The sequence below is a fragment of the Notamacropus eugenii genome, chromosome 3 (genome assembly GCF_028372415.1).
Source record: "Notamacropus eugenii isolate mMacEug1 chromosome 3, mMacEug1.pri_v2, whole genome shotgun sequence".
NCBI classification, from domain to species: domain Eukaryota; kingdom Metazoa; phylum Chordata; class Mammalia; order Diprotodontia; family Macropodidae; genus Notamacropus; species Notamacropus eugenii.
Window position 1 is genome coordinate 477,841,845 of NC_092874.1, and position 571,358 is coordinate 478,413,202.

Here is a 571,358-nt window from a genome sequence, read left to right on the forward strand (position 1 = left end):
AGCCTGACCTCATGTGGTCAATGGAGCATACCCAAGTGTCTCTAGGACATGAAAAATGCATGAGGACAATTGCAGTCCTGTGGTTTGGATTACTGTGGCAGCACTATGGCAGATAGGAATAGACAGTGGAGAGGTAGAGACTAAAACTAGGAGGCATGGAGACCACAATTGAGATCCCAGTCAGTTCAGACTCCTGAGAAGGGCGTATGGCTGGTACAGACTGAAGCTGCTAACTTGTTACTCCTTGAGATCTGCAAAAAGTCTCTGAAGCACTGTAACCCACCCCAACTCACTGCTGACTGCAGATGGCAGAGGTTTACTTCCAAATTCCTCTGTTTCTTTAAGCTTATTCATTCCTGAATTTCTATGTAAAACTAGGATTGATCGTAACTGCTATGTGATCTCTGTTTAAACTGTGAAGAGGAGGCTGTAATGGAGGAAGCCAAACAATGGCTTATGATACACAGAACTGAAAAGGATGGAGATTGGAACTCCCTCTATCTAAAGTAACCAGGTTAAGGGTTTGGTTTTTTATTTTATTTTATTTTTAACCCATCTTGGGGACTCTGAGGTACAAATGTGAGAGAATTTCATGGTTTCAACTTTTTTAAAAGTAATAATCCATAAGCTCCTTGGGGGCAGCATGGTAGAGTAGACAGAGCTGACCTCCAATTCAGGAATAGCTCAGCTCAGGTTCCACCTGAGACACATGCTGACTGTGTGACCCTGGCCTGGGTGCTCTGGGCAATCTTCTAAGACTATTATTAGTTGCAAGAGCAGGCTGACCTGCATTAGTTAAAGGCATTGCTTTATACAAATGAAGAGACTGATTACACTGCCTCCTACTTTTATTAGTCTAGCAGTTTCTTTGTACTAAAGAAATCATAGGTCTAATCCATATCCTTATCCCATAAGTTCCTTCATAGCTGTGGAAGTTAACCATATGACTCAGGATAATTTATACAAGTCTATACAGGAGATATGAGTAAACAGACGTGGGTGGTGTAAGCAGGCTTGTAAAACTGGGACACATTTCTCAGAAGCAAGTAAACTCAATCACTTCCCTTGTTTCTTTTCTCCCCCTCACTTTTATTTCTAAAGCTAGCTTGTCCCTGAAGTTGTTGACTTAAAGAGAGTCAAAGGCTAAGCGATAAGTTGAGGGAAAGTCCCAAAGTGAGGGGGAAGCTCGTAAAAAAGTTAGTAAACCTTCCTTTCATTTCACTTTCCACTTTAAACCTGTAAACTCTGATGGACAGCACCACTTGGTTGTTATGTGAGGACAAAAAAAATGCTAATTAAATCACTGAAGGGGGTAAGAGTTGATCAGTCAATATTTTTTAAGCCCTTATAAGTGCCCAGCCCTGGGCTAAGTGCTGAGTAGGATTTCCGTCCCAAATGAGGACAGTGACTTGGCATCTTAGCTTGGCACAATGGACCAATGCAGATGGTAATGGCAGAAATAGAGCTAGTACAAACTTTTGAAGATGGAAAAAGGGCAGAGAGGGAGATACCCAATCTTCCTGCTTTTGAATTCCAGGTCTTACTGGGTGGGGCTACAAGGATAGATAAGGTTTGAGTCTTAGAGAGGAGAAGTCTGAAGTGAACCCTACAAAAATGAAGAGACTTCAAGCAACTCACACTCAAGGGAAAATAAGTAGCTAATACAGGCCAGCAACAAGTGATAAAGGGCCTTTCAGACTTTGACCCACCATAACCTGCAAGTTAGTTTTCCTTTTCTTGTGCTGTAGTTGAGATTTGGGATATATATGACCATAACCTGATTCCTGTGGTCCTGGGGCCCAGGCCATAATCTGAGAAGACTATGACCTGGAAAAATAGCCTAGAAATAGAATCAGGCTTTTTTCTGTCTCAAGGCATTGGTCTTAGGAATGAATGAAAAGCCCAGTATGCTACAGCCAAGGAATGCTTCTCCTTTGGTCATGAATTTAGTAATCTATTTAAACAGCTTGCTTCAAATGGTGCCTTTTAGCAAAGGTAATCAGTGAAACAACATGGCAGGAAGGTAGAGGTTGGGTCACAGAAATTAACATGAATATCAACACAGATATAAATACATATGAACATACATGCATGTATACATATATGACAGATACACTTTCATATATGTGGGGTATGTGTAAATATTCCATCTATTTCCAGATATATAGATGTATACACACATATACGTAGATAGACAGACAGACAGATATAGCCAGATAGATAGATAGACAGACAGCCAACAGACAGATAGATAGATAGATAGATAGATAGATAGATAGATAGATAGATGATAGATAGATAGATAGATAGATAGATAGGTAGATAGATAGATAGATAGATTCTAGCATGTCAGGAATAGGGATTAGCCAGAAGAAAGACAAAGAAAGGGAGACAGAGAGTCTCCTTCAGGAACATCAGGTACCCCAGTATAACCATACAGCAGGGAGGGTGAAAAGAGTGGAATTTTAAAAATCAGGCCCTAGTTTAGAACCTGATAAAAGCCCTGATAAGGAAGAGAAGACTGAAGACCTTGAAGAGCAGCCCTTGGCACACAGTAGGGGGCTGTGACACTGTCTGTAACACCCTGACTTTTTGTGTAACAACTTTAATCAGTCTAGAAGGTGCTGCCACTTTGGAGAACACCTACCTCATGACTGATCTGAAGTAATGTTCAACATCATATGACCCATTAGTTCTCAAAAGAAAATGGTAGAAGTATGGAAAAGTCATCGGAAGAAAAAAAAAGATTATGATTTTCTTGTTTATAAACCAAGGGTACTCATTTAAAGTTCACACAGAAATATCCCAAAAATTAGTTTCTTGAAATTTACAGACCACACACCAGATAGACATTTGATGAACTGTGGGTGCGGACTCTTCATTGACTGAAGACTGGATCTAATGACATTTCCAGCTCAGTCATACCAAGTGGTCAATAAAGCCCAGGAACAATAATGAGACAGTTGGTTAAATCCTGGCAAATTGATCTTCAAGCCAGAGGGGTTACAAACCAAACATCCAGCTGTTTAATGTCAGTAGAATAAACTTTGTCTGTATCTTTATTTGCACTGTGAAAATGGTTTTATAAACATAACCTTATGTCAGAAACTCTCGTATCTCAAATGAGGGATTCTCATTTTCTTGGCTTATAGTCCCTACCCCTGGAAAACCTGGAAACATATATACACACATACACAGAGAGATACATGCATATATATTTTTTCTATCTATGTGCATTACATATATATGTATGCTTCCATATGAATATTTTGGAATACATGTGTATATGTGCATGTATGTGTATGCATGTATATGTATATATACACATATATAATATTGTGTATATAGGCATATTCCGTATATTTCCAGGTGTGTGTAGATATGTGTATATATACACATACAAGTACACATATGTGTATTCATGTATGTGTTTGTGTATTCATTCCAGCATCCCAGGCCTACAGAACAGGTTGAGGAAAAGCATAGAAAGGGACACAGAGAGCCTCCTTCAAGAAGTGAGTGAAGGGATGTCCCCTTAAAAAAAATCAAATTGAGAGGGAAGACCCTCAGAGAAGAGGGATATGTTCAGTGTTATTGCCAGACTCAGTTGATGAACTGCTTAGTTATGCTGATTTGTATTCTTTTCCCCACCCTGATCTTTCTTTTCTATTATAAGGATTTTTTTAAATGTAAGGATCACCCTTGTTAAAGTAGAAGAAGGAAATATCTAGAAATGAATGTAGAAAGGAAAGACTCCAGTGAACTTTAAAGGAATCTCAGTGTTTGTGATAGAAACACAGGTGAAATCATATCCAGACTGAAGGGAACAGATGTTGATTTCAGATGTAAAAAGACTACCTACTGCATTAATAACCTTGTACATTACTACTACTAATAGAAATTCTATACATAAATGCACTGTCACGACTTCCACAGTACTAGCATGTTCTCCCCTATCACATATACCTTAAAAGGAAAATATGATTCTCATCTATCACTTCCTTTCCACATCCAAACCCAAGGATACAGAGTGACACAGCAAAAAGAAAATGTTTGCATTCCTGGGCCTCCTGCTGCTTCCTTGGCAAGCCAAACTCTTGCTGCAAATAAGTGGTCATTAGGTTTATAAGATAAGAGAATCAGGTGAAAATGCAGGCAAGATAGAACTAGAAAAACCCTCCTCCCTCCTTAGTTGTCTTGGCTTAGGAGGGCCTGAACGACCTTGCCCAGACCCTTTGCTCTTTCTTTGGAGCTTCCTGCTAATTGTTTGGTTGCTGAAAGCAGAGTTTCTCTGCTTTGTATTTTCCTCACCTCCTAAGCATATGTTGAATGCGTGTACAAGAGTACACAACATGCTGCCTGTGAGAAGGATCGGTGTCATTTGGACCATCTGGCCAGATGTTCATTTTCATCCAAAACCATTTGGGAATACTTGGAATCTATTACCCTGGGGGAGGGAAGTGGAAAGACCTGATTCAGCATAAACAATAGTGAAGTCTGACTGAAGAAGCTTTTTTTGGTCTGGACTTTTTAGATATCCAACAAGTCCCATCTATGAACATGGAAGATGGGCCCCTTAGTCATTGACTTTTAAATGTTTTGTATTTTAGATCAATGTCCAAAGTGCTGCTTTTCTACTGAGCAAAGTGCTTTTCTTTCTTTATAATACTTGTAGCTGATGACATTTTGCTTTGACAACACCTTCCTTTCGATATGTATGTGGAGAGGCAATGTGGCAGCCAAACACAATGTGGTGTAGTGGCCAGAGTGCTGGATATGGAGGCAGAAAGATAGATCTGAGTTCAGACACTTGTTAGCTATGTGACCCCGGGCAAGTCACTCAACCTCTGCCTGTCTGTTTTCTCATCTCTAAAAGAAGGGGTTGGACTTGATAACTTCTAAGGTCCCTGCCAGAACTAAATGGGTGATCTCACAAATAAACCTTTACAAAGTACCCATTCTATGCCAGACACTGTAAGTACTTTATAATTATTATTATTTTATCTGTTTTCAGTGTTCTACAATCACTTCCATATATCTTAGATTATTTTCCCTTCTCTCCCCCACCACCCCCCCTCCCTCCCCACTCCCTCCCTGAGACGGCATACAATTTTATATACGTTCTACACATACATTCTTACTGAATACATTTTCACCTTAGTCATGCTGCATAGAAGAATTAAAATGAATGGAAGAACTCATAAAACAAACCAAAACATAATACAAAAGAAGATTATCTGCTTCATTCTGTGATCGAATTCCATAGTTCTTTCTCTGGATGTGGAAAGTATTTTGCCTTAAGAGACCATTGGGAATTACTTAAGTCCTTGCATTGCAGTGAAGTACTAAGTCTACCAGAAAAATTCCTCACACACTGTGGTTGTTACTATGTATAAAGTTCTCCTGGTTCTGCTCCTTTCACTCAGCATCAGTTCACTTAAGTCCTTACAGTCCTCCCTGAAGTCTTCCTGTTCATCATTTCTTATAGCACAGTAGTATTCCATTACATTCATATGCCACAATCTATTCAGTCATTTCCCAATTGATGGGCATCCCCTTGACTTCCAGTTTTTACCCACCACAAAGAGGGCTGCTAAAAATATTTTTGTACATGTGGGACCCTTTCCCATTTTTATGATATCTTGGAGATACAGTCCTAGAAGTGGTATTGCTAGGTCAACGGGTATGCACATTTTTGTAGCCCTTTGGGCATAATTCCAAATTGCTCTCCAGAATGGTTGGATCAGCTCACAGCTCCACCAACAATGAATTAGTGTTCCAACTCTCCCACATTTTCTCCAACATTTATCATCTTCCTATTTTGTCATGTTAGCCAATATAATAGGTGTGATGTGGTATCTCAGAGTTGTTTTTATTTGCATCTCTCTAATCAATAATGATTTAGAGCATTTTCTCATATGACTATAGATAACTTTAATTTCTTCCTTCCTCTGAAAACTGCCTGTTCATATCCTTTGACCATTTATCAATTGAGGAATGACTTGTATTCTTATACATTTGACTCAGTTCTCTATATATTTTAGAAATGAGGCCTTTATCACAGACACTAGTTGCAAAAATTCTTTCCCTGTTTTCTACTTCCCTCCAAATCTTGGTTGCATTGGGTTTCATTGTGCAAAAACTTTTTCAATTTAATGTAATCAAAATTATCCATTTTGCACTTCCACTGTAAGTACTTTTTGAACAAATTATCTCATTTGATCTCATTGTGATCTCTCCACACATACAAACACAGAGCACTACCTCATAGCAAAGAATACAAATGAAAAACTAACCAAACATGACCTGAGATTAAAGGCATATTAAATGTTCCACACATAGTTTCCCATTTCTGTGGGGAATGCATTTTTTTATCTTTTCTTCAGGGACAAGTTTGGTCATTGTAATTACTGAGAAAACAGAATTATTTTGGTTTCTCCACACACACTGTTGTCGTCCATGTATATGTTGTTTTCCTGTAATTCTGCATGTGTTTATACATTTATTGCTTCCCTGTTTGAATGTCACCTCCTTCAGAATGAGGACTATTCCAGTAAGTTGGATTTGGAACCTCAGCACCAAGGACAGTACCTGTGCCCCATTAATGCTTTCTGAATGACTCTGTTAAGTCTTTTCATGCTTCTTTGGATTCATCATATTCATCATTTCTTACAGTACAGTATCTTATTCATGACCCACAACTGGCTTAGCCATTCCCCAACAATCAATAGACATCCACTCCATTCACCGTTCCTTGTGACTACAAAAGGGACTGTTATAAATATCTCATATATGGGACCATTGTCTTAGGTCTTCCTTGGGGGATATGGCCAGCAGTGGGATCTCTGTCTCAAAGTATGTACACATTTCAGTCCCTCACTTAGCCCCTTTCCAGAATGGTCTTTCCATAACCCCCCCAACACTGACTGTTTCCATCTTTTGTATTCTTTACCAATTTGCTGAGTTTGAGGTGAAAATTCAGAATAGTTCTGAGTTGCATTTCTCTTATTAGTCATCCGTAGTATTCTTTCTCGTGGTTGTTAATGGTTCTGCCAAGTGAGACCCTCAGGGATTAATGTGACTAGTTGACAGGATCTTAAATTGTTTGGAATTAATCTAAGACAGAGGTTAGCACTTCTGTGGCAAGACACTTTAAGACATTTTTATATCAGGGAACCCTTTGGAAGTCTGGTAATGTCTATGGATCTCTTCTTAGGACAGTGTGCTTAAATGCAAAGAAATACAATACTTAGGACTACAAAGGAAATCAATTATATAAAAAGACAATTATCAAAACAGGTTTTTAAAAAAAGTTCACAGATCTCAAGTTAAGAACCCCTGATTTGGGGTAAGGGTGGGGGCAGAGCCATCACTGCATAATTGAGGTGGAAAGAACAGACTTTGCCTCAGGATGCCACAGCAGTAGATGGCACCAACAGCTCCATCAGTGGAGAATGCTTCCTTCCCACAACTCCACCCTTCTGAGCTCTGCCTCTTCTGTACATCTTCTTCTTGCTTTAGGCACAAAATTCTTGGGGCAGAGGGAGGGAAGTTGTATGGATGTCTCAGTTAAAATTGCTGTTTTCTAATGCCAAGCCACCCACTGGTCTCCACTATGTTGGGCTCCTCCTTAGCCCTGCTAATCCTTCCAGGATTGAGGACAGCTGACACTCAAACTTTGGCTCTTTCAGGTTTTTCTGGTGTAACAATGATGGTTTCAGATTTGGAATATTTATTCTCTTGAAGTTAGTCAGTCAGGTTTAGGGTTAAAAACCCTGGCTAAGTTTTCCCTTGCAGCTACATCTATAGCAACAGCCATTCCAGCAAACAGGATCACAAAAAAGGATCCCTAACAAAACAAAACCAAACAAAACAAAAAGCTTAGAAACAATTAGAATGGGGTTCTCCTCACCATAATGAAGCTGAAAATCTCAGATCAAAAGTGCATATTCATTGGAAGATAGCCCACTGAAATTAAATCATACATGTCCACTCATGCAGTTATAAAGCAATTAGTATCATGAGACGATTCAAAGAATACAGATGAAATTCCAAACTGTTCAATCAAGCAAGGCCTCTAAGGAGCACGGCGCTGGGAATGTTTTATGACTTTTTTACTTTGTGTATGTAGAAATGGGCACAAATCCTTTAGGAAAGGGCCCTTGAGTGTAGTAGTAATTAATAAATAAAATTTACGTAGAGTACTTAGTACACAGAGTACATACTTACTATGGACCAGGCATGGGGGCTAAGTGCTTTACGAAGAGGATCTCATTTGACCCTCACATCATGCAGGAGGTAGCTGTTCTTCTTATACCCATTCATTCAGCATTGAACAGCTCAGCTACTAGTCTAGCTTGGTTTGCTCAGATTGGTTTGGCTTCCTTTTTGATTATTATGTCATGCTAGAGAACCACATTTAAAATTAATTTGGGGCAGAACAAAGCACTGGGGGTACCGTGGAGTGACGGTGAGCACGCACACGTGTTTGTGCTTGTGTGTGTGTGTGTGTGTGTGTGTGTGTGTGTGTGTGTGTGTGTGTGTGTGTGTGCGCGCGCGTGCGCATGCACGCGCAGCGGGGGCGGGGGGGGGGGGGGAGGGGGGCGGGAACCAGACTTGTCATTTCTAAACTAAGAGAATTCCCTATCAGTGAGTGTCAGAGGCAGGCTAAGGATTCAGAAAGCAGCTTTCTCTCCTCTATGCCACACTTCTCACTAATTACAACTTGGAAAGTAAGGCAGCTTTTAAAAATGGAATGATTTGGTTGAGAGAGAAGGAAAAAGGGAAGGAGAGAGGGGAATGAAACGCAATGACTACATATCACCTTTAAGGAAACGAAAGGTTAATTCAGAGAATAACAGCGTGTTGCCCTTCATCTTTGCCAAAACCAGAAAATATGGGTTTAAGGTGCAGGTGAAAAAATGAAATTAAACAGAAGAATGAACTCTAATTGTAATCAATCAACATTTATTAAGAAGTTACCATGAACCAGGCACTGTGCAAAGAACTGTAAAAACAAAGAAAAAAAACTCCCTGAGGGCAGATTCCAAGGGGTCAGACAATGTGTACATAAGCAAGCATGTATAAAGTATAAACAGAGTAGCCACAAAGTAACCATAAATAGAAGGCATTTGAACATTTAACAAAATGAATTTGTGGAGCTTGGTGGGACAACCACCAGGGTTCCTCCTAAATCTATCACCTGGAAATGCTCACCTCCATCCTTACCTGCCAAGCCCCACTTGCCTCGACACCCTGAAAAGTGTGCAGATATTTGAATTAGAAAGCACATACAGTTTCAAACATATTTTCCTTCCAACCTATGCATAAGAGAGTGCCTGTTCAACGAAGAGGAGAAAAAAGCACTTTGCACAGGACTTTTTAGAAGTTACTTTTCAGTTGATAGTCTAGCACATGGATCACAGGAAATTGTCATACATCTAGACAACTTTCATGCAACAAATATTTACTAAGTTGTTACTGTGTATAGCATCCTAACAGATCCTCAGGGGGATGGATAAGGCACAGTTCTCTACCCTCAAGGGGCTTATCATACTCAACAGAAGTGGAGGATGAATGAGACTACGCACAATCTTCTTGTACCTTCTTTTCCCAACCTCCAACATTTTCCTTAGGCATAAGAAACCATGAAGTATCCAAAAGGTTCAGGGTCCCAGAAATCACCAACATTAGCTCTCTGTGCCCATGTTACTTCCTAGGCTCCAGGATCTTCAGTGGCAAGATGTTACCTGCTTTAGTAGAGTACAAATGATTCTGCCAAAAATTCAAGGCCCTTCACCTGTACCCAGCTAACCTGTCTAGCTTTATTTCACACTCTGTCTTTCCTCCTGTGCCATACTAAACTCAGACTGGTCTGTTCTCTAACTATCCCTCACGTATACCCTGTTATTCTTCCAGAAAATGTCAACAATGTGCTGAGAGCCTGCCATACTCAGGAAGTCAAGATAATAACGGATAAGGCATTTTAAACCTCAGTCATGCTTAATGACAAGTCTAACATCTAGTATTTTTTTAAATGTGGCAAAAGATCTCAAAAAAATAGAAAAGTCATAAAATACTAAAATAAATTTAAAATAAAAATAATTAAATCATAAAACCAAATTCTAATACAATCAAAAGCTTTTTAACATTTTGACAAATGTTAGCATTGTCTGATAACTTGTTAATAATCAATTTGTAAAGATATTGGAAGTAAATAATGTAAAGCCAGAAGAACCATCTCCACACTGACCAGTATGACTGCATGAAAGGAAAAATGTATTCACAAGTACAAAGATGTATGAACAAACAGAGGATATACACAGGCAGGAATGAATGAGGCGTCACAGACATGGTGCATTTAGAAGTCTGTTTTAAGTTGTCAATTGAGAACAAACCCCCAAACCTGAAAATGTTTTAGAAAGAATTGTATTAGGCCACTTTGACAAAGGAGAGTCAGGAAAAGGTATGTGTATGTGTGTGTATGTACACATGTGTATATATGTGTATGTATACACACAAAAGCACTAACACATGAACTATACATACAGTTTCCAGAAAAAGGTAGTTCCCAGGTAAGGGATATCAGCAAAGAATAATGAACATTCAAAGTAATTTGGGGAACCCAAAACACTGTCTTTGGGTGGACTCAAAACAAGACCTCTATAGGCTCTAAGTATTTCCTCCAGTCACTGGACAGGGCATCTCTAAGGTCAGCCTAATCTCTACCTTAAGCTTTGGATTAGACAATTTTCTTGGGGCAGCTAGGTGGTGCAGTGGATAGAGCACCAGGGCAGGAGTCAGGACGCCCTGAGTCCAAATCTCACCTCAGACACTTGACACTCACTAGCTGTGTGACCTTGGGCAAGTCACTTAACCCCAATTACGTCATCCTGGGTCATCTCCAGTCATCCTGATGAATATCTGGTCACTGGATTCAGATGGCTCTGGACGAGAAGTGAGGCTGGTGAGCTGCACAGCCCTCCCTCACTCAAAACAAAGCCAAGTGCAAGTCATGTCATCATTTCTCTGATGGCATGGTCTTCTCTGGCAATGAAGGACGAACACACACAAATTTTCTAGTCACATAAAGCTAAGCTCAAACAATATTAATAAATAATAAGGAAATATTTTCCCCCATAAAAAAGTTATAAATGTATTTTTGACTTTGTTGTTCATCACAGTTAAGTGATATAAATAATCTTTTTTCTAAAATAATATCAAAATCCAAGGCTTTCATCCATATAGAATTCACTTAAGGGTAATACATTTGTATTTATTTGCATCACCTGGGAAACGCCCCCTCATATCCGTGGGGTTCCCAGAGTCACCTATCCCATGTACTTAGACAAGGTGCATTCACTCCAAACCTCTGTGAAGAGCCTCCATCAACTAACTTCTCTTGTCATTCAGAAGATACAGGTACTTCAAAGAAAGGTATTAATAAAACAGCATATTAACAATAATGATGATAATATTAACTAGCATAAGAAAAATACAGCAACTCCCCACACACACATAAATGTGGGGCACATTGCCCTCTCCCACATACACACCATCACTGGTGAAAGTGAGCAGGAAGAGGCATCACACATGAAAGGCACATGTGCAGAACCACTGCGAGGCCTCTCCTGGACTCTCAGGATGTCACCCCCTGCCCTCCCTGGGGCTCCCCGGGCTGGTGTGGCCTTCTGGTCTATACTGGCCTCCTGGACGCTGCTGGAAGCTGTTGGACATGGGGTCTCCACTTGGTCATTGCTCTGCCGGTCCCAGAACTTCATGGAGGAGACTGCAGAAGGCATTCACTGATGGGTTGGTTGCTTGCTTGTCTCAGGTCTCATGTGGCCCAATGGGTCAACTTCTGTTAGGCACCGAACCCTGATGCCAGGCGTAGGGTTTGATCCCTTCGGGGCCACCTGCCAGCCTCAGCTAAAAGGGCAGAGTGGCCTCAACACCTCCCTGTTCTTCAGCTATGAGTTCCCAGGATTCATCTGTCATCTGTGTGTAAATGACTTCCAAATCCACACAGCCACCTCTCTCCTGAGCTCTGGTTCCACATCTCCTAACTCATATTGGACATCAGATATCTGATCTCATTTCAATCTTTTGGAAACTCAGATTTCTTCGAGGCTTGGCCTTTGTCAAATCAACAAGTATTGATTAAACAGCAGAGTACCAACTGCTAGGGATACCAAAAACAATAAAGTTCTTGTCCATTCAAACCTCTTCTTCAAAACTGATTCTCTCCCTCCATAGTTTGCCCCCACCTCAAAATCCCTTTGTACTGATTTTGTATGTATGCTGCACTTACTTATCTAGAGATCTATTGTGTCCCTCAGTAGAATGTACAAGAGGACAGTTTGCTGGAGAGAGAGGTCCATCTGGATTGACAAAGGCTGTACTCTGATCTGGTATGCCAGTGAAACCTCCAGTGTCATGAGGTCAAACAAGGACAAAGACCACCTGGGCCTCTGCTGGAGAGTGTCTCCATTCTTCTCCTTTCTCTGACAGAGAGAATGGTCTTTGCATGGAAAGGAGCTGTAATGTATAAAAAGTTTGAGAGACAGTTTCTGGGGAACTAATAATTTTATTCATTGATTAGTGAATAATTAATAAAAGGATGATCACTTGGTTCTTATAAACCAAAAGACAAACCATGGAAGCCTCTCAACATATATGCCTTTGGAAGAAGGGTGCTTCTGACAGGTGGCAATCAACTCTGGTTAACACCGTAATGAGAGAATGAATATTATAATGACAGATGAACTTATTCTATTGAGGGGCTGGAGGATCTGACTTCAATTAAGTCACTCTTACTCCCAGACCACTCCCAGCCTCAGGCCATCTAGACAAAGGGATCTCCCCCCATCCCTACACCCCAAGCTTGCCAGAACAGAGTACAACGGAAGGATTTTACCTAGATGAGATTCTTTTTACCCTAATCAGAATTAAACTATCCCAGTTGGGTGGGGTCTCAAGCAGATCAAAAGCTAGCACTGAGGATTTGGGAAATGTCCTTTGGAAGTTGGCAGAATGAGCCACAAGGGGCTGATTTCTGAATGAGGAAATAGAAAAGGGAAAATCTTAATCTCAATTAATAATTGGTTAATAATAAAAGATAGAAATAAATCTTTTCTCTCAGATCACTGAGACAGGCAACATGAAGAAATCCCCTCTATAGTGGAAGTCAGCAACCTCTCTGCAACCCACAGTCTCAGACAAAAATGCAAACGACCATTCCTGTGGGAAAAGAAGCCATCGATGCAATGTTGGTGGTACTGGCCCAACCATTCTGGAAAGCAATTTGGAATTCTGCCTCCCAATTCACCAAACTACATAAACAAGCCTTTAACCTAAGGTATATCACTACCAGTGTACAAGGTGTATGGGATGCTCAGGAAAGACTAGTGGCTTTGGTGCCAGGGTTCCTTCTCACCTCTGGTGTCACCCAATTCTCACCCTTGACTCCAAGAAGTTGCATGCATAGCAGCCACACTCCAGCAGACAACCTCGGTAGATGGGCTAACCCAGGTTGGGGGCAACTGATCAGACTTAAACCTGTCAAGAGAGTTAGGAGAGCCAACTCCAAGCATTAATTTTAATTTTTTTATTATTTAATAACAATATTGTGAAGAAAAAAAAACCTTTCTACCTTTCTGGTTTTCTCACACCTAAATGATGTAGATACCAAGGGCACCCTAATGTTGTTTTTCCAGTAATCTGTGAAGATCCTCCTGGGGCATCCCAAAGTCCTTTTCCTTTCAACTGGTGTCATAAATTCCTTATCTTGTAAGCTATCTCCCTCATCCTGTACCATAAATTCTTCCTTATCCTTAATCTTCAACTACCATAAAACCTTAAAACTACACCATCCTGAACATCTTCAGGCTTTCTGTCTGTAAGCCTAGTCCTTCCAAATACCAGGGCCTTTCATTAGCTTCTCACGAATCAGGCCCATGAAGCTTTCACATAATAAAGTTCCCATTGGTTAAAAGAAAAGCATCTAAGTGAATTCTTTCACACCCAAACCTTAATTTCCTAAATCTGGCCTCAATATTACCCTCCTCCACACCACTGACACTAGCCTTCTACTTGCAACTTCTTGATGGGACCCCTAGCCCCCACCTACCCATGTTTGGAATTCCCTCCTTGCTAATCTTTGCATCCTGTTTCCTTGGCTTCCGGGTCTCAACTAAAATCTTCCACAAGAAGCCTTACTGTATGTAAGGTGGATTTTTGTTATTCTTCTTAAGATAATAGTTTCCAGGATCCATGACCACAACATCATCTTGTTCCCAGGCTCATGGCTTGTAAACATCTCCACCGTGCTTTTGAATTATATAATGATAAATAATAAACATTTGGGCTTAAAGTTGTAAATACCCACTGCAACTCTGCAGTGAGATGTAATGATGAGATAACGTAAACTTGCGAGGCTGTGGCTAACAAACTGCCTCCTTTGTCTGTTACCCTATAAATTAAGTAGGCACTGGTCAGTAAGTGGGGAATGTGCCTGTGTGTTTGCTTCACACAGTCCCCATTGAGGATTGGGAGGAATGCACAAGCTAGAATGCTGGGTGCACTCTAATTGGCCCCCATCAAGGCTCAGGGGGATTTGTTAATGTGTCAGTCTCTAGCCCCACTTGATGCTCCCACTATCAACAACCCCACTGGGTAGAAAAAAATAAGCTTATTTAACCCCTTATTATGTCTCTGATCTGGTCTTCCTGGATTGAGTGATCCAGGAACTCCTAGAACTCCTGCTAGAAAAGCTCCTGCTCCAGTGTCTCCCGCCCTACAACTGGCTTACTTGGTGTCCCTTGTTACCCAGGCAGCACCCCGAATGCTAGTGTCTTCCCTCTGTGATCACCTCCAATTTGTCTATATCTTATTTGTGCATAGTTGTCCCCACCTTTGTCTTCCCAAAAAGGAATGGGAGCTCTCTGAGGTAAGAATCTGTCTTGGCCTTTCTAATGTGCTTAGCACAGTGCCTGGCACATAATGTTTAATAAATATTTTGCTGACTTAAAAGAATTAAGAATGTTAGTTAATGAAATGATTAGTACCAGTGAAGACCCATACTACCTGCATTGTCAAAGAAAGGAGATGTAGAGAGGGTCCTCTATTTGGCCATGCCCAATGTGGTCATCTCTTTTGTTTGACTATGTACATTTGTTACAAGATTGCAGTGTTCATTCCTTTTTTCTTTTTTTTAATGGAGAGGGGACAAGGTGAGAAGAGAGGGGTGTTAGGGATAGGATTAAAAAAAGAAAAAACCTCATTGAAGCATTTATTAAAAATTCACAGAAGAAAACAAAAGGAAGGACAAGCAGGACATGTTTTTAACTACAAAAAGTACATGTTGAATTTATTCTATCTTTAAAAAAAAAGACCAAATTCCACATAATACTCAGTTCGATGTATAATCCTTTTTTGTCCTGCTATGTGTATAGAAATGCTCATCTTATTTAGTATTTGCTAAGTCCTGAATTTTTTAAAATAAAAAAAAACAAACAGCAGAATCTTAGGGAGTTACCCAGCCAGAGCAAAGAGAGGGAAAGTGACCTTCCCAGGGTTTCCCAATGAGTACAAGTCAGAGGTGAGACATGACCAGGTGAGCCCTCAGGGACCATCATAGCTACAGAGAAAATAGTCAAGGCTCACCCAGTGTGGATGCCCAGATAAGGCAGACAATAATAGTAAGGGATCACTTAGCTGCCTTTTAAGGCCCAGATCAACCTCACCCTCAGATAACGAAAGAACTGGCTGATGTAACTATCTGTAACAGCTACCAAAATAGAGAAAGGTAGACAGTATTGGAAAAGGTCAAGTGCTGTCCCTTCAATATTCAAGAGATAGATAACAGTGAATTTGACTCTGACTCCTGGTAAAGTTTTAAAATGGATATTAAGAGATGGTAAATGAATATCCAGAAAGGGCACTGTTGCTTATGATGAGCCAGCAAGGCTTCATCAAATACGAGTCCTACCAGATTAACTTTATTTTCTTTTTTTGACAGTTATTAAATAGGAAGGTAAAGGGGATGCTGAAAAAACCCATACTATTCTTACGGCAAAAATGGAGAGTCATGGACTAGATAATTAGATTAGACCGATTCTGGACTGGCTGAATGGTCAGACTATAAGAGGAATCACTCACTGTTCAATGTCAATGTGGCAGGAGATCCCCAGGTCTCCTAATTCCCAATGTAATCGGGAAACTATTAAATACTGCAAAAGTCAAACATAAGCGATGCTTGGGTTTTCTCTTTGTATTACTAGTGCCATGTTCTTCATTAGGATTGAGTAGTAGGATTTGTCAGAGCACAGGAACTCTGTATAAAATATAGGTGGAAATAAAAGTCTTGACAAGTGTTCATTCACTAAAAAGATATGAATAACTATATGTTCATGTCCTCACAGCTGATTACATGCTCATTAAAAAAGAAGGTAATCTTTATTAACAGAGGTGCCACCCCACCCTGTTTGCCAGGGATCACAGAAAGGCTGCTGCAGAAGCATCACAGGATCAAAGAACATAGAGACTTGAACTGGAGTGAACATGGGCCCATATTTTCCAGTTTACAGGGCTTCTGGCTGTCAGGGGCTTCTTCCCAGAAGCAGCACAACAATGAGACAGAAAAGGAAGGAGGAGCTTTCTGGGCTTTCATGCTGGCTCAAACATGCAGCAAGTAGAGCAAGGTTGGGCAGAGCCCAGTCTGGCAAGGAGCAAATACCAGGTGATGAGCAGCCTAGGAATGAGATCAGCCAAAGCAAACAAGGCAGCCGGAGATCAGGACGGGATCAGGAACAGTTGGTGAAAGTGAACCAAGCGTAGGGACACAGCTTTTCTCCTCAATTTCCCTAGAGTACAATGCTTGGAATATTCCCCCCACCCCCCATTTGTGTCTTATTTCCTTTGGTGTTCCTCAAACCAGCTTGGGGGGAGGGTTAGAAAAGAACCAGTTTCATCCTGGCTACAATCCTATTGCAGCCTACTCCTATCTCAATTTTCTACAGTATCTGGAACTACTCATTGTTAGGTGGTTAAAAGGGAATTGTCAAATCCTGTGACAAAGTGGTCAGGACTGCAGGGACTTTATGGGGAGGAATAGAGAGGGCTGAACTACTTCCAAAGACAGTTGTGCAGGGTTTTTTGGTAGTATCTGAGTATATCACAATCCAGACCATAGCACTAGACTGCTCTGGAACCCAAATCTGAGCCAAGGGGTGGTGTGAGGGTACCTGGGCACACCTTTCAGTATTATTTCTAACCTAATAGCAATGAAATCCTGCAGGGACCCATAGCCTACTTTAAAAGGTAATAATGACCCGGTTAATAGAATCATTGTGAAAAGCTGCTTTGCATTTCTATTCTGCAGTCATGAATCACCTAACATCAATGTTATTCTTTAAAGGAAATAGTAACCTGATGGGTCACGTGTGGGCAGACTGGGATGTCACTAAACTGTCCTTGGCCCTCTGCTTGTAGACTTCTATTGTGAGAAGCTGACAGCTCTGGGCTGTTTGACCAAACAAATACACTCGGAGGCGTACACTCCTTTGAAAAAATGAAATCTTTCTGAAATAATGAGAATAAACTGCAATAGGAACAAAGTGTTATCTTTCGTTTTATGACCAGCTAATAATTGTGCATTTCAACAAAACAGCCTCTCAACAGCAGTGAAATCACTGGGGCAATCCGGCCAAACTGGATCCCGAAATCCCTGACTTTTTCTGAATCCATATGAATATATTTCTAGTAGGAAATTTCCAGGTCAGTATTTTTAAACACCTCCAGTGAAGGCCGTGGTTCAAAGGCACCATCCCCCCACCAAAAGAAAAGTTTAGCATGTTTTGTTCTTTCCCTCTGACTTAACAAACCCCCCAAATCATCAGGTTGTGGCTCTGCTGTGAATCTGCCCTCTACAACATGTATGACAAATGAACAGTTAAGAAGCAGACAGTTTCTAAACGATGCACCTTTTTCATCTGACTTGTGTGGTTTGAGGTGAGATGGATGTACGATTGCCACCTGCAGAAGTGAGGCCAGGTAATGGATCTAGTCAGTAGCACTGTTAACACTACTTAGGGGAAAACACTGTAACTACAGGTGTAAACCTCATCTGGGAAGACGTCTTTTCTTTCATAAGAAACTTCTGTACTAAAGATGGTTCACCAAACTTATTGCTTGCCATGCTGAATTCAAAGTTTCCTTTAACAACAGCACAACACACAAAAACAGGATGTCCAAAATTCTGCAGGTTTTGTTTCTTCTTCCCCCTCTAAGATAACTGCATCTTCTCACAACGTTTATTAGTGAGCTGAGCTGAGCCAAGCAGATGCTCCACCCTGGGATAACTGCTTCCTCCAAGCTCTACAATCTCTAGGAAGGAGAATTAGCGCACCGTAGGTCAATTTCTCCCACTCCAATAACAGGCAATGATTGCCAAGGGCTAAAGCTAATCATACGTAAAGGGGAAAAAAACTGTCAATAAAGGTAGACTGTCGTGTCCTGGTCAGCAAATACTCAAAAAGACCGTCTACAAGTCAGGCTGAGGCTGCCAGAGGAATTTGAACTCCTGAACTTCAAGCAGTTAAATGTGTGTGTAAAGCAGGTCACAAGTAAGAGTTTTTCCCTAACAGCGATAGCTAGATTCATCTCGCAACGCTCACAGACACTGACACTGGTGTCAGTGGGCAGAAGAAGGAGCACAAGAAATCCCGCAGGCCCATGAGTGTGATTCATCTGGAAGCACTCAAGGACAGCTAGAAGCTTTTATACCCTCTGAATCCAGACAAGCTCTGGCTGCCTGCATCTCATCCTCTCTGTAACTCAACAATGAAATCTTCATCTGGTGTGCTCTGGGCTTGTTTTCCCCTTTCAGTGCTGCATTTGTCACATAGATATTCAGTGAGAGCTCAATGCTGGGGCATATGAAGAGGAACCTGATGCCCCCAAATGTACAATTAGATGCTTCTAAAAGAGGTAGCCAGGCCTACCTACTTAGGTTTCAGAGGGGCTCCAAAGAAAGATCCTCAAATACAAACACAGGATGTGATTTTAAAGTAAAAAGGTAACCATGGGTTCCCAGGGGACATTCATGGGGCAGCATCTGGGCCAGATGACATTTTAAATATTTCTCATTCCTTAGGCAGGATTAAATAATATTGTTAATTTCCTAAGGGGTCAGTCATTTCCTCTTCAATTCCACAAGCATTTATTCCACTCCTACTAAGCGCCAGGCCAAATAAAGGAACTAGTCCGGGCTATATAGCTTACATTCTATTGGAGAGATACAATGTATACACAGGCAAGTAAACAGTCACCTCCCAAGGGACAGCGCTATGAACTGATGACATGCAGAAGGTCTCATACAGGAGGTGGCTCTGGAGCCCCGCTTTGAAAGACGTTTGGGATCCCACAACATGGGTGGCGGACCATCTGTGCAAAAGCAAGAGTGCAGCACAATTAAGGGGACAGCAGAGCAGCTAACAGGCTCCTTCCGACTGGAGGGGACAGTCTGCAGAGTGCATGAAGAGAATATGAAACATTACCGGAAAGGTGGATGGAGAGCCAGATGGAAGAGGGTGGGCCAAGTCGATGTCTTTTATCCTAGAGGTAATATAGTCACTGATTTGGCTCCATAGTGGAGCCATGTTTTTACTGACATCAATCAACTAGAATTAGGCACCTACTGAGTGACGGGCATTGCGCTAAATCCGAGGGATACCAAGAAAGGCAAACAACCGAACAATAAAAAGAAGAAAAGTCCAGTCCCTACTCTCGAGTAGCTCACAGTCTAACAGGGGGACGATCGATGCAAACAATGACGTACAGGATAAATAAGAATCTTCTAAGAGGGAACGCACCAATATTTGGAAAGTCTTCCGGCAGAAGCTGGGACTTTGGCTCACACACGCCCCGTATGAGGAGGAGAGCCAGAGAAATGATGGGCACAAGGAGGCCAGGGGCATGGTGGGACCGCATTTTAGGAATATCGGTTTGGTGAAGGACTGAAGAGAGGAGCCAGGAAGCAGGGAGCAGAGGGAGCCCAGGGAGAGGCAGGGAAGGCCTAATGTGGGGCGGAGGCTGGGAGTGCACAGGAGGAGACAAGCCGAGACAGAGGGAACAGCACCGAATGAATGGAGCGGAAAGCTTGGCTACAGGTCCGCGGTGCCAGGCAGTGCCCCGGGGAGGGGGCGGACGCTGGCTAATGGGGAGCAGCCCCACGAGTGGCCAAGCCAGGGCGGCGGAGGGCAGCAGGAGGCAGAGAGAGGATGCCGGGCGCCCCGGGGAGGGGCCGAGGCCCGCCGCCGGACCCGGCCCGGGACGGTGGGCGGGGGACAAACCGCAGACGCCAAAGCGCCGGCCGGGGCCGCTGGTTTCCTGCCGGCGGCCTCAGCGGGCCGCCCCGCCTCGGGATGCCCCGGCTTCCCCGACCCTCGGAAGCCCCGAGCTCCCGGGAAGAAGAGCCGCCTTCCGGTCGGACGCCAGCAGCTCTTTCTCAACGTCTCAGGAGGCGTGGGCAAGCAACTTCCGGTCACGTGCCAACGCATGCCCCCCCCCCCCGCGCCCCGCCCACTATTGTCGTCGTGCCGTCCTGGCGGCGCACTAGAGACTTCGGGCCGAGCCCCCACACGCTCAGCCAATGGGCTTCTCCCAGGTCGCTCTAGCGTGGCGCCCCGCCCTGTGACGTCCTGCCGCCGTAGGCAGAGGAGGCGGGTCGCCGGCGCGGTCACGGAAGACGAGAGGAGACCACCGGAGGCTGCGGCGCCCGGAGGGCAGAGGGCGGAGGGCGGAGGGCGGAGGGCGGAGGGCGGAGGGCAGAATCGGCGCCATGGTCTACATCTCGAACGGTGAGTGAGGGGCGCGATCGGGGCCTGGGAGGGCACTGAACCGGACGCCCTCTCCGGGAGGGCGAGGAAGGGATCCACCTACCCTAGCAAGGCAAATCGGGGCATTGTAAGCTACCCGGGGTCGGGGGGAAACTGAGTCACGGGCCTTCGAGGCTGCCTCGGGCAGTAGAGGGAAACTGAGGCTCGGAGAAGGCGGGGCAGGGAGCCGCTCTAGACCGAGGGAGAGTGACTTGGGAACCCAGATCTCCAGCTGGAGGGGATCCCGGGGGGAGCCCCTGGGAGCCTGTGACAGAAGAGGAAACTGAGGCTGCCCCCCAATCTCGGAGTCGAGTTAAGGGGGTTGTCAAGGGTGCAAAGAAGAGGGGCCGGGAGGAGGTTGAGGGGGCGGGGCACGAGACCAGACTCGGAGGGGAGGGGGCGAATAGCGAAGGGCCGTGGTTGTTGCAGTGCTTGTATTACTGCTTTGTTACACTATATATTTTTTAAGAGGAAACAGTAACAAGTTTGCCCAGTGTCTTAGACAGTCCCCGATCCCTGCATCCTGAAACATTTGTGTTTATGGATGACTGTTAAGCTTCAGAGATTTCAGATCACAGCACCGCAGGTATAATTTGTCATTTAACAAGCATTTATTAAGCACCTACGTGATGCCAGACTGTGCTAGGGAAACAGAGTCAAAGAGTGAAACAATCCCTGCGCTCCAACAACTCCCTGGCCAGATGTCTCACGAGATGCTCTCATATTACAGATGAAGAAACTGAGGCTCTCAGGGCCACAGGTCTGTTATGGGTCAGAGGCAGAATCTGAATCCACTTGCCTCTGGTTGATCCCGGGTAAGAGTCACTTAAAAGTCTCGGAGCTTCAAGTTCCCACCACATAACATGGATAAAATGCTAGCCCCACCTGCCTCATGAGATTGTTGTATGGAAATGAGAAAAACCTTCACTGAGCCTTGGAAATAAAGTTGCTCACTTTTCCCTGGCTTAGTTCTGGGATGACCGCTCCCATTTCTGTAGTGCAGAGTGATTATTTGCTCCCAACAGCCCCCAGCGTTTCCAGTATTATCCATATTTTCCAGCAGGAACTGACTCCAAGTCCCCTGACTGGGAGTCTGACACTGCCAGCATCCTCTCTTTTCTCTCATCTGTTGGAGTGTACTCTTCTAGTACATTTGTGTCCTGGTTCATAAAGTCCTTTCTTGACCACAACCTTGTGTAATTTTAAAGGCCTTATCCCCCTTTTACAGACAAGGAAACGTGAGGTTTGCTTAGTGAGTTTTAAAGACTTGCCTGCCCAGAGTCTCCCAGCTGGTGCCTGCACGGAGCCTCTTGCCCTTCAGTTCCAGCATTATGGAGCACCTGGCCCAAGGATAGAAAAATCAAAAACAATTACTGCTTTCAAAAACTTTTCAAAAACTTTGGTGGAGGTGGGGTGGGGTTGGGGCTGTGTCAGTGTATGGCTGAATTAATTAGAATGCCAGGCCAATGGTGACAGAGGGGTGGGGGAAAAAGATTCACATGAGTAAGTGGATTTGATCTGAGCTTCCACCTGAGAGGGAACCCAGCAAGCAAAGGAGAATGTATTTTCCAAAGCCCATGAGACTGGCAGGATAGGGCGAGGCCAGCTGGTAGGCCATTTTGTCAGAGTGAAATAATATGAAATTAAGTTGGTAACAATTTAACTGCCAGTCTGAGGTGTCTGTATTTTAGGCAGCAGAGCCACAGAAGGCTTTGGAATGATGCATGTGCCTTAGAGAGATTATTCTGGCAGCTTTGTGAGGAATGAGATAGAGAAATGAGTGAAAGATGTGAGACCTGTTAGGGGCTGGTTTTTTGGTAGAAATGAGGGGAGCAGATTCCAGGATGTGAGTTAAGGTGGGGTGTGTGTGTGTGTATGCACACACATGTGAACGGACCCAAAAGCAAGGTGCTGAGAAGGCAAAATAAGCAGGACTTACCTGATCACTGCCAGGCCCCAACCCCCCTGATTCTATGCTTTGGCCCCAGGAAAGTAAAGGGAAGAGATAGGTCTTGACTATCTGGGCTTGTCTCCCCTGTCCCTCAGTCAGTAAGACAAAACAGCCTGCAATCACAAGTAATTGGTATATTATACATCAGGTATAAGATTTGTTGAGTGTGGCCCATACACCTTGAGCCATCCAAACACCCACCCATAACTAGACCTTCTGTGCTCTAAAATTGTCTTTTGTCAATACATGACTGTGGCCTGTCATGACATTAAAGGTAATTGACTGGAATTCAGAGCCATTTGTAGTCAATAGGGGCTAGCCAGATGCCATATCATGCTCACAGATCCAGCACTGCTGGAGCCCAGGGTGAAGTAGGGTGATGTTACAGAGTTCATGAAGCTGGAAGGTGTAGCCTGTCTTGTCTCCACCCAGCTAGGGACAGACATAAGAAGATGAAATTTACTAGGCATAAAACTTAGGTCTTATATTTTGGGTTCAAAAAGCCTCACCACAGGTGGAGGAAATGTGGCTGGAGATAACTTTTGTCTGAAAAAGTCTGAGGTCACAATTCCAAGCATCAGTGGAATTGGAGTCCTCAAAAAGGAAGTCCAGCCACATACACACAGATACACACACACACACACACACACACACACACACACACACACACACACACACGAAGTTGTGAGAGGAGGAGGAGAGGGGAGAGAAAGAACAGGGGAGAGTCCCTCTGCAGAGCCCTGATGTGACCCCAACTGGGCGACACCATGTTGGGTTCTGGTTCCATATATCAGGAAGGACATGCAGGCCTGCTGCTGGGTTGGTGAAGAATGAGAGAGAAGTCTTTCAGATCCTGCCTTAGGTGAGTTAGTGGGAGGAATTGAGTAGGTTTTAATGTGAAGAAGAGAAAATTTGGAGCCATGATAACTGTCTTCGAGTGTTTAAAGGCTTGTCAGGGCAGAACTTGGAAGCAACTGAGAGGCTGTCTGCAGTTTAACATAAGCAAAAACTGTCCAGAGCAGCTTGGAGATGAGACAGTGGTTTTCCTTCACTGGAGGTCTTCTCACAAAAGCTGCTGTCACACTTGAGGATGCTCTTGGTTACGGAGGAGCAGGACTCTGTGACTTTGTTCCTGCCAACTCTGGAGGGTCTGAATGAAGGTGGTATAAGTTTGAAAGAAATATCAGATAGCAGAGACTCCAGAGATAGAGTTGATGAGATTTAGGAAACTTTGGGGTACGGGAGTAAGAGTGGGAAAGAGATAAAAATGACCAAGATTTCAAGTGTTGGGGGATGGAGAAGATCGTTGCATCATTAACAGAAACAGGGAATTCAGGAGGAGGAGCCAATTTGAAGGGACAGGTTCTGAATTTGGTTCTGAAAGTGTTGAGGTTTGATGCAGATGTCCATTAGTTAGAAATAGGGCCAGAGCCTGACTGCCATCTGGCTGAAAGTAATAGATTTGGTCATCATTCATTTGCAAGTTAAAGCCTACATTTTGCTCTGGAAGTAGATAAAATCAACCTAAGGTGGAGATCACCTACCAAGCTTTAGGGAATGTTGATTGATGGGGCAGGGAAAAAAAAGGAAAGGAAATCTGTGGAGGAGACTGAATGAAGCTAGAACCCTGAGGTTTTCTCTGTGGAAGGAACTGAAGTAGTTCCTTCATAAAGAAGTATGCTTTAAAGACTTCCTGTAACAAAGGAGAGAGAGGCCTTTGGATTTAGCAATTAAGTTAAGAAGTCATTGTTGTCCTCTGAGAGATGGATCCTAGAATTGAAGGAGAAGTGACCAGGGAGCAAGTAGAAGCCAGAGGCACAGACTAGTCAGTCATTCCAAAGGTTTGGCTCTCAACTTCAGAGGCCAGCCTCCATGAATTGTGCCAGGCATTGGAGGTCTGGTCAGCCTTGCAGTACAAATCCCTGACTCCTCCACTCCTGCCTACCTGTAGTGAGTAGCAACAGGCAGGACCCACAGAATTTCAGAATGAAAAGATACTTCATTTGCCACTGAGTCCAGCAAGCACCCTGAGAAGAATCCCCCTTAGTGGACTCATCGAGGGGAGTGATCTGAAGAAGGGGAGCCCCACACACACACTCAGAGGCCTCCATTCCACTTCAGCACATCTCCTCTTGAGAGGATGATTTTCCTGACATTGAATCTAATGGCTTCCCTTTGACTCCCACCCTTCCCTTGCATCTGTTCTGGCCTCTGGGGCCAAGCAAAACAAGACTGACCTGCCTCGCACTCCCACCCCATCCCCACATGGCAGCCTGTCCCATATTTGCTGAAAGATAAAGCATAACCTTCCCAATCTTTTCTCTTCCAGGTTAGGTTCCCCTAGTTTTCTTCATCTGGTCTTCATGGCATAAACTCCAGCCTCTTAGACCATATCTGTTTTACTGATGTCTTTCTCAGATATTTGAGTCCTACCTTGCTTTTTTGGAATCTGCTGAGGAATAATAAATTCTCTAACCCATCCTTATTAAATCTTTAGGAGTCTTTTATTTGTACTTGTAAAACACTCAGTTGTTTAGACTGGATTCCACCCTCAGGTTCACTATAGATGATCATACATTTAGATTCCCATTCCCAGCTAGGACTGTTAAGTTGATTTTTTTCCCTACTGTCAAATCTGTTAATAATACTTCTTCTCTTTTTTTCCCCATTTCTTCAGAAGAAAAAAGAAAGGAAAAAAAAAAGAGCAACCTCAGCCGTAGGTATCTAGTTTATATTGCTTAGAGCAACCCCATGGTTTCCAAGCTGTTCCCTCTCCCCTCTTCTAGGCTCAACACAAACCACTAGGTTGGACCATTGTTTTTCTTTGTCATCAGCCTTTCTGTAGCTAGACTGTTTTGGTTTGAGTCTCCCCTCCCCCCATTCCCATCCCCTGCTTCTCTTCCTGTTCCAGCCTAGTTCCCTGATTACTTTAAATTTCTACCAGGATAACCAACTTGAACCTTCCCCAACCCAGACCAGGTAAAAGTGAGATTCATACTATCTATCCACCCCCACACCCTTCATGTTTGAAAAATTCTTTTCCTGCAGTGTCCCAATTAACTATCTTACTGTTTTAAGAAATAGTAAACTTCTTCCTTCTCGCCATATTCTAGGTGTTTTTTCCTTTGGTTTTTTGGGTTTTTTTTTGGATCCCCAAGTCTTTCTTTGTTCCTCTCTAATACTTAAAGATATAAGACTCCATAGGGATAATAGAGTCTTCTCCCTTTTCTGAATACAAGCACTTTCTACGGCCTCAAATGTTACTGTTTCTTTTGTCTGTTCTGTTTGCCTTTGAAAGACCTGGCCCAGCTCTTGCTTTCTCAAAAGCAGTGATTGGAAATCATTGATTCACAGGTCCTATTTTTCTTCCCTGTAGAGTCAGGGTGACATGGTTACCATGGGCCCGATTAGCACAGCTTTTGTGGCTTTGTCCAGCAGTGCTTGGCAGATCCACTGATTCCTATCAACTTGCCTTAGCAGAGTGGGAATGACCTAAGTAAGGTGACCTAAGGCATGTACACACGTGATAAAAATGTCTAGGTACCAACCCAGTTTGGAAACCCAGTAGAGAGGCAAGGAGGTAGTGAGGCCTTGAAGTGGTAGGAAGGCAGAAGACCATAAGGTCTGTCATTCTAGGGTGGGGGATGCCAAGCAGACTCTCAAGCCCAATACCAGGGAAAGCATAACAAGGCTCACTTGTTCAGATACAGCTTTTATAAACTGGTTGTTTTTGAGCCTGAAAATTCTCCTTTCTAGTGCATAAAGGTATTTTTTTGTTTTGTTTTGAAATGAGGAAGTCCTTAAGCCTGTCACAGGCGATACTAGATCAACAACATAGGGCACAGTGGCTACACTTGCTGAGAGAGCAAGGGTACTTTCAGCAGCTGCCTGCCCAGGAATCTGGGCAGAGGAGCCTTTGGGAGTGGAGAACCCAAGGCAAAATGTGGAGATGTGAGGGCCATTGGGAGCTTCTGTCTCAAGGGAAGATTCATGCAGAACCAAGAGGTTGTAAGAATCCAGACCTGGAGTCTGAGGCTCAGATAGAGGTGGCATCACACCTCCATGCAGGCAGGCTAGCAGGCGCTTATCAGGAGCAGGTCTTTTACTCCATCCAGGCCCAGGCTGTCCAAACAGAGCTGGGGGCTCACTACTGAAAACCCCTCATTTAAGGATTAAAGTAGAAGTAAAGTTGTACCTGATATTCTCTTTGTTCTGGAGGTGGGTGTGCGCTCTAAGGGAGGTTCTGGGAGTGGCCCTCCAGGTGGATGTCTGAGCAGGCAGGAGGAAAGACAGGTGTCAGGCATGTACATTCTCACTCATGGCCCTTGGTTGCCCTAGGGTGTAGGTGTTAGGTGGCTGGGGAGGGGAGGGAGGAGGGTGTTAGGACTTCAGGGAGGTCAGGTTCTAGAACAAAGCCCTAGATCGTTGTTCAGATCATCACCCACCCCACCCCACCGCCTCCCAAGACATGGGGCTTTGCTTGTTAGGGCTTCTGGTGTTTGGGGTTTTTTAGGTAGAAAATACACTTGGAAGCCTGAATCTGTTAGGAGTTTGTGACTATTGAAGTGTTTATTTTGACATTTTAATGTAATACCTGTTATAAATATTCTATTTCTCAGTGAGGATGTTGCTGATTTCCTTGTTTGTTTCTCCATCGATTGTAGGACAAGTTTTAGACAGCCGGAATCGGTCACTATGGAGTTTATCATTCATAACAGATCTCTTTTGGGGAATTGCTGACTTCGTGATTATGTTGTGAGTATCACTCCAAATACCTATGAATTTAGCTCCTCTGTGTTTGAATCTGCGACCTCCTCAGTGTGCTTCTCCTCTCGCATTCAGATAGCATCCCTTCTCTTCCTTTCCCATCATTCCATAAGTCCTCCACTGTGTCTCCACTGAAAGGTTAAACTTCGGGGCCTGGTGTTCTGTCAGTGTGGTAGCCCTTCTTCAGAGCTCGTGTCAGATGGAGTGTGAAGAGTAGTGATCTATTCTCTAAGCAGCCCTGCCTCTAAAATTGAAAAATGCAGTGGTGCTTTTGGAATGGGAATCTGTCAAAAACTCAGTTTTTCTTTTCTGAGTAATTTTTTAATCTAACCATATTTCACTTCTGCTTTATCATGAACGATTGATAATTTGTGGCCATCTCTTAAGCTGAGCTACAAACCCATGTGTGTCAAGTATGACTCAGTCCATGGATGGTGGGATTCCTGACAGGCCTTGTTAACACCCAATGGTGCTGTGGCCATCTGGGCTCATTTTACACTATACAACACCTGCAGATTGAACCAGCATTTCTCTGGTGCCTGCAAATGTGCTTGACCCTGGGGAGATTTTTTTTTTGAAGGAAAAGGGGGAAAAGAGGTAATACTTGGCCCCCAAAGACCATGTAACTCTCTGAGGTTTCCCTCCAAAGAGCTCATTTTGATTGGCGTATGTAATGCATTTTGATTTGTACAGTAGCAACAAAGAATAACTGAATTCTGATCTGAAGGTGTTGGAGGCCTTGTATATGTTTGGAGTGTGTGTGTGTGTGTGTGTGTGTGTGTGTGTGTGTGTGTGTGTGTGTGTATTCACGTTGATCGGAGCATAGTCCTGCTTAGCTTTGATTGACTTCACTCTGGAAGTTAATTTTAGACTAGCCAGTTAATCCTAAGAAGTCTCAACATCATCTAGTTTTCTTCAGTTTAAAATCCATTAAAAAGTGTGATTGAGATGGATACCTGCCTTAGAAGTTAATTTGCAGCTTTTTCATTTCCTCTCCTTTTTCAGTTTCAAAAGCCTGCTTCAGCAGGATGTGAAAAGAAGAGGCTACATTAGCTCGTCCGATTCCCGGCACGATGATGGAAGAGGGTATGTACATTGCTTTTTGAAAAAAGTATTGAGATTGAGGGAAAACATAGTGTGCTATGTTGGGGGAGGGATTGCTGAATTTACAGGTAAGCACCTGAGTTCACACCCCAGCTCTGCGAAGTACTTAATGCCCTGGCCCTCTCCCTCAGCTTCATTTGTAAGATCAGGGGGCGAGGTCAAGATGGTCTCCAAGGTACTATCTAGCTCTGAATCTGTTACATTTTAAATCTTGTTGTTCAGGCGTGTCCAACTCTTCATGACCCCATTTAGGGTTTTCTTGGCAAAGATACTGAAGTGCCATTGCCTGCTCCAGCTTATTTTACAGATGAGGAAACTGAGGCAAACAGGATTAAGTGACTTGCCCACGGTCACACAGGTATTTCCTGACTTCAGGCTCAGTACTCTGCACACTGTGGCGCCACCTAGTGGCTAAGCAGTTAAAGTGCAAATAAACTTGTTGGTTGGTGGTTGTCCTTGGTCTTCGAAGAGGACCACAATGACATCACCATTGTGTGTCCGACTGTGGCCGATCAGACCAATACCAGCTCGGAATGCTCTACTACAGGTTGGGCACAGATAGTCCCTGTGAACATTTGGGGTGGACATCCCAAATTTGCGCATCCTGCATTTATTTTGTGCTGTCTCAATTCTGCTTTGCTCAAAGAGTACAGCACCCTTTCTATGTGGGCGTGCCATGCTGAGCGGTCCTGTGCCAGTGTTTCCCATGTTGCACAGTCAAACCCAAAGTTCTTGAGAGAGACCTTGAAAGTGTCTTTGTATCATTTCTTCTGACCATCATGTGATCGCCTGCCCCATGCAAGTTTTCCATAAAATAGTCTTTTTGGCAAGTGTACATTTTGTATTTGAACAACGTCGCCAGCCCATCAGAGTTGCGCTCTCTGAAGCCTAGTCTGAATACTTGGCAGTTCAGTTCGAGCAGGGACTTCAGTGTCTGGTATCTTATCCTGCCAGGTGATCCTCAGAATCTTCCTAAGACAGTTGAAATGGAAACGATTCAGTTTCCTGGCATGGCGCTGGTAGACTGTCCATGTTTCACAGGCATACAATAATGAGGTCAGTACAATGGCTCTGTAGACCTTCAATTTGGTAGTCAGTCTAATACCTCTTCTCTCCCAAACCTTTCTTCGGAGCCTCCCAAACACTGAGCTAGCTCTGGCAATGCTGCATCAACCTCATTGTCAATGTGTACATTCCTGGAAAGTACACTACCAAGGTAAGTGAACTTATCCACAGCATTCAAACTTCTCCATTCAAAACTTCTCCATTTGTTGCAACCAAGAGTTCCACGTATGGATGGTGTGATGGTGGTTGATGGAGCATCTGTGTTTTCTTGGTGTTAATTATTAGGCCAAAATTAGCACAGGCAGCAGAGAATTGATCCATACTTTGTTGCGTCTCAGCTTGAAAGGTTGCATTGAGTGCACAATCATCTGCAAACAGAAAATCATGCACCAACACTCCTTCCACTTTGGTCTTGGCTTGTAGCCTTTTCAAATCAAAGAACTTACCATCAGTAAAGTTGTTGACCTTGATGCCTTGTTCATCCTCACTGAAAGCATTTGACAACATGGCTGAAAGTATCATGCTAAAAAGCATGGGAGCAAGCAGAGGGCCCTGTTTCACTCCTTTGGTGACTGGAAAGGCACGAGAGCATTGTCCATTATCCAGAACTCAGGCAAACATGCCATCATGGCATTGACATACAATGTTGATGAACTTCTCCAGGCAACCAAATTTTGACATAATTTTCCATAAGCCCTCACAACTAACAGTATCAAAGGCCTTGGTCAGATCCACAAATATTATGTACAGACCTCTGTTCTGCTCCTGGCATTTCTCCTGGAGTTGTCGGGCAGCAAACACCATGTTGACCGTTCCTCTGTCCTTTCTGAAGCCACACTGGCTCTCAGGTACATGACCATCTTCCAGGTGAAGGATCAGCCTATTAAGGAGAACTCTAGGAAGAATTTTGCCACCAATGACTAAGAGAGAGAACCTCCCTGTGATTGTCTCAGGACAATCTATTCCCTTTACCTTTATAGAGCTGGACAATGGAGGTATCTTTGAACTCCTGGGGGATAACCTCCTCTTGTCATATAACTTGTAAATAAACTTGTAGATGAACTTGAAACCCTGCTTCTCTGGGGGAATACATTGTATTCTGACCCTAAATCCCTCTTACTTCTTTGACTCGGGATTGTTACCCAGCGGGGGAGTTCACTGGTGGGAGTTGCTTTCTTCACTAAGCTTTGAGGCTGGCATCTTATGTGAAAGCAAGAAAAGGGCCCCCTTGGAGACTTGAGGGGGTCTCAGGACTTCTTGCGAAAACTGCTTCACCAAGGCCAGGGACACAGATAGACACATGGACTGTTGTTTTTTTTTTCCTTCTAAACAGACCTCCAGGAAATCCCCGTCGCAGAATGGGCCGGATAAATCACATGAAAGGCCCTAGCCCTCCTCCAATGGCCGGCGGCTGAGGAAGGTAATTGGATCTCTATTTCATCTGTTATTTCTAAAGCATTTTTGTTTCTAAAACAATTCCTAATTTGACTATTAAGGATGTTTTAATAGAGAAGCACACTTGGAAACACAGACTCATATTCATCAAGCTCCATTAGATTTTTGTTTAAATTGATAACATCGCAAAATGGTTTTATTAATTTAGCATTCTAGCTTTACCGCCTCATTCAGATAGCTGCTTGGGGGTGCAATGTTCTCAGTGCCCCTGCTAACTGGGTTTTTTTCCTCTCCCAGGTAAACGCCTGCTCTAAGAAGCAGGCAAGAAGACACACCCTCCCTTGGACAAAGGAAAGGAGCATCAAGTCTTGACCTTGAAGCAGTGGAGGCCCCTGTGTCTGAAAAAGGATTGCTCTGTATCTCCACAGATTAATGATGTTGTGCTGGGAACTCCCTTCTGCCGGGATCCGGTGTAACTGATTGCAGTTGTATAAATGCACATGTTCATTATCTCTTACTTTGTATAATTTGTGAAAAGCCTCATGTAGTTCTAATAGTAAATATTTTCAGCTTGCAAAGCATTGACTTTATTCAGCCTTGTTTGATAGTGTATCAGTCCCCTGAATCTGAGGGGAAAACCATCAAAGACGTTGTTTATTTTTAAAGTTCAGGAAAGACAAGTGCACTGTGGATGGTCATTTTTCATTTCCTTAAATATGTTCCATTGTTTGGTTTAGTTTATAAATAAATCACATGGCACTTTTCAGTTTCCTAATTAGTATTCCATTGTCTACTTTGCTTTCGTTTGTAAAGAAATCATTGTGCTTCCCTACGAGATCTGCATGATGATGCATCTTTATGACCCTTCAACACGTTACAGAGATGCTTTCCATCTTTTTATAAAGAACACAGCTGCGTGATTACCTGAAATAGTCTGTGTTTGTGTGTCAAGCACGGATCCCCAAGATACTGAGGCAATTTAGTACCTTAAGAGAAAACCCTGTATTCCTAAGAGATCCAAGCTGAAGCCTGACAAGGCAGGAAGCTGAACGTAGCCATTACATTTTGAATAATGAAGCTTTGTTCGTGGATGAGATTTTACATTTATATATATAGTTTTAATTTCAACAACAAATTGAAATCTAACTTTGATATACTTGGAAATTCAAGTGGAAAAAACAATTTGAATTTTTTTTTTTTTATTGCTTGGATGAGTGTTTGTTCAGGTGACTGCAGTGAGAAGTACTTCTAAATAAAGAGAGACATATGCTAAGTGGAATGAAAAAAGAACACACCCACACCCACCCCCCTGAAGTCACCCTGCAGCCCAGAAAATCAGTTTTCTTACTGCCACTGTGGGCAATCCCTCTGAAAAGAAGTGTGATCTTCAGAGGAAGGGACTCTGTCCATCTGTCAGTGGCCTCCTGTTCCCCTTCCACACCACTCCTCTAGGCTTCCTGCCTCTCATTCATCCCTTTCTGACCACTCACACAAGTTTCAGCCTCTTGGCTCAGGACCTCCTCCTCCTCCACCACCACCTTCCCTCTCCCTGGATTAATACAATAATCTCCTAATTCAGGGGTCCATAAATTTGTTCTGGTTTTTCAAGATATAGTTTTATAATTATAAGTGGTTTCCTTTGTAATCCTGTGTTTTAGGTTTTAAAAAACAATCCTGAGAAGGGATCCATGGCACCAAAACAGATTGAACTGATTGAACTCCAATCAGTTGCCCAATTTTACCACTTCTACCACCCAAGCCAGGCAGTGCCCAGTGCCTGGAAGACCCTCCCTCCTTCCCTCTCTTGCCGCCTTCTTTGAGGGAAGACTTTTCCACTTGATTCCCCCTCCACTCATGGCTACTGGTGTCCAAGTCCTTTTTATATATCTGTACTTATCCTTTAATTTTCCCCACGAAAATGGTAGGGTCCTTGCAAAGAGAAGTTTGTGCGTGTATTCGTGGTGCCCTGCACACGGTGGGAGGCACATGATGCTGGCGGCCACCTCGGTGCACGCTCCTTGGTAGGATTTTTACCTGTCGGGTCTCACTGCAGCCCGGGCTATATGCCTCATAGCTGAGGAATGTCCAAAGATCCAGCTTATTCCCGCAAACGTTCCTAAGGCCTCCTGTGGGCGCCAGGCTGGGGGGCAGGCACAGAAACACGCGGGCATAATCGGCCACGTCCGGGAGAATTTGGGGCGGAGAGGGCGCTACTCACTGGGGCGGGGGGAAAGGAGAGAGGCCGTCCTTGGGAGGGGCCGCAGCAGAGCCTTGGGTGAAGCTGGAGGGGCGGTGCCAAGCAGAGGGGGGGCGGTGCCAGGCGGAGGGGGGAGGTGCCAGGCAGAGAGAGGCGGTGCCAGGAGGAGGGGGGCGGTGCCAGGCAGAGGGGGGTGGTGCCAGGCAGAGAGAGGCGGTGCCAGGAGGAGGGGGGAGGTGCCAGACAGAGGGGGGCGGTGCCAGGCAGAGGAGGGCGGTGCCAGGCGGAGGGGGGCGGTGCCAGCCAGAGGAGGCGGTGCCAGGAGGAGGGGGGAGGTGCCAGACAGAGGGGGGCGGTGCCAGGCAGAGGAGGGCGGTGCCAGACAGAGGGGGGCGGTGCCAGGCAGAGGGGGGAGGTGCCACGCGGAGGGGGGAGGTGCCACGCGGAGGGGGGCGGTGCCAGCCAGAGGAGGCGGTGCCAGCCAGAGGAAGCGGTGCCAGGCGGAGTGGGGCTGTGCCAGGCAGAGGGCACTGACTGCCTACTGTGTGTCCGGCAACGGAGGAGACCCCCGACCCCCCCCTTACAAGTTAAAAGCAGAGTGGCCCTACGGATAGGCGGCTACACCTGAGACCTCACTGGTCTGGGGAATTCCCAAGTGAGAAAACTCCGCGAAATCTACGTAGGTTAGCGTGTTCTGCGCAGCCTCCAGTCCTCCACAATCCCACAAGGCTCATCGCCAAGCTGCCCTGGGGCGGCCATCTTGGCTCCTGGTAAGGGGGTGTCGCCGCAGGAACGCGACAGGCGTCTGCGCCTGCGCCGATCCTTGCGCCTGCGTCTGCGCCTGCGCCGTGAGGTCGCCCCGCGGCCGGCCACCCAGCTCCGGCACTGACTAAGGAACCGGCGGGTGCCGGGGCAGCGGCGGCGACCATGACCCAGGCGGAGAAGGGAGACCCGGAGAACGGGAAGGAAAAGGGCGGCGAGAAGGAGAAGGAGCAGCGCGGCGTGAAGCGGCCCATCGTGCCCGCGCTGGTGCCCGAGTCCCTGCAGGAGGTGAGGCTGCGCCCCGGAACCGAACCGTGGCACCGGACCCAGACCCGGAGCGCCCCTCCCTTCGAGCTGCCCAGGGGGAAACTGAGGCACGGCCCGGGGCTGGTCTGCTGCGCTGGAGCGGGCTTGTGGACTGACCGAGTGACCGCGGGGGCTGCTCCCGGACCAGGCACAGGAGGGGGGAGGGGTGCGCGAGGTTCTGACGCCCTACTGTGTGCTGGGGATACGGGGCAGAATTGGGAGGGGGCCCAAGCCAGTCATTTACATGCTAATTAGGCCTCATTATCCCGGGGGGGGGGGGGCATCTGGACTGCCCGCTTTCTCACACACACCTGGGACCCTCCCGTCCCATCTCCAGACCTTTGTCCGCTCCTTGGCTCCTTCCCTTCACTCGTCCGGCCTCCTGGCGCTGTCCGTGGTGCTGGCGAGGCCCCCTGCGGAGCTCTTCTGCCGCTCCCCGAGGGCAGGCCCCGGGTGGGTCCCTGCGCCCGGGAGATGAGGCCCTGCTGGGGCCGGGCCACCAGCCTGAGGCTTTGGGGGCTTCTGCTTGAGACTGTGAGGGGCTGCCCCTGATGAAGTGCCCACTGTGTGCCAGGAAAGGCTGCCCCCGCCCTCAAGGAGCTTCTGGTCTAACCGGGGAGAACTTGCACGTTGATACAGACTGAGCCAGCCAGGCAGGATCTGTGGGAGAAGAGGAGTGGGGGAGGGGGCCCTCCAGACTCCCCCAAGGGCATCGCCCTCTGCTGCCCTTCGGATCCTAGTAAGTGGGCTGATTGGCCCCAGTGCCCTTGTACTCCCCCCGCCCTCCTTTGGCTTGTACCGGGACATCAGCACCCGCTCAGTCCAGGTGAGCTCATGACCGCAGACACAAGCCAGGCTAGGTAGCTCCTGGGCAGGCCCTCCTCCCTGGTCACCTTGCCCACCTGGGCTCCAGCTTGGCAAACGGCACCTTTGTTTCCCCTGATCACTGACCACACTCCCTGTTTTGGATTGCAGCAAATACAAAGCAACTTCATCATTGTGATCCACCCAGGCTCCACCACGCTGAGAATGGGGCGCGCCACAGACACCCTTCCGGTCAGCGTCCCGCACGTCATCGCCCGGAGGCACAAGCAGCCAGGCCAGCCCGTGTACAAGGACAGCTGGCTGCTCAGGGAGGGGCTCAATGTAAGTGCAGCCTTGCATGTGTGGAGAAACATGCCTGCTTCACTTTCAAAATTTAATTTAGTGGATTTTTTTTTTCCATTAAGTATTTTTCTCTCCTCCCACCCCCCATTTAAAAAGAGAAAAGAAAAACAAAGCTCTTGTAAGAAATATGCTTAGTCAATAAAAACAAATTCCCCGCAGGCCATGCCCAAGCACAGGCCTCCTTTGGCACCTTGAGTCCATCAGGCCCATCAGCACCTTGGGGGTGGCCCTGCCTTGTTGGAGGTGATGCTGCTCCGCTGGTCTTGCCCTTTCACTGCTGAATCAGTTCCTACAAGTCCTAGGCCTTCCTTTCTGCAGTCTGTCATCTGTGGTTTTAATGACTGGACTATTTGTTAAAAGTGATTTTATGTTGAGCCCAAGATCTTCCGATAGGTCTCCTATCCCTCCAGTGTTGCAGCTGTCAGCCCATCCGGTGGGTCTCTGGTCTGTGTTCTCCTGCAGATTCTTCAGAGAAGGGCTGCCCACCATGCAGGGGCTGGAAAATTCCTAGACATTTACCCAGGGGTTGGCCATTCATTAGTCCTTGCGTTTGCTGTGTGACCGACCCTTCTGCTTTTCTAGTCGTCTCTCCCTCTATGATATCTTCCATTTTTACTGCTTCTACATAGTGTCTCATAGTGTGTTATAGCCACTCATGCCTCCCATGTGGCCTTCCTGCTGCACCTTGGGAGACTCCACCATTTTAATTCTTTAGATACTGTGTATTGTCTGTGACCCATAGCCACATTGCATTATCCAAATATTCTTCTTAAACAAGATGGCCATGATTTGAGGGAGAAGGTCAGGATCATTAAAAGCACTGTCGACCAAAATAACTGACCTTCTTAAAAATTAAGAGTTCATGCTAGATTTACTGACAGCTGATCTGTAACAGAAGCACAGCTGTGCCACGTAGTAATTGGCCATTCCTGTTGTTTGCAGCAGATGCTTAAAGAATTATTCACCAAAAGACAAAGCAAGGTTATGCTTACAGTCTCTTAACTTATTTTTTAAGGAGTCATTCTTTACTAAAAGAGACTTGGAGATCAGATCACAGCATAAGCATACATCACTTTCAGTTTCTTTTCCAAAACTCAGTCTCAGAATTCACCCATTTGTGGTATAGCCCAGCTATTCTAGGGGTATGGCCAGGGCTGGGGCTGCACACCTCTAACCCTGCTATGAGGAGGCTTGGGCCCAGGACTTCCCAGCCGCTGTAGGCTCTGCCAATTGGGCTGACCCTGGGGCCTGCCCGCATGTGGTGCATGAGCCCCTCCCCTCTCCCAGACAGGGGAGGAGGTGGGCAAGGTGAAGAGATCTGGCCTTAAAAACAAACAGCACAACGTGATTCCTATTTTATGATGATTAAAAAGTTAAAATTCACAGAATATTCTGGCCCTATTTTCTGCTTCTGAATTGGGTCTGTGTATGGGCAGTTATATGTTTAGAGAATGGTTTTCTATTTTTTCTTTACTCTTATTCATCCTTATTTCTGTCCAGAAGCCTGAAAGTACTGAACAGAGACAAAATGGCCTTAAAATGGTGGACCAGGCAATCTGGTCCAAAAAGATGTCAAACGGTGCAAGGAGGATCCCAGTGTCCCCAGACCAGGTGAGGCACTTGCTCCTTCCTGTGGCTTGTTTCCCTACACCTAGTGCCTGATACCTCCTTATGTGAATGAGTGAGTGATTGAATGAACAAATGAAAAAGGCATTGATTGGCGTTTCCCACATGCACTGGGGGATACAGGAAGTCAGGACCTGCTCCCAATGGGCTCCCACTCTAATCAGGGGAGGCAGCTCATGACAGGAAGGCCAGGGCAGGTGGGCTGAGGTCATGTAAGTAACTACAGTGAGAAGGTAGTGGGAGTCTAGGGCAGAGAAGGGGGTGGATGGTAAGGCCTGGAGGTTCCCACAAGGCTGTGACTGGGCAGGCTTTCATCACCTCAGAAAGGATGGAGGGCTTGAGTCCCATCTCTTGGGCACCCTGGGAGCAGCCAAGCAGTTTGGGCACAGGGAACAGGGAAGGGTCTAGGTGGGTAAGACCTCCCTCCCCAGTGGTGGGTGAGGATTGGTGCTGGGCCTGCCCTGAGCAGACTCCAGCAGTGTTCCTTTACTAGCTTCTAGTGTAGCTTCTCACTTCTTAGTAAATGATCTTTGGCTACCAAGATTGTTTGGATAGTGGGCAGTCTGAAGTCAGTGAACCTCTCCAGGCAGGATTGCACAAGTAGCCACATTTACTCATTCTATGTTATTGTGGAGGGCAAAAGGAATCACACCTGTGCTTGCTACCTACCTGTAACATTCCTGAACTGGCATCACTAGTATTTTAAAACCCTAGGACTTAAGAGATGCAAGGCACCTTTGAACTTCTTTTGACCCACCTTTGTTTCTGAGTTACAAGATAACCAGGCTGAGACATATTCCATCGGAAAGGCCGCTTTTACCATTGCCCTACTTTCAGGTTCTTGGACAAAGGTCTTACTGGGATCTTTGAAAGAATATGATGTAACCCTTACAGAAGCTGTTAGGAACAGTTATGTGCACCACATAAAGACATGGTCTCCTTTCAGCCGAGCAAGGCATTATTCTGAGATCACTGCTGAGTTACTGCTTAGATGAGAAAATCCTGGGAAGGGGAAATTACATTTGTGAACAGAGAAAATACTGTTTTTTCTGGACCCTTGGGGTCCTCCCCCTTGTCCAGGATCTTTGGTCAGGACCGCTGCTCTTCCTGGGCCGTGGGAGAGGAGAGAAAAGGATAGTCTGAATTTCATGTATAAATTGAAGGAATTTTCTGAAACTCTCAGGCTCGATCCTACAACAAGCAGATGCGGCCAGCAATTCTAGATCACTGCTCTGGAAATAAGTGGACAAACACATCTCATCACCCTGAGTATTTAGTAGGAGAAGAGGTAGGTGCTGTTCTCCTTGTAAAAAGTGGGGAATGGGGGCAGGGGGCACCATGGTCTGAGAGTGGCATGGAGGAAGAAGACCTTCCTCTTCTGTTTGCTGCATTCTTTGTCTCTTGACGTCTCTGATCCTACTTTTGGTCACTGAACATTCAGCCTGGCTATTGAAGTGGTCCAGGTTGTACTCTGGACATGGGACCACTCAGCAAATGTTAGGAAAAGCCTCTGGCCTTGCTCTTTTGGTGCAAACCAGCAGAACCTGAGACACACTTTGTTTTTTCTCCCCAGGCTTTGTATGTTAATCCATTGGACTGTTACAATGTTCACTGGCCTATCCGCAGAGGTCAGTTAAATGTTCACCCTGGACCTGGGGGCTCCCTTACCGCCATCCTGGCAGATCTGGAAGCAATATGGTCACATGTAATACAAAAATATTTGGAAATCCCCCTGAAAGACCTAAAGGTGAGTGGAGAGTCCCTCAGTATTCCGCCTGCCCTCACCTTTGTACTAAGCAGCTGGCATCTGGACAGGTGGAGCCAATCTCCCCCTTCCCCTCTGCCCTCCCCAGAGCTACCAGCTCTGGCCTTTTTGCTTCCTTAATCCCAAGGTACACTTTCTCTTCACCTATTTTGTGAGTTTCATATTCAAATTTTTATTATTCAAAGGAAGACATGCCAACTATTTTCCATCTAATACAAAAAGCCAGTAGGTAGCAGAGAAATAGGATATGTAAATTCCTGACTTGTAAACGTGGAACATCAAAGGAACATCCCTGACCCCATTCTGAGACAAGTTGGGTGAGAGACTTTCTGCCCTTTCTTTGGATGAGAGCAGAGTGTGAACTCTGTCTTATTTTTAGTATTACAGGTGCATCTTGTTAATTCCTGACATTTACAACAAACAACATGTGAAGGAAGTGGTGAATATGACCCTCATGAAAATGGGTTTCTCAGGTAAAAAACCATTTCAGTCAGTCAGTGAGCATTTTTTGTGGGCCTGCTATACCCTGAGTTTATGGGGCAATTTTTGTAAGTAAACAAAAAGAATTTAAGGAAGAATTTAGTGTGGGTCAAGCCCTGGGACTCAAGAGGAGAGGGAGGCAGCCCCTGTTCTCAAGGCCTCATACCCTGAGCCAGATGACATATGGAGGGGAGGCCTCAGCTACCCAGTAGATGGAAAGGCCTGGGGTTTTCTTGAGGGTTACAGTCAACTTCATTCACTGATCTACCTTGAACACTGAGCATTCAGGGCCTGCCCAGTCCAAGTCTGGCCGTGACTCTTCTTGGCAGGCATTGTGGTCCATCAGGAGTCTGTATGTGCCACTTTTGGGAGTGGCCTGGGCAGCGCATGCATTGTAGATGTTGGGGACCAGAAGACCAGCGTGTGCTGCGTGGAAGACGGAGTTTCCCACCGGAACACTCGGTAAGGGACTGGGAAGGTGGGCGTGTGGGCTTTTCCCCATAAGGTTGGTTTTCAGGGGTCTGTGGTTACATCAGATCAGGTCATCCTTCCACCAGTTCAGCTTTGAGCCTCAGAGGTGGTCTTTGTAAGGTGCTGAGCTTAGTGATGAACCTCTGGAACTTAACTTGGTTCTGAGTCCTGGCCCTAAAGGCCTTTTGGCTTGGTAGAACATGGCAGAACCTGCTCTCTGCTGGCCAGCTGCATTTGAGAATGCAGGGTCACCCGAGTGCCACCATGATGAGGCACCATGAGGAGGGGGAACTCAGCAATCACAGATTGGCTGTGCCACCAGGTCAGCTCTAAGAGGGCCGAAGCTGCCCCTGCTTAGGTCTGAGGTGGAAGGTGAGCCAATCCTTCCCCTTACCACCTTCAAGGGGTATTGACCCAAGGAATACTAAGTGAATTTTCATAAGAGCCTAAGCAAAGAAAGCTGCTGACAATAAGTCCCAGGGCTGGGCTGGGGAAAGGAACAACATCAGTTGTTTTCGTATCATCCACAATAACCTCCCTCTTCTCTCCTCCTCAGTGGGACTATCGGAGAATGTTCTGGAGAGTCTCTGTCTCGTTTTTGCTTTTAGGCTTTGTCTCGCCTATGGGGGATCTGACGTCTCTCGGTGTTTTTACTGGCTCATGCAGCGTGCTGGGTTCCCTTATAGAGACTGCCAGTTAGCAAACAAGATGGACTGCCTCCTCCTGCAGCACCTCAAGGAAACCTTTTGTCATCTGGACCAGGTAGGTACAAAGTCATGGTGACTCAGGACAGAGAACTCCCAAGACAGCCCTGGAGATCAGGTACCTCCCGATGGTTTGGAGCTTCCCAGGCTCATCCTCGGCCTCTCGTGGGCCCTGCCCAAGCACTATCAGCTTAATGACATGATGGGGGGCAGGGAGGGAAAGGCAGAAACCTGCCTTATTCTGGAACCTTCCATGCCGCTTTACAAATGTTATGATTCTCCACTTTCTTGAAAACTTAGGATATCTCTGGTCTCCAGGACCACGAGTTTCAGATTCGACACCCTGACTCTCCAGCTTTGCTTTACCAGTTTCGGCTTGGGGATGAGAAGCTGCAGGTAATGTTGCCAAAGGAGTGGTCTCTGACTCTGGGACTCAGAGCTCAGTCTGAGCACAGGCACAGAGCAAGGGCTGGGCTGTCCTAAAGCCTGTTCCAGGCTTTGCCTGGCTGTTCTTCACCATCCTTTGAACTCAGTCCTTCCCTACTTGTCTAGTGAGAGGAAAAGTAGTCATGGATCCTGGTTCTGGCCCTGAGGCACTTTTGCTCTCTGGGCCTCAGTTTCCTCATTTGTAAAGTGAGTCACTGAGCCCAGTGGTAGTCCGAGGAAGCCTTTTTCCAAAAAAATGTTTTTAAAAACATGAAATGAAATGCATAGGATTACAAGTGAAACTCACCATGTTGAAACACAGAAAAGTGTTAAGAAATAAAAGTTCACAGCCCCCTCCCCTGAGATCTGTCAGTGGAGTCCTGGTTAAGAACCTCTAGACCACATGGTCACTAAGGCCTCATAATGAATAACAGAAAACATATAGTGCTTACTATGTACTCTGTGCTCAGTATTTTGCAAATTTTATCTCACTGGATCCTCAAAAGCCCTGAGAGGCAGGTGCCATGATTATCCCCATTTTATAGATGGGGACGCTGAGACAGCTGGGTTTCAGTGACTTGCCTGGGGCCACAGAGCCTCCAGGCCTGGCTCAGGCTGCCCTCCTTAGCCCTCTATAGCTAGAGTCTCCCTTGCCTGGACACCCTGAGACATTGCTGTCTCTGTTTCTCAGCTTCATAACGACATGTTCAGTTGTGCTGTCTCATGGGGCAGCCCCAGCACACAGCTCTTCCTTCTCTCCTTCACACTCAGGCTCCGATGGCTCTGTTTTATCCTGCAACTTTTGGCATCATTGGCCAGAAAATGACAACGCTGCCTCAGAGATCACAGGGTGATCCCGAGGACCCTCACGATGAGCATTACCTGTTAGCCACACAGAGCAAGCAGGAACAGGTCAGTCCCCAGGGAAGAGAATGCACAGTGATTGCTGTGTCTGCTGGGCTTGGGGTACCTCCAGTGCAGAAAGACAGCATCTCCACACCTTTGTAGATATTCTTGGCAAATCTAGCTAGACATGGATGGGGGAAGGGGCTGGCCAGCAACAGTTAACCTGAAGATGGTCTGAAGTTTGAGGGGACCGCGAACAAAGAGTGTGCCTCTGCAGTGTGGTGGCATGGTAGCTATGGCGATGGCTGAGGTCTCAGGTGCCCATCCTCCCTTGGACAGACCACATCTGCAGCCTTGTTTACAGCCCTGGGCTGCGCGTTACTGGGCAAAGACCTCAGTAAGCTGGACACTATTCACAGGAGGGCAGGCAGGGCAGGGATGAACCTCCAGCTCATGCCAGGCAGGGTCAGCTGAAGGCAGTGGAGAAAGGAAGACTCAGAGACATGGTGGTCTGTCTGGTGGAGAAGGGGTAGACTGCCAGAGAGTCCAGAGTCAGCCCGATTCTCTTCTTAGCTCTGGGACTCAGGGCCTCTGCTCACTGAGATGGGAAGAAAGAAGGAAGGGAGGGAGGGATGGATAGGCTTAGCACTCCCTATGTGCCAGGTACAGGGCTGAGCACCTTAGGATATCTCATGGAATCCTCACAGCAGCCCCATGAAGCAGCTGCTGTTCATTTCCCCATTTCACTGAAGAAGAAACTGAGGTCAACAGATTAAGTGACTTGCCCAGAAGTATCTGAGGCTGGATTGGAACTCAGGTCTTCCTGACTCCAAGCCCTGTTGCCCCAGGCTGGGTGATGCTGGGTGAGTCACCTCAGGCCTTGTGCCCCAGGCATCTCTCTAGGAGTAACTCACAGTGGAGTCACGGGGGTGGACCAAAATCCCTTCCTGTGACTTGTGGGAGGAGCCCTGTCCCCACAGACCTCCTGCCCTGGGCTCCCAGAGTCCCCTTGGGAAATGCTTCCCCATGAGAGCTCGCCAGCCCACACTTGGTACTTGAACAATTGAGGCCAATGTCAGCCCTTGAAGCTTCTGGTGTCTCTGAGAGTATAAGGTAGTAGCCTGAAGGGCAATGGGCAATGCTCACCTGTCTCTCCTGGTCTCTTTTAAGTCTGCGAAAGCAACTGCTGACCGCAAGTCCATGGCCAAACCCGGTGGCTTCGATGGCGACCTGCGGGCTCAGTCTTCAGACATGCCAGAAAGGCTCCATGCACAGGAGGTAGAGCTGGGGCCGTCCCAAAGTGACTGCCTGATGGCGGGCAACGAGTCTGAGGAAGCACCCACCGCCCTCATGTCCAGGAAAACTGCTGTCTCCCAGTTTGAAGGGAAAGCCCTGGGCCTGGACAAGGCCATCCTGCACAGCATCGACTGCTGCGGTAAACAGGGCACATCAAGGGCGTTCCCCCTGGGCAGTCTCCTCATGGGGCAGACCTGGCCTCACTGATGAGGCCTTGACTATGGCCCATCAAGGCTCAAGTCTGTTGTCCACAGTGAATCAGATGACTTCTCCACTTGTTACATCTGAGTGGGTGTGAAGCCTTCCTTAGTTGTTTGGTTTGGTCTCCAGGTATCTGTGCATCATCTTTTGGGCCGTGATAATGATAGCTCATGTTGAGAGGGCTTTATGTATAGGATCCCTTTGATCCCTTAACAATCATGGAAGGGAGATGCTGCTCTGACCCTGTTTTACAAATGAGGAAACTGAGGCAGAGAAAGGGTGGGAGACTTGTCCAGGGTCACACAGCTAGGAAGTGTCTGGGGCTGGATTCGAGCTTAGATCTTCATGACTTCCAGCCCAGTGCCATCAGGCCTGAAGGAATGAGATATTACTATCTTCACAGCCTCAGATGATACCAAAAAAAAGATGTACAGCTCCATCCTGGTGGTGGGTGGCGGCCTGATGTTCCACAAAGCCCAGGAGTTCCTACAGCACCGGATCCTTAACAAAATGCCCCCTTCCTTCAGAAGAGTTGTTGAAAACGTAGAGGTCATAACAAGGCCAAAGGTAAGGTGGCCATCTAGCACCTTAGGGTGACTCCAGGGGCAGCAATGGTGGGTGTCAGGCTCCTCGAGGGCAGCCTCAGGTTCTTAGACTGGTGTCATTCCCAGAGAAGCCAAGGGGCTCACTCCTTAGTCAGTCAGTGGCCACTCGTCAGTCATGGTAAATGTCCTGTAGGCTCCTGTTGCTCTGAGGTGGCCCCAGTCCATTCCATCTATGTTGTCTCTCCCATGGGATGGCGAGCTCCTTTGGACTACCTGTGTATCCTCAGGGCCTAGCACTCAGACACGTTATCAGTGTCAGTAGATTGACTAACAGATGCTACTTAAGACTAGTTCCTGGGAGATGGGCCTCTGGTCTCAGATCTGATGTCCAGCCAGTTCTCAACAGCCGCAGCAGAGACAGAGGCTCTGAGCACATGATCATAAAGTGCTTTAGTAGGATTCATTCCCAGGCTATTTACAGATTCTCCCTGGATCCCCACAAACTAGCCTGGGAAGTACAGTGAGAGGAATGATCTTCTCATTGAGAAGACAGAGGGGATGAGTGACCCCAGGCTGTGGCTTCCTGAGGAGCTTCCCCCCAATCCTGCACACCACCCTCGGGTTCCTCTTCTGCAGAATGAGGGGACTGAATCAGTGGTGACTAGGAGGACTGTGAACCTAGGATGTCATCGGGTCCAGCCCCTCATTGTACAGATGGAGAAACTGAGGCCCAGCGTCATTCTGCCTTTTAGTTTTGAAAGTCACTTCTCCCTATTCCTTTGGGAAGGAGCCACCTATTGAAGTTAGGGTTGCCACAGGCCAGTTGTCTACCACATTGGCTCTGGTGAGCGTTTTCTTGACTGCAGGACCACCAATCCATCCCTGGAGGGCGGGCTCTCTGTGTCCTCAGTACTTAAATGAGGTATCCTTTGCACACTTTCCCTAGTGTTGGACAGAAGACACTTGTCAGAAACAGGATGGTCAGAATTATCAGCCTCTGAGAGAAAAGCATTCTGTGCTTGTCTGAATTGTGGGAGGACAGCCACACTGGTCCCTAGGCAGAGACCAGGCTGGGCCCAGCGTGTTGGCTTCTCGTTTGGTTTTCCTATGTCCTCACTACCCTGCTGTGGTACCTAGCAGGGTCTCAGGCATGCCTGTCAGGACAAAAACAGTTGTTCTCAAAATTAGGAACAAAGACTGCTGATGAAAAGGGTAAACGTTTTAATTTCCCAGGTCACTTCATCCCTTATGTGGACTGACCAGTCAAGCTCTGGTTCATGATTTTTAAATGTCAGCAGATCTGAGGCTCTTGCCTGAATGCTCAGTTGGTTTTGCAGCATGTTTCCTGTGTGCCCCCAGGACATGGATCCACGCCTGATTGCATGGAAGGGCGGAGCCGTGCTGGCCTGTCTGGACACCACACAGGAACTATGGGTCTACCAGCGAGAATGGCAGCGCTTTGGAGTCCGCATGCTGCGTGAGCGAGCTGCTTTTGTGTGGTGAGCCCTGGGTGCAAAGTCTGGGAGAGCATTGCAGATGACAGCAAGCCACATGGTGTGGAAGACTTGAATCTCATTTATTTTTCTAATTTATTGTTCCTTGTAGTGGGTTTTATTGGGAGATACATGAAATCCAGCTTTTTGTTGGTATAGAACTTCAAATTGTACATATGATCAAGCACTTTGGAATAAACTTTTGGCACTGCTCAAATCTCTCTCCACATTCTTTGCTGCACTTTAGTCATGGAAATCTAGAGCTGGTTACATCAATCCTTCACGTAAGGTGGGTTTAGGCCGTTGTCACAAGGATAGCAGCTCCAGTTTGGGAAAATTGTGCAGGTTGTAACCACAGGCCTCTCAACACACTTCTGCTCCGGGCTTGTCCAGTGATGGGCTCCCTTGGGAATCACCATTTCCAGTCTCATTTCCTGTATTCTTTTATAGACCAAAGATCAAGGTCAGGCCAGTTCTCCTTAACTGTGTATGGCTCATGTATGACCTCAAATGCATCAGGAACCCTCCCTTCCATATGTTTGAACTTGGGGAAGGCCAGTACCTTTGTGGAAGAGCACCATTAGGGAATCCTTAATGAGAAAGGAAAGGGACCCAGAATGTTGCCATGCCTGGGAGCTCTGCCCAGATGTTTCGTCATGGCCTGGGTGCATCTGTGGGCTCTCAGAGGTATGGTCCAGGGAGTCCACACTCTGGGAAGTTCACCTGGGCCTTGCTGAGTGGGAGGAGGGCCCGCCACAAAGGTGTCCACTTAGGGATTGAGCCACAGAAAAGCCATCCATCCTGAGCATGAGTTAAGAGGACTGAGTGACCTGTCCCTAGGTGAGAAGGCCCTCCCTGTACGTCTGGGGGGCCCTTTGTCCTGCGTGTCATCAAGGAGAGTCCAGGCTGAACTGTAGTACAGGGCTGCAAAGACCCCTTCCATCTCCAAGGTTCTGTGACTCCAACCAACAACACTGGTTTTTCTCTGTCCCAGTACTCAGCCCAGTGCTGGGCACACAGCAAGCCCTTAATAAACGTGGTTTTTTTTTTCATTCACTCATCCATCCAGTACTGGGTGGCTCCATATTGGTACAAGTGACTTATTGACATTCTCACCATGAATGAACCCAGAAGCTGAAGAAGCGGATGCATGTAAGATGGGAATCTGCACGTGAACAAGTGGGGAGATGGGGCCCATCACACCCAGAGCCCCACCTACTGTCACTGTGGAGTACCCCAAGCTACCAGATCCCTGCAGAGGGCGAAAGAGCTAACATGCTGGGAAGCCCCACGGGATCCTGCAAACTAAGGCAGCATTTTTCTTAGTATCCAGTGACTTCAGTGGTGGGTGGGGCAGAAATCACATCAGTCAGCACTTCCTAACTTTGTACTCTGTGCCAAACTCTACAAAGTGCAGGGATACAGAGGCACAAAACAGCACCTACCTCCAGGGAGCTCCCATCTACCTGGGAGGCCACCCACAAACCACTGTGGACAAAGCAGCTCTGTGCCAGATAGAGTGGTGATAGTCATAACGGGGAGGCACCAGAATTGGGAGAGGCTGGGAAAACACTCCTTAGGTCTCCCTCTTTGGGTTTGCTGCTGGAGCTCTTTGGCCAAACCACTAGACCCTGACTTCCTTTTTCCTCTTTAAAAAGATGTCTTTTTGTATTTAAGTTAAAAATGGATTTAAGAAAATGAAAAAAAGTTTTATCGATAGCTTTTTAAAACGTCTCTTTTATTCCTGAATGTATCCTTCCCTGCTCCCATACCCAGCAGCCCAACTATAAGAAGAATAATCACAGAGCTGGGCAGATCTCCCCGGCCCCTCCCTTCTTTGGTGCCCTGCTCGGACAGGATGACAGCAGGGGGCGCACATGTTTTGCTGTATCTGGTGCTCCCCCTTGTTTCCCAGGTTCCCCATCCTCTACTCTGCATCAGCCCAGGTGAGGCTCTCACACTGCTCAGAATTCTTAGAGCAGAGTCCTGTTAAACCACTCTATGGCTCCTGCTGACTTGGTCATTCTCTGGTCCTTGAGCGTCAACTCTGGTGCCAGTTCTTTGCTACCGCCAGAGATGCCACCGCAAATGTTTCCATGTCTATGGGACCCATCAGATTCAGTGCTGAGTGGCTGCACCTGGAGATGGGTACTTGAGTCACGGTGTCCCCAGGAGCTCTTCAGAAAGGTTGGACCAACTTACAGTTAATTTTCACCAGTTTTCTGGGTACAGGGAGAAACCTGCAAGTTGTTTTGATTTCTCTTGTTAACCCTCGATTCTACTGGTTTAGAGCAGTCTATCATGTGGTTGATAATAATTTGCAATTATTTAGAGAACTATTTATTCTACCCTTTGATTATGTATTTGTATTAGTTTCCTGTATATCTTGGATGTCAGACCCTTTATCAGAGACAGCTGATTTAAATTTTTCCCCCTAAATCAACAGCTTCCTAGCTGCATTCTTTTCCTGTCATCAAAATGGTCTCTTATCTTTTATGATCATTTCTATCCATTGTTTAGTTAAGAACTCTTCCTGGCCTGAGAAAGGCACCTGATGTGGTTCTTTTCCAGCCTTTTCATGGAAAGAACTTTAGTATTTCAGTATTAACGTCTTATCCCTTTTGAGCCTGTTGTGGTCTATGGTGTAAGTCAGTGGTCTCCCTCAAACGGTTTTCTAGTTTTTCAGCAGTTCTTGTCCCCAAGTAGTTTCTATTCTCCGTTTGTTGAGAGCACAGTTCGGGCCCCATTGTTTCAGCTTAGCCCTTGTCTCGGCTCCTTTGCTGATCGGTTCTGCTGCTGCTTCATATTCTGTCATTGGAGATCTGGAAGTTTAATCCTCTTTTATTTCAATTTTATTCCAATTTTTCAAAAAATCATTTCCCTGAGAGTCTAGATCTTGTGTTCTTCCAAATGAGTTATGTGTTATTTGGCCTAACTGCAGGCTTTGCTTGGTTTCTTAGCCTGACTTTCAAGGCTATGATAATCCCTCAGTCCCCACCCCCACCCTATTTTTATGATCAGTCATTTGTAAAAAGAAGCAAAAATAGAAATTTCTAAGTTGTGAGGATCAGTGGAGAGAAGTATTACATGCTTAGCAAATGCTTCTGTGGCTAAAAATCCATGGCTGGGAGCCTGATCCACAGAGCCCTAAATGTTAGCCTTCCTCTTCCCATTCCAGTTTCCTAAGCCCCACCCCCCAACCCCCAAGAAGCTGACCACACATTCCCCTTCCCCAGGACTGAGGGGTTACTGAACAGTGGCTCAGTTCACTTAGTGTTTGTGAGGTCACCAGGGAAGCTCTTGAGTGTGTCCCCCTCTGCTTCCTGAAGTGTGCTGTAGTCCCTTGGTCCTCTGTCTCCTTGCAGCAGCGTGGGGATAATTAGCAGGGGTGAGCTGACCCTGAGGCGTGTGCCAGGTCCCCAGGACTGATGGCGAGGAGGTTTTTACAGAAGGGGTTGGCATCCTTCATGAGCTGGTACCTGGGACAAACGCTGAGAGCGCTATAATCCTCAGCCAAGGCAGCCTCTCCAAGCGAGACAACCAGGTACTTATCCAGGGAAGTCTGGCTTCTCAGATCGCTACAGAACAGGTTAAATGCGAGAGCAAAGAGGTCTTGGGAGCTCTCTCTGTGCTTGCCCAGACTTGGGTGACAGGAGCTGTCACATGTGTCCGCCCGACTGGAGAAGAGGAACACGATTCTGTCGGCCTCCTTCTTCTGGGTCGTGAGCCACAAGACAAGGCCCATTTCAGCTATTTTCGTCTTCTGCCACTGGTCAAGGATAATGTCACTTCTGCAGTGATCCTGCAAGTACTCAGCAAAATCACAGACAGTGTGATAGAAGCAGGCTTGGGGGTGGTATACGAGGAGCACCTTAATGGGTGGAAGGAGCTTGGGCGCCTGGAAAAGAATCTTCTTGACCTTTCCTGTGAACAGAATACAAATAGTACGCTCATTAGCTGGGAGATGTGGATAGAAGCGAGGGGCCAGGAAGATGGCTTCATTCATCAGGCAGGTGCCTTCTAGGATCATGGACTCTGCACCTGCCTCCTGCGGTTGGAGTAAGCTATTGTCATAGCCTGGTCCTTCTGCAGGGCCTCTTCCTCCCCTCAGGAGCTCACCTTCATGCTTCACAAACAGATGCTGTAAATTCAAACCCTAAAAAAACCTTGAGCAGTCAACACACAACGTACCAAAAATACAGCACCATTGTTACATACAGAACTGTTGCCCCTCCAATTGCCTAGAAACGAGCAATATTTTTAATAGCTATCACTGTGCAAATCATCATCCCCTCAGCCCTCTGTAGAATGAGAGACTAAGGAGAAGTATCGGAAATCAAAACCACGTAGGAAGAGGTAGCACATGTCATGTTGTCCTCTGTACCCACGATGCTTGTATGGACCCCAGAAGAGGAGCTTGTGTCACAGTTACCAGAAGCTGGTGTTTTGTGGCATACATGTTGGCATATACTGCCACACTAATATGCAGCAATAGTCTGCCACATATTAAACATAAAAGAATTGTAGTTGGATTCCTGACTTGTACTAGGACCATTGCTATCTGGATTCCCTCAAATATATGATGAATAGAATGATGACAGCTAACAAAATTGACATGAAAACTGCTTCTGGGATCAGATAAGAGGGAAATTTCAACTGATGTCTCCAATTTTTTTTTAGTTGACAGAACAATCTAGGTGGGAGCCAGTCATAAAGAAAACAGCGTTCTGTTCCTGGGGCAAAGATCAGCCACTTTCAGAGTCTAAATAAGATAAAATCCTAACTTGTTTTGGACCAATTTAAATAGCAGCAAACTCAACTGACTTAATTTATGGAAGAATTCAATTCAAGCACAGGCTATTCGGCTGAAACATGGCTTTTTTATCTTCCTCGCTTCCCTTTTTAAAGGATTTGAACATGAAAAGCGATGTAGCCAATGCTGAGTTTGGAGTCAGAGGTGCTGATGCTGAATGGCTGGAGTCACCCTGGACAAAAAGAGGGGTTTCACCTAAAGAGCCCAGTCCCCACATCAGGCTGAAGGTGGGCCCAGCAGCTGTTAAAGCTCAAGCATCGTGGACCAGAAGGTGGCGACATCTCTCCACCTTCCTCCATCACAGTAACCCATCACCTGTATAATCCCCAGGGCCCTATGTAAATGAGATTCTGCCATCTGTATTTCGGAAATGCCGAGGAGAAAGGCCCACGGCCAGACACCATCATTTTAGTGGAATAATTCCCCACATTAAAGGCCCTTTCCTGAAACAGCCCCCAATAAAGAACATTGTAACCTTGCCCCTCCCCTTCAGGTGTCTCACACACACACACACACACACACATACACACACACACACACACACACACACACACACACTTCACTCCTCTGTGGACTGGTTGTCTACCCTTCCACTCCCTAAGAGGTGCAGGGGGTGCGGATTTTATCATGTCTTCCCTTTGCCTGGCACGTAGTAGGTGCTTAACAAATTCCTGTTAAACTGAATTACATTTCCCAGCTGTGTAGGACCTGCCTGGTTTTGCTAGTATGGACCTCAAAACCTCAAGGTCACGTCTGTACTTTGAAGAGGACTTGGGAGACTTCAGTGGAAAAGCAGTGTTAGAAAAGGCTTCTTAAATGTCTCTATGTATCTGTCCATTTCTTAGCTACGCTTGCAGCCAATGAGGAGCTACAGTGGTTGAATATACACACACGTTTCGGTTCATCAGTATATCAAAGATCTTGTGAGAGCTTCTCCCTCCACAAAATCCAAGTGAACTATACAAATGCCATCCTTGTGAATTCATAGATGCCTGCTGAGAATGTTAGCGCTAGAAAAGAATATGGAAATGATCTCCCTGGCCCTTGCCAGCTGGACTATTCTTTTAGGCATCTAATAGTCAGAATAGTCATTAGCGTTCAGCAGCATCACCCCAAAATGCCACTCACAAGCTTCCCCACCAACCATACACCCCCCCTGGGTGGGCATTTTGGAAATGACCATAAGGGTTACTGTAGGTTACGAAATGAAGAAGTCAAACACAGGTGTTGGTTGCCAGGTATGCCAGTATGTATGGGTGGGAGTGCTAGGTTTGTTCCTTACATCTCGGGCAGATGCAGGTTACCCACTTGGGAAACGTGACTCATTTCATCAGTGGGAAATAGTTACCTTGGGGTCACCGACTGAGAGCCACAGGAACTGCAGGCCCACCCTGGAACTTGACCAGTGCTGAGGTCAGTGTCTGCAGGAGGCAGAACTCACTAGCCTTTCCTTTTGGACTTGGAGCCAAGTGCCCAGGAATGGCCACTGTTGCGTCTGGTCTATGGCATCTCTTCCCTTTCCTCAGTGTGGGCCACATTCCTCTTAGTGTAAGAAAGCGCAAAACAGTAATATTTTACTAATATCTTACCCTTCTCATTTTTAAGAAACACTTTCATCTCCACAGCCACCTGAATTCACTGCTGACCCATTAAACTCATTTCATACAGACTGAGAGACAGAGATTCAATGACCTGCCCAAAGTGACAGAACCAGTGTGTGGCCAGGCTGACCCCACAGTCCATGCTGATACCATCGCATTTCAGCCCCTGCTCCCAGCTCACCAAGGGTATGTGTATTTTAAGCCTATTTTAAGTTCATTTATCAGCAACATCAGGAGATCGGTTATCCTGTGAGCTGGAGCCCTTACCATGCCTCCACAGAAGATAGAGTCCAACTGCTATCACCCATATGGCCACACTCACAGTAGGGAGAATGAGGAACATCTGGTGTTTCCATGGTTGGCTTTTGTCTAACAAGGAAAAGAAGAACCACAACCAAGGGTAAATATGGCTTATCTCAGAAGGTCCCTTCCCTTTTCCCTAGCTGCACAACCAGGATAGAATCTCTCCGTTGCCAGAGGAAAGACCAGGGGACCTTTCTGAGAAGTGTCAATCTTGAATCTGAACGGTTCTGGGAGGAGCTCATCAGTTCCCATTTGGGGCCAGAAGACCCAGGAGAAGCAAATGGAACACGGTGGAGACCAGCCTTCCTTCTCACTCCTTCCCTCCCTACCAGGATGTATCTCACGCTACGTTAGCTTACACCTGCTCTGTCAATCTTTTCCTGTGATTTTGACTGACTTTTGTAATCTCCTTAATTAGACACTGAGTTCTCCAAGGTCAAGGACTCTACCTTACTGACTTGGAATTTTGGAGCCCAAAGGATTGGACAGCTTTTACAAAGGACACTCCATTCTAGCCTGGTGAAGGACCTGTGACTTGGAGTTATATATGTTGCTCAGTCATGCCAAGGACCTGGGAAGATGGCTATCGGGCACTTACTCGGGTTTTCTGGTTGGATGATTTCTGGACAGCTGAATATGGTCCCTCTGTGCCGTATGCAGTCATTGTTGCATGTAGAGAAATAAGGAATTATCTGAGAAAAAAATCAGATTCCTGCATTTGTTTCTAGATATTTGGGGCATGTTTCACCCGGCATTACCCTCTCCCTCCCAGTTTCTTCTCCTCCAAAGGGCCGAAGCATTACCAAACATTAGTGAGTCCTGCACTGGCCCCTCGCCCTTGCTCTGGCCAACAGTGTTCCAACAAAGCCCCATTAAGAGTCAGAGAATGTTCAGGCTGGAAGGGACCATCAAGGCCATTGCATTCAGTCTCCTCTTTTTATAAGGAAGGAAACCAAGGTCCAGAGAGAGAGAGAGAGAGCATCCAATCTCATTCAGGAAATAAACACTCCGGCCTCTGTGTCCTCAAATGTAAGACCTTTCCCCCTCTTCTTAAGATGAGGAGTTTGGCACAGATGAGCTTTGAGGTTCTTTCCAGCTGTGATGCTTAAGGTCTAAATCTGTATCCTGCCTGAATCCCTGACTCTTTGACTCCATATCTGAAAAATGCAGATCAACTCAACCCAATAAGCCTTTCTTAGATGCCTGTTATGTGCCAGATATAATGGGAGCTGGGCACACCAAGACCAATATGAAGCAACGTCAAGGAGCTTGTGTTTTCCCAGCACACCAACACACTGGTTCTTGTGTCTCACAGAACAGTGTATGAAAAAGGAAGGAAGGAATGAAATAAAACGCAACTGTTATTTTGTGGCCAAGCATTAAAAAAATATCCCATCTACCAAGAACACCAGTATCTAAAACTTTGGCTTACTGGTCTACCAACGCCCAAAATCACTTTAATATTTTTATAATTTTTTTAATTTTAATTTTTAATGTTTTTAAAATAAATTATTTCCAATTAGTAAACAGATGTCTTCTCAGACCACTAAATTTTTAAATCTTGATTTTTTAAAATAAATCATTTCTGATTAGTAAACCTTTTTTGACATAGGACAATAGTTTGTAAGATGGACTCTGGTAAACTGGTTCTGGCTACATCTCACCTGCCCAGGTACTACCCCATGTAGGCCGGAAAAATGAAAAGCAACCTGAAACTTAACAGGGAGTTGGGTAGTTCAAGAATTCCTAGCTTAGTGTTGTCCGATAACCAATTGTCCCCATGGGAAAGTTGTTCAGGCGCCATAGGCCTCAGTTTCCTTATTTGCACAGTGAAGACAACAATCTTAGTTTACCTCAATAATAGAGATTTAAAGCTTCCTTGCCAGATAGAGCTCATTCCCATCTGCCCCTTGTCCTGGCAGTGATCCAGAAGCCAAACTGAACCACGTGAGCTCCTCTCATCCTCATGACAACTCGGGGAGATAGTCTATGGAGCTATTATCATCTCCATTTTAGAAGTAAGGAAACTGAGGATCAGGGTCACACATATAGTGAGTGATAGGGCTAGGGCTGGACCACCTCACTGGGTTACTATGAGAATCCAGAGGATGAGAAACCAGAAAGAACTTTGGAAAGCGAAGAGTCAAATGGTTGCTGCTCTCAAGGAACTCCCATTCTAATGAGGGAGGCATCCCATGTGGAAGAGTTCAGGCATAAGTCAGATGAAAAGGCCCCGTGGTTTTTAGGGTGCTGCAGCAAAATGGAATAAGGCCCCTCCTTTAATGCCTCCAGCATTGTGCCTTCATGTTTTTCCTAAGTTTACTTTGAGAGTTTGTATCCTTCTGGGGCTGGTGAGTCAACCCAGGAAAGATGCTGGAAATCAAAATGGCTTCATCCATCCATGGTGCCTGAGGTCTTTCATCTGTTAAAAGATGGATGATAGTTCTTGGGTGGAGTATCTCACCGAAGGAGCTGTGTCAGTCCACTATATCCACTTCTGAGCTTCCTGGGAAAGTGAGGTTTCACTCTTTTTCAGGACAAGGGGCTGATGGGAGGGAGTCCCTCCAGATCACCTTCTGTCTGAGTAATCAAGGTGCAAACTACTTTTCAGAAAAAACTAGGTTTACTATTGTTATCTCAGTTATACAGATAAGGAAGCCAAGGGACCTGCCCCAGGACACAGAACTAAATGATTTGACACTTAGGAATTCTCCAGCTGCCCAAGTCCCTGTTGGATTCCAGGTTTTTTTCCCTTTGAGCACCCCTCCCCCCCCCAGGGACTGGGCACGTGCATAAGGACATGGAGTTGGACCCCAGTGTGTCACACACTTCAACCTTTCACATATTCACAAACAAAGCAAGCAGCTTTGCTGACCCCACCAAGGAGCTGATAGAACCCCTCATGCTAGAGAGGGGCATCCCAGAATGAGACATCAGCTGCCCCCACCCATACTAGGGGACAGCAAACAAACAGCTCAACGAAATGTCCTTCACAATGGAACACAAATATTATCTGGGTGAGAAAGGGGACATGGGATGAATGCTATCTGCAGATGAATTCACTCGAAGCCAAGGTATGGGGAAGGAGGGTGGGAAACAACTCAGTGAAGGGCTAGTTACCTGCACGAGGGCCCCTTTCCCTTCCTCTGCCGTGACTGGGATGACCACAGAAACCCGGCTCTGGTTCAGCTAATGGAAAGAATGACTATGGTTACATGGGAGACTGAGGAGATTCGAGCAGGGAGAAATCTACAGCTATCAGTAATCCAATCCACTTCTGCTGTTATTCCCCCACCCACACCTCATCAACCACAGCACCTAGACCAGGGATGCCCAGCACACTGCTGGCACAAGGATCATGAGTAAATCCCAAGGAGCCTTCCTGAGGCAGACCCCAGTAATCACTTGAGCCATCATATGAGTCCTTCAGAGAAGTCAAACAACCTGTCTGCTTTGTGCCTGGCACTATGCTAAGCCCTGGAGATACAGAACACCCAGCCACTTATGGACAAAAGTCTCAGTAAGAATATTTCAAGTGCCCCCATCTAACCAAAATGGGACTGGGGGGGGAACAAAATGAGGTACCCTGGCATCAGGAACTGATTGAACCAAATGAGGTATGAGAAAACTGGAATATTACTGTGGCTCAAGAACCAACAAATAGAGGAACTGAGAGAAACACAGAAGACATAAAAACTATAAAATGGAGAAAGTAGAACAAAGAGAACAGTAACACATGATATAAAGGAAGGGATGAACTCAACCCAGTTTCAGTGATTAATCTTGGTCCTAGAGAATGGATAATGAAACACTCTTCTTTCCCTCCATGGAAAGGAGTATGAGGTCAGTTTCCTGTGCTGATAAATAGTTGGTTTTGCTCAACTGTTTGTCCTTGTTCCAAGGAAGGGAGCATTCAGGAAAATGATTGTGGCTTATGAACAAAAGCCTCCAATAAAACATAACCAATCAATTAAAAACCTAAGACACAGCTTTGGACCCTGTCCAGTTCATCCTCTAGGCCTGACCATCTCCCTTTCCCGGGGTAAGGAAGGAGGTGATGCTGCAAAGGGAAAAAGGGCCAGGCCTGGGGAGATGCGAAGATGGTACCTCCAGAATGCCACTGTCCTGTAGGACATCTTTGTCGTTCTCAATCAGGACTAGGTATTTGAATCCAAGGCTGCTGATGCTAAAATTCACCTCCACACTCTTCTCCTTCTGACACGCAGTGATGTTTGGGGTCCACAGACTCCCTGTGGGTTATTCCAAGATGGGAAAGGGTGAAGTTACCAACTCTGCCCTCATGGAACTCACTGACATTGTCTCTTCCCTCTATGTAGGTGCACGCCCCAGACTCAGAGGCTCTGGGATGGAGACATCAGTTTCCCAGGAGACATTCTAACAGATTCTTTCTCCAGAAGGAAGCCAAGCACACTGGAAGAAGCATTGGCTCCCCCAGGACCCATCTCATCTCTGTCTTGCAATGCAACTGTGGCCAAGTTACTTGCCCGCTCTTTCCTTAGTAAAAGAAGTGGGTTCATCAGGAGCCTCTCCAGGGGTACCTTCCATTTGGAAGCTTCTGTGATCAAAGGCACCAAAGGCCACCATTCCCTACAGTGGCTTTCACGCTGAGGGAGTTGTCAGCTCATAGATATAGATTTAGAAAGGCCCTCAAAGACTATTCTGTCCTCATTTTACAGGGGAGGAAACTGAGGCCCAGAGAAGGGAAGGAGCTTGCCCTGTTACACAAGTAGTGAAGAGAAGAATCAGGATTCAGACCTAGATTCTCTGACTGAACTCAGAGCTCCTTCTACTGTACTTGGGAACCTGGCTCCATGTCTCTTTCCGACAATACATGTCAGAGGAAGAGGTGGCAGTAGGCATTCATGTTGGAATTTTGAGGGCACAGGAAGACTAAGGAATGTGGCCAGAGTCACCTTGCCAGCCTGATCTTCACTAGCTTGCTCAGTGGACACCATGTAGATGACGGAACACCCCTTACCTCCCTGGCACAGGCTCCGCACTGTACGCATCACCTGTGGCTTTATTCATGTGATTTGCAAGTCAAGCCCATGGTTCACTTCTGGGAACCTGAAGGTGTGGCCACACAACACGGGCTTAGTTCAGACTGCTTAGTGTCCAGTTCAGGCACACCACCCAGAAGCAGAACTAAGAACCTGGCCGTGGGGTCGGAACCAGGGTGGACACCTTAGGAGTCACTCCCATTTCTAGGGCCCACAAAGGTTCTTCAAGAACTTGGCTTACAACAGCCCCACAAGGCCAGATTATAGCTGGCTTATCCCCCTTTCACAAGGGAGGAAACTGATCTTCAGGGGATGAAATGGCAAGCTTTATACAGTTCTTTAAGGCTGGCTAAGCACTTTACAAATATCTCATTTGTTATGATCTCCATTCTATAGATGGGGAAACTGAGGTAGGCAGATTAAGTGATTTTTTTTTTTAGTGACTTCCCCAAGGTCACACAGCTTAGTAAGTGTCTGTGGCTGGAAGGAGACTCAGTGGCCATCTAGGTAACCCCCTATTTTACAGATGGGAAACTGAGGCAGACAGAAGTTAAGTGTTTTGCCCAGGATCCCATAGCTAGCAAATGTCTGAGGCTAAAAGGAGACATATTGGCCATCTAATCAGCTCCTTCATTTTACAGAGAGTGAAACTGAGGCAGGCAGATTAAGTGTCCCCACAACTAGTAAGGATCTAAGACCAGATTTGAACTTGGGTCTCCAGAAGCCCCATACTTACCATATTCTTGACACTTTTTTGAATATTTCATCATTGGGTCTTGGCAGTCTAAGAATGTGAAATGAAATAAAATGTTTTTACACTTTAGCCAAAGGCTCATTTCTCCCACATCCTCATCCCCCCCTCCCTCCCCCAACACACACATGATTGATGATGCCCCATAATGAAACAGCCATGCACATAAAGCCCAAAGCCAGGCCACTGAATTTAAATGCAGCAGTTAAATTTTAACACCAAACCAAGGATGGAGACTAATGGGCTAGCACTGACTGATGGCCTGGGTGCCATGCAAATCAGCAGCCTGGAATAGAAATAGCACCGAGTCCTTGGGAGAAGGGTTGGAGCCCACACGCAGGCACCCAGGCAGGCAGGCCATCCGTCATTTCCAAATGAGCTTTTTTGTGGTTCCAGGACAACTCGAAGCTGGCTGTCATCCCACAGACTGTGAGACCATCCTGGCCTGGATCCTGCCTCAAACACAAGGCCATGGAAATCTGCCTTTCCTGGCTCTCAGTCCATCCATGAGAATGACCCAACTCATTTTCTTCTCTAGCTTGTGCGTACTCAAGTGAGGGGGAGGTGCATCAGTGGGGCAGGGGAAAGAGAATGGAGGAAACTTCAGGGATCAAACCCCCAGGATCCCACATACTTCACTTGAGCCCAGAGCCCTAGGGGAGAGGGGGTAGCCCCAGGCCACGGGCTGTATCAACTTTTTCCTAAAAGATTCTAACCCACTTGAGGACTGAACTTCTTCCCTCTTGTTTGTTGGGGTTTTTTGCTTACCACCAAGGAAATATTGACAGATACACCAAGATTCACCTTCCAATTGAAGAAACATCACTATCTCCTGTGGTTACAGCCCCATGCTGGGTGTAGGGGGAGATACTGACCTTAGCCTGCCCTCCTGGAGCTTATTAGGAAAACTGACAGACACAAAGAGTCAAAATACCTAATAACACCCCTGGCCAGCATGGCCCAGCCAGATTTACTGAGTCTGTATGCATGCCAGGTATTATGCTAGGCACTGGACATAAAGGGAAATGGAAACTAGCCCTGCCCCCAGGAAGCTGACATTAGAGAGATCTAAGGAAACTCCCTAGATGAGGTTTGAGTGGGGCCTCATTGAGGCCAGGCTTTTAGGGATGGGGAGAGGTAGTATTTATTATATGAGGCTGGAAAGGTAAACAGAGGCAAGATGGAGGCAAAGGTAGGGAGAAGCTAGGTGGTGCTGCAGTGGATAGAGTGATGGGTCTGGAATCAGAAAGACTCCAGGTCATATCCTGCCTCAGAAACTTCCAAGATGTGTGCCCAGGGCACCTCTGTTTGCTTCAGCATCCTCATCTGTAAAATGAGGAGAATAAAAGCCCACCTAGGATGGATGAGGAGCAACCATACTAACCAAAGTGGGCAAATCAGAGAAGGAGCAGGTCTTGGAGGAAAGAGAATGAGCTCAGTCAGGAGGTGACATAGTTTGGACTGTCCTGGAGGCTGTCAGAGATGCAAGAATACAGGGCTGAAGATGTAAATTTAGGAGTCTGTTGGTCTATCAGCAAATTTTAATTAACCCCCTGCATAACTGGGAAGAACTGAAATCATGGGTGTGAAGGGGATTGCCAAGGGAGAGAGGAGAAGGTGAAGGATAGAATCTAGGAGAACTTCCCACCTTCAGGATTTGGGAACAGGATGAAGAACTAATGAAGAACCAATGCCTCCAAGCCAAGGGAGGGAAGAGTGTTCAGCATGCTCCCCAGTGTGACATGCTGCAGAGAGGTCAGGGAAGCCACCAGAGTAGGTGACCAAGAGATAACCGGTGACTTGGGAAAGAACAGTCACCACCGTCTCCATTAGACAAAAAGATTTTTCATTTGTCTTCATATCTTTGCCACCATGATAAATACATATTGAATCTGATGGTGAGGACAGAAGGCAATTGTGAGAGGACAGGCCAGAAGAGAGTCAGGATGCAGGGACACAGTGCAATAACTCTTCCAAGAAATTTCACCACCGAGGGAAGAAGCGGAGGGATGGTAGCAGGGTCAAAGAGAAAATTTCTGCAGATTAGGGAAACTTGGATCTGTTTGCAAGCAGAGGGAAAAAGACAGTAGGGGATGCCAGCTTGAGAAGGCTGGAGAGAGATGGGGTACTTACTGGGGCAGCATCCCAAACATGGGAAGGGATGAAATAGAAGGATTCATCTTAGGAAGAAAAGAGGTCACTTCTAACTCAGAGATGAGAGGAACAGAGAATGGAAGGGGGGGGGGGAGAGGGGGCCGATGAAACTGAGAAGTTTTGAATAGCTCTCCTTGAAATAGGATTGAAAAGCTCCGCATATTGGCTTCAACAGAGAGATATGAGAAGCCCCCTCCCCCAACTCCTTTTTGTGTATTTGTAAGGGGACTGTCCACAGGTGTGGACACACACTGTCTGGTGTGTGGGGTTTTTTTTATGTATTGATTGGTTTTGTTGATTTTTTCCTCTTTTTCTCAAAAAAATCTGCTTTGAAAGATGCTTTAGGGAGGGGAAGGGAGAGCAAGGGCTACAAAGGGACATTTAAAAACAAAGGAGGCTAATAAAAACTTATTTAAAAAACTAAGCTAATGATTTTCCTGAAGCCCAAGTATTTGTAAAGAACAACTGCTGTTTTATTAAACTGAGTTTCTTGAGGGCAGGGACCTTGTTCTTGCCTTTTTGTCCCCAGCACTTAGCACAGTGCCTGGCATATAGTAGGCATGGAATTATGCTTGACTGATTGCCTGAATCAAGATACATGATCGCCTAGAAATCCTGGGTCTGAGGATTGCAAGTACAATGAAGGCTATCCCAAGCAAAGGCCAGAGGGAAAGATCCAAGAAGGCCCTTACCTGGTGAGATGAATTTCACAGATATGGCTGTAGTATCTTCATTCATATTTGCAGGTGGGATATTATGGGCTCTGATGAAATAAGAGGTTTCTGGCTTTATAGGGAATCCAACGTAATGAAACTCCCACTAAAAGGCAAAACAATCCATGACAATGAACAGCACGAATTCAATGATCTTTTTTAGACATTGATTTTCAGTTTCTGATCTATGACTAGAAGTCTTCAAGTCACATGTCAAGTTTCTGTCCCAGAAGGGACAGGACAAAATGTATGGCTTGAACTGCCATGAGTTGTCAGAGCCAAAGAGGAAAGACAAGGAAATATGGGGTATGGAGCACTGGAGAAGCAACATGGATCACGTGTATGGAAGAGAGAGTCCTCTTTTACTTAGGACCTGTTGACCTTTAAACTTTGTTAAGAAAAGGCAACAGGCTGAATGCATACATTTTATGATTTAATTAATTAATCAATTCCCTATTAAAGAAAATGGTAACATAATGCATTATGGAGCCAGAAATGTTCTGGCTACCCAGTGCAGAAATCTTCCGGCTTATATACATTTTGCCATGAGAAAGGAACTCTCCTAGTAAGACAAGACAATTAACAAAGCAATGTTGGTCAGGCCTTAGGATTCCAGCTGGGTAAACACATGTCTCGGTGATAAAGAAGGAAGGAAATCCTATCACCAGCAAGCGGCAGGCTTCCTGCCCCAAACAGGCAACCGACACAGGAAGGGGCAAACAATGTTCAATAGAAACCATGACCTAAGATATCCATATTTTCTTCACCATCAATATGCCACAACATAGCATGTGTCCATAGATAACAAGATACAAAGGAAAGACCCATTATTCAAGATATGTCATAATGTAGTATGTGTCTATAGATAATAAGATACAAAGGGAAATCCCATTATTCAAGATATGTCATAGGTTAAAGGTCTCCAATGAATGCAGAGTCAGCTTTGGCTGGCTTTTGCTGACATAGGAAGAGGCATTCTCTGAGTTTGCTTCAGAGAGAACAAAGAGATTATTCCAAAATTTTATATTAAACATTATCAGACCCAACCTCACTCAAGAAAGAACTGTGAAGCCTAGGGACTCTACAGGACCCTAGAGAGGGCAAACTTGAAGGGATTCTTGTGGGATTAAAAGTGATTTCTGCAACTTTTACTGTGTAAATAAAACCTGGTCTAAGTTTGAAGCCTTGTGAGTCAATGTGCTTGTAAAAGAAATGAGGTGCCATCATTGAGGAAATGTCAGTGAACTTTCCAGGTTCTACCTGAGATTGAGGCAACAAGAGATCCCAAATCACAGCCAGGCCCTCCATCCTAGGAGGCTGCCCATAGATTCCAGCAATTACCCCTGGAAGTGACCAAGTTATCTGACCTGCTCCACTCAGTGCTAAAATACACTCTCTAAGGTTTCTTCTTACTCTGTTGCCTTTGGGTGGGGTTTGACTGTGAAACACTTCTGTGTAATTGCATCTCACACAGCTGTAGGATGAGAACTGGCCTTTTCCATCCACACAGATCTTGGTGGCCTTTAGCATCTGGATGCTGCCTAGAAACAAGGGGGTAAGAGAAGAACATCAAGGAAAAACCAACCATTAGACAACCAGCCAACATATCTAATGCGTGTGCTATGTGCCAAACACTGTGCTAAGACCCAAGGATACAGAGTAAAACTGAAAACAGTCCCTGCCCTCAAGTTTACACTCTAATAAGGGAATCAAACCATATGAATCAGAACATAGAAGATCAATACTTGAGTGGAGGGAAGGTAACCTTAGAGGGGATGGTCCTGAAAATAGATGGACAAGTGAAAAGTCATCTCCCCACTCCAGTAGACTTCGTAGGATTTGGCGTGAGTATGTTGGAGGGGGATAAGCTGGAGTCACCCAACTGTGCTCTAGGCACTGGGTATAACATTCCAGCACTGAGTACCAGGACGGCTCTATAAGATGGGATCCTTGAGGGATTTATATTACAGGAGGCAGCCTCAGTCCTAGGCGATTACCCTGGCCGTTGGTCACAAGAAATCCTGAGGCCATTTGCCTACATCCTCTTTTAGAACCATACAAACTTTCCAGTTGCCTGGGGTATTTTTGTGGTTGTTTGCTTTGGTTGATTGCAGTGGATCCAATATCTTAGGAGACCTCTATGCAGGAGAGACATACATTGCTGGCCTTGCTTCCACTATCCCTACATCCCACACTCACCATCTTGCTTGAGTGTCCAGCTTACGTTCAAAAGGACCGTATCTGAATAGATCCCGGGACTGGCAACAGAATCCACATGGAGGGTCTGCAATCCCCCTGGAGTCAGGTCGTTTGGGACTATCCACTCTTTGGATGGACCTTGGAATAAAAACATGAAGAGCTGACTTTTGTACAGTACCCAATAAGGTACTGTCATTGGAGGTGGCTAGGTGGCTCAGTGGATAGAGCAATGGACTTGGAGTCAGGAAGACTCAAGTTCTAATCATACTTCAGAAACTTACTAGCTGAGGGACATCTGTCAATCACATAACCTCTCTGCCTCAGTTTCCTCATCTGTAAAATAACAGAATTGGATTCAATGTCATCTAAGGCCCCTTCAAATTCTAAATCTGTAATTATCCCCTTTTTACAGATAAGGAACAGAGACTCAAGGGGTTTAAGTGATTTGGTTAAGGTCACAGAGACAGGAAGTGATGAAGATGGAGAAATACTATTTACTTCTGTGTGACCTTGGCCAAGTGACCTGACCACCTCAGGCCTCAGTTTCCTCATCACTAAAATGCAGAAGCTGGTCTACATATGCACTAAGGCCCCTTCTAGCTCTAAATCCTGTCATATACCCGTGTCCACGATGTCCCGTTAGGTGGAATTCAGTATTTCACAACTCCACCTAAGTACACCCTGATCCTTCCAGATGCTGGTGCCCTCCACTTGGGCATAGCCACATCCCATAAATGTTCTCTCTTTCCCTACCTAACCACCTTGGGGTTATTTTGAATTTATTCTGTCTATATTTATCTATGTACATGGAGCAGCTGGATGACTCGGTGGAAAGAGTGTTGGGAGAGCTGAGCTCAATCCAGGCTCAGACACCTACTAATGGGATCACTCTGGGCAAGGCACTTCACCTCTGCTGGCCTCAGTTATCTCATCTGTAAAATGGGGAGAGTAATAGCACCTCCGTCCCAGGGTTGTTGTTAAGGATTAAATGAGATACTAGGTATAACTACTCTAGAAATGTTTGCAATTTTTATTAATAATTTTTTTTTAATTCAACTGAAATGAATTAACAATGAACAGAAGAGCACAGGGCACTTTGGAACATCCTAGCGCAGCTTTCTGTAATACAAAAAAGAAAAGTATCCACCTGCCTCTGTGCTGAGTGACTTGGGCCCAGCAGAAGAAACAGGGGCATGTGAATGATACAGAGTATTGCTTTGGCATCAACAGTGACAGGTATCAAGAACTCAAAGCAGCAGAGAAAGGCCCATGGGTAGGCAGGCCAGAGAGTGCAGGGAACCAGAGGGTACACTGACACATACTGGAGGACCAGTAAAGATGAGAATGCAAATAGGTGTGATAAAATCTGCAGAACACCAAGAAGACAAAGCATCAAGGAACAGGATGCAAATAAGAGCCTAGGGAGATTATTTTGTTCTTGCACAGTTTCCTTTAAGCAAATCAGACTCGAGTTTGGACTTTAATCTGTTAATCCTATGCTTTATAGTTTCTATATTTGACAGGCTGTTTTGAGGATAGCCATTAGATAGCTTCTAATTTAAAATGATTTTTGAAAGTCATCCTAGGATGGAAACTCAGTCTCTTTCCTAACTGGCTCCTAAATTCAAGCTTCGGTTGCGGGATTTGACTTCTCTTTGCTCCCTAATGACCTCGATTAGTCACTTCAGCTTCTCTCAATGTGCCACAGCCAGAATTTTCAGCGGATTTAGTTACTTACCCATCTCAGGAAAACACTTTATAGACTGCAAGGAAAGAAGGAAACCATGCATCAGTCACAAAGAATGACAAACCCTTGTGGTCCCCACCGTGACCCAGATCTTCTTAACACAGTCCTTGGCACATAGCAGCTGCCTCTAGAATGTTTGTAGAGGGAATGAATGAATGGCTTATATTGATCGTGAGGCAAATCTTAGGAATAACCTTGGATGTCACTGGGTCTGGCTCCCTCGTTTTTACAGAGGAGAAAGTCGAGATTAAGGAACCTGCCTGGGTTTACACAGCTACCTGAGTGTCTGAGGCTGGTTTTCCTCCACAAGTGCGAGAACTCTCTGCACCCAATCACATGCTTCCTACCTCTCAAATCACAGCCTGATTTCCAGGCACTCAAAGGGTTTTTTACAATGGGTACATTTTTTTTTACACTTAAAAGTTAAGTTTCTCACATGAACAACTTTAGCAAAATCAGCTGGGCGTCACTTAATGTCTTGGGTACAATGAAAGCCAAGGGCAGTGATTGGCTATCAGTTTTCAGATGGTGCTGGGGAAGGGGTGGGAGCCTCCAGGCCATAGACCTGTGATTCCATTGATCTAAGAATCCCTGCAAAGAAACTCCCTCTATTGAAGCAGGTCAGCACCTGCTTATCGTCTTGGAAGGGAAGGGGGTCCCATAGGAAAGTGAGGAGCTCAGTGACTTGCCCATGGAACCTAAGTCTGCCTCATTCTGGCTTTGACTTCAGTGCCATGTCCTTCCACACAGTTAGAAAGCACCAGAGTCAGAACAGGTATGGGCTGGACCAGCGGTTCCTTTCAGCCTTGAGATGCAGTTGTCTTTCTGAGAGTAGAAACTGCATCCTGTGACTCAGGAGCTCTTTAAAGACTGTAGCATGCTGGGGAGGACCTACCTTGACCTAATGACCCCCCCAGTCCCTTCGCTGGCCCTCACCCCGATACACTTGGCTGCCAGAGATGCTTCCTGGATCAATTAGTTTCATTCAAAGCCACTATGAGCCAGGAAGAGAGAGACATGGAGCCAAATTGCTCTCTTTCTGGGGCCCCGGCATGTTGAATTGAGCCCCAAATTCTCACCCACCCCACTCACTGTTAACTGAATATCCTGTCAGTGAAACTCCCCCTCTCCAGCCCTGACTGGCCACACCCTCCGGATGGCCCTTCCACAACCCTCAGAAATTTCCTGGGCTGAATGACTCCCTAAGAAAACTATGCCAGCCAACCCTGAAAAACACCTGCCCCTCTCCATTCTCACTCAGCCGAGAACATCTGCATTTGAGCAAAAGCTTTTAAAGCTATTTTGGCATCTTGGATGTTTCTCCCCTTCCCATCCCTCTGATGTCTAAAGTAAAGCATTCCCAGTTCCATCAGCCAGTGAAGCTATCACCTGCCATGCAGCATCGGAATTAGGTTAGGGTTGTCAGAGCCCTGACTGGAGTTAGGGGACCTAGTTTCAGATCCTAGCCCTGCCACATACTATTTGTGTGAGCTACAGCTTCCTCATCTTGGAAATGAGAGAAGCGGGTTCAAGACCACTGCAGTCCTTTCTCTGGCACAGAGTGAGCCCTTAACAAAGTTAGTTAACCTCTGCCTTGGCCCAGTACCCATTCCACTATGCCACGTGACCTCAATCCACCTTTCCCTTAAAAGGCTGGGATATGTCATCCTTCCAAGAATAGTTCTTTAAGAGAAATGTTGCCGCACGTTGAGCTCTGGAGACCTTGCGGGCCCCTTTGAGGCCCAATGCTCATGTCTTCTGATAGAGGAGAAAGGAGACTTAGATTGGGATAAAAGAAAGTGGGGGGGGGGGGAAGGCTTCTTTCAAGAAGCAGCCAGCTCTAACCACAAGGCCCAAGAAAGAAAAACCGGAACAGAAGCAGCCCCCCTTGCCACCTCCCTCCACTCACCACCTGCCGATCACTTACTCAAACACAGGCTGCATTTTTGTAAGCACTCACTATGGGATCAGCATCAAGATGAGACTATTTATAAAGTGCCCAGCACAGGGCCTGGCACACAGTAGGAGGTGCTATAGAAATGTCAGTTTTCAGAAGAAGAATTGTTGTCACTGCTGGTGCTGCTAAGTGCGGGAGACACAAAGAAAGGCCAAAACAGCTGCCGCTCTCAAGGACGGAGCTCACGTTCTAAGGGGGAAGCAACACGCCACCAACTTTGTATGAGTAGATGGGAAGAAATCCCAGAGGGGAAGGCAGCTGGCATTGGCGGGAGACTGAGAAAGACCCCTGCAATGTGTGGGGGGGATGCTGGAGAATAGCGAGCCAACAAGAAGGTGGAGAGATGGGAAAACCCAGGATTCAAACCCAGGTCCTCATATTCAATCCACACTGTCTACTGGGCCACCTCTTGTGTCTCTGTCCCTGTTCCCAAATAACACAAGCATCACGGAAGGCTCCAGAGTGGTTTCATTATTGAACTGAAAACTAGGGCCAAGTCTGGAAACTTGGGGGTACACAGGGCCAGATTTTGAGGTTGCTGAGTGTATCATTTAGGTCCCCCCCTCCACAACCAGATGAACTTCTGGTAGGCAAGGACCTCAGCTGGGTCTTTCCTTGTATCCTTTGTGCCTAAGCACACAGTGGGTGCTTAATCAATGCTTGCTAGATGCTTTTTCTTCCTGTAACTATTCAGAAAACTTTTAAATGCATCTCAAGGGCTTGGGTGGAGTAGGGTGGTGTGTCCTTGACAGTTAAACCTCAGAACACAGACTGTTATAAGTGGAAGGGAAGGAATGCCTGACTCTGGAAGGAACTGTAGCATCCATGGAGTCCCAGAATCACAAAATTTGGAACTAGAAGGGAGTCCGAACAGGCTCAGCAGGGAGGGTCTTCAGGGGTGGGGATTCTCCGGCAAGAAAGAAAGGAAAGGCCTGGCAGGGAAGGGGTGTCAGGGGAGTTTCCTGTGGTAGTAATATAGTTGAACTCAGACCTGAACAAGAATCCCCTTTTGAATCACATCTGATAAGTAGGCAGCCCAGATGGTCTGACCTTCCCACTCAAGGCAGAACCCACCACCTCTCCCTGCTACTCTTGGACAAGTCTACTTGGTACAAACTTTGTCCTGAAATTCAGTCCAATCCCTTCATTTTATAAATGGGGATACTTGGGCCCAAGAAGAGAAATTCCTTGGCCAAGGTCTCAGAGGTACATGGCACCCCATGAGACAACCAGTATAGAGCACTTGGCAAACCTTAATGTGTAATATATGCTAGCTGCTGTTATAGGTCCCATCAGGGATGGGAAGAGCACAGACTCAGGACTAGAATGGACCTCAGAAAGCATCTATCATAAACCTCCCCTCATAGTTTACAAAGTAAAAAAGTGGAGGCTGGCTAAATGGGGGTGGGGGGAACCTGGCCCCTGAACTCAGGTCTGCTGGGGAACCCAACGGGAAACCTACCCTGTGTCCACATGGTCTGTTTAGGGAAATACTGCTAGTATTTTATTAAAACTAGGACGCTCCCACCCCACCCATGCCCCAAGGCCTGACATCTGACTCCTCTTTAATGCCTCAGTTTCCTTCTCTGTAAAAGGAGAAGGTTGCACCAGACAACTTCTAAGGTCTCTCCCAGGTTGAAATCCGGGATGCTGTGATAAGGTCCTGAAGGCCCTGTGCTGTTTGTATGTGAAAGGCATGAGAACTAGAATTGGGGGGTGGCAGTGCTCCCCCTTCACCCCCACCCCCATTCTCTGGGGAGCTGGAATTCAAGGGTTCAGGGCTGGAAGGGACTTTAAAGGGCATCGAGTCCCAGCATTCTCCAGGCCCAGAGAAGTACTAGGGCTTGCCCACGGAGGTCACACGGGGAGAGAGCCCGATCTCAGGCCGGGTCATATCTCGCCCTCACTCCCTCGCCCCCCACGGCCGCCGCCGCTGCCTGTACCAAGACTCTCCAAGGCGCCTTCCTTGCCAAGACCCTTCGGGTTTTCTCCCTCAGGAGCATCCCATTCTTGGGCACCTTCCCTTGGGCTCTTGGAGAGAGCTCCAGGGGCACTGATGAACGAGGGAGTGGGCAGGGGCCAAGCCTGTGTGCCTCGGCCAAGGGGCTTGACTTCTCTGGCGCCACTCTGCTATGCGCTCGGGGTTAGGGGCGCTCCAGTCGCAAAGGTGACCGCATCCGAGTACGGAATGGGACCACCCAAGCCGGGAGGGAGGCAGGAGCGCGGAGGTGGGAGCCGAGGGGCTTCGGGCTCGGGCTGCCCAGAGGCAGGTGGGCGCTGGGAGGGCGGGGCTTACCTGCTCAGAGGAGCCCTGCCGGGCGACGCTGCTCAGCCACAGCACGGACAAGGCCAGAAGGGAGGGCAGCCCTGGTAGCATCTCTGAGGATGGAAGGAGCTACGCGACGCACCACCTGGTGCGGCTACCTGCCCTGCCTCCAAGCCTTCGGCTGCTCCCGCTTCCCGGCCCCGCCCAGGACCCTGCCCACGGGGTTGGGCCGGACTGGGCAGGGCGGGGCGGGAGCTCCGGAGCCTCTCCTGGCGCCCCCTGCCCGGGGCAGGCGTGCCCTTCCTGTGCCCGCAGTCCCCTACCTGGAACCCAGGTGCCCACCCACGTGTGCATGCCCTCCCTGGGCCTAAGTGTTCTGTCACGTGAAATGCAGCCCCCGAGGTTCACGTCCCGCGTGGGGTTGCGGCCAGCAACTACAGGGTCGGATTCGAACCCGCGGCTAGAGGCTGGGGGCGGGGAGGGGGGTCGCGGAGGCGTAGTGGGACGGCGCGTTCGGCCGCCCGCGGGGCACCCTTGGTCCTCCAGGGCTAGGAGACGGGGGAGGGGCGGTGCCTGGCAGGCCCCCGCGGTGGGGGTGGGGACCCTCCCGCGCGGGCGCAGCAGTTGAAGTTTAGCCGGGACGGACCCGCCCCCTGCCCGCCCCTCCTCGGCCTCCCGGACCGTCCGCAGGAGGGTCCAGCTGGGTGCCAGCCACGCTGCACTGACGGAGCCGCCGGGCAGAGACAGCCGGGTGAGGGCTGGGGGATAAGAGAGGGGGACTGGCAGGAAGGGAGGGGCTGGGGGGCGCGGGAGACGTTGGGAGAGGGGGGCAGGAGGGGAGGGCAGAGGAGGAGGGGGCCCTGGGGCAAGGGGTGCCCTGGCACCGGGGGAGGGGAGGAGAGAGGAAGAGGTGGGGCCTGGCCGGGAAAGGGGTTCTGGGGTAGGGGGTGCCCTGGCCAGGAGGGGGAGGAGAGTGGAAGAGGAGAGGAGCCTGGCAAGGAGGGGGCAGCACCTCCCCAAATGTCCCCAGGGGCTCGCTAGCCTAGGCCCTTTCTCGGGTTGTAATCATGGCCAGGGCCAGGCACAGGAAGGAAGGAGAGGGCCCATGCCAGTCTTGTGGCCCCTGCTGCCCTCATCACGGGAGATAAGATTTGTGAAGAGTTCAGCCCAGCGCCTTCTGCAGAGCGGGCGACTTCTAAACGCTTGTTCCCTGCCGGGTGTGGTGAGGACAAGTCTCTAATTGCCCTTGGCCCTAGGCCAGTTCTGAGCAGGCCGGCACTTTAGACGGACCATCCAGGAGGTACAGCCTGGCTCAGAGCCAGGACTAGCTCTTCTCCCACTCTCCTCCCTCCCCACTGCCCCCCAAGATGTTTGCAAACCCAGGTTATTGAACTTGGTTTGAGATTCCCTGACATAGATTAACCCCTGTGCCTGTTGAGGGAGGTTTGCCTTTGAAGGGACACTTCATTTGGCTGTTCATGGGATTGGGGAGGGGGCTGGGAAGACCTGCCAATCAATTGCATCTCAGATCCTGACCATTTTGTGCCCCTTGAAATGGAGGTCAGAGTGTTGTTGTGTGGGCCAGGGAGTTAACTTAAGTGAGAGCTCCAAGAAAGGGTTTTAGAGCAGATACAACTTCCTGGTCTTATTATTAGGATTGGAGGGGACCATCCCTCCCACGTGACAAATGAGGAAACTGAGGCCCAGAGAGATGAACTTTCACAGTTCAGCCCAAAGAACACCTCCTACTGGAGTCATTACTGGACAGCCTGCCTCCCCCCAAGCCTAGGGAGCCTCAAAGTCAGGGAAGACCCTTGTTCAAGTTCATTTTCAGCTGCCCCTCCCTAGAGCCCGGTGAGATAGACAGGCCTTTAGCACATGAGCAAACTAAGGCCCAGGAAGGGTCACTTTTGCACACGAGTCATCCACTGAGTCATCCTGCTTGACTGCTATCAAATTTGGAGGAAAGAAATGTGGTTCATCTGGAATACTGGGAGGTATTGGGGAAAACTTCCTGGAGAAGGTAGATTTCAACAGGGCAAGACTGGGGGGAGTCAGTGACATTTGAAAGAACATGGAAAATAAGAATGGTGCGACAGGTCTGGAGAAAATCTTGTCATTTTCAAAAAAACAAATCAGCCAGAGCAGAGCCTGCCAATTCCAATCCCCTAGGCCCAGAAATGGACTCTAAAGGACAGTAATCGAACATGGAAATGAAAAAGTGTTTGAGGAAGGGCCTTGTTTCTCTTCTGAAGCTAGTAAACTGACCAGTTAGGGGAGTATGGTCCTTACAGGTTACCCAGGTTTGATCAGTGCTTTTGATCAAGTATCTCATTATCCTTGAAGAAAACAACACAAACACAAAAAAACATGGAAAGCAGCAGAAGAGGCAAGAAGACGGTGTAAAGTGTTGACTGGCTGGGTCCAAAGAGTTAATGGTTAAGGGTCAGCTTGGCAAAGGGTGTCTCAGGTGCCCCAGGGGCTCTGGCTTCAGTACGGATAGCAGACAACGTATTTGAAGATGGACCCTAGCCAGGAATGTTATAGCCAATCCACTGGATGTGTCAGGATACCTATAAAAGTACTATAGAGCATGGGGCTGAAAATTCACAAAGGATCCAGTCTTGTACCTGGATTTTTAAAAAATCTGATTGCATAGGTGCAGGTTGGTGAAGGCCATATCAGGCAGCCATTTGTCCACAAAAAAAGAAAGAAAGAAAGATAGAAGGGGTCTTAGTGGACCGCAAGCTGAGTCAGCATGAGATGTGACCCCTGAAGAATTCTGAGTTGGGCTTCAGTGAGAGGCCGGCTCCCAGGAATAGAGAAGTCTTAGCCTTTCTGTCCTGGGCCCTGCATGGACCTCATCTGCTTCTGGGCACCAGGGCCCTGAGCAAGATCTTGATAAGCCAGTGAGGGTTCACAGGAGGCCAGTCCAAATGGTGAACCTGAGGATTGGTGAAGGAGCTGACCTCACCCAACCTGATTCCAAGGGCTGTTGGGTGGCTAAGGGAACATTAGCCTCATCCTTTGAGACTAGGGGACAGAGCCAGGAACAATGGAATGGAGGCTAGAATTCACCAAAAATTTCAGAACAATTGGAGAGCTGTCCCTGAAGGCCATGGTCATCAGTCTCCAGAGATAATGAGCTTCCCTTCAGTGGAGGCCAGATGGTTACTGGGATTCCTTAATGGGTCAGGCAGTTGCTGAGGTCCCTACAGCTCTGAAATTCTGTTTTTGTTTCAGGCCAGGATGGGTGGTAAGAAAGGACCAAAGAGGGTGGGATGAGAATGGGGAGGGGGGTGCACAGAGTAGGCTAGATTGGCCTCAATGGAGAGTTCTTGAAGAAAGGAACTTGATAGGGCTTAGGGGAGAGGGCAGCCTTGAGTCTATTTCGTAGGCACAGGAGTCTATTTCGTAGGCAAAGGGATTTTGAGCACAGCGTTATTTGTACGTTAGGATAGCTACTCAGTGTAGAGGATGAATTGGGGAGGGAGACCAGCTGGAGAGAGGAATGGCATAAGAAGGAGCAGACCAGGACCTAAAATAAGAGATGAAAAGCCTGACATTGGTAGCAGTGCTGGCGAGAGACACCGTCATTTTCCTCCCCATCCCTCACCCCCCTTTCGGGGATGGACCCACATATCTCTCACAGGGATTCCTAGGGTCTCCTGACCTTGGCATCTTCCAGCCTTGGCAATAGCATCTTGGCACAGTGGACCCAAGGCTTCTCTCTCCGGATCTTTCTTGGAAAGCAGGAGTTTGCATTTTAGCAAGTTCCCAGAAGGAAAATATTCATGGGGGTGGGGGGGTTGGATTTGAGCTCAAAGACAAATGCAAAAGTCATTATTCTTCAGAATAGGAAGTGAGTCAGTCAGCAGTTTACAAAGAGAATGTGGCTTTCCCGCGTCCCAAAGGAACTCATACCTCTAGCCAGGCAGAGCAGATCTTCAAGAAGGGTTCAGTCAACAAGCATTTATTAAGTCCCTCTTGTGTGCTCTGCAACAAAAGTAAGAATTCCTTGCCCTCAAAGAGCTTAAACTCTTATTGTAGAGGTGGGGTGGGTTATAGATCTGTCACAGCCCTTCATTAATCACCTACTCCTTGCCTAGCTGGGCTAAGGACCAGGCCTACAGAGACCACAGTGAAGCAGAATCCCTGTCCTCAAGGTGCTTGGGACAGGTAGGGGTGGGCAGGAGGAAGGAGGGAAAGGTAGGGCTGAGGAGGGAGGGGATAGTCACAGGATTTATGCCCTGAATTAACCCCCTTTGCTATCCAGCTTCCCCCCAGCTAATTTCAACCAGTCAGGTGTGCCCATAAGCATCCAACTGCTAGCCTGAGATGGAAAATAGAACATTCGCTCTTATGGTCCCACTAGGTGAGGCAGTAACTTATGTCAGGGGAAAAAGCCCTAAAGGTGCTGGGATGGGGAGGCTGGGGGAGGGAGATCAGAAATCCCACTTCTCATGAGGAAGGGGCTGAGGAATGCTGGCTGATCTGGATTAGACTGCAAGTCTGGGATAACCAGCTGGCAAGGGGACAGATCAGCTGGCACCTGAGGAGGGGAAGAGGTCAGAGGGTCTGAGGCCTGAGTGGGCGTTGCCTGTGGGGGAGGGGCTGAAGAGGAAGGCACCTCAGCAAGACACTGGGGGGGGGGAGGGGGGGGCGGGCACCATGGGAGGAGATGCAGGGTAGATGTAGAAGGTGAAGGAGTCAGGAAAGAAAGGAGGTTGGGCTAGAGGAAAAAGGGAGGGAAACTAAAGGCAAAAGAGGGTGGCCAGGAAAGGGGTGGCATAGGAAATGGGGTGCTGGGGGAGATTGGGGTGGGGATAGAAACTGGGGAGGTGATGGGAATAGAGGCTGGGAGGGGAGCAAAGCCCTGGGATCCATAAGAAGGGGGTCATCCAAAATGTCTGGTTGCCCCCATTGCCCCTTTGTGGGGCGGCTCTAGCTATGAGCCTCTTACAATCTTTCCTGAGAATTGGGTTCTGAGAGAGCTCAACAAGGTTAAAAGCTTGCCAACAGTATAATTTCAACTGCAAGAGAGTATTCATTTTCAAAGTTCCAAGAACCGGCCATTCTTCATGGTCCTCTAGGAGATACTGAGGCCAAACAGTATTGCAAAAGAACATAAGCTTTTTTCTTTTTAAATTTTTTAAGGAAACTAAAATTTTCCCAATTTTATAAAAGACAGTCCAAGGTGAACTTTTGGGAATTGAAACGGATTGACCCATTATAGATATGGGGGGCTGGAAGTCTCTTCCTCCATAGAGGAGGATCTAGGAGTAAACCTCAAAAACCAGACAAAATAAAACCACAAAAACATACCTGAACTTTTCCCAATCCCCTGGCACCAAGAGAATTTAAAGAATTGGGCATGCATTTCCAAACAGGGCATCTCTCCTTGTCCTCCATGCTTCAGAAAGTGTGCCTAGGTCCATGGCCTCCAACACAACCACTGGGCCAAGAACCTGCCTCCTAGCTGTCTGACCTGCTGGGATCTGAGAGGTCAGGCCCACAAAGCACTTCCAAGGTACTTGGAGAGCAAGAAGGCGATAAGGAGAAGGGGAGCTCAGAGGGAAGTGACTTCCCAGGTCTTCCCACATCTGTCCCAAGCTCTGTCCAGTAGCTGTTCTCACGATTTTCCTCCCCTGCTTTACAGAAGGAAGGATTTTCTTAGCACAGCCCCTTCTTGTGTTTCACAAGAAGCAGCCCTGGCTTAGTCACACAGCCAGCTTCTCTCCTTTGAAAAGGGCAGTGAGGCTTGCATCCTGCTACATGCATGAGTTCTGCCAGCCCCAGGGCCAAGGACATGGCCCAGGGATTACCCTTCTGCCCTGCTTTTGGGTCAGAGCCAGGCAAAAGCAAACTGGATTCCTTGGAGGACAGAAGGAATTTCCCCACAGATATTTTTTTTTTAACTGACCAGAGACTCTGGGCCTCCACCTGGTTTCATACTACCCTCCCAGAAGGAATTTTCCATTTTGTTCCTTCTACAAATATTTCCCCAGCTACAGACTCCTACCCAAATGTAGCCCTCAGTGAAATAATTGTCTTCTACAGTGACCTAGCATCCCAAGCTGGAAAAACACATTTTGGGAAAGACAGGCCTCAGACCAACTATTAATTGAGCCCCCAACCACTGGGAGAAAAGCGTTTCTCTTTGAAAAAAGACTGTAGGGTCAGAGAAAATCCCCTGAAAGTGGAGGTGTCTGACTTGGGTCAGAATTGCAGCTGTGCCACACAGTACCTGGGTGACCTTGCCTGGTTCCTTCACTGAACTGGGCTTCAGATTCCCCATCTCTAAAATGAGGGGGCTGGACTCTATGGCCTTGGAAGTTCTTTCTAGCTCTAAAAAATAGGATTCTGCCCTGATATTCTTCTGGGAGGATAAAGGAGTCACTTCATCTCAGAGCCATTTCCTCAGGTACATAGTAAGACAGTTGGGCTTATACTGGGTCCCCAACCCCTGCCACGGTTCTGGTGAGTAGGGCTGTGTCCAGCTGGAGACCACCCACGAGACTTAAGAAATGCTACCCACCCAACCCCAGCCCACCTTCCCAGCTGCTCCAGACTAGTCACTTCAGGGGCTGCTATTGGGTCCTGCTGTGGGTGTCAGCACTGCTGCAGGACACAGAAGGCTCTGAGGGAACATTCCCCCACTCTGGGCGGCAGGAGATCTGCAAAGAAACAAAGCCACTGTTGTCTGCTTTGTGAACTGGAGTATTCAGTTCAACTTCAACCAAGTTTGTGGGGGAATCCTGAGTCAGAGGAGAGACAGAGGTGGGTAGAGAGAGAGAGAGAGGAGTGAAAAGGAAGAGGAGACAGAGATGAGGAGGGGAAAGAGGAGATGAGACAGGGAGAGAAAAGAGAGGGAGGGAGAGAAAGGATACTCTTGGGCAGAACCTTACAAGCAAATCAGAACGTTCAGAGTCCCCAGTGAATATGAGGTCTCTTGGTGGGTGACCTCTTCAGCTTGGGTCACAAGGCCTTGTCATTGTTTGTCCAGACCTCTCCTGAGCCAAACAAGGGGTTCAAGGTCATTTCATATTCTGTGGGCACCCATGAAATAAGCCAACTATCTCTGACTGTCCCTCTTTGTGATGACCTCAAAGCTAGTACTTGTTGGAGTTGGGATTTGAACTCAAGACTTTTCCTGACTATAAGTCCATTATCCTTAATATGGATAGAAAAAGCCCTGTTTTTATGTCCTTCCCCCTATGTAATATAAGGCAGCTAGGTGGCACAGTAGGTAGAGCACTGGTCCTGGAGTCAGGAAGACCTGAGTTCCAATATGGCCTTAGACAATTAGCTGGGTGACACTGAGCAAGTCACTTCATCCTGTTGGCCTCAGTTTCCTCATCTGTAAAATGAGTTGGAGAAGGAAATGGCAAACCACTCCGGTATCTTTGCCAAGAAAACCCCAAATGGAGTCACAAAGGGTCAGACATGACTGAAAAACACCAAAGACAATGCCAGCTTCTCTAGGACAAAGTCTATTTCCTTTTAATCTGTAGAAGTTTCCTGGAACAAGTAGGTGATTAATTAAAGCATTTGCTTCAATACTACATAGAACACTCTCCACCCATGTATTGAACCCTCCCTTGTCACAAAGAAAACATTCAGAAGTGACCCTCAAAGAGACGTGTGTGTGCACCCCTCCATTCCCATAGCACCCCACCTCTCTCCCCAGAGGAGGAAAGTTCTACATTGTTCTTTTGGTTCTGTTTACTTCATTCTGCATTAATGCCTCCAAGCTTTTCCCTTTTTAAAATCTGGATATTTTCCATTTGTTTCTTCTACACAGTAATCTCTATCAACATGCCGCCATTTGTTCATCTCTTCTCCAGTTGATGGGCACCTACTTTGGTTTCCAACACAAAATGTGCTGCTTCTAGTGGTTTGGTTTATGTGAGGCCCTTCTGCCTTTGCCCTGCTTGGGGGATATTCTCTGTACTTGGATTTTCTGCCCCAAAGGGTCCAAGCAGTGTTCTGACCTTCCTCACGTTATTTGGGTAGGATGTGTGTGTGTGTGTGCGCTCCTGTAAGAGAACCAGTTTCAGCGGGTTTCCTGACATATAGATGACTGGCTCTCTGGAGTCATAGAGAGTGAGAATCTGATGGCATGGATGCATTCAACATGCCCAGGAATGGGCACTCTCCTCTAGTCTCTGAGAAAGCACCAGACTGGAATCCTCTCTGCCTTCCACCCCAAACACTGCTGCTAGAGAGAGATGCTTTTCAGGGTGTGTAAGGGGTTCCCTTCCATTTGCAGACTATGGGTTTGGAATAGTGCCTATGCTATGAAGGATGCTTCACATACTGGCAGGTTTGGTTAAATAGCTTTTCTTTGCTTCTTTGAGGAAGAGCAATATATTTGGAAATGAAGGATGTAAAGACATGGCAGGGTGGGGGTGAGGGGTGGATAATGCTGAGAATTGGGTTTCTTTGGTATAGGGAACTCCTCCAGGGAGGAAATGCCTTCTGCAAATACAGGTGGGCCCTTTCTCTATAATATAGTCTTAAAGAAATAGCCAGAGCACAGAGACTTGAACCCAACACCTTCTGGCTTTGAGATGGCTTCTTTCTCGCCTCTGTGGCTCTGATAAAGACAGCTGTAAAAATTAGCTAACAAACCAAACTGCATGCATCTTGAACCACTTTGTTAGGAAATGGTCAATTCTATGTCTTAGGATAAGATTTTTATCAAAAATTTTAAGTGCAGAATACTTCCCCACCCATCAGTTTCTCCTCTCACTCCGGCTATGTTAATTTTGTTCACCCAAAAGCCTTTGGATTTTTATATCATTTCTATATCAATTCTATATTATATATATATACATATATATCAATCATATCAATTCTATACAATTAGAATGATCTGTTTTATCTCATGTTCCCTTTAAGGAAACTGATGCACAAGTAAAGGGACTTGCTCAGATTCTTACAGCTTACAAAGTGTCAGAGCTCAGGTCCTCCCAACTCCAAAACTATGGCCTGCTACCTTTACATGTTTACTTACAGCTCATTGTGACTTAAGGAGGAAAAAATTTGGTATTATCCTGTCTTCTGCCAAAGTCCTCCCCACTTTTCCTGGTTCTTCTTTCAGAATAGGAAGCCCTTCTCCCAGTAATCTGTGTGCTTGGGCTTATCAAATATTGGCCTCTCCTGTTTGCAGTACTTGCTTATCTGATGTGTTCCAGTGACCTACTTTTCTGTTGTCTAACTGATACCACCAAGGAAGTGTTTGTCATGGCCTTTTCTCCTTTGTGATATATTGATTCCACACCCCCTTTGCTCTTGCTTTTTTCATATTTTCCTTTTGGATCAAAGTCTTTTTGTTCATCTAAGTGAATTTTGTTATTTTTAGTATAAAATAATCCCCGTGGCAACTTGATTGGCAAGGTACCAAATCCATAAGTTAATTTATATAGTAAAGGCATTTTTTATCATATTGGGGTGATTCAACCATGAGCCATGACTATTTCCAATTATTTTTCTCCTTAGTTTCCATAAAGAGGATTCTGTAGTATCTTAATCTTAGTATATCTTGGTAGGTTAATTCCTCAGAGGCATTTTGTAGTTATTTTAAATGGTATTTCTCATTCCTGTCACTTTTCTCTAATTTTGGAAGTACTTTACAGATATTGATTTTGTGGATTTGTTTTGCATCCTACTTTGCTGAAGCTGTTGTCTGTTTTTTGTTCTGGTTGTTTTTGTTTTCATTTAACTAACTCTCTAGGGTTTTCTATGTAAATCATTATACCACCCTTGTATAAGGATAATTTTGTCTTTTTTTCCATTCTTCATATTTTTAGTTTTCTCTCATCTTATTACTATCAACAGCATTTCTAAAATTGTCAAATAGGAATAAGGAGAGGAGCATTCTTGATGTACCGCTATATTCACAGGAGAGGCATCCTGTGTTTTACAAATATTATTAACTCTTAAGTTTTGTACATGTTCTTTTGAGCATATTAAATAAGGGCCTTTCTGTGCCTGTTAGTTTCAAGGTAATTACTCAAACATAAAGTGCTGCATTTTGTCATAGGCTGTTTGTATGTCTAATGACCTTACTGTATTATTATTGCTATTAATTATGTTAATAACAGCAATATTAATGTTTATAATACAGTTAATATTATGTTATTAATATTATTAATTATGTGACTAATTATGGTAATTATTTTCTGAAGGTTGAACCTTCCTTATATCCCTTGGATAAATCCATCTTGGTCAAAGTGAGTATTTTTTTTTGAATATGTTGAGGAAGTCATTTTGCTAAGTTCTTACTTAAATTTTTGCTTCCATATGTATGAGGGAGATTAGCATATATCTCTTTTGCTCTTATCCCTTCCTAGTTTAGGTATTCATGATATTGGCCCTGTAAGAATACTTCGGTAGTCTCTCAATTATTGAGAATAATTTTGTAGCAAGTATTCGTTTTTCTTGAATCATTTGATAAAATTTGCTTGTGAAATCATCTGGACCAATCAATCAGTAACCATTTATTAACCTTTATTATGCTTTATGCTAAATAGTGAAGATACAAAGAAAAAAGAAAAAAATGGTTCTTGCCCTCAAAAAGCTTACATTTTAATGGGAGAGCCTCTTGTCTGTGTGTGTGTGTGAATGATTTTCATAATTCAGTTTTCCTCTTTTTAAAACAAGCTAATGGTTTATTGATTTTTTTAAAAAATAGTTCTTGGTTTTACCATTTTACTTATCTTTTAAATTTCTCTTTAATCAGTTTCTTCCAATTTTCAAAATGTCTTTTTGTCCTCTTTTGAGTTTAATCTCTTTTCTAGTTATTTTAATTGCACAATCAATTCATTAATCCTATTTTTTTTCTATTTTGTTACCTTCTAGATTTAGAGAAAGGGAGCCCACAATTTTCTTCCAAGAACTACTTTAGTGGCAATCCTAAATTCTGGTATGTTATTCTCTTTCACGTAGTTTTGTGGTATGTTCTTTAAATGTACTCATTGTTTAAGGCTTTGTACTTAGTTTCCATTCTTGTGTTTTCAGTTTTTATTGAATTGCAGCCTATAAATAATACACTTTTCTGCTTCTTTACATTTATATATGATGTTTTTGTCCCCTAGAACGTGGACTATTTTTATGAGGTACTTTGTGATGAAATGTGTGTGTGTCTGTATGTATATATAATATTCCCATTCACATACCATGTCTTTGAAACCTAATTTTTCTAACAGTACATTTAACTTGGCTTTTTCTTTTGCTTATCTTTCTGTTCAACTTATTTAGTTCCCACAGAAGAGCATTAGTCTCCTACTGTTATTACTTAAATATTTTTTGCAATTCAGTTAAATTTTCCCATATGAATGTGGATGCTATGCCTTTTGATCCATGTATACTTAATAACATTGTTTTATTTTCCTTTAAGCACAGTATAGTTTTTTGTCACAAATTTTTATTGTTGCCTTATCTACAGTTATCATTGTAACTCTTTTTAAATTTTTTTTATTAAATGTATTTATTTTTAGTTTTCAACATTCCTCTCCACAAGATCTTGAGTTCCAAATTTTCTCCCCATCTCTCCCTTCCCCCACCCCAAAACACCATGCATTCTGATTACCCCTTCCCCCAGTCTGCCCTCCCTTCTATCACACCCCTTCCTTCCCTTATCCCCATCTTCTCTCTTTTCTTGTAGGGCAAGATTGATTTCTATACCCCATTACCTGTATTTTGTATTTCCCAGATGCATGTAAAAACAATTTTTAACATTCATTCCTTAAACTTTGAGTTCCAACTTCTGTCCCTCCTTTCCTCCCCACCAATCCCCGCTGAGAAGGCAAACAACTTAATACAGGCTATATATGTGTGGTTTTGCAAATGACTTCCATAAAAGTCATGTTGTGAAAGGCTACCTATATTTCCCTCCATCCTATGCTGCCCCTTGTTTATTCTATTCTCTCTTTTGACCTTCTCCCTCCCCTAAGGTGTTTACTTCTAATTACTCCCTCCTCCCATTTGCTCTCCCTTCTATCATCCCCCATCCCACTTATCCTGTCCCAGTGATTTGGCCAGTCTTATTGTCTTTAAAGCCTAGAGGACATCTATTTTACATATCCCTTGTTTTCTGTAATTCTCTTGTTTGTCTCACAGAGACAGCAACATCTGGGGGGCATGGAGAGCCATTCCCATGATAATGAACACAGTCTCAAAGAACAGTTTCCCCGAATGTCTTTCCTGATCTCCTGGCCCTCAACAAAGTATTATACTCAGTTTTGCTGGGTAGGTGATTCTTGGTTTTAATCCTAGCTCCTTTGACTTCTGGATTATGATATTCCAAGCCCTTCAATACCTTAACGTAGAAGCTGCTAGATCTTATGTTATCCTGATTGTATTTACACAATACTTCAACTGTTTTTTTTCTGGCTGCTTGCAGTATTTTCTCCTTGACCTGGGAACTCTGGAATCTGGCTACAATATTCCTAGGAGTTTTTCTTTTTGGATCTCTTTCAGGAGGTGATCAGTGGATTCTTTCAATATTTATTGAATTTTGGTTCTAGAATATCAGGGAAGTTTTCCTCGATAATTTCATGAAAGATGATGCCTAGGCTCTTTTTTTGATCATGACTTTCAGGTAGTCCAATAATTTTTAAATTGTCTCTCCTGGATTTTTTTCCAGTTCATTTGTTTTTCTAATGAGATATTTCACATTGTCTTCTATTTTCTCATTCTTTTAGCTTTGTTTTGTAACTTCTTGGTTTCTCATAAAGTCATTAGCCTCCATCTGTTCCATTCTAATTTTTAAAGAACTATTTTCTTCAGTGAATTTTTGAACCTCCTTTTCCATTTGGAAAATTCTGCTTTTTAAGGCATTCTTCTCCTCATTAATTTTTTGGGCTTCTTTTGCCATTGGAGTTAGTCTATTTTTAAAGGTGTTATTTTCTTTAACATTTTTTGGGTCTCCTTTAGCAAGCTGTTGACTTGCTTTTCATGGTTTTCTTGCATTGCTCTCCTTTCTCTTCCCAGTTTTTCCTCTACCTCTCTTACTTGATTTTCAAAATCCTTTTTGAGCTCTTCTAGGACCTGAGTCCACTGCATATTTATTTTGGAGGTTTTTAATGCAGAAGCCTTGACTTTTATGTCTTCCTCTTATGGTATACATTGTTCTTCCTCATCTGAAAGGATGGAAGAAAATACCTGTCCACCAAGAAAGTAGCCTTCTCTAGTCTTATTTTTTTCCCTTTTTTGGGCATTTTTCCAGCCAGTTACTTGACTTTTGAGTCCTTTGTCAAAAGAGGAGTATGCTCTAGGGACTTGTAAGTTATCAGTTCCTCCAAGGTGGCACAATCAAGGTGGCCTGCACTCTGGTCTGGGAGCTGCTGCAAGCTTTTCTGCCCAGAATCTGTGAGTAGAATTCCCTCTCCAGAGCCTCCACCAGCTCCACCATGTCAGCACTCTTATTCACCCCAGGACCACCACTCAGGGCTGAGATCCAGATCAGTGGCTCAATTCCCCAAGAATCTTTAGGTGAAGGGCTCTAAAAATGGATGTTGCTGCCACCAGGGGCCACCTCGGGGCAGGGCTAGTGCAGGAGGACCCTGCTCCCTTCTCACCCAAGTGTAAAAGCTTTCTCACTGACCTTTGAGGCTGTCTCTGACGTTTGTGGGTTGAGGGATCTGGGAACTACAGCTGCTTCCTGTGGCACCTTGAAGCCAGCTCAGGTCCTGTCCCTGCTACGCAGTGCAGTTCTGGCTGGGCTATGCTCCACTCTGTGCCTAGTGAGATAGACCTTTCCTGTCAGCCTTCCAGGCTCCCTTGGGCTGGAAATCTCTTTCTGTTGTTTTATGGCTTCTGCTGCTCTAGAATTTGTTTGGGGTTACTTTTTACAGGTATTTTATGGGTTGTGGCAGGAGAGCTTCTGTGGGTCATCCTTCTACTCCACTATCTTGGCTCCGCCCCAATGTAACTCTTGATTGTTTGGAATCTGTCTGACATTATAAATTTTGTCCTAGCTCATTGTTTTCATTCTATAGATTTATTTGCTTTTTAAATGTAGATATATTATATATCGAATTGTGGGGAGTTGGTTTCTTATCCAATATGCCATTCTCTTTCATTTTTATTGTGGGATTTTAACCCATTCACCTTTAAGGTTATCATGATTAGACTTGTTGGGTTTTTTTCCATTTAAGGGTTTTTGTTTGTTTTTGTATCAATGCCCCCTCTTCTTATTTAAGTTACATTTTGTCCCTGTCATTACCCTTTCTGAATTTTATTTGATCCTACACTTTTCCCATCATTTCCCCCTTTCTTCCTTTGCCTTTCCTGCCTTATCTCATATTTCTTGAGCTTCCTTGAATTATTATTATGTTTTTATTTCTTTTTGCTCTTCCTTTTCCATCTTTCATCTTTGCTAACTGTTAAGTGAAATGTTAGAGCTGCAGTTTGTATTTCTCCTACCATGAGTGACTTGGAACAATGTTTCCTAAGGTTATTAATAAGTTGTGATGTTTCTTTTTAGAACCCAAGTAATTATCCGTTAGGGATGGCTCTTTGTCTTATTCCCCACTTTCCTTTATATCTGGGATATCAGTCCCTCATCAGAAACATTTGATGTATAGATCCCCCTCCCCTTTCCCACAATAAACAAATATCCTTTTTATCCTAGTTGCATTGATTTTGATAATACAAATTTCAGTTTCATGTACTTGGATTTATTTCATGTACTTGGATTTAGATATTTTCTCTTTTGTGATCTCCTCTCTTGTTTGGTCAAGAGCACTCTCCATCACCATAGGTGTGAAAAGTACCTGATGCAGTTTCTTCTTCTGACAGTGACTTTTAGTATTCAGATCTCCCTTTGAGTTGATTGTGATCTATGGGATGAGGTGGTTTAAACCTAATGTCTGCTGCATTGCTTTCCAGTTTTCCTGGCTATTCTCATCAAACAGGGAGGGTCTTCCCCAACATATACATTCTCTGCTTTATTGAATATTCAGTTGATTATTAAAGCCCCATTCATCTTGATTCTTCCCTTTCCAGTCCTTTCTGTTGATCAACCTCACTTTTTAACTGTCAGCAAATAATGATTGAAGTCAGGAAATACCACTTCTCCCAATATTCCCCCTCCTTTCTTTGATTATTTCCCCTGAAATTCTTGACCTTTTATTCCTTGAGATGGAGGAATCTTCTTGTTAGGTCTTTAAAATATCCTCTGGGTAGTCTGATTGATATAGCACTAAATCTGTACTTTGATTTCAACCATATGGTCCTCTTTTTTAAAAATTTGCATGGACCAGTCATGAATGCAACTGGGTGTTGAAGTGAATAGAATGTCAGGAAGACCTGAGAGGTTCAGAAATTTGCCCAGGGTCACACAGCTAGGACGTGCCAGAGGCTGGATTTGAGGCCAGGTTGTCTTGGCTCTGTGACTGACTCTGCCCACTACTCCTGATTAGAAGAGGGAGTATTTTGTTCCTATTTCTTTCCTGAGATTATAAATTTTTTCTGTTTTCTAAGAAGATCATAATATCACCAGCAAAGGACAGTTTTACCTGTCTGTGCCTATCTCCTTAATTTTTCTTTTATTTCTATTGTTTACTTTTTTTGTATCTCATAACAGCAGAGAGAGAGATCTATACTTTAGGTGTTCATTGGGGAAACTTCTCATATTTCTCCATTGCAGATAACTCAAGCTTTTGATTTTAGATAGATGGTTTTTATGCTATTAAAAAGGGCCAATATGTAGCCAGGCTTTTAGTGGGGAGGGCGATGGTTTTTAGCATAGATAAGCACTGTACTTGGTCAAAGGCATTTTCTGCATATGTTGATAGAATCATATACTTAAGCTGGTTTGTCAATTCTAAAGCATTCTAGCAGTATCAGATATTGATGCTGACAATGACCCTCCCCGCTTTCTTTTTCTCTCTCCTCTCTTCCCCTCCCCCCACCCCTGGCTCTCTCTCAGATCTGACTTGTTTCAACCTTCTCAATCATTGCAATGGCTGTTTCTTAACTAGCATTTTCTGGGAAATGAAATCCCAGAATCTTGGGTTTTTCTTCTTTCCCTTTTGCTGATTTTTGAAAGTGGGAGCAGAGGAGATGGCTATTGACTATATGTGAATTTAATGCAGATGGGTGTATGGATGGATGGATGGATGGATGGATAGATGGATGGATGGATGGACGGATGGACGGACAGATGGATGGATAGATGGATGGATGGATGGATGGATGGATGGATGGATGGATGATGGGTGGATAAAGATCCTGGACATGGATGATGAGTATAGACAAAAATGATGGGAGAGAGGCAGGCAGTGCTATTTACGTACTGGCACATAGGCTGAAAGTGGCTTTGAAGCAAAGACTGCATTAAATTCTTACTTACTTGGGAGAACCTCTGACCTCCTAGAATCCAAGGCTCATAAGACTTCCAGAAAGACTTATCTCAGATATTTGCTCTATGAAGAGTTTTCCTTCAATCATCTGTTAACCAGAGGGGGATTGGATGGGAAGATTCCATTCCAGCTCTTTACAAAGTGATGGTCCTCTGACCTGAAGTTTCAGTCTGGTTTTTTCCCAGTGCAGTCAGCATATCTCTGGTCCAGCTCCTGTTTGTGGCAGCTGGGTGACTCAGTGGAGAGAGAACATGACTTGGAAGACTTGAGATTGAAGCATCCCCAGGGAGAGCATTCTCATTTGGCCCTTCTTATTCCCTTTAAGGTGAAGGCCAATGGCAATGCTTCCTCAGGGTGTGCTGCTGGTACACTCATCTCAAGCTCTGTGCAAACCTCTGATGGACCCATGTGGGTATGTACAAAAAATTCCACAAGGTAACTTGTGGGGGGAGGGTATCTGTGTCCAGAGAAGGTCTTCATGGAGAAGTTGGTGCTTGGAGGAAACTAGGAATTTGAAGAGGCTGAGGCAGAATTGGAGAACATTCCAGGAGTAAGGCATAGCCAGAGCAAAGACAAGGAGGTGGGAGATGTAGGGTCCCAAGCAAGAGCAATGAGAAACCCAGTTTGGCTAGATGTAGATTGTTTGAAGGGAAATATTAAAGTTGAAAGGGAAGGTCAGAGCCAGGAGGCGAAGGGCTTTAAGTGCCAAATAGGTGTTTATAATTGATACAAAAAATTAAATAAATCAATACAGAAAGTCACTTTGGCAAACGAGTGGAGAAAAGATTGCAGCAGGGAGAAATTTGAGGCAGAGACAAATTGGTGCCGTCTTGCAGAAAGTAGTTCCAGTGAGAGGTAATGAGGGGCCTTTCCCAGGGCTGGATCGGCCCCTCCAGGAACACTGCCTCCAGAGTCCTAAGGCTAGATGCCAGACCAGGGTCCTGAGCTTCAAATGACTTTCCCCACTGCCATATTCCCATTATGTTTTGAGCATGGTGCAATTGGATTATGTCTTCCAGGGCAAAGGATTTTGCTGCTCCTGGTGAGGAGGATGTCTCTGTGCCTCCAAGCGTCCTCTAAGAAGTGGGGCCTCTTTCCTATGGCTGGGCTGACGAGGCTTGCCCATCGGGCCATTTCAAATGATGGGAAAAGACTTACCTACAGTTATATCATTGTTGGGGCTGGGTCCGCTGGCTGTGTCCTGAGCCACCGGTTGTCAGAAGATGCCAGCAACACTGTGCTGATCCTGGAGGCTGGGCCCAAAGACCTCTTCCTGGGCAGTAAGCGACTCATGTGGAAGATCCACATGCCTGCTGCCCTGGTCTCGAACCTCTGCGATAACAAGTACAACTGGTATTACCATACCACCCCCCAGAAGGGCCTGAACCAGCGGGTCATGTATTGGCCCCGGGGCCGCGTCTGGGGTGGCTCTTCCTCTCTCAATGCTATGGTCTACATCCGTGGACATGCAGAGGACTACAACCGCTGGAGAGAGGAAGGGGCCGAGGGCTGGGACTACGAGCACTGTCTGCCTTATTTCCGCAAGGCCCAGACTCATGAGCTGGGCCCTAACCGGTACCGGGGTGGGGAGGGCCCCTTGTACGTGTCCAGGGGCAAGAGTAACCACCCCCTACATCACGCCTTTCTGGAGGCAGCCCAGCAAGCCGGCTACCCTTTTACTGAGGACATGAATGGTTTCCAGCAGGAAGGCTTTGGCTGGATGGACATGACCATCTACAAAGGTAAAGGGCCAGGATGAGCAGGATCAAGGTCAGCCTTTACCTAGGCACTGTTAACTTGAATGAAGCTCTTCCCACACTCCTTCTCTCATCCTGTCTCTTCTGTGAAGTCAGAATGTTGGTGATTTAAGCTCCATTTTCTGCATGGCTAAACTGGAAACCAAAGAGGGGAGGTGGCTTGCCAAATGGTGGGCTGGGTTTTTTCACTTGCTTAAAAATATTACCCATTTTGTTGACCTGTTGGTTTCTCTAGAAATAGAATAAATGAATTAAAGATGAACTCCCAACAGAGAGATAACAAAGGTCCCAGAGTGAGGCAGTCAGCCCAACCAGCCCCGAATGCAAGACCCCAAACCCTCTTGTTGGAGGAGATCCCCAAAGACCAGTCTTAGATAATAGCTGAGGAAGAGGAAGATAGTGAAGGAGTGAAGAAGGAAGGGAGTGGGTCAGATTGTCTCTGTTTGATGGCTAGTTCTGATCATAGATTTACACATCACTGTATTGGGGGAGTGAAACTGAGGACCCCAATGTCCCAGCTCCCTCGCTGGTCCTGCTTCCCTCGATCCCTAAGACATTGTGGTTTGGCAGTGACTGTATCAAGCTGATCTTGATAACAGGACCCTACCTTTAAAGAAAGCCTCTGTTAGACTGGGCTTTGGCTGATATGTTATCTCAACTTAGAGATAAAGAATCTCCTGCTCCCCCCAAGTTCTGAGACTTAACAAAGGTCACACAGCTAGTGTGTCAATGACTTCAACCCACTAGAAGCTTGGAACCCAAGCCGTACTATTCCTGATTGCTTCTCCTACTTCTTAGAGACCAGGGGGGTGGTTTAGGATTAAAAAAGATTCACATGACAGTCTCTCCCTCCCTCTGCCTGAGGTGGGGAGCACATGCTGGGCATAGAGCGAGGGACAAGGACTGGAATTCTGAGCCTTTGTTGTGTCCTGGACCCCTTGGGTCATCATCGTGGGGAACTTGTGGACCCCTTCTCATGGCATTACAAAGGCAATGAATTACATTGAAAAGGAGTTTCTCAGATATTCTTAAAAATAAGTCTCAGGACCCCTGGTTTAGAAGCCCTGGAGATCCCTGGCCACTGAAGGCACAGGAGGGAGCATGATTTTCTCCTCTCTCCAAGCAGTCATGATAGCTGGCACCAGGAGCCCTTTCACCTTTTGTAAAGTCTTTGATAGGCACCGAGGCTGCCTTAGGAGGGGAATAGTTTGGGAATTGCCTATTACTGCCTGGGTTTGTTAGTTGATGGGAAGACCTAGGAGCCAGGGTAGGGGTGGGGCAGCTACTTCCTTCTAGAAATGACTTTGGGGGGACTTCGATTGGAGTCATAGATGCCATAGCTAAGTGCCCCACAGAGAAGCAATAATTTACTCACTGAATTGGGAGATGCAGAATTGGACCTATATGTGATGGGACAATTGAATCCAGTTCATGTTAAATCCACCATTCTGCTCTGTCCCCCAGGTCTTCGCTGGAGTACTGCCAGTGCTTACCTCCATCCTGCCCTGACCCGATCCAATTTGACAGCAGAATCTGGAACCTTTGTGACCAAAATTCTGTTTGACAGAACCAGAGCTATTGGTGTGGAGTACATGCAGGGCGGCCAGATGAAGAAGGTCAGTGTGCCCCTTTGGTGGGGCTGAGGGGGAAACTCTGCTTGCCCACCAGCTCCTCAGCCATGGTGTTGGCAGGGTACTTGTGAGCCAGAAGTGGGGGAGGGACCAGGTACTCATTCACCAGCTTCTTGACCTTTGGTCCTAGGCTACAATACTCCAAAACCCAGGCAAGGTCAGGCAGAGTCCCTGTGTCCATACTGCATGCCATTGTTTCAGCACCCAGTGTCTCTGTTTGGTTTCCTCATCCGTCAGATGAGCTGAGTTTGGATTCTTTGGTCAAAGATCTCTTTCAGTGCAAACATGTGATGCTCTGAAGGCTGTGGAGGATTTCACAGGTCAGGGTGAGAGAGCAGCAAGGACAAGGAAGGCAGCAGGGCAGGGGGTCAGATCCAGGGCCGAGGATGGAGGAATCGCTTGCTGAGGGTGACGTTGGAAAGAGTATTAGGGGTTAGAAGCCAACAGGACCCAGTCACCGCCCTCCTCATCTGCCCTGGATCCCAAGGGCTGTTGTCATCAGCAGAGGGCTGTTGTTTGCATCACAGATTCTCAGAACTAGTGGGATCCTCCCAGACAACCAAGTGTAAACTGTACCCAATGGTCAGTTGCCTCCCCAACACTTTCTGGGGTACACTGTCATAGCTCTAGAGAGACTTCATTCTTCAATTAAACCAGACAAATATTGATTAAGCATCAGCCTCAGGCCACATGAGGCTTGATCCCTAATACCATTGGTCTGGGGAACTTCAGGGGCCATCTGGTTCAAGCCTCCCATTTTACAAATGAGGAAACTGAGGCCCAGAGAGATAATGGAAGCCCAGATCTGGACAGGACTGGCAAACACCTAATCATTTTACAGATGAGGCAGTTAGATGACTCGCTCAAACATGCCAGGAGTAAGAGTCAGGGGTGAGATTTGAACCCAGGTCTTCCAGTTCCAGATCTTTCCATGGCATCAGCCCAGGGAAGAGGGCACTGGGGATGGCAAGGCTTTTCCATGGACTAGGGCTGCTGCTTGTTCTCCTTGGTCCCAGAAAGCAGAATCAGGAGAGTAGATCTATCCAAAGAAAGGAGGCTTAAGCTGGAGGTCCCAGAGTGATGAATGGACTGCCTCAGGAGGGGGTGAGTTCCTCTCACTGTGGAGCATCCAGAAATAGCTAGATGACCACTTGGGAAGGGACTCTTGGTCAGGCCCAGGTGAGATGTGACTTGCCCTCCCACATCTGAGGTGCTGGGAAGTACCTACCCTGTGCTGGGATACAAAGACGAGACAGCCCCTGCCCTCAACAAGCTTACATACAATTGAGGCAACATGGTGCCAGAGAGGTCAACACAAGGTAATTTGTGAAGAGCAGGCGTCACCAGGAACTAAGCAGATCAGAGAAAGATGACAGCTCAGCTAAGCCCTGAAGAAACAAGTCTAAGAGGTGTAGCAGGGGGGCAGGTCACATACAGGAGATGGCATTTCAAATTCAGAGAGCAGTAGTAAGGCCATGTTGAGTGTGAGGAGCCCAGAAGAGCCAGTGGCTGGTTTGCCAGAGTGGCATCCTCAGAAAGGGAAGGGCTGGATATGTAGACTTGGACTCCAGCTGTCTTGTCCAGTGTATTAGTTTGTCATTCCACCCTTTTCCAGTCATGTCCAACTCTTCGTAGGGTTTTCTTGGCAGAGATACTAACATGGTTTGCCATTTACTTCACTTTACAGATGAGAAAAGTGAGTAAACAGGGTTAAGTGACTTGCACAGGTTCACATAGCTAGTAAGTATCTGTGGCCAGATTTGAAGTCATGGTGAGTCATCCTGACTTGAGGACCAGCACTTTATCCCCTGTGCCACCTAGGTCAGCTGTTGGAATGATGGTAAATTATTTAACTTGAAAAGGCTACAAGCCAGGACAAAGTGGAGGGAGAGTTGGTGCATGACTTTTTTAAATTTGCAGATGATTATGCACTCAGTGCTGTCTCTGAAGTTGAAATGTAACAAAGTATAGATCAGTTCTGAGCTGCTTGTGCTGCTAACAATTAATACCAAGATAACACAGATACTTGACTGGCCAGCACCACTCCATTCATACACAAAGCCATCAGTTACGCAAATGGAGACGTTTTGGATACTGTGGATAAGTTCACTGTGGGAGTGTACTTTCCAGGGATGTACACGTTGACAGTGAGGTTGATGCAGCATTGCCAGAGCTAGCTCAGCGTTTGGGAGGCTCAGAAGAAAAGTTTGGGAGAGAAGAGGTATTAGACCGACCACCAAACCGAAGCTCTACAGAGCCATGGTGCTCATTGTTGTATGCTGGTGAAACCTGACCAGTCTACCAGCACCATGCCAGGAAACTGAATGGCTTCCATTTGAACTGTCTTAGGAAGATTCTGAGGATCCCCTGGCAGGATAAGGTACCAGACACTGAGGTCCTTACTCGAATTAAACTACCAAGCATTCAAACTATTCTTCAGAGAGTACAACTCTGATGGGCTGGCCACGTTGTTTGATGTATTTGCCTAAAAGACTATTTTATGGAGAACTCTCACAGGGCAAGCATTCAGAAGAAGGAATACAAGGACTATACAAGGACACTCTCAAGGTCTCTCTTAAGAACTTTGGAATTGATGGTGTGACATGGGAGATACTGGCATAGGACCACTCAGCATGGTGTGCCCACATCAGAAAGGTGCTGTGCTCTATGAGCAAAGCAGAATTGAAACAACTCAAAAGAAACACAAGATGCACAGATTTGGAGAATCCATCCCGAACATTCACACAGACTATTTGTGCCCGACCTGTGGTAGAGCATTCCCAGCTCATATTGGTCTGACCAGCCACAATTGGACACTCTCTAACTTGACTCTAAAGGTGATGTCATTTTGGTCCTTTTTGAGAACAAAGCACAATGACCAACCAGTGTATTAGCTACCTCATCTAGCTCTATGCCATCTTTAGATTTAATTAGCCTCATTTCAATGCCTTAATTCAAGTCACAGACGAACAATAGCGGATTTGGGCCAAGAGCAAAACCCTTTAGCACATCTCAGTAGAATTGTTCCTCCAGGTTGGCATTGATCCGTTTGGTCAACTAATTCCAAATCCACCTCTCTGTACTATAATTCAGTCCCCAATATCTTCATTTCATCTATAAAATATTGTGGGAAATCCCCATGTAACTGGATCTATGACTTTTTTTTTGTTTTATCAACCCAGGAACCCCATCAAAGAACCATCAAGTTGGCATGATGTTAGTGGCTCCTAGTGATCCCAGATTCCCTTATTGAATGCCCATATTTCACTCTTTTAATAATCTGCTCTAACATTTTTTGCTAAATATTATGTGTAGCTCTCTGGTTTGAAGACTATGTTGTACCTTCTACTTAAAAAAATCTGGACATGTAGCCATCTACAATCCTAGAGCCTGTGTATTCACACTATACCCTCACTGGACTTAAGTGCCTTGAGGGCAGGGTCCTTCTCTTCTTTAAGTTGGCTACAGGGTTGGCTCCTGCTGATCACTTCCCAAATGTGTGCTGAAATGACTGATGGAGTGGGGATTTGAAATGTTCCCCTGTAGAGTGCTTCCTGGCTTCTAATCATGTCACGATTTTCCAGGTTTATGCTAGCAAAGAGGTGATTCTGAGTGGAGGAGCCATCAACTCACCCCAGCTGCTCATGCTGTCTGGAATTGGGAATGCGGACGACCTCAAGAAACACGGGATCCCTATTGTTTGTAACCTTCCCGGTACGTTTCCCCTTCTCTGTAGAGCATAGGCCTGCCAGTTGGGGCTCAGACAAGGCTCCCAGGGTCCTAGACGGCTCTCTAAGAATTAAAGGGTCTTGTGCAAGAGCCGTGAGCTTTGATCTGCCTGATCTGTGGGAGCCAAGCCAGGAACAATGGGGCCGAATTTCAAAATAGAAGACTCAAGCTCAGTAGTAAGAAAAACTTATCAATTAGAGCTATCCCATAACGGGATGGGGCTGCCTCTGGAGGTGATAGCCACTCCTTAGAAGACCTCAAGTCAGAGTTGAATGACCATTTGTTTGGTGGTTGTAGAAGGGGGTTACTGGTCAGCACCAGGCTAGACACTGGGGTCTCAAGATTCTTGGTGACAGTGATTGGCTAAATGTTCTCACTAAGAGATGCCCCTGCCCCATCAAAGGACCAAAGGGCATTTGGGAGAATTATCCATGCCTCCTCTTGGTGCCCAGTCCGCTGTCAGGCAATCCCAGGGGAGCATCGACCCTGGAAAGGAGGCCTTTCTCCTTGGTCTCTGCACCTTGGTCAGGAGATTGTGCTGGTTCATGATGAAGTGTTCACCTCCTTCAAAGCAAGAGTTGTTCATTGTATCACTAGTGCATGACCCAGAGTGTGCACTTGATAAATGCTTCTTGACTTGAGTAAACATATATTAATCACCTACTGTATACCACGCACAGCACTAGAAACCTGAGTTGCAAAGACAAAATAAAAGACAATTGCCTGCCCTCAATTCATCTTAATTCAGGTCAATCTAACAAGCAATTATTAAACACCCACTGCATACCAGGCACTGGCAATACAAAAATGAAAATGATACGCCCTTCCCTCAACAAGTTTCCAATCCATTGGAATGGCCCTAAGCATCAGTATCCAGAAAAAAGTAGGTTTTGGGGGCGTGAAAATAAAATTGTAATAGCTAAAAATAATTCTTTGTTCAGTATCGAAGTATGAAGTATCAAAATAATCCCTACTATACCCATTGACTTTTTTTATTAAGTGTAGCCTACAGTGTTTTAATTCCCACGCTTATGTAAGCTTGCGCAACAGTGAAATTCTGCTCTCTAGCTGTTCCTATGTGCTCTAACTGCTCCCAGGGAGGCGTCAGTGACTTACTGTGTAATCTGGGGCAACTCCGGTTCCAGAACTGTGGATCGATGGAGTTTACACCATCACAGAGATGCCAGCAGCCCTCTGGGCCATCCCCTACACCAGAGGACACTAATCGGGGCATCCAGCCTCTATTTTGGTCCCTTCCAGTTGGGCATGTCAGAAGAATGACCTGCCATGGGGCTGTCTCAAACAACCAATCTCGGGTCGCCTGGATTTTTATCCGCCAGAAAGGAGGTTTCCTGTTGGGGAATAACTGCTTTGAAGTGACTGGAAGCTAGTCGGGATTTCAGAAAGAAATAATTAGGAAGCATAGTCAACAGTTGAAGATACTTTGGAGTTAGAAACCCTACTTCAGATTTGAAAAAGATTTTTCTCTATTTTCTAAGAAAATGTGGTATGCTCTGAAATCAAAGCAAAGCCAGTTCCTAGAAAACAGTCAGCCAAGTTTTCCCTTTCAACACATAAAGAGCCATAATCACAGCAAAAATTGTTTCACGGAATCATCTTGGTAAAAGAACGAGGCATCCCAGAAGTCTCAGTGCCCTGGGACCTGCCTGGGTATGGGGATGGAAATCACTGAAAGTGGTGAGGCACCTCCAGGAGAGCCTCTGGCTGTCTTTCTCTCTCTGGGCCTCAGTTTCCTCCTCTGTCCCATGAGGGCATCTTTCAGGTGCCAGAGCCAGTCCTGGATCTCACCTCTGGTTCGCTGGTAATTTTCTCCCTTGTTTCTCTGCCCCCTCCCCCCTCCTTCAGGTGTGGGCCAGAACCTGCAGGACCATTTGGAGATGTACATCCAGCAGGAATGCACTCAACCCATCACTTTGTACTCAGCCCAGAAGCCATTTCGGAAGATGGCCATCGGGTTGGAGTGGCTCTGGAAGTTCTCAGGTGGGCTTGGGCTGTGACTCGTCTCCTCTCTGGGACCATGGTCCAGCCATTTCTCTGCTGCTGGTCTTCCTTGCCTCATTGGGCAGTGGGATGGTGTGGTGCACAGTGTCAGGAAAGCCTGTGTTTGAATCCTGCCTCAGATACTTCAGCTACATAACCTGGGGCAAGTTGCTGAACCTTTTAATGACCAAGGTGACTCCCAAAGACTTCTGGGACAGAGCAAGTGCCATCTCTGGCTGTTCTTCCCCCTTCACATTCCTTTCCCAGCAGTGCCCAATCCCACAGCGGGCTGGAAGGGCGCATGCATCCTTTTCAGAGATAAACAGTCTACACTGCATCCGAGGCACCCTCTTTCTTGTCACAGACCATGTCCCCTTTTAGTTGAAGGACTACAGAGGGGGACCAGAGAATAGCCATAGGGTGGGAGAAGCAAGCACAGGGAATGCCTGGGCACACCTTCAGGCTACTCACTGAGGCACCTCTGCCTCCTTCCCTGCGTGCAGAAGACCTGCTTGGCTCAGGAAGTGGCTGGGAGGTTCAGTGAGTGGAGCACTGGGCCTGGAGTCAGGAAGACCTGAGTTCAAATCAAACCTCAGACACTGACTAGCTATGTGACCTGGGGAAGTCTCAGTCTGCCTCAGTTTCCTAATCTGTAAAATGGGGCTGATAACAATAGCACCTACCTCTCAGGGTGTGAGGATAAAATGAGATCTTTATAAAGTCTTTGCAGATGATAAAGCACTATCAGAATAAGAGTTGTCATTGTTGCTTGTCCCCATTGGCAGCAGCTGCAGCAGCAGCAGCAGTGCTCTTGTCATTGACCATTTATCAATTGAGGAATGTCTTGCATTCTTAGAAATTTGACTCCCTTCTCTATTTATTTGAGAAATGGGGCCTTTATTAGAAAAACTTGGTATCATGTTTTCCACAGACATGATTTACTGACTATATATTTCTCTCCATTCTATTTTCCTCCTGTTTATCCTTCTCTGTCTTCCCTTTCACCCTGTCCATCCTCAAAATGGTTTTGCTTCTGACCAGCACCTCGCCCAGTTTGTCCTCCCTCCTATCATTCCCTGCCCTTCTTCCTTGTAGAGTAAGGTAGATTTCTGTGCCCGACTGCGTGTGTAGACTATTTCCCTTTTTGAGTCATTTCTGATGAGAGTAATCTTCACATACTCCTTACCCTCTCCTCCACCTTCCCCTCCACTGTGAAGTTCTTCTGTGTCTCTTTGATGTGAGATAATTTACCCCATTCTACATCTCCTTTATCCCTTCTCTCAGTGCATCCCCCTTTCTCTCCCCTTAATGATTTTTAGGTAGCACTCCATCATGGTCAACTTACACCTATGCCCTCTGTCTATGTATACTTCTAGCTAACCTAATAATGATAAAGTTCTTAGGAATTGCAAATATTATCTTCCCAAGTAGGAATAGAAGCAGTATGACATTTGTAATTCCCTTATTATTTCTATTTCCTGTTTACCTTTCTGTGATCTTTTGAGTCTTGTAATTAAAGGTCAGATTTTCTATTCAGGTTCTAGTCTTTTCATCAGAAATGCTTCAAAGTCCTTTACTTCATTAAATGTCTATTGGTTCTCCCTGAAGGATTACACTCATTTTTGCTGGGGAGATGATTCTTGGTTGTAATCCTGGATTTCTGATTTCTTTTTGTAATCTAAACTTTCTGATCCTTTAATGGAGAAGCTGCTAAATCTTGTGTTATCCTGACTGTGGCTCCATGTTATTTAAATTGTCTTTCTGGCTGCTTGCAATGTTTTCCCCTTGACCTGGGAGCTCTGGAATTTCGCCTCAATGTTCCTGGAAGTTTTCATTTGGAAATCTCTTTTAGGAGAAATCTCTTTTAGGATTCTTCCCATTACTATTTTATCCTCTGGTTCTAGGATATCATGGCAGTTTTCCTTGATAATTTCTTGAAATATGATGTCTATCCTCTTTTTTTTGACCATGGGTTTCAGGTAGTCCAATGCTTCTTAATTATTTCTTCTCAATCTATTTTCCAGGTCAGTTGTTTTTCCAAAGAAATATTTTGCATTTTTTTTATCTTTTTCATTCCTTTGATTTTGTTTTAGTGTTTCTTGATGTCTCTGGGGAGCGGGGAAGCAAGGAGGTAATGACCACAGTGGTCTAGCTACCAGTATTTTATATTTGCTAACTCATTAAATCCAAGGAAGGAGTCTACCAGTGTCCCCTGGATGGGAACAAGCATAGTCCCCCAACTTCTTCCTCAGCCACATCTTAGGTCCCCTTGACCACATGAGGTGGTCAAGCAAAGGCTGGGTGCCCATGAGGGATATTGAACCCAATTCAAGCTTGCACAAGCCATTTGCTGAGGTCCCCCCTCAGATAGTATGAATGTTTTTAAAGATATTTCTTCTTCCTCCTCAGGGTGGGGATCTACTGCCCATCTTGAAACTGGCGGCTTCATCCGGAGCCGTCCTGGTGTTCCTCACCCTGACATTCAGTTCCACTTCCTGCCTTCTCAAGTGATTGACCATGGGCGAGTCCCAAGCCAGAAGGAAGCTTACCAGGTGAGCAGGATGGGCACTGCCAGGTCCTGTGGTCACTCTCCAATGGAAGATGACCTTTTCCCTCATTACCAACAAGTGCCATTGCTGGCTGAGCACCAGACTCGACATGGTATCTACTTGGCACAGTTTAGCAAAGCTGTATCTTATCTTCAGGACATTTCTAGTTCAGTGGGGATGGAGAGGAAGAGACTAGAGATAGTTTAATGTGCCACTCCCTACACCATCCTGGCCATTTCCTGGAATTCCACTCTGTTACTTAAGTAGGAAAAGAACAAGGCTTCCCTTGGGGGAGCTTCTCATGGGGAAGCCCTAGGTGTTTCTCTGGACATCCTAAATTCCCTCAAACTTGATAGTGATTATCCTTTTTAAGAAGAAAAATCATAGGGGGACAATTTTGCTTGGTCCCATGATCCTTAGTCCTTTTGTGAATGAAATAATGTGGATTTACAGCAGGGCTTCTTAACCCATGGTTCGAGGTCCATGAATGTAGATTTCAGGGGGTCTGTGAACTTGAGTGTGGAAAAAAATGTTACCTTATTTTCACAAACTTCTAACTGAAACTTATAACTTGATTTAAGTATTTAGGAACACAATTCTGAGAACACCATAGCCCTCCTTAGACTCCAGCCAAGCAATGGTTCAGAACCCTTGCGGGGTCCAAAGTGAGTGTGTCTGAAAGTCGGAGTGTGTCCGTGCTGACATTTCCATAGACTTGGGGAGGTTCAGACAAGGGCCAGGCGTCACTTAGTCAGATCAGCTACAGGTGAAATATCAAGGGTCAGATGTCAGCCTGACATAAGGAAGGCCTTCCTAGAGCTGTCCTCCCCCTAACCCCAACAGAAGTAGTATGCTCACCTCCAGGGGAAGGCATGATGGCTGTGTTGTAGAGGGCATATTCACTCAAGCAAGTATTTATTTAGTGCTTACTGTGTGCAAGGATTACTTAGTGAGGGGACTTCATGGCTTGGTGTGTTTGGACTATTCCAGGTGCATGTGGGGACCATGAGGAGCATGAGTGTGGGCTGGTTGAAACTGAAAAGTGCCAACCCCATGGACCACCCAATTATTGAACCTAACTACATGTCCACAGGTAACTCATTGGCTGGCCCCTCAATCCATTGCACAATTAGGGTCTCTGGGTCTGTTGCCTGGTGCACATCAAAAGACTTGGATTTGTAACCTTCTGTGTGGATGAATTTCCCATAAACCAAGGTGCTTCAAAGCCTTCAGGAAACACCATGGTTTCTTCATCACCGTCATCATAAGAAGGAGGAGGAGAAGAAGAAGATGATGATGCTAATACTGAATGCATGGTGTTTCCTGAAGGTTTTTCCTTTTCCTTTTAACATCTTGCATTTGTCTTTACAGTTTACAAAGCACTCTCCAGAGCTTATCTCGACTGTTTCTCCCTTCCTTCTAGGAGGCAGCTGGGGATGCTGATATTCTCAGCTCAGGAGTGAGGGGTTCCTGGGCATTCCCAGGGCAGGAGGCTTTTAATTCCCTGCACATAGGCAGACTTGATATCCCTAATCAATGAAAAGCCACAGGGAGGACTTCTGGCCTTCAAGACCAGGTTCCCACACTTAGCTGGGTGGTCTTTGGCAGATCCCTTGATTCTTTGCACCTGTTTCATGATATTCTCCTGGAATCTAATCTTTCAAATGGGGTCATTGTTTTCCCAGTTTAGCTTTCAGTGTGACATTAACTTGAGGTTTGTACTTGCATTGAGATAGATGTTTCAGGCAAGTATAAAGTAGAGGAGGGAACGAATGAGGGAAAATGAGCTAGGAGGAATCCTCACCAGTCTTCTCCTCCTTCTATAGAAGCAGATATTCAGGAGTTCCGTCTGTCTGTGAAGCTAACCAGAGAAATTTTTGCCCAGAAAGCTTTTGAGCCATTCCGGGGCAAGGAGCTCCAGCCTGGAAGTCACATGCAGTCTGACCAAGAGATTGATGCCTTCGTCAGGGCAAAGGCTGACAGTGCCTATCATCCTTCATGCACGTGTAAGATGGGCCAGCCCTCCGACCCCGCTGCGGTTGTCGATCCTCAGGCCAGAGTCATTGGTGTAGAAAACCTGAGAGTGGTGGATGCGTCTATAATGCCCAGCGTGGTCAGTGGCAACCTCAATGCACCCACCATCATGATAGCAGAGAAAGCCTCTGACATGATCCGAGGGCTTCCGGCACTCTGTGATGAGGGTGTCCGTGTCTACAGGCCCAAGACCTTAGAAACCCAACGATAAGACCTCACATGGCCCTGGCAAGGGAGTATCTGAAGAAGTTTATCTTTAAGGAAGCTGGTCCAACAGCAGCTTGACATTACGTACTGACCCAAAGCCAAATCCTGGAGTAATTTTGGACATTGCTAGATGTTGGCCTATGTGGATGCAAACTACTGCCTAGGCCAGCCTTCACCAAAACAGACTTGCAGAAAACCTATGTGTTGCCTATAAATGGGGTGATTTTTTTCTCCACCCTATGCTGGTTATTTCTCTTTTAAAAGAAATCTCATTTCAGATGTCTGACCTAGAAACAGACCCAAATGGCACATAATTCAGGTAGCTGACAACCTCATTTTGAAGTCTGTGCCAGTGACAACACCACTAGGAAATGCTCTCCAGTGAGATGGTTTGTTTCTCAAGTGCCCTGCCTGGCTCAGAGGCCATCTGTGGGACAAGAACAATGCAGGGATGTTCTGGGTCCCCTGATGGGACAATGGTGGGTTCCTCTTTAGATCTTCCTTACCTTTATACTACCCTGTCACTGCAGGGATGGCTCCTGCCTCAGTCCACAGGGAGCTCACCCACGGCAGAGGAGGGCTGTTTGGGGCATCTGTACTCTTCCCCATGGAGCTAGCTTAGTCAGTGAGTCACTGGCTTAGTTGTCCATGCCTCAGTGTTGGCTGACAGGATCACTGCTGGCTCCTTAGCCTGAGGGAGCCTTTATGCTAGGTGACTGACCCAGGCCCATTAGGGCCTGGAGGACAGGGAGGGCTTCATTTTTTGCCATTTCTGTGACCAGGACCCAGCACATTGCAATGCATATACTAGACACTTGATGTTCATTGAATTGAATGGAATGGTTCCTTGGAAGTGATTGCCTGAAGACTATGGTACCAGACCTGAGGGACCAATCTTCTAAGTCACATTTTACTTGGTGAAAAACAGCCTTAAAGACCTGGTCCTTACTCTGCCCTCTGTGGCCTTTGGCAAATTTCTTTTTATGAGCCTGTTTCCTCATCTGCAAAAGAGGGATGGTCACTTTCCTCCCATCTCCCTCCTTATAGGATTGGGGGTGGGATGGGGGATAGTGGGGAGGTTAGGGGGAGAGAAGAGTGGTATTTAAGGACCAAGGTCCTTAAACCATGCTACAGAAAACACCCTACAGCAGTCTTCAGGTATTTTGACTTCCTTCTAGCTAAGATTTGCATAGTGCTTTGGGGTTTGGAAGAAAGCCAACATATTATGTAATTCAGGTACTAAATGAAGGTCTTGGCTTTGGAACTTGTAGTCTTGGGACCCATGTGCGCGTGCACACACACACACACACACACACACACACACACACACACACAGCCAGAGCTAGTGAGATTTGAAGTCCAGGAACCATCTAAGCCCATCTAGAACTGAGCTGTGCTCTCTTATGGATGCTTTCCTCTACCCATGGTTATCTAGCCTTGACTTGAACAAGTCCCCACCCCCACCCCCCACCCCTGCCCTGATGGAAAACCCATGCCAACACATTCCATTTCTGGAGACCTTGACTTGCTAGGAAGTTTTCTCTTATACTGAGCTGTAATTTCAACTCATCCATGAAGTTAGTTCATCAGGAATAGATTGGACTGGGTGATCTTGAAGGCTCCTTCCAGCTCTGAACTGCTGTGATTCTGGAGAACTGGGCTGCCATCTATGCCAGGCCAGCACAGTCTGTGGGTACTCCTTAGCTGGGACTCAGCAGTCTTTGGACTTGAAAAAACCAGATGTGAACTCCATCATGTCTGTGAATTTCATCAGGAGTCTCAAGTTTTTTTAAGTTTTTTTGGGGTGGAGGGAGGAGTTGGGAAGTTGGGAGTTGGGAAGATTGTTCTTGCATCAATCATCTGGGCTTTCTGGGATAGCAGTTGACTGGACCCTTAAGCAGCATCCCCTTGTTCCACAGAACCGGATGTCCCAGAAACTTTCCTCATCTGTTTCAGATGTGAACTTCTTGCCAGTCTGTTAGCAGTAGAGCACAGAGCTACTCACCATTAGTGGGTGATGTCACCTGGGCATCCCCTAGAGTCCACAGGATATCACCATAGCATATCATGAACTCTTTCACACATGAACACATAAAACTGAAATTGGAATCAAATGAATAAAATAGCAATTGGTGAAGATTTGAGTGCATTTTTTTAATTAAAAAAGGGAGAGAGTGCCCAATGGTATTTTTAAACCAACCAGTGCTATAATTCTTAATGTTATGGCCAAAACAAGTCTGTTTGTACTGGGTAACAGGAAATAGACTTTGATTTTACTTCTCAGAAAAAGACAATCTGCCTGCGATTAGGAAAGGCACCATTACTAGGGAAATGGATGGCACTGGGGGAAAGTGGGTCAGGGCTGTAGAAGAGAAATTGGGGAACTAGGACTTTTAGAATAAAATATAGGAGCTAAATAAATATAGGGCAACAGCCCACCAAAGTGGGCTTCTGTTTGTGAGATAACATGGAGATGACCACCTACAAGCAGGTTTTGTCTCCTACTGAATCAATAATGCTTTTTCATCACCTGGGAGGCTGATCTCTGTGTCAGCAAATCTCACTTAGGGGCAAGCAGGGCATTTTTCTAAGTCTGCTTGACTGCAGTCAGTGCTCAGTATGTACTTGGCACATAGTAGGCACTTCAACGCATGTTGACCAACTGACAGATTATTGTTTACTTCCTTTGGGTTATGGAGAAGCTGCCATGGCAAAGTTTATAAAAGTTGGGACTTTCATCCCTCACCAACTATCATTTTCCAGTCTTTTTGGTTTTTTGTTTTTTCCCCAGGTAGGAGCTGGAACTATGTCTTGCCTTAAACAATAAACATGATTTTAAAAAAACCTTTCCATGTTGCCTTGTGTGCGACGTTATGGATGCGTCTCTCTAGAAGCTTCCTGTTCCCAGATCAAAACTTATCGCTATTTTTCTGCCTGAGTGTCAGTGACAAGAAATACAGTATGTGTAAAAGTAAAAAGTCACTTCTCATAAATTTCCAAAAATTAAAAGCTGTGAACTCTGGATCATACAGATAAATAAATGTTGGGGAGATAAACATGTCACAAATAGTGTCAACAAGGAAGAAGGATGACCAGTATTACCAACAGCTAGAACTTACGCTAGGTGGCTCAGTGGAAAGAGTGCTGGGCCTGGAGCAGGGAATTCCAATCCAGCCTCAGACACTCACTAGCTGTGTGACCCTGGGCAAGAGACTTGTTTTCCTTAATCTACTGGAGAAGAAAATGACAACCCACTCCAGTCTCTGTTACCAAGAAAATTCCATGGACAGTATTGGCATGTTCTCTCAAATGCCTTACCAAGTTCTTTGGCCTCTTTCTACCCCATTATTTCCTCTTTCATTCCACTTCAGGAATACATAGGGATGGTCACACATTGGATCACATCATTATCCACAAGCGATCATTCCACTTTACCTTATGTCACCCCCTCCTGAATCTGTTCCCCTTCAGCAAGACACATAATCCTTCAAGCATTCAGTCTTTTCTTAGGCCATGACTCTTGTTCCAACCTCACTATCTAACCACTCCAATTTCAACTCAGTGTTACACATTTCACCTTGGCACCATCTTTTGCATTTAAATTCCTTGTCTCCTTTGCCCTTTTGGTACTTTATCAACTGCCATATTGGATTGATGTTGAATCACTCCTGACATGTACCTCTTCATGAGACTGCAATTTCAGAAGTCCCACAACTGTGCAAGTTCATACTAGCCCACTGCAGCCAGGCCATCACTACAGCAAGACCGTGCTTTTATTTCTCTAAATGAGAGACTCTCATAGAATCTTCCAACCTCTTTCCTTCTCAAGCTTCCAGCATCTCCTCACCTCTCTCTCTCTCAACTGGACCTTTCCTCTTACTTTTCCTCTTGTCTACCTATATGTGTGTATGGATACACATATACACAAGTATATGCACATATGTGTATGCATATACATGTCTATCTATGCAGGCACATATATGTATATAAAATCACCAGCCCAGTTTTTTCATTGGTAACTTTGAGAGAAGAGTTTGTTTCAGCTGAATGGTGAGAGAGAATACCAGACTGCAGAGTTTTGAAGTGAGTGGGAGGAAAGTCTACACCAGTGTAGACAGCTTTCTCTAGGATTTTAGCCATAAAGGGAAGATGAGCTATAGGATGATAGCTATTGGAGATGTTTGGATCAAGTTAAGGTTTTTTAAAGAATGAGGGACACAAGGGTGTGTTTATAAGCAACAAGGAAAGAGCCAATGAGAAGGAAGAGACTGCAGACTAAAGAGAGAAAGAGTGATAGAGGGGGCAATCTGCTGGAAGAGACAGGAGGGGATGCGACCAAGGTGCATGTCGAGAGATCTCCTTGCAAGGAGCAAGGCCACTTCATGTGAGACAGGGTGAGGGAGGAGACAGTGGCAGAAGGCATTTTAACAATGTGAGATGAGGAAGGAGAAGAGGGAGTATTTAGCAAATAGCCTCTTTTTTTTTTTAAAGTGAAGTATGAGGTGAAGGCCTCAGTTGAGAGGGCTGGAGGAGGACACAGTATGGGATGCTTGCGGAGGAAGGAAAGTTTTAGAAAAGCGGAAATAGAGAATGGGATAGTGGATCAATTAGGGAAGTAGGAGGGCCACCTGGCTGCAGTGGAGATGATGTAACCAATCTGTGGGGGCGCCAGCCAGTAAGGTTTCGTGGTCTTCCCTAGTTCTGTTCAGCAGAACTCCTATTCACAAGAGCAAAGGTAGTGGATACTTGGAGTGATCCAAGGTTGGGCTGGCAACAGAAAAGGGCCAAAGGATTCAAGGAACAGGGCTTGGAGTTGCAAGACAGAGTTATAGATGGAAGGATAAAAGGCTAGGGCCAGATAAAAGGATTTGGGAATTCATGAACATTGAAGTGGAACAGAGATAGTCTGACCACTTCTGTGTGCCACTGGGGTAGATTGGAGGACTAGGCCATAGGAACTGAGGAAATGGAGAAACTAGAAAGTTGAGATATTTGCGGGAGAGTATCAAGATGTATGCTAGTCTCCTTATATAAGGCCAGGTACTGAACCCATTGAAGAAAGGAGAGTGTCATGGTGGTGGGCACTGGCCATCCTTCTTCCTTGTTGATACTATTTGGGACATGTTTATCTCCCCAAATGGTTCTCAGAGGAAGAGGGGTTGCTGATGTCTTCTTCAAGCAGCCGTTGGGTGACCAATGTTCAGGCATGTTACAGTGGGGATTCCAAAATGATTTGAACCCTATGGCAGCTGAGGTTGCTTTCAAATATAAAATTCTATGATTCTGTTAATATGGAAACTAATGCAACAAGTTATCTCAGAAGCTAAACTAGCAGTGTCTACCCTCTTTGGGCCACCCCAACTCATAGGGAGAGGACCCTTCTTCCACAGAATGGCTACCCTAAGTTCAGGGCAGCTAAGTGGTGCAGTGGATAGAGCACCAGTGCAGGAGTAAGGAGGATCTGAGTTCAGATCTCACCTCAGACATTTGACACTCACTAGCTGTGTGACCTTGGGCAAGTCACTTAACCCCAATAGCCTCATCCTGGGTCATCTCCAGTCAACCTGATGAATATCTGGTCACTGGATTCAGATGGCTCTGGAGGAGAAGTGAGACTGGTAACCTGCACAGCCCTCTATCACTCAAAACAAAGTCAAGTGCAAGTCATGTCATCATTTCTCTGATGCCATGGTCTTCTTCAGCAACGAAGGACAAACACACATACACACACACCCTAAGTTCAAGGTATCCTATGAGTCATCACTCCTCAACTACAGTAGATGTTAGTAAATATGTGTTGATGATTATCAAGTGAAAAAAAGAACCCCCACTGATGTAGTTACCCTTTGATAGTCAAGCAGAAGATACTATTATTTTAATGCAAAGACATTTAATATCTAACTATAAAAATAATGCTTTAAGGTTTACTAAGTACTTGTACATATGTAACCTTTGTTTTATCCTCATAATAAATCCTGTGAAGTAGGTAGGTACTGTTATATTACAGCTGAAGAAACTGAGATTAAGAGAGATTAAGTGACTTGCTGAGGACCAAACCTCAGGTAAGTAACTAAAATAGGATTTAAATTTAGGTATTCCTGACTCCCAATCAAGCACTCCGTCCACTACATGACCTAATTACATAGTAAAAAGATTTCTATCCCCCCATCCCCACAAACTTGGGCACACCATCTCTGCCCTTAGACTACAGACTTTGACACCTTCACCTCCCAGCTCCCATCACCTATTGCTCCACTCCATCTCAGTTCCACAGAGGGATGGTCACACCCTTGATTTTTCCATCACCTACAATTGATCTACTTCTATAATTAAAGACTCTGAAATTCTTTTGTTGAATCATTACTTCTTACGATTTTGTATTTTTCCATGATTTTACTTTTTCTAAATCTATATTTACTTTCCTAAACCTTTCTAAACCCAGAGGCAGCTAGATGGCACCATAGTGCACAGAATACTGAGTCTGGAGGCAGGAAGACCTAAGTTCAAATTCAGCTTCAAATACACACTAGTTATGAGGTCCTGGTCAAGTCACTTAACCTTTGTCTGCCTCAGTTTCCCCAACTGTAAAATGGGGATAATAGCACCTCCCTCGCAGGGTTGTTGTGAGGATCAAGTGAGGTACTGGTGAGTGCTTAGCACAGGGCCTGGCACATAGTAGGCATTTAATAATCCTTCCCTCTCTCCCCATGACCTGCATGCTCTCCACCCCTTAGTATTTTCCTGGGCTAACATCCATTGCTCTGGCTTCTCTTCCCTTCTTTACCAAAACAGCAGTTCAACTCTACACTCCCCTTTACTCCAGAGTCCCTTGGTCCCCTAATCCATCATTCCTCATAAATTGCCAAACACCAACGTTGGGTTACACCCACCATCTTGTCTAATCTGCTTCTAAGCACATGCTGTGGAACACAACTGGAGAATGTCATACAACTGCATTGACCAGGTCTACTACAAATGCACATTATTTAATCTCAACTGGGCCCTCAATGCAGTATGGGAATTCTTTTTCTCTTCTCTTATTGATTTTCTATCCCACTCCCCACAGAAGTTGTTGCAAACCTTCTCTTCTCTCCTCAAACCCCCCAGAACCTCCTCCTCTGCCCCTCATGGCTGAGGATTTCTCCTCACATTCTAATGAGAAAATGAGACCATTTGTCTTCAAGCTCTCTTTTCTCCTTCTCTGAATCTCACAGCCCCTTGACATTACCCCCCACTGTCCTGTCCTTTCCTGTACTCCAGGCTCTGAGGTAGGGGTGACCTTTTTTCCTCCCCAAGGCCAATAGTTTGACACCCTCCCCTTCTGCTTCTTCAACAGACAGTCCCCACAATCACTCTGCCTCTTGGACTCATCTCCATTCCCTAACTAGTGGTTCCTTCTGTGCTGCTTATGAACTGATCTAAGTCTCACCTCATCCCTATCCCTTAAAAAACATTTTCTTCAGCTAAACTCCCCACCCCCATATTTGTCTATATTGGTTGCCACTTCCTCTCCTTTAGACTTAACTTAATCATCTCTCTCTAAAGTGCCAAAGTATATCTTTTTTGTAAGCATTTGGTTTTTTTTTTTTAATTGAGTTTCAAACGTTCTCCCTTCCTCCCACCTATTGAGAAGGCAAGCAATATGGCATCAACTGAATGTATCCTAAGTGCCTAGTCTGCTGGGGTTTTCTCTCCCCTCATTCTCCTTGACCTCTCTGTTCCATTAGACATCATCGGCCATCCTCTACTCTGGATACTCTCCCGGCTCTCCTTCCTGATGACTTGAGTCTCTTGTTGGCTGTCATCCATACCATGTCTTCTCAACGTGAGTGTACTCCATTCATGGCTCTTTCTTCTCTCCATCTTCTCAGTGGCACCAGTTCACATGGGTCTAACAATTATCTCTGTGTGGATGACTCCCAATCCTCTTCACTTTTAAGCCCATATCTCCAGTTGCCTCCTGGACATTCAGAACTGGATGTTCCACAAACATCTCAAACTTGACCTGTCCAAAACAAGACTATTTCCTACCCCTTTCCCCAAAAAAAACCCCAAACCCACATCTCTTCTACCTTCTTCCATCTCTGTCTAGGACATCACCGTCTCTCTAGTCATCCAGCTGGTATGAACTTGGTTATCCCCCTTGAGCCTTCACTTCACATGCCTAATCAATGACCAAATCTTGGTTCTACCTTGGCAACATCTCTAGAATCTGTTTTTTTCTGCCACTTGCCTGACACTATCCTGGACATTCATCAATCCAGGGGCTATTCCAACAGCTCCTGATGGGTCAATCTCCTTGCCACATCTTTCTCCATTCTGGGCTACTCTCAGCACAGCTGCCTAAATAAGCTTCCTAAGGTACATGTCTGACATCACTCACCTACTCAATGAACTCCAGTGGTTCCCTTGGTCTGGTACTGAAAGTCCTTCACAACCTAGGTTTCTTCACCCTACATTTCTAGCCTTGTGCTTTAGTTAAACGGGTCCTTTTGTGTTTAATTCATTTAATGTTCTGGTCTCTCATGCCTGGAATAAACCAGGACAGCAGCTTGGAATGTCCCCATCCCCAGTAAGTGGTGCGCATGGACCTACTGAAAATGGCTGGAAGGGAGGACTTGCCTCTGTGATGCATGGGGTGTCTCTCCCCACTAACCCACTCCCTTTACCCACCACCGTTAAAAGAATGTCCCTCCTAAATTTATCCCTGGTAAAAAGTTTTTAGTAAACTAGGTTCCCAGGTATAATAAAATTATTACACAGTTTTATTCTGAAGAGTATTTTGCATTTTAATACAAAATTATGTAGGTCAAGAAATAGTTCTTTTACAAACCTTAAGGTATTTGCCTGGATTTGTAATAAGAATGATTCAAGAAGAGGTCCGTAAGGTCTCCATTACAAAGTGTCATTATGTACAAAATGTCTGACTGGTTTTCTGTGTAGGATGTAAAAAAAAAAAAAAAAAAGAGCTGGCATTGCTTCCCATCCTTTGAGAGCAGGCACGACTGCTAAGGTACCTTGGCCAAGCCCGTCACTGTTTGAAGAAGAAAAGAAAGCCTTTGACAGTTTGAATTTACCCCAAACTGGCTCATAATCCAGCAATGGAGTTCCACTGCAGTGTAACCCAAATTTCAGCCCTCATTTAATTGCATAAAAACAAACCCTTTAAAGAGAACTCCCAGACCAGCACAAAGGGGAGAGGGGACAGAATGCTAGTTTTACATATCAGGACCTGTTCAATGCCCAGATTTCTATGTGCACCCTACTCTCTCCCATACAAGCAGCATAACTGGTCCCTAGGGGACATGGCTAGACATTGCATTTGCCTGCATTATCCTTTCTGTAACAGATATGCAGAAAGAGCCTCCAAGGTCGCCTGAAAAGACCCCGGCTATTATAAATGCTACCAGGTCAACCCAATGGGCTCAACCATCTTCAATAACTGCCACTGAGCAGAGAGGGCTACCCAAGAAATGTTGGCAACCCACCGTGGATTAGAAGGGGCACCGTTTCCAAGCAGACTGGCCTTTCCCAAATCTACGACTGCAAAGAGTCATTTTGTGCATATCTTATTTAAAGAGAGATTGGTACCAACTCAAAATATTTTAGAAAATCTCATTGTGTCAAGTTTCTTTGAACTCAAAATTCTGCTTTCTAAAGAAATTCACATTGAAGCAAAAAGAGGTGGCTCGGTTTAAATCCTCTCCTGTAGCTCTCTACATCCTAAGTAAAAATACAGGTAAGTATTCTTCCGTCTCAAGGATTCAGTGGAGAATCACAATAATTCAGATGCATGGATATTGCTGCAGCTCCATTATGGTACAATAATTACAAAATATAGACCATCTCTTTACAAATACAAATTAAAGTATGTTACAAGTCATGTACAGGAAATCTCTAGGATATTTCTTTAAACAAATGATCTCATCTAATGCTAAGTTTACCTGGTTGTGATTGCATTGGTAAGAATGCAGTTATTCCAGTGTAGATTTGCCCTTAATGTGACAGTCAGAAAACAGACTATCGCAATGATATTTTCCTATGTAAACTGGTGTTACATAACAGAATTGGGGGGTGTTTTCCCTTTTTGTACCTGTGATAGGTAGAGTCTGACATGATACATTTCAGAAGAGGATGAGAAATCAGGATACAATTTTGGGGGAGAGTAAAGAAGGGAGAGTTCAGATGGATATGGCCAGTTGGACACAGTGACTTGATATGCTAGAGGGCTGACAAGATAAGGACACGGCCAGCTGTGGCTGCATCACCTTTCATCCTTACCTACTGTGTGTGTGAGAGGACACACCGTGGCACTGACAAATGCTTATCACAAAAACCTCTCTCAAAGACAGTGGTGTAGATTTGAAAGACAGGCAAGATGTAACACTTAACTTCTTCCTCTCCAAAAGGGTGGTTTGAACCTGCTTTGGTTCAACAGGGCTGTTCCCCGTGAGGGACACCAGCCTCTGGGACAGAGACCTTTCCCAGGCAGACTCCCTAACAGGTTTATGGCTTCCTTGAAAGGGGCCTTCATCTGGACCAGTCAGATTAGCTACTGGCTGCCGCGAGGCCCTTTTTCACGCCACCCATTATTTACATTGCAGCAAGGTTCTCTCTAAACACTATAAGGTCGTGATGCATATCATCTCATCGGCCAAGTCCTCTTCATATCGACCAGGGTCTGCTTCCTCATCACTGTAACCGGGACCAAAGTCAGGAAATTCATCATCTCGTCTATTGAAAATGGGACACATGTCGCCATTGGCCCCATTGCTCACGCTGCCGTTCAGAAGGTTACTGGCTGCACTCTCCATCTCATCGATGGTCATGTCACAAGCATCAGCGATTTCATGCTTCGTAGCAGACACAAATTTAGGGTCCCTGGCATAGCGACCTAAGCCTTCCGAGATCAGGACCTGCAAAGCAAAGTATGACATGATTTTTGTGCACAGGGTAGGTGGCAAATTAGAAAGAGGTTGTAAGGAGAAACTCATGGGCTAATTTGTTACATTAAAAAAGAAACACGCTACTCAACACTACACCATTTAGACTTAGGAGAAAGCTCCAAGAATCCAGAACTGCAACACGGCTTAAAAAAAAAAAGCCCACTCACAAGGGCTGAGGAAAGACTTATTCTTCACCTACAAAGAACCCCCAAACAACTTCCAGAGGCCTGAGGAGGCAATGCTTTACATAGTCATCGCCTCTGCCTCCCTGAGGGCCCAGCAGAGAACTGATGCCTCATTTCATAGAGAAAGTCTCTCTGCTGGGCACCAAGAGACAGTTAGTAAAACAGCATGGCTGTCCTCCTGGCATTCACAAAGGCTCAGTACAGAGGTGCCTGAACATTTTCTGTGCCAGACTCCTTGAAAAGCCCATGGCTTAAATAATCGCTTAGTACTCACAGCTTCTACCAAGCTATCCGCACTTCTCTGTTTGTCACTGTGCTTGTGCCTGAAGTCACTGGGGATGGTCAGACTGGCTGGTGTGAATGTCCGATAGGAAATATCAGGGTCGTCTGTGTACCAGGAGCTCCGGTGTAAAGAAGGCAGGCTTCCATTCATCTGATCTAGGGAGTCTGACCGTTCTACTTGTATCAGGGGAGTATAGTAAGGAGTCCGGTCCTTGTATGGAGGGGTGGCTGGTGGAGTAGCCCATGACCGGGTTGAGTGACTTGGTGAGTATTTCTGAGCCTTACTAGAATCCAGGCCTGCAACTGCCATGATCTGAGGAAAGAAAGAAAGGCATTGGGAAGCCTTAGGATTCCTATAATGGTTAACCCTCATTGCAGATAATCCAGATTTTTTTTGTTTTCCTTTCTATGAAATGCAGTTACATCATCACTTATAGTGAGTCACAGTTTCACAGGGGAATCCAGATATTAAGGTTTTTAAAGGAAATGCAAAAAATAGGGCTCAGTTAAATTAAGAAACTAAGTTCTAGGACACTTGCTGAATCTAGGGGGAAACCCAGAATTTTTAGCTAGTGAAGAAGAGACCACCCAAGTAAATAACTGAGGGCAAACACTACTAGAAATTCTGGCACCATTACGCAGGGCCCACCACTCACTGGGGACCTACTTTATGCAAAGTTCCCTATCATCAGGAGCTTTGGGCAGGAATACAGAAGAAACGAAAGAAGATGGGACCGCGCTTCAGGGAGCTGTCAGGCTAGTGGAAAGGGGGCTCAGGAGGGGTGGGCCACCTTCTAGGTCTCATGAGTGTGTTGGGGAGGGTCTTACCTGCTGCTGCATCAGGTGTAAGGGCAAAGCTGCACGATGATGGAAGGAAGGAGACAGAGTGATCTCATCTTGACTGCTCTGCCTACGCAGGCACTCAAAGTTGAAGGATGACCTCCGATTTGCTGGGAAATAACAATAATATTTCATTTAGTCATGAAAAAGAGCTCAAGGAGTCACAGCCTAGCACTTCAAGCAAAGCAGACCCAAAGGAAATTACTGGATGTAACAGCGATGGATTCAAGAGGAGTAAAACTTGCTTTAATAACAATTGTAAACAATTATTAAGTCAACATTTAAAATATTTTAAGTAAAATTAAAACTATTAAACATAAACAACTAATAAAACCTCATTAATTCAGCAGGAAGGGAGGGGAGACGAGTTCTAGTTTCTGCAACAATAAATCAAGTTGTGGGGTATGTCCAAGGATCCTCAGTTTATCACTTCTGCATTGTACCTTAGGAGAAGACGGCCCTCAGAGGAGAGATGACCAAAGGCAGCGGCGCCGGAAGCAATGACAAGTCACAGTCATCCTCTACGACTGAAGCCAGTCTTTTCCCAGGCAGGAATTGACACCTGCATCTGGTGCCAAAGGCATTTTGGATGAACAGAAGACACAAATGCGCATCCTGGGTAGTGTATGGGCTAAAGTGAGTGTTTCCTACATACTGCTTCTACTTCTCGGTTTGTTTTCCTCTGGTTCTGTTACAGCAGGATCTTCCTCACTGATGAAAGTGGGTACGTGGGACGCTGGCAAATCCTGAGGAGGGTGCCATCCTCACCCCGAGGAGGTGCCATCCTCAACCTGGGGAGAAGGGGGGGGCTAGTGGGAACAGGCTGGGTCAAGATCCATCTGTGAGCCCTAAGAGGATCTTGGTGACCTGAGACTAGCTTCTGCAGGTCAAAAAGATTCAAACTAAGAGTTCAAGAGCTGCCATTATGTCCACTGCAGAGAGTCTCAGCAGTAAAGCACACTCCTAGTCACAGAACTCCTGCTCAAACATCTTCAGGGGCTCCTTAATGTCTGCAGGATAAAATCCCATCTCATCCCAGCATTCTAAGCTTACCATTAGCTGACTCCAACCTTTCTTTTCAGCTGTTTCACCCAGTGCCCCACCATCTATGCTCAACATTCCAAACTAGGCTCACTGTTGGGACCACATTGTAATTTAGAGGTGAAAGAACACAGGATTTTAAGTCAGAGGAATTGGGTTCAAATCCTGCTTTTTGCCATTTAATGTCTGTGTAACCTTGGACAAGTCACCGAAACTTTTCAGATATTATCTTATTTGACCCTCACAACTCTGTAAGGTGGGTGCTATTATTATCTCCATTTTACAGTTAAGGAAACTGAGGCAGGCTGGTTAAATGAATTGCTGGGGATCACACACAGCTCGTAAGTGTCTGAAGCAGGATGTGAATTCAGGTTTTCTTGACTCCTATGCTCTATCACACAACCTCACTGCTTGCCTTGCCTTAAACACTAAGGTTTCTTTCTATTCATGTTAAGACACCGTTGACTCACATACAGTTTGCAGCCCACAATTTTCCAGCGCAGGGCTGTATGGCCGTGTCTTCCCTGCTCTACAGACGCAAAGTTGAAGACTTTGCATATAAGACTTCATGATTACTTCTATCAAATTTCCTCCTATTTGACTTGGCCCCATTTTCTAGCCCATCAAGATACTTCTGAGTTCCCACTGTCTCCTCCCAGTTTGGGGTTATTTGCAAATCTGGTATTTATCAATTATATCATCCAGTTAAATGATTTAAGAAAGGGCCATACACAAATCCCAGACTCCTTCCAAGATAACATCGAATCAATGATTACTCTTCTGGCCCAGTCACTTGACCAGTTCCAAATCTACATAGGTGTACTAATACTTATTCCACACCTCATCACTTTCTTCTAAAATAACAACTTGGGAGGATTTATTAGTGCTTTGTAAAATCTTGGCAGAGTCAATCTTTGGCATTCCCTTCTTTAACCAGTCTAGTAGCCCTGTCAAAAATGGCAATCATTTTAGTCTAGCATGACTTATTCTTGATCAAGCCAAGCTGGCTCTCTGAAATCATCGCTTTCTATGTCGCCAACCACCCCTTTAAAGATGCATTCTAGAATTTTGCTGAAGTTCACAACAACATTTGCTATTTTTTGATCCTAATCATTCTCTGGTTCATCCCAGTCTTTCAAAGATATGAACTTGGTCTGCCAGCTGTTCCATGCCAGAGGAGGGTGTTCATCTGGACTGGCTGCCCCGAATTCATCAAGGGCAGCTCAGCACTCTTTCCTTCCTCACCATCCTCACATCTCATCTAGTTAATTATTCCGTCCTACTCATTTGAGCCCCCATCTCCCACTACTATTATCTCCTCCCTATTCCCACAACCACCACACTTATAGAGGTGCCCGCTGTGACTGATCTAAAATGTTGTAATCACCTTCTAACACAGCTTCTGGCCTCGTCCCCCTGCACGTCATCCTTCAGACTGTTCATCTCTATGAACAAGTAGGTCCTTCCATCTCCCTGCTCAAATCTTTTCAGCAGCTTCTGATTCTTCACCAAGTTTAAGAATGTGTTTGTGGCAGTCAAGGTCCCCTACAGTTCAGGGCTGCCTTTCTGCCTCATTCCTCCCACTACTCTATCCTGCAGCCAATCACTGGCCTCTGCCCTGTCTTCCTCTAGCCTTTGCTTCTTATTCACTTTGACTGGTGAGCACACTTCCTTCAGTGGATCAGAACTGCTGATATATCATCATGGAGAATTCTGTATGAGAGTTACTTTTACATGTGTCAGATCATCCCCGAATCTGTAAGCACCACAAGAGTAAGGACTGTGTCTTCTATGGACTAGCTATTTCCCCAGCCCCCGTCTGTGCTTACAGAGCAGCTACTCAGTGTTTACGGCACTGAATGTGCTGAATTCCATTCATGGCAACATCCTGCTTTCACAGCCCAAGGATCTCGAAGTTTTTACATTAGACTAAAATGCCTTTTTTACACAATAGAACTGATGTAGTTCCTGTCTTTGGCTCTTCCCCCTCCCTCGCCCCCAGGTCCAGGGACCAAGGCCCACCAGTTCTGTTTCTACAACTCCTTGTGCTGCAGTGCTGGCTCCTTTCTCTCCCTGTTGTCAAGCACTGCCTAGTCCAGGCCCTTCTCATCTCACAGCTAGATTGGTGCAAAGGGGAAGGGGGCATGAGGGCTGTCTCCATATCCAAAAGGCTGTCATATGGGGGTGGGTCAGACTTGTTCTTCTAAGCCCCAAAGGAAAGAATGAGGAACAATGGGTGTGAGCTGCAGAGGGAGATAAGGGAGAGCTCCTTCCTGATGGTGGAACTGACTGCCTTGGGTGCTCAGAAAAGGCTACACAACCCCTTATGGGCCAGTATAGGTCTGAGGTCCTTTCAGTTCTGAAGGTCTGTGGGCCTTGGAGCCCTGGGCTCACCTTAGGCCCTGAATTCTCATGGAGTCAGATATTTCTTAGTTGTGGGAGTCTGGGCAAGTCACTTAACCTGTCTGCCTTAGTTTCCTCAACTGTAAAATGGAGATAATAACAGTACCTACCTCTCAGAATTTATGTGAGGATTAAACTATATAATACTTGTAAAGTGCTTAGCACAATGCCTGGCACGAAGTAAGTGCCTCATAAGTGCATACTTCTTCCTTTCTACAAACTCCCTCCCTCCTTCTTCCTTCCCTTCCTTCCTTCCTTCCCTTCTTCCCTCCTTCCTTCCTTCCCTCCTTTCCTTCCTTCCTCCTTCCTTCCTTCCTTCCTTCCTTCCCTCCTTCCTTCCTTCCTTCCTTCCTTCCTTCCTTCCTTCCTTCCTTCCTTCCTTCCTTCCTTCCTTCCTTCCTTCCTTCCTTCCTTCCTTCTTCTTCTCTCCCTTTTTTCCTTCCAGAGGCTATTCAGTTAATAGCTGCTCCCAGGACCAGTGAATGAATGAGTCAGGTCTCTGCTCCTCACTGTGGCTGACCACCTGGGCAGTGCCCCTTCCTCAGGATTCTCAGGTCCTCCCAAACATCGCATCGGACATCTTTCTTCTCAGCACTGGGCATTGCAAACAGCCTTTCAGAGACTCTCTCTGGTTCCATTAAGATAGGGCAAAGGATAACAGATCTAGCACAGGAAGGACACTCAGAATTACAATTCTAATCTTCTTATTTTACAAATGAGGAAACTTGAGACTCCTGGAGATCATGTGACCTGTACAAGGTCACACAGAAAGTAAACAGTGTCAAAGGTGGGATTTGAACCCAGATTGTCTGGCTTCAGAGCAAGTGTTTTTGGGTGTCAAGCCTGGGGGTCTGAAAAGCCAGTCAGTCCATGAATCTTCATCACTCACCTCCTGTGTGCCAGGGAGTGTGCTACAAGTGCAGGGGCTACAAAGACAGGCCAAAGACACTTCCTGTCCTCAACAAGCTTATCATCTAATGGGGGAGACAACAAGCAAGAATAGATGGACAAGCTGTAGGATAAATAGGAGGTGATTCAGAGGTGGAAGGCATTGGAACTGAGAGGGGTTGGGGAAGCTTCCTGTACAAGATGGGATTCTGTCTGGGACTGGAAGGAAACGGGGAGGCAGAGATGAGGAGGGAGCACAGCCCAGAGCTGAGAAAGGCAGTGTTTTGTTCACAGGAAGCCCATCTCACTGGATCAGAGGGTATATACTGAGGAGTCAGGTGTAAGAAGACTGGAAGATGGGAGGAGGCTGCATTATAGAGGGCTTCGAATGCTGAATTGAGCATTTTGTATTTGCTCCTGGAGGTAACAGGAAGCCACTGGAGTTTACTGAGAGGGGCCAGGGTGTGGGGAGTTGAGGGGGTGACATTATCAGACCTAGGCTTTAGGAAAATCATTTCCATGGCTGAACAGAGAATGGACTGGAGTGGGGGAAAACTGGAGGCTGTCAGACCTCCCAGCAGCCACTGCAGTGGTCCAGGCGGGATGTGATGAGGGTGTGCACCAGGGTAGGAGAGATGCTGCCAAGGTGAAATCGACAGGCATTGGCACCGAGGGCCTGGGAGCATGGTGCAGCCCGCCCTCTGCAGTAAAAGGGGAGGGCGGAGGAGGGGGGGTTAGGGTGACAGATAACGAATGCGTTTAGGATGTCTATGAAAGGCTGCTGGACATGTGAAACTAGAAGTTAGGAGAGAGATGGGGGCAGAAAAGGTAGACTTGAGAATCATCAGCACGGAGATGATAATTCAGTGTACTAGGGGCTGATGAGATCACACAGGGAAATAATACAGAAAGAGAAGAGGGCCCAGGACAGGAGCTCTGGGGACACCCAAGGTTAGAAGGTGTGATCAGGAGGAGGATCCAGCAAAGGCGAAAACCACTGGAACAGACACACACCCTACACTAAATCTCAGCCTTGTTATGTCTATAACCTACCCCTCTTTAGTAAATGAGCAGATCCCTGCCCCTCTCTACTCCCATGGACTGTGAGAGGGAACTAGAAAGAACAGTGGACAGAGCACAGAGCCTCGGGTCTGAAAGACCTGAGTTCAAATCCAACCTCAGACATGTTTTGCCTATGTGACCCTGAGCAAGTCTGCCTCGGTTTCCTCAACTGTAAAATGGGGATAACAATCACACCTACTTCTGGGGCAGTTGTGAGGATCAAATGAGATAGTTGTAAAAGCGTTCGGCATCCTGGCCCACAGAAGGAGCATGATACTGATTCCCTTCCTTTCCACTCCGCATAAGCTCATATCCCATCCAGAGCAGTAATTTGGAGGACTGCACAGGTGATGGAGAGCATTGGACCTAGGAGTCTGAAAGACTGAGTGACCTTGGGCAAGTCACTTAAACTCTCTGTGCCTTAATGTCCAAATCTGTAAGAGGAGAGGATTCAGAGGTGTCAGTGACAGGAGGTCCCCCTTCCCAGCCTAGGTGAGGCATCTCCTCTTGCAGCTCTGTGAGGATGGCAGTGGAAGCCTTACCATCCCACTGAACAGAGAGAAAATGGAGGCTCAGGTCACAGGGTTAGTGAGGAAACCCTGGCTACTCCAGCCTGAATCTTTGGGCCCAAGGCCAACACAGCAAGACAATCTCAACCTCTTAGGATTTTGTGGTTTTAAAGTTTAAAGGGGAAAAAAAATCTAGAAGCTTCTTGTTTGATCACAGGGTGGACTAGATGGTTTGGTGACATTTGAAGAAAAATGTGAAGCAATAACATAAATAAAAAGGGTGCTCCTAAGCCCTTCACTGTAAAGAAGGGGATCCAGAGCTCTGAGAGAAAGGCAGAGGGGCCCTCCCCCCAGTCACCTCCAAGATCAGCTGGATCCTTCCACACCCAGGGAGCCAGACTCCTGGCAGCATGGCCCCAAGGGCTCAGGAAGCAGAGGGGGCTTGTCAGGCTCCCTCCCAATGACCCAATTTGAATTCCTACCCGGAAGAATCTCCTCCAAAGGACCTTCTGTGCTCTTATGCAAATTGACCCCAACTCTTTCACTAAACACCAGACCTGCTTTGGTTTTTTTCTGATTTCTTATTAACCAAGTGAAAGAGGCCCCTGCTTGGAAACCACAGTGGCCGGAGGGCCCTTCTGGACTCCTCTCCAGGCCTCTCCCACGCTATTCAGGAGGGCAGGAAGACAAATTTGTTAACAAATGTTAGGAACTGTAGCAATTAAATATTAATTGTGGAACTCTGCTTATGGGCTCCAGGGGTAGGTTTCTGCCCCAAGACTAAAATCAACAAACCTGCGACAGTTGTAACGGAAGATTCCTTCCCTTCTCACCAACCTTAGTTAGGTCTGGATCCATATGGGAAGCCAGGATTGCTCTGTATGTATGCGTGTGGGTGGGTGTGCACACATGCATGTGGCATATGTGTGGACAGTACATAGCTGTGTGGTATGTGTGCTGTGCATGTAGTGTAGTGTGTGTCCATGTGGGGCATGGGCAGTGTATGGTGGCACATAGATGTGTGATGTGTCTGTCTGTATGTGGCATATGTGTGGGTACTGGGTGGGGTGTGTGTGTGTGTGTATGTGTGTGGTATGTGAGGATGTGCACATGTATCCCAGGCACAGTCCAAGGCTTGCAATGCCTGTCAAAGGCCCCTTGGTGAGAGCAAAAGACAGGAGCAAACACTGTCCACCCTGCCTGTGGCACCATTGTGAGCCTGGAAGGCTGCAGAAAGCTGCTCTGGGTGCCCCGGGAGCTGGAAAGTCACACAAGGCCAAGGAAACTGACTCTAGTGTGAGACAGACTTGGCCTTTGGGTCAGGAAACCCTTGTAACAAGGCACTGGAGTCACCCATGGAATGGGTCACCTCTGCAGGTAGCCAAGTGGTCCTTACGGAGGTTTCACTTGTCTGGATGTTGGGGCGGGGTGCAGATTCCTGCCTAGGTTAGGCTTGGACAAGACAGGAACTATGGCATGGCCGCTGGCCTCTGATCTCTCTGCACCTGGCAGTGAGCACGGTCCATGCCTGGATGGACTGACATGGGTCCTATCCTACATCCCCAGAAGCTTCTCCCGTAAAACAGAGTTGGGCCAGAAGGTTCACTTCTCATGTGTGGAGGCTGTAATGGAGTTTGTTTTGGGTTGAAGTGGGGGGCTGAAGAGAATTATGGACTTATTCCATGGTGTCATTTTATGGTATGGGAGGAGGGCTGCTGATTTGGGGCTCAGAAAACTTGGGCTTGAGCTGAGAACTTCACTCTTCCTAGCTGTGTGACCCTGGTCCACTGCCTTGACCCTGGCCCACTGCCTCAACCTTGTCACAGAGTCAGAGCTAAAAGCATCCCCTGTGAGGCTGGGGCAGCTGTTCCCAGGCAGGGGAGCTGCCAGCAACCTCCTTTACACTGAAGATGACCGTGAGGTGGGGAGAGATGACCCAGATGGATGAGCTCAGGGCTAAGGCACGCAAGTAGGAAACAAGGGGGAAAAGAGGTGAGAAAGAAACCAAAGGAGAAAGAAAAAGGACAGGGAAGAAAGCAAGAAAAGAAACCATGCAGGGGTGGCTCCACGCCTCTCTGGGGGACCCTCTCTGAGGCTCTTTTGTAGGCCCCAGGCTCTGGGAAGGAGAGCAGCTCTCCCAGCAGGCTACAGAGGAGACAGCAGCAAAGGCCAGGAAGCCCTTCCCCACCCCCACCACAAAGGGTCTCACATGTAGGGGTAGGAGGCAGCAGTCGTCTCCTCGGAGACCTCTTGGATTCATAGCAGATGGGTGAGTCATCCTCCTCCAAGAAGCTGTGTGGATGATGATAACCCCATGGCCTCTCAAAGTCCAAGCTGTTGCCTGGGCATCTGTTATAGAACTCGTAGGCTTGCCTGGGTATGAAAAATACACTAAGAGAGTGAATAAATAAGAGCCTCATCCAGACAGCAGAACAACCTGCCCTGCAGGCCCAGCTCTGTCTTACGGAAAGGCCAGGCTGGTCCTCAGAGCACTATTGGGTCCTGGGGCTCCTCTCCACGCCTTCTACTAGGCTCATTTCAGGGAGAGTGCTAACAAAAGCCTCTTTTTCCATGAAAACTGAGGCACAAGAAATGGTCACAGCATCCTCCCTCACTCAGTTTCATGCTGCTCTTTTAATGGTCTGTGGCCGAGCACACACTTCATGTTTTCTGATTACCTTCTATTTGGGGGGAATGCTATGCTAGGAAAAAAAGATAAATTGGCCATAGAAGGCTGGGGGGGAGGTGTCAAGCATGTCTGTCTGCCCCTTTCTGAGGACAATTCCCACCTCCCCCTGTGCCCAAGCTTCAGAGGTCCTCCTGCCCCCTCTGTGTGACTCTCCTGGACCCAAAGCTGCCTGGCTGCTACTGTCCAGTGTGAAACTGTTCCCTCTTCTTAAAAACGATCCATGAAGTTCAAAATGCTGCTTGAGAAGTTTTTACTGTCCCTGAAAAATCTCCGAAGCATTGCACAGCCCCAATGTGGGGGGAAGGCCTAAAGGCTCCCTCCCCTAGGCCTCTCCCTTCTCCTCCCATTCACGGTCCCAGGGCCTGAGCGAGCTCTCTGGTGCTGCTGTTCCCTTGGTCTCAAGAGGGGGGCATTCTGGGAGATCTCATCTGGGCCCACAGTGGAAGTGAGCTCACCTGCTCCCCACCAGCATACAGTCGTCCTCATAGTACTCATCACCACTGAAATACTCCTGCTCCTCCAAGCAGTGCTGCTCCCTGAAGTAGTCATACCCCTCAGAGCCTTCCCGGCAAATAGTAGGGAGCTGCCCGTCACCAGAATCAGACCTACAGTCAGGAAAAAGTGGGGTGAGATTGGACTTGCATCAGTGTAGTGGAGCAGCCTGCTAAGTTGATCAGCACACACACGGCCAGTCAGTGTATAAGTGTACTAGTGCTCACCCCCCTCCTCCTGTATCCTCTGCTCCGGACAAAGGTGAATCTAGTTTGTCACACCCTAAGATCCCTAGACAGGAGCCACCAGAGCTAGAAGCTGCTCTTGAGCCTGCCCTTATCCATGCAACACTGAGAGCTCAAGGAAACCAACTTTTTCATTCACAGCCCCCAATTTAGGCCAATGGTGCTTCCTAAGTGACTGGTGCCCACCTTCTGATCCCAATGGTCTAGGGGCTGACCCCACTTTGTGAGCACTCCAGGAGAGCCTTCTGCCCATCCCTGAGGCATTATGGAGCCATCTGGATGTGTAGAATGGGGAACTGGCATCCCCATAAAACCCAGGTCTCTAAGAACTGGGTCAGGCACACTGTCGGTAACCCCAGGCAGATCTGGGTGGGTGTGAAGTTCCCTTTCTACAAAAAGGCAGCCATTTATTTGCCACGTAAGGTCCTGAGTTACAAAAGCTTTCTTGATAATTGGTTCAAAGGAATTCTTTCTGTCTTCGCATTTAAATAACCCAGTTCTGACACTCAGACATCACAGCACTTGACACACATTTTGGGGAATGGGAACATACCTAGTGTAAGTTTCGTAATAGCGGGTTCTATCCAGGAAAGGCATAAAATATGGAGGGGAAAACAATGTAATCAGATAAAAGTAAAAATTCCCAACAAAGGTTATGAAAATGTAGGTATGCTACCTGCCAATCAAGTCAACAGAACTGGGGCAGATGGAGAGTTCTTTAGGGAAACTACAGGAGGTCACATAACAGAAACTCTCTTTTTCCACTAAGGCTCAGAATACTTACACCTTCCTATTTTGTTTGTAATGCTTCTCAACCCTAAATAGCAACTGGCAACAGAAAGTGGGAGAAGAGAGGACAAGGGAAAGGAATCAGGTGGGACAGGCTACGGGTGGGAGGCTAGGCTACTAAATGCAAATACATCAAAGGTTACCTTGTGATACTTGACCTTCTTTGAGGCGCATGCTCATGCTTGTGGTGTGAATGATACCCATTTTCAGACACATGCTCAAGGTTTCCAATGCTGGGGTGCTTCCCGTTAGCAACTTTGGACATATTGGCATTATTGAGATTGGCATTTGTTGAGTTGGGAACTTGCTTTCCTATGGAATTATGGTTATGATGGTTAGGATACACCGAATTTCCTGCTGGAGGAAACATTGGGTTCTCAGTATCGCTTGCAGATGGAATTGAAGGCCTTTGGACATGCAGGGGACGGTGGGTGGTATTTGTCTGCTGAAGGGAATCTCTCCTATCACTAGTGACATGATTGACATGGTTTCCAAACAAGGCACCATTTCTCTGCAAAATAATGGGAGACAATACCAGGTAATTTAACACAGCATTTGGCACAGGCAGGCTAGCCACGTTAGGTTATTTTTCTTTCTTTTTACATGAAAAAGTATTCCACTAAAATTCTACAGGATCCCTGAGATGAACAAAAGATTGTGAGTGTCTGAAAAATCCATGTGAATGTGCCAGCAGGGTGGATGTCCTTCCCCCGGACAAGTGTGAGGTCGCCAGTGCTCAGAGATGGGAAGTAGGGGCACTCCCTGGCAATGCAGGCTGCCCTAAAGAAGCCCATCCCTAACCCAGAGAGTGTCACACCCATCTGAGGCAGGTGGCAGCCTTCGGGGAGTGGGCAATGGATGGAAGCTCTAGGCTATGAACCAGGCAGAGACTGGCTGTGTCGTGCATGGTGCAGGATGGCAGGGATGCAGTGACGGAGGGAGCTGGTCACATCCAGGGCATGGGTCGTGCTTCTCTCTGGAGGCCAGAGGGGAGCTTCTCCAGCTGCTTTTGAGGTGGATGGGAGGAGAATGGAGCTGGTGGGGACAAGGCAGGGATGGTCATGGAAGTGCTATGTGTGCCTAAACCTATATGTTTGTGCCTCAGCATGTTTTGTGTGTGTTACAACTGGTCTGAATTTGCACAGGCTCACATTGGTAGCCCAAAATGAAGTCTTAGAAGCACAGACTTTGAGAGTTGGAAGTCCTGCTCCACAATTTCCAAACGGACAGTATAGAGCTGTGTTTTGAATAATTACTTTGAATACATCTTCCTCTTCCTCTTTGTTTTTTTCCTCAGGTTCATCATCTTGCAAATCACATGATATAGCGCGACGGATTTCTGGCCCAATATCATGAAGGGTCCTTAATCCTGCCTAGATCAAGGAGAACAGCAGAAGAAGTTAGATAGCCCCCTCCCCCTGGCTCAGGCTGACTTGGGTGACTAAAGTTTGGATATGGGCAGCTCATGGGTTTGCCATCCTCAAGGGACACTGCTCATTCTTGGCACTGCCAGTCCTTTAGAAGGGCAGAAGAACATTACAGCCCTTGGCCATCTCCCCAGCCTCTATGTGATGCAAGGATAACATCCTAGCTAATTTTAGGACTGGAAACTGATGAAGTCTAAGAAGAGAAAGAAACCAGTCAACAAGCTGGCTTTGGGGCCTGCTGCTGCAGCAAGGTCCTTTCATTAGGTGAAGGGGGAGGCATTGCATCTGCTGCAAAGCAAATGAAGGAAGAGGGCCATGTGTTGAACAGGAACCAATCAGCATACTTGGGTTGAAAAAGTTGGGTTTCTGCATTTTCAGAGTCCTGGCTCAGCTTACTAGTATGTCTAGAAAATTCCCAAGGCTGGGTTTCAGCATCACTGAGGCCCCAACCAACTAAATGGATGTGGTTCAAGATGAGTAGTATTGTTACCTGGTGAAAAAGGCCACTTTTGGAGTCAGGAATACTGGGGCTGAAGTAAGTCACTAACCTCTCAGTGATTCAGATAGTCTCTAATTTCTAAGACTGATCCATCTGAAGAAGTTCCCCACATGGTGAGTTCCTTACACTTAGGAAATCCCAAGTCAGGACCAATAAAGAGATCAAAGGTCCATGTAGTAATGGTTTTCCTGTGTCCCACTTCCTCCATAGGTCATCAGTGCATGCACCGGTGGCTCCCACAAACCCTGGTTTCTGACTCTGCTCAGAAAGATGCCAGATGACCCCAACCTTGAACCCATAAAGCTTATGGGAGGCATTGTAAGATGTCAAATAGAAGGACTACTGCATTATCTCTGGCAGGAGGGACTAAGTGGGGAAATGTCACATGTGGCAATGAACCAAATGGAAGTATTTCAACCCCAAGTACAGAGGCATATTTAGGGACTATACCTACTTTTTCGCATTTTTCCCTAGGAACACTATCTCCCACACATAGAAGAGATGGCTCTTCCTTTTCCCCACTCCTGAAGCCTTCTGATGCTTTGGGTCTTTACCTACAACCCTGTTATCATTTATCTGCCTCCTGGAGACCTCTTTAAAAATGAAGCTGGGCGTACAGCACTTAAGTGTGCATCTAATGTTTGGAGAATCAGAACCGTCTGCAAATGAGGATGAGGCCACATGGCAAATCTTCAGGGTAGAAAGTCACTTCAGTCAGCTGTCTGGTGTAGGAATAGGGAGACGGACACAGAGAATATGCCTCGGTAAGGCAAGGGGCACTGTATGGCCAGACGACAGCCAATGAGGAGGTTGTTTGGATGCTTATCACCTGCCTTGGCCCTGATCTCTCCTGCACTGGCACCACACGAGTGACTTTCATTTTTTAATGACTTTCATTTTGTAATTGTAGGGATTTGCCAATGGATTTTTAGTGAAGCAATTTACCCTGAAAGGACATGAGGTCTCCAACAGAACACGGAGAGCAAAAGCAGTCCATCAGAGCTGTTCTTGGAAGAAGGACCCTAAGCTCCTTCCACATTAGGTGGTGACTGAGAGAAAGGATTGGCAGGAATTAAAGCCTTAAGGCTCTCAGCATCAAATATTCTGGTCTGGGCAAGGGCCCTAAAGCCAGCATGACAGTGTTTTTCCACAGGCTCTGCTTCTAACCTTTAGTGGACTTTGGTTCCAGGTAGGACCCACAGATATGCTGATGACAGTTGTCAAGTCATGTGACTCTTAGCTTCATAATAACTTCTCTGCTTATAGACAGGTAAGGGAGCCCAATCTCATGATAAAATAGTCACATTCTTATACAACAGGGCTGGAGGTATAAGGACATAAAAACCCAGAATACAATCCAGTCCAAAACATTCTAAAATTCAGCTTGGAATCTTTGAGAGGGCATTTGTTTACAAAAAAATGGAAAGGAAGAGTTTGGAAGGTTTGAATTCTTCATCAAATGAAGGAAGAAAGACTCCCTTTTCAGTGGAACAGATACAGAAGTGTGCAAAGCTGGGACAGATGCCTGTGCTTGTGTCTCTAGGGGAATAAGTTCATGTTACAATCAGTCTGCTCTACGTGCTTTGGTGAATTATGAATGCCCTTCTGCAGTGCAGGATGGGATGGCTTAGGTTCCCTTTACATTTCATAATTCAACTCATTGCACTAAGTTAGAAAATAATAAGAGAAATAGAAAACTATTTATTTGAACAAATTTTTGACATTGTCCTATGCTGGTTGGTTTAGCATTTCACTGAAACACACAGAGTGATTAACAACATAATTGCATAAGAAAATCAAGACTGTCTCCAATTGTCTCCCCCCCCCCCACCCTGTTCAATAATACACAAGGTTATGAGTCAATCAACATGTTAATGCGGTGCAGCCATGTTTCATGAGCTGGGACAGGGCCTACAATTGGTTCAGGACAACACAGATCATGAGTAACGTTGGGTGGGGGACAGAGACATCACCTTCAAAGACAAATAATGGTACAGTATTTGTTGAAGAGACATTAAGATGGGAAAAGGCATCTCCCTATCCAACAACAACAAGAACGAAAATCTAGAAAACATTATGACCCCGTTTTCTCCACAAGGAGTCAAACAGACCTTTCGAGATACTGGCATTTCTTCACCATTTGAAAAGAATCATACGTAGGGGTGGAGGAACACAACGAACGGGACAATGGCTCTGTCCTCAAATTTAAACTGAGATAAAGGCTAAATATCACATCCTGAATTGATTACATATGACAAAAAGTGTTGAATAATTTCATATCAATCAGGCTAAATGGCTTAGGCTGTTCCCCAAATTCTCAACAACTTCTAACTCCAGGAAATACAGAATACTGCCTTAAATTGTGCAAGAAAATTGCTTTCTTTCTATGGCTAACCTAAAAAGGGCCATTTTTCTTTGAAATAGAAACTTTATAACCAAGAATAATTTTCTTATTTTCCCATATTTTACATACGTCTAATGGCAAATATCATTGCAATAAAAATATTTTCAAATCTCATTAGCCATTAACCCTGCATAATTAAATCTAATTAAAAACATTTCATTAACATTACAGTCATGATTTTAAAGAAACATACAGTAGGTATAAAATATTCTATGTATAAAGACAATAGTGACTTAGTTTGAACATGTCCAATCCTATAAAATTGTAAACAGTTTCAAGCTTCCTGTTTGTTTTTAAATGCTAGATGTTCTAATAAATCATTAATAAACTATTTTTAAAAGGAGAAAAAAAAAACAAAGAAAAAGCTGACACTTCTAGATTCCATTTACTAGAAATGGGGGAAACTTTCCCACTCAATGCCTAAGACACTTCCAAACAAGAATGTCACTACCCTTTCAGAAGCAATGGCATAGAATAATGATTCTGTCCATCAAATGGGAATACTCACTTAGCTCCTGAATAATCACTCTTGGCTAGTTCTCAGATTTTCATTTTTGCCAGTCTGTGTACTTTGAATATTGAAGCTATACCCTGGAAAACTACTGGTCGTTGACAATATCAAAGACTGTGTATTTGGTCACTTACACAGCCATTAAAAATTATGCAAGAATGCTTTTAAAAGAAGGATCAGGGTGAACCTATGCCATGGCAGTGACCACAAGACAAAGTGCTCAAGCCTCGGATGGTGCAGCTCACGAGATCGCTGCTGAGGCCCTTCAGGAAAGAGCACATTGGTGTCTGACAAAGCCACCATTCAGTCTGTGTTCAACAGCCTGATCAAACAAGTCAACATGGCATATTTATCCTTCAGTGGGTTTCTGCCATGTCTACTTTATAGTTAACAAGATGAAAATGAGGAATCTGAAATGACTATTGTCAAACAAACCAGCTCATCTGAAAGTCACTGTTTTCCTTCTCTTCTAGTTGATGGAGAATTCATGGATATACCCTACATTTTGCAAATGTTTTTCCTCCAAGGGAGATGTGATTGTAATCTCATTTATTTACTTTGTACAGAATGAGTGGGGATGGAGCTCCTCCCCATTATTCATTTCCTTGTCAATATTCATTTCCTAGCTAAGTGCAAGGTTAACTCAAATGTCAAGACTAAATTGAGTTATAAGTTATTCTTCCATGTCTCTGGATGGGGCTCAGCTTTATAAATCAAGTAATATTTTATCATTCTACATGGGAAGACAAGGGAGCTGCCTGAACATGAGTGTCTTTCTTTCCTTTCTCAGATTCTCCAACAGCAAAGCAATCCCTGTGTTGGAAGAACTTAAATCTTCATTGTAATTTGTGATGCTAGACTCACAGAAGGACTTATTAATTTCCTGACACCTTCACAGAATAGGCTCTGCAGTATTTACTCTCAATGTCCCTAGAAATGCAAAGTCAACTACTAATAAAGGTAATATGCCGGGTACCATGATGGTGGCGGTGGGGCAATCATTACTCACTCTCACAGAAATCTGGAGTATCTTACTTTTTTTCAGTGTTTTTTACAAAAACCTCATCTCACTGGATCTTTATGACAACCCTGCAATGTAGATGGATGAGCTATAATCCCCATTTCCCCATTTTTCATCTGAAGAAAGTGAGGCTCAAGGAAGTTAAAGGATTAGCCTGAACTGATGTGTCAAAACTAAGACTTCAGGAATCTGAACTCATAGTTCTGGGCTCTTTTCACTACATTTTCATCATGCCACTGCCTTCATCTTCCATAACCCAGGAGAGGGGCATATTATAAGAATCAGCTGAGAAATAACTTTTGTATAGTAGGAGAAAATCAAAAAATAAAAGCTCAGTCATGAGATCCTTATAGCTTGGAATTCATTAGTCTTTCAACAGAGCTTTGGATGAATCTTAATGCTATGAATGAAAATGTTTTCAGCGCAAATTAATATATTCAGGGATAATGTCTAATCTACTCAAAAGAATAATATTGTAATGACAATGGATTCTTACCTATTCATTAAAGCAAATCCCCTCCATGACAACAGTATAGCTACTAAATGTACATATCTTTGAAAATATTTTATATTTTCAAATTTTTACTAATTTAGAGAAGTCCTTCTCCGACTTGTTCAAAAGCAATAAAGTCCAACTATATCAAAAGTTAGCTTTGAATGGGCCCCATGGGACAATGTCAAGATGCTTCCATTTACCTGAGCAATACGTGAGTGGAAGGGGGTAGTTAATAGTACAGGTTCTTTCTAAGTAATAAATATAAAAAGATGAGGCTGCAGGTTCCTTGCCTTAAAGGAGATCCTGTCCAAAAGGTGCCTCCCTAGTAGAACTGCCTCTCCTTACAGAGGCAGAGCTACAGCTCCTATGTTCTCCAAGGTCTTCGGGGACACCAGTGATGGGGATCCCTGTCCTGGTACATGGGAAACAAAGGCATCAACATGATGAAAATGGAGTAGAAAGAGCATGGGACAAGGAGTCCAGACCCTTAGAGTCCTCGTAGAGGAGGGTTCTCCATACCAGAAACACCTCACCTTTGGAAATGATCAGGGTTTGGGTTGTCCAAAGCTTGCCCCAATCTGGCATTCCATGAAACATCAGAGCAAAGCCCTCTAGTTTTCACCTTTGCTAGCACCAGGACATACAGGAAAGAGAAAAGATTTATCCAAGGGAAGATACACATGGTCACATAGAATGTTGAGGCTTACTCTCTAGCTAAATAATGTGGGTTCTGGCCAGACCTGAGGCAAGGCATTTGTGCAAACTGGGCAAGGTTTATAAAGGATGCCCTTTGTGTTGCTCTGATCTCTGGAATTGAGTCTTGACAGTAGAACAGGTGAATTTTTCATAGAGTCACAGAGATTTGGAGCTGGAAAGGACGTCACTAGCCATAGAGTCTAAACTACACTTAAAAGGAATCCCTGACACCTGGCTCTTTATGAAATATACTTCTATGCCATAGTGCGCCCCGTGGTTGTCACTGAAATACAGGCATTCACACACAGTAATACTGAAAGCTGCCCCTGACTGTGCCCTCTGAAGGGTTCTCATGCAGGTGACCACTTATCATTCCTATCCCAGAGCATTAGTGCCACCATCTAAGTCATGAGGCTGGAATTATATGCCAAGACTGATAAGACGTGCTTGGTATGTAAAAACATCATCACAAAGGAAAAATGGAGAATGACAGGACCATATTTTTTTTTGGCACTAGTGTGGTAGGAACTGTTTTCTCTTTCCCACTGTATAGGTTTCCTTTTCAACAAATGTTGAACATAACTGCTATCTTCAATGAGTTAAAGCTTCATACAACAAAAACAGTACACAGTTAAATGTATCCATTAGAAATTAGCTGATATTCACCATTGCTCAGAGAAATATTGGTCAGTGACCTGGGAGGGGGAGGGGGCAGAGAGCCATACAGTTTCTTGAATATTGACTATGTCTTGAAACCATGGACTTGGGTTTCTCATAGTAAAGGAGAAAGTTTTTAGCTGAAACCATTTTTCTATGTAGGTTGTACTATGTAGTGTAGCAGTACACTAACAACCAATGCCCAGTGACACAGACCCTACTGCTGCTGAGCTCAAACTGAGTTTTCTCCAGTCCTGTGTCCCTTACAAGCCAAGGTCTTAGACAAACCTCACAATGCCCATCTGGCTTTGGCTCCTGACAGGAGCCAGAGCTGTTCCCTAGAATACCACAAGATTCAAAAGGAACAAGAACCTTTTGGAGTTTCCTTCAAACAGTTCTCTAAGTCTCATCTAGATGGTTGCCATTCCTTGCATGTTTTAATTAAATTTATTTACTGACTTAGAAAGGCCATGAAAAACAAGTCATGCACATATTACAGTTCTAAGAACTTTCTTTGGAGGCTCAGAAAATCCTGGACCACCTTTAGCAGGACTTGGATCAAGTAGGACAAAGTCAGGGCAACCCTCTGAGTCTCAGGAAAGGAGAGGCTTTAGTTTCCAAGACAGTAATATTGCAGTGAAATTCCCCTGGCGAGGGTGAATACACAGGGCGGTCTACAATTGACATGTATGGCTTGGTTCTTCTTACATGAGTTGAGGCACCTAATACCCAACAGGCGTGTGCCATGAAAAGGTGGTTTCATCATCACTCCAATGGAAGAATCTCAGCAATCCCATGCTCAATAAGCTTCCTTGCCTTAGCAAATATGGTGCCATGTAAAGGGGTCACAGCCAATTTCTAAGTTCACTCAATGTCCTGGTAGAACTGCAGACCTAGCCCAAGCATGTCAAGGCTAAGTTACAAAACCATAACCTGGAGCCCTCCCTGCCACATCAGTTATGACACCAAATCCCAAGGTCAGGGAGGAGGACGTCAACTTAGGCCAGTTCCATTTTAAGGTCTCAGACTGGCTATACAGGAAGGGGGCACCATCAATCATCTTAATCCTGTGGTGAGAATGAGAAGGCTAGGCTTCACTCAGACAACATCCACGTGAGTATGGAGGTCAATGGGTAAATATTCTCTTCCACTCTCCTACTCTCTAGGCATTCTCATCTGCTGCCCAACTGGGCTGATGGTTCTTTGGAAGACTGCACTTGCATGGGGTGAGGACTGATCTTAGGCTCAGTCTTACTTTTCCCCCTTCATTAAGTGGCTCTTCTCCTTATCACATGTATTACCTGCTTGTTCCACAGAGGGGTCTCCCCTCCATGTGCATCATCCTTTTCTGTAATGGGACTTCCTGGAAGCCCAGAGGGGTGTCCCTCAGGGCAGAATCAACCTCAATCTTGCCTACTCAAGTCCACACTCAGTACTGCTCTCTGCTTGTTACACTGCAAGAATCACCTGAGCACACTGACAAGGAGATCTGAGAGGCCTTCACTCTTTCTGCACCATGCACACTCCAGCTTGTGAGCAGCAAAGCTGCATGATACTAACACCTGACCTGGGCCTGTCAGACTCACCATCTGATGCTGTGCCGGGCAATCTGCACATCGTTACAAAGGACTGGAGGACCCTGGGACTATGTAACACCATTGCCTTCTCTTTTTCTTCTGCTCGAGAGGTACAATCACCTCCGTGTTCGGCAGAATTCTGTGACTCTTAGAAATGGAAAAAGCACCTTTGTGGGGGCCCTCGGTGTGTATCTTTGTGCCTCTTGGCTAATTCCTAAACCTAAAAAGGGGAGATGCTCCCTTACTTTGTGGATGACAATGGTTTAGGACAGAAAAAGGACTTAAATAAAAACAAAGATTTCTCAAAGTTCTGGTAGTAAACAGGCATACATTATTATTAGTCTATTCTTAATAATAAGCATTTATACTTTCAAAAGTACAGCTTTACAGTCAGTTAGCTATTCCTCACAACACCCCTGTGAGGTAGGTCAATATTATTATCCCCATTTTACAGATGGGAAAAACTGAGGCACAGAGAGGTTAAATGTCTTGCCCAACGTCAAGCAACAAATGAGTGCTAGAGCTGGGATTAGAACCCAGGTTTCTTGACTCCCCGATGTCCTTGAACCTAGACCAAATGCCCCCAAGAGGCATCCACATAAGTGGCTGAGGCTGGATTAAAAATGAACAATGTTCGATGGCATTTACGTGTTGTGACATTTCCTATGGAAACAAGATGAAACCTGAGGTGTCGCCTTTATCTTTTTGGCGCGTAGGTATGTGCGCATGTGTGTTTGTGGGTATGACTTAGGTGCATCTGCATTTCCTTCCCTTAAATAGTCCCCCTGGGGTCCATAGTGGATGATAGCACAGGAGGATCCCAGATGAAAGGTAGATCGTGGCAAAGAAGTCTACAAAAATAGCTTTGTCAGCTCAGGCCAGGGTGGCCCACCAGTCCTCAGGAGTTCAAGCAAACTAGGCATGAAAGACTCGAGAACGTCATCATCTGCCCATCCAAAGCAGACACGTGTTGGATCATTTTGAGTGTGTGCGTGTGTGCGCGTGTGTGTATGTGTGTTTGTGTGCGCGTGTGTGTGTGTCTCTCTCTCCTTCCCCTTACTGGCCAGCTAGCTTCTGACACTGTGTTCATTTTTCCTCAGGCCAGCTGTCCTCCCCCTGCCCCCTTTTCTCTTCTCTCCCAGGGTTTCTGCTCTGAAGAGCAAAGCTATTGAGCCTTGCATTTTTTTTTTTAAGGAGTAGCCATGTGCATTTCCGGTGGCTGTGGTTCCCACAGACAGATGCTGCAGCACCGTTTCCCACCTCCCGGATGATTGGTTTTCTTGGAAGGGATCAGACTGTGGATGTGGGTGTTGTGTTTTGTTTTTTCCTGGCTTCTCCTGAAATGCCGTTTCAGTAGAAATAAGCCCGCTTGAGCCTTCTCCCTTTCAAGGCCTTAGCCACAACTGCCTTCCGGCTAACGAGTGTGGTGATGTAGCTCAGGTAGAAAACGCTAAAGCATCCGTTCAAGCATCTGAAACAAACGAATCAGGCAGTGAAATCTCATCTTTTAGTATTGGTTCTCCTCTTAGGGGAAAACGACTGCTTTGTCTTTAGATGGGACCATGCTTTAAAAAAAAAAAAGAAGAAGGAAATAAAGACCCCTACATTGGAGTACTAGGATGACTAGACAGTAACAGGCAGCTGGGTGCCACGGGGGTCTGTCCTGAGCAAAGGTGCCTCCTTCGGGAGACATGATCAGGATCTTCAGCTAGAGAGGCCTTTCAGGGAGAGGCACTGACTTCTCATGATGTCACCAATGTTCCCTCTGCCTGCCTAGCTCACCAAAGGCCAGCCACAGTGGAGATTCCATCACACAATCTAACTTTGTATAGGCAGCCGGAAGGGTCTCCGCTTGAGACCCAACTTCAAAACAACACCCCAGTGGGGGTTCTCTCCTTAAGACAGTCTTTCTACTGCCTTGTGTGGGCAAGGGACAGACAGCGTCCTCAGATCCTGTGAGACAGCACATCTTCTGCAGAAAGGAAACTCTTGGATGATGTAGGAAAGTACAATAACCAAAAAAACCAGACTCCCAAAATCCCAACCCAAAAACTTTCACAAAATGCAAACAAAACTTTTCAAGCTTTGATAAATCTTGTTACCCCCTCCTCTTTACTCATTCATGATTTACAAAATGAATTCACATCTGGATATTGCATTGATGTTCTTGTATGGCAGGTTACCAATACTGCGAAATGGACGGAACATGGTTGAAGCAACAGCCAAGAGTCTTGACTGATGAGCTTATTGGCTCCTAAGGAGCCCAGTGGATCACAAATGCAGCAGCAATGGAGGCCAGGCAAAAGCGGAATAAGACTGAATGGCAAGTGCAAGGTGGGGACAGAAGAAAGGCCCAACTCATCCTCTCTCTCTCTCTCTCTCTCTCTCTCTCTCTCTCTCTCTCTCTCTCTCCTCTCTCTCTCTTTCTCTCCTTTCTCTCTCTCTCTCTTTTTCCTTCTTGGTCCCAGGGACTTAAGAAAGGGGTGTTATTCATGATGATGATGATGATGATGATGATGATGATGATGACGATGACGATGGTGATGGTGATGATGGTGATGATGATGATGGTGAGGAGAATCAAAAACAATGGAAACTGCACATTCATCCAGGTTCCCAGATGACTCTAGGAGGCACAGCTTCTACCCACACGCTGATCCAGGAGATCCTCACATTGCTTCTCAATGGATTGGAGCTTCAACTTTGCTGTGTGGTTCTCCCTCAGGAACCCTCTAGCAAAGATCAGAGATCTATCCTGGAAGGAGACTGAAATATTTTCAGACCAACCACGCCCATCGTCGATGTATGCTGCATTCATATACACACACCCATACACATACATGCATCAGCAGAGATGTGGGGCACACCATCCCTTCCCCAGCATTCACAGGGTGAGCTAGGGCTGTGCCAATGACATAAGCACTCATTCCCTGGGCACCGCCTACTTCTGATGACCACTTTCCACCACACTTCACTTGCTTTCTTCCTAGATGTGTGACTCAGAGCAAAACTTTCTTGCTCCCATCTTGTTTCTACCATGTTCTCTAACAGCCATATCATGACCTCATAGTCCATCAAGTAATGGCGAAAAAATAGAATTCATGCTAATTAAATTCTAAATAACAAATAATGATTAAAGTCATTCCTAGAGCAGGGGACGTCAAAAATAGAATATGATTTTTCAGTCCATATTTTATGTTTTTTATAAGCCAAAATACCTTTTCAACATTTATTTATATCAAGATCACAAGTGACTTTTGTGGCCTGTGGACATGATGGAAATTACAGGTATATCCTTTTCTTTCTAGTGGAATCATTTTGATGAATATCAAATAGTTCTTTTCTATAACCTGCAAAGTGTAAAATACACAAGGGAAAAATTGTATTACTCCCTAAATATAATACAGAAATGTTTTTGGCCCATACCCTCTTTCAGGTGCTATGCTGTCCACATTCAGGAAGCCTCCTGGGCAGAATGGAGTAAGCTTAGTCAGTGTTTTCTGTTCATTTTTGAAAAACTAGAATGTCTTTATCTGTATCAATGGGAAATCTCACTGGGCTTCATCGAAGGTGTGAACCTCTATACTATCAGCCACATTGCCCACAGAAAACAAGACACATGAGCATGACAGAGAGACCATTAATACCTTCTAGATTATTCAGAGAGGCAGAGTATAATGGATGCAGGGTCCAACAGTGTTAGCACTGACCCCTCTTTGACAACAGCCAGGTGACCACAAGTAAGTCATTTCAACTCTCTTGGCCTCTAATTCAATTCACCAAACATTTACCAATTGCCCACTGTATGAAAGGCACCAACCTGGGCTCCAAGGCTACAAAGATAGAACTGAAAAAAGTCCTTGTCATCTGGGAGTTTGCAATGTCCTTAGGGGATACCTCATGTAGAAGGGAAGTATATTTAAGATAATCTGAGGAGATCCTAAGCAGATCAAGGAAAGCTACCTATAGGAACTGGCATACAATCTTCTTTGAAGGAAGTTAGGGCCTCTACAAAGCAGAGGGGAGGAAGGAGTGTATGCTCAGCAAGTGGGGCAGGAGAGGCAGAACCAAGTTTGGAGAACAGAAAGGAAGCCAGTGTGGTGAGCTCCTAGAACATTTGAAGGGGGTGATTAATAGACAATGCTTTGGAACAAGGAGGTTGGAGCCAGACTATGAAGGTCTTTAAATGCCAAGCTGAGGAGTATCTTAGAGACATCATAGAGGATTCCTGAGCAGGTGAATGACACAGCTTGGATTTATGCTTTAAGAATATTGCTTGGACAGCTATGGGGAAAATGGATTGGAGTGAAGAGAGGACAGAAGCCAGGAGTCCAATGAGGAAGCTACCTCAATAGTCTAGGTGGAAGATAAGTGAGGCTCTGAACTTAAGTGACCATGAAAGATGCCATAAAGGGAGAATCTATGAGACTTGACACCTCTTTGGTGTGGGGAATAAGGGCAAGGGAAGAGTTAAGGAAAACTTAAGGGTTGAGAATCTGAATGGGTGAAAGGATAGTGGTACCCTCAATAGAAATAAGATTTAAAGGTGTGTGTGTGTGTGTGTGTGTGTGTGAGTGTGTGCGTGCACGCGTGTGCGCGCATAATGCATTCTGTTTTGAATAGGCTGAGTTTGTGATGCAGAAAGGGCACCTAACATCTAACTGTCCAAGAAGCAACTGAGAGTGTGGGACTAGAGCTTAGGAGAAAGAGCAGGACTGGATCACCTGATGAGAGCCATCTCTGCATGGAAATGTTCACTGAACTCAGAGGAGCTGAGTTTATGTTTAGGAGAGAGTATGGAAAATAACTGTAGACAATATAAAACACATGTGAGTGTATCTGCCAAGACAAACCTAGGAGTACAACTGTAAAACACTTTTCACACAAATAACGTCAGATCTAAACAATTGGTAAATATTAATTGTTCAAAGGTAGGCCAAGCCAATATAATAAAAATGACAATTCTACCTAAATTAATCTATTTATTCAGCGCCATGCCAATCAAACTTAAAAAAATATTTCATAGAGCTAGAAAAAATAATAACAAAATTCATCCGGAAGAACAAAAGGGCAAGGATATACAGGGAATGAATAAAAACATGTGAAGGAAGATGGTTGAGTTACATAAGATCTCAAGCTGTATTATAAAATGGTAATTATTGAAACAATCTGGAACTGGCTAAGAAATAGAGTGGTGGCTCAGTGGAACAGATTAGTTACACATTACATTATAGTAAATGACCATAGTAATCTAGTATATGATAAAACCAAAGATTCAAGCTTTTGGAACAAAAACTTATTATATGACAAAAACTCCTGGGAAAACTAGCAAACAGTATGGCAGAAACTAGGTATAGACCAACACCCAACATTGTATGCTAAGATAAGGTCAAAATGGGTACACAATTTACATACAAAGGGTGATACCATAAGCATATCAGGAGAGCATGGGATAGTTTATTTGTTAGATACATGAATATGGGAAGAATTTAGGACCAAAAAAAAAAAATTGAGAGAGCATTAAAAAATGTAAAATAGATGATTTTTGATTATATAGAATTAAAAAGTCTTTGCACAAACAAAACCCATGCAACCACAATTAAAAGGAAAGCAGAAATGTGGGGAAAAATTTTACAGCAAGTATCTCCAATAAAGGCTTCATTTCTCATATATACAAAGAACTGAGTCAAATTTATAAAAATAGAAATCATTTCCCAATTGATAAATGGTCAAAGGTTATAAATAGGCAGTTTTTAGACAACAAAAATTAAAGGTATCTGGTCATATAAAATACTCTAAATCATTACTGATTAGAGAAATGCAAATTAAAACAACTCTGAGGTACCACCTCCCACCTATTGGCTAATAAGACAAAACAGATGTTGGAGGAGATGTGGGAAAACTGGGACACTAAGGTACTGTTGGTGGAGCTGTGAGCTGATCCAACCATTCTGGAGAGCAATTGGACTATAAAAGTGTGCATACCCTTTGATCCAGCAATGCCACCACTAGGTCTATGTCTTGAAGACAAAAAAAATATTTGTACAAAAATATTTATAGCAGCTCTTTTTGTGTTGGCTAAGAATCAGAAATAAAAGGGGGGCTCATCATTTGTGGAATGGCTGAACAAGTTGTGGCACAGCATTTTGATGGAATACTACTGTGCTATTAGAAATGACAAGCAGGATGATTTCAGAAAACCTGGAAAGACTTACATGAACTGATGCAAAGTGAAGTGAGCAGAACCAGGGAACATTGTACACGGTAACAGCAACATTGTAACAGTAATAGCAACGTTGTAACAATAATCAACTGTGAATGGCTTAGCTATTCTCAGAAATGCAATGAGCCAAGACAATCTCAAAGGACTACTGATGAAGCCCACAAGCCACCTCCAGAGATAAAACTGCTATTGTTTGAATACAGACAGAAGCAAGCTATTTTTTCACTTTCATTCTTTTTCTTTTATTTGGGTCTTCTTGTACAAAATGATAATGTGGAAATGTTTTACATGATTGCACATGTATAACCTATATCTGACTGCCTACTATCTTAGGGAGGGGGAGGGGAGAGGAACAGAATGTGGAACTTAAAGCATTTTTTAAAAAATGTTAAAAACTGTTTTAACATGTAATTGGGGGAAAAAATAAGATATATTAAGAAAATTGAAAAGAGAAGGCACAGAGAAAGAGAAAGAAAGAGAGAGAGAGAGAGAGAGAGAGAGAGAGAGAGAGAGAGAGAGAGAGAGAGAGAGAGAGAGAGAGAGAGAGACTGTTCAAAGGAGACTGAGAAGGAGCAGTCAGAAAGGTAGGAAGAAAACCAAGAAATAGCACTAGCAAAAAAACTCAGGGAGGAGATGGCAGCTAAAAGGAGGGGCTGAGCAACAGTAAGAAATATTGCACAAAGGTCAAGAGGATTGAGAAGAGGTTAACAGATTTAACAATTAATGACTCACTAATAAACTTGGAGAAAGTCATTTCAGTTGAGTAAGAGAGTCAGAAGCCAGGTGAACAGGGGCTGAGAAAGGAACCAAAGGATGAGAAATGTAGGGGATGAGTGTAGACTTCTTTATCTGGCAGTTTGGCTCAGAAAGGGAGGAGCTGGAGGGAGACCGTTAGAGGACAGAGTTGGAGCAAGTGAGGCTTTTTAGGGATGAGGAGGAGACCTGAGCAGAAAGAATAAAATTTATAGGAAGCTAATTGAGAGATTGAGAGGCTAACCTCATGGATGACAAGAGAGCTATTTCTCTGTCACAGACTAGAGCAAAGAAGAGAGAAGAGGGTTTGTGTGGTCTGGAAGTCAGGAGAGAAGAGGGAAGGTTCTCTGCCGGCCATGAGGCTAAGGGAGGCAGAAGCATGGGAAATGCAAGGAGAGAAGAGGTCTGGGAAGAGCCGCTCTGGGGACTCCAAGGACAGAGAGCATCCTGAAAGGAAGACACCTCAAGAGAGTCACTAGCGTCTGCCGAGGACTCAGTAGCTTTGCTACGTGATTTTCATGAGTAAGCATGGAGAAGGCACATGGTGGGAATGGCTGAGGCCTGAGGCCGACAGGGCATGAGTTGCAATGGGACGAAGCAGCAAGGCATGTGAGAACTGAGGATGTGCAGCTAAAGCTGGCTAACCACAAAGGCCCAGACAAGGAGGCCTCAGTTCCCTCCTCTGGCTTGTTTGTGTTTTTAATCCCAGCTCTAGGGACAGGGTGCGTCACGTAGCAAATGCTGACTAAATATGGATAATGCCCACATGACAGGGCTGTTACAACGATGCACCAATGACATAAATGATATAAAATGCTTTACAAACCTCGACTACATACATGTTAGCTATTGTTAATATAACACCAACTGGGAAACTGTTTTCTTTGATCTGTCATTTTCTGTTCCAATCATCTGTGTTACAAGAACAAAAGTCAACTCCAAAGGTTTTACTCTTTCTGGTGAGCCAACATTCGGATCTCACCACGCTGGACCCCTCCAGAAGGCCCATAAGCGGTGATGCTCCCACTCTCACTGACCCTCTCAATCCAGGACTGACTCCGGGTCCTTTCTAGAGGGTAAAGGGCTAGAGCTTGGAGAGGCCCCTTCAGAACCACTCTCCTGTCCAAATGAGTTTAGGAACAGGAAACTCCCACCAGACAAGTGCTCAATTTCTGTTCTTTCTACAGGGAAGTATGTAAGTTGGTGGATATTTGCCAAGTTCCTAAGAATACTAAAAAAGTACATCATTCTACCTATAATCAAACACATGGTAAATGGAAGATTTTTTTCCCCTTCTTTTCCTGATGGGTAAAAACCACAGACTAGATACTTTGGTCAAGTTCCAAACATCATTCTCCCTCAGTGTTAAGTGCCCTGACAGTTTTCCAAACTCTGTGGCTCCTGTCCCTGGGACTCCTCCAGCCCTCCCCTGGGCTTCCAAGAGCCCCTCCCAGAGAGGGCCCTCCTAACCTGCTGCAGGATTTCATCCCTTCCCTCTTCTCGGCCCCTTTCTGTGACAGCTTCCTCTATTAGGTTGGAAGCTCCTGAAGGTCAGTGATTGTCTTTTGCCTATCTTTGCATTGCAAATGCCAAGCCCAGTGCCTGGCACAGAAAATCCACATTTACTGACTGACTGTTGTTCTCAGGAAGCAGCATGGTGTGTACAAAAAACCCAGAAGATCGAGGATTCCACTCCTGTCTCGTTCACTCACTGGAGTGACCTTGCACAGATCCCTAATGAGGCTGATGGACTACACGGCCCCTGATGCCTCTCTGGGTCCTCTGGAGTGCGTGTGTTCTCTCCCCTAGGGCTGGAGACGGGAGGAGGGAGGGAGCAGGCCTTCTACAAGGGGTACAAGATTCCCGGTGACAATCCCACACAGTTAGGTCAAGGCTATGGTGAAGGAGGATTCTGATTCACCTGGCAAACACATTAAAGAAGGAAACAGAGTCGCCTTCTGTGCTGCAAGCTTCAGCTGAATTAAATTCTCTTCCCTCTTATGGAACATTTGACCTTCCTTTCCCCAACTGAGACAATGGTGCAGTCACACAACCACACCCAAACACACCCCCACACACTCACTTTCCTTCTCTTTCTCCCTATAAAAGCATAAATAAAAAAGAACCCCAGGATTCCTGGAGAAATCTAAATGCCTTTAAAGATTATCAAGAAGCTAAACATTCTGCCAAAAGGCTATTGTGAAAAATTCAGATGTGATTGAACAAAGAGGAAATGTTTCTCTGTGCCACCTTCCAAGGAACTGATACATTCTCTCATTACTTGGGATGAGACAGGCTGGGAGCTAGCTGGACAGTCCCTAAAACCCGCCAACCTGGCAGCAGAAGCAGAAGGGTATTCTCCTTGGTGCCAACATGGCCTCCATCTACCTCCTTTCTCACCTGCCCACCTGCCTCCAATCCACCATCTCCAAATGCTCTTGCCTGATATTCAGCCAGCAAGCCTATGAGGGTGGCACTGAGCCCCCTCTAAGGGCAGGGAGCCAGAGGAGTGCCAAGACACTGTGGAATTCACACACTCCTCAGGGACCTGGGCTCACACTTGAGCCACAGCATCGCTGCCAGTCTCAGTCCCATCCAGATTGGGCATACACATACAGATAGACACACACACAGAGTACACACAGAGAGGTGATGGATGTTACTGGAATGTACCATAAACCAAACAAACGAATAAAGGGAAAACACCTAGTCAGATTTAGAGTTGACCTTCTGGCAGCCACTATGAGCCCCTGGGAGTGGCCACCTCTCTGGGAGAAAGCTCTCTCATAGAAGCGCCAAGGCAGCGGAATGGAAGGGCAGCTCCCGCCCCACAGCCCACACCTCGATCCCTCCCGTGACATTCTCATGACAGCTTAATGAGAGCTTATGGACTGGTCTCCTGCAGCTGCAGTGAATTTGTGGACTGGGCAGCTGGGATGGCCACAAGCAACAAAGGAAGAGGACGGCACCACTCACCTGCATGCCCGAAATGGCTATCCCTGGACCATGGCAGTGTCCATCCGCTCAGTATCTCTGCTGATCGTGAACGGTCAGCTACCTGGTGCTTCGGAGAAGCTTGCAAAGTGGTTAGTGGGAAAAGGGGGAAAAAAAGCCAATTCACCTGTAGAGCAATCGTGGTGTTCTTCGCAGGGTACTTTCCCACCAGGCCTTGTTCTTTGCGTTTCTTGAATTTCCTAAAGTAGTCCTGTATCAGGAAAGTGGCATAGAACTTCCCCACGGTTACCTCATCATCTAGATGGACAGACCAGACAGAGCTCTCCCGAGTCAGCACATGTGGACCAAAAGCCTCAACACGCACACCTGGCTGAGGGGCAACGGGCGGGGACGGGCCTGAGCACCCAACCCAGGGCACTAACTAGCATCAAGCGGGCTCAGCAAAGCAGTTGGGGCTCCAAGTGAGAGTCATTTCAGTGAACGAGCAGGAAACAAGATTTTTATGATGTTAACGGAGGCAGCATATTAGTAAAAACTGTGAAATGCTGTCTGGGTTATTTTCTTAAAGTAAAAAAATAAAAGGGAAAACAGGAGGGGATCAGTGGGCCACATTTTCGCCTCAGCGCACAGGGATTTACATGTGTAATTACAAGGAACCTTGGCTGCAATTGCCCACCCAAATCTCAGTGCCACAAGAGGAAAGCGTCGACCACTGAGAGGTGGAGAGAAAGCCTACAAATGTGGTTAGGTTCAGCAAAGTGACTCTGAGGGATCCTGGCACGTGCCAGGGATGCTTCCTCTCTCCCAAGGACCTCCATGTCGGATGGGCAGTGAGAGCTCCAGCTAGCCCAGAAATGGAGCCATGCTCCCCACATAGAGTTTGCAATCAGAACTTGGCTGGCAATGTCGTAGGTGATGCATGAGGCAGAATGGAGCCGTGACCTACCACAGAGTGAAAGGACCATGCTGCAAGGGTTCAAGAGTGAGTGGGGGAGGATGGCCAAATGACAACACTAGGCTTTGAATGTGAATTGAAGCATGGGCATCATAAGGATAAACTCTGTGTAACACAATACCATAGAACGGAAGCACCTGAAGGGCAGGGACTATTTTTTATTGTACATGATCCTAACTCTTGGGGTGGAAGGAATATTGAGCCTCATTTTACAGATGAGGAAACTGAGTTTAAGGGACTTGCCCAAAGTTGCAGAGGTGGTAAGCTTTAGAGGTGGGATCTTCTAGTGGATTGCTAAGGAATATTTGTTCAATTGAACTGAACATTTAAAATAGAAAAATAAACCTTGAAACAGATTTATGGGAAGAAATAAATACCCCAATGGGAGAGAGCAAAGTGCAATGCAGAGATTACTGGGTTTGAAGTCAGAGGGACCAGAGTTCAAATTCTGCTTTTGCCTTTTACCTCTCTGTGTAACCTGAGGCAGGCAGCCTCACCCGGTCTCTCAGCCTCACCTTCCTGTTCCACAAAAGGAGGACTGAACTAGTTGACCCCCAAGGCCCCTTCCAGCTCTAAATTTATGATCCCTGACCTTACGACCCACCTGTGCTCAGCGTCCCGACTAACATTCTGTACAAAACCTGCTACCATGTACCAGGTTGAGGTGGCCCAGAGATGCCTCATCTGGGTGCACAACACAAGCAGGTTTTAAAAACAGGCAGGCATTCACTTCTTAGAAGCTATAGCTTTGGTGGCCCTGACTCTCTAGGGCTGCCTCCAGCCCTTATGATTATACTTGAAGCCTTCATTTTTGGTTAAAAGTTTCTCTCTTGAGAAAGGGGGTTATATGCATTCCCTCATCTGATTTGTGTCCCGGTTGCAATCTGCAGAGCAGAATGAGATTTCCATATGTCTCCCCACAACCACATGACCCATGCTGAGGTTGAAGCCCTCTGCCTAACCATCTGGACATGCTCACCAACTGCTACCTGACCCAGGGAGTCTCCCTATGATATGGAACAAGGCAGGACTCTAGGACATTTTTGAAAGGAGCAGAGTTGAAGCTCCCAATCTTTTCAGAGACCACTGATTAACTTCAAGAGAACTCTCTCGTCTAAGACCTGTGCTCTTTGTAGAGGCTAGAATTTTATTTTACTCCTGAATTAGTCAACGTGGAACTGGGGCAAGGGCAGGATTCATTTTCAGGCCATTGTCAGGTGGATGATTGCTGAGGCTCTCCTAGACAGAGGGGGCCAGAATCATATTAGGGAACCATATTTTTCTCAGTAGAATCCAGGTTCCCAAGCAGCAGAGTCATGCCTGGATCTCTGGAGAGCACAATTCAAAAATCATTCTCTTATGTCAAAATAGACAAGGTGGTAAAGTACTTTGCAAGTTTTAGAGTGTTCTGTAAATGCCAGCTGTTAGTACTTTATGGCCTTTTGGCCTCGGAAGATGAGCACAGTGGTTGGCTAGACTCCAGCAGAAGTAATTAAGAATTTAAAAAAACAAAGCCCTAGCAAGACAGGAGAGAAAGTTAGGAGAGAGAAGCAAAGATGTGGGGAGCAGAAGGGCTGGGCTGGCACTCTGTTCTCTCTCTGGAACCCGAGCTCCATTTGGTGGCATGGTTATTTGGGTCTCTGCCATACCCTCCTTACAAGCCTGTAAGCTCCCTTAGTGTAGAAGTCATGTTGTATTTATTTTTGTGTCTTCTTCAGTGCCTAGAACAGTGCTCTGGGCTGTCTGCTGAACTGAAGCACAGATCTGGATGCGGCAGGCAAGGAGGGAAAGATGTGAGGTTTGGATTTCAGTCAACTATAGAAACTTCTAGTTCTCCTTTAGAGCAAAAACAATATGGGACAAGTAAGAGATACAAGGCAGGGAGGGGATTTTTGACTGACTTTGTTTTCTCTTGTAAGAAAGAATTCTAGAATTCATTTAACTATTCACTGAGCTATCCTATAACATGAAGAAATGAAAATGCACCTAAGGAAAAATGACTAAACCAGGCCTGCCCAGAAGAAGCTGAAGGTGCGCCAGGCCAGTTTTCAAGACTGAAAAACCAGGTGGTGTAACTGAAAAAGCAATGCTGAGAGGACACACACCTGGCCACCTGCCCACCTTTCCACAGCCACCAAGGGCACACTGCGTGAAAGTATCAGAAGGGAAGATGCAGGCTGCCATGAAGGATTTTCTACACAGTTTGCATCTTGACATTCTCATAAGTGGCAAACAGGGATGGTAAATAGGAGAGCTCACTGGGCAGAGAGGGCGGCAAAGAGAAGCTCTGGGGTCATTTAAGGACATTGCCCAAATACAACTGACTTACTCTCTTATTCCTAATTACAGCTCACCACTGTCAAAAACCACCAGGCTCAGAAGAGGCAAACACGCCCTGGAAGGCACTTCTCCAAGGAGGCGGCTTTCCTGCATGTGTTAAGATCACAGACCATTCTTTGGTAGATGCAAACACAGATATCGCTTCTCCAGTGACCCCACAGGAAGATGTGCACTACTATTCCTACCACTCCTACTCCCACTCCTACTCCACAGAGTAGCTCACACTTACACGCTGCCTACTCTGGGGCAGGCGCTCTGCTGAGCCCTGTACAGGGATTTCATGTCATTCTCAGTGGATCACCACGACCCTGGAAGGCAGATACTGTTATCTCCATTTTACAGATGAAGAAACTGAGGCAAACAGGGTTAAGTGACTTGCCTAGAGTCACACAGTGAGTAGGTTCTGAGGCTGAATTTGAAGCCAGAACTTCCTGACCCTTGGCCCAATGCTCTCTCTACTATCATGAGTCTAACTGGAAGGGAATCAGATTCTGTGGAGAGAAGGGGCTCTTAATCTGGGCTCCAAGAATCTCCAATCTATCAGTGGACAGATTTCAGGGGTCTATAAACTTGGATGGGGAAAAATTACATCTGTATTTTCACTAGCCACCAAATGAAACAGCATTTTCTTCAATTTTTTAAAAAACCTCCTAATAAGGGCTCAATAAGAATAGTTTTAATAACACAGCAGCCAGCATTTACATAACACTCCAAGACTGCTAAACTCTTTATAAATATTATCTCATTTGTTTCTTACAACCTAGGAGGAAGGTGTTACCATTTCCCCCCAATTTACAGATCTGGAAACTGTGGCAGACAGTGATTAAGTGACTTGATCAGATTCACATTAACTAGTAAGTGTCAGAGGCTGGATTTGAACTTGGGTCTTCCTGACTCTAGGCCCAATGCTCTTGTACTGGGCCTGGAGTCAGGAAGACCCATATTCCAATGTGGCCTCTATCCACTGTATCCCCTAGCTGTATCTAGGGAACACAAGGAAGGATAAGAACCCTGTTATGGATAGACAGTGAGGCCCTCCAGATCCTCTCATTTATAGATATGACACCGAGTGCATGAAGCTCAAGAGAACAAGACTTCTCCAGTGAAATCCACCACTACTCCAAAGGGAGAGGTCCCCCCAATCCCAACAGGAACCAATACATGAGTAGAGAATGCTGACTAGTCAGCCTGTCGGGCCCTTTGCTGAGTAACTCCATCAGTGCGCCAGGCTGGGGTGACCTCCCTGATGGACGCTGAGGTCAGCCCAGAACCAAACAAGAGTCTGGATGGCATGTGGGAAATTCCTTTGGTGGTGAGGGAGTGACAGAAGCTGTAGAAAGAAGCTGAGACTTGGAGTCAGGAAGACTTGGGTTGGAATCTTGCCTCAAAACCTGTGAGTCAACGCTGTGACTGCCAGGCCATCACTCAGGTACTCAGCCTGGGTTTCCTCATTCAGAAAAATGTGCTAACAAGAGCACATTCTTCTTGGGGTTGCTGGGATGAGCAGTGGAGCTCAGTGCATGAGGAGGAGCTTTCACTATTATTGTCACTTCTTTTGCTTCAAGCTTGTGACTTCATTGGCCCAGAGAAATCCCAGGTAGGAAACTCCCACTCCCAGTGCAGACTGTCATTTGCTCCACAACTTGGAGCAGCAGAGATGTCACTTGGGCATGAAATGACTTGCCAAGGATCACACAGCTAGAGGCGCTGGGGTGGGACATGAACTTAGATCTTTCTAGCACCAGGGCCTGCTCTCTCTCCACTACATGACGCTGTCACTGTTATGATAAATGTGAGCTTTGATGATTATTACTATTATTAAAATGAACCCAAGGTACAAGATGTCTCCCTGACCTGAAACCCCACCTGTCTCACACCAACAGTCTTCTGGTGATGTCATCACGGAACACCACAGTCTTCAAAAACAAAAACAAATTTGTGGGCACTCAAAAGGTAATAGAGATGAATGGTGGTTATAAGAAGGCCTGGGCATTATCAATTTGCAAGCAAGTTGTGACCACAAAGATATGCTGGAAATGAATGATCAGTTGTGCAGCAAGAACAAAGGATAAAAGGGCACCCCTGGTATTCACAAAATGCTTGATAAAGGACCTAAAGGAAGAAAGCACACGGAAGTGCTGAGTAGATACTCTGTCAAGACAAGAGTTACACAGGGAAGGCTACAATCTGCACCAATGAAGGGAGCCCCTCATTCACAATGAGAAGGAGATGATGGCAGGAGGTATCAATGAGTTCAGAGAGTGCACCAAAACCAGGAAAAAGGAGCTTGTCTCCTCTGGGAAAGGCCTGTGATTCCTTGTGCTTTCTGCCAGAGCATCCAGTGACACAGAAGATGAGAAGCCAATCAATTCATTTTTACATACATTCTAGTAGAAAGGCCACAAACATTTCTTAAGAACTTAATTAAATGCCAAGCTCTGTGCTAAGTACCTGTGACCCTCTGCAGCAATGACAAGGAAATTGCCTAGTTAAGCCAGAGACACCAGGGCTGTAGTTGTATACGGCAGATAAAGCTCTCTGTCTCCATGTACCCTGGTTTTGGAGAGCTGGTGCATGCTTTATTCAACATTCAACTCTATCTGCTCCAAATTTCATTGCTTCCAATGATGCTGAGAAGTAAACCCAGCCTTTCACTGCATGTAGGACTTTGTGCCATTTTCACAATTTAAGAGGACATCTGAGCTAGTTTATAAGAATTTTCACTAGTAACTTCAAATCATATAGTATCTCAGCTAGAACTATTTTTTCCCTTTTCCATGACTGGTCCTTGTGCATTGCTGTGGTTTTAAAGTATATGAAAATGGCTTTATGAACTTTGAGACAGAATGGGAGTGAAATATGTAACCAGATGCCCCCTGAAGCTACAAATCACATTAAGAACTTAGGCCACTGATAAAGATGGGAGAGGAGCAGTTTGAGATGCTGCTCAAACCAGGAGACCTTCAACAGAGTTCAAAGGGTATGTGTGGAAAGAGCCTGACCTGAATCTCTGTCCAAAGTCATCCATGTTCTTGTTACTGACAAATCCAACGGCCTCTTCGCAGTCTTCTTCTCCGCAGCCTTTGACACTGTGTCCATCAACATCTTCTCCTCACTCCAAACCTAACTCTTTTCTCCCAGCACAGTTCTTCATGATTCTCCCTCCTACTTCTGTGACTGTTCCTCCCCAGGCTCTTTTATTGAATCTTCAGGCAAGTAGTTTCCCCTAACTATCGCTATCTCCCCAAGGCTATGATCTCTTCTCTGTTCCCTCTATATCATTTTGCTCAGCAATCTCATTAGTTTCCATGGATTTAATTACCATTTCTAAACAGACGATTCTCAAATCTGTATCCAGCCTCAAGTCTTGAATCTCAAACTGGAGGTGCCATAGATACCTTAAATTCCAAATGTCCAAAATAACATGTCCTCTTCACTGATTCCTAATCTCACCATTTGACACATCTCTGATTCACTAACCCATTCACAATAGCAGTTTTTCCAGACCTTTCCATCTCTCCTCAAACCTCTCCTGGTTCTCTCCTCCTCTACCTTCCTCAGCTGAGACCTTGGCCTCAAACTTCACTGAAGAAATTCCCCCCTCTTCCTCACCTCATTACTCAGAGGCCACCCTCTCCTCTCTCAATCCTTTTCCTTACAGGGCAAACCCTTCTAAATGCATATCTAACCCCAGGCCACACAGCTGAAGAGCTTTTGTTGCCTTTAGCTTCCCACTGATCTTCAATTTCTCCCTGCCTATTGGCTGCTTCTCTCCTACCTACAAATATCCTCCCATTTCCTTCATCCTCAAAAACTCATCACTTATCTGCCCCTCCCCACTGGCTGTCATCTCCTCTCCTCTCTTTGTGGCTAAATCTAAAAGGCCATTACAATCACAAGACCTCCACGTCCTCTTCTCTTCCTCTCTTCTATACTCTGCAGCCTGGTTTCTGACCTCATCTTTTACCCAGAACTGGTTTCTTCAGAGTCACAAATGATCTCCTCATTGACAAGTTTGATGGCCTCTTTACAATCCCTAACCTTTGTGACCTTTTCTCTCTGAATTTTCAGAAGGCCTCTTTTTCTTGGATCTCCTCCTATCTATCTGACTGACCCTTCTCCATCTCCTTTGCTGGCTCTTCATCCAGCTCATCCACACTAGCTGTGGGGGTCGCCAGGGCTCTGTCCTGGGCCCTCTTTTCTCCCCCTGTACCATTTCCCTTAGTGATCTCATCATCTCCAATGGGTCCAGTTGTCATCTCTATGCTGATGATTCTCAGTCCAGCCTTCCCCTCTTTCCTAAACTCCAGTTTCACATCCTCAACTGCCTACTGAGCATCACTAAACATCTTAAATTCAACACATCAAAACATGAATTTACTATCTTTTCACCAAAACCCTCTCTTCTTACTTTTCCTATTACTGTGAGGGCACCATCATCTTCCCAGTCATCCAGGCTCATAGTCTGGTGTCATTCTCGATTCTCACTGTCTCACTGTCCACATCCAATTCATTACCGAGTCTTGTTAACTCTACCTTCATAACATCTCTTGTATATTCCCCCTTTATCTCCTCTGACATTACCAGCCATCTTGCATAGACCCTGATTTTTTTATGCCTGGATTCTTGCAATAACTTTCTGGTTGGGATTCCTGCCTCAAGTCTCTCCTCACTCCAATCCATTCGCCCCTCAGGTATCAAAGTGATTGTCCTAAAGCACATGTCTGACTGCATCACTCCCCTACTCATTCAACTCCTGTGGTTCCCTATTACCTCTGAAATCAAATATAAAATAATCTGTTTGGTGTTCAAAGTCACACCTACCCATGTTTCCAGTCTTTTTACACCTTATGCCTCTTCCTCCTTCCCCACACTTACTCCTCAGTCTAGTAACACTAGACCACTTTCTATAAGATGGCATGCTCAATGTATGCTCACATGGCTATGTATTCTCTCTGGATAATCATGGAGCACCAGAAGAGAAAATCACATTGCCCCAGAGACGGCCAAGAGGGAAGCCAAAGTGGAGTGGCAGGATGGGTCTCAGTTTATCCAGATGATCCTCCAGAGCTGCTTTCTCAAGGTCCTGCAGCTTCCATCTTGGCCCAAGACCTCTTCATTGCTCCTCCCTGAGGCTATCTGCTGTCAGCTCAAAGACCATGTGAATCCCTATGGGTCACAGGAAAGCAGTCTATGTATTTGTAACCATCTTCTCCCTGGCCACCTCAGCAACACTGTGTTCTACTTCCCTCTGTCTAAAACTCTTTGGAAATCAAGAGCCAAAGTCAAAGGTGTATGGCTGGCCATGGCTCAGGCACATTCTCATATGCAGTCTTCCTGGAGAGCTTGAACCCTTATTTGGGGAGACATCCTTCATGGCAGAACAAAGACTTTTAGCATTCTTAATCTGGTCAATAAGGAGTTAACCCTTACGGCCCCCTTCTGGGCAAACCTTCTACAGAAGGGGGAAAATGGAAGTGTTTAAATGGCAAACGAATTTTATGAACTTTTCTGCTCCTGTCAAATTAACAGAAGCGAGAAGTAAAGGGAGGCTTGTGTGACTTGCAATGGGTTTAACATGGAACAAGGTTAACGTGTGGGAAACATTACTGTGAAGGGTCCTTCTAGGAGAGAGGGCCGGGCAAACCTAAGACTGGGAGCAATGTCTGTGTGTAGGCCCAGCTGGCCATTCTGACGCATGCATCTGGACAGCAGAAAACATGGGAGGGGAATAAGTTGGCAAGAGATAACACTGATTCCATGCCACCACCCTAAAACAGAATTGCTTCAGAATATTCGGAAAGACTGAGACTTGAGAGGAACAGAGGCTGCAGAGAGAGCTAAGCACATTGTTACCACAATTAAAGAGAGCAGTTCATCGAGGCCATGCGAGCACTCGGGGGAAGCAGAATGGACAAAATGAAAACCAAGAAAGTTGTTTTAAATGTGCAGCATCAGTTCTGGGAAGAATCTGACTTTTTAGGTTGGGAGTGTTGCCTTCCTTTCTGTTTTGGGGGGATGCTCTCCCCAGCTCTAAGTTGGCAGCTGTGCCAGGCATAAGTGGCTCCCTTCAAAGACAGTTTCTGGCCAGCCTCATGCAGGGGTGCAGATCCGGAGGCCAAGATGGTCCCTTTTGCAGGGAGTGTGGCTGGGCAGACACCGCTTGGCTTCCACCCCTGAGCCTTAGCCTCCTCCAAGCTGCCAAGCCAGCAACACTCTGAAAGTGAGGTCAGCTAAAGAAATACCAGGGATGAGAGTGCACGGGGCGGGGCTTTCTGGGATGGCTAATGGGCTGGTGTGGGGGAGGTCCTACAGCAATAGACCCTGCACCTTTAAAACTGAAAAAAGCAGGTCAAAAATAACCACCTAGTTCTGACTCTGAGCGCCATGGAAATAAAATGGAAGCATATCTTATATATGCACATATATATATATATATGTATATACACACACACATACACTCTATCCAGTATAATATATATGTATATATAAATATGAGAAAAGACCTAGTCAGTTATTATAGAGCAAACAACAAGAAATAAAGCGTGCCAGTTAGCTCTGTTTTGATTTGAGTCCTAAACTGAAGGGGATGATCTGTCTATGAATGGTAAGACATTCGCTCTTGGTAAGAACATTTACCAAAATACTATTTTAAATTCTGAAAGCAGTCTGTCTTTCTCGAGAAGCAAAAGGGCAAACAGAAACACATTTTTCAGCTTCCTGAACAAAAGTGATGGCTGTTTCTTTGCAAAGCTTTCTGTCTCTTTCTCACTACCCTTCCCCATGTCTTTTATTTTCTTTGTGTCTCATTCTCTCTGTGTCCACTTCTGTCTCTCATTCTGTCTGTCTTGCCTTCCTCTCTCCCCATCTACTCTTATTTTCTCTGTCTCTCCCTTTATCTCTCTGACTCTCATTCTCTCTCTCATTAGCTCATCTTCCAGAAAGAAAACTAACTTTCCAGCTACCTGGTCTTCATTTCCTTTCCAGATCAGTGTCCCTCCCCTTTCCCCAGGCCATTTTCCCAAAACAATCCCTCCCAAAGGCCCCAATGCACCCTTTGGAAGGCTGCTGGCTCTGACTCATAGCTTCCATGCTAACAATGGGCATCCTGGTGTTTTGCCAGCCCTGTCTTCCTGGATCCCATGATAATTAACACAGAACTCAATCGAGTTGTGGAAAACTGATCACACTGACCGCCAGCAGGAGGGACAACTTGGTCAAGAAGCTTCATGCTGGTTTTCTTCCAGATTTTCTTGATGACTGCTCGCAGTTCCTCATTTGCCTGCTCCAAGTTACCTGGAGAGAGAACAAGACAACACCAAGCCACAGCAAAGGTTGGCTCTTTAGGGTGTCTGAAGCCTGCACCTCAGGGGTGACAGGCATGACAGCTTTCTCTGGAACCTGCCATGACAGCTTTCTCTGGAACCCGCCCTTCGGTGCTTCTTCCAGCTAGGGGGCAGCTGCCTCATGCTGGGCTGCTCTGGGTGCTCTTCACAAGGCCCCTTTCTTCCTGAGTTCTCACTTTCCAACCCACTGCTTAAGCATTCACAAAGGCTCTTCACTTATCCCAGGACAAAATCTAGACTTCTCTGATTCCTGCTCAGAGACCAGCTCCCCCTTCCCATCTTCCCATCGAGGGACTGGTCCATCTCCTGATTATCCCTGGAATGTGCAGAATTCACCCCCGCCTTGGTGCCTGGGACACAGGCTAGCAAACTCCTGTCCTCTCTGGCCTCATATCTCATCCTCAGTGATTGGCTATGACCCAAGGGCCCTCCTCAGGGAAAGCTTCCCCATGTGTTCTGAGTGCCTCAGCATGTATACCCAGTCACATGCCCTCCCTTCTCATTTGGGATGTCTCTCTGACTTCCTCTTCTCAGTTAAAGCATCAGCTTGTTGAGAGGAGTGGGCATGTCTAAAAGGCCTTTTTATCTCAGACAGGCATTGGCCTTGGATACTTTGGTCCACTGCCCCCCTGGCCTACAGATTCACTCTGACCCCTCTCCTCTTCCCAGCTTCCCTCTTACAGCCAAGAGCACCACTGTTATCTGTGCTGGACACTCAAGCATCACCTTTGACTGCTCCTTGCTAAGGTCTGTGGTTTTTACATCCCCTCTCTGCCACCAGGCTGGGGCAGACTCTTATCATGTCAGGCTTGGTCTACTGCACTAGCTGCTGGAAGTTCTCTCCCTCCTCCAGGCCATCCCCCACTCAGCTGTCAAAGGGATCTCCCCAAAGAGAGGTTTGACCACATCACTCTGTCCCAGGGACTCCTGATTATCTGCCATGTTTGGCTCTTATGCCTTTACCCCTTGACCCCTTCCTTCCCTCCTAGTCTTCTTACACCCTACGCACCTTCCCATGCTCTACAACCTGGTGACACAGGCTTCCTCGCTGCTCCTCACACACGGGGCTCTTTGCCCAATGCTGGGCATTTTCTTGGCCTGTTCTCTGTGTCTGGAATTCTCTGCCTCCTGGCTTCTCTGCTCTCCTTCATATCTTAGTCCAAACCTTACTTTTTGCAAGAAGCTCCTTCCGACCCCTCAGTGACTCCCCTTCTAAGCCCCTAGTAACTCCCCACTTTTGAGCTCCCCAGTGACTCTGCCCCTTCTGAACCCCCAATGATTTGCCTCTGAGACTCTCCTCGGTTTATCCTGTATTTGGCTGTTTACATGTCATCTCTCCCATTAGACTGGGAGCTCCCTGACAGCAGGGCTTATTTTTTGTCTTTGTATCTCCAGTGCTTAGCACAGTACCTGGCATACAGCAAGCATTTAATAAATGCACACTGACTTGACTACAGAACAAAAATCAGGAGGCCATTTTGTCTAATCCACAGTGGAAAATGAATCCTCTCTGTGATACTCGTGACAAAGGATCACCCAGCTTTTGCTGGAAGACCTCCAGTGAAGGAGAACACATCTCACATGGAGGGAACTCTGCAGCCTTGAGGATACCGGTGGCCTTCTAGGTCCTTAAGTGTGGCCCTTTGACTGAGTCCAAACTTCACATAACAAATCTCCTTAATAAAAGAGTTTGTTCTGTAAAATTTGAACTCAGCCAAAAGGCTTCCTACCCTGGTAGAAGAAGGAGGCTCTTGACTGAGGATGGTGTCAGAGGTTTTCGTAGGGTCTTGTAGTTGCCCCAAGCAATATTTGTTTGTTTTTTTTTTAAAATCATCAACGTTAAGATTTATTAAGTACTTGCTTATTAAGTATTCGGAGCACTATTCTTGGCAGCAGACACACTGAGATTAACAGGACAGAGTTGCTGTCCCCAAGGAACTCACAGTTCCACCATGGAGCTGAGATACTGACATAGGGAACCAGACACCATAACATTCTATGAGGTGGACCTTCAAGAGTCACCCAACCTAGAATACTATGGGCCTGAAGGGAGTTAGGGAAGGGCTTCATGGAGGGCTTCACAGTTTTGAGATAGGCATGTATTCAACAGGAGAGGAGAAAAGAGGAGGCCAAGCCTGAGGAGCAGTCTGACAGATGGCATTGGGGTGGGAAAGGACCTGACCCATACCAGAGGTGGCGGCAGGCTGGGCAAGGCCCCGAATGCCAGGAAGATGGGCTGGAAGCTGACTCCTGAACCAAAAGAAAATCAGAGAAGTTGTTTGATCTGAGCAGTGATGTCTAAAACAAGCACACCAAAGAAAAGTCTTGTGTTGAGATGAAGGATGGCTTGTTGAGAGTGGTGGAAGGTGGGGCATTCTTGCCCTGTAGCTTAGCCCTGGCCAGTCTTGTTTATAGCTCCAACCACATCCTTCATATCGAGCTGAGTCTCTTCCCCCAGCCTGGACACCTGCACAATGGCCTAATTGACCTCCTCACCTTGAGAATCAGTGGCCAATGTGACTTTTCTAAAGCCAAAGTCTAGCCACCTCACTCCCTTCTCTGCTCAATGAGCCCAGGGTTTCCTGTCATCTCCAGGATCCAATAAACCATCCCATGGCATTTTAAGAGCTTCCTAAGCTAGGGCCCTTCTTACATTTCCAGTGTTCTTACACTTTATTCTTGTCCACCTTCTACAATGTAACTGCCCTGGCCTCTTGGCAAATCCTCAAACACAGGATTCCCTCTTCCTCCCTGTGCCTTTGCAGGGGTAGTCTTTCCCTCAGCCTAGAACACTCTCTATCCTCACTTCCTCTAACCATTCCCTGGCCCCACTGTCCAGCTCAAGCCTCTTTCCTGACCTTCAGTCGACTCTTAATATGAACAGGAAGGACCCTAGTGATTTACATATTACCCATTATAAATAAGGACAAGGATAGTTTTTTGCTTTTCTTGTGTTTTAGCACAAGTCTTGGAAAAGAGGTATGTGCTTAACAAATGTTTGTTGACTGACTGACTGACATCAGGAGGCAAAAGCTCCCAGGGCTGTTTTCTATTGCCTTTGAGGTGCCCTCTGCTACTGAAGTTCTGAGCTCCTCTATAGAGATTGGTCTGAGTGAGAAACAGGAAGACAGATCTCCTAAGCTGGAAAGAGTCTAGAGGAGAATGAAAGTGATGAAGGACCTCCAGTTCACACTACCTGAGGGGCAGGGGGGATTCCTTAAGGGAGAATGACTCACATCATAGGAGAAGCCTCAGGTAGGGCCAGAGAGCTGTCTCCAGATATCTTAAGGAAGTCCCTGGGGATAAGGGTTAAGACATGTCCATCCTGGCTTGGGAAGCAGGGAGGAGGGGTGTTCAACTGAGCACAACCAGGAGGAAAGTGTGGAAGATGGAAAGAGGCAAACTGATGTTCAATGTGAAGAGAAGCTTTTTAATGATTAGAGCTGCCCACAAGTATACCAGGTTGCTTCCGGATGTGAGAGGGCTCTCCCTCATTAAGGGTCCTGAGAGCAAAGGAAATTCTTTTTCCACATACAGGTTGGATTAGATGGCCACTGAAGTTCCTCCCAATTCTGAAATTCTGTGGTTCTCTTCTGTGCCCAGAGAAAAGGAGGATGAGGAGGGTGAGGAGGAAGGAGAGGCTGATAAAAGCCCTCCCCCTCCCTTCTCTTCTCCTAGTCTGGATCACTTGTCTAGCAAACATTTTTGAAAGACCTCTAGAGGAAAAAGCCTAAATTCAGGCCATTACTCTCATTCCATTCTACTTTGATCAGCCCGGCAGGATTTTACCTTCAGTCTTGATTTTCAGAGCAGTTCGAACCAAGGCAAACAGGGTGGCATTAAACATGACTGTTCCGTCACTATTGAGAGGCATGTTCATGGCGACTAACCTCTGTAAATAAAAGGAGAACGATCTTCAGAGAAGCGACCAACGTAGGCCATCATCACCCCCAATCTGACCGGTGGCTGAACCTTGGAGACCTGCCCTTCCTCACCTCCTCCCGCATGAGCCCTTTAAGGATCTGGGCCCAGATCACTGTGTGAGACCTTCCTGCCTACCTAACCTGACCTGCCGTCTGGAGCCCCACCCAACCCCTTAGGAATTGGTGAGGACAGTTCTTGACCTGAGTCTACCTGATGGGAGTTGGGAGGCAGCAGCATTTCTATTCATGACTTCAGTTGTCTCGCATTCCTACTGGCTATCCAGGAACTAGCTGAGAGGACTTCAAGCCTAAGATTGCTCTACAGCCTTTCCTCATGAAGTTCAACAAATTCTGGTTCCTTCCTCTTTGTCAAAGGATCACAGATTTAGGGGATCTTGGGAGAGGCTGTAAATAAATGCCCATGGTCAACTTTCTCATTTGATAGGTGAGAAAACAGAGCCCCGGAGAAAGGGCATAAAGTACCCAAGGTCAAGAGGTGGCAAGTGGTGGAAGCAGGATTTGGACCTGAGTTCTCTGGCTCCAGCCAACACCAAAGCCCCTTGCACACATTTGTGCCACATTTCTACATTTTTCACATTTCCTTTCTCTTGCCAAGAAAGGTAACACTGACTAGTGGTTAGAGAACCAGTCCAGGAAGATGAGTTCAAATCTTGACATAGACTGTCTTTGTATCTGAAAAAGTTAGGATGTGATATATCTGGTGATGATGACCATTTCCACATGTGGAGAACAATAGAGAACTGTACCTAACCCGACAGATTTGCTATGATGGGACGGAGCTTTCAGACCCATCCCAACGGCACACACACAATCCCTTCGTAGTTTTGAAAAAGATGCAGTAAGGACTCTCCTTGCTTTCTTTTTGCTTTCCTATTCCTATCCTCTCCCTCCTACTGGAAAAACAAAGAAAAACCAAGTTCTTATGACAAATATAGGCTGGGTCAAGCAAAACAAATTCCTCCACTGGCCACATCCAAAAGTGCATCTTGGCTTTAGGGTACCCTTTAATGTGAAGCTTTGGAGAAGGAGTGACCTTCACTAGGAAAGGGAGCTTTCTTACCCAGGAGTCCCCTACACTAATGAAATAAAAGGTATACTTCCAATTCCCTTTATTTTCTCCAACCAGACTCTCATCTCCTGGATGGGACAGCAGGTAGAATGCTGGGTTGCCCTTGGGAAGCCCCGAGTTAAATTCCTGCCCCAGTACTTCCTAGCTGTGTGACCTCAGGCAAGCCACTTAAGCTCTGTCTGCCTCAGTTTCCTCAGTAGTAAATGGAACTACTAATAGCATTTGCCTCAAAGGGCTGTGGTAAGGACCAAATGGGATAACATGAAAAGCGCTTTGCCACCTATGTGCGTGTGACATAAATGTTGGTGGTTACTGTCATTGTCATTTGTCACTGGCCTCCTGGTCTCCATAGGGTCTAGTTCAGATGGGCAGATCACGGTCATGTGGAGGCTGATGGTGGTCCCTCTATCCCCAGACTGCTCTTCCCAGCCAAAGCCCTGAGCCCTGTTATGTGCATGTTACATGCATGCTTTCCGTAGCTGTCAAGGGCAGGCAGCATATAGGACCAGCACTTTTCCTTTGAAGCCTTTCTAAGGGAAATCACCCAGTTTCCTTCAGACAGTACCCACAGAAGCCAGCAGCCATCTCAACTAGGGTGTTTTTCTATATGCAAATTTTTCTGAGAAAGAGGCAAATGCAATCAAAAAATCAGCCACTCTTTAGGATTTCACTTGAGATACAACTTCCTGCAGAGGAGGCCTCGAGCCCACACAAATTTAGCCCAACAGCCTCTCCCATGCCTAGAAGAACCTCCATGGAAAGCAGGAGCAGGTCAAGGGTGAGGCAGGTCCAGAGCTCTAGGGACAGCCTGGGTCCAGAAGCAGGAGGATCACCTGGGGCCCAGTTCCAGCAATCCTCTTGTTACAGCTGGGAAGCCCAGAGGGATAAGGGGCCTCAGAGGCTCCTCCTCAGATCGCGCTCAGCAGGGAAAGAGCCACTGCCATTTGTGAAACTGCCCTCTGTGAGAAAGTTTCTCTTTGTTCTGCTGAGTCCATCCCCCTACCGTCTCCAGACCCTTCCTCTGGGCCACACAGAGCAAGAGTAATCCAGCCCTTCCAGGAGACACATCATGGGGTTTCAATCCCTGCCCTGGTAGCACCCTAGGGCCTGGTAGCACCCCAGGGCCTGGTCAGGAAGAATCATTACCTAAGTACCAGGTGGGAGGATGCCAAGCATCAAACCTACCTTGCAAGCTACTCTGTGTGGGCACAATTTGCCAAACCCCAATGGTGGTTGGATTCGTCGAAGCAGAGTCACCACATCCAGGTGCTTAATTCTTCCTCTGAAACAAACACACAGTATGAGGATGACAGTATGATGACTTCAGAGAGAGCCCTGGTGGTGGGGGGGGGGGGGGGAGGACAATTGGCAGGGATTGTGTAGAGGGGGGTTGTGTAGGGGAGGTCATCCAACCCCATCCACTACCAGGAACATGAATAAAAGGCCACACTACCCAAACCTGGTAGACAGAAAATCCCCATACACTTACTTTGCTTCTGGGTCATATTCTGACCATATTCTTTTGAATTCATCCAAATGATGTGGACCCAAAATAGACCAGTCACGGGTCAGGTAATCAAAGTTGTCCATGATGACAGCCACAAACAGATTGATGATCTAGGTGTGGGGGGACAAAAAGCTCTCTGAATCCTAGAGGAGAGGCTTTAGTTGGGGTAGCATGAGGAAGCTGGGGAGGGTCTCAAGGAAACAGCTGTTTAACTACGAGAAGTTACACAAGTCAACTGAGCCAACTGGCCTCCTCCAATCAGCAGAGATGAAGGGCCTACCATCATCTTAGGGATAAAAGGATCAATGAAAAGGTTATACAACCACTCTGAAAGGAGCTCATGGTAGAGAAGGCTCACTTAGAAGAACCAGGTTTAGCTGAAGCCTTTCTGCACAACACATCCTGTTTCAGTCTCAGCATGTCCCACCAGGCCGAGGCCAGCTGAGGACCTCTGAGATTCTCATTCCCCCCTGAGATTCCATGATGTCTTTCCAGGACAATTGTGGTATGATCCAACATGGGAGTAGGAGGAGCTTCTCCCTTACTATTCACATTCTCAAGGGTCTGAAGGATGATGGAGAAGCCTCCACCCGCCACCCACTGACTCTACTCACTCATAGCAAAGGTCAGGCGCCAGAGCAGGACTGGAAGGAATCAGTTGCACCAGAGAGCTCCCCAGGTGCTCTCACCTGTTGGAAGCCGGGGTAGCATGTGGCAGAGCCTGGAGCAGCTGAAACCAAGGCTGCCTTGCTAAGCTTGAAGCCCTGGGCCTCAAACTCACTCTTGCCCACAAAACTGTGTACTGAGCAACATTGTGTTCTTTATGACTTACCAGAAAAGCACAGAGCATATAAAAACTGATGAAATAAACAATGGCAAAATTGCTGCCACATGTGAACTCCTCCCCAGGGCTATAATCAGACTCTGGGTCACAGCGCTTCCCAGGAAGACATGCCAGCATAATTTCTTGCCAGGCCTCACCAGTTGCACACCTTTTGAGGGAAAAAGAGAGAGGGAAAGGGAAGAGGAGAGAGAATAATGATTTCAGAAACACACATAGACATATAAGTATATTTATATCATCCAACCCCAATGATTTTAGGGAACATCACTTACTTCTAAGTTTTACCAAGTGGACATCCTTCCTAAGATCTATAACTGACAAGTTGGATTTAGCACATTTGTCCTTTGGATAGAAGTGGGCCTTTCTCTAGCACCTGAAAATCGTTTATTCTCCAAAACTGCATCAACATTCTTTCCCTACCTCCTTCATCCTCTAAAGTGGCTTAACACGCCTCCCTGCTGCTAAGGGCCATAAATACAAGCCTCCATTCAGTCCCTTCATCAAGCTTTTGGAGGTTTCTCAGGCGTTTTAGGACACCCTCTATCCCTAGGTTCTCCCAATGACCCGCAGTGGGAGATAATGATTGTTACACCTCTTTTATAGGTGAGGAGAGTGGCACTCAGAGAGGTGGTGAGCATTCTCCACCCCCTCCCCAAGCTTGTAAATGCTAGAGGGAGGTCCCTCCTGTCTCTTTCTACATCGGCCTCCTAAGTGCAAGTTCTCTCATCCTGATGTTGATACCCACAGACTGAGGGAGAGTCTGACATACAATCCCAGACACACAAACCCCAAAGGGGAGACGGGAAGGGAACTGTCACTCGAATCATGGACATCCCCCCACCCCCAGCTGCGCTGCTGGCATCAGTCACCTGAACAAGAGCAGCACAGCCTGTGGAAACGTCTGGAAGTTGTTGTTCCTATTGATCTGGTTATTATCTCTCATGGCCACTTTCCCAAACATCTGGAAATAAAAACAATTAAGAAAGACACTGAGCACTCTGAACACAGGAGACCCCGCGATGAGGAGTAAGTCAGCAGCTCTTCCACTTAGAGACATCTCCAAAGGAAGAAGAGCCTGCCTCGGGGGAGCAGGCTCCATCTTTGTCTGGGTACCCTCAGGTGTTGGTTCCTTAAAGTGAAGTAAACAGAACCAGGAAAACAACATTCACAAGACTAAGTACATATGAATGGAAAGGACAAACAAAATGGAATGCTAAGTATAATGGCCAAGTTAAGGCTCAAGAAGAAGTGAAAAGAAATGGCTGCTTCATTGCACAGGTGGACACCCGTGGGTGTGGAATGCTACATATACTGTCCGAGGCATTTAATAGGCTGATCTGCTTTGCTGAATTGCTTCTTTCCACTTTACATCTTTGTTACTAGAAGAGAACTGATGAGGGAAAGAGAAGACTATATCTGTAAAATACATGGGATAGAAAATAAAAAGGTATCAGTTACAAAACAGCAAGTAACCAAAACAAAGAAAAAGAGAGATGCTCGTTAAGCTGAACACCTCACCATGAGGAATCAATTTTCCGACCTTCCCGCCCCAGGTGGTCATGTGCAAACCTCCTGTCTCTGAATGGCAAAGCTGAGGACACAAGTTTTCTCACTGACCTCCGGTCAATGGTGACCCATGCTTAGTTGGGTGAAGTACAGGAAACCACTCCCTAGATCGTAGCATCTTGGAAGCATAAAAAACTTATCAGCTCCCAGAACCAGCTGCGAAAGCAGCAGAGCATAGAATCCTCAAGTCTGGGACAGAGACCCCTCCCAACTCCAACATAAGACCAAAGTCAAGAAATAGTCAGGAAAAATGGGCAAGCAACAACCACAAAAGAAGCTGACCATAAAAACTCCTTTTGTGACAGGGAAGCTTAAGACAAAATCAGAAGAAGGCAATTACTTGAAAATATCTGCAAGCAAAATCTCAAAGAAAATGTAGATTGAACAAAAGTCCAATGAGAATTCCTAAAAGACTTAAAGAAAGAGGTTTAAAAAGAGCAACTAAAATTATCTGAAAACCAAATCAGAATGGTAGAGGAAAAACCAGGAAAAGGAATGAGAACAAAACAAAAAAAATTATGAAAAATAAATTAACAGCTTGGTTTAAAAAAGGCACAAAAATACAGAAGAAAATAACTTCTTTAAAAATTAGAATTGACAAAACTGTAAAAGAAGTACATAACTCCACTGAAGAAAATAGCTCCTTAAAAATCAGAATTGACCAAATAGCGAAAGAGGTATAAAAGCTCACTGAAGAAAACTAGAAGTGGTCAACTGGAAGCTAATGATTCTGTGAGATACCAATCAAGAAACAATAAAACAAAGCCAAAGATTGAAAAATAGAAGAAAGTTTGAAATAATTCATTGGAAAAACAACTGACTTGGAAAATAGATTGAGGAGAGAGAATTTAAGATTGACTAGACTACCTGAAAGTCACGATAAAGAAAAGACCCTAGATATCATATTTTAAGACATTATAAAGAAAAAGTGCCTCGTAGAACCAGAGGGCAAAGTAGAAATTGAAAGAATCTACTGATCACCCCTGAAACCAATCTCAAAATGAAAATTCCCAGGAATATTAAAGCCAAATTCTAGAGCTCCAAGATCAAGGGAAAATAGTGCAAGCAGCCAAAAAGAATCTATTCAGATAAGATGGGGCCACGGTCAGGATCACACAAGATTTCATAGTTTCTACGTTGAAAAAATGGAGGGCTTAGAACAGGATATTCTAGAAGGCAAAAGAGCTAGGATTATAACCAAAAATAATCTACTCAGCAAAACTGAGAATTATTTTATAGGGGATAAAATGTGCATTTAATAAAATAGGGGACTTCCAAACATTCCTGATTGAAAGACCAGAGATGAACAGAAAATCTAACATTGAAACCAAGACTCAGGAGAAGCATAAAAAGGTAAAAATGAGTGAGACATCATAAGGGAGACTCAATAAGGTTAAATCATTTACATTCCTGGAAGAGAAGATGATACTTGGAATAACTAAGAGCTTTATTATTATTAGTGCAGTTAAAATGACTTTACATAGACCGAGGCACAAGAGTGAGTCAATTATGATTTCCAAAGGTATGAGGAAGAGAGATGCACTGGGAGAAGGGGAAGGGAGAGCAAGAAAGAGGAAACAATCTTACATGCAAGAGGTGCACAAAGAAGAGTTTTACACTGGAGAGGAAAATGGGGGAGGGAAGTACGCAATATCTGAACTTCACTCTCATCTGAATTGGCTAAAAGATAGAAGAATATATATATATACATACATATATAAAGACACAGCTGAATGAAGAAATCTATCTTACCCAATATGGAAATGGAAAAGGAAGGGCCTAAAAGAAACAGGGGACATGATAAGACAGAAGGTAGGTTAAGGGAGGTAGTAGTCAGAAGTAAAATAGACTTTTGAAAAAGGGAAAGAGTTAAAAGCAAGAAGGATAAACAGAAGAGAATAGAACTAAGGGAAATACACAGTTAGCATTCATAACTGTGAATTTAAATGAGATAAACTCACCTAAAAAATGGAAAATGATAGAAGAATGGATTAGAAACCAGAATCCAACAATATGTTGTTTACAAGAGACTTACCTGAGACAGAAAGACACAACAGAGTTAAAATAAGGCACCAGAACAATATCTACTATGCTTTGGATGAAGTGAAAAAGGCAGCGGTAGCAATCAGAATCTCACACAACGCAAAAGCAAAAACAGATTTAATTAAGAGATAATCAGGGAAACTATATTTTGCTAAAAGGTATCACAGACAATGAATTAATATCAATACTAAATTTATATGCACCAAAAGGCAGTGCATTCAAATTTGTGATGGAAAAGTTAATTGAATTCTAGGAGGAAATGGATAGTAAAACCATACTAATGGGGGAAACTAAATTTATCTGTCTCAAATATAATCATAAAATAAACAGAAAAGAAGTTGGACAGGCAAATAGAATTTTAGAAAAGTTTGATATGATAGACATCTGGATAATATCAAATGGAAAGAGAAAGAAGTATACCTTTTCTTAACTGTATATGGCACCGACACACAAAAAAATGACCATGTTATTAGGACATAAAAACCTCACAAACAAATGCAAAAAAATTAAATGTACCCCTTTTAGACCACAATGCAATAAAAAAATTATATTCTATGATGGGCCATTGAAGCATAGATTAAAAATTAATTGAAATTAAATAATCCTAAAGAATGAGTAGGTCAAAGAACAAAATCATAGAAATAATCAATAACCTCATTAAAAAGAATGACAATAATGAGTCAATATACCAAAAGTTTTGGGATACAGCTGAACCAATACTTAGAGGAAAAAATTCAAATCTCTAAACACTTACGCCAATAACAGAGAGAAAAAACAGATCAATTAATTGGGCATACAACTAAAAAAAGCCTAGAAAATGAACAAATAAAAAATTCCCAATTAAATGCCAAAATAGCAATCCTAAAAATCAAAGGAGAGATTAATTAAACTGAAAATTTTTAAAAAATTAACTTACAAATAAAGCTAGGAACTGGTTTTGGAGAGAGAGGGGGAGAGGGAGAGAGGGAGAGAGAGAGAGAGAGAGAGAGAGAGAGAGAGAGAGAGAGAGAGAGAGAGAGAGAGAGAGAATCCATTGGTTAATTTGATTCAAGAAATAATGAAAACCAAATTAGTATCAAAAATAAAAATGGTGAATGTATCAATGAAAATAAAATTAAAGCAATAGTTAGGAGCTATTTTGCCTAATTATTTGCCAATAAAACTGACAATCTAAATGACATAAATGTATATTTATAAAAACGCAAATTTTCCAGATGAAAAGAAGAGGAAATAGAATACTTAAACTCATCTTAGAAAAAAAAAAATTGAACAAATCATAAAAGAGAAAAAAGCCCAGGATCGGATGGATTTACAAGTGAATTCTACCAAACATTCAAAGAACAACTAATTCCAGTACTATCTAAACTATTTCCAAAAATGTCATTACTTTTATGGCACAAATATGGTTCTGATAACTAAACTAAGGAGAGTGAAAAAGAAAAGTGTAGACTAATGAATATTGATGCAGAAGTTTTAAATAAAATACTTGCAAGGACATTACAGCGATACATCACAAAGATCACACACTGAGAGCAAGTTAGATTTATACCAGAAATGCAGGGCTGGTTGAAAGTCAGGAAACCATGTGAGCATAACTGATCATTATCAATAACAGAAACAACAAAAATCATATCATTATATCAATATATGCAAAAAAAAAAAGCTTTTGACAAAATGCAACACCCATTCTCTTAAAAACACCAGAAAACACTAGAATAAATGAAGCTTCTCTTAAAATGATAAGTAGTATGTATCTAAAACCAAGAGCAAATATTATCTATAATGGGGGTAAACTAGAAGCCTTCTCAGTAAGATCGAGGGAAAAAGCAAGGATGTTCATAATCACTATTGTTATTCAATAATGTACTAGAAATGCTAGCTATCGCAAGAAGACAAGAAAAAGAAACTGAATGAATAAGATAGGCAACAAGGAAACAAAAGGATCACATTTTGCAAAGATACGATGGTATACTTATGGAACGCACGACAATCACCCACAAAACTAGTCAAATAAAAAAAAGCTTTCACAAAGTTGCCAGGAATAAAATAAACACACACAAATCATCAGCATTTCTATATGCTTCCAAAAAAATACAGCAGGAAGAGACAGAAAGAGAAATTCTATTTAAAAAACCTGCAGACAGCATAAAATACTTGGGAGTTTACTTGCCAGGAGAAACCTAGGGACTATATGAACATAATGACATTAAAATACTTTTCCCACAAAAAAAGAAAGGCAAAATCTAAACAATGAGAGAGATATTGTTGTTCATGGATAGGCCCAGTCAATATGATGACAAAGGACAACACTAGCTAAATTAATTTACTTATTCAGTGCCATTCCAACAGAACTACTAAAGAATTATTTTATAAAGCTAGGGGAAAAAAATAACAAAATGCATCCGGAGAAGCAAAATGTCCATAAAAAAAGTGAAGGGAAGTGCTACTCAGATAACCACATTTCAAACTACATTTATAACGAAGTGATAATCATCAAAACAATATGGTATTGGCTAAGAAATTGAGTGTTGGATCAGTGAAACTGATGAGGTACACAAAACATAGTAGTGAACAACCACAGTAACCTAATGTCTGATAAATCCAAAGATCCCAGATTTGGGGGGAAGAATTCACCATTTGACAAAATTGCTGAGGAACTAGAAAACAGTCTGGCAGAAAGCAGGCATAGACCAGCATCTTACACCATATACCAATATAAGGTCAAAAACAATTACTGATGTAGAAATAAGTAAATTAGAGAAGTATATAAAAAGGTCCCTGTCAGATCTAGGGGTAAGAGGAGAATTTATGACCAAGCAAGAGATAGAAATGTTCATGGGAAATAAAATAAACAATTTTGATTACCTGAAATTAAAATATTTTGCATGGGCAAAATGAATGCAACCAAAATGAAAAGGAAAACAGAAAACTGGGGGAAGTTTTCTGTAGGAAGTTTCTCTGACAGCTAAGGCCTCATTTCTTAAATATGTAGAGAACTGAGACAAATTTAAAAAAGTAAAAGTCATTCCCCAACTAATCAATAGTCAAAAGATAAGAACCGAGTATTTTCGGAAGAAGAATCAAAGCCATCAGTCACATGAAAATTGCTCTAAATCACTACAAGTTAGAGAAATGTAAGTCAAAATAACTCAGATTCCACCTCACAACTATCAGATTAGCTAATGTGACAGAAAAGGAAAAGAACAAATGCTGGAAGGAATATGGGAAAATCGGGGCGCTGTTGGTGGGGTTGTCAACTAATCTATTCTGGAGAACAATTTGGAACTATACCCAAAGGGTTGAAAAAGTGTGCATACTCTGAGTCAGCCATACTACGGCTAGGTCTGCATCCCAAAAAGATCAAAGAAAAAGGAAAAGGATGTATGTGTACTAAACAGTAGCTCTTCCTGTGGTGGCAAAGAATTGGAAACTGAAGGGATGCCCACCAGCTGGGAAGGGCTAAACAAATTGTTGTATATGAGCATAATGGAACACTATTGAGCCATAAGAAATGACAAGCAGGATGGTTTCAAAGAAAACTTCTATGCATGGATGTAGAGCGAAGAAAACGATGCAGACAGCAGCGGTAATATGTAATGATGACCATCAGCTGTGAACGAGCTGATCAGTTACTCCGATCAAGACAACACAAGACAGTTCCCAAGGACCCATGATGAAGCATGCTGTCCACTTTCAGAGAGAAGCAATGAACTCTGAGTGTAGACTGAAGCAGACTTCTTAAACTTTCTTTCTCTTATGTTTTCCCCCTCGCAATATGGCTAAAGTAAAAACGTGCTCTGCATGACTTTATATGCGTAATAGGTATCATCTTTCTTGCTTTATCAATGGGTGAGGGAGAAGAGAATTTGGAGCTGAAAATAAAAATTTTAAAAAGGCATGGAGGGACAAGTCTGGCAAAGCTGCTTTCTCCGTGACTGAGTCATGCTCCCAACTTCCCATTCCCTTCCATGCTTCTTCAAAGAGCACAGAGCTGCATTCAAGTGGTCTCACAGGCAGAAGGGGGCCTTCAGTTCTCGCAGTCCCTGGACACTATCCTGTCTTTCCAATTTGCAAGGCGGCTCTGCTCCTTTCTAGCATGACGTCCTAGAGATCAAGTCAGAAATCTCAGTATGGTTGTAGACATCAGAGTCAATCTCAGAGAGTAGCCTTGTTCATCTTTTAAAAAATATCTTTAAAAAGATAGTCACTGAGGGAGCTTTAGGGATGAAAGGGTTTTATTTAAGCTGCAGACACAAGAATTACTATTTATTTGTTCCAGATTCTCTAGTGGTCATGCTAAAACACAATTACACAACCACACTACAGCCATTCACACAGTTGGCCAGATCTCGGTAAGGATTTTGAAGCACTTTCTCCATATTCTCTTTCTCATGGCGCCTCACCCCCAACCCTGCAAGGTAGCTCCAGCAGGTAGGAGCAGCAGTAGGCTCTTCTCCACCCCATAAGGTACTCAAGGAAACTATGCCTTAGAGAAGGTGTCAGACAGCTAGCTCTTGGGAGGGGCAGGATTTCAACCCAGATCATTGTGGTTTGAAACCCAGGGCTTTACCAACAATACTGTAAGATCAGCCTAAGCCTGGTCAGGTGGCCTCTAACTCCTACTGGACAGTCCTCTTCTCTACGCGAGAAAGGAAGGACAAGTCGATCTTATCAGCAGAGGCTGAGGAGGCACACGCCCCCCACACCCGGAAAAGGGGTCTAGAATGAGTTACCTGCATCCCGATGACGGCATAGATGAAGAACAACATAGCGATGAGAAGGGCAACATACGGGAGAGCCTAAAACAAGACAAGAGCCTCGGTCAGTGTCTGGCTGGGGGCTGAGTCACCACCCGCCCAGGCACACTTAAACAGAAATTTCAGCTAGTGTTGCCCCAGGGAACCCACACCCTCCCAATTCATTCTTGGATAGCTCCAGTGCTTTCCTTCCAAAGAGCTGACATTTACCCCTTTGTAATCCCCACTCACTGCCCTACATCCTTCTCCTGTTTTTGGTAGGGAAAAGAGACACTGCCTGGATTCTGGATCCACCACTACAGTGCCTTGTTTTGGTTCAACCTAAGTGCTGCCAAATATGACAACCAGAAACTTTCAAAACAAAAACATTTGAAAGGTTTTCTTCTAAAACTGAAACACTTTGGATTATGCAGTTTCACAGAGGCCAGCAGGTGGGCAAGAGAACTCTCAAAATGTCCAGTTTTTCAATTTGAATCTGAAGTTCCTATACTAGCTTGGAGAACCATTCTGAAGGTCTGTGCTCAGGCACCACATTTCAGGTGAAATCATGGGAAAACACTGCCCTTCCACTATGTCTAGTCTACACCACACGGATCTCCAGGTTCCCTGTGACAGGCACAAGTACTTGTGCTCTGGCCAGGGTCCTGCTGACCTATCATCTCACGCCTATGTATGGCTTCAATCACATGAAATCTCAAGGCACCATGTGAAAATAATAAACACCCGTTTCACTAGTAATGCAATTAAACAAAGAATGTGTTTCTAATTTAAGGCCTCTGTAGCAAAGTCCAAGGTATCAACAGATCAACCAAAAACATCTGGTTTCTTTCCCATGGTTAACTTTTGCAAATGCCCATAGACTATCTTATAAGTATTCACTCATTAAAAATAATGTAAAGTTTTCAAATAAACAAACATTTTCTGAACTGTTCATATTGAGTCTTGGGCCAAAAAATGGAAGAATGTTCAACTGGACACTCTTTGGGCTAGACAACTTCACTAAGAAGCTCAAAGCTATGTGTGAGTATCTGGCCCCCACGATAGGAAGACTCCAACTCAAACTGAACCTCCCCTCACCTGAAAGGATTTAATAAAAGTCCACAGCAGTGTCCGGATTCCTTCCCCTCTGCTGAGAAGCTTCACCAATCTCATCACTCGGAAAAGACGGAAAAATGTGATGGAGATTCTGTTGCTCTCTTCCGAGTTCTGCAGGGTGATCACAGAGTGGTCAAACACAGTGAGAAGGAGAACATGTAACATTCTCAGAAAAAAACAAAACAGCAACAGATGTGAAAGTGGCAAAGGTAAGAAGTGAAGATGTGTTTCTAAGGCCTTGTCATCTTGAAAAACCATGGTATGAAAAGAAAACGTCCATGCTGACAACACAAGGCCACCATCTGGCTGTCACACACACACACCACATGCATTTCCTAGTGTTGAGGAGCTCAGAAGACTGCACACTGACAATGACCATTCTAGGACGATCATGAAAAAGACAGAAAAAACCAGTGGAAAACTAGACATGATCAGAATAATAAACTTAAAGAAGAGGCAAAGCCACTGGGGATCAGCCACTCGTCTTACCCCAGGAGCAGCAGTTGGGACAGGGACAGGGCTATTTTCACTGTCAGTTGGCTTTAAGAAATCAAATAAAGATGAATAATGTTAATGATCAGGAGTCACAAGCAGAAGATTAGGAGGACATCTGACATGTACACTTCTTGGTATAGCACACCAGTCAGCCCCCTCCCTAGAAAATGCCAGGAGAGTTCCACGCCACATGTGTCAGTTACTACTTTTGACCTGTTCTGAACCTTTCTAAAGGTCAGTGCAAGGGATGACACACCCCAATGCTGAAAAATCCCAGGAAAGATTCAAGACCCCAGTTTTTCCATAAAGGCAAAATTTCTAAGTCCATTTTTTGTCTTTCTCAGGTGATGTTCCCCTCCTTGTTTTGAAAAGGGAATGAGGGATGCTGTGGCAGCTTTCTGCCTGAGACCTAGGATTCTGATGCAATACAGTATGAGAGTCTGAGGGGACCACAGTGATCTGCCTCTCATGCCCCACATTCGCTTTTCACTGATTGGAGCCTGACCTCAGGCATGCACTGTAGCACCATGCCTTGGTTTTGCCTTCAGAGAACCTTCATTTCCTTTGCCAATTTGGGGTTTTGAAACCATTCATAAGAATGTCAGGAGGTTTGCTACCATATAAGAATCCAGTTATGCAAGAATCACAGGCAGGAAGTGGGAGGCTATGTATGGACTGAACCGCGAGCTTCCACGGCTCTTCCAGTTCTTTTCAAGACATATTCCATCTTCACTGAGCCTATTTATTCAGAATTGGTGATTATTTAAATAGGGATTGGGCTGAAGCATTTTGTTTGTTTGTTTTGGGTACTATGAACCATGCATTTGCCAAGCAAATTCTTCATATAAATTGCATAATGTAAAGTTTTAAGTCGGTTGTTTAAACTTCTTATGAATAAGGGGAAGAGGACCTTTTTTTTTTCTCCACCAGTATAAGAACCACCAATGTAGACCCTGCAACGGTCAAGAAGGAAAGTTTCAAAAGGAAAAAAAAGAGAAAGGGAAAAGAAGGAGGAAGGGGAAAGGGGAGGGAAAGGAGTCTCTTAGGAGACATGTGAGGGTGAGGACCTTTTGCTGCATTGTTTGGTGCTGGGTGGAGTCTAAGGTGCAGCATTTCAAAGCTCTCCCAAAAGGTGGAGGAGGATGAGGGCAAGAGGAGGCTCCTTAGGATGTCATTGGAAGGAAATGTGGAAGCTAAAGGTCCAACTTTAAGGACCTCTTCCCCAAAGAAAACACGGTAGAAAATACCTCCAAAAGAAAAGCCAGAAAAGAAAAAGGCAGGGGAACCAAAGAACAATAACTGTGGAAAAGTAAATTCAAAAGTATCTCAGCAGAGCTCAAGAACAAGAGGTTCTGAATCAGCTGAAAACAGAGGCCTTCCTTCATGAGTGACTTAGAAAGTGGCCTCTGTCAATGAGCTTGTTCAGTGAAGCTTGTGGTGTTTCTTGTACTTTCCCTCTTCTGCTGACCAGCTTCTAAAAGGTCCCAGCTTCCTAACGTAAAACTTATCCTGGGATTAGGAACAAAGAGTTGCCATCTTCCCCAAGGTCTGTAGTCTCCTTGGTCATGCCCATGTGGTAGCTCTTGTCAGGGATGCATTAATCTAGTGGGGGGAAAAGGGATATGGTCTCCCCACCTCTCTATGTTTGATGTTGTCTCTCTAAATCTTTCCAATCCTCATCTGTTCACAGATATCTGAGGAGACATTTTCTCAAGTTGTCCCTCGTCTGGCTGTAATTCAGCCCAGGTAGCTTCCCTTGCCTACCTCCTGGCCTGTCCTTAGTCTGACCCTCTGTAAGACTGATTTTCACATGAGGTCAAGGGAGTTAGTCAAGATGAGTTGGGAATTGCAACTCTCTTTTCAAATGAACCCTCTGAAGGATGAGAAACCAGTGGGCTGTGAGCCAAAGACCAAGGCTATCCACTGTGTTTTTTAGAGTGAAAGAAAGATGTACTGGGTGTGGCCACACAACATTCATGGAGTAAGAAACCTTGAGAGCAAAGCCGGCGCAAAATCCATCAGAAGACCTAAAGCTTCCTGACACAGTCTACCATCCCTCTCTAGCAAGACCAGCATGCTCATTCACAGGATGTTGCAGGATTCATGTGCTAGAAGATACCTTTGAGGTGCTTAAGCCCTGCCCTCCCATTCTACAGATGAGGAAAACTGAGGCCCAGAGAGCTGTAGTCACTGAGATTCAAATCCAAGACCTACAGCTCCAAAGCAGGATGCTGTCCACTGCCCCACAATGCATCATGGTAGATAACAGCTTCACTGACTGATGGAACTGGGAATGCTTTAGTTTAGACATCAGAGGGATGGGAAGGGGAGAAACATCCAAGATGCCAAAGTAGCTTTAAAAGCTTTTTCTCAAATGCAAACATTCTCGGTTGAGTGAGAAAGGAGAGGGGTAGGTGATTCTCAGGGTTCACTGGCATAGTTTTAATCAAGAGCCATTCACTGCAAGGAGTCTCTGAGGATTCTGGAAGGGTCATCTGGATGGTATGGTCAGTCAGGGCTGGGCCACAGATGGACTCCAGGGAGAGGGGGAGTTTTACTGACAGGATATTAAGTTAAAAGCGAGTTGGGTGGGTGAGGAATTTGGGGTTCAATTCAACATGCCAGGGCTCCAGAAAGGGAGCAGTTTGGCTCCATGTCTCTCTCACCTTCAGAGTTCAGAGTGGCTTTGAAATAAGGAGACATGGCTGGAATGGAGTAACAAGGAACCAGTTAACTGTTGGATTTTGTTATTACTTCCCAAGGAGTGTGGCTTACCCAGAGTCAGTCCATACCACCAGGGCACCTCTTACTTAGGATATACCCATCAGGATGAAGCCAGTCAATCTTGGGAAGAGGAAGGTTATCATCAGGCTGATGGCCTTCTTAGGCCACTGGGCAGTATCAAAGGGCTCAGGCCACTGCTGCTCTTTGTCCTCTCCTCTCTGCACAAATCTAACAGGATAAACACAAAGGATTCCCTCCAGGCACACTGAGGTTATACAGTTACCCTTGGTGGTGGTGGTGGTGGTGGTGGTGGTGGTGGTGGTGGTGGTGGTGGTGGGGCTTACTTTGAGATCTTAAATTAGGAGGGAGTGGTCATTTTCTTCTATTTCCGCCTTTATCCTACACAGATGAACTTACACAACTTTCTAAAGAAGTCAGGAGAGAGCCCCAAGTCAAAGACCATAAGAGGCTAGATCCCAAGCAGGGCTAAAGCCAAAGCCAAAGCATTTCTTCCAGACAAAGCTACCAAGACCCCTAGTGATAGAGATCCTGCTTTCTGGGTCAGCCCCCTCAGCTCTATCACAAGACGTTTCTGCAGTCTCAATGGCTGGATACTTACTGAAAATCCCTCAGAGTAGCCTGAAGGGACCCAACTTAACGGAGAGGCAAATTCTTTAGGAGGTAAACTAAATGGCATCATCAGAGATCTGAGATTGTGACTGCCTCTTATAATCTGAGTGATATGAGAATAAACCTTCTGAAACTCTCAACAGGAAACAAGAAGAAAATAGTGTTTGCCAAACAAGTAACTAGCCTGGGACAGACACTGCAAGCACTTTGATAACTAAGTTAAATGTCAGCACCACATCTTGTTACTAGGTTTTTTTTACCTTTCAAAAAAGAAAGAAGCAGATACCAATGAAGCTCCCTCAATCAGCTGAGTTCCCTATTAACTCTGACATTTTAGAAGGTTTTTAATACTGTAAGCAAATGTGTTGAGAATGTGAATTTAAAAACAATTAAATTGTGAATGAAGCGAAGTGGAAAACTGGGAGGGGGGGGAAACTAGGTGAGCATGCATGGGAACTTCAGAGAGGGCCATCCAAAGTGTTTTAAGCAAAAAGTACAAATGCAAGTTTATCATTTCCAAACAATAATCTGTCTCTGGGAAAGCATGATAGAACTATTCATCCTCACAGAATCTTTTGGCAATCAGAACCAGTTATGACTGGCCCAGGGGATACCCTCTCAGGGCCTGCACCTGAAACCAAGGAAAACAATTTAGATGACCACAATCAATCTTTGGTATATCCTGTGAAACTGTGAAAACCAAGCGTGAATGAGCCAGAGTACATGGTCTTTAGTTGTGAGGCTGGTTTGACAATAATGCCAACAGATAATAGCCTTACATATACTTGCCTCTACAATTTTCTAAAAATAAAATGAACATGAAAATCAATTAGGCAACAGAAAAGGAATGGCAACAGAAATTGGGGAAACTTTAGAACAGGTGAAGAACTAGAAACAATGATAACAAACTGCTGATAGACTGATCAGCCGGTGTCATTTCACTGTGGCAAGGAAACCTCTGCCTATGAGGTCTGGCCGCAAATTCCTGTGACTGACAGACTGGAAAAGTGCCCCGAGACCCAAGGAGGTGAAAAGCCATAGGACCTTTTTGAGGGGATGGCCTTGAACTCCTGGCAGTCTTCCTTATTCACAGCCTGAGTTCTAGTTCTCTCCTAGGACTTCGCGTCCGGGCATCTCCTGAGAGCTTGGTGACCTGAATGTGGGTCCTGCTTTGGATGGTGACTAGCAGTGACCCTGAGCAATCTTGCTGTCTCCCAACCTCAGTAACCACATTTGTAAAGAGGGGGCTGACTTGAGGCTCCTCAGGTCCCTTCCAAGTTAACTCTGTGATCCTCTGACCTGCACTACAGGCTACTGAGGGAAAGTGAACAATCTGCTTCTGGGAACACTAGCGTGGGGGTCCCAGGAACTCCGTGGCAGAACAATGCTGTTAAATCCATTAAATGAAATGCAGGGGATGATAAAGCCAATTACACTGAAACAAATATGTAATTTGCATTCTGGACTCTGTAAAAGCTCTCTAGAGACCAGGTGAAGGAGCCCTGCCTTAGAGCATTCCCTGAACAGAGGAAGAGATCCAGGAAACTCCTGAATAGGCTGACCACCCACCTGTGAGCCCCACTCAAACCAGAACAGATGACAGGGAGATGGCTCTTCTCATGCTCAGACAGGGTGGTGCTCATATAGTCCAAAACAGCAAAACTCCCTTTTCCTAAACCACAGGGCTAGTTTTGTTATGGGTCAACATAACAAATGCCATCATTGTCATCATCACCTCGCACACACATACGCACATGGTCACACACATGCACACACATACGCACAGACATAGGAAATGTGTATCTTCATCCTCTCTTATGGCAGCTTGGTGGCAGTGTGAATAGAGCCCTGGGCCTGGACTCAGAAAACCCTGCGTTCATACCCAGTCTCAGATACGGGGAGTGTGGCCCTGAGCAAGTCACTGCCTCAGTTTCCTCAAGGGTAAAATAGGGATAATAACAGTTAGCTAGCCAACGGCCTCCTGATACTGTTGTGATAATCAAGTAAGAAAATATCTGTAAAACGCTTAGCCCGTGCCCAGCACATAGCAGACAAGTAATAAAGGCCTGCTCCCCTTCCTCTTGTAGCACAAGGAGGCAGGCTGCTGTTGTACTTTGCTCCACTGGGGTACAAGGCATGGATGATTCAGGCAGTTGTCACATGCTCAGATGGGAAGACTTCCACTATTGGCATTCCCTTTGGAATCCCATTGGATTCAGGCACCAGTCCTTCAACAGGGTCTCACTGAAATGGCCTGTTTTGGGCCCCCTGAAATGGGATGTTCTCAAGACTCTCCACTGATCTCATTCAACAGAGGTAAACACTCTGGTCAGCTAAATGTCTCCTGCCAAACAATGACTCGATAGATGTGATTCTCATCCAAAGATTTTGCTTTTGGACATGATAGGGTGAAACATTACTGACTAAAAGAATACAATGCAAAAGTATAAATGGGACAAATGAGAGGAAAGAGAATACTGAGGAAGGTTAAGTGCTTGGAGAAAAATCCCTTTCTTCTGAAGACTGACCAAATGTCAAGGGCCTGCTGCTGGAAAACTGAGGTGAGAAGAAGTCAACTCCAGATTAGGAAGGAAAACCAGAGGATGAGTAGCAAGAGTGAGGGCCTTCGGGAAGGGTCATTCCCTCCCAGAACCTCACACCCTGGGGTGAAGATGGGGATGGTTTAAACAATCCCCCAAGCTGAAGTTGATGAGATTTGATATGCTGTAACTATCTGAAAACAGGATGTGCATCCAGTGTCATCTGCACCTGACCCCAGAGGTGCTAAGCCTTACTGCTGACTCTGGCCATCACTCAGATACGATCAAACTCTTTAAAAGCCCCATGATAAGATCCTGCCTCTTGGATGGTGGGATATTACATTAGCACTTCTCCCTCATTATAACACTCATAATCACACTATCTCTTTTCTTTCCAGCAGTCTGACTTTCTTCAGAATGCCTTCTCATACATTTGTCACATTTTATCATCACCACCAAACTGTAAATTAGGTAGGAATGATCCCATCTGACAGATGAGGAAAGTAAAATTTAAGAATACCAAGCAACATGCTTGAGGTCCCCCATAGCCTTAGCAGCAGAATATGGAAGAGGGCACAAGCCTCCTGAACCCAAGCTGGTTCCCTTTGCTCCTTGCCCAGCTACAGCATCATCCTGCTCATGGATATAAGGATCACACGAAGGTTCTGCTGTGCATACAGACCAGCTTCCAATGCTTGTACAGAACCACCTGCTCTCTCCACAAGAGCAGCAGACAGAGAATGAAGAAGATTCATGCCCCATGCTGGGGGTCAGTGAGAAGCCTTTTTGCACCAGGAAAGCCCCCCTGCCCACAAGCCACATCTGAATCATGTGCAGGAGACCCAGAGAATATTTCAGATAACACTCCACATAACTAGAAATGACAGGACATTGAGAAATTAAATGTACCAAACACACAATGGGCTTTTGATCAATGTTTGTTACATGAGTGGCACCTGATAGAAGTGTCCCAACCTCATTCAATCCTGGCTCATCAGGCTTCCAGTATGGGCAGCCATCCACATGGGCTAATCAGACTGGGAACTGAGAACCTCCCCTCCTTTTAGCATCCTCTCTCCTGGGAGGCTGGTGTTAGGAGGTTTCTAGGTGAGACAGACAAACCTCTCCACTGCCTCTGACACCACTGTATGAGGCTGAAAAACCAAAATACAGACTGCACCTTTCTTCTCAAGAGTAGCCTCTGCCCTTCCCATGATAAGGAGCAAGAGCTCCTCGACAGGCCTCAACTCCAACAGGCTTAAGAAGACTGTGGCTTAAACCAGTGTCATACAGTGGACTCAGAAAAGAGAATGATGTCACCTTTGCAGCAACTTCATGAGGTAGGTGGGGGCAAGTATTATTACTGTCCCCCTCTAGCAAACGGAAAATGTGAGGTCCTGAGATAAATGGTTACTTATTCAGGCCATGTGGCTAATTAACGGTAGAGTTCAATTCCCAAATAAAAAGGTCATACCTAGTCTTCAGGAAAATGTTGCTAGGTCCTCCATACATTTTTTTAAAAACTCCAAATTGATTTTTTGTCTTGTGCATTTTTTGTGAGACTTGTTTTTAAAGAGCGATAAATTACTTTTGCCTTCCAAGTCAGTGCCTAACATAGGCAGGGATTCCTGGGGCCATGTTTACATGAGCGTAAACATGACAGCATTTACTTGATAATGTGCAAAGTTGGCTACTTACATTCACTTCCGTAATAGCGATATCAACAACGCTACCAACAACAATTAAGGCATCAAAAGTGTTCCATGCATCAGTGAAATAGTGCTGTTAGAGCAAGCGATCAGGAAGACCCCGGAAAGAGAAAGCACAGAGGGGACAAAAAAGAAGAAAAGGACAGTATTAGAAGAGGACGACGTGGTCTCCCTGGATGGATGTGTTGAGCTTCCCCCACTCTCCGGGGAAGAGCAGCGGAAACACCCAAGACCCAATGTGTCCACACTACAGGAGGTCTCTTTTCAGAAATCAGGAGATGAGCAGCTGTCCCACCTTTCCTATCAGAGGCTAGAAGGCATGATGATTGCAAAGATGTCATTCTTCAAAAACTGGGAGGCTTGAGCATGTGTACTACAAGTGTAGAAGATGCCTAGAGAGAAAGGTTTCATGAGGAGCAACCGATAAGAGCCCTCCCCAAAGGCAGGGCTCATGGAGCAGCCCCCTTGGGCATTCTTAGGTTAAGTCAAACCACTACCTGTGACTTGTCCAGATGATGAAAACTGCAGGGAGGGGAAAGGAGGAAGACGGGGGGAAGCAAACCAAAGAGGGAAGAAGCACAGGGCAGGCAAATGCCAAGCAAGGGGTGCATACTTACGTCTGCTTCGCTGAGAGCGACGTCTACAATGCTGCCGATAACGATGAGGGAGTCAAACGTATTCCAGGCATCACTAAAATATCCCTGGACAGAGCAGGCAGGGGCAGATATTTATGATCACATACCAAATGCTGTTTGACCTACATGGGAAAATTCCTACTCCTGCAGACTATTGCAGATTATAGGGGGGAGGGGTGGCAGGGAAGGAGAAACGGAATTCTTCAAACTAGGCTGCTGGGCCAGCAGGAAAACCAGAATATAATCAACAATATTGTCTACTGAAGGAAAGGCACTCAGAGGACTGTCTGTGTGCGTGTGTGTTTGTGTGTGTCTGTGTCTGTGTGTGCATGTGTGTCTGTGTGTGTCTGTGTGTGTTTGTGTCTGTGTGCATGTGTGTCTGTGTGTGCGTGTGTGTTTCTGTGTGTCTGTGTGTGCGTGTGTGTCTGTGCGTGTCTGCGTGTGCGTCTGTGTCTGCATGCATGTGTCTGTGTCTGTGTGTCTGTGTGTGCATGTGTGTCTGTGCGTGTGTCTGTGTGTGTCTGTGTTTGTGTGTGTGCCTAGGTACTATTTCAAAACAATCATGAACAGAGAGCAAGGGCTCTCTCTGGGGTGTAAGCTAGCGTTCTCAGCAGGCCAGTGGAGTAAGAAATGGAATGGTGGGGGGAGGTAGGAGAGACTGCCCTGCTTCTTTGCAGACCTTCCAGCCTCCCTCTGCTCTTCTACCCTCAAACCCCAGGCATCAGCCATCCCACTCCCCCTCTTCTTCAGACGCTATCAGGCACTTTCTTTTTCCTTCCAATGCTGGCCAGGTGTCCAAGGCAGGAGCCCTTGCTGGGGCAGCAGCTTCTTGAGCGGACCTCTCAAGGCTTGTCAGGGAGAAGGGGAGAAATTAGCCCTTTCAAGTGGGATTTGATCTGCAACTCTGCTGCTCTGGAGGGGCAGTGAAAACACCTGGAGAAATGCTCATGGAGATGAGCAGCAAGCCCAAACGGCTTTGATTTGGGTCATCCCCCAGCTGTTGGGTAACCAGATCTCTGCTAAAATCCTCGGTCATAAACTAAAAGTAAATAAACAAATCAGAGGAGTCCTGAGCCAGTGCAGGCCTAGCCAAAGCCCTTGGCATCCCTCTCCTCTCGTAGCCCCTGTCCCTCAAGGTGCCTGCTGCCTTTGTTTTCTTCACCTCCTCTTGTCTAGCAGAATCTGCTCTTAGCTAAGGAGCCAATTGGAAAATAATCTAATAAATTTTTGTGCTCAAGTACAAACAACTGATAAGTCTATCGCAGCACATGTTGGCGCTTAATAAATGTTTGACTTCATTAATGCTGGTCTACTATGCTTCCCTTACCAGGAGTATTGGCATTTTAACAGAGGGACAGTACCTTAAACCAAAAGGATTTCAGAAATCAGTGCTAAGTTAAAGAGGCAGACATTTGCAGTCAGGAAAAGTCTTTCATTACACCATAGAGGTGGGTCTTCTTGTTTTTAAGGTCAGACTTTTTCTAAATAAAAACAAAACATTAGCTTATTCCCAACTTACATGGTTGGCAATTCCCCCCACCCCACCCCAACCCCACTGCCCTGGTTCTTCAGTCGAAGGAGATAACAGGGGGAGAAAGGCTGTCTTAGTCTCTTCTCATCACTTGCTGCATAAAGTAGGAAGACATCAGAGGCAGACAATACACACTAAGGTTCAGGCATCAACAGCCAACATGGAACTAAGCATGGGTTAGAAGAAGCTCTGTGGTATGGGCCACCTCTAGTCACTGACACTGCGTCTAATGTAATCTAGGAGCTTGGGGCTCTCTGGTTTGGCCCTCTCCTTTTGGGTAGGAGGTAGTATCTAAATTAGGAAGTGGTCATGGAATGATGAATTGGGACAAGGATGGATCAACACCAACTTCATCCTCTCCATTCAACCAGTGATGGATCCTTCCCTTTCTGCACTCATTCTTTCCTCTTCAGACTCAAGCCTCCCACCGTCCTAGCTTTGGTCTAGTTAGTTCAGTTGGCTTACAGCAGTAGGTGAGCTCCCTGCTTCAGTCACCTGGCTGATTTACTAGGTGATTACTATGTGCCAGGCATTGTGCTGACTGGAGACACAAGTACAAAGAAGGAAACAAGTCCTGCTTGCTAGGAGCTTATACTCCAACGAGGAAGACAAGGACATACAAATTCATGGACAGCATAAATGTGAAGTGAACCAAGACGGCTGTTGTTGATGCACATACACACACACATACAAACAAAGCACTATGGGAGATAGAGTAGGTGGGGGCAGGGGCTCTGGGTCCAGCCTCTCTTCCCCTCCTCTCCATTCTGATTGCAGGCACACAGATCTGGATCAAGCCCTCATCTGCTCATGTCTCTTCTTTGCCCAGAATCTAGAAAAGGTTTCTGCTGCCTATCTGGCTATGCCCTGACCCCTCAGCTGGGTTTCCACTGGACTATGTGGTCACAAGGACACCAAGCTACAACCTCCCTGTCATTGTGTAGATTCTTTCCACAACACATTCCAACCCCTATCCAGGAGATATACACCAAGCTACCCTATGTTTTTATGCCATTGCTTCTTCTGGTCCTTGTACCTAAAACACATCCTCTCCCTCTTCTCTGACAAGTCAATTCCTATTCCAGGTCCATCTAAAATTCTAGCTCTTCAATGAAGCTTTCCAGGAATGATCTGGGCAGAGAGGGATTTTTCTGTTCTCTGGAACAAATGTAATTCTTTAACATTCATGATGTACCCATTACACAGAATGCACTATGCTAGGCCAGGCAGCACTACCCAGAGGCAAACTCTTTGCTCTGGAGTCAGAGGGCACAGGTGGGATTCCCTGTTCTGCCACTTAAAACTGTGATTTGGGCAGGACAGTTCAACTCACTAGGTCTCAAATTCCAGATCTACCTATCTATATACACAGATCCATATCTGTTCAGGGGGCTGGGTGAAATTATCTGTCTAAGATCTGTCTAAAACTATGTGAGAATAGTGCCAGAAGGTTACAAAATGTCTGGTTTCAAGGTTTTGTACCCCCAGCCTGGGATTCTTTGGAAGAGATGAAATAGACTCTCTACAAATCTAACAAGTATATTGGGCATCAATTTGTGGGAAAAGGTGACAAAAACAACTGGTTTAGTTTAACAAAACAAACCAACCCAACTCATGGTATGTTCAATACAAATAAATGAGTTCTAAACTGTTACATTTTACTGACATGGTTGATCAAGTACAAAGCACTAATTTCCTTAATGTGATATGACAGAAAATTTATGAAGCAGCTCCAATTATCTTCTACCAATTTTTTCCGGTATACCATGTGTGATGGTAGGGCAGAAGAGGTTTCATAAGGGCCCTAATCCTAGGGAAGTTTTCAAGATTTTAACTTGAAAATTCCAATATTTTAAGTCGTAGGTTATAGAGAAACATGTTGCTAACTGATGAAAAGCATTTAAAAACACTTAGGATAGTGATATTACATACTAATACCAGATATTCTTATTCTAGAACCAAGGGCAAGTAAGCAGTAGGTGTCTTGGACAAGAATAGTGTCCTGTGGTTTTTAGAGAACTGATGTCCCAATCAGTGGTGCAAGAAACATGTAGTTCACCTTTAAATGTCATGTAGAGAAGAAGAGTCAAGAATACCTGAGCTCAACCCTCCCTTTGGACAAGTCCCTGAGCCTCAGTTGCTTCATGTGTAAAACTGGCCAAGTCATTGTGACATTTGGCTAAAACGAGCTATGTGAAGAATGCTCTGCAAACATCAAAGGACCACTGAGATATCCTCGTTGTTTCCAGCCCTGGTCTAGTCTTGAAAGAGTATACACTGAAGAGTCAGACAACATGGCTGCATGAGTCCCCAGCCCATGAACAGATGCACTCTTGGGGGGATGAGAAGGAGGAAATTCATTTTAAGAGTTCACTTTACAGTAAACTAAAGAGACAGATTCCAAGGAACAGGTCAGCTTCTCTGCATGGAAGTGGCCCTTTGTAGCCCCTTTCAAACTATCAGTTAAAAATAGTAACCAGCCCAGTGCTGGGAACACAGCAGGCTCCTCAATGCCCTTGAGGGACTGATGGGATTCAAAGCAAAAGGGCAACATCTAAGTAGGAAAGTCATGGCTCCAAAGCAGCTTCAGTTTGACAAAGGGCCCTCTGTGCAACGTTCTAGTGAAGTAGATAGTATAATACCATTTTCATTTTACAAATAAAGAAACTGAGGCTCCAAGAGATTAAGTCAGACTGTAGATTTGTTGACAAACAGAAAAGGCTGCAGGCCCTCTTCCTTAGAGTTTTCCTCATGTCCTTGTTCATTTAACCTTTTAAAATTTCAATCTTCAGTACCTGGGGCTGCAGGCCTGCTAGAAACATGGACGAGGAGCTGGTAAGCATCAAAATCAGAACATGAAACCATGGTTCCTTTCCCATGGGATCTCACTTTCTAAAGGATGGAGGTCATCTGATCAAACAAGAGGAACTGTCTACTACGGGAAATCTAGCAGGGCACTCCATGGGACCAACTCTGAGAATTCTTTCTTGTTTTTCTCTTATTTGGGGCAAACACACCCTTTTGGTATATTACAAATTAGTTGCCAGTTGGTTAAAATGTTCTTGTTTATTAAGGCTTCCAAATGGAAAACATCACCCAGAGGACGCTCCTCTTTATGCCCTCAGCAAAAGTCAGGTTGCTGTGATTCAACAGGATTGCTGAATGCTGTATCTTGAGCCTAAGGTAGAACTGAGGGCCAGAAGACTTCACGGAATCTGATTACTTGGGAGATGGAAAGGACTTGCCAGTCATTCATTATAACACAGGAAAGGGACCCCCACTCTGCCATCCCTGACAAGTGGTTATCCAACATGGGGGGAGCCCAGCCTCTCTAGTAGCCTGTTCTCCTCTGGAAGATCCTCACACATCAAGGTGCCTTTTCACAACTTTGACTCTTGGCTCCTGAGAAAGTGCTTTGGAGCCAAGCACAAATTTAATTGCCCTTCCACATTCTTTAAAATCAGTGTTTTTCTCTGTCTTTTCTCTCTCCTTCCTTCCTCTCTCCCCTCCCTCCACTCCCCTACCCCCTTCCCTAATGCCTTGGACTGCTTCTCCTGGATGCCCCCCTCTGGGTTCTCTCCAGCTTATTCATGGACTTCTCAAACTGTAGTGCTCAGAACTGAACACAAGAAGCCAGATGTAGTCTGACTAAGGCAAAAGACAGAAAGATTGCCACCTCCTCATTCCTAAAATCTTTGCTTATCTTATGCAGCCAAAGATGAAATTAATCTTCTAAGCTACCACGTACCCCTGCCAATTCATACTAAGAATGTAGAGCACTAAAACCTCTAGATCTTTTTCAGACAAACCTCGGTCTTTTCAGGTCTTGCTCCATTCTGCACTAACAAATTAATATTTTCAAATGCACATGTAAGACTTTATATTTATTTGTGCCAAGCTTCCTCTCACTCGATTCAGTTCTAATACTCTCACCTGTCAAGGTCTTTTTCAATCCTGAATCTGTCACCCAGCAGATTTATGTGTCCCTTCTCAGCTTGGTGTCATCTGCACATTTCCATGTGGGATTGGGGTAAGGGAGGATCAGGTGTAAAAAGCTGACAGCATCTCCCACAAAGTCTTCACAAGCAAGGATAAGCATCAGGGATAGGCAAAAGTAAAAGGGAAGATGCTGTCCCAGCCAGATGCTCACCGGCATGGACTCCTTGTTAAATGACACCAACCTCCCAAGAGCTGATGGCCCCCCTTGGACAAGTCTTGCCTTGTGAGTGAACATTAAGAAGAACTGAGAATGCCTAGATCAGTCCTAGATCTCCCCCTCTCTCTACGGCACTGAACAAGCTTATCACGTTCCGAAAATCCATTATGGAAGCCAGCACAGAACATCTTGAAACAGGGCAGACAGGAGGCCTAAAAGGCCTGAAGATTATTCTGGCTCTTCTTCCTAATTTTGTTTCTAGTGAGTTTTCAGAAAAAGTTGCTTGTGGGGAAACAGTGTGAGATTCAATCAACTGAGCAATCCATCAACAGACACGGACTGAGAGTCCATGACTTGTCAGGCCCTGTGCTAAATGATAAGGACACAAAGACCCCCAAGGAACTCACATGTTCTCAGAGGAGATGGCACATGTGTGTGTGTATATAGACACACATGCATACACACACGTGGCTACACACCTAAGTGGTATGGTACATAGAGCGCAAGGTCTGGAGTCAGGAAGGCCTTAGTGCAAATCCAACCTCAGACACTTATTAGCTGTGTGACCCTGGGCAAGTCATTTCACAGAACTCTTTGTCTCAGTTTGTTCAATTATAACATGGGGATAATAGTATCTACCTCACATGACTGATGAATCAAACAAATAGGATAATGTACGTTAAAGTGCTTTGCAAATCTTAAAATCACTATATAGATCCTAGTTATATGGATGATGAGGATGATGAGGATGATATACCAAAAAGAGAACAGGGGATTTTTGTGGAAAGAAGGCATAGCAGTAGGGGGGATTAGGGAAAGCCTCAGGCAAAGGTTGGCACTGAGATGAACACTGAACTTCCAGTTCAGAATTCTAGGGGGCAGTGGGGAGAGGGGGGTGCATTCCAGGCCTGGTGGATGGCTTAGTAGAGAGCCCAGGATAATTTGGCTGGGCTAGAAGGGTGTGAAGGGAATAGTGTGTAATAAGGATGGAAAGGGTGAAACAACATCGACATGGGCACACCCTCTGAGTGGTACTCAACAGATCCTCCCCACGACTTGCGAGGTGAGCACCATTAGTGTCCCCTTTTTATGAGCAAACTGGGGCCAGATTGGAGGGTCTCTAGATTTATCACAAGGGCACCTTGGCGAGTCAAAGACTTTTAAGAGTTGGAAAGGACCCCAGCAGCCAAGCCCTGTCAGAAAACTTGACAAATTGTTATCTAGCCTCCGCTTGAAGTCCTTCAATGAGGGGGACCCCACTACTCCCTGAGATGGCATCTCTCATGTTTGGATCGCTCCTACTCTTAGAGGAAGCCTGCCACAGCATCAAGCTTAAATTTGCCTTTGAAAATTCTAGCAGTTACTGATGGCTTCTCCCCTTGGGGCCAGAAAGGACCAAGCTAAACACTGTTTCCCTATTCTCCTGATTTCCCAGCCTTCTCCACAATATCCCATTAGTCTTCCCCCCACCATGGAGCCCTTTCTTCCAATAGGGGAGTTCCTCATGGCGCCACTATTTGAGGGTGTCATACCCAGGCCAGCCATGTCCACTCCTTCACTCCTCTCCCAACGCCATTCCTCCCTCTCTAGATTTCTCCATCAGTATCCTTACTGCTCTAAAAAATCCCTGTCTCCCGCTCATGCCTTTCTCCAGCAGAGGACATCCTCTGGGCACTTCCATGCTTATTTCTTTACTCTCCTCCTAGACCAACTCCTGACCCTTTGGTGTTCTCTACCAACAAACTCTACTTTTCAGCTCCCTTTATGTGTTGTCTTCATCATTAGAATGTGAGCTCTGAGGGGACTTCTTTTTTTGCTTGTATCTGTCATCTCGGCATTCAGTAAACTCTGAATCCACTGCCTGGGTCTAGTCTTCTCTAGGCTAAGTACCGTTAGTCCCTTCCATTAGTACGAGGCACAGTGGAAAGAAGCTTAAGAGGATGTGGGTTCAACTCTTGCTTAATCTATGTGATATCTGGCAGGTCACTCGGCCTCCCAGGGCTCCAGGTACCTCATCTGCAAAAGGGGAAGGTTGTCCTAGGCAATTATGAGAAGCCTTGTGAGAAATGAATATTTCTCTTGTATTTAATAACTAATTCGTGTATTAGGACCAAGGCTTTCCCCTTCTCTACTTCCTCATCCAGAAACCAACCAGTGTGGGAAATCACTCTGAGAGATTTACTGAGGCCAAGATCTAATCAGACAATAAAAGAGTTCGGAGTTTGGGTTAAAGGATATATTCCTGCTCATTGTGTTTGCTCCGACAAGTCTGGGAAAACATTGGTCCTCTCTATTATCAAGACAGGTGAAACAGACATTGATGTCTCTTTGACCAAGATTTGAGTGACCTAAGTCTCATACCCCAAGACTCTCATTTTAATAGAGCCGCACCTCTCATTGTGTTAACTAATTCACATTGATTGTCACTCCTTGGGAACACCTCTTCAAAGGGCATATCAACTGCAACTTCACTGCCATTAGGGATCTTTGGTCTATGAGAACCAGCCAAAAGATCATCCTTTTATTAATAACCTGCTGGCTTTATTAATAAAATGATTAAATTACCCAGAAACTATGTTTCTCAGACCTTTATAATCGTCATAGTATTCTAATTCTAGATCTACGATCTAGACCATTCTGCATAGAAACCAAACAACCCACCAACCAATCCAGCGTCTCTTGCCCTGCCTGGGAATTTTGTTTCTTATTCACTAGCCTCAAGTGTCATAAATGGCATCTAAAAGTCAATGGCATATTTCTCATCAAGCTTATTGCATCATCTATTGACAGAAAATATGAAGATGATGCTGTAGCCAAAAAAAAAAGTTCTTTTTCCTTTGGCTGGAAAGGATGTTTTGCATTGTATTTGACTCTTCTGCCAGAGTGCCCCTTGAGACCTCAGTGTTCTAACTGAGGCAATTATATTGAGCACCTTTCTGGTTCAAGATTTTAGAGGTGGAGAACTGTAGATCACCTTAATTTCATGCTATCATGTTTCTGTCCAAGGAGAGAACAAGATGTGAGCAGACAGAAAAATGAAGATATATAGCTACTGACCCAGAAAGGTTTCTTAATCCAGAGAACATAAGGGAGCAATAGGCCCAAATATGTGTAAAAATATGACAGATAAATGTCTCAACTCCTGGAAGCTGAAATGATCTATGTTGATTCTATATCATTTTCTTATTGATCCTATGTACAGCTAAATTGACTCTGTCCTGTAAGTCATGAGTCTCTTGCCTCTGAACCTAGTTCAGAATTCAGCTGGCTTGGAATGGGATAAGTTTAGAAATCCAGCTCTCTTGCTCATCACAGATCTATCCTTGCCTCAAGGAATGTAGCTAACTTTGGGAACTAGATATGAACACAAAGGAGTTAGGTCCTCTAATATCTTCACCCCACCAAGTTATACTTCAAGGATGCCTGCTTTGCTGTCCAAAAGTCTGGATGCTTAGGAAGGAAGGAGGGGGCTGTTGCTAGCCCACCTTTCTAAAATTCCAGCCAGTCATGTTGTCCCCTGTACCTCAGATCTGTAATCAGTCACGTTGCCCTCCATGCCATCATGTCATCCACCCTGTTCTGTGCTTCCCAAAACCTAGACAAGTGGAGCTGTCCTTTCGCTCAGTGTCCAAGGCATAAATGGAGGCAAGCCATTGACCCCTTATTGGCAGGCAGCGTGCCCCTGCTAATAAATGTGATCTTGCTCAGAGAACTGACTCAGTTTACCTTTTTGTTAGATTTTACATATGCTAAAGCCATCCGTTCCAAGGAAAAGACACCGTCTGATGCAAACGGGCAACACCATCACACTGGCAGTTCAATACATTGGGAAGAACAACGTGTTTTTCATGAAGAGGCCATGGATTCGTGTTCCAGATCTGCCCCTCACTCACTGTAGAAGTCCCTCCTGGTCAGGGTTTGGACTTGACCTCTACGGTGCCATCCAGTTCTCAACCTAGGATCTTATCTTGAGAGAGAAAGCTCTTGGGGGTAGTTGGAACAGCACTGGACTTGGAACCAGGAAATTCTACCCTGACATTTACCTGACATTTAGATGCCCTAGGCAAGCCCTTGAGAATCAGTTTCCTCATTTGTAAAATTTGTACAAGAGCAGTGAAAATGTGTGCTGGGGTGCTTTCAACCTTAATACATCTATAAATGTGAGCCATGGCTACCATCATTTCATTCTTTCTTAACCTGACATTTGATGGAGCTCAGAGAGAAACAGGCCTGGCACAGGTCATTATCATGGGACTATATCATTCTTTTAAATTTAATGGCTGACAAATTGCTCAAAATGGTTTTGGTTTTTGGTAATTGAACACAAGTACTGAGATATAAAGTCACCTTGTGCAGACTTGGGGAAGTGCTGCTGTGAGGATCCCAGCGCAGACAGCAAGGGGTAAAGCATCAGACTCCCTCTTCTCATATGACTTTTGTTTCTTCTGTCAGGCTTCTTTGTTTCAAGCCTTTTATTTCACATAGCTTAAAGGTTATGAGTGTTTGGTAGGGCAACGTCTATTTTAAAAACACACTCCAGTTCATTTGTGAATTTTCAAGGATATTTTGAAGGCTTGAATTTGTTGGACAGGAATTCTGTCCCCTATTCATTTCTGAAACATAGTAAGCTTCTGATGTATAATCCCATTATGAGAGCCAAGTGACGATGATTATAAATTCAAATAATGCTAAATTCATTTTAGTGAGAATTACAAAATATGGCATAGCTGTACGTAATTCTAGTCCAAATTCAATTAACGCCACCTGCGGAGACAGTTGAGGGTTCTAACACACTCACCTACTGTCTCTGTCCGGGTGTGATGTGTTGGTCATACCATGTGACCAACAGTTGTTTTCATTTTTAAAATGTTTTGAAAATGGTCAAAAGGAACACCTCGGATGGAAGAAAATATTTGGATGAGTTAGAAAATGATGATGTCTAGGAACTGCCCAGTTTGCCATTGGAAGAACCCAATGAGGATCTCCGGCATTTACATCCACAACAGATGAAGGAAGGAGACCTCGACTGTGTGCAAACAGAGGTGTGGACGCTCAGGGCATTCTGAGCTGTGGAAGCTGTGAAAGTAGCATCACAGATGCTGACCCCAATGTCTCCTGATGCACTCACAAGTGCTAGTGCACGTGTGAAAATTTAAAGAAAAGGAAAACAGGTCAGTCTACATGGCTAAAGTACTTCAAGCAACAGTAACAATGTTTTCATTATGTTGGCAGCATAGGTTTATCTTTATGTATAATATTCAGTAATTGTGTTCAGTTTTACTCCCTACAGCTACTCCATTATTTCATAATAAACTTGAATAAGAAGGATTTTTTATCTGTTGCTATTACATTACATTAACAAGCAGATGACTTGTTTTTAAATGTTTCTTTTCACATTCCCACTGAGCTGGAACACAGGTCCATATTTTATGTATAATTAATTATAAATTTGGATACCACGAATGTGAATGATGTGACCACTTCACATAATTCATCATTCGACCTAACTGGGACCTACATTAATGGAAAATCATGTCCTCTGGTTGGATGATCTTCATGATCATCATTTAACCAGATAGCTTATGGACCACAAAGAAAATAGTTTTCCAAAAACAACGAACATTTATTTCTAAATTTGTTTTGAAATGGCTAAAAAGTTAGCATTCTGCGGTAAATCACTTGCTCAAATTTCATTTGGTAATAAATCAACAAAATGAACGTGGACTACAATTTCACATTGTTATTTTATGCAGTGCTTTCAATGCTGCATACATAAATAAAAGCACAGAAATGGATACAATACTGTCAAATTGTAAAGAATACCAAACCGATACTGCAGAATGTCTTCCAAATATCAGAGACTTTTAAAAAATTGCCTTGCATCATCTTGCATAAAGTAAGGCAAGAAGTATTTTAATATGTTTAAAAAACTATTTTCATTCTAAATTAGGTCTTATTCTTTGTAGGTTGACATCTAATGGCGCAGCCATACCTTCTCTCAAATCATCCCACAATGTTTAATTACATTACCTATGGATCTGACTGGGTCTGACAATTTCATTCTTTCTCATGTTAAGGAAACTACTTATGCGAAGTATGAATATGGAATGTGAAATTTATTTCTTATGCTAATGTCATTCACTTGGTTTTGGTCAGTAGTAATTATTTCTTCATTTGTATCTTTCAAGTTTTTGAGATAGATCTGAGGCAGTAAGACAAGGATAAAGGCATAAGTCTAGGTGTAACTTTAATAGCGTCTGCCGCATGATATGGTTAAATATATATGTGTATTTATATTATATATATACATGGGGCCATCTCCAGTCATCCTGATGAATATCTGGTCACTGAACCCAGATGACTCCGGAGTAAAAGTGAGGCTGGTGACCTGCACAGCCCTCCCTCACTCAGAACAAAGTCAAAGTCATTTCTGTGATGGCCTGGTCTTCTTCGGCAACGAAGGACAAACATAATTACAAAGATCATCATGATCTCATTCCTCTCACCTCTTTAATGATGTTTAGATTGAAAACAGCCCTGGGACAACGTGCTGGACTGCTACTATTTTTTAAAGCTTTAATAACTTAAAATGGTATACAGACTTTTGGGACACCCTGCATTTAATGTTCTCCATGTGGCTTATGGAGATAAAATAGCTGCTTTTTGTAAGCAGAAAAAGTATTTAGATTCATTGTGTGTCAGCTTCCTAAATCCTCCCCAGCAGCATTCTAGCCACAGACAGCGTGTCAGGGATGGATGCCTGTCATCCTATGCCCCACAGCACCGTGATCCCCTCAGAGGACTGCTGAGTACCCACAAAACAAGCACACGATCATTTCAGTGAAGGGGAAGGAGGCATTCTCAGCTGAGGGATCAGAAAGGGCAAAGAATAGAAGAGATTCTGAGCTGAAGTCTGCAGGAAGCCAGGGACTGCAAGAACCAGAAGTGAGGACAGATGACATTCCAGACGGGGGTTAACAATGTCACTCTACTGCTCTTGGACATTCCCCATTTCTACCTGAGTAGATGATCTTCTCAGGATTCTGCTTTTCCACGTTAATTTCCTCAGCTACAGGAATATACTTTCCCTTGTGGCTGATTCTTTCAGGTGGCTGGGATAAGGCGGGATAGGGAGCTGACCAATCTATGATCCAGTTGGCCTACCTCTGTTCATTACCCACAGGCCATACTCTAATCCAGCCAGATATTCTGCAAACACTTGCATGGGTCACAAAGGAGAAAAGGCAGAAGTGAGTGAATGAGCCAGAGAGACGGAAAGCTCCATGAGAGAAGGCCTAGCCCCTAGGACAGCTCTGTACCTTCTTCCAGGTCCTGGCTCAGTCCTAGACACAAAGGAGATGCTTAATAAATTTTTTTTTATTTTGACATGAGTACTAATTTGTAAGAAGTCATATTTCTATATATTTTAAGGTTTGCAAAGTGATTTCCAAATTAGACCTTTACAAAGACAATGCAAATCTCTGATCCAAGCTCTAACGGTTTCCTTCATCTTGGCTCAGTAGGAAAGCCCAGCTTTGTCACTCACTAGTGAGAGTATTCCTTGCTCTACCCTCTCACAAGACTGTGTCCCCCCATTAAACAATCTTCAATAGCTCCCCTATCACCCAACAGCGTCAGCCTGCTATTGAAATTCATATTTACCAGTCTTATTTCCTATCCCTCACCTTCCATAACACATTTCAGTCAAACTAGTCTCCTTGAAGGTCCCCAGTCGATGACATTCCATCTGCTGCCTGTCTGCCCAGGCCCTGGCTGCCCTCTCCCTCTCACCCCCTCAGTTTCTCCAGCTTCCTTCAAGATTCCGCTCAAATTCCTTCTGCAAAAGGCCTTTCCTGATCCTCCCACCTTTGGCCACTCCACATAAGCAAGCATACAGAAATACACTGTTAAGGCTGTCTCCACTGAAATCATCTTCCATCTTCTCTGCTCATGCCTTCTATGTACCCTTATCGCCTCCATTAGAACATAAGCTCCTTGAGGGCAAGGCCTAACAGTTCATTTTCTTTGTGTCTCTGGCACTTAGCCCCTTCATCAGTGCTTATTGACTGGCTGCCCCTGCCTTGGGAATGCTCAGCCTAGCTGCTGTTGCTTCTGGTATGACTTCTTGCCGAGACTTTGCACCTACCTGTGCATATGTTACGTTCTCCCAGAGGATAACAGGCTCTTTGAGACAAGGGATCTGCATTTGTTTCAACAAAACCTAACATAGTATCTTGCATATAGTAGGTGCTCAATAAGCGTTTGTTGAATTTAAGTACATAAAGTAGTGCTATTTCTTAGTACATAAATTCCCACTTGAACAAAAGATCCTGTGATATTTCTAGGACACTATGGCAATCAAAAGAAGATACAAGAAGCTCCAGTTACATTACTAGTGACAGACATATGGTGCTTCATGGCAGCAAAACTCTGCCTTTTCCCCTCATCCATGCCTGTGTTGCCTCATGATCTTGGCGAGTAAGAGTTCACATTCTGTATCTTGGGCACTGCTCCAGAAAAAGTTCAGAGTTTGTCTCCCAACACCAAAGTGCAGCCTGCTGGAGGCTATGGCTCAAGTCATGGCTGAAGTCATGGCCTGAGAGATTGTGAGCAGAGATTCCAGGTGCTGCCTATATTCCCAAAGAAGGATTGTACCTTAAGCTACTCAACCCTGGTTTGGACCATGAAAATGCAGTGTAATATCCCAACCTCTGCCAAGCCTCACTTTCCTAAACCATCAATCACCACTGGACCATATCAATGACTTTTCCATGAGAAACCTGGTGAGTGTGGCCAGGGAGGTAGATTTGTCCTCTCCAAATCTCTATCATCTGGATTATGGCCTCCAGTTAAAAAAAAAAAAGGCAACAGGTTAATCCCAAATGGAAAGCAGGAAATGGGCTCCTGTCTAGCTCCCCTTCCACATTACTATCCTTCACATACTCTCAGACAATTATCACGTTCCTCTAAATCTTCCTTTCTAAAGGCTACACATCCCCCTATCTCCTTCCACAGACCCCCTATGTCATGTTCTCCAGGTCTTTCACCAGCCTGCTGGGCCTCTTCTACCTACTTTCTGAATGATCAGTGTTTCTCCTAAAATGTGGTACCCACAACTGAGTACAATGCTCTCATGATGGTCTGGCCAGGGCTGAGAAAAGCAGGGACTATCAACTTGACAGTTCTGGCTTCTCAATTCAGTTCAAGGTTACATCTGCCCCACTGGCTGCCACATCACACTGATGATCTACATGGAGATTACAAAGCCATTAGAACTTTCAGGTGAATTGCTTCCTCACCATGAAGCTGGTTATCAAACAAGCCCATGTTCTTGGGGGCATGGAAATGAGTCTGGGTTCTCAAAGTGAGGTGAGTGTAAGGAGGCCTTGAACACAGGCCTGGTGACAGACTGGAGGGCTGGTCACCAAGTTTGGGAGTGTTTCCACATGTTTCAGGCTGCAGTTCAAGAAAATGACCAAGATACAGCTGAGATGGTGGGATGCAGCTGAAATCCCAGGTCTCTGAGGCAGGAATCAGAGAGAAGCCCTGCCAAGCTACTAAGCCAGGTGGCTATGGTTGTTGTTATTTCGGGGGAGGGGTCAGAAAGCCCTTGTCCCTAAAAGGGCCATCAGGGTAAGGAACTTCCCAGCTCTAGGAACAAATCTGTCCGCAGAGGTCTACATCTACAAGGCCTTTATGCAAAACCCTGTGTCTTCCAGCATGGCTGTCACATTAGTAGTCCAAGAGTTGAACCTTTCTTTCTTTCTTATTTTGGGTTTGGCTTAACATCAAAGAGGATAAAAGCATCAGGATCTCTGCCTCCTTACATCACACAACCAATTTGCTTAAAAATGTCTCACCCCTCAAAGATTCCCGCCATAGCGGTACAGTTTAGGGACACTTATTTCTGGCAGTAATTTGGAGTTACTTAGTGCTATTAAATGGTCTTGCTGAGTTTAAAACTTCCAACCAGTACAATTTCTAGAGAAATCCCCTACTATAAGCATCTGATATCTTTGTACTGATTACAAATTTGCTACTCATTACTCTCAGTATCAGTTCTCGCACCACTGAACTCCTCTTCGGAGGAGGAAAGGACAATCAACGTAAGGGGGCAAAGGACAGTGTGCATTTCCTGAAGGGATATGCAAACAGACAGTAGGTTCTGCTCTATTTGTAGCAACCACTGGGGATTAAAAAAAAACACTAAAAGACTAACAGCTCAGTGAACTACTCTGGAAATCCTCCTACCCAATTCTAACAGCCATTTTGACATAATTAGTTGGCCAACCTTTTCCATCAGTATAGACAAATATTGTTCAAAATAATAAGGGTGGGGCAGGATGAGAGGAGTGAACAAACCAAAACCTCAAAGTAAATTAAGATGAATTTGGAAAAGAAGGAAATGTATATATTTATACATGGACAAGTCACAGTGCATTCATCTAGTCATGCATAAACTGCCAAATCGGGCCCACCACAATCACGCTGATGACTTACAAGTGTTCTTTCTTTTGGGTCCACAAAAATCTGACATAAGATTGCAAAAAAAATTAATTCAAGGCGAAGGAAGGAATAGGTTTGAATTAGAATGTCATGGAACTGGAATCTGCAAAGTCATTCGTTTCATTACAACCAGTGTGATAATGGAGTCTCATCAGCCAGATTTTCCACTTGCTGGAACATGACACCTGTTACCCAGTGCCATTCTGTAACACAGCCTGTCTTGTTGGGCTGTGAAGACAAAGTGAGGCTCTGTCGTTGGTATTCGAGCTACCATTTTTCTCTTTCTTACTACCCAGGGCACATTTCTGAGTGAAGAACCAGTCCCTTGTGGGGAATGTTAATGGATCCACCCACAGGGAACTAACAACATTCTCAGTCTTCCAATTTATTCTAAGGCAGAATTTCATTTATTTCACTCTCTGATGTGCCTTCCTTCCATAGAACATCTTATGAATTTTTATGGTCAACAAACCAAATCAAAAAGCAGACTTTAAGACAGTCTGTTGTGATGTGGCATCTCCTCCACTGCGACTGTAGAAGTGGAAGTCTGCCATGGCAATAAGAACAATGAGGTCACAGGGACACTGGGATTTGCCTCTGTCCTGGCAAGAGATAAGCCAGCCCTGTTTACATTAACAATCTTAGTGGAACATTAATACTGAATTATTCTTGTTGGGTAACAAAGATACACACATTTAAACACTGAATTCATTGCTTGCAGAATAGAGTAAAATACACTGCAGACAAGGTGATAAATATTTGGGGGGAAGATCTTTCTACAGCTCCCCAAATCTTTCCTTCCTCCTGCCTCTTCTCAGAATTGCTTTATGAGGTTTTGTTTTCTCAAGTCTTATTTTCTAATAGGTAAAAAAACTGCCATAATCAGATTTTAATGTTCTAAAAAGATAACACAGTTTGATACCAGAATGACTCATGATTATTTAATAGCTAACAGGAAGCTGAGGTCATTCCCATTTGATGTGGTGATAGCCTAAAGTAACTGGGCTCTGAGACTTACCTTCGGCTTGAATGCGATGACTTTCAAGACCATCTCCACAGTGAACACTCCTGTGAAGACCATGTTCAGGATATCCATGGCATCGTTGAAAATCTTGGACTGTTCATAATGCTGTGGGTGAAAATGTAAGCACTGTTTCCTACAAAGTAATAATTGTGCATAATAAAATAAAAGGTCAATGTTTGAAGACACAAACTCTTTAGACAGTGGACGCCTGAAGCTTAGACATGGAAGTAATTAGAGAAGGCCCTGGCCTCACATTTCTGAAACATCAGGAAGAAATACACACTCTGCTGCTGATGTCCACACTGGACGAACACTCGAGTCTGGCCTGAGATAAGTTGGGAGTGGGGTGGGACAAGCCAGTCTACTTGTTTGGAAGGCTGACGTTCAAAGTTGGGATTCTGACATTTAATGGTCAGTTTCTCTCACCAGGATGAAAGGAATTTCTACTCCTTTGGAAGGAACATGTTCTCCATTGCAGGCACCACACTTCGAGGAGAAAACAGGGACCACAAACAAGTCAGAACCTGGGCTTAAGTTAAGGACAAGTCTGGTATTAGGGTATGCAGGTTCTTTGTTTAATAAAGAAAGACTCTCCCTTAAATTCCTAACAGCCTAGTCTTCCTCAGGTCTCTCTTTTCCTATAATTTCAGATATGCCAAAACATTGGACCTTTACAATAGAAGGCTGAACTTGGAGTCAGGATGACCTGGGTTTGAATCTAACCTCTGACACTAGCTATGTTGAGCATGGGCCAGTTTCTTATTTCTCTTCCATTAAATGAGACTAATCGTATCACTGGTACCTCCCTCAAAGAGTTGCTCTGGCAAACAAAGGAGATGGTGAATATTTGCTTTGCAAACTTGAAAGCCTACATAATGTCAGATCTGGGTCATCATCAAAGTTTTGTTGCTGTCTTTTCCTTTTGTTGCTTTTTTTTTTTATTTGCTTAAGAACATGTGACAGAGGCAGATTCATCAGGGAAGGAGAATGTCCTTACGTACATAATTCACAAGGAGGTAGATCTGTGGCCAGTTTATTGTTCTACTTCTGGAAATGTCTGCTATGAAAATCAAACTAAATCTTGCCCGTAGTTTCAAACACCTTCCAATTCCAAGAAATCTCTAATAATTCATAGCACTTATTTCTTCTATATGTTTTGGTTCTCGATATTTCATGTAAGACACTAGCATATGCTTCATTATAAAGCATCAAAGGTCACCTCCTTCCTTATCTCCCCAGGCAAAAGTATAGTTTGCATTCGAAAATATTCAGCATCTTATCTGATCTTTGTTTTTCCCCTTTCAACCCCCACCCTGCATGCTACTTATTTCTGCACATCCTGTACCTTGCTCCTGCCCCTGCCCTGTAAAAGTTACCTCCTCAAAGCCAGGGAAGGTATTATAAACTGCTGTACCCCTCATGCTACACAGCACAGGCTTAGGCACATAAATACAAAAGTTTTGGACGTACACAGGCTCTATGACAAGGTTGCCTACAGCCCCCTTCACAAAACAATCCCCACCCAGGTGTCTCTGGCCAAAGGATCATCTCTGCTTCATCACTGCTTGTTTACTTGTCCACCATGTTCTAAGACAGTGGGAGGACATGCTGGTCTGACCCCTGCCAAAGGACTTCCTTACCTGCATGGCCAAGCACAAGGTGTTGAGCATGATGAGGACGAACATCATGTACTCGAAGGGGGAGGAATTCACCACGTACCAGAACTTGTACTGGTAGGGATTTTTGGGAATGTATCTCCGCAGGGGCCGGGCTTTCAAGGCATACTCAACACACTGACGCTGCAAAAGCAGGAAAGAGCAAAAATGTAATTCGGAGCGCTTCCCTGGAGAGGGAAGAGTCCCTGCGGCTCTGCAGGTGATGCCCGCCTCTCCACAAGGCAAGCAGGAAGCCAGCCAGCAAGGTGGATTTAGGAACAGAGCTGGCCAGGCCTTGGGAAGAAGGGCTGGGACACCTGGGCATGCTGCTGGGCAAACGCACCTCATGGGGCAGGCTTTGTCCAGGTGACGGTCCCACAGGGGCTGGGATCATGGCACATAAAAGGTACTTCTCAGTACAGTCAGTGTCAAGAACTGAAACAGCCCTGGCTTCAGATAGACTGTAGTCTGGGGCAGCTCATGCCTGTACCCCGGCTCACATGCTCTGTCTCAGCTCCGAGGCATGCACTGTCTGGTCTCATTGTCTGGCTTCCTGGTCCCCACTTCGGCTCGATTCCAGGACTATGGAGCCATTACATTCTCTGATCTTCAATATACATTCAGCGCTTTGATGTTCCAGAGCCCTTAAGACCAAACTAACTCTTCAGTATTTTCCTAACAAGACCCTTGACCTCTGGGGACTGATCCTGTGTAAGCCTCAACCTGCCTGTCTCTGTCTCTCAGTCCTGGCCTCTTGCGGCATGAGAAGACTTTGTAAAAGAATCCCCCTGGTTTGCACTGAGAGGCTAATGCTACTAGGAAGCCCCTGTAACTCAAAACAATTCAATGAAGCATCAACAACTTTTCTTAAGCTTTTCCTGAGTGACTAGAATCAATTATGCTGATAGATGTCACTGGGTAATGAATGGAAAGGATGTTAGACCTTGAATCAGGGAACCTGGGTTCTGCCACTTACCACCTGTGCGACCCTGTGTAATAATGATAGTGATAATAAGTCTAATGAGCAATTCTATGGTACTTTAAGATTCGCAAAGTCCCTTCAAATATCTCATTTCACACTCACAGCAACCCTGGAAGGCAGATGCTATTTTTATGCCCATTCTACTGAAGCTAACTAATCCAGAGTCACACAGCTCTTAAGTGTCTGAGACTAGATTTGAACTTAGGTCTTTCTGAATTAGGTGTAGTGTTCTAACCACTGGGACACCCAGAGGTCTGGAGCTGAGTGTCCTCTTCCGTAAAACAAAGGGCTGGTCCAGGTGACTACTAAAGTCCACTGATGTTCTAAATCGTGATCTTATTTTTAAAAATCTACCCCAAGACCACATATCTAGGGCTAGAAAAGGCATCTGATGGCAACTTGTCCAACACTCCCATTTTGCATATGGGAAGCCTAAGACCCTGGAGGATAACATGTTAGGGAAGAGTGAATATTTCTCCTTTCCCCATAAGTGGGCATACAAAGGGAGAGACACATCAATCCAAGTAACTCAAGAGCACAGCTACTAACCATGTGGCAGCAGAGGGTCCTGAAACAGCCAGACTCCAGGATGGTTACCTTTAGGGATGTTTTTGTTAGGACTCTTGCCTCATGGAGTCACTCCTCAAACACAGGGGAAGGATCTCCTGAGAACCAGGTGCCCTCCTCCTAACTCTCAAGAAGAAGCTCTGCCCCTGTTCAGTACCCTCTCTGAAGCCACCTGGTAGAAGTGGCATGGCCAGATGGATGACACTCTCTTCTGTGACTCTGTGGAGGCCAGCTGGGTGCTCCCTCCCTAATGGAACCCCCAGGGTGCATCCTCCTAACCTGATTTTTGTCCAGCTCGCAGTTCTTGTACTCTTTCTCTCCCTGCTCCTGAAAGGTGACAATCACAAAGCCCACAAAGATGTTCATCATGAAGAAGGCCACAATGATGATGTAGATGATAAAGAAGATAGAAATCTCCACCCGGTAATTATAGATTGGGCCAACGTTCTCTCCATTGGAGTCAATGGCTTTATACAATAACCTGAAAATATACACACGTATATAAAAAATATTGTCAGGAATTCTTTCATGTTCTAGCTGCGTGGGGTTTTTCCTGTTGTCAGGCACCAGGAAACCAATAAGATCCCTCCTCCAAATTCCTCTAAGAGTCAGCATGTACTGTTTTATTTGATGAGTCCATTAATTTTTTTATTATGAACTTAAATTAAAATTTTAAATATAGAAAAAAACAGAACAAGAGGATTATATAGTTTTTATTATTGCAAATGCCATTTAACACGTTTATTCCAACTTGTCTGGGATACCTTTGGAACTACCTTCCTTATTCTGTGCACTTTAGAACTTTCACTGAGACATCCTTCTCCCTTCCCCATCTAACTCTTCCTCCCACCCTTGCAGCCAACAAGGATGGCCCAGCCAGATGAATGCATTTGTTAACAACGTCTAAAAGTGAATGTCTCGTTTTGTGCCTTCCAGTCTATCCCATCCTGGCCAAGAGTCTGGAATCATGCTTCATCATCAATCTTCTGGAGCCAGGACTGGTCTTGGCACTGATACAAGTTCTCAAGTCACTTGGAGTTGTTATCTTCCTCGTTATCAGGACCAACGAATGCTGCTTTCTCAGTTCTCATCTTACTTTGCACGACTTAATAAATTCTTGCCGTTTTCTTCCTTGTTTTCTCTGAGTCCTTCATATTCGTGCTTTCTTGGGGCATAATAATACTCTATTAACATGTGAAAATTTGTTCGCCTGTTCCTTTATTTATTTATCTATTTAGCGTGTGCCTTGTCTTCCAAGTAGACTGGAAACTGTCTGGGGAGAGGGACTGGAATTTCCACTACTCTGTCTCTCACAAATGCTTTGTACAATGTCTTGCATTTCCAAGGGTCGAAACAAAAATCTGATCATGGATCAGAGAGTTTAGAATCAGAAGATTCCTCAGAGAACATCTAGTCCAGTGCCCTCATTTTATAAATGAGGAACACTGAGGCCCAATGGAATTAAGCAACTTGCCAAAGATCATACAGACACTTACTAGGAGAGCCACGATTCTACCTAAGATCTTTGATTCAAGAAATAATGCTCTTTCCCCAACCCCATAGTACTTTGTGACACCCCTTTGTGATACTTTGTGATATCCCTGGGGTTGGCAGCTGCTGCCATGGGTTACTGGTCAGAAATTAATAGCAGGACAGTCCTGGCCCTCATTTGTCACTAGAGAGGTGCTCTTCAGAACCCAGGATAGCAAGCAGTAAATGCAGGTGTGAAAATGAATGGATCTATGGGTCCCTCTCCCCAAAAGGCCTAGCAGTTGCTTCTCCTTCCTGATGTAACAGTCACCACCATAACTATTCCCTCAGTACTTATCTCCAATTCACCTGGTGAGACAAACACTCTGCTCAGGTGGTCAAGTAGTGTGCCCGGCCCAGTACCACATACCTGACACAGCATAGCAGACATGGTCAGCTCTGTGTACCTGGCCTAGCACTGTGTGTGTGGTCCAGCACCAGGTAGATGGCCAGCAGTATACCTGGTTCAGCGTAACACACATGGCCAGCACTGTGTACACGGTCCAGCACCATGTTCATGGTCAGCACAGTGTATCTGGTTCAGTGTAGCATTCCTAGCCAAGCACAGTATACATGGCACAGCACAGTGTACCTGGTCTAGTACAGTGTATAGGGCCATCATTTGTGTGACATGTCACACATGACATCATGTGACACACGAAGAAAGACAGAGAGCCTTGCTCTTGAGAAATCAAACTGGCCACAGACACATGGGACACTGCTGTAGCTCTCTCTAGGAAATGTCAACATCTTGACTGTTAGGGATGAACAGAACAGTAGCTTTGACATATTTCCAAATGTCTCCTAAATCTCCTTCTTCCCAAGAGGATTGGATTCTAGAACCCTGAGAAGCAGAGGGGGACATAGATAAATTTCTGTTTTATTGACATAATTTTTCTTTTTTTAAATGTTGAACTCAACATCAAATACAATCTGTACTTCCATATACAAAATGGACAAGCAATTTGAACAGTGAGATAACATTGAAACTTGAGGAGTTTCCTGTTTATCACGTACCCTGCTACTTGTTCTTCTGCCTCTGGACACTGTGTACCTAACATGTTCCATTGATCAACATCTCTGTATTGAAATCAGTACCGAAGAGCTCTGAGGATGCTGCTTGGCTTTGATGTGGCTCTGTCTGGACACCTTCCTTTACACTTTTTTTTCGTTATTTTCTTTGATGTTCTTGACTTTTTGTTCCTCCACCTGAATCTCATTATTTTTCCTAGCTCTATAGGGTAATCCTTCGGTAGTTTGATTGACATGGCATTGAGTAAGTACCTAAATTTGAGTGGTACTGTCATTTTATTACATTAGCTCAGCCTACACATGAGCCATTAATATTTCTCTTCTTTATATCTGTCTTTATTTCTGTAAGGAGTATATTGTAGTTGTATTTCCACAGTTTTTATGTGTCTTGGTAAGTAGATTCCCACATATTTACACATTCTGTAGTGATTTTTAATGGCATTTCTCTTTCTCTCTGTGGGGTTTTGCTCATAATACACAGAAATTTTGATGATTATTTGTTTCAACTCCTGAAACCTGGATAAAAGTATTAATTTTTCAATTAATTTTTCATTGACTCTATTGTTTTCCAAGAAAACCTTTCTATCATCTGCAAAAAGTGATTATTTTATTTCCTCTTTGCCTCTGCTTATTCCCTCAATTTCCTCTTCTGGTCTTATTGCTGTAGAGCACTTCTAGCAATCAACAGATTGACCTCTTAATACCTACCCTTTCTACCTTTATGTCTTAGGTTCTAAAAGGTCAAAAACTCCTTGTCCTACAAATAAAGAATTCCAAAATATCCTAGGGGAAGACCAGTAGTGGAAGTGAAAAAAAGGCAATTCTTTCTGATGAGGGCAGGCAGGGGAGGGGCAGGTGGCTGAGTTGAGGAAAATTTTTAAAATGGGTGAGTACGGATCCTGGGACTGATCTACAGAAGAAACCACGTCAGTTATTACTTACGCAGGCCATCCTTCAAAGGTGGAGACTGTGAAAAGAGCCATCATAGCTGAAAGGACGTTGTCGAAGTTGAAATCACTATTTTGCCAAACTCTCTCCCGAACCATTGGGCTATTAACATCTCCATCTTTGTAAAGGATAAAGAGTCCCCTACAGGAAGACAAAAACCAAACAGGAATCTTTGTGAATCCACTTGTGAAAGGCAAAGACTATATCCAACGTGGAACTTCTTGTCCACTGTTCCCATTCTGCTTGACCAGGCCGCAAAGTTGAGGCCACCCTTTGGCCCACCTCTCCTGCTGCTTTCTGCAGTGGCTCTGACATCTATCTAAGCAACTGTCTTACACTGTGGTTCTAAGACTTGGACTCAATAGCTTTCAAACAAAACATAGATAATAACATCTGCCTCACTGGGTTGTGGTAAAGATCAAATGAGATCCCTTATATAAAACACCTACATAAACGTTAGCTCTCAGTATGATTCATTTAGAAAATGAGTTGGAACTGGATGACTGGAAGGAGATCTCTTCCAACCCTAAATCTATGATCCAATAATTTAGAAGCTTTCTGACAGTACTTTTTAGCCCTCACCCTAAAAATGGAAACCAAACAAATCCCAAAACTACCACATTTCACATTAATTTTTCACATTTATAAAAATTTCACATGTATGCATACATTTATGCTATGAAATAAAGAATTAGACAAAGTAACATAGGGGAAACAAAAGGAACAAGAAACAGTACTTGCCTTTGAGAAGTAAAAACAACTTAAAAACAAGAGGCACAGACAAGAACACTACTCTAGATACAGAATCAGAAGAAGGGGTGCTCTGAGTGTTGGGGACGGGTCTGGCTCAGTCATCCACAAGCTTATTCAGCACCCTGATGGTGAATGGCACACTTGTGTGAGCTAATTGTGCCATGCAGGGACAGAATGGGACTGAGCACTGAGCATTTTAGCTTTGGCTTCAACAGCACAACTACCATCAACTAGCTGCTGCAAAGACCATAACAAAGTCTCACACAATTTCTGTTCTCATGAAGGAGGAAACTGAATAGTCTACCAATGTTTTTCCTCCAAATAAGGTTACTTTGAAAACCCCTGCCTGAGTCATATATTAGATGTTCCTTGCTCACTTTGGCATCTCTACAAAGTCAGGATGGAATTCAGAGTTATCCTTCTCTGTTCAAGCTCTGGAATTTGAGGAGGAAGACATTTCTGAGCCAAAAAGTCTAAATAAAGGAAAATATTTGTATTCTACTTTACTATGAGTGTTTGTTGATTAACTGAAATGGAAAATCAGTCCTGATATATGTTGATCTATTTTTTGTTCTAATACCAGACCCATTTGGAAGGCTTACTCTGTGCTAGCAATATCCCCCCTCTCCCTTTTCTAGAGACAGCTCCATTAGTACATGGAACCCAAAAGAACTCTTCACTGAAAAGAAAGAGAAGGAATTACACAAAGGGACACAGTCACAAAATTGCCCTCTCTATTTACTGTGTTAACTTTAATTGAAACTTATCAAACAAACAGATTACACATAAGAAGTTCAGAGTACCACATACACCCTCTTTTTGTGTCCTTGCAAACTTAAACATTCATGTTGATGGGTATCTGTTAAGTTTATAACAAAAAACAATTTTGAACAAAGGAGTCAGTGAATTGGATGTGACTATGGTGAACAGGAGGGTACAATGATGCACAGGAAGCCCCCAGGCATCAGCCAATGCTTGGTCTTCTCCCTCTACAACTCTGAGCACAACTGAAAACCTGCCCCAAGCTGAACAAGCAGAATTCCTCCTTGCCTCTCCAGCACCCTGGGGAACACAAAAATGCCTAACAGAGAGATGGCAGGACAAAGAAAGAGGGGAGAGTTGGGTAAACATTCAAAAAAGCTTCTCTCGAATTCCTCTCTGGGCCCCCGCCTCCTTCCTCCATGGTGACCCATCAGCCTTCTCACCCTAGAAGGTCCTTTCTCTGCTTGGCTCTATCCTTTGATTGGGCATCTCTTTCAAGGAAAGTGCCCAGGTCAGACATGTTCACTCCCTTCTTCCCCTTCAGACAACTCCTGACTATCCAGACTTCTTTCTTTCCCTTTCTCTCTCCCATCCTTTCTCCCCTTCCCTCCCCCTGACCCCAGGACTTTTTCCAGCTTCCTCTTAGGTGTTGTCTTCTATAATCATGTAAGCTCCCTGAGGGCAAAGAAAGTCTTTCACTTTACTTTTATTTGTGTTCCTGAGCTCTGAGCCAGTGCTTAGATGGAGTAGGGTAAGCACTTAATAAATACTTGTTGACTTGACTTATTCAAATGCTTCCTGAATTAAAGTAACTACTTCTAGAGAATCTAAAGTCTTCAAGAAATTCTGGCCTGTTGTCTGTCTGGGACCCCTTGAGCAGCTGTCTGCTGAAGCCTATGGGTGGGCCCTTCTCAGAATCATGCTTTTTACTGCATAAAATACAATGCAATCCACAGGATTACAAACGAAATCAGCTCTATTGAAGGAATTACCAAAATATGAAAAAGCAAGTCCGCAGACCCCAGGCTAAGAATTCTCAATACCCTATCTCAATGACAGATAGCTCCCAGGGTTAGTGAAAACTCCTCCCACTGTGAGCAGCTCGCACTGGACAGGTTCATCCAGAACCCCTTCCGGGCCAGTGTCTAGCCTGCTCTCTCTGCAGCCGTCCTCACACTCTCTCTCCCTTTTCCCCCCCAGGCTCCAGGCCATCCTGCCACTCACCTGCATTCTTCAGGGTCACTTTTGGCTTCATCAGTGCACCGGTAGAATTTCCCCTAAATACAAAGAGAACAGGAAAATGCAGCCTCTTGAAAAGCTACAAGATGAGAGTCTGCTCATCACCAGAGGCACCTGCCCAATCCTCAGTGTCTGTGTACCAACTGTGTACCAATCTCCTTGCCTTCCTCCTCCCCCTGGCATACCTCAGAACCTGTCCTAGAGACATGGGCCTCGGGAAGTACCCTTACCACCTTCTCCCTTAGCCCCAGCCTCATGAGGGCTCATGGCACTCAGATGAGATGGGTGTCAACAACTGATGGATGAGATGGAGAACACGAGGCATTATCAACTATGCCTGGTACTGCCACCTTAACTACATATCTAGGGCACTTGGCATCCATCCCATTACTGCATTCGTTACCAAATGGTGGCTCCCCAATCAGTATGAGTGTGAGAGAAGGGAACATCTTGCCTTCTCGTGAACCCCCATGCTTAGTGCCCAAGTGCTTCTGTGCTGATCCAACACAGAGGATCTGCCCCCAAGCCTACCTTAAAGAGCTGGACACCAATGCAGGCAAACATGAACTGGAGCAGGGTAGTGACAATCATGATGTTGCCTATGGTTCGAATAGCAACAAAGACACACTGAACCACATGCTGGTGAGAGAAGAGAAGGGACAACGGAAAAGAACATGGATGCTTTGCTTTGGTATCTTGGTCCATTATCTAAAGCCTGACTTTGAGGAAGCGCGTTGACGTATCCAAAGGGACACAGGGCCTAAGGGAGAGGACAAAGCTGTGCTTGCATTCTGTCTGCTGGCTCTTTCTGAGCCTCGGTTTCTTTACATGTAAAATGGAGATCACAGAAGGTTCAGTGAGATTAGGGACGTAAAATATGTGATCAGATTAAAGTGCTCTACAGAGGAGAGCTAGAATTATTTATTTCTGGGCCAAAAACTTGGCAGATATTTTGACGTTTACAAAACTTTTTATTTGCTTTTCTAAGTTTTCACTGGTCACTCATTTTCAAGACTATCTGATTGACATTATGGACCCAAACCAGGTTGTAGTGTGCCAACAACTTTTGGTAAATGAGTTTTTCCTTATCTTTCTGCAAAGCACCTCACTTACACAAAGGGAAGGCCACTAGCAGAGAGAGACTATCTGGAAAGAAATTGAATTAGATCACTTGCAAAGTGTAACTCACTTTGAATCAATGGGAATTAACCCCACTCTGGTTCAGAAGAAGCCAGGAATGTGAGGATAGGACATACCAAAGAATTACACATTTTAAGAGGAGACGAATAAGAACCTTAAGTCCTTTTGCTCTGTTGATGGCCCTGAGAGGCCTCAGGACCCTTAAAACTCTCAAAATCTTCACAACGGAGATAGCACTTGATCTAGAGAAAAGACAAATGGGAGGAAGCACGGTGAGTCCGATGTCATTCATTTGTTTTCATTTGTTGCCATGGAGGTGACTCATTTGTAAAAGATCCTTTATAAACAGATACAAAAGTTAGCACTATTTCATTGGCTTAAGGCCAGTTAGTCAGTCAACTACCATTTTAAAGTGCCTACTATTCCAGGCATTGTGCTAAGAGAAGAAAGATAAAAAAATGAATTAGCCCTCCCCCCCCCAGAATATGACTTATTCCACCAAGATATTATATTCTTTTAGCTTGGTAAAACAGGGTGATCTGGTAACATTTCTGGTGGATCTCTATGTCCCAGCTAAACACTGATTCCTGGAAAATCCAGAAGCACCTGAACATTTCTGAACTATGCTTGTTTAGCCTTTCATTACAACAGACTGAACGTAATTCATGAATTTGATATTGTCCTGGGAGAGAAAATGGGTTTCTGTTCATTGAAAAAGTAAAGTTAAATAAACCCCACCCCCAAATGGATAGTGTTCTTTCTGCAATGTGGCATTAGTCAGCATTCGCTCTAGATTAATTAGAGTTTGTTTCTTTGAGACTATAGTATTGGCAAAGGCTGGTATCACCTAAAATACAAGGTAATGAGGATCTAAATTTTAAAACTATTTAGAGCAGGGGTGGGGAACCTGGTCTCAAGGGCACATGTGTCCCTCTAGGTCCTCAAGTGTGACCCCTTGACTGAATTCAAACTTCACAGAGCAAATCCCTTTAGGGGAGTTTGGATTCAGTTAAAAGGCTGCACTTGAGGACCTAGAGGCCACATGTGTCCTCGAGGCTACAGGTTTCCCCACCCCTGGTTTAGAGTCTACAAGACACAAGCTCTCAATCTTTAATAAGAAGGAATTTTTTTCTAATAACTTTGGTCCTTGGGATCATGATCAGGAGGAGTGTTAATAAATAGGTGCTTCAACGCCATAGGTATTTTTGGCAGGAAAATGATGTGGCTGAAGGCCACGTGATTGCCAAACTGGGCTCCGTGGGCATTTCAAACATTGAAGAGTGCAGGCTGAAGATCTCCAGCCTTATCCCTTCTTCCTGCTTGAAATATCCCCAAGATACAGAAAAAGATACCTGGCGATGGCTCCGCCCTACTAAAATGCCTTCAGACAAAGAAGCAATGACGGTAGGACTCGTGGGGGGTAAATTTAACACCACAGAAGCCATCAACTAATATGCAGGAACAGAGTCAAGGAAACAAAGTGAGAAACTGGATACTTAATGCTTATCGTCAAGACTTATCTATTCCCAAAGCTTCCTGGATGCTTGCCAATGGAACTGGACTCTCTCCCTCACCTTAGCCCTATAAACTTTAGTATTTCCAAATATTAAGAATGGGCACAATGTCTCAACCTCCAAAGTGACTGTGTGTGTGCACACACATACACACATGCACATAAGCACACATACACACATGCACACACACATGCGCACACGCACACACACATACACGCACACGCACACAGATATGCCTCGCTTACTTACTGGATCCCAAATGATACCAGAGAAACCCCCACAACCAGCATGTCCAGCAGGTTGAAGTAGTTCCTACAGAACGCCCCTTTGTGAAGGAAGGCTCCAAAGGTTGTCATCTACAAAAAGAATGAAAAGTGATTTCATGTTTCCCTCCTTCTCCAGTGGCACCTCCACTTGGGCTGTTTACAAGACCCCTAAGGAGGGTCTATGTGTATCATCTAGTAAATGTTATTTACATAGTGAAGATCATATAAAACCAAAGGAAGTGAGGAACTGTTTAACTGACATCTTTGGATTCAAAGACTGTGGGCACACGGGTGGCTAAGTTATGGGACAACTAAAAGTTTTTAAAAGAAACAATTTGTGTATCTAAGTATAGGTGATTAAATTCTCATTAGTGGCCTTATTTGACATTTGTGAAGTGTTCCTCTTGAGGGATGGCATTTTGTCTATTTCTGCTGTCCCACTTACGTAGGTAGTCCACCAAAATGTGTCAGTGACCCCTGAGAGACTTACAGATAACTGCAAAGTCCCAAAACAGCTGGTCCTGAATTTCACTGTTGACCACTGGCTCCATATCCATACGAAATCTGCATCACCTTTCTCAAAATCCTCAGAAATCTCTCACAACCTCAAAACCACCCCTGCCCTGACTCCTACGATCATGTAGGATCATGTTCGATCATGACTATAATGAAATGGGTTTAACACACCACACATGAAAATCTATCCCATGACTTTAAAGTTGTAACCTATATATCAACTGGGTATAAACACACTCCTACATACATGTTCAAACTCTCCTGGTTCCATAATCCAGTTGGGGATCATATCAATCATATAAGCTTGACTATGAAAATAAATCCAGTATATCTGCCCACGCCCAAAGTGAGGAAAAATCTGGTGCTCACAAATTGCCCATGAAAAGAGGACTAAAGTCAGGAAAGGAGCAGCATATTTGGAATAACCAGTCAGAGCTGTTCTTGGGGACTGGCCCCTTGGAATGCCTTGACTGGAGGCCTGCCCAACACAGACCAAGAGAGCTTTCCTAATTCTTGTTCAATATCAACAGGGTATTGAAGAAGAGAGATGTTTTTGAGGAGCAAATAGTGATATTTCCTACAAAGAAAGGTAGTCGAGTGAATACGCTGACCATAGGGCACACTCATGTACATGGATTCCAGAGAGCCAGGTCAGTGCTCCTTCCCAATGAGCTGCTATCTGGCTTTAGAAAGAAACTCTAGCTGGAATACTGCGGAAGGCCACTAGCTACATTTCAAGTAACTGTGGACGAACTGACCAACTATGGGAGTTTTTAAAATAACCTGCTCAAATGAGCACTGAGTAACTGTGTTTACATGATAACTGAAAAATGTATAATACAGAAAAAATGGATTAACTGGAGTTTTTCAGTCTTCAATGCTGAGGATAAAGAGGCAAATTACGAGGGAAAGAAGTTAACCTCAGTGTCCTATTTCAAAACAATTTACAGAGTAAAATTTGGATTGGGACACACTGGGTTCACTCTCCCAAACATTTCACATCTTCATCTGCAGGTGTATACAACCATTACCATCACTCTGAATGATGACCCTGAAGGACTCCTAGATTCCATGTCTTTGGAGAAAGATGTCATTGGGCTCATGAGATTATCCAAAGTAAGATGGGGAAAGGGGTACAGACCCTCACCAAAGACTGTGAACCTGTACAATACTGTCCAATACATCCTCCACCAACCAGTACACTGTGGCACAGAGCCAAGTTCTATTTTACAAGTCATCTTGTAAACAGCCCAAGTTATCAATATGATTTCACATAAAAACATAGGGATACACACAAAAGAGATCAAAATGGCTTTAAAAAGCCTGATTTGGTTAAAATTCAGAACTGCACAGTTTGTTTACTGATTCTCCTGGAGTAAGAAAGGCTCTAGTCCCCATGGGGTCACTTGCCCGAGGCTCAGCTTCTTATAGAAAGCCGACACTGTCTGGAGCTGGAAGGAGGCCTAAGACACATTCCCAATAGCACGCTGCCCTAAGCCTAGTGATATGCTGCCTGCTGTCCAGTGGGTTACGGATACCTCCCAATGTTCCACTGGAGGTCAAAAGGGACCTTTGTGTGCACGCCCTGGAGGGCGTCCCTCACAATCAGTACACAAACTTCACGGGGCAATGCCAACTTTTCAGTCATGCAAAGGCCAGACATTTTCTTAGGTATGTTTACTTCTTGATGGATTTTAAAATAAGCCCATACTTAAAACAGGTGCAGAGTATATTAACACATCAATAAACCCAAGTTCTCTTGCAAATCCTGTTGCAAGAAAATAGCAGTTTACTATTTTCAGTCTGTGACAATATAACCCAGCAAGAGAAATGAGAAATGAAAAGCTCCCTCTGTAAAAGAAGCTATTTTCCTTTGCGTGTCAGAGCAGGCTGGAAGAAAGCTCACACACAGTGAATTCTAGACCAGCAGCTGACACAGTGTAATTTTTAAAGGAGCAAAACGAATGATCTCATGAATATCATAAAACAAAGTAGCTCCTACATGCATTCAAAATTCCAAAAAATAAAAAATCAATGGAACAGTTACAGAACATGTTCTGGGACTAAAAAAAATGCTTAGCTTGAGCAGAGAAGGCAAGAAACAAAACCCCAAACAAAACAAAACACTTCAAGCGTCCTTCCTGGGCAGATGACACCCAGGAATCAGTGTCCTCTAAACACACGGCTGGGTAAACCTGTTACCTTCAGAACGATCTCAAAGGCAAAAGTACCAGTGAAGACATAATCTGCGTAACCTAGCATCTGGAAAGCAAGCACAAAATGAGGCTATTATTGCGAAAGCTGCTTTGGCACATGCAAGGATCGATGAAAACGCCATTACCTTTAACAGGATTTCGACAGTAAAGATGGCTGTGAAAGCATAGTCAAAGTAACCCAGTATCTGCAAGGTACAACAGGTGGCAGAGTGAGGAAAACCGGCCGGAGTCAGACACCACCCCATGCAGCTCCCCCTCACACACCGCCCAGCCCCAAACTGGAAAGTCATCTATAAGAGTCCAAACTAACTTGGGACCACATGGGTGAACATGCTCATGTGCAAAATGCTCTCCCCTAACCATCTCTTCTAAGTGTGTCTGAGACTAGAGCAAGATACTCCAGCCCTTGCTGAGTTCAGCCTGCTAGAGCAAAGCAAAAGAAAAAATTAATGACACTAACTCGATGAAGACTTCGACTTTTGGCCTCCCTCACAAACAGGCTGGGCTTGTAAGGTCTCCCCGTAATAACGACCTCCTCATTACCCTGCTCTCTGACACTGCTAGCTAATGATAAAGGGATTCCCTCACTAGCCCCACTGAACAGGACTGAAAGTGAATTACATTGTCTAGGGCAGCTGTTCAATTAGAAGAGATAAATGATGCAGACTTATCTACCAGCAGAAAGCTGGCAGCCCTATCTGCATTTCCTGCTGCTCCTAAGGCTACAATAGAAACAATGAGTGAGAAACCTATTCCTTCAGACAGTGACCATTCCTGTACTCTTGTAAGGTACGGAAACCTTTCAGGACCCAAGAAAGCTCCAGCATCCAATAACACACAAGATCAGAAAATCTTCAAATACTCAAGAATTTAAATATTTCTTATTTGCCCATGGGACACTGTATATATTTCTTGCTCCACTAATCCCAGAAAATCCCAGAGCTACAAGGGCATTAAAAGTCATGTTCTCCAGTTTCATCACATCAAACAACTCTAACTGAGAAGGGACATGACTTGCCAAAAGTCACAAGGCTAATCTGTTGTGATGAGAAACTGAGTCTCCTGGTTTGCTAATTCAATGCTCTTTCCATGATATAGGAAATGTGTTCACTTTGTAGAGCAAAGTCATATTTAAAAAATATTATGATCAAGTCCTGGGGCAGATCCTTGCTGTTCATGTTAAAATAAAGCAAAGGAGGGTAAGAAAAGGAAGTTTTCTTTTTCTCTAAGAAATCATGTTACTCACACTGAGCGTTTCAAATCCCTTGAGACATTTGGGAGCTCGTTTCCTTATGATCAAGCCTACAGAAGGTACATTTAAGTGTACCTGAATGTCTCTCCCCATGATCCCCCATTTCACACCTATATCAGGGCTGAGATCAGCCCAACAAGAATGGGTATAGCCAAGAAAAAGGGTTTGTGACTAGCTGGAGCTGGAGGCCCTGAGGATGAGGATTCCTAGAACTCTAGCATTCAATCCTGATTCAGTTCCATTTTCTACCTTTTCAGTCACTGAGAAAATTCACAAGTTTTTTAAAAAGTGCATCCACAGGAGTGGTAAGACCCACAGAACCCAGCAATGTCAGCTGCCAGAAAAGATGTTCCCTAAGGGCAGTATGAGAGGAGGGCTGCACAACATGCCAAGGAACTCCCCAAGCTTCCCACTGTCTGCCTCAAAGGCTGGAGTCTGGTGAGTCTGGCCAACATAACATTCTTCTGTCTACACTAAATGTGTACACAGATGTCACTCAGTTAATTGCCTATGTGTTTTATATTAATAAATAGGGCTCAGTAGAATCGTCTCTAAACACTATAATTCTTCCAAATATAAAGTACAATCAGGCTCAAGCCCAGAGGTCATAATCTTTACATCAACAACAATGTACAATATTTGTTCATATTTTTAAAGTGCTTTTTATCTCCCTCACAGCAGACAGGGTGTCCTACGAATCTGATAAATTGGATAATATTCCAAATTTCAGAACCAAGATTGTTGGGACAGCTAGAAAAATGTCACCTAGCCACAGTGTTCTTGATTGTGTACTCGGGGGCAACACTGATCTGAAGTCTGTTTTAACTCCAAGTATCTAAGAACCGTATTAGAAGGACCACCATCCATGGCACAGTGGTGAGGACCCCATGATTCTGTGACCAGCATAGGTATCTATTTTCATGAAAACCAGAAAATGAAACATGATACTGGTGGCGGGGGTGCTCAGTCCAAGGTGGGAGAAGGAAGGGTGATGGGTTATAAAACAGACTATATACACACACCTTTCTTTTATATGAGGAGGTATGTATGTATGTGTTCAAAGTCTTGGCTCAACTGAAAGAAGGATCAAGACTGATTTTGAATATAAAGTTCTTTCCTAGCGCATAAAAAAAACGTACCAGTAGAACACCAGTTCTTTGTCATCCAGCATAACCCAGATGTGTAGGGAATATACCCCTCCATGGAAGAAAAGAGATTGTAGACAGAAAACCTAAAACCCCAGGGGCTCATTCCCTTGGGAAAGACCAGTTGCAAAATGGAGCTTCACTTTCAACAGGAGGAGCCTAAATCCTTTATTCCGTAGCAGAGAGCCAACATGCTGCCCCATCTCAATGGTGCCTAACAGAGCTCAGAGACCTGAAGAGCCAGAGCAAACCTAGAGCTCCCTGAATGACCTACAAGAAAACTTGGTGGTACAGAACATACTGAACTGAATGAAACGCATGCTCTCATCCTCCACTGGCTGAAAGGCCTAAAGAGGGGTTAGCAAAAGGCTGCAATCAGGAATGGGGAGAGAGAAAGAGAAGGCAAGGGGCTTAGATAATTCATGATTTGGGAAAGGAGAACTTACTTGGCAACTTCAAAATGTTAAGTTGAAAAAGAAACTGTTAAAGAAATTTATAAAATGCAACTTTCAAGGCACATTTGTGTCATTTGCTCCAAACTCTTAAGCAATATGGCCTAAGATTAAATATAAACCATTTAAGGTACAAAAGGTTTTCCAAAATAACCTAATCATTTGGGCAAATTAAACCATGAATTCAGATTTTCCCTTTGAGTTCTAAATAATAATGTGTAAAACTGCTAATTCCAATTAGCATAAAGATTGCATTTAAATAGCACTACAGACTTCAAACATTTTAATTCATCTGCATCAAAAGCGTGCATAAAAATTTAATACTAATCATTTTAGTATGCCTACACTGAAACAACCCCATATAGTCTGGCAAAATGAGCAGAAAATGACACCACGCTGGAAGTCCCCTGATGTGCGTGTACAAGAATTAGTCCACAAACTCGCTGGCTTACGATATTCCGAAAGGAGTGACTTCGGATGGGGTCTTCAGCGGCAAGAGAAGCACTGCTGAGCATGATGAAGACAAGGATGAGGTTGGTAAAGATGTGGTGATTGATAAGTCTGTGGCAGCCCACTCGAATTCTGAGGAAGAAAACACAACGGTCACTTTAGCGGCCACCTCAGCATTTACAAGTTAGGTGAGGTAAGGTTTTTTCTAGACAGTTCTGTAGGATGGGTAAACAAGCTGCTGTTCTTACTTTTAGAAAAGGGAAGAAATAAAACCCCATTACAAGCAACTTAAAACAATGACCCAAAATCCTGTACCCCGCCCCCCCCCCCCAATTTAGTTGTGTGCACTACGGCTTGCAGCTAACAGAGATTTTTGCTTTAAATGCTATTGATGATTATGGGATTTGACTTGCCACAGATGTCCTGCTTAGGGGCCTCCTCAGAGCATGGGGGTGACTGACTTCTTGAAGCCTATTCCAATAAAATACATGATAATAAGGGTCAAGAACGAGCATCTGCTAAAGCTTGGAGAGAGTCTCAACCCCTCTAAGACTGCACAGAAAGATGGCTCCTTTGGTCAAGGCAATCCATGAAACAAAGGAAAAAACAAGAAGACTCTGAGCCCCACGTGGCCCTCTTCTGCTGCTGCCATAACCTGGTGGAAAACCAGGCAGAGAGAACAAAGAATCACATGGTCAGCTGAACTCTGAGCACCCTAAACCAAAGTCCCTTGGCCAATGTCTGGTGAGCTGATACGTTTTCAGAGAAGTGGCCTGAGCAGTGCTAAAACATTATCTTGAACAAAGGGCATTTCCAAAGGAATCTACAGGAAACCATGCACCTCCCTATCATAATGCTTGCTTTAAAAAAGGACATAATGAATTCTGCATTCTACTTTCAAAACCTCCCTGCTTGTCTTCCTTCCTTTCAAACTTCCTTCTTGGCATTTAAGAAAATGTTTCAGTGGCTCTCTTGTTCCCCCCCCATCACTACAGTTAAACCTTTCTTCTCTTCCCATGCCCAATCAGAAAACGAAACAAAAATCAAACAAAATGAACTGACAGGTAGCCTTGTCCAAGACAGTCTATTTCTTTGGCACCCCCAGCTGTCTGTCAGGAGAGATGAAGATGCTGCATCATAGCTCCTCTGCAGACAAGGCTGCCCTGATCTGAAGTTTTCAAATGCTTTCCTCACAGCATTCTTGTTCTCAGGGGATCGATCCTCTCCTCTACATCAGTTCCTACTACTCAAGATTCTCTGATGCTTTTTCTTCTTTCCTTCAGGTACAATATGGTACTCCAGTCATGTACCCCAAATTGTTCAGTCGTTGTAAGGCACCCCCTTAGAGTCCATCCCCACCTCCTTTAACCTCCTCTTCAGCATTAGGACATTTATTTTGCCACTGTCCATTCCTGCTCCCCTCCCTCCTTCCCATCTCAGTTTGCCTCCATTTGAGGGGGGTGTGTGTGGGTGCGTTTGAAGATATTCAGGTTCTGAAGAGACAAATTTTTCCCCCATTAGGTTAGCACTAAATGTTCATATAGTCCTTCTCCAACTGCTGAAATAAATTTGCCTTGCTAGGTGTCTCTAGACTCTTGTGTTTGAATTCTAAAGTGTTTAGTTGGCTTTGTTTTTTTTTAAATCTGAAATGCTTGAAAATTATATATTCCACTAAAGATCTATTTGATATTCAGTGATGAAAGGTAATTTCTTCTTGGTCATAAAGCTGTTTGGAATACTATATTAGAAGACCTACTTTCCTCCATTGTAGAAGCTGCCAAGTTTTATGTGTTTCTGGTTGTTTTTTTTTTTTCTGGATAGTTGATCTTTAATTTGGGAACTCAATTTTATCCATAACATTCCTGAGATTTTACTTTCAGAGTTTGAGAGGTAATCAGTGGATTCTTCCTATCTTCACTGTACCCTCTGGTTTAATGGATCTGGGCAGTTTTTACACATAATTCTTTGAAATACAATGTTCAAGGTTTCTTTTTTAATTATGGTTTTACACTCTTTTTGTGCAGCTTTGCAGAACAGTTGTTTCTGGTATCCAATATCTTACACTGTCTTCTACTTTTTTCAGTATTTTTATTTTATTCTAAAATCTCTCACCTCTCATGCCCATTATGGTGCCAAGGCCTGTCGATTTCACCTCCCCAATATCTCCAGAATACATTCCCTTCTCTCCTTTGACAATGCCCTGTCCTGGTACAGACCCTCAATACTTCACATCTGGACTACTGCAGTAGCTGTTGGGAGGGGCCTGCCTGCCTTCAGACTCTCCCCATTCTAATCCAGTCTACATTCAGCCACCAAAGTGATTTTCCTGAAGTCTAGGTGTGACCATATCACCCCTTTCCCACCCCTACTCAAACTCTAGCAGGTCCCCATCGTCTCAGGATTACATAGAAAATGCTCTATTTTGCATTCAAAGCCTTTCATAACCTAGCCCCCCACGCTTTACTAGTTCTTACACCTTCCTCCCCAACCCAAACTCTTTGATCCAGTGATCTGGCCTCCTGGTTATTCCATGAACAAGCCCCTACATCTTTCAGTTCTGGCCATTCTCTCTGGAGTCCCCCAGGCCTGGAACATTCTCCCTCCTGTGCTCCAAATACTGACCTCCCAGGCTTCCTTTAAGTATAATCCCACCTTTTAAGAGAATGTTTTCTGATTCCCTTTCATGCCAGTGTGGATTGTCTCCAGTTTATCCTGTCCACAGCTGGGGTGTCCAGCTATTTGCTTGTTGTCTCCCTCGTTAGCCTATGAGCTCCTTGAAGGAAGACTCTGTCTTTTGCCTTTCTTTGTATCCCCAGTGATTATCCCCAGCACAGGGCCTGGCACACAGTTGGTGTTTAATCAATGCTTGTTGGCCAACTGGCAGGGTCAGTTTAATAACCTTTTGTAAGATAGACCAGAAATTACCATTTACACATAAAACAGCTATGACCATACTCCAGGAGTCTGAAGGTATTTAGCATCTCACAAGCTGCATCTGTGTCTCCTGGGCTTGAAAGCCATAGCCAGAAACTACAGCCAATCTACCAAGGAATCACTGATTCTTCAAGCTTCTAATTTCTGGCCTTGGTGATTGAACTTAGAATCTGACTTGTAAATCAAATCCTCTCTCCAGCTGGAAAGGCAAAGAATGACCAGAGTCCTAGTGAACATCTTTCACTGTAACCTGAGAAGGGTGAATTTAATGAGAATGTCATTCAGGGGGTGTGTACAGCATCCCTGAAGAACATCACTTCATCTCTACAAACTTCAGTCAGCAGGACACTGCCAAGGAAAGGTTCTTTTACAGATGAGGAAACTGAGGCACAGAGGGTTAAGTGGTATGCCCAAGATCAAACAGGCGGTAGGCAGTAGAGCTGGGCCTCAGATCCAGGTCCTCCGACTGCCAGTCCAGCATCCTCCACAAGAACAGGGCAGCCATTTTCCTATGACTTTTGCCTAACTTCCTGGCTTTTAAGTAAAGCTGTGAAATGAAAACACCAAAGAATGTATATTTACGGATTGGTTTTGCTAAAAATGAAGAAAGCACTCCCTTCAGGAATGGGAATGATCTTCTCCTTCATATTTAACTCTGAGATTCTGCGAGGGCGGGGACCAGCAGGGACCTCTGGTTCATCTTCTTCTTCCTCTTCCTCTTCACCTACTTTGAATAAAAACATCTTGATAGGCATGAAATAAAAGGTTACATTTTCAATCAAAATAATAATGAAAACAAATCTGAAACTTAAAATACATATTCATGTAACACGCCCAAACCCTTATATTCACCCTCACTACACATCCGTGGAGGGAAGGAAGGGAAATATTTCAGTATGAAAACAAGGCCCCTTGAGAACATTTTAGCATCTCATTCTACATCACTGACTGCATCCAGCAGGAGTCTGCTTATTACCAGTGGCTTTGTTTTCCAAGGAGAACCTGGGGATAGAGATACTACTCCCCTGGGCTACAACAAGAGTCAATAGTGGGAATCCCAAAGGTCTCTGAGGTTGTGCACCTCCCAAGGTCTTGCTGGGTAGACAAGGTCCCACTCTAGTGATTCCACATGGATGATAATGCTGGCTTCTGAAGGCTGTTCCCACAAAGTGAGGGAGGGCTCTCTCTGGTTCTATGCTGCTGGCATGGCCAGGGGAGAGGGCTGCATGTGCTAGCTAAGTCCAAGAAGGCTGACCACCAGTTATTGCCCCCTTTTTTGCCACAGAAGCTTATGAAGCACTGTACTAGGCAGAAGGTTTGGTCCTGAAATGGTGGGAGGAGCATTCCAAAAACAAAAGCATATCTTCCAAAGAATCTGAAGTCAGGAGATCAAACCACTGGACTGACCCAGAGTTCCACTTTTCCAAGAGTATTGATGCAAGAGAAAACAAGAAGAAAACCAGACTAGAGGCTAAGAGCAAATGACAACAAAGTGGCTGCTCTGAGTGGCCTCTTTCCTAATGGTAAAGTCCTGTGGTCAAACACAGGGTGCTCTCTGGCCATGCAGATGACAACCCCCATCTGACATCCAAGGGCACACTTGCTGGCTGCCACCCCAGTAAGAATTGTTCACCTTTTCTAGCCACTTGCAGGATGGCTGATCTAAGCCAGGACTGAGGCCTGTGCCCAAGGTAAAGAATGAAGTTAACTAGTCCCTAAGGGGATTGAAGCCATCAGCACCGCGACATCTAGATGATGTAAACGGTCACAGAAAATGATACATCCACAGCAAATCTGAGTGCTTCCTCAGGAATCTACCTGAGTCTCAGGGTCTACAAAGTAAACCCATGCATCCCTGAGGCCAGCCCCGTACCTGGAACATCGCAAGGTGGGTAGGGGTCCTTGTCTTCATCCTCTCCTCGGTAATCATCGATTATAACCTGCAGCAATGGAAGAAGGTCTAGCATAAGGAGGAGCAGTTCTATGTTGAATGCATGTCACAGAACAACCACATGTCCTGTCTGACCTGGGTGAGAGGGAGCACCTTCCCTGAGGATATAAAGACAGGAAAGCCAGGACACTCTCAAGTAATCTCTGCACCCAGGACAAAAAAGCAGGTGTAGCTCCATAAAGTTATGCTTAACTGGAGTGATTAAGTATTTGCTCCAGCGACCAAATAAAAAGGGAGGAACACACTAGAATGACTGAGTACCTGCTGCATAAAGCCATCTGCGTCCACCCATGTCTCCTTAGGAGATGTCAGGCATTAATGAGTGTTTCCCATCTCCCACCCTTTCATCGAGCTGCTGAGGTTCTGATTCCATGATGCAGTAGACCTAGGCTGGCAATCCCTCCCTCATCCCTTCAGAGTGACAATGAGACCCATCAGACAACGCCAGGTACCATGGAAGTCACCCAGTCAGGAAGGGTCTACTGCCTGCCCTGACTTAGCAAGGCTTCATGAACTTTGATACTTCAACCACAGACAGAGGTGGCCTGACAAACAGCATCCACCACATGTGGACAGTGACTGCTAGAGGCCTATCAGCCAGCAACAGCACAGTCCATCACAATGCAGTAGAAAGGAGCACTCTGGAACAAACACCTTGTGATCACTGTTAGCCATCGGGTTAGCTTCAGGCTTGTCATTCTTTTTATTCTCCAGACTCTCTTTTCTACAGAGAAGAGAACACAGGGAAATGTCACAAAGCAAGCTGCTACAGTAAAGGCAAGGTTTGACTGGAAACAACATTGACCATGAAGAAAGAACATTCCTCTATCCACGAATTTCTATTTGTCTCCATGTGCTAGATTCAGTAAAGAGATTTTATTGAAATTCCCACCCCAAAGACAAATATTACCTATCACATCATTTATTTTATGATACTAAAATTAACTACATCAATTCTCTAAACACAAGAATATTTCAAATCCCAATTTAAAGTCTGGAACCATATGGAACCAAAATGTTTGGCTTTAGTATAAGAATTGACTTTCTTAGTCCTGATTTCCAATTATGCCAAACAATTGGAGCCAACACCCTTTGAACTCACAGCACTGTGGAGCCAGTGATTTCAAGGTTACTGGGGTTTTCCCATGGCATAAGTCTGATGGTCAGACCTCCTGAGTTTTCAGCCATTCAGGGGCAGCCCTTGGAGGTCATCTATTCTAACCCCTCCTTTGATAGAGGAGGAAACAAGCCCACAGAGGCAGAGGCACTAGTCATATTCACCCAGATCAGTTGCCTTTCCTCTGGACCTGGAATTCTAGGCTTGACTCCATTTACCTGGCAGTCTTCTTCCTTTCCTTTTCCTCTGCTTCTTCTTTCTGGGCAGTATTCAGACTTTCAGCATCAGCCAAATTGTCCACAGCAATGGCCAAGAAAACATTCAACAGAATATCTAATCCAAATTATTTTAAGGATACAACATACTCTTTCAGTTTTGCTCTATTGTGGTCACTGTAGAAATCAGCAATGGCAAAAGCATACCAGCTCTGCTCCCAGGCAGGTGTCACATCATATAACTAGACATGGTGCTGTATGACTGTGGAAAGTCAGAGAAGCCATAATGATATAGAAAAAGAGACAAAACGTTGTCTGATATGAACCTTTTTTTGGACGGAATCTGTGACTTCAATAGTGAGAAACTTCCCATGCCGTGGTGGGTAGGCAAATGCTCCACAACTTTTGGTTTTAGAAAGCTGCCAGAGTTATTGAGAGATTAAGAGAGTCCCATAGCCTTTGGCAAAGGCATGACTCAAAGCTAGGCCTTCCTGAATCTTGTGCCAGCTTCCATGTGTGTGCATAAAAATACATACATGAACAGATATATATATGAAACATGAATCATACACATATCTAAGATATGACTATTTAGTAACATGATTGCTTAGTAAACATGATCAGGATATAGACAGAGAGCCACATGAATACCACTATTCTAAGTAACTCCCCAGAAGGCTATCGATTTTTTTATAGAGGGGCCAGGTCTATTGTTCACAACTGTATATCCTATTTGTAAACCACAAGTGAGCATCTGTAGTGTGTTCCAAGTTTTCTCCTTTGGAGGTGCAGGTGATTTTCAGGACAAATCAAAAGTTACAAAAGTCAAATCTAGTGAATGAGGGTCACCAAACTGTGGCCACTTTTCCCTTTTCCTTCTTTTTAAGATAGCCTGATATGTAGGAATAAGATGGTTTTTTCTTGAAAAGTTCATAAACTGGCATTGAAGACAATTTTAAAATGATAGTTTTTACCATTGTGAGTAAAGACAACCTCTTTAGAACAGGCACACAGGCCTCTCCTGAGAAGGGACACCGGGGGGTGGTAAAGAGCCAGCTCTCAAATGTCTCCCTTCCCTTCTTCCTCCATATCCTCTCCATCCATCCTCTAAGGTGGAGGTGAAGAAGTAGGAGAAGGCATGGGAAATAGCCAAGGCAAAGACATGGGGATGGAAGTACAGTATGTGGGGAACAGAGAGAAGGCAACTTTGGCAGGACCTCAGAGTGCAGGATGGGAAGGAACGTACGATAAGCCAGGAAAGATAGTTTGGGACAGTTTGTGAAGGGCTGGAAGAGGTATTTGTGTACATGGTGTCACTTCTTAGAGTATAGTGATCATTGCACTTTTTTGCCTTCATGTCTCTGGTGCCTTCCATCTGGCACCTAGTAGTGATGCAAACACAGTAAACGTTGATTGACTGATTGCCATAATATATCCACATTTCTGCACATGACCTATATATGTGATTGCTGCAGACAACTCTTTTATGTGCTGTGTGTCATTTATTACAAGCGTGTGCATTTTTAATTTTATACGTGGAACACTGTCATTTATGTATGATCATGTGTGATGAATTACAGTTTTGTATACTATGGTTAGCTACATGAAATTCTAATGTAAAAGATGTAGGTTAATACATACCTGTGACCATACTGTTTTAATATCTGCTAACGAGACTAGCTACATTAACTATATTGACTGTGTTTTCTATTAATTTCTTTAATTACTGCTAAATTCTGTATATTGTGCTACATATGCATAGATATGTTGGTGGATCCCAGTATGATTTTCAGAGACTGCAAATTCTTCACTAGAGGATGTACGGCAGCCCTCAGCATAGTGCCAGGCTTCCAGTTAAGTGTTTAATAAATACTTGTTCCATTATTAAGGCAGGAATCTTTCTAATTCTGAGTCCAGAGGCATGTCAGTAGGAATTTGTGAAGCACTGAGTGGCAAAATGCTGCTTTTTCAAACAAATCACTCTTTGTCATTCACTGCATCCCATGCCACCATCAGTCATTTTGACTTTTTCTTTTGCCACTGACTTCGATGACTCTGAAAGAGAGAGTGAGGCTAATGACTTTGCACAACTCTGCCTCACTTCAATTCATTTCTGAGCAAGTCAAGACATGACCCTGTGATGGCAGTGGTCCTCTCCAAAAGATGAAGAATGACTAACATCCACGGGACTCTCATAAGAAGGGCTTCAGACGAGGTTCTAGGAGTAGCCACTTGCATACAAAGTTGGAATCTACAGTCACCAGCAGGGTCACCTTCATGCATTCCACTGTTTCCAAGGAGCTTCCAAGGAGCTGCCTCCACACCTCCATCCCTCCCTCTTCTCTCTTTTCCTCCCAAGACTCAGCTCATGGGTCACCTTCTCCAGAAGGCCTTCCCTCATCTCTCCAGAGGAGTGTTTTCTCTGTCCCCCACAAATCCTGGAGTCCTTGTCTGGTCACTTCTTTGTCCTCATTGTTCCCTACAGGGCTCTCTACTTCTCTGGACACGTATTAAAACACTCGTGTCCTCTTCCCTAGAAGAAGGCCAGCTCCATAGGGCCTGAATGATGGCCTTTTGGCCTGGGACTCTTGTGGCCTGGTAAAGTGCTTGACACACACTGGTCAACGGCTGTAATCGTTCTTGAAGCATGCACAGTGCAGGGGAAGAAATCCCTGCTTTGAAATAAGAGGAGCTGAGTTCAGACCCCAGCTCTCTCACTAACTGGTCATGTCATCTTAGACAAGACACTTGGATTCTCAACATTCCCATGGATAAAACAGAAACAGCAAGGACACTCCTGACCTCAGAGGCCTGCTGCGAAGGTCCTGAGAAATGACGTGTGAAGAGCACCTTGCAAGCTGTGAACTGTGACATAAAGCAGTCTATTATTCTTACTGCAGTTTCTTGAGCAAGTAAACCACATTTAAATATTTATTTTGACTTTGAAAAAGTCTTTTGTATGGCTTCACACAAAAGTTTATTTAGAAATTTTGATCTGTTATGGGACTGAGAGGAGTATTTTGTCCTGGATAGGAAACTCGCTTAGACAGGAAACAAAAGGAAGGTTAAAACAGCGAGGATCAACACTGGCACCAAACTTTATTGCATTTTTATTAACAGTCTGGAGGAGAAAAGCCCATGGTTGAAACTTTCAAGCTATCAAATGAGAGTCATGTGGCAGGTAATCTCAAGCATGGGTCAGGACTCTACTTATGAGATGATGGGTCTCAAGCTGTCAGCTACAACACAGGAAGAGACCTCCAAGAAGCACTGTGGATGGTTGTTGTCCAGTACATCACAGTAGCCCTTTAAAGATGTCACAAAAGTATTAGACATCATCAAGACAGATGTCAAAAACAGAAAACTATTCTTGAACAAAGTTAGGGTAAATGTATACCTGGGGACTGTTCACAGTTCTGGCCTCCGTTATGCAAGAAATGCATAATTGGACTATAAAAAATCCAGGGGAAGGCAACTAAAATGACCCAGAAATAGAGGTAATTCTTAGTAGGATAGTCCTTATTAGGACTGGCTTCCAGGATAGATGAAAGGTAACAAAGGTAGGATTAAATTTACGAGGTCATTATAGATAAGAAGAAATGGTAACAAAGGTAGGATTAAATTTACGAGGTCATTATAGATAAGAAGAAATGGAACATATAGCTTTTCATCAAACCTCCAAATAGTAGAACTCAGGGGCACCCCTTGAAGTTGGAAAGGGTTTGGTTTTAGAATATAAAGAAGGACATTTGATGAAGTCATTGCAGGGACTTAGAATTCATCACCAAAATAAGAATTATGGGATGAAAATATAAACAGATTCATCATGGACAAAGATAAACTTCAGGATGATAGAACTTCATTAGAGTTCTCTGTAATATCAAACTTGGGTTGGTGTTATAGTGAACCACTATATCCATCTACAAACATCTTTTGAGGTCTCTGCAAGGGAGACACCACTGGTCTTGCCCACATGGCACATGGTATAGTTCTTTGTCCTCTACCACTGCTCATACCAAGGCAGCTTTAATTCTGAAAAGTCTACTGGAAATTCACTTCCTCTATAACGACATCCTTAATGAAATGGAATTAAAATAAAGGACTTCCCAAAGCAATGTGAAAGAGCTGATCAAAGTAAGCAACTATTACTATGCCATCACAACCCTACAGTTCTCTTAGCCCACAGTGAAGGATACAATTACCGCAAATAAAGAGGATGATGAAGTATATACAGACTATCATTCCTGAAGAAGACGGGCCCCCGTAAGCCATGATTCCATCATACATGACAGCATTCCAGTCTTCACCTGTAAGAATCTAAGATGCAAATGTTAGTTGTCACCGATGGAAGGAAAAGGGCCAAAATATATTTCATTATTTTAGAAATATTTTGACTACTAAAGATATTCATAGACTACGTGAAACATGTCCAAACCTTTTCCACTACATTTTGCATTACATGAATCTATCCAATGCATAGGCTTGATGTAAAAAGGAAACAGATTTAATTGTACACACTTTCTCATACAATGTATTCCTAATGCCCCACACATATTTATAGAACCCTAACAGGCATAGATTGCACAGCTCATGATTTCAAATTCAATCTCCTCTCACTCAGAATCCTTAGGGCTAAGTCAACTCATTACGAAATGAATTCAGATAAATGTTGACAGTGATAAAACAAAGTATCTGTTCTCTACTGGTTCTTTCTCTTCCACTCAGTTGGCCAACTTCACCAGATGAAGAGATGCTATTTTAGCTTCTTACTATAGCTTACTATTTAGATGACCCCTTGTTAAAGCATCTTCTAAGCAAGAGAGAGGTTCTGACCTGTACCCACACCAATGCAATCAAAGTGGGTCAAACATTGAAGTTATTTAGATTTCCACAGCCCAAAACTAAGAGAAGATAGGGAATGGTCAACAAAGAATTTTAATTAAAACATGAAAACATGACCCACAGTGGAGAGAGTACTTCTCTTTAGGGTACAAGTGCTCAAGAGTCATTAGGAGCATTGTTAACACTCAGGCAAGCTTCAAGTCTGACAGTATAGCCCTTAGGCTAACAGATCTTTTAAGCTGACCTACCAGGCTTAGCCAAAGGGATTTTGCTTAGATTATATTAAGAAGGTAGTTTTACAGAGCCCCCAAGGATCATTTTATTGAGTCTCCTTCCCAATATACCAGGGCAGCTAGGTGGTGTGGTGGATAAAGTGCTGGTTCTGTAGTCAGGAAAACTCATCTTCCTGAGTTCAAATCCAGTCTCAGATACTTATTAACTGTGTGACCCTGAACAAGTCACTTATACTTGTTTACTTCAGTTTCCTCATCTCTAAAATGAGTTGAAGAAGGAAATGACAAACCACTCTAGGATCTTTGCCAAGAAAATCCCAAATGGGGTCACAAAGAACTGGAAATGACTGAATAACAACTCCCAATACACCTTCCCATGTTTATTCAAAATAGAGACAAACAATTTTGTTGTGGGCAGTGCAGTCTTCTCTTCAAAGCCTTTCTGAATAATATCAATTACTTCATAAGAATCACAGAGTGTGGAGTTCAAAGGGAGCCTACCGCCAAAAATCAGCTTTCTATCCAATCTGATTTAATACCTGTAGTGGTAGGAAGCCAATTCCCTCTGGAGACAGACCATTTGGTTTTTGGACAACTCTAATCATTGAGATTAATCTAATTGTTAATATTAAATCAAAATTTGTGTCTCCCTAACTTCACAGGATCAAATGATCACAGATCAAAAGGTAGAAGGGACCTCAAACCCCATCCAAGTCCAGCCTCTTCTTTTTTACAGATAGGGAAACTAAGGTCTGGCTGGATGCCAGGACTTTCCAAACATTACCTGTGAAGCAAAAGTCTGAGTCCGGACCTGAATCCGAGTCCTGTGACTCCAGGGCCAGTGACTGTCCCTCTGTTCTACGCTGCCTCTACTCACCTCCAACCACAGATCCCCTGCTGCCTTCTGGCCCTCCTATCTGTCAAAGTCCTCAGGGAGCTTGGAGATCATTACCACATTTCCCAGAAATACTCTCCAACCCACTCCTCATCAGCTTAGAATCTGACTGGCACAAGTTACATTACTGAGAATCTGGGGGAGGAAACAGAGAACTAGTGGGAGCTTAGAAGACCTGGGTTCAAGCCCCAGCTCTGACACATACTAGTGGCATCACCCTGGGCAAGTCATTTAATCTCTTACCGCATCTAGCAATTCTCTGAGACTATGAATGGCAACCCTGATGTCAAAGGCAATTAGCGGGGAGAATTTCTTCATTGGGATTCCTCTATACCAAGGAAATTAGTGGTCCATCATCCCCTGTAACAGATGAGAATCTGAAATAATAGGGCTCATTAAAGCTCACTGAACTACTGAACTTTCAACAGATTCATCTGAATATCCATTTTGTGGCAAATATGTAGAAGGCATAGAGGAACAGAGGTAGGTAGAATATATGAACACTTCTTATCAATTAGCATTGTCTAGTATTGTAATGCTGTCTGAGGAGGTAACTGACTCTCGTTCCCTAGAGGGGGAGCTCCACATAGAGTGGGCAGAGTGGACATAGACAGAGATCTTGGCAGGTAGGGGTAATGTTCAGGCCCCTTCAAGTTCTGAGGTGCTTTGATTCTACAGTGATCCAACTGCAAAGGATCTCAGCTGCCTTCTAAGCATATCTACTTGATTTTTACAAATGAGGAAAAAGACTTGGATAGAAGGAATTACAAGCCTATGCGCATACAGTGAGCTAGTAGCAGAGGGAAGAGGAAACCCCAATCTCCTGACTTCTGGCCCACTCTTTTCATTGCTTCCTCCCCACTGATGACAGCCTAAGGAATAGAGCAGGGTGGGGTTTGGAGACAACGTAACCTGGCTTTCTAGCACAGTCTAATGAATGCCACATACGCCCAGCCTGTAGTTGTACAGGCCCAACAAAAGGAGAGACACAGGAGTCTGTCACTTGCTTAATTTAGTGTCAGAGCCAGGATAAAAAGGAGCTCTTTCTCTTCTGTGCCTTGTAGGCAAGTCTAACATCGCCCTTCCAACGGCAACATATTTGAAAATAAGTGTTTTCCAGGCACATTGCTTTCTATCATTTTACTTGAAATGGGACCATAAGACCTGCCTACTCAGAAGGATTAGCTGAGGGCAGGCACCATATTTCAGGAAGATGATGTTATCCAACACTTTGGAAGGAATGAATTTTCTAGTGGTTTGTTTTGCATTAACATCCTCAACGAACAAAATAACGCAATGACTAAAGCCAGTTTAACGATGAAAGCTAAATTTAATGCAAACATGAAAGCTGCATCACACAGAGAAATGGAATGAGACATACAACAGATGAATTCCAGGGTCTAGACACATCAGAGCTGTAACTTTTCCAGAGACACAATTTTAAAAGGCGCAGAACCACAGTATCTGTCTTCCGAAGAGACAAGGTGGCCTCACCATCCATTTTGGGGCCTCATGGCTCTCATCTAGATGGCCTCTGGAAAGGAGATCCCCTGCAGCTCCTGACATAGGAACCTAGGAGACTGCTCCTCTAGTTTCTTAACCAGTCTCCCTGGTTCTGCTCCAACCCATCTTTCCAGAGTTATGAACTTGATATTCCAAGCCATAGGTCTTACTAGTTCAGGTTTCCAGTAAAACATCTCCAAGGGCTCCCCTACGACCTTTAGAATAAACTCCTCAGTCTGAAAATCCTCCACAATTTGGCCACCACTTATGTCTCCAGTCTTGGTTATTATTTGCCTTTATCTATTCTCTCATCTACACACCATGGGGCCTCTGCCCACTTCCTAAGGGCTCTCTTCTGGACCCTCCCAGCTTCAGAGTGATTATCAATGGTAACTGTAGCTGTTTCCCTCTTAGCCTGATGGCTTTTCTTTCCTTTCCTCATTAAAGGGGCCCTGCCCTGGCTACTTCTTAAACAGGCCTATTCAACAAATGGGCATTACCTTACCCTAAGTGAGTACCTGCACAGACCTTGGCCTAAAGGGGCCAAGGTCTCCCAGTGCATCCTGGGTCATCTCCAGTCATCCTGAGGAATATCAGGTCACTGGATTCAGATGGCTCTGGAAAAGTCACGCCGGTGACCTGCACAGCCCTCCTTCACTCAAAACAAAGTCAAGTGCAAGTCATGTCATCATTTCTCTGATGGCATGGTCTTCTTTGCCAACAAAGGCTGAACACAACAACAACACTTTCATTTAGTTAAATGGGCCTGACAGTTGTTCCCTACCATGACATTGCATCCTCCTCCATGGCTTTCCTTAAGTGGTTTCCCCCACCCCTCATCTCACTGTGGCTGTTCTCAAAGGTTCCATATCCTGGGCCTTCCTCCTTCTAATTTATTCTCTCATGGTCAGTAACCTCATCGATCCCTGTGCGTTCAGCTGTCCTCTCTGCAGGGGTGACTCCCTAGATTAGATGAACCATCCTGTTTCTCCCCTGAGCCACAGCCTTGCAATTCCAATTGCCTACGAGACATTTTAAACTGGCTGTCCCAGAGACATTTCACGCTCAGTCTGCCCCAAACTGAACTCATCCTCTTTTCCCCTAAAATCTCCCCTTTTCCAAACTTCCCTGGCTTGTTAAAGACACCATCATTTTCCTAGTCTCCTGGGTTTACAACCTCAGAGTTCTCCTAGACTCATTCTCCTTCCCCACACAATCCAGTTTGTTACCAGATCTTGCCCTTTGTCCCTTTCATAGCATCTCTGACCTCTGACCCCTCCTCCCCACTCATCAGGCTGTCACCTCGGTGCAGGCTTCTTCTGCACAGTACTGTGTCATCCTCATAAATGAGCTCCTTGACTTAAGTGTTTCTATTCTCACTGGTCCAACCTCCATACTGCCATTCAAGTAACTTTTCTTGAACACAATTCTACTTCACTCCCCTATGCAATCATCTCAAGTAGCTTTCTATTTCCTCTACGATAAAATGTTAATTCTGTAATGTGACCCCATTGGGTTTCTCCAGCCTCAGTGGCCATCACTGCCCTCTTCCTTTCTCCAGTCAGTCCAGACTGGTGCACCTTCTCCCCATGGTCTCTGTGAGTTCCCTGCAGCTGTGAGCATACTTTCCTTGCAAACCCTTGTATCTGTGCAGATGCCACATCCCCTCAGAAGAAGAGAAGCCCTTGGAGAAGCCATAACCATTCAGTCGGCGGCTCTAGCCCCTAGCATCGCGACTGCAGTCAGCTGGTCCTTCATCAATGGTGAGACCAAGGAGAGAGAAAAGTTACCTGAAACACTGTTAAAAGAGCTTGAGGAAAATTATCAAAGGTGCTCCTCTTTGTCTGGGTCTCATCAAAGTTAAATTTGCCCCCGAACAGCTGCATTCCAAGCAATGAGAAGATGATGATGAAGAGGAAAAGCAGTAGCAACAGGGAAGCGATGGACTTCATTGAGTTTAACAAAGACGCCACCAAGTTGCTTAGAGATGTCCAATGCCTATGAATGAAAACATAAGTTAAGACAGAATCTACACATGTGCGTGCACATGTGTGCACACACATGCACATTCAAATATCCAAAGCCTCTCAAGAAGCGGAGGCAGTATAAGCTCTCTTACCTGGTCACTTTGAATATGCGCAGGAGGCGCACACACCGAAACACAGAGATGCCCAGAGGAGACATGATTTCCAATTCTACCAGGATGGTCTCCGTGATCCCGCCACACACCACAAAGCAATCAAACCGATTAAAAAGTGAGACAAAATATGCCTGGAGGCCCAGGCTGTACATCTTGACAAGCATCTCACAGGTGAACATGGCCAGGAGAACCTTGTTGGCAATATCTGGAAAGGTAAATGGTTCAGAAGTCTGGGTGCTCTGACCACTGGGCACATTTTCAGAATAAGCACCCCCTTCTGTAGCCCATCTTTGACCACCAATGTATCCTGCACCCTTGGGAGAAAACAGTGGCGCCTCCAGCACTTCTCAGCCCAAGCACCCTGTCAAGTGAGTGGATGCCTCACATCCCCTTGTATCCAAAGGCTAGGGCCTAAATTCAGGTGAAATTTCAGCTGCTTGAATTTACAATTTCACCTCCTTGTGATCCTAATTTTGATTCTATTTTTCTCAGTCACATAAAGCATGTTGTCTGACAATGTTCTCTTCCTCAGCAGGATCCAGGGCTCATATCCTGACTTGTCTACAGACTAGTGATGGGTCACTGGGAAAATTTCCTCAGCCCTCTGGGCCTCAGTTCCCCACCTGTAAAATGAGGAAGTCTGGACTAGAGGACCTCTGAGGGACTCTTCAACTGTCAATGTCTGAGGACGAGGATGATGACAAGGAGGTAACCCTGAGCCGCTGGAGGCTGTGCCTGGGAGCAGGAGCTTGAGCAGATTTTACCAAGCTGGAAAACTTTACAAACTTGGGGCTGGGAGGCACAGAGAAGGGACAAATAGCACAAATCTTAATAGCTTCCACAAAGCCACAGAGCCAGCAGAGGCAGTATATCTGCTTTCTCAGAAATAGCACTGCTAAGTTCAGAGAGGATCATTACCGTGTTTGCCACAGGAAGATGCATTTATGGGCTACAGATACTCTCTAGAACCCCCTAAGTGATGGAGAAGTTACAGTGGGGGGTGGGGGGAGGGAGGAGGGTAGGGATTTATACTGATGTAATTCTAGACCTTTAAAAACTTAAGTCCCCGAAAGTGTGTCTCTCTTCTCCTCTCTAGGTCCACCCCAGAATCTCCAGACTTTCTGTGGCATGCCAGAGAAGTCCTCTCACTCCTCATGTTCACTCCATTGCTGGACTGCACAACCTGCCCTGACCTCAGCAGCTCCTTCCTAATTGGCCAGTTCTTCCCTGAACGTCTACATTCAGGGACACGCCCACGCCAGCCATCTCTTCATTCGTCACCAGCCTCCAGACAATGCCTCAGAGTAAGTTCTGCTCCCTCCCCTATTAGTGAACAGCTCTTGGAGTCCAGAAATGGTCTTCCTGCTTATGTTTGTACTCCTGGTGCTCAGCGTGGTACCTGGCATATAGGGAGCCCTTAATAAACGCTAACTGAACTGAGAATAAAAAGCCCCCGACCTGAGTTATCAAGGGCAACCCAGTGCAGTGCGCCCTTCCTAAACTTGCTGGAACGCCCTAGTGGAAAAGGGAAGATGGCACTAGCGTGTGAGCACAAGATCACCCTGAGCAGAGGCAGGATAGCTCCTAGGAGAAGGCTCACGACTTGGAGTCAGCAGGACTTTGATGATAATAAGCTACACACAAGTCACCTCTCTGAGTCTCAGTTTCCTGCACTGTAAAATGGAGCTGAAAGAACCTGAAGTGACTCATTCATGAGATTGCTACAAGGCATGAGATGTCTGTGAAGCACTTTGAAAACTTTAGAGCATGGTGTCAATTATCCTTATTAGTCATGGATGGTCCACATTCAGCGCTCACATGATACATTTGTGGAGATCTCAATGACTAGAGGTGATTTCTTAAACTGTCATATTAGCACTCATTAGAATTGTTCACTCTTAATGTCCCAGAAAACTAGACCCCAGTTCAGTGTTCTAGGTCATCCAAAATCCATAACAAATATTCATACCTTGAATCTGGGTCAACCAATCGGGCTGATTATAATGCTCGGAGGAAATCGTCAAGGTGTTGAGGAACACTAAGACGATCACCAGCCAATAGAAGGAAACCGATTTCACTGCAGCACGACATCTTCTTCGACTGAAACGGTTCCAGCGACGCCAACGTCGGCTGAAATATAAAAATGATTTGACTCCCCATATGAAAGTCCTGTCACACCTGAGTGTGTACTGACTGAGCTCTGAAGATGGCAGTGAACAGAAGAAGGGGGAATGGGAAGGGTGGGGCTGGGAGGCACAGAGAAGGGACAGACAGCATAAATCTTAATGGCGTCCCACAAGCAGTGGTTTTTGTTGTCCTTTAAAAACAAGATTTTAAATGACTGCCTTGGTTTTCACCATCCGTAGAAGCTGTGTTTTAGTGGCCCTGTGTGACTTGCTTGGTACAGAATGTTTTATATGTAATTCAGATCCTCAGTATATCACTTCAGCATGAAGGGTCTATATTTATAGGTATATAAAAAGAAAAATAGCACTACATACACATACAATATATGTGGAGTCTGCTTATTACAGCTATGCGTATTGGAAAACTTCTTTAGACAAAGTCACATACTAAATGTTATAACTATGCCCAGATTTTTGAGTCACTAGACAGAATTTACTGGGCATAAACATTACCCAGAAATCAAGACCAAAAAAAAGTACCTTTCAATTCTTTGCAGTCCTTTCTGAGCTTGGCAGAGCCATCAGTTCTACCCACTGAATCACCAGCTGCCCTTCAGAAGTAGTGCTACTCAAATATACCCTCATAAGCAGAGCTAATATTGAATCATATTTTCATAAAAGTAAAATGAGCCCAACCAAACAGACAAGCCGGGAGCTCCTTCCACCACTTCAGGCTCCGGCTTGTAATTACTGTCTTGCTCAGTCAGATTTACTAAGGAAAATATCTCAAGCCGTAGGGGATCTACCTTACATGAGCACTCGGACGTCTACCAAACAAACAGGGGCCGAGAAGGCCGAGGAGAGGGCACAGCGGGGCCAATGGCTCTCCTGCTGATGACAAGACAGGGTCAAGCTAGGAGTGACAGGGCTGGGATGGACAGTCAAACGACATTAATGGAGTCCTCTAGATTTCACTAGAGACATGAGACCCTGTGGCAGCGTGGAAGGATGGCGACTATCACATACCAAAAGGAAATTTTGATATCCCACTGAAATTGCTCATAGAAGACGAGCAGCAAATGTTCTGGAGAATTGGAAAATGTCCGCCTAGGAGAGCAAGGCTTCATTACACATGGTCGTAGGCTCCCCACTAGGTTCTAGTCCAACTCTCTCATCTTATGATGGGGAAGCTGAAGCCCAGACAGTTTTAAGTGACTTGAAGAGACAAAGGTCAAGGATAGCAGAGACAGGATTTGGACTCAAATCTGTGGATTCTAAATCCAGTGATGTCCCCTTGTCTAAGCCTAAGTGACATCTACGGAGAAGAAAGACATGGGCCTGTGCTGCCACTGCTCTCGGCTGCTGTGTGTAGATGTCCTGCCTCCTTGAGAGGCTACAAACTGCACAGGGGCAGAGGCAACGTTTTGTTTAGAGTGCGGTTCCTCGTGATGCTGAGTTCTAGGCAATGACTAGAGGATGCACTGAATTAAAAGGGGGCTGGTTGATTTTCTAAAATTAAGTCACAAACTTTTATAATGACCCACAACTGATTTCTATTAAGGTGTTGGGGGTGGGGGAGTGGAGTGGAAGAGGAGACTACACAGATAAGGATAAAGAACAGAACAGAAATAGGGACAAAGGAAAATACTGACCTGAGCTTGGATTTGGAGATTGCTTGACTGAAAGACACAAAAACCAAAACATTGTTGAGAAGGTTCACGTGCAACACTTCCTTTGTATCTTAAAAGCACTTGGCAAGCAAAGGTTGTACTGTCCAGGGGCTTCCAGTCTGCAGGGCTCACAGCGGACTACTGAGACCCTCCCAGGCAGGAGAAAGCCTATTCCTCTGTACTTTGCACAAAGGCCCACCATCCCCAAAGGAGACCACAGCATCAAATACAAGGCTGGGAGTTCCCAAATGACGGGGTAGTCCTCTGCCCTTCCAGCCTATGCCCAGAGGCTCAGCATCATTGCTCTTCCCACTAGCACCAGCCTGGTCAAACACCAGTGGAGCGTTCTCAACTCCTTCCCCAGACTTCAGCCCCTGATAGAGAAGTGAAATCCACACACTCACCACAGACGGCCACAGCAGCCTTGGTTCTCCCCTTCTCCGCTGATGTTTTCAGTGTTCACAGACTCTGTCTCACTCGTGGGCATACTTGCTGTGAAGAGAGAAGGGACATTTCAGAGAAAGGGACGGCTGCCAGCATGGGCTTGGATGGGCATCCTCTACTTCAGCATTCCTCACTCAGGAAATTTCAAAGCATAAAAGGAGCCCTCAATGGGGCTTTTGTAGCAAAATGGTTTGTGGCAAGTAATTTGAACATGTCCTCTTGCAAGATTTCTTCCTTTAGTGCCTTCTAGGGCATGTTGTGCAGTAAAAATTTCCTTCCAAGTCCAATACTGAAGGAAACCCCAGCAGATTCAACCATCTGACCTCTACCAATAACACTCTCTTACCCTACTCACCTCTTCAAAGGGCATTCTTTGTTATTAAACAAGCTTTTAGTACACACCCATTGGGTGTAAGGTTCTAGGCTGGGAAAGGTACTTCTCCAGCCTCAACAGCATTCATGTGGAGATGTGGCCTGCCCTCTGCTATGGGGTTACTAACATTTTGTAAAGAGAATTTTTAAAAAATTCACCGGAGATAGATGTGCATGCATTGGAAACTTGGGGAGCGGGGGTGTGTGTCTGTGGGTGTGTGTCTGTGTCTGTGTCTGTGTGTGTATTTTTAAGGATCCCTTTTGTAAATCAAAGAATCTTTGAAGAATACAAATACTCACTCCCTGCTTGATCTGTGCCATAAGATTTTGACTTTAGAAGAGGGCCCACCTCTCTTTCTAAGATCAATACCCACAAAGGCCCAGAAAGCTGATGAAGAATGTGAAAAGGAAGGCTCCTAGGTGAAGGGGACCCCATTAGTATTTAAACTAAAGAGACACCAAGTACAAGAGAGTTCACTGTGGCCACTACTGCTACCTGGTTATTGGGAAGGAACTCTTTTTAAGAATGTTGCCTTCTGTGTCACTGGCAGAGTACCAAGGCCTTGCAAGTGAGAGGAAATGTCCCCAGAAAGAGCTGTGGGTTAAAGGACACATGAAACCAGGTTACACACTCTACAAGCTAGAACAACACTTGAAGTTTCTGGGCTGAGAAATTTATTCTCATTCACAGAAGTCAGAGATTTGGTTTTACCTGCTACTGAAATAAGAATTCTTACCATGACTTACACAGAATCCTTTCTAGCAGGGGCAACAGGACCCCTACTGCTATCAGAGTGAGTTCTGCATGCAACCCAGAAGTTGCAGAGGAGAAAAAGGTCCCTGAGAGCACCTTGTGCCACCTGTGCTGCTGAACTGTGGATCTTTGGCAATAAATAATGAAGATGAAGCCTGAGGCAAAGCGCCTAGTGCCCAAGGAAACCACTTCATTTGGTACTAAAGGAGTTCCTGCTAACACACACAGAAAAAAGATGTTACACTGAGAACAAAGCAGACATGCACATGTCCACAGGCAGCTGGACATAGCTTGGACTTCTTAACCAAAGCTCTTCTTGACACAGACACTGGGACACACCTGATTTAGATTCAAGCATGAAAAAGGATGTCAATGGGAGGAATTTGGGGCTATAAATATAGCTACAAACTTCAGATAAAAAACTTTTTGGCAGTTTTCAATTGTAATTATTATCATTAAGGAAACATTCAAATGACAGAAATCACAATGGTGGGGCCTCTTTGTTTTCCTAATTCTGAGGCCCAAATGCTGGCATGAGGAAACCCTTAGGGTTCAGAAACCTCCAAGGCATGTTCCGAGTCAACCATAATTACTTTCTGTGAAGTCATAAGAATTTAACTGAAGCTGATGAGTGCTGGACACCCCCACGACAGGAAGCAATTTCTTAGTATTTCTGATCCAACTAAATAAATGAGGCTCGACGCCAGACATCAAATGGGTTAGTATTTGTAATGAGTGCTTAGCACAGCATGCAGCACATAGTAGGCACTCCATCAATGCTTTTTTCCCATCTCTGACCTCTACTGAGAAAGGAAATGTCCCGATTCTTTCCCAGGGTGAAGGAAAAAAATACACCATGAGAAGAGATAAACCTAAAACCACCATCCCTTGAGTAAAGACCACTGAGCTTGGAAGTCACAATTAAATGACAGTACTACACCAGACCAGACCTTGATTCAAGGAAGGAGGTAAGCCCTTTGCTCTGCCATCAGGCAACCAGCTCCTAACCTCTGGCCTCTTCTTTCCACAACTCACTGATGGGGACTGGGAATTCTGCCCCTACCCCAGGCCCTATCTACTTTCTTGTATCTCATCAAAGAGCTCGTCCACTTCCTTGGAACTTTTTTCTTTTTGTCTCTGTCTCTAAGAGACAGCAGAAAGAAGCCTGGACTTGAAATCTGAGAATTTAGATGTGGATTCTGGATGCGCAATTTATTAGGAGCATGATCTGGGGCTTGCCTTCTCCCTTCTCTGAACCTGTTTCTTCATCTGTAAAATAAAGGGGTCAGACATGGTGATCTCTACAACCTCTGATCCTCGAGAAAAGTGGGAACAATGCTAGGACTGAATCAGGAAACCCAAGGGGGATCCAAGCTGGACTACGTGCTTAAGTGAGTGATGTGACTGAGCTCCATAACATGGGAATAATGAATCATACTATCCCTACTTCTCTCCGTCATGTGGTTAGTGAAGTGAGTTTATTTCTATAACATGCCTGGTGAACCACAAAGCAATATTGTGGTTCAATTATTGTTATTATGACATTAATATTCTAAGTCTTAGGAGGTGGACCAACTAACAAAAGCACTTTGTGATGGCTGCCAATAACAACAATAGAGGATCCAAGTGATGGAATTCCTTTGGCCACAGGAAGGGGCCCACAAACCAGTCCCTTGGGCCTCCATTTTCCCTTCCGTATATTTCAGCAGTTCATCTATTTTCTTACTTCCCTCTAAGAAAGCACTCAGGGTGGGGGAGTAAAGCCAGAGAAAGGTGCTTTCTTATTCACAGAACATTTTTCCCTTTGTTTCCAACTTTTATAAACTGACCACAGCTTTACTCCAATAAGTCCCAGTAGATGTATAGGCATAGGACTAGGGACTTGATCTGTGATTTAATTAGTACAGAGAACTCCTAGATGAGGAAACTCCCTCTCCCAGGGCAGGTCAGCATCTCCTTTGTAGGAATAGTTACGTGACTTGGTCAGATGCACAGAGCCAGTAAGTGTTAGAAGCAGGACTCATGACTAGGCTTTAAAAAACTAGCAAAGCAAACTGGAAAACATTTCGTATGGATGTCTATGTGACAGGAGGGTTCCAGAAGCAAGCAGATCACCCTTCAGCATCGGAGCAATGGATTCCCATGGGTTGATAAGACCCCATTCCCTTTAAGACAAAAGTTTGGCAGGAGAGGATGCTGCGAAGTACACACTGTGGATGGGGAAGTTACTATGGTAAACACTACAGCTCTCACAAAAACCTCAAGAGAATGAGTTACATCAGTCACAGAAGTGGTGAGTAAATCAGCCTCCTTGGCGGGCTGCAACATCCTGGCAGACAAGGATTTTCCTTCAATGTCACCATTCCCCTGCACTGGCAATGCTGACGGCCACATCCCTGGGACTGCCCCGTTTGCTGGGTGACCTGCTTTGCCCTCATTTGCAGGGATTTGACCTTGTTTCCTGAAGAGCCACTAAACTCTCCTAAGCATGCTGGCAAAGGGAGGTTTGCACAATCATAAAAATGTGGAGGAGAGGAGATGGTCTGTCCCAGGGGAGGAGGCTGGGGGGGTAGTTTGCACATACAGGGAATTCAATCACTTTTGTTTTGTTTCATAATTGTCACCACAATGCACATCCACATCAATCAGCATTTATTAGGCACCTTGCCTGTGGTAGAGGCATTATGTTGGGGCTCGGGACAGCCACAGAAACAGAGTTCCTATTCCCAAGGAGTTTCCACTGTTCTAGAAGATACACACACACACACACACGCACACACACACAAGCATGCACACACACACGTGTATAAAAATTGGACAAAGCCAAGTACCAGGCTCTGCCCAAGGTGGCCCTTGAACTATATGCTATAGCGGAGAGAGGTCAGCCCGTGCCGTTGGAGGACGTGATAGGACAGGAAAACCCTCAGATGCTGTGGGCAAGGAACTCACTTAACCTCCTTAAGTTTCAATTTTCCTCACTGATGAAACAGACACTGCACTAATCAGCCCATATGGACCATGCAAGCTTTACTACTTGACGTGTATCGCTGATGTGTATTTCCTATTAATAGGTTTCAAAGCTGATTTATCTGGAGTGCTGAGTTAACCATCCTTGTTCTGTTAAGTGTTGGTGTAATTTAATTCGATATTGTGTAACTTCAGATGTCAGGTACACAGTAGCTGATTTTGCAAAGGATTGCAAAATTCTCTTGCCCACCACATGTAAGGGGTTTGCTGACTGCCATCTTGGGGTTTGTGGGTCCCATGGAGAAGCATTCCCTCTCAGCTCAGAGAAGGACTTCTTACTACTAAACCTATGAATCTGGAAGGTGGGCTTGAGGGGATCCAGGGGTTCTTAAAGGAACCACCCTGTAATACACAGAAGAAGAGGAAGCAGTTGCAGGGAGGGCGCGACATTTGCAGCCCTGCCCAGGACTTCACAGGGCAACAACTGGAAGAAAAAAATTGCAAGGAAAAGACTGAAGAGGAGGCTGACCCAGAAGAGTGAAGGGAGTGCCTCTGCCCCTAAGGTTTTTGCATGTGAGCGGCAGGGGCCCAGCCACCTGACCGGCCAGCCCTTCTGCCTCCACAGATGCTTTTTCTTCCATGTCTTTGCCTTGAAAACCTGCTTCCACTATTTCAGGGAAGGTTTCTCTCTCCTCAATATGCACCTGCTGAATGCAGGTGTTCCCAGAGTCTGTTTATCTTCTCCAGAAAGAAAACCAGATTCCACTAAGTGTAAAGAGCTCCAAGCGGCCCCAGGAAAGAGACAAGCACTGCGTGCGAGGCAGGTCACAAGGAGAAAAACATTCTTTCTTTCCATATTTGTATCTGCTTATCTACGTCCATGTGATCACTGGAATGTAAGCTCCTTGAGGGCAAAGACTATTTCAGAGCCTGTCATAGTGCTTAGCAAACAACAGGCACTTAATAAATGTTTACTGATTCATTTCTAAGGTAGTATAGGTAGGAAGAGCAAAGAACTTCGTATCTGAACATCTTGGGTTCGAGCTGTAGCTCCAACACTAACTAGTTGTATGATCTTCAGCAAATTTCTTCCCTTCCAGGCCTCATTTTCCTCAGTTGTAAAATGTAGCATCTGGAGCAGAAGACCTCCAAAATCCCTTTGTAGCATGGACATTCTGTGACTCTGTAAAGTCCTTTCTACTATCATCTAAGAAGGAATATCCACACGGGGTATCAATTTGGTCAACACAGCAAGCCGAGGGTGTACAAGCCCTCCCCATTTCCCACAGGTCAAGGTATGGCCCACCACAGTTGGCAAGGAGCCAATCACTACAAAGCACTTAATGAGTTTTTAATAAATGCTTGCTGATTACGTTTCTTCGTAATTACATTTTAAGTGTGTGAAAAGTTCTAAGGCCTAGCTCTGCTCTAGCTGTGTGACTGGGCCCTCTCAGAGCACCTCCTCCTATGTAAAATGTGAGAATCAGACCAGATGATCTCAGGGCTACTGCTCAGAGGCAGCCTCCTCCATGTTATCTTCTCTAGTGACATATTCCTAGTTACTGTCCTTTTAGAAACTTGAAGCTGAGTGCTTTCACAGATTTCAAAGTTCGTACCTGAGCTAGCTGACAGTCCGGTAAGAAGATGCCAAAGCACCAGGCAGGAGAGGCAGCAGCTTAGGACACTGCTTGGCTGAGCTCTTGGCTTCATGGGCTCGTGAGCTCCTTGGCTGCCTCAGTGACCTTCAAAGGTCTGTTCAGGAAACACTTCCTCTCAGAAACCTTTCTGATGCCTGTTCTCTCCCTTCTGACATCATTTCCCCATATTCTTTTCTGTGCCAAAATGGATAGGTCTCTTCGAAAATGAAAATGGGGAAATAGGCTGGAGGAAAGTTGGTCCACTTCCCTAGAACTGGAACACTTTGGCTCTAAAAGAAGAAATGTGTTTTGCACTACTGTGGAAAGGTGCCGCAAGGGCTGCTCCATGAACAAGACTGCCACAGGTCCCCTTCTGCTTTAAGAGCTGAAGCCCAGCACTGCAATCACAATGGCAAGGCACTCATTTAAGGGAAAATGGAGAGAAAAGCAAACTTAAAAGCACCACAATCACTGCTTTAAAACAAGCAATTCAATCATTGAATGAAAGTACATGCACAAGGCAGCACACACTGCTTCCCCAGGAAGCCCCTTCAGGAGGGAAAGTCAGAGATTCCAGGGGAAGCAGGGAGCAGGAAGGCACTTCAATGCTAAACACACAGAGCTTGTTGGTTACCATGGTCTTCAGTGTGGCGGCTGTGGTGGTGGCGGCGGCGGCGGCCACAGCAAAGCATCCGTTTCTTTTTCTCATCCTTGAGTAAGTCAGCCACTGTAAGCTCTTCAGGTTAAATGTTGGAAGTTCCATTGTTATACAGAAGATGGCAGCAAGACCAATGCAAAGAAACAGCAAAGTAAAAGAGGCAGCCACGTAAGTGGGCACAGACCCACCAGGAGCCTCACATCCCTGAGACTCTTCCAACAGAATGGGGGAGAGATGGAGCTGATGGCACAATCTGACTCATTTAGTCTCACCTCTCTCAAAGACTGGCAGGAATGGGACTCATGACTAGAAGGGCATAGATACTTTACTAAAAGAATGAAAAAGAAGAAAGTGTAGAGTAAGATTCTATAGTAAGACAATGTATTCATTTCACTGTTCAGTAAGTGAACAGTAAAAAGGGACATTCATATTCTACGATCTTTCTAGACAATGGTAAATGGTCCCTCATTAAGAAGCTGTCCTAACCAAAGTGGTGCTGCAGTTGGTGCATTATGCCCTCCTGTCTGCTAATGAAAACAGCCCTGAAGTAGGTTTCAAGGACTTGGTCCTTCATCTACCACTTACTAGTGACAGGAAAGGTAGTAATTAAGTAAGCCACCTTCCCCTTCCTGGGGCTCAGTTTACTTATCTGTAAAACAGGGAAGTTGGGGGAAGCTAGGTGGCACAGTAGACAGAGCACTAGACCTGGAGTCAGTCAAATCTGGCCTCAATCTTACTAACTCTGTGACCCTGGGCAAGTTGCTTAACCTCTGTTTCCCTCAGTTTCTTCATCTATAAAATGACCTGGTGAAGGAAATGGTGAACTCTCCAGTATCTCGCCAAGAAAATCCCAAATGGGGTCACTAAGAGTTGGATACAACAGCTCAACAACAACAAAATAAGGAGGTGGCACAAGCTGGCCTCTAATTAACCTTTAAACTCTATGACTGCTTCAAGGGCATGAAACTTTACAAATTGTCATTTCTGAGGGAAAGGATCACATCTCCAAGTGATGTAAAATCTCTAGGTGGTCTAGCAGCATGCACAAAGAGGGATCTCAGGCTACTGGCAGTAAAGAGAAATATGTAGAAGAGGATGGATCAGACAACCTGAAAAGTGTGAAAGGAAACACTCAAAACCCAACCCCCTCTGTGCCCACCTTTTACTCCTAGCTAGGAGAAGTAGAGGGCAAGTTGATGGACAAACTATCTTTAAAGTAGAAAAATGGTCATGAAAATGAGATCACTTGTGCCTAGGCCACTTGAGTCATTTGGATATTGCACAGTGTTTATGAAGTCAGGAAACTCTCCTACTTTAACCTGCCCAAAGAACCTAGTTATCATTACAAACCCCATCCAAATCACTGTATTAGGCTGCCCCTCGATTCAATGATAATCTTAAGGTCTTTTCTCAGTTCTCAGCTTTCCTGATTGCTCCGCAGCCTTCTAACCTGCTTCATAGTTCCTTCCTGGACCCTGTTCCCTTCTCTTTGGGGTGTCACAACACTGTTCTCTTGGTCTTCCTCCCAGCTGTCTGCCCAGTCTGGCCCTTCTCAGTCTCCTTTGCTCAGTCACTCTCCTGCTCACACACCCTAAATGTTACCAGAGCTTTTGTCCTAAATCCTTTTCTCTTTTTAATCTCTGCTCTTTTCCTTGGGGACCTGATCAGTTCCCATGAGTTTAATGATCATCTCCATACATCTCCACACTGAAACCTATAGATCCTCCCTCCCCAGTCCCCAGTGATATAAGGTGAAGTGGACGGTGCAGAGCCAAACTAGCTCACCAAGAGTCCAGAGGCAGAAGGGAGGAAAGTGTTGTTAGTGCTGTGGTGAAGAACTGGGAAAGAACTGAGGAGCGAGGGACTGCTGGTCCTGGTATGGATCAAGAAAACAGGATTTGGGCCTGCAAGGCAGGTGAAGCAGCAGTATGACACTAGATTGTGATCAGAGAAGGGGATTTCAGCATTCATGAACATGCAAGTAGTGTTTTTGTAGGTGATCAAAAGATCGGGGGGGGTGGAGCCAAGATGGCGGAGTAGAAAGACACATACGCTAGCTCCAAACCCATAGCCCATAAAATATCTGTAAAGAAGAATTCCCAACAAATTCTGGAGCAGAAGCCACAGAACAACAGAGGGGACAAGATTTCTGTTCCACAGAGCCCTGAAAACCTCTCACAAAAGGTCCGTCGCGCCCTGGACCCGAAGCCGGACCCAGAGCCAAGCCCAGTCCTGCCTTGGCCGCACGGCACCGAGAGGAGTGGATCTGAGCAGGCTTCAGGGACAGAATCTCCAGCGGCCACTTGGGTCCCTCCACCCATGAGCGCCAGGGGTGAGTGAGTCTTTTTGGCTTGTGGAGAGGAGAGTGGGGTATCTCCATAACTCAGGCCCCCTCGGAAGGCAGCAGCAGAGGTGGCAGCAGACCAGGGCTCCCCAAGCAGGCAGGAGCCCGGATCCATTGCTGAAGGTCTCTGCATAAACCCCCTGAGGGTACTGAGCCCCAGTGGTGGCCCTGCCCTCACTTGAGCACCTGAATTTAATCTCACACTGAATAGTAGCCCTGCCCCCGCCAAAAGCCCTGAGGCTGGGAAGCAGGATTTGAATCTCAGACCCCAAGCACTGGCTGGGAGTATCTGGAGGCAAAGTGGGTGTGAAGAGAATACTCAGAAGTCAAGTCACTGGCTGGGAAAATGCACAGAAAAGGGAAAAAAAAATAAGACTATAGAAGGTTACTTTCTTGGTGAACAGGTATTTCCTCCCTTCCTTTCTGATGAGGAAGAACAATGCTTACCATCAGGGAAAGACACAGTAGTCAAGGCTTCTGTATCCCAGCCCACCCAATGGGCTCAGGCCATGGAAGAGCTCAAAAACGATTTTGAAAATCAAGTTAGAGAGGTGGAGGAAAAACTGGGAAGAGAAATGAGAGAGATGAAAGAAAAACATGAAAAGCAGATCCATACCCTGCTAAAGGAGACCCAAAAAAATGCTGAAGAAAATAACACCTTGAAAAATAGGCTAACTCAACTGGCAAAAGAGGTTCAAAAAGCCAATGAGGAGAAGAATGCTTTCAAAAGCAGAATTAGCCAAATGGAAAAGGAGGTTCAAAAACTCACCGAAGAAAATAGTTCTTTCAAAATTAGAACGGAACAGATGGAGCCCAATGACTTTGTAAGAAACCAAGAAATCACAAAACAAAACCAAAAGAATGAAAAAATGGAAGATCATGTGAAATATCTCATTGAAAAAAACAACTGACCTGAAAAATAGATCCAGGAGAGACAATTTAAAAATTATGGGCCTACCTGAAAGCCATGATCAAAAAAAGAGCCTAGATATCATCTTTCATGAAATTATCAAGGAAAACTGAGATTTTAGAACCAGAGGACAAAATAAGTATGCAAGGAATCCACAGATCACCTCCTGAAAGAGATCCAAAAAGAGAAACTCCTAGGAACATTGTGGCCAAATTCCAGAGTTCCCAGGTCAAGGAGAAAATATTGCAAGCAGCTAGAAAGAAACAATTCAAGTATTGTGGAAATAAAATCAGAATAGCACAAGATCTAGCAGCTTCTACATTAAGGGACTGAAGGGAGTGGAATAGGATATTCCAGAAGTCAAAGGAACTAGGACTAAAACCAAGAATCACCTACCCAGCAAAACTGAGTATAATACTTCAGGGGAAAAATTGGTCTTTCAATGAAATAGAGGACTTTCAAGCATTCTTGATGAAAAGACCAGAGCTGAAAAGAAAATTTGACTTTCAAACACAAGAATGAAGAGAAGCATGAAAAGGTAAACAGCAAAGAGAAGTCATAAGGGACTTACTAAAGTTGAACTGTTTACATTCCTACATGGAAAGACAATATTTGTAACTCTTGAAACTTTTCAGTATCTGGGTAGTTGGTGGTATTACACACACATAGAGACAGAGTGCACAGAGTGAATTGAAGAGGATGGGATCATATCTTTAAAAAATAAAATCAAGCAGTGAGAGAGAAATATATTGGGAGGAGAAAAGGAGAAATGGAATGGGGTAAATTACCTCTCATAAAAGAGACAAGCAAAAGACTTTTTAATGGAGGGAAAAAGAAGAGAGGTGAGAGAAAAACATGAAGTTTACTCTCATCACATTCCACTAAAGGAAGGAATAAAATGCACACTCATTTTGGTATGAAAACCCATCTTACAATACAGGAAAGTGGGGGATAAGGGGATAAGCAGGGTGGGGGGGATGATGGAAGGGAGGGCATGGGGAGGAGGGAGCAATTTGAGGTTAACCCTCATGGGGAGGGACAAGATCAAAAGAGAGAATAGAAGTAATGGGGGACAGGATAGGATGGAGGGAAATATAGTTAGTCTTAGACAACACGACTATCATGGAAGTCATTTGCAAAACTACACAGATTTAGCCTATATTGAATTGCTTGCCTTCCAAAGGGAAGGGGTGGGGAGGGAGGGAGGAAGAGAAGTTGGAACTCAAAGTTTTAGGAACAACTGTCGAGTACTGTTCTTGCTACCAGGAAACAAGAAATACAGGTAAAGGGGTATAGAAAGTTATTTGGCCCTACAGGACAAAAGAGAAGATGGAGACAAGGGCAGAGAGGGATGATAGAAGAGAGGGCAGATTGGTGATAGCGGCAATTAGAATGCTCAGTGTTTTGCGGTGGGGGAAGGGGACAAAAGGGGAGAAAATTTGGAACCCAAAATTTTGTGAAAATGAATGTTAAAAGTTAAATAAAAAATAAATTAAAAAAAAAAGATCAGGGGGATGACGGTGTATGGCTGAGGTAGGGTGGAGGAACATGACAAGGGAAATGAGCAAACTGAGGAATGGTGAGGTTAAGTTTTGAGGGAGTGTAGCTATTCATGTTTAAATTCCCTCAGAATGAGAGCAGGAGTGGAGGAAAAGAAAAAGACTGTGAGCCAGGCACTGAACCCACTGATGTGGAGGAGAGGTTCTTGAGTGACGAGGCCCAGGGAAGAACTTCAATGGTAATTGAGAGCAAGGAGCATCCAACTCACCCAGGTTAGCAATGAGTCAGGAGAATAAACTGAAATGCAGCTGGTCCAGCGAGGGAGGTCAGGGAGTTTGTGTCATCAGTGAAGGGCAGAAAGGGGAAAGGAAAATATTTAGGATGAAAATAAGTGTGTTACTTATGATCAACACGTTTGATGACACGAAGCAGGCCCTCCAGAGAGCCCGGAGGAAGGAGTAGGCAGATTTAGAGAAGGACTTGGGTGGGTGGGAAAAGGGATCAGCCTTAGGGGTATGAAGAATGGGGTTTGAAGGATGGCAGCCAGGGATCCAGAATCACTGAGATAGGGAAAGCAGCTGCCTCCTGGAATCCGTTAGTCCTTCCCAATTCATTTCCAGTGTCACTTTGTCCAAAGAGGCTTTCCTGAGCCTCCTAGCCCCCAGGGTCACCTATATGCACACAGCTACCTATGCACACATTGTCTCTCTCCCCTTAGACTCTCAGCTCCTGAATTTGTATGACCATCTCATGATGGCAGATGAAGAGGGGACAAGAAGGGGTTCTTGGAAGCTGGACTCAATTCTTTTACAAAATACGAGGCAAGGTCCTCAGCTGAGAGGGGACAGACAGGGAGCCGTGGGGAGTTTTCCAGGTTTCCAACTCTAGCACTAGGCTAAGCACACAGTAAGCTCTGCGTAAGGGCAATGACAGCGGAAGCCAGGAAACCAAACACCAACCCAAGGATTCTTGGCTTTTCTGTAGTGCTAGCTGCAGTCACTGAAAAGGAGGTGCTGAGTGCTAAGAGTCTCACTACTTTTATACCATGTGTAGATGATTTTAATTCTTGCTACTTCATAGTGAGAATCCTTGTCCAAAGACCAGCAAGTCAACATTCTACTGGAAGAATGGAACCATATCATGAGGGGCCTACTTTCCAGGTCCATCTCAAGGGTATGACTGGTCATGAGGGACATCTCCAGAGCCCATCCATTCTGGGGCTCCCTGTTCTTGCCTGCTGTTACTCTAAGGTCTTCAGTCACATACTGATCATTTTATTATCACTCTCATTCCCAGATATATACTGATCCTCATTAAAACTAATGAACACAACTCTGTCTGATAATATATGCAAAATTACATTCTCATAGTCCCTCCAACTCTATGAAAGAGTGGATATTCTCAATGTACTCTCTCACTTCATCTCTGAGGTCAAATTCAGTACATTACATGCAACTTGGTAGGGCTTTTGTTTTTTCCTATTTACATTATTACAGTTCCTAGCTGTCTTATTTTCCTGGTTCTACTGACTTCATGCTGAGTTTGTTCATATACATTTTCCTATGTTTTTCTGAATCATTCAATTTCATTATTTCTTACAATGCAGTAATATTCCATTAAATACATGCAGCTAAATTCACCTAGCCTCTCTGAAGCTATGGACACTCATTTTGCTTCGATCAATCAGTAAGCACTTCTTAAGTACCTACTATGTGCCAGATCTTGTGCTTGGCACTGAGGATGGAAAGACAAACATGAAACACTACTTGCCTTCAAGGGGTTTATATTCTTTCAAGAGATGGCTAGTACATGTAAAACAAATGCAAGTGAATGGGGGGCATAAAAGCAGATGGGGACAATCAGCTAAGGCTTCACATGGTGAGTGTTCTCTGAGAAGTTTTGAAGTTCTCCATCTTTGGTCATCTCTGCCAATTTTCTGGGAGTGAGGCCAGACATAGGAGTTGCTGATGTGCATTTTTCTTATGACAGTGATCTGAATCAATCTTTCATATGGTTAAGACTTAAATTCTTTTGAGAATTGTTTATATATTTTCAAAATTCATTGGATAATGTCTCCTGATCTCATATATTTGTGCTAATTTCTTTTACATGTTAGCTATCAGACCCTTGAAGGAAGCAATTTATGAAAAGATTGTTCCCCCCACTCAACATTTTATTTTATTATCTTGGTCATTATTTTCTGTGCCAAAACTTTTCTTTCATTTCATGTAACTAAAATTATTTCTTTTATATTTTGTGACAGCCTCTATTCCTTGTTTGGTATTGGGAAATAAAACAGAAAAAAGAAAAGATATTAATCTAGCAAAGACATTAGAGGAATAGCAGGCTAGGTCTGGAGCTGCAGTCAGAGAATCAAGGAACCTCAGAATGGATGGGTTCCGGAGATGTCCTCCATGACCAGTCACACCCTTGAGATGGACCTGGAAAGTAGGCCCCTAAAGATAAGGTTCCATTCTTCCAGTAAAATGGTGACTTGCTGGTCTTTGGATAGAGATTCTCACTTTTAAGTGGCAATCTCAGGAAATTTTGATTTCTACCTCTATGAACGTCAATAAAATGACCTCATTTCTCTCTCTGGTTGAAAAGTTAGACTCCTGTATCTAGACAATGAGCAGTTACCTATCTAAGGGAAGGGGCAACTCTGGGTTGGGAGGGTAACCTTTTGGGGAAGTATTCACAGGAGAGAGGTCTCATCCCTGGGGTGCTCAAGGATTCCATTTAGAAAGTCACTGGGGGGAGGGGAGGGGCCTCGTCCAAGACTCAGAGGAAGGAGTCCCTTGAAAATCTGACCACATGCCACAAAATCTTCTCCTACTTTCTTGAAAATTATTGTCTGAATGCTTCCAATTTTTAACTTGTGCCCTGAAATAAATTAATAGTAAAGAAACTAATCTGATAGATCAAATAAAAACAAAAGCACCTTTTTCAGAAAAGAAAGACTACCTGATTAACCACAGCAAGCTCACAAATGACATTCACAGACTCTGCATGTCTCCAAAAGGTAAGTGCACAGATTAGGGCTTTTGGGTAGTAGCATGAAATTAAAGAAGGCAGACAGCAAACCCTGTCCATCAAGTTCCCCTGGCATGTGCTTATATGGTGATGGTGCCATCCCTTTGTTATGCTGGCAAAGCTTCAGATGATAAGACTTGCCAAATGAGGCATCAAAGGTTACACCAAGATTTTAAACCCTATTGATTAAAAGAATGATGTTGTTGAGGGTGGTGATAGAAAAGTTGGGAAGAGGGTTTAGATCGAAGTAAAGATAATGTGTTGTTTGAGACATGTTGAATTTAAGATGCCTAAGAAGCATGCCAGGGCAGGTAGGGGGCGCCATAGTGCATAGAGTGTAGAGCCACAAGTCAGTAAGACATTATCTTCCTAAGTTCAAATCTAGCCTCAGACACTTAACCACGTACGTGTGGACCCTGGGCAAGTCACTTCACCCTGTTTGCCTCAGTTCCTTGTCTGTAAAATGAACTGGAGAAGGAAAAGGCAAACCAGTCCACTATCTTTTCCAAAAAAACCCCAAATGGCCTCATGAAGAAATGGACATGACTGAAACAACTTAGCCACAACAAATGGAACATGCCACTCAAAAGGTCCAAATGGTAGTTGGTGATAAGGAATTGAAACTCAGAAAGAAGACACTAGAGCAAGCTCAACAGAGTCAGTCTCTCTAGAAACAACAGTTCTAGCCAGAGGAGCTGAGGTAGCCATCAAGTGAGAGTAAAAAGAGCACAAGGGGACCCAGAACAGAGCCCTGGAGTAAGGAGACACAGACTAACCCAAAAAGTGTTTATCGATCCAGCAAAACCAAGTGTCTTTGTCCTTTGACTATGACCACTAAGAGAAAGTATTGGTCATTGGATTTTTCACAGCAAAGTCACCATACTTTTTTTTGCCAGAATTTCAGAATGAGTTTTCTGGTAAAGTATTTCATTACTTTCAGCTTTTTTAAAGTACTAATCATTGACAATGAGAAAAGTTTAAAATAGACTTTCAGGCTTCCAGATTTTAATAGTCCTAGAAAATCTCCATTGTTAACTCAAAAGCAGCTGTATATATCTGAAAAACTGCTCAGAGATTTGGCAGGATTTCTAAAGTAACTTGAAGCTCAGCAAAAAAGTTAAATAAATTACACTTAAAATCTTCCAAACACTCAAGAATTCACTTGCATGGGGGAACTTCAGCCACTCTATCAAGTGTGTAAAGCTGGGCTCCTAGTCTGAATTTATGTGTATACATATATATATGTACATATATATGTGTATATATATATGTGTGTGTGTGTATGTATATGACATTTTTACTAGGCCATATATATACATGGCCTGTTTGGGGTTAGCCTGGGAACCATCACAGTTCAGCTAACTAGCTCAGATTTTCTGCTTTTTTCCCCCTTCTAAGGAAAGTGCGGTGCTGGATAATATAGGTCAAGGGGAAAAGGGAACAAAAAAATAAACATGCAACTGAGCGGTGACATCTGCTCTGCTAAGCAAAAAGGAAACCTGAGTGACTCTATAAATCCTTGACTTTTTAGCTGCTGTTTGATAGCAAGTGCTGATGAACCAGAAACAAATGCTGAAAGCCAGAAATCTGCATCTACAATTTCTGCTAAAATAATACCGTCATCAGGTATGATGTTCTCCAAAATTCAAGGACTTGGAATCTTGAAGTGAAAAGATGGCTGCAGCTGACCTCGGAAGACTCCTGGTCCAGGCCCTGCTGACTGTCAGGGAGACAGTGGCAAACAGCTCAATACGATGCAAATTAGTCCTCAGGCATCTTCCCAGCAGAGTCAGGAGCCTCCAGAAGACAGCCTATCTTCTTCCTACCATGACATCTCTCCCATCAGCTCTTTTGGTGACCCCTCAAAGGTATCACAGAATCCCAGCACCTTCGGTCTACTCCCACCTCCTTCGGTCTACTCCGACCTGATGTCATGCCAGTGTTACCAAACTCAAAGAGAAAGGGACACTTAATCTTTAAAGAAGAATCCTGACTGCATATTGACATAATTTTAAATGTAATATTATCTATTTAATCTTAAATTGAATTAATTCTAAGGGTAACTAACATAAAATTGATTTCAATTGAATATTATCTGTGCTTGATTATATTTTAATCTGTTGTGTTAAATATTTCCCGATTATATTTTCTTCTGCCTCGGCTGCACTCAGAAGCCAAGCTGCATGCTTGTGTTTGATGATTCTGCTTCTACAACATCCACAAGAGACTGTCATCCAGCCTGACCTAATGACCTCTCATAAAAGGGAATCTTCTAACCCCCAGGGAAACCATGGTTGGAATTCTACCTGTTTGGAAATGTTTTCTTTAAATCCAGACTAAATCTCCTCGAAGTTTCCACCTATTGCTCCCAATGGTTTTAAGTAAAATAAAGTCAGTCACTCTCTGATGTGACAGCCCTTCAGATGTTTCAGGATGGGTGTCATCTTTCCACTCTCCTACAGGTCTTCTGATTTTTTCAGGCTGAACAGCCCCAATTCCTTCCACTGATCCTCACATGGGATGAGCTGAAGGTCCAACACTATTGTGGCCATCATCCTCTGGACGTTCTTCAGCGTCTGTCAATGATCTTCCTAAATGCTGACCCCTGGCATGTAACCTAAGACTACCTGAACTTCTCCTCTGAAGGCTTCCTTCTAAGTGGACAGCATCTTTAATGGTGATACTTCAGGTGCGGTCATGCCCTAAGTTCTCAATCTAACCAACCAGAAAGAGTCAAAGGATCTGGGTTCAAATGCTAGCTCTCCTTCTACCTGTGTGACTCTGGCCAAGTCCCTTGTCCCTTCTCGTTTCCTCATCTATAAGAGAAGGTGCTGGGCTTGATAGTCTCTCAGGTGGCTTCTTACCTGCTTCATAGGTGAGAACATGTTCATACATGATCCAAACTAAAATGATGATCCCAGATGAGTGATAGAATTACTGAATTTCAGGGCTGGAAGGACCCTCAGAAAGCCACTGGTTTCATGCCTATCTGAACCAGGAACTCTTCTACAACATATCCAACAAGCAGCCACCCAATCCAAAGTCAGGTTGAAAATCTTCAGTCAACGAATGGGCTCAGTACCCACTGAGCAACCCATGCTTTTGGGAAGTTTTCCTCATAGCAAACTTTAATCTTCCTTGCTGCTATTTGCACACATCTTTCCTGCTTTTACCCTCTGGAACCAAACAGAGCAAATCGAATCCTCCTACAATAAAGAATCCTTTAAACCCTTTATGTCAATAATATTTCTTCTTCTTACACCTAAACAACCTTTTTCTGCAATTCTCTCCAACTCTTTTAACTTATTCCTAAATTACATGATTTCCAGCCCTCCCACTATCCTGGTCATCTTCCCCTGGACAAGGTGCCTTGAACAATATCCTTGATAAAACATGGCATGAGGCTCAATTATAATTGTACTGGTGTGGTCTGACCCAAGCATTGGTCAGTACTGCCCCCAAATAAAATAAAGTTGTCATAGGGGCTTTCAAGTACCCAAATGTACACAAAGACAGGACAAAGGCTTCTGACCAGCTATGCCTGGCAGGGATGGGGCTATTGTTGTCCAGTCCTTTCAGTCATGTCCAACTCTTCATGACCCCATGTGGGGTTTTCCTTGGCAAAGATAGTACGGTGGTTTGCCATTTCCTTCTCCAGCTTATTTTACAGATAAGGAAATTGAGACAAACAGGGTCTTGCCCAGGGTCACACAGCTAGGAAGTGTCTGAGATTGGATTTGAATTCAGGTTTTCCTGTCGCCAGATCTGGTGCTCCTTCCAAGGCACCATATCTAAAACTTTATTTGGAAACATTTCCAACAATCATAACTTAGCTCTGCCGACAGAGAGAACATTTTCACTCTAAGTCAAAGACTCTGCCCAAGGGATTCAGGGATAGATTTCAGGGAGTCTGTGAACTTTATTTTTTTCACACTTTAAAAATGTATTTTGATATGTTTTCCTTGGTAACCCTATGTATTTTATTTTATGCATTTAAAAACGTTATTCTGACGAGAAGTGATGAGGTATCACTAAACCGACACAAAAAAGGCTTAGGAAATCCTCAGCCCTGGCCAGGGTAACTTGCACACTGGGTCCCCTCTCTGCTTCAAAGGAAGGCATCAGAGGAAAATCCTCAGAGATCAGTATCTCTCCAGTATCTCTTCAGCCTTCTGAAATCTCTATTCAGAGAGGCTTTCCTCCTCCTCATCTAGCATGTGCTTATGCTTTTCTTATAGTCACATAAATAATTTTATTTTAGGCAAAATTTAGTAACTGACTACTTCCTGAAAAGCCTAATCTTCAAGGTTATGAAAATCTGAAGAGTTGCATAATATTTCATGTGAGTGTCATGCCATAATAAATCCTATCATCCAGCAAAATTAGTTCAATAAAGAAAAAAGGCAGATGAAAAGAATATTTTCTATTTTGGACTCAACATTAAGCCAGTTAATCACTCCAAGCTCAAACATCAGTGTAAAGCAGGAAATGTGATACTCCTATATCTGAGATAGAATCCCAGTATCTGGAACACCAACTTAAACATTAATTCAGGTGATTTATTGGGGTTTTTTACAGACTTTCTTTCTTTCCCTTCTTTGTATTATTAAATAATGCATTTCTGAGGATCATCATGGTGCTATATCCTTACTGGTCTCCTTTATAAGATTTTTAACTCTCAAGACTCTCAAAATGCTTGCTCTTCACATCACTGCAAATAGGAACTAATTTCAAACTCCACAGCAGATACGAGGCCCCTGGCACCAGAATACTTTTCATGAAGTTACACAATGCTGAGATCATCATCAATGAAGCCAGAGCTGGTGGGAATGCTGCAGCTTTAGGGAGAGGAGCTCATATCAGTGGCAACTATAGTGCCACGTAGAGACATCCTATTTCCTGGTCTATGTGAAACAGGCAAACTGGAACGCTGGAGAAGGCTGGGCAGGAAGTTCATTAATGTCCATTAACTTCAAAAGCTCAGTAAGAATGCCACAGTCTAAAAAATGGGGGTGGAAGGAAGAAAACTTCAGGCTATCACTACAAAGAGAAAATAAATAGTATATTTTACCTAAATACGGAGAGCTGCTTAATTCTTAATAATTTTTGAGTAGCTTTTTATAAACACAGATGCCCCATTCTTGATTTCTTCCATCCAAAGAACACATCAATTTTGTTTGAATGTAATTGAATATTCATTTATAAAATCTTGGGCTGATATGAAACAAATGTACTCCTCTTTACTACATATTCTAGGGCTGCCCTGAAACCAATGCTCAATCCTCTGCTGGTTAATCTCTACCTCTCTGAGGTCATTTTGCCCAACTACAAGTGAGTATGTAGCTCGAGGGACAAAAATCCCTTTAAATATTAGCCTGAGCCATGCAGAAAGGTTCGTCACATGCCTTTCCCAGCAGCCTTAACCCTGTACCTTGGAGGGCAGACACCAGGGCCAAGTCTGCCTCTGTTCTCTGCTCTCTTCCTCTTCTCCACTATTCAAGACCAAGGTTTAGGGACATGTCAAGTCCCTAACAAGTCAAGGGACTTGACAGACCACAAACACACAGCCTCTAATCTGTTCTGGGGAGAGAAGATTTTCTTCTCTCTCCTCTCTTTCTCATTCTTTTCTTTTTTTAATCCCTTCACCAACTTTTTTCCAAAAATCTACCCCACCATTTTCCTCACTTCTCCCAAATTAATTTCCTCCAAAGAATATAGAGACCCTCCTACTGTCTTCCCCTTCCCCATATTGTGCTGCAACAATTGGGACCCAGCCATAAGTGAGGCACAGAACCATATGGAGTTGGGAAACACAACCTAAAACATAGGTAAATTTTGGCCTACAATTCACCATTGTCTTCCACGAACATATATATTCAAGTCAATCAAGGGCATCAATGTAAGCAAAGAAGATTCCATTACGGGGCACTAAAGTGAATGACCTCAACCTTTTGGGGGGCTACCTTCCTTAGGTTCCCAGACTTCCGACAGACCTGTGCCCTTGAAGTACACCTTCTGCCCTTGCTGCCAACTGTACAAATCACAAATGTACCAGACACACTTCTCCAGGCCTTTAAGCAGGAAGGAGAAAAGCCTGTCCACTGGAAATGCACAGCACTGTTCTGAGGTCAAGAAATATCTGGCTAACTGCAGTGATTAATTTACATTGGTTGAATGTGGTGAGCCCAGGCTCACCACAAATATTTCTTCTAAGGGGCAGTTGGGTAGTGAAGTGGATACAGCACTGGGCCAGGAGTCAGGAAGGCCCAAATTTAAATCCAACCTCACACTTACTAGCTGTGTGACCCTGGGCAAGTTACTTACCCTCAGTCTGCCTCAGTTTGCTCAACTGTAAAATGAGGACAATGGCAACATTTACCTCCCAGGGCTGTTGTGAGATGATGAGGTAATAGTAACATGTGATTATATAATACCTAATAACAACAGAGCGCCTGGCGCAGTGGAAGTGCTTTATAGAAATGTCAGCCATCATAACCATCATTATTCCAGGGATGCTGGGCATCAGAATGTGAGTCCCCTGCTAGGCTGAGGCATACAGTCTGCACTGCTTCATCCTCTGCTAAATCAACAGCCAGTGATGGAGGAGACATCTCTCAGCCTTCACTGGGTTGCATCCCAGCCTCTTCCCAGCACATCCTGGGGCCTCTTAGAGACAGGGGCTGTTTCTCTATGTCTATGTGCCCAGGATCCAGCCCCCAGTAAACAGAAGGTGCTTCATAAATGTCTATGGGCTGACTCAGCACTTGCCTCCCACTCCAGTCGTCTTCTCCCAGGCCATGGGGTACTATTTGGAGAAGGGACCAGATCCAGGTTCAGCTCTTGCCTCTGACTCTTGTGAGCATTACAAAGAATGAAACATTCCCTAAGCACCAGCTCTGGGCTCAGCCCTTGGGACACAGGAAGAAAAGGCCAGATGGATCCTCTTCCTCTCAAGGAGCTCTTAAGTCAGGCCTGGGCTCAGGACAGGGTGGCAAGGCCTGAGGGGCATTCATTTCATCAACAATACTGCAGCTGGTGACCTAGGTGGCACCATAGTGCATAGAGTGCCAGGCCTAGAGGCAAGAAGACTCATCTTCCTGAGTTCAAATCCAGCCTCAGACACTAACAGACCTTGAGTAAGTCACTTAATACCCTGTTTGCCTCAGTTTCCTCATTTTTAAAATGAGTTGGAGAAGGATATGGCAAATCAATCTACTATCTTTGTCAGGAAACCCCAAAACAGGTCACAGAGAGTCAACAAGATTGAAAACAACTAAAAAGCAACAGCGTAGCCCATCCAAGTAGAGTCATGCCATTCACTGCCATGGAGGATGCCCAGAGAACCAACTTCACAAGGTGATCATGAGTCTACAATGGAACCAACTATGTTCAGCACTTTGTAGGGCTTAGAATATAGACAAATGTCAGTTCTTCCTATCATTGTCCTCATGATTCCTCCAAGTCCATCTCAGGAACTATAAGCGACACTGACTGAGGGACAGAAGACCCTGATGGTTGTCTACAGAGCAGTGCCACTAACTTACACCTGAAGGAAATTTTCCTTTCTCTAGGTCTGGCACCAATTGCCTTTATCTACTCCAAGGGCCCAAGTGGACCAGGGCTCTACATTCAAACTAGCCACAATAATGATTTTGCCAGACCTCTTGACAGGGAAAAAAAAAGGAAAAGTTTAGCTTAGTCACCAAGACCAATGGTCCCTACCACCCAGATCTCTCTCAAAAATAAGTGTTTAGAGGACATATAGTTCTTTATAACTGAAGTGCTTTCACATGCATTATCTGATACTATGTCTCCCCAAATTACAATTTAAAACGAAAAGAGTTAAAAATGTAGAACCAGAGTGAATAGCGTTCTTTCTGAAATGAAGGAAGAGAAAGGACACCCCGAGGGGTGATGTGACAGCACACCAGTGAGGAAAACCATCCATGTGTGTGTATGCATTCATGTATGCGTGTGTGCCTGCGTGCATATGCATCTTCAGTATGGAAACCTTCCTAGTGAATTTAGTTTCTTCTAGGTCAGGAGCAGGGAGTCCACTACTCACTGCTTCGCTTGTTCTCATCTCCCCCTTCATCCTCATTCTCGGGATCGATGTCTTCTGCTTGAGTTATCCAATCTAAGTAGCCCTTCAAATCCTCTTCGAGTTGTTGCTTCTCACGGAGTTTCTGGAAGTCCCCTCGGGCTTTGGCCTTTTCTCTTTCCTTTGAAAACTCTCTGGGACACAAAGAGAAGAGTCATCAATCAGGGTATGTTCAGAATCACAAGTCAGAACAGCAGGACACACATACAACATGGCAAAGTGGAGCAAGTACAACTGAGCACTAGACACAGTGCTGATTTCTTCACATTAAAGAGAAGCAGAGAAAACAGAGCACAACAAAGCACACATGCCTCATTTCTCAGAAAATAGTGTCTTTGCACAGAGTTAATGCTATGCCTAAGTCTTAGCCAGGGTCTCAGGTGCAGCCACCGAGAGCTTTCCCTCATCTCTCCCTGGAACCTCCATTTCCCCAGCATCCTCCCCTCTATCTCAAAGCCTGTCCCTGGAAGAAGACTCTTCAGAGAAAGGCCAATGGATGCTGGCTTTTGGCTTAAGGAGAAGGTGCATTCAAAGCACAGATGTGGAGGCTCTGTGAATGCCCTGTCAGAAGGCAAGGGAATCTGAGAATGGAATCTGCCTCAGGACTTTCTAATAGGGAAACCAAGTTTTAGGAACACCTGACAGCAAAAAGGCAGCTCCCAGAATTCCCATGGGTAGTGAAAGGCCAGGAGAGACTCTCTCCATGCCAAACAAGCCCTCCTGGGTTAGGGGACAATTTACTTATATGTCCTTTTAGGCCATACCCTGTCGCAGCCCTGCCTTCAGAGAGGAGTAATTGTTTTTGACTACTATGTGGTGTCAACCTTCAATTTTGTGAGGATCTCTGTAAAATTCTGCATTTGCCTAGGCAAATCAAGAGTAAGGTGGATAATTACCCAGTTTTCATACTCAAGCAGCCATCTGCACTGCCAAGCAGGAAGTTTTGCAGGAGCCATAAGATAGGATTCTGAACTGAGTGCCCATAACGTTCTAAGTGCAGCCTTCTCCTCAGGGAGCTTCAAGACAGAGTGACACCACTGTAGTGGTGAACTCTCTACCTTCAATTCTTCCTCAATCTAGTCCAATATTTCTGAGATTCTGGATACCCAACACAGAAATAAATGGTTGAGAAGGAAAAACAACCTCTCCAGAAAAAAAACAACAACTAATTAACCAGCTGAACTCCCAGACTCCTAAAATGCCTGGTGGTTTAAGTGCTGTACAGTCCTGGCAACAGCTTTCGGAGCACAGACAGTAATGAAGCCCATGGTTAAGAAAAGTAAAACAAAACCTAGTTGGAATCCTGGCAAAAAGTAGCTCAGAGTGAAGTGGGAACAGTACTGTCTCACTCTGCTCCTGTATGCTAACCCAAAGAACACTTTAGCCCAAGACAGCCTGGATATTCCCTGAAACTAACTCCTGCATTTGTCTCTATAAAGGCCTTTCATGTGAATACATCCATCACACCTTCAAGGTGCGGCAAGTCCATTTCATGACCATGAAAAGATGGTTGTAAACTGGACAAATGAGATCACCACCTAGAAACCCTCGGCAGACTCGAAGGTTCTGCTGTGCTGTTAAACCAAACCAGGAGTAACCAAGACACACACTGACATCCCTGGAGAATAACACCTTCCTCTAGGATCTCAGGGGAAGAGACCTTCTAAACTGTGTGAAATCTAGTCTTAATTGTCCCAACAAACTAAAGGCTCATGATAGCTAGGATTCAGAGTCTTCTATAAGCAGTTAGGTAGCACAGGGATTAGAGTGTTGGCCTGGGATCAGGAAGACTCATCTTCCCAGGTTCAAATCCAGCCTCAGACACTCACTAGCTGTGTGACTCTGGGCAAGTCATTTACTACCCTGCACATCTCAGCTTCCTCATCTGTAAAATGGAGAAGAAAGTGGCAGACCATTCCAGTATCTCTGCCAAGAAGACCCCAAATGGGGCCACAATGAGTCAGACATGACTGAAATGACTCAATAACATAGTCCTCTGGCTTCTTGAGAGTAGGCAAAAAAAAAAAAAAGAAGACTGAGCCTTCCATTAATTAACCAAAATATTCATCCAAAAGAAACCACTCATAAATGCCACTCACTCACATTCCTGAGCAACAATATAAAGATTCCTAGTCAAGCGTCAAAAACAGAAACAGCCCAGTAGGTAACTGATCTCCCTGCCCTCTAAAAGAAAATAAATTGTGTCTTGAACAACTAAATTCTTCAATCCTATTAGTCACCAAAACACATCACTGTATGAATCTCTGGATCATCTAAAGAGGATCTAAAATTTGAATCTCTACACATGACCTGGATAGTTTTATGCTATATTTAGTACCGGATCTAATTTTGTTATGACGAATAAACTATGCTAAAGATGAAAAAATAGTCATCTTACTGAAAGAGGCTTATAAAGAAAACTTTCACCTCCAATATTATCCTTTCCAGACAAAATGCAGAACACCATCCCCTTTCCACTGCTCCTCCCTGCCTCGATGCAAGGGGTGGGTGATTATTTTGGAAAGTTCGAGTTCTAATGATGACGAGAGCCAACTACAGCACGCATTTCTGTAAAACACAGGCATTCCAAACAACTCATTTCAGACTGATGCATGGTTCCTTAGAATTCATTCTGACACGCTCAGAAGACAAAGTTCACGTTTAGGAGGTAGGATATCCTGGACATACAGATATATGTATCTCTATATATGTACATATACATATACATGACATATACCCATAGATATATGACAGGAGAAAGGAAGCTCAACAGCATATTCCTCTGCTCTTCTGGGTCCCCTGGATGCAGACTACAGTGTGATGTGGTCTCTGGCCACTCCAGTGTGTGGGAAGGAGAGGGGTCTTTACCTGGCATCTATGAATTTTCAAAAAATATTCTGATAACTATATTTCAAATACTATTGATTTCCTTTGAAGTTTCCATGTATTTCATTTAATGCGTTAAAATACATCGTTCTGAGAAGGGAGTCTCAGAACAAAAGGCTTGGCCAGTCCCAGGGTCGGGGACACCGAAGAGCTTAAGAACTTCTACTTTAAAGGACATGAGAAAAGAATAAACGAGAAAGGAGACGCCGGAGTGCGCCCAAATACAAAGGAGAAAAGTGTTGGGAGCGCAGTAGCACCAAGCGTATTCTAACCTGTCATGATCCTATTTCAGTTGGCAGATTCACAGAACAAAAGACGGCTAGCGTTGGAAGTATTTTGAGAGATCAACTAATCTATTCCTCTGTCTATGGGCAAGAAATTTCTAACTTATCCCATGCTGGAAAAATGAATCCTATCCATGAAGTGAGACACTATCCCATTGAACTGTCTTAGGAACAACTTCCATCTCACCTAATCACCACCCAACAGCCCGAGTCCAGTTCCTCTTGGCTTCCTGATGGAAGAGCAACTGGATCATCTCTAGCGTTTCAGATACAGCCCAAAGGAACATCAGAGGGAATCTGCCTCACTTCCACATGAAATACAAGCTGCAGCTCTAGCTCAGCGTCCAAGTCCTTTTTAGGCTGCTTATCACTAGTTAAGGCTAAAAAAAATCCACCCTGTTTTTAATAAACAAAAATATGTTTCATTTCAAACACTACTTATCTTAGTAGAAAAGAGCATCCTTCACAAGATCATTCTTTTCATACTGAAGAGTCTTGGTGTCTGCTTTAACTCTTGCCACTGGAGCAACCTTCTCCAATTTGTTTTTTCTCTCTCATGCCCTAGTCCTTTTTAGAGATCTGGCAGTTCATATTTTGCACCCTATCCAAGGAGATGAAGTGAGTACCAAAGAACTTTAAGGGGCCTGAGGACACAGTCCCAAGGATGGTAGCATTACTACATTTACATTCTTTTAAAAAGCTATTCCAGATATATGCTGATAACAAGAGAAGGAATTTTAACAAATAAAAGCAACCTCACAACCCAGAAATCTAGATCACTTAAACCTCAGCATGTTCTCATTCTTCTCCTCCCTTCCCTTTATATCAATCTGACATCACTCCAAACACATATCCATTTTCTCTCCAGCCAAGATGCAGGGCTCCAGAAACTCACTGAAATTCAGCACAGCCTTGTCAACTGATCCCCTAGTCTCCAGGCTCTCCCCACTCAAAACCATCTTGCCCATGGCTACCAAAACAATATCCTTAAATGCGGTCGTCATATTATTCTCCTACTCAAGAATTTAGATGACACCCTACTGGTAAAAATACAAAGTTCAGAATCTTGTCTGGTGTGCAGAGATCACAATAATTTGGTCCCAGACTCTGTTCAACATTACTCCCTACTCCTCCCTCTCATCTAATGTAATCAGCACTTCACAGGCCTACTCCCTAAAGATATGCCTATGTTACAGCCAGCTCTTCTGGGAACTCTGGAACCCCGCTCCACTATTAATAACATCCCCTATACCTTCAAGCTTTTCAGCCAACTTGCCTCTGCTTTAAGCAAAGTCCAGCTTCCCACCCACTCACCCAAATCCCTGAAACTTCCATTGGAGGGTGCTCTTGCTTTCCCTAGCTCAGTGGGCAAGTAGGGGTGGCATACTGCCACTTCTAAACTATTCTTCCACCACCATCTCTCACGGACCTTTCCTCCTGAAGGTCATGAAATCTATGTGGACAAACCACTCTTCTGATCCTTTTTACCTACTGAACATTTTCTGTTTCTCTCTTTGTAAAATGAAAGTATCTATCTAACGAGATGATTGTGAATGACAGATGCTGTTCTGGGCTTTCATTTGGTGATTTTATCCATGTGCATGGTTTCATGTATCATTTCCACCCAGATGACGATCCCTTAATCTCTATTTCCAGTCCAAACTCCCCACGGAACTCCTGCTTTGCAAATGCCTGACTTTCACTACCTAGACATCACAGCAGCGTCGCCAACTTGGTCAGTCTAACACTGCACTCATAGTCTTCCCTCATAACTGAATTGTCCTCTGTACTTCCATATTTCTTTAGGAACAATCACCATTCTCTGAATCACTTCGCTTTGACTTCTCAGTCTCCTTTAACTTCTGCTCCCCCTGCCCAATACCTCTAGGCAATCACTTACTAAGCCCTATCATCTCTCATATCCATCCTCTCCTTTCCCCTCATGCCATGATCCTAATTCAAGCCCTCAAAATCTCTTCCCTGGACTATTTCAACAGCCTAAAAAGTTTCCCTTCCCTGTTCCTTAATCAGCTGTTCCCTCCCCCAATTATTCCTGCCAAATGAATCTGAAAGCACAGAGATTATTCTATTATGCCCCTGCTCAGCCATCTTCAGTGGTTCTCTCTCCATTCTTATGAAGAAAAAGCATGGAACCCATGGCTTGGTCCTCAGAGCGCTCTAATGTGCCTTTCCCACAACTCCCCTTCATACACTTCCCATTCTGAGCATACACTTTGGGAAAACTTCTCAAAAGTGGAATGGGGGGGGGGGGTGTTCCTCCTCCTTGGAAGTCCTAAAGCAAAGCCTGGACAGCCCCTTGTCAGGTACATTACAGCAAGGCTTCCTTCAGTTTCCATGGTTCTCAAAGTGTGGTCCAGGGACCCCAGGGCATTCCTAAGATCCTTTCAAGGCGTCTGTAATGTAAAAGCTATTCCCAAAATAATATTAAAATGGTTTTATTTCTAATATGTATCAGGAGACATAATCAACACAAACAAAAACTGAGGGGAGAAATGTATGTCCTCAAAAAACTTTAAGAGTGTAAAGAGGTGCCGAAACCAAGAGGTTTGTGAACTGGACCTTTAGTGCAGAGGTCAGACTAAGTGGCTGAGGAGGTCTCTCCCAACTGTCTGATTCCAGTCCTCTTAGCTCAGCCCTTCAAAATGCCCTGCACCCTTCCCTTGTTTCCCCATGTGGAAGGGTGTTCTCACTCCTCAAATATTCCTACAGTGAACCTCTTTCCATTTCATATCATCCTTATCTCCGTACAGGGTGTATTCCTTGGGGGCAGGGCTCATGGCATTTCAATCTTTGTAGATTCTCAGCAAAGGATAAAGTGAATTGAGACCTATCTTCTCAGACTTTTTTAAAAGCCTCTAAAACTGTGAGCTCTAGCTATTCTGTTGGCTCAGAATATACTCTTCCCCCATCCCCTGCCATCATCCCCAAGGATTCCCATGTCTCTGCTGATGAGCCCCCCTCCCAACAAGCTGACCTTTCCATCCCTTAACCTCCTCAATATACTGACTTCTTCCCTTGACCAAACTGCTTCCCACCTATTCCAGGACCTAATGAGCTTTTCAGTCACCCCAACTCTTCTGTCAGTGGCTCTTCCTGTGTGCTTATAAAGATGTTGGGGTTCACCTCATCCTAAAAAAAGCTTCCCCTGAACCTTTTCATCCCAGCCAGCTCTGGTCTCATTTCTCTCCTCCCCTTCACTACTAACCTCAAAAAAGGTGCCACCTGACACCTCCCTTCCTCACCACTCACTGTCTCTCAAACCTCACCATTAGGTTTCTGCCTCTGTTGGAGGTGTAAGCTCAGTTTTCACGTGGACAGTCTCGGGCTGGTAAAAGTGAGGACCTCTAAACCTCAGAGTTCTCATGAGGCCCCCCAGGGAACAGCTGGGAATTGAGGCGTGAAACACGGGCTATCTCGTGCATTTCCACCTTTTCTCAGTGGGAAACTCGCTGGGGAAAGCATTCCACTCTTGAGATTGGTCCGTGGTCTGAGCACACCTGTTGTTAATTAGCTAGGGGCTGAGAGCACACACAGTATTCACGAGCAAACTATGCGGCTGGGAGAGCTTAAGTAGGGACAGGAAAGCCTGAAGGTCCTCTTCTGGATGCGGGGTCCCCTCCGGGGGCTCTGGGGCCCTTAGAGGGAAGAGGGTCCCTCCCCTCTTCCACTCCCATCCTCTTGCTGTATGATCCTTGCCCCTTGGGAGGAGGACGATTCCTCTCACCTAAGGAAGAACTCACCCTGCATATGGATATGTAACTAAGACCCTGAATAAAGCCTAACTCTTGTTCGACTCTGGAAAGTCTCTTCTCTCAATACGTTTATCTGGTTGGCCACCGAAGACCAGTGAAAAGGTAAGCAGACTCGGGCAGCTCATCAGCCTCTAGGCCGAACATGCCTCGAGCGTTTTCTAAGGTCATCTTCATCTATTTCAATGGCCTTTCTTGATGTCATCATTCTTTGCTACTTTTGACATAGCTGTCCACTCCCTCCCCTGTCCTGCTACCTCTATAATGGTTTCTCTTCTATCTCCTTTACTGACAACTTGTTTTCCTGATTTCTGAAGATGGGTTTTCTCAAAGAGTTTGTCCTCAAATCATTTTTAATCTCTTCTGAGGATGGCAGAATGACAGATACATTAGACCAAGGGTAGGGAACCTGTAGCCTCAAGGCCACATGAGGCCTTCTAGGTCCTTGGGCGCAGCCTTTTTACTGAGCCCAAGTTTTACAGAACAAATCCTTTTATTAAGGAGATGTGTTCTGTGAAGTTTTGATTCAGTCAAACGGCCTCATTTGAGGCCTCAGAGGCCACATGTGGCCTCCAGTCAGCAGGTTCCCCACTCCTGCACTAGACACTAGAAAAGGCACTGACTCTGAAGTCAGAAGAATAAAGTAAAAGCTTGTCTGTGTCTCTTACTGCCTGGGTAACCTTGGACTAGCCATTTAACCTTGGTGGGTCTCAGTTTCATTATCTATAAATGTTAGGTTACACTGGATGGTCTCTGAGGTTCCTTCTACTTCTGATAGGCATAATTCTAAGAACATACAACCTTGACCAGCCTCCTGAGCTATACCTGGCTTCCCCAGTTGGCCCATGGACATGCCCACCTGGCTATCTCACCAACATGTATCTCAAGGTCATCGTGCCCAGACCTCAGCTACTTCTTTCCCCAAGCCTGAGTTCTTTCCTTCTGACTATTTCTGCCTATGGAGCCATCTCATCAGCCAGGTGTGAAACCTCATGGTCCCCTTTGATGACTTCTTCTCACTTATTTCTTGATCTTGATCCGTTATTAAGCACCAGCCCCCCCACTCTCTCAGCTGCTTCCTCTTCTCTACCTCCACTGTCATGAATCCAGTGACATCATTACCATGTGTTGGAACTATTGCAGTCCTCTCCTACCAAGTCTCACCTCTGATCTACTCAGAAATCCTCAGGGTCTGCCTAGAGCCTACCAAGTTCAAATTTCTTTGCTTAGCTACTGGAGGCCTTTCACAGTATGGTACCACCCTACCTTTAGACCAAAGGTTGTTATGGGGTCCATGAATAGATTTCTTGGATGGGAAAAAGTTACATCTTTATTTCCACTAATCTCTAACTAAAATTAAGTATTTCCTTCAAATATTTAAAATTATGACTCTGAGAAGGGGTCCATAGGCTTCACCAGACTGCCAAAGGGTCCATGATAAAACCAATCCAAAACAAACCCAACCTGTTTAGAGCCCCATATCATAATGGTCAATTCCACAAAATCTATGATTCAGCCACAATACACTATTGACCCTCTCTTCTGAACTGACCATGCATCCTCCATCTCCTTGATTTTACTCAAGTTTTTACCTCTGCCAAAATGTCCCTCCTCTCCATGCCTGATGACTTCCTACCCAACCTATCTAATTCCAAAGAAACATCCCCTACTCTGGGAAAACTTGCCTGATCCCCCAGTTTAGGGTGGGCCTTTTGCTTTAGATTTCACCTTATGCCTTGTTCCGTCACTGTCTAACACACTTATCATGTAATGAGGACTGTGGGTTATTATGGTTATCTGTAGTTGTGACACAAGAACTCTCTACACAACAGGAGCTTAATAAATGTTTTTGAAAGACTTGAATGATGATTACTTTCTTGAAGTCCCTTGTGCTAAAACTGACAACACGTGAAAAAATGGTTTCTGTGACAAAACACACGTACCCTGGTAATTTTATAAGAGAAGACGAGTTTTCTGTTCCCCACAGAAAGGGGAATCTCAGAGTTGGAAGGTAACTAATTAGTTACCTAATCTTACATGCAGCTCAGAGCAATCCTCTACAACGTAACTGATAAATGACCACTTAGAACCTCCACCCAAAGACCTTCGTGGATGGGAAACTCACTACATCTGAGGCAGTCCACTCCACCAACTGCTCCTTGTCTTACCAAGTGGAACAAATCTGCTCACTCTCCAATATGACAACCTTCCAAATGCCTGGATGTTCTTCTTCTAATTAAATAACGGCAGATCCTCCAACCAACACACACATAGTAGTCTTGAGTCTCCTTATACCATGGAGGGCCATTTAGCTCAGGCTCCACCCCATCAACATCCTTCAAATGTAAAGCCCAAACTAGACACAAAACTCCAAAAATGTTCTGACCAAGGTGATATACAGTGACACCATCACCTCCCTCAATCCAAACATTATCCTTCTATTAATGCAAACAAAGATAGGAAGCACAGGGTCTTTGGGCTTTGACATCGTTTTGGTTATTCCGACTGAATTGGTAGGCCACTCAACTCCCAGGTATAATCAGACATTAAGGAAGATCCTTGCTATAATGGCCTGAGCGTGCTACAACTATATGTCAGGAAAACCTAGGTTTAAATCCTACTGTTCCTGGCCCTTAGTATCCTCATCTACAAAATGGGGATAATCCTACCTAGTGCAGAGAGTTGAAGTGAAGCTTCAGTGAAGTAAAGATCACAGAATGCTTTGCAAATTCTCCAGGGCTGTAAGAATATTGGCAATGCTGTTGTTTTCACTTCACTGACATTACCTGAGGAGACCAGTAAGTGGGAGAGAACCGGACAAAGCTCTGGACAGCAGGTCACCTTGCTAGGCTAATCTGCAAGAGGCTCTTTCATTTTCTTATCTAAACTGAAGATAATCCCTGCCCCAAGGACCCTGTATGACTTTGGCAACTCATAGAAACAGCTGCGGACTAGAAATGGGTCAGAGTTCTAGGTCAGGTTATGTCACCAACTATGGGACCCTGAACAAATCACCTGAGTCATTTGCCCCTCTGGGCCTTAGTTTTTTCTATGAAAAGAAGGGGTGAAATTCTGTGATCCTGAAGGATCAAATACATAATTCTATGATGCTATGAGAATAGAGGTGAAAGCATTAGGAACAATTTTTCCACACGCCACAAAGTCAGACAGAAAGAGCTCCTTCTTTTTCTAAAGTAGTTGCATGTTATTCACATGTTATGTCCCTAGGAGAATAGACGCTCCCATTGAGCAAGGGCTGTGTCTAATTTCATTTCTATGTCATTTCACATCTACAGTTAGCTTCCTCCTTGCCTCTGAGACATAGGCCTCTGAGACATGTGGCCTCCACATCTTCAGCAAGAATGTACTCAATGAAGGAATGTGCCCAAAGCAGTCATCCTTCCTGAGCTGGAAGGTCTCTTAACTACATGGAAGACAGGACAGTGAGGAAATTAAGGCAGAGAGAAATAAGGAGCCTTATGAAGATCACTCACGTAACAAGAGGCAGAGCAAGAGCATGAATCCATGTCATCTGAACTGTACTACCTCCCCCCATGGTCCACTCCAGGGATGGCTAGATTTTTTGGCTAGACCAGAAGAGCTCTCAGGATCTCCTAACATGGCCTCATGACTTGACATCCTCCCTACGAAGCCTTCCATTCTCCCTCTTTTTCTACCAGTTCAATAAAATCAATTTTCTGGTTCAAGGTTGTTGAAAAACCTTCCCTCTAGGTATTTCTTCTTTTGGGCAATTATTCACTGAAGAATCTCCTTGACAGTTTGATATAACAACAACCTGAAGTTTGTTGCCAACTAATTTGTGTACAGCTTCCCAGCAGTGGACAGCTAGAGCACTGCATGCAAAGGCATCTTACCAAAGCGAGCAGTCTTCCCTTTGGCTTTGCCTCTGTTGGCACTGGTTTTCTGTTATGGACTTAGAAGTGAATTGTCACAGTCCTACTCAAAAACACTGATAGTTCACCATCACCTACAGGATCACCTTGAAACGCTTCTACCTGACTTTCTAAGTTCTCCACAATTTAATCCAATAAACATGATTAAGTGTCTATTGGGTTTGATGCTCCAGTCCTTAGCTCATCTTCCCAACCTGCACTCTCTTAAAAGAAACTTTCCCCTTAAGCCAGACTTGTCAAAACATTGTCCCAAAACACACCTCCACACCCACTGGCCTGGCCTATCACTCTGTATTGCCCCAAACTCTTTCCATTCTCACTATTCCTTAAAAGACCAACTTTCCTTTGACATACTGCTTTACTTCACCCTGCTCAACAGTAGCTTTCTCAAGTCCTAAAAAATCACAGCTCCAGGTCTGAGTCATTCATGACAAATTGCCCTGTCTCATAAGTTATTCTTTTATATGCGTGCCCTGCCTCTTTAGACCGTACCTAAGTCAGTCAGCAAGCATTTATCAAAGGTCTTACTATGGGCCAGATGCTACAGTATGCACTGGAGATTCAAAGAGAGACAAAAATAGCCCCTACCCTCGAAGTAAATAACCTGAAATATACAAGATGTGTGCAAGGCAGAAGGAAGGTGATCTCAGAGGGACACTGCTAGCAAGAAAGGCCTCTAGAATATGTTCAGGTTCAAAACGAGTGTTGAAGGAAGCCAAGGAGCCAGGAGGCAAAGATGAGGAGTGACAGCACTCCGGGCATTGCACTGTATCTTCTATCTCAGTATCTCTCAGAGTACCTAGCACTAGGAATGCTCAGGAATGGGTCTGGAATGTTGTGGAGGAGGAGGGGGAAAAGGCCAGCTGGCATGACGTCAAAGCTCCCTTTCTATCACTTCTTTATTTCGTAGTTCCTCCATCTGAGGGACCTGATATCTCTCAGACACTCAGGCTTATACCCATTTAAAAATACATGTTTAGATTCACATCCACACTACCTTAGGTCCAGCTGCCTGGAAATACCATTCTAGAACTACAATAACTGAAAACAGTTTTGAAGCTTAAAAAAAGTGCTACGGTAATTAGTGTTGTGTGAACCCCCATCTTTCCTGGGGAAAGCTTTCCCCTTTGAGGTACTGTTCCTTCCAGGGAGGCCAGCTCCTTCGTGCAGCAGAAACCTTCAAGAGGAGGTTCTCTCACCTTCTGCCAGGAGAGGCTTGTCAAAGGTCCATGGATTTCTTAGTCACTAACTAGAAACGTAACACTTCTTGTCCAACAAGGTCCTGGTGAACCATTATATTTCATGCTAACCCTGGTTTCAAGCCATTAAAAAGGCTTTCTCCACTTTTACTGTTTAGGAACTCTTTTCAGTGCAATGTCCAAGCACAATTCTAAGGGAACTGAGGCAGACACCTCTGCTTAAAGCAGAGGGGTGGTGGACTCCAGATGTACAAGGAGATACACATTTCTGCACATGACCAAGTCAGAATTTGTTTTGCTTGACTATGCATATTATCACAAGGGCTTGGTTTTCTTCTTTTGTATTTGGGGGATGGGAGAGAGATTAAAAATATGCTTGTCAATTTAAAAACAAATTTTTGCTGCATTCCATGGGCAGGGTTTCTATTGCAGTTTATTTTCAGTTTCAATATTTGACATAAACCACTCTTTGATGCCTCATCTACACTAACTGGGAGATCTTTGACTGGAAGATCAAATGATCTTCACAAGTGAAAAAGTCTCTATCACTTTACCAACCTGGAAAAATAAAAGTTTTACTCTCATACCAATTTTACCATCCTGGGAGAGGAGTTCAGGGATGGAAACCAGTTTGTGAGAGCACAACAGAAGATAATCTATCTAAACAAAGAAAAATGAAGATGAGGAGGAGGAGAAGAAGGCAGAGGGAGAGGGAGGAGGCGGAGGGGGATAGCTGCTGGTACTAACACCATAGCTAAGTAAGCAGAGTACTGTCCTCATTCACTCGTTCATTCAGTCAGCCAATCAGTCAAGAAGAATTGAACAATGAGAACCAAACGCCCTGTGCCTTGCTATGCACTGTGCAAATAATGTGCAGAAAAAATGGAATGCTCCCTGCTCTTGAGGAACTTATAGCTGGAGAACATACACACAGACACACACATACATACATATGCATACAAGACACACACATATACGCATACACCACACACAGATATACAAATAGATACAAAAGATTTGGAGGGAGGGGAGAGGGAAACATTAGCATCTGGGGGAAGGAATCAGGACAAACTTCATCTACAAGATAGAATTGAGTCCTGAAAGGAACTAGAGATCCTTTGAGTCAAAGGGTCTCTGGGTCAAAGCCGGGTGGAGCACTGAATGTGAGGAAACACTCAAGGTCTACAGTCTGTGACAGTGGGAGGAGGGAGCCAGGCTATGAAGAGCTTTGGGTGACAAGTGAAGGGTTTGTATTAGGTTAGGAAGGTACGAGGGAGATACTGGAGTTCCCTGAGCACAGGGATATGTTTGAACCCATGCTTCAGGAAAATCATTTTGGCAGATGTGTGGAGAATGGATTGGAGTGGGAGAGAGTGGAGGCAGAAGGACAAATTGGGAGGCCAAGGAAACAGAGGTGGCAACGAAAGTGACTCTCAGGGAGTTAGAGAACCTTGTCCCAGGTCAAACAGTTCCTCAGTGTCAGAGGCAGGATTTGAAATGTGGTGGTTCCTCCTTCTAGCTGTATTTCTAAACTCCTCTGTGGAACGTGAGTCTGCTGCTTATCACAGCAAACAGATCCTAATGTGGTGGCTCTCTATGCACTGATATTTGGTAAAAAACAAACCCAAAACAACACAATGGTTTTATTCCAATGGGAGCATAGACAAAACTACTGAGACCTTCTCTACTGGTAGTACAGCTTGTACTTCCAGGGCATAGCAAATTCAGACTAACAAGCCACATCCCCTAAGACTCCCATGCTCGTGCAAAGGAGAAGGCAGTTGTCTTTATGTTCCTACATACTTTAAGGTGAAGGCTGAACTAGCCCATGAATGGCATTTCCATCTGGAAAGGGCCACCACACCGTCTTTCTGCAATCTCCCCTCCTGCTACCTCGGATTCATTCCAGTTCTCCCCCTCACTAGTAGCTGGACGTGTTGTTGTTGAGTTCAATTGACAAGTGGGAATGTTAGGCAAAGGATCAACAGCAGCTAGCTTCACTTTCTAAAACAATTACTTTGGTGAATGCAAAGTGTAAGACAAAAACCCATTTCCTGTGGTAGGGGTTTTTATGAAAATAATTCGAATGGATGACTTTCAATAAAGCATTAAGTAGTCTTCCTTTTATAAGCCTGGATCAATTAATAACTACTAATCCATAATTGGTGACTAAGGCTCCCTGGTAACCTCTCAATGACAAGCACGAAACCCGAAAACTGTGGCTCTTCATGAAAAAACTGGGACCTTCCCATGAGTGATGGGGGCAGGGGATAGGGGCAGATTACCTCACAAGGGAAAAAAATGTCTCCTGGGCCAAAGGGAGAAGAAGGAGATTAATTGACAGATCATCACTGATGCCTATTGAGCACAAGGTGCTCAAAATTACAAAAGATAAAATTCCTAACTTCTAAGAACTTATTAGATGAGTCCAAGCGATAGAACTTGAACACAAATAATTCAGATTTGAGGCAGTGTGAAAGAAATGCTATTGTAAAAATAATTACTATTTTAGAAACATCTGTCACTTATGTAGCACTTGAGGCTTGCAAAGTACTAGACCATCTGAGCCTGCTTTCACTGGACAAAACAAGGCTGCTGAGTTATAATGACCATGGCTAATATGCTACAGTTCCTCAAGGCTTACGTGTGTTATCAGAACCTTACAATAACAGCACCTACTGCTCGGGATTTAATATTTGTAAAAAAACCAAAAATTAAAAAGTGCTTAGTCTAGGGCCTGACACATAGTAAGCACATACAAATGCTTATTCCTCCTCTCCCTCCTTCTATCATATATGTTCAAGGGTGGCAGAGCCGACCTTTGGACTAATGGCCTCACTGACTGGGTTTCCAGATGAGGAAACAGGTGCTAAGAGGGGAGGTCACTTGCCCACAGTTGCACGGCTAATTAGCATCAAAGATAGGATTCTAACTCAGATTTGAACAGACTCCAGGTCTAGTTCTCTATCCTCTCCACCAAGATCCCTCTCAAGCAGAGAACCGCCCTCCCCCTCCCCTGGCCACAAAATGCATTTGAGAAATGCTAATATTCATTTTAGGTCTTTTCTACCTCTTTACCTTCACCACACCATGTATTAGAGATAAAGACGTGACCACTGAGCAGTCTGACAAGCTCAGAGAAAATGAGAGCCATCGCTTCTTTCACCCAGATGTCTCATTGTGTGTGGCCAGACCATAGACAAAGAGTTCTGCACTCTGAGGATCTTGGGAAACTATCTTCTTACAACCTTCTAATTGCAGAAAAATCTGATCACCCAGAAAGCTCCTACAACCATTTCTGAGGACACTGTGCTCTAGTTCTGGTCTGCTGGCAGCCAAAACAGCTACTTCTACTGTGACAGATCATTTGTTTTTTGTTTTTTCCAAGCAGAAAATACACCCTCCTACCTTTCCCATGACTTGGTTCTCCCCTTTCCCCATTAGCCTGTGCTCTGCACAGGGGAAAAGAAGGTTTGTCAGAGCAGGCTCACTTCTTCTGAAGGAAGCAGCAGTAGCATTCAGGACAGCTCACTGCCAGTCTCTCCTCGGTGCAGCATCCAAATATCTAAATGTCTCTTCATTTTGTACAAGGGTGCACATGGGAAAACTTTCCAAGGGAAGCAATGCCAACTTGCCCTTGTGGCAGATGGACAGAAGGACAATGCTTTGGTATCCGCTCACAAAGGGTTTTTAGAATCCCAGAGGCTCAGTGTGGGTATGGCCTTTAGAGGACACCTGAACAGGAAGCATCTCAAGGGCTTCCTCAACCTCTGCTTGAAAAACTCTAGTGAAAGTAAATTTGTTATTGCTAAGAAAGGCAAGAATAAAAATAGCTGATATTTATATAATGTTTTAAGGTATGAAAAGGGCTTTACATACATTGTCTCAGCAAATCCTCACAAGTCCGTGAAATTTCTAATACAAGTATTATTAATGTCATTTTACAGATGAGAAAACCAAGGTTCAGAAGCTTATGTGACCTGTTCACGGTCACAGAACTAGGAAGTCACAGAGTTTTCAAATCTAAGTCTCTCCTCACTTCATGTCATGAGGTAACAAGGAAAAGCATTCTGTAAATGCTCATGCTTTCCTGTTATAGAATAAGCAACCAGATGTTTCATGGGGAAATTCATTTAAAGGTTGGCTCCTAGGACTACACAGAGAAAAACCTAGCAAAAATGAAAATTGTCTTCCAACAATAAGACACATGACTTTAAAAAAATAATGAAGTTCTATCATTCATCTGACTGGGGTGGGGGAGACATGAGGTGTGAGCCACTTTTCCAAGGTATTCTTCAGAAACACACAGAGGTTAATTTCTCTTATTCCAGCCCCTCTGAGCATACACTCACAATGAGTGCTTCTGAATCACCAGATCCCTGAAAACCTGTCTCTCAAGAAATGTTATTCAATTCACAAACCACAAGGATATTTTCAAAGACAAAGTTTTCTAATATTGTTTCCTGGTCCCAAAGGCAACCACAATAAAATTTTCAGTTCCCTGGCTACAAAAGAAGGAAAGTATGCTACTGCAGGCTGGATCACAAAAGCAGCCTGTCTGATGGAACTCCAGGGAATTGATTTTTATGTTCCAACAAATTGGGATGGGTCATGCTGCTGGTTAGGAAGCCTGAAGTGCAGTATCTTCTGGACCTTAGCTAGTGTGGAGCTAATGGGAGCAATGAGAAGGCATTCAGAGGGGAAACACGGACTAAAAGAAGCAAAGGAGAAAGGAAAGGTCAAATGTACCAGGGAGACACAACAGCGTGCGATTTACTTCTTTTAGGAATTTTGTTTAAAATTCCACCACACAAATACAAAACTATCTGGTAAAAGACACTGATGAAAAAATAAACTCCCTGGATCTCAGCACATTCATCATGGACTGAAAGAATCACCCAGGACCATTTAACTTTGATTTGTGTTCATCACTCAGGTTCACCTTGGGACTTAGTGGCCGTATAAAGAGGCAGAAGACACCAATATCTGGAAAACTCCAGAATTTTCTTTTGTGGTCAACTGCTTCTTAGAACCAACAAAACAAAGGCAAAAACAAAGGTTAAAAAGCATACAAATAATGAGGTCTAAGGATGTTCTGGCCAATAAACTGTCTATGCAGAACAGGAATATCCTCAGAACTTGGAATCTCCTTTCATTCCCAATGTTTTCTTTCTCACTTAAAAGAAGGAAAATATGTCAGCTCAATGGGGGAAAAAGAATGACTAAGACCGTGGGGGAGTGAATGGCTTTATATTTCAAATAAGATATACTTTTGAACCATGCTGGAAGACATCATGCAATGTCATGCAATTGCACTGATTGGGTCCTCTACAAATTTACATAATCTGATTTCAGCCGGGCTCTCTCATTCTCGTCACAGCTCCTTCTCCCCTCACCAAGACCTAAGCTCACACTTTATTAAGTAAAGAGGTCATTTGCTATAAACCATCTATTCTTCTACTTTACATATATAAACCCCTTGACATCATCCCTCATTCTCTCCTCTTATCACAATTTCAAATAAATAGTCTTCTCTTGACTGGTCTTGACTGGTCCTCTTGATCAGGTTCACAATTGTCCTCAGTTTCTCTAAACTTCAATCTTTTCCTCATTTCTGCTCTGTTTCCTGATGCCTGCAAACACTCCAATGTCCTTGGCCCTTAAACAACTTCATACCTGATGCTAACAGCTCTCCAAGCATCATCCTTTCTCTCCCCTCCCTTTCACAGCCAGAATCCTAGAAAACTGACCACACTTGTTGCTCCCACAAACTTTCCTCATCTCACCTTTACTTCTCAGAAACTGCTCTCTAAAGTTACGAAGGATCTCTCGAGTACCTTTTCTTCTTTCTCAGTTATATCTGACTTTTTGGTGATGCTGCTTTCTTGGCTCCATTTCTACCTCTCTGACCTCTCCTCCAACTCCTTTCCTAAATCAGCATCCATGTCACATCCTTGCTTGTGGATATACTCCAAGACTCTACCTGGGCCCTCCTCTCTATATATGTTTGCTCTCAGTGACTTCATCTGTATGCATGGGTTCAATGATCATTTCTATGCAGATAACTTCAAGATCTATTTATCTAGGACTACACTTTCTCCTGAGTTTTAGTCCTGAATCACCAAACTGGACCATAAAACTGGATGGTCTGTAGCTAACTTAAATTCACCAAGTCCAGAACCAAACAAATTCTTTCTCCCTATCCCTCCTCCTTCTGAACTTAGCGCTTTCTGTCAAGGACACCACGATCCTTCCAGCCCTCAGGTTCACAATCTCAAGGTCATCTTTGCCTCCTCACTCCCTCTTCCCACAGTCACCTGCCATGTGTTGTGTATTTGACCTCCACAACTTCTCTCCTATACATTTTCTTCTCTTCATTTGCACAGGCACCAGCCTACCTGAGCACATCATCCTCCCTAGCTTGGGTTACTGCATCTGCCGAAATATTTGCCCACCTCTGGCCTCTGCCCTCTCCAGTCCATCCTCTACCCAGCTGCCAATGTGATCATTTTCAAGCATAACTCTATATCGCTTGTTAGCTCAACAAACTCTAGTGGCTTCCTCTAGGACCCAATGTCGAGTCTTCTGCTTCACTCCCTGCTTCTGACCTACATTTCCAGCCTCATTCTATGCTCTTCTCTTTCAAGTCCTCTCCAGTCCAGCCAGATCAGTGTTCCTGCTGTTCTTCATGGTCATCGCCTTTCCCTGTGCTTTCTCCAGGCCTGTCCCACTAGCCTGGAATGCACTCCCCCTCACCTCATGACTTTCAGAATTCCTCATTTCCTAGGGGTTTCCAAGGCTTAGCTCAAGGGTTGCCTTGTACCTGAGGCTGTTCTTGATCCCCAAGCTACACTGAATTCGTCTATACTTCACATATACTTATTCTACGCCTTTTTTCCTCTGGAGAAGAAACTGTCTCCTCATCCTTAAGAACAAAGGCTACTATTTGTGCCCTCACTTCCTCAGCACCAGGGTTTCCAGTGCTTAAAACATTGTAGGCATTTACTAAATGCTTGGAAAAGTTCAAAGATTCTTGACAAAGCAGCAGATGAAGAATTCCCTTCTCACATCATTCCCTTACTTTCCACCCTGGAGGCATTCTTCTCCTTGGTCCTAGGTTATGGTTTCTAAGTCTTCATCCTCAATCGTCGGGCCCAATCCTACCTTCACTGATTCTCAATATGTGCCTCTATTCTCAAGAAACTAAGCCATCCACTCTCTTTGGAATATTTTATTTTTATTCAGATTTCCATATTTTTATTCATGAAGTATTCTCAACTGGAAAGCCTTTTCCCAGCTCCTTCTCACTTCTCCAAACCCTGCTATTCCTCCTGCAGATCTAGTTCAACTCCCACTTTTTCACTTCTACCCTTTGAACTCACCATTAAGAGGAAGAGAAGTAGAGTGGATAGAGGGCTAATCTTGGAGGAAGGAACGCCTGGGTTAAAATCCTGACTTTTACACATAGTAGCTATGTGATCATAGTAGAGTGATAATGTTAAAGAGCAGTCAATCTCTAAAGCATCTCTTGCAGTAACTGGTAAATTCACAGTACTAAGTTATATACATACATACATACATACATACATATATATGTGTGTGTATATATGTGTGTGTATGTACGCATGTTTATGTATATGTGTATGTATACATACATATATGCATACATATATTTATACATAGATACACATACTGTTCAAATTATCTCCTTGGAATTCAACAATGTGCTTTTCTCATAATTACACTTTTCACAATTTGCATTTCTGACACAACTAGTTTCTAGGCTTCTCAAGGGCAAGTTCTATGTCTTCTCTTAATTTTTACTCTGAAAGAACCAAGTGTTGAGAATATAGCGGATGCCTAATAAATACTTGATTCATGAATTTTTTGAGAGCGGGACATATGGGAGCAGCTGCTCAGATTTACCCAGAAATCCTTCTGAAATCCAGATTTCCTGTGACATCTTATAGGGAAAGGTCACAGAGCAATCCCAAAAATCCGGTCTCCTTGACAGGTTATTCGTCATATCAGATTTTGACTGTGTCAAACCCAGGATGAGGCAAGATAAGAATACTTCTGAGAATTATAAAACTCCCTGATTTTGGTGGCTGAAAAGTCTCAGAATGCTCTAAGATTCAAAGTATGCCAGGAAGATGGCTTGGCTCATTACCAAGATTTATTTCAAAGCAGAGTTGTGAAGGAATGATCTAGCTCTTTGTGGATTAAAATCTTATCCTTAAATCTTATGACAATCAAACTTAAGGAAATCAAACTTGTCTTAGAAGTGGTGCTCATAGCCCAGGAGGCACTTATTAGGATTAGAGAAAAATGCCTACTGGAGAACTTTTTAATCTCACCATGATTTTACATGCTCACAACAATTATGAGACCCTCTTTCTCTGCTGAAGGTATATACAAACAAGACAGTCATTCTTCCAAAATGAAAGTCAGAAAGAAGTGAAAGAAACCAAAATGAGTGTTATGCTTTTTCCTAGTCTATCACATCAAAACAAAGGCTTCCAGAGACCATAATGTTCATCTTTCAACCTTCATGTGAAATTCAAACAGATCTGTCCAAACAAATGGGAAGACTTTATTCCCCCACAGAAAGATCTTCATGGGAGCAGCATAGTGCCACTGAAGAATACTGGGTTTGGAGTGAGGACCTTGAAACCTTACTTCAGCTCTGGGGATCCTGGGGTCTTAAAAGGTAGTGGAGGAGGGCAAAGAACCTCCATATGTAAATTTATCAGCTTAAGATATTATCTTTCACTATTCCCATGAAGGAAACTTAGAGCACATTTAGTACAGTCCCTTAATTTTACAGATGAAACTGAGACCCAAGAAAGTAAACCACTTGGCCCAAGGTCAAAAAGTTTTATGAGAACACGAGATGGGACCAGAACACAGGTCTTCTAATTCCAACCTATATTCTTTCAATTCTACTTCATCCATATGTTTAACTTGATTCTCTCCTGCCACATGAAACTGACTTCAATTTTCCATGAAAACTGATTGTAGGAACAGAAGAGAAAAGGTCTGGCATAAAATAAGAAGGACGTTGTAAAGATTATCTGGAGTACTCTGGACTTGTGAAGAAGGGTGAACGTTAAATCCGGAGTCAGGAAATTTAGGAGGAATCAAGAAAAATGTGAAGGTGAACCATTTTCCACATCCAGATTCTACTTCTGGCTTCTGTGAGAAGAGGTTAAAGTGGAAGGAACGAGATCAAAGAGAATCAATGAGTCAGGATGAGAAAAGGAAGACTGAAGAAGGGAAATGAGAAAGTGCTTGGCAAAGCAAGAGAAGAAAGAGAAGGTGAATGAAATAAAGTGGTGCATAAAGCAGACTTGGAGTGTGGTTGGTGCTTGGGGCAAGTGGTGAAATGGCTGGAAGCCTGGTAAGGGGCAAAAGCAGGCGGGTTATAGAGGTGGGACTGTGGAACTGCAAAGGCTCCAAGAGGTGATAATAGGTTTAGATTTTTTTCAATAATTTAATTGCAGTACTAAGACAAAGTTACAAATTTATAGATCCTGGATGCTGAGTTTATAACAGCAACCTGAAATTTGTGACGAAAGCCCCACACTAGCCTCTGAGACATAGGCTGATCATTTCTTGGGTGCCATCCTTTTGTAACTTATGAATGTAACATTCCTGAAGGGAATATGAGTATTTCAGGAGTCTAGATTTCATATCTAGTTGCAGGGACAACGTTGCACTTTAAAAAAAAGGAAATTTTCCTTTGCCCACGAAGATGGGTCTTCTGGAGTAACATGATCATTCTGTAAGCAATTATACTCCCTAGAACAACATGCCCTAGTTAAATTTTATCAGAAATGATGAGCAAAATAGTTGGTGACTGAACAACTACAACGTGCACAGCACCATTTCATACTCAGCGGCCCCTTTGTGCAACCTTGGCCAATCTATCTGCCAAGAAATTCAGTGACAAAGCCCATAAAACACTCTGTTCATCTGTGACTATAACAGTCCTTGCAAATGCCACCTATTGTGTAGGTAGTGTAGAAAGGTTCTGACTTTAATTTAGATCATTCCTAGCTTAGTGGCTTTGTGAAGAGGTAGAGTTGTACACATTGGTGAGATAGCATTAATTTTTAAATTCTCTCTTCCAGGATTTAGGTTTAAATAATGTAGTGATCTGACCCCCTAAAAGGATTCACTAGAAAACTTCCTTTCCCATGGCAGCATGGCATGAGTCGGAAATAAACTATGCATGTGACATGAAACTCACATGGCAATGATTTGGAGTGAAACTGCTAAGCTGCAGTGTGGGTTCCACTTGTGCCAAAGGCACTAAAGTTATCTGAGATCTTAAACTTCTTGCTACTGTGTTAAAATAATTTTCTAAGGGAGCTTGGATGCTGTATAGTCAGTGCTGATATGAGGAAGTGAGGACTTCTACTGGATCCAACCACTGTTGTTGCCAAGGAAACAGATGTCGAGGGAAACAAAGATCAGAGAAAACTTTCCCTTACAGATCTGCCCTCCATTTCTATGGAAACCAGAGCTAGCAGCCAGCAGCAGAGGAGTTCCCACTCGCTCTGATTTCAGAAGCAGCAGTTCCCAAGTCCTGTACCAATGGTATCGGGATCCGGCTGTTTCCTCCAGCAGAAAGCTTTTTAATTCAGCAACAAGAAAGCTCACTGTTTTAAAAGTATATTCGTGGTTTGTATATTAGGAGATTCAGGGTTCTATTTAAAAGAAACTTTATCTATTGAAAACTAAAAATAAATGAATAAATTTTAAAAAAAGAGACTTTAAATCTAATTTGTTTGACTTGTTCTTCCGGGAGAGGGCTGATTGAGACACGTCCTTCAAGTTACCCCAAGCTTGGGTATTCTCTGGCCACATGATCAGTCTCATAGTCCCACTGTGTAGACAACCAGAGAAGCTCACTCCCAATCAGGCCTCAGACATCACATACAGCTGAGAACACAGGTGTCTCAGTATCCAATTATCGATTCATTAAAAGCTTACTTTGGTAGAATATAGTAATATCGTATACTTTGATAAATATTAGTTCATGTAACTCTATAACTTACGTAAGTTAAAAAAATGCCATGGGATTCTAGGATCCTACAAACTCTGAAAGTGATAACCACAATGAGATCCCATCCTGGAGACATTATTAGCGTAGACTCACTCTGATTCTAATTAGGATGTTTGGGCTGATTAGTCTAAAAGTGTCTCCTTACTTGGTCGTAGCTCCCTGTGGCTACCATACTGCCACCTCTTGCTCATCCAGGGTCACTGTCACCCCAAGTAAAACCTTCCATCCTCTTAGCTTTCTGTCTTCTCTCATTGCCAGCCCCTCCCCAGTGCCTCCTCTCATCTGCCACCTCTTTCAGGGGCAAACTCTGAATACCCCACTTCTGTCATTAACAAACCATCCCCCTTCACCAATGATTTCTTCAGGTAATACTTTTTTCATCTTCTGACACTCACATAAACCTAGCCTCCTCCTAAAGACTCCTGACAGAGTCTTTAATGCCTCTTCCAACCTCTCCTAATCCCTATGGGACTCTGCTCCTTCACTCTGCCTAGATCTAACTAAAAATATCCTAACATCTGTTGGCCTCCTGGCCCTTCTCCCTCCTTTCACAAGAAGGAAGGAGCTCTCAGCTTCTGTGAATACTCCAAATCCTGCACTCATGCTTGGTAACTTCAACATTCATGTTTCCTTCAAACACACTGTCCTGTCAGGACCCCAACCTCTCCCACTCTCCTGGCCTCTGCTTCTGCTCGGTTTCTGCCACTTCTAACCACCATCACCTTCACCAGTTCTAGCCCATGATCCTGAACTCTGTCCTTCCCTCTTCTGACAGCTGTCTCTTCTCCTGAATCTCTGACCTTACTCTCGCTATGTGATGGCTCTCCAGCACTTCTACAACAAACACACACACATAGCCCTTCTCCATCACAGTGGGGATTTTTTGGTTTAGTGCCTATAATTCCCTTTATCACTCACCTCTGCATCATAAAATGACTAGAGTTCTCCACGCTGACCACTACCTCTGACAGGAGGATTTTCTTGATCCTCCACAGCTGTTAGTGCCTCTGCCAAACCCCCAAACCACTCTATTTAACAATGTTTATATTTTATATCTATCTATATGTGCGTACACTGTCTTCCCCAACAGAACATAAGCTCCCTCCGAACAAGGAAGGGGGTTTGGGTTTTTTGGTCTCTGAATCCCCAGCACCTCCCATAGTACCTGGCACAAAGAGCCATGGCTGACTTCATGCATCCTATGTCCCAGCCCAACTCCTCCACCTGCTACCTGTGGCCTTTGCTCAGGACATCCCCAGTGCCTGCAATGCCCTCTGCTCACCTCCCTCTCTTAGGATCCATAGCTTCCTTCATCTCAAGAAGCACCTGCCTCAGACAGCCTTTCCTCACCTTCCTGGCGGCTGGCGTGCTCCCCTCCTCCGTAAATTACCTGAGGTGGACTTCTCAGTTTACACCGACATTCCGCACCTTCCCCCAAGTAGCAGGTAAACTATTGGTGACAGGGAATCCCTCTGATTATTGCCTCTCTTTCCCCACAGCCTGACCCACACTAGGAGCTTACAAACTGAAATGAACTTAACCTAAATTCATGCTTACTACAAGCTCTAATCACTCAAAAGCCTTACTTTCTCTCCCTTAATAGCTAACCAGGTCACCAGCACATCTCCTTATCCCGCTACTGCTTCACACCTGGGTCTCCCCTACAACCACCTTCTGTACTCTATTTCCCCAGCAATTTAATATTCCTTGAGAAAGTCATGACAAATTCTCATTAAACAGCAAAGCCTGGGCCCATATTGCTGCCTGGCAAGCCTGGAGGCCTTCTTCTGGATTTCTCTTTTGCTTCTTTCACTCCTCCTGTACTATGATCATCCGTGGAGATGTTCCTGATGCCTTCAGTGAAACTGAAGTTCCTTGAACTTCAGGATCTGTCATTTAACCCTTTGATGTTTACTGAGTTATATTTCTTTAAAGACATATTATAATTCGCACTTTTCACTGATTCACCTTGACTATCCCCACCCCAACCCTACATACACACACACACACACACACACACACACACACACACACACACACACACACACACACACCAATTACTCTGAATTAAGGAGAGTTCTTCCTGATATGCAAATTCCTCCATCTTAGTTTGACAAACAGCACAACTCACTCCACTTCTTAATCTTTGCATAGCCACCAGGCAGGCCAACATACCCTACAAATGAAGTTAAAAGAATAAATACTGTCTTCATTTTATAAATATGGAAAATAGATTAAGGGACTATTCTCACTTCACTGAATTAGTTGGTATTCCTAACCATCAGTCACAAGCTACTTCTGTCAGGTCAACAGTGACCCAAGGCTGTGACTGAAACTCAACATGCTTCCCTGGTGTCATGGGGCAGATACAGGTTCAAAAGGTCATCGTCTGACCTCCCAGGAACATGGTGGAGATGTTGAGCATTGACAAGTCACTGGCTTCTCTTACTGCGTCTACTTTAGTACTGTCAATAGCAGTGAGAAAGAATGAAGTCAGAATTCTATCACTCACTTTTCAAAAAGGTCTGCTTTGTTGTTGTTGTTATATGGGATAGACAGGGCAGGGGTGGAGATGGAACAGGGGAGCCATGTAAAAACAAAACACTTCAATGACATTTTTTAAGTGTAAATAGAATCTAGAGTTTAAAATGAGAATAACCACAAGGTTTCTCAAAAGTGAAATATAAACTGTCCTAGCTATTGACTAATATTTCATATGGTTTGTAATTCCTGAGCATAAGAAACATCTCTTGCTAACTTGATGAAAAATTGTAATGAAAGCCCAAAGCCTCACAGTTCCTCCTATGAATTTCTGTTCCAGCGTCTCCTCAAAGCTCTCCTTGAAGTGTTAGTCAATGTTTGTGTTTGGTTACTTCTGCAGATGCACTCTAAGTCTGTAAGGCATGTCACTCACCTTAAAACTGGATCTGATATAAAATCAAAATCCCTCCAAATCAGTAGTCTCAGGATATATCAAAACAGTCCAGATCACACCTCCAACATGCAGAACACAAGACGAAGGCAGTCAGAGAGAGGAGAGCATGGAATGGCCACACGGGAACTCAGAGAAGCAGGGAGAATGCATCTTGTATAACAATGAACAGAGGTCAAGGCACACACTCCCTCCCTCAGTGTCAAAGAACAGGACACCAGAGTTGGGAGCCTGCAGTCTAGAGGGCCTGTGTGCAACCACACCCCGGGCTCTACCTGGGCACTGATCTATGTTCATCCTATGCCCTTCAACTGAGGCACCTGTGCAGCCATCACAGCCAGGTTCTTTTTGACAAATGCTAAACAAGTGGTCACCAATCTGGGCTTGAAATCCCCCTAGGTGTTTCTAATTTTTAAAGAATGACATAACTGTCAATATAAAACACACTGACTTGAGGGTCACCAGGGTATAGTGGAAAGGGCCCTGCTTGGGAGCCTGAGGGCTTGGATTCAAATCTGGATTCTACAAATTACTCTCTGCAAGCCTTTGGGTATTTCACCTGTCTGGGTCCAAGTTGCCTCATCTGTAAAACAAGGAGGTTGTATGAGATGATGCTACAGTTGCATCCAGCTCTAAAGCAATCTATGAGCTTATGATTTATGAAAAAATAATTGTAGGGGACATAACATTTCCTTGGGAGAGGAGAAGACGCATGACACCTGGTAAGAATCCCACATTGTTCTTTCTAAAGCACTTGCAACCACTCCTTGGCAAAGTCTGCGGGTCTTTACCTTAATGCTACAAACAAAGGCCCCGCACCTGGGGAAATCTATGAAAACTTTGTATGACAAGAGTCATTTTTCTGTCAGCTGGAGTCTGTAGACACAGCCTTGGCGATGGAACAGAGAGCAGCCATGCAGAGCAGTGAGGGAGGCCCATGGAGAAGGCTCATGGCCAACATTTTAAAACGTAGCAGTCACTGTCCAGCTTACAGCTGCCCCCTCAGTCACTGCATCTTTGAATGCGAGAGTCAGAGGTCAAGTAGTTTATGAACAGAACTGTCTGGCAATTATGGTTGTAAAATAAAAGTGATCTTCCCCCTCCTAGGAATCGAATTTCTTCCACATAATCATTTCAATACACAGGTTCTAAAAATGTGAAGAGAAAGTAAAAGATGCTTAGCAAAAATAGTTCTGGGAAAATTAGCTTCATGGGCAATTCTATGTGGCAGGGAAACAATAATAAAAGTCTTGTCACTTCTTATATCACTTTAAGGTTTGCAAAACACTGTACATATTATCTCATTTTGCCTTCACAGGAGCCCTAGGAGACAGGTGCTGTTACTATCCCCATTTTACAGATAAGGAAACTGAGGCTGAGAGAGGCTTGTTCAGGGTCACACAGCCAGAAAGTATCAAAGGTATGATTTGAATTCAGGTCTTCCTGACTCCAGACCCAGCAATGTGGTGACCCTAGCTTCCTTAGAACAATGGACTCTAAGTGATAACGACGGCCCACCTCTGCCATGTTGGGCACAGGAACTTTCCTTCCCCAGATTCCTGTTTCCTGGCATGCAAAATTAAGATATTGGATTGTGTGATGTCTCCAGCCCCTTCCTGCACTAACAGTATACCATATACTCATGGTTTTAGCTTCATAAATATAGAGTGCTCAAGTCAGGAAACCTTTCCTAAGAATGTTTTTTAATGTTCTCCAGTATCTTGAGGGACACATGGACTGCTACGAGAGAAACGATGAAGCACTTGGCTCTTCTTTCTGCTGTGGCTAAATACAGGGAAAGGCCAAGTTTGGGCAAATGAGCTGCTTAGGAAAAATGAACATTTATTTTCTTAAGCTAGTCATAGAAAAACAGACTAGACAAAATATTAGCCAACCAAAGAGGACCTGCTATGCACCCAGTTACATGTCCTCAAGGGAGCCAGGCTCCTGATTCCAGGACTAAGAACCAGAAGAGACCATAAGAGCTCACATCATCCAAGCCCCTCCTTTAGAGTTAACTGAGAAGGCAGAAATGACTAGTCCAAGGTCCCAGGTGCTCCAAGCTCACATCTAACATTCTTATCTCTTCCCCCAGCCTCAGGCTGCCCTCCCAGTGATAACAGGAGAGAAGAGAGGCAAGGTTTGGGCTAACTAACACAGGACAGAACCATGACAGGCCGTGGAGACATGAGGATGGTCAGATACACAAACTAACACTAAAACGGGGAAGCATCTCTTATCTCACCACTGGATAAGTCCTCTGGAAAGAGAATCATATGCAGTATGAACTCTGAGAATGACCCAGGAAGGTTCTTCTCCCTCCCCACCAATTTTCTTTCTTAATTAGTTAGTTCCACATGTAACCCTTCTAGTTTGTCTATAGCAGAGGCAATCTTGGAGATCCAGAAAAATTAATGAAGACCACAGCTGGAAGCACCGTCAGGGACAAAGGGCTAAACGAAGTCAGGATCTTTGCAGGGAGGACCCAAGGGAAGGCTTTCAGTATGGACAGCAGCACTCGATTCTTTCGGAAAAGTTTTCATGTACACTAATGCTGGCATCCAGAGACCACAGAAGTTATGAGCACTGTTTTAAAGATCAGGAAACTGAGACTCAGAAAGAAAGCAAATCTATAAACAAACTCCCCCCCAAATGAGGGGCACCAGCTAGCAAACAGCAGTAGCACAGGCTCCCTATGCCACCCTACAAGATATATATGTACTCTCAGAGAATGAGAGTACTACTGGCTATAATGGCTGCAGGCAGCACAGACGGCAGCTGTTTTTAAGGACTGGGAGAGACTGTGTGGTTATTAAATATCACAGCCTTCAACACCAGTATGAAAAGGAGGGAGGCTCCTCTATCCACAGAAACAATGGCTGCAGTATTGAAAAGTGAGGATAAAGAATGGATTCCAATGTGGCCCATACTTTCATGTCAATACTATTTAGTGGGTGGCTCCCTCTGTCTTGACGCTCTAACAGGCAGGCTGTAGAAGAGATGGCCTTAAAGGCCACAAAGGTAAATAGAGATATGTTTCAAAAACAGAGACCTCTGATAAAAAAAATTCATTTAAGAGTGCTTACAGCCAGCATCTTAAAAGAGAAAAATGTCTGTAGCTAAGAAAGGAAGGGAGGGAGGCAGGGAAGAGGAAATGGCAGAAAAAAAGAACTGGAGGGAAAGGGCAGGGAAGGACCAGAAAAGGGGATGGGAAGGGAAAGGGAAAGGGTAAAGGGAAGGGGAAGGAAAGAAAAGGGGAAGAGGGAAGTGGAGGGGAGGGACAGGGAATCATGCTCAGCATGATTGAGGTGTTTATGGTAGCTCCACTCTAACCCAAACATATTACCCCTTTACAATAAAAACAGAAGCATGCTGGTGAATCTGTGATCCATGATAGGTTCATTTTAAAGAACCTGGTTTCTCTTACCCACCTGACTTCTCAAAGGGGACAATATCCCTTTTCCCAGTTGAGGGGAAAACCAGCTTACTCACTTGTAGTCCATCGTTCCAGGCTGTGACTGGCTACACTGGTGAGTTTTCAAGGTGAGGTGATTACTGCCTCACATAATCAATAATGTTTGGCAAATGCTGTTACCACATAAGGTCACACAGACAGATACAGGCAGAGGGACCACATCTCAATCCCAAAGCACCACACTAGAAGAAGTGATGAAAGAATTCAAAGTGCATGCAAAGAAGCCTCCGCTGAGCAGCTGGGAGCCTCCAAAAGGCCACTCACACGCTGCTCAGGGACATATGCAACAATAATCGGGCTGCTTACCCACTAAGCACACCAAGAACCAGGTTAAGGACGAAAAATGAGCCAAGGATGATCAGACTAACAAAATACACCCATGGCCATTCCCATCCTATTGCATCATTTACCTGTAAAACGTAAGGAAATTGGTTACAAGTTATCCAGTCACTAAAGAGCAGAGCCCCAGCTGCAGCTGCCACACCCCTCAGGCATTTCCTCCACCAGCCAAGGCTGGCCTGGGCCTCTCTGAGTATTTCCCAATGGAGCCACTTCTACTCCTGAAAATGAGACTACAGGGAACCAAGAAGTTGGCCTTGTTCTGTCCTTTCAGACCCTTTCGGTCAAAGGGACACAATGGTGACAAAACTGCCCATTTTAAAAAGCTAGAAAGGGAAGGCAATGGATAAAACTTCAATTATGAACCACATTGTCAATACAATTTAGTCAATTATCTTTTTTATGACTTTGCCTTCCTAAATGTCAGAGAAAGGCAGTTTTCCTTTGAAAAAAACTCAACAATGATTTATGTCTGCATAGAACGAGAGAAGGGAGATATACGTTTACTCTATATTCACATACTGTCTAATTTGTTGAATGTGGTACCTTGTCAGAAATGGCCCCCACTTAGCAATGCCTGTGTGGTCTTGGCAACTGTCCTTGGGGCTCTGCTTTCATGATGAAAGAGGTGTCGCTTACCCGCTCAATACACCAAGTACAAGATTTAGTACGAAAAATGACCCAAAGATGACGAGACTGACAAAATAGACCCAGGGTAACTCAAATCCCATAGCATCATTCATCTGCAAGAAATAAGATGGGCTTAGAGAAGTGGGTTATTACAGAATTTAGTAAGGAAAATTCAGAATCAGTTTTTTAAAAAGCTCAAGTTTTATATTAGAGACAGAATTCTACACATTCTTCTACACATTTCCCAAGATTTGAATGAGAGGCAGCAGCAGTAGCAGCAAACGCACATTCACTACAACACCCAGCACACACACAGAAATGCTGAGGGCAACATTCATCTTCCCAAGAAAATCAGACTTTGGACACATGGAAGGACAGGAGAACAGGGGTTTTTAACTTTCTAAAGGGGATCTGAACTGACGGGTGAATTTCAGAAAAGGTCCTCTAACTGGACCAAGGAAAAAGCTAATTCCTAAACTGCTTTGTCGGGAGCTGCATTCATGACAATGTAATTGTTGGATACAAAGACCTGACTGCCAACATCTCATCAGGGTTTTTTCCTCCTTCCTATCTTTGTTTTTCCCTAGCATGTGCAAATATAATCCTCCGTCTGAAGGGAAGGAGACAGAATGGAACAAGCAGTTCTACAGCATCTACTACATGCCAGACACTGTGCTGAGGGCTTTTCACAAACATGATCTCATTTGACCCTCACAGCAATCCTGTGAGATAGGTGCTGCTATTACCCTTATTTTACAATTCGAGAAACTGAGGCACACAGAAGTAAAGTGACTTGCCTAGCTCACTCAGCTAGTCAGTATCTGAGGCTGGATTTGAGCTCAGGTCTTCCTTGAGAATGGCACTTAGCCTGAAATGCTTAGTAATTGAAGGCTGTAACGGCCCACTTCTGGAGCTCCCAGATTCTGAAGAAGGATCCCTCAAGGATACGTTTGTTTTAGGTAGGGCATATTTGAGTCTCTGAAGTTTGGCCATGTGGAAGAGAAACAGGTCTTGCTCTGTTTAGTCTCAGAGAACAGCCCAAGGAACAATTAATGGAGAGAAGCTAAAAAAATCTTAACAATGAGAGTAAACCCCAAGTGAATGGGTTACTTGAGAAAGTAATAGGTTCTCTGCCTCGAGGTCTTAGAGTCAAAAGCCTAGATGATCATTGGGTGGCCAGAGTGATGAGTGGGTGTTCTTTTCCCCAAACATCAGTGCCGAATCAGATGGCCAAGGAGGTCCTTGGCAGCTCAGAGAGTCTGTGCAGCTCTCCCTATCCTCATGCTGGGTTACTGAAAACATTTGGATTGAACCAAAACTTAACACTGTAACAAAAATGCAACATCCCTTAAAGGTCAAGTTATACTTGTCAGGGAGCTTCCTGGGGCCGTTTTGGGACCTGATTTGGCCAAGCTTGAGAGAAAACCAAGTGACAGATTCCAAGCATCACAAAAAGATTTTGAGGATGCTATAGAAATATTTTTGCCTTCTTCTCCCAAAGAATTCTCTCCCGCAGCTCTTCTCCCTGCACCTTCTAAGCCCTCTGTAATTCTGAAATGAATATCTGAACTATGCCTACAAGGAGGGATTCTGGAGGAGAAAGGAACCCTTGAATCTTCACCAATTCTTGAATTTAGAGCAGTAGAAGCTAGTGGGTCTGAGCCACACTCAGAGAACTGGAAAGTGCTGGATATGTCTGGAGGAGTCTAGGCTCAAATCCTAGCTCAACTAATTAAGCAGTGTGACAATGAGCAAGTCACTTCACTTTGGGGGCCTTGGTTTCCTCATCTCTAAAGGGAAGACACTGGACCAGACGACCTCTAAGGGCACATCTCACTCTAATGCATGATCCTGATCATAGACAGTCTGCAAAGTCAGTAGACAAGTATTCATTAAGCTCTCACTATATGGCCAGGCCAAGTAAGTGAAATCATCAATGCCAGGGGGCAGAGCAGAGTGCTACTGTCCCCTTTGCGGTGCAACATTGATACCTTTGGCACCAAAAGGAGCAGCTCCTTTAGGCCAACTCACTCTGAATCATTAGAGTGGTTCGTAGAGTTACCCTGCAGCCCAGGACACAGGCCAATGGACAATGGGTACTTTGAAGCCCAAAACCAAGTGGAAAATTCCTGAAGTTGCTGATCAATGTCAAGCAAGAACAGCTCCTTGCCTAATACAGAAAATGTAATCAGAAGAGAGAAAGCAAATTTTAGCCGTATATTAGGAAAGGTTTGTCTAAATATCTGAATCCTCCTCCTGCAAACAGCTTCATCTCCTCCTCTGTGCCGTATAAAGGCTGCCTTGCTTGTGCTTCTCAAACCTGATCAAACCTGAATACTTTCCCAAAGTCTCCTATTAAGCTCTTTCCTTCAGGTTTTAGCTCTACAATGCTAATGAATTTTTCCACGTCAGTCAAATGAGGAAAATAACAACAAGCCAAAACAACTCAACATCTGTTGTTGATGTCTAGGGAAAGGACATTAAATCCCCTGGGAAACACCTGTTTGGACACATGAAAAGTGACTTGTTTAATGCAACTCCTATCAGTCTGCAATATCACACACTGGTACTTAAGGTAATGAAGAAGCCAGTGCTGAGCCACAATTGTTTATCTAATTAAGCTCAATAAACTAATCTGAGCAGAAAGGTAGAGGGCAGGCCTTCCATATAGACACTGCTGCCTTATCTGGTGCAGAGAGAGACAGATCTGTAACCCGATGCAAAGACCAAAGGCTCAGAGGGAGGAAGAGATGCCCACACCTGGACGACTAAGCCCTAATCTTAGATCCCAATGCTTGGAGTTCTTGTGATTTCCCACAGCTTCCCACACTTGAGCTTTCTTCCTTTTTATCTCAAGTTTTCTTGGCTGGAAGGTGCCTCTAATTTTAGGTTCCCACTTTACTAGCAAGGCTGAATAAGAATTCTCTTTCAAAAGATTTATGGGCAAAGTGCACTATGGCTTCTACTTGTACCCATCCCCAGAGCTATTCTATAACCACACAGTTTCTGGGGGAACTGCAGGAGGCAACATGGTACGATGGAAAGAGTTCTAGGTCTTGAGTAAGAAGACCTGGATAAAAATTCTGGCTCAGCAACCTGCAACACCTGGGACCTAGGAGAAATCCCAGAAGTTTCCTGTCTTCTCATTAGTAAAATGAGGGGTTGTGCTAGATGACCTGTGACACTCTGCACATTTAAAATCTAATTGAAGTGCTACCCATCTCCAGAAGGAAAGGCAATGGACTCTGAGGGTAGATCAAGACATTTTAATTTAAGGATGTGGCAGATGCAGGGAGTTGTTTGTTTAACTATACATGTTTGTAATGGAGACTTTGTTTTGCTTCCTTTCTCAATCAGTGAGAGGGGGAGGAGCTGGGAATGTGAATGAAAATGTGGATCTGAAAACAAAATTGAATTTTGAAAAGAACTAATGTTAAGACCACGACACAGAGGACTCATATGCCTTTTCCCTGTAAGCATCTAGAACCTGGGCTCTTCTAAGAATTTAACATTTACGAAATAACTTGTTACTCAAAGAGTGGATAACCATGAATTTATCTATTGCTACCAATTACAAATGGAGACAGTCTCTGACAATGAATCTCTGCAAAGCCCAAAGATCTATGTGCCCTCTAGCTGAGAACAATCTTTCTCTCTCCAAAGGGTCACATGGCAGCACCTGGAACAGTAATACTATTTGATGCCAGCTGCCATTTACAGTGCACACTACAGTTTGCAAAGCACTTGGTACACAGTGTCTCATTTGGTTTTCATAGCAATTCCATGAGCACTTAAGATTTTTCTGCTTTTTCTTCTGTGGAGTAAAAAAAAAATCCCATTCATATCTAATAGTTGTTAGCATAAGTGTTTGGCAGATGGGGGCCTTTTGTCCATATCTGTGGAGAAAAGACTTAGACACCAAATATTCTAAGGTTTCCAGGCACACTAGGGAGGGGGCAAAATGAGCCCAAAAGAATGATTTTTGAGCAGTCTCTAAGAGCACTGGTCATGTGAACCCAGAGCAAGGGATCATTACTCATGATCAGGGCACATGTTGTCCTTCCCACCAGGAGAGTGAAAGGTCCTTGAATGCAGAGACCATTTCATCTTGGCCTGCAAAGGCTCAGCACTTAGCAGAGGGCCCATAAATGGGAGACACTCAGTATTTGTCCAAGCATACTGTGTAATATGTCAGACATCTGAAGAATTGTATTCAGTTATGAGTGGTACAGCTTTCAAAATAAGTTTTTGACTTTCACAAACTGGGAAACACTTAAAGAAGGCCAACCTCTACAGGTCTGTGGAAGACCTTGAATTCATACCCTATTTAGAACAGGGATGTGTAGCCCAGAGAAAAGAAGTCTTAGGGTGGGAGAGTGGAAAGGAACAACAAGGGATCTACCTTCAAGCATTTGCAGTGCTGTCCCCTGGAAGGATGGGACTAGCTTGGCTTGACTTAAAAAGGTAGAACCAAGGTAATGGGCAGAAAGTGGAAAGAAGCAAATTTGAGCTTAATGTAAGGAAGAACTTTGCTAACAATTTAGAGCTATTCAAAAGTCAAGTGGGCTGCTTCAGGAGACAGTGGGTTCCCATACCCACTATCTTCAAGCACAGGCTAGATGAGGTCCTTCTTAGAACACTGTAAAGGAAACAGTTTCTCAGATATGGGTTGTATTAGATGGTCGCTGGTGCCATTTCTGACACAAGAATTTTAGGATTTTTATTATCTCCATTTTACAGATGAGGAATCAGGCCCAGAGAGGTATATGACTTACTCATGTTTTCCCAGCCAGTAAGTCTGAGAGGAAAGATCAGATTATCAAGTGTCTCCTGACTCTGGTTTCAGCACTCTGGATAGCTTCTGAGCTACACAATGATGACTCATACCAAAGGTCAACTGGAGGGGCTTCTTACTGATTTAAAACTATGTTGGAATTTGGCATCCCAGAAGTACTTATGTGTTATGAGTATGAGAATTGCAGAAAAAAAGAACAACTAGCTGATAAAATGGAGAGGTCAACCTTGTGCCTGAGCTGTTTGTATGTGGGGGCTTTCTGAAGGATTCCATGAGCCATGAGTCATTATTATTTTCAATGGGGAAAAAAATCTTAATCCTAATTAACCAACAACCCATGGTCTGCAAATATCAAAGAGGGAACACAGTTAAGTTCTCTATAGAGCCTGTGTCACTTTTGGCTCTGAAGAGACTTTTAGACTCTACAGCAATCTCCCCATCAAATGGAAATGATACCTAGAAGAAGAGCTTTGTGCTGGCCTTATCCATATTCTATGTTCACATGTACATGAGTTCCTAAATGTCTAAATGAGAGAAGGCAAAAGTTGGAAGGGATCAAAGAGGCCATGAAAATAAGAGACTCAGAGCCATTCAGCAGACTTCCCTATGGGTCACCCAGCTCGTAAAGGGGCAAGCTGGAAGTAAGATCAAGATCTCTTTACTCCTAGTTTATTGAGGTCTTTCCATTTTGCCATCTTGCCTCCAAGTCTAAAACACCTTTTGTAAATAAAATTATACTTTTGAGTGCCCCAGGAACTCCCTACTTAAAGAAACACATTAGTGACTTTTTTTTTACACTGGAAAATTCTTTTGTACTGTGAATAGCCCAGCTGTCCCATCTTTGCCTCTCCTTGATCACTTTCCTCCTTCCAATCCACATCTCCCCCCCAAAAAAAATTGCTTGAAAAGTCTAAATTAGAGGACAGTGAATTTCCTTAAAGTGAACCCATATATATTTCATTTTCAAAACCTATACATGACTTTTCACATATCCTTGGAATTAAGGCACATATGAGATTGGTAAAACACTTCAGGGACATATATGAAATTATTCTACTCAGTGATTATTCCCTTCATTAAAAATGGTTGAAAGATCTGTTTAAGCATTTAAATATATTATCTTCCTCTTTCAGGAAGTATTCAGAAAACTTTACTTATAAATAACAACCAATTCATACCACTGATGTAATTAGACATGTAGAAGTAATGAGCCAGTTATGGGACTAAACTCAGTGAAAAAACAAACATACAAAAATAAAACTAGTTGTGATCATACTTTTCAATTTGGTTCCTAAGAGAATATAAAACCCTCTCTGCCTTGGATGCCTCTGGGCTGCCCTGGAGTTGCAGAAATGTCTTCCATGTCATCAAATTCTTTTGACTAGTTGGACCTACAGTACATCCCAGAGTGCAGAAAACTGAGGCCTAGTGAGTCAATAATGGCTGACACACTTTGGGTGCCTAGTGGGTTTGTACTGAGGGGAGGCTGATTTCCATCTATCCCTGTGCATCCTTCAAAGAAAATCTCTATCCCTGGGAGCAAAAAAAAGTAATGGATATTAATTTTAGGAAGATAAACACTGTTAACAAAATCAGACTTCCAGCTCACCATTTCAGAAGGAACGGACACATTTATCCCATGGATCCAAAGAGAGTCTGGAACTTTCTGTTAAATCAGGCATTTCTAAAACCTCAGTTTGCTATAAAACTACACTCTCACAGAAGAAGTCACGATGTAAAACAAGTCCCCTGGAAGAAGAGAACTTAAGCTCCAGGACTTAATCACCTCATCTATAAAATGGGGTGCACAGACTAAATCAGTGGTGTTAAACCCAAATAGAAATTGGGACCACTAAAGTGTACATAAGGATCCCTGGAGGCCACATTCTGACTTAGAAAACTACATAACAGTATCTATGTTTTATTGTATTTTTATTTATTTTCTTAAATATTTCTCAACGACATTTTAATCAGGTTTGGGCCACACTTAGCAGTTGTGTGAGCATGGCCCACAACATTAATACTTTTGGACTAGATGATCTTTCTGGTCCCTAAAAACACTAAAATCTCTTAAAGTTAGACAGATTTTATCACCATCACTCCTCCATAATTGTAGTATGAGTTTAGGGAAGTGCAGTAAATGAGTCATAAAAATGACTATCTGGTGCTTCCTAATATCTGCCAGCGTTTGTTCCTTCACTTGCAACACTAAAAGGTGAATGCAACTACACAACATTCAGGGAGTTCCATGTGCATCTGTCCCAGTATCCTCACTCACTTCTCTCACAAGTAGGAGACCCCACCAAAGCAAAAGCATAGGTCAGGGAACCAGAATCCACAACATGTCCTGAAGTAGGGAGGGGCAAATCACCTTTACACTCCACAGAATCTGTCCTTCCCCACGGGATCCAGGGAAAACATGCTATGATTTCTACAATAAGAACTGCTCTTCCACAATAAAAATGCCATTTAAAATAGCGAGTGATACTATCATTATTGTGAAATTATTCACCAAAGAATTGTCATATTAACAATAATAACAGTAATTACCATCAATTTAGGCAACACTTTAAGGTTTTCAGAAGAGTATCTAGAAATTCCTTCTACTGCTGAAGGCCCATGGAATTTCCTTTTATCTTCTCTAATTATACAACTGATTATGTTTTCACTGAGTGTTGGGCAGCAGAAAGCTCACAGTGAAAGAAAGAATTAAGGAGAAAAAACGAAATATAAAGATCAAAATTCACCCTACTGGTTGAACAGTACTGCGTCAGCGATCATGATTCACCTTGATGACAAATGGAGCTGACTAAGCAGTCAACAAGCATTTGTTGAGCCCGTGCTGGGTGCTGCGGTCATGGACACAAAGGTAAGACAGTCCCTGTCCTTGAGGAGCTCACATTCTACTAGAAAATTCAGCCAAGAAAAACCATTGATTTTGTCTTTAAATAAAATGAAAAAAAGTGTTGTTTTTCCTAAGGTATTCTCTAGGCAGTGTCCTGGTTTGAGTGCTTGTCTGGAGTGAGTCTAGCAAGAGAACATTTAGCTTCTTCCTTGTAACTTAGAAACCTTAGGAAGAGAATGTAACTGAGACCTCTGAAGGTTGCTGATTAGAAAGCAGGCCCTGCCCTGAGGAAACCTTCCTCCGCTGGTTTGGCTTCATTCTTCACCCAACATACAGGCATCTTGAGCAGTCACATTCTAAATTCAACCAACAAAAAATACTTTAGATTCCTCCCTAGACACAATTATCTACGTCATAAGGGGTTTCTTTGGAAATGTAAATGACAGAAAACAAACTGACACACAAGACACACACACAATCTCAGGCACGCTTCCAAGACAATTTAGAAAGACAGACAGAAACATGCTGAATGATGCTTAAACCACATTTATCAAATTAGACCTAAACTTTAGAGAGAATAATCACTTTTGGGTTCACCTTCTAAACACATACATTACCCTCTTTATTGGCCTTCAGGTGAGTCAAAGGGGATATTTATCCAAGTTTCTTTGCTCTCATCTTAAAAAGGCCTTTTTACTGGCTTAGTGAAACGAGACTCTTTAGAAAAGTTGTGCCATGCTATCTCAGCTGTCACAATGCCTGGGGCTCTGTGCCTTGCTGGAAGATGCTGCTCCTTTATTTGAAGGCCTATGATATATGCAATAACCATTCACAAAGGTAACTGAGGATCAGGACCCTGGTTAGTTCCACTTGGACTAAGATGCAGACTCAGAATGGGTCTGTGGTTTAGGCTGTTCTGTATCAAGGAATAAAATAAAATAAAAATCATAGGACTTTTATATCTCCCCTCCAATTTCATGGAAAATTGGTTATGGAAAAGTTGAAATGCCACTGTGTTAGCTTTACTGTTATTAATGCTGCAGGTGGTAGTAGAAGTAGTGGTGACAATAATAAAACTGGCATGTAAAGCTGGCCAAACCTAGTTGGTCCAACCACGAACAAGAGTGAGAAGGTCTTCAAAGCCATCCAAATCTCACAGCTTATGTAGTTTAACAGGCCTTGGAGCAAACTCAGAGGCCACACTTCTTTGACAAAGGTTTCGTAGCCCCTGAGAGAAGGAGGACCTGAAACTATGCTGAGCTAAGTCACAGCAATCTCAAAATGCAAAAGGGAAACATAATGAGATAAAAAATCTGGAGTACAAAAAGAAACTAATGGAAAAGGAGAAAGGAAGGAGGCTCTACTTTTTCTCCTGCCTTAACTGTGCCCCACTTAAGAGTCTGGAGAACTACTCTAAAGAAAGGAAGGATAAAGAGTGTCTCTCCCCACTACAAGCTGTGGACAACTGCAGCAGATCAACCTGGGCAACCCTCTGCAGCATCAGGAGAGGAGGCAAGGAAAAGGCCACAAGTCCCAACCATGTGCCCCAACTGATGGCATATGCAGGGAAGAGAAGAGCCAATTGGCACACTTGTTTGTTAAAGAAGAGCACTGAAGCGGGCATTACCCTGCAAACACTTCAGTACAGGAAATTTAGCAGGAGCAGTGGGAGGCCTGCAGACCTAAAACTTTAACTCCAAATAGTAGACATAGCTTCATTACCTAAAACCAAGAATCTCATGGCATGAGCAATGAACAGCATTTATTCCTCTTCCGACCCGCACTTCTCCCAAGACCCCCTTTCCATCAATCTCTCCAATGTACTTTATGCGACATGCTAACAAACTAGGAATCATCCAAGCAAGGTCAAGCAATATATCACCCAGCTACTTACCCAGTACAACACATCTGTCCAGCCTTCCATAGTAATACACTGGAAAACAGTAAGCATTGCAAAGGCAAAATTATCAAAGTTGGTAATGCCTCCATTTGGTCCAACCCATCCACTTCTACATTCCGTGCCATTGGCGGTACATTGGCGCCCATTCCCTGAGAACGCACAAGGTGCTGGGTCGTCTTCAGCTAAGATATCTGCAAACAAACCCAAAGGGTGTCACCTAGACATAGGGCAAGAGCAGTGCAATGCAGCAGCAGAAAGCAAAGGCAATTCCTGAATCCCCTTAGCAGGTTCTGGATGAACATCCCAATGGAGGCATGTCTTAGAGAGGCAGGGGGAGGGAGTTATTGTCACCTCCCCTTCACAGTCATTCAGTACCTTATATCACTCCATAATAACCACCCAAGTATCTCCCAGACCGAGCTCCCATAGTCCAAATGTTTTCCCATCATCAAAACTTACCTGTTCTGAGTCTTAGTCCTCCCCAGGCCCTGTTCAACAGTAGTTAATCTGATCAACTAATCTAAGCTGCTTATAATCATGCAATGTTATTCTTTACAGATAATACACCTGCAGTTTAAAAGAGTTATTCAATGCCTTAATCCAAAGGAATTGATGGCAGGATCAGGGAGACAGATATCTGGGGTGAAATGGCTTAGGAGAAAGTACATGAACAGCCTTCACCCTCCTGACCTCAGAAGCTGCAGGTAGTGGCTGAATCTGAATCTGAAAGTGTTGTGAGGCACACTCACAAAAGGGGATCGCAAAAAAGGGTCACTATCAGCTCAAAAAGTTATAGAAGAGCAATACACTAAGCTACATATTCTAATGCTGAGCTCACAAGATGTATGTCCAACTGGCTGGCTGCTTTGGTTCCATCTTACTCTTACCCTCCAAAACAACCAAGGTTTTCTCAACTGGATGAGAGTGCTGGAGTATTTTTAATAGGATAGTTGTCATTTTCATTACTTACCTGTATCAGTGAAAAAACAAGATTTGTGCATTTTCCCAATAAAAAGTTCCAATCCTATAATAGCATAGATTATGATTACAAATAATACCAAAAGGGCAATATGGAGGAGGGGAACCATGGCTTTTATAATGGAATTCAGGACAACTTGTAAACCTGGAAAAGAGAGAGAAAAACATACTGCTTATGGGCTTGAAAGAGACTCCAAGAATGTTTTCCAGAGGGTGTACTGCCCTTAATCCTAATCTCATAATCGTAAAAAACTAAGAAAACAGGCTCTTTATCCACTGATGAGGACAATATAAAGAACTTAATACATGACAAAATACATAATACACACACATGCAAATACACACATATATTTAAGCTAATTTACAGGTCTCAATTTCCATATATATAAAGATATGACCTATTTCATTAAATACAAATATCTGTAAAGATGGAGATTTAAATATCTAAAGTGGGGTCAATAATATTACCCAATCCCTGTATTTTATGAGTGAATAAACAGACATGGAAATTTTGTGCAGTTTGGCTTCCACACACACCATCTCAATTGAACCTGCTCCCTCCCAACTGGCTGATGGCTTCTTTGCTGACTCTGACAGCTGATTCTTGATCATGTAAAACTGACTACTACCAACTCCTGCCTGCCCTTCCAGTCCTGGGTTTCTCCCCTGATTCTCCTCCTTTGTTGGGTTCATATTCACATCCTAACCCTCTACCCATGGGCACTCCCAAGGCTTAGGGCCCTCTTTCATTCTCTCTGTGCTATGTGGTGTAGTAGATGTCAGATCTGGAGTCAAGAAAACCGCAGTTAAAATCCATTTCTGACACTTACGGGGCAACCATGGGTAAATGAGTGACCTCTCTGGACCTCTGTTTCCTCATATGGAAAATGGAGACAATAGTACCCACATTACCTACTTCACAGATTAGCTGGAAGGCTCAAGAGAGAACATGTGTGTAGAACACTGTGTAAGCTTTAAAAGGACAGACATGTCATTATCATTATTATTACAGTTACTCTTGTTAGGTTCAATTATTACCTCCATGTAAATAATTTCCAGATCTATCAATCCCGCTCAGGTAGGCTGAGCTACAGCCACCCATCACTGGCTGGACATCTCTTCACGTCTGAACCAGAGGCATCTCAAACGTGTCCAAAATGCAACTCCATCATCTTCTCTCTCCTAAAACTAACCTTCCTCTAGACTCTCCCATTTTGGTGTAGTACACCACCTTTCAAATCATTTCTGGGCAGGCCTGGAGGGCATGTGTGTGGGAGAGGAGAATAAGAACAGTCTCACAAATCAGATAACATAGAAATGGAGTGAGCCATTCCAAGAAAGAGTGAACAGCTGAAGGCTTTGAGCGGGAACAGACTGTGATCAGATCTGTGGTTCTGGAAGACTAATCTGGTCTTGTGGTACTGGGGAAGAATTAGAAATATTAAATCTGGAGGCAATTAGGAAGCTATTACAGTAGTCCAGGTAAAAGGTAAGGGCCTGAACTAAGATGGTGACTGTAGAAATGGAAAGAAAGAGGATAAAAAGATATTATAAAGGAAGAACCAACAAGACTTGGGAGTTGAGAGGTTGTTAGGACAGATTTCATGTGCAAGTGAAAAGACGGTCATATCAATACCAGAAATAAGGTGGTCAAGAGCAGAAACTGGGAAGGAAAGATGATGAGCTAGGTTTTTGACATTTTGAATTTGAGGTTCCAATACGACATTATACCATAGAAGTATAACAAACAAATGAGAATTCAAGACTGGGCATACTCTCAGTTGCTTTCAAAGGGAATGTCTTCCCACTCGTCCCCTAAGATTGAACTGAAACTGGATTGCTTCACGAGATGCGGAGCCCCCAAAACAGCTTTTCATTCACATAACTACTTTTTGAGATAGCCATTCATCCATCATGGTGCTTTCTACTCCAAATCGTCACTGACAAATTCGAAACATGACCTGAAAAGACCCACCAAACATCAACTCTAAGGTCTAGAAAAGGAAGAAAACCTACTGGGCACGCCCGATACTAGCCGAAGTGGTCTCAACACTCGAAAGGCGCGAAGGGCTTTGACATCAAAACCACCTGATTTGCCACTAGAGTGGTTACCTCCTTCTGTTTCTTTGGTTAATTGTTCCAAAATTACACTAAACAATCTGAAAGAAGAGGAGAGAGAGAGAGAAAGACAATAAATTATATCACCTGAGGAGGTAAAACACAGTGACCACAATTATTTTCAGACAATGCTAATTCTGCAAGACTGTAATTTAAATAAAAGTAGACGTAAGGAACATCTGTAAGAGTACACACAAAAGGGTCCTGGGTAGAGTGTGTGCTGTGATACTCCATTAAAAACTGCTTTCACCTCTAAACAAGGAGAAATGAGTGTGAACCCCCCCCCCTCTATTTTTCAGGATCCATCTTCATTTCCATTCTTCCCCACCTACATGCACAACAGTACTTCATCAAAGAACCACAGGAATGCCAGGCTGAAAGGGACCTGAATGTTTATTTAATTCACCTCTGCACATCAGAACAGAGGAAACCAAAGCCCTGAGAGGTCATAGGACTCACCTCATTTGTAGAAGACCCAGTACAACTATCAACAGTAATTGTCTAATTTCTCCAAGAATGATCTTGAGGCTCTTATATTAGGGAACAGCAATATTTTTTTTCACATTATAAGGTGCTCATCTGAGATACCTGGGCAGGAACTTAGTAGCCTCAAGGAATTAAATGTCTCTTAGAAGTTTTCCATAATTCAAGTATATATTTGATTGTTTAATCAATGAGACACTGGCATACTGGATTCTTCATCTTGCAAGCTTACTCACTGGAAGAACAGGGCTCAACTGGACTTCATGTACTAGACTGATATCCACAAAGTGAGGCTCATTTTCATCATTAGATATAAGGCCAGAAGAGTGAAGGAGGGTGAGGGAACTGAGTTATTCATCATAGTTTGGAAGAAAACACACAACAGCAAAGGTCATGAGAGCAAGCTCCAGGCATGGCTCCACTGGGTAATAGCCATGGGACTTTGGTCAAATCAATCAGCTTCTCCAAGACTTAATTAGCTCAATCATAAAATGGAAGCATTAATATCTGTTCTATCTCCCTGGTGGTTATAACAAGAAAATGAATGGGAATCTTGAAAATTAAATGCTTTAATAGAGTAAAACCTAAGTATATGTGATTATTATTCCCACTTTCCGGCTGCCTGACGGACATATAAGGAAAGAGTGAGCACAGCCAGACTGGACACACAGTAAGAGAAGCCAGATTGCATCCTTTGTGCAGAGTTTTGCATGACCATCTGCCCTACTCAACTGGGGGACTTCCAAGCCTATACCTGGAAAAAAATGGGGAAGAGAGATGTTTTATGATGACTTTCATATATTCATAGCAATATCGCATTTGCCCATGTGGACATGAAGCCCTTTGACAAAAAACTTTCTTTTGTCCATCTGCCCAACAACCTCAAGAGGGCGTCTGCTCACCACTGCTAGGTCTGAGCAATCCTGGCTTTCTGAGAGTCCAATCTGAACCTCTTGAAAAGAAAAGACAGTGAAAGTCTTTGAAAGAAATCTACGTGTGTCTGTGTTTGCACACACATGTGGAATAAGGTCATCATGACTTATACACCATTAGTCCACTGTAAATCTCTGGGAGATAACAATACAATGTGATCTACATCTAGACCCGGGAATGGCTAAGGAGCCCTGTGCAGCCTGGGAGACACAATGGAAGAAGGCCCAAGAAAGCAGAAAGGGAAGGGTGTCATATAAGAAAATGGCCCCAGGGCATCTATTTCCTGCTCTGATAGAGGCTCCTTTGTAGGTCAGAGCTCCACAAGGTAGTAAATAAACTGAAGGCCTTTGGGCCTCCTTAACTCAGATACTCCTTAGGGTATATCCCTCCCCTCACTGCCATGAGATGATCTATGGAGCATGGCTGTCTCTCTGCATTGTCTAGGTTATTTCATCTAAAGCCAGACATTTCATGTTATTTAAGCATTCTCTGTTATTTAATATATGTCCAAGTCCCCCATAAGTTTGCAGAAAACAATTTACAGCCCAAGGGAAATAATGGGGACACAGTCGAGTATCACACCAGTTGGAAGACAATTTTGTTTCTTTTTATTCAACAGAAAGATAAGTATTAGGAGCCATCTTCATTACAGCCTAGGCCAGCAAGGCCAGCATATTGGAGATTCACAGCCAGATTAAATCTTGGATAAAGATTTCCTTCACAGGGTACTCATTGGGGGACTCATTAAAATGATGGTGAATTTCAAACATGTTCCCACTAGGAGACTAACAGTTCTGCTATTTTTCTAAACTCATCTCAAGTCAGGCCCCTAATACAAATATGGGGAAAAACTCAACATCCATTTCCACTCCCTCTCCCCCAGAAAGTCCACCTCAAAACAAACAAACAAAAACAAAACAAAACAACAACAAAAACTTCACACCAATTTCTCTTTTCCACATAGCTCCCCAAACATAAATGACTTACCCTACTATGACTATTACAAAATCCAGCAAATTCCATCCATTCCTAACGTAAGCATTAGGGTGTAACAATAATCCATAGGCTATAATCTTCAAAAATGTTTCAACTGTAAAAATGATCAGGAAGGCATATTCTACTTTTTCCTGTTGGGGAATGGAGAAAAGAAGAGGGAGAGAGATAAAACAACCATTATCACCAAGACGTATATAAACGAAAGCCACTCAACAGGTACGCCCCCTTTGGTGTTACTCTTAAATAACAAATATTGCTTTTAATCTGAGCAATCGAGTAGCAAACACACTCACTTCCAGACGACCTAAATGCACTTAAGCCATCTATACTGCTAAGGTTACTGCGAAAGGAACTACTGTGACAGAATGGGCATGCCTGGGTTTTCACACATTATAAAGATTGAAATGTTTCTTCATCTTTCGATTGGAGTGCAGAAAATCATGGGGTAAATAAATTTCAGAACTATGCTTTGTAATAAAATCGTTTAGAAGCAAGTAAGATCATAGGATAATGGACCTGGAGGGGGAAGGGACCTCAGAGGCCACACATGACAATCCTTTCATCTTTCATCAGATACGAAAAGTGGGAGGCCCTTGAAAGTTAAATGATTTCTCCAAGATCACATAGGGTGTAAGCAGTTGAATCAGGATTTGAACTCAGGTCCACTGTCTCCAAAGCAACCATTTTCTCCACTGGCAGGCAGCACCTTTTCCCTTTACCAGAAGGGTTAAATTACACTTCTGAGTGAAAAACTATAGTAAACCTTCCCACCAGGAGACCTGAGAAGCACAGAGTCATCCATGCCATTTGCACACTCTCTTCTACTCTGAAGAATATACTCTGTGCCAGCACTGTACTGGCCTCACCCTCCAGTCACTTACATTCAACTAGAAAGATCTGGCATGATCGGGTAAATCCAATTAAATGTCAAGAGAAAGAGCACCAATGACTAGGAAATGAGGAGAGCCCTGAAGTAAGTGAAGGCTTCTCAGGAGAACTGAGACTCCACCTGAGCCGGGGCATTCTATGGGAGACTACCCAGATTGGTGGTGAGACACTGCCACAATCAATGCTTCATGGACACGCGTTGGGAGCGCTGAAGAGACATTTTTTTTCTTTTCTTCTTTGAGAAAAGACATTGTCCTACACTCTGTTTAGGTTCAACTACAGGCAGGTAGGGGAAAAGAGAAGTACTCTGGAAGCTACAGACAAGTAGCTGGGTGCCCAGCATGCCCCAGGTTTCCAGCAGGTCTCCCTACAGACTCCAGGGAATTTCCCTGGGGTGAGATCAGTGCCTTTCTCTTCAGAGGCAAGATTTCACTCCTGTTTAAAGAGCCAATTTACTCCAGAATGTCTTCGAAGATGTTTGACTCTATGGGATTCTGATTTTGTCGACTAAATAAATTGTCTTGGTGTTTGCTGTTTGTGATGTTCTAACCAGCATGTGGCAAGGAGCCAACCTGATGGGGGTGATTTTGGAACAACCTTCTCCCTTAAACGTAATCAGGAAAGAGGATTTTTGTTCTGAACCAACTATGCCCTGGACCAGCAATGTCTGAGGGAGATTACCACTCGGAGACTGGAAAAAGGAGTGGCCAACCCCAAGTTATGTAAGAGGCAGACCTTAAGAGGGAATACATTTTAGGCGAAGGAGACAGAGAATTGGGAGATGGCTTGCCCAGTTGGTTGAAATGGAAAGTATGTGAAGGGGAGCAGTGTTAAATGAGTCTGAAAAGTAGGCAGAAACCTGATTACACAGGGCTTTACATGCCAAGCTAAGAAGTTTGCCATCACAGAGTCATTTAACACTGATAAAGGGGGTAGGAGTTGTGCAAGAGTCTTCTACTAAAAGGAAGCTACCTAAATCAGAGTCAGAAAACTCTTAAGCAGAGACTTTTCTTTGTAGAGTTTTGGCAGGATTTGTACAGTGTCTGTCCCTGACCTAGGAAAGTTTGCCTGCATTTCTCCCTGGGATACTTCTATGTCTATCCTTCCAGTGTGTCAATACTTTATAGGCACTCAATCACCTCAACATTATTAATATGACTCCAATTCAGTTGAATTTAACAGACATTAACTGAGTGTACACTGTATGAGGCACTAGGAAATGGGAGAGACAAAGATAATGAAGGCTAGTCTCTTCCTACAAGGAACTTAACCTCTGACAGAGGAAATGAGACATATAAATATAAGGCAGAATGTGAAAAGTCTATATGATAAATACAAACAAAGTGCTATGAGAGTTCAAAGAAGGAACTTTGAACTGTGTCTGAGGAAGGAAGACAACGGTTTATGGCAAAGCTTTGAGGAAGAGGTGGCATTTGGATTAAACTGTGAAAGATGGCTAGAGAAGGAGGGCAAGGAAGTATATTTCAAGCATAGAGGGAAGCTGAGTACGATCAAAAGCCTGAAAGTGGGAAAGCAGAAGTTTGGAATACAAAATATTTCACACAGTGTACCAAAAGTATGTAAAAAAGAACAGCATGAGGAAGTCTGAAAGGGTCATCCCAGACCAGATTGTGGAGAGCACTAACTGGCCACCTAAAGAGTTAGTATTTATCTGGCACATGATGAAGAATCACCAAAAACGTTTTTGATGTCCCAGGGCAGTGACATGAATGGATTTATGTATGTGCGAAACTGGTCTGTCAGTGACGTGTGACATGAATTAAAAGAAGAACGAAAAGGCATGAAGACCAGGTGGGAGATTAACATCTGCATGCAAGGTGAGGAGGGTGGAAGAAACAGAAAAGAAGGTCTGAAGGCAAGACCGATTTTGCAGGTAGAGCTGCAAGTACTCATGTTTTTTAAAATATATCAACCTGATAAGAAAACAAAAGGAATGGAAACCACCTAGATGAAGTGTACCCAATGAAAAGGTTTACAGCTTACCTCTGAAAGGCAAGGGCAACAGGCCTCATATGCCAGCTAGTTAGCCTTCACTTCAATCACATACACACATACACACACACACACACACACACACACACACACACAACGTAGAAATTAAACCTTGACAAGTGTAACCACAAGGGAAGATACAATTTTTAAATGTTACTTTTTTGTATTATTTAATGTAATTTTAAATCTTCAGCACTATACACTGCTTTCTTCTTTGTGGAACTTTGGTACGATTTGTATAGTCTATCCCTACTATCTCATAGTTCATGACACATAGTGAACAATTCATAAATTTGTTGAATGTGTCGCCATATGCTCCTCCATTTCCCTCTGCATAGCACTGATATTTCATTTTTCAGAGACTGTCGTATTGAAGCCTTATTTATCACGACACAGGTGGGAGGCTAGAAAAATAGAAAAGCTTCTACAATCTTCCTCTAAGGCCTCATTGTGGTAGAGGAAGCCAGGTTACAAGAACTGAGGTCAACGTGTGGTGGGCTCCCCAGGCTGGAAAAGCTTCAGATACTGCCCCAGCAACAGAAGGAATCTACTCTCTGAGGACCAGCTCAACTGAACAAGGAGGCTAGTCACCAGTAGGCTAGTTACCTAGTGAGGAATTTTTTAGCTCATGGAATAATGTAAACAAAATAAATACAAATTAAGTTCTAGTCTGAAAGACGGGTGCAGATCACTTAACAGGTGGAAGAAATCAGGAAAGACTTCTCTCATAGGTGGTGGATGAGCTGAGTCTTGAAGAGAGCTAAGGACTGCAAAGGATAGAGCAGGGGTTCTTAATCTGGGATCTATGAACTTGATTTTGGAGGTTATTTTATATTTTGATAACGGTAATTCTATGTATTTTATTTTCTGCATTTGACAACATTCTTCTGAGAAGGAGTCCACAGGGTTCACCAGAATAACTGTCAAAAAAAGAGATTAAGATCCCCTCCCTGGAGTAAGAGGTTCAAAGGCTGAATTCTAAGCATGGGGGACAATCTGTAGAAATAGACAGAAGAGGAAGATGGAATAGTCTGTACAGAAACAGCAAGTAAGTCCATCTCACTGGAACACAGAGTGCATGAAGGAGAATAATTTGACATTACTCTAGAAGGATGGGCTGAATGAATGAATGAGTAAATGAAAAAGCATTTATTAAGCACCCATGTGGTATTTCTGTTGATAAAAATATAAAAGTGAGACTGTCTCTAACCCCAGGGAGTCTGTATTATAATGGGAGTGAGACAGGAATAAAAAGCATTTGGGTTTAGGGATTAAGTTTAAAAGAGGTTAATAGTTGGGGGAAGGAGGGCTGGCCTAAGAAATCAGAGATTCTGAGTATGATCATAAAGCAGTCAATGTTCACATCCCACATGCTATGGTAGAAGACACCATGGCTTTGGAACTGGAGAACCTGAGCTCCATTCCCACCTCTAACACAAACAGAGAAAGAGGGAGAGTTTGGGAGAGAAGATAGTAAGTCACCTTTATTATTTGCATTTTGTTTTTCAATAGTATTTTACTTTTTCCCCCGTTACTTGTTAAGAAAATTCTTAGTATTCATTTTTACAACATTTTGAGCTCCACATTTTTCTCCCTCCCTCATTCCGAAAATGGTAGGCACTTTGATATCGTCTGTACATGTGCTATCAGGCAAAACTATTTCCACAGCAGTCCCAGTTATTACTTGCATCTCAGATGCCTGTGGGCTCTCCCTTAGGTGGAGATGTCCAGCGGGCAAGTGCCTGGATGTGTGGATGTGGGAGTCAGACGCAGAAAGGTAACAAATGACCCCGCGGGAAGAAGAGATCCCCGAGAGAGCACAGAGAGAAAACACGCCAGAAAGGGGCAGCCTTTTTAACAGACCCAGCGGCCACTCCCTCCGTAACATCCCCAACACGGGGTCGTCCGCAGACCTTCGCTCCCTCCTCTGTCCCCTCCGACAGATCGCCACCACCGTCCGCTGAAAGAACGGGCGACTCCTCCCAATGGGGCTTCTCCCTTTCCAGGCTCATTCCCCGCCCCTCCCCGCCCCGCCCTCCCCGTCACGCCCCGCCCCGCCCCTTCCCGCCACACCCCTCCCACCACGCCCCGTCACGCCCCGCCCCGCCCCTCCCGCCACACCACGCCCCTTCCCGCCACACCCCTCCCACCACGCCCCGTCACGTCCCTCCCCGTCCCCTGTCTCTCTGCCCAGACAGATGCCCAGAGGGCACGTCCTCCTCTCCCCCTTCCAGGGGCCCAAGCAGGAAACATTGATTAAACGGCGGGCACTGTGCTGGGCGCTGAGGACACCAAGAACAAAGCCAGATCCCCAAACAGCCTCCGCGCTTTTATCGTTCACAGGTAAGACCACACGTCGCACGTTCCACGTGGTCAGACTGATGGACGTTCCTCCTGTCCGACCTGGAAACCTGAGAACACGAGGTGCTCTCGTGCCAGATGGGTCACGACGGACGAACACGTGCTGGCGGGCCCCTTACAAGTCACGTGATCGCCTCCCTCCGCAATCTCTTTGAGGCTGGATTTGGAGACTTGACTTCACACTGTTAGGTGCATTTAGGGGCTGCCCTGGAGAACCTCTCACTTCCTTAGCTCTAAAAGGGCCTCGAGGCTGCATGTGGCCCCCCCAGGTCCTCGAGGGTGCAGGTCCTCAGGGGCGCAGGTCCTCAAGGGTGCCCCCCCAGGTCCTCAAGGGCATGCCGCGTGTCCCTTGAGGACCTGGGGGGGCCCCATGCAGCCCATCCCACGACCCAGACCAGGTGAGAAGCCCCCAGTTGTCGCCCACAAGTGGCTCTGAGTCTTTCCAATTACCAAAAGAAAATCGAAATGCTTCGCGGCTGCCTCATTGCGACCCTTACCTCCGCTGATGAAGTCCCTTGGAGCTCGTGGGGGGAGGGGAGGCAGAGGCACAGGACAGACACGCCCACGGCTCCACCCCAGCTCTCCAGAGAGGAAGGAGACCCTCTGCCATGAGCAGTGGCTGCGCCTCCTGGGGGAGGGGAAGACCTTGGGGCCTGGAGGAAGGCCCCGACGCCTCGCCCCTCGGGGGCCCTGCCAGGCCCTGGGTTCCGACCTCCCCTCAGGCGTCGTCCGCTGAGGCAGCAGCCACGTGCAGGAAGTAAGGACAGCCGGAAGCGAGCGCAGACCGTGCATTTAGGCTCCGGGCTAGCGCGCAGGCGCAGAGCCTCGCCAGGCCCGCAGTCTGCACCATCGCAGGCTAGAGCGCATGTGCATAGCTAGCTTAGGGCAGCCATAGGCCATGTGCTCCCGCCCAAGCTCACTGCGCAGGCGCACGACACTGCCCCTGCCCTCTCCACGCTAGCCTCTGGCGGGCATGCACAGCTTGCCCCTGCCCCAGGCTCTATCTAAAGCACGCCGCCTTTGGGGCCAGAGCGCAGGCGCAGAGCATCCCTCCACCATCCCAGGCTTGGGCACCAAGGACCACTCTCGAAGGACTTTTATTTGGGGCCCAGTGTTAGAAAAACTTCCGAACTGAGGGAACTGCCCCCGAGTGGGACGGGCCACCCTGGTCGGGGGTGAGAGCAGTTGCGGTTCGGCCGGCCCCTCCCTGCGGGGAGGCGCTCTGTGGCTCTAGATTACGAACCTAAGCCAGACTGCCTGTGGAGCCCCTGTGGGGGGGCGGGGTGTAAAACTGTGGAGCCCCCGTGGGGGGGGCGGGGTGTAAAACTGTGGAGCCCCCGTGGGGGGGGCGGGGTGTAAAACTGTGGAGCCCCCGTGGGGGGGCGGGGTGTAAAACTGTGGACCCCCTGGGGGGGGGGCGTGTAAAAGTTATGGAAGGGGCTGTTGAAAATGGAAAACAAGCAAACAAATCTGAAAAAACTACAAAGAGTGAACCCCAACAAGCCTTTCGGATCCAAGTCACTTTCCAGTTGGGGTGCACCATTGGGTTTATTTTAGAATATATGCTAAATGTATATTTATGGGAGGAATGGAAATGGGAGGAAAGAAAGGGGATGGGGTGAGAATAAGCACTGATTAAGTGCCTGCTGTGTGCTGAGCCCTTTACAAACACTTTATCCTTACAGCAAGAAGAGATACGCTTTTATTATCCTCATTTCACGTCTCATCACATCACCCCCCCCCCCCCCGCCCCACACACACACACACACACACACACACACACACACACACTCAATAAACTCCACTGGCCCCCCATGACCTCCCGGAAAAATACAAAATGCTTTACTTGACATTCAGAGCCCTTCATGACCTACCTCCTTCCCACCTTCCCGGTCTTCTAACGCCTCACTTCCCACCGTCTGGTCTTCCATCTCCTGGTTGTTTCTGTCTCCCAGCTTCAGCCTCTGCTTGTTCCCCAAGCTTGGAACACTTTCCCTCCTCTGCTCTGACTACTGGTCTCCCCGGCTTCCTTTAAGTCCCATCTTCTACAGGGTCTCACTGCCTTCCCTCTGTTAATTATCTCCTATTTATCAGATAGATAGATAGATAGATAGATAGATAGATAGATAGATAGATAGATAGATAGATAGATAGAGGTTTGCTTTCCATCTATTTATTTGCATGTTGTCTCCTCAACTAGACTGTGAATTACTCAAGGACAAAGACTGTCTCTTGCCACTTAGCACAGTGCCTAGCACATAGTAGGAACTTAATGTTTATTGACTGGCTGAGCGATTGAAAAAAGTTAAGTTCCTTGTCCAAGGTCACGCAGCTAGTAATTGTCTGATATTGGATTTCAGCTCAAATCTTCCTGACTCTACACCAGGCACTCTATCCACGTGAACTCTGTGTGATGTGGTAGAAAAAGTGCCTTCAGATAGTCATTTCATATCTCTGGGCCTCAGGTTCCCCATAGGCAAAAGGAGGAGGTCAGATTCAATGACCTCTAAGGTCCCTTTCAGCTTTTAGTCTACATGCCTAAGAACTACCCCAGAAGCAAGCTTCCTCCAAGTCAACGGTGACTTACTAATGACTACCTTCTGGTGCTAGTTGTTTAACTAAGTCTGAATTTACCTGATTGTGTTATCTAGTGCCCGTATCTTCATGTTATCCACACAAACAGCAGAGGAGGTTTGCTTAAATGCTGGGTGAAAGTCTAAGCAACCAGGATCTCAAGCTTTACTCCAATATGCCACTTCCCTTGTGGCAATCCTGTGAATGTTTTTTTCCCAAAAAGGAAACAAGGTTAATCTGGTGTGCCATGTTGGCTATTAATGATCCCTGCATCCAGTCAATGTTCATAAACCATTTTTGCAATGCTATATTCTAGAATTTTGCCAAATAGAAAACAAGGTCTCTGGCCTATAATTTAAAAACTCTACCCTTTTCACTTTTGTCTTTGAAAACTGAGAACATTTTCCTTTCCTCTGATCTTGTGGCACCTCCCTAACAACACCTCGACAATCATATCTCCCAGTTCTTTCAGTGAAGAACTAATTTATTAAATAAAAATTAATGAAGGGGATTTGAAGAGTATGGTCAATAGAGATTTTCTGTTGACAAAATGTTGGACCAACCAACTTTACTATAATGAGATTTACTAAGAATCAGCAGTTATGATCCTGAACAATTTGACTCCATACCAAAGTGTCTTTGGCAAGAAATTAGTAAGCAGCTGTAGGCCAGACATTGAGTGGCCAGTCCAGGCTCAAAACAAGACCTTTAGAGGGCTGGGCCTCTCAAATATCCAGATATATCAACACAACATTGATGTATTAGATTAGATAAGCCATGTATTAAAGAACTTACTACGTGCCAGACGCTGTGCTAATAAAGATACAAAAAGGAAAAATACGAGCAAAAAGAAAAACATGCCCTAACTTCAAGAAGAGTCCAGTCTAGTGGAGGAGCACCAAAAGCGGGGGCTGAAAAGGACTTGGGGAGCGGAGAGGGGAGAGGAAGTACCCAAGTGGGAGGAAGGTGGAAAAGTAGTCCTGAGATTCAGAGCATTGCTGGCACTGACACTTCTTCAAATGGGGTTCCAGGGAGGAACTCACCAGAGGAAGAAGCTGAGGGTGTAAGAAGGGATGCTGGGACAGAGGTGGAGTGGAGACTGGGGAGCATCAGGAGGTGAGCTTCATTAGAAGTGAGAGGGATGAAACAGCAGGATCTAGTCTGGCTGCCATTATCACGTATCCCATTCACTGACTTGAGCACTCAGAGGAATCAAGAGAAATAAAGGTGAAAGACATGCTTTCCCATAGTGAACCAGGAACTTTGGGAAGTCAGAACTGTGCAGTACCTTGTGTTGAGAGAGCCAGATTTAAGATGTGATGCCGACACTTGTTACCTGGGGGTGTGACTGGGGCGGGGGGGGCGGAGTTTCTTTGCCTCTCTGAACCCAAGCTTCCACATCTGTAAAATGGGGACAGTAATATTTCTTCCTCAATAATGCCACAAGTGATAAGCCCTACTCTGAGGAGCTCTACCATCATAGATTTAGAGTTGCAAGGGACCTTACAGGCCATTTGATTCATTCCCGTTTTTTACAGATGAGGAAACCAAGGCCCTGAGAAGTTAAGTGATTTGTCCAAGGTCTCACAGGTATTTGAGGATTTGAACCCAGGTCATCTGCTTCCAAATCTTGTACTCATTGTGCTCCTTAAGCTCCCAATGAGGTAATGAGAGACTGAGAACAGGGCTAAAAAACAGTGTAAGGGCAGTAGACAGGGCCAATGGAGAATCCTGGGAGTGGCAGACTGAGGATTCAGGCAATACAAACCAGTTTGTAAAAGTTTTCCCAGAGAGAACCCCGCTAGACCTGCATTCTCAATACTGGGATTCTGAGTGACTTTGGAATATGTTACTGGGACTACTGGGACTTGGAGTCATTCTAAACTGGTGGGGGGAGGAGGGCATGGGGTTCTTTTCCTTTCTTGGTATCTAATAAAACTCATCAAGCTCTGCTGTGACCAGTGCACTTGCAGGATAGGAGTCTGTGCCAGGCTGTCCAGCAGATAGATTCTCCCAGATAACTAGGGGAGGGGGGTACCGAGCCAAGTAATGAGAGGAAAAGGGCAACACTGAAACTAAGGCTCTTTGTGCTACACAACAAGATGCCCCTGACTTGAAGGTTACATTGTGTACTTTAATTCTGGTACATCCGTGTATTTAAAATCTCAATAATCTATTTTCAAAGACTTTAAAAATAAACCAAAGTATCAGCCACACTGATCTAGTTATGTATATAGAATAGATACACACATTTATCCTTACATCCATACACCCATGATATCCTCCAGGCTCATTTGGAGACAAAATTCCTTGTTTTTGAAGATTTTCCTCAAGTTCCTCACCTTGAAGAGGTTGTAACATTTTTAAGCTCCAAAACACTGAAATTCGCTGCCTGGCATGGAATATAATTTTGTTCCAGAATTGTGTTTATAAGAAGGAGGACAAGGTGGTGAGAAGAGTTCTGGATTTAGAGTCAGGAAACAAGGTTTGCTCTGCCCCCAACTCCATGTGTGAACTTGGGCAAGTCCCTTTGCCTCACTGAGCCTCAGTTTCCTCATCTGAAAATGAAGGGATGGGACTTGATGGCATCTGACTCTTGCAGCTCTAGGTCTATGATCCTATGGCTTGGACAAAACCCTTCACCTCTCTTTGCTTCAGTTTCCCCAACTGCAAAATGAAGATGACCTCTGAAGGCCCTCCCAGCTTAAGTCTATCCATCTGCAGACATGAACCAACCCCCTCCAGTTCACACTCCAACCAGGAATTCCTGGTTTCATATATTATACAGCAGCACCCTAAGGCAACAGAAAGAGCTAAAAGGGCAGGTTAACTTTGTAAATTACTTGGGATTTTACTTACTGGGGGCTTAGCCATAATAGATCTTTACAGCAGTAACACACACACACATCAAGAGAGCCTCTCCTTCCCAGATGGCCAATGAGGCAGAGAGCCTCGAGGGCACATTTTAAACCTGGTTTAGTCTTCATATTTAGCTCTTATTTTTGAGGAATCTTTCCATGACACTGAAAATGTCAGTGATGCCTTTGGCTCTTGGCATCCATGTAGAACTTGAGATCTCTCTTCTCTCCAGAGCTTAGTCAGATCAGGCCATAGGAGGACTGGGTGATAAAAGAGGTAATGCTTAGACTGGAGATGAGCACATTGGAAGAAACATGCTAGCTACCTTCAAGTATTTGATTGGTTGTCACATGGATAAGGAAATCACCACCTGCTTGATCCCAGAGAGCAGAGCTGGAAACATTCATGGGAGCTGCAGAATGGTTTTGTGAAAGAAATCCCCCTCCTGGATTTTCTTATAGTTAGAAATGTCCCAAAGTAGAATGGGAGGTCTTGGGAAGCAGGGAGTTCTTCCTTGTTCGAGATCACGCAACAACGCTGGAAGACAAGCTGGGGCTATTATGGAAGGGTGTGAGTTGGAGTAGCTGGCCTCTGAAATCCTTTCTCAGCTCTGCTCACCTCCCCATCCCAGTGACCTTCCAAACCAGAGCACACTTTTTGGGTCACTGCTCCCCTACACATGACATCTCCCTTTGTTCCACTCTAAAGCTTTCTGAAGGTAAGGACTGACCTCTCATTTTGTATCTGCATCCTCAGCATTTAACACAGAGCTTGGCACATAGTAAGGGCTTGTCCATTTTTTGTTTGGTATTCTGAGAATTACTCATTAGAGAAGAACCCAGTAAAGAACAATCTAGCTAAACCCATCATTGTGGAGACTCATCTATACCATAGATCCAGCTGTCTCTCTAAGCATAGCAAAGCTCAGCTGCAAAGTCAGAGTGAGTTTTCCTATCCAGCACTGGGATGAAATAGGATTGCTACTGTGAAGGTGGATCCCATTTTAAGCAAATTCAACATATAACAGCCTAGTTATATGAAGGATAAAAATAGTTGGTGATGTTTCCTTCTACAAAATAATCCCTCAATATCCTTATAAATACCTATTTCTACCAAGGGCAACTAGGTGGCGCTGCAGCGGATAGAGTACCAGGACTCTTCCCAAGTTCAGATCGGGCCTCAAACATGTACTAGCTGTGTGACCCTGGGCAAGTCACTTAACCCTGTTTGCCTCAGTTTTCTCATCTGTAAAATGAGCTGGAGAAGGAAACAGCACACCATTCCACTGTATTTGTGAAGAAAACCGCAAATGGGGTCAGACTCAGACATGACTGAAACGACCGTAGCAACTAAAGAACGAAAAGCTCTGAACATGGCTTGAGACAAAAACCCCTACCAACCTGCAGGCTTCAGGACTGGAGCTGAAGTTCTCGATTTCTCTCATAGGTCATTATCTGCTCATTCACTTTATGCCCTCCCTCCTAAAAGTCTTTTCAGATTAAAAGCTAGCTCAGTACAAACTTCCCAGGTAGGCAGCTGCTGCTGTCATACGGAACAAGATCTGATACCAAATTCATCTGTACCAGGGACTTCGCTTGTTTTGACTTCTCTTGTTAGGCTATAAGTGTCTGGAGAGCCAAGACTGGGTCTCTTTTGGATGGAATGAAGAACTAAAAACAGACAATGTGCACATTCTGGAGGGCTCTCTTAATATTAATGTCATCTGAAAAGGATAAGGCAATTAAAACTATCTCCAGAAACTCATCAGGAATTAACAGGAAAAATAATAAGCCCTTCCTGACCCATAAGCCTAGTGCCTAAGCTTAATTTCTTCACAATCACTCTTTGAAAATTTAGACCTTCAGAATGCAGGCCTTAGGATGAGAAGCCGTACAAGGCCCCTGTCTACTGCAGTGGCGTTAGTCAGTCAACAAGTATTTATTCAGCCCTTGCTACATGCCAGGCACTATCATTAAGGGATGCTGCTCCCTCCTCAGCAAGTTCAGCAAGGGTATGGCTGGGCTGTGGAGAGCCTGGCTGGTGACTGGTGCAGTGATATCCAAGAAGCATTTCTAGGACCGCCTCCCAAACCTCAGATCTTAGTGACCTTGGAGGATCTGCGGTTGCTCCTCTAGTTCTGGTTGAATCAGTTTTAATTTAAACCTCTGGTAACCAGTCTGAAAATGAATCAGAAAGAAAAAGGAAGGACAGGTCTAAACGTACAATTGCATAGATATAATGTGAGCAATTCCCCCCACCCCACAATTGCCTTTGGAAAACAACAGCTTAGTTAATACTTAAGATGGGCCTTTGAAGTTTTCAAAGTTTGTCTGCATTTGGGCTCCACAACATTCCTGGCATTTGAGAAGCACAAATATTAACCTCCTCATTTTACAGATGAAGGAATTGATGCTCAGAGAATGTTGAGTGGTCCCATGACTAGTAAGAGGAAAAAGCAGGTTTCATATCCAGGTCTTCTGACTTCAAGTGCACCACATGAGATATGTCAGGGCCCGGACAAATGAGGATCCAGGTTACCAGTCAGGATCCAGTCATCAGCTGGCTCTGCCATCTGCCTCCAACCTGCCTTTGCACACTGATATCACTGGACTCTTTCTCCACTATTTGCCCAGGACACCTCATTCCTTCCTTCTTTGTCCAGTGTTCCTTAGACTTGAGGTGCTTGCCCCTCATCTCATTAGGCTGAAATTCTCCCCATCCTTCAAGAGATAGTCTGTATCCCATCTACCCTGAGTCCTGAGGTCATCACATCAAAGATGCTTCTCTTACACTTCTCACATCTTCTCACCAACTGTCAAGCATCAGGACTATGGATCATGCCCTAGAGGAATGAACATTTTTAGGTCCAGAAACACCCTAGTAGGGTCCTTGATGAGTGGTGAGTATGCTATATCTGGCTGTGACCCACTATATCTGGGCTGGGGAGGAAGTGAAGTGTTCCAAAGGAGTCAGCCACAGATCATGGGTGTTCCTCCAGGCGATGGTCTTTAGCATAGGCAGTGACATTCGTTCTGGCCACGTGAGGATCCATTGATGGAACTGGAGATGGGTAGCCTGGAAAATGGTAGCCCTAGTCCTAGGCAGGATGTAAGTGATGAATTGTCTTCTAGTGGCTGAAAGACAATCACATGGAACAGATTGGTACAGCTTGGTCCCAGAGGACAACACCGGAAAAAGGAGGGGAAGCTGTAAACAGGCAGATTTAGTTGATGTAGTTAAAAAAAAAATCTTTCTAATAACCAGCTGGTCCAAAGTGAAAAGGGCTGCCCTTAGAGAAGTGGATTCCCCCTCACTGAAGTCTCCAAACAGAGGCTGGATACCTACTTGCCAGGGATGGTGCACACAGAAGAGTCCAGCTAAGCTATGGGCCTGCCTGGAATGTCACTGAGGTCCCTGCCAGCTCTGAGATTCGGAGTAAGTGAGGGTGAGAACAACTGACCTTCATTCTAACACCTTTCTGCTTGCAAGACACTCCTCCATACAGTGCCTCTGGTGAGGAAAGACAATCTAACCTGCAGGGAGAGGCCTCTCTGAACTCTAACAGCTGTGTCTCTTCCCTAGAAAAGGACCAAGGGTCCCAAGTGAAAGGCTTGGGCAACAGCATCTGCAGGATGGAGCTGCCCAGGGAAGGTCTGATGATGCGAAGTGTGGCCTTGGGGAACTCCATCTCCTCAGGCTCTGCTGTTCACACCTTTCAACCTAGATGTAAAAATGATGTTTTTGAAGAATCAGTCCTCACAGGTATTTCTTTTAAGGGTGGGTTCTATTCTGAGATCACGTTGGAACAGATAAATTTATTAATACAAGCATAAATATATTTAAATGGCAGATTCCATAATGGAGATAAAGCACTGGATAAACTCACTCAGGGTGTTAATCATTTTATGGTTATAATTCACAACTGCCTTAACCATTGGGATCTGCATTTTTAAACCAAAAGGATTCATTCTAGCGGTATTGGGAGATTCAAAAAAAAATTGTAACAAGAGTGTGCCAGGAGCTTAAATCAATAAAGCCATCAGCATCTGGGCTGAGATGATGCCTCCCAGACCCATTCCCACAGGCCAGCTGCTGACCAGCTCCTGACCAACTCCATCCACTTCAGCTCCAACTTCATTGTCAGGGATCAAACACAATTAAAAACCAAAGAATCTTTACTCTCCTTCATCTCTTAGCATTGAAAGGTTTCAGTGATGGCAGGATGAGCCACATTTATTTTTATTATATAATTGAGTTCAAGTAAAATTTGGTTACTTCCAAGAGCTCACTGTGATTACATTTAGTCAGATGATCCCTGAAGGTTGCCATCATTCATCTTTATTTTTGACTGGACCTGTCATTCCATTTGTATAAGGGACTCCCAGATAGGGAAATACCCTCTGCCACTGCAAGTGGCCACCTGCCTGGCATGTAACTTATGGTGTCAGAGAGCTTTCTAGAGTCCTGCAGGATCAGTGTCTTGCTCAGGGGTCACAGAGCTGGGATATAACATGAGAGGCAGGACTTGTGCCAGGCCCTCCCAACTGCTAAGCCAGCTCATTATACCACACTGCCTCTCCATCATCCTTTATGGTGTTTAAATTTCCCAGAAAAAGTGGATAAACAAGTAGTTCCTGACTATTTAGAAAGGTAGTACCCATCATAGAAGGCCCAAGAAAATCCTGAAGGAAATGCATCTCCCCGCCCCCCCCCCCCCCAAGATAACTGAAAGATTGGAAAACACTTTGAACTCATTATGACCCTACTCAGCTCGGAGATGGCTGATGGAGCTAGAAGGGGGGAAATCGGTACTACCTCTCTACACTCTGTAAATACGGACTTGGTTTTGTGCAAAGAGTGTTTGTTCTCCTTGCCCTGGCCAGGAAACCATAAGAGTTGGTTCAGAAAGGTCTTTCAATTTCTGTTTCATATCATCTGGAAGCTAACAAAGCTCACCTCCCATGAGGCCTTTCCTGATCCACCCAACTGTTGGAACCTAGCCACGCCTGACACCAGATGAAATTACCTGACCTGTCTTTAGTATACCTTAATATAGATACATTATCTTCATTGTCATTATAGTCATTGTTACAATGTTGCTAACATTGTTATCAACACTGTCATTAACATTAACACATGGTATAATGTTACAACAGCAAGAGTAATAGTCAGCCTTTATGTAGCAGCTACTACACATCCCACACTGTGCTAAGTGCTTTACAAATGTTATCTGAACCCTCATAACAAATCTGGAAAGTAGGTATTCATATTATAAATCCCCATTTCACAGTTGCAGAAACTGAGGCAAAAAGAGGTTAAATAAGTCACCCAAGGTCATACAGTTAGTAAATAAGGGATTGAGGCAGGATTTGAATTTGTCGTGCTGGCTTCAAGCCTTGTACTCTTTCCATTGCACCACACTGCCTGGTTGCCCCTGGTGACTTTTCCCTATTGAATATATAAACTCTTTGAGGCAGGAATTGTTGGAATTTCAGGTTGGTTCCTCCTCCCCTTCCCCAGCACTGTACTGGCCCATACATAGTAAGAGTTTTAAAATGTTCATTGTTTGATTATAATCTAATGAGACTGAAACAATCATTCCAAAGCATACATACATTTTGACATATTGTCAGAGAGAAGCATCAATCAGTAACTATTTATTAAGTACCTACTATGGGTCAGACACAGAACCAGGTGCTTGGATACAGAGACAGAAACAAAATGTCTCCATCCTCCATCCGTGCACATACTATCAGAAGAGACTCGTTCAAGTCTAAAGACATAAAATATAACAATAACAGCAAATAGTTGGCATTTATGCAGCAGTTTAAGGTTTGCAATGCACTTTTCAGGTATTATCTCATTTGATCTTCACAGCAACCGTGGGAGGGTGGTACTATCATTTTTCCCATTTTGCAGATGAAGAAACTGAGATTGAACAAGGTGACATGACCTGCCCATCTGTGGCTGGCACTAACCATTCTGCCACCTACACCATCGATATTTAGGACAATAAGTTGAAGGGCTCCGAGAAGTCAATTAATCCACCCTCCCCCAATTACACTGAGTTGTTCAAGGTCATAAAGAGGTAGAATTTGAATCCAGGACTTTGGGCTCCAGAGTGTGTTCCAATCAGTTTGTCCCAGGTCCATGATGTTTCCCCGGCAGACTATAAGCTCCAAGAGGCAGAAACGATTTTGGTTTTGTCTTTGTCTGCCCAGTGCCTACCATGCCAGGCACCCAGCTTGGGATGTGCCTCTTGACAAACTGATTGATTAATGAGTGATTTGGTGGCGGGGAGAAAGGGAGACTCCTTTCTGGCCAGTTTGTGTGGCAGAGGGTTAGGGGACAGAGGGGTTCCCCAAAGCCCCTTTGGGATGTGGATCAATTTCATGGCAAGTCACCAGAGGTTTCCAAAAAGATTGGTGATGGCCAAACCTGGCCTCCAGATCCAAATCCACATTTTCCTCTGAGCTTCTGTTCATGGGAGGGTTTCATAAAAGCGCTCAGAGGGGAGAGAAAGGTAATAGATGAGATCAATAAACAACCTCCTTAAAATTGTAGCCCATTAAAATCTTCCTTTTTCCTTTGTCACTGAGTGCTCACAAAATCCATCAATTCTGTTCATTGGGGTTGAGGCAGATGTATTTTTAATGGATCTGTAATTACACAGATTTATCATCATTCTAATAATGATTGGGTTAGGGAAAGGCAATAAGCTTAAACACAACGGCCTCTCTCTCACTGTCATTAACCCTGCATGGCTGGCTGACACTGCAGCAGCTAAGCTCCGTGCTTCGAAATAGAACTTTTTTATGTGAATCAGGCACTACAAATTCAATAAAATTCAATCTAACAAACATCTATTGGGCGCCTGTTATGTGCCAGATTACCAGTCACTGGGGAAACTTTAAGAAGTTTACATTCTGATAGTGGACTATGCCCTAGACATAGCTAAGGACAAAGTAATATCAGGGGAGGGAGGTGAACAGCATTTACAACCAGGAGGACTGGGAAAGGCCTTACACAGAAGGTGGCACCCAAAGTGAGCCTAAAATGGAAGCAGGGATTCAAAGAGTCTGGGTTGGGGAATGAGAGCGCTCTAAGCAGAGAGGGTGACCTGTACAAAGGTACAGAAAGGGAGACATAATGTGGAGCATGGTAGACTGGTGGCAGATTGTGGAGGGTGTTTTACCCTGAAGTTATGGAAAGCCCCTGTAGATTGCTGAGTAGGGGAATGGCATGCTCAGACCTTTGCCTAGGAGACATTATTTGGATACCAGGGTGAAGAGGTCATGAGGGTCAGAACTAGGATGATGGCTGTGCAGTTGGACAGAAGGGGACAGCTACAAGAGATAGAACTGACAAGAGCTGACATCTGGAGGAGGGAGAGAGCCTTGCAATCTGGGCAAGTGACTGGAATGATAATGGCATTCTTGACAGAAACTGGGAAGACAAGATGAGAGAAGGTTTAAGGTAAAAGACAGTCTGTTCCATTTTGGATATGTTGGGTTTGAGATGCCTCTGGGCCCTCTAGGTGGAGATGTCCAACTACAGGCAGTTGGTGAATTTGTAGGTTCGGAAGAAATAGAGTGAGGTCTTGAGTAACATTCTTTGTGTCCCCTGCACCCAACACAGTGCCAGGCACATACTAAACCCTTAGTAATTGCTTGTTGACTGACTGATTGAGATCCCAGGAGCTGAATGCACAGGGGGAGGAGACAGAACTTGTTTAGACATTTGCCAAGAGCAGCTGATAATGCAGCCCTGGACAGAAGGGGAATTTTGTTTTTCAGAATGTGTGGGGAAAACAAGAGGAGCAGTTATCTTGAACTCTTCTAGCTTTAGAGCTGGAAGGGACCTTAGAGACTATGTGATCCACCTCCTCATTTTACAGATAAGGAAATCAAGGCCCAGGGAAGGGATGAGACTTGCTCAAGGTCATGGGATGAAATAGCAAAGCCAGACTTCAAACCCAGGTGCCCTACGAGAATTTGAGCTCCCTGAGGACAGGGACTGTTTTTGTCTTTCTTTAAATCCTTGGTGCCTAGCACAGAGTTTGTTGATTGACTGACTGTCTGTGTTCAGACTTTAAACCCAGTGCCCTTTCCAAAGTACCGGACAAAGGCTGTGCAACTACCATGCTGACTCAGTGGTGGCCAAGAGACAAGAAACTGGGAGGAAAGAGGAAATGAGGAATAGTTTGGGAGAGATAAGGAGGGCAGCAGCAGGATGAGTCTTTAGAGTGGAGAGAAACCCTTTATGGAGAGGAAGGCGATCACATTGGTCTTTGGAAGATCTTGAAATGACCTCCACTGCGCAAGAAGTGAAGGTCAAGACTCCTGAGACGGGAAACCAGTGGGGATCCTCTAAGAGACAAATGGCAGCTGAGACGTGTGGAATACCGACAAGAGATCTCTGAAAACACAGAACATCACCAGCACATTTTGGCAGGAGCTTTCCTCTGGCTTCCTGTGAACGTTTGTGGGCAGCCCATAGACTGTGACCACTGAGGATTTTCAAAACACACACACATGGAACCAAGTTTTCTGTGGAAGTGTGTATCACAAGCCTTAACTTCAAGCACACATAAAAAGTGCTAAATAAGGAGTGTTTAAAAAACAACCAAGTGCCGGACTTGCTCCTTTCCCTATCATTCACAGGGAAGGTTTTAGCTTTTAAAACTATATTTAACCAAAGGTTATTTATAGGCACATTTATACATATCCATCCACACCCAAATCCTCTACTGAGGGGTTATTCCAAATGTCTCCAATGAAGGTAAGATGGTGAGCTAGGGTCTTGAAGGCTGTGAAATAGCAGAGGAGATCAAAGGAAGGCTGCCTTTACTCACCCTAGCTTATTAAGGGCACAGCCATTAGTAGACAGGACTTGAACCCTGGCCAGGACTCATTCCCAGAGTAGGCCTCTTTCTGCTACAATGCAAACTGGTGTTCCCCTGCTATGAATAGGTGCTCCCACGAGATCTGTGGGAAGCAGCCCTGTCCAGTGGAAAGAGAATTTATTCAGTTCAGATACCACTTCCAATACTATTTGTGTCCTTGGGTAAGATACTTAAACTCCCTAGGCCTCATTTTCTACAACTGTAAAAACAATGAAGGGGTTGGAAAAGATGGTCTGAGGCAGAAAATTCTATGAAATGGCACCTTCCAGTGGCTCTGGGGGAGAAGGTTTATCTTGCACTCATGAAGTTGTAGAAGGAAAAAGAAAATGGAAAAGAACACAGAAGCTGATGGTTTTGTTCAGAGGGACTCCTCCTCCCCCTGAAACGCCAGCTACATAAATCACTGCCTGATTTTCGTCCTCCATCACCCCTTTTTTCCTTATCCCTCAAATGCTTACTGAGTCGTTAACTCATGGTTTATTGGAGCTTGTTCATTATATGACTAGGGTATCCATTGATATGTACTATATATACATTCTGGCAGAATCTTGGCAAAATTCAGGCTCCATTGAAATCCCATCTCTAATTATTGATCTTGTCAAGGCAGGCCTCAAAGATAAAGAGCCGAGTTATGTAATCAAAAGCAAGTGTAACATCAATTGGGATTCATGAGATCAGTAGAAAGAGGATACAGTTTGTGTTTGCAGCATGAAACTAACCCAGCTGTAGATATTACAACAGGATTTGGAGCAGAGAGACCCCAAAACATCTGATTCTGGGATCTCCATGGACGATGAAGGAGACAAGGGTCAGTGAAAAGGGAGGAAGAGCCCAAGTTTCCCTGGAGTATATCTATTTCATTTTTCTTGGTAATGTAAAAGTGCCACGTGGCCACTGAACATTATCTCTTATTCCCTATTCAAACCTTGTGCCCTTGTTAGAATCACCAGGTCTCAGAGCTGGAGGGGACTTTGAGAAGGAGTTCTCTCCAGCTCCAGTGAGACAGGAGCCCCTCCCTCCCAAGGTAGCCTCATTTATTTTTGGAAAATCATTTTATAATTGTTCCATTAAGCCTAAGTGTGCTTCCATGCAATTTCTGGGTGATGGAAGACTCAGAGACCATAGATTTCCACCCACTGCTTGAAGCACACACTTGTTCATGGTGATAAAACCAAAAATAAGATTTGAGCCCAGGTCATCTTTATCTGGAACCAAGGTCCTTTTCTCAAACTGTGATACCTGAAGAGAAGCTTTCAGAAATCCTCTGGCCCACTGCTCTGCCTTTGAGGCCTGGAAGGAACTATGCAGGGTTGTTCAAAGGGTATTAAACTCTGGTCTGCTCATCTAAAAACTAAGGTTGATCCCCCAAAAAATATGAACAATAACTTCTCTGGATTCAAGAAAGGAATGAAGGGAGGAGGGAGAAAGGAAGGAGGATGGGAAAAGGAAATAAGGAAAGAAGGAAAGAAGGATAGAAAGAAAGAAAGAAAGAAAGAAAGAAAGAAAGAAAGAAAGAAAGAAAGAAAGAAAGAAAGAAAGGAAGGAAGGAAGGAAGGAAGGAAGGAAGGAAGGAAGGAAGGAAGGAAGGAAGGAAGGAAGGAAGGAAGGAAGAGAAAGAAGGAAGGAAGGGAGGGAGGGAGGGAGAAAGAGAAGGAGAGAAGGAAAAAGAAAGGAATGAATGTTGATCTTCCTTCTGTCCTCAGTTCACTCCACAGAGGTCATGGTTGTGTATTCTCCTCTGACCCCTGGAAAGCCTGGCCTGACATTGTTGAAATCTAACCAAATTTATCTGAAATTCTTGTCCAGGCTTTAAAGCTTAGCAGGCGCAATCATTCCAGCTCAGATTCCTCCTCAAAGATCAAACATCCTTTCTATTAATTTGTAACTTTCAATGGAGAAGAAAACATGCTGCCAAGGACCCCAGAGATGTTTGTTTCTGCAAATACTTTCTTTGTGGTTGAGACAGAACTTGGTCTTGTCTCTGGCACTATTAGAAACAAGTCTTCACTGCCCGCCGCTGCTGCGCCTCCACCCCCCAAAGGTAACTGGAGTTACTATTTTTATAACAAGATATTTTCCCGATTTCAGTTTCCTTCCAAGTTCTTCTGAGTCTTTGTCCTCCCAAATCAGCAAACATACACCACCACTCACACGGCAACTGTGAGTTCTCAGCCAGGGAAGGAAAATGTTTTCTATAACACATCTAAAACAAAAAAAAGGAGGCCCAAGTCATGATCTTGGGGAGGAAAATGAATCTGGGTTTGCTGATGGTGGCCCAAAATGCTGGATTTGGAGTCTCCTACTTATTAAACTGTATGACTTTGGGTAAGTCCCTTCACTTGTGTTTCCTTATCTGTAAAAGAGAAGACTAAGGTTGATCATCTCTGGGGTACCTTCTAGTTTGAAGTCCATGAGCCTTATCCCAAGATAATACAATTGTAACTGGAGAGGCCCACAGGAACTCCCCAATGCCATTACAGTTAGCCAATAAAAGAGAGAGTGTGTGTGTGTGTGTATGTGTGTGTGAAAGAGAGAGAGAGTGTGTGTATGCGTGTGTGTGTGTGTGAAAGAGAGAGAGAGAGAGAGAGAGAGAGAGAGAGAGAGAGAGAGAGAGAGAGAGAGAGAGAGAGAGAGAGAGAGATCAATGGCCAGAGAGCCCAGGGCACTTAATCCAAAAGCTTCTGTGCCGTTCACATCAAGGCTTTCAAAAGCCTTTGGAGGAACGTAACTAAATCATGTGATGCATGTTATTGTCGGTCAGTCCCTTCAGTTGCATCTAATTCTGCATGACCCTTCTGGAGTTTTCTTGGCAGAGATACTGGAGTGGTTTGCCATGTCCTTCTCCAGTTCATTTTACAGATACAGAAACTAAGGCAAGCAGGGGGAAGTGACTTGCCCAGAGTCACACAACTAGGAAGTGTCTGAGGCTGGATTTGAACTCAGGAAGGTGAGTCTTCTATCCACAGAGCCACTTAGCTGCCCCATATGATATATAAGGGATCCTAAATTCCATTTCTCTTCCCCACCTTTAAGTCTCCACTTTTACCCCAGAGTTATGTTTTCTTTCCTTGGTCTTTCTTATCCACTACCTCCCTAGCTGATCAGGTCCTCTGACCTAGCTCAGGGTCCCAGGGACCTGTCACAGAGCCACAGCATGAAGGATCTGTACAAGTTGCTGCTTGGGGGCAAGGCTGATTTTGGAACCCTGGCAGGCCTCTGTGGAACCAACCATGTCCTGAAGGGCTATCAAGGGAATTTAGTAAGAAAAGGAGCCCAAAGTTCTTGGTCATAGGAAGGCAATAGCCTTCCCCTTGTGACATCGGGCACCAAGGGATATGCCTTTTTCTTCATCATCTCTTTTTGAGACTGGACCTATGTGATCACATCCGCATAAAGAATTCCCAGTGTGAAGTTCCCTCCACTGGGATGGATGCACGTTAGCACTTCATCTGTAACATATAGTTGGAGATAGCTGCCTGGGGCATTGGGACGTTAAGGATTTGTCCAGGGACATCTGCTTTGCTAGAAGGAGGACTCAAATCCAGGTCTTCCTGACTCTGAGGAGACCTCCTCTCATCCTCCTCTCATCTCATGCAGAATGCACCAGTTTGGACTGGCACCTGGACAAAGGAACTCTCATTAGCACATCCACTCTACATCTGTTTCCTTCAGCTCAGCTGAATTCTTCTGGAGTCTGGTCTGTTTTCAGCCCAGGTAACACACTTCAAACACTTTCTACGTGCTGTGTGTCCAGTGTGACTCCCTTGCATCTGTCACCAAAGCCCATCCCTCAGGTGTCAGGGAGAGGTCTCTACTCTGAGGGGCCTGATGAGTCCAGAATTCAGCCAAGCACCCTCGCCCTGCAGACCCACAGACAGAAAAGGGTTCAGGTTCTTACACTGTCCTTGCACAGATTGCCCGGGGGAAAGGGGCCTCCACACATGACCCAATAAGATTCTCCTCTCTGGTGTCCTCTGGCCTCTCTGTCCCATGCTCAGCTGCCTCATTCTCATCCTAGTTCCCCCAACAAAATCCTCAAACTAAACCATTCTCCAGCTGAAAGCATGCCTGGCTTGAGGTGACAGATGGGCCCAATTCAGTTGTGGCCAGTCTGGTCATTTCAGTCTCCTCGAGGGCACTCGCTCATGAAGAGACACAGCAGTCTGGGTACTGGAGGGAGACCTGGCCATCCTCCAGTCAGAGGAACTCAATTCTAATCCTAGGCAGTCACCTGTGTCATCATGGGTGAAACATTTCATCTCTGCAGGCCTTAGTTTCTCCTCTGTAAATTGAGAGGGTTGGACTAAATGATTGTTGAGGTCCTTTTCACCTCTGAAACTGTCTATGCGATTCTCCCTTTCATTTTTATCATCTTTTAGTCTGTATCTGAATGAACAAGGTACTTATTAAGTGCTTACTGCATACAAGGTACCATACTAAGCCCAGAAAATTCAGACAGACTGAAGGTAGCATGGGCCACGGGAACACACAGGGGCCACTCCACTCCTCCGACCTACAAACAGGTTTTCAGAAACATCTCTGGACACAAGAGAAGAGAAGCAAAGACCACTGACTTCCTTCAGGTCAGCCCTGGGGATGGGTTCATTGGCATAGCTGCTCTGATCCCCAGGCTCAGGCCTCATGCCAGCTCCCAATGCAGTATGACAGACAGGGCCTACACCATCTACCTCCTCTGCCTCCATGGGAAAAGGGTTTAAGAAGCATCAGAATGGCCACTCTCTTCATGTCCCAGAGCACAACCTCATCTGCACCTGCCTGGAGGCCAGGGAAGTGGGGCAGGGAGGGGAGAAGGGGTTGCTAAGAAGCCTCATTCTGAGAAAGAACACGGCAGCAAACAGACAGAAGGAAACAGTTCCTGCCCTCAAGAACCTTACATTCTAACGGAAAAGACAAACACAAGAGAGACGTGTATTGTACACGCACACAGACAATATGTGCATGCATGTGTGTGCATATATATGTATATGTCCATGCACACTCAAAATGACTCCAAGATGTGGGAAGAGGGGAGGCGGGGGGAGGGTCTTAGCCCTGCCACAAATTAGCACAAATGTGGCCATGTGCAAATTTCCCAACTTGTCATTCAGTCACTTTTCAGTCATGTCCAGCTCTTCATGACCCTATTTGGGATTTTTCTGGTGTGGTTTACCATTTCCTGCTCTAGCTCATTTTTCAGATGAGGAAATTGAGGCAAACAGAGTCAAGTGACTTGCCTAGGGTCATGCAACTAGTTAAGTGTCTGAGGCCAGATTTTAATTCAGGTCTTCCTGACTCCAAGTCCTACCCACTGTACCATCCAGCCACCCTCAGTTTCCTATCTGTTAGATAGGGGCTCAGACTAGAGGATTTCTAAGGTTCCTTCCAGTGCTAATGACAATGCTGGCAGCTGATGTCTAGAACATTTTATGATCACCAAGTTCTTAGGATCATAAGATTCTGGCCCTCCTAGAAGAACTTCAGAGTTCAATACCCCCTCCCCATTTTACAGAGGAAGAAACTGAGGGTTAGAGAGACTCAATCATTTGCCTAAGATCACCCAGGTAGAGAGCAGGTAGGATTTGAACCCAGGTCCTTGGACTTTAGAGTTCATACTCTACCCTGTCTCACAGGAGCCCACAACAACCTCTCACAGAAGTAGGAACTGTGGGTATGACTATCCTTATTTTACTGAAGAGAAAAGGGAGGCCTAGGGAGAACTGAGGTGGCCAGGCTCCCATGGGTGCTAGCTGGCAAAGAAAGGAGATGTTCCTGTTGATCTATGTCCCTCTGGGTGGGAGCCCAGGAAATGCAGACCAGGGAAATAAATGGAAGAGCCGGCACCATGTAGGGGTGGCAGAGGGCAGGCCCAAACCTAGGGCGTGAGCCCAGGCCACTCTGGCCCTTCATCCCCCTTCTCCAGGCCCCCATCCATGCCCTGTCCTCCATTGGCAGTTTAGGATCTTGTCTTGCCCTATCAGTCATGAAAATGAGGGAATAAACGGGGGGCAGAGCCAGGACCAATGAGAAGAGAACACATGGTGGCAGATTTGTGCTGCACAGAAAGATGTGCTGCCCAGCAATGGGTCTGCTTTGAAAGAGAGTGAGCCCTCTGTCCCTGGAAGGATCCAAGCGGAGGTTCAATGATGATTTACTTCATCAAGGGGTCTCTCAAAGGGATTCTTTCTGGCTAGAGGCTGAACAAAACCATCAGAAAGGTCCCTTCTGACACTGAAATGCTTTCATTCCAAATGCCGTTCGCTGAAGGACTTCATGGGGACTGTCTGTCTGTGTCATGGCAAGACCTTGCCTTGGGTTCCCAAAGGGCCTTTTTGCTCAAGGGTCCAGGGACTTAGTGCTCACAGACTGAAGCCTGCATAGGGAGTCAGGAGCCTGGCATGGACTAGGTAAGATGATGGGAATCAAACAAAAACAAATATAGGAGATGGGAGGCCCATTAGGCAAGACAGGACAGAGTAGATACCCCCTCCACAAAGCTTGCCCCCTGTGCAGGGGCTCTCCCTTCCTAAAGCACCATGGTTTAGTTCCCATTTCTTCTGTGTTTTCTCTCTGCCAGCTCCTCCATCAGGACCTCCTTGAGTGCAGGGCGGCTTCCATTTCTGTTTTTGGGTTCCCCTTTCCTAGCACAAGGCCAGGTGCTGGCCCAGGGCTGAAGAAATGTTTCCTGACTAACTGATCACAATTGGAGTTGTCCATCCCTTCCAGCTGTTACCTGTGAGATAGTGCGGACTCTAATCCCTTTTAGTCAGTGAGTAACCAGGGGCTCTGAGAGGTTACATGGCAGAGATCATGTGTTGGAAGGGACCTCAAAGTTCAGTGTCAGAGGGGACCTCGTCCAATCCCCACCTCATAGAGAGGAAACCAAGACCCAGAGAGATTGTTACCTGGCCATACTGCCAGGACTCAAACTGATGCCCTTGCCAATCCATCACCAAGCATTAATTAAGGGATTCCTCTGAGCCAGGCAGGTGCAACTTATGACCTACAGTCTGAATTCCAAATTCAGCTCCTTCCCTGCCCCACTGAGGCAGCCCCATAACCACCATGTCCTAACAAGTGACAAGCAGCCTCTGCTGTGACAGATAAAACTTACAAGAATGAGTTACTAATAACATTAGCTACATCAAAGAGATTTAGCTCCATTCATGGAGGGGTTTCAGCAGAATCAGCCTGCCTTCTTGGCAGCATGGCTCACGTCCAGTAAAGGCCCCAGTTATTAAGAGAAACATCTATAGTTTCACCTTGACATCCGTTTTGTGATCCCTTGGAATAACCTTTCTCCAAGCCTATGGTACGTGCCCTGCCTCAAAGGTGGCACTGCCCATGTAGAGGGAGCCTGAAAGCAGGCCCAGGCCCATGGTGACCTCTGATCCCCTGGCCAGGTGGATAGGCCCCAGTGGGGCCCCTGGTCAGCCACCTCTTCTTTCCTGTCTCTGCATGGCCGCCATCTCCCACTGAGGTAGGGCACAACAAGTGGAGTTCACCATAACTGAAAGTAATTCATACTGTCACATTTACGATAACAAGAGGTCATGTCTCCAGGACCAGGCCGACTGCTCACATTAATCATAACTGACACCTCCTCCCTCCTTCAGGGAAATCTGGCCCCAAGCATGGGGTGGGTCACATTCTTTTAAAGCAACTCAACTGCTCTGCTTCCCTTTGTCTTCCTTTTATTTAAATGAAAGAATGACAAACGGAATTAAAATTATTTTTCTGCTTAAGAGGAGACACACAAACAAGGGTAGGAGAATGCATGGAATACATCCAGTGGGGGCTCAGGCTGATAGTAGCAAAGAGAGAAAGCCCCCCCCCCCCAAGTCCCTGGGAAACCCTGGGGGTCTGTGGCCATTGGGACCTCAAATCCTTTGACCTCTCTGGGCCTTAGTTTCCTTTTCAGTAAAATGAGACAGTTGGAATAGGCGGTCATAAAAGTTCTTTCCAACTCTGAATATATGTTCCTATGATCTAGATCAGGGGTTCTTGGTCTTTTATCTCAAGTCTTGGACACCCTGGGCAGTTGTCTAGTGAAGTCTGTGGTTGGGTCCCTTCTCAAAATTCTGTTTTTAAATTCATAAAATAAAACACATAAGGTTACAAAGGAAACTTTTTATATTCAAATACAGCCATCAAGATATATATGTAGACATATACACACATACATAAATATAAAAAACAACCTTCTCTCTACAATCTCTGGGCCTCCTGAGCTCTGTCTGGGTTCCCCTGCTTTTAAGAACTCTGAGTTTGAGGTGCTCTAGGCTCTGTTCTAGAAGGCTCTACTAGGCCCAATATCTCCAACTGCCCAATTAAGCCATCAGTGAGGCTGGGTCCCTGAATTCCAAGGCCTTGCTTCAGCCTCATAACAACATTTGGGGCTTGGCTCAGATCCTCCTCTCCTGGGCCCATTTTTTGAAAAGACACAGAATGGAAACAAATAGATGGACCAAGGAACCAAGTGCCCAGGTTGCTGTGGTCAGGTAGAGTTTGGGTAGCTCATGAAGACATGCACTTGAGGGGCAATCCCCACCCCTTCCAATCAGAAACTCCTGAATTTAGAAGTAGGAGGGGCATTACAGGCCAACCAGGCCAATGTTCCCATTTTCCAGATGAGGAAACTGAAGCCTGGTGAGGTTAACCAAAGCCACCCAACTAAGTAGCAGAAGTGGGATTCAGGTACCATCAGCATGGCCCAGTCCTGGTGGTTAGGGCACAGGGACTTAAGAGTCTGCAAGACCTAGGTTCAGATCCCACTCAAGACAGTCACTACCTGTGGGACCCTGGGAAAGCCATTTAACGGCTTGAGTCTCAGTGTCTCTCTGTAAAGGAAGAGGCTAGACTCTGTGTCCTTTGAGATCCTTTCTAGCTCTGAACGGATGTTCCTATGACCAGAAATTTTGAGATTTTTCTATTATCACCAAGCTTTGGAGAGAAATGTTTCATGGCCTTATGAAAACTGACCTCTAGCTTCCATGTCATGTGGTCAGCGGTGCTGTTTAGATGCCTGGGGTGAGGGCCATCATATGGACATCTTTCGAGGGCCCAGCTCAAGTTCCATGCTTTCCACCCCACAGCAGAACATCAGACAGGGACTATTTTGTTCTTGTCTTTTTACTTCCATCACCTAGCACAAATGTCTGGCATAAAGCAGGTGCTTAATAGATGCTTGACTACTTGAACTGAATTACCCAGTTCTAAAACCTCATTTTTCACCTCCCTCCTTTCCACTCTGAGAAGGTCACCCAGACCCAGGACTAGTCCTAGGTTCCTTAGCTCTTAGCCTCATGGCTCTATGGTGCGTACATCCTCTGCCTCCAGCTCCGCCATCTCTCTGTGTGCGGAGCCTGTCACTCCTTCAGACACTGAAGACACCCCTCCCTCCTCGTGTTACATAATGCCTCTCCCTGGCATGGGGCTCACAGCCAGCACTCACCGAGCATCTGCTGAACAAGCACATGGGTGAAGGAAGATTGGTCAATCCACAGGGATGACAGACAGAAGACCCCCAAGCCACAGCCCCAGGGACCCACGTTCAATTCTCTGTTCCTTCCCCTCTCCCAAAGGCAATGCTAGTTCGCCTCTGAAGGGCTTCCTGACCTTATACCAGCCTTCAAGATGGGAGTCGCAAATACAGGGAGAAGAATGGGTGGGTCTCAGACTCCTGGAACCCCTCATATGAAGGAAATAGAACTGAATTCTTATGTATGCAAGAGACCTGAGAACAAGTCAGAATGTGGCCTGCTTGTTTTCCCATTGCCTGAATATGCACGTGAGCACGCCACCCCTCCCCCACACTCTCTTACATAGCCCAAACTACTGTCCAAGCAGCCCCAGCAAGACTCGGGAACCCCTAGGCTGAAGGGCTCCCATGCCCGGAATTCTCTCCCTCCTAGCTCCTCTGACTTTCTTCAAGTCTCAGCTAAAATCTCAACTTCTCCAAAAAGCCTTTCCTCATCCTTCTTAATGCTAGTGCCTTCCCTCAGCTGCTATCTCCCATTTATTGTCTCTATCTTGCTTGTACATCAATCAAGGAAGCCCTCCTGGAGGAGGCAGCACCTGACCTGGGCCTTGACAGAAGGGAAGCTGAGAAGGGAGCCTTGGATGACATAAAGAGTGTCCCAGGCCGGAGGGGGCAGGATGGGTCCAGGGAAAGTCCATAGTCCAGTCTGATGGACAAGGAAAGTGCATGAAAGAAGGGGAAGAAGGAGCCCAGGGGTAGCAGGCCACTGGTGTCAAAGCAAGGAGCCTGGATGCTATCCTCACACTATGAGGAAGCTATTGGAGGCTCCGGAGCAGAGGCTAAAGTTATTTGGAGGCTATGTGAGGGAGTAGAGGGGCTAAGGAAGTGACAAGAGATAGGGAGATGGCTAGGAATCTAGAGCGAGAGTTCAGGTGAGAGAGGATGGGAGTCTGTGTGACACTGGGACATCATAACCTGCAGGAAGTCTCTCCACCCTGCCCCAGTCCCACACAGGTGCCAAGACTTGCCAATGGTCTCCAGCTCTCTCCTCTCCACCCCCTCCTTCCCAGCCCACCATCTCTCCCCTGCCTCTCTAAAAGCATCCAGGCTCTCCCTGTCTTGGGGTGCCCCCCTCCTCACTGTGCCAGCCTGACCCCATCACCCCTACCCCGTTCCCGCCCCAAGGATCAAATATTAACACCTCTCCTTGGCATTTCAACCCTTTACAACTTGACTTCAATCTACCTTCCCAGGCTTATTAGGTATTACCCCTTCACTGTGAGCTCTGTGATCCAGTCAGATTGGCCTCTCTGCTTGTCCTCAACACAACACTGCATCCACCATCTCTGTGCCTTTGCCAAGGCAGGCTCCTATGCCAAGACTGCCCTCACTCCTCTTAGGATCCTCACATGCAGTGGCCCCTCCTGCAGGAGGAAGGGAAGGGAAGGGAGTCAACATGGCAGAAAGGAAAGCTGCCGTTAGAGAAACAAGGAAGACCAGAAAGATGGGGCTGCCTCTGAAGCCACGGGATGAGAGGGTATCCAATGCAAATCCATCCCTCTTGGGGATGGTGGACTGGAGGCTGGAAGAAGGCCCCAGCTGCTGGGCCTCCCAACTGAAATGACCAGGACCAGTGGCCAACTGTGTGCACGTGCTGTCTCCCCTAATAGAATGGAAGTTCCTGGAGGGTAAGGACTAGTCCATTTCTGTCCATGTCGCCAGTACCCAGCACAGGGCCTGGCACACACACATAGTTGGTCCTTAATAAATGCACGCTGACTGACATGTCTGGTTCACCCAGATATCACAAAAAGAGAGGCTTGGGGATCGAAAGCCCAAGGGACCAAGAGGTCAAGCGGCCTGATGTCTTCTTACAAAGTCAGACATTTCTAAGTCCTGTTAGAGCACTTCTTCAAAGAGAGCTGCAGGCTGAGGCAGGAGGCAAGTCCTTCCGCCCCCTCAGGGAGGGCTCCATTCCTCCTCCTCTCCTTCCTCCTCCTCCTCTTTCTCCTCCTTCCCTTTCCCCTCCTCTCATTAGCAATGCTGGCCACCTTTCTCTTTAGTCCTCCCCAAGCCTGGCTCCTGGGTCCAGACTAATTAGTTTAGCATTATTCTATCCTGAGCTCTGGTCCCCATCTGCCTGCCAGCCAGCCAACCACCCACTGCCCCCTGAGTCCTCTGACACTATGGCTTGTGCCTGAGGCTTCGACTTTTACATCATCAGGTACCCAGAGGGCCACAATATTTGCAGATTCAGACACTGGTGGAAACTGGGTCCAAAGAGGATTCTCTCCCTAAGCTTCAACCCTTTGGCAAGCTCCTCTATCCTCTCACTTCCCGTCCAGCTAGCAGAGAGAGTCCATCACCACATCACCCTGGACAGGAGAAGCTGAAGGCCACTGCCCAGTACATCCTCCTAGAAGCAGTACCAAGCTGTCTGCCCCTCCTCCCAGGAAAGCCCTGGACAGCTCTGCATGTTGCAAATTGGATCTTCTTTCAGGTCAACTGAGGAACACTGTCTGTCTTCTCTCAGCTGAGTGAGCCAACACAGGGAGGACCTGGACCTTTGGGGGCTCCCCCATGTTTCACTTGGAAATTCAGTAATGGATTGGGCAGGAACTGCTTGCTATAAAGCAGTTGTGAGCATAGATCATGGAGCAACCCTGTGAGAGAAGAAGGAATTGCCTGCGTGGCCTTGGACCAACCCTAACACAAAGCAGACTCCATGGATGAGCCCCAAGTCAATCACTTAACACAGCGACCTCACACACTTATCAACACATCCCAAACCAGGCTGGCATGTGCCCGCAGTTCCAAGCCTACACAGCTCTTACACAAGGCTCAGTAGGAACACATTCTTGCACAAGCACATAGCCTGAAATTGTATCCCAAGAGACATGGTGACTCACGAAAACACATGCTGCACTGTCTTCCAAGAGGTGTCCTTTACAAGTTGACCTCAATGTCTAGTGTTTCCTTTATCAAAATCCACATGTGCCTTGGCAAATATTCTAACGGCCTGCACTTCTGTTTCCTCATCTGAAAAATGGGGATGACAGTAATACCCAGAATGCACCAGCACGGCTGTGGGAAGTAGAAGGAGTGGGAGGGCTCTGCCAACTTCAAAGTGCTTGCTAAATAACAGCTGTTGTCACTGCCATTGTTTTTGCTCCTAATGCCCCCAAACGAACTGTGGTCCCTATGAAGGTTCTGGTTTTCCATTGCTTAGGATGCTGGGGAAATGAAGGTCTTACCCTGGGGCTCTGGGTACTGATGGGGAGCATTCACCTTATGAGCCCAGTCTCAGACCCCTCCACTGCTGCTGTGCTCTCCCATCTCCCTGCTCCCCCAAATGCCATCAATTGCCCTAAGCCACCACTCACAAGCTGATGACTTTGCCCCTTGGCAACCACTCCCTATATGGATTGTCTCCCAGGCAGGCAGGGCCTATCTGACTTACTTCTATTTGTCTCTTCAGTATTTAACATAGTGCCCGGAACACTGAAAGTGCTGAATATTTTTTCCCCTTCTTTCTCTCCCTTCCTTTCTTTCCTCCTTCCCCTTTTCTTCCTTCCATCCTTCCTATATCATTACCTGTGAGGGACATCAGAAGTCATCTGATCCAATGCCCTTGTTTTACAGATGAGGAAACTGAGGTCCAGAGAGCTTCTGCAACTTGCCCAAGGTCACATGGGATTTTGATTAAGGTCCTCTGACTACAAAGCCTGCCTCCCTCTATACTGCACTGCCCCTGTCATCTGTAAAATGAGGGGGTTGGATGATAAGATGGACCTTGAATGTCCCTTCTAGCTCCAATGCTATGATCCTTGGGAAGTCTGAGACTGATACCACCAAGATGCACCCAGGAAGTTATCGTCAAGCAAGATGACAGCACTGGATACATGAAATCCCTCCCCTGATGTTGCCATTATGTGAAAGGCCTGAGAGTCCAAGTTCTATGGAGCCCTTTCACCTACACAGGATACAACCCATCTATATCATAACCTTAGCAAGTTGCCTGAGGCTTGGAGAAATGAATCTTCCTTTTGGGACTGCTTTCGGGAGAGCCAGTTCTCCCAATCTGCTTGCCACGCAGCATCATTGGAACCCTGGACCACAGGACTGACTTAGCACATGGTGGACTTGTTCCTGCTCAGGAATATGAGCAGCTTGTGAAGTGTTCTGGGCCCAGAGATCCTTCAGAGAAAGGAGGTAGGCAAAGCATAAATGCTTTGATGGGCGAGGCTGAAGGCTGAGCAAAGCTCAGAGAAGAACATCGGCTCTGTGATGAACTAGAAACCGGTGTGTTTCTTCAGAGGGCCCCACGAGGAGCTGTGCCCTGATGACATCTCTCTGGCCTGCTAGTGGGACAGAAGGAACCTCCACGCCACTGAGGTCCTGGTCTACCACTCACTTCCCGATCCCCACCAAACTGTCCCCACGTGACCTTCACTTGAGTTCAGCAGCTGCAGAGCTTCTCGAAGCAGAGAAACCAATGTTTTCCACGCCTGGGTGACTCCAAAACAACTAGATGGATTCCTTCATCCAGCTGAAAATAAGCATGAGAAATTTCAGCCTGATTAATTTGTCCAAAATTATAAATGTCTGAAAGGAGGCCCTCAGAAATGGAACAGACAGCCAGGCCCAGGCCCTGCCTTCCACCAGGCCTTTTTCTGGTCCATGCAGGAAAACTTGGGTCAAGAACAGGAAGGCAGAGCTAGAGGCAGGGTGCCTACTTACTGTCCCCCTCCCCAAGGCTGGCTTCTATTTTGTGTTGCTGTTCTTTTAGGGGGATGTTCATATGACCCCACTATAAGAAATCTCAACATATTAAAGAGAATTTATGAACAAAGACATTTGTTTTAGAGGATGAACCTTCTTTGCCAGAAGATCTATGGAAAGATGTCTTCAAATAACTATGCCTTTAAAACCACATCTAATCTACATATGATATTTTTTCAGGAAAATATTTGTTTGACCTCAGTCAAGTCACCATAGCTGGGCCTCAGTTCTCTCATTTGTAAAATGAAGATGTTCAACAAACATAACCAGTGTGTTCCCTTCCAGCTCTGAATCTATGATCCTACAAACTGGGATCTAAAGAGAGGCATCTCCATTGGCACAGCCAGTGGCCAGTGAGTGATTGGTATGGTACGCCACATATTTCCACAATGCTCGGAGAGGCATGTTTAACCAGCACTCACATTTGGATGGTACCTCCCTTTTTCGCTCCTTGTCTTCCACACATTTCGTGTCAATTTTATGCCCAATGTAATTAAAATCTTTTTAGATGGACAGATCTGGGGTTGGTCTGGGTATTCTTGGGAATAGGGCTGTCCATTGCACAGGTGAGGAGTGGTCATGGAAAGAGGAATAATCAATCAGGCAAATGGAAATCCAAGTTGGGGTTTCCCTTCTGGTGTTTATTAGCTGCACAATCTTCAGCTGGTCAATGAACCTCTCTGGGTCTCAGCTGCTGCTTCATTTTGCAAAACAGAGTTAGGGGTGTTTTTATCCCAGCAAGAATTCTGGGAGCTGAACAAGATAATCTTCAAGCCCATTCGACAGGATCACAGTTCTGAGTTCTCCAATGCTGTCATTTCGCTGCCCCAACCCTCTTCCTTTCTTAAGTGAGCTATGAACAAGCAAGATTGGAGTCATGGTGGATGCGAGATTTAGAGTGTGGAGGGACCTTCAAGGTCACCTAGTCCAACATCCTCATTGACTGAGGATCACAGACATAAAATGACTTGCCCAGGGTCCCATGAGGAGGAATGAAGGGGCAATGAGACCATTCAGACTCATCACGTTAGGCTTCACTCCTATGTTCTAGTCACTTCCTTCAATCTGACATGTCCCAGATCAGGCCCAAAGTCTCAAGGGAAAGAAACACTCATCCATTCTGGAGAAGCAGAAGGGACAGTGAACCAAGACGAGCTCACTTCCATGAAAACCAGAAGTGAGCTCAATGAACTCCAGAAGAGGGAAAAACACTCTTCCCAGAATGGATGGAGAAGAGAAAGGCCCAGTTCACAGGCATCTTCTCAACAATGAAAAACAAAAGCCAGCAGTGACCTGACAGTGAAGAGGAAGAGGAGAGCTATCTACAAGGGCAGGAAGTGACCTCGGAAGCCATGGCTTCCAAATTCCAGAAGAGAGTTGTGTGGGATTCACCTAGGTTAGTAAGCATTATCACAGGTAGAATTTGAATCTGGGATCCCTTGCCTCCAGAGAAAGTGCTCTTCCCAGACTACTATGCTAACAGGGGAAGAGGCGTTTTCAAAGGGGAAAGGTGATTTAGGCAGCCTGCTCTCTGTTACTGCCTGGCAGACTGACCTCCACCCTCTTTTCCCCCCCTTTATCTCACTGATAAAGCATCTCCTCACCTCCCTCCAGACCACAAAGGGTAACAGAACTGAGCTCCATTTTCCATAATCACAACTTAGATTTATATGGCATTTTGCAGTGAGCAAATTACTGGTCACACAGTATCTACTGTGATCCTTCTGACAGATTTGCAAGATGAGGGATGCAATTTACGGTCAAGGAAAATGAAGCTGAGAGATTTTGACCTCTCCAAGGTCACATAGCCATATAGTCTGGGGAATTGGAACCTGTACCCAGGATTTTAGACATTAGGTCTAATTTCCCCCTAAAATCCCCTTCCTTCTCTCTGCCCTGTTCTCCCTACTCCAACCCTCAAGCTCTCCAGCTTTAAAAGCTTTTGGATGAATTCAGTCAGTAAGTCAAGTAATGGTCAGTTGGCCTAGGCCAAGCTCTATGCCAAGTGTCAGAGACACACAGAAGGACTAGAGACAGTCCCCATCTCAAGGACAGAGCTCACATTCTAGGGGGAGAAGACTACATGAATACAGCCATTTTCATGCTAGGACCTAAGGTGGAGCTGATCTCAGAGAGAAGGTGCTCCACCAAGGTGGATGAAACACAGGCTTTCTATACTCAATAACAGAGAGCTAGGAAGGACTTTAAAAATGGAGGGAAATGTGGTGTCAAACACAGCTTAGTCAGGAAAGAAAAACCTTTCTTTTCTTGCCTATCACGAAAGAGGTGGCAAGTACAACTTTCATCATCAAAGCCGTAGCATGTTGAGATTGGTGGGATCTGAGGTTCTTGCCTCCTTTCAATCTACTGGGAGTGATGATGAGAAGACACCGCTGATCTGCTAGAGAACATCACTTGGGGATACCTGTCTGTTCAGCCAAGAACACTGGCCTTGGGTCAGAGGCTGGAGGTTCAAAGCCTGCCCTTTACTATTTCTACCTGAGTGAAGGTCCCTGGGCAACCTCTCTGGGACTCAGTTTCCTCATTTGTCAAATGAGGAGGAGAGCCCTTGGGTCCCTTCCAAAAAGAGCTCTATGACCCTTCTCGCAGCCTCATCAAGGACCCCTAGATTGTAGGGTCACTGAGCACTCACATGCAGATTTTGTAAATATTATGTAAATATTATGTAAATATTCACTCATGATTTCTTGGTCAGTGTTCCCTCCCAAGTACTAACACCTGTGACTTGATCATTCTTTTTAATCATTAACTTCTGAGATGTCTTAAAATTTGTGGTCCCCATGGATTTCTTCTGCATCTACTTGGCTTCATCCAAGCCTAGCTACCACCACATCCATAGACCATCTTGGCAATGGTCGTGGCAAATCCCTTCCTTTCTCAGAGTCTGAGTTTCCTCATCTAGCAAATGCCAGCTCCCTCTCAGCTCAAGATCGATGACATTCTGAACTCTTGGAGTGATGGAATGAGTGAATGAATGATGAAGCGTTTTGAAGCACTTAATATATCCTGAGCATTCCTAATGGGCTGCAGCCTGCATCTGACTCCTGAGGAGACACATTTCGACTTTCAATATGCTCTTTATTCTTTTCCAAGAGAATATTAGCAGGAAGCCAAGAGAGAGAAGGGCTGCTGAAGGCTGAGATTTCAGGGTTTTTATTTTAAACTGTGGGTAGCCTAACAGGAAGAAAGTGGAGAAAGAGGCCCTCCGATGAACAAACAGTAATAGAACAACGCTAATGACAGTCCAACCCCAGCTGGCCCGCTAAGAAGAAAAGGCCCTTTCCTGAGGTAAGGAGTCACTTTCAGACCTCGTCTCTTCCACGTGTAGGAGGCCTGCTTCTGTGATCCAATGAGTCAGCTCTCAGATACCCCTTAGGGGAACAGAGACACCGAGGCCCCAACACACTGTCTCTCCTCCCAGTTAATGAAATGATCTGACCATCCTTCTTCCTCCCTGTGACAGGAAGTCACCATGTTCTCCCAATTTTGTCACTGTGTCTGTGGAGGGGGATGTGGAGGACTAGAAATGCACAGCCCTGGAAAGTCCTTCCTGTCCCAACAGCCAACCCAACTGAGGAAAAATGTTCCCTTTGCTGGGAAGAAGCAGGGCCTCCAAAGTTCTTCCAGAAGCTCCTGTATCCGGTTCAGTTAGCTGGCTTCTCACTCACTGTTAGCAGGTTTGTGTGTGATGGGTCATCTCCCTCCCAGCCCCCACTCCCTCACTGTTGGCCCCCTCCCACCCTCCCAGAATCATAATAACAGTGACTGCCTCACAAACATCATCTCCTCTCTTAGCTGCCATTCTAGATGTGTTGCATTACTTCCCATACACTGTCTCTCTTTCAGTCAAAGTGACTCACATGGGGTTTCCTGAAGTTGGAATTTCATCTCCCACCTCTGGGCCTTTGCCTACCCCACAACTTGAATCCACATCTGCCCTTCAGGTTCACGTGCCATCTCCTGTGGGGAGCTCTGATGCCTTTAACATTTATGTAGCTCCTTAAGGTTTGCAAAGTCCCATATAGCATCTCACTGATGACCACAACAACCCTGAGAGGCAGGTGTTCCCCATTTTACAGATAAGAAAACTGAGTCTGAAAGAGGTTAAGTGAGTTGTCCAAGGCCATAGAGCTAGGAAGTATCTGAGATGAGATGAGAACTCAGATTTTCCTCACTCTTATCCACCTAGATGCCACCTAGCTGCAATATGAGTTACAAACTGTGTGACCCTGAGTAGATTACTTAACCTTTCTGGGCCTCAGTTTCTTCATCTGTAAAATGAGGGGGTTGGACAAAGGGTCCTCTCGTCCTTCTCATCCCTGATCTCATGATCCTATGCCTGCTCAATTTCTGAGTGACGATCCTCACTTGATGCTTTCTGGCCCTGGCTTGGTGTACGGCCAAGGTCAAGCACTTAATGCTCTCTCAGGGTCACTTTCTCCTCCAAAGGTGAGAATTAAACAGCCTTCATTCCCTAAGACACAGGGCAGTCAGGAGGAAAGCACTTGGGAATCTTTAAAGCAATTTTTTGCTTTAGGAGTTCATTTTTATGATGGCTTTTTTTCTCTTCTTAGTCTCATTTTTACCTTTATCTTTTGTTTTTACATCACTTTCATTTCTCCATACATCCCTCTTTCCTCCCCTACCCAGAGACTTATAACAAAGAATATAAAAAAGAGGGAAAAAGCTGCTTCAGCAAAACCAGCTGACATAGCAGTGGTACCTGACATTATCTGCAGTATTCCACATAGCCAGAGCTCCTCACTTTGGAAAAGAATGGAGGGCAGCACATCTTCTTGCGTCTCCTTCAGAGCCAATTAAAATTACACAGTATTCAATTTCCTTTCCTTTGTTCACACCTGTAGCCCCTGTAATTATTTTTAATTGTCTTTCATCATCCTACATCAGTTCATATAAATCTTCCCATTCTCTGAATTCTTGATATTCATTTTGTAAATAGGAAAATCAATGTTGCAATATCCCTTTACATTTAAGTGCCACAAGTAGTTTAGCCATTCTCCAATCAAAGGGCATCTGCTCCCTTCCAATTCTTTGCTACCACAAGCATTGCTATGAAGACTCTGATGTCTAGGGGGCTTTTCTATCTTTGGCTCTTGGCATAATATGCCTAACATTGTGAATGCTGGTTGAAAGATAAGGGAATGTTCACCACATCTTTTTTATAGCATAATTACAAACTGCTTTCCAGATTGGTTGGACCAAGTCATGGCTCCACCAGAAGCATATCACTGGACCTTGAAGTCTCCTCACTTCTACTTTTTTTGACTACTTCTATTTTTTGTTCTAAGATAGCTTTGTCAATAAAAGCCAGACACTGCCAACCTTCATCCCATGTAGAGTTCTGTACGACTCAGTTCTTTTTCAATCATGTTTCTGTCTTCATTAGCCATTTATTCATTTTCAACACTAGGCAAGTAATACTTTCTCTGTATTGTACTGTATGTACAATTAGGTACATACAGTAACTTTTGATTTCATTTGAGTGAGGCTTATTTCCATTTTGCCAGTTCAACTTCACTCTTAGAGGAAATCACTGACATTTTATCAATCATTAAACTGACCAGTCAAAGTAGAGACTTTCCCATCAGTTGAGAAGTTAGTTTGACTGCTGACTAGCCTTTCTCCTCTTGGCCTCTTCTTCCAGATCAAATATAAATATGGTTCCAATTCTGGTCTTCCCACTCAGATCCCCAGACCAGGTAGTTGTTGACACTAGCCAAGACTATAGGGTCTCCTTCTTTGAACCCATGAAAGAGCTGAGGATTGGCCAGAGAAATAATCAGTTTTGCAAATCTGTCTGAGCCTGGCCCTTCCTTAATCATAGGGTCATAGATTCTTATATAGAAAGGGACCTAGAAGCACAATTGGGCAAACCTCTCATTTTTCCTGAGGAGGAAACTTAATCCAAGAGAGGTTAAGTGATTTACCAGAGGCAGGATTTGAACTCATATCCTCTGATTCTCACTCAAGTCATTGTTTCTGCCCATCCGTCCCAGACTGCATTCTGATTTATGATTCTTTTATGGTGAACACCATTGTCCCTTGATGTGGATAGAGACTTCAGCCGATGGCTCATTTCTGTATTGGATTTTGGTTTTTGCCAGAAGGGAATTTTATCAACTGTGGGGTGAGGCAATAAGATGGCATCTGGAGCCAGGCCTGTAACATCAGGCAAGAGGAGATCAAACATTTGAACTTAAGTCTGTGATGGATTGAAGCTAAATTTAAACAAATCCCCCATATTCAACTGAGTCTAATAAATATCTACGTCAACAAACAAATGAACCAGTTCAACGGCAATACAATTAGTTTCATTTGAAAAAATGATAAATGAGCATAAGAAAAAGAAAAATGTACCGGAACCCTGAGCAAAGATATTTATCAGGAAGGACTAGAGCATTATTGTTGAAAGAGAACCCTGACACGTCATTTGAGGTCAATAGAGAAATCGGAGATGATCTAATCCTCTCCATTTTGGGGGATACAATGGAAACACTTGGCCTGCAGTAGACAATACATGTCAGCTGAAATGAACTGAATTACAGAACTCCAGACCTTAATTTAGATGGCACCTGAGAGGTCAACAAACCCATCTTCTTCATTGTACCCATGAGGAAATCTGGGCCTAGAAGGCCATATTAAGTGACCTGGCTGAGGTCACATGGAGGGCCAAAACCTCTCTGCCTCCCCTGTGTCTAATACATAATAGGTGCTTTATACAGACTTATTGAGAGAGGAAAGCTAGAATTTGAACCTGCTCCTCTGACTTTAAGTCTATCAGGAAAAAATAATCTTCAAATGTGGGATGGGTATGGAACAGAGGACTTGGAGGCAGAACTTAGATCCAGGTGTCCTGACTGAGGATAAGTGTTCTTTCAAAGGAAACAATGCAGGTGAGAAAGTCCCTGTGGGAACTAGCCCACCATCTGGAGTGGACAGAGTACTTTGGACTCCAAGGACAAAGGTTGAGACCCTGGCTCCCACTGAGTGACCTTGAGCAAGTCAATCTCTCTAGGTTTCCATTTCCTTCTACCTAAGATCCTTTCCAACCCCACATCTATATCTCCAGAGCCTATGATTCTGCCATTAGGGAAATTCTGGTCTAGCAGAGGCAGCTGCAGTGACAGTACAGCAAGGGAAGGCTCACACAACTTTCTTCCACTAAGAAAAATGAAAGACATGAGAAGGTCTGCTGACTAGCAGCAGGCTTAATGAAAAAAACAAACCCAAGGCAAGAGAAGAAAAACGAATAAACAAACTTTCATATAAACAATTTGCAGCATCAGTCAACCTACTGACCTTCCAATGGCTCTTGAATGGGGCACTTTTTCTTTCTTTTTTTTTCATTTCCACAGCTGCCAATAAAGTCCAGGCTCTCATCACCTCTCATCCTCTGAATGACCACAGCAGACTTGGAACTCCTCCTTGTCCCCCCTCCCCCACACAGACACTGCCACCTCCCTCCCCTACTTCTCTTCAGTTCTGTCCCTCTAGTTGGGGAGAGGCCAGCTTGGCCAGCCTCCTCCTTTTACACATGAGGAAACTGATTGCCAGTGAGGGGTGAGTGACATGATGGAAGTCACAGACACAGCAAATTGGAATCAGAATCTCATCATATGGCCCTGACTCCAAAGCCAGAGCTCTTCCCACTCCATAACACAAGTCCTTGAAATCTAGACAGAGTCCTTGTCTCTTAATGTCACCATTCTAATTGCCTTCCCTGATTCTCAAATTATGTCAAACTTCCTTCAGTTGTAATCTACTAACATGAAATTCCTGATAATTCAGGCAAAGGATGGCTTCAAAACTGAGCTCTCCATTAAACCCAGGAGCTGGCTACACAATTCAGATAGCAACGGAAACAGTTCGAGCTAGGCAAGGAAACTTGAAGGGTCTAAAAACCTCAAATCAGCTGCCAAATTAGCTATAAATTATTCTTCTCTCTTCATCAAAACAAACCAGCAAAGGATTCTAGGAGGATGCTTTGTTAGCCAGGTTGCAGGTACAACACAGACATCAAAGTAACAAAACTTTCTTTCAATAAATAAACAGACAGAAGAGTTTCACTGAATCCTCACTCCGTGACCTTCTCCCACCTCAGCCCCAGCACGAGCCAGCCAAGTCAGATCCTCCAGAAAGGCTTCTTCTGGCTCACAGAATCCGGATTATTTCTTGCTTCTGATCATTGCTTTAGGTGTGGGTGGGGGAGGAGGGGGTTATGGTTTTTGCAAGAAGCATAGTTTGTTTGCCTGGGAACCTGAAGCAACCCCCAAATCCCCCCACCTCCCCTGTGGTCCAAGCAGCTGCAGCAGTTTCTCTAAATGTACAAAAGCCTTCTTACACCTTCTAAGAAAAGCAGTCACCCCAGAAGCACCCTTGCAGACTTCTGTTGTTTCAGCAGCCCTGGGGACCAAACCCAGAGACCCAGGCAGGCAGAGAGATCCAGGCAGACAGAGAGACCCAGGCAGACAGAGAGACCAAGCCCTGGAGAGAATTCTCTCCCATACATTTTCCTGCCCAACAGCTACTGGTTCAGGATTTCTAGAGGTGGCTGGGAAAGGTCACAAAGTGAGACTTTTATGGGAGCATCCTCTCTCAGTAAGTCAATAAACTAGCATTTATTAAGCACCTTCTGTTTCAGGAACTGTGTTAAAGGCAGCATCTCTGAAGCTACCTGTGGGACAATCCCAGTGTTTTGGAGCAAGTGGTCTTTACCTGCCTCCCACTACCTCAGTCCCTCCTGAACTCACCATTTTGTAAGCAAAAACAAAGAAGAAAACTCCAAAGGCAAACAGACACTTCCTGAACATCTCAGATACAGAAAGTCAAAGCAACTGTCAATCTAATGGACTGCAGCCAAAACCCCATTCAAAGTCATCATTCACTAGAAGACAGACAGTCTTTCAGGCCATAGACTGAGAACATCCTTCTTTCCTAAATGTGCAATATTCATTGAGAGACCTTGAAGAGAAATAAAGGAAAGCAGGTAGAGAGAGTCATTGGATGTGGAAGGCATTCATCCCTTAGAGACCACTGGGAGCTGACTTCTCTCCAGTAGAGACAGCTAGAGCCTCAAGAGGCAGAGAAATGCATCCAGAGCCAGGGGCAGTGGGGATTCTGCTCCATCACCATTCATTCATCTCATCTGTGTCCTAGGATCACAGCTGTCCAGAGCTGGAAGGGACCTCAGAGGCCACTGAATCTAGTTACAAAGCCCTCATCTTACAATGAAAGAAACTGAGGCCAAGGCGGTGACACAGGCTATATAGATGGTCAGCCAGTCAGTCAACGGGCAGTAAGTCAGCCTCATACGAGGGGTCTGAACCTACACTGATTTAGCAGGTTACTCATCCTCATCCCCTTCTGGAGAACATAAACTCCCTGATGGCAGGAAGCATTTTTTTTGTTTCACTTTGTTTCTGCATCTCTATTGCCCAGCACAGGCCTGGTAGGTAGAGTCCTGCAGACTGGGTGGCCCCATCTCCTACCCCCCAGGCCAGGGCTCTCTGCACACCAAGCACAGCTTCATTCATTCTTCACCACCCACTTGTCTCTCTTTTTTACATAAGACGATCCTAGTGACGATGCCGCAGAGAGCATGTTACAGGAGGTTATCATTTGCAAATCTTCAGACTCTCATCCCCCTTTCATCCTCCCACACTCTCTCAGAAGATGAAATCCTTTGTAGCTGGAGTTGAAAAATTCTCCCTTCTTTAATCTCTAGGCAGAGTATTTGGTTCAAAATTATCTCCAAGCTTTATTGCTGGTCAGGCAAAAGGGCCACGTGTACATATGTATGATCATAGAGAACTCAGCCAGGTAAGACCTGGTGATGAGCACTCAGGAAATATTGGTCCTAAGACATGCCTTTTGCAGGGTAGAAGGAGAAAAAGGCAGGTACTGTACTAATGGATCATATTACTTCCATATCAGACTGAAGGGACTGGCACTGGGTGAGGAGTGGGGTGTCAAGATGTAATGGAATCTTGGATTGGGAGTCAAGAGACTTGGGTTCCCAACCTGGCTCTGCCACGAGGCATTTTTTTAAAAAAAGTAAAGAGTTAAACATTAAGGGTCTCTAAGTGAGATGTCACAGTTTTACCTAGGTCATTACCCTGACTGTTAACAATGTTATACTAGCATGAAAGCCATTTCTAGATAAAAGGTTATCTGGGACAAAGTGAAATTCTATTCTAAGAAATGAGTGCTGACACATTCTAATTCCTCCTTTTATGTGTACGTTCTTTGAAGGCAGCAATTGTCTTTTTTTCTCTTGTATTTCCAGGGTTTAACACAATGCGTAGCACACAGGAATCACTGAATTAACTTGTTAACAGATGAATGATTAGACCTGTCCAGCAGCAGAAGCTAGGTAATGCAGTGGGTGCAGTGTAGAGCTGGAATTGGGAAGACTCATCTTCCTGAGTTCAAATACAGCTTCACACTTCCTAGCTGTGACCCTGGCAAGTCCCTTAACCCTCTTTACCTCAGTTTCCCCATCTGTAAAATGAACTGGAGAAGGAAATGGCAAAGCACTCTAGTGCTTTGCCAAGAAAATTCCAAATGAGGTCACATAGAGTAAGACATGAGTAAAACAAATAAACAACAACAGAAGTAGAAAGAATTGCCTTTGGAGGGTGGGCTTCAGGAAGAAGATATATGAAAGGGCTATAGAGGTCTGGATCTGGAGTCAAAAGACTTGAGTTTAAATCCCAGTTCTGCTACTCACTGCCTGTGTGGCCTTGAGCAGATGCTTAAAGCTCTTGGTGCCTCAGGTTCCTCGTCCATATTTAACATATCCTCTGGGCTCATTCTTCCAAACTGAATTTGAACTCTTGGTTTGGGGTCCCCAGAGGGTAGCTAACTAATCCTACTCTCAAAGTTCTAGAAATAACCCTCCAGGGCTATATTTTTAAAGCTGTTGCTTTCAAGTCCCCACTGAAATACTTTCCATTAACAAATGGCCTTTAGTCTTTATTGGCTTTGAACAAAAGCATTTGCTAAGATGGCACAGCAGAACAGGCAGCATGAACATTCCCCCCAAAAGTCTGGGACACATTTTCTCACAAATACACATAGATTCACAGGAAAGGGATCAAACTTAACACCATGAAGGAGAGGTGTATATGGGATACAATGGAAGAAAACAGTGTGAATTAAAACTCCTGAGTATGACTTTAAAGACTTTCATTATTCCATACCTACCATCATTCTTCCCTTGCAAAGATGAGGAAACTTAGGTATAGAAAAATGAAGTGACTTCCCCAAAATCACACAGATAGAAAAATCATGACAAAAGCAAAGGATACAACTTCCAGAGAAAAATCTCTGAGAAGATAGAACAGAGCAGGAAAGACATATTTCTCATGGTCCCATTGAGCCGCTCTTGTTGGATGGCATTGATGCTCCTAAGAAGGGGAAAAGAGTTTTGTAGCTTCACAGCCCTCGTAGAGAAAAACAAAAGAGACAGATAAATACACTGGGAAGTTCATCCCCAAATGAGGGGAAGTGGGCTGACATTCTGGAAATGTGCCAATGTTGCTTTAAGGAAGTTGCCACAGCCTGACTATTGACATGGCCTAATCACTCATAAGATTACATCCCCCAGGAATGGCTGGGAAGGAAAGATGATCTGGAAGAAGAGCAGAGCACATCAGATCTGTTCATCCAAGTAGGCATCTCATGTACCTCTTGATTATAAGCTGACAACACAATGCTTGTGACTCTCTGAAGCCTCCATTGGGTGTGATAAACAGAAGCAAGAGGAGAGGTTTTTTTGGTTTTTGTTTTTCATTTTACTTGATACGAGTAGGGTCTTGGGGATGATCAGAAATTCTTGGGAAAATTCACAAAGATAACCCACCCTCCATCCCTGCCCCCATCCCCTCCAGTCTCCTTGATCTCTCATCCTGAAGCAGCAGGTCGCTTCACCCTGGAGCTCCAGCCTTATCACTAAATACATTTCTGCATCTATGGAAAGCAGCCCTATAGAAAGACCATCTCTTCTCCTCTGGGCTAGAAGCAAGAGATGAGCAACTTGAGACCAGTTACTGTGTGTTCCCTCAAGGAAATTCTGGATGAGGGAAAGAAACATAAAAGGATCACAAGAAGACTCAACTATAGAAAGATCTATAGGTTCACAAAACAGAATTTTAAAAGTCAATATTAAAGAGTAAATCACCATTAGTGGATTTCCTCTAATGAATGACATTGAAGAATCTGCATTTAATGAAAAAAATCTAAACCTCAGAGGCTAAAGAGAATAAAATACAATCGTGAAAGTACATTAAACTGCTTGCAAGAAGCAATAACTATCCCTGAGGAATATGGCTAGGATAAAAAGAGTCTAAAGACTGGAATAGAAACTCAAGTTTACGTTTTGGTAAAGGGCTTTCAGAGACTATGAGAAGGCTTTTTCCTGGCATCTTTCATCAATAAACACATAATAAAGACCCTCTATACTGTGTACTCCACACACTACATGAGAATCTAGAAATGTAAAACAAGTTGGCAGCCCCTGTACTCAAGAAGGGCACGAAAGAGAGAATGAAGAATCAAGGATGACTGTGAGGTTGGGAACCTGGATCACTGGGAGAAAGGCCATGCCCTCGATAAAAATAGGAAAGGTTACAGAAAGCATGGGGTAGGCAGAGGATGGGAGGGATGAAAAGGGAAAGGGTTCTGTTGGAGATATTTTGGGTTTGAGCTGCCTAAAGGACCTCAAACACGCATTTGGAGTTGAGGAGTGAAGCTCAAGAGAAATAAGGGTTGGATGTACAAATTTGGGCATCTTCTACATGAGAAGGATCATGGAATCCAACCAGTTGGCTAAGAGCAAAACTTTAAAGACCATCTGGCCATCCTTACTGATCAGACTGGTTACTATCACTATCAGCATTCAAAGGATTTTCATTTTAAGGCGCAGCCATGCTGCTCTTTCATTTGACTGAGCTCAGGAAGAAATCCAACATATCTGGGTATGGACATTTAGCACTTATCAATATGTTGACATAGATGGTTCTCTAGTTTGTGAGTTATTTCTAGCTGTCCAATAAAATTAAGCTTCCTGAAGGCAGGGTCCATGTCCTGTTTTCTTCTTCTCTCTCCCATAGTACTTGGGCATAGCATCCATCAGGCATACTTGGACTCAAGAGATTGTCTCCCAAAGTGATGCCCATCCTTCCTCACTACTGCTGCTAAAAAGCCCTTCTTTCTGCTAGAGCAACAGAATATCCAAGCTCATAAGAGAACCAAAGTTCTCCCTAAAAATATGTGGTTTTTCTGAAGGCAGAGCCACTCTCTCAAACCTGCCATCATAACAGGCCAAACTGGTTATGAACCTAAGTCAGCCATGAGCCCATGGCCAGAGACACAACCCCCACAACGTCGCCACTTTGTCCACATTTAAAAATCCTTGTGCCTGCATGCTTTCAAGGGGTTTGGCAGATGCTGCTCACAGTCTCCATCCATCATCTCCATCATGTTATTCCTGCTTCCAGTCTGGCGGTTTATAAATTATGCTAATGAACAGTGGATCTCACAAATAACATCAATAATGAAACATAGGACTTTTGCTAAAATATTCATTAAAGGTTTAATTAAATTCAAAAAGAAGACATGCTGGTTTCTACTTAGAGAAAAACCGTCCTGACTCACAGATGAGGCTCAGAGGGCATTTAGCATGGTGCTGCGATTTTCATGAGACTGAAGGAGGAGAGGGATGAAACAAGATGGAGAGAGGCACAGAACAGCTTCAGAAAGAGAAGAAAGAGGGTTCCCCAAGACCAGAAAGGGGACCCTCAGGCTCTGGTTTCCACTGCTTCCTGAGATCTTTCCACATTCATGAAAGTTGAAGCCAGCAGAGTGTGTAGAAGGCTGAGTACCCTCGACTCCAAACACCCAGGGTTAAGTGATTGCCCAGGGTCACAAAACTAGCTAGCATCTGAAGCAGCATCCCAAACTCAGGTCTTCCTGCTTTCAGATCCAGCCCTCTACATACTGGGCCACCTACCTGCCTCCTGAGGGAAAAAAAAAAAGGATTTTGGAACCAGAGGACCTGAGTTCAAAACAGCTCTGTCACTTAGCACCAGTGGGACCTTGGGTCTCCCTGGGCCTCAGTTTCCCCATCTTCCAAATGAAGGGGCTGCAATAGACAAGCTCTAAGGTACATTCCAGCTCCAATCTCATGAACAATGACCTAGGATCAGGCTTGGCTGCTGGGTATCTATATGATCTTGGGGAAAACCCTCTCACTCATTAATGCCCTGGTTTCTTCATCTAAATGTAAGACAAAGAAAGAAGATGCAGCTAGAGCACCAGTAAGTTATTTCCCTTGCAGCTCCAAAAGCCCTCATTTCTCTGGCACCTGGCTCCAGTATGCCTTCTCTTTCCAGATTCTCTGCTCTATGCCATTGGAAAAGCAGCCCTTAGCAGGTTTGAGGGGTGAAGAATCCTGGGTTCTGAAAAAATGGAGTTCTTCTCTACAAGACCTCGCTGATTCCTAAATCACTGGGTTGAGAAAGGGCTCAAGGTGAAGTAGAGATCCCTCAGACAGTGGAGCCAGCCAGGCTGCCCACTACCTACCTCACTCCCCAGCTCAGATGCCCAAAGCCATCCGTGCTTATTCCATGATTCCAGTACTCCCACTGCCTCCGCTTTCGAAAAATAAATGTTTTGTGATGTTTGTTTTTATATCACCTTCACTTCTCACTACAGGTCTTCTTCCCTCCCCTCCAAGGGCCATTCCTTATAACAAAAAATAAACAAGAGGAAAAACGTTGAACAAAATCAACCAACTTATCAGCCAAATGCACCATTACAAATAGTGCCCCCGGTTCTCAGAACTCACACAGCAAAGGGAGGGAGGCACGTTGCCCCATTGCTTCTTTGACTTCATTTCTTTTAAAGAAACTTCTTGGCATATGCTTTAAAAAAAATTAAAGTAGATTTTTATTTATGTTTGGGGAATTTCTGATAATTTGTGGCACTCAAGGATATCATGAGATATTCCTTGGAGTTCCAACAATTTGTTGGGAAATCTCATCTGTAGAAAGGCCTGGAGACTAGAGAGCTGCCTTGGAGCCATGAAGACCTGGGTGTGAGTGCTGCTTCTGATGGTTGCAGGTTATGTGGCCCTGAGCAAGCCATTTACCTGCTCAGTTAGCTACACAGCTCTGTAAGACGAAGCTCCAGAACATGGGCTGACCCCCTAGATCAGTGAAATCAGGGATCCAATCCTGAGTCACTGTACAATGTGGGGATAGAGAGCTGACTTGGACTCCGAGTCCTGCCACATCCTCCCTCTGGAGCCAGGGTAGACCTGTTCACTTCTCAAGGTCCCCCATCAAGGAACCCTCTCGAGACTCTGAGTTTAAACAGAAGGGGACAACCTGCAGTGCAGAATCATGCCCTCTCAAGGGCTCTAGGACATTAGTTCAGGCCTTGCCTCCAAAGGCAGCCACTGTGTCCAAGCAAATTCAGGGTCATCTTTTAGATTCCAACAATTTTGGAGCCAGAAGAAACTGACTTCAGTGATCTTCCAGTTCAAACATCCCATTGTAGAAAGGAGGAAAATGAGATAAAAGAATATAGGCAAGGTCATGCAGTGAATTACCAGGGAAACTTAAATTAGAACCCAGGACTCTCCATTTCACCTACTGGTGTCCTCACCCTTGACCTCAATTTAACAGAAGCCTAAAAAATACAGCCAATATCATTTAAGTTGTGTTTCACTGAGATAATGTTTAGATAATTTATCATAGGCAATATTAATAACTTTGAGAACTTACTCATCTTTAAGAATACAAATCCTTCCACATGCTAGTTCCTGAAGTTCTCCAAATCACATATTCCCTTCCAAAAGCTCTCAAAAACTATATTTTTCCCTGAGAAGTCTTTTTAAAAAGTCTTATTGATTCTTAAATGTCATAAAAGTACAGAATCTCTAAGTTGGAAAGGAATTCCAAGGGTACCTAGCCCAACCCCTTCCTGGTCCAGAATCCCCTCAATATTCTCTTGGGGTCATCCAGCCTGTGCTAGGACACTTCCAAAGGTGGGCACCCACCACTCTTGAAGGAGACTCTTCATTCAGCAACGGCACCAGTTGTGCTCTGCCCTCTGGGACCATACACAATGAATAAAATTCCTCTTCCATGATTCCCCTCCAAGCAGCATACCTGGAGGGCTTTAAAAACTCTTTCTGGGCTCATGGACCATGTTGTTTCCATTGCAAATTAACCCACTTCCAACTTCTTTCATTATTGCTGGTATTCATAGGAAATCTGACAGGAACACAACCCATGATTTGGGGGCACATTTCTTCCTTCCAGTGACTTAGAAGGTTTATAGGTCATCTGAACTTCCAGAATCATGTTCTTGGGAAAGGCTGGCTTTTAATTCCTATTTATTGAAGGTCTGTAGATTCTTTATATTTCTTTAACAACTTCCTGATCAGAATAATAGCATTCTTTTCCTTTCTGATGTGCTCCCTGATTTTCCCTGCCAATCCCTCACTGTCCACCACATTCCTTCCAGATCCCTGCCAGGGCCCTGATTTTCTGGGCTTGTTCTCATGCCTCTGCTGTATTGTTTGCCAATTTTTCTTCGGCCCAGCTTACCCTTCCTCACAATTGTATCCATTGACAGCTTTGAATATTACATTTTTATTCTGCGGATTGCTCATCTGTCATTTCTAACTCAGGATTTCACCAGGTTTCTTCTTTCTTCAGTCCTTTCTGGGACTCGGCTGCACCAGCTCCAGTTCTAATCCCATCTTTCTGGACAACCCAGTCTTAAACTCTTGGTCTCATGTTTACCCATTTGGACAGATCTCTCAGGATCTTGTCCATCTCTCCTCTAACATGCATCCATTCTGGCACTTCTCTTCCTATTTACATGTGTGACCCAGTTCTCATCAACATGGGGTGGATGAAAGAAAGCACCATTGGGCACACGTAGAGAAATTGGCACCTGATGTCCAGAGAATGCTAAGTGCGATGAGTTTAAAATACTCTGGGAGAGACATGTGGATAAAGGAACACCAAATACAGTTCCAATCCACCTTTCATACCCACCAACAATCAATAAACACTTCACAAACGCCTGCTATGTGCCAGGCACCACATAACCACTGCCTTTCACACAGTCTGAGTTCCAGTCTAACCATGCTCCTCATTGCTGACGATTTTTGTCTGGGCATGTCCCATATTTTTCAATGTTTCTCTCCCCTCCACACCTTGAATGGCTCCCACTCAACGTCAGCCTATTGGGTGTAACCTTCCACACTCCACCTCCCTTCTCCCATCAGGGCCCCGGTACAGCCAGCTCCTCCAGGACCAACCCAGAAATGACCTGTCCTTCCTCAAATCTCGTGTGGCTCTTAGTTATTATGACATAGAGCAGGGATGTCAAAGCAATCATTTGACTGCAAACAAAGCAAAGTAGAGCTTAAGGCTTGTAAAGCACTTTACAAATATTCTCTCATTTGTTCTTCACAACAAACCTGAGAGGTAGGTGCTATCATTATCAACATTTTACTGGTGGGGAAACTGAGGCAGGCAGTAGTTTGTTTTTGTTGTTGGTTTTTGTTTGATTCAGTGACTTGCCCAGGGTCACACACCTAGTAAGTATGTGAGGCACGCTTTGAACTGGGGTCTTCCTGACTCCAAGTCTAGCACTCAGTAACATAGTTGTTTTATGTTCCCATCTTTCTCCTTATCTAGGTTGGAAGTTACATGAAAATACGTGATATCTTGGAATCACAAGAGCTAAGAGTTTCTTCCAAAGTAGGTTCCCAATATTTACTGAATTGAACATACCCACCAATACCCTCACTACTAAAGGAAAAAGTATAGGGCTCCTCAAGGATCTGTGGGTAGATTTGAGGGGTCCAATCACATGGAAGGGAAAAATGACATCTTGATTTTGACTAATCCTATCTGAAATTTAGCATTTCCTTCGACTCTTCTGTAGAAGTAATAAGCACTATTCTGAGAAGGGGTTCCCGGCTCAGCAAAGGGATTCAGGCAACAAAATGAGTTAAGAACCCAGGGGTAACCTAGAGAATGGCAGAACTGGAAAGGTCTTCTTAATCTAACTCCTTCAGTTTGCCCTACACAGGTCCCTGGATGGAGAGTGGGGCAGAGGCCAGCCCACCTCCCTGTACCAATGAAGAGGTTCAGATTCTTTTCCTGGGCCACAGAGAGGGAAGTGCACAGTCTAGACACACCCATGTCTTCTGACCTACAGGCAGGGCCCTTTCCATCGTAGCTGTTCCATCAGTTTTTCCTGGCCACCGAAAATCATTTATCCACCTGTCTAGAAACAGAGCTTTTCCCTTGAAAGACAAAACATCCTCCTGTTGTCTTCTGTCTCTCCGATTTAATCAGGTGCTCAACTACAACCACCATAGCATGGGACAGTGGAAGCACAAAGCAGGCTTTTGAAAAGCAGGATAAAAGCAGGTCAGCTCAAAGATTCCAATCTGGCCTGGACCCACAGATCTGAGGAAAATCAGCTCTTGGTTCTTTTATGTAATGAAGGCCCTCCTGGCATTAGCAGGGAAAGTGGGCTGGCCACAGCTGTACAGCCAGAAGGGAGCCGAAGCACATCTCTCCCCACTCTGTTGGAAACAGGCTTGATCCAACAGCAGCAGCCCCAGAAAGATGGCAGCCTCCATGGGTAAAGCAACACCAGGTACCAGCCAGGACTCCTGAACAACAACTAACTTTGGAGGGATGCTGGGAGAAGAGGCCTACTTGGGCAGGCTGGTAGGAAGTGGCGTCTCACAAGACTTGTCAGTACAGCTTCTCTCCCTCATTTCCATTAATTAAGCTTAATTACGGAGCCAATATTTCAGCCGAAGTACAGGTGTGCTCAGACAGAAGCGGCAAAACCCGACAACGATGACCTACATTAAAAATGAATTAAGCAGCTCCATTGACACATTTCTTTTCTTTCCCCCTCAAAGGCATGAATCAAATCTGCTTCTTCTGCAGTGAGACCTCTCACACAGATCCATTTCTGAATCCCTTGTTTCTGTGACAGGAAATGCCACCTTGTTCCCCAAGTCCTGGGCTTTCAGAACCAGGAGCAAGGAGAAATGGAAGGAGAGAAAGGAGAGAGGGAAAGGAGAGGGAGAAAGGAGGGAAGGAAAGATGGGAGAGAGGGGAGGAAGGGAAGAAAGGAGGGGAGAAAAGGAACAGAGGGAGAGAGGGAAGGAGAAAGGGAAGGAAAGATGTTGGAAAGAGAAAGGAAAGGAGAGAGGGAAGGAGGAAGGGGAAAAAGGAGGGAAAGTGGTTCTGCAGGGGAACGCTGGATTCAGGTAAGAATGCTCCAAATGAATCAATGAAATACTACTTTGTGCCAGATGCCATGTTAAGTGTTTGAAATAAAAAGGAAGGGAGAAGGACATGAGCAAAGGCCCACAGGTGGGAGAAAGCAGGGTAAGTGTGGAGAACAGAGAGGCTGACTCGATTAGGGCTAAAGATTCCTTCTGGGGATGAAAAGAAAACAGGGCTGGATGATGTCTCAGTTCTCAGTCCTTGAAAACCAGGGGCAGCTAGGTGGTGCAGTGGATAGAGCACCAGTGCAGGAGTCAGGATGACCTGAATTCAAATCTCAACTCAGACACTTGACACTCACTACCTGTGTGACCTTGGGCAAGTCGCTTAACCCCAATTGCCTCATCCTGGGTCATCTCCACTCATCCTGATGAATATCTGGTCACTGGATTCAGATGGCTCTGGAGGAGAAGTGAGGCTGGTGACCTGAACAGCCCTCCCTCACTCAAAACAAAGTCAAGTGCAAGTCATGTCATCACTTCTCTGATGGCAATGAAGGATGAACACACACACGCACACACCCCTTGAAAATCAATCAGAGGTTGATTCTGTCTTGAGCAACAGGAAAGCAGGGTTTAAGGAAGATTAGTAGATAGAAGAATTCAGGATAACTGGTGGACCACAGAGCCTGGATGCAGGGGGCCTGTCACTAGGCCATTATGGTCCTCCAGCTGTGAGGCCATGAGGACCCAGATGAGAGTGGGAGTAGGTGAATTTGGGACAGAAAAGCTCTGGTGAGAGACATTTTGAAGGATGAAGGCATTTGCTGGTGTAAGATGGAAACTGCTCAGATAAATCTTGCAAAGGGAAATAAGGCCTTCCTCTATCACCAAACTCTGATGCTGTGAGCAGAGCCTCACCTTCCACATGCCTGCTGGAGGATCTCAGACCTTCGGTCACTGAACCAGAGAACAGCTCAAGATCAAGGGGACCTCCTGGGTCTCCTCCCCCAAACTGATAAAGAATCTTTTGTTGGGCATTCCTGACAAGCCACCTATACAGTTAGTGATCTCAGGGGAGGTGGAACCCACGACCTCCCCCCAGAAGCCCATTCCGCTTTGGGCTCTCATTGTGAGAACAGTTTTCCTTATAGCCACCAGAAATCTACCCCGTAGACTTCCTAACACTATCTCTGCCTTTTCGCTGGGCAGAACAATGCAAAGACCTTTCAGCTCTTCAGATACTTAGAGAGACCTCATCATGTAGGCAGCTAGCTTGGTGGCAAGGTGGACTGAGTGCCAGGCCCACAGGCAGGAAGCCTGAGCACAAACGTGACCAAAGACACTGACTAGTCATCAATATGATCCTAGGCAAGGTGCCACACCTCAGCCTGCCTCAGTTTCTTCAATGGAAAAATGAGATGATAATAATAGCCCCTGCCTTCCTGGAGAGGATCAAATGAGGTAATGATTGTAAAGTGCTTGGAAACCTCAGAGCACAACAGAAGTCCTTGCTGTCATTAGGTACAAAGTTGCTGACCACCTTCTAGGCCTTGATCCCAGTCATTGACACAAATGTCAAAAAAAACTGAAGTATAACCGATCCCTGGGCCCCTCCACTAAGGACACACTCTAAAGCTGGCACTTCCACATCTACCTCCCTCTCTTGAGTCCCCTCGTGTCATCTCTTCTACAAGGTAAGCATGAGTGACTTTGGCAAACATGGCAAACCAGAGTGGTAGCCATCCTCTGCTCTGATTCCAGGCTAATAACCCCAGCGCAGGAGGAGAGGAGGGAGCCGAGGCTGCCCTGCTCTTCATGAAGGAAGCTATGCACCTCAGTGATCATTGCTTTCTCTTCTGGAAAGAGAGGTAATGTTCTCTACATGGCTCTTTAATAATATATTTGAGAACAAAGGCTATTCTCTCTCTGTCTCTTTCTCTATCTCTCAAACTCTCCCCCACCCAAGGGACCTGTGGTTATATGGGGGAGGGGGGTGAGTCCATGAACTCAGTTTTTTAAAATAATATTTTAATAGAATTGATTTCCTTTGAAATTGTGTATTTTATGATTTAAATCATAATTTAAAATCATGATCCTGAGAAAGGGTCCATAAGCTTTTCCAGGCTGTCAGAGGGGTACAGGATACTAAAAAGGGTCTAGACCCTCAGTTTGTTTCTACAAACATGCCTATAAGACATTTGATTAGGAAAGGTGGGCAAATGAAGGTGCCAAGGTCATGAGATACAATGTTCCCTTAGCACAGGAGGATGCTGGAGAAAGAAACAGAGTCAGAAGCCAAACAGCCTACAACTCCAATCTACAGAAAATACAAGGAAGGAGAAATAGCTGTTGACCTTCTATGTTCCAACTCAAACCACACAAACTCTGCCTTCCTCTTTCAGCTTCTGAAGGAAAGAAGAAACACAGATGAGCAGAAAGAGGGGAAAGATGGATGAAGAGAAAAAAGGAGTTTAGTGAGGACTTGGCTCAACAGGAAGGACCCTGGGTTTGGACTGGGGAGAGCTGACTTGAGGCCTGGATCCAGCTCTCACTACTAACTCTGTGTCTTCTCTGAGCCTCAGTTTCCTCTGCTGAAAAATGGAGACAACCTGAATTTTGGATGGCATAGAGTTGATGTGAAGATTAATTACCTGCTATTACTGCCATTTTGCAGATGAGGAAACTGAGAGTCAAACAGCTAGCAAATGTCTGGAACAAATATGGATCTTCCTCACTCCAAGTACAGCCCTTCATCTGTTTTGCCACCTAGCTGCCTTGGGTACATAACAGCCCCTGGAAGAACAGCCAGTTGATGAATATGAAGCCATAGGAGTCTTTACAATCTCAGCGAGATTAAAGGTCGTCAGTGAGAAGCATATGTGTGTGTGCATGTAATTAATGAACCGACAGTGAGCATCTGCTATCAGCCAGGGCCTGTGCTCAGCTCATGAGATTCAAAGAGTGAAACCACTTTCCTCTCAAGGAGTTGACTTTCTCAGAGGCTCTGGATGGGATATTCAATCAAGGGCTTCTTTCCTTCCAGGCAGCTGGGAGGGAGACTCGCAGCAGCAGCATGGCTAAGCTGCTCTCTTCCTACAGATGTGCTTTTTCAGCCAGGGCCTGAGCATCCCTCCAGGACTTGCAAACCAAGGCAGGTTCTTTCTGTGCTGGGGTGGGAGGGTGGGAGGGAAGAGGTCAGGTGCTGGCCTCACCTCCTATGCAGCAGCTGCTCTGCTGGGAGGATGAAGCCAATGACCTGGCTCCATTTCTGTGAGTTTGAAAGGAGTTTTGGAAAACCCCTTCCAGTGCAAATCACCATGTGTCACAACCCCCTGTCCCACCATCTCAAGGCCAATGAGCTCCACAGGGCTGGTGGAGGTGATGGCTGGAGCTTGGAGCCAGAATAACCCAAAAAAATTGAACAAGTCTAAAGGAGGTCTGCTCATGTTACTTAACCTGCACTCTGAACTCCCATCATGCCTATAGTAAAGTTAGCCCATATCAATGTGTCTCTCTGGCAGTGTCAGGCTTAATTGGACCACATGAGATATAGTGACTCCTTTTCACTACATTCCTGGGGAGATAGCCAGAAAAAGGAGAGAGGGCTGCTGGAGAGAGGGCTGCCACCCACCTGCTATTTGATTGGCCTGGCCAGTAATTCATCTGGCACATGGTAGGCATTTAATACATGTTCGCTGATTGGCTAGTGATTGAACGATTGATCCCAGGAGCATGGATACGTCTGTTTCTGTTGCTGCTTTTTAGTTTTGACTTTAGTAATCCAAGTTGAAAGACCTGATGGATGGAGTACTGGCCCCAGGGTCAGGAAGACCTTGATTCATATACTGCTTCTCATTACATACACTGGCTGTGTTACTATGGGCATGCCCCCAGGGCAAGCCTCTGAGACTTAAGTTAAGAAAAGGTTGCTTTTGTGCACTGGTAGAAGAGATCTCTACACCACAAGCTCCCCACACTGATGAAATCAGAGATCTGGACCAAATTCAATTCTAGTGGAAGGACTCTGAGGTAGTAGCTAAAAAGGGCAAATCTGGAAGTTCTAGCCAAGAGACAGTAGTGCCCAAAGCAGAGAGCTATGCTTCCTCAAGACTGTATAGAACAAGACAGATCATGATGGCCAAACCCAACTGTTAAGAGTGGCTGTTTGCCCTTCCAGTCTATGAGCTCATCTTGGCCTAGACTCTATACGAGTGACTCAAAGAAGCCCCACTTTGGCAAATTCTAGGCTTCCATTCCTGAATGAGGGCTCACAACAAGACCTTGGGGACACATCTGAAGGCATAATCGGAGGGGAAGGAAAAAGGAAAGGAAGGAAGAAACGGAGAAGGAAATATTGGAAGGAAAGGGAAAGGTACATACTGTAGAGAGGGCATCAGACTGCCAGGACCTTCTGTGAAGTTACCAGAGAACAAGGAGCAGAGGATTTGTAGTTTAAGTTTATGTATCCAAGTTTACGTGAGGAGAAAATTAGAATTCTGGAGTTTGCTTTTCATGCTTCCTGTGAATTTTCTATGAATTTCCAGGGCATTTCAGTTACATCCATGGCCCAATCTGGTTCCCAACGACCCTTCTCGTTACTGTTAATTACTGTTCATCCATGTTACATGGCAGGCCAAATGACCTACATGACATTTCACCTCCCACCTCTGCACCTCTACACAGGGCATCCTCCTGTCTGCAATACCATCTCCACTCACATCCATCTCATGGAATCTCTAGATTCCTTCAAAGCACAACTGGATCCTCTCTTGATTCTGTCTCTCTCCATCCCCAATTGTTAGCTCTTTCTCCCTCTTGCAATTACGTTGCATTACTCTGCATATATTTTGTATCGACATACGCCTAGATGTAGTTCCGTAGTAGAAAGTAAGCTCCTCGAGGACAGGGACTGTTTTGGTTCAGTGCCTAGCACCCAATAAGGATGTGTTCTGTGAAGTTGGGATTCAGTCGAAGGGCCACACTTGAGGACCTAGAGGGCCACATGTGGCTCCCCACCCCTTGCCTAACACATATCAAGCGTTTCATAAACATTTATTGAAAAGAGCACACCAACAAGAAACCCACATGAGGGAACTTCGTGAGTAGAGGAAGGACAGGAAGTCTGACTGGAGGGTTTGGGTCAGTCTCCAAGGCTCAATAAAAACGCATCCATGTTGGGAGGACCAAGAAGACTTCTCCCAAAGCACACACGATGCAAACGTAATGACTGGTGACAAGTCCTCAAAGACAGGCATCGACAGAGCAAATGTTCTCTTTGTATTCACTGCACAGACTGAAGATGGTCAGACAAAATCACCTCAAGGCACGGCTCTATCCCATGATAGTTTTGGAACAACAACCAAGAAAATCAGGAAAACAGAGAGAAGTGCCTGAGCCCACAGCTCGGGGGCCTTCAGTTGGGTCAGGGAGGAGTGTGGCTAGCTCACTCATACTCTAGAATAGTTCTAGGAGTTTATGGCTTGGAGGAAACATGTAATACCCTGGGTCGCCCCACCACACATATGCAACAATTCCTCTGATCCATGGTGGACAACCATCTGGGTAGGTTATAGTGAGGACTCCTTCTGTGTAGGGGCTAGCCTCGATGGCTGCTGGGGGTCCTCCATTCCAATTCTCAAGTCTTCTGGCTCTCTGTTTTACTGACTGTGCTCTGTAACCCCTTCACCCCCATCCCTTCACCTCATCCTTCTTTGACTTTGGGTCCATTCATTCAAGAACCCCACCATGTTCTAGACCTGCAATTTATGATTTCATTTGACCTTGGGATAGTTTATCAGTTGCTTGCCAATTCCTGGAATAGAGCATTCTGGTCCCTCCTGCCACCTGTTCCCCTTCTCTCTCCCTTCTCCTCCCACACATGACACAGATATGACTATTTGTAAATTATATATCCAATTTATAAAGTGTTTTATTTGCATTAATCCATTTCATCCTCACAAGAATGGTAAATAGTAATACATTATTATTTATATTTTACCAATGGGGAAACTGAGGTATAGAAAGGTTAAGGAACATTCCTGAGGTCGTACAGCTAGGAAATGGCAGAGTTGGGATTTGAACATAGGACTCCAAAGCAGATGTTCTTTCCACAAAGCCCTTGGCTGCATTCCCGTGGAGCAAACATCACAGGGATGTTGGAAGGGGATTCTTAGGTTGGAGATGTGCTAGAGGGTCATCCCTTCTAGATCTGGGAGTGCCCAAACAACCCAAAACCAAAAGAACATCACTGAGGATAAATGTCATGGTCGGTGAAAATAATGCAAGTTTGCTGGGGTTTAATGGATTAGAAGCTTAATAAAAAAAAAAGTAAGGTGGCCGCCAAGAGCTGATCTCATCGATGGAGGTGCATACTTGTCCTTGGGATCACTCTGCCATCTTCCCAGAAATGAAGACGAAAACCCAACCATCCCTTCTCATCCTATGGAGCTATTGTCCATGTGCTTCACCCAACATATGGTTACTTTCTCCTAGATTTCTTGACATTACCTAGATACCAAGGAGAGAATCAGTCTCTCTCTCTCTCTGTCTCTCTCTCTCTGTGTCTCTCTGTGTCTCTCTCTGTGTCTCTCTCTCTGTCTCTCTCTGTCTCTGTCTCTGTCTCTCTGTCTCTGTCTCTCTGTCTCTGTCTGTCTCTGTCTCTCTGTCTCTGTCTCTGTCTCTGTCTCTCTCTCTCTCTCTCTCTCTCTCTCTCTCTCTCTCTCTCTCTCTCTCTCTCTCTCATAGCTAGAGTCTTACCACAGGCCAGAGGACTACTTGTCAAGGATGCATTCAAGGTCATTCATTCTCACGTATGAGTGGGTATGGCTAAGTTCTCTGGGCCTTTCCAGTTCTGAGATCCATAATTCTAGGATCATAGATATGGAGCTGGAGGGGGGGGGGGATATCTCTGAGGCCATCTATTCTAACTCCCTCATAGAGAAGATGAGGAAACTGAGGCTCAGAGAGGGGAAGTGATCTTTCTGAGGTCACACAAGTACTAAATGTCAGAAGCTATGTTTGAACCCAGGTCCTCAGGAGAGCCAGTGTTCTTTCCCCTGCACAGGCTGCCTTAAAATTTTATTAAATTTAAATTTGAGCTTCAAGTTGTGATTTTGTTTTAAAAATCATTTTGTCCAACTTCTCAGTTCTAAACCTACTAAAAATGGGGGAAAGATTTCCCTGGTTACTTTTATGCAGTGTCTCCATTTGTTGGGATATAAAGGAATCCTTCTAAATTGAATTTCAAAGATTCTTCTTCCTCATAAAGTACCTTGGAGTTCCATTTGAAGGTGCAGTAATAACCACTGAAAACCTTAACCTAACGACAACAGGGCAATAAGGACTTTGAAGGAAGCAAGGATCTCTTCGGTTGAGAAAAGAGCTTAAGCTGGAGAGGCCAATGGATTTCAAGTTTTCCACATGAAGCTTCCACATGACTCATATGAGAAATGATGAAACAAGAAAACTAAAGCTCTTCAAAAAGCTGATGAGTAAAATGAGGAGATCCCACACATGGTAAAAATGGTACGTAGTAAGGGGAGCAAGAAAAATATCTAAAGGAAGACCAGCTCAAGCAGGGTGGGCAGTCACATGTCACAATATTTGACATCTCAAAAGATGATGTTAAGTGGACAGGAAAATTGTTCATGAAATTAAATGAAGACATGAAATAAGCAAAAAAAAAATCACAGGAGAAATCAAGAGAGAAACTGAGCGTTAAGCTGAGAGTCTTGTGAAAAGATGACCAAACAGCAACAGAAGAGAAGCTGGACGTGGAATCATAGATGGACGGAAACACAAATGGCGGAGTGGAGATGGGGGAGGGGGAAGCTCCTCAAATAGCTCAACTGGAAAAAAAAGGCGTAATGTAGAACAATGATGGATTTAGAGGACAGATCAGGGAGAAAAAACCTTGGATGATGATTTAATTTATCACACTTTTATTAAGTCTCTACTATCTGCACAACATTAGGGACATAAAGACAAAAATTAATTGCTGTCCAGGAGCTGCCAATCCAGGGAGAGGCAAGGTAAGTATAACACAGGGTAGTTTGAGGAAGGGAGGGAACACCAGCAAAGGTAAATCAGGGAAACAGAGATAAAAGCTTAAGGAAGGAGATGGTACCAGAGATGTGACTGAAGACATTAGGATTCTGAGGAACAGGAATGACCAAGGCATCCCCTTCTGAGGAGGGGGATCACCTTTGCAAATGCCCAGAGGCAGATGGGATGGAATGTCAAGCTTAAAGAGTGCATGAACAGGAAATAATATGAGCAATGGTTCCAATAGTGTCTCTAATATAATTGGGAAATTGTGGGGTTTCAACCAGAAAGGGGAAGGTTCCCATGGAAATGCAAAAATTTTCTTTTAGATAGAATCTGACAGACAGCCTTGGAACAAATAATTATAATAATTTTTTCATCATCTGTTCAGCTATTTATAAGGTTAATTTATAAGAGTGATTGTTTTTTAACCAGTTATGGATTCTTCCCCCTCTCCCGCCTTCCATTTTCTATAAATATATTTCAGGCAGCTCTTATACTGATTTGTGTTGATCTGAAGTTAAAGAGTGACTTCTATCACCCAAGTACAAATATTATGAAATATAAAATGAAGAAGGTGGGAACTGATGATCTCTAAGGTCCCGCCCACTTGAAAGTTGTAGAGTTTGATGATTCCATATGTATCTCTCCATCAGCTGTGGTGCACCACCTGGCTATTAAAGTTGGAGCATCACACATGCCTGGGGCTCATCCCAATGAGAGCTGCCTACCACGTACTATTATTACACTGATTCCATTGTAAATACCCATCACCCTTCCAGCCAAGTCAATCAATCATTCAACAAGCATATATTAAACACATTTGTGCTAAGTACTAGAAATGCAAAGGCAAACATGGGACTTTTTCCCTGCTCTCAAGGACCTAACATTTTTATCTGGGAAACAAAGAAATAAATAAGTATATCAATCCCCCAATAAGCATTATGAAGCACCTACTGTGTGCCAGCCACTGTGCTAAAATAGAAGATAGATTATATGGTGGAACGCTCTAGCAGCTGGGTGAATCAGGAATAGAACAGAATGTGGCACTTGAGCTGAGTCTTGAAGAAAAAGGAGATCACAAGGGGAGGAAATGAAAAGATGGCAGAGTCTGCGGATGGCCAACCCCAGAGACTGACCGCGTATGAAGAAGGCCAACTGGGCGAGTCCGGCTGCACTGCAGGGAGCATGGAGGGAAGCAAGGTCAAAGGACTGGAAAAATGCGAAGCACAGAGGGGGAAGAGATTTCAATGTCAAACAGAAAAGGTCAAAAAAGTCAAGTCAGCAAAAGTGGCAAAGGATAATATTGATCTGCTTTCTAACTGCCTTAATCAAAAATCTACCAGAACAGAATGAATTCATTGGCAACCAGTAATGTTGCCAGCTAGTATGGTGGCCAGGTAGTACAGCAGATAGAGATCTGGACCTAGAGTCAGGAGGACCTGAATTCAAATCTGACCAGACACTGGTTGTATGACCCTGGGCAAGCCACTTAACCCTGTTTGCCTCATCTGTCAAATGAGCTGGAGAAGGAAATGGCAAACCACTCTAGTATCTCTGCCAAGAAAACCCCAAATGGAGTCACAGGGAGCTGGACATGACTGAAATGACTGAATGGCAACAAAACCACAGTCATGGTGTCCTGGAACGACTCCATGGGGAGGCATTATCAGTGGAATAATCAACGGGCATTTATTAGACACTTCCCATGTGATGGGCACTGGTCAGCTATCAGGATACTCACCCCTGTTCTTGAGGACATGTTGAGGGAGACATATAAACAAATTTGGGGGGGAAGCTGGGGAAAAAGGGTACCAGGAACTAGGGGAAGAAAGAAATCAACAAAGGCTTTTTGTAGGATATTTGCCTTAAAGAACACTGAGGAGGAAGTGTGCTCCAGGAATAGGAGATAGCCAGTGCAAATGCTTGGAGATAAGAAATGGAATGGATGGGAAATGCCAGGAAGTAGGCCACTTTGGTCTGGAAGAAAGAGAAAGGAATAAACATGTATTAAGCACCTACTGTGTGCCAAGCACTGCATACATAGTAACTCATCTGACCTTCACAATAACCCTGGGAAGAAGGTGCCATTATTCCCATTTTATAGCTGAAGACATTGAGGCAGACAGAGGTGCAGTGACTTGTCCAGCTAGTAAGTATCTAAGGCCAGACTGAAACTCAGGACCTCTTGACTCCATGCCCAGGGTGCCACCCACTGAGCCACCCAGATGCCTTCATACTCTGGAGTGTGTACGAAGAGGCTGCAAATGTTCCTTCCAACTTTAAAATTCTGGGATTCTAAGTAACCTGCCAAGAGTCAAGAGCACTCACTATGGGCTGGGCACTGTGCTAAATGCTGGGGGTACAAAGGAAGGCAAAAAGAGCCCCGACCCTCAGGGAGCTCCCAGTCTGAGGGGGAAGGAGAGACATGAAAATGACTGTGTACAACCAAGTCACAGACAGGGCAGACAAAGGTGATCTCAGAGGGGAGGTACTAGCAAAGGCTTCCCACAGGACACTAAGAACTGAGGGCAGAGGTGAGGAGGGAGAGCATTCCAGGCACGGGGACAGTCATTTAAAGGCATGGAGGTGGGAGATGGAGTCATGTACAAGAAAGGGGACCATGATCACTGGACTGTTGCTCAAGCAGAAAAAAAATAAGGCATAAGAAGACTGGAAAGGTAGGAAGAGACCAAATTATGAAGGCCAAATGGAGGATTTTTTTTCTTTGATCCTGGAAATAACAAAGAACCAGTGGCATTTAAGTAGGAAAATAACCTGGTCAGATGGGGAAGTTTAACTAAAATAGTCATTTAACTGGGTTCTATTTTTAATTCTATATGAACTATAATCCTGTTACTTTAAACAGAAGTGCCTTAATTATAAGCAAAATGAAAAGTAATCTAGGGTTCCTATAAGACAAAAAAAAATTAGACAGAATTGGGGAAATTAAAAGGGGCTGGACTTAGATGATGGTTTCATTCAACAAGCAGAAGATGAAGGTTGCTCCTAAAATCTTTAAAAAGGGGATTCCTCCGTGAGTGTACCAATGACCACATCACACAGTTCTGAGTCAGAAGGGACCCCACCAGCCATCTAGCCCTACTCACACTCCAAAAAAGAAATATTCACAGCCACCTGCATGACAGGTACTAGAAGGTAGCCTCTGCTAGAGGATGGCCTGGAAAGGGAGCCTACCATCTCCAAGGGCAGCTCATTCCACTTCAAAAAGAATTGACGGTCATATATCATCTTTCTACATCATCTACATTTTCCACTGTTCCCTCGACCTCTCCCAGAGCACAATTCCTTCATAATAAAGAATAAAGAAGACAAAAATAGTCCAGCAAAACTAACCAACATATCAAAATAACTCTGATGTGGTACGCCGTGTTCCCCGCCCACGATCTTCCACCTCCAAAATGAAGCAGTCGCTAAATGTTTGAAGACAATCCTTACGTCCACTCTATGTCTCCCCACCATGTTTCCTCTTCTCTGGGTTAAATGCCCCTGGTTCCTTCAACCAGTCTTCACATGACGTAGACTAACAGCCCTTCCCCACCCTGGCTGCCTTCTTCTGGTCCTTCTCCAGCTCCTCCATGTCCTCCTATGATCTCTAAAACAGAACACTACTTCAGATAAGGACTGACCAAGTCTAAGCAGAAATACGACCTCCTTATTCCTGGAAAGGACGCCTCCCAGTGCCTCCCAAGATCACAAGAGAACCATGCTGCCAACTCCTACAGAGCCTGGAGTCCATTGAACCCCTCTGCCCACAGATCTTTTTAAGACAAATGACTACATACACCTACTCCATCTTGTACTTGTGATGTTGAATTTCTAACGCAATTTTCCATTTATCTCAACTGAATTTCATCTTCGTAGTTCCAGTGTGGTGCTATGACCTGTCAAGACCTTTTTGGCACCTTGACTCCATGATCCTGCGTGCTGACTGTTGTCTCTGACTTCCTGTTGTCTACAAATTTGATGAGTATGCCATCTCTTCCTTTACCTAAATCACTGATAAAAAAAAATAACAAGCACCCCCGGATCTAGGCACAACTCCCTGAGGTGCTCCACTGCAGAGGGCTTCTGCCATGTTGAAACCGATAGAAGTCTTTCAGTCCTGCCATGTATCGGGGTCAAATTATTCTCACTGAACCACTGTGTAGCTCACATGTTTCCATCTTTTCCACAGGAATACAATGGGATACTTTATCCAATGATTCCCTAAAATTCAAGCTCTATCTCCAGCATTCCCCTGATCTACCAGCTGAGTAACCCTGACAAAAAAGGAAATAAGGTTAGCTTGACACAAACCTGTTCTTGATAAAGCCATACAGACTGCATCTTCACTATTTCCTTTTAAGGATTTGCATGAGCCTCCTCTTTGCAGAGCCATTCGAACATTTCCCCAGAAACCACAATGAAGCTCACTGGCTTGACTCTGAAGATCCCATTTCCTCAGGCCCTGCTGTACTTCTCCTGTACTCCTGCAGTGGGCACCGTCTCCTTCTGACAATAGCCCCACCGGATATGCTGCAAGGATGGCCAGCCTTGATGAGTTAATTACATTAAAACAGGCCAGGCTGAGATGAATGCACCTCTCAAAGTCATCCTGGCTGGGACAGGGCCCTGGCTTCCTCATCACAGTAGTTAATGCCTGCTCTTATGGAGCCAGAAGAGCATAACTCCGCGATGTGTGAGCAGAGGCAGCCAGTCACAGGAAGAACACGGCAAGATTCGACTGGGGTGGGCACACATGGACATGGGGGAAGCTGTCTCGCTACTAGCAGCAAGCATGGGACTGAGAAGGTATCCTCCCAAACAATCACATGGACCAGCATGGACCCCTTCATAATGGGGAGCTTTAATTCACCTGGGGGAGATCAGTACTTAAAATGAAAAACCCAGCTAAGTAGTGTGAGGCAGGATTGGGGTGACTAGGGAAGGCTGCAACCTGGGAGATCATTGGAACCTCAGCTATGGCAGTCTTCGAGTCACTTGGGAGAGAGAGGAAGAGGTTGGCAGTAAATCCTTTGGAGCAGCTGACCCCAGATCTGGGCCATCCAACTCCACCAAGTCCTCTGACATGTCTCCTGGTCAGTGCAGGGATACCTGAGTTCCCATGCACCTTCACGATTGGCCAGGTCATAGAGACAGCAGAAGGTCATGGGCTTCAGAGGGAGGGAGCAGACCCAGCTGAGTCAAATAAGGAAAGCAGTTCTGGGTTATGGAAGTTTCCAGAAAGATCAGCAGTGGTGGCAGGCAGAATGGATGTGGGGAGACATGTCCAGCGTCAAGAGAACTGAGCCAGCTTGTCTTTACAAGGGAAATTTTTTATAAATACTTATATCTGTAATATAATCCAGCATCTCCCTCCAGTGCTGTGGTGAGGACCAAATGAGATAATAACTGTAAGTGATTAGCACAGTGCCTGGCACACGCGAGCACAGCAGAAATGTCAGTAGTCATCCTGCTGCTCCTACTAGTTGTAACAGGAACACTAGCAGTCGCAGTACTAGTAGTACTAGTAGTATTAGTAGAGTACTAGTACCACTCCTAGTAGCATTAGTACCAGTCGTAGCAATAGTAGTCGTAGTAGCAGCAGCAGCATTACGCTACTAGTAGTACTAGTAATCAATCAGTACTGGTAGTAGCCTGGCACACAGGTTGGCACATGGCAGACCCTTGCTTGCTCATTACAGGGTTCAGGAAGGCCCACACATCCTGTGCTATTAGCTCTGATCCAGTATATTTTTGTCTTTGGTTTACAGTTTTCTTTTGAGTATCTTTACTTAATTTTAAAAACTTTTCCTTACTATACTTTAAATTTCAAATAGCTAAAACATTGTTCTTGAATTTTAATTCCTCCCTCTCACCCCAAAGTCGGCTGGCAGTGGTAGACAGTGGTTGATGTGTACATGTCTGAGACTATGGCACTGGGCACCAAAGTGTGTGTGTGTGTGTGTGTGTGTGTGTGTGTGTGTGTACCTGTGTCTGTGTGTAAGGGAGCAGCAGGACATTCACATGTCAGCCACATGTCACCATGGTGCCCATGTGTCCAGGGAGGAGGGTGGGGGTGATCAGAGGGCATGGGCTACAAGCTGCTCACTGTTCTCTTTGTTTCCCACCATCTTCTCCTGGCCACAGAGATCACAGGCTTGGAACAACCTGTGCCTCTGACCAGCCCGTAACATTTTGTTTTCAATGGGCTCTAGTTTACTCAGAATCAAAAATAAACAGTACTTTGTCAGTAGAAATCTCTCAAAAACAAGCTATTAATAGAGCTGACAGATGTCAGTGGTAGCGCTCACATGATGTGAGGTGGGGGGCACCACAGAAAAGGTGGGTTCCAGCCCTCAAGTGAGAAATTCAAAAGGAAAAATAATTTTCTTTAGAAATTTTGTTATGTGACTGTGCCGGAGGGCTACAAATGTGAGAACATTATCTTCAAAGGCTTACGTGGAGCCAGGCTATCTGTGTCGGGGGTGTGTACTTTGAGAGGCAGGGACTCTCATGAACCACAATCTTCATGAGCAGCCCTCCATCATTCTGGGATAGTACTCTGGATTAACTCTCCTCTCTAGAGTTTTTCCTTCTGTCTCCAGGACAGACATTTTGGCACTGGAGTCTTTGTGTAAGCTCTCTCTGTCTCTAGTTCACTGAGTGACTTCAGGTCAGTCACCTAACCTTGATGGGTCTCAGTTTTCTCAGGTGTCAAATGGAAAGAAGGTGGGTTTGGACTAAGGATATTTCCAGACTCCACATTCTGTGGTTTGTATTTGCCCTGGGTCCACACTAGAGGTGGAAGAGAAACAGGGCAGTTCTTGACCAAATTATCAGTGGTTCTCCCCTCTACATTTCCAGAACTGACCAACTTATGTGTTCACTAAGAGACCCCCAGAGGAGGAAGCAAAATTAGCTACACCACAGGTATACCTGCAGGTTATGGATTTCTAAGACCTGGCCATTTGTCACCACTGGGGAGTGCTGCTGGGAGTCTGAGAAGCTGGGTTCAGATCCAGTTCTATTTACCACCTGCACGCCTCAGGTCAGATATTGCAATTCTCCAGGCATCCAGTTTCTTCACGTGCACAAGGAGGGGACTGGACTTGGCAGGGTGGAAAGAGCCAGTGGGCTTTGAAAGCCAGTGCCCACCTATGCCATTCACCAGCTGTGTGACCGTGGGCAAGAGAGAGCCTCTCTGGACCTCAGTTTCCTTATCTGTAAAATGAGGCATAGGACTAGATGATCTTGACAACTCTTAGTCCCTGCGTCATCTCACTCTGTGATCTCAGATCAATAGGTCAATATTCTGTTCCTCAGATTCTTTGTATGTAAACTGGGAATGATGTACTTGAACTACCTGGAACAAATGCAAATGTGTGTCGAGAGTATTCTGCAGCCTATGTGACCATGAAAGAATACGACAATCGCCATGGTCGTCATCATCATCATCGTCACATTATAGCACGGAAGGCATTCCTGCCTCTTACTGATGTTGTCTGCCACCACCCAGGCAAAGCATCCAAAGGAGCTGCTCCCAGCCGTGGTTGGGGCCCTCGTTCTTCCCTCAGGGTCTGGGCACCTCCAGCTCTGCTGCCCAGCAGCCTTTGCTGCCCCTTCACCTCAGCCTTCGAGGCCTTGCTGCCTGTTTCCTGGAACTGCACAGAGGTAGGGGGCATCACAGCCCCCACCTGCCTCCTGCCCTTGGAGTAACTGGGTCTTCTTTGTTGCTCCCCAGTCCCCTGAGACATACCAAGCTTTGCCTGTTGCTTTTCCCAGACTGACCAAATTCTCCGTGTCCCACCTGTTCCTGGCCCTCAAGATTCTGGAGGAGGAAGAGGAAGAGGGAGGAAGGGGAAGAGAGAGGAGGAGAATAATGGCTAACATTTACAAAGTTCTGTGTGAGTAAAAGCTGAAATGGCTGAGGACACAGACCTCGGCTTTGGGCTGGCCCCGTTTGTTGGGCACCAGGCATGCATTGCTTAATAAATCCATCTGCTTGGATGCTCGAACCTTTACTTCTTCAGTCATTTCCTCTTTCACCCACCACAGCTCTTAGGACATTTGCTAAGCACTCTCCATAAATTGTATCATTTTATATCCATGACAAGTCTGCGAGGCAGGTGCCATTTTAATCCCTATTTTACAGACAAGGAAACTGAGTCTAAGAAAAGGTAAGAGACCTGTTTAGGGTCAGTCAGATGAATAGTAAGTGTCTGATGTAAGATCTGAGCCCTGATCTTCATGACTCCATGTCCTATGCCTGAGCCACTGGGCCTCCCATCTGCCTCAAACTCTTTGCCAGCCCCTCAGAAAGGGCCAGGCAGAGGACCTAGGTTTGTACTCCAACTCTGCTGCTCCCCTGTTGGCAGCTTGGGCTGTGACACACGCACAACAGTGAGCAGCAGCTGTAGGACAGTCCCGAGCCTCAGGCTCTCCCCTCCTCAGGCCAGTTCTAATAATGACCACAATGCTGGCATTTACACTGTGCCTTAAAGTGTGCAGTCTCACAGCAACCCTAGGAAGTAGGTGCTTTTATTTCCCCCATTGTACAGATTATGAAACTGAGTCTGAGGGCAGTTTAAGTGACTTGCCCAGGGTCACAAAGTTAGGAAGTATCTGCAGCTGCAGATGAACTCAGGAAGATGAATCGTCCTGACTCCAGGTCAGGCGTTCTATCCACAGTGCCACCTAGCTGCGTGGTACATAGGAAGCACTTACACAATACATTCCCATTCATATTCTCTCTGTCTCTGTTTGTCTGTCTCTGTCTCTCTGTCTGTCTGTCTGTCTGTCTGTCTCTCTCTCTCTCTCTCTGTCTCTCTGTCTCTGTCTCTCTCTTTCTCTTCCCTCTCTTCTCTCCCTCCCTCAGGAAATGCTCACAGAAGAGGAAGTTGGTTCTCCTGACAAGCTGGACACCCCTTCCCCGTCTTCTTAAACATGAGACATTTTTTGATAACTGTTTTTAGTCAAAATTGGAGAATCTTCAAGTTCTCCCACCAAAACAAAATTTAATCTAAAAAGACATTCTCTTGAGCTAGAGTTCAAGATAATTGTACCCAGGGTTCCTGAAAGGACATATCCTCTGCACCGTGGAATCCCATGAGAATCTATGGCATTTCCTTCACATGCCATCCTCTTCTCCAATGTGGGTTTCCTCTGCAGCGGGACTGCTTGGAAATGGGAATTACCTTTTAAACGAATGTTAAACCAAAGACTTCTCCCATATGGGCAGGGGAGTGAGGGAGGGCAATCTCAAACATCCACATTTATATAGGGAGACATCTGGGACCTCTCCAGCCTGTCTCCCCCCCGATACAACTCTTGAGATGATGGCTTTTCTCATGGATCCTGACATTGCTTCACCCAGATCAATCCCTGCATGCAGTACTGGACTCTGATGTTATTGGAAAACCCATCCATTTGCAATAAGTACTCCCTGCCAAGGGAAATCAATTTAAGAAAGCAATGCAATTAATGAACAGATATAGAAAACTTGCAATTACTTTGTTTCAAGACTCAATTAGGATTTCTTGATAAAAAAAAAAACAACACACACACGTCTAGTTTCTTTGTGTGACAAAAAGACAGAGCCCAACCCCCTAAAAAAATTCTTTCCATCTGGGTGGCCACAGCTCCTCTTCACGCACATCTAGGGTGACGTGACAGTAGAAATACAGTATCTTGTTTTCCTATTCAAACTTTATCTGCCTGCAATCTTGAGGGTTCTGAAGGCCCATGGTTATCTAGGATGGAAAACATCTGAATTTGGAAGCTTCTCAGCATGCTCTCTTGAATCAGCAGTGCCCACTAACAAGAGCAGAGGAATATTCTGCAGTTCTTTCCCTTCTGAACCATCCTTTCTGCCCCCTTCTTGGTGCTAATAAATGAGATCTGCAAACCCACTATAGGTACTACAGCAATCTGAGGAAATTTAGGCCCTTAGAACAAGCTGAAATTTGAAAAAGTCCTAAAACCTACAGAAAATTCCACCTAATTATAAATTAGCAAGCCTAGCAATGGGGACAATTCATTTTCCAAAAGTTTAATCTGACGTTGTGTGTCTTATATCCTCTCTCTATTACTCTACAGACCAACCAGTAAACCTGACCATTTTTGATTTGCAAGAATGCATGACATTCACCAGGGAGGTATTCTGGGTAGAATCATAATCTGGGTTTGAAAATTAGTTTTAAAAATTCATTCAAACAACTTACCCCTTTTTTTCTCCTACACTACATACAGTTCCTTCCCTCATAAAAGCTGAAATAGCCTCAAATCGATGAGAAAATCAAGACACTGCATTGTGAACTATTATGACAGAAAATATAGTAAGCAGCAACTGAAATCAAACAGCACAGCACAGTGGAGAGAGGAGCCAACCTTAGAGTCAGCAAGACCTGGGCTTGAATCTAGCTTCCGATGTATACTGGCTGTGTGTGTGACCCTGGGCAAGCCACTTAACCTCCAAATGTGCCAGGTAACTCTCCAAAATGTAATTTACAAAGGAGTTACCAATCTGTATCCATGAGGAGGGTTTCTACACCAGAAGTTCCTTTCCCTAATGAAAGTGAAGGTGTGGATAAAAACCTTAAACTTTCTACCCCGTGCCATGCTTTCAGGATGAATTCTTTGCTGTTGAAAGACTAGATCTCAGGTGACTTAGAATATTTCATCAAAGATAGAGATTTCTCAATCATTTAGCATAGACTCCTCATGATACGTGTTAAAAGAAAATGGCAGCCACTGATCTGCTCACCGTGCAACTGAGCAAAAGCTGCTCCCTGAACACAGCAGGCAAAGTAAGGGCAAAGACATGGTGGGATCCAGAGCCCTAAACTTGGGGCTGCAGGACAAGTGTGACAGTTCCCCACTCCACCACTGCTAGTCTGCATGACCAGTCAATAGGATTCTTCCGCACTAAAGGATCCTCCAACTGCCTTTGCCCAGTACCTCAAGGTTTATGTTTTATGCCTCCTCTCTTTACAGAAGCTCCTTAAGCAGTGACACCAACGAGTCAATCAACGCGCATTTCTTAATCACCTACTGTATGCCAGGCAATGCATTAGGTGCTGGAAGTATTAAGATGTTTCTTGCACTCCAGGGACTTGGCATAGATAACATATTCACAGAAAAGTAAATGGCAAACGATCTGGGGGTGGGCAGGGCAACAACTGGAGGAATTTTGAAAGCAGCGCTCCTCAAGCAATCAATTTAAGAGAGCTTGGGGTCCAAAGGCCGACTCAAGGAGGGAGAATGCGAGAGATAAATGCCAACCTTTTTAGATGTGCAGCTGCCCACACTGCCCCCAACAGCTTCCCCAAGACACCCTCCTCCCCCCCTTGCTAAAAATACTTTGGGAATCAGTTTACTTTTCACATTCTGTAATGGGCACCTGCCATTCCCAGGTCCAGAAGGAGTGGGAGAGAATGCATCCAGCCAGCCAGCTGTGCTTTTCCCCACTGGAAAAGAAAAATGAAGTCATGCCTTCCCTGGGTTAGCCAAGCAGCCTGCTAATGGAGGGGAAGAAGGAGAAATGAGGCACTAAAGGGAAGGAGTGAAGGGAGAAAAGAAATACAATGGGATGAGAAGGGAGCTGCATCCAGAGAGTGAGGACTGAGCAGGCCTTGGCCCCAGGGCAGCCAAGTCACCAAACGCTTCTTAATTCTCCTTTTCTCATCTTGGGGCTCCAGTGTCAGGCCTCAGGGCACTGAAAACATAACTCAGCTGGAAGAGCAAGAAGAATAACCAGAAAGAAATGGAGACAAATGTCAGGGCAGGCAAGCATCCAGCCAACCTCGGCCATCTTCCACTGACTCGCCCTCTCCCATGAGGCACCCAGGCAGAAGTTGCAGCTCCCCTCTGGGCATTTGGGGTCCTCTCACCCAAGATCCTGGGTAGCTCACTACCACTGGGGAGATGCAGGTATAAATACCTCATCAGATCGAGCCCAAAGCAGGCACCTCAGAATTTAAGCTGGAAGAGAGCTTGTGAGGCCCAGGGAGGTCGAGTTGCTGAGAAGCCCTAAAACTAGAGCTGGGAGAATCCTCAGGGGGCTCTAGTCCAACCCCCTCATCAGGACTTGAAGACTGAAGCACTTCAAGGAATCAATATATGCCCTGTGAGATTTAGGGACTTGTCCAGTGTAATAGAGGAGTTGGGATAGCTCAAATTTTCCCAGCTCCAGACAATGAGTATACCCTATTCTCATGTGCAGTGGCAGACATCAGCACCCACACAATGGGGTGTGACCTTGGGCAAGTCACTTAATTTGTCAGTGCCCTGGGCAACCCTTAGGACCCTAAATTGCAGAGAAGGCACTGCTTGGATAGAGGAGTTTCCTCAGCAGGGAATTCCTCCCATCCAAGAAATCCCAGTCCCAGTCCCTATCTCTGTCTCTCCATCCTCATGTCCTCCATTTACATGCTAGAAGAGAGGAAACATCTCACAGAGGCAAGAGAGTTCAGAAGTCCTGGGTTCCAATCCTGCACAGTAATGGCTTTGAGAAGCCAGACAAGCCCCTCAGTTAACCTCTGGCTTCTCCCTGCCCTTTTTAAGACTAGTCATTACAAATCATTGGCCCAGGGATAGAAGGGAGTGCCAAGGCCAGCCAGCATGACCTCTCCTTCTAGATGAGAGGTACCCAAAGTCCAGTGAGGGAAGAGTATTTGCCCAAGGTCACCCAGTAAAGACAGGAGGCTCCCTGACCCCCAGAGCAGCAGGCTCCCCATAGTCCCAGCCCATCTGCTCCTTCAAGTGGGTCTCCCAAGGACTACCATTACCCAATAGGTTTCTTTTGTTTAAGGAGGTCATTGTGCTTGCAAAGCCCAAACGAGCCTTTGGTTGAATGCCCTCTGTGGTGGCCTCCCTAAGACCATGTCATCTGACCTGCTGAGGTTGGCTGTCCTTTTGATGATCTGCAAGTTACCCAGCAATCACACCTGTACGTGCTTCCTAATGCAGCTGTTTTTCGTCTTTTTCACTGTCTTTTTCCACTTATTAAGCCACATGGCCATGTGTCTACCCACTTGGCAGAGGCTGCCCACAGTGACGTTGGCGTGGCCCACACCTGCTCCATCACTACTCACAGTCAGGGTTACAATGGCCTGATGGGAGACACAAAGCTCTCACCTGCAGACTTCCCTGATCTTCCCTCCCCATCAGCTCCCGGTGGCTCCCCCACAAAACTACCTGGCATTTGTCTGGTATATAACTATGTGTAGGTGGTATAAATACCAGCTCCTCCTATAAAATACATCGCTCGACCATCAGGTATTTATTAAGCACTCACCCCCTGCCAGATGCTGGGGACACAAGGTCAGTGGTAACCCAGTCCTTCTCCTCAAGGGGAAGACATATTCTAATGGGGGAAAAGACATATCCACACAAAAGTCTGTACAAGACACACACCAATCAAGCCCAAGGTAACATGGGAGGAGCCAATCCAAACATCTGGGAAAACTAGAAAGGCCCCAGTGTGGAAGATGGCTCTTGAACAGAGGCATCAAGGGAGCCAGGGGGGCCTAAGAAGCAGAAATGGAGAAGAACATCCCAGATATTGGGGACCACCAGGGCAAAGGAAAGAGATTCGAGCAGAAGCCACCAAGAAGGCAGTATGACTAGCCCATGGAGGGCAGGGCAGGAAGTAGGATCAAAACTGACTGGAAGCAGGAAGGCACCAGGCTGCAAGGTGTTTGAATGGCAAACAAAAGAGTTTATTTTTTAATCTCAAGGGAATAGGGAGCCACTGAAATTTACTGAGTGGGCAGTTGGCATGGCCACACTCACATTTTAGGAAAATCACTTTGGTAGTTGTAGGGGCAGCTAGGTGGTGCAGTGGATAGAGCACCAGTGCAGGAGTCAGGAGGACCTGAGTTCAAATCTCCCCTCAGACACTTCACACTCACTAGCTGTGTGATCTTGGACAAGTCACTTAACCCCAATTGCCTCATCTTGGGTCATCTCCAGTCATCCTGGTGAATATCTGGTCACTGGACTCAGATGGCTCTGGAGGAGAAGTGAGGCAGATGACCTACATAACCCTCCCTCACTCAAAACAAAGTCAAGTGCAAGTCATGTCATTATTTCTCTGATGGCATGGTCTTCTTCGGCAACGAAGGACGAACACACACACACACACACACACACACACACACACACACACACACGGAAAGGACAGACCAAAGGAGAGAGAAGCTGAGGCAGGAAGATTGGTTTGGAGGCTACTGCAATAATCAGTCAATATGTATTTATTAAGCATCTCCTAGGTATCTGACACATAGTCCCAGGGAGAGGTGACAAGAGACCACAGAGAAGAGATGTGACAGATTGTATCTGGGGGGAAAGGAGAGTGACAAGGCACAGATGACATGAAGGTTGTAAACACGAGTGATCAGAAAGATGGTGGTTCCCTCAATGGTAACAGTAAAAGTCTGAGGATGTTTGGGGGAGGAAGGTAGTGAGCTCAGCTGGGGGCACGTTGGGATGGAGATCCAAATGTGTCCTAAGCAGGGGGCCTGGAGCACAAGAGAGAGATGAGGGCTCCGTGTGAGCTCCCAGAAGGCAGGAGCTGTTCCTGTTGGGTCTAAGTGCAGTAACTGGTACACAGCAGGTACTCAATATGTGCTTAGTGATCGACACAAACATCCTCAAGGGAGGCCAGGGAACTGACCACAGATTTTCCAGGGACATAAATCAAGTCAACATGCATTTGCTAAGGGCCTGTGTGCCAAGCCCTGTGCTGTTGGGCTAGGCAATGATACCAAAGGTAGACTGATCCAGACCTTAAACAGGTCACTGAACTCTCAGTTTCCTTGTTTTGTAAAATGAAGTGGTTGGACTAGAGGGCCTCTGATACTCTTCCAGTCCCAGATCGGGCAGCCTGTGACCCCAGGAGCCCTTCCCTTCAGCCAGTTCACAGAACAAACATCAGCTCGTTCATATTTGCTTCAGTATTAATAGAGGTCATAGAGTCATAGGACTAGAGCTGTCACCTCAGAGGTCATCTCGTCCAACCTTAAAATTTTACAGATAAAGAAACTGAGGCCCAGGGACATGAAGTGACGTACCCAATGTCACACAGCTCAAAGTGGCAGAACCAGAATTTGAACCCAGGTCTTTGGTCTTTCCCCACCACATATACCTGTTGGCTTCATGGAAAGCTGTGCACGAGGGAAACTTGTCATCTAGAAGCCCCAGCTCTGGCAAGTTATCCAAGAGAATGGGGGAAAGGCAATGTGAGAAAAATGGAAGGGAGAAGTCAACTTTGATTGAACTGATCTATTCCCATGGCTGTCCCAAGGACATGAGCTCAGCCCTGTAGTTGCTTATACCCAAGACACCCTAGAGGTTTGCAAGGGTGGCTCATTCCAGTCTAATAAGAGCTACACACCCAAATCCCCTAGATACCCACCACTGAGGGATCAGAGAGCCCAAGCAGAGCCTCAGCAGCTCTTCTCAGTATAATACGACTGAGATGCTGCTGGGTCCGTCCTCATTCCTCTCTCACTCCTACTGCAAAGCCTGGCCCCAAACTCTTCCCGGGCTAGGCTCCTCAGACACTAACTAGGAAGAAAGGGTCAAGAGCAGAACTATGGGTTTGGATTTGAAGGCTGCACCTGAGGGACAAGAGATGCTTTGGAGACAAGCTCTCCTCCCCCAGCAGGTTCCCTACAAACTGGGAGGTGGGGTGGAAAATTCCAGGCCAAACAATGATGCAAGCACTCTGCAAGGCTGCCCAGGCCTTGTCTTCTGGCATTTGAAAAAAAAAGATAAACTGGAAATCTCAAGATCATGTGAGAAAAAATATACTTATAAGCTAAATAATGAAAGTCACTTAAAAAATTCTCAAGAAATTGGAAATCAGTGGGACAGTTTTTTTAGCAAATACAGACAAATCCTCCATCCAGCAAACCCTGAGGGCTCAGCAGGCTTCCTGCCCAGTGCCCCTTCTCTTCTGCTGCCCCCAAGAGTAAAAGGGATGATAGCAATGATAACTGATCTTGCTGTGCTGCTTTCAAGGTGACAGACCGCTTCCCAAACCCTCTGGTCCTTGAGCCTTCTGGCTATCCTGCAAGGCAGCTTCAGAGACCTGCCTCCAGTCATACAAGTACCAAGCAGAGGCAGGATTCACACCCAGGTCTTCCCCTACCCCAAAGGATTCACTCCATTTCTTACCTCTCATTCCTAAGAGGCAAGAAACTGACAGAACCTCTGTCCAAATGGGAGGAGGCAGAGTCTTCCTGCTCTTCCCCAAGTGGCCTCTCTGGGCTCTGCCCCTCCACTGGACCCTCCCACTGGAGGGCAAGGACAAGGGCTCCAGGCCTCCATCTGAGGCCAGGCTCAGCACAGCCTTCTCCCCATTTAGTGCCAACTACTCAGCTTTGGGACTCCCCTCATGCTGGTGCCTTCCTCTCAACCCCTTGTTCAGTTTCCTTTGTGTGTCTTTTCCTATTCAGTTGGAAGTTCCTTGAGGGCAGGATCTGTCTTTGTTTTTAATCTGTATTTGTATCCCCAGTGCTTAGCACAGCGCCTGGCAGGTACACAGTAGGCACTTAATAAATGTTTATTGACTGACATTCAATAGAAATAAATTGTGACCTCTTACAATGAGGTCAAAAAAATTAACTTCAAGGGTACAAGGGACAAAGGCCTGCACTTGGACCTGCTTTCAGATCCTGCCTCTGACACCTCCGAGCTACGTGACTTGGGGCAAGGCATGCAACGTCTCTGACCCTCAACTTCTTTAACCATAAAATAGCTGAACACCGCCCAGTGCTGCTGTTAGCATCACATGAGACGGTGTGTTTCCAACACTGCTAACCGTGACACGCTCCATCATCAGAGGTTCATGCATGGGGGTGTGTGTGCACGCATGTGTATGTGTGTGCGCACGTGTGTATTGTGTGCGTGTGTGTTTGTGCGTGTGTGCCTGTGTGTGCGTGTGTGTACGTATGCATGTGTGACAGAACCCTTGGGCAGAAGCCTGGTGAAGAGTTCAGATGAATCCTTACTTAGAAAAAGGTCTCTTGCCTTTATTCATACGTCAAAGAAATGCTCCATTTCAGCTAGAAGTTAGTGAAATCAAGGCGCCATTTTTCCCATCCACATTCACAGGCCTCCTGAAATCTATCCAGGGACCTTTGAGGGGATGTCTGTGGACCCCAAAATAGCAACCCCTTCACTATATAAATATAAGTGGCTATTATTATTACAAGATGTGAGAGGCAATGGATGTGAACAAGACCTGGAGTCTTTCATGAACTAGAAGCTCAAGGATTAGACTATGCCACAGTCCACAAGAGAGGGGCCACGGGCAGAGAGCAAAGGGCATCAGCTGCACTAGACAGTTGCTGAAGGCACTCTCTCAACCCTGGCATTCTGAGACCTTCTCAGCCCTTAGACGCATAATTAGTGCCACCATTTTCTACAATTACTTGTCTTTTCCAGGCATGATACATGTGTGGCTCACTGAGGGAAGGCATGCCCCTTCAGCTCCTCCCCATACCTGCCAATAGCCCAGGGTTCTTCCCACAGACCAGAAAAGGCTATGACTTGACAGTCACATCACAGTCAAACGAGCACATGGGCTAACATAAGCCCCACAGAAAACCCAGCTCAATTCAATAAACACCAGGTATGTAGAATATGCCAGGCATGATGCCAGGCACTGAGGAAACAAAGAAAAAAAGTGAGTGGTCCTGTCCTCAAGGAGCCTGCATGCTACTGCAGGGTTGAGTAAATGTATAGTGGGGACAGTTAGATAAAGCAAGTTCTAGAGATGGAGGGTAACAGTTGGGGAGAAGGAGGGAGCCCCAGCCCCATACCCCAAGGAAGCCAGGGTGTCTCTGAGGTGGGAGCAAGAGGGCATATCTGAGACATGTGGGGGTACCTGAGCCAAGGTTTCTCCACCCACCAGGAAAACACAGGAGAGCTAGAGATGGAGCACTGAGAAGGGGGAGCAGAGGAAGGAGAAAATGAAATAAGACCGGCAGATGCCATGAATGTCCTGGGACTGACTCTTCATTTGTTGTTACAAAGATTGGCTCACTGCAAGGGGGTGGGGGGGGCCTGCATTTGAAGGTGATGAGATAAGATTGAAAAGGCATGTGGGAACCATACTTTGCAGGCCTTTAAATGTCAGCATAAGAACCTTTAAGGCTAATTTACTCTAGAGGCCACAAGGGCACTCAACATTTTTGAGTTCCCGAGGAGGAACATGGTGAGATCTGTGTTTTAGGGATGTGGATGTCTACAGGCATCTGGAGGACCTGGTAGAGAGATGAACAGCGAGGGCACCAGCCAGGGGTGCATTGCAACCTTCTAGGAAAGAGGTGCTAAGGGGCTGAACTAGGGAACAGGCTATGTTAGCACTGAGACGGGGGAGGAGTGGGTATCAAGGGTGTCCAATCAGAGAGGAACACCAGAGTTGGCAACCTGGTGGGGCTTTGGACAGAAGCGGGAAGTCTGGGTGAAATACAGTGAGATCTCTCTGGGACACATTGAGTTTGAGGTGTGGAGCTGTCCAGCCAGAATGTAGTCCCACAGACAGAAAGCCCAGAGGAAAGGTGAGGGCTGGACATCAGCATGGAGATCATGGATTGAGCCCATAAGAGTCAAAGGGGACAGAGCAGAGAAAGAATCCCCAGGAGACATGACATGGTCATCCTTGGTGCGGACTATGGATGATGAGCCAGCAGAGGAGTCTGAGGAGGGATGGTCAGGCAGGTAGGAGATCCCCCCTCCCTGCACTCCCCTGCCCTGAGAAAGAGCAGTAGATAAACAGAGCTCAGGTAGGAAGAAGGGTGAGGTAGGGGTGCTGAGGGGCCGAGCTGCGGGCTGAGGAGGGGGCACATTCCTGCAGGCTTTTGCAGGCCTCCGAGCTGTTCTGGTCTGTACAGCCTGCCTCCTCTGACTAGGGGAAGTGGGCAACTCTAACCACCTTGCAATAGCAGCTGAAGTAGGCTTGGGACATAACCGGCCATTCAGTCGTGGCATCGTGGGCAGCCCCAACTAGCCTCTTTGTTTTTCTCTTAGGCTTCTCTGGCCTCTTCCATTTCCCTCACCTCCCACAGTGAATCAGTCACCAAATCCTAACAAATCTCCTTCTGCCATCTCCCTCCAATCCTGCCTCTCTCTCTCTCTCCCCACAGCCACCTCCTGGGCACAGACTCTTCATACCACCCACCTTCACCAGGGTAGCAGGAACAAGCCTCCCCAGCTCCACCCTCTCCCCACTCTCTGCCAGACTCATCTTCCTCAGGCACAGATGTGGCCATGTCTGTCCTGCTTAAAATTGCCTGAACACCCTTCCATGCGACAGCCCTGCAAATGGCCTGAAGGCCACCATGCTGCCCTCACGCCACATCTGCTCCTGAGTCTTTCAAAGTCAGACCTTAAAGCTCTCCTTCCAGTGCCTGGTCTCCTCTTCTGGACACACTTTGGCTTGTACCAATTCCTACTGCCTTCCTCGTGTCACTGTAAATCAGGCTGACATTCGAGGCCCTCCCACAATCTGGCACCATCCTCCCTTTCCAGGCTGTGAACTCAATACTGCTCCTCACCATACACTCCCATTCCATGGCTAATCTGCCCGCTTCCTCCATCATGCCCTGGCATGTGGCAAGTGTCTACTACATTCTTTCTTACTGAATGGCTGGTCACTCCCTTGTCTCACACTTTCCAATCTCTGCACCTTTGCCCATCCTCTTCTTAAAGCCTGGAGTGCTCTTCGTGGGGCCCCTTTGCCTGATGAAACCAACACACCCCATTGGATTCTCCTGCTGGAATGGAATCTCATTGTCTTTTTTCATTCTCCTTTCTCTAGCTCCTGCTACTTCACATCTCTTAGCCTCAGTTTGCTCATCTGTAAAATGAGGGCATTGGAACAAAGGATCCCTGGGGTCCAGACCCTCCCCATTCTGCCAATGAAACAAGATAATAAACACAAAATAGGTACAAATAGATACAAAAGCCCTTTGAAAACTATCAAGTGCTATTCATGTGTCCAAAGAAGTGGGGCTGGCCCCACAACACCAGTGGTCTAGAGAACTCCCAAGGGAGGAAACTCCTTCTCTTAATGCAGGTTGGCACCATCTCTGTACACGAATCTTGAAGAATTGACTGTGTCTAGAAGCCAGAGAAGTGAATTCCCCTGGGTCACACAACCAGACTCTGTTGCAACTTCTCTGTTCCCTCCATTGCACTGCTTCTTAAGGTATTCAAATGTATGGGACCATAGCTGCATTTACTGAGCACCTAGTGCATGCAGAAACTGAGAATTCTCTCTTTGGTCAGCAATAGGCCTGGTCGAGGTGTTTCCACATCCAAGACCTTTGCTGAGCAGTTGTTCCCTTACCCACTTCCATGTACCCTCCTTGGTTTTTGCTAATCCAATTTAATCTAAAGAACATTTATTAAGCTCTTGATGCATGCAAAGGGGGAGGCAGAGTGACTCGGTGGAGAGAAGGCCTGGGTGCCTTGCCTCTGACACATGCTGGGCAAGCCTCGTGGTGCGTCAGGTAATTAACTGTTAAAATCTTTACCACGTGAAGACCTGCATGGGTCCACATCATTTTCACTGGGGGTTCCAGTGAAATCACTGTTCTGGACATGTGTGTCTATCACATATATACACATGTGCACATACAAACAGAAGGTCCCTGTCCTTGAGGAACTGACAGTCCTGGGCGTTACAACATACACTCAAATAAATAAAGTCAAGTAATGAGGAGGGAGAACATGAAGCCCTGGGAGCTGGAGGGGAAGGTGAGGTGAGGGGGTAGGGGGTTCAGGAATGACTCCTCTCAATAGTGGCACCTGAGTGAAGCCTTGGAGGAAGCTGTGGATTCTTAAAGGCACAGCTGAGGGAGGGAGGGTGTTTCTGGCATGGGGGCCAGCCTAGACAAAGACTAGGAGATGGGAGGTGGAAAGCTGAGTTCAGAGAAGAGCTGGTAAGCCAGACTGGCTGGGATATCGAGTGTCAGAAGTGGAATCATGGAAAATTAGTCTGTAAGGCAGCCTGGATTCTGAGAATGAAGGGCTTTAAAAGCCACGCTCTGGAGTTTTTTTATCCTAAAAGCAAAAGGCAGTCATTGAAGACTCTTGAGCAGGTGCATGCTATGACAAGCCCCACACTTTGGGGAAAGTATTTTGGCAGTAGGGTGGAGGGCATATATCGGAAAGAGGAGACTAGAAACAGCAGATGAGTTGGGAGGCTGTTGCAATAATTCAAATGAAAGGAGATGTGGTACCTGGGAGGGGAGGGAGAAAGACAAATGCAGGAGACAGTGTGAAGGTCCAGGCAATAGACTGATGCTTCCGTCTCTCCAGGGGACCTGAAGGGCCACCCAACCTGCCCCTCATCCAAAGGTATGTTAGAATTACATGACAATGATAAATGGGGTGAGGGAGGAACTTCCTTTACACTGATGATGTCGTAACTCATCAGTTACCAAGTCCTGCTGGTTTGTCTCAGAAATACATTTCAAGTCTGGCCCCTCTGTTCATCTACCGCCATCCTCCTGGCCCAGGTTGGCATTACCTCCTACCTAAAGAGGACTCCTAACAGGACTGCTTCACTCTGCTCTGCTCTCTGTTCCCTTCCATCCTTCATATTAGTATCATGGTCTTTAAATATGGATCTGGCCCTACTTGCTCATCTGGTCAAAAGCTCCATTTGTCTTCAATGCTCTGAGAGCTGTGACCTCACTGAGGTGGGGATTCTCACTCAGTTGTCTACCACTCCTCAGTCTGCTGGCCAAGACCTTCCATATTCCCTCCCTCCATATGGGCCAAACAGGACTACTCATTACTACCCCCTAAATATGAGTAATCAGAAAGCATTTGTTAAGCACCTACTATGTGCTTGACAGTATCTTAGGCTACCCCAAGGGCACAAAGACAAAAACAAAACTGTTCCCACCTGCAAGGTGCTTATATTCTAAAGGATGAGACAACATGTGCATTTATTAAAAAAAAACAAAACAGATGCAGAGTAAACTTGAGGGGCAAGAAAGACAAGAACAACTGAGGGGGCATGGGAAGACCTCTTGCAGAAATTACTGTTTGAGCTGAGTTTTGAAGGAAACTAGAAATTTAAGGAGAGGCAAGGAAGGAAAGTGGTAGAGCCAGGGGAGCACCCAGTGCAATAGAAGAGAGATGAGAACCTTTGATCCTGCAAATACCAGAAAGCCTCTGAACTTTATTGGTGCCCCCCACCCAAATTTTCTTGCTCATGTGTCTCCACAGATGCCGTTTCCTCAGCTTAGAGTGTTCTTCCCCCAACTCCACCTGTCAAATTCCCACATGCCCTTTCAAACTCCTCTCCAACACTGCTTCTTCTGCAAGCTTCTCCTCCTTTCCCTCAAGAGCTCCTGTTATGCCTTTCCATGCCTTGTTTGGCCTTATAGTTATTCCTTAAGCCCATGCCAAGCTGGAAAACTCCATGAGTACAGCCATGGAGGTCCTAGCTTGACTCTCCATCTGACTGTGGTGCCCCAGACAGAGTGAGTGCTTCATGGTTGTGGGCTGACATAGTGCCAAACTGATTGAACAGTGAACAGAGCAGAGGGAACTCTATGTAATCTTCTACATTGGTTACTATCAAGTTGCCTCACAATTTCCAGAAGACAGAGAATCCACTCAAATCTGGTAAAACAGGAAGATTCTGCTGAGCATGATCTGATGGGTTTTGGATAAATCAGAAGGGAATTTTAGAATTCTAGAGTGGGGTGGGGGAGTTGGGGGAAAGACAGGAAGTCCCAAGATTATACATATGAAATACTAAAGACCCTTAGAGAGTTTTTACTCCAAATTATGCCTGAACAAGAATCCTTCCTCTAACATATTGGACAAGTGATCCTCCACCACCTTCTGAAACAGCCCTGAGCTGCACAGCTCTGGTCATTAGAAAGGTTTGCTTTCTCTCAAATCTAAATTCTCCTCTTTGAAATTACTATCCATAGTTCCTAGTTCTGAAGCAAAGTAAAACAAGCCTAATCTCACTTCTCCACAACAATCCTTTAAATACCTAAAGACATCCATCCTACATTCCTTTAAACTGTCTCTTCTCCAGACTAAATACCCCCACTTTTCTCAACCAGTCCTCATATGGGAAGATACCAAGAGCCACTATCATCCTTCCTGTCTTTGTCTGGCCCCTCTCCAGATTATCAAAGTCCTTCCTAAATTCTGGTGTCCAGGACAGAATGAAGTTCTTGCGATGTGGTCTGAGCAGAGCAAGGCACCATGGAGCTCATCACTTTCCTAGTCCTAGGCACAACCTTTCTCTTAATGAGGCTTAAGATCATACTAGTTTTTTAGCTACCATCACACTGTTGACCCACATCATCAAGCTCATAATCCACCCCATAATTTTCAAACAAATACTGTGTAGTCTCATCTCCTCCTGCACACCCTCCCCCAATCTTTTATGAGTGAAGCTGACTTTTGGCACTCTAGCACAAAATGGAGACTCACAGGAACACTTTGAATCCAGACTCTGTCATCCTGGAGAGCTGTCACTCTCAGTTTTGTATCAACTAGAAATATGGTAGATACTTTCTACGGCCCCACCCAAATTACTGATTAAAACAAGTCAGGACCAAGAAGGGACAACAGGGACATCCCATTAGAGACTCCCCTCCAAGAAAAGTCTACCCATTAATGACAATTTGGGGCCTGGTTCTGAATTCCCTTGACTGTACTACCTCCATCTAGCTGGAGTCTTCCCACTTTGCCCACAACAATGGCAGGAAGAGCTTGGCTGGAAATTTTCGATGAAGCCATACTTTCCTTTCTAAATGCTTACAAACCATCCTTTCAAATGCATTCTAGAATGGTCCCAGGGCTTGAAGTCAAGCATCCTGGATTCTAGCAGTGTAGATTCTATACTCTAGAACCTTTTTGGAAAATGAAAGCAGCCTGTACTTTTTTCCAGGCCTGTGGCACCTCTCCTGGTAGCCATGATTTTTTGAAGACCATGGACAGCAACTCAATCATATCTGTCAGTTTTTTGAGCAAAGAACAAATTTATTTAATGAGAAGCAATTAATCCTTCACTATGAATTTGAAGGGTATATAGTTCATGGAGATGTCCTGTTGGCAAAATGCTAGATAGGCCAACTTTTATCCTAATGAGAGTTACCAAGAAACAGAGATTAAAGTTACATTTCTAATGGAGAGTCTGAGACTACACATGTGTGTCTGCGGTCTGGAACACTGGGAAGCCAAATGGCAGCCAGCTACCTAATGCTCAGGAGCTTGAAAATCTGGCAACTGTCAGATGTTCAGACAGGGACATTTCACAGGCTAGACCATTGCTCCCATTTTAGAGATGAGGGAAACTGAGGCTCAGAGAGGTTCAGTATCTTGACCAAGGTCACACACTTGTAGGATGACCTTGGACAAATCTTTCTGCTTTGGTGGGCCTCCATTTCTTCATCTGAAAATGAGGCGGGTGAGGTGGACTAAAGGATCTCAAAGGTCCAGTTTCAGCTTTAGATCTCTAATGATATGATCCAGTCAAGAAGCTGAGACTTGGAAGAGGCCTGGGAGGGCACCTGGGCCAAACTATGCCTATGACAGAACACTCTGTATAACACACAGCCTTTACTCAAAGGGCTCCAGTGACAGGGGCAGCCTAGGAACACACCACCTTCAAACACAGTCCATTCCATCTTTCAAAAGTACCAATTGTTTTAAAAAAAATTGGTTTTTTATGGCATCAAGATGAAACCTGCCACTCTGATACTTTCACCCATTCCTCTTAATTCTGTCCCCTGGGTCCAAACAGAACATGGCTAATCTTGCTTCCACATGACAGACCTTCAGATATTTCAAGGACAGTCTTCTGTGCCCTCTAAGTGTTGGATTAATGATTTACTAGACCCAAATGATCAAATTCTGGGGAGGATAATGGAAGCCCTAGTTAACTATTGATAGTAGGGTGATAAACACAGTAATTTTGTCATAATTTGGTTAAATAAATACGTATATACATGTATCTATATCTATATATGTATATACAATGTTCATTTAATTATTAAAAACCAAACTGTAACAAATATATCGTAGCCTTTTTCTTTTTTATTGAAATTCCTGTTTAAATTGACAACATGAAAAAATTTCATTTACAAAAGAAAGCACAGTTTCCTAATTTGCTATGCCTTTCAGAACAAACAAAAACCTCTCTAGTCACCAGACCCAAGCATTCAGTACCATCTCTATTTCCTCCCCCTCCCCCCAAAGTCTGGGCACCAACGTCCCTGTGGTCGCCTGCCCCTGGTTAATGTAGCCAGGCTGGTTTCAGCCTAGATGCTCCTCCTCTGAAGACCCCACTTTCTGCAGTTGTTGGGAGAGGCCTTTCCCACTGCCTCCATGTCCTCCAGAGAATTGATACTGATGGAATAAACAGCATAAAACAGCACATAGAAGGGAAACGTGGTTTTCACTGGCCAAGATACTGCACAAGAACGCTCAGGCTTCGCTGCTTCACAAACACGAATAAGAAATAAAGGATTTCTACTAGGGGAGCAGAGAACATTAACCTGTCTTTTGTCTGTTTCAAATTTATTTGCATCTAAGTAAGAGAAAACATTGGTCTTATATCATATTGCCTGAATCCTTAGTTAGATAATCAGTAACAAAGCTGGGCTCTCTCTAGCCAGGTAGGAGTTAAAAAGGAAAGCCTAATCTTAGCCTGGGGGAACTCTGGCTTTCCTATCCAGGGTGTAAAGACTGATGAAAGCCATAGGAAGCTGACCTTATCAAGGAGAGGTTTAGCCGCTCTCTCCTAACAGACTGAAGCTGAGAAGGCTGGGCTAGCTCTGCCTAAAGGGATGAGCATAATAGCAGAGGATGCTAAAGACAGAGCCCAGTACCTCAAGGTAAGTATACAAATCCAAACAAATCCAATAAGCTCCTCATAGCAATGCACCTGGTAGAGACACATCACCCAAAGAGGACTGACTCTAATGACAACAAGATGAGGACATTGCCATAAGTCAATGGGGGGCCTATAGCCTCAGAGGTGGCATATGTGGGTTCCTAAAGGATTAACTCTGTACCCATTCACTTTCCCTGTTGAAGCTGTATACATTTTGGGGAGATCATGCCCTGTATTTATGAGGCAAGAGAGATATTACACTGCAGATCTTTTTACGACATTCTTTCGTCAGATTCTTTGGCTTTCAACTGCGTCCTCTCATTGACTAGGAAAAAGTAAATCCATTGGTAGAGGCTCATGAGTTGTTTCCTATGGATGTGGACCAAGAGAGGGCATTGTTCTTGGAGAGGGTAGCTATTCTGAGGACCCCATGGATTAGAGGGGGTGCCACTGGTGCTACTCAAACAAGGAATTATACATCAGAGAAACATATTTCCAGAAAATTCATTTCATCGTTCACAAGTCCAGATCAAGGAATAACCAATGTGCATTCCACTGGCTGTGCTGTGAAGACAACATGAGAAAGGTTGGATTTAAGAGCTCAAATAGACTCATAGGAAGTCACACAGCACAGGCCTGCATCAGTGGGCTACGATCTGCGTGGTTGGAGAGAATGTCTATATTGAGATCAGAGATCCACTGGAATACTGAAGGCAGAGGAATTCCAAAGCCCATAATAGAGAATACAAATGTCCTAAATTTCAAGACTTCCATTACCAGCTCCACGGGTGACTCATGGTGTGACCTTGGATAAGTCATTTACCTCATCAACTTACGGTAAGAATAAATTAATATTTGTAAAGGGAAAAATACACACACATATGCTATTTAAGTGTGCATCAGCACTAAACTTGGGAGAAAGTACTTTTCTAGATTGAAATCTGGCATCCCGGGTCTGAGACTCTGAGCAAATTTATTTTCCCAACTACAAAAACACTTATTTTGGCTGCTTTTTAATTAGATGAGTGAGAAGAAATATGCGTTCATCAATTTAAGATGTTTCTTGGCACAAGGAATCCAAAAAAAGTTTAGGTTTCAGAAAAATCTGGCAAACAATTAGCCCTTAATCACTTTGCCTTGATACCTTCTCAGACATCTAAAACGAAAATGACATCATTATCTTAGTTCTATTTTTTTCTGAGGGAGCTGACCAAACAAAACTTAAGAAGACCCTTCGATTTCCAACACAAAGGAACGGGCGTCCAACTAAGAAGAAAGCACAAGGCATTTCTCTGGAAATACCTACAGTGTAATGACCAAAGCATCCATCTTGCCCCTTATCCACATTTTCTTCTCCTTCCTTCGAAACATGGTGACTCATGGAGGGGCTGAGACTTCATGGTACCCTGTGCCCTCTGCCAAGAAGCAACAGGCAGCAGGGAGAAGACATTCCAAAAGACCAAAGGGACTCAGTGGGCCCTGCTAAAACATCACTCCTCAGAAAGAAGAAAGGGAAGCTGATTTAACTCTGCAGAGCATCTTCAAAGGGATTCAGCATGCAAATGCATTTTCAAAGAAATGGGGGAATTATGGAGGGAAAGAGGAGGGATGCTGCGACTTTCTGTTCTATTTGGGGCACAGTCTCACTCCTTGGTAGGAAGCTGGTAGGTTTAGCATGGGATACTGGCACACCCCTTGATTCAGGTGCCCCACATAGAGCACATCAGAGGAAGTTCTCCAGCAGGTCGGGCACAGACCCCTATCACAGATGCCAGGGAGGGCATTATGTCTGCACTGAGAAGAATGTTACCAACACCCCCCCCCCAAAGGTCCTTTCCAGAGCCCAGATTCTAATTCTAAAAGATCTGTGGCACCATCCCCTGAAGCTGATGCTATTGCTAGGTCCTTCCATGACCTCCACCACACACACAATGCAATTCAATTCAACAAATCATTTATTGAATTTCTTCTTTCTTCCTCACTTCCCCCTCCCTCCCTCAACTGGTGTGGGCATGTGAGGACTTGCCAGAATGTATCACTTGCTTTCACCATACAGACAGTGAGGATGAAATAGAGACCTTTTGGTCCATGAGTTACTATTGACCTAGAGACTGATCTACTCGAATGAGGGCCAAGTGGAAGGGCTGAGCCCTCAAGGTTGCCTGGCCCAGAGCAGAGCAGCAGCAAGGAATCATTGTGAATATCCTGACTTCCTGCCTGGGTAGTGATGTTGGTCCCACTCCTAGGTGACATCTCTGGGCCTTGGCTCCATCCACGGTAAACAGAGTTATAACTGCTATCTCAAAGGTCCCTGCCCTCCAACCCTGATCATCTGTGTCCCTCTGGACCACAGACTTCAGTGGCCTGCCTCCCATAGATCTGATGGAGAAACAAGAACCTAGGCAACAATAGGAAACAATATTCACATAACACTGTAGTTTGCAGCATGATAGCCTTGGGACTTAGGGAAGACAAGCATCAGCATCTCTGTTTTACAAATCAGGAAGCTGAGTCCTAAGGAAATGAAATGACTTCTGATAGTCTGTATTCCTAGGTCATCCAATAGTTTACAGATCATCCCCTCTCAACCTGGAAAACTCAAATCATGCAACTAATGAGCTGGAATGGGGATGGATACGGAGATGGGGGAAGGAACTACCTTCCATAAAATCAGGACAAAGTTATAGATAGGCAACATGGCCTTGGGGACCAACACCCAGATGCCAAAAGAAGGGATTCATTGTTGGGAGGGAATGTGGTGTGATAGAAAGATCACTGAATGTAGAGTCAAAGGGGCTTCTATTTATTCCCTGTGTGACAGCCATAAAGTCACTTGACTTATCTAGGAGTCAGTTTCTTCCTCTGTAAAGCTGGGAGATGGATGAGATGATCTCTCAGTCTACCTCTCAGAGCCTCCAGACCCTGGCTTCCCTAGGTGAATGAAAAGCTCAGAGGCCTATAAGCCTAGGGCTGGAGAGGCCCCCAGAAGTCACTGAATCCTGCCTCTCACCTCAAAGATGAGGACACTGGACTCCAAAGAGGCTAACTTGCCTAACATCCCACAAGTGGTTAACAGATCCACAACTGGAAAGCAGACAGTCTGACTCCAAAGTCAGTGATCTTTCCAAAGTCCTACATGCCTCATGTAAGATCTCAAGGAGCTCCCAGGATAGATGCAAAGATGAATTCCAAACACGAAGAGATGGATAAGACCAAGCTGCATCAAAGTACCAAGAACAGTCCCATGCTGTGGGGTTCTGAGGAGGGAAAGCATAACAGTAAGCTGAGCGGATCAGTTGGAGGGAGGAGGTGCTTAAGCTAATCTCTGAAACCTGGGTAGGCTGCAGATAAATGGGGTGGAAAGTGGAGGCATTCCACATACAGTCCCAAAGTGGAAAGGTCTAGGGCATATCTAGGAAGAGGCAAGTAGACTAATCTACTAATCGAAAGAAAGAGGTTCTTGTTGGGGAGGTTAGAGAGAGGCTGTGGTCAAGCTGTGAAAGATTCTAAACTCAAGGCAAAGCTGTCTGGAGTGTATTCTATAAACAATAGGTAGCTATAAAGGCAAAGCAGGCACACGTGGACATTTGATTTAATTCAACAATTATTACATTGTTGCAAAATATTGTAAGTTATTTGGGTGTATATTTATATAGTAACGTGCCATATTATAAAATATGCCATAATAGTACTTAATAAGCACTATTAAGTACTCTATTATGTGCAAGACATTATAAAAAGCCACATGGTTCCTGCCCTCATGGATTTTACAATATATGTTAAGAAGCAAAATGTACACAAATAATTAGAATCTCAATTAGAAAAATGATTAAGGTGAAGAGAGGTCAAACTGAGTGCCTGAGAGACCTGCTGAGGGAAGGTTCCTGTTTAGCTAGAGAGATGGAGCAAAAGGTCATGGAGGGAGATGGAAGCTGGGTTAAACCTCCAAGGAGTATGGCAATACACAGTGAATGGGAAGGGGAAAGAGGAGAAATGGTAGGTACAATGGTGCCAAGGCAGAAAAGGGTATGATGGGATCGAGGAGAATAAGCAGCCCCATTCTGCCCAACTGCCAAGAAAGAAGGCTTTTGAGGGAGGAAGGAACTACACTATGAAAGTTCTTGAATATCAGAGTAAAGAATTTGTATTTTCTTCGACAGACTGAAAGTTCTGGAGAATGGGTGGGGGAAATGATGCTCTCAGATCCACATGGCAGCAATGGAAAGGATAGGATAAAAAAAGGGAGAAAATGGAGGCAAACAGACCTATGGACAAGCTAATATGATATTAGAGATAGGAAGTGACCTGGGGAGGTAATTTAGAAAGATGTGAACCTGGGAAGAGTTTACAGGAGAGGCTGCAGGGAGGACAATTTGGAGGTAGGAAGACTCGATCGGTGGCTATCACAATGTTTTACACAGAATGTCGACTTCCATGTCTTGATTTATGGAACTCATTATCTCAAGAGGTGGTAGAGAATGAAAATCGAGGCCCCAGAAGGGTTCAGATAAATTCCTGGATGACACAGCTATCTTGGTTCATTAAGAGAAGCTGCTGATGTTTAGCTACACCCCTCACCTTGCCAAGCTGACTCATTAAGGGAAGTCACATTCCTCTTGCCATCACTGTTGCAGCCAGGTTTCTAGACTCAGTGTGATGGACCAGCCTGGGATAATCCTCCTTGGATGCTTAAGGATCATTTCCCAAGGCTTCATGTTCCAAATTTAGATTGAGCAGAAGCGTGGAAAGAGTGCTGGATCTGGGTCTGAGAATGTCATTTCCAGTTCTAGCTCCACCACTATCTGGGTGGCCCTAGGAAAGTCTTTACTTCTCTCAGATTCCATTTCTTTAAGTATTTTCAAATGACGGGCAAGCCTCACTCCCCTCTACTGCTCCTTGCAGCTCGAGATCTAGAAATCTCAGTTTGTGCCACTTATTGAATGGCGCTGAATCTTCATTTCTTCACTCAATGGTCAATAAGCATTAATTAAGCACCTACTGTGCAGGCATTGTGTTAAGTGCCGGGGAAATGAAGAAAGGGAGAAGATAATCTGCTCACGGAAGTCAGAGGTCACTGCCTTCCACATAAATATTAACCCAAGGACAAAAGCATCAGAACAAAGGGACAAAAGGCCACAGAATATATTGCATTAGGAAGCTTGGTAGGGCAGTGGATCGGGCACTGGATCTGAAGTCAGGATGACCTGAAATACTTACTAGCTGTATGATCCTGAGCAAATCATTTGATCTCTCCCAGCCTCAACTGCACAGTTGAGTTTCCTCAACTGTAAAATGAGGATAATGATGCCACCTGCCTCCAAGGGTTGTTGTGAAGATCAAATGAGCTAATCTTTGTAAAGCCGTGTCTGGAACATAGTAGAAGACTGATAAATGGTTATTCCATTCCCTTCTCCCTCAGTAGGGTTGATGTTCTTGCCCCACACTCTAAGCTTCCTGTTGACAGAGACTGATCTTGGATTCCTTCTGTACCACAGAACAAAGCAATGGATAAATGCTATGCACTCAAGAAAGTTTGACCTGTTCCTTCCTTCTGAACCTCTTCTCCATTGACACAAATACTATCATCTCAGGAGTTGCATGGAGTGAGGATGAGGCTCTAGATACTTTCTGGTTTCAAAGCCCCAAATTATCTCTGAGTAAAAATGACAATCTACTCCACTTGTGGGTTTTGACTACACACTTTACATATAAGTATTAAACCATGTCAGTGGCAGACCAAGCCCATGACTCCTCAGTTTCCTTCTCACAACAAAAGGGGAAGTTTAACCACAAAATCATTAATGATTACATTTCATAATCTTCATGAAATTAACTCTTCCCCAAGCCTGCTGGTCAACCACCAAGAACCATAGTGAAAAAGATGTACTGGTTCAGTACCTACTTTGATTCCAATTGGCCTAAAATGCCATTTTCATTGACTTTGGGACTCAACCATTTAACAAAATCAGTCACACAGAGAGTGAACAGGAGATGCCAAATTCAGGATTTGAATCTAGATTCTCCTGACTCCAAGTCCACTGCTGTTCCCACTACACAAAACTACCTGAATAAATAACATCCAGTATAACCTTTAGAAAAAGTAAGAAAGTGAAGAGCGGAAAGCTACCTTACAACCAGCAGCCATTTCCATTAAAAAAAAAACAAAACACAAGTGCTGGAGAACTGAACATTGGCAGATTTCATTCCAGTTTCAAGAAATTTCTGAGAGTTCTAGACTGAATCATATTAAAGGGATAGTCTGTGAATGTTTAAAAAGGAGAGTAGTGATCATAAAGAACCAGTATGGATTTTTCAAGTAGAGTTCATGTCAGATTAAATTTACTTTCTTTTTTGACAGGGTTACTAGACCAATAGATCAGTGAAATGGTACCAATAAACAGTAATTGTATATCTGGATTTCAGGAAGCCATTTGATGAAATCCATCTTGGCATAAGGTGGAGAGATGTATGTTAGATGACAGTGTAGTTCAGTGAATTCATAACCAGCTAAATGACTAAACCCAAAGAAGAGGGACTGAAGGAATGATGTCCACATAGAAAGAGGTCCCCAGGGGTTGCCTCAGGGATCTATCCTTCACTCTATTTTTGTCAACATTTTTATCAGTGACTTGGAGGCAGAGATGGTACGGCCATCACATTTGCAAATGACACCAAACTGGAAGTAAAAACAAACATGTTGAAAGACAGAAATCAGGAAAAAAACAAACATACACTTGGGTTCAAAAAATCAGTTGTGAAAGTGAAAGGCATTGCTAAACAACCATTCATGTGAATAAAAACCTGGAAGTTTCAGTAGATAGAACAAGCTCAATGTGTGTCAACAGTCTAACATGGCGATCAACAGAGCTAATGCCATCTCGTACTGTGTTATTAGAAGCCAGTGTCCAGGATAAGGGAAGCAAGAGTCCTGCTGTGCTCTGCCTTGACTAGGCCTCATCTAGAGTACCATGTTCCATTCCAGGCACCACATTTTAGGCAGGATACTGAAAAGCTGGCACCTCTCCAAAGGAAGGCAATCAGGATTACAAGGGGATTTGAAACCATGTGATTAAAAGATTGACTGAAGGAACTAGCATCTGGAGAAAAGGAAATCTAGGGGCAAGAGAAAATAAGTGAATTCCTTCAAACATTTAAAGGGCTATCATATGGCATACACATGTATCATTCAGCCTCAGACTAGCACAAATCAATGGACAGATGTTACTGAGAGAAAGATCTCAAGTATACATTGGGGAAAATATTCTTTCTAATAATTAGATCTATGAAAGTAGAAGATTCAATAATCTTGGAAGTCTCCAAGCAGAGGCTGAATGACCACAGGCTGGGAATGCTTTGGGAAGGGATGCACTGAAAGAGATAACCTGTGAGACTCTTTTCTATTGATATTCTATGGTTCTATGACATAGAACAAAGCTATAGGTAAAAATCAAGCTTCATCTCATGAGCTCTGGAGGAAAAGTTAAAAAGAGAAAGAAAAGAGGGAGAGAAGAAGAATAGGGAGCATTTATTTATCACTGTGGGGTTTGCAAAGCACTTTGTATGTGTATATATGTGTATATGTATATATGTACATGTATATGAACATACATATGTGTACATATATATGTTCATTTAATCCTCACAACCCTGGGATGTAGGAGCTATCATTATCCTTATTTTACAGTAGAGGTAACTGAGGTAAGAGTGGTTAAATGAATTGCCCAGGATCACACAGCTAGTAAGTATCTGAGGTTGGATTTGAACTTAGGTCTTTTTGATTCCAAGTTCAGGACTCTATCTCCCTACTCACTCCAGAAGGGGAAAAATGGAAGAGAAGGAAGAGGACCAGAAGAAAAACAGGAAAAGAGAGAGAAGAAATGAAATCAAGAAGCATTTATTGTATGACTACAATGAAGAAAGCCTTCACTAAAGTCTTAATCTTGGCAAACAGGTAAGTAACATCCCAGGTACCCAAAAGCTTTTCCAGAGTAGGGCAAGCTCTGGCAGGGTCAGGTTGGGTTAAAGGCTTGGAAGATGCCCAGGTGGCAGAATCTCCTGCCATTCAAACACTAACCTGGTTTATTCATCCCAGAGTTCAGTGGCCCTGAGATTGGGGGTAGGGGATGTGGGTTGGTACAGGAAGCTCATGAAGCCCATTTGTTATGGTCCATGGGAGCTGCAAGCTCTGTTGGTGGACAGAGCAGCCACATCAGCATGCCAGGCACAATACCAGTCACTCCCTAGAAGGGAGAAAGAAGTGGGACACAAGGGTGGAAGAGAAGAAGAAAGCAAGAATGAGAGAAGTTGTACATGGTAACGGCTTGATTCCTTTGATGGAAGGCAAAGAGGATTTGGTTACTTAATGAGCCCAGACCACCATTCTATCTGCTTTGCTGCACAATCTTCAGGAATCCTCCTGAGGCTGAATCACTCTCTCTGAGCTCTCCTCCAGTGCTCACAGAACAGAAAGGGTCTGCAGCAGAATCAAATCAGCACTGGAACGGCAACCTTACCCAGGGCAGCTTCTGCGAGGAAGAGCCTGCGTGGCTCAATCCTGAGGAATCCAGACAGAGTCTCGCCCTGAAATGATGAGCACTGCCAAGGAAAAGGAAATCAGGCTCAATAAAAAAGGTCAAATCTCTCCAAGGTCACAAGAGAAACACATGCCAACCCTCAAGGAGGCCAGTGCCAGGCTAACCACAAGATAGTCACTTCCTAAGAGGCAACAGTTCCCTGCTGCAAAATGCAGTCATTCTAGACTCCTCCTTCTGGGTCCACCACTACCTTCAAGATCTGCTCAAACTTCATGGCTTCCAGGCACCTTCCTTGGTTAATTCTACATGGGGTGGGGGGAAGGGGAGGTCTACATCTGTGATCTCCATTAGGGTGGGAAATTCCCAGGTGCAAATACCCTCTCTACACATCCACCTCAGACAACTGTTTAGAGTTTGAGAGAATTGCCTAAGGGTAGTGAGATGACTTGGCCAGGTGCTCATAACTGGTAAGTGTCTGAGGCCAAACTTGAACTCAGGCCTTCCTGGCCCCAAACCTAGCGCTCTCCACTCCAGCTGCCTCTGAAAGCATGAGAAGTACCAGCTTATGCTAGAAAATTCTGTCACAGGGCAGAGCAATAGAATATGGTGAACAAGAAGAAAATGCCTAGTCTCAAAAGGGTCTCACACTGATCCTTGCCCTCATCTCATTTCCTCGTATCTCTCTGGTGAGGTTCAGCTGGCTGACTGATTTAATCTTGGCAGCCTGTTAAGGGTAGGATGCTACTGGGCACACAGCAGGTGCTTTATATGTGCTTCATGAACAAGCGAAGGTGGCCAGCTGTGGAGGGCACGCTCAGCCTGAGGGTCTGTGGAATTGTTTTTAGCAACTATTTGGATTGTTCCATTTCAATGTAATCAGTTTCCTCTGTAATTCTCTGTGTTTCATTTAATGCATTTGAAAACAAGATTCTGAGAAGAGATTGGTAGGCTTCATCAGAGCGCTAGGTCTAGGATGCAAAGCAGGTCAGAGATTTCTATTCCATAAGCCTTTCACTTATACAGTTCTTTAGAAATTAAGAGCATTTGTGAAAATCTCATTGGACTAAGGTCACCACTTCAGAGCTGGAGAAGATCATAGGATCAGAAATTTCAAACTGGAAGGGACCTCAGAAGTCATCCACTCCAACCTTATCATTTTCTAGATTAGAAAACTAGACCCAGAGAGATTACAGGGATTTACCCAGCCTCAGAGGTATTAAGTAGAAGTGGTAGGATTTGAATTCAGGACTTTCCACATCAAATACAGTACTATTTCCACTCTGCCCTGCTCTCTCCCGGACAGAACGAACTGGGTCTATTCCTGGCCCTTGCCCTAACTTGCTTGTAGACCCAGACAAATCACTTATTCCCTCTACAGCTCAGTTTCCCTACATATGTGAATAATCCCTGCTCTACTGTCCTCACTACACTGTTAGATGGCTCAAAGGAAGGTAATAGTGTGGTATCATTGTGCTTTTAAAAGTACAGTCACATCACACAAATAAATGACAACAGGAAGGGCTTGCTGGCCAGTAAACAGGTTGGAAGATCTTCCTGGGGAGATGTCCCCTCATTACACAACCTTGGGCACTGGGGGCTTTTCCACTCAGCATGAAGATACTCTGGGCACAGACAAAGGACAGTGAAAACGAGCCAGCCAAACCACAGCAGGCACCGACAGCCAATGGATCATTTCTTTTACTCTACTAGCCAGACGCTGTTGGAGCATGGGATAACAGAAGCCCAGGACAAAAAGGCTTTTAATCACCTTGAAAGAGACTGGACTGTAGATTCAGAGTCACAAGCAGCTACCCTGAGACCTAAGTGGAAAAAGCAGACTTTAAAAGAAAGCCAAAACACATTGACCTCAACTCTCATCAGGTCCTTGGGTATTCAGTGACCTGATCGGCATCTGTTAATTAAATAGCAAGCAAGCAAAGGGGATTTTTATTTTGCAAATAATCCAAGGCTTTAATCTACCATCTGAAATCTGGCCCCAGGCTCCCATGAGTGGAGGGTCAGAGATCAGGTGGATACCCCAGTGGAGGGCCAACCAACACTCAAGGCCCTAGAGCCAAGTCATGGAGGGGCCCCAGGCCCTTCTCTCCAGCAAGATAACAAAGTACTTTAGACTTTTCATGGTTGAACGGTGGCTATGGATGAATTACAAGTGTCTCTCAGGGGCTCAGTCCAGGAGCAGCCCTCCCTAGCTGGCTGCTGAAGCGACTCTAGCTTGAGAGGCCCGATCCCCAATACGAATACCTGTCCGATCACTGTAAATCCGATTCCTTTATCTCTCCATCCACCACTCCCCTCCCCCTCAACAAGCCCAGGACCATTCTTCCCTGTCTGCATCATCTCTCCACCTGAGCATGTGCTGTCACTTAGCAGCCCATGCCTGCTTTCCTCAGCGCTGCTATAATCGCTTTGCAAGCAAGGTAAGGGAGACAGAATGGGATGAGCCCCAAAGGATGGGCAGAAAAAGAATTTCAACAGTCTCCCCACCCTTCTCTATCATATATATCTCTGAGTCACATCCCCAGCCCCCACCAAGGCTGACTGAACCTGAATTGTGGCCACTCTTTTTAAAAGACACAAGAATTAGCCTCAGATTAGCCATGGGCAACAAACAAACTGGATTTTGAGCAAGTGGGGATGTTAAAGTCAGCCTTTGCAAGCCTCTACCTTGCTCCGTGATCCCAAAGTTACTTTTCCCCCCATTTCTAAATAAAGAACATTATGACCTTTTCTAGTTGTCAGAGGCAGTGAATTACTGCTCTGTTACAACAGGCCCAGCAGGCCCAGCTCCAGGGAGCTGTATCTGGGAAAGCCTCGCTTACCTAACTCCTCCAGAAACTTGCTCCCAGTCCAGTGCTGTGACAAGGACGGGACACTGCCCTGGCTCATTCTTATTACAAATACTTCCTTATTTTCTCAAGAAGGCTGACCCTTCGATTTCCAGGCAATTCACATGGGATTTCTCCACTCTCCTCTTAGAGTAAGGGCATCCCACAGGAGGCTGGAGAGGCCTCAGACCCCTGGAGAGTTTCCAGGGTCTCCTATTGCTACACTTTTACCCAAACTGGAAAAGATTTTTTTAAGAAACAACCCGCAGATTATCCTCCATCCCAAGCAACTAGGCAGACGAAGGATTATTCCAGAGGAGAAGCAGGAGGAAATGTCGTCTTGCATTTCTTGTTATCATTATAGCAGGGGAAAGCTAGTTCAAGAATCTTCTTTTCCCACAGGTATTTTCATGGTAAATAGAAACTCTTCTCCCTTTCATCCTGCTTCCATCCAATTAAGGCTCAGTTAATATCGGTGAAGCTTTTTATGATGATCCCAGCCCCCCACGTTGTCTGAAGTCCGAAAGATTCTACTACAAGATCTCTGGCATGGTATTAACTGCATCCAGGCCTGACTTGCCTAAAATATCATTAATTCACATTTTGAGGGAGTCCAAGTCACTCTCACTCAAAGGAGCAAGGGTTTCTTCCCTTGTTGAAGCCGAGGAAAGTGCAGAACCCAAAAAGCTTCTCCTTCCAAGCAGATGTACTGACTGATGACTCGTCAGTGGGGCATTCCCATGCTGCCTTCCCCATTCCCACACAACCTCTTGACCAGTAAATGAGCCATTCCACTTTCAGCTAACTGGTTGCATTCTTGGCCTCTGTCCTTGTGGGTGCCTTCAGTAGATTACTGGGCCCAAGGAGCATGGGAAGCCCTAAATTACATGCTCCTGGGAAGGATCAATATGGCTTCGGTGAAGCTTTGAGCTACTTGGGTGCAGAGGCCCATCCCCCACATCACTCTCCCTCAAGTTCCATGCCCATGGGGGAGGAGAGGATGGTGCTCAATGATTATATGCTGACCACATGAACACGGTAATCAATAAATGGTGCAGGGAAATGCAGCCCACTGCAGTGGTGAGGTGAGCGACCTGGCATTTAGCACTGGAACACTCACTCTTCAGGAGACGGTATCTCAAGACTAGCTCAGGTCTGCCGAAAGCTGGGATGACACCTTTAGGAGAAGCAGCAGAGTCAATCACACTGCCCCTTTGGACTCATCCAAGGTCTGCCTCCCTTCCCTTTATGAAACACAACTCATACACACTGGGAGCTCAACCAGCAAAATTTCCCCAAGCTACGACTTGACTAATGCAGCATAAAGAAGCAATTTCTTGCCTTGTAACAGGGGAAAAGGCAGGTTTGGCGCGATTCAAATTAATTTAAAAGTAATCTTATTGCAGTTTTAGGCCTCAAAACTCTCAATGTCTCAGGCCACTGGGACTTTCTCATTTGGAGCCATCATCTGGAAAGCATACCCTGTTGACTCATGCATTCAATTCAATAAGCTTGTATTCAGCATGTACTGATTAGGCACCAGGTGGGAGGCGCACATCGCACTGCCGTGGTGGACTGCTGTAATGGATGGAGGGGCAGTGAGGGGCTAGGTTTAAGCCCTGACTCCCGATGGCCATGACCACACCATCTAACCTCTTGCTACCCCCAGCAACTCTCTGAGACAGAGGTTAGCCTGGGATTTGGGAAACTGAGGTTTTTCTTAAAAGATTTCCATAACTGAATTTCAGTCATATTGGTGTCCTTCATAAACCTATGTGTTTGATGCCTTTAAAAACATCATCCTGAGAAGGGTTCCCGTAGGTTGCATCAGACTATCAATGGGGTCCATGACCCCCAAAGAGGTTAGGAGTCCCTGCCGTAAGACTATAAATTGCAGAGAAGGTACCAACTTAAGCTGGTAGAAGGCCTCCCTGAACCAATGAAATCAAAAGTCCAGTCCAAATCTCTATTGCTTAAATAGTAAAGTATGTGAAGAATTGACTAAAGCTGGGGGCAAGAAGTCCAGTTAGGAGGCCATAACCACAGTCCAAGAGACCAAGAATGAGCCACAGGGAAGCTGCTGATATACACCAGGGGAGAGAGTATCTGCACTAAGAATGCCCATGCCCACAAGATCACAAGTCCAGAGGGAGAGAGAGAGAGAGAGAGTGATAGTAGAAGGCAAGGTGTTGGGCTCTTCAAATACAAAGATTTAATAGCATACATTCCCTGCCCTCAAGGAACTGACAGTCAGGCAGAAACACTGACAACCTAGAGACACGAACTTGGTAACCCACAAACATTTTGACAATCCAAAAAATGCTTCCATGAAAAATCAATACTATGTTTTTATAACATTGAGAGCTGTTTGCAATTAGTGCATCAGTGATAAAATCTATTTTCTCATTATTTAAAAATGCACTGATCAAGAAAGCAAAGATTTGCTTCAACTTGAGCCAAGCCCAATGAGGGAAATGGCCAACATCGAGAGAAAATTCTCTGACATTTCATCCAATCTGTGATTCATTACATGGACTGAAGCTCCTCAAATTTTTTGCCAAAACCCCTCAAACTTCTTTAAAGTCTCCATGCATCCTTTTAGAATTTCAGTGAGGATGACACTGCCAGAGGCCCGAGAGCATCAATACCAACTTGCACAAGCACAAGCACCTTGTTTAAGTCTGGATCCATGTCAAATGAAGCAACCGGGGATTTCGTCTGCCCTTTGCAAGGTCTATAGAGACACAGTCTCCCCTGGAACCCCACCTCACCTGGTCCATGTAATAGTGTCTGGAGAAGAGTGGAAGGAAACCCACCCCCTCCTGGGGACTCACTAGTGGGATGCTGAGGGGAGAGGCTCTCCTTCTTGTCCGGGGTGGCCAGGTCTGATGGGCACTCACTCATGCCAAGTCTGGCTAATCCTAAAGGTGCCTTGTCTCATGTGTGTGTGTGTGTGTGTGAATGTGTGTGTGTGTGTGTGTGAGTGTGTATATGGAGGAATGTCATCCTCAAATTTTGAACTTGAAGACAAAAAGCCCTAAAGGTTGTGCTGGGACATCATCACACACAGCTGACACCATAGAGTTGTAGATTTTATGATGCCACCACCACCACTACCCATCTGAAGCTATCTCAAAGGGTTGCTTAGACAACGAGAGGTGAAGGGACCTTCCCACTGTCACACAGTCCATTGAACCCACATCTTTTGGTCTCCACAGCTGTCCTTTCAGCCACTTTCCTCTCACCTTGGGCAAGGCATATGCTTGCTGAATTGAATGAAACAGTCAGAGCAGCTTGGGGGCACCAGCAAAGACATCATGGAGGAAGTGGCATATGAAGTAAGCCTTAAAGGAATTGATGGATTCGCAAAGGCAGAGGAGAGGAAGGAACACATCCCAGGAGCCACACAACTGGCAAAACTAGAACCCAGGAGTCTCCTGAGTCCAGGCATAGCATTCTCTGGACTGCATCCCATTACTTCATTCGAAGCTCACAAATTAGCCTATAGTGTGAGTGAAGCATCATCATCCTCATCTTACAAAAGAGTAAACTGAGGAATGTGTTTTGTGACTGACCCAAGAACAGTAAATGGTGACATCAGAAGTCAAACCCAGGGCCTCTCAATTCCTAATTCAAAGTCGCAGCCCAAAGCAATCACAGGCTAGCTGTGGCATTACACTGACCACAACAGGCTAGATATAAAACTAGATCAATCCATCAACAAACATTGATTAAAGTCCTATTGTGTGCCAGATGCTGCACCAAGTTCTCGGATATGAAGAAAGGCTCTCAAGAAGCTCACTGTCTGATGGGGGAGACAATGTACAAACAACTGAGGCCATTCAAGCTACGTGGAGGGGAGAGCGCCCACCTGCCAGGCGAAGGCACTAACAGGAACCTGTCTCCCAGAACATTTGCCTCCCACGCCTGGCTTTGAGGGTCTGGTGGTGCCTCCAAAGCTACCTCGTTGTCCCTGTTATCTCCTATTTGTCCTGTGGCAGCTGAAATTGCCAGAGGAGGGGGATGGGAGAGGGCAGGGGCCTGGGTGTTGTTTGGGTGGGTTTTTTTTGTTTTTTACCCCAAAAGGAACACTGTGTTCCCTAGCTCCACAGAGCAGAAGTCATTAAGAAGACACGTTGAGTGCTCAGCTCGAATTTACTGAGTGAAGGCTTTCTCCACATACGGGAAGCGGTGACAGAGTCAATATTCACCTTGGAGTCAGAGCAAGCTGGAAGATGGATTCCTATTTATTTTTCAGCAAAAGTGACCCCTGAACACCAACTCGTCCCTCCTTGTGCTGACCTGTCTGCTTTCTGTCACCCCAGGCTGGAGCTCAAGGGAAGCCTGTGCCCACCCTCAGCAGGAAGCCCAGGCAGGCCTCAGCTCCATCCCTAGAACACTTACATCTGTCAGTAAGGTAACCAAGGGAGGCAGGAGCAAATAAAGGGCTTTGTGGTGAGAGCCAAGAGCAGCGGGGCCAGGTCACTGGGCAGCACCTTCGGCCTGTGGGGGGAGGGCCTGTGCAGCAGGTACTTCACCAGCGCTTGCGCCCAGAGAGGTGAAGTTATTGGCCCAAAAGTCATGGTAGTAAGGGTCACAGGCAGGATCTGAATCCAGGGTCTAAGACTCCAGAGCTGGGGAGCACTGCTCTGCCTCCTCCCCTCCCACGGTCATAAGCTGCTGAGTCCTAAGCAAGCTCCCAAAGGATGTGGTACAAAAACAGAAACTGATCCCCTGAACGCAGAGAGATAAAATTAGAAAAATTCAAGCTGAAGCCAGCAATTTGGAAAGAAAAAGCGTTGAATCATAGAAAGGAAGAGGGAGGGAGAAAAGCCTTCTAGAAACAGGCTTCCTAATTCCATTTCCATTTGGCACTGAGATGGACGGCTCAAGGTGCTTACTGTGAAGACGAAGATACTGGGATTATGGAGAAAGACGAAAGATGATAGAGATGAGTCTGAGAAGAGCTGGATTCCAGTCCTATTCTAGCCCTTAGTCCCATGTGACTTTACAAGATGTGTGCACACAACCTCTATCAGTGACCTAGGCAACTCCCTCAAAGCTGCACTGGTAGAAGAGTTCCCTCTTCCAAGAGGTCTTGTACCACAGAAATCACAGGCCCAGTCCCTTTTTCTGCCTTTTCCCTAGGCAGAAAGGCCCATCCACGAGGACCCCCCAGACTGGGACTCCAGGATCTGCTCCCTGTCTCAGAGCTTCTGTCCAGGGCCCCAGGCTGAGGGCAGCACTGTGATGAAGGATTGGCAGGAGAACAGAAACCTGGCCCTATGTCATCCATTCCATCTTCTGGGCTTCTCTCCTGCTCCTCCATGCCCATCCCTGCTCAGAGGTGCCCAGGGCAGAGATCTGGTGAGAGAAGGGAAGGAGAAGATGCCACCTGCTCCCCTGGTCTGAGCAGGAAGAGGCCACTGTGACTGTGGGCCTACCCTTCCTATGGAGGAGACACAATTTTTCTGAGGGTGTAGGATGAAAGTGGAAGAACACACTGTCATAGTCAGAGAATTCCAGACAATCAGTATGGGCAGGCCGAGGGGCAATCTGATCGAATCAGTGCATTTTCCCTCCTTTCATTCATCCTAAACTTATGCTCCAGGATGAGATTCACAAGGTTCCTAGTCTGCTGGCTAACAAAAGTCCCTCGGTCCCTCCTCTAATTGTCTGAAGCTCCAAAGCAGGAGTCATTTCCTGGGCCCAAGAAGGATAGGCCTGGAACACAGTTCTATGATTCACATCCTAGTCCCCAGATCCAAAGCAAGCTCTGCAGAATCAATGTTATTTGTAGAAGTGAGGGAGCACATCAAATGGGAAAGGCTGGATTAGGAGTCAGAGCACCAAGATCTGGACCCTTTGTCATGACCTGACCTGTATGAACTTGGACCTCTCTGGGTGGCCAGCTCCTCGTCCATAAAGAGAGCCAGACGACCTCAGAGGTCCCTTCTAGCTCTAAAGCTACGATCCTATCAAACCACAATGGAAGGGTTATCTCTCAAGGAGGACAACCCCTCTGCCAGTGCAGACTGCCAACTGTCTGAGGAACTCAGAGCTCTGGAGTACTGGAGATCTGTTTAGGGCAGTGAGAGATGAGGTCCTCTGTGCTCAGGCCTGCAGCAAGTGCACACAGCTGCTGGGACTTAGGCCATCCTGTTTCCAAGGCCTGTGCTATCTCTTGACCTACAGTGAGATTTTTCTCATTTATTTTAAAATCATTATTGAGCTTACCAGTAGTAGGAATCATTACTGTTACTATTACAACCTGATAAAATTATTCAGAGTGCTGAGATTTTTAAGATAATTTAGTCCCAACACCCTCATTTCCAGAAGAATTAGGCCTGGTGAGGCATCAGTGATCTGCCAAAGTTAATGGAATAACTGAGGGCTGAGTCAACACTGGAACACGGAACTTCAGGCTTATTATCTTGTATTCCAGCTTCCATTCCGTACTGCCTTTCCTTGGGTGATCCAATATCCACATCAGCTTTAGCTCCGCTGCCAGAACATTTTTTATTATTTTTTTATATGGCTGTACCTTTTCCCATGTTATTTTTTTTTCCCATTACTGTCATCAATTAAGCTCCTTAGAGCAGGCTCAGGAAGGGGTAGATGCTACCATTGACAGCTCCCAGGGTCCCCAGACTCCCAAGTCAAGGTTTGGGGCCCAAGAAATCAAAGGCAGGTCTTAGTCTCTCTGAAGGAAAGTCTTTCTTAAGAGAGCTAGGCCCAGAGAAGGCAGAGGCTGCCCGGTATAGGCACAAGGGGTTCCTCCCCCCACACCTCCACCCCCCATTTCCCCCCGCAGGAATGGCGGTTCTGCTTCAGAGGTTCAGACAGACAACATGAGATCGCTACACCCTCACATCTGAAGACAGATAAAAATGATTCATTGGAAAAGAAAAAAGATACCAAGGGTGGTTAAAATATTTCAAACAAAGGATCAATGATTTAGAGCTGGGATGGATCTGAAACCTCTGCCCTTTACTGAGGTAGCTGGTGGCAGAGTGGATAGACTGACAGACTGGAAGTCAAGAAGATTGGAGTTCAAATCCAGCCTTAGAGTCTTATTAGCTGTGTGACCCTAGGCAAGTCACTTAACTCCTGTTTGCCTCAGTTTCTTTCTCTGTAAAAAGGAGATAATAGTAGCACCGACCTCCCAGGATTGTTGTCAGGTACAAATGAGATAACACATTATGGCACTGTGAAAACCTTAAAGAGCTATTTAATGCTAGCTGTAATTCATTTAGAGGCAGCTCAGTGGATGGAGTCTGGAGTAAGGAAGCCCTGAGTTCAAATCCAGGTTCAGACATGTAATAACTAGGGAAGTGTGGGCTGCTCACATGAACTCTGACCACCTCAGTTTTCTCATCTGTGAAATGGAGTATAATAAGAACACTGACCTCCCAGGGTTGCAAACAGTGGTTTGCAAGCCTGAAAGTATTATACAAATGCTAAATATTATCACGGTTGCTCTTATCTTCATTCTCCATAGGCTTAAACCTACAGAGGTCAAGGCTCGTGGGGAGCAAGAAGTCAAGTCAGGACTTGAGTTCAGGATACAAGATCACAGAAACCTAGGTTTTAAGCTGGAAGAGACTTTCAAAGTTATCTAATCCAACTGCCCCATTTTATAGATGAGGCAGCTGAGGCCCAGGGAGGTTGAGTCATTTGTGGAAGGCTCCCAGGTTGGGATCTGCCCTGGAATTCTCTGACTCCAAATCCAGGACTCTTTCCACTATGGTATGATGCCTCAGCAGAACCTGAGTCCAAATCCCAGCTCTAAACATTTACCAGCTCTAGAGCAGGGGGGGAACCTTCGACAAATGGCTCCATTGCAAATGAGGATCCCACTACTTCTTAGGTTCGCCAGCACTCTGTTGGGAGCAGGGACTTCAGACCTCATAAATGGACTATCACCATCGTTTTATTCATCATTATTACCTGTTAGAAAAAGGGAGAAGCGACCACAACAATAAAGCAACATTAATCGAGAAGCTGAACAGGAGAAGGGAAAACCAAGGCAAGAAAACTGAAAGGGAAATTAAGTTACAGACCCAAAGGGGAGGTCTAAAAACTTGACTCTGTGCCAAGACGAGTCCTTGACAAGGCAGCCAGCAATCCTGAGTGGGAACAAATGAAAGCTCTGTCTACGTAGATGGGAAAGGATGATTTCGGAATAATCCAGATGGCCAGCCCAGTCAGTCAGGTCAGCCCCCAGTGTGGCTGTAGTGCCTGTGGCCTACAATGCTGGGTCCTGCCAAGTCTCTACCTCTCGTTCTGCTGGGCAGGCCCTTGCCCCAAACACTAACTTGTCTGGAAATGCCAAGAAGAAAATGGCCCTAATCTGTTCTTTATGTCATTTTTTAGAAAATGAAATTTCAGCTGTTGGCTGATAAAGGGCTTGCCTTCCAATTCCATTTCAAAACATCAGCCCTGGAAGGGAGCCCACATTTATTTTTAAATCCAAATTAAGTGGACTTAAACCATTCCATATTCTGAAAGCAGATATGTCAGAATTGTGATTTGTCCTCTCTGCCTGCTCACCAAATTGATTACAAGCTTGGCAGAAAATGAATTTAAGATCCTTGCAGGAGGCAGGATGATGAAATCATCCAGCCAATCAATCGGCAAGCGTCTATTAAGTACCTTCTACTCGCAGAACTCTGAGTGTCCTAGAAGTGGAAGAAAGGTTACCCTTGGGGTTCCAATGATGGCAAATCCCATCCCCTTGTGGAGCCTCAATTCCCTTTACTCTGCCAGTCTTGTTGGGGTGCTGGAAAGAAAGGCGCTATCACTCTTCAGCAAGCGCGACAAATGAACAGATGTTGGCGAATGTCACCAGTTCCTGTATCCACATCATTCTCTATTGGCAGAAGGGGCAGGTTCTATTCAGCAACAATTCTGAAGGGTGAGAACAAGTCTTTCCCCCTCCCCCTCCATTACCCCACTCTCCTGCCTCCCTCCTCCCTCCCATTCACTTCCTTTTTCAAGCTCTCCAGTGAAGTCTTCTTGGGGGAAGACAGGCAGCTCTGAAGGAGGTTGGCCTTTCAGTTTACTTAAGAGATGTAGCCATGAAGGCTTTGTCTGCCCTGGGACAGGAGGTGGTGGTGCCCTCGGAGCACCCAGATCCCAATCATTTCACTTCACTTAGAACTCACTCCTAGACACTCTGGAGCTGCAGACATCTTCCTCAGTTCCCAGCAGGATTTCCTCAGCCCTCAGTCCTACTTATGGCTTTTTTAACCCAGAAGTAGACTGTTTTATTTTTTAGCCCAAACTCAGAAAGGTGAATCAACTACGTTGGTCCTGGGATTTTTAGAAAATTTCAGAGTTCCCAACTTTTTCCTAAACCCTTGCCTGGGCTGATAGAGATGGACCAAATAAGATTGTCATTTGAGGTCCAAGCTGTCTACCTCATCCTCTAGCAGCAAAAAACTAATTTTTACATATAATGCCTTCATTTCCTATTGCCCAAATATTCACCTATTAAAAAGGGTCAAATGACTTTAAATGACCAATTAAAATTTCAGTTCAAAACAACACACTTCATTCAGCTGGGCCATTTACTAGTGACTGATGTAGATTCCTCGTCCACATCATTCGCTGAAACAGAATGGAGATATAGGCTTCCGCCTTGAATACCAAGGCTGTGTAGCCCTGCAGTGGGAAGAAAGGAGGCCCCAAGCCAGGATCCCTGCCTCTGTGCTACGCGGCTCCCCTGGGCCAACATAGCCTCTGCAAGGCTGAGCATTGTTCAGTATCCTTGTACTACCAGGATCATGGCATGTCTCTGACTGGCTCGAGAACTCACTGCAAACAAGCAGGCACCGTTCAGTTCCCCAGCTGTCTTTGATGTGGCCTTCAGACAGAGGGACATACTCAGAATGACAGAACTTCAACTCACCCCAAGCAAGGAATCCTTGCCAATACCTAAGAAGCAGCCTCTTGAAGATTTTCTTGAAGATCCTTGAGGCAGCTAGTGGTACCATGGACAGAGCTCTGAACCTAGAGTCGGTAAGACCTGAGTTCAAATTGGGCTCAGACTCTTACTAGCTCTAGGACTTTAAGCAAGTCATTTCACTTTGTTTGCCTCAGTTTCTTCATCTGTAAAATGGGGATAAAAATAGCACCTGCCTCCTAGGGATGCTGTGAGGATCAAATGAGATAATATTTGTAAAGCACAGTGCCTGGCACATAATATAGATACAGATAGATAGACAGACAGACAGATATGTGGTGCACAGATGTGCACATATATACAAAGTATATCTAGAATTTATATTTACGTAGAAAGTATACATAATTATATACAAAGTGTATGGAAGGTAATGGCCGCTCAGAGGCTCAGAAATGATGCTTTGTAGAAGGTAGACCCTAAGCTGAGAAAGAAAGAAGGGATTCAGAGAGTAAAAGTGAGGAGGGATGCAGTGGATTCCAGGCACTGCCATGGTCAGTGAGAAAGCACAGATATTGGAGATGGAATCTCATGTACAAGGCACAGTAGGAAGGACAGGAGAGTATATGAAGGGGATTCGGATGTGATAAGGCTAGAAAGGCAAATTGGAGCCAGGCCATGAAAAGCTTTGAATCGCAAACAAAAGTTCATTTTTGCTAGGGAGTCACAGAGTTGAGGGAAGTCACATAGCCAGACTTTTGCTTTAGAAGTCACTTTTCAAACTGGTGGGGGATGGAGTGGAGAAGGGGGATGGGGAGAGTCTTAAGTTGGGTGATGGGGAGAGTCTTAAGGTGGGGGGGGATGGCTCAAAAGGTTACTGCAGTTGTCCAGGCAAGAAAGAGGCCCTAGGAGCTAGCTCCATGACAGTGTTTGTGGAAAGAATGGGAGGGGCCAGTGCTTTCCCCTCCTAGAATTGCCATTTCATAGCTGCGACAAACCCCCTCTCTGTGAGGACCTTCTTTGCCAATGCAAATTCCCTTGAGCAGCCCTTAGGGCTCCCTGGGCCGAGAGGTTCCGAGCCTTGCCTAGTCGTCCAGTGAGGCTGAGTCAGAGGCGACACATGAGCTCAGGTCCTTCGCCTCTGAAGGCAGTTCTTTCTCCTCACTCCCAAGCTGCCTCTCCACATCACTAGAGAGGCTGTAGAGAAAGAAGCAGTAAGACTCAGCATCTCAACAACTATGTGGGCGAAAGCTGCTGATTCAGTCTTCCTTCTCATGCACTCATGAAGGTGATCCCCATCTTCAGCTGTCTCCTGGGGGGAGGGCTCCCCTAGTGCTACTGGGGCCAAGAGGCAGGATGCAGCCCAACATCTGAGAAGCAAAAAGGTCCAGGGGCAGGGAACCAGTGGCCTTGAGGCCACACGTGGCCTTCTAAGTCCTTGGGTGCAGCCTTTTGACTGAGTCCAAGTTTTACAGGACAAATTCTTTTGTTGTGAAGTACGATTCAGTCACACAACCACACTTGAAGACCTAGAGGGTCACATGTGGTCTTGAGGCCACTGGTTCCCCACCCTTAAAGCCTATGTGAAGACTGTTCTGGACAATATGGCCACAGAACCTGCTAAGAGGGATTGCTTGGGTTCTGCCTTTGTCTCCCCTAGGGTCCACCACAGCACCTGGGCTCCAGGAGAAGGAAGCCCAACGCCTCTGAGGCAACTCCTTCCACTTGGGGATATTCTCACGGTTAGCAAGCGTCAGCTGACCTCACACCTCAGGGGGCCTCCTTGACCTCTGGCTCTTCCTGGTTCTGCCTTCTGTGCATTTTGCCTGGAATCAGACCATGCTCTAACCAGCCCCGGATCACTTTATCTTCAGTAGAGATGATGATTCTCTGGTTTCATTTGGACTTTATTGCTTGGAATGCGATAGCTGTGACAGCCAGTAGATACCATCAAATCCACGCATGAGAGCAGCAAGGGTCAGGGAGTGAGCGTATGAGATCCACTCCGGGTGGTCACAGAGGCCCAGAAATACCAGGTGAGCTCCCTTCCCACTGCACCAGTGTCCTTAAGCCCACCAACCACGCAATTCCTCCTGTCCTGCTCCTCCCCTTGGCACCAGCCCAGTGACAACTTCAGATGGTGCCCAGCCCCACATGAAAAATTTAATAAATAAACATGGGGTAGGGGGGATGGGAGTGGGTCAACCAAGAGAGGGACATGGTAATGAGTGACAAAGGCAGCATGACCACGGGGAAAGATCTGGCCTCATAGGACCTGAGTTCAAGGGTCGACTCTGTCACGCATTCTCAGGGGACTCTGGGAAGTTGGGTCTCATTTTCCTCCTTGGTAAAATTCAGGGTTTGGACCAGGTAGCCTCTTGGGCCCTTCCAGCTCTCAATCTCTAAATTCTATCACCAATAAGCATTTATTAACTCTGTGCTGGGAATACAGACACAAAGCATCAAGTAAATGATCTTTACCCTCAGTGAGTTAATACTCTTTAAGGAAAGCAAGCCCCAGGGAAGTTAAATGACTTGGCCAAGGTGACAAAGCTAAAAATGTGCCAGAGGCAGGACTGAACCTGTGTCTCCAGACTAGGTACTCACTATTTCTTCTACATACTTTCCACAGATCATCATGCCCTGCCGGGATTGGCTGCGAGGCAAAGAAGAGTCTTGAACTAGGTCTTCAATCAGTTAAATTTGTGTAGGCAGAGGAAGCAAGAGGACATTCTGAATAGAGGGAGCATGTCTCAGAAACAGTAAACACAAAAGCAGACCAGCCCAGATAAGAGGATGTGCTGAGGATGGCCCTGTGAGCCCCAAGCCTTCCAGCGTCTATGCCCAGTTAGCCATATGGACAGCAGGAGTATGGCTGGCTTCCATCCCCTGCCGCTGTTACCCAATGACAACAGCTGGAGGCCAGATACATGCATCCCCATGGATGTGAGATGCCAATCTTGACTGATGACTGGCAGGAGTTAGTTACTGCTTCCTTACATTTAAAAGAAAAGAAAGTACCATCAAGCCTTCCAGTTGAGTTTGTGGATTACCACCCCACTCGTCCTCACTGCCCCCATCCATGGTAGCAAACTGAACCCTAGGCAGGGAAGTCATGGTCAACTCCATCACAGAGGACTTATGTCAGAATACGTCTGCCTGGAGATGGAGGCTTGACAACCAGCTGTATTTTCTAAGATCTCACCACATTCTTATCTCTCCAGGTGACTTTCCCCTTTCCCACCAGGTTTTTCCTAGATTCCATTGCCATTGCTACCTCTCTATGGAAACTGCTGTTACTACCAACCAGTTCTCACCCCTTCTTTACCTTCACCAGCATGGATGGCCTTTTCTCCCCAGTCTGGTTTCTAGGCAGATACTTCCTGTACAGAGGAGGATTGAGTGGATACCTTGTGTCATTCAACCAGACTCTATGATGCTGGCATACTGGGCACAGGGGAGAGGTCTAGTTTTTATTGTTTTAACTGTGTCCAATGCCTTGTGGTCACCCTGATTCTGAAGGGATCAACAGGTAATGAGATTCCGATGATGAGATTGGAAGAATCATAGCTCACTGATATTCATGTTGAGGAGATGTTCCTGAAATCTCTAGAAATATGGTCTTGGAGAGAAAGACAGACAGTGACAGGGCAACACCCAGTTCACTTAGACTTCTTGTTTCAGATTTGGTGGGAACTATTAAGAAACTCTTAGTTTCATCCATGACTGTTTTAAATGTTACTGGTTAATGGGATACCTTTAATCTACACACGAGCAATAGGGTTTTCTAGCACCATTTACCAGTGTGCTAATTGGCAGCAGGGCTTGTCTCCTTGTTATAAGAATGTCCCTTAAGGACCAACTGCACCAAGTTCACCTAACAGGAATTAATCTAAGTCCTTGAATCATAACAGCTGGCATTTACATAGATTTAAAGCAGGGATTCTTTTGGGGGGGGGGAAACATTTCCTTAATTTATTAAATTAATGGACACTAGACTTTTTAGAAATATTCCTTTGGGTATTTTTACTTTTGTGGCATGGATCCCTTTGGCATTGTGGTGAAGCCTTACAAACCTCTTTGCAGAAGAGGGCTTTTAAAGACATAAATTAAAAACATAGGTTTGACCTCCTGGGATAAGAACTCACTGTTAGACAAAAATTGCTGGGAAAACTGGATAACAGTGAGGCAGAAACTAGGCATAGACCAATGCCTGACACCTTACACAAGAATAAAATCCAAATGGGTACACGATCTAGGTATAAAGATTGACATTATGGACAAATTGGAGGAGCAAGGAATAGTGTATTTATCAGATTTATGGAGAAGGGAAGAATTTTTGACTAAAGAAGAGACAGAAAGCATTATGAAGTGCAAGATAGATAATTTTGATTACATTAAGCTGAAAAGTTTTTGTACAACCAAACCCAATGCAAGCAAGATTTGGAGGGATGCAGAAAACTGGGAATTTTCACAGCTAGTGTCTCATTTCTAGAATATATAGAGAACTGAGTAAAATATATAAAAATATAAGTCATTCCCCAGTTGATAAATGGTCAAAGGATATGAACAGGCAGTTTTCAGAGGAAGAAATTAAAGATATCTATAGTCATATAAAAATGCTCGAAATCATTACTGATTAGAGAGATGCAAATCAAAACAACTCTGAGGTACCACATCACACCTATCAGATTGGCAAACATGACAGAAGAGGAAGATGATAAATGTTGGAGAGTATGTGGGAAAGCTGGAACACTAATTCATTGTTGGTGGAGCTGTGAGCTGAATCAACCATTCTGGAGAGCAATTTGAAACTATGCCCAAAGGGCTACAAAAATATGCATACCCTTTGACCCATCGATAGTGCTTCTAGGACTGTATCCCCAAGAGATCATAAAAATGTGAAAAGGTCCCACATGTACAAAAATATTTATAGCAGCTCTCTTTGTGGTGACCAAAAACTGGAAATCAAGGGGATGCCCATCAACTGGGGAATGGCTGAATAAATTACGGTATATGAATGCAATGGAATACTATTGTGCTATAAGAAATGATGAACAGGAAGACTTCAGAGAGGCCTGGAAAGACTTATATGAACTGATGCTGAGAGAAAGGAGCAGAACCAGGAGAACTTTGTACGCAGCAACAACCACAGTGTGAGAAAGTTTCTTCTAGTAGACTTGGAACTTCATTGCAATGCAAGGATTTAAAAATATTCCCAATGGTCCTCTAAGGCAAAATGCCTTCCACAATCTAGAGAAAGAACTACGGAAGTCAATCGCAGAATGTAGCAGATCTTGTGTGTGTGTGTGTGTGTGTGTGTGTGTGTGTGTGTGTGTGTGTGTGTGTGTGTATTGCATTTTGGTTTGTTAGATGAGTTCTCCCATTCATTTTAATTCTTCTTCACAGCATGACTACAGTGAAAATGTATTAATAGGAATGTATGTGTAGAACCTATATAAAATTGTATACCATCTCAGAGAGAGAAGGAGGACCTGGGGGGAGCGAGGGGAAAACAAATCTAAGTTATATGGTAGTGATTGTAGAACACTGGAAATAAATAAAATTAATTTAAAATATTGTCACAAAAAAATACATAGGTTTACCAAGGAGACCAATTATATTGAACTATAGTTACCCAAATATTTAAACAAGTTTATGACCCACAGGTAAAGCTTTCAGTCATGCCTGAGTCTGCATCTTGGCAGAGACGCTGGGATGGTTTGCCATTTCTTTTTCCAGCTCACTTTACAGATGAGAAGACTGAGGCAAACAATGTGAAGTGACTTGCCCAGCATCCCACAGCTAGTAAGTGTCTGAAAACGGATTTGAACTCAGGAAGATGAGTCTTCCTGACTCCAGGCCTGGTGCTTTATCCCCTGCACTACTTAGCTTTTTTTTTTAAGTTCTGTTACTGACTTCTGTTTCACCATGGCTTTCCTGCCCCAGAAGACACCACCACTCAAGGAAAAACATCTAAGCAAAACCAACTAAAACAGTTGTAAGGTCCTTTACATAGAGCATCTAATTTGACCATTACAAAAACTTTATGAGGTAGGTATCATAGGCTGCTATCTCCATTTGACAGAAAGGGAAACTAAGGCTCAGCAAGGTTTAGTGTCCATCGTCACACACCAAGTAAATGTCAGAATGAGAGTTTCATTCCAGGTCTTTCTGACTCCAGGTTCTACATGGGACCACTAGGCCACACTACTTTGAAAGTACTAAAACATTTCTTTACAAATATTCATTTTTTTCACTAATTCCAACTGGTCATCTCCCTAGTTAATCCAAATTAGTGATGATTTGATTTTGAGCATAAAAGAAATTTCCCAAATAAGGTTTACTGGGAAAAAAAAAACTAGAGGCACATAAGGAAATTGTGTAAGAGCAGGGAAAAATAGATCCCAATATGGCTTGGCCTCTGGTTTCCTCACCAAAGCTGGGCTTGAGCATCTGCAGCTATTTCCAAAGTCAAAACAACCAGGAAAGGTACAACGGGAAAGGGAAGACTTGGAATAAGGGGAGAATCAGAAGTCTGGAGCGACCTGGCAGGCTAGTAGGTTAAGCAGCGAGCCACCAGCTTATCCCTCAGCTGCTGTGAAGACTGCCTTGTCACGCAGGTACCGCCCACCCAACGTGTCTGAAAGAGTAGGAATGAGGGCCAGGTGACACGACAGAGCGATCCAAACTGGACAAAGCCCTTTACACACGTTACCTTATCCAAACCTCACGACAGCCTTTGAATTAGAACTACAAGAACAATTATATCTACTTTACGATGGAGGTCACTGAGTGTCAGAGATGTTGAATGGCTTGCCAAAGCCTCAAAGTATCAGAGGTAGGAGTCAAACCCAGGTTTCTCCTGATACCAAGCACAGAGTTCTTTCTTTCCAAGATGATGGATTTTCTTAAGACGCCATCTTGCTTGCTAGATTTTGCTTTGACCCAGACAGAAGAGCTTTAACCACAGCCAGCCAAATCTTCCAGTGCCTCATTAGAAGGTGACCAAATATTTCTTAGAAACATTGAGTGTAATTTCCATGAAATACAACCACTCACAATTACTTTAATTCCAGCAGAAGCCATTGCAAAATCATCACCAACGTGGAATCCTCTGGAGCATGAAGAAAAGACCCCAATAACGGTCTTGTCAAAGGAAATATGTGACTTGGGGCTGAGCCATGGCATCACAAAGGACAGCTGGGAAGGGACATCCCAGGTGACTGAGCCTAGTCCAGAGGTGAGGCCAGGACACCTTTGAAATCACCTGGTCGTCCATCCTCCCTCTGAAGAGTTCAGAGGGCCCGGGCACTCCCTCATTTAGAGGACAGCTCCATCAGGATCCTCTCACAGTCATACTGTGGTAACAAGAGGATTAACTTCGCTGCCCCAGGCTGAGAAAAGTGCCAGCTTTACCTCGCCTCCCCAGAATGGTCTACCCCTGAAGCCTGTGGGGACACCACAGATTGCTATGTCAGACTTAAGGGAGGAGTGAGGAGATACATACAGTGTGAATCCTTTGACTTTCTGCCCCCTGGTCTTACCCCACCAAGAATGAAGCAGCCAGCTGTGGGGAAGGCATCTCAACCAGCTTCCCTCTGCCCTTTCTTCCAGAGCAGAAAGGGATTAGCATTTTTAAAATGGCAGCCAGTGAAGGAAAAGTTAGAACTAATGGCTGAAAAGAGGATTTGGAATACTATGGGAATTTCTCTTACCTGTGGGACACAATCCATATATATGCATCTATACATATGTAGAGACATATTATATGTATGTACATATATGCATGTATGTTTCTAAACACATATGAATAAATACACACACATATATATAAATTGTCATTTGAGGATAGAGGCTGCTTGTCACTTCTGTCTTGGTATCTCCAGTGCCTTGCACATAGTAGACACATATGTAGAATCCATATGCGTCTATACAGACAAACATATACACTGTGTCTTGGGAAGTCCCTGAGGGCAGGTGTGGTCTTTTGCCTCCTTCATATGTTCAGTGCTTAGCACGAGACCCAGTATGTAGTAGGAGCTTACTAAATGTTTATTCTCTCTCTCTCTCCAACACACACACACACACACACACACACACACACACACTCACACTCATACCCCTTGGGCACAAATAAGCCATGTTTCTACAGATGGAGAATAAAGCACTGAAATAATTCTCTGGATCATTCGCCCCCCAAACATGTTCCCTATACTCTCTACCATGAGTGTCCATTCATCAGCAAAGCTGAGAATATGGAATTTTTTATTGTTCCATCTATGGTTTCATTGGTATCAGACACTCCCTCTACAAACACAGATGAGCAAACTTCTGTAACTTGGCAGTCCCCTGCATCCTGTTTTCTACTCTTAAAAGCCTTATTCTGAGAGTTCATAGGCTTTAATGGACAAGTTACCTGAGGTATTAAGAAGTTAAGTGACTTGGCCAAGGTCATACAGGATACTAACCAGGATACTAACGAAAAATCAGGCAAGAGATTATTTGAACTTTGTCTTTATATCTGATGCTGCCTGAAAATGTATCCTAGCCTCCCGTCAACCTGGCCATGCCCAAGATGCCTCTTCACCAAGGGCTTCATGACACAAGAATGCTTGGACTTGTTTTCCAAATGAGTGAGCCAACCTTTCACCAAACACAATACTCATGCTCACTTACAGTATGATCTAGCAATAGAATCCTCCCAGCTGGCTTCTAGGTCATCAAGGCCACCTTAGGAGAAGTCTACTCTTCTGTCCCCCAAGGAATGAAGGGTGTTTTGTGGTGTGTTTTTTTAAAACCCCTTCTATACTGACCTAAACTGTCCAAGTGTCTTCTTTCCATCAAAAATCTTCCCTTGACTTTGTCATCCCCTCATGCTATATCCCTCCTTCCTTTCACACTCAAACTCCTGGAAAGAATTGTCTATACTCCCTGTCTCACATGTTTATCTCCCACACACTTCTAAACCTACTTATAATAACAATGTGTATCTGAAGCTAACACTCTACTAACCCATTGACATCCAACTTCCCTTATTTTACAGATTAAGAAACTAATATTCAGAGAGAAGTGAGTAGGGAGTAAAGCCAGGCCCAGAATCCAGTTCCTCTGACTCCATGTCACAGCTCTCCCCACTACCCCCAACTGCTTCCCTGAAAACAGGGCAGGTTTCTGCTGACTTGGCCTCTGGGATAATGGCAGACCTTGTTGACAGTGTGCAGCCCTCTGAATGTGTCCCATTTACCAAGTAGAAAAAAGCCCTGGATTGGTGAGGCTCACCAAGGGCTAAGCTGGTGTGGCCATGGTTGGGCCTCCTCTTTGCTTTCTCTTTGTCTTTGTGTACAAGACAACAGAATCCTTCTCTTGGAACCAGCCCAAACAAAGCCCTTGTGCACGGTAACTTAGAAGAACAAAATCCAATCAATTAATCAACAAGCTTTATGGTGCCTCATGCCAGAGGCAGTGTGGGTAGTGGGATGGATAGAAAGGTGGCCCGAAAGCCAGGAAGACCCGGAGTGAATCCCCAACTCTACCACGTCCTGTCTGTGGCACTCCCCCACAAGCCCTTTGACTCTCAAAGCTCTGGGAAATGTCTGAAAATCAAGAGTTGCAGAAAAGGAGTCCCCCTGCAGTTGGCTAACACAAGAATTCCCTAAACCAATGAAATCACAGATCTACCAGACAGAAAGGAAACAGTCCCTGCTCTCAAGGGGCACAATCTGATCAGGGGAGAAAATCTGCACAGACTCATAAGTGCATGAAGAATTCACAGCGCATAAATACAAGCAAATATGGATTTCTATTGTGACCAGCTCCAGATGGTCATCAAGCTCACGTCAAAGGTCTTGACCTTTGGGGTGAACACCATGTCCTTCTCCCTCTTGCAAGGCAGACACGCTGTCCTCAGCTCACCAAGCAGCCTTCATGGTGGGGCCCATCTTTCCCATAGCACTTAGCTCTTCCATTAGTAGCAGTAATAAAGTTAACAACTATCCTGTTATTAGTGCTTTAGCTTTCACAAAGCACATTATCACATATGATTCCCACAATTCTGTGAGGTAGGTTCTACAGGTATTATTATCCCCATTTTCCAGATTGGGAAACTGATGCTGAGAGAGATTAAGGGACTCCAGCTAGCTAGTATCTGAGGCTAGAGATCCTAGATCTTCCTGAGTTGAACCCCAGTTTTCTACCCACTAAATCATGCCAATTCTTGATTAAACACAATGGAGACTGGAGTTTTCTTCCCCCACCCCAATCCCTGCTCTTGCCTACAGCAGTAAGGATGGATACACCCAATTTCTAGCTTCTTGAGCTCCTTCCAGTGATCAATGGAGAGTACCTGTGCCTAGGGCTAGGCACAAATGCCTGCCAAAAAAGGAGTTTAATGAATTGCGCATGCCTCCAGCCCACTCCTTCCTGTAGGTGGGAGGTCTATGGGGATTACACGTGGAACATGTTTTCAGATTTTTTCAATGTATGGATCAGTTGGGCTGTTTTTTTCCTCTTTAAAATATTATTTGTTATTGAAATGATTCTCTAGAAAGGGGAATACTGGGGATAACTATTGTATGTCAGAAATAGAAAATAGCCAAAACTGATTTTTAAAAATGAAAATGAAAACATAAATTGTCCCAAATGGGTGCCCTTGAATTCATCAGCACCATATTCTAAGCCTCTAAACTGGCCAGTCCCAGGCCTTGAGATGGCACTGAGGTTTACATGCCCAGCTCAGCAGCAGAGCTGCTTATACCTGCAGAATTACCCTGGCCAAGTTCGCCTCTAGAGAAGAGCTGAGAAATCCACCCCACCCCCGCCAGAGGCAGAGGTGAGAGCACATGGATGTGCCACACTGGGGACATGGTCAGACAGGGCTGACATGGCTTGGCTTCCTCAAGCTGATTTTACATTTTTTTTGTTTTTTGGAGGAGAAAAGGCAAGGCAATTGGGATTAAGTGACTTGTCCAAGGTCATGCAGCTAGTAAGTGTCAAGTGTCTGAGGCTGCGCTGCCAAGCCATCTTGGGGCCATGCTTCACAAATCTCATCTTATCCTCCTGACCACTCTTGGAGGTGGGTGCTATTTTTATCCCCACTTTGAAACTCAGACAGACAAGTTAAGTCACTTGCCCGGAGTCACACAGTTTGACTATACCAGTGAAAAGGAAGGTTCATGGAACTCCATTCCAGATCAGCACCCACATGAGGTCTTCACTGTGCTCCATCATCCCTGGCTTACCAGCTCCTCTCCTCAGGCCTTTTCCTTCATTTACTGATACCACCGCCACATCTCCCCAGATCAGGTCTGCAAATTATCCAAACCAACTGTCTCTGAAAGGTAAGCCTGGCACCCTCTCTCTCAGTCTCCCTTGCCAGTCACTAAACCAATCTAAAAGCCAGACCCACAGCCCCCTGAGCCTCCAAACATCAAAGAGCAAGGCACTAATTTCTTTTTTAAAAAACAAAGAGAATTGGCTCCATTGGGAAAGTGCACACGTTTCTAGCATCTCTCAGCTGGATTTCTGCGAGTCGGATCCATCTGTCTCAGGAGGGCTGGGGAGGGGAAAGCACTCTAAGCAAACAACTCAGGACCTATTCCAAGGAGGTCCTGATGCCAGCTAAGTACAAGTCAAAGCAAGGGTTCTGCCTTCCAAATGAAGCCTGCTCCCCACCCTGTTTGGGGCAGGAGCAGCACTCCAGTCTCTACATCCCAGGCGAACATAGGCATGAAGGAGTAGGAACCCCCATGGGAGTAGGAATTGCCACAAACCAGCAGGAGGGAGTCACATATCCTTTCTGAGCCTCAACTTACTCAGCTGTAAAACAGAAAGGAGCTGACTCCCTCCAGTACAAAAATCCAGTAATTCTATAAGTTTATACTCACCAAGAGCCACTCAGGGTTAGGGATGCGAGTAGCAGGCAGCATAGAACAAGTACTGAACTTGAAGTCCCACAATCTGGGTTCAAATCCACCTCTGTCACTTACAACCTTGGCCACTTAACTCTCCTGGGCCTCAGTTTCCCAACCCTTAAAATGAAGGCTTTGGATTCTACAGATTCCAAGATAAGGCCCCTTTCAGCTCCAGATTGATTGTCCTGTGACCCCCAATAACACTGGGGTATTTTTAAGGGGCTGTCCCCAGAACGTTTTAGAAGTGAAAGGGACATCAGAGGCTCTCTCAGTGCATCCTATTCCTAAACCAGAATCCCTTCTAGAATTTTCCAACAAATGAGATCTCATTTGCCCTTTCCTTGAAAACCTCTAACTTGGGGGTTCTTCACTTTTTTGTGTCTTGGACCCCCTTGGGCAGTCAGGTTCATGAAACCTCTGGTCTCCTCAGATGTTCCTAAATGCATGAAACACAATCCAGAGATGACAGAGGAAACCAAAGATTAGTAAAAATGACAAAGCCATTTATTTTTTCTCATCTGAATTGACTCTCCCTGAAACCTATGCCTCGAACCCTTGGGGGCCTGTGAATCCCAAAGGGAGAACTCTTGCTCTACAAATGGGGAACCCAACAAATATAGAGGCAAGATTTCCCACTCTGGGATAGGCAACAGATGACAAAAATTTGTGCAGTGTTGACTACATCCCAGGCCCTGGGCTAAGCCCTAACTGTTCAAGTCAACAGGCTCCTTAAGTACCTTCTACATGCCAGGCACCAGACTCTGGAGTGTGTGTGTCTGTGTGTGTCTGTGTGTGTGTGTGTGTGTGTGTGTGTGTGTGTGTTCTAGGCACTAGGAACATAAACACAAAAATGAACAGTCGGGGTCCTCAGGGAACTTTCCTTCCTTTCTAATGAGCGGGAACATGCACAAAGAGAAGCCAGTGGCAAATGCGATCTTTTTGGACGAATGTGGGAATTGGTTTTCTTGTCCATGTTTTGTGAAGGTTTTCTTTTTCTTGTTTTCTCAACGGGTGGGGGAGGGTGGGCAAGAAATTCAGAATGGAAAATAAAATTAAATTAGAGTCCTAAAAAGTAAATGCAAGGTGATTGGGGCAGGGTGGTGCTAACACCCGGGCTGAGAAAAGGCCTGTGCAGGAGCCATTGGTGGCCTCTGGCACCTTTCCCTCTCCACATCCCCCACCACCCTGGGGGGCCCCAATCCCTAGTCCCTGGTAGTCTTTCCAGCACTGAGAACAGCTCTCCTGAGTTTCCCTCCCCTCCTCCCCAAGCCATCTCTTTTCCAGGCTAAGCATCCCCAGTTGCTTCCACCATCCTCACTTGCGATGTCATGAGCCTTCACCAAGCTGATGATTCTCAGTTCAGCGACATCCTTTCTGAACTACAGTGTGCCCTAAGGAGCTCCCAGCCTTCCGCCTGGGGTCCAGTGGGGTGGTGAGCCACAGGACTCCCACCTCCCTGGGCAGGCCACTTGGATCACACTGGCGTTTTCAGCTCATTTGAATTATTGTAGGATTAACATTCAGCCTGTGCTTAACAAAACCTCCCAGATGCTTCTCACAGGAACTGCAGTCTGGCTGCCCTCCCCCAGCCTGTGCTGGTGCCACTCAATTCTTTCTACCCCAGGTGGAGGACCTGCCATTTCTCTCAATTCAATTCCATCTGAACAGATTCAGGCCAGCGTTCTGGCCCGTGGAGGTCCCCTAGGATACCGACTCTGTCACTCTCCCCTCTCAGCCCTCCTCTTCAGCTTTGTCTTAGCCGAAAAGGTGAAAAACATACCATGGAGGCTTGCAGCACAGGGGGAAGGAAGATCCCTGGGGCACTCCACTGGGGACACTTCTCCGGGATGACATAGACCTATGAATGAACACTCCTTGGAGATCCTCCTGAGTCCGGACTCCAAATCCAGCATTCTCTCCCTTATACCTCTGAACTGCCTAGAGATAATCTATGCAAACTCTCTAATCAGAAAATACCATGTGAATATGAACATTCAGGTTAAGATGCCAGCTGTATCCAGAAGGCTCCTGTTAAAATGGCCCACTATTGTAGGACCCTAGAGTAGATTTCTCTGGCTAGTGAGGAAGGAGTAGCAGAGGGGAAAGTTTGGATAGGACATGGGAGAAGGAAAGTCTGAAGCTGAAGGGTCAGGGCAGGGAGGGATCAGCACCATGCTGGGCACATAGCAGGTGCTTAATAAATGTTTTCTGACTACAGATTGACAGGCAGGGCACGACTTGAAGGCCTCAGCATTTGGGGGAAAGAGGTGATGTCTTCTGGCCAACTTCTCTTCCCCCAGCACTGCCTGGAGCCTCCCCCCACAATCTGATTTTAGCAAGAACAGGCAAGAAAAGAGCAAAGAAGAGAAAGCAGTCAAGGCTAGGAAGCCCCTGCACCAAGGACACCTGATTTTCTTACTAACGTTGCATTTAATATAAGCTTTGTAAAAACTGTCTCTATTACAGGTTCACAGTTGCATATACAATATTCTCTTCCATTCTTTGCATATTGAAATGTCAATGTTTTGTTGCATTCATAGTACGGAGAGGGACGGGGACTAAACCTGGGATTGCCTCCATATAAGGGACTCCCAAGGTGGGAAATGCTCTCCACCAATGCAGGGCAGCATCTTCTCTACAATGAGTGAACAGGGGACAGTGGCTGCCACACTCTAGAGCACTTGGGACCTGGACCAGATGAAAATGTACTTGGTAAATGTTAAACAACAAAAAAAAAAGACAATAAAACGTAGATAACGTCAACTTGTCCCCCCAAGTCAGTGCGGGGAGGGAGCCCCCAGGACTGAGAGGTTAAGAGACTAGCTCAGGGTCACACAGAACCCAGGGCCTCCTGGCTCAGACACTGGCCCCCCAACCACCAGGACCTGCCGCCTCTGAGGTTCATAATGAGAAATAAAATGTTAAAAATGCAAGAGCTGCACTGGCCTTGAATCTGAGCTTTAAAGTATGGTAGGAGTCTTGTGTGGGTACATCTACACATTCACATATATACATACATATATGCACACACATGTGTATTGTATGTGTGTGGTATATACATGTGCATGTGTATATGCATGCATGTACACACATATACACACATGTATGTAAAAGCTGCATGTTATGGGAGAAAATCAGGGTCCTCAGAGCCTCTCTTTCAAGATCCAGTTCTATGGCTAAAGAAAGGGAACAAGCGTTATTAAGCACCTAATGTGTGCCAGGCACCGTGTTCAACACCTTACCTTACTATCTCATTTGATCTTCACAACAACCTTGGGAAGGAGGTACCGTTACTATCTCCATTTTACAGATGAGGAAACTGAGGCAAACAGTGGTTGTGACTTGCCCAAGTTCTCACAGTTAGTAAGTGTCTGAGGTTCATTTGAATTCAGATCCTCCTGAGCCCAAGCTCAGGCACTGTGGCACCTTGGAGGAGTCTCTGTATGCATAGGGAACCCCCTCCCTGAGGTTTTGATGAATAAGGTGGTCCCCATGATCTCAAAAGTTTCCTTCTTGTAATAATAGCTAGGAATCAAAACATATATATATATGCAAGCATCTCTGAAGTTCAGTGGGAGAAGTTATTAATTTCATAAATGAAATTTCATAAATGAAAATTTAATTACATAAATTGACTTCTTGGTTCCAGTCTAGGTTTATGTCAAGAAGAGTGTGTGTATATGTGTGTGTGCGTATGTGTACACAGATCATGCTGCATATTGTCTTTCAGTCTAATTATCAGATCAATCAATCAACAAGCATTTGTTAAAAACTTACTGTGTAACGGGCACCTCCTCTTCCTCCCACCCCACTGCCCAAAGGCAGAACTGAGATAGAGAGAGGCAAATTTGGGGCCAATGTAAAGAAAAACTTCCCAAGAATTAGAGTTGTCTAGATTAATACCTGTGAGCTCATGGGAAAGTTCACTCCACCTCCCTGAGTCTCAGTTTCCCTGAATCTATAAAATGAGGCCCCTGAGGCCACTTCTAACTCTGCAGCGATGCATGTTCTTGGGATCTTTTGATACCTAGGGAGATAATGAACTCCATATCTCTAGAGATCTTCAAGTGGACCACAAATAGGGGGCACTGTAGAGGGAGTGCCTATATTGTATTCCCAGCACCCATCCTGTACCACCTGGTATGCAGTGGGTACTTAATCAATTCCCAATGATCTCTGAAGCCCCTAAGATTCCATGAAACAAGAACCTATGTATGTGCTTACTGTGCCAGGCCCTGGGCAAGCACCGGTTATAAAAATGCCAGCAAAGCAGACAGCCCTTGCTCTCAAGAAAGCTCACACTGGAATAGGAGAAACCAATCCATACAGGAGAGGAGGAGATGGGCAGGGGGTGCCATGTGGCAGAGGGGACACACAGAGGCATAGAGTCTGGCAAGAACTCGCCCATCAGACTCCAATGTCCCAGACCTGAGACCTGGGGGAGAGAGACAGGACCAGTGAGTGAAACCAGTGGTATCTCCTAATTCATAAGGGGGCAGAGAAGCCAGTACCTGGGAGCCAAAGACCTTGAGTGATCCTGCATCAGGGACCCTAGCAAGGACTAAACTCAAAGAAGTTTTGAGTGTCTCTCCCATCCTCAGTTGTCTTATGAATGTAGTGAAAAGAAAGCTGTGGGCAGCTCCAGAATGATGCCCCTGCCCAGGTACTTCAGGACTCAAATCTGAGATAGGCCGAGAAGTAGTTCTAAAAGGTAAAACCGTTTCAATGGCTCTTGTCAGTCACTGCGGGGAAGCAGCCAAAGACACGTGCTGAGAGCATTATCACCTGCCAGGGACTCACTGAAACGAAAACAGGTCTCGCTGAGGCACAGGGGAAAGACTGGAAAGCAGGCTCCTACCTGAGCAGCACAGTGGCCAGGACCTGGGCCAGAGTGTGGCAGACAAGGGCCCCAGAGAAATGGGCCTTCCCAGGACAGAAGGAGGAGACAGTAACATGACTGGCAGGCGCCTGGATGGAGGTCCCAGTATGTGCCTCACACAGACGCGCCACAACCGAGACATCCGTCCAGATGAATGGTGTTCTCAAAATGGGGACTTGAGGCAGGCACACTCCTATTTCAATGACGCTCGAGTCATTTTTGGAAACCCCTGGGGAATTGTCCTTAGAGGAGGCCCCGGTGCAGCCCCTCCCATCTCCTTGCAGCTGTCTGGCCTCACTCTTTGAAGATGGCCTTCTGCTGGAAACAGACGGGCTTCAGACGTGGGTTGGGCAAAGAAAGCTAAGAGCTCAATGTGTTCAGATTAAATACTAATTAATTCATTAATATCTCGAAAATTCTATCTTAACTTTTTGTATTGGAAATCTTTCAACAACATCTTATTTGCCTCAGAATCAAAGCAGCTAGCACAAGAAGCGCCAGGCCAGGAGGATCCAAGATCAAATCCAGTCCTGGACATTTACTAGCCTGGGGACCCTGGGCAAGTCACTTAACTTCCACCTGCCTCAGTTTCCTCAATTGTAAAATTGGGACATTGACAGCACCCACCTCCCAGGGTTGTCCTGAGGATCAAACAAGATTATAGTTATAAACCACAGTGCCTAGTGTGGAGAGGGCATGTAATAAACCTGCCCTCCCTCTATCCCTCCTCCCTCCCTCCCTCCTCCCTCCCTCGTTCTTCCCTTCCTCCATTTTTCCTCCCTTCCTCCCTCCCTCCCTTCCTTCCTCCCTCCCTCCTTTTTCCCTACTAAGTGTTACAAAGGACCTCAAAAATCAGGCTCTCCAATCCCTAGCTGAGCAAGCCCCTCCCCACAACACACCCACCAACTAAGTTCTCTCCCAATTTTTGTTTGAGTTGGGGGGGAGCAGGGGGAGGTGACCTATTCCACTTTGGGCTTCTTTTAATTGTTGAGACATTTTTTCTTGCATCGAACCTAGATCTGCCACTCAGTTGCTTCCACCCCAGTGCTCCCTGCTCTGCCCCTGGAGCCACGTCTTCCACGTGGCTGCCCTTTACATCTCTGCAGACAGCTCCCCTGGCTCCTGCCTCCCCCAACAGTCTTGTCTCCCCTCAACCAGACCAGCCCCCTTCCCTTGTCTCTTGCGATGTCTCCAGGTCCTTCCCTAGCCTGGCTGCCCTTGGTTGGACACTCTCCGGACAATCCACATCCTCCCTAAGATGTGACCCCCCCCCACAGCGGAACCTAACTCCCCTGCCATGAAGGATTGTGGGTGATCGAGTGGAATAATAACGTTTTCCATCACAATCAAGGTCTGTCAATAAAGTAATCACACTGTGTTCACATGTGGTGTGGAAACAGGTTGCCAAGTCAACTAACCTTCAGCCTCGGGAACTGACTGATTTATGAGCACAGTCTCTGTGCTCTTGCTACTGCAGCACCACAGCAGGCTTCCTGTGGGCTCAGCTCTTTATTCCTGCTCCAGCCTAACTTTCCACCCTCCCACCCACTGCACACCTCTGCTCTCAAGCTACCAGCTCTCTGCTCTGAAAACAAACTCTCCAGGAGGCCGATCACGGGGACACAGGAGGGACCAGACAGAGATGAGGGTCTGAGCAGATCCCTTAGCACCCACCGCCCAAGGCAGATACAAAAAGCGATCATCCTGGTCTCTAATGGTGCTAATAGAGCAGGTCCCATCCTGCTCTAATGGGAGTAAGGCTCCCACTCCAGGAAATGGCCCTTTAGTTACAAAGCTGCAGGGATTCAAGGGTCAAGAAAGCAGGAAAGGTCCCCAGATGCAATCCCAGCCAGCGGAGGCTTGGAGAGATCACAGGATCTTAGATCTAGGGCTGGAAGGGACCTTTTAAAAAAAATTCTAGTCCATTCCCTTCATTTCGCAAGTGAAGAAATTGAGGCCCAGGGTGGGATTCAAACCCAGGTAGGTCCACTGGCTCCAGAGCCAGAATCTTTTCTACTACTCCTTGCTGCCCATCCCGCACACTCTTCAAGGGTCAAGTCCACTTTTTCCAGGTGCATCTCCCCCCCACCCTGAGTTAGATGCCACTCAACATGGTCACAACAGCGTCTTTAAGCCAAGAACAGGTTACCTCCTAGCACAACAGGAGTCAGCACTGTCTGCTCCTAGCCCAGCCCTGGAGGCTGCAGCAAGACCTCGGTAATTTGGGCTAATGAATTCTGAAGAAAGCAGAAGGGCCTTCTCCTCTTTCTAGCCTCCTACAGTGGGCCACAACAAGGAGCAAATGGGGGTCCAGTGCCCAGGCAAGCTTACTGGGGCTTGGCCCTGGCCTTCTGAACCAGAAACCTTGGGTTATAGTACAAAACACCACACATGGTAAGCCGAAGGCATTTACTCAGCACTTACGTCTACTTTTTGAAAGGGAATAAGTCTCTCCAAAATTCCAAGACCAAAGAAATTTGATGTTCGTTGCAATGTGGAGCAAATGTCCTTCTAGTGACCAGAGTTAGCAGCTTTAAGAAATTGTTGGGGGTGGGGAGGAAGGACACAGCGTTCTGCTTCAAACTAGAGAGGATAGCGAACACGTAGCCAGAGGCAAATGTGCCAACAGTCACCCCTTCTCATCCTGTGCTCTCTCTGCTCCCCACATTCTCCCAATTCCTTATTGCCCACTTCCTTTTCTAGTAATTAAAACAGCAAAGACTTCTGACAGGCTCCTCCTCTGGGCCGGATATTCAGGGGCATAGGAAAGAAGAAACCACAGGCCTGCTTTCCAGAAGCTTCCTCTCATACCAACTTCAATCTTCCTGTGCCTGCCTTCTGCCCATGTGTGCCCACTCAAACTAACATTCTGCCACACCTCAGTCCTGGAGGTATGGGAATGTGGCAATCACATCCATCACCTTAGTCACCTCCAGGCTAAACACTCTGGTTCTTTCAGCTTTTTCTTCTATCAGAGTATCAAATGCCCTTGCCATTTTTGTCACACACATAAAAGCACATGCACACACACGCACTCCAGGCTACCAATGCCTCCCTTAAAAGGTGGCTCCCAGAGATGCCCAGAATCGCCAGATGGGGTCCAGGCATGGTGGTGCCCAGCTGAGTTATCATCTCAATTCCATGACAAATATTCATGAAGAATCTTCCATGTACCAGGCACTGAGCTGGGCCCTTGGGGAAACAAAGAAACAGGCCCTGCCTTCCAAAAGCCTCCATTCTGTTCCTGTAGCATAGAGAAGTTAATCCATCCTAATGGGAGCCAGGAGAATTCTGTTGAGATCTAGCTCTCCTACTGAGGTCAGGGAAGCAAAAAAGGTACCAAGGGAAAATGAGAAGAGCTCTGGCTTTGGAAACAGACCTGGGTTCAAGGCCCAGTGCTGTCACTTACTAGTTGTGTAACTATGGGCAAGTCACTGAAATTCACTGATCTGTGAATTCCCTCCTCTGTCAAGTGAGAGAGCAGAAGAATGGTGTCTCTAGCCCCCTGCCAGCTCTGGCATTCCTTGCAGACCCTGACTCCCAGGGTCAAAAACCCTGATGTCTTCTGCACACCCCACAGCAGGTTACAGCCCGTCTCTCCCTCTGCCACCATATCTCAATGACTGGTCCTCTTTGGACGGCCAGTCAATCTGTCCATGCCACCCTTCCCCCTTCTCTGTTTTGTTATCCTCCAATTTTTCCAATGACATTAGCTCATGGTCTTCCCTTCTCACCCATCCCCAGTCATCATCCTTGAGGACCTTCAAGAGTCAGACAAAGACCCCTCAAACCACATGAACACACATGCACCCAGCTCCCTCAGCCGTCCTGGGTTTCAGTTCATACCCAAAGGGTCTTAACCTGAGGTCTATGAACTGGTTTTTGTTTTTGATACTTCTGTGACTATTTCAGTAGAACTCGTTTCTTTTGTAATCCTTTGGATTTTATTTCAAGCATTTAAGAAGAGCATTCTAAAAAGCGCTTCACTAGCTAACAAAGGGGTCCATGTTGGAAAGAAGGTTAGATCCCTGGAAAGGCCTCACCTCCAATATCCTCACTCCTGAAACTCTGAGGAGCCTCCTCTCCTGTGATTTCTCTTAGGATAAGCCCCAAACACTTCACCTTTATTGTGCTTTCTACTCTCTGACTCTTCCTCTGTTCTCCCAATCTATGCCCTCCATTCTGCCTTCATCTACCCTCAAACCTAGAATTGATCTAATGGCTGCCCTATTAAAGTGTCACTAGCCTAGAATCCTTTGCCTCTAGACCCTAATGTTCAGAAGTGGACACTGGTCTGGGTCAATAAGGTGGGTGATTTCATTTAACCCCCCTTCCACCTCAATCCTATCTTGTTCTATACTTTGAATTTCTCTTAATATAGTATGACAACATTTTCCTTCTTGGCAACCATGATACATGGAAAGGATCATCATAAAATCAGCCCACACTTTCCCACTTCAATAACTTGCTTTGTAGATAGGACAATGCTAATGCATAAATAGCACGCAAAAGCACATTTACTAAAGGTTAGAGCACAGTCGTTGAATTTATGGGAAGACCACACTGTTAGCCAACAGAAGGTGGGATGGTCTTTTTCAGGTCCTAGCACAAACAGACTGACAGAGAACGGGACTGAGGCCTCACCAAGACTTCCTCCCTGCCCATCCTTAATGGCACTTGAAGGCTTCAGCTGATGCCTCAATATTCTAAAGTCAGGAAAAGCAGTGATATGGGGAAGCTGAAGGTCATAAAGGAAATATTGCCCCACCTAGGCTCTATTAGGGGTCAGAATGAAGAAATAATCACTAGAAGTCAGTTTTATCTGGGAGAGAAGCCTCCTCCTACCCAGCCTCCTACTGCCCATCACCCCGCTCCCTTCGAAGCAGGGTTTGCCTAATTTAGAATAAATGTTAGTGATTTGAATAAAGCCCTCTTCCCTTTCTCCAGCATCCCTCCTTCCTAGGCATCTATCTCCTCCACCTCCCCGCCATCCTTGCCTCGGGCTTGGTCAATCAAGCAGCTCCCTTCCTGGGTCCAGTTTGTAGAAGCTTGGGTTTGGCTGGCTGCGAATGGAAAGAAAACTTCTGCCACCTGTCCTATTTTAATCATGGAGGGGGGAGGGGGTGAATGTCACTGTTAATAACAGAGGGAGCAAAATGTAGTGGGTCTAGGAGGAAGGAGGGAGGAAAATGCTGAATCCTGTTCTTGGAGTGCCCACAAATTCATTACAGAAACAGAAAAACTCTCTCTCTCTCTCTCTCTCTCTCTCTCTCTCTCTCTCTCTCTCTCTCCCTCCCTCCCTTCCTCTCTACCCCTCCCCTCCCCCTCTCTACCTCCCTCCCTCCCTCTCCCTCTCCCCCCCCCCCCCCGCCTCCCTCTCCCTCCCTCCCTTTCTCATTCTCCCTCTCTTCCACGCTATGCTTCCTTACTACCTGTTCGACAGTAGCAACCTAAAACTTCCTTTCCTACCTGCCTGGAGATAGAGCAGAGCTAGGGTGAGTGCCTGTAAATTCTTGACTACACAGCTCTTCACGGGAGAAAGTTGTTTACAGTACAGTTTGGGGGTGTTTTTTTAAATGCCTGGTTGGTTGGTTTTCCTCCAGTATTTAACATCATGCAACAAGACGGCTTTATTGTTGCTGGGCAAAATTTCCCAAGGCATCAGTTGGTTCTAATGTTGTGGGAACAAGGAAAAAGGAGGCAAAGGAACACTGATTAATCAGAAATCCACTGCAGGAGTTGGACTGGGAGCCTTCTAGGGATGGGGGAGGGGAAGTGAGGGTCCCTGCTCTCCCGGAAGAGTCACTTTTGAAAGTCTATGATCAAGATCATCTTGGGTAAACGTACCCTACCCAAGCGGGGTGGGGGGGGCAGTGATTGCCGGAGCTCTCAAAGGTTGAGGTTAACTGTTTGCAGACCTTCATCTTTTGAAAAAAAAAGTTCAATTAAGACCAATTAATCAACAAACATTACTAAGTACCCACTATGTGCTAGAAACCCTGCTGGGCTCTGAAATCCAAAGACAAGAATGAAATCGGGTGTGACCTCAGGAAGTAGAGGCGGGATTGACCATCAATAGACAAGCACGGACTAAGCACTTGTACTCGCCAGCCCCGTGTGTGTGTGTGTGTGTGTGTGTGTGTGTGTGTGTGTGTGTGTGTGTGTGTGTGTGTGTGTGTCCTTCTTTCTCAAAGAGGACCATGATATCAAGATGATGCCATGACTTGCAGTTGACTTTGATTTGAGCGAGGGAAGGCTGTGCAAGGTCACCAACCTCACTTTCTCCTCCTGAGCCATCTGGGTCCAGTGACCTGATATTCATCAGGACGACCAGAGATGGCCCAGCGTACAATGGGAGACCCGAGCCCTTTCAGGCTAAGGTCTTCTCACATTCTCCATGAATAGGCCAGGCTCTGGCTGCACGTGCAGGAGGTGAGGGCCAAAAGGAAACTACCCAGGCCCTCCAAGAGCTCATACTTTATTGATAGAAACCAACTCCAATTCAGTAAGAATAGAGCAAGCCAGGAGATCCCACGTGGGAGCCAACATCATGACAAAGGCTCTCCTCCCTCTCCTCCAGGGCTCCAATTTGGTTTTTAAGAAAGTTGTTTGAAGGAGTTAAGACCCTGGCATCCAAATGCATGTGTACTGTTGCCCTGGCTGCCAGAGATGTCCTGAGTCCAGAGAGGGCACCAACTTAGCCGCCATTTTCAGAGTCGCTATCTGAGAAATTACCTTAAGTAACCTTTGAAGGCAACACACACGCACACACACACACACACACACACACACAGGTACCCCCCCCACAATACTTACTGTACATTAACCTGTTGTTAAACAACATAAGAACACCTGGCGTGTACCAGGTGTGCCATGCACACCAAAACACTGCTCTCCAAATTCTACCTGCCCAAAGAAGGAACCTCCAAACTCCCCAGCAGCAAGGACAGGGCTCACACTTCCCTTGCTTATTGATGCAAGTAGCAAGCATGGTACTATGTTTCAAAAAACAGGACCTGATCCATGGCATTTCTTTACAAGAGGAGGTGCCAGGCTGTGCTGTTATAACTTGGTTCCACTAATTATTTCAAAAGCTTGAATTTTGTATCTAACTGTACAAAACAAGCACACATGGCCCTCTGGCTCTGCTAGCCCATGGGTAACTCCCCCCATGGAGCCTTCCTTCCAGAGTGGAAAGAGAAACAGGAAAAGAAAATGTCATGTAACAACCAGCTGCTCCAAGGAGTAGAGGCAGACCAGTCAAAGGCTGCCCCACCCAACATCTGGGCACTGCACCTGGAACAAGCCTTCCCTCACCCCACTGAATGTCCAAGGACCTTGGTCTCTAGAGAATGCATATGAGACCTGAAAGCTGATTAAAAGGTGACATGTATAGAGCTAGCAGCGACCTTAGAGGTCAGGGAGAACATTTTATCCATGAGAAAACCAGAGAAGAGACTTAACTAGTAAGTACCAGAGGAGAGAGTTGAACCCATATCCTTTGATTCCAGAGGCAGTTTTCTTTCCACTGTCCCCTGCTGCCTCACACAGTGGGTTGGAGTCTAAGCCTCTTGGGAAAGGCCAAAGATAACTCCTATGCTTGGGTCCTGACCCCCACCCTGATGAATAGTAAAAGAAAGTTTAACCCATGGGAGTCCTTGCCCCCAGAGCATCCCTTAACCACTGTGAAAGTGTCAGAGTGAAACTAGCAATCAATAAACACTTATTAAGTGCCTACTATATGCCAAGCACTGTGCTAAGAGCTAGGATACAAAGAAAGGCCTAGGACAAGTCCTTGCCCTCAAGAAGCTCACAATCAAATGGGGGAGCAACATAAAGAGAAGCTGGAAAGGGTGGGGACAAGGAGATTTCCCGGGGTGGAGGCCTGAGGAAGTCCTAAGGTGTGTGAGGAAACCTTTGAGGAGGTGAGAGAATTGGAGTTGATTCCATCTTCCAGAAGGAAGAGTTTCTGAAGGCAGCCGTATGGGGTGGAAAAAAAGAAAAGAGAGAGGCCTCTTGTGGAAATCTGGGGAGCTCCAACACAGACAAAAATCTAGGCACTTCAGATCCCGTAAGCTTTTTCACAGATCAGCCTCTCCTTTTTTTAATGCGCAGCACCATGGCACCACTGAAAGGAAGCTGAAATTTGTGGAGCTGGAGGACCTGAGTGCAAATCCCAGAGCCGTCACTTACCAGGTGTACCACCACGGGTGAGTCAATTCCTTTTTCTCACCTCAATCTCTTCATTAGCAAAATGAGGAGGCCATACCCAATGAGCACCAAGGTAACATGGTGCTCTAAAGCTACACTCCTAGGATCTGGTGGAAATCTCATCTATATCTTTCTGTAAATCTTCCTGAGTCTCCACCCAATTAATCAGCAAACCAACAAGTATAATGGAGAGAGCCCTGGACCTTGAGTTAGGAAGATCTGAACTCAAATCCTGCCTCTGACACTAATGAACTGTGTGACCCTGGGCAAGTCACTTAACCTTTGTTTGTCTTAGGTTCCTCATCTGTAAAATGGGGATAATAATTGCACCCACCTCTTAGAGTCATTTCGAGGATCAAGTGAGATGATAATTGTAAAGTGCCTAGCATGGTGCCTGGCACATCCTAAGCATTATATAAATGTTAGCTATGGCCACTCTCAACGCGTCACTTACTTTTGTCTGCCTCAGTTTCATCATCTGTCAAAACAAGATAATAACACCTGCCTCCTAGGGTTGTTGTGAAGATAAAATGATATTATATATATATATATACATATATATATATATATATATATCATGTAGCAAGCCTTAAGGTGATATACAAATGTTACTTATTATTATTAAGTACCTACTTTGTTCTAAATACTAGACTAGGTAACGGTGATACAAAGACTAAAGAGAAACAGTCCCTGTCCTCAAGGATCTTACATTCTGAAAGGGAAAATAATTGATAGACAGACAGACAGAGGGATGGATGGATGGGTGGATGAATGGATAGATGAATGGATGGATGGATGGACCAGTGGACCAACAGACAGAGAGATAGACAGATGGATAAAGATAGATGGCTTCATGGATGGATGCATGCATACATAGATGGAGAGAGATAAAGATGATAGAGATGATAAATGGAGAAAGATGTTATAAATAAATAACATAGACATATAGGAATGACATAAATGACATAGACATATAGGAATAGATAAGTGAAAAACAGAAGTAGATGATATAGATTTCGGAAGACAGACCTAGAGGGATACATATCCATGCATGGCTCCCCTTCAGAACATAAGCTCCCACTCAAGTATACACACAATTTCTTCCTGTTGTTCTTACTGGCCCTCTGATGTGATCCACACTGGAAGTTCCTGGGGAGGCAATTCCTCTCTCAATGAAAATGGCACTTTCTCTACAACTTTTAGGCTCAGGGAGATGCTGAAGCAGTGAGAAATGGGCACCTGGCCAGAGCCCCAGCCAGTCCATGTCAGACACAGGACTTGTCTCCGAGGCCCATTCTCTCTCCACTATCCCACTATTTTGTCGCATGTACAAAACATTTACAACATGAACACAAAGAAACTGGGGGATGAGGAGGCTCTGGCTGCCAACCCAACAGCCAGCTGGCTTTCCTAAGGCATTGCAGGTCTGAGTGTTGAGGCTCTGCCTCCGGGCTCTCATTCTTGAAAAAGCAGCCTACCTTTCTTTCTGTTCTACCATGTTCTCAGTGGGATGACTTTGGCCTGTCTCACTTGATCTTTATAACAACCCTATGAAGTAGGTGTTATTATATCCCCATTTTACAGATGAAAAGACTGAGGCTGAGAGGGGGTAAGTGATTTGCTTAGAGTCACTCACACAGCTAGTAAAAGTAGCTCTAAGCTCAAGGAATTCTGTGCCATGACATCTCCTCTTCTATACCCACTCCCTCCACTGAGAGACTGAGTTTCTCAGCAGGAGTGCTGGGTTCACAGTCAAGAAAGTCCTGGGTTTGAATTCTGCTTCCAACCACTAGTTGTGTAAGGATGACGTAAGCACCTGAGCTCCAGATCCATAAAATGGGCATGCCACCTTCACTTCGAAGGGCAAATGTAAAGACCAAATGAGATAATCGGCCACTCCAAAATCATAGTGCAAGGGGTATGAGGCGCTGGAAATCCAAAGGCAAAAATGTGTATTTCTGCCCTCCAGGTTAAGGACTATTGGGCTCGACAGTATGTACATATGAGTAAGATGTGTGCAACATGCTCTGCCATGCTTAGACGGCATCTAAATAGCAGCTACTGAGGTTCTCACTAGCATCATCCCCAGTCCCAGTCAGCTCTGAACCTGAGCAAGGTCTGACTTCCCAGCCTTATTGCCTCAAAGACTGAGAAGGACCTACTCCCAGGCCCACAGCACTTACTCCTCTCAATAGCTTGTGAATAAATGGGGTTTCCTGGGGAAAATTTAGGGCAGAACTGGTATGGGCTGTCTCTAATAGTCCAGCAGATTTGGGCCCAACAGAAGAAGACCAATCTTCTAGAAAGAGGCAGTTTAGTTGGGTTGTTTAAGGACGGGCAGTGGAGGGTTGTCAGTTCTGCCTCTCTTTGACTTTGGGTGGGTCACTTAACCTCTCAAGGCATGAATTTCCCGACATGGGTTAAACCTTGCCCAGCACCAGTGTCCTCATCTGTAAAATGAGGGGGCTGGACTGCAGGCCCTGGGTGGTCCCTTTCAGCTCAAACCTATGGAGGAGCTCATGAACACTCGACCCAGTCTGGAAAGAAATGAGTGAGCTGTGCCCATAGAGAAGGGCTGGGGCTTTCAGAGAGATATGGGAGCAAAGCTCACTCCTCAGGGACAGGTGTTGCCGTGGGGCTGCATGTCAGGTGAGGGTGGAATGACCCTTCTGATCCACTTATGGCAGCTGCGTCTCTTAAGGATCAAAAGAAATGAGGGGCGGAAGAATATCGGTAAAACAACAGAGGGCTCAGCCAGTTGGAAGTCTTAAAAGCCTCAGCATCACCTCATTGAGAACATTACAACATTATTGCTGTTCAAGCATTTTTCAGTCATGTCCAATTCTTTGTGACCCCATTTGGGTTTTCTTGACAGATATACTGGAGTGGTTTGACCTTGCCTTCTCCAGCTCATTTTACAGATGAGGAAACTGAGGCAAACAGGGTTAAGTGACTTTCCCAGGGTCCCATAGCTAGTAAGAGGCTAGATGTGAACTCAGAAAGATGTCTTCCTGACTCCAGGTCCAGTGCTCTATCCACTGCTAGCTACCCATTATGAACAGATCTCTTGGTTTTAGATCTGTCCTCACCCTCTCAACTCTCATTTCCTGGAGGGCTGTGACCTCAGGGGGGGATGCTCTGTAAGTCTCCTTCTAAGGAGAAGACAAAGCACCACCCAGAGGACTGCTGGTTTTTTATGTGGATAAAAACTTTTTTTTTTCACGTAACTGAAACCATCAGTGTTTGCCTTTAGAACGACCCTGAAAATTCCAAAGGAAAGGATTTTAGGAAGAAATCAAAATCAAATCCTAACAGCACTCAGGTGAGAATTCTAAACACAAAAAGAAAATCATCTTTTGGGCTCACTGATCACCAGCAAGAATTCCTAGAATTTTGAAAAGTGTAATCACTGGAGATTTGAGCTAGTAAGCTTCGCTTTCCCAAAGCCCACAGTCAAGAGAAGGCCTTCATGGGTTCTTCTGGAAACCAAAGGGTAATTAATAGGAGCTATGGGCAAATAAAAAATGGAAAAGCACATAAGTATGGAACTCATGTGGCTGAGGACCAACAATGCTGACCTCTAACCCCAGAGGACCACCTCTCATGCATGTCTTCTGACGCCCTCACTGCACAGCTCCCCCAGCCTCTTCCCCACAAGATCCCTGTCTGTCTCTGTGTCTCTACATTTGAGCCTCAGCTGGACTCCTCAGCTGAGCTGTAAACCCTCCCCCAGAAGAGTGGATGGGCATCACCATCTCTCTATTAGTGTAGCTTCCAAAATCTAAAGTTCTTTTGGGAAGGAAGAGTCCTCACACATTCACTTAAAAAGATTAGGGAAGAAAACCTGCTATATTCTCTCTATAAGGAAGACTGTCAGCTCCCTGTGTCAAGATACCCATGGATACACGCTCCAAAGATCCCACCTCAATAAGCAAAGCTCTTGTGCAATATGGATTAGCCAGCCAGCCTCAGACCCCACTCCCTCCAGTTAGCAGAATCAACATCTCTCTCCTAACTCACTGTTTGATTCAGGGTTGGGAAGTCTCCTAGAACACTCAGCAATTCTGGATTGCCAACCTGTACCTCTCTCAAAGCATTTCAGTGATTGGCTAGATCTAAGGCACTTCAGATCTCATGACCTCTAAATCCTTGAGGTCTTGCTATACCAATGAATCTGAGTAAGCAGAAAACCCAAGCTAAAAGGGCAAGGTTATTGTCTTCTACCCCACCTTCATAACCAGAGACAGTTAGCTGCAAGGTGGGCCCATAGTGACTCCTCCTTACCAAATACCTATGACCTTCAGAAAGTAACAAACCCAGAGAAGACCACAGAGAGGCATGGTTCATGGAAATGAATGAAACTACCTCCACAATCTGAGACATCACTTATCTTCCCAAGTACAACTTTACAAGTACAAGATTGGAGAGGCACAGCTAGACACGTTCATGGGGGAGAAAGACCTGGGAATTTTAGCAGACTGAAAGTTCACTGTGAGTCAACAGTGTGACATGCCAGCCAGAAGAGGTAATGAGCCACCTTTAGAGGAGCCCAGGATCTAAGACTCTGGCAGATACTAATGCCCAGCACTGTGCCCTGCTCAGTGCCCCAAAGATTCTGCATTTTTTCTGATTCTGACCCCTATTTTTCAGGAAGGACCCTGACAATTGGGAGGGTGATCATGATGCTTGTCTATGGCTACAGAGGGTAAGAGACTCCTTCCTCAGAGTCTGCTGCCATGTGGAGAAGATCCCACCACACATCCCTCATCATGGTCTTCTAAATAAAATGCTGATTTGAGCCACCCCTGGGACCAGACGTAGGGATGGGCTCTACCACTTGAGGCAGGTAAGCTCTAACCAAAATACCGGGATTTCTGAGTGATGTGAAAGGGTGAAGATCATTCAGGGGGATGACCCTGACCCCTGGGTCTCCTTCATGGTAGAAGGTAAGCTCCTTGTGGGAAGGGTCTATTCCATGAGAAGCAGATGTAGACCACTGAACTTAGAGTCAGGAGTGGAGTCAAGGTCCGACTCAGACTCTTATTAACCCTGAAACAAGTGATTTAACCTTTCTCAGCCTCAGTTTTCTCACCTGTAAAATAGGGTGTTGTGAGGACCAAATGAGATGTGTGCAAACTTCAAAGCAATATATGAATGCTAGTTATCATTGTTTGTCCCTGTAGTTATGCCTCTCACACTGGTTGTGTGGCCCAGGGCAAGTCACAGGCTCTGCTTGCCTCAGTTTCCTCATCTCTCAAACGTGGATAATCACAGCACTTACTTCCCGGTGTGGTGTGGGGATCAGACCAGATAATATATGTAAAATGTAAATGTTCGAGCCACTACATAAGCGCCAGTTATTGTAATGAGCCATAGGACGTAAGCTCCCCAAGGAGAGAGGGCTGTTTCCTTCTGTCTTCATTAGGCCAACGTATGAGAAAGCATTATTAAGCACTTCAGCTATACACCAGGCAATCTGCTCCAGGCGAGGGATGCAAGGACAAGCAAGGATAGTGCCTGCCCTCCTGGAGCTTAAGTTCTAGTGAAGGAAGATAATCCAGTTCTAGTAACAGATGCCTGAATGCAAACGGCATGGCTTGGAAAGGCCTGCAAAGTGGCCTGGAGGCCAGGTTCTGCCAAGACAATGGATGGCAGAGCTCCCTGGTCAGAGTGGAAGGCTGGAGAAGGGTACAGGGGGATCTTAACAAGTGCTTTTGTCTGGCCTTGGATCCAATAAAAAGGTACAAACAAAGGGCTCGAGGAGACCTTGGGGAGTGGAAACAGGAAATATGGGAGGGCTTCATGGAGAAGACAGCCTTGGAATTAGGCTTTAAAGTGTAAGTAGGAATTCCAAAGGTTGGAGAGATGAAATTCCTGGCACAGGGAATCACATGAGTAAAGACATGGAGGTCGGAATGTGCACAGCATTTCAAGAGAGGTGGGCCATTCAGCTGGGCTAAGAGAAACGGAAAAGAAGGATCTGAGATGGCTGGAAAAGCCTGCCCTATTTAGAACACCAGCCCTAAAAAGAGCCTTGGACAGTGTCTAGTCCAATCTCTATGTTTGTGAGAGGCGCAAAGAGACCTGGAGGCAGCATGGTTTCACCATGGCCACGGTCACACTCAGCCAGTAAGTCAAAGGGATTCTACCCCAGCCCATGTGGGCCAACTCCAAGCTCTGCACATTTTTACATTTTTTTCTCAAATAACACACATTTATTTTCTTTCCACCCTCCAAAATCAAAAAAGAAAAACAAATCCCATGTAACAAATCTGTTTAACCAAGCACAACAAAAGTCCATATTGGCCACGTCCAAAAGTGGGTGTTTCATTTGTGAGCTCCTCACTGCTCTGCTGGGTCATCATTCTTCCTCCGGAACACTCTGGAATGATCAGAGTAAGGCAGTATTTGTGGACTGACCCTTATTTTTGGAGAGGGGAGAGGACTGAATGCCAAGCTAAAAAGTCTGATTGTGCTTTTCTCTTTTTCCATTTCCCACCTACCATGAAAGAGTTAAACTCTGGCCATGCATCCTCCTCACTTTGTCCCAAACCCCAGGCTCTTCCTTCATTTAGACATCTTTCTAATTCAAGATAACTGAGCTCCAATTCCATCTCCTTCAGGAGGATTTATTTCACACAGCTCATCTCTGGTAGAAACAGCACTGAGCAGGGAACCATAAATCCATCAATTTATTTTGTGATTCATGCCTCAGTTTCCCCAATCTTCAAAAGAATAGTCATATTTTGTCAGAAGAGTCAGCCCTAAATTCCTCAGAGCATTCATGTAAGAACCAAATACCACCTCAGAGGCATGTGAAAACATGAAGATCTAAACAAAATTGGGTATTAGTAGCCCAAAAACAAAGGTCCCGGGATAGCAGAGCTGGGAAGGACTTTCCAGATCGTCCATTACACAACCCTAGATTTCCAGAGAAGGAAAGTAATGGGGGGGAGGCCATTTGCTTATCTGTGTAGATGGTCTGTTTCTTTTCCCCACAAAATCATAGACTTCTAAAGGGCAGGAAGCATGAGGACAGAAGATAAATGAATTCCCACTGAGACCAGACCCAGGCCGTGCGGCTACCTGGCCCTCAGTCAAAATTGTTATCATTTGACTGAAATGCTTCAAACAATCCAGGGATTTTGAAGTCCCATGGGGAATCTGAGCCCTGTCTCAGGACTCAGCAGCTTTCTAAGATAACTTTTTTCAAAGGAGAGGGGTGGCAGGACATGGCAGCACCCAGAAGGAGCCCTACAACTCAGGATTCAGCGTTCCCGGCATCTTCCTCACTCTAGGGCAATGTAAAAAAACACCCAGCCCTCCTTTCCATGGACTGCCAGCACCCTCAGCTCACTGAGGAGCACTGGAACGAGTCCTAAACCTTTTACTGGAGCTAACCCCCACCCAACACATTCATGCCAGAAAATCCTCCCCCTCTCCCCGCAGATACCATGCACAGGAGGGTAGGCCACAAGGTATGGCCAAGAAGCACAGAAAGCAGACATTTCCAGCACTAAAAACATAAAACTGTTTTCTTAGGCAAATACTCCTAATTTTGAGGATCGAGGCCTACTTATGAAATATACTGGCTGCATGACCTTGGGCAAGTCACTTCATCTCCAAATGTTCTGGGCACAACTCTGAAGAGTAAGAGACAAAGAAGCCATCAACCAGCATTGGAAGAGAATTACCTTATTGGAGAGTTTCCTAAATCAGTGAAATCACGTGCCTTTGGTAGTCTTCCTCCCCACTCTTGTGTCCTCCTCCAGCATACAAACCCACATGAGCCCGAACACACACACACACACACACACACACACACACACACATGCACACACACACATGCCCTGGCAAGGTGCCTCCCCTGCAGATCCCTGGGCCTGACATGTCCCCCCACCCACAACAGATCTGGGGACGGGGCCAGGAAGGAAATATACCTGCAAGGAGGCTGGAGACAGGCCTCTGGGACAGGAGCCAGATGAACCCAAAACAAAGGATTTCCTTTCTCAGATTTCTGCTTGGGCTCAAGTACCAAAAACTCCTCACTGACCAAGAGCACTCACAGAACTGGGTGAGCTGTTCCATTTTCTGGTTAATTTATGGTTAGGTAACAAAAATCCAAATGTATTTCACATCCATCAAAGTGCCTACTGTGTTCTAGGCCCTGGGGAAGAAAAGTAAGAACTGATATTCTTTTGGGTGAGATAGCACGAACTAGAGAAATCTATGCTGAAGGAATACAATTTGGGAAGGGGGGCACTGCCAGAAAGGGGGCTTATAGGCAACTGATGTTATGGAGATGGAAGAGTCAAGCCTCATTTGGAGGTTATAAACCTGGGTAGCTGAAAGAACAGCGGGAGCCCTGGGCAAAGGGAGGGAACTCTGTCTCCTCTCCATCAGCACAGCCATCCCCCTGGTCTGGGCATGGGGCACCTCTTCCTTGGGCCAATACAACAGCCTCCTGGCTGGCCTCTCTCTCCAGCATCTTCTCTCCCCGTAGAGATACCCAAGTCTGATCAGATCACTTGCTCCGGCCTCCCTCAAGAAGATCTAGTGAGTCCCTCCTGCTTCCTCTGCTTGGCATTGAAAGTTCTTCACAATCTGGCTCCTGCCTCCCTTTCCAGTCTCCTACCTCCATGTCTTTGCCCTTTTCCCTTCTGCCTCATAAACTCCTTTTCAGCCACTACCTGACTGCCCATCTCCCACCTAAAATGCCCTCTCTCCCAAATGACCTGGTAGTTATTTGCATTTCCTTTCTATATGCTTAGATGTGAACCGAGTATCAGAGTGTCTCAGAGCTGGAGGGCACAAGAGACCTCAGGGATTGGGTCCCCAGTGCCCAGCACACAGCAGGCATTTAATAAGTGTTTGGGTATAGATGGCATACTGCCCATTCTTCGCTCCCCTCGGCACCATATGTTTGAGCCAAAGCAACTGTCTTTCTGTGCCTCCACATCACATTTGCCCAGGTCAGTACCCATACCCAGAAGGGTTTTCCTCCTCATCTCCCCCTTATAGAAGCCCTGGCTCTAAGCTCGGGTGGCACTTCCTCCAGGAAGCCTGTCTAATCAAGTCACTAGTGACCTCTCTAGGAAAACTACTTTGTGTCTAGTTTAGATTTCATTTTCTGTTAACCCCCAACAGACTGGCAGGCCCTTGAGGGCAAAGACCGTTTAGTTTCTATCTCTGGATCTCTGGGCATGATGCCCGGTATGCAGTAGGTGCTTCCTAAATGCTTGTTAAATGAATGATTATGGCCCCGTTAAAAAAACCAACTAGTCCATCTACCCACAGCCCTGCTGAGTCCTTGAATCACTTTCCATGAGGTGACTCAAATCCGTGCAGTAACTCAGCAGTGAGGGGGTTGTCTGCCGAAGACACCAGTGCAGGGGTTGGCAGGAGTGGGGTAGACTCTGAATGACTCTTGAGCATCCTGAAAGGGAAGCTTGGCTGTGCTGGGCTGGGGGGAAAGGAGGGCCCTTTTCTTTGGAGCTCATTTTACTCTTTTTCTTTGAAGTTGGGTACAACACCTCCCCCCTCTCCACCTCATCCAACCACTTGAAGCTTCTGGTGCCTCACTTAGGCTAATTGAGCCCGGCTCTGGTCTGCTCCCACCTTGTGGAGAAGAAGGTCCCCTTCCAGCAACCACAGCAGAGATAAAAGGCATAAGGAAAAGGCAAAGGGAGGCGTGGGCAGGGAAAGCAGTCACTTGGACCAGATACTGGAAGAAAGTAGCAGATGAGCCTAGCCCCTAGAAAGAAAAGAAATCCTCTGTCCATCTCAATATCCTTCAGCAGGTAATCCCCTGCAGCACACATCTGATGCCTTTGTTTTGGGTGATGATCAATGGATTTGATTCTCTGATAGTGAGTCACTGAGTCAGACTTTCACAAGACCACCCACCAAAGCACCCTAAATGCACCACGGGGGGAGGAGGGGATGATGGCAGGACCAAAACAAGCAGGTACTACCCCTCTCAAGGTGATTTTGACCTAGACACGGAGACAAGACCTCTACAAAAAAAAGATAAAGAATGAATTCGAATGGATGGTACCTACTGTCCTAGGGGAACAGGATTCAGAGGCTGCAGGTGAAGATGGTAGTGGAGGAAAAGGAAGAGGAGGGAAGGCATTCCCAAAGTCATCATACTAGGTCAATCCCTTTAAGGTCTGCAAAGCATTTGACACATATTATCTCACTTGATCGTCACATTATGTCCATTTATGAGATGAAGAAAGTGTGGTTGAGAGACTTGCCCAGGGTCACACAACCAGAAGTGTCTAAGGGAGAATTGGATCTCAGGTCTTTCTGACTCTAAATCCAGTGCTCTCTCCCCTGAGCCACCTACATGCCTGAGGAGGGGAAATGGTGTGAGCAAAGGTCCAGGAAGGAGTGAGAGGGTACAACGGACCCACGAGACCAGACAAAAGGATGTGCATGGGGGAAAGTACCAGAGACTGTGGGGTCCAGGTGCAAATTCCAAGTACTCGCTGGATGGTGCTGAGGGTAGAGCCAACAGAGGAGCCTGATGCTTATGAGCTACATGTCCCTGAGCCTCCCCCAGCTCCTGAAATGGAGTTGAGGATCCAAGCGGGCCCCAATGGTTGGTACTGTCAAATGAGATAATGTCTATAAAGGCCTTTGCAGACTTGGAGGGGCTACAGAAAGGTCAGTTACTGTTCCAACCTGAGAACTTGAATGCCACACCGATGCTGCACAAGCTACTGGGAGGGACACCAAATGACTTGGAGCAGGCAGGGTCATCAGGATACCTGGAGCCCTCAGGAAGGTGGCACAGGCACAGAAGAGATCAAGGAGGGGAGGTCACTCAGGAAGCTATGGCAAGAAGTCAGGTGGGAGGGGAAAACAACCAGGGAACATCACAGAAGGAAAGGGAAGAAGCCGGAGACATTACCCAAGATTGAGTGAGGTGAGTAAGGGGCCTGCAGTCAACAGCTAAAGAGAAGCAACAGAAAACTCTCCTTACCAGCAAGAGAAGGTTAAAGAGTCCTCCCAGCAAGGGAGAGAGGATTGGCAGCCACAGGAATGGGAAGAAGAGGGCTGCAGAGGTCAAATAGCCCAGCCCATCTCCAGCAAGGGCTGATACCCTTACATACCTCCAGGGACATGGATCTCACTACCTTTATGAGTCAACTGACTCCCTGAGATTTTACAAATATTGAGATGAAGTTTGCCAGTTTTGTAATATCTACCCTTGTTTTATCATTTTGCTTCTGGGACCAAACAAAACCTTTGAAATTCCTCTTCTACTTGATATGAAGCAAGGTGGAATAGTCAAAAGGACTCAGGAGTTGGAATCAAAAGAGCCAAGTTGTAAACTCATCTCTACTACACATATGACCACAGATAAATTACTCCACCTCTCTCTGCCTTGGTTTCCTTCCTTGTCCTGTGACAGGATGGGGGGACTCAATGACCTCTCTAGGTCGCTTCTGGCTATGATCTTATAAGAGCCTGTCAAATAGCTGTAGCTGATCATCATGTCCTTCCCCAAAGGGCCTGTTCTCTTGATTCTGTCAGCTTCTTGCACCCCTTCCACACCAAACCATCAATCCTGACCAATGAAGCCAGAGATTTCCAACACAGAAAAATGCAGTGAAGTGCCAAGCCCACTCTGAACCTTCCCAGAGAGCAGTCCCTTCTCTCTGTTTCCGGAAACAATAATAAAAATAGTAAATGAAATATTAACTGCATCAGGTGGCTGAACAGGAGGAAACAAGGCTCTCCAAAAGGTCAGGGTGACAACGATGGCGGCCAGCATTCACAGAGGCACCAAAGAGGATCTCATGGATTCCTACAACTTTGGCAGGGATTTGCTATTATTATCCCCAGGTTATAGTTGGGGAAACTGAAGATGGTGGACATTTGGTGACTTAGCCAAGATCACATAAGTAGGAAGAGTCTGAGGTAGGATTTGAGCTCAGATCTGGCACTCTACCCACTGCACTACCCAGCTGCCTGAGACTCAACCCACTGTACTCCCCAACCACCTAAATAGCAGACAGTTGTCTAGAGATAGTTATAATGTGGCTGCGACATTAGTTTCTGTGAATGCAAGCCCCTACAAAACTAGAAGCACTGAGACTCTTTGAAATTTTCTTCTTCTAGAAACAATTAAAACATAGGCATGGGAAAATCAGCTACCCCCAAAGACTCCAATTCGGTCCACCACTCTGATTGCTTCCATTCTACTAAGAAGGCATGTGTACCTCTTCATGATCTAAATTAAGAATTCCCCTAAAGACTCATGTACAGAGGACCTTTCGTGGAAATCATCTTTGAGTCTAGATGGAAGGGGGATGCATAAATTCCCTGAGACACTAACAAAGGAAGACCATAGCCAGTTTCTTGATACCCAGGCCTCTCTGCTCTGGCCTCTACCTCTGCCCTTGGTTTTTGAATTCATGGTTACTGAAGGATATTTACTACAGATGAAAAATGAGCCCCGCTTGGCAGGCCCTAAAATAAGAGCAAGTCACTTTAAAATGAACTGGGTCAAATGTAAAATAAAATGAGACTCCCTGGTGGGACGGCTGATAGAGGCAGGAGACCTGACTGGGAGGCTGGGGAGAGGCCACAAAGAGGCCCCTTGCCTGAAGTGGAGACAGCAGAGTTAGCCTCTTCTTGCACATATGCTCGATAGGCCAGTCACTGGGCCAGAGGAATGGACAGCACATGAGCATGTGAATGCCCTTTACAAAAGGCTTACAACTCAGCTCTGCTCTTACAAAGGTGAACCCAACAAAGCCCAGTATGAGCATCGTCCTCAGAGAGTGGAGGTGGGGGATAGGGCAGAGTGCTCAGCCGAGTCTGAGGTGTTTTGACACACTGCATACAATTTCATCATGTGATATATACAGCCAGACATGCCAATGATCCTCCAGCAATGGCAGTGCGTTCCCTAAATTTCCTCAAGAAAATCAGAATACAAATTAGCCAACATGCAACCGCACAAATTATTCTATTGCCCTGGATTAATCTGCTTTTCAAAAAGGTGTTTATTTTCTACATTGATTTAATCACTTTTTCTTGATCAACAAGAAGGAATAAAGTGGGTCATTACGTGGGGGGGCTAAGCTCTGCGTCAAAGATAACACCATCTGGGGCCTCTGCCCCACAGGCGATAGGTAGATACCTCCGATGAGGGAAAGCTACAGCTTTCCAATTTTCTTCCAGAAATAACCTAATCATCAATTACAACCCAAAACAAATTCCAAAACCAAAGACATGGCAGTGGCCAGTGGCATGACGCACACTGCCCTCTTGGAGTTGTCCTTGATTAGATAGGTATCACATCCAAAATGATCCCCAACAGAGTTTTACCTTAAAGGCTAAATCAGCTTGGCTTACAGGGTACAGCTCAAAGAGACCACTGGGGCTTTGGAAATCAGATCCCTCCTAACCTTACTCTGACATGAATGGATGCCCCTAAGGATTGACCAGAAGCTGAGAAAACACGAGTAGTTTGTGTTTCTCACCAATTAATATGTTGGAGCAAAGGATTTAGAGTCTAGAAGCCCAAAATTGGAATCCTGCCTCAGGCACTTCCTAGTTGGGTGACCTTGGGCTAGAATGATTTAATTTCCCGGAGTTTCAATTTCCTCCTCCATAAAATGGTGAAGATAACAATAGCCCTCCTTCCCAGGGCTGCTGGGAGGATCATGGGAGGATCCATGGAGATGATGTCTGGAAAGCTCGCTGCCAACCTGCACACACTGACTCGTGAATGAGCTGTTACCTACTCTGGGCCCCATCTCAATGTCACAACATCATTATGGAGGCTTGATACATCATGGGCTCTTTGAGATTCGATTCACAACCTTCCAATTGGTCCCATACTGTTTACCCCAATACACTGAAGGGTCCCAAAGGGCAGAGACTTTCTCATTTCGTGTTTGTAACCATGGCACCTGACACAGAAGGCACTTAACCAAATGACTGCTGATTGACTAGAGTTAGTGAGACCCTCAGGATCCTGCTGTAGCCTCACCATGGAAGCCTCTTCTCAGAGAGCTAGGAGCACCTACATAATGCTTAAAGGTTTATAAAACACTTCATATATGTTATCTCATTTTATCTCCCTCACGACAATCCTGGGAGGTAGGTGTAATTGTGACCTAGGTGACACAGTGGATCAAGTGCTGAGTTTGGAGTCAGGAAGACCCGAGTTCAAATCTAGTCCCAGACACTTATTCGCTGTGTGACCCTAGGCAAGTCACTTACCCCTGTCTGGCTCAGTTTTATCATCTGTAAAAGGAGCTGGAGGAGGAAATGGCAAACCACTGCAATATCTTTACCAAGAAAATCCCAAAGAGGTTCATGAAGAGTTGCAAACAACTAAACCTCAGCAGCAGGTGCTACTATTATCTCCACTTTATAGATGATAAAACTGAGGCCCACAGAGGTTAGATATGACTTTTCCAGCCGGGAAAAGGAGATAGAACGTAAACTCAGTTCTTCCTGACTCCAAGTCCACCACTCTCTCCAGGGTTTCATCTTGGGCTCCAATGATATCACTCCTTTATTTAGGTAACTCCAATGCTCCCTACTCTCCAGAAGCAAGGAGAAAATCCTGTTTGGCCTTTTAACCCTCAGAACCTGTCCCTCCAACCTTTCCGGTCTATTTATACCTTGCATGTATAATCTGTAGTCTGAGATCCAGGACTACTGGCCTCCTGGCTGCCCCTCCTACACAGGCCTTCCTCTCCTGACTCTGGGTATGCTCACTGTCTGTCCTCCAGCCGGGAATGCTCTCCCTCCTTTTCTCTAGTTTAGACCTTTCTATCACTGCCATCATCATCATCTTCACCGTCATCACAATCCTCACCATCATCACCATCATCTTCATCACCATCACCACAGTCGTCACCATCATCCTCGTCACGGTCATCCCTGCCACCACCACCATCTCCTGGCTAGCCTGATTTTCCTCCAATGCCACCTCTGACTGGTGTTAATAGCACAGTGATTATTTTTATTATTTTCCCTTAAAAGAGAGATAAGACACTGCCCTCCAGTAAGTTTCAGATTAGGGTTAGTATTTTTTCTATATTTCACTGTATTCAAGTCTCCGCTGATGTGCCACCTTCTGCAAAGAGCCCTTCTCAGCTCCCATTTGCCCTGGGGCCTCCCCTCTACGGATTATTTCCAATTTTTCCTTCCTAGGGTATGTTGGGACACAGTTGTTTGCATCTTGTTTCCTCATTAGACTGTGTGATCCCTGGGGGGAGGAACTGTCTTTCACCTTTCTTTTATTCCCCAGCATTTAGCACACAGTAGGTACTTAATAAATGCGTTCATGACTCAGGTTACTCACTTGGTTATGAAGACACTGTCCTAGAATCACAACCCAGAACTGGAATGGGAGAAAATCTTAAGGATTTGGTTTCCTTCTTGCCTTTAGTTCCCATATTGAGCATGATGTCTGGCACATAGTAGGTACTTAACATAAACAAATCAAGAACATAGCACAACTCCCCTTTATCACCAAAGCCCGCCTTTATGATTGGTGTGACCCTGGACAAGTCACTTCACACTCTCAGGTCTTCGTTTGCCCCTTTGTAAAGTGAGGGGTCTAGCCTAGAATGTCCCCTCCATCATCAATGATCCCATGAACTTAAGCCCAACTGAGTAGAAACTTACCCCAAGTTACAGACAGAACAAGGCTGAGGCTGGGGAGTTAGTTGGCTCACCTTCCTCCTAGCTCATGGCTCTCCCCACAATCCCAGGCCCTGCCTCAATACAAAATCAGGTTTGAGATAATTCTAAGGCACAATATAGGGCTGTAAAAATCAGCAAACCATGTGTAGTCACTCTAGATTCACCACCAAGACACCCCATGCCCTGAGGATGCAGAGACAATGGACCATATCCAAGAGGGGGCAGAAAGAACGGAAGCAAAAGTCCAAATAGGGACAAAAATTATAAATCTTGGCATAAATGAAGATACAAATGTTACACACACACACACACACACACACACACACACACACACACACACACACACACACACACACACACACATACTCTGACATGCACGCACACACACTCTTCCATTCAAGAGCTCTTTTCATTTCCATCCAAACTAGATTAATGATTTTAAACATGGCTATTCAGCATAAACATAAGGAGAGACATCAAAAGCCATGTCACTGCAAAATTCTGGGAAGAATTCGTGGGCACAGCTGCAAACCCCCATTCACAGTTACTTGGAAGTCACCACACAGAGACCCAACTCAAGTTGCTGGGCAATTCAACAAGAATTTGAAACAGAGAAATGAAACCAAGAACACTTACCAAGTTATGATTGGTTGAGTTAGAATCATCTTCTGGGAATGGGATGTAAACAGCTAAGGCCACACAATTGGCAAAAATCGCCAGTAATATAAATATGTCAAATGGTCTGGAAAATCTGGTTAAGGACAAACATGTATGAAGTGAAGCCCCGCCTCCACTCCTGGAGACCCCGCACTCCCAGCAGTGATGGTGGTGTTCCTTCCCAACATGCATCAGCAGGAGCTCTCCACGTCCTCCCTTGTGGTTTCAGCCTCACCTTATCTCTTTCTGAGGATATAAATTTTATTTCAAAGCCAAGCAGCATCCATGTATTGCAAAGCCCTAATCAGATTCCCATATTTTCTTGTCTTAAAAGAAACTTTGGAAGCCAAATTCCCTATGGAACATCTGGCGGTCCTGAGACAAGCTACTTCCTCAGATATTTACCATCACCTACTTATACTCTTGGGCAACTATAATAAAGCACTGAGACTGGAGTTAAGCAAACCTGAGTTCAAATCTAGCCTCAGACACTTATTTGCTGTGTGACCCTGGGCAAATCACTTCACCCTATTTGCCTCATCTGTAAAATGAGCTGGGAAAGGAAATGGCAAACCACTCTAGTATCTTTGCCAAGAAAACCCCAAATAGGGTCACCGAGAGTCAGACACAACTGAACAACAAACGATGCGTGCTCTCCACTCACTGAGGGCAATTTTGACCTCATCCATCTTAATCCTTACAAGATGGAGGCAAGTTCCTCATTTGGTCTCAGTGCCTACTATTTACTATTTCTGTCCACTAAAGTCTCCAAGGTCTCTTCGAGCTCTAGATGAGAGGTCAGCAAACTACTGCCTGTGGGCCAAATCCTGGTTCCCATCTGTTTTTGTACAGCCCACAAGCTAAGAAAGATTAGATCTGTGAACCTAGGGTGGTAAGGGGGGTTGGGGGGAACAAGCTATGTAGCCAGCATCTTCTCTACTTTCCCAGGCTTTAAAAGCCCTTCATAGCTTGGCCCCCTCCTCACTCTCCAGTTCCTTACCCCTCACCTGGCTACAAATATTCTACAGCTCAGTGACATTTGCCTCCTTGCTGTTCTCTAGATTCCAGGCATTTTTGCTGTGCTCCCTGCCTGGGATTCTCCTCCTCATCTCTGCTGCCTAGTATCCTTTAAGTATCCCCCTTCCATAAGAAGCCTTTCTTGGTTTCCATGACACTAGTGCCTTCCCATTTCTCCTGTCTCTATCTTGTTTGTTCATAGTTGTTTGCATGTTCTCTCTCTGATTAGATTGTAAGCTCCTTAATCAGCAAGACTGATTTTGCTTTTCTTTGTAGCCCAGTGTCTGGCACACAGTAGGTGCTTGATACATGCTTCTGACTTGACTTGAACTATCAGTAGTATGGGGCATAGCTGGCTTCAGTTTGCTTTATCCTAGGCTGTCATTGTTCAGTTTACAAAGAAATGTAAGTTTAATAAGAAACCACAAGGAATCAACAGTAGACGCTTCCCCAGAGCCCCATTCATGGTTCTCAACTTGGCGGGGGGGGGGGGGGGGGGTCTGTTTCCAAAGGATGGCATCAAGACCAGCTTTCAACAATGACTGAATTAAACATTCTGATGTGAAGAAGAGGCACTCACAGACCTGGTGCTTCCAAACTCACCTTCCACCACAAAGATTTGTGGGATGGTTTCGTTTCTCAGTAGTGAAGGCCTTCTGAACAACCAATCTAAACTGCAGTCCTAAGGTCAGTCAAGCATCAGATTTTGTATGACCAAGGTGTGCTCCCAGAAAGGGCCTTGACCAAAAGCCCTGGGTCATAGGCTGAGAATGTGGTCCCATTAGGTCACAGGGACCTTCAAGGTCCTCTAACCCATTCCCTTCTTTTTAAAGAAGAGGAAACTGAGGCCAAGAGAGGGTAAGTAACTTGACCAAGGTCATTCGAGCAATACTGGCAGAGCTAGAATTTAAATTCAAATCCTCCATCTTAGGAGCCAATACTCTGTCCTGAGAATCCTCAGTGACTTTAGAGAAAGAAAACCCCCTTCACTCTCTGGGGGATCCTAGAAAGAAATGTCCATCTTGCTTTTTGGTTTTTGTTTTTGTCTAGACCTAAAATGTCATCTGTAGGGAGACCTCCCAGTGTAGAAATACCTCTCACTGACACAGATCGGTGATTCATCTACATCTTCTCTAATAACATTGTCTAAGCACACTAAGACCTATTCATGACCACCATGCTATTAAATTTCTGAGACAGGATTTGAACCCAGGTCCTTCTAACTACAAGCTTACTACTCTATGCTAATTCCCCTAAAATATGTCAGCCTTCTCAGGACCCACAGTAAGACAACAGAGTAAAGGCTCTAAGAAGAGATGCCCCCACTCAACGTTCATAACTTTGCTTATGAATCAAGAAGGAAAAAATGCCCCTCACACTTCAGCTTTGTTAACTGGGATTTCTTAGAGATTCTTATCAATTAACTTTGACCTTCACATTAACTTTGACCAAGTTCAGACACAGACAGGCCCAATTAGGGTCTGCCAGGACCACATTGACAAAACCGCTTCTGGAATGACAAATGTGAAGGAAATCCAAGTGTCCATTTGACCCAATTTCTTTCTGCTTAAAAATATACACAAGTCGCTCCAGAACCAGAGGCAGAGAAGCTCCATCCCCTTTCCTTGTTACTGCACTGAAACAGCACACCTGGGAAACACCACTATTCCTGAGAAAGTCTAAAGGCAATGTAGCTCTCTGTCTTTGTGTATATTGAGTTCCCATATCCAGTCTTCTTTAAGCACATTCTTTGCCATTCCAGTTATGAGATTTTAACAAGCTAGTCATGAGATTTTTAACAAGCTAGCTAGAAATTGATAGTTACTCAGTTTGGATTTAACTGCCCTTGGGGCACTTAGTACCCACCACTTTCCCAAAGTTCAGTTGGACATTCTCTCCCATCCCATATCGATCCTATGGTCCCCTCACTAAGATTGAAAGCTGACTCCAGATTCTGCATAGTTTGGTCTTGAATTCAACTCATCAATTTAATATGATCCACTGTCGAAATGAGGTGACATTTGAAGAGTCAAATGGGGTTGTGGATTAGTTTAGAATTCTCTTCTCTACAGCTTCCCCTTTAGCACCTACCTCGTGGGGGCTGGCTTTTCTCCAAATCCACAGTTATACCAACCAGTGCAGGCCAGTGTGTGTGCTCAGGGGGTGGGAAAGGAAGGATGCCAAATCCCAGACACTGTCTCATCTCTAGACTCAAGAAGAAAGAGCACCTGGCCTTCCCTGTCACTCTGTAGACAGCCAGTGACCCCAAGGAGCTCTGCTCACACTCCCTGATACAAGAGGGCCCACAAGCAGTCAGGACATGGAGCAGTATTACTCCCTGTGCCACTCTCTAAGGGGTTGCAAGTCTTCTCTGGAGTTGGTCATTTTTCCCGAAAGGCTAGAAAACAGCACAAGGAAAAACCTATAAGCAAAGACATATAATAGAGACTCCAGGTCTTGGGAGAGAATAGGTACCTATGTTAGGAAGGTATGGCAGAGGAAAGTGGGACAAAGGGAGAGACAGCAGGGTTGCACCAGTCACCATTCCAGGATATGGATATTGACTTTACAGTCTTTCTAGTCAGATTAGCCCCTTGGCTCTCCCATCTGTGACTGCCCAGGGGCCCAGGTTGAATATTTCAAAAGAACTGTGTGCTCCATGACACAAGGTTAGGGATTTGTCTCCCTAGGCTTCAGTATCCTCCCATCAGAAGGTGGAAGGAAGGCAAATGAAAACCCAAGGGCATGGCCCCTCTTATCCTTCCCAAGACAAGAGGCTACTCGTTCCTGTGGCTAGCTCCTCTCACTAGGAAGAGTCCAGAGCTCTGCCAGTCATACAGTGTTTCTGGGAGAAGAAAATACTACCCTGTGCTCAGGCCACTGTATCATCTGGGCAAAGAGACAGTGCCATCACACACTCCTCCCTGAGCCGATAGCTGGACCAGAGACTACAGCTTTTGTACAGGCTGAGAAAGGACTTAGAAATACAAATAAGGTTCCAGGGAGAACTGAGAGATGGGAAGGAGAGCAGGAGGGCTCAATCTGGGTTCTGGGAGACATCAACCATCTTGGGCCATTTGAAGTTCAATTTTAAAAATACAAAGGAGACACCCACACATGGAACTGCGGCCCAAGGACATAGACTGAATTTTTTTCCCCTAAAGCAAGCAACTGCAAATTCCTGAGCTCAGAGAGCAACTCTATAAGTCAAAGGGTGGAGTGGGGCAGGAATTAGACAGCAGTGTCAGAGAAGAGACAAACACACACACACACACACACACACACACACACACACACACACACACACACACACACACACCCCTACCCATAGTACCTCACAGTTCATAACCCTCTGGTAGAACCAATCTAAGGAAATTCCAGAGAGGGATGGTATTGATGCAAGAACCGAGACAGTCTTCTGTTGAACAAGGGTTCAAAGAACCACAGGAGCATGGAATGAGAGCTAGAAAGGGCCCTTGGAAATCACCAGATCTAACTTTCCTCATTTACAGATGAGGAAACTGAGGTACAGAAAGGTTAAAGTGACTTGCCCAAGGTCACAAAGCTGGTTAAGGATCTGACATAGGATTTGAATCTTGTTTAGCACCTGAACAATGTACGTTCATCAGAGTTTCAGGAACAGTTTCCAGATATCAAAATGTAAGGATTCTTCTAAAGATCCAAACTGTCTCTTTTGCCAGTAAAATTCCAATCAGTCTATTTTCTTAAAATCCTCTTTTGAAAACCAAAATGGGCTCCAGGCCTGGCCAAGCCCAAAGCCAAGAGAGACTGGAGAGGCAGCCTGAACACGGTGCCTCTCACCAGCTGCCCAACCTTCACCCCAGGCAAACTGCCTGCTTTGCCATCTCTGACAGCCTTCCCCCAAGTGCAGCCCCCTCCCCCCCAGAAGGCTAAATATAACTGCAGAGCTAACCCCTTTCCCACTTGGGGAGCCGGAGGTTAAAATAAAACCAAGCTTATCCCCTTCCCCTCGGGCTCCAAGCCGCCATGCTCCGTAAGTGTGGTTCCAGAGACCAAATCCTTTGAGCACACGGGATATATTGGAGGAACAGATGGTGAAAAAACCCAACCCGACTCACAAAAAGGATACTTCCACTCTACGATACTAATGCAGGCTCTTCGGATGGGGTTGTTCAGAGAGAAACAGAAAAGGGCCCGGGCTGGCCTGCTGCTCGAGGAGCTCCCCTGTTTTTTGCTCTTGGCGTATTGCTGACGTTTTCTTTGGGACAGAGACCCGACAGGTTGGGGGGTGGAGGTGCTCATAGTCTGGGCAGCCTTGGCTTGGCGAGCAGCATCGATCGCAGCTTGCCAGGAGAGGACAGTCTGCTGGGAGTGCTGGGAGCTCTTCGGCCGGAACGGTGGTCTGTCACCAGAGACTGAGTTCCTGGTGCCTCCTGCATAGTTTGCCTCTGAGGAGAGAGAGAAGGTGGGGAGAGGGAGGGAGGGAGGAGGAGGAGGAGAAGGAGGAGGAGAGAGAGACAGAGACAGAGACGGAGAGAGACAGACACAGAGAGAGACAGAGGGAGAGAGACAGAGAGAGAGAGACAGAGAGGGGAGGGGAGGGGAAGAGAGGGAGAGGGAAAGGAGAGGCAGACAGATAGAACAACATGAATAAGTTCTCTAGCTGAACAAGTGTGTGTTATTAGGTTTCCCCCCTCCAAACTGTTTTTTAAAATGTAGTTTCTTACTCACTCAGCAGCATAGCTGCGCCCAAAATCTCATTCTTCACCTTCCAAAGCCCAGGGCTGTCTACCAAAGTGGAGGCAGAAACAATGGGTTTTCACAATGCAGTGAATTTTGTATCCCTGTGTCTCCCCCAAACACATTTTCCTCTATTTCTTCAAATGAATGAAAAAATCTTTAATCAGTTCTTATTCCATGCCAGGCTCTGAGCTCTCAGGAGGTGAGCTCCTTGCCCCCAAGTTCAGGTCTTCTGGTTAGCACTGAAATCCCCCCAAACCCCAAAGATTTTTGATGGAAAGAAAAAGGAAGCCTCCGTTCCATATTATGGTCCATCTTCAGGGTGACAGTCCCACATCTTTCAACAGCAAGGAAAGAAACATTCTTTCCAGCTCATGCAAAAAGAGTCCTCCCCTGTCATCCGGGCAAAGCAAATAATCTGGATTATGTCCCCACGCTTCCTTCAAATGAAAATTCATGAAGCCTGGCATTCATTTCCTCTGCTGGCTTCTGAAACCATCTCTGCCTTTGGCATTTTTTAAATGACAGCTCCTGCACCAGACCAGAGGCCTCCCAACCGGAGATGGGACCCCTTTTCCCCCTTCCAAAAGCTTCCCAGAGCCCTAGCTAGCTAGCCTGAAACAAGATGCCCAGACATCCACAGGGCCGTTTTGTGTGAGTTTGTCAGCTGCTCAACCGTCAGGGTAGCCCTCCAAAGATGCTTCTGTCTGTGAACATGGCTGAGATGGTTCCCAGTGCCACAGGAGGCAAAACCAGTACATTGGGCATCCTAAGTCATATTGGAAGATGCAGGGAGAGGGGTCAAGCCAATGAGAAGCAATGAGATGGAGAAGGAATAAACCCTGGAAACCAGATAGCTGGGGAAGACAAAGTGCATCCCCAACTCGGAAATAAATAGTATCAAAGCCAAAGGGTCATTACCACCCCCAGGGCCAGACGTCCCAAAGCTCCCTCTGGGCCATATAAATTGCCCTGTTAGTCACTAGAGCACCTACAGTTACCTTGGCCCCAGTCTCTGGGCCACCCTGGAATAACCCGAGGAAAGGAATGTGGCCTCGGGCCCACAGGCTTCTAGCCCACCCATCCAGTTGGTATCGATGTGGAAGTGAGGACACATCTCTGGCTTCAGCTAAATGGGGTTGCTGTGGTCCCCTCCTGGGGCCTGGAAAAGGAGCATTCCCTCTTTTTTCAGGTTAGAGGCGCAAGCCTGCCCCAGGGACCCCAGCCCTGCCAACCAGCCTGCCCAGAAAGCCAGGAGCTGTGAGCAAGAACGCTGAGGGAGGGCAGACAGCCGGCAGGGCGGGAGCGCACGTGTCTCTCCAGGTTCTTGGGGGGCGGGGGGGCGATCTGCAGGAAGTGCTGGGGCTATGGCTATGTTACAGGGGCCGCTCCAGGCAATGGGAAATGGAGGAGATGAAGACCAGAAACATACGCCCCCCAAGACAATGGGGGAGCCGGGAATGTCACACTGAGACAAGAATAGGAGACAGAAAAAGGCCCGAAGGGGAGCAGGATGAGCCTCCCCCCAGAGCCATTGGCCTCGCAGAATGGGGAGACGGAGAAAGAGGATCGCGCCGAGCTGAGGACTCCAACCTGGGCAGCTTCCGGCCTCCACCTGCACCCCCTCCCTACCCACACACCTGACTCGGTGCTGGGAAAGTGAAACCCAAAAGTCACCTCGGCCCCGGAGGGCCGCCCCTCGAGCTCCCTGCATCTGGTTGGAGGCCACCCCCCACCTACGGCCCCTCCCCCGCCAAACATGTCGCTGCAACGAAGCTCCCGAGCATCCTCAGACCGGGGCCTTCCCTCCTTTCCTCTCTTCCTTTATCCCTCCTTCTCTCCAATCGTCCAAGCCTTCTTGCCTCCATCCCTCCATCCCTCCCAGCCTCCATCCTCCCTTCCCCCAAGCCCGCACCTTTCGCGTGCTCCTCCTCCTCCTCCTCCCGCCTCGGGGGGTGCATTTTTTTCATCATCATCATCATCCTCCTCCCGGACCATTTATCGAGCGCCTGCTGTGTGCGTGTGCGTGCGCGGCGGCGGCGCCGGCCGGCCCGCCGCGGGGGTGCGGGAGTGGGGCTGGGGGCGCCCTTGGGCTGCGGTGCGGCGCGGTGCCCGCCCCTGCCCGGCCCTACGATAACCCACTCGGCTCTGCCCGGCGGCAGCTCCGGGCTCAAGGGCGGCTCGGACCCCGCTTAGGTCTCCTCCTCGCGGCCGGGGGCGGTGCGGGGGCCGCTCGGGCCGCCCCCCATGCCCGCCCGTGCCCGCCGGTGCCCGTGCCCTGCGCCTGCCGCCGCGCAGGGGGCTGCTGCCTCCTGGCCTCCCTTCCCCGGTCCGGCCCCGCCGAAGGCAGCCGGGGCCCCACGGCCGGCCCTCGCCCGCCGCCGGGCTGCTGCTCACATCCGGGCCCCCGGCAGGCGGACCGGCAGGAGGGCAGGAAGGCAGGAGCTCGGCTCCACACAGACTCCGCGCCGCTGCCGCCTTGGCCCCGCGAGGCCGCTGCCGCCGCTGCTGCAGATGCTGCTGCCACCTCTGCTGCTGCTGCCACCACTGCTGGCCGCTCTCCCTCCTCCCTCCGCTCGTTGCGCTCCTCCTCCTCGGAGCCTCCTCCCGGCTCGGCCCGCTGCCAGGCCCCTCTCCTCCCCCTCCCCGCAACCCCCAGATGGGGCGGGGGACGAGCACGGGCCGGGTCTCCTGCCTCCGGGACCCTGGCCCCAGGAGAGGGGCTGGGGGGGATGCACAGGCCTGGAGTGGGACAGCAGGTAGGGGGCAAGCCCGGCCCGGGGCTCCTGGGGCTCACCGGCCTCTGGCCCTTGGGTGGGAAGGGGTTAACTTCTCCCCTTCCCCTCCCCTCCCCCCTCACAAGAGCAGTTAACTCTTTCGGCGCGGGAGAGAGAGAGAGAAGGAGGGAGGGAGGGAGGGGGGGGGGATGAATCACACAGAACCGGGTGGCCTTGGTGGCTCAGCCTTCCTTCCTCCTGCCTAGCAATTCTGAGGCCAGAGGAGAAGGGGGACGACGATGACGGGATGGAGAGCATGACAGTTGCCCGCCCCGCCCCCCTTCCCACTTTCTCCAGACCAGCCCACCTGAAGGAGACCCCGCCCCTGGGAGGGCTCAGGTGTCCCTCGATCCTAGCCCCGCCCTCGGAGAGCTGACCAGGCAGATTCTACCTGACTGGTCTTGAGATCCAAGGCTGGTAAGGGCGTCACAGACCCTTTCGTCCAACCTTCTCGTTTTACAGATGAGGAAATTGAGGCCTGAAGCTGGAAAATGACATGCCCAAGGTCACGTAAAAATGAATTTGGAACCCAAGTCTCCTAACTCCAGAACCAGAGTTCTTCCACCATGGCAACCCTTCTTTTTTCTGATGAGTAAATCGAGGATTACAAAGATACCCTTTACTCGAAAGCCTGCTCCTCTTCCTGACCTTAGTATGCCTTCTACGACCTTACCCTCTCCTCATCAGTCTATTCCTGCCTCACTCCCTTCCCCCACACAGGTAGGAAACGAATATTCCAAAAGTGCACGTTGAACCATTGATTTCTCCTACTCAAAATCTTCCTGGGCTCCTGGGTTTGTTGCTGCAAAGGTCCTCAGCGGCCACCTAGTCCAACCTCCCCATTTTACAGATGAAGAAACTGAGGTGACTTACCCAAGATCACATAGGTACTAAGTGTCAGAGACAAAATTCAAACGGAGCTTCTCTATCTCTAGAGCCAGGGCTCTTTCCACTGTACTGTTTGAAGAATTAAAACTGAGAATCACCAGGACAAAGTGGAGGGCCAGCCATACTCTCAGCCTGGCTCAGAAAGCTCTCGGCAATATGGCTCCCACCTTCCTGCCAGCCCAGTTTCAGATTCCTCCAGGTCACACAGTCCCCATTCCAGTCAAACTGCCCTGCTGGCTGTTGTTGTTCAGTCATGTCAGACTCTTCATGACCCCATTTGAGGTTTTCTTGGCAAGGAGACAGGAGTGATTTGCCATCTCCTTCTGCTCATTTTACAGATGAGAAACAGAAGCAAACAGGGTGAATTGACTTGCTGAGGGTCACCCAGCTAGTAAGCATCTGAGGCTGGATTTGAACTCTGCTCTTCCTGACTCTGGGTCTTTGCACTGATTGTCTCTGAGGCATGAAATTCACTCCTTCTCCACCTCAAGCTCTTAGAATTTATAGCCTGGCCAGTGGCCTTCAAATCTCACTGAGAGGCAAAGCTGTATATGATGCTCTAAGCGATCAGCATTCTCCCTTTGAGAGAAATTACCTTGTATAACTGTATATTCTTTGTATTTACTTCCAAGGGCACATGTTACATTGTTTCCATTTTTAACTTCAAAGATTGTTATGTTCCATATCTTGCTACCACACAGTAACATCAATAGAATGTTGATATTAAAAAGGTGGTCTTTTGTTTTCATGGGAAGTCTGAGGTCATTTAAGAACCTTTGCCATTTCCCAAAGACCGCACAGTACATCAATCCATCAGTAAATAAACAGTTATGAAGCACCTACTAAGTGCCAGGCATTATGCTAAACCCACCAGACTACTGATGGACAGACTCCAGAAGCTGCTACATATCCTAATCTGGATAAAAGACATTCTTCATCCACTTGGTCTATCCTGTGTGAATAGTCTGATCAAACTCTTCTGAGGGATTTCAGATCTCTTCCAGGAGGCTCTTTATTATCCTTGATGCAACCATCATAATGGCATCCACCAAGAGAAGAATCTGAGAGACCTCACAATGAATCCTTGTTCAAATTGATCTCCATCACAGCTTTTTGTCCTTTTGTGAGTATACATCTTCCTGGTTTGTGCCTCACCTGAGGTTTGTGATCCTTGGAGGGTGTTTGAACAAGAAATGGAGAGACAGACTGTAGGAGTGAGAAGGCTGCGGCATTGACCTGATTTGGATTTTTGAAAAAGAAGAGAAGGTGGCCTAGTCACACCCAAAGCCAACCAGGAGCCAGCCTGAGGGTTCCGTTCCTGTGTTGGAGATGGCAAAGATAGGAAGCCCTCCACCACTTTGAAAGGAGCCCTGGTGGCAAAGTCATTGAGGGACGTTGGTGAGAGAGGGCTCCATTAGGTATGGACAGGCATGGCTGACTGGCCATCTGCATCTCTGGAGGAAAGAACCAAATGGAAGAGGTCACAGATCCATGTAGATCCATTATTCATGTAGAATGGAAGCCCTTTGAGGATGAAGGCTATTTCATTCTTGTCTTTGCCTCCCCCTCACATCAGGAGGGGCACATGGGTGGGGCTTATTAAACATTTCTTGACTTGAATTAAAATAGTTCTGGAACTCTTTCCCTGCTCTCTGTTCCTACCAACACAACGACTGTAGTACAAGGTTTCATTAAAGCCCCACTGGATGGAGATATGTTTTGTATGGCAGCAAATGTATTATCTATAGCCAAGACAATTGTTTGCCTACTCAGGGAGGAGGGAGAGAACTTGGAAATCAAAATTTTAAAAAATGAAATGTTAAAAGTCGTTTTCACATGTAAGATAAAATAAAAATGAAAACTCTCACTGATCTTTCTGCCTTGCCTGAACCGTCTCAGAATGTAGTTGGTCCAGGCCTGGTTGTCTGTAGTAGCTGAGGGCAGCCAGATGCTGCCTTAACACCTCTAACCTTAGCTTCGTTTTAGATTTTCTGCTTGCCGTTCTTTATCCAGAGATGATTCTCCTTAGAAGAGAAAACCTGAGCAAAATTAGAATTGAGTAGTTGGGTCTTCTTACCATTGTATATTGGCATCATGCCATCTATGCCAAACAACAATCCCCTCTCTTCTTAGATGCCCTTTCTGCTTCAAACACAGATTTTAAAAACAGGACCTTTTTGTCATCCTTAGCATGCCTTGGTCCATTCTGGCTTTGTTGGAGACAGTACTTACATAACTCTACCCTTATTTTGTATTCATACTCGTTTACTTTCCCTTCCTTCCCTGTCTAAGTGTGGGATTGGAGCGAGGAGGGAAAGGGAGAAGGAAAGACTGAATCAGTCAACCCATCCAACTAAGGTAACTAGCCTTATGGTAACCTGCGGTAACTATGGCCAATAACTTTGTCAGATGAGAAAAGAGTACCTCAGCCTCGTCCCCTCGGTCACCAGAGAATGACCTTGTGTGCTCTAGAAGGTCAGAGGATTCGGACTTTTTACTGGCATTCTAGCAGCTTCTCTGGTTGGTTCAACAGTATATGGCCAGGGGCAGAGTCTGCATTGGCAGCAAAGACCAACTAGGCACACTGGACTTCAGGACTTCAGAAGATGCCCAGCAGGAGAGCCAGGCCACACAGGGTAAACATTTTGAGAACTCTACAGAAAAACTTTCCAGAAACACTGAGTCACCTACCTTGACACGTGTACTCTGAGCTTGAGCCCAGTTTTCTCCTGGTGCATTCATTCCCTATGTACTTTTGGGAGAGTGTGTCATAGGCTTTGGAGATGGGATGTTTTGTGCCAACTGTACCTTAGTAAATACTCCTTTTTAGAGGCTTGATTGAGTCTGAGGGATTAACTGATATCAACTGAAAATTAATGGGGAACCTTGCCAGTGGAGACTCATGAGCTAGCATCAGAAAAAAATACCCCTGGTAGTGTGGCCAGCTAACTCAGCCCAAGCTGGATTTTCTTCACCACACTTTAGAGTACATCACCAATCTTTTGTGTTGACTGTGACTTCTTATGATATACAGGTGAAAGAAACAGAGAAGTATCCTTCTAGGCAGACATCTAAGATTCTAGTTTGTCTTCATTCAAAAGAAGCTACCTCAGAATTCTTCCTTTTCCTCCAAAGATGAAAGATTCTGTCTTGGAAGAAATTCAGGACATTTTTGAAGTTGCTGAAGAAATATACACATCTCATGAAACTGGGGCCTTGCAGCAGCTAGTTAAGGCATTAGAGCAGGGATGGGGAACCTTCAGTCTTGAGGCCACACATAGCCCTCTAGATCCTCAAGTGTGGCCCTTTGACTGAATCCAAACTTCACAGAACAAATCCCCTTAATAAAAGGATTTGTTCTACAAAACTTGGACTCAAGTCAAAAGGCTTCACCCAAAGACCTAGAAGGCCATGTGTTGCTTCGAGGCCACAGGTTCCTCACCCCTGAATTAGAGCATGAGAAAGAAAGATGTCTGGAGGCAAGAATATCAAGAAAACAGCAGAAGAGGTGACTCATCCAATGGAAGCAAAGAAAGATATCTGAGAGACCCAAGTGGCTACAAAACTGGAAGCCTAGCTTGGGAAGGAGAGCACGTGACTCTCCAGCCCCTTCAGATGGAGGACATTGAAGCTTAACCTGAGTGACTTTCATCCCCTCCCCGCTTTGTCAGTGACCACAGACCAAATGGGCCAATCTGGTTTTTGTTTTTATTTTTTCCTTCTGACAAGTGTTCTCAAAACGGGTTCAAAATTGCACAAGTAGATCCAAACTGCTTCAGTGCTTTTTGGGCTGCAATAGGGAAAGAAATTACAAGAGTTTCACAATTTTCTCCACCTTTTGAAGGATGAGAATTACCATTAAGGCAAATTAAAATGTATCAGGTGTCTTGTTCTTGGGAGAGTGAAAGCACTAGAAGATTTCCAGAATGCTGAAGTTGGTCATACCTTACATTGTCATCACTCACAAATCCAATACCATCACGATCAAGAATTCTGAAATCCCCTTATCCACTTATAATCTGTTGCCTCCCTCTCCCTCCATCTTCCCTTATACTCTTTGTCCATACCATGCCCTCCAATCCCTACCCTCAGTTCTCTTCCTGGTCATCCTCTCTGTCCTAGCCACTCTCTCCTCTTGGCCCCATCTTGACTCCTTAATGAACCAATTCAACTACACACTGTCCTCTTCTCCCCTTATCATTGTGCCTTGCCCGACTTCAACCTTGGATCACTCCTACCATCTGCCTTTGTGCTGGCATACATGCTGCTGAATGAAGGTGAAGAAAATCGCCCAGTTGTCCTGATTGGGTCCACTGCAAATTTATGTTACACACCCTCAGCTGGGCCCTCACTGATGCTAGACAGTCCTACTATGCTTCCCTTAAAAACTCACTCTCCACAGCAGTTTTTCTAAACCTTCTCCACCCTTCTTAATCCTCCCATGGCTCACACCCCCTCCATTCCCCACTGAGAACTCTGCTTTAGATTTTACTGGAAAAAAAAATGGAGGTTTTTTTCAGTGAGTTCCTTTTCCTTCTCTCTTCCTTACCTTCCATCACTCATATGCCTTCTGTCATTCTTTCTTTCTTGGCCCCCATCTCACATGATGAAGTGTCCTTGCTCCTTATCAAGGCTAACTCCTCTACTTGTTCAAGCAATCCCATTCCATCTTATCTCCTCCAACAGATTGCCCCCCTTCATTCCCACTCTTTCACTTAATTTCTCTCTCTCTCTCTCTCTCTCTCTCTCTCTCACTCTCTCTCTCTCTCTCTTTCCCTCTCTCTTTCCCCCCTTCCTCCTTCCCTCCCCCTGCTTCACTTCTTACTGCCTAGAAGCATACCTACATCTCCCCCATTCTCAAAAACCCCTCACTTCCTCCATCCATCCCCACTATCATCCTACATCTCTTCTCTCCTTTATGGCTAAACTCCTCCTGTAATAGGTGCCTCCTCTTTCTCTCCTCTCACCCTCTTCTCAGCTTCTTGTAATCCAGATTCTGGCCCCATCATTCCACAGAAACTGATCCAAAATGACTAATCCAAAGTCACTAATGATCTCTTAGTTGCCAAATCCAATGACCCTTTCTCAGTCTTCATTCTCCTCCACCTCTCTCCAGCCTTTGACACTGTCAGTCTTTCCATCCTGGATACTGTCTTCCCTCTAGGAGGCTTTCAGGACAGCACTTTTTTTTGGTTCTCCTGCTACCTCTCTGATGGTTGTTTCTCAGTCTTTTTTACTGGATCCTCACCCAGATCATACCCTTTAATCATAGGTGCCCCACAGGGTTCAGTCCTGAGCCCTCTTATAGTTTCCCTCTCTACCACTTTACTCAATGATCTCAACAGCTCCCATGGATTTAATGACCATCTCAATGCTGATAAATTCTCTTCTCTTCCTATCCCGCCTGAACCTCTTGTCGACCTGCAATGTCACATCTCCAACAGCCTTTCAGACATGCTGAAATGGACTTCAGTGGACAGTAGAATTTGCCTCAAATATCTCTGATGACAGTCTGCTGTCCATGGTATATAGAGAAATGGCACAAATCTAAAAGACCTAGAGTCATTCCCTAGTAACTAAATGGGCAAAAGATAAGAACAGTTTTCCAAAGAAAACTGTAAGTTATCAACAATTTTATAAAAATGCTTCAAATCACCAATAGTAAGAGAAATACAAATTAAAACAATTCTAATGTTTCACTTCACACTGATCAAAGTGGCAATGTTGACAAAAGATGGAAATATTCAGTGCTGGCTATGGGAGGATAAGCATGCTAATACACTGGCAGTGGAGCCTTTCTTGAAAGTAGTTTGAATGATCTTAGACTTCGGAATCCCATCCCCAGACACAGGATTAATGATGATGTATATGAATATATTCATAGCGACACTATTTGTAGTTGTTGAAAACTAGGGGAAGAGGAAGAGAAAGCCCCTTGTTTAGGTTTTAAAAATCTGGCATATCAATATTAGAGAATATTTCCATGCCAGTAAAAAGCAATCCAAATGTAGAATTCAGAGGAACTTGGAAAAACTTATATGAACTGATGCAAAGGGAAGTAAGCAGCACCAAGAAACAACAGACACAAGGAGCACAGTAATATAAACGAAAATCACATTAAAAAGTAGCTGAACTGTGATTCATTGTAATGATCAAACCCAAGCCTGGAAAACAGTTAATGAAGCACATTTCTTTCATGATGCAGTAGAGAGAACTAGCATCAGTGGATTCAAATCTTGGCCCAGCAACTTAATATCTATATGACACTGCACAAGTGCTTCCTCTCTGTGCCTCAGTTTCCTAAAATGTAAAATAAGGGAGTTGGTCTCCCTTGGAGGTCCTTTCCAGCTTCTCATCTCTAAATCTCTCAGTAAATAGGTGGGGCACTGACTCCCAATCTAGACCATTTCAGTGTTGCTGACCTGCTTTTTCTTTAAGAGAAAAGCTAGAACTAAACCATCAGTAAAGCTTCAAAAGAAGGAGAAGAAGTTAAATGCAGGTCCTCTTCACTAGTCATTAGTACAGCCTCTAGCACTGTTTGCTCCTCTCTGGGACCCGCAGGGAGCAGTTTCTTTGTTTTATGTGACTTCCTACCGTCTACGGAATCTCGTATTTGTGTCTGTGGTTTGCAAACAGCTCCTGGATAAAGCTGAAAAGCGTCCTGGGTGAATGACTGCTATTTTTCATTTCTCAGGGTGAGCCAGCACTGGAGAGTTTGGCGGCTTTATTACCCATGGGGCTTCCACATGCTGGCTATTGTTCTAAGCAGCCTGTTCCAGCAGTGTTCTAGGATGTCAAGAGTTGTCTGTTAAATGATGGCTTGTGAACATACTGATAGATCTGTTCTTGATAGAGGGCACCAGTGGACAGCAAGTCTCTTTGAGTGGCCCGACATATGTAACTGAGAGGAGGAGCTGGAGAATGCGTATGGGCATGGCCAAGGAGACCAGAGCCTCCCAGAGAATGATGAAGCAGATAGGAATGGGCAGGGGGCACATGAACTAAGAGAAAACAGCAGTTCCTCAGGCTTGTGGCCCCTGACCCCATCACTGTGGCCCAATGGCACCTTAGCTCAGAGGGCTCGATCAGAATAAGCTCTGAAGAGAGCCACAAGGATGCACCCGTGGGGGATTGTCTGGGATGGCACTAGCCCATCAATCTTTTCTAAGGAAGAATGAAATTGGAAGCCCAAGGATGAGAAATGCCAGGAAACCTGTGTTACTGGTCCCCAAAGGAAAGGACATGGGAGTGGTCTCCTTACCCTTGGTACCAGTATTCCCTCATGCTCACACAGCACACTCTGTCTTCATGCACTGCACATCTGTTTTAGGGCTCCCAGGCTTTATAATATAATGCTATCGCTCAGTTTATGGAATCAATATTTTTTAAGATCTCTATTTCATCTGCTCGTACTGGTCACAGACAACTAAGCCCATATTGACTTCTGAACAGTTTTTAATCTTTCCATTGTTTTCAGTAAGCATCCCAAAGGGGCTGACCAAACTGGGCAAATAAGTGGATGTCTTGGCCTACTGGATAATTTATTTTGTTGTGAAACTGTGAATATTTAAGCTCTAGATTAGTGAATATCCACCAGTAATAACTAATATTGTAAGGCATGAGGGAATGAAAAAAGGGGAGAGAGGAACTGGACTCCAATCATGGCTTCTTTCACTTGCTATCTATATTAACTTGACCAACTCACCACTTCTCTGGCCTCAGTTACCTCATCTATAAATTTATAAAAATGGGACTAGAACACCTCTGAGGTCTCTTTCAGCTGTAAATCCTATGGTCTCATGTGAGAAAGTGATAGGAGGGAGGAATATTTGAAAGGTGTCATTGACTGAAATTGGTAACTGAGTATCAGATGGAAGGGGTTAGCCCAAGGAAAGAATCAAAGAGAACATGAAAATTAAAGAGATGCAAGGCTGGGTGAATGGTGTGGCCAAAGGCAGAAATCATGAAGCCAGAATGAAGAGCAGGTTAAGAAGAAAATATATTGAGTTTAGTTTGGGATTCAACCAGAATTTCTGAGGAACCTACTATGTTCCAGGTGTTATGCTAGATGTTAGGTAAAGAAGCACAAAAATAAAACCAGTCCTGGCATCGACACTTCAGTTCTCTGTCAGAGAGTGATATCTTACAGATAACTTGGGTCACTGCTCTAGAGGAAAGAAAGGAGGGTAGAGTTGGGGATGGGGATATAGGAGTCATCTGTAAATTGGAGGAAGCTGTGATCACAACTGAGATTGTCAAGACTTTAAGAGTAGAGAGTGGAAAGACAAGAACCAGGGGCAAGCCACAGGGCACATCCACAATAAGGGGTGAGGAGCCAGCAGAGACAGGGAAGAAAGGCTCAGAGAAGCAGGGGAGATTGGCATTCCTGAAGCCAAGGATCCCAGAAACCTCAGAGCTGAAAAAGAAGCCATCTCCTCCAACCGGGGGTTTAATATTAATGTAAGGTTAATGGTGGGTGGGGGAAGAGTTAAAGATCTTCCCTACCCACTAATAGGCCTCAATACATTTTGTTAATTTCTACTGAGACACTGGGTCAGAGGGTCTTGCCCTCCATCTCTGGGTATAAATACTCTAAGGTGAGGTTTGACTTTGGGGCTTACTCATTGGAAGTATTTGTTTGATCAGATGAGACTCTGGGTAAGCTATTAAGGAGCCCCGCCGGCTTTGAAAACCCAGATTGTGGTGTTTCTCTGTCTGGTAACTATGTAATGGTCAGAAAGTTGGATCTGTCTGTTGATCTGTGATGTATGTATTGCTTATGGTCAGACAGTTGGAAGCCCTGTCTGTTGGTAATTATTTCTCTGCTTGCATTTTCTCTGTTGGTATATGTGATTAAAGTGATTGTTGACCCCTCAAAAGTTGCTTTCCTTTTAGAAAAGCAGATCTAAGAACCTGTATAACAGGCCCTTCTGTGTATGCTGGGGTCCTTGCTGTTATACCAGGCCTGAACCAGAAGGCCCACCACAGCACCCTAACCTTGCCCTTTGCTTGAAATCCTCCAGGGAGAGTCCAATTCATGACCTCTGGAGGAAACTCATTCTCCTTCAGTTACCTTCATGACATCAAACCTAAATCTGATCCTCAGAAACTTCTCATTATTCTTCATTCCACCCCTCTGGGGACAAGCCAAACCTAGTGAACACTTTCATGTATAGACAAGTGATCAAGGGAATTTACAGGGAGAGGAGCCTTGGCTTGGGAATCTGAGGGGCTACCAAAGGGCATGCCATCCCCCTGGACACCAGTGGCATGCCTTCCACGCCCTTGGTGCCCCTTTGTGAGGACTAAGGTAACTTCCTGGTTAAAACTTAGTGGCAGAAGCTGCCCCCCACATGGGACAAATGTTCTGGAGGAAAAGAGGATCTTCATCACAGACCCAGGCTCTTTCATCGCCTCCATTTCACCAAAGCTGAAGATGCTGAGTACACCGTGGATCTAAGAGTGACAGTGAGTCCTGGGATATCAGGTGTAGGGAGGGACGAGAGGCATTCGAGGCAGCCTTCAGGCAGACTTCCAAATATAGTCACGCACATGGCCAAAGTGGGGTGGGGGGGTGGATCTCGGTCCCTAAGTTCTGGTTTCTGGCTCATAAAGGCAGTGGCACTAACCTAGTGCTAAGAACAGAAAGGGGTAAGAACTACCTCATAGGACACAAGGGACTTTGATTTTGCACTCCACCCTGATTGAGAATTATACAGATGGTGTTTGTCTGTTGGTAGGGAAATTGCCTGTTGAGAAGCCACACAGGTGTTTCCCTTCTGAGGGGAGTCCAAACCACAGGGTGCCACTGAGTCTGAGGGACTGCTTGGATCCCTGTGGAATATGGATCTCACCAGAGAGGAGGAAATATGATTAAATTGTTCATGGGATATTGTGAGGCCTTTATGTGTTTCCTGAATTGTTTATAGGCCCATGAGCTCCTTTTACATGTTTTGGCATTTTAATGGGATTAAATTGAAATATCCCCTTTATATGTGAACATTATTACCTTGAGTGCTGATATGATATCTAAGGATCCATCTTTCTTATGTTTTGATACCTAGATGGGAATTACTTGAGCAATATTCTGCAGTTTCCTGGTAGGAACTCTGGGGGATGAGACTAAAGAGTTTGGACCTGGTCCATGCAAGCCCAGAGCTTGAGATGCTGAGCACTGTTCCAGATGTTTGAAGTTAGCTGAGAGGGTTTTTCTCCATAAGCCTCTCTTCCCTGAGCCTACATCCTCCCTGGTATAGCTGAGTCAAGGGAAGACACAGCAGGTCTTGTCCATGATCATGGTCTATGACTATGGCAGTTTAGGGCATGGGTGAAGAATGTACATGGCCACCATGAAGACCCAAAGCAGGAGAACACAGGTTGAATTACTGATCTCTGATGCTCCTGTATCCTGCCTTCATCTGTGCCCAATATCCCAGCCTGGCATCTGTGCTCCTGCACCTGCCATCCTGCTACATCTAAGGCCGTGAACATCAGCTCTCTCGAAAGATCCTATTTCCCACTCAGCAACAGCATCTCAGCATCTAGGCTTACATGGTCCAATCCTGAGAGTGACCCTTGGTTTATGCTTGATTGAATTTTAATTTGGACCCAGTCCTTTTTTCAGGGGGATATTCCCCTTTGCCCAACCCCAGTGATTCCCTTAATCACCAGCATACAAAGGCCCCTCTGCAGGGAGACAGGAGAGCAGTGTCTGACTCCAATTCAACAGATGGTCTGAGAGACCTGATTGCAAATGCCCCAGCAGGGAGCTTCAGAGCCCTGGGCAGAGCTGAAGCAACGTCTGAGGAGACGTCAGAGGAACTGGTAGCCCAGTGAGGGCCAGTGGCTTCCTTTGAAGAAGTCATTGTTTTCTCAGGCATTGGTTGGAGTAGGCTTCCTTAGCTGCTGAGAACTTGTGCAGTCTTTGAGTGGAGGCCAGAGGTTCTTCACCTGGCATCCACGAAAGTATTTTTAAAATATTTAAATAAGATTTACTGATTTCCTTTGAAATTCTGTGTGGTTTATTTTATGCATTTAAAAACATTATTCTGAGAAGGTTTTTGACAGGTTGTCAAAAGGTGTATGACACAAAGAAGGCTGAGGAGCCCTTCTTTTCCTGGGCCAATAGCAGACCTACTGTGGTATAGATGTGGCCCATAGTAAGTCTTTGAGACCGTTTACTCTCTGGAGTTCCCTGAGCCCGTGTCTCTGATAGTCTCTCACTCCTAACCTAACAGAAGATAACCTTTCCCTCCCCTTTGCTCTGTCTAAGGCAAGGGGGAACTTTACAGAGTTCAGGAGGAACTTGGACACACCCATATTCCAACCCAACCCCCTTGGGGCCAAGATTACTGCTGTTAACCTGAAAATTTGGTTAGAGAAAAGGCAACAGGCTAAATGCATACATTTTATGATTTATTTAATTAAACAATTCCCTATAAAGTTAACGGTTACATAGCGCTATGGAGCCAAGATCAGAACTGGCTCTCTCAGTACAGAAGCTGACTGTCTTAAGTACCTTTCGCCATGAGAAAGGAGCTCTCTTAGATAAACACATTGTAAATCTGGTAAGACCATTATCAAAGTGGTGTCAATTAGGTTTTATGATCCCAAGTGTGGGAATCTCCTTTCTGTAGCATGTCTCTGTTACGTAAGATAAGGAGAACATCCCACCATTCTGATGACAGATATCCAGGCCTTTGAAGTTGTGGTATCTTAACAGAGTTGACAAAGCTGAAGTTACAACCCAAGATATCTGTGTTTTTCCTTATCACTAAGATTCCAGAAGAAGGATCTGGTAAGGAAGTCCCATTTGTTTGCTTGACATCAAAAGGTGTCCTCTAAGTTAAACAAAGGAGACTATTAGGTCCAAGCTCTTCTTAAGTCAAACTTTGGCCCTTATTAAAGTCTAAAATTTATATTAAATATCATCACTGAGCAGCAGATTTGCTGGCTACCTTGGGCAAAGCACCAGGATAGAGAGAACGTGTTACCAGGATTTAGCACTGTATACCCCAGGCCAAGTGTACCAGTTTTTAGAGGGCTTCAGGTGTACCCAAGTATGGCAAATCAACCCCCTGGAGGCAGTATTTCAGCCCAACCTTACCACCCAGGGACTAGATTCTCTGCTGTTGTAGATTTGGATAGAGTAAGACACCCCTTCCTTTTTCACCTTGACCTAGATGAACTACTCCTCCTATGCCGTCCTGTTCCACATCTATCTATGACCATTGAGGAAAAACTTGCTGGCCTCTGGGATAGTCCATGTCCCACCTAAGGAGGACTGAGTGGCAAAAATAGCTTTCATTGGGACCAGTGACCCAGGAGATGAAGCTTTTGTTGGTCCAAGTAGAGAAGCACAACAAGTACTATCCAGTCTAAATCTGAACTGCTCCCTGTCCTTTCCCAGTAGTTCTGGGGACCAGCTCTGTTCTGCATGTGTTAAGACTGAAAGTCCCGTCCATTCCTGGGTCTTCTGGAGGCTGCCCTTCTCATGGGACTGAATCTTGCAGAAAAACAGCCCAGATTTCCCTCTGTCATCATTTTCAGACAAGCTCAATTTAGGCTCTCTTCCCCTTAGGGCTGGCAGCACACAGATCTGCTCTTTGCCACCTCAAACCTTACTGGGGGACATTAGCCTCGGTCTTCTAATGACCTTAGAATTAAGTTCCAGTTTTTATGAGGGGATCCTGGGGACATCTCAGTCCCATCTTCGAAACTTGGCCTGGGGCTGGGCATTGCCCAGAGCTTCCATCAAGGTTAAGGTACTGGTACCAATGAGCCAAGTGCCTTGGGCCTTCATATCCTAGCCTTGGACCTGGGATGACCCATGACAAGCGTGTCCTGGAATGTGAAGTTTCTATCTGACCCCTAGTGGCCATTTCCCCAGTTTCCCAGAAAGTCACTGACATCTCTTCCAGACTGGTCTCAATCACAGCAAGTCCGATGCCTTGAACTCTGCTACAATCTGTAGTGTACCTGTTTGTCGTTGGCAATAAGAAGCAATCCCCAGACTCGTGGGCTGGGCACTGTCTGTGGACACTCAGAAGGGCTCTCCTGCCTACCAGAGCACTGATTGCTGGATTTCTAAATGTGGCCAAGTTGCGGGAATGGGAGAAGTGGCCTGGGTTCTTCTGGGCCAAACAAGCTTACTGCTTCATAATATTAAAAAGATACCTTTGGAGCTTCTGCATTGATTCCCCCAAAGTCTCCTCTAACCTGACTATTCCAACAAAAAGGCTGAGGTAGGGGGGATAGCTGCCTCCGTGGAAGGCCTCGTGTCACTTCTGGGGCTCTCTCCTACCCTTGGCCATGCTTTGTGCAAGTGGCCAATATCAACCAATAGTACAGAACAAACTCTGATTTCCTCATTTCTCCCCAACGCTAGTATCACTGTGTTGCAGGGAGAGGGAGACCCAGGATCCCAAACACAGCCCCAGTCTGCACCATACACACTCCTCATTCTCCTTACACCAAATTCCCTTTGCCTGCTGAGGAGGCAACCTCAGTTTTAATCCTTATTGGTTTTCTTACCCTAATGAAAACTGATTCACTTAGACCTAACAGGTGACACATAAACCATTGGAGGACCTACATTCACAACATGTATATACACACACACACACACACACACACACACACACATACACACACACACACACACACACCCTACAACTTAAATTCAGTTTTCTCATGGTTTTCCCTCTTATTCATGCTACTGTTTTCTGTAACATTTCAATCATCCTATCACACCATACTCCTTCCTTCCACAAGGACAAGATTCCACCATCCTTGACTTTTGCAAATACTAATAGTAAGAAATAAGTTAAGTAGCATAATTAGTAGTTTGAGGCATCTGGGCGCCCCCATACTTTCGGGCACACAGTTTAATTAGCCCTGAATGACATCACCACCCAAGGCAAGCCTATGACACAACAGGAAGACTAGGTAGCATTTATTAAACTGTACCTTGGGAAGGGGGCCAAATAAGGAGGTGCTACAAATGGAAAATGACTTTCTAGAACTCGAAGCTCATGAACCTGTTCAGGGTGGGTAGGACTGAGATCCTTCCCAGAGTACCAGAAGGGATGAGATCATCTTCCAACACCATGATAGGGTAACCCTAAATGCACCAACTATTAACCAAACTGAAAATTATGACAAGCTCCGAAGCAGACGGGGGCTTTCTAAGGGCCCATAAAGGCCAGTGAGAAATCTATAGGAATCCATGCAAGGTCATAGGATCATAGACTAAGAGCTGGAAGGGATCTTAGAAGCCATTGAATCCAACCCCATCACTTTACAGATGAGGAAACTGAGGCATGGAGATGTTGATACTTGCCCTAGGCCACACAGCTAAGGCATAATTTGAACTCAGAATTCAAAACTCTGAGTTTGAGCACTGGCTCTAATTCTAGCACTCCATCTATCCTGCTCTGCCTCTGTAAAAGATGTGCCAGAGAAGTCTAAGTTTCACAGGGTACGACCTTCACTTTATTCCCATGTCCTCTGCTCATCACACCACAGAAGCCTCCCAATGGCTCCCTCAGTCAGTAAACATTTATGAAGTGCTCCCACATGCCAGGCACTGGGCTAAGCCCTGGACACCAGAAGTGAAACAAAGAACCTGTTCACCTCACATGGTGTCTCAAAAGCCTAAGCAGCAGAAATAGTGTGCTCCTGTAAACACCAGCAAGCCTCCTCATCCTCTAGCCCTGCATGTACTGCTGCAAGCTGCCTCATTATACTCTCCAATCCAGGAGAAGTAACAGCTCTCACTCAAAACCATAGGTGGCAGAAAGCGTCCACCTCAAGGGAGCATGGTAGCCTGGACCTGGGCACTTAGGTCATAATTGTCTCCAACAACTTCAGACTACACAACACTTCCATCCATGCCAGGACTGTTGAACATTCTTTTGGGGCACCCAATGGATCAATCTGCTAACAGACCCCCTCGTAGAACAGAACCTCAACAATCACTAAACCTCAGTCAGATTTCTACCATAAGTAGGCACTGGGCACCTGCCTTGAGGACTGGCTATCTGCCCACTACATAGGCATGATACTTGCCTCAGAGGGAAAGTTAATCTTGAATGGGATCCTGAAACTCACTCAATACCAGCTAGAATACTGAGCCAAGTCTAAGAAGATGAAATTTCATAGGAATCAGTGTAAAAACTTACCCTTTGGTTTAAAAAAATGGTAACATGGCGGGTGCCTACAAGGGAGCTGGGAAAAAGATCTGGGTGGCTTAGTACCTTTCAAATCTGCATGAGCCAACCATGTGATATGTCAACTGAAAGAGGTCAAAGCAACCTTGGCCTGCATTCTGAGGCAGAGCACTGAGAATGAAGGGAATGACACAACTGGACTCCTAGGCGCCACATCACAAGAAGAACGCTCAAACACGAGAGAGTGCCTTGGGTAGAAGGCGGCTATGATGGTGAAGGTCTGAAAAAATCAAGCCATCTAAAGTTCAAAGGAAGCTGGGATGTTCAGCCTAGTGAGGGAGGACAAGTATGTGCTTTATGTGGGCTAAGCTGGTTCCCTCTAAAGGGGAAAGGGAGGACATTATCCGGATAATCATGGTTTGACTTCCTCGCTGCCTGAGGCATACAAAGCCTAGCCTTTGGAGAGCTGGTGTTGGAGGTATTAGGGGAATTCTCCCTGGCCTGTGGGGACATCGTTATGACCTAATATGGTTTGTTTTGGTGGTAAAGGTGGAGGTGAAAGGGAACAATAGTGTCCTTTTAAACTTTAGGAACCGTACTTCTTAGACTTGGTTGAATATCCTAGCTGATGTCAAGTGAGTTTCCCTAATAGCATTTTTTCCCCAACTACATATAAAGATAGTTTTCAACATTCATTTTAGCAAAACTTTGAGTTCCAAATTGTTCTCCTTCCCTCCTTTCCCTGTTCTTTCCCCAGGACAGCAAACCATGTAATTAGATTATGCATGTACGATCATGTTAAACATATTTCCACACCAAGTGAATTTCAGGACCCCATTCAAGACTTTCTCTCAGAGGTAAGTATCATGCCCAGGCAGTGGGCAGAAAGCCAGTCCTCAGCGCTGGTGCCCTGTGTCTACTCTTGGTAGAGACATGATTGAGGTTTAGGGAGTGCCAGGTTTCCATTCTATTTGGAATACCCCATTGAGTACCCCAAAGCAATGCCCAACAGCTCTCCATGGATTGAAATATGGGGCAGTATGAAATGTTGGAAGCATTTATGACTTAAAGCTATTTCGATTGCATGTTATGGTTCTTGGGTGCCTCCTTGCATTTAAATCCCAAGACTGAATCACTGACTTGGTCTGCATAAGGCCTGGCCCAAAAGGTTGGAGAAGGGAAGGCATGAGAACTGTCCTTGTATTTGAAGGACTACCATTTGTGAGGTGTAGAAAGGATAAATCTTATTCTGTGTGACTCCCAAAGACAGAACTAGGAGTGATGGGTGGGAGTTACAGATTTAGGCTTGATGCAAGGAAATACTTCCTTTCAAATAGAATTGTCTCAGGGCATAATGGGCTATATTGAAAGGTAGTGGCTACAAACCAGTGTCTCTACGCTGCTTAGAGCCGTGTTTGATCTAATCATTCTGGAAAAAAACTTGTAAGTAGACTAGAAAACTAGCCAAACTTTGGCCCAGTGATCCTGTGGGACCAGACTTGCTGTGTGAGTCAGAGCATGCTAATGAACCTCTCTGTACCCCAAACAACTTTCCAAGACTGTCTATGGCAAAACACTTGCCAATCTTTTTCTTGTGGTTCAACATTTCTTCACCAGTGACATCACATGTTCAGACAAAAAGCAGTGGTAGTAATAGTAGTAAGAATCATAATCGTGAATAACCATAATAATTTAATAATCAATCTTGGCCCCAAGAAATAAATAATGAAGCCCACTTCCTTTCTCTCCACAGAAAAGTAGGGGGCTCCTGATACAAAAGGATGTATATATTGTCAGATTGATTTACTATGTTGATCACTTTTCAACAACTATTTTTTCTAGGTTATATGTGAAAATTCAATATGTATATATAGGGGAGGGGCACAGTATGTTGGGAAGCAACCATGATGTCAAAACAAAAAGGCTCAGAAGAGCTTTAAAAAGGAAGGAAGGATGGAAGGAAGGAAGGAAGGAAGGAAGGAAGGAAGGAAGGAAGGAAGGAAGGAAGGAAGGAAGGAAGGAAGAAAAGATACAAAGATCTTAAAATATGGGAAAGTATTTCCAAAGCTGTATGTGAGAGACCTAAAAACATGAAGACTGGTGATCTGTATGAATTATTAGAAGGGGTGCCTCCTCCTGAGCTCATCTCCCTCCATCTTTTCAAGGCTTTAGGGTCATGCTCTTCTCTCATCCGTCATCTAGCAGACTTACATGGCTGCTAACCAAATAGCCCCCTCTGGACTTTGACATCCTTACTGACTAGATATTTTGATAGGCATCTCACTTAAATCCCACCTCTTGTCATTTCACTGTCTCTAGGCTTGTCTACTCTGTTGGATACAAGTCAGTTGAATGGCATGAAGTTTAGCTTGAATGGAAAGTCTAGCCCAGCTGGCCTCCATCTTTCATCAAATAGCTCAGTAGACACAGTTAAGTCTCACTTGAAGTCAAATAATTTCAATTCCTTTAGCCTCTCCACCTCTCTTCCCTCATCTCCTAATTGGCCCAATCCTCTTAACTTATCCTTTCCACACTCTCCATACCCATCAAGTTCAAGAACCCCATGCAGAACACAGATCATGGCCAACTCACTTTTCCCATTTAACAGATGAGAAGCAGGACCATGGATAACACATGATCAGAGGAATGGGGGCTTTCTGTTATTTAGACTTTTTAAAATGATGTACTTTCCTTATGCTAGTAATAACAAGAATTCAAATTTCCTGAACATGAATTGGGTGGTGACAAAGCTGGTCTGGTTCTTGAGTTTCACTTTTGCATTCATTCATTCATTCATAATCTGTGTAAAAAGAACATGGAATTGACACCCAACTCTTCCCAAACACTCCCCTCTTCACATCTCACTCTGTCTCTATGTCTCTGTGTGTGTGTGTCTCTCTCTGTCTTTCTGTCTCTCTGTCTCTGTCTCTGCCTCTCTGTGTCTGTTTCTCTCTCTCTCTCTCTCTCTCTCTCTCTCTCTCTCTCTCTCTCTCCCTCCCTCCCTCCCTCCCTCCCTCCTTGATTGGAGGCATCACCTAGCTCTCCTCTCACTTCCAGCCTCAATGACTCAAGTCAAGGCTTCTTCATAAGTACTACCCATCTCAAGTTTATGATGAAAAACTCAAAAATTCTGTTTTTCGGGTATGATACCAATAAGCCTAATATAATTTCCCCCATAGTCCTCAATTAATTGATTGATTCATAGTTTATCAGGTTTATCCTTCCAAAACAACAACAGTTACATGTAACTGAACTGGCATACCACAATGCACTGAAGCCAGCTATAATTCATTCAGTGCACTGCCTTCCAAAAGGTTCTCTCAGCAAGAGTATCTGGGGGGCAGTTTTCCCCATGGTCCTCAGAACAGTCTATGTCTTCCCACAATATTTCTTTCTGAGGCTGTTTCCTCTCAAAGTGATTTCATCAAGGTTCTTTACACAAATATTCCTTTTTATCCTTTTTCAGAGGCCAAACATCCACATACAGAAGGGGCAGTTTCTTACCCATTCATTCCTTTAACAAGCATTTACTGAGCATCTTCATGAATTCAAATATAACCTCAGATATTTATTGTGTGACTGCGGGCAAGTCACTTAACTTTAGTTGCTTCAGTTTCCTCACCTGTAAAATGAGCTGGAGAAGGAAATGGCAAACTCTTCCAGTATTCTTGCCAAGAAAACCCCAAATGGGGTCACAAAGAGTTGAAAAGTTGAACACTACTGAAATGACTGAACAACAAAAGATTATCTAGTGGATGGATGGCACTAATAACATCATATTATCAGTCCGAACATGGAGATAGCTGAGAGGTGCAAGATAGAAAAGTATCTACTTCCAGACCTAAAGGAGGTGTGACTCCTTTATATACTCCTTTATATGTGTGCCTAGACACACCCCATAAGGACATCCAATGCAATGCTGTTACCTGCATCTCCTAGGCTTTGTTTCATTGCCTTTTGGGCCCTTGAAATTTGGATGCCTATGAGATCAAGATACTCTGGGGTCCAAAGCCACCAGGTCTCCAGTTTCTTTGAAGGCAGTGGACTAAGAAGATGAGGTAGAAGTGCGAATCAGGGAGAGGGCAGCGCTCTGTCCTCTGTGAGAGCCTGCCTTCACTCTTCTCCTTCCGTCAATGTGGAATTCAGATCATTGCCCATCTCTAGAGTCTGCCCACTGGAATCGAGGGACTGACTAATGAACTTGCTCCATGGGCTTTTGTCAATATGTGAGCTAACAATGGAATTAGGAGGAGGAATCCCATCAAAGCCATGTGCCCTTGAGAATTATTTGAGAGCCTTGCTTCTGTTTTAAAAATGACCTGAGATTCCTTCCCATTGATCTTTGTCTAGATCTTGTTTGTACAGACTTGTCTGTATGCTGTCTCATCCATTAAACTAGGAGCACCTTGAGAGCAGGCATTGACCAAATTGTTTCTGCAACGTACGTATACGGATCTTGCAAAAATGCAGATTTAATATTATGGCGTGCATACTAACACCATCAGACTTAGAGTCACAAAGACCAGTTAGAATGTGATCTTAGGAATTTACTAGCTATGTGGTCCTAAGCAAGTTACTTAACCTTTCACAGTCTCAGTTTCCTTATCTGTAAAGTGGAAATAATAATAGCACCTCCCTCCCAGGATTGTTGGGGATCACATGAGATGGTCATTGTAAAGCCCTTTGCAAACCATGAAGAGCTGTGTGTGGTAGTCGTGTGGCTGTAACTTTTACAATGATTCCAGTCAACAAACCTTTACTAACTTCTTCCTTTGTGCAAGGTGCTCTCCCCTGTGATGGATAAATACCTTATGTTCCTATAACCCTTTAATCACGTCATCTGATTTGATCCTCAAAGCAAGTCTTTGACGTAGGGATTTTGATGGTCATTATTTAGTTTTATAAAAAAGGAGACAGGTTAAAAGAGTAAAAAGGGACCCATCCGAGCAACAGAACTGAGAACTAAATCCAGGCTTTCTGACGCCAAGTCCAGTGCCTGCCACCCCCATGCTGCAAACAGATGGGCAGTGATGGAAAGGTCTCGGCTGACTCATCAGTCCTTCAACTCATTTTGGTAAACAGAGTAAATGGCATGTGGCCAATTTAGATCCTTTCCTCTTGTCTCCCCCGCCTTTTCTTAAAGCAATGATACAAACATAGAGGAACACAAAAACCAAGTCAAACAAGACAGTCAATGAAAGTGGGGACCTGGACAAGAGGTTTGTCTGATATTTCCCCATGTGATCCTGGTCAGCTTGTTTCATCTCACTGGGCCTCAGTTCCCCGATAACGAAAATGAGGGGAGTTGGTCTAGATATCATCTGAAGTCCCTTCTAGCTCTGCTTCTATGGTACAGTTTTTAGAGTTTTCTGGATCACACATACACAGGCACACACGAATGTGTGTGCACACACACACACACACAATCTAAAACACCACTTTCAGATAGATACTACAGTAGTTCGTTGTCCCTCTGTTTTTAGAGGGGAGAGCTGAGACCCCGTGAGGTTCACCGAGTCATCTATAGCCTCAGCTTGTGCATCTCCACAAAGGGACTCAAAGTCAGGGCTTCAAGGCTGGGGGCTCGGTTGCCTATCTCCCACAGAGGATTATAGGAGCAGATCTGGAAGCTTCAGAGACTCTAACTCCCCAATTTTACAGATGAAATTGAGGCTCAGAGAAGGTTAGTGGCTGGTCTATGGTCACCTAGCTCAAAACTGTCATCTTATTGGCTATAATGGATAGAGAAGTCCTCTCCACAACATCACTTCAGGGACTCAGCTCACTCACTGAACGTTAGTCACTCCACAGTCCAAGGGCCAGGGTGGTGCTTACTGTGGTCTGTTCAGAGACAAGGAACTTCCTCTTCCTCTCTTTGATCATTTTACCCATTTGCTATTTTAATGGTCATTTATAACATTGTAGAACTGTCGCGATCAATCACACATTGAGCAAAAATTCACCATGGTCAGGGTGTACACATGGCTCTCAGCACTGTCAACATGCCCAGAGGACTGAATAAATATTTGTTGGCGTTCCACATTGACAAACACAAGAAACAAATGGCGCTGACTGGGAATGACCTCAGAAGCTGCATCATTCATTAATGACTTTTATGGCAAATGACAAAAAAGTGGAAGCACCCATGGGAGGCCGTGCCAGGCTGTGCCTGGCAGAGGCTGTGCCTGGGGGAGTCTTTACATTTCCTCTCAGCCAGTCAGCTTATACTGTAATGGAGTACTGCCTCCACCAGGCACCATTCCAGCTGTACTGCCCAGCACATTACATGTACGTTAGAAATTTCATGACACAGAGCAGGGAGTATTTGATGAAAGGACAGATGACTGAGCATCTTTTTCCCTGGTAAGTGAGATCCCCAGGTGAGAGAGGCTTTAAGCGCTGCACCCAGGCTTCCCCTTTGCCTGCCTTCAGGATGTCTCACTTTGATTTTCCAATTCATTTCAACAAAATTCAATTCAGCAAACCCTTGAGAAGTCCCTACTATGTGAAAGGTAAAGAGCTAAATTCAGAGGATTGGGGGTGGGGAAGGGGCAGGAATCTAGGCCTGTGATTTCCTTGGGGTGGAGGGAACACCCAGTACAAAAATTCCTTTCACCAATGCAGATGGACAACACATCTGAAATATGTAATCTCAGAGTCGCGGGGAGGGAGGAGAACAGAGAGGTTCAAGGGTCAGCAAAGGGTCATAGGGCCATTACGAGGCAGGGGCAGGGCTTGGGTCACAGTCTTCCCAGCTCCCAGGCTAGAACGCTGAAGTTACCAAGACTAAAGACAAAACCTCCTTGTCCTTGAGGAGCCTGCTTTATGATGGAGGAGAAGAACAAGGGGGAGGTATCTCATTCAATTCAATGAACATGGATCAAGCACCTACTGTGTGCAAGGTACTGTGCTAGGACCAGAGATAACAGAAAGCCCTGAATGAAAAGTCCTACCCTTAAGGGAGGTGGGGGCAAGGTACAGATGAGTCAACTAAAAGTACATGACAAGTAATTCCTAACGAAAAAGAGCAATGACTACTGAGAGGGTGAACAGAGAATGAACTGAAAAACTAGGGAAGTCAGAGATGATTTCCCTAAGGAGAAAGCATCTGGGCCAAGGGCAGAAGGGAGGAGGAGGTGCGCTCCTCCACGCCAGGAATGAAAAATGCCAGGCAAAAGCATGGAGGTGGGATATGTAACAAACTCAGAAAACAACTACAAGTCCAGTTTGGACAGAACATAGAACTGTTGGAGGGGAGTCATACACGCTGAGATCAGCTTCTAGTCTATCTTACAGACAATAGGGAGCCACCGATGGTTCTGAACAGACCAGGGCTTTGCCTCAAGTTTAACCCGTTGGTGTGTTCACCTTTTGTTGCCAAAGAAGACCATGCCATCAGAGAAATGATGACATGACTTGCACTTGACTTTGTTTTGAGTGAAGGAGGGCTGTGCAAGGTCACCAGCCTCACTTCTCTGGAGTCATCTGAATTCAATGACTAGATAGTCATCAGGATGACTGGAGATGACCCAGGATGCAATGGGAGACCTTGGCCCCTTTAAGCCAAGGTCTGTTCAGGATCTCACTTAGGATGAGTTATCCCATTCAGTAAATAGGTCTCTTTAAGAAGTAGCCAGGGGATGGAACCTTTAATGAAACAAAGAAAAATAACAACGTCAGGCTGGGAAGGAAACAGCAACAGTTACGACTGATAATCACTCTAAAGCCAGGAGGGACCCAATGGCTACATGAAGGGCGAACTGCAGAGGGAAGAGGCTAGAGGCAGAGAAGCAGGTGAAGAAGCTACTGTCCAGGAGAGAGGGGAGAAGGGCCTGAACTAAGGTGCTGTGTGAGGAGAGGGAATGGGACAGTGAGAAGTGCTTTCCTGAGTGTTATGGCTCTCTAAGTGAATAACACTGTAGACCCTTTTTTGCTGGATTCTATTCTTATTGAATTTTCCTTTTCTGGGCTTCCTTCTCCAGACATCACTGCATGCTTGCTTTCCCTAGACCAGCTCCCCCTGGAGCTCCCTTAGGCCACAGAAGGCCCTGTAAATAGATCATCAAAGGAGATGCTTGATGAGAACCTAGGGTGGCTACAATCCCAATTTCAGCATCCCTGGATCGAGGCCTCTTAGGGATGTCAGAGAGCACATAGTTCCCCTTTCTTGTTTTGCAGATGAGGAAAGTGAAACTCTTAATTGGCAAGTGATTTTCCAAAAGTCACATAGGTAGCGAGAGACAGAACTGGACTATGAGGCCAGAGTGTCTGACTCCGTATCCAGCTCACATTCCACTCTACCGAGTTTCTACAAATCTCCAGGTCTGACTGTGTCACTCCCTTGATCAAAGACCTGCAGGGATTTCCCATGATCCACTGCACTGGTCATCTGCACATCCCCATCAGCAAAAAATAGCAATATATGTGTATTATTTTATAAACGTTTAAAAATTTATTTTAGTTTTAATTTATAGAATAAACACACATTTCCATAACATCATATAATAAAAAAGATGATTACACATGAAACTGCAAATTTATTATGTACAATTTGCTATTCCTTTTAAATATATAATAAAGTTTTGTAAATTTCTTTTTCTTTTTTCTTTTATTTATGAATTTACAAATTATATGCATGTCCTGCTGTGCACCTCCTCATGTCCAACTCCCCAAAAGGAGAAAAGGGATATAGATCATATCACCTCTCATGCCCCCAAAGCATAGCATCTACCCCCACACACACATACACAGCACATTTGGTGGCCAGGAGATGATCTGGGGGACAGAGGACCTGTGTTCTCAAGGTTGGACTCTTGCCCCATTGTTGCTGTGGGTGTCTGAGGAGTGATCGGGTTATAATTGCCCTGAGGGGTTGGTAGCTGAGGCAGAATGAGGAATTGGGTACTTATACAGAAGCTGGAGGGGGAAATGGATACTGCTGATAGCTAATGGGCAAAGAGGAGGAGGTGTGGTTGTGTTAGAGACAAGCCCTTCCATTGTTGGGAAGATGGGATTCAACTTATGTCCCTATTCTCCAGTCAGGTGGTTAAACATCCCTTGGGGTTGCTCTGGCCCTCACTTAGAGACTGCTGTCCTAAAGGACAAGGCACAATTAGCTCAGCTTTCAAAGCCCACCATGGTTTGACTCTGACCTGCCTTCCCAAACTTATTTCATCCTCTTCGTCTGCATGTTCTATACATTACAGGTGTTTTAGCTTCAGCTTCTCTCCCCAACCCATACCTTCCTGTAGGTCATTTCCTATAACCTTTCCCCCTGTCTCTCCTTCAAAACTCCACTCATCCACCAAAGGCATCCTAAGCCATCACCCCTTGCCTTGATCTTTGTCTTGCACTGGATTCCAATGACCCTGGAAAAGAAAGTCAGACTGAGGCTTGGCACACCTCTGCCTCACTCCGATCCAATTCAAGCATGAGTCACAACCTCACCCTCATGATGTCCAAACAACCACCACCATTAATAGAAATCTGTCTCTTCTTTAGAGGCTCAGCTCAGGCACTGCCCCCTCCATAAAGCCTCCCAAAGGCACTCGACAAGAAGTCATTTCTCCCTTCTCAAATTTCTCATAGCACCATCTTCTTATTTTCCTTTTACCCTTCTCTGTCTTGTATCATGACATTCATTTCTATGTGACTTTTTCAAGGGCATGCACTATGTCATTTTTTTTATCTTTGAATCCCCAGTGCCTGGTATGAGGCATCACATGTATACATACTTAATAAATGTTTATTGAATATAATGAAATAGAATTGAAACCTCAGGGTAATATCACCAAGCCCTGCTCTTACATCATCAGCCAACTGTCCTTTTTATAACAGGGTTGCTATGAAACTGCCCCCTGGAACACAGTTTTACCTAACATTGTTTTTTCAGGAAACCAACAAGTAACGTTGGGTCAGGTGTACTTTGGCATAAGGCCAATATATTCCATTTTGCTAGTCTTTATTGGGTGACTACTGTATACCAGTACTTTGCATAATGAGATAGTGACATAGAAAGAAGTCTGTAAAACAAATTGTAATTCACAAGTCTTGTTCCAGTGGAGAATAAAATCTAGTTATGGAACATGTGCGTAATAAAAACTTGAATTTATGTGGCACTTTATGGTTTAAAAAAAGCACTTTATTTTTGAAAGGTTAGACTGGTAAAATACATATACAAATTATTATCCTAATTCATCTCATCCTCTCTGGTAGATTGCACCTTCCGTTAGCTCTGCCTGTCACTGATCTGCCACCTCTCCCTGTCTCCTTGCTGTTTCATTACTACCCACAACCACTCATGTCTCCTTCACCCTCAGAATTCCTCCCTTGATCCCTCCTTCCCCTCTAGCCATTATCCCCTCTCTCCTCCCTCTAGTAACTAACCTCCTTGAGAAGGCTATCTACAAACGGCCCCTCCAAACTGCTTCCTTCTTGAGCAGTTTGGCTTCCAACCTCATCATTTAACTGAAAGTGCTCTTTTCAGTGCTACCAGGGATCAAGTCCTATGACCTTTTCTCAAACCTTATCCTTCTTGACCTCTCGTCCACCTTTGACGCTGTTGCTCATGCTCTTTTCCTTGGTATTCTCTGTTGTCGAGCTATCCCCAGGGTCTTCCCTCCAGATTGCCCCAGGACTATACATCCTCACATACTCATTTACTTGATGATCTCACCAACTCTTTTAGATTCAATTATCTCTATGCTGATGACACCTAGCCTTGACCTCTCTCCTAACTTCCAGTTGTGAATCTACAACTGCTTATTGGGCATTTTGAACCGGATGTCCTGTAGACATTTTAGACTCAACATACCCAAAATTGAATTCATCATCTTTCCCCCCAATCTCCCCTCTCTCCTACCTTTCATGTTGCTATCAAGGGCGCCCTCATCCTCCTGTTCATGCAGGCTCACAACCTGGGTATCCTGGGCTTTTCACTTTCTCTCATATTTCCTCTATATTTAAACAGTTGCCAAGTCCCACCAATTTTACCTTCACAGCATCTCTCATGTACACTCCGTTCTCTCCTTTGACATTACCATTCCCTTGGCACAGAGGCTTATTGCCTCGTATCTGGACCATTGCAGTAGCCTTCTGATTGGTCTCCCTGTCAGTCAGTCAGCTAACAATGTCAGGCATTGTGCTAAGTGCTAGGGATACAAAGAAAGGCAATGGACAGGTCCCTGCTCTCTAGTCACTCACAGTGTAATAGAATCTAAACAACATGTAAACAACTATGTGCAAACAAGGTATATGTGGCATAAAATGGAAATCATCCACACAGGGAAGGCACTAACATTGAGGGAGATGAGGAAAAGCTTCTTGTAGAAGGTTAAATGTTAGCTGAGACTTGAAGGAAGCCAGGGAATCCAGGGGTGAAAATAAGGTGGGAGAGAATTCCAGACATTATCCCTTCAGTAAAGAATTTTGTGTTCTCCAGGTTTTTAATCTGGCTTCCATATATCCATAGCAAATGCTTCCCTTTCCCTAGTGCTTTATGGTTTCTGAAGTGGGTACCCGATGACCCAGAAGTAGATAATGCAAGCATTAGTATCTCAGTTTTACAGATGAGGAAACTGAGACACACTGGTTAAATGACTTTCCCAAGGACATATAGTTACTGAATTTTAGAGACGTGACTTCGAACCTTGGTGTATTCTAAAGGTTTCTTTAAGTACAACACTTTCCATTATCTGATTTTGATGGTCACTTCCACTGGTTAAGACTAGAAGGAGGATACACTTAAGCTTTGCACCTTGACTTCTTAATGTGTAAAATGGAGAATTGCACTAGACGATGCATTCTCAACCTCTTTGTGCATCATGGACTCCTTTGGCAGCATAGGGAAGACTCTGGACCCCATCTCTGAATTTTTGGTCTCCTGTTTGCTTTTTTAAAGAAATTTGTAATTGCTGGAAATGCTAAATTTCAGCAAGAGGTTAGTGAAAATAAGATAATCTTGCCCTCCAAGTTCACAGACCCCCCGAAATCTATCACCAGACCCCTGAAGAATCCCCAGGCTAGATTATCTCTATAATCTCTCCTCTTGATGCCAACACGGCATCTGACCTTCTCATATTCCCCTCCACCCCCCCTCCCTCCGAGCATCCTCCATTGAGCACACATCTTCCCAGGATTCTGGTCCATAATCTTGGACTCATCCTTGGCTCTTCCTCCTCCACCCCACCCTGCTCCCCGTATCTAATCAGTTGCCAAATCTTCTCAATGCTACCATCATCATATCTTTTGTATCTGCCTCCTTCTTTCCAAATACCCAGTAATCATTCAGATTAAGCCTACATCACCTCTCCACTTCATTATTGGACTGGCCTCTGAATAGATCTCTAAGCTTGGAGTAAGGAAGATTCAAGTTCAAATCTGATCTCCAATGCTTAATATCTGTGTGACCCTAAGCAAGTCACTTAACCTGTTTATCTTGGTTTCCTCAACTGTAAAATGGGGACAGTAACAGTACCCACCTCCCAGGGTTGTTGTGAAGATCAAATGAGAGGCTATTTATAAAATGCTTAGCACAGACCCTGGAATAGAGTAAGGGCTTTATGTCTGCTCTTTCCCTCTCCAGACCACATAGCTGCCAAAACTGTCCTCCTAAGACACAGGTCTGACCACGTTGCTCCTTTGCTTCCCAACTTTCCATGGCTTCTCACTGCATTTAAGGGGAACACGTACTGCTCAGCCTGATATTGAGCTCCCACCCGACCCCACAATCTGCCTCACCAAAATTTCCAGACATTTCTAATTACTCTCCATCACAAACTCTATATTCTAGCTAAACTGGGTTTCTAGCTGTTTCAGGAACTTGAAAGTCAAAGCTTGCAAGTGCCTCATGGGACGGGTACTCCTGCCCCTGCTGGTGGGCACCAGTTGGTCCCCTCTGATAGAAATCCCTCTCTGAAGCACTCTGTGTCTGAATCTCTGGAGGCTTCAAGGGCTCTCCCTGCTCAATTCTCCTTATAGCAACATATTCGTGTTTGTACTGTATGCACACTGTGCACTTGCCTCAGAAGGACGTAAGCTCCCTGAGAGCAGGAACTATTTTGTTTTCATCTTTATCCGAAACAACACCTAGCACACAGTAGGTAGTACAGGGGATAGAGCTGGGAGTCAGGAAGACCTGAGTTCAGACAGCTGAGTCTGACACTTTGTCAAAAAGTTAATAGTCAGTCAATTGATAAACATTTTCTCAACATATGACCCTGGACAAGTCCCCTAACCTTTCTGGGCCTCAGTTTTCTCATCCATAAGATAAGAAGTTGGGATCGGATGACTTCCAAGATCCCTTCCATCACACAGGAGGCACTTAATAAATGTGGGCCTTCAAGAAGGGGGAAAGATATGTCCCTTTCACTTCTCTTGACATAATCTCAGTCCAGCTCTGACTACAAACTCCATGAGGCCGCTGAGAATTTATTTCTCCAAGCTTTCTCTCCTTCGCATTTAGCAGGCCCTTTGTGTACAGTAGGTCTCAAGAACTGCTGCTGAATTGAAACCAGAGCAAAGGATAAACCCAGGCCTTGTGGCTCAGTCTGATTTCCCCCTTAACCCCATAGCCTTTTCTGTGCTAGAAAGAAGTAGAGGGACAAAGTCCCATTAAGGAGAGAGGAATCAATGAGAATGGTTTGAATTAATTAACATGGCCCCAGGGGAAAGGTCAATGGGACAAGCCTTGATCTGAGAGAGTTTAGCAAGTTATTAAATCCCACCCCTAGGCATGAGGGTGGGAAAGAGAGCTTGGAGAGAGCTGGCAGCAACGTCCAAATGCAGGGAAATGTGGAAGTTGGGGTGATTCCTGAAGGAGGTGACAGGCCAGCCCCACCCTCTTCACTGCAGCTGTTCCAACAAATCCCAAAGAGAAAGCGTGTAATTTCAATGGATCCTGTTCTGTTCTCAAGGGCAGACCTACCAGCAAGGGGGGAACTTGCAAAGAGGCATGTTTAAGCCAGCTTATGGTCAGGAAAAAAACTTCTGAGCAATGAAAGTCATGCCAAAGGGATGCAGAGCATAAAAGACATGATAGATAATGGCAGGGACATGTCTGTCGAAGTCACCTCAGTTTACAGCTGAATAACATGACCATTTAGGCCAAGAAGGTCACAAAAGCAGCCAGTAGTGGAGCCAGGATCTGAACTCATACCTCTTGGCATCTCCTGGACCAATGTTGCTTCTAGAGCTAGTGGGGCCAAGGAGTACTTACTAAGCACTTAGTGCATGCCAGCCCTCACAGGAAGTCCCAGTAAAGTGAGTTGTAGTGGGGATTGTTTTTCAGATACGGATTGTTCTAGCTGACCATTGAGATCTTTTCCAACTGAGAAATCTTTGATAGTTTTTTACATCTTCTACCTGGTCAAGATGTCACCCCTGAGCTCCAGCATGGCTGCCACCCCAGCAACTGCCCCCCACTGCCAACCCCACCTCAGACTGAGGCTTTAAGAGACCATGGCGCCCACACATCAGTAGTCAAGTTCAGGTTTTCATGGCTAGAGCAGGTGCCAACTGGCTTCCAACCATTCTCCTCCCCTCCAGTTTTAGCTCCCAGAAGCATGAGGACTCCACAGATGGGCAACGTAAAAAGATGCCACTCCACATAATTGTACTCTGAAAATGTCACAGTACAAGTGTAGGGATAAGGCACTGTTCTGGTAGAAGCAACTAGGAAGACTAGTGAGAAGGCCCCAATGAAGGAATAGGGAGTGTGACTCCAAGGAACATCAGCACTGTTGGAGTTTAGGTTGAATGGCCCATCTGGCCCTTCCAAACACTGGACACAAGGCAATGAAGATACCCTTCCTGCATTACTCCTAGGGAAACTGAGGGACTAAGGAACCTGGCCAAGACCTCCCAGTACTACATCCAAAGAGCTGAGATTTAAACTCAGGCTGTTAGCAATAGGGATGGGGAATATAGGGCCCAAACCCAGTGATGGGAGGAGCTCTACTTGTAACTGGGTCATGGGAAAATGGTGCAAAGTGCTACCAAACAAAGAAAGTGCTAGGAAACAAAGAAAAGTCAAAGATAGTCCCTGCTCTCAAGGCCCTCCCAGTGTGATGGACCCCAAAAAGTGGGGTCCAAGCTCTGCCCAAAGATACTCAACAAGGGGGAATCTCACACCTCTAGTAACATGTAAGGTCCCTGAGGTCAGGGACTGTCTCTCTTTAGGCTTCTTTTGTATTCCCAGTGCTTGGCACAGTTCCTGACATAGAGTACTAGCAGTAGGATAAATGCTTAGCAACTGACTGACCTCCTGGGACAGCTCTGGGGGTTTCAGTTTTACTTGACATCAAGTTTACTTGACATCCTCTCCTGAGATTCTTCCTAACCCTAACCTGCTGCCCCCAGGGCCTCTGATTCTGCCCCTGGGACCAAGTAAACCAAGGCTGGCACCTTGATCATTTGGTAGCTCTTCCAGTGCTTGAAATGATCTACAATGTCAACCCTGTTGACCTTAGGCCTTGTCATTCAGCCAGTTTCAGATCCACCTACCTGTATGGCCATTTGCCCAATGTATTTCCATATTTTCCATGATAAGAGCAGGAAAGACACATAAAATGCTTTGTTGAAATCTAAGGATGTTGTATTTGCAGCACCGACCTGGATCGAGATCAGTCTGGTGACTGTTAAAAACGAAAATGAATTTCATCTGGCACAACCTGTTCTTGATGAACCCATGGTCTTTGGAATCACCACTTTCTTCTTAAGATGCTCATTAAACTGTCTCTTTGATCATAGATTCTAGAATTCTGCTAGGAATAAAAGTCAAGTTCACTGGCCTATTGCTTTCAGATACTTCCTCTCTTTTTTAAATAGGACATTTGTCCTTCTGCCATCTTGCCATACTTCTCCCATTTTCTATCTTCTTCTGCCTGTTAGTTTTCTTAAGCATTCTAGTTCATCTGAGTCTGGCAACCCTATTTCATTAAGAGTACCTAGAAGGTCTCTTACTATCTGTCTCTTTATAATTGGCATAAATAGGGAGATGCTGTTCCATTTAGGTTTCCAGTGGTTTCAATAGTGATATAAAATTACCAGACCTGCCCATCTTTTGTGGACATTGCAATTCAGTATCTGGGGTTGTTACTGTGTGTGTCCTTCATTCTCGAAGAAGACCATGACATCAAGAGGACGTTGAGACTTGCAGTTGACTTTGAATGAGGGAAGGCTGTGTAAGGTCACACCTCACCTTCTCGTCCAGAGCCATCTGGGTCCAGTGGCCACATATTCATCAGGATGACTGGAGATGGCCCAGGATGCAATGGGAGACCCTGGCCCTTTTAGGCTAAGGTCTTATCACATTCTCACTTTGAGTGAGATACACCCATTTGATGATTAGGCTTCTTTAAGTAGTTACTAAATGGATGGGTTCTGTAATTAAAAAAAAAAATCAAACTGGGAGGGGAAGACCCTCAGGGTTTCTGGGTGAAAGAGAAACAGTCATTATTTAGTATTTACTAGTACATTTACTAAATTTACTAAATGTTACTAAATAGTAACAGTATTTGGGAAATATAAGACTGAATGGCTAGGAAAGACCCAGGGACACCCTCAGCAGCTCAGCTGGGGAGCCTGGTGTTTCTTGCTGCTTCTCTCATTGTTTGCTCTTAGTGGCCCTGGCTGCTAATGGTCTGAGGAAGGCACTCAGTGTGTTGGGGCTACATTCCTTCAGATGTCTATAGGAGATCCATATATCACTCTGGAGCCCACACATCAAAGAAACGCTGAGGGGTGATGGTGTGTTCCAAAGGTTTGGCCCAAGAGCTCCATAGCTGATCCTCCATAACTTCACTCGTGTGTTCAACAATTTATTTGTTCATTCATTAATAAATTTTCCTAAAGTTACTACTTTCTTCATACAGTTCCATGACTGACAACCTTTAATAGTTCATAACACATCAAATCTAGATTCTTTTTCATTGGTTTTCAAGGACCTCCATAATCTGTACATGAAAAGCAACATATTGCATTAGAAAGAGTAAAAAACTTGGAGTTAAGAGGGTTGGGTTGAATTCCCCCCTCTGGTGAACTCTGTGACCTGAAGAAGTCACTCAGCATCCCTGTCCACAGATTCCTCCTGTTTAAAATAAGAACCATAATTAGTGCTCAAGCCACCTTCCAGAGTTGTTGTGAGAAAGATCTTTGTGCAACAGTGCACAGACATGAGTCATTGTTGATGTTCGCTCCTCTCCACTCTCACAAGGCCACTGTAAATCTAACAGTGAAAGAAGAGCCCAGCACTTGTCCTCAGGGAACTTACAATGTAATAGGGAATGTACTCAGAGATATATACAAAGAACTAGAATGCAAACTAGAATATGTTCAAGTACAAAAAATGATCCAAATAAAGTGTTATGAGAATACTAGGCAAGAAATTATCAATTCACCTTGGGGAAGGGTTGTCAAGGGAGAACAAGGAATTCTCCCTGGCAGAGATGGTGCTTGACTTTGGACCTTGTAGTAAAAGAAAGATCTCAACAGGTGAAGTTGATGGTAGTCTACTGCAGATACAAGAATTGGCAAGAGCTAAGGGATGGACTTCAGACATAGCAGGAATAGAAGGGAACGAAAGTCCAATGTAACTGGAAGATGGAAAACAGCTTAAGAGAACCCCAGAGGGGTGAGATGGAGCCAGGTAAGGTCAGGACAAGCACCACATACCTAAGTCATGAGCTGTCTCAGATGGTTCTAGTAAGGCTTCCACTTCTCCCAATACCGAAGACACAATGCCATCATGGATTACTTCTGAATGCTCCTAATTGTGCCCAGACCCTAAATGGCATAACAAACTCTGGGCTGAGGAAAAGGGGGAGGAAAATGCATACAGCTTCCAACCACTCTCACAAGACCTTGTCCTGCCAGAACAGCACAATGATACCTGGAGAGAAGGCAAACACTCAGGGATTCAAGAACACAACAGCTATGCATTTCCTGCAGCCACAGTTCTAGCTGTCTCTTCCTAGTATTGTCCTCTGCTTGAGCAAAATTGTGGGGCATTGACTTCCTGTGCTCTAGCAATGACCATCCTGCACCTCACACCATGCTCATGGCACACAGTCTTCTAGAAAGTGGAAAAAATGCTGTCACACTGTCCTGGCCCAGTGTTGACCCAGACTGCCTTCAGAAACTTAGCTGCATTCCCTCCTGTGGGGTGACAACACTAATGAGTTTATGCTCTGTTTGGTGAACAGTAGGGAGTCGAAAGTACCTGAACAGAGAAGGGAAGTGATTGAAGCAGTGTGTTCAGATGATTACTCTGTAGCTTCTAAGGGAAGGACTGAAAAGGGGATAAATGGAAGGCAAGGAGACCAGGTAAGAGGCTATAATAATAATAAAGGAGAAAGGCGGTGACAGGCCACACTATGGTAATGACCATAGGAGTGAAGAGGAAGGGATGCGTGTGAGAGGTAGAAGTGACAACACTGGGCAACTGAGCAGAAGTCAGGGGTGAAGAAAAGGGAGAACTGTCCGAAATTACTCCAAAGTTCTAAGACCCTTTATTCATTTATTCATTCAATTATATTCTTTCATTCATAGCAACATTCATTCAATTATATTTCTTTCATTTACAGTTCTTTCACTAATTCATTCAATATTTCTTAAGAATATATTGTGTGGCAAAAAATTGTGCTAGGTAGTGTCTGGGAACTGTAGTCATAATACGTGGTCCCTGATCACAGGAGGTTTACAACTTAATAGGGGATACTGGAGAGAGAGAGAGAGACAGAGACAGAGAGAGAGAGACAGAGACAGAGACAGAGAGACAGAGAGACAGAGAGAGACAGAGACAGAGAGACAGAGACAGAGAGAGACAGAGAGAGAGAGACAGAGAGAGAGAATAATACAAGATGATATTTTTATACATTGGATTTACTAAAAATATAGCACACCTGTAATGAGATCTGCATAGCACTCATCCTCGCCATCTGGGAATTTGTAATCTAAGACAGATAAACGTGTGCTGTATTTAAAATGTTCCTGGAGCATCTTAAAGGCATTGTATGGGCTTATGGGAACATAAGAAGCTGAGACACTTCCTACCCCATAAGGAGTTTACAATCCAGTTGGGAAGAGAAAGCACAATTTCATGTGCATGTTATGGGAGGAATCAGCTGAGCCTCCTCAATCTGAGGCATCAGAGGCAATGTCCAGTGTTGAGTTCAAGGTAAAGGATGCAGTACTTTGGAATAATGTGGCCATTCCTTGGACCCATGACTACACTGGCACCCCAAATATTGACAGACCTAGCTTTGAAAGCCTATAGACTGTCAGATAGACTCATAATTGAGGATTTATGGGGGGAGAGGGATAACAGTCACAGATTGAGAAGGTACAAATAGGCTGCTGTTTGCATCATTGAAGGGAGTGTCCCTCTCCTGGAGATCCCAGATCTACTGGGGCATTGAAGTATAAGAATGGTGGGGCTTTTTTTTTCCCCTTTGAGACTAGATCTGAGATTTCATTGATACAGGTAATTCTCAGTGTGAAAATGTCCAAACTGAATACTTATCTGTCACTTCTAGTTTAGGATAATTGCACAGGGGCTCTTAGAGTTTAGGGGATGTCAGCAGAGCAAAACAGCTAGTATGAGTCATAAATGGGACTTAAACCTAGGTCTTGCTGATCTCAAGGTCAATTCTCTCTCCACTACACATGCAACCTTTCAGGTACCTGAGATAGAAAGAAAAAGAATGAAATCATTCCTGACCATAAGGGGCCTGCATTCTACTGGGACAGACAACGTATACACAAAGAATTGTACAAGGTAAATGGAGACAGTGGCAATGGTGGAGATCAGGGAAGCTTCATAAAGGAGGTGGCAACTGATCTGAGCCTTGAAGGGTTCTAAGGAGATAAATGTGAGGAGGAAATGCATTCCAGTCATGGTGACAACTTGTGTTAATGTTCTAAAGTGTCATTAGGGGAAGAACAAATAGGCCAGAGTATGTAAAGGGGAGTGTTATAAAGTAAGACTGGAAAGCTAGATAGAAGCTAAATTATGGAGGGTCTTAACTGCCAGGATTGGAAGTTGGTACTTTATGCTAATGGTAATAGGGAGCAACTGATGGTTTTTGGTAGAACATGACATAGACCTATGCCTTAAGAAGACAATTTTGTCAGATGAGTAGAGATGGACGGTAGAAGGGGAGAGAGACCACAAACAGTTCATTGGATGCTTGGCATGTGGAAGTAGAACTGGAGATAGAACTTTGCAAATGACACCTGTGGAAAGTAAGGATAAAGGAGGAGCCAAAGATGACTACTTGATTTTGAGACTGAGTGACCATCAATACTGAGTACCATGGACAGAAATGAAAAAATGAGAGAACAGAAAAAGAAGTGGTCTGCCAAATTCCTTCAATACAAACATGTATTGATATCTAAATCAGAAGGAGTTAAAACAAAGAAAATTATAGACCAATGCCCTTAATGAATATCGACACAAAATTTTTTGATAAAATATTAGTAAAGAGACAACAGCAGCATGTCACAAAAGTTACACAATAAGCACATTGGATTTATACCAGGAATGCAGGGTTGGTTCAATATTCAGCAGAACAAGCCTTATTAATAGCAAGAAGAAAACTATATGATTATGATGCAGCAAAAGTTTTTGGCAAAATAGAATTATATAATATAATATATTCCTATTTTCAAAAAAACTCTAGAAGATATAGGAATGAGCAGATATTTACTTAATATAATAAGTAGTATTTATCTCAAACTAAGACCTAGCACTATGCATAATGGGGAAATTAGAGGAGCTTCCAATTAGATCAGGGATAAAGCAAAGATTTCCTTTATCACCATTACTACTCAATATAGTGCTAGAAATATTAACAATATTATTAATATTAATAAATAATATCAATATTAATAAATATATTCTTGCTATAGCAATTAAACAAGGAAAAGAAATTAGGGGAACAATGCAGGTAAAATGAGAAGCCCAATGATAACTTTTGGCAGGTGTTATGATGGTTCACTTAGAGAACTCTTGAGATCCAACGGAACATTCACCGAAATCATTAACGTCAGCAAAGCTGCAGGATATAGAGCAAGCCCACACAAATCATAAGCATTTCTATGTATTACCAACAAAACCCAGCAAGAGATAGAAAGAGAAATTCCACGTAAAATGACTAGAGAATATATGAAATACTTGGGATTTTACCAACCAAGACACATACAGGAACTACATGAATACAATTACAAAACAATCTTTACCGAAATAATGGCAGGCTTAAAAATTGGAGAAATATTCGTTGCTAGTTGGTAGACCAAGCCAAGGTAATGGAAATGACAATGCTACTTAAATTAATTTACTTAGTGCCATTCCAACAAAACTTCCAAAGGATTACTTTATATAGTGAGAAAGAATAATCAGCAAAATCCATCTGGAGAAAACAAAGGCCAAGGATCTCTTGGGAAATCATTTTCCAAGTCGGAAGGAAGAAGGCTTTGCAACACCAGATCTGAAGTTATGTCACAAAGTCGTTGTCATTAAAACAGTTTGGAACGGGCTAAGAAATAGGAAGAGTGATCAGTTATACAATATATGAAGCAAATGAACGTAGTAGACTCATGTATGTGATAAACTCAAAGACTCCTGGGGTAAGAACTCAGTATTTCGGCAGAGAAGGAATGCCAGGAAAAGCCGAAAATCTCTAGACCAACAACTCACACTGTATACAAGGGTAAGCTCTATACTCTGACGAAGACAATCATTCAAAGCAATGAGTCGAAGAACTCATGCTGAAAAATGCTCTCCATCTCTGGAGGGAGAACTGGCGAACTCAGTGCAGACTGAAGCAGACATGTGTCCAACTTTCCCTCCCCTGATCTTTCTGGGCATTTGCATTTGTACACAGTGCCCCATGGGCTAGCTCTGCCTGGTGTACCTGGTTGTGTGGTGCTGGGTGACCATCCGGCCAGGATGTTGGTCCCTGCTCTAGGGAGTCCTTTCCTACAAGGAAAGGGAGTTTCGGTGTTCCCTACACAAAGGGGCTTTCTTCTTGATTTCATGCTGCCCCCTCAGGTGACTTTGGGAGCCCATACAGCTGTCCAGATGGGATTAGAAATGGTTTAATTGAATGTTGGAGGCTAGGAAAGAGATTTGGCATCAGGGGTAGCAATATGGTGATGCTTTGAAGCTTTAAGAAGCAACTGAGTCAGCCTTCCAGAGCCCTGCACAGCTCAGCATCTTTTTCTGGCATCACCAGGAGCTAACGCAACTTTTCCCTCCCAAGAACTAGAGCCTCTCAGGAGGCAGCCAGGCAGTACTGGTCGCTGGGGATCTTGCTTGGGGATTCAAATCTAGCCAGGTTTCCAGGGCCACCGTGGGAAAAAACCTATTCCCCTTAGCTGCCAGCTAGGGAAGGAGCCTGAGCAATAAATGTTGCTCTGTGTTAGAGGGCTAGAAGGGCTGTCAATGTTTGTTTTGAATTTCTACCTACTTATGATGGGAATATCTCACATTGTACATCTAAAATCAGGCAAGAGAAGCAACCATGACTTCACTACTATGTGGAAAGGTGGCAGCTGTTCATACAGTAACGATGCAACCTCTAGTCCTCAGAGGCAAGGAGGCCTAATGCTGAGTGCTGGGCTGGGTGCTGGGAGGAACCTTGCTCTGAACTGGACTTCTATTCCTCCTCCCCATCCACCCTTCCCTTCCCCTCAGCCTGTTCCTATCTATTACCCTTAGAATGTTGGCAAAGGGAGTTCAGCTCCTGAGTGTCCTGTTGGAGGATGGGCTCTAAAGTCTCAGAGGTCCTTGCCAGCTTGAACTCCAGGACCCCTATGACAATGGCAGGGTCAGAACTTTCTGTATGTGGTCATTGTGAGGGCTATTTTCACTTATTCACTGTTTCTTTTTGTAATGAGGGAGGATGCAATTGGGATGGGTGAGAATAATAAGGGTGCCATACCCAGAAATACCAGTGATAGAAAAACAAAAGGCAACAAAAACATTTTTTTAAAAAAATAAAAAGTAAAAAAGAGCCGGTAGAGTGTGAGTTCCTTGAGAGAAGAAACTTTCATTTTGGTCTTTGTGGCTGGCACATGCTAGCCATTTAATAAATATTTATTGCATCGAAGTGAACAGATCTTTACGGTATGCCTACTATATGTAATGTACAGTATGCAAAGTATAAAGGAAGAATTACAGAAGGTATCATAGAGGGTCTCTGCCCTGAAGACCTGCATTATATAGCTAGAGAGATAGGAAACACATACAAAATTATCAATTACAAGGCAAGGTGAGATGAGCAGCATGGTGTCATGGACAGAATGCTTCCTTGACTTGAAGCCAACAAGGCCTGGGTTCGAATCCCACCTCTGACACTTAATAGCTTTGTGAGTCATCTGTAAAACAAGGATAATGATAGTAGCTACCTCACTGGGTCACTGTGAAGTTAAAATGAAATGTTTGTTAAGCGCAAACCTTAGAGTACAGCAGAAATCATCATTCCCACCATATACTAAGTACTCAATGGATGTCTGAGTCCAGATCAGAAGTGCCTGAGGAGTTCATGGTGGCGAGGGGAAGACAGAGAGGGAGAAGATTCATCAAGCACTGGAGAAATACAAGAAGGCTTCATGGAGGAACTGAGGCTGGAGATGGCCTTCAAGAAAGTTAGGGTTTGGACACATGGAAAGGAAAAGGAAAGATGGGAGGGCAATACAGTCTGGAAGAACAGATGAGCAAAGATGAAGAAGTGGGAATGTACAGCATCTGTTCAAGAAGCAACAAGGCCATTTGGACAAGAAATGATCTGTGTAGGAAAGAGAAAGACATAAGACTGGAGAGGGGGATCAGAATCAGAATGAAGAGATGCAGCCAGGGATGTAGCACTCAAGAGCCTTGTGGACTTTCTGGGTGGGGAGGGGGGAAAGGGAGGGTGACATCTGGATCTAAGAGCAGTTATCTGGTAGAAAAGTGCTGGATGGATTACAAGGATGTGAGAGCATCATGACTGGAAGATCAATTCAAGGAGTTATTTTGTATAAAAGTCCAGGGGAATCCATAAAAACTTGAACAAGAGCGATTATGAACACCTTGGCAGGCCTTACTGATTGGAAGAGGAGGGGGAAATAGGAAACTCAAAGAATTAAGCCTCCTAAGAAGCCTTCTAGGAAGGTTTGAGGTGTCCTTCATCACCTAGGAGAATGATGGAATCAAGGCCAGGCAGGCAGGAAGTCCAGAGACCGAATGGATTTTGGAAGAGAGCACTCTGGACCCACAAATTAGGAAACAGGGCTACCCACACATCTCCTCAGTGGGCTCTGGGTGGCTTTCTTCAGAAGCATCCATGCCCTCTGAGGCTCCCTGAAGCAGAGAGTTTTAGACTTGGAAGGGAACTCAAGGCCATCATGGCCATCTGTCTAATACAACAGTAATTCCCACTATGACACAACTACCAAGTGGTAACCCAACCTTTCCTAGAAGATCTACCACGCAATATAACCCAATGCCCCCTGAGGCAGCCGATTATAGTTCCAGATACTTCTAATTATTGAGCAATTCTTCCTTTCATCAAACTTATATCTGCCTCTTTCAGAACAAGTCTAATCCTTTTCCCACACAATCGTCCCCAAATAACTGAAGACAGCTGTCATGTTCGGGATTCCCTTCTCCAAATTCTACATCCCCAGTCTCTTCAACTACTTCTGGTATAGAATACTCTCGAGCCCTCTCATCATCTTAGCTGTCATCTTCTCAGTATGTCCCTATTTGCCAATGTCTTTCCTAAAATGTGATGCCCAGAACTGAACACAGCATTGTAGGTAAGGTCTGACCAGGGCAGGGGACAATGAGATACCGTTTGACTCATTCTGATCAAAGACACCACCAGCATTTTGCCCACCAGCTCACACTGCTTGTTGTGTGGTGTTTGCAGTCCACTAAAGCCTCCAGATATTTGGGGGGAGGGGTGTGGGGAGGGAGACAAACTCTGATTGTGAATCTGAAGGGGAAATGGCTGTGCCCCTGCCTCTGATTCCTGGCTGCCTTTTGAACTCTGGAAGAATGAATTGGATATTCTCCTGATTTGGTAACCAATGGCTTCTGGTGCATGACATGGGAGCATAAGGCAGTTATTGATTGTACACAGAGAATGAGAATAGACACTGGTACGAGACTGAAGGGAAAAGGGAGAGGACGGAAGAGAGAGTGTACAAATTTGAGGCGAGAAAAAGAGACATTGATTAATGATAGAAGCTAGCATTTAATTTAAATAACTTTTGAAGGTTTGCAAAGCCTTTTACAAATAATATCTCATTTAATCAGTGTTGGGAGGTAGGTGCTTTTATTATCTTCCTTTTATGGATGAGGAAACTAAAGCAGATAAAAGTTAAGTGACTTGTCCAGGGCCACACAGCTAGTAAATATATGAGGCTGAATCTGAACTCAGATCTTCTGACTCCTAACCCAGCATTCTCTCTACTATACCACAGATAAAACTCTGTGGAAGCTGAGGACATTAACAGTAATGCTTCCACAAATACCACTAATCGCTATATTGTGGAATTGCTGGAAGGTTCACAAGGCATTTCTATATTTGATCTCATTTGATGTCCACAAGTGTTTAGCCCTTGGGTGTAACTTGCATCTGAGAGGGATATTGGGAAGCTTGTGGGTAAGTTCAGGTGTGGATCGCTGGAGGGTCCGATATGTCCTGTAGGGTTAACCTTGGTTTAGGCAGTACAGAGAGAAAGAAGCCTAAGGAGGCCAGGCAGCTGGCTGGTGAGATTTAATGTGTTCAGAATCCTAAGGCATTCCCCATGGAGAAATTCCAGCATTTGGAGGACCAAGGAGGAAAGAGTCCTACAAGATGCCATATCTTAAAAGGTACAATTCTAAGCCCCCAGCAGTCTTCATACAGGAAAAGAAGAAGTCAGGGGAAGGCCCAAGTGGGCTAAAAACTTGCAGAGTGATTATAATCAGTGAGTATGTAGGAGTCGGCCCATGAAAAATGGTCATCTAATCATTTCTCCTACAGCTTATCCTTGTGAAACTGATTTTTCAGACCTAAGTACAAGACTTTCTAGTTCAAAGATCTGTCTTTTCATCCTTGTGCACATTTTTTCCTCCAATACAGGTTTTTCACCTGTGTATAACTAAGTCAATTCTTCCTGACTCCAGGCCCAACATTATATTTGCCATGCCACCAAGCTGCCTCCAGAATGACGAGGCCAGACAACATGACTTCTAGGATCCCTTCAGTCTCTAAATGGATGAACACGAACTATAACGAGGTTAGAAAGGCACACAGCAGTATCAGCACACTTCCCTCCTTTCTCCACACTCCTGCAAAAATGCCCCAACTGGGCCCAGTGCCAAGGAAAACAATGGTTGGTTTGTTTTTTCCCCTCTGCTGGGGGCTAGACCAGGACCCAAGAAGGAACAGGAGCCAGGCTGCCCAAGGTCAATCAGAGGATTATAATGATTGAATTGCTGTGCAGCCAATCCAGCAATAAGCCTCTCTGAACTTGGCTAGTCCTTGAACAATAGAGCCAAAATTCGTCAACAATCCAGCTTGACTTTTACCTCTAGTAAATTTTATCTCATTAAGTCCAACTTATGATTTTAACCTATTGATATGTCTTTGGCTCCTGGCTGCATCATCCAGTATGTTAGCTGTCCCTTCCTGCTCCATGTCCTTTGCAAACTTGATAAGCAATGAGTAAGCCAAGAATGAACTTTAAAGAGAGCATCGAGCAGAACAGGGCCGAGCATGCATCCATGGTGTACTCCATCAGAAACCTCCCTCCGAGTTCAGAGGAACCCAGCGATGGCCGCTCTTTGGGTCCAGGAATTCTTCTGGTTCCCTAACTCCTATAACATGAGAGAGTTTATGGAATGCTCTCCCTGATACCAAGGTCTACAGTAACCCCATGAAGAAGAAAAAAAGGTTATTTTCTGGCTGACCTATTCTGTTTGAAGTCCTGCTGGCTCTTAGTGATCACCTGCTCCCCTTTCAAAAGCTCACAGACCTTGTCTGTAACTGTAGCTTCAGTTTCATTATGGTCAATGAACTCTTGTGGTTCCCTAGAGTCCCTTGGATCACAGATCAAACACAAAGTCCTCAGGGTAGCGTTTAAAGCCTTCCATCACCTGGTCTCCGCCTCTCTTTCCAGGATCCTTGGATATCATTCCTCTTCTTTACTCTGGGATACAGCTAAAGCAACCTCTCTGTTCTTTGGTGCTATCGAATTGGCTACTCTCCATGCCAGGAATTCATCCTCTCCTCACTTCTCCCTCACAGAACATCTCATATCCTCAAGTACCACCTTCTATATGAAGCCTTTCCCAATCCCCCAAATACAAAGGTCCCCTCTCCAAAACGTTCATAGAGTTATCTCATTTCCATTCACTCCATTTATTTGTTTGTTTGTTTTATATGCATGTCTGCATGGTTATCTCTCCCCTAATGTGAGCTCCTCAAGAGTAAGGATTGTTTTTATTTTATTTTATTTTATTTTTGGTCTTCATATCCCCAGTGCCTAGCATAGTGCCTGGCACAAAGTAGGCATTTAATGTTTGCTGATTGGTTGGGTAGCTAGGTGGCACAGTGGATAGAGTGCCAAGCCTAGAGTCAGGAAGACCTGAGTTCAGATATGTCCTCAAACACTTAACAAGCTGTGTGACCCTAGGCAAATCCCTTAATCCTGTTTGCCTCAGCTTTCTCATCTATAAAATGGGCTAGAGAAGGAAGCAGCAAACCTCTCCAGGATCTTTGCTGCCCCTCAGCCCCTCCTCAAGGTATCAATGAAGTATTAGACACAACCAAAATCAACTAAATATGGTGTCAATTTAGTGGATTAAATGATAGGTTCTAAAAATACCCTTTGATCCAGAGTTCCCACTGCAGAGCACATACCCCAGGTGGTCAAAGATAGAAAGAAAAGCTCTACGAAACCACAGAATTTGTAGCAATACTTTCGGGGATAAAAAGAACTGTAGCCAAGAACTGGAAACAAAGTATCTATCCATCAGTGATGGAGTGGTTGAAGAAACTATGGTCTGTGAACATGATAGAATATTATTGTGTCATGGCCACTGATGAATATGAGGAACTCAGAGACTCTTAAAAAGAATGGTATGAACTGATGCAGAATGAAGTGAGTACAGTCAAGAAAACAACATACATGAGATTATGGTCATGGACAGGGCAGCGAGTTGGATAGAGTGCCTAGCCCGGCAGACTCACTTTCCTGAGTTCAAATATGACCTCAGATACTTAGTAGCTGTGTGACCCTGTGAAGTCAGTTAGCTCTGTTTGCCTCTGGTTCTTCATCTACAAAATGAGCTGGAGAAGTCATGGCAAACCACTCCAATATCTTTACCAAGAAAACCCCAAAGGGAGTTGCGAAGGCTAAGATATGACTGAAAAATGAGTAAACAACGACACAGCTGTGGACACTGAAAGGACAATGAGACTGAATACCATAGAATTATTATGACCAAAAAACTTGTCCCCGGAGAAGGGAAGAAGAAACGCTCTTTGCTCCCTTAACCGGAGAGGTGGGGGTTGTGGATTTGGGGTGTGGCACATGCTGTTAGAGATGGTCACTGTATTAGGGGGGTTGATTCAGCCATCTCCCTCCTCCTTCATTACAAGGGGAAGTTCAGTGGGAGATGGGGGACAGGGCTACTGTAGTAGAGAAGTTAAAGATATCAGAAACAAATTTAAGATAGGTTTTAGAATTCTGTCGAGTATCAGGGTCAACATCATCAGCCTATGGTCTTCCTTTCCCCTACTTTTTAAGCAACTGGAACACGTCCTTGGGGAGCATTGTCATTCTTTCCCATTCTTTGGGATCTCTCTGAAGTTAGACAGCAGTTGATTAAGCACATCTGCTGGTCCTTTCTGGACCCTGTTTGCCCAGATCTGGTGATTTATATTTATTGAGAGGAGCTCCTGACTATTTTCTCATGTCCTCACTTCTCTTGGTTTTCTGGTCTCCATTAACTATTTCACTCTGTCCTTCCCAGTGCAAAAATCAGTCTTCCTGGCACTGAAAGCAGAATCAAGCTAAGTTGTGCCTCCTCTTGGTCAATCATTATAATCCTCTGATTGACCTTGGGCAGCCTGGCTCCTGTTCCTTCTTGGGTCCTGGTCTGGCCCCCAGCAGAGGGGAAAAAACAAACCAACCATTGTTTTCCTTGGCACTGGGCCCAGTTGGGGCATTTTTGCAGGAGTGTGGAGAAAGGAGGGAAGTGTGCTGATACTGCTGTGTGCCTTTCTAACCTCGTTATAGTTCGTGTTCATTCATTTAGAGACTGAAGGGATCTTAGAAGTCATGTTGTCTGGCCTCGTCATTCTGAAGGCAGCTTGGTGGCATGGCAAATATGATGTTGGGCTTGGAGTCAGGAACGCCTTGGGTTCAAATCCTGCCTCAGACATTTAGTAGCTATGTAACCTTGAGTAATACTGAAACCTCTCTCAGCCTGTTTCCTTATCTGTAAAATGGTGATAATAATAGTACCTACCTCACAAGGTTGTTGTGGGAAACAAATGAGATCATCTGTGTAAAACACTCTATACACGGCCCCTACTACTATTGTTATTTTATAAATGAAAAAACTGAGGCCCAGGGGCTTAATTGCCTTGCCCAAGTTCAAACAGGCATTAATTAGATAGGAGCTGAAGCCGGGCCTTCTGACCCCAGTCCAGGACTTTGAACAGAAACAGCCTGGAATTTAACAATAAATAAGTCATCATTTCTAGTTCTTAAAGCAGAGTGGGTGCCCAACTTAGCTCTCAGGGAGGAACACAGGCAGAGACCACAACTCCTCAGCCTGAGAACAGAGTAAAGACTGGAGGTAGCAGCTGAGGAGAAAAAAGAGACATGGCCAGCTCTAGGGTGTCAGTCTGCTTCACTATGGCAAAGAGGGAGCATCCCAGGGCAAGTCCATCAGAGGGTGCTGGACCAGCATAAGGAGGATGTCTCAGAGCACTGGGCAACAAAGCAGCCTTATTAGAAGAAGCAAAAGAAGTAAAGTCATTGCCAAGGGCAGAGCTAAGTAGTGACAACCTGCCAGGAATAGAAGGTGAGTCAAGATAAGCACACATAAGCTCACAAGGGCCAGAGCCTAGAGGCTGCCTGAAGACAGGTGAGAGCCAGGTGCCAGGCTAGAACCCAAAGGAAATCTAGGGAAGAATGAGGAGGGAACAACAGGACCTCATCACAACTTTGTTCCATAGCCCTTGGGTCTATTTGCATCCCATGTAAATAACAAAGCTGGGGCTACTTGCCCTTAGACTCCCTCCATCCATAAACGAGACTTGGAGAAGCAGGTTCAGGAGACCCAAGACACCCACAGTCTTAACAGACTGAACCAAAGTGAGACAGGATCAGAGAACCCAGGAAAGGTAGAGAGAAAGGTGGCAGTGGGAGAAAAGAAGCAAATGGTGTAGTGGGCAACATTCTGGACCTAAGTTCTAGGTTTGAATCCCACCTCAGACATTTTCTATCCCTAGGTAAGTCATGTAACCACTTCTGTCCTCCATTTTCTCATCTGTAAAATGAGGGAGTGGGGCTTGGTGGCAGCTTCCAGATCTCAGTCTATGATCCTATAAAAACTTGGATATGGTACTTTTAAGCAAGGCCAGGAGTCAATTGGTACAAAATAAAAACAGGAGAACCAGAAGAAGGTGATGAGGCAGAAGAAGAGGCCATACCACTAGGTTAAGAGCAAATAGAATCATGGATTAAATTTGGGGAGCCTCCATCGCCCCAAAATAAATTTAGTTGAATATAAGCTCCTTGAAGACAGGAGTTTATTATAATTTGTGTGTATATCCTTAGCAACTAGCACAAAGCCGAGAACAATAAAAAGCCTGTTCAGTAAATGCTTGTTGATGGATTGATTGGTAGTTGATTGGTAGGTCTAGGTGCGTAAACCACAGGCATTCACAACACCATCTCCCATGCTTGGATGAGGTAGCCACAATGTAAGGGTCACATTACTGGGGTTGGTCTCTGCTGGTTCTGAAATGCTAGGAATACAGTCTGGCCAACATGCCAATGAATTTGTCCCATTTCTACTAGTCTATTTTTAATTGAACAATGGGGCAAGGGTAGGGGCAATGGGAGTGATGGAGGGAAAGAAGGAGTGCCCAGTGGCTACAGCTGGGAAGAGAATAGCAAAGGAAGCAGATATAAGCTTACTAAGGAAAAACTTCCAAGCATTGAAAGCTGTCCAAGAGTGAAATTGGCTGTCTTGGGAGTTAATGGCTTCCCTCTCATTGGAGGTCTTCAAATAGAGAATGGATGAACACTCGGAGGGTATGCTGTAGAAGGGAGTCTTGATTCGGTATGAATTGGACTGGATGGATGCTGAGATCCTGTTCAGCTCTGAGATTTCCCGCCTCTCTGAATAATGATCAGATCAAGAGTGATTTTCAGACTACCAGAGATGAGTGGGGAAGCTGGGTGAATGCTCTGGGAAAGTCACATTTCTAACACAAAGGGTCTAAAGGCTAAGGGAATGTCCAAGAAAAGTCTCGGGGTGCAGGAAAATAAAGCCCAGTAGAGATTCAAGAACAAAGAGGAAAAACAAGTCTACCAGGAAGGACACAGTGGCTGTGGAAATGCAAGTGTCTAAGAAGGATTTTTAATGCCTATAAACACAGCAGAAAGAACACTGAATTGGGTGTCGAAAGACCCAGCTTCAAGTCTTTGCTCTGATCTTTAGCACCTTTGTAACCTTGGACAAATTATTTTGCCTCCCTGCATCTCCTTTCCTTATCTCTAAAATGAGGGGGTTAGACTAGATGGTTTCTAAGGTTCTTTCTGGCTTTTGATCTCTATGCCGATGATCTCAAATCCCAATTGCCTTTGAGTCTCATTTTGCTCCTTGGTAAAAGGAGGGGGTTGGCCTAGGTGACCCCTGAGGCCACCGATTCCAGCTCCACCATTTTGATGAAAGACTCTATGATCTTCTGACAGATGCAGCAAGAAATCTGATCTCAGCAGCCACGCACCAGGATGTGATTGAAGAGGGAAGTGAATTTTTCCTTAAGAGTTCTCAAGGGATAGCTGAGTAAAGTGCCAGGAACCTCAACACAGTTTCTAAGAGAAAGGAAAAGGGGGAATTCATTAGCAGTAGCAGCAGAATTAGACCTGGGTAAAGTAAGCAGGTCCCAGGGGTGGGTTGTCTATAGCTTAGAAACCTAGGAGCCAGTTTCACTTGGCTATAGAGTAACCCCATTCCTAGCTTTAAAGAGAACAGTGAGACAGTAGAAGTGATAGCCCTAATGTTCTCCTTGGAGGATGTTTAGTGGGAATAATAAATTTGTCATAAACCTGTCGAATCTCTAAGGAAGCTTAGGGGTGTTTGCAATGGATGAGGTCACAAAGAATTCTGGGAAGTGTGGGTACCTTCTAGACATCTCTGGGTTAGCCCAGGACACCTTCTAAAGTGATGAGGCAGGACCAACAGGGATGAGTCAGCTCCAGCCCAGTTCCTCTCAAGATAACCCACTTTAAGAGAGATTGGATTGTTAGGAAGTTTTCCCTAACATCAAGACAAAATAGTTCTACTGCTCCAAGTTCTGCCCTCGGAGACCAAATAGAACAGTCCCAATTCCCCTTCTTTATGACAATCTTTCCAATCCTTGAAAGTAGGTATAAAGTGTTCCCTAAAATCTTCTCATATCCAGGCTAACCAACCCTAGCTCCTTCTTCTGTTCAGTCATGTCCTACTCTTCATGACCCCATTTGGGATTTTCTTCTGAAAGATATGGCAGTGGTTTGCCTTCTCTCCTCCAGCTCATTTTACAGATGAAGAAACTGAGGCAAACAGGATTAAGTGACTTGCCCAGGGTCACACTGCTAGTAAGTGTCAGAGGCCAAATTTGATTTCACGATGATGAGTCTTCCTGCCTCCAAGCCTGGCACTCCATCTACTCTGCCACCTAGTTCCTTTAGAAGATCCTTATGATACATGAACCTTAGATCCTTTGTCATTCTGGTTGATCTCCTCTGGACATTCTCCAGTTTATCCTTATCTTTTCTAAACTGTGGTCCCCAAAAGCAAACAAAATACTCCAGCTGTCACCTGAGTACAATGGGACCATCAGTTCTCTTCCTCTGGACATCACAAACACATGACCAGATGGGTCCAGGAATGAATGACACATTGTAGCTTATCTGTGCTTGCCCACCTTGTATGGCCTTGGCTATGCCCTCCCTTTTGCTCCCATAAGGGCTCCACTTGATGTTTGGGGCATCTCCTCTTTTCCCTTTTCATCGAGATGATATTGATGGAGCATAAAGCTGCCCAATGGTTATACTTTACCCTTCACGTGACCAGCCTATCCTTTTTTTAATCTACTCATTTCTCTTTTCAGCTCACCAACTCCTTGTTTGATACATGTTGGAACCTGCTCTTGACGACCATGAATTTCTCCACTCTCCTGTGGGTGATCCTTGATCTGAAATCCTTGGGGTGTGCCATCTCTCTCAGTCATGCAGTGCTATGGAGACTTCCAGATAGCTATGGAAGAGACACACAGCACAAAAGGCTTTCTTGCCTCGTTGTTGTTCAACTCACTCAGTCCTTACATTGTCAAATCCTTGAAATGAAAAGGATTTTATGAAAGGTTTCATTCTGTATTTTATATTTTGATTTAATTATCAGTCAACTAGCTTCTATTAGACATCTAGTGCATGCCGGGCACTGTACTAAGCACTAGGGTTGCGAAGAACAATTCCTGTTCTCAAGCAGCAGCCTAATGGGGCATACAGCATGCAAACAACTTATCTCTTTGGTTTCATGCTTATGAAGCTTTAAACAATTTCTAAAGATTTCTGATATCGTTGAGTCATAGAAGCATAGATCACAAAACTGGAAGGAATTTCAAGAAGTCTAATTGTTACAGGGAATGAATAATCTACAAGAATGGTGCGGATCCTGAAGCATGTATACATGCTGGACATTACTGAACTTGTTATTTTATAAATAAGAAAATTGGTGCCCCGAGAGCTTGATTAAATGATTTGCCCAAATTCAAACACTGGCTAATTAAATGGGACTGGAAGCCAAGCCCTCGGACATCTATCTGGTCATGTCACCTGCTTTCAGGAAGGCAACATATTAGGATATCCTTTCCCCAGGGGAGCTGGTCAAGCTCTGAGGAGCCAGCTGCTCTATCTTTCACTAATAGAAGCCACCGGGGCAAAATGAGGGGAGAATACTTGGGAGTTAGCAAACAATCAACAAACATTTATTAAACACTGACCATGTGCCATGCACTGAGCTTAGTACTGGGGATACAAAGAAATGTAAAAACCAACCTCCCAAAACATGACCAAATGAACAGTCCCTGTTCTGGAGGAGTTCACAGTCTAGTGGGAGAGGCAGCATGTGCAAGCAAGTTTTATACTCGATCAGTGGGAGATAATCAACAGAGGCAAGGCTTTTGGTAGATGGGACTTAAAGCAGATGGACATGAGCAAGGAGAGCATCCCAGGCAGGGAGGACAGGCAGTGAAAATGCCCAGAATCTAGAATTGGAATATTTTGTTTGAGGAACAGCGATGAGGACAGTGTCCCTGGATCCAAGTCTTCTAGGAAAGGGGGACTTAGGGGAGGAGTAAGGCATAAGAAGACTGGAAAGATAGGAGAGGTTGGAGCCCCTAAACTCATACCTGCCTATGTCAATAGCCTGTACTTCCCAGGAGGCATCTGTGGAGTGCTTAGCCACTAGTAAGAAGGACTCTGAAGAGAGCCATCCTTTCGGCAGATGTGTTAAGAGAGAAATAAGGACCAAATCTGAAATGAAAGGAAGGCAGCGGTTGGCTGCTTCTTTCTCAGTCTCTCACAAGAAAAAAGGAAAACCAGATCCCACCCCAGGGTGCTGTGTATAAGAACAAAGCAGGTCTATATGCACCCACACGACAACAGCTATCTCTGTGCCCTTTTCAAATGCAAACATCCAACACTGTAAGCAGTCTGCTCTCACTCCCAGCTCCCCTGATCCCTTTACAAGCTACAAATTACATCTGCTAACAGGCAATGCTAGAATGGCAGAATGCACTGGAAACAAACAGCTCTGCTTTCTTGGTGTTTGGGAGCCAGACAACGGTATCATCAGGCAGCTTCGGAACTGGGAGAATGGCTGAACCTGAAGAGTCATCTGTTATGTTGTAAAGGGCAACCGAGGCTGAGGGGTGCAGTGGAATGTCCGCAAGGTCCAGCTGCCTTCTCATCCCTGCCTCCTGGCAATGTCGCCTTTTCCAGGAGGCTTTCCCTGCTCCCTCCATGATCCTCTCACTGCTAACTAACCCGCTCTGAGACTGTACTCCATTTACACTCCTGTATCTTTTTATGTACATAAAATGTACATTAAAAAAAACTTGCATGCTGTCGCTCCTTGAGGGCATAGTTTGTGCCTTTTGGTTGATGCCTTTTGGTTGGCATGGTGCCTGACACACAGTGAATACTTAATAAATGCTTACGCATTTCCTTATGGAAAACATTAAAGTGCTGTCCAAATGTCAGTTACTGTCTTTCCTATGTTTGTTTTCCATGAGCCCCAGTGGGATCCATCAGTTCAATCAGCTGCATATTATCCATCACCTCATCCTGTTAAGCTGTCCAGCAATATCACTTCTCCCTGTACCACAAGCTCCAGCATTGCCACCCTGCTGATTGGTGACAGTTGGAGGCAGTACCTACATCAATGAGATTACAGATGCATTGAAGGAGTACAGTTTGGGTTTTACAATTAATTGGCCCTAGACACTGCCTCAGGTCTTGGAACATCATGTCTTCTCAGTGACAGCCATAGTAATTTGAAACAGTTAAGTCTAACCACTCATAGTAGAAAACCTAAGTGGATGAAAAACATATATTATCCAGCCTTTAACAGTTGGAAGGAAGGTAGCCAATTGAGTTATTCTATCAGTGTATCTACCTTGGGTAGGTATTGCAGATTAAAAATGAGTGAGCTGTACCCAGAAATGAATAGGAAGGAAAGAGAAAGATGGATTTCACTTGAGAAACTGCATAATCTTTTAATGATCCCACACTGGTTACTGCCACAAAAGCCTATTCCTTTAACATCAATATTCTCCCAGAAAAGTTCTCAGACTGGCAGGCCTGTAACACTACAGTATCCAAAGAATCATAATTACCCCATAAGTAACTGAAAGGTCAATGTAGAGTCATCTGGCAGGGGTGAACAGCCTCAGCTTGTTACCAACAATGTTGTGCATAAGAAAGGCAAAGAAAACGCCATCTCTCCCTCACCATTTCTATCTCCTGACTTCCCTGACTTCCTAACAAGTCCTAGCTAAAAGCCCTCTATTGCCTTTCTCTAACTGATCCTGAATGTAGCTTGTTGGAAATTGCTGTTTGCAGGTTGTCTCCCCCATTAGACTGTGAGTTCTTTGACAGTAGGGCCTGTCTTTTGTCTTTCTGCCTGGGGCATATTAGGTATTTAATAAAAGTTTATTAACTGACTGGCTGATTCATCATCGTAAGCCCCATAGCACCCACATGAAAGCATGGTTACCTCAATGAAATATCCCAGCAAAAGCCAAAGTTTGTCCTCAAGACAGAGGACACCAAAGGGGTGAAGCAGTCACCTTTCCCACAGCACCTCAGTCTTCAGTGACTCCTGGAACTCCCCTAATCCTTAAATGTCTGCATCACTCCTCTGTTATTGGCACTGACCTTTTCAATGTGGGCAGCAATGAAAGGGGATCTCACACTGAGGAGAGATGGTAAAATAACCAAGTGCCAGTCCCACCTGTCTTCTTTCTCCTCCTCCTCTTTTTCTTCCTCTTCTCTTTCTACTGCCTTTCTCACTCTAAATCTCTCCTCTCCCTTCTTTCTCTGGTTGCCCACCCCCTGTCTCTCTATCCTCACCCCTGTCTCTCTTTCTCTATAGCTGTCCACCTCTGTCTTTCTCCATTTATAGATCTAAGTCCAGATAGTCAGTCTGAGAACATCCTAATTCTCCCAGTGAAAGAGACCCCTGAAGGCTGGGAGTCTGTCTTATATTTTCTCGTGTTTTCCTCCTAGTTTGGGGTTCTGCTGAGAATTATTCACAATGTTGCTTGTGGATGAGGTAGGAAAACCATATACAGACAGTGCAATGCCAGCCATGCTTTTGGATCCAGAAAGGTGGAGAAACTGAGAGGGAGAAAGCGTTGCTGCTACCACCTAGCCCTTGGGAGAATGTTCTCACTCTTTCTGGTCCATTGCCCTCATAGACACTCCCCATCTTACCTCTTTCTAATGGTTCTCTCCCTGGCTACCCCTGGATTCATGTAAAGGTCACCATGTGACTGGGGTAGAAAAAGAGGAATAAAGGTTTCTGTTTCCCCGGCTTTTCCTTGATGACTCTGAGGTGGCTTCTCCAAGCATCCTTATCCTCATTTTACAGGTGTATGGTGCTGGGCTAGGGCTCTAACTTCAACTTTGGGGGGGGGGGAGGAGCCAAGATGGCAGAGTAGAAAGATTCACATATGCTAGCTCGGAACCCATAGCCCATAAAATACCTGTAAAGAAGAACTCCCAACAAATTCTGGAGCAGCAGAAGCCACAGAACAACAGAGTGGAGGAGATTTCTGTTCCAGAGAGACCTGAAAAACCAACACGAAATGTTGGTCGTGCCCTGGACCCAGAGCAGAGCCCAGCCCTGCCTTGGCCGCATGGCACTGAGAGGAGCAGATCCCAGCAGGCTTCAGGGACAGAATCTCCAGCAGCCTCAGAGGTCCCTCCACCCACAGGCACCAAAGGTCAGTGAGAGGGTCTTCTCAGCTCACCGAGAGGGGAGCCACGTGTCTCCATAGCTCAGGCCCTCTCGGGAGGCAGCAGCAGATGCAGCAGAGGACAAGGGCTCCCCAAGCAGGCAGGAGCCCAGATTCATTGTTGAAAGTCTCTGCATAAACCCCTGAAGGAACTGAGCCCAGTGTGGTGGCCCTGCCCCCACCTGAGCACCTGAACTTAATCTCACACTGAATAGCAGCCCCGCCTCCACCAAAAGCCCTGAGGCTGGGAAGCAGCATTTGAATCTCAGCCCCCAAGCACTAGCTGGGCCTAATTGGAGGCCAGATGGGTGTGGAGAGGAAGCTCAGAAGTCAAGTACCAGCTGGGAAAATGCCCAGAAAAGTGGGAAAAAAAAAATAAGACCATAGAAGGTTACTTTCTTGGTGAACAGATATCTCCTCCCATCCTTTCAGATGAGGAAGAACAATGCTTACCATCAGGGAAAGACATAAACATCAAGGCTTCTGTATCTCAAACATCCAAAATAAATATTCAATGGGCTCAGGCCATGGAAGAGCTCAAAAAGGATTTTGAAAATCAAGTTAGAGAGGTGGAGGAAAAACTGGGAAGAGAAATGAGAGAGATGCAAGAAAAGCATGAAAAACAGGTCAACACCTTGCTAAAGGAGACCCAAAAAAATGCTGAAGAAAATAACACCTTGAAAAATAGGCTAACTCAATTGGCAAAAGAGGTTCAAAAAGCCAATGAGGAGAAGAATGTTTTCAAAAGCAGAATTAGCCAAATGGAAAAGGAGGTTCAAAAGCTCACTGAAGAAAATAGTTCTTTCAAAATTAGAATGGAACAGATGGAGGCTACTGACTTTATGAGAAACCAAGAAATCACAAAACAAAACCAAAAGAATGAAAAAATGAAAGATAATATGAAATATCTCATTGGAAAAACAACTGACCTGGAAAATAGATCCAAGAGAGACAATTTAAAAATTATGGGACTACCTGAAAGCCATGTTCAAAAAAAGAGCTTAGACATCATCTTTCATAAAATTATCAAGGAAAACTGCCCTGATATTCTAGAACCAGAGGGCAAAATAAGTATTCAAGGAATCCACCAATTACTGCCTGAAAGAGATCCCAAAAGAGAAACTCCTAGGAACATTGTGGCCAAATTCCAGAGTTCCCTGGTCAAGGAGAAAATATTGCAAGCAGCTAGAAAGAAACAATTCAAGTATTGTGGAAATACAATCAGGATAACACAAGATCTAGCAGCTTCAACATTAAGAGATTGAAGGGCGTGGAATATGATATTCCAGAAGTCAAAGGAATTAGGACCAAAACCAAGAATCACCTACCCAACAAAACTGAGTATAATACTTCAGGGGAAAAAATGGTCTTTCAATGAAATAGAGGACTTTCAAGCATTCTTGATGAAAAGACCAGAGCTGAAAAGAAAATTTGACTTTCAAACACAAGAATGAAGAGAAGCATGAAAAGGTAAACAGCAAAGAGAAGTCATAAGGGACTTTACTAAAGTTGAACTGTTTACATTCCTACATGGAAAGACAATATTTGTAACTCTTGAAACTTTTCAGTATCTGGGTTGTTGGTGGGATCATACACACACACACACACACACACACACACACACACACACAGAGTACAGAGTGAATGGAATAGGATGCGATCATATCTTAAAAGAATGAAATTAAGGGGTTAAAGAGAAATATATTGGGAGGAGAAAGGGAGAAATGGAATGGGGCAAATTATCTTTCATAAAAGAGGCAGGCAAAAGACTTTTTAGTGGAGGGAAAAAGAGGGGAGGTGAGAGAAAAACATGAAGTTTACTCTCATCACATTTGACTAAAGGAAGGAATAAAATGCACACTCATTTTGGTATGAAAACCTATCTTACAATACAGGAAAGTGGGGGAGAAGGGGATAAGCAGAGTCGGGGGGAGGATGGAAGGGAGGGCAATGGGAGGAGGGAGCAATTTGAAGTCAGCACTCTTGGGGAGGGACAGGATCAAAAGAGAGAATAGAAGAAATGGGGGGCAGGATAGGATGAAGGGAAATATAGTTAGTCTTACACAACATGACTATTATGGAAGTCATTTGCAAAACTACACAGATATGGCCTATGTTGAATTGCTTGCTTCCCAAAGGGAATGGGTGAGGAGGGAGAAATGAAGAGAAGTTGGAACTCAAAGTTTTAGGAACAACTGTCGAGTACTGTTCTTGCCACTAGGAAATAAGCAATACAGGTAATGGGGTATAGAAAGTTATCTTGCCCTACAGGACAAAAGAGAAGATGGAGACAAGGGAAGGGAGGGGTGTTAGAAGAGAGGGCAGATTGGTGATAGCAGAGATTAGAATGCTCAACGTTTTGGGGTGCAGGGAGGGGAGAAATGGAGAGAAAATTTGGAACCCAAAATTTTGTGAAAATGAATGTTAAAAATTAAATAAAAAACTAAAAAAAAATAAAGTTCCTTCCCACTCTAAAAAAAATAAAAATAAAAATAAATTCAACTTTGACCTTTGACCTTTGCAAACTGTGTGATCGTGGACAAATCACTTAACCTCTAACTAAATACCTTCTGTTATGCCCCAGAACTTATCTATCAAGTCAAAGATCACAGAGCTAGAGCTAGGAGACATCTTAGAGGTCATGTCATACAATTACATCCATATACAGAGGATGGACCGAGACATAATTACATGACAAAGATCCCACAAACAGGCCAGGATTGGAATCCAACTCATTGCACCAGCTCCCCCACCTAGGATTGCCAATATGATGGAAAGAGTCACTGATCTTTCCCTCACTGCCTGTATTTACAGGTGAGAAAACAGAAATGTGGAGGGCAAACTGACTCTTCTTGGGTCACCCATGAGGTAGAATTACACCCTTGAGCTGCTGTATCCCAACCACACATCCCTGCCACAGGGCAGAAACTATTTAAGGAAGTAGACGGGACCAAGCTCACTCTTACTTAGGACATTGTTGCAGACTCTTCCAGGACCAGCAGTGGCTGACGGGGAAGCATTGTGTTTGAACCAACATTCTTGCCATGAACGGGAGGGCTGCGGGAGCACTTAGTATGAAAGTTTGTGAATATTATTTTCTGAACTGCCCAAGGTCAGTTTGATGGAGGCCAAGCTCAGGAATGATATCTTCCCCAGGAAGATAACTTTTTTTCTAAATTAAGCTTCTTAAACTTTAATAACTAATAATAGTAGTGTATATATCAGCATCCTCCTCAGAAGGGCCCAGGATACTAACAGATTTCCCTAAGAAATGAGTCCTTTGGTCTTACTTGAAATGAAAGCCTATATTTTTTTCCAAACTTGGAGAAGAATAGTTCATTTAAAAATGTCTTGGCAGACTGTTGAGACAAGGGGATGCTTGGTAGTATATGATAAGGTTATTTTGAAAAGCTGGAGAGTTGGCCGGGCCAGCTGCAATGGAGAAAGCTGACTCCATAGCTCAAAGCCCTAGGAAAAGTGCTTGACTTGCTTGAGGAGGAGTAACTAACATCCACTTTCACATGTGGACACCACAGATGCCCAAGAAAGGGGAGGCAGGAGTCTGCTTTTGAACTCCCTTATATACCCTAATTTGGTGCCTTCCTGTTCACTTACAAAACCCATCTCATGGATCCTGGGAACTTTTACATCACTTTTGAATTTAGCTGTGGCTTTCACTAAAATATGCATCCCATGTTTAATGTTTGCAGTATTCAAAATGATTTCTCCAGTCAGATATGTTCGTTCAGTTTTTCATTCATTATTTATGCCACAATAGAGGCAGACAGGTAACACAGTGGATAGAGCTCTGGTCCTGGAGTCAGGAAGTTCAAACGCAGCCTCATATGCTAACTAGCTGTGTGATCCTTGTCAAGCCTTTAGCCTCTGTCTGCCTCAACTGTAAAATAGTGATTCTTTCAGGGTTGTTGTGAGGATCAAATGAGATAATATGTGTAAAGCACTTAGCACGCTGCTTGTCACATAGTAGGTGCTTAATAAATGTTTATTCCACTATTCCCTTTATTAAACACCTACAGTATACAGACCACTAAACAAGGCCATGGAGTAATAAAAAATTTAAATGACGTAGTCCTTGCTGTCCTTGAGTTTAGATAATCAATAGACATGCACTTCATGAGCACCTAAGTGTCAGGCCTTATACTAGACTCTGGAGATACAGACAGGAATGAACTAATCTTTGTTCTGCAGGAACCTAGTAGGCAGTTAGGGGGCATTAAGTAGGGGGCATTAAGTAGATTAAGTAGGGGCATTGAGAAAGTCAGGGAGACCTGAGTCTGAATCTCATTTCAAGGTGCCCTAGCTCTGTGACCCTGGGAAAGACATGTAATCTCACTCAACCCCAGTTTCCTCATCTGTAAAAATAGGGCTAATCAAACCACCTACCTCCCAGGGGCATTGCGAGAATTTGGTGAGATCATATCTGCAAAGTGTTTTGCAAACTTCAAAACTCTCTAGACAAGCTTGCTGAGGTGCTAAAGGGAGGTGATGTTCACGGATGATTATGACCCATAATATCACATGAGTAGAAGCCAGGCTCTGTGAAGGTCATGGGCCAGGGTCCTCCCTGAAGGCAGAGACAGTGGTGTTGGGGGAGGGGTGCAGTGGGGGCAGCCAGGAAAAGGGGATGTTCAGGTGTCTAAAACTGTGAGCAGATGTTTAAATTCAAGAGAAGAAGGTGTATATAAATGAGGAAGGGCTTAATTCAATCCCATTTCTGGACCGCATTCTCGGTTCTCCAGGTCAAGATTAATGCATGGTACACCACTATCCCTCAGATGGTGGACATCAGAGGCATCTCAGGCCTTGTGTCTCCTAGAGCCTAGGCTTCCCTATGCCCACTAACAGCACAGCTCCCTTGCCCTTTTACACAAATCACTACAATCAGCTCTGGTACTTCCCTAAGAAATGAGCAAAGAAAGAGCACAACAGGGTCACCCTACCCCATACCCTGAAAGGGGAGAGGGTTCTCAGGCTGACTGTGTGGCCCCTGCCTTCTTCTTCAGGGCATCCCCCAGCTCACCCCACTCTGCTCTCAGACCCAGTTGCTCCCTGGCCCCCTAGACTGTTGTCTTTGGGGACCCCTAGTCCTGGCCTTCTCTTGGCTCATACCTTGTCCTCCCTGTCATCCTCCCATCTTCGAGGATCTCCAGTGCCTCCTGTGCACATCTTCTTTGTACATAATGACAATAACCAGCCCTGTACATAGCGCTTTAAGCCTTACAAAGCCCCTTGTGGATGTGACAACACTCACGTGATCCTCACGACAACCCTGAGGTCAATGCTGTTATCATTTGCTTTGTGTTGCTGTTGTTCAGTTGTTTCCCACTCTCCCTGAGCTCATTTGGGGCTTTCTCAGCAAAGATGTTGGAGTGGGAGGGGCTGGAGCCAAGATGGCAGAGCCAAGATGGCGGACTTTCTAGAGCACTCTCACCAAGCCCAGCCAAATACCTGCAAAAAATGGTCTAAACAAATTCTGGAGCTACAGAACCCACAGAATGATGGAATGAAGCAAATCTCCAGCCCAAGACAGCCTGGAAGGTCGCTGGAAAGTGTCCATCATGCCATGTTGGGGGCAGAGTGCACTCCAGTGAGGGCCATGCCACCATGGATGGGACTTCAGCAGGCCTTGGGGAGACTGAATCTCTCACACCCGGTGGCAGTTTTCAGACTTCACGACCCCAAAACACTGAAGACAAATTGGAAGGTCAGTGGGACCTTCCTGTGGGACCATTCGGGACAGTGGAGTGGTCTGGCCCCAGCCCCAGAGCAGCTGAGAGGAAAGGAACCCACAGCAGCCACAGCAGCAGCATGGGCAGCAGCAGTGACTGTTTCTGGAGCTCTAGACCCACAAATTGTAGGAGGATCAGGCAGCTGACAGAGAATTGGAAGCAGAGAACTTACCTTCTCTAAAAATGGCTGGGGAAAGGAGCAAAAACAGGAAAAAGAATCAAATTATAGTATCTTACTTTGGTGGCAAGGAAGATCAAAACATGCAGACAGAAGACAGCAAAGTCAAAGCTCCTCCATCCAAAGCCTCCAAGAAAAATTGCATTGGTCTCAGGTCATGGAAGAGCTCAAAGAGGATTTTGAAAATCAAATAAGAGAAGTAGAGCAAAAATTGGGAAGAGAAATGAGAGCGATGCAAGAAAATCATGAAAAATGAGTCAACAGCTTGCTAAAGGAGACCCAAAAATGCTGAAGAAAATAATACTTTAAAAAATAGACTAACCCAAATGGCAGAAGAGATCCAAGAAGCCAACGAGAAGAAGAATGCCCTAAAAAGTGGAACTGACCAGATGGAAAAGGAGGTGCCAGAGCTCACCGAAAAAAATAACTGCTTAAAGATTAGAATGGAGCAGATGGAAGCTTTATGAAGGACAAAAAAATTATAAAACAAAATCAAAAGAATGAAAAAAATAGTAGACAGTGTGAAATATCTCATTGGAAAAACAACTGACCAGAGGAGACAATTTAAAAATTATGAGACCACCCGAAACCTATGATCATAAAAAGAGCCTAGACATCATCTTTCAAGAATTTATCAAGGAAAACTGCCCTGATATTCTAGACATATCTAGAGGGTAAAATAAATATGGAAAGAATCCACCTATCACCTCCTCAAAGAGATCCAAAAAGGAAAACTCCTAGGAATATTGTAGCCAAATTCCAGACTTCTCAAGTCAAGGAGAAAATATTTCAAGCAGCCAGAAAAAAACAATTCAAGTATTGTGGAAATACAATCAGTACAACACAAGATCTAGCAGCTTCTACATTAGGGGACTGAAGGGCTTGGAATATGATATTCCAGAAGTCAAAGGAGCTAGGATTAAAACCAAGAACCACCTGCCCAACAAAACTGAGTATAATACTTCAGAGGGAAAAAAAATGGTCATTCAGTGAAATAGAGGACTTTCATTCTTGATGAAAAGACCAGAGCTGAATAGAAAATTTGACTTTCAAATACCAGAATCAAGAGAAGCATGAAAAGGTAAACAGGAAAGAAAAATTATAAGGAACTTACTAAAGTTGAACTGTTTACATTCCTACATGGAAAGATAATATTTGAACTCTTCAGATTTTTCTCAGTATTTTGGTAGTTGGACAGATTATATACATATAAACAGAGGGCACAGGATGAGTTGAATAGGAAGGGATGGTATCTAAAAAAAATAAAATTAACATGTGAGAGAGGAATATATTGGGAGGAGTAAGGGAGAGAGAATGGGGCAAATTATCTCTCACATAGAAGAGGCAAGAAAAAGCTTTTTCAATGGAGGGGAAGAGGGGGGAGGTGAGAGGGAAAAAGTGAACCAACTCTCATTACATTTGGCTTAAGGAGGGAATAACATGCATACTCGATTTTCTATGAAAATCTATCTTACACTTCAGAAAAGTAGGGGGGAAGAGGATAAGTGGGGTGTGTGGTGGGGATGATAGAATGGAGGGCAAATGAGAGGAGGGGGTAATTAGAAGTAAACACTTTTGAGGAGGGATTGGGTCAAAAGAGAGAATAGAATAAATGGGGGGCAGGATAAGATGGAGGAAAATATAGATAGTCTTACACAACATGACTGTTATGGAAGTATTTAGCATAACTACACACGTACAGCCTATATTGAATTGCTTGCCTTCTCAGTGGGGATGGTTGGGGAGGGAGGAAGGGAGAGAAGTTGGAACTCAAAGTTTTAGGAATGAATATGGAGAACTGTTTTTGCATGCAACTGGGAAATAAGAAATACAGGTAATGGGGTATAGAAATCTATCTTGCCCTACAAGAAAATAGAGGAGATGGGGATAAGAGAAGGGAGGGGTGTGATAGAAGGGAGGGCAAATTGGGGGAAGGAGTAATCAGGATGCATGCTGTCTTGGGGTGGAGGAGGAGGGGAGAGATGAGGAGAAAATTTGGAACTCAAACTCTTGTGGAAATGAATGTTGAAAACTAAAAGTAAATAAATAAACTTAAAATTAAATTAAAAAAAATACTGGAGTGGTTGGCCATTTCCTTCTCCAGTTCATATTACAGATGAGGAAACTGAGGCAAATAGGGTGAAATCTCTTGCCCAGGATCACACAACTAATATGGTCATATTTGAACTCAAGTCCTTCTGACTCCAGGCCTGGAGCTCTATCTGCTGAACCACCCAGCTGCCAGTTGGTAAACTGCCTCTCTCAAGGAAACCACAAGTTCCTTGACAAGAAGGACTTTGTTTTTTTGCCTTTCTTTATATCCTCAGTATTTAACACAGTGCCTGGCACATAGTAAATGATTAATAAATATTTATTGCCTGAAGAACTGCTGAATTGTTTTCCTCCAGTTTCTGTTCTTTTTTTTATTCTTTACTATAAAGATGACTTTCTCAAGAGAAGCAGGAACAGGGATATATTTAGAAATTTGGCTATGCTAAAAAAAAAAATTAAAAATACAGCTGCTGTCCCACCTTCTCTCCAGTCTAAAGATCACTCTCCTTGACAAAGAATAGGGAAGTAAAGTGAGATCACATGATACTTCTCTCTGGGACATATTCACGTCATGCTGGGCACCATTTTGCTAAGGGCTACTAGCCTGGAGGAGAGTCATCCCGTAGAAAGCTGTCCACCCCCAACAAACCCAGGAGATCCAGGACTGGAACTCTCAATATCCCAGTCCCAACTTCATGCTTGGGAGTCCTTTCTTTCCTGGTCTAACACAATTATCCATCTCCTGGGAGGTAAGAGACAAGGAAGCACCATCCCTGGGACGCTGGATAGCTTGGTTCCAGTCTATTTTCCACTCTGATCCTGGATAGGGAGAAGAAAGGGTAAATACAGGCAAGAAAGTGCGCAGTAGCTTGATGATAATCTCAGCAGTCCACTCCCATAAACCCCAGGGGTGTGTCTCATGCTGGAGATGCAGAAGAAAGATAATCCCATTAGTCAAAAGGCTCCTTTTAGAATATGGTCATTATGATCTATGGTCATTAGATCTGAGGGAAATCTCATTGGAAATACATTTATTTTTTGCTGCCCTGATCCTGAATCTAAGTACCACTTCCTGGGGTACACCAGGTCTGGATCAAAATGCACAGCAGAATTGGCTTGCCAGCTTGGCTTAGAATTCCCCATTGTGGATAAGGAGTGAGTTTGTTTCTACTGAATGACCCCCTGAATGACCTGATGAAGGAGGCTACCCTGAGTCAACAGGAGGAGTGATGCCCAAGTTACCCCATAGAGGCTCAATTCCAAGGATTCCCCACTAGAGGAAAATGTCTGAAAGGCATCATAATCAGATAACAGTCACTCCAATTTATATCATGCCTCAAATTTCTCAAATAGCCTGAGAGGGAAGGACAGGAGCCCCTCGTCTGTAAAAGCCCTTGAGGAGACTGAGGGCCAGAAACATGAAATTACTTGTCTAGGGTCATCAAGCAGCCACTTTTACAGAGTATGGGGTTGAAAAAAACTTAAGTGTGAGAAATTACGGCCAACGGGAGAAGAAGATGTTAGCTCTGAAATTGGAGCTCAAGTTAACAGGAAAATCAAATTTCATAAGAGAACAAAAACAAATTCAGAAGGGGTCACAGACAGGGCAATCTTATTATGACTGTGATCAATTTAATATGCACTTTTAGAAAAACCCAAGGTAACAGAAATTCACAGTTTCATATCAAATCCCCCTTTTTGTTTATCGTATATCACCATGTTCCTAGTGGTTGATTATTGCTATACTCACAATAAAAATAAATTTAAAAACCTATTAAATCCTAGTTATTGAAAGTCATTTTATACACACACCTCCACGAAATGACTGCTCTGATGCCACAGTATGATAGATCTGTTCCCTTAAAGAAAAAAGCCCTGCCACACTGGAAGGGTCTTCTCTGAGTCCAGCTCCATAATGGGCAGTGTGGCTGTGGTGGGAGGATCAGCTCAACCAAGTTCAGAAAGGTTCATCACCAGAGACAAAAGGTGAGACTGCTGTAACTTCTGACAGTCACCTCCTAAATTAGAGAGTTGGGACTCTGTCAGAGTGAAAAGAGCATCCCTGCTGACAGAAATGTGGATCTTTGAATGTCGGAGTCAGTAAGCACTACTGTGTGCCAGGCCCTGTGCTAAATCCTGGGGATACAAAGAAAGGAGAAAGACTATGCCTGCCCTCAAGGAGCTCAGCCTAACAGGGACACAATGTGCAAACAGTGATGTCCAAACAAGCCATAGACAGAATACTTCAGAGTTAATAAACAGAGGGATGACACATGCTCATTAAGTACTTCCTCTAAGCTAGACACCACGCTAGGCACTGGGACTACCACAACAAAAAATGAAACAGGAGCACAGCTGGGAGAAGATGGTGAGTGATGAAGTAGATGCAGCTATGGGTCATGGGCATGGGTTTAATGAGCCTCCAGGATGTTCAAAGGAGTATCTGTGAATACTGCAGTCCCCAAACTTCAGGACGGGTTTGGGTGGAGAAGAAAGCTGTGAAATCCAAGGAAGAAGGAAGAGTCTACTGAAGGTCAGGAGTTGCCTGCAACAAGGATCTGGATGGAGTGATAATAAACCAGTGGAGTCAACCTCACAGGAAGAGAATTTGCAAAGGGTGGTGGCAGAGCAGGGCCTAGCAATGAATGGAGAAAGCAAGATGCTAAGACATCTGTCTGACCAAGTGTGGCCAGGGCATGAAAGAAGGTGCTGGAGAGGATGGAAAGAGAGGAGGGCTATCCAGAGACAGCTGAGTTTCCATGAATACAAGATAGATCACCTGGCACAGTATGAGGCACATAGTAGGTGCGTATAATTTCTTGTTAGTTGATTCGTTGAAAAAATAATGTGAGAGGAAGACATCTGGAAAGAGAACCATTGAGTCCAGTGGAATGGGCAGACAGAAGGGGCGAGAGCCTGGGAAGAGTGAGGACTGAGTTGAAATGGCATCCCCATGTGAATATTCCAGATTCAGTGATGCCCTCACCGCCTGCTGATCCAAGTAACCAGGTGTCTATTTCCAAAATATGAAAGTAACAAAGTGTGACAAGCAGAGCATGGAAGGAGGCGATGGTGTTGCTTACTTAGAATAGGATTCTATAGTTGGGCTGTGTTCAGGATAGTCAGGGTGCTCTGAGGTCTTCCAAGCTGCCTGTGATACAATCTGATTAGACTCACTCTAAAGTCCTGTGAGGGAGACTGGACAAGACTGAGGAGTAATGATGCCCTGCCCTGGCAACTCTGTCCCTGAACAGGACATTTCATCTATTGGCCCTGGGCATTCTGTCTGGCTGTCTGCCATGCCTGGAATGCTCTCTCCTTTGCTCTACCTACTGACTGTCCCCTAGCTCAAAGTCCCACCCCTTCTCTCTCAAACCCAGTGCCTTCGCTCTGTTAATCACTTCCTCTTTATTCTGTGTATAGCTTGTATTGACTTGTTGGCACACTGCCCTCCCCCCCATTAGATCATGAGCTTCTGAGGGAAGGGGCTATCTTTTGCCTCTTTTTGTACCCCCAGCTCTTAGTGCAGTGCCTGGTATGTAGTAAATGTTAAATAAATGTTTATCGATTGATTGAAATGAAAAAACTAAGGCACAGCGGAACCGAGAACTTCCATCAATCATCAAGCATTGATTAAGCTGCTACCATGCACCAATTACTGTACTAGGCACTGGGATCCAGACAGAAATGAAGCAGACACTGCCCTGGGGGATACTACCTGGCAGCATGGTACAGTGGAAAGGATGCCTAATTGGGAGTCCAAGGAGCTTGATCAGAATTCTGGCTTGGTCACTTGACCTTGCACAAGTCACATGACCTTTAAAAGCCTCAGTTTCTTCATGTAAACCGAGGAGATGTAGTAACGTGATCTCTCTGGTCCCTTCCAATTGTAAGTCTGTGATCTTATGATTCAAAGTACATAGAGAACACATGCAAAATAATTCAAGATGATTTGGGGGTGGAGGGCACCAGGCCCTGGGGGTATCAAGAAAGGCTTTATGTAGGTGCTTGGGCTTAACCAGCTTTGTAAAGCAAGAGATTTCAGAGCAGGGTCTGTCCAAACAGAATTAAGTCTCCGAAAATACAGAGTTGATACTTTGTCCTACTCAATGTGATCCTTTAAAGCTTTCATGCCCTACCTCTGATTTGAGCTGATATATTTATAGGATTAGGGCTTGAGTACAACCACACCTTCTCCTGCTTTAGTCATCTCCATGAAGGTAGGGCTCCTACTCCTAGCAAGCTTAATAGAGGAGTCAGACTCAGTGTGGTAGGAAATGGAAGCTATCAAAAGTTCTTGAGCTGAGGAGGGACACGATTTTGTCTCTTCAACCAAACAAATCTCATTAAGTGTAGGGGCAGCATCTTTTCTTTCTCTTGTGTACATTCATAACAGTGCCTATTGAGATGGATATGTTGCCAGTGCTCTATAAGATACCTTGGAGCCTGGAGGTGATGGGGACACATGGAACGCATGAATACGAGCATGCACACAGAGCTGTTTTCTTCCACAACTCCTTCACTGGCATTGTTCAGATTCACTGCTGCGGTTTGTAGCAACTAGAGCAGGAACAGGCCCAGCTGAGTAAGTTATTCCTCTTTAGGAAACACGCCTGACCTGAAGCCAATTTTTCAGAACAATGACTTGTAATGTGTGGAAAAAATGCAGTGCTTAGTCATGGGGAAAATAAGGAACTGATTCACCGTGTAATTTGAATATTTTTTCTTTCTTTTTTTGTAATAAAGGACAGTGCTTTAACAAGTGGAGTGAGCCAGTCTATTACCAAGCTGCATTCACAGCTCTCCTTCAGCAAAACAGAACAAGCTTCCTGCAGCATGAAGAAGTCTTCTCCCCTATTCCCTACAACTGTCTCTACCATTTAAAATTCAAGGAGCATTCCCAGGCCTTCCTGGAGACAACCATGGAACAGAGGATCCTAGAAATAGAGCTGAAAGTGCCTTTGAAGGTCATTGAGTCCAACTCTCTCATTTTACAGATAAGGAAACTGAGGCCCAGAGAATTGAAGTGGCTTATCCAAAGTCACACAAGTAGTGGGTGGAAGGGACTGAATTTGAACCCAGATTCCTTGACTCTAGATCCCAGTCTTTCCACTGAGTTGGAGGAAGAGTATATATGTGAAACCAGAAATAAATCTCTTTGACAACTTCAAGTTGCCTGCAATATATTAAAAGACAAATCCAGAAAGTAGCATGTGTGCATACTTCTCCAGAGGTAGGAAAGGCCAGGTATTCTTGGGAACCAACAAATGAGATCAAGCTACCAAGAATAGGCATGTAGAGAAAGTATGGAAGAAGGTGAATGATTGGAGACCACTGCAGCTTCAAGAACAGAGAGGGGATAGCTACATAGGCTTATACAGGGAGTATGGAGTCATACAGAGCTATGGACTCAGATTCAGGAAAAAGGACAGTTCAAATTCTACCTTGGACATTTAGTGTCTGTATAACCAAGAACAAATTATTTCAGCTCTCTAGCCTCATTTTCCTCATTTGTAAAATGGGGACAAAATACCCAGAGTACCTACTTGGAGGGATCATTGTGAAGAACCAGTGAAAAAATATGTGTAAACTGCTTTGTAAGCCTAGCACTCTATATAAATGTCAGTTCTATTAGGGAGTATCCCAGAATATTTCACTATTGATTAATTTTCCCCCTGGCACACATGGGTTTGGACAATTGAATTAAGCAGATAGTCTTTGGTTTTAGGGTCTCTGTTTCTCTACCTGTGAAGGGAGAGGGTTGGATCGAATGACATCTAAGATCCCTCCCAGTTCTTCTGTTTGAGAAAGCACAGTGGAAAGAACCCTGGACCTAGAGTCTAAAGACAGGGGTTTGACCCCATCTCTGTCACTCTGAGAAAATCACTTGGCCTCCATTTCCTTATATTTAAAATGGGGGTTGGAAAAATTGTACTAGACGCTCCCCCATTGTAGAGGTGTGATTCTATACTCTCATCTCTTTAAACAAGATTATCTTCCTTTTTGAAACAGTGCCATGGGAAGTATGAATTAGTCAGATTAGCTCTAGAGACTAATATGGCAGCATTGATTGCTTCAGATTCATTTCATGCCTACAGGTCATTAATTGATAGACTGGGTCCCTGTTTGGACCACTGAGCATCCCTCTAAAACCTTGTGGCCACAATGGAGGAGGAAGAGGAGGAAGGAAGAAGGGAAGGAAAGGGGAAGGGGAGGGGGAAGTGAGGAGAAGGGAAAGAGAGAGACAGAGACAGAAAGAAGACTTTTCCTACTAATCACAGAAATAAAAATTGCTGACATTCACAGAAGGCATACACAGCACTTTATGTATGTTGCCTCTTTTGATCTACTGAAAGAAAAGAAAAGCAGCACCTGGAAGCCTGTGCGGTCTTGCTGACAGAAGAGCCTGCCTTGCTTTCTGCTGACCTAGAGTCTCTGCGTTCCCACGCCCACTGCCCATCTCTGCCCACAGTCTGTCCCCTGCCTCCGCACCTCCATGTCTTAGATTCCTAGTTTCCTTCAAGGCTCTGCTGAAGTGTCTCCTTCTCCATGAAACCTTTCCTGCTGCCCCCTCTACATTGATACTCTCCCCCTCTGCCAACCTAAGTGCTGGTATCCCCGAAGCTTCCACAGAACTGAACTGAGCAGAGCTGTGGCCTCCTTGAGGGCAAAGACTGTTTCCCATATTGTCGTGGTGGCCTTGGGTGTCCCATAAATGCTTATGGAATAACTGGATGAGCACTGTATTAAGGATGGGCACACGATGCAGCCCAGAACTTATCCTCATGGCCAGCTCATGGGGCAGGTCTCAGGTTTCTAAGGTCTCAGGCTATTGCTATTTGCCTCTTCTTTGTTCTCCAGAAATCGCTCCCAGATCCACAATCTGCTGGGCAAACCCACCTTTGTTTTCTTGTGTAGTCTCCCTGAAATTTATTCATTCATCCATTCAACAAAGGCTTCTTTTGTAAATAGAATTTGGAAGACATAGGGACCCAGGGATGATAAAATCCCTGATCTCTGCTCCACAGAGAAGTCACCCAGAGGGGTGGTGCATAGAGTATTGGATCTGGACTTAGAAAGACCTGAGTTCAAATCCAACGTCAGACACTTATGGGCAAGTCCTGTCACCTCTGGTTGTCTCAGTTTCCTCATCTGTAAAGTGGAAATCATAATAGCACCTCTTTCTCAGGGTTGTTGTGAGGATTGTGTAAAATAAGAGGTAGAGCATTTTGCAAACTGTAAAATACTATTTAAATGCCAGCTCTTGCTGTTCTCTCTACACAGAGAGTTATAATGAAGGGAGGGGTAGCAATGGAGACCACCTGAGAAGTGGTCTAGGGAACTTTGAGGAGGGAGCTTGCCCTATGCTTGGGGTGAGGAGTGTGGGCAGTCCCTTGGAGCTAAAAAGCCAGCCTGGGAGGAAGAGAAGGATTCTGAGAGGCTAAGATGACCATGAGAGATGCTCTGAGGGAATGCAGAGAAGTAGGGGGCATTATGTCAAGTTCAGGGAAAAGCTCAAAATCCACTTGAACTGGAGCATAGTGTACAGAAAGGGAAGCAGTGAAGGAAAGAAGGAGGAAACAAAGCTGGAGAAATGGATGGGAGTCAGATTATGGATGGTTTGAAATGCCAACCTGAAGGGTGTGGACTTTCTAGTGGGATTTTTTTTAAGGTGTGAGTGAAAATGAAGCTATTTGGGAGAACTCAGCGCCCCTCCCCCCATGGAGCCTTCTCTAACTTCCCCAGTCCAGCCAGCAGTGACCTCCCTCCTCTCACAGATCTGTCTGATGGCATTTGTGGGGAGGTCCGACACAAGTCTTAGCTGGTGCTCGAGACAACATTCTCTGTTTCTCTTAAGTGAGTTAGTCCTGTCTCGCCATACAAACTGTGTACAGTCCTAAAGGACAGAGACCACCTTTTTTACTCATTCTGTGATCCTTGTGCCAAGCGCAGTGAGTAATGGAGTATGTATGATGCGTCCTGCCCACTACCAATCCAACATGGGGAACCTGGAGATTCCTGCTTCCTGGCATCTACCATGGACAGGTCCTTCCTCCCATTCAGAGCCTGCACAGGGATCCTCTGACTGCTTACTGGGAGCTTACTGAAATAAAATACCAGGAACGATCCCAGTGTCTCTACACTTGTTCCTTCCCTTTGTCCTTTCTGAAGATTGTGCTTCTCTACCCTCAGACACGTCTTGAGGAGAGGACATATTTGACTATACTCTATGGTTCAGAAAGATGCAGCTTTGCCAGAAGGGGGTTAGGTGGCTGAGAAGATGTAGATGATTACCCTTCTCTCCCCAAAGTATGTGTATAGGGGGAGGGGGTTGCCTATACATGTATGCATATGTGGTTGTATATACATGTGTGCATGTGTGCATGTGTATGTATGTATATGTGTATGATTTCTTTCCTTATGGAGGTGCTAGCCTTCATCTTCAGCACTAGTACCAATGCATGTGGGCACTTCCAGAGCTGGCTCTTCTCATTTGTTTTGATCTACCCCCATGCTCCTGAGAGACCAGTGAGTGAAGGTGGTCAGTAACTGAGGCCTACTCCTTTCGTACCCTGAGAAGTGTGTTGGCATTTGGGGACTAGGGAGAAGTTCCAGTGTTGAGGGATGGGAGGCGGAGAGTTTGCTGACTGCCTTCAAGTATCTGAAAGTCTGTCAAATGAAAAAAGAATTAGGCTCCTTCTGCCTGGTCCCAGAAGGGGGAGGGAAGCTGGAAAAAGGCCAATTTGGTCTTTTGTCATTGGAAAAATTTCCTTACACTTAGTTCTCTGCCTAAGTGGAACAGGCTGCCTTGAAAGGTAGTGAGCTCCCCATTGCTGGAGGTCCTTCACTAGAAACTAAATGGTTGACCACTGGTTGGGTACATTGTAGAGATGTTTAGGGGACATGGGTTGGGCTAGAGAGCTCCTTTCCAACTCTGAGATTTTATGAACTGGAGAAGATTGGGCTAAGTGGGGGTAGGGGACCAGACTAGAGGTAGAAACCTGGCCAGAGAAATGTCCAACCTGCCCCAGATGGCATAACCACAGAAGAGGCCCTACTATCCTGGCTAGTTTGATCTCAGATTCAAGGACAATTATATTACAATTGTGGAGTTGGGGAAATCTGCCTTCAGTGTTGTCCCCTTCCCCTTTCCCCAGTCTTCTCTCCCCTTCATAGCTAATGAGGAGCGTGGGTGAGCTCATGAGCGCCCCCTGTCTGCTCTGGTTCAGCCCTGGTGTACCCCAAACAGCCGGATGGTCCTAAGCTTTCCAAGCGGCCCTTTCATCTCACCTGCTCCCCCACAAAAAAATTAGATAGGACTTGCTCAGGAAAGAACCAGATCAGAGCCTGATACTGAGAACCAAGGGAGAGAACACACAAAGATCTCTGCAAAGCCTGAAATCCTGTGTAATTGTTAGCTTTTTTGTTACCAGAGCTTTGTGGGCTAGTCCCCTCCCTGAGTCTAGGTTTCATCCTATCCGGATGGATGTGACAGGTAGCAGACACCTTGTGTTTAACCTCTGTTTTGTCAAATATTAAGGAAAAAGATGAGATGGGGCTCAGACCTTCAATTTCCTTGATATAGGGAACTCCCAAATGAGGGAACACTCCTACCCTGCCCATGCTGGCCACCACTTTCTAGCTCTTGTCAGAGCACTGACAAGTTAAGTGACTCACCAAGAACCCAGGGCCAGAGGGTCAGAAGCCAGGTCTTCCTGGCTCCAAGGACAGTTCTCTCTCTGTGATATCACCCTGCCCCTCACAAGGAAGGTGGTAGAAGAGCCTGAAAAGATGCGGCATGATAGGTGTGCCCAGAAGGAGTTAAGGGGAACACTAGATGGAGGGCTCCCCATTATTTATCTTGGTATAAGGACTCTTTCCCCATCATTTTTAATGGAAATTCTCTTGGGAAAAAATCCAACCAGTCCTTAGCTGAATTAAGGAGAAATGGGATTTGTCCACACGGAGGAATATCAAGCTGAGTGTGACACCCCTGGAGGCAGGCTAGAGGAGGCATGGCTATTTCAGTTTTCTGGACCCAGCAGGTAAAGAGGGTGAAAATTCAGTATGAGGTGAGTCTCACTATGAGGACAGCAGCAGTTACTGATCCTTTCCAGCCTGGGATTTGATTTCCCTCATCCCTCCCAGGATGATTTATGTTTGAAGAGGCAACTTCATGTTCAAAGGAATATATGCTTACATACATACATATATGTTTATGTATATATATTCTGTATTCAAAGGAATGAATACTGAAGGGTGGAATTTTAGAGAGTGTGGCAGGTGAATGGGGAAGCTATTTTTCAAGAGAGAGAGAGAGACCTTCCTGCTGCCCCCAGATCATGCCACCTACTTGTCACCCCAGCCTTGGATAGGTACAACAGAGTCCTTGCCACTCATTCCCTGAGGATGGAGCCTTTAGTGTCTTCTGCAGAGCACCCATGACTTAAAAGCTGCTCTAGGGATTGTATAAAATCAGTACTCCTGTTTCCCTAATGTAATTCAGTTCAAAGGGAAAGGAGGAAGAGGGGAGGCATTTGGATAAGCCTGTGGCACTGGGAAATTTGTAGGGAAGTCACTATGGCATTGGAAGCTGCTCGTAACCAATGAGCACCTGGTGCCTTGCAGGCACTAGCTAAACAAATGTGATAATAGATATACCCTACTTTAAGAAAAACCTAGTTTAGAAAACTGATGAAGTAGGGGTGATGATTGTCTTTAGAGAAGAATGTCACAGTCCCCTTTTCAATAATAAGCACACTCCCCAAGTACACCAAAGCGGTTATTTAAACAGCACTACTACACTGAACTGGAGAAGGAAACAGCAAATCTCTACAGTATCTTTGCCAAGAAAATCCCAAATGGGGTCATGAAGAGTCAGACATCACTGAAAGGGCTAACAACAACTGTACACTGAACTGTTTATAGGTTACTGATATCCCTAAGTATTTGTTTACAGATGACTCCCCTCTGTCTCCAGCCATACCTTCTCCACTGGCCAAAGGCATCAATCCCTCCATCTGAGAATGGCTGCTAGAGCCACCCTGGCCTTTGACAGGACAGTTATGGTTGTTCAGCCAGTTTTTAGTTGTGACCAACTAGTGCCATTTCCTTTTTTTGCCATTTCCTTCTCCAGCTCATTTTACACGTGAGAAAACTGGGGCTCATATTGCGAGTAAGTGTCTGAGGCCAGATTTGAACTCAGCAAGATGAGTCTTCCTGACTCCAGGTCTGGCCCTCTTGCTGCCCTCCATGCTCTAGTTTGGCCAAAGGAAGAGTTGAGTAAGTGCTGTTTCATTCATTCCCGTGTGTCCTTGGTTATGCCTTTTAACCTTCACATATCGAAGTTTTCTTGTTAGTATGCTGCAGCCTACCAGCCGTCTTTCCACTGTCCTTTCAGGGAGCGTAATTACAGTTTTGTGCATTGTGTTCCCTGATTGATGGCCCAATGGCATTGCAGGGAGAATACAGAGAGAACATAGCATTTCTAGCAGTGAATTCTTCAGGATCATTAAATGTGGCAGATACTTTCCAAAACGATGCTTCCCATCTCCCATGAAGTCTTCCTGTAACATGGAGGTGGCACACTGCTCTTGAAGACTGTTCCAGCAGACAGAAGCCATGGGAGATGCACCAAGTTGGGCAGGCTAAGGCTCTCACATCTCTCACAAGCAGTGTGACCCCTGGAGCAGCCTAAAAGATAATCTGCCCCTTGGTCTTGGGCAGATCACCCTCCACTGCTATAACAATGGGGCAAAAAAGGGGACAGAAGGTGAGATAGTGTGGAGCAGTGGAAGCAGCTGTGGGCTCAGAGGCAAGAGAGACATGGATTCAAATCCACCTTTGACCCTTACTACCTACGTGGTCATGGACAAGCCATTGAATGTTCCAGAGCATCATCTTTAAAAAGCTATATGAGAAGCAAGTGGTATCTCAGATAGTGAGCCTCATGGGGTCAGGAACACCAGACACACACACACACACACGCACGCACACACACACACACACACACACAGACATGCACGCACACACATGAACACCTCTGACACATATTGACCCTGTAATCCTGAGTGGGTCACTGCACTTCTCCATGCTCTAGACACCTTTCTAAATCTATAAATCACAGAGGTGGGGGGTGGAATGCTGACCTGCATTGAGAGAAAGACTTTCCTCAGTGGGAGTTCCAGATCCAGACCTCCCCAAAATGGTGTCATATCAATGCCAGGAATTATTTTAGGGATGACAGTCTTTAGATGGTCTACAAACATGGAATTAACTGGAAGTTCTCCTAAGTGTGGGATCTTGACCAGTGAAGGATGGAAGTGTCTTAACAGTTGCAGCTCAGTGGAAGGAAGGCCCACAGATGGTCCTTAGAAATGCTGATAAAGGAACTGGAGTCACTGGTTTCATTGGGTCACCAAAGGCAGCAAGAACCATCATTCTATGGGACAGTGCCTACCACAGGAATAAGCAACCAGACAAGCAGGAAGCTGATGGATGCTCATTCCCTGACATCGGCAACAGTCTAAAGACAAAGAAAAACTCAGCACAAGCCTCTGAACCAAGCAGGAGAGGCCCTAGCAGCTGGCCCAGGCCCAGTACAAAACAGGGGAAGCCACACTAGAGGGGACACAAGTCTGGAAGCCTTGCATAAGCAGCTTTCAAGGTATTGGAGTGAGGAAGATATCAAATAATTAGAAAAAATCACAGATGGTATTTTTAAAAAACGGATCAAGTGAACATCAGTAACTCTGTACTCACCTACCGGGTTTCTCCTCTGGGTGATATCTCTAAAAGAATAATCCACCCACATGAATTGAAGGCACTTTCATTGAAAATGCAGTGTTGAGAAACTTTTGCTGTAGCAGACCACATTTTCCATAACACAACCGACAGAGATCTAGAGGACAGAAGTTTCTGATGTGGTTATCATATGCTCTCTTTAAAAACCATTTCACAAGGTAGGTAAAAGATAGTCTCAAATGCTCTCTTCCAACAAAGTGTCTCCCATGCACACAGCTGCCAGGGCAGTGGGAGCACACCCTGGACCCTTTACACTTCATTCTCCGACACCTGCTCCCCCAAAGCCATGCAAACCCCACGCTCTCTCTGCTGATATGAAGGAATTATTCTGGGCACCAAGCCCCCATCCCATTGCCCAGGAGACACATAGCCAGCCTGACAAAGCTTTTCTGAGCACAATGGGGAGGGTTGTGCTCCCACTAGTCTGCTCCAAAGTATGCGAAAAGAGTCTGTTTCTTTCTGTAAGGTGGGCCTGAAAGTCAAATGGTCTGGAATCCAGGAGTGACTGCCTTCAGTCTGCGTGGTCACAGGCCCTCCACCTTTCCGAGCCTTGGTTTCCTCCTCTACAAAATGCAATAAGCTGGGCTGGATGTCTCAAAGTTGTCTTTTCCAGCTTCAGAAAAAACACTACAAATACATCTCCTTGTATCCTATTCATGAAATCTATTTTCTTAGCAAGTCCTTTATTTAGCGATCTCTACAGAGGTGGATTTCAGATCAGACACGGCCAAATATTACCAGGATCCAAAATGGGGCTTCCTGGAGGTCAGATGGCCCTTGAGTCTCCCAGGCTAAGATACAAATGGGGCAGTTGAACTTTGGAGACTGGAAGAAGACAGAGTCCTAAATATAGAAGAAGCAACTGGCTAGAATGCAAAGCAGATGATGGCACTTTGGGGAACCGTTGAGTTCATGGCTCTGGGTGATCCTTCCATGGAAGCAGGTCAAGGACCCGCCCTGCCTGCTTGCTGCACAACAGTCCTTAATCTGAGCCAACCTTCCCCATAAATCCTCCATGGAGAATTTGCCCATCTGTTGATGTTCATTCTTTCTATGTGACCAGCCTGTTTCCTTTTCTGTTCACGCATGTCCTGGATAATGTCTTTGCTGACACCTCTCCACATGTAAGCCATGTAGTCTCCTAGGCTGGGGTCCTTCCTCTGGCACTGAGCCTCCACCTATCTCCCTCTGCAGAGTGGGCCATGTTTGGGCCACTTCTGGTTACACAAGTGGTCTCTTGGTCCCCAGGAATAGGGGAGTAGGGGAAGCAGTGCCAAAGAGGATTGGTTCCTAATCCAGAAAGAAGCTGCCTCCTCAAGAGGATTGAGAAGAGAAGCCTAAGTCTCTACCTTTTTTCCCTTCTCACTGTCACATCCCTTGGGACATGATCCTCTCTCCCTCCCGCTTCCCTTGGGGTGTGAGAGGGGGAGGAATTTCTCTTTCTGTTCTATCTGTATGAGGAGCTATGGCAGTGACACACAGTCAATCAACAAGAAAAACAAGAAGTGGAGGAAAGGCAGAGGCAGTCAGAATGGAGACATGAAATATAAGGGTCTCACCCAAGTCAATGAGACAAGCACCTACTGAGTCCCAGACTCCACACTGGGTATACAAACACCATCAATCAATCAAACTGGGGCTACATCTATGATACAAATGACACAGTCCCTGACTTTCAGGGAGCTTCTATTCTGTTCTCAGTAAGGCTTCCCACTGGGTCTGCTAGATCAGGATATGTCTACCTTCAGGTGATTCTTATACTCCAGTATACTCCTGCACACCCACACCCACACCCACACCCACACGCACACACACTGGCAGTGCTTACACAATCCTCATATCTCCACTCAATACAAATTCTTTGTGAAGAAGGGTATTTGAACTCTCCCTTTATCTGTGGGTGTTTGAGCTTATGCAGAACCTCACTTGAGATGCTGGCAAACACTTGGTGAGCACACATCTGCCTTCCTGTCTGAAGCCTCCATTGACATCCTTACTCAGGAACATCCATGAAGAGAACTGACAGTTGTCTGAGTGGGACATTGGATCGTGCTGAGTAATATGCTCCTCACCCCATTGTGCTTCTCCATAGAAACCTGGGATCAGGGAACCTTGAAGGTGGGTCCAGACAGGAAGCTCTCCTTCCAAGACTTCAGGAATCACATCTCTAAGACCAGACAGAATCTAAGGGCTTCTTTTGAGGGAAGGTACAATGCAAAGAGCTCCAATTTGGAGTTCAAATTGGGCTCATGTTCCAGCCTGGCCATCTTGGGTCTCAGTTGCCTCTTCTGTACAATGGGGTAGTTGGAATAGAAAACCTCTGAGATCCTTTCTATCCTAAAATCTGAGATCCTCAGACCATATAGTGTGTGTTCGTCCTTTGTTGCCAAAGAAGACCATGCCATCAGAGATATAATGACATGACTTACACTTGACTTTGTTTTGAGTGAGGGAGGGCTGTGCAGGTCACCAGCCTCACTTCTCCTCCAGAGCCATCTAAATCCAGTGACCAGATATTCATCAGGATAACTGGAGATGACTCAGGATGAGGCAATTGGGGTTAAGCGACTTGCCCAAGGTCGCTAGTGAGTGTCAAGTGTCTGAGGTGAGATTTGAACTCAGGGCCTCCTGACTCCTGCACTGGTGCTCTATCCACTGCACCACCTAACTGCCCCCTCAGACCATATAAGAATGTGGTCAAAGACAACCATTCGAATCAGAGATATTCATCACTCATGGCTTGATTCTCTGTATAAGGAAGCTGTCCCCCATCCCTGGAGTGCCTCCTCGCCTTTGCATTTTGCAAATCTCAGCTTCCCTCCAGCTCAGTTCAATCTCAGCCTCCTATATGAGGCCTTTCTTAAGCCTCCTTGGTTCCAGACACTAGAGATGCTCCCCCAAAATACCTTGCATTTACTTGGTGAATGTTCTGTGTTTACTCAAGTGTTTAAATGTTCTGAGGGTTCCACTCTTGCCTTTATATCCCCAGAACCTAGAGAAGTAACTGGTATACAGCAGGTCCTTAAATCCTCACTGAGTGACTAAGAATGGCCACTCCAGGATAGCTGGACAAAAGACAGGAGCACGGTCTAATTCAAAAGTCAACAAATCCAGCAAACATTCCTGAAATGGCTGGGGCAGGGGAGAACTCTGGTGCTCCCCAGAGCCTCTTGTCCAGCTCCACATCCCCCTCTCATGTTCCCCCTGCCCTGTGATGGGGTGAAGTCAGAAGCAAAACTGAGCCTGGAAGAGGCCAGGGGAGGACTTCACCTTTCCCTGACTGGGGGCGGCTGTGTGGACACACTGGCCACCCCCAGCTCTGCTCCCTCCCCCCAACTCCCTGACTTTCAGAGATGCCGTGAGGAAGCCCTGAAGTCATTTGAAGAACCCAACCCAAGTGTCCTGGGAGGAGAGGGGTGATTGGGAGGGCATTTGGGAGAGAATGAGTAGGCTGCCTTAGATCTTAAGGCCTCACACTCTAAGTAGGAGACGCTGGCATGAGCACGCTGCTACCTGGGCACTGTGGGCCTGAGAAGACAAGCCATATTAACTCCCCATAATCCCACATAGGACTGGAGACCCCCAAAAAGAGAATTTCCTCTCTTGCTTGTCGTGTGCCCATAGGCAGGTCACTTAAAGCCTCTGAGCTGTGGTTGTTTTCACCTACAAAATGGGGTGCTAGTCCACCTCTAATCCATGCTGGACCATCATTTTAGCTTTCAGGGACCCTCTCACTCCAGTGATACACTGGGCAAACCACTTCTCCTGACTGGGCCTCAGTTTCCTCTCCTATCAAATGAGACTGGATACCCTCTGGAGCCCCTTCCTGCTTTGAGTCTGTGACAAAGCACCAGTCAAGGTTAGCTGTCCTCCCTGGGCCCCAGTAACCCTGCCATGTGAGGCTTAGTAGGGAGAGGAATAATACCGAAGAAGGCCTGACAGTCATAGAGGTGTGGACAGGGTTGTACTGAATGGTTAAAAAAAATCCACCACCAACCCACCACCCAAAACACCCACAAGTGGTGACCAGGTTAGTGAACTGGCCCCCTGAGAAAGGGGGTGAGCGCCACCTGCTGGAGGAGAGCCAAACTGAACGGAGAGGTAGGCAGAAAGGAGCTGTGCCAGACAGAGCTGACCTGGATGGGCCTGGCAGAAGCAGCACGCTTTGGCGAGTGCCCGCCACGTGCCACATACGGTGTTAAGTATGGCAGATGCAGCCCCAGGCCTCCAAGAGAAGAGCTTTCATTTAATTACAAGCATTCAACGAGTTTATGAGAGAGGAGAGAGGAAGGGAGGAGGAGAGACAGACAAACAGATGGACTTAAGGCAGGGAGACCAACTAGACTACCAAAACAATCTAGATATGAGGTGGTGATGGGCTGGACTGGGGTCACTGTGGTTTAAACGCAATGAAGGGAAAAGATTTGGGAGATGTTGAGAAGGTAGATTTGACAGAACATTGATGGACAAGGGAGGAGCAGGTGAGTCAAATGTCAGAGGTGACTAAAGTTCTAACCTTGTATCCCTAGGAAAATGGTGGCACCCTTGATAAGGAGAGAGTTAGGGAAGAGGAGGATTGGTGTGGAAAGAGAATCTGCTCTCTTCTGGACATGGGGAGTTTGAGACAGATGTCGGCCGGACACACAGGGTGTTTCATGAGCAACGTGAGGGCAACGAAAACCTAGAGGGTGTTTCTAGAAGAGCCACAGAGGCTTACTCATCTTCTGAGTGACAGAAGGGGTAGACAGGAAGGAGACCAGTTCTCAAAGGGCCTCACCCTCCTCACCTTCCAAGGAAGTCAGCTGTGGGATCCGAGGCTTTGCTGAGAGCAGCTGCTTGTGAATGACCTGTTTAATGGCCAGGCCCTGGCACACTTATCACACCTCAGGTGCAGAGAAGGGGCTGTTCCTCTGGCCAGGCTCAGAGCATGTTGTCCACATCTCCCAGCTGGCATCACAAGTGACCAGAACTAGACAGGCCTGAAGGTCCTGGAATCTCTGCCCAAGGAGTCCCACAGCTTTCTCATATATTAAAGCTATAAATAACTTCCCCAAATCACATTGTCTACAGCAAAGGCTGTAGGGAAACATGGGTAAAAATTTATCTTTTAATGCTTACAGCACATTTTTAAGGTGAGAGCCAGCGGCTGATCTTCCTGCCTCCAGCCTTTCCCCTGTCTAATCCATTCTGCCAAACTGATATTCCTAAAGCATAGAATGGGCAGCTGGGAGACACAATGGATACAATGTTAGTCCTGGAGTCAGGAGTTCAAATTCAGCCTCAGGTTCTTACTAGTTGTGTGACCCTGGGCAAGTCACTTCACTTCTGTTTGTCTCAGTTTCCTCATCTGAAAAATAAGGATAATAATGGCTCCTACCTCCCAAGGTGTTGTGAGGGTCAACTGGGATCTTTGTAAAGCCCTTAGCACAGTGCCTAGGACATAGGAAGCCCTCCATAAATGTTAGCAATAACGATGATATCGGTGCCCTCTTCAAGAAGCTTCTATGACTCCATTGTACATGGAATGAAAGGCAAGCTCCTCCGTCAGGCTTTGAAAGCCCTTCCCGATGTGGCCCTGACATATCCTGAGGCCTCCACTACCTCCTCCTTAGCCTCTAGTCAGCCTGCAGACAACCTTCCTGGAATGCCGCAGTCCATCTCCTCCCCCCATGCCCTTCTCCCAGCTGTGGCCAGGCCGGCAGGCTCTCCCTCATCGATCTCTAGAATTTCACATTCCATTCAGGCTCAGCTGAAGCTCAGTGTCATACAGGAAGCCTTTTCTTGTCCTCTTCATTAATAGCCATGCCCCTTGATTTGTCTGTATGTGTACTGACTTCTCTGTGTGTAGGGAGGAGGGGTAGTAGTGTGCAAGGCCATATCCCACTGTTGATGCTTCTTATGTGGGTGACTTTGGGCAAGTCATGTAACCTCTGGGGGCCCAGCTGTCTCCTGGGTAAAATGAGAGGTTGCCCTACATCTGTGAGCATACAGGTTGATTCCCTTTCCATAGCCTCCCCACCACACGCAACACACACACATACACACATGCACATGCACAATGCATGAATGCACACACATGCACACACAGGTACATGCACACGTACACACATGCACATTCAAATGTGTACACACAGACAGAACCTGCACCCTCTCTCCACACTTCCCCAGCTGCTTCCAGATACAGAATGCTGACACTGTGGGAAAGCCAAAGCTGAGCACTTCATTTGGCTGAGTTGGCAGATGACAAGCATGTGCACATGGATGGAAACTGTCTGAGTGGTTGAGCACTGATGGGTTAACTCCTGGTTATGTCAACATAGGAGTTTCTGGCACCTCCTCCTCTGATTCTGATCTGCCAGCCAGGCCGCTGGAAAGACAGTGTTTATTGGGAAAATGGTGGAAGGGAAATAAGCAATATAAAATCCCCCCTCACTTGTTCATGCAAAGTTAGGAAAGGAGATGGTAGCTTCGGACGCCAACGTGGGTGCTGAGGGTGTTACTGCTTACAGGGAGTTATGCTTTCAGGCACCCAATCATTTAAAAGAAAACAACTTAGCTCTATCTCTTGTTCTTGTGCCACTCTCATTTTCCAGTCTACCCCTCTTCTCTCCTCCCAGAGAAATATATAATAAACAATAAAAGGAGGGCAAAACCCAGCTCAACCAAACCATCCAACGTAGCCACCATGGCTGGTGTTCTGGGCACTGTTCTCACTCATAACCCTCCCCTCTTCAGAGAAGGGTGCAAAGTCCTTACATCTGTCCTTATTGCCTCCTGATCTTGGAATGAGGTATCTAAAATGCAGGTAATAAGCATGAGGGGGCAGAAGAGGGACCACAGATTCCACAGGGACTTGGCAGTGGCTCCAGAAGCAGGAAAATGCTCAGAAACAGTCTTTCCTAGACAGTCCTTGGCTGGGGCATGGGGTGCATGCATTCTCCAGGTGGCAAACACCCTTGGAATCAGGCTGTGTACTGTAAGGACCACCAACCTAGAGGGAGGAGGGCCTGGTTTCTAATCCCCACTCCCTAGTGATGGGACCTTGAGTACTTTAACCTCCTGAAAAACAGAGGTAACGACATCATCTTTACCGGCAAAGAGAGCTATTCATTCATTCAGCCAACAAACATTGTGGGTGCTTGTTATGTGAAAGGCACAAGAGAGAGAATGAATGAATGAATGAATGAATGAATGAATGAATGAATGAATGAATGAATGAATGAAAAATTATGTATTGAAGCTTCTCATGTACCAGGCACTGAACTAAGTGTTAGATTACAAATGCCAATCAAAGCTCCTCAGGGAGCTGCCATTCTGATAGAGGAAGATTCCACACAGGAGAAGAAGGGAGATGGTATATATAAAAGTACCTTAGAAACTGATGCAATGCATGACGGAGGAGATATTTGCTTCCAGATTCCCACCCACATCTTCATGAGGGGGATAATTGTGATAATGTCCTGGAGAAGTGAATGAACACAGAAAAGTAACACTGTGCCTATGTTTGTTCTTTCATTTTTTTCAACCTCAGTGGTTTCTATGGAGAGCAGTAGTTCAAATCCTGGTAAGATTCTAGAATTTACAGTTAGAGAGGTGGTGATCACAGAAAGCCATCATGGCATCCTCAGGACCAGGCCATCCCATTTTAGAAGGTACCATGGTGGACAGTGCACTGGGGTTGCAGTCAGGGAGTCTTGATGACCAATCCAGCCTTGGACACTGATTAGTTGTGTGACCCTGGGCTCTATTTGCATTTAAGTGTCCTCCCTTGTAAAAATGGAGATTTGCAGAAGCACCTACCTCCACATGATTGTTGTGAGGATCAAATGAGGCATAAAGGCTGATGCTGTTGTGGTAAATGGATTATAGGATGAGTAAATCAAGAGAATGAGGTAGACATAACCTAGGTAGGTTTTACCAAAGCTCCACCACAAGAAGACCTGAGTTCAAATCCAGCCTCAGACTCTTACTAGTTGCGTGATCCTGAACAAGTCACTTAACTTCTATTTTCCTTAATCCACTGGAGAAGGAAATGGCAAACCACTCGAGTACCCTCGCCAAACAACCCCTCATGGACAGTACTGGCATGCTGCAGTCCATAGGGTCACAAAGAGTCAAACACGACTACGCAACTGAACAACTCCTGTACAGCTGGACTTGGAATCAGCACAGCTGGAATCCCACCTCTGGCGTATCCCTTCACCTGCCTGAGTTTCATTTTGTCATCTGTGAAATGGGGACAATAATACTATTAATCCTGAGCTCATGGGGTTGTTGTGAGGTACACATGGAAAGCAATTCGCAAACATGCAGAATCGGTTATTATTAAAGCACCATCCAATGCCAACTACTAAGGACTTAAGTATAAATGTATTTTTAAGGAACCTTGCCATGAAGTTGCTTTGTAAAATAAGCAATTTTTTCCATAGCAAATTCTCTAGTTTACTGGCTTGGTAAATTCAAATCTTTGCCCACTGAGTTTTCTTAAAGTGGCAGCATTCACGCAAGGTAGAGTGATTTAACAAAGCTGTGAGTATTCCACTATTAATGTGACCAACTCAGTTTGACATGAGAAGAGAGTGACTTAGAGAGCATGGTACAGTGAAAAGAGCATGGACTCTGCAAGCAGAGGGTCTGGGCTCAAATCCCCCCTTCTCGTGTTTATTACCTATGTGATATCAGTATATTGCTTAACCTCTCATCCTCAGTTTCCTTCTCTGTAAAATGAAAGGGTTGGACTAGACAGTGTCTTTGTCCCTTCCAGCTCTGTATCTAAGAGTCTGTGAAACAGACTGAGGAAGGACCGCGAGTCCATAGGAGGACGGGTTGAAGAAAGTGGGAATGGTTAGTCTGGAGTAGGGAGGACTTGGTAGAACATAAGAGCCATCTTCAGTTATTTCAAGAGCTGTCACAAAAAGGAAGAATTAGCTTTGTTCAGCTTGGTCCCAAGGCAGTAACCAGGAGCAATGGTGGGAATTTACAAAGTGGACAAAATGCTTCCTAAGAACCAGAGCCCTTCCAGAGCTGAATGGCAGGTCTTGGGAAGTGGAGGGTGTCCCCTTCTTCAAAGTCTTCAAGCACGGGCTGGGTGACATCTTAGGTAGGTTTTGGCAGAGATTCTTTGATGTCATGGGCTGGACTAAATGGCCCCTGGGTTCACTTCCAACCATGAAGAGCTTGGATTTTGTGTCCATACAGCAGCCGTATGAAACAGAAAACCAAAGAGGGAAACTACAGCCCATCAGGAAGGTCAGGTCAGGGGCTAAGTGACTTCCTAGAGTCACTGATCCAGAACTGCAGGAGATCTCAGGCTGAGCCCACTCCCTTCATTTTATAGATGAAGAAACTGAGGCATAGAAAGGTTAAGTGACTTGTCCAATGTGACACAGGATAGGGATAAAAAAGTGGAATGAAGCTGTAGTCCATTTTCTAATCCAATCCATCAGGGTCAGGATTTGAATTCATGTCCCCTGGTGGAATCACCCGTCAGCCTAAAGCCTTGTTTCTTCAAGCTTTAGGAACAAAAAGGAAGAAGGAACTCCCAGAGCCAAAGAACAAGTCAGTTCTGCAGAAGAAAGAGAGGAGAATTACTGAGAATATCTCTTATCAGAACCCTGAAGTGGTTCATGGGGCCTCAGTGGATTCACATCACAGCCAGCAGCACAGAAACAAGGCTAGATCAAAATGAATTCCAAATGACTTCATGCCGTATTCCCAGCTGCAGAACTAGCTGTTTCCAAGAAGTAGACTGCAAGAAACACCTTTCCAGGCCTCTGAAAGCTGCAGGCAGCCTTATTTAAAGGCCCCCCCACTGATTAGGAGGAAGGGGAAGCCAGGCCTGAGGCTGCTGGGGGTTCCTTTCATAATGAATTATTTTTCACTAATAGAGAAGGGGAAAAAATTAGAGATGGAAAAGGGAAAAAAGTAGCTGAGTGGAGCAGATATTCTGAAGGGAGAAAGACCAGTGAAACCAGCGGACTTGAGCAATGGAAACATGAGATTTTTGATAGTCAAACCAACAAGCATTTATTAAAAGTGCCTACTATGTGCCAAGCACTGTATTAAGTGCCAGGGATATAAAGAAAGGGAAAAATGATTCTCTGCTCTCAAGGAGCTCATAGACTATAGGGGAGAAACACTGAAACAATTACGTAAAAACAAGATATATGCTAGACAAGGCAGGGACAACCCGGATACGGAGGTCGCTGGCATTTAGAGGGACTGGGAAAGGCACCGTACAGAAGTGCGATCTTCTCTGGAACTTGAAGGAAGCCAGGAAAGTCAAGAAGCAGAAATGAGGAGGGAGAGAGGTCTAAGGGCAGGAGAAAGAGAAAAAGCCCAGATTCATCTCTGGCTTTTGTATAACAGTGATTTTCCTAAAAGATTAAACTTTTAATAATCTCAATTATTATCTAATCTCTCCTATTTTATAAGGGAAGTTCTTCTCTTTGACTTTTTATCATTTTACAGATGGAGAAATTGAGGTATGGAAAGGTTAACTAGTATCTGTGTAGCTCTGCTGTCCCCTAGAGGGCACCAGAGTCTCTCGGTCAGTTGGCTCAAGGCAGATGGGTTTGAGTTGGGATTACCTTGGTCAAATTACTGGGCATTCTAGCCAAAGGAGACCACCTAGAACATGGTAAATCTAAAGTGTATTCCAGGGTCTGAGATATGGCTTCAGAAAAATGAAGAGGGGCCTGAACAAGAGATGCAAGTCTCTTCTAAGCTGTAGCTTCTTCAGGGATCCACAAAATCCCCAGATCTGGAAAGAGACCATGTGGATCCAAATCCTGCTTCAGAAACTTAACTTGTGTGGCCCTGGGCAAGTAATTTAAGTCTTTTGAGCCTTCAGTTTCTTCATCTTTAAACTGAGAAGGTAAGACTCAGGCACCTTCCAATACTAAGCACCAAACCTAGCATCTCAGCCTCAGGCACGAAGGGCTGGACCAGACTATGTCTACTGTTCCTTCCAGCTCTTGCTTCCATGATTCTATAATCAAACCAGATCTCCCTGAGGCCTTGCCCAACCATGACCTAACTTTAAGCCTCAAAATGGCCTTTCAAAGCCATCTGCAAGTATTTTGTATTAATGAGGCCCAGAGAATATGGACTAGAAGGGAAGGGAGGGCAGAGAGTTACAGGCAGAGACCCAGTATTACCCAATGACAGCCATGACTTGGGTCTAGTACCATCTCCCTTCAGAAGTTTGCTCATTTCTTTCAGTGTCCCCTCTCTCCCAGTGCTGACCTGGGACCCCAGACCCCTTAACCCCCATAGTTGGTCCTCTCCATCAGAAGCCTACTCTATATCTTTTCCAAACTCTCTCCTCCCCCTAAAACCTTTACCTTCCTGTACCCAATGCACATTGTCACCTGGTCCTAGAAGCTAATTGTACTAATGAATTGAATGTACTACTCTCTCCTAGATAACAAATTCATTTTAACAGGGGCCTTCTAGAGATAGGGATTCCCCCAAAGGGGATTGCACTAATGTGAACTTCAGACACCAAGACAAGTCAAAGAGGGGAGAGGTCCTAACACAAACTTCTGGGTGAATTTCAGGTATACTAAGGCTGGAAATATGACTAAAGACCTGCATCAGCATTTCTACCAAAGAGCCTTCAGATACGTGTTAGGGGTGAGGGCACTTTGTCCCCCTGCGATGGTATGAATCTCTAGAGGAGGCATGCATCTCAAGATGCATTAAGATTCACATGGGAAGAGGGAAGGGGGAAAAAGGACAAAGTAAAAAGTGCACAACAGAGAACAAAAGAAAACTTACAAGGAAGCAAAGAATGATGGATGGCTTGGAACACGATGTGTAGTATTTATTGTATAGACTTTCCTGAAATAGAAATTAATTGCTATATATTTTGAATCCTCTCCCATTCTGCTGGACATACAGCAAAGCTTATTTTTCTTTTCTTATTTTGTATTTAAGTTTATAATATGTTTCTTTTCTTTTTCTTATTGTGTCTTTAACTTTTAGTATTTAAGTTCAAAATGAATTAATAAGCATAGTTTCACATAGGTCCAGACCAGGGGCCTGAGGACAGTGCAGTCCCTTTGTCCTCTGCCTCCATCAGATCTCATCTGAAGTGGTGTATTCAGTTTCAATGCCCCATTTTTAGGAAGGACAGTGAATAAGCTGCAGAATTCAGCAACCACAATGTCCAAAAGCCTTGGATTGATGCTTTCTGAAGACTGGTCAAAGGACTGAAGGATGTTTAGCCTAGGGAAGAAAAGGCTTGCTAACCTGATAATTGTCTTCAAACATTTTCAGAGGAATTTCATTTGCTCTTCTTGGCCCCAGAGAGCAAAACTAGGGTTAGGTAATGGGTGGAAGCTGCGAAGAGACTGATTTAGGTTTTTGAAGAAACTCCTTAGAACCAGGCTGTGCACAAGTGGAATGAGTTGCCTGGTCTCCTTCATGGAGGGCTTCAGGCAAAGACTGGCACTTGCTGAGGATACTATAGTGGAAATGCCTTCTCTGGCATGGGTTGGTCTAGATGTCCACCGAGCTCCCTTCCAACTCTGAGATTCTACGTCTTTGACTTTCTACCATACTGGGCCACACTGTGTTATCAGTGGGGCTGTGCTTTGAGCTCTCAGCTAAAATCATGGCTGTTTGGGGCACCCTGCTTTGAGCCTTCATGTCTCTTCTCCATCTCTTGCCTCACCCTATTAGCCCAGCAATGAAGCCAGATAGATGTACAAAGATTCACTGTATTTGTAGTGTATATGCGAGTGTGAATTATTGTGAAAAACTAAGCCATCCCATGGATTTTCCTCCTTCAGACCTAAATCTTCCTCCTTCTTCTACCCACTTGCCCCTGCCACTGACCTCTGGGGCAAGAAGATCAAGCCTGATGCTTTTCCAGAGGACCACTCTTCAGATGGGGGCTGACAGCTCCCTTGTGTCCTGAGGCTTCAACCAGCCCTTCTGTGGGTTGGTTTCTGGTCTACTCACTACCTTGTCAATACCCATCAGTTGGTGTCCTTCTCATATATTTAGCACAAGGTAGTATGGCACTCACAGAAGTTTACTGGTAGATGAACCTCTGCCTGTCTGTTTGGCTTCTCTGGAACTCTCCCTGCCTCCCTGAAGTAGCTGGATCTGAAGGCTAAAAACCTGGGTCTGAATCTTAACTCTGCCACTGCCTGGGCCTCAATCTCTCATCTACAGGTGACAAAGCTAGCCACAAAAACTCTGGCTGCATAGAAAATGCAGTGGTTGAACTGGATAGTCCTTGATAGTGCTAAATCTATAATCCCATAATCCTTTGAGGAAAGAAATTGGCTTAGCACTGGAGAGGCAAAGACAAGAATAAACCAATCCCTGACCTCAAGGAGCTGCGGTATTATTGATGTGGGCTGGACCAATAGAGAGACAGAAACAGGGAGAAAGAGCATTTATAAGCACTCACTGTGTGTCAAGCACTATGGGATGGGGGTCCTTTCCCTTAATCTAATGGGAGAAGGCAATGTTTAAGGAGAGCTAGAAAGGGGGGGTGGGACCAGCAGCTGCAGGGCATGAGGCCTCAGTCCTGGCAGCATAAGAAGAAAGTTGGCCTCTCAGAGCTGAGGGATGCAGGAAGAGGTGAAGGTGATGGTTCAAGCAGAGAAAGTCATCCAAGGGAAAGGTGCTTACAACTTGAGATCTCAGGAAGATCTTTGTTGGGAGGTGATGCACGTTGGAAGTCAGGAGGAGAAGGCTGGGCCTCAGCTGTGTGAGAAGGGTTACTATCCTGGTTCACCTCTAGTACCAAGACGAAGACGAGACTAGCATTCTAATGATGTTCTAGGCAGAGTCTTCTAGGCCAAATGCTCCTACATTACCAAGTAGCCTTAATTATGTTGAGAGAGACTGTTAACTAAATTCCTAATGATGCCAGAGATTTCTTTGTAGGGAGGAGGAAGGAATTCACTGGATCCATCAGCTGGCCCCAAGCTGAGCTCATGCCAGAGTACCAGGGCATGCTCCCTTGAGACCCTCCCCTCCCACAAATGAGTGGACCAAGAACTGACTTCGAGCAATTCCCCTAAGTTACAGGAGAGAAAAAAACAGGAAGCGAGCTCAGGCTCCCTCCTCCTCCCACCCCTGATTTATTGATGCCTTCAGCTCTGCTTTGGCTTTTGAGGTCTTCTCTGCAGAAGTACATTCTCAGCTGCTTTGTGGATCAAAGTGGGAGATCAATGGCCTGCGGGATTAGGACAGGCAGCTTCCAGCTGCTAGAGTCGCTACTTTTTGTTAGCATGCAGCCCAATGTCTCCCTGGAAAAGGCATTTGAACTGATACCCTCTGGCAAGCTGAGGAAGGAACTCTTGGCTATTTTCTCAGTTTACTGCGTTTTATTAGAAAATGAATTTCACATGATTTTCTTCCATCAAAACAACACAATATTGCCTTCAAAGTGTTTTTTCTTTCTGTTAATTTAAAAATATAAGTCCTTGCCCTCCTCTCTTTCACAGAAAAACCTTCTAGAAAAATGAACCTAAATTTGCTGCCATCTTTGCTCCTTATAATCTGACTTCAGTCCACCCCACTCTACTGAAACTGCTCCCTCCAAATCAATCCAATTTTTTTTTTTTTATTAAGCACCTACTATGTACCAAATGGAAAGGTAGTATGGTATACTGGCTAGAGAACCTCCCTTGGCATCCAGATAGTATATCATTTTGTCTATACAACAACCCTGCAAGATAGGTGCCAGTTTTACAGTTGAGGAAACTGAGGTAGAGGTTAAAGTGACTTGACCAGGACCAGCTACAAGTGTCTGAAGCTGTATTCAAACTTGGGTCTTCCTGACTCCAGGCACTATGGCGCCCCCTAGCTGCCATCACTACCTAGAACAATTTCTAGCACATTTTGCGGGAGAAAGGGATTTGGAACTATGATTTTGTCAATGCAGAGGAGGACATGGAGCAAACAAACTCCAATCTTCAAAACAGATTGATGCATGCAGTACAACGTAGAGAACTGACTAGCAGCTCAACACTCCTATGTCTCAAGTCATCGTGTCTATGAAAATGACTCCTAAGTCTCTTTCTGGTGCCAGTCCCTCCTCTAAGATCCAGTCCCACAGCGCCAGTGGTCATCCTTCCCTGGGCATCTCTACCTGGAGGTCAAATTAAGATCTCAAACTCAACATGCTCCAAACTGAGCTCATCATCTTCTCAAAGCTATTCATCTCCCAACTTGCCTATTTCTGTTGCTGGCACCATCTTTCTCCCCAACACCGAGGCTAAGTCCAAATCCTCAGGGTCCTCTTCACTTTATCCCCCTTCATCCTTCATCTACTTCAGCTGAGAATCTTCTCAGTTCTGCTGTGGCCATATTTCTGGAATCCATGGCCTACTACATCCTATTCTCTTAACTACGGAGGGGCTGAAAACTCTTTTTGACTTTCTTAAACTCTGCACATCTGGTAGTGATGGGCTTTCTTGAGAGACAGACACTCGGCTGCCAGGAACAGAACCATCCTTGGGGCAAGGGGGAAAACCAGAGGTTCCCAGGGAACCTACCCTGGAGGACAGGAGGAAGAAGAGGCCACAGCATCGTTCAAAGGGAAGACAACCCAATTGGCCATGCTCCCAAGCACAGCCTCTCAGAAACCCTCTGAAGGTTGGAGTTGCTCTAGCCCTCCTTAGTTTCCTGCAGCATTGCTCCTGCAGAGGTCCTTGATGTCCCTTGTACACAGATTACCCCCAGTAAGATGTGGTGGTGATGGGGGAAGCCTCCATCAGAATGGGACCCCTACCCCTACCACTCCTCAAAATGCCAGGAACCCTCTTTTAAGGGAATTCCCACACAGTGAGCTGATCTGTTCAGTGGTTAGTAAGAATGATAAGGCAATTAGCCAGATCTGCCCCTGGCTTCATGCTCAGGGAATCAATCCTAATCAGCTCCAAACACATCTCTAAGTGGGCTTTACCATCCCTGTAATTAACCAAATATTGTTCAGTATTAGTCTCTAGAAATGCTGCATTCTCTACTTGTTTGCACTGTGGCTAAATGTTCCAGGATGATCCTGGCCTAGGAGAATGAAAACTAATGGGCATTGGCAGCTGGGCAGGTGCCTCCTGGCACCGCCTTCCACATGACTGTCACTGCCATCATCCACAGGGTGCTTGCAGCCTGGCAGCCAGAGCTGAATGACCTCAGAGCTGGATGAACTTAAGAAGTAGCTCCCAAGTTTTCTTTTCTCAGCCTTCTGACCTTGCGTCTTCTGTCTCCCAAATGCCTGGAGTTTTCAAGTTCTCTCAAAACTTGTTCTCAGGAAAAAGTCTAAGGGTAGTCTGGGTCCTGGAGAGCAAATCATTAAAGGGAGCTTATCACTCTGCTTGGGATGAGAGGAGCGGGGCTATCGGTACAAGGTGGGGGACTTTTAGGATTATTTTATCACTTAATTTTGCTTAACTGCCTTTTTGAGGTAGCTAGGGAGCACAGCAGATAGCAAGCTAGGTCTGGGGTTCAAAGACCTGAGTTCAAGTCTGGCCTCAGACACTAGCTACATGACCCCAGGTAAGACACTCTCTGTTTGCCTCAGTTTCTTCATTTGTAAAATGGAGATAATAATACCACCTACCTCCTAGGGTTGTTGTGACAATCAGATGAGATAATACTTGTAAAGCATTTGGCACACAGGAGGCATTATACAAATGTTACCTAGTATTATTTATTACAAAGGAGGGCTCTGTGGGGAGAGCACACAGCTAAGTGAGTGCAGTTTATGAAATAAGATGTCGATAAAAAAGAGACAGCGATCTGAGCATCAGATGCTCTACAATGTGAGTGGCAGTTACCCCAAGGCTCCCTTCCCTCAGCTTGAGGCCTCCTGCCATCTGACCCTTCCCCAACAGTCTCATTACCTGGACTCCATGAGAAGCTGCCAGGCTTTTCCTCCTGCCTGGCCCAACCCAACCTCTGAAGCTCATTTCCGCAGGTCTGAGCTTTGTGGACTGTCCAGCCCTTGATGGAAAATTCTTGCTTTTCACTTCTATTGCATGGACCAAAGGTTTCAGAACTTCCTGGTTCTGACTCCACACCTCCTTCTGCAGGACTCTCTTGTTCTCTCTTTCTGCACTCAGGCTCCCTGGCAGACCCATCTTTCAATTCTCACTATTGGCCAAACTTAGCGGGAAGACCATGGTGGGGTCAGGGGAGGGAGGGAAGGAGAGACAGAGAGAAACGGAGGAGAGAGAGAGAGAGAAGGAAGGGGAGACAGACACAGAGAAAGAGAGAAGGGGGGAGGGAGAGACAGAGTCAGAGAAACAGAGAGGACAGAGAGAGAGCAAGAGACAGAGCAAGAGGTTTCCTGGACACAAGTGGAGGTTAGGGGAAAAGTTTTTCTACCAAGTGGTTGAGGAAAAGAGACAGGAAGAATGCTGGCTCCCTGGACTGATCCATCAGTATCTATTAGACACTGACCTTGCCAGTCACACAAGCTGTCCAGCTCTCAGTCTGTTCATCAGAATGAGAGGCTTGAACTAAGTGACTTCTAAGATCCTTTCCAGCTGTAAGGATGCCTCTGTGATTCTCTGAAATCTAAATCAAATCTACTAGAAGGTCAAGGAAAACTTAAATAGATGGGGGTGAGAGGAGACAGAATTGTTCCTGGGGAGCAGCAGCTGAACTAGAAGAAGCAGAGCTGGTGGGAGGGGGCTCCTCTGAGGGAATCTCAGAGACTGCAGCGCTGAAGCCCACAAACATCATGGGGAGATGGAGCCTGAGGGGACAAGAACAGGGAAAAGAGGCACCCTGGCTGCCCCAAGCTGCTCAGCCTGGCCAGACCTGATCAAAAGAGGGATGGACTTCTCCTCACTACGGTCCACAACCCCCAGGGCTGACCAGCAGCCACTGGGGTTTGCCCAAGCCCTCCCTGGCAGAGTCAAGAGTGTTTGGAGGAGTTTATGACCCAAATTAGGATCAGAGAAAAGGGGCGTGAGGCTGAACTCCGTGGGAATGTGGTCAGGATCATTTTCTGCTGCTTTATTGTTCTTCTCTGTCTTTGATAAATATTTCAGTGTCTCAATGCTGTCTAACCCGGGGCTGCTAGCACCCTGGAAACTGAACACATTGGATCAGGGAGAGCTTCCACAGCAAGCAGAATGACCTGAATGGGGCAGATGAGCTGGAGAAGTGAGAGATGTGAATGTGGGCCTCTGTGACCCCAAAACTGTCTTGGAACACAGGCTACCTGTGTTGCAGTATTACAACAAAAATTGTATCGACAGTAACTTGCCAAGTACACATATTAGCCCTCTCAGGAAGGGTGAGTTCCCTACAAGGACCATGACGGGTTTATCTAACCCTGAAGCTGATCAATGTCCTCCCCAGGTTCTGTTAGACTGTGTGATGTCAAGTCAAAGACATTTTTGCCTGGAGGCATCTTTTTTTCTTAATTCACTGAATGCCCATTACTGAGGGGGAGTTGGGGAGTAAGAAAATGTTATATTTTTGTGTTTAGGAACCTTCCAATTGAACAAATCTTAAGTAACTACATACCACAGACAAATCTTTCCTGAGCACAAAAGGGGATACAAAGATAGAATCCTGGACTCAAGGACCTAGAATCTAATTATCAGGGTCATCTTATCACCTTTGGCACCTACCTGACCACTTGTCTGGTACACACTGCGCCTCAGTGCTGCAGAAGCTTTCGATATAGCCTGCTGCCTGAGAGCCGCCCCTGGAATACACATGACGCTTCCCCAGTTTGGCCTTTGGTGTTGTACTTCAGGCGTCTAGAAAGTGACCACAGCTTATCCCTATAAAACTCAAGCTCATGAGCCCTCTAGGAATATGGCTCTCTTTAAAATTCAGCTAATAACTGCATTCTGCACCCCACGCGCCTGAAGAGGACTCTTTGTCCTTGTTCAGCAGGAAGCAGCACTGAAGACAATGACCTTCACCCCTTTTCCCCCCGAAAGAATTCTCCTACCTAGTGTTTGAGTGGGGAAATGATGTGGATAGAAACAGTGCCCTAAGAGTTAAAATAATTTTGACTGGCTTTGTGAAGCCCTTGGTGCCCTAAAGTCTCCCCTTACCACAAAACTTTATCATGGACCACCCCTCATCCTGGGATGGGCTTTCCTTATCTTGTGACATTCATAGTCCTCAGGCAGTGCCTTTATCTTGCAAGACTTCTTTATCCTGTAAGACCCCACCACAAAGAAACCTAAAATCATCCTATATAAGTTTGACCCTTTTTCTACATCACTGCCTTTGCTTAGCTCCTTGCTAAATCTCAGGCCCGCTGCTTTGCATCAATAAAGCTCCCAATGGCTACAAAAAAAAATCTGCCAATAAACCAAATGCTCAAAGCAAGGCATTAATTTACTGAGAAAGCCTAATAGGAAAAGTAGTTACAAAACATTTTCCCCAAAAAACCTGGGACATATTCTGTCACAAATATACATAGCATCGTAGAGAAGAATGGATAGATACACTGAGCACACAGGTAGTAAGACATGCACATTCACATGCACGCAGGCGCACAAACATGTGCACACACACAAGGAACACAAGCAGCCCAGGAAGTCACACCTAGAGTACTGAAGGGATCCCAAAGTCCTTTTTCATCATCTTGTAACACCCTCACACTGCACCCTACTCCAAGCCTGGCATCTCTGCTAGGCAGGTTGCTCAAACAATCATTATTGAACACCTACTATGTGTCAGGCACTCTACTGAACACTGGGAGTACAGAAAGAGGAGCTCACACTCTGAGGAGACAATATGCAAACAAAAATATGCAAACAAGCTACAAACAAAATAATTAGGAAACAATTAGCAGAAGGAAGGCATTAAAATTAGCTGAGATTTCAAGGAAGCCAGGGAGGTCGGTAGGCAGAGCAGAGGAGACAGTATTCCAGTCATGAAGCCCAAAGCTGAGAGATGGAGCGTCTTGTTCGTGGAACAGCCAGGAGGCCAGTGTCACTGAATGGAAGTAAGGTACAAGAAGACTGGAAAGGGAGCGGGGGCTAGGTTACGAAGGGCTTTGAAGAGCAAACAGAGCATTTTGTATTTGATCTGGAGACAATATGGAACCACTGGAGTTTATTGAGGGAGGGGTGTATGGCTGCATCTAAGCTTTAGGAAAACCACTTTGGTGGCTAAGTGGAGAATGGACTGGAGTGAAGAAAGAGTTGAGGCAGGCAGACCCACCAGCAGGCTTTGGTAGTGTTTCAGGCATTAGGTGATGATGTTCTGAACTAGACTGATGGCAGTATCAGAGGAGAGAAGGAGGAATATTTGGAGATGTTGCCAAGGTAAAATCAACAGGCCATGGCAACAGATTGGATATGGGGGTGAGGAGCCAAGGATGGCACCTAGGCTGAAAGCCTGAGAGACTGGGAGGATGCTCCTCTCTGCAGCTCATCTCCTAACTGGTAGGACCTCCACCATGAGATGCCACAAAAAATGGCAGAACATTACCTCAGAGCAGCAGAAATAAACACAGTAAAGCAGTTGTCATCCTAAGACAATTTAAGAAGCCCCCAGGAAAGACTGGTGGTCCAGGGATGGAGATTTGGCCTGAGTGAGAAACAAATACCTCCAGGCTGACTCTGCAGAATCAACAAACAACAGGTCCTGGGAGCAGCTGGGGTTGAGGGGCAGCCGCAGCCTTAAAAACTTCCATCCTAAAGACAGGGTGAGGGTCTGATGTCTGGATAGGAAAAGAAAGAAGAACCTTCCACTGTAGAAGGATGCCAAGCACAGCTGTGCTGTCCGACATGTCCCAGGCTGTGGCTGCAGGGAGAAGGAGTGACAGTGGGTCTAGGGGCTATGGCTTAGGAGTAGAGATCCCAAGTTGGGACCCTGAGACAGACCTCAGAAAATAGCAGTAAGAAGGATCTGAGGCTTGGGGCATCATGCCCCATACCACATACCAAGAACAGAAGAAATGCAGAAAATTGGGGAAAAGATTTCATAGACAATCTCTCAGATAGGATGTGATTGGGTTGGAATATTGCTGCGGTGTAGGAAATGAAGAGCTGGTTGATTTAGAAAACCATGGGAAGACTTGGACTTAGGAAGGCAGATGCTCTCCACCTTCAGAGAAAGAGATGATAGGAGGAAATAAGCATAGTATGGGCTTACACATATGTGTATGAGTGTATATGGGTATATTTATAGATATCTATGTATATGTATAAATGCCACATATACATGTGTATACATACACATATGCACATATATGTATAGATATATAGAGATATTTACGCTTAATTATAGCCTTCTTTAGGGTGAGGGGAGGGACGGAGGAAAAAAATAAAGTAAAAAGTGCACAACAGAGAACAAAGCTGGGCAACTTTGAAAACAACGTGGAGTATTTATTTTATAGATTTTCTTGAAATGGAAATGTATTGTTTTACACTGAATCTTCTCTCGTTTTGCTGTGTACATGACAATGTTTTTTTTTCTTTTCTCATTTTGTATTTAAGTTTAAATTTTTTTTTAAAAAAATTATTTAAAAAGCAAAGATTCCAACCCTGATCCAGCCTGAATCTTCAGCATGAAAAAGGGAGCCATTCTTGTTTCACAGGAAGAATATCTGGCTGGTTTAGATAAGGGATGAGGGTGACCTGGGCACCTAGAGAAGTAACAAGATGAAGGCTGCTCTTTCTGATTCTGTTTGGGGAGAGAACACACTGGGATGGTGGTTGGGGGGAAGGTGCCACGTGATTATTCTCCAGTAAATTGGCCAGCACCATCTTAGTGTGATAATCTGCTTCTGATATAGATGCTCATCAAGAGAACTCTGAGTCTGAGCCATTGAAAGGATTGACAGAAATGGATCTCAAGAGACAGAAACTGACCTCCCTTTAAGGTGAGACCCTTCCAGGATTGAATCTGGGTCCATGGACACCCCCAACCCTTGGTGGGCCTCCCTCATTCTGGTCTCTCCCCTCCTCCAATCCAAGCTCCTCATAGCTGCCTGCCCCATCTTTCTCAATCAGAGGCACAACTTTTGTCACTCCTTTGCTAGAAAATTTTTCATGATTTCCTAGGATAAAATACCAAACTCTCGAGCTGAGCATTTGAGATCTCTCAAAGTGTTTAGTTGGTATCAATATAGGAAGTCCCAATGTCTTCTAGGATCTGATCCACTGCCTTGCAGGTCCTGGCTCCAATCAACTTTGCCAGCCTTGTTACACGTTACCCTTCACATTCTCTACATATATTCCAGCCCAACTTGTCTTCTGGCCTTTCATCATCCACAAGACTATCGCTGGGGTTTGCACGGGTCTGTGCACAAGCTATCCCCCCAATGGAGAATGTCTTCCTTCTTATCTTCTGATAATAATGATAATGACAACTAATACTTATATAGCACTTTCAAAATAATATCTCACTTAATCTTCACAAACACCTTGAAAAATCAGTGCTATTCTTATCCCTGCTTTACAGATGAGGTTGAGAAAGTGAAGAAAAATGCCTAGAATGACTCAGTTAACAAGTATCTAAGGGAGGATTTGAATTTAGGTCATCCTATTTCACATTCCCCCACATACCTGTTGCCTCCAGCTCTAGGATGCCTCTTTTTCTCCAAAGATCAGTGCAAAAACCACTGTCTACATGAGCTCTTCCCCTGTTGTCCCAAATGCTGGGGTTGTCACTTCTCCCCCCTCCCCAACTGTCTTGTATGCATTTTGTACATAATTATATAAGCACGCTTCCTCCTCTCTAGAACCTAAGCTCCTGGAAAGCTAGTTTAGCTTCAGTCTCGTGTCCTTGGACCATGGCTTGGGGCAGGCCAGAAGCTTCAGAAATGCTTGTGAACTGGCAGGTCTTTGAGGTTTGCAAAGCTTCTTCCCCATTTCCTCATCTTATCTCTTCTAGGTAAAACAACTTATTATCTCATTAGATAACAAAAGGGTTGGAGTCTTTGAAGAGTTTCCTTCTAGTAGGAGAGGATGAGACTAAGAATTTGAATTCAAAATGGAGCCAGCACTGCCTGAGGGAGAGAAATTCAGGCATGGAGTCAGAATTTCTGGAAGGCCCAGGAAGGCTCTCCAATGGAGCAGGGTTATTAGGCTCCACCTGGCCTGAATGAAATGTCCCACTTGAAGACATAATTTCCTTTGCTCTGACTGTTTGTTTTGCTCACCAAGAAACCTTGAGATGGCCCATTGTTTCCCAGGTACCTGGATACCAGAAAAAGAGTGACCTAAACAGTCAAGTTGAGTATTCCGATCACTGGAAAGTTGTGTCTACTGCAATTTTGCATTTCCAATACAATCCCAATTTCAAAAAGACAAAGTGAAATTTTAATGCAAACGAAATATCCTTGGTCAGACCACATTTTCCAAATTTTGCTCTGAAAAACATGGTGACCATAGCTATATCGCCTAGAGCGAATTAGTAACTGAGCATTCTGGTTTATGAATCAGTTTCTTATCAGTTTGACTGGCAGGCGTTGCCTTCTAAATTTCTTCTAACCTCTAGGAGAATGGATCAAATTCTGTCTCTAAATCTCTAAATTGAGGCTTCGTCCCTCATTCCATGAAGACCCTACCAGCACCACCACCACCACCCCTACATGCACATACACATACAAAACCACACACTGGCTCAGTCAACACTTTCTGTCCTAACTCACTTTTTTTAATGGATTTTCAGGTTTAAGACATTATGACTATCTTTTATTTTTATATTTATATCATCCTCATTTCCGAATATGAAGAGTGAGACAAATAGGATACCTGAACAGCTTCCCCTCTCCCACCCAGCGAGCCATTCTTGTAATAAAGAATAAAAAGGAAAAAGGAAAAAAGCGGTTCAGTAAAACCAACCACACCTCAACTCTCTCTGACAGTACATGTAATACTGAACCCCAGTGATGCCCCTCAGAATCCTCAACAAGGTGCAATTTCTTCTCACTTTCATAAGTTTACCTACTCTGCTTCCTACTCATGGAGTAAGGGTAGTTGGGGAACCTGTTTCTGAAACTGAGTTATAACATAGAGCAGAAACACCCTGCTTTCCACAGAGCACAGAGGAAGGCCTCAGGCCCTTATGATTGCATCAGGGCAGGTTTGTGGCCCATGAACGCTCCATTTCTTGCCTCCTGGGGTTTGTCCTTTCTCTACTGAGGTAAGTGAGCATTGAAGATAGACTGGACTAGGCAATGACCTTGTGAACTTTGAAAGGTTGGATGAACCACCAGATATCTCAGAACTGGAGTCTACACCAGAGTTTGCCAGAGGTCAAGTTCAGTGACAAGTATATATACTCCATGGGATCCAGCCTGCCAGCCCCTGAGATTCTGCTCCTTGTAAGCAAGAGAGTAACTCATCTGTCGGCTGTGCCACATATCCAGAAATCAACTGTCATAGAAATACCTACTTTAAGATTGAGCCCACTGTCCCAAGGGACCAGAATGGTAGAAAGGAGAATGTGCTCTGGTTGGGGGGAGGGGGAGGTAGATGGTACTTTTGTTCTTGATTTATCTTTTCAGTAAAAATCTCATTTAATAGTTTATCTATGTTCATCGGTTAGTTTACAATGAGGTGCTAATTGCTGGCAACTGAATGAGGGGAATTCATTGGAATGAGGACTTGATATGATAGCACTAGAAAAACTCCATTGCCCTTAGGGGTACCCCTAAGACCATGATATTGTAGGTAAAGGGAAAATGTAGCCAACTACACTCTGGGAACCTGACCTACTACATGAATGGATGGGGAGAGAAAGTCCAGAGTCCCTAAGAAAATTAGCCAGTATCATATAGCACTGCAATAAAGTCTTGTCACTTGACTTGAAGATGGTTTGAGTCCATGAATTCTTTCTAAACAACACCATGATGCCCTGATATTTTGGGGGGTGCCTGCGAGGAGGATCATCACTGTGAGGAGGATTTCAACATACCCCTGGAGAAAGGATTCAACACACCCCTGCACCTCTAAACATAGGAGGGGTTTGTGTAAAATATTCACTTTGGCCCCAGATGGCGAGAGAAAGTTACACAGAGGGGAATTTGCTTCTCCTCCACATGGAAAAGGCTAGGAGAAAAGGGGAATCCTATGTGACTACCCTGAGGTTAGTTAAAATAAAAAGACATTAACATGAGGTCAAGAATTCATTTATAGTTGGGGTTCAGTTGTTCAATCATGTCCACTGACCCCACAGACCACAGAACACCAGGCTCTTCTATCCTCCACCAGCTCTTGAAGTTTGTCCAAGTTCATAACCATTGTTTCTATGAAACTATCCATCTCATCCTCTGTCATCCCCTTTTCTTTTTGCTTTCCATCTTTCCTGACATCAGGGTCTTTTCCACCAAGTCTGGTCTTTTCATTACGTGGTCAAAGTATTTAAGCTTCATTTTCAGTGTTTGACCTTCCAATGAATATCCTGAATTAATATCTTAAGTATTAAATGATTTGATCTCCTTGTCCAAGAAACTCTCAAAAGTCTTTTCCAGTACAATTTGAAAGTGTTGATCAATTCTGCAGCGCTCAGCTTTCCTTATAGTCCAACTCTCACAGCCATACAGCCATACATTGCTACTAGAAAAACCCTAACTTTAACTATACAGACCTTTGCTGGCAAGGTGAGGTCTCCGCTTTTTAGTCTGCTGTCCAGATTTGCCAGAGCTTTCCTTCCAAGGAGCAAGCATCTTTTAATTTCATGGCAGCGGTTACCATCTACAGTGATATTAGAGTCCAAGAATATAAAATCAAACACTGCTTACATTTCTTCTCCCTCTATTTGCCAGGAAATGATGGGGCCAGTTGCCAAGATCTTAGTTGTTGGGTTTTTTTTTTTTAATTTAAGCTTTATGCTCTCCTCTTTCACCCTCTTTCAGAGGCTTCCCAAATTCCTCCCTCCCCCAAGTTCCCTATTCTGTTGAGATCCCCTCCTGCCAGTCATGCAGACTCCTGACCTTGGGATTGTCTTAGTCCCCACATCCTATCAGTTGCCAGATCCTGTGAATTCCAAAAAGCATCTCCCTGCCCTTGACTCAGTCCTACGTGAATTCTCATTGTCTCCTGCCTAGAGTGATGGGATGCTTCCTGATAAATCTCCCAGCCTCTGGCTTCTCCCCCTCCAATCTGTTTGCCTTAGGCACAGGTCTGCCCATATCCCCTCCCTCTTGCTAAAGAATACTCACAGCCCTAGGACACTCTGCTTTACATTGAGCCTGGCATTTCAACTGGGCACCCACCCACCTACCTGCCCAGTTTTATTTCACATCACTTCTCTTTATCCACTTTCTGTTTCAGACAAACCGGTCTATTAGCTACGTCCTGAATTTGGCATTCCTTCCCACCTCTGTGTATTTGCCCTGGCCATCCCTTCCAACTGGAATACATTCCCTCCTCATTTCAGAATCCTTCTGGGCTTGGCTCAATGGCCCTGGAGCTTCCCTCTCCCCATTTTTAGCAGCCTCTCCCTCCTCAAATAACTTCCTCTTAGGAGGATATTTCTCCAGGCCTGTTTCCCTCTAGTACACATAAGCTCCTTGAAGTCAAGAAGCTGGCTTGTTTCTTTCCATCGAATCTCCAGAGAATTGTGTTAAATCACTGTGTGTGGAATTGAGAGAGTCACATCTCCTTTTGTTTTGATTGCCAGTGTTAACTTCGGTTGTGTTGCTGCTGTTTTCCTTTAGGCCTCTCTTCCTCAGACAAGGAGTATCTTGGGGGGTTTTTTCTGGTCCTGATTGTTGCTTTGAATTAAAGGGGGAGATCATCAGGGTCACTGGAATCTGCAGCTGAGGGGACATTATTCGCTTGAAAATTGCTTTGTACTTTTACTGAGTTTAGCTGCTGAAGCTGTTCTGCTGACTCACCTTGTCCCTTTCTTTGATATTTCTAGGTTCAGAATAGCCCCTAAAACCAGGCTCTCTTCTTATAATGGATTGGTTTTTTCCATGAAAATGTTTTGATTAATTAAGTAGAGTACAGAAGGTCTTTTCTCCTAATAGTGAGTGTGTTTGATTTAAATGGCTAGAGAACAGGTTAAAGCAGTGTGTCTGCCCCATCTGCTCAGCAGACCCTTAGAAGACCACCTAGGAAAATGTATTTAAGAAAAATTAATCTAGCTCTGTGCTGAAAGAGCTCCCTGGAAGCCAACTGATTGCTGAGCTGCACAGACTTGTTCTTGGCTGGCCAAAGGCCCCTTCCACCCTTCTAATATATGCTTATCTTTAGATAAGCATATAGATCTAGGCAAAGTGCCTGTACTCAGCACTTTGCACTTCTAAATGGTCTTGTTCTTCAGTCATCTCACCAGATGGCATGTGGCCAAAGAGACATGGTCAGTGGTTTGAGGGACGTGGATGGTATTGGACTTGGAAGCATGAACCATAGCACCATCATCCTTCACATATAAGGAGACCAGGCTTTCTGGGTAGCCACAGGGGGAGGTTGGGGTGGAGCGACCTGAGTGCCAGCGTCTATCTTTCTACTATTGGCATAGCCATCTGTCACACAACGACAGAGGCTCCCTAGACTGCATTTCATCAACTGCCATTCCAGTTCTGGTGCTTAACATAGACTGTAAGGAGCAAAAAGCTTTCTGAACAGTAAGATTCCCCATATTGCTGGCCTTACTTGAGGCCTACAAGTTGATGAAGAATCATTGATTTTTGAGCAGGAAGGAGCCTTTGAACCATCTAGCCCAATGCCTCATTTTCTACATGAGGAACCTGAGCCTCCCAAAAAGTAGAGGGAATTAATTCTCCCCAGTCTCCAAGCTAGCTTCCCTTCCTATTCTGGAATTGCTTCAGCTCCCTGACCTTGATAACCACCTCTTCAGAGCATGTTGAAAATGGAGATGAGGAAAAATTTTGTCTTTAGTTGGCATTGCCTGAGCATTCAGGGATGTCCCTTTGGAGAATTTGTGATTTACATAAGAGAGTAAAGGGCCACTCCCCCAGCCCTGTTGACCATATAAAGCCTGCCACTATCAGATCCTGCCATTCAAATGCTACTAGTTCCAAAAAGCCTCCTCTGGCTACTCCAGGCCAAAGTGAGTCCCCCACCCCCATCCCTTCCCAGAACTACTTACCAACTGCAGCATTATTTGGCCTCCAGATACTTCCTCGTATCTTTTCATAGACACATCATCCAAACAAGAGCCATATTTTCTAAACCCCAACGTGGGACAAAGGATTTCTTTCTGATCCCTGTGCCTCAAATTGGGATGGTCGCATACATATTTATACTCACACACAGTATGTGATGTTCATGAGCTTGCTAACTAGAAATCTGGTGGCCAGTCATGACCACTGCTGCCTCATCCACTCCATGACAGTGATGTTACATTCTCCACATGACTGTGTTCTACACTCATGACTAGAGTGGGGACAAGGACTGGCCTTGGGATTTCATTGGTATATAGAATTCCTTTATCAATACAAATCAGCACCTTCCCTGCAATTTAGAATCGTACAGAGCTGCCTTGAGGCCTCCCATTTATTTTACAAAGGAAGAAAACTGAGGCCAAGAGAGGCTAGATGACTTGCCTAAGGCAAGTAGTAGTACCCCTGGGCTGCCAACCCAGTTTCTCTGGCACTAAATCCTATGTGTTTTCCTCTGCCCCATGCTGTTTCTTTCTAATAGTAAGGAGTTTAGGTCAGAGGAGAGAAATGTATTTTAAGCAGGCAGACAATTTCTTGAGGAATTGGACCTAGAGTCTAATAATTTATCTGCATAAGAAAATTATTCAGCAAATACTTGTTTAGTCTCTACTAGATGCAAGTTTCTATCACAGTCTTTTTGAGATATACAAGAAAGTTTGAAACCTGGTCCCTACCCTCAAGGAGTTTATAATCTAATTAGGGGAAAACAAAGTTATTAATTACTGCTAGATTTTCCAATACAGATCAATTCCAAATATTTTGTGCAAACTTTCCAGAAATCATTGAAATGTCTCATGAATTCTGAGATCTTTGTCACTCATAACTGAAGTAATTAAGAAAGTAAATAGTACAATTTAAATAATGTGTAAGATAGAAAATCATATTCCGAAGGAAATATGATGACTCATGAATGTCCACACATGTAGCCCATATTGCTCATGGACATGGCCAAACGCCTCAGCTACTAATTTGGGAAAGTCACTTAACCTCTCTTGTCCTCAGTGTCATCAGATTGGGCTGGATCACCTCTAAACTCCTTCCAACTTTAAGGTCTGTGAACAAGTTGCTAGAAAGTTCTACAATCAGGGCACAAAACTGCATCACGGAGGATACAATTATAATATACAAAGGAGTCATCCTCAAGATCTCTCCCACTGGCACACTGGCATTAGTTCTGTTGCTTTATACCTTGGTTCCTGAGAGATCCAAGGCAGGCAAATGGGGCAGAGGGCAGTGAATTCAAGCAGAAAGAACATTCTGCCTCATTCAGAAAACCTCAGCTTGCCTCTCCACTCCACTCAATAGTTTGGTGACCTCAGACAAATCCCAATCTTTCTGACCCTCAGTTTTCCTCATTTCTAAATGGGGCAGAATAATAAAGGGCTGTTTGAGGAGGAAGAAATGAGATACCACATGGAAAACATCTTGCAACTATAAAGCATCAAAGAAATGCCAACTAGTGTAATAAACATACTTTTCTCCTCTTGGTCAGGTTACCATTAAACATTGGGCTAAGAGGAAAATGCCATAGCCACTTGAAGTCAAAATTCATCTCAGACAGGCCTGGGGCAGTGCAGAGGTCTAGCAGCAGACCTTAGCTGTCCTCACCCACATGGGAAAGCAAGATTCAATGGCCATCTGGCTCTTCTGTACTCCAGATGGGGCCACTGGTGGAAATCTCTTGAGAAGAATACAAGAGTCATTGGGCTAGGGCCCTTCGACTCCTAGTCCATAAAACATCAGTTGTCTCTTGTTTTATATGTTTAATATGCCCACTTCCAGCAGACTGAAGTGGAATGCCAGGTGTCCCCTGCATGAAGCTTAATTCACTGTTTCAATCGCGATTTGGTAAAGATAAAAACCACATGATAACCCTCCCCCTTTTAAAAATAGCTAATGAAAGTTATTTTTTTCTAAAATCTCTACTTTCATTGGGAGATGCTGTTTAGAGCAGAGGAGCAAGTTAATGTACTTTCTCTTAGGGGGAAGAATGTTACTTGAATGAACCTAAGTCTTTGTGAAGGAAAGCAAAGCATTCACCCTAAACACATGTTTAGATGATGTATGTGCACATGTGTGTATATAGCAATCACAAGCATTTTGGAGTTTGTTTTCCAGGTCTGGAATGCCTATCATAAATCTCTTTGTTGTGTCCTATAAAATAAGGGAACTGGGTCTCTAGGGATTCTCTGAGAAAAGACATTAAGCACTTTTCCTAAGTACTGTCCCAATACGAAGAGATGTTCTGTTGTTTGACATCTTAATACATTTTTTCCTACCAAAGTTTCATATTCCATTCAAATACTTTAAATGCAGTATCTGTGGAAAAGGCTGACAGTGTGAGGACTGTAATGCTTTTCTGTAACTGTAATCACACAGTTGTTGCCAGTTTCAAAACCCTAGCACAGCTGGTTTAAAGAACCGACACATGGAAACTTTGAACCCTCGTATGTTTAATTGAAGAGCTAAAGCACACACATACACACACACACACACACACACACACACACACACACACCACAAAGGCACGTATGCAAATATGCACATGTACATACAGCCCTTTTTATATAAAAACTTCCATTTTAGGTCAATGGTATCTGTCGCATACAACTTCCAAACACACTTTACAAATTGAAAAGTTCCTAATGGCCTCACCATGATATCTTACAATGAGAGGAGATAGCTTGCAAAGGATCCCAGTGCTTTCTTACCTTTCCCCCTAAACAGTGAACAAATATGTCTGCATTAAAACAGTTTGGGAAAATTAGCAAAGACATCACCGTAACTCCAAGGCTGACTCCATTGTCAGAGCAAGACACCATCTGTGAGCTCTGCTTTCACACTAAGTTCAGCAGTTCAGAGTCACTGGAAATTTTTACATAAAAATGAACTACATTGTATTTTTTAGTTTTAGTGAGAAAGGCAATAGCTATTATGATACATTTTAACAACAAAATCTTTTGATCAGAGTTATTTTTTTAAGACGAGCTCATATTAGAAGTACCAGGAAAACACAATTGCTACTAAAAGAAGAACATTACCATATCAGTAATGTTAACATTAATAACATATTAACAGAGTAGCATTGATAACAACAAAACATGATCCCACTTTATACAGATCTGAACCTATAGGTTACCTTTTACTACCTCTGGCCTCAGAATTTTCCAGCAACATCCTTTGGTTTGTAAATGCTCACCATTGTCCAAGGTCAGTCTTTAAAGGTGCTGCTTTAAAGAGTTGCCTGGTGCCCTCATATATATCCAAAATGAAACGCCATTGGCCACACTAGAGAGACATCAGATATTGGCTATTGGGTTACCTGTCTGTACCAGATCATTGTTTCTAGGAGAAAGTCTATCAATTTTTAATCCTTCTAGAGTTCTTGAGCGACGTAAAGAGGGCCGCCATTGACCTAGATCAACCCTGTGGCTCACAGGAGCAGGAATCATTGTATTGCCCAAGAGAAAGACATTCCTCAGTTATCTTTGAGGTGAATGGTTATGGAATGACAACATAACATTCATTCCCTTCACTTCGGATAATGAATATTGTGATTCTGTCCCGAGGACTAGAAGATGGCTCGTGGTTAAATTCAAGGCCATGGACAGAGTGAATAAATGTTTCTTGTTCATATTGCAATAGTTATCTTTATGACATGATACCATTTTGAAAATTCAGACTTTTCTTTTGCTGTTTCCTGCTCAATGTTAATTCCTACCTCATAAATGAGCAGAAAAAAGGCAGAATCTTATCATATGAATTAATCCAAGTTTCCTAAGATAATATAAAATACAGGGTTGTTTTTTAACCTACTTCTATGAATCCATAAATCAAATTCTGATTGTACACAACATGACAATGACACGCCATTCTTTCACCAGGATTCTGAAATGGCATTTATCTCAGCCAGGTGATTTTAATTCACTGAAGGCAGTTTTTTTTGCCATCAGTCAGTAACACCTTTACACCCATGGTATTAGAGACCAGCTACTTCTGTAGCCAGAGAATTTGAGACCTAGGTGGGATCTAGGGCGCCATCTAGTCCAGGCCCCCTTATTTGGTAGGGGAGGAAAATGAGCCTTCTAGAGGGGAAATGACTGTCCAAAGTTGCACAGCTATTAAATGGAATAGCTGGGATTCAAACTCAGGTCTTCTGACCCCAAGTTGAAGTATACCACAAGTATACTCTTTATAATAAATCAATCACCAAGCATGTATTAAATGCCTACCGTGTCCCAGGTCATTATGCTAGGTGCTGCAGATAGAAGCACAAAGAATGAAGCAAACCCTACTCTCAGTAAGTTTACACTCCAATAAGGAAAGAATAAGCACATATCCAAGTACGTAAATGCAAACACACACAACGTCATGAAGTGTGAGGTGTTTTGGAAGGGGTGGGACACGCGTAGCTTGGATCAGGGAAGGCTTCATGGAACCTGAGCTGCATCTCAAAGGGAGAAAGCCAGTAAGAAGGCATAGAAGTGGAAAATGGAATGTCATTTGGGAATAAGAGGCCATTTCAGGTGGATTGCAGAGGGTGAGAGGAGGGTTAGTCCAATAAAATTGGTAACAGGCTGGGCTCAGATTCTGGAGAGCTTTAAAAGCTAAATTTTGTCCCATATCTGGTTTGTCGAAAGTCCAAGCATGGCCTCTTGTTACTTAATCGGGGACAGAAGGCAGTTGAGCTGTGAAGGAAGGGAGGAGCTGTTGCTGACAGTGTCTTTGTGTCTGAGGCAGGAGTCCCAGAATCGCAGAACCTCAGTGTGTAAGTGCCATTTGAGATTAACTGGCCTGATCAATCCTAAGGAGAAGTTTCCTCTACAACACCATAGGATCAAAGCTTTAGAGCTGGAAGGAACCTCAGAGGTGTTCAGGTTCAATCCTTTCATTCTGTGGATAAGGAAAATGAAGCCCAGAGAAGGCAAGCAACTTGCCCAGCATAACACAGCTAGTAAGTTACCAAGATGAAATTTGAACCCAGGTCTCTCCACACTTCTGTCCTCACAGGTACCCATCTGGTCTTTGTTGATTGAGAGCCATTCATTTCTTGAGGCAGCCCATCAGATCTTCTGGATAATAGAGTGATTAGGAAGTTTTCCCTCACAGTGACCTGAACCCACCTCTCCGTAACATGTCCCCATTTGTACCTTCATTTGATAGGGCCCCATAAACAAAGCATCATTCCACAGAGAGATCACCTCTGACACTTCAACTCCAGTCTACCCCAGTTTCCTTCAGGAGAAACATCCCAAGTCTTTCAAAGGCTTCCCTATAGCAGAGGTTCCTGTCTTCTCACTGTCCTCTTTTGGATATAATCTAATTTGTGAATGTCCTTCCTAAAATATAACACTCAGATCAGAATGCAGTGTGCCAGGTGGAGACTGACTGGCCAAAGTACAATGGCATTATTATCAACCATATTTTATGGGAAACTCCCTCCAACCATGTGGATGAACAGGGCCTGGCACCTTGGAGAGACTCAGTAAATGTTGACTGGCTCATTGCTTCATCACTAGAATGGCAACTTGCCTATTACCAATGACCTTGGAGAGTTGCCCAGGGCACTGAGAGGTTAATGACTTACCCTTGCCCACAAAACTGGAATGGGTCAGAGGTAGGACTTGAACTCAGTTCCTCCCTACTCAGAGGTCATCCCTCTACCAACTACACTCAGTTGCCTCCCTTGCAGTCCCAGAGTTCTATCCATTGCAGTACCAGGTGCCTGTCAGCCTCTGTGCTATCCCTGTTATTCATCTAATCACATATTTGGGAGTTTCCGATGTTACGTCTGATGGTTTCATTGTGTCATTTGTCTGGTGTTTTCCCTTCATTCTCCTACTCCAGAATTTTTTTTTTACAAATGTGTCTCCACTCTACTTTTACTCACTGCTTGCTTTTTTGGGAGGTTTGAAGTTCTTGTGAAAATGTCTATCCATTTGGGGTCTTTCTTGAGGGGTCATGCTGCCTCACTGCCTCTCATTCTGCCTTCTCCTGGATGTTTCCTTCAGAAACATCTGTTATCTTGGGGGTCAGCTGGACCACCAGCTCTCTGAGCTCAGAGAACTCTTCTTTAGCCCTGAATCTTCCTCAGCATCTGGAAGAGGGTCTGTTGTTTCATCAAATCAGTACAAAAAGACCCTCCAAGTCAGAAATAAAAGCATGGTGATATTGGCACGATAACAACAGCCAACATTTGTATAGTAGTGAAGGCTTGCAAAGTACATTATATGTATTGTGGTGATTTGTGCCTCTTGACAACCCCGGGAGGGAGGTGCCAGTCTGCAGTCTGGAGATGAGGAATCTGAGGCGAGGAAGCTGATGAGCCCAGGGTAGCAGAGTGAGACTTTGAGGCAGGTGAAAACCGAGTCATGCCTCGCTTCCAGTCTAATAGTCGGCTTAATTCCGTTCACTCTGCCACCTGTTTGTCTCTACTGACCAAAATGGTTTTTCCCACCAAAGCATACATGTGTATATACATATGCATATATACATATTACACATTATATACACACAGGGAGGAATGCTTTAAACATATTTAGTGATTTGGGACTTGCCACATATGATGAAGTAGAAGACACACTGATTGACCTAAGTATCCCTCTAGAGAAATCAAGGACTGTTGAGTCTAAAATGAATTCCCTATTGAGTCTGTAACATTTTAAACGTCAATTAAGCAATGGTGTTTTTTTTAAAAAAAGGAAAAGGAAAAGTCTCTGAGTGATGGAATCATTGCCCAGGAGTAATGAAATTCACTCACTTGGTGCTGATGTAATTTAAGAGGCAGCACCCAGTGTGGTGGAAGACCAAGGGTCTGTCTGGCAAGCCAGAGTACCAGTGTCTGCATGTGAACATTGTATGACTTTGGGTAAGTCAGTTCATCTCACCAAGCCTTTGTGAGACATCTACAATGTCAAACACATGGTGCTGGGGGCCAGAACACTGAGACAAGAGGCCATAACATCCATTCTCTGAAAAAGCTCTTACAATATGACTGCAATGATAAAGCCCATATACAAATAACTAAAAGTTAGGCTACAACAGGTATATTATTTATATCAAATGGAAACATGAGATTTCTGAGGAGGGAAAGGTTGACTTTTAGCTTCCTGGAGAAGGTGGCTTTTGATCTCAGACTTGAAACAAGGGAATGACATCAATAGATTGAGATGGGAAGTTCATGCCGAGCACAAAGTCCCATCTGAGAAGGTGGAAGAAGACAGGATGACATCAAGAGATGGTAAGTGGTCCAGCTAGCCTGGAATATAGACAGTGTCAAGAAGAGTAGTAAGAAATGAAAGAGAGACCAGAGGTAGAATGTAGAAGGTCTTAAATGTCAGGCATTCTATTCTCTAGGCAACAGAAAGTGATTGACAGCTTTTTAGGAGTCAGTCTGCAAATAAAGGATGAGTTAGATATGGAGCAGCAATCACAATAGGGGGCTCTTACAACAAGATCAGTGAGAGGCTACAAGGGCCCTAACTGAAGAAAGTAGTAGCAGCTAGAACAGCAGGACGCCAGGGAGACACAATTGGAGTTATGACTCATCACCCCACTGGATGGTATGGAAATTGCAAGAACAAATCTCCCAGTAAACATCATGTGGTGTCCTGGAAACAGAATTTGGAGGCTGAGGCCCTGGGTTCAAGTTCCTGCTCTGTCACTGTGTGACACTGAGAAAGTTTTTAATCTCTCTGGCATCAGTTTCCATACCTAGAAAGTGATGGGCTTAGAATAAAAACTGCTTTCCAGCTTGAAACATGATTCTCTGATCTTAAATTGCTGCCATAAACAAAAACAGGGAAGATGGGAGGAGAGGCAAGTATTAGGGTAAAAGGCTGAGTTTGTCATTCTACTTGTGGAAGAAAAAATTCCATTTTTGGAGAACACAGAATGCTCTTCAGAGAACCTTACTGAAAAACTTTCAAAACGAAGATTAAGTAACCAAATATGAAAGTTACAGTGCTGAAAGGATGCCAAACATTGCTCATAGACAGGGATGTGCCAAATTGAAGTGAATTGTCTGTCCCCATAAACATGCTGTACCGACCTTCTTTCAACCCATAGGGTCCCCAGAATAACTATTCCTAAGATCAAAGTACTGTGGTTCCACACCCAATCACAGCCATAACTCATGAGCCCCCATCAATGTGCTTACTTTTTCTCTAGTCAGCCAGGAGGCACAATTAGTTCAAAAATAAAGGCATTTCATCAAATAAATCAGAAAATTCATAACACAAGATCACTCCCCATGAACATAGGGCATACTTCCAAAAGTACACATACCATCTGCAGAGAGAATGGGCATGGGGTATGAAAGGGACATATATGAGGAATACATGTGGCCAGAGCATTAAGACGTATTAAGACATACCCTGCCAATATCTTCTGGTGATATCATCAACCTGCTTTCATGGAACTTGCTCCCTATCTGTGTGACACCTCTGATGAACACCTTGCCTGCGGTCCCCTTTCGTGTTGTGGTGGTTGCTTAGTATGGGCATTGCTCCCTGCTACTTAATAAATGCCTATTACCCACCTACTAGCTTCTGGGCTCCTCTCTTCAGGATCAACCAAGCTATCTGAGTTTCAGTCTGCTAGTGTCTGGTGGCTAGAATGACTTTCTGATAAAGGCAGGCTGACAGGAATTCCAGGCAGAGTGGCACCAGGGTAGGATTAAGTCTTTTAGATGCCTAAATTTCTGGTAGTATAAAACTTTAGTTTCTCTACATATTTTAGATAATTTCCTATAATTATTTCAACATTTGTACATATAGCACTATCCTAGGTATAAAGACACATACCTAAGATATTCACACATAAGGGATATCTGGAGATTAGAAGAATCCTAAGGAGATTTCATAGAATAGTGCTTAAAGGAACCCAAGGAATTTAGTCCAGCCCTTTCATTTTACAGATGAAAAAACTGAGGTTTGCAAATTCCAGTGAGTAGGCCAAGGTCACATAGATAATTAAGGAAGAAAATATGGTTTCCTAACAATGCATCAGGATAAGATAATGCACATAAAGGACATTAAAATTCTATATAAGTGGGAGAGGTGGCACTGCAGCATTGCACCATGGGATTGGAAAAGAGGTAGCTTCTCCATTGTAGTAGACAAAATGTTGGACTTGGAGTCAGGAAGACCTGGGTTTGATTGCTGCTTCTGATAAAATATGATTTCTATCACCCCAGTCAACTCAACCTCTCCTTGGTTCAATGAATTCCCTCTGACTTGTCACACTCTAAGTTTCAAATGTCCCTGGATTCCTAAGGTCATATTTTGTTTTGGGGGAACCTTTAGGTTTCAGCATGAATCAAGATCAGTATTTGCTACTCAAGTATTCCCAGTGTGGACAAGGACCTTCATGTTCACAATTTTCAATGCTGTTAGACAGGTCTAGGGGCAGATCTCCACCCATTCTCCTTTGAAGCCATTTCCTACTGAAAATGTAAATAATGCTATTAATAAGTTGTGTTCTTCACTCTTCCAGATCTGCTGATGTTGCTTAACCAGGCAGAAAATAAAGAGACCACTTTAATTATTTCAGAAGACTGTGTGGGAGAAAAACTAAATTTAGTCAAAGAGAAAGAGGCCCGTGTATCCCACAGGTGCATGTAAAGTGATTGACTTAGTTTTACCAAGAAAGAGTAGGGTAGGAAGAAGAGTCATTTCGAGTTGGCAGGTGATAATTGTTTAATTCTTCTGTTGAATATTCATGTTGAGTATTTCTTGGAGAACTTTCCCTAATGGCATCACAAAATAACCCCTAAGACTCTAGTTTTTCAGGAGGAAGCAAGTAGATCAA

At 44.9% G+C, this 571,358-nt stretch overlaps 5 protein-coding genes and 1 long non-coding RNA gene across 26 annotated transcripts; 3 read left to right on the top strand and 3 right to left on the bottom strand.

Annotated features, from left to right (window-relative positions):
- Window positions 1-16,279: 16,279 nt before the first annotated feature.
- LOC140497728 (uncharacterized) lies at window positions 16,280-20,506 on the bottom strand. The gene is made up of 2 exons (XR_011964834.1): window positions 19,557-20,506; window positions 16,280-19,443 (listed from the first exon to the last, which is right to left on the bottom strand). It is a non-coding gene; the product is annotated as an uncharacterized lncRNA (long non-coding RNA).
- Window positions 20,507-20,532: 26 nt separating this feature from the next.
- Window positions 20,533-31,933, top strand: SELENOK (selenoprotein K). Of its 6 annotated transcripts, XM_072599038.1 has the most exons (7): window positions 20,847-20,964; window positions 21,607-21,691; window positions 25,505-25,543; window positions 27,492-27,582; window positions 28,600-28,680; window positions 31,097-31,183; window positions 31,456-31,933. In XM_072599038.1, the coding sequence occupies exons 2-7, from the start codon at window positions 21,607-21,609 to the stop codon at window positions 31,457-31,459; spliced, it is 387 nt and encodes a 128-aa protein (XP_072455139.1). In that variant the 5' UTR covers window positions 20,847-20,964; the 3' UTR covers window positions 31,460-31,933. The 6 variants fall into 6 exon arrangements, 5 of the variants coding, with proteins under 5 accessions (XP_072455141.1, XP_072455142.1, XP_072455143.1 ...); XM_072599039.1 differs by lacking the exon at window positions 25,505-25,543 and having other exon boundaries at window positions 20,849-20,949; XR_011964833.1 differs by lacking the exons at window positions 21,607-21,691; window positions 25,505-25,543 and having other exon boundaries at window positions 20,533-20,858.
- A 1,918-nt stretch (window positions 31,934-33,851) lies between these two features.
- Window positions 33,852-45,660, top strand: ACTR8 (actin related protein 8). 2 transcript variants are annotated; one of them, XM_072599057.1, is made up of 14 exons: window positions 34,338-34,405; window positions 34,998-35,162; window positions 35,399-35,569; window positions 37,091-37,201; window positions 38,400-38,504; window positions 38,790-38,963; window positions 39,361-39,454; window positions 39,791-39,923; window positions 40,541-40,694; window positions 40,937-41,032; window positions 41,834-41,974; window positions 43,079-43,343; window positions 43,809-43,972; window positions 45,310-45,660. In XM_072599057.1, exons 3-14 carry the CDS (start codon window positions 35,453-35,455, stop codon window positions 45,451-45,453), a joined length of 1,698 nt encoding a protein of 565 aa, XP_072455158.1. In that variant the 5' UTR covers window positions 34,338-34,405; window positions 34,998-35,162; window positions 35,399-35,452; the 3' UTR covers window positions 45,454-45,660. The 2 variants fall into 2 exon arrangements, with proteins under 2 accessions (XP_072455157.1, XP_072455158.1); XM_072599056.1 differs by lacking the exon at window positions 34,998-35,162 and having other exon boundaries at window positions 33,852-34,405.
- A 1,785-nt stretch (window positions 45,661-47,445) lies between these two features.
- On the bottom strand, window positions 47,446-69,226 carry IL17RB (interleukin 17 receptor B). Its single transcript, XM_072599063.1, has 11 exons — window positions 68,999-69,226; window positions 64,737-64,761; window positions 62,999-63,136; window positions 62,213-62,340; window positions 60,779-60,905; window positions 57,918-57,965; window positions 56,268-56,410; window positions 55,281-55,349; window positions 52,759-52,852; window positions 52,125-52,226; window positions 47,446-49,367 (listed from the first exon to the last, which is right to left on the bottom strand). Exons 1-11 carry the CDS (start codon window positions 69,077-69,079, stop codon window positions 48,823-48,825), a joined length of 1,500 nt encoding a protein of 499 aa, XP_072455164.1. The 5' UTR covers window positions 69,080-69,226; the 3' UTR covers window positions 47,446-48,822.
- A 404-nt stretch (window positions 69,227-69,630) lies between these two features.
- On the top strand, window positions 69,631-101,388 carry CHDH (choline dehydrogenase). 4 transcript variants are annotated; one of them, XM_072599060.1, is made up of 11 exons: window positions 69,631-69,719; window positions 79,162-79,206; window positions 79,835-79,898; window positions 85,667-85,753; window positions 86,361-87,083; window positions 88,563-88,714; window positions 92,314-92,443; window positions 94,325-94,459; window positions 96,869-97,011; window positions 97,999-98,101; window positions 98,835-101,388. In XM_072599060.1, exons 5-11 carry the CDS (start codon window positions 86,393-86,395, stop codon window positions 99,251-99,253), a joined length of 1,773 nt encoding a protein of 590 aa, XP_072455161.1. In that variant the 5' UTR covers window positions 69,631-69,719; window positions 79,162-79,206; window positions 79,835-79,898; window positions 85,667-85,753; window positions 86,361-86,392; the 3' UTR covers window positions 99,254-101,388. The 4 variants fall into 4 exon arrangements, with proteins under 4 accessions (XP_072455161.1, XP_072455159.1, XP_072455162.1 ...); XM_072599058.1 differs by lacking the exon at window positions 85,667-85,753; XM_072599061.1 differs by lacking the exon at window positions 79,162-79,206.
- A 6,624-nt stretch (window positions 101,389-108,012) lies between these two features.
- CACNA1D (calcium voltage-gated channel subunit alpha1 D) lies at window positions 108,013-459,846 on the bottom strand. 12 transcript variants are annotated; one of them, XM_072599045.1, is made up of 47 exons: window positions 457,971-458,052; window positions 456,047-456,103; window positions 455,445-455,763; window positions 450,296-450,401; window positions 300,560-300,699; window positions 298,055-298,197; window positions 296,031-296,183; window positions 295,055-295,251; window positions 284,858-284,961; window positions 254,985-255,154; window positions 232,705-232,792; window positions 232,283-232,309; window positions 230,474-230,634; window positions 228,484-228,709; window positions 228,155-228,362; window positions 223,088-223,208; window positions 218,895-219,009; window positions 218,214-218,283; window positions 217,482-217,548; window positions 216,191-216,332; window positions 212,677-212,806; window positions 209,501-209,560; window positions 206,627-206,733; window positions 205,018-205,105; window positions 204,255-204,362; window positions 203,709-203,761; window positions 200,964-201,110; window positions 197,739-197,940; window positions 195,896-196,054; window positions 194,250-194,360; window positions 177,021-177,104; window positions 168,288-168,416; window positions 167,187-167,252; window positions 159,714-159,805; window positions 158,833-158,992; window positions 157,983-158,110; window positions 157,679-157,775; window positions 155,270-155,372; window positions 151,329-151,430; window positions 141,006-141,136; window positions 122,877-122,993; window positions 121,764-122,131; window positions 120,550-120,699; window positions 119,615-119,778; window positions 111,491-111,612; window positions 110,655-110,975; window positions 108,013-110,165 (listed from the first exon to the last, which is right to left on the bottom strand). In XM_072599045.1, the coding sequence occupies exons 1-47, from the start codon at window positions 458,035-458,037 to the stop codon at window positions 109,872-109,874; spliced, it is 6,474 nt and encodes a 2,157-aa protein (XP_072455146.1). In that variant the 5' UTR covers window positions 458,038-458,052; the 3' UTR covers window positions 108,013-109,871. The 12 variants fall into 12 exon arrangements, with proteins under 12 accessions (XP_072455146.1, XP_072455144.1, XP_072455145.1 ...); XM_072599043.1 differs by having other exon boundaries at window positions 216,191-216,335; XM_072599044.1 differs by lacking the exon at window positions 284,858-284,961 and adding an exon at window positions 285,530-285,633 and having other exon boundaries at window positions 216,191-216,335.
- Between the last annotated feature and the right edge of the window lie 111,512 nt (window positions 459,847-571,358).

Coding starts and splice junctions, on each gene's coding strand:
- SELENOK (XM_072599040.1), top strand. CDS start 20,557: ATGCCCCCCCCCCCCGCGCCCCGCCCACTATTGTCGTCGTGCCGTCCT. Junction 20,859..25,504: donor CATGGTCTACATCTCGAACG/GTGAGTGAGGGG, acceptor CCATTTCTTCAG/AAGAAAAAAGAAAGGAAAAA.
- ACTR8 (XM_072599056.1), top strand. CDS start 34,283: ATGACCCAGGCGGAGAAGGGAGACCCGGAGAACGGGAAGGAAAAGGGC. Junction 39,455..39,790: donor CATGAAAATGGGTTTCTCAG/GTAAAAAACCAT, acceptor TCTTCTTGGCAG/GCATTGTGGTCCATCAGGAG. Junction 43,973..45,309: donor AGGTCATAACAAGGCCAAAG/GTAAGGTGGCCA, acceptor GTGTGCCCCCAG/GACATGGATCCACGCCTGAT.
- IL17RB (XM_072599063.1), bottom strand. CDS start 69,079: ATGCTACCAGGGCTGCCCTCCCTTCTGGCCTTGTCCGTGCTGTGGCTG. Junction 62,341..62,998: donor CTGGACACTCAAGCAAGATG/GTGAGTGTGGGA, acceptor CCTTGTTTCTAG/GCAGCATCCAGATGCTAAAG. Junction 52,853..55,280: donor GGAAAGGGGCCCTCGTGCAG/GTAACTAGCCCT, acceptor TTTTTTTCTCAG/ATAATTCCTTATTTCTCTAC.
- CHDH (XM_072599060.1), top strand. CDS start 86,393: ATGTCTCTGTGCCTCCAAGCGTCCTCTAAGAAGTGGGGCCTCTTTCCT. Junction 87,084..88,562: donor GGACATGACCATCTACAAAG/GTAAAGGGCCAG, acceptor TCTGTCCCCCAG/GTCTTCGCTGGAGTACTGCC. Junction 97,012..97,998: donor GCCAGAAGGAAGCTTACCAG/GTGAGCAGGATG, acceptor GGACTATTCCAG/GTGCATGTGGGGACCATGAG.
- CACNA1D (XM_072599043.1), bottom strand. CDS start 458,037: ATGATGATGATGATGAAAAAAATGCACCCCCCGAGGCGGGAGGAGGAG. Junction 255,155..284,857: donor GTTCTTGGTGTGCTTAGTGG/GTAAGCAGCCCG, acceptor TTTGTGTCCCAG/AGAGTTTTCAAAGGAAAGAG. Junction 157,776..157,982: donor GAATATGACCCAGAAGCAAA/GTAAGTGTATGG, acceptor TGTTTGTTTCAG/AGGAAGAATTAAGCACCTGG.